We start from the raw sequence: 561,515 nt of genomic DNA, 5'->3' as shown, positions 1-561,515 counted from the left end.
AAGAAGAGTTTTTTTTTTTATCTATCCCATGAGTAGTCAACATACGAGTTTGTATGTCGTTATGGAAGGGCAACAGGAGAAGAAAACAAGCGGAAGCAGGGTTTCATCTTTTGATATATTCAAGTTAAAAATCTCAGCTTTTTACCATATTCATGTTTGTAGTGGACGATTCAGACGAGCCGAATGTACTTTTACCCAACATTGTATGAGCGTTTTACAGCAACCTCACACGTTTCAATTGGGCAAAGTTCCTTGTTCGAAGTTAACAACAGTTGCTTCTCCATGTTGCTGTCCGCAAGACGAACAAGTCGGGGAGAGGGTAGGGCTTTTGGAAGGTCAGTCTTAAAAACTACAAATACTTCTTTGTAAGGTTGGCTTTGTTGTTCATTTTGAAGGTGGGGGGGGGGGGGGGGGGGGGAGGAGGAGGAGGAGGAGGAGGACAGGAGAAGAAATAATGTTTTTTTCTTTTTTGTGTATCTTTTAAGTGATTAATGTTCGGAATACAAGGGTGCGTTTGATGTCTGGCAGTCTGTGATCTTGTTGTAATTGTAGGTCCCGTTATGGAAGTTCACGAGTGGCTGTAGTCGGCCTTAGATTTCTGGGTGTATGAAGATTCGTGGAACCAAAGAAAATAGCTGAGCTTGAAACAACCCTCTTTCTTTGTTTGTCCTTTCCTACGACTAAAAGCCTTGCTTTTTTCACCGCAGCTTCGGGCACTCAAAAAAGAATCAAGGTACACCAGCTCTTCTGCACCGCTTGCCGCATATCCCCTAACACTGTGGTAGGGGATATGCGGCAGACGCCTGTTCTGCTGTCTGGTCGCTCTCCAGCTCGACAGTTCACCGAATTCGCTTCTGCAACCAGGAGGTGAGACGCCGCCACGACAGGGACACTCGTGCATTCGCTCGTACATTTCTCTTTTTCTTTTTCTTTTTTGTCTGAATTTTTAGCACCGACCTCCAGGATCGTGACATCCGACAACCTGACACAGGGAGCCTGTATTGCAAAGAGTTTCCAACTGCTAGATATGGGTCACGTGATTTCTGGGCCGCGTTTACGAAACGGGTTGCGAGGAGGTGACTAGAGCGTTTACGTCTGCAAACCTCTCCGCCTTGACTATAATAATCCCTGGAGAAGGGGAACAATGGACAAACACAAACCTCCATTCACAGCTGTGTTACTGTTGCGCGACTGAAAAAATCCATCTGGTCCTGGTACCAAACCAGGGACCTCTTCAGCTCCAGTGGAGCGCCCTACCAACTGACCTAACTAGGAGTTAGACGTTAGTAGAGCAAACGGGTTTTATCAGCTGCCATCAGTCTAATACCAACAAGGGCGAACGGCCTGCCTTTTAAGGTTACGATGATAATGCAATTAATGCAAAGGTGCAAGCGAGTTGGTCAAGAATGACGATAATAATCCCTAGAGAAGAGAAACAAGGGGGGACAAAGGAAACCGCAAATCTCTAAACACAGCTGGTAACTGGTGCGCGACCGAAAAATCCGCCTGGTCTTGGTAACTAATCAATGACCTCTCCATTTTCAGTGGATCGCCCTACCAACTGAGCTAACCAGTAGTTAGACGTCAGTAGAGCAAACAGGTTTTATCAGCTGACGCTAGTCTAACAAGGGTGAAAGGCCTACACTTTAAAGTTATGATGATAATGCAAGTTAATGCAAAGTTGCAAGCGAGCTCGAAAAAAAAAAAAATGACGATAATAGTCCCTGAACTTGAAAACAAGGGAGACAGAGGATAAAAATATCTTCAAACACAGCTGGTCACTGGTGCGCGACCGAAAAATTGTCCTGGTCACCTAGCCGTGTTAGTATATTTGTGTTTGTCCTTCGTCCCCCCTGTTAGGGATTATTATCATCATTCTTGTCCAGCTCGCTTGCACCTTTGCATCAATCGCATTATCCTCTCCGCCTTCCCGCCTGCTTTCCTCATCGCCACACAAAAACGCAGCACTTGCGCACTTGCCATCAATTTCCGCAGAAGGCGACCGGCCATTACATTTCAAACGCCCCCCATGGTTGGACATGGAGAGCATGACATTCCGGCCGGCTTTTCTGGCTTCCTTGGTTGCCACGCCGGGGCCACTTTTGTTGCGATATGGGACGCTAAACACACCAGTCGGAGACGCGTCCCAGGCAATACTGTGTCACAATTTTCGCTGTAGAACAAAGAATTTACGGACGACTTCACCTCAACAGAAAGATAACGTGACGACCCGCCTGTGACGTCTGCAATGGCATAGCCTGAACCGAACTCATCCTGGCACGAGAGATCGCCCGCAGAGCGTGTTTTTTTTGCGAGTGCTCGCCCGCTGCGCGAGTTTATACGGGGTGACGACGGTAAACTTCACAAGACCGCAAAAAAGAAGCCGGACCAACAACGCGCCGGGCCCGATAATATATTCGGCGAGACAAAGAAGATTAAGGGACCGAGGCAACCTTCCTTTCTCGGGGCATTAATTACCACGTGGCCCGGACCAATTAGTCAACGAGGATCATTAGCGGAAGCACGCTCGTGCGCGATAGAAACCCCAAAACCTAAACCCAAGCTGAACCCTCTACATCAACGACTACAACAACAACAAAAGCTTCAACCGACATTCTCAAGTGCCCGATTTTTGTTTTGTTTTTCTTCTTCTCGCCCGTTGACGCCGGTAGGTGCCGCTCCTGACGCTTTCGGAAAACAACCGCGCACCCTGGCGGTAGAGTCTCGCGTGGCGCGGAGACGAGAATACAAAACAGTCCACAGAGGTCGCACGCAGCTTATGCCGGTAGTAATAAATATCCCCGTAAGAAGTGTCCGCGCTAAGCAGAGACAATAAATTAAGCGTCTACATATGACAGGTCCCGAAACCTAAACGAAATTGGCCGTGACGGCACCCAGCGCTCGAGACCTATTATTTTCATAGGTGTGTGTGTGTATATATATATATATATATATATATATATATATATATATATATATATATATATACGTATAGGTATATGCGAAGTATTGCCTTTTTGATTCCTTCTCTCACTTCCAGTTCAATATGGGTGCGGCGATATTGAAAACGAACGACCGCTACCGTTGAGCCAATATTTGCTTTGGGGGTCATTCCGTGCGGGCAGTCCGGCTATAACTACGTTTACACCGAGGACGTCTAGCTGTGCATTCCGAGTTGCTGCGCTGCCCTTCAATTATCGGCGCGTAAGCTGGTATGCAGTCTCTTTTTTTCTTTCTTTTTTTCCCGAGATAAATCGCGTTTGCGACGGGAGTTCTCAAAATGGGGATCCTGCCGAGTGGGCAGCCATGCCTTAAATTGCGAGTGTGTCGCGTTGGGACGAGACGCGACGACCCTGCGTTTAACGGTCGCTCTTACTTGGCTCTACTGCGCACGCAATCAATGGGGGGAGACTTTGAAAGAGACGGACAAACGACTCTAGTTGTTGGCGCAGGATCGCTCTGTCTGTCGACGCACTCTCGGACGGGGGAACATTTTTTCTTCATTCGCCTACTTATTCCCCAAATCAAAATCTGTCGATGCACTCTAAGAAATACGCTATACGGCTACTTTCCATCAAAGCATCTGCCGCAATCTATGAATAAACTTAAGGGGGCCTGGCGCCGTGTATTCAACTCGGGACCTAAAGACTAACTCCACTCAATGACGTCAGCCCACTGCGGTGGCGCTGCTTTCGGTACTGCGCATGCGCAGACCCTTCACTCCTCCCGAATTTGGTTTTTGCGCAGGCGCAGTGCCCACACCTGGTGTGGACAAAGCGGGCTTGTTTGTAAGCACTGCAGTGTTGGTGTATACTCTTTCATACGGCGAGCAAGCGTTCTAAAATGCGTCTTGGGCGCATCGGAAGCCTAAGAGGGGCACGCCAATCAACGGGCAACGCACGGGGGAAACAAACGCGCGTGGGTGCACCCGGAGGGTAAACAAACGGACGAGACGCGCAAGAAGCAGTCGAACTTGCATGCCGTATAGACCCTTCCAAAAATCGCCTTCAGCGCGCCGCCATCTTTGTCCGCTGGGCTGTGGACCGCGTTCTGAGCATGCGCTGTTACATCAGTGGATTCAGTCGTGGTGTCACGTCACACGAAGTCGCACGACGTGCTGACGGGACGCCACATCTTGACAGCCAATCTTACACTTGTTCTCATAACGTCGTGTGATGACATCACGATTTCGCAGCGTGGCGTCACGAGACCTATAGTGACTTTCCGGCTAAATGCCAGCGGACGACGTTACGGACGACGGCGCGGATAAGGCTCGGGCAACGCGATTCCAATCCCAACTCGGCTTGGATTTAAAATGCGTTCCGCGTGATTGAATGAGCGTAGCGTGACTCCAGAGCAGAGCATCAAAACGGTTCATGAACGCTAAAACCCTCGAAATGGGAGCTCCGATTCGAGAAATGCAAAGTAGCGCAGTCAGCTAAATCTGTTCAAACCTAGGTACGCCGTTGACTTTTTTTTTTTTCCCCTTTTTGAATATGAATGGGAAATTCCTCTTTGTGCTCTCGGGGCAATATGTCTCGGAAGAGTCTGGGAGGCGAGTGTAGAACAAAAGCGGGCCACGGACAAAAGGGGAGCCTACCGGTCGGTCAGTGAGCCGAGACGGGGGCCTTCTTCGAGGAACCGTTCATCTGCCGCATCGATCTCTGGTCACGGTGTCGTCGAACCTGGAGCCGCCATAAGCCACTGCACTCCCTGCGCCCGAAGAAGACACAGTTCCCGGTACCTGGGATTTCGGGAGGACCGACTGACCGGACAACACTGGGCCGATGGACGAGATTACCCGCGCGTGACCTCATCTTTAGTGGATCCCCAACGCAAAACGCGTGCTCCTTGTGAGAGACGCTCTCCCTCTCTTTGGCTCTCCTTTATTCTACGACCGCAGGCTTTGTTGCACTCACTTGTTCACAATGTTCGTCGCTTCGCTTCATTTCTTTTTTTTTTTTACACTTTTTCGCAGGCTGCCCGTCATGGCTGACCGCCACCGAGCGATGTGTCCTTCGGATGGCAGGGATCCACCACCCGTGGAGACTTCGCGGCTGGCGATGCCGCCCGGCGAAATCTCGGCCTTTCTCTCGTTTCAGGGTTATGTTATCGGTGTTCTCACACACAGCCTGTGGTCGGAGTTGCGAATACTTATGCATAAAGCCGGCTAAAAACAAGAAACAAAACGTTGAGGAGCAGGTATTGACACGTGTGGCCGAAACATTCATACCTGACTTGGCCGTGACGTCACCGGATCGCGCTGGTGGTGGTTACAATGGTCGCAGGTGCGACGTCGGTACAAGCCGTGTTATGTCAGACTCGGGATGCGTAGTTTCGTACACGTTACACAAAAAAAGTAGAAAAAAAAATCGATTACAATTACAATGATTCTCGGTTAAAAAGTATTCAGTTAGAGTAATCGACGACTCGACAGGAAAGGTACCGTTACATAAAAAAAGTAACGGTTACTTTTTGTGTTACTACGTATTTTCGAGACAGATTTTTCTGCCGGTATGAAAACGGGCCTTTCATATACTATTCATTTTTGAATTAAGCTGGCTGAATTATAATTGTTGAAACAAAAGACGCCATTAAAAAAGGAAGGGAACAAATAGTAACTGTTCCGAGTCCTTTGAGTACTTCAGAAAGAAAGTAGTCAACTCCCGCGATTACTGCGTAATCAAAGTAATAAAATGATAATAAAATTACAAAACAGTAATCGATTACAAGTGCTTTGATTACTCAGTACGGTACAAGTCTGGGATTCATTAGTACAAAAAGGTTTTGGTTCACAAAGCAGATTGGTTCTGATGAGTCACTATGTTGCTGGCAGGATGCGAACGACAGGGATGCACTTCCAAGTGTCCCGCCTTCAGCGCGAGCTCGCTGCCTTCAATAATGCTTTGGCGTCTCGCGAGCCTCGAGCGTGCACGCTCGATCAGAGCACAGCGGAAGGCAAGAAACACGTGCTAAACACCGGGAATCAAAAAAAAAAAAAAAATTACAGCGACTTTTATTTAAAAGTTTTATAATGCATGAAATGCGGTATTTGAGGAGCGGTCGTTTCAATTTGTTTCGAAGGCATGAAACAGCCGTTTCGGGGGAGTGAACCTATATTGTTGTATGAATTTCCTCGTTAAATTTAATGGAGAAACTGAATTGATGTGTAAGTCTCGTGACGGCAGGTCACGTGACATCAATTTTCCCGCCACATTTAGAGGAACATGCTTGGACGAACGGACAGAGCAAAGTTCTGAATTGGGGTTTGGGCAGGGGGGGGGGGGGGGGGGGGGGGTTGGCATTTTGTTGCTTTGAAAAGCTCCCCGCCGTTTTGATCCTCTCAGTTGCTGTTCAGTGTTAGCTCAACGGACCTCCTGGGTAAGAACCCACTGGTTTTGAGTTCTTACTTTTGAGTCAAGACTAAAAAGACGGAAGCGACGCGCTGTTGACAGACAAACTGAGAACTCGCTTTTCTACGGAGCACGCGAATAGCCAACTATCGCGACCTAGGGAAGGATGCACAAAGAATGACTCACTGTTAACAAAGAGCGGACAGATGCACACATGAATTTGTATAGAGCCAAAGTAAAACAAAGGGAAAGAGGAGGGGGGTGCTTGGCAGGATATGTTTTTTTTTTTATTTCTTTTCATATCAGTTGTTGGCCACATCGACTTCCACTGATAAAGCGATCGTTATGTTCCTTTGTCGTTGTGAAGCATGCAGCTTCGAGTCCCGTTTCGAATAACGATGTTGAGCAACTCACGCCGATCAAGTGTCGCAGGCTGTTCTGATCATACCGCCTACATTACCGACAAACGTCCTTTATACCGAACGTGTACTGCCCCGCAGCAGTAAATATCAACGTAGGTTTTCTCGCCCGCGAGAAATGGTGACAGAAGGCCCGCAGTTCGGCCACCCCCGCTAGCTGTAGACAGAGATAACGTCCTCGCGCGAAAATAGAGACTTTAGATAACCGTTACCTTGTTCCGCGCTACGCCTTTGAAGCATGCGCGCTCGGCGGTCACGAAATCACTCCGGACGAAGCACGTTTCAAAGGCTCCAGGTACGCGGAACACGCTAACGGTTTGCTAAAACTTCCGAATAACATTTGCGCAGATCGTATTTTAGAGGGAAGTCTTTTCCCGACATTGTTTATTCGCGGCGTTCCTTATGCAGAACGAGATCAGCGACCGCGTGCGTGCTCTAGTTGGAAAGAAGCCTAGTTCATAAACGCTGTCACGGTACTTGGCAGACTGCTTCAGAAATGCAAACCCAACACCCTGCGAAACCTTGTTTGCAAACATAATAGGCACACTTTTGCTAAAGAGACATTCGGGGAAAACCAAAGTTGATGTTCGTGTTTTATGTAGCGTAAAGTGGTCTGTCTGCCCTTAAAGGGCAACTCGGCTTCATTTTTTTTGTTCCAAAAAACAAAACAAAAAACAATGCAGGCCTCTTCAGTATCACCTAGGAAGACAGCGCGCCGAATATTACGACCTAGTTCTGTCTAAATGTTTATTGAACGGCCCGGCAAACTTTGCAACGCGCCAAGTTGCCGAAATCGGCTGAGTCCAGCGTGCGAACTGAGGCGCAACCAACAGCGCAGTCAAGGCTACGGCGTGGGCGCAGCCAACATTGAGCGAAACGTCATCACCATTGCCCCTTTCTGTTTGTTTTTGCTTCTCCGGGCAAGCGTAACGGGTGACGTCAGCAGCGTTTCCTCTGGGCGCTCAACAGTGGGGAGCCGCCCGGCCGTCACCGACGTCTCCCGCGTCACAACCATCGTCGTCGTCTCACCGTTTGTGATTACTGTCTCTCCAAGTTTCGTTCACACTGGGCTCCCTATAGTTCACACTACGTGCGCAAACTGATACCGCGGTTGTGCAGACGTCGTCGAATGCATAGCCTCCTCTATACCGACAAAGCCTGGCAGATCGCCACGAGACGCGTCCGCCGAAAGTGAAAAGTTAGATCGGCAAACAAGGGTCATGTAATGGGCGCCCCGCTGCGGCGAGACGCCGAAATACATGTGTCCCGAGCGATGGAATGTCCGCTCGTGCTCCTCGTGTTCCTTGCGCGGCCAGTTCTTTTCTCTTCGGGTTTGAAACGATGTTTCGGGCTCTCGCCGCTGCAAAAGCTGTGCGCTGAATACCAGGTCCCCGAAAAAATGCTCTCTGCTACCAGATCCTCGCCCTTCTAATCTGCGACTGGGTACTCTATGGCTCCGTCGTCGAACTGCCAGGCTTTCTGAGTATAGAGGAGGCTATGTCGAATGTCGTAGACACCGAACCCGTGGTGAAAAGTGCGGTGCAGATGACGGTGGCCCGCTGGGTCGCCCCGATCCCGCCCGTCGTTGCGAGAGGATCACGTGACATCCCGTACGACGTAGTAGCATCACGTAGCACGTGACGGTTTTGGCGGCCCGATTCCAATGTTGCCAGACGGAGCCGAAGTTTCGGTTTCTGCTCATGTTTAAAGTATGATTTACCAATATCTGTACCATTTCTCGCGAAGCAAATGATGTAGTGCCTTTTATTAGCGATTTTTAATCTGAAATCACTCATTGCCCCGAAATTTTAGGAATTGAGCGGAGTTGCTCTTTAAGTAAGACGACACTGGTTAACGCTGTAGATGAAAAATTTAGACAGTGCAATACCACTGGTTAGCCTGAGGGCCTTTAACGTGCCCCACATATAGTGGTACAGGACCGCACGCCGGTGCGATGCTCATCCATATCGAAACGGGCAGTGGGCAATAATTGAACACAAGTGTCTCCGGATTCTGCAGCGCGAGCTTTCGCTCAACGTTGCTCCGGGTTGCGGTGCGCTAAGCTAGTCGGCCACCGGTCCCCCAGACATTCGGGGACAAGTTTAGAAAGAGAGCGGCAGAAGCATGCATAAAAGACGCATATGTAAGAGACGCGCGCAGTCCACTCTCTGGATGGTCATTTTCTCTTTTTGGACTGTCCTTTGTGGCGCCTCCTCATGTGTCCACACACACGGATTCGCTCTCAATCAGCCGCAGTTCCCCAGTCTGTGTACACGGCTTAGACATGACGTCATCGACCCATGCTGGCGGCCATTTTTAATCATACTAACTCGTTGTTCACACACACACACACACACGAAAAAAATCAGTGGCTACAACTTACATGCTGCAAAGGCACGCGCCCAGCGGCAGCAATTGCCACTGACCTCATGTCAGCGCAAGCAGTGTAATGCGTTTGGGACAAGAAGCTATTTGCTACAGTGACTCTCATTCGCCAAGATCGTCGTTCGTTAAAACAGTAAGCAACCCACTGACCCGAAGATTCAGACAGAGCTCCGTTACACTATTACAAAGACCACGTATCACGAAGCACCCCCCCCCCCTTTTCCTCGCAGCCCGGTATTGGTGTATATCTGTACTTTATTTAAACACCAGCATCGCAACCGTTATCTGCCGATCTCCGATACAACGCTCGATTCCAGCGATGCAAGAGGGAAAAGGTCCCCTCCGCCCTTCCCTTCTCCCCTTCTCGCCGCATTAACAAACAAACAAACCAACAACGGACGAAGAAGCAGACCAAGAAACGAGCATAATAATCATAAAATCGAATAGGGCCAAGGAACCGTTACCGCCGTTACGACAAAAAAGCCAGTCTAGAAGCACCTGGTCGCTGTCGGCCATCTTGAAGAGGCAGGTGATGGCACGCATCCGTTTTTTTTTCACGTCGACGAGGACTGCGACACCACCTAGAAGACAAGGCCATGCGCCTTTTCCCCCTCGAACGTCGTCACTCGTGGATCCACGCTTACGTTAGCGTCTCCACCAGGGCGTCTTGCAGCGTCTGCCCCTTTGCGGCGTGTCTGGTCGAGTTTCATCCCGTTGGCCACATGGGGCGGGTCGGAGTTCCAATACCGATGACGTCATGACCAGGCCTTGTATCCTAGATGGCATTGACCAAGGCCCGAGAGAGAGAGAGAGAGAGAGCGGTCGCTTATTGCACGAAGCAATCCGACAAAACGAAGACAAAATAGTCAATTAAAAATAATACAATAATACGAAAGGAAACGTTCGCGAACAAGGACACACCGGAGTCGTCTCTCGGGAGCAGACGGCGGCAAGACTGGTGCCAGTGTCAATCATCGAGGGAACACGATCTGTTTCGATGACGAAAAAAAAAATATATATAATAGAAAGGCGGGTGGAAATAAGCGAGAACAGGGAGTCAACAAACTGGGCTAACAAATGAGCCGCCGCGTTTTCAACCTGAGTCATCTTTTCCCCCAAAGCCTGTAGTCGCTCCAAACTCCAACAATTGGATGATGTCAGCGCCGCGCTCTCCGATTGGTTAGAACTGTTCCGGTCGTAATATGAGAAAGAATCGCGTCTCTGGGCTTCGACACAATAGACCATGTTGAAAATTCAGTGCCATCTGGTGTCTCGGAAAGCGGTTTCACTTTCAAGAAACCCACGGTGGTCGTGAAACTGTTTCGTCGCGCACCGCTACTTTCGCATGTCGATGGCAGACGAGAATTGGTTCTTCGATCACCTCATTGTTCTTTCTAGATTTGCTCTAGTTTTGAGGGTACGAACATAGGAACTGACCAGTACGAAACGGGGATCCATAAACATCTCGATTAAATTTCCGCCATCAAAATGCTTTAGAGTCAAACGTGTGCCAACATGAGAGATTGGACGACACTCCGGTATAAACGGTTACGCAACCGCTGTATATCTAATTCGTGCGTCGTGTTGTACTGACGCCTCGAGCGTACAGGCCTCGTGTATTCTCCGCTTGGTAGTGTCTTCAACCTCTTCCTTCTAAAGTTCCTTCGTCAGGCTAATCAGGTTGAAGACGGCCGTCATTAGTTTGGCACAGATGTCAGTCAGTGATATGATGATAATGATCAAAGTTGCCAGACTGAATTTCAAAAAGGACCTATACATCAACCGGTAAGAACGTGCTTCGGCGCTCTTATCGGCCGATGCGGCAACCTCATTGCCTGCGGAGGAATCATCATAAGATGCTCGGGGGTCAGTACTTGCGCCCAGCGTTCCTTAAGTTTTCAGTGACCACAGACTTTAAAAAATTTCCTTCGTTTACTTTCCAGCAATGAACTTGGGAGACCCATTCGCTAAAGTGTACACGAAGGGGCTCGTTCAACGTTACTAAAACACCGAGTTGGGAAACTCACCCCTGAAACCCGGACCGCTCGCGCCCACTGACACCAAACTGGAAACTGGATACGATAGCAGCGCCACCCTTAAGCGACGAGTCAAAACATAAAAGGTGATTTACATAGCTTACTGCGAAACGGCACTGCGAGATGGCGCTGCCGGCCCTTGCGCGACTGGACCTGAACCAATACGTGCAAGGGTGCAGTTCCCGGAGTGGCCACTGCGGGAGAAATGGCGGCGTTGCGATCGCCTTTAGTTCGGTTCTCGAGTAAGGATCGGGGCCACTTTTTCAAAATAGGCTCTACGGCAGCTTCTTAACTGAGTTGTTCTAGTAAAGCTTAAGCTCGCCTATTAGGTCTGATATTCACGGCGAGAAGTCCGGGTCTTTTTAGCCTTTAGTCTTTATTTATTTGGCGTTGGAGAGCCACCTGGTGGAATCGTTTCACAACCCGGAGTGAGGATACGTCAACCTCCTTGGCGGGTGCAAGCACGTGCAATGCCAAGCTTCTATGCACTAAGCAAATTAAAATATTAAAGCCTGGGTAGCAGATGCACTGCCCAAAGAGAGGAAAACAGCAATGTCCAGAGCAAACTTCTCACCGCGAATAATTAGACCAAGTAGGGGCTTCGCCATTTGCCAACTTTGGATCAATCCAGACTAAACTGCGTCGACGTTGGCAGACCACACACGCGGACGCACGAACGACCAGGAAGCGATCCTAATCCAAATTAGGGGTGGCATTCGATTGATCAAAAATCCACAAGGTTGCGAAACTTCTCTAGGGCATGCAGTCGACAAAAGGAATGCGGGCCGAAAAAAAAAAGAACAACAAAGAAATACAAATCAACCGAGAGAACGCAAACAGCCCCGAAAAACAGAGGCCCCGCGAACGAGAGGTCAAATGCGGCTAATCTGCGGGATCTCTTCCGACATCGCGTCGTCTCCGCTAACTTCGGCGGTGTCGGAGGTCGAAAACGGGAGTCCGTATACCGATCGCCTTCCGATATCGTCTCTTCATTTGCCGTAAACGTCGTCGTCTCAGAGAATCTTCGACGACGCATCCTTCACGAACGCGCGGTCGACACGCACAACCGAACGCAGACAAATGAAGCAAACTATAAAGATGACAAAGAAAATAGACAAGGCTACACTACAGCGCCCACATATCCTCCGGGCAACACTGGGGAGAGATATTTATCGCCCGCTACTGGTACGGTGTGTCGCCTGCTAAACAGACAGTAGTATGGTCGGTATAGGCGACGCTGATCGGTTGACTGAAAGAAGATAAAAATTATAAATCAAGTGGACTCGTTTGAAATTGAGATCGCACAAAGCTGTGGCCGTCGAAAATAGCTGCGCCGAAAAGCGCTGCTTGAATTTTACGACGGTGTAAACTCCCTCCTTCAACTTGTTAAAAAAAGAAAAAAAGAAATGGAGTAGGTGTAGTCGAAAGTATCGCATGTCGTGATGTTTCTTTAAAATTCGAGTAATGCAGCGAATTCTCGTGCGTTACTAGAGAAGGCTAAACGATAATTTATTGACCAACATAAAAAAAAACAAAAAAACGCCGGCGTTTGAGCAATTCGTAGTCTTTTGGATTGCGTCCGACAAGAAAGCAGATGCCGCAGGTGTGCATAATTAGCAGACGACGCGGGATTCCTGGATCGAAAGATTCGTTCTACGATAGAGGGCCTGGATCGGCCGAAATAAATTTCTACCGGAGATCTAGCTACCACCTGGTTTTAAAAAAAGGGGTGAGTTGTATACCGTACATTAGTATCGTATTGCAAAATACGGCGATTGATAAATCCAGTCACAGTCGACCGCAAATCGAAACAAATGTTCCACCCTCCCTGAAGGACTCGGCAGGTGAACGCGTGTTCTCTAAGAGCTTATAGCTTGTATAATCCGCACGAATATCGCCTGCGTAGGAATCTGTGACGTCGCAAAAATGCCAGCTGGGTTGACAAAAAAAAAAAAAAAAAAATAAACGGTGTTGGTTTGTTGATGGCGTTCGGCGCCAACCCAGTTTTGGCTATACGGTCGGACTTGTTGTGAAATGGAGTATACACATATTTTAAATTTAGCCGACATCGGCGATTTTTGATGCGTTTTACTCAGACGGAACATAGACCTTTCCAGAGCTTATCACAGAGCTAGAAAATGCCGAGTCACTGGGTCTGTGGAAGGACGTGCGGCGTCTGATATTCCGCAGAAGGGGGGATATGTACTACGCATGCTCAGAACGCACGTTCCACAGCCTAGTAGACAAAGATGGCGGCGCGCAGAAGGCCGCCATCTTTGTCTATATCACCGAGGTTACTGCTCGTCATCGAGTGTTTCCTGCGCGCTGTCCATGCTGCGCCCTTTGGTCGGTGTGACGCTCCTTAGGTTACGATTATTCCGATGTGCAGAAGGCGCTTTTTGGGACACTTGCTGGCCGCAGGGCCCTACCCAGAAAAAAAATTTCGGGGGGGGGGGGGGGGGGGGGGGGGTTTCGGGGACAACGGCGGCCATTTTGAAAGTGTCTATTGTCTTATTTTCGCCTATGAATCATGTGCATCAGTGGCATATAATGGAGAGTTGCAGCAAACCGGAGAACCGGTCCCGGTTTGGTACCCGGTAGCCGACCGGCGCCACTGCGCGTGCGCAGAGGTGGAGATTAAAATCGGCTGGCTGCAAGTGCACCGACCAGGGCCGTACCCAGAAAAAAATTTCGGGGGGGGGGGGGGGGGGGGGTCAGAACCCCCTATTCCCCCCCCCCCCTGGTTACGGCCCTGGCTGGCCGTATAGTCCCTGACAACTTTAGGAGGGCGGGGCTAATTATTGGCACGCTTCGTGATTGGTATTTTGCCGCTTTTATAACGACGATTAAAGCAATTTTATTGGCTGCGGAGTGATACTGAGATGGTTGAGACCCGCTCTGCGTTTTTGATGCTGTCAGCGACTATACTTAAAAGAAAAATATAAACAAAACTGGCGATCGCTTGCTCGGGCTAACTGCAGTGTCGCGCTTTGTACCTTTGGAGTGTTTCTTGAAATGTATTCGCAATGATCGAGAAAAAAAGGAATGCAAGGTCCATATACACTTGCTGTTTCCGAATCATTAATTTTTTCGTTTAGCATCTCAACTGTCAACGTGCATCGGAGCTGATGTAAGATAAATACACACCCTTCCGATTACAGTTGGAACTCACTCCTCTGAACGGCAGAGTATACGGGGACAGGGAAATCATTTCCGATCGCCCTGGCGGTTCAACGACTGCAATTCGTTCCATGTGCTCGTGCACACACCGGATATATTTGCAGCTGGTGACCACTACCACTTGACCACTCATGACTAAAGTCCCTCGGTAAAATGCACGCTCGGCGTTTCAACCATTGTTGGAAACGCGCGGGACACGTGTTCCGAGCGAGTCTCAGCCGTCATTCGCTTCCAGGAGCCGCTCCTTTCAGTGCATGGCCGCCCTTTGATCTCAAGGGCTGCACGAGACATATACCTGCCTCGTTACAAGCACAAACGCATGAAGGGACGCTACACTTACAAGCACAAACGCATGAAGGGGCCTTAGCACGCAAGTAGCCAGGATTTTGATAGGGGAGGGGGGGGGGGGGGGCGCCCATGAGAGAAGGCTGTATGAGGGAGGGGAGAGAGAAGGCCCAGCAAAATAAAAAAAAATTCGCCGAGGTTCGAGTTCGACGAGGTTCAACTTTTTCGAACTTTTAGTGGAAAGTTCGACGAACCTTGTATTGAGGTTCGACTCGTGTGCGCATGCGCGACAGGACAGGCTGGCCAGTTGGCTTCGGATTGGATGGTGATGTCTAAGAGATGAATTAAGGGCAGAGCTGGTTGGTTATTTCAGTTAATACAGTACAAAAAATTCAGTTACTAACTTCTTCAGTGATTAGAATTGTTTTCTTTTAATTGCAACTGCTCATAAAATAAAATAACCCGTTGGATAAAAAGAAAACAATTCTCCAAACCTAGACATGCTTGTATCAAGGTCTGGCCACACTGCCCACAATGTCGAGCCGGTCGATTCCGGTGAAAAGTACGAAGGTTTCGACCTAGAAATCCGGTTCGACAAAAGTTCGTGACACCGGAAGTCGGTTTTTGCCATCTAGTGGAAGGAGCGCTGAGCCGCTACCCATCGGCGGACAGACATGATGGCGCGGACTTTTGAAAAGGGTCTATTGAACCACGATAGTAAGCGTGCTAAGTCGCCCATTTCGTCGGACACAAGCAATCGTTTGGGGTTGTCGCGACATACGGAATGATCATTATGAATCGGTTGCGTCCGAAGATACCTCAATAAATTTCACGTGTAAAACAGCTTACCTCGCAGATCCGTCCTTTCATGCACCGAAAATTTCTGCGTCCAATGCGATGGACCATGAAGATACTTTTCGCCGTTCCGAGTCATGCGTGCATGCCGCGTAAAATCTGAGATTTTTTTTTCTTACGATGTTGTCGACACATTTATCTGCACCGCAAGCTGGTGATAAATACGAAAGTTTAAAGAACATGGCGTCACCTGGATTAAGAAACAATAACAAGGAGCATATAAAATATATTAAAAAAAAATTGTGAGCCGACGTTTACTTACATTTAATAATCGTTAGACAAAAAAATCTGCATTGTGGACAACTCTGTAGTTTATAATAATAATAATAATAATAATAATAATAATAATAATAATAATAATAATAATAATAATAATAATAATAATAACTTTTATTTCCATCAAATGATGGGGGGGCCCAAAGGAAAAAAGCTGCAGTAGGCAGCTTGACTGGTCCTCGGGACCCTTACATTGGTCAGCAGCAAGCAGGCGGAAAAAATACAAAAAAGGCAAAGTATATAGTGAAACCGTTCCATATCTACGGTTGACACTTCTACAAACCAAGGTTCACCCAAGTACAAAACATAGAATGAAAACAAAAATCACGTACAAAAATATAAACGCAGGACTTTGAAAGCTAAACTATCAAAGTCAATATTATCCGTGCTAACGACTATTTAGTACATGTGAGAGTCGTTGAGTGACAATCCTCCATTTCTCTGCGTTGCGGGTGGAATAATGTGGGCAAATTTCCCTTAAAGGGATGCTGAACCGAAATTTGAATTTCCCAAAACACACGGCAAAAGCGTGCAACGGGATGCTACAAACACCAAAACATCACTCATACAGCGATATCTCGAACGGATGACCGTACTTTTCAAAAAAGGAGGCGCATTTGGCAGGAATGTTGACGTCATGTTTCTCTGAGAAGGAGAGGGAACGGCCTCGCGTCTTCTCCGCCTCGCGGCCTTGAGGGAGCGAAGCAGAGAGAGGAGAAAACACGGTATCTTGACGTCACGCGCCTCGTTGGCCTGGTTCAATCTCGACCACTTTTTCCAAAAATACGACCGTCCATTCGAGATATCGCCTTGCGAGTAGTGTTGTAGGGATTGCAGCGTCCCGCCTACATCTCCTGCATTAGTGAAGAAAGGTAAAAAACACAGGCGAGCTGGTGAATGGTATCCATAATAACCCTGAGACGAAGGAAAAATAAAAAAAATAAAAAAAAAACGGACAGTACAACGAAGAGACTTCGTTGTACTGTCCGTTTTTTTTATTTTTCCTTCGTCTCAGGGTTATTATGGATCTCCTGCATTGTTTTTTTGAAATCCAAATTTCGGTTCACTATCCCTTTAAAGACGCAAGCCTTTCCAGAAAACACAATCCCCTTTTCTTTTCACTTTTAAAACTTGTAGCGAGTCTGTACTGATATAATTGAGAAATGTTAATTATTTTACAAGTCTTAAATAAATCGGCAGAGTGAAAGTCACATGGCACATTACATATTCTTCTCAATATTTTTTTCTGCAGCAAAAACAGTTTTTCTATATTAGTCATTGTGGATGTGCCCCAAACTAGAAGACAATACGTTAAATGAGAATAGAATAGTGATTTATAGAGCAACAATTTAACGTTCGTTGGTAAAGCAGATCGGTAGCGACTCCAACTACCCGAGCAAGCTTTGGAACAATATAGTATATATGATTATCCCAGCTCATTGTCTCACTAAAAAAAACACTTCAAGTGTTTTGAAAAACCTAACGATTTCGATGGGAGACGAGTCACAGCGGAGAACCTCCGCTGTGACTGTTTTTGTTTGCGAAACCCTCGTTTCGCAAACAAACACAGACTTCCACATTTAAAGCATAGGAGAAACTGCGTGTGATTCTAAAGGGCCATACGCACATTCGCGTTTGAACGCGTTTGAGTGCGTTGCGGAGTCCTTGCGGCCAGGCGCGGTCGCTTGCAGAGCGACGCGCGCCTTCCCGCAACGTTCGGTAGCGCGACGCAAGCGAGTAGAGACTCGCTCAACTTTCCGAAGCGTTGCGGTGCGTTCGGGTGCGTTCGACCAATCAGAAGCCGCAAGAGAAGAAGGGGTGACGTGTTCGCTCGCCCCACCCGGCCGACTCGGCGAGACGTATCCGGTTCGCCGTTCGCAGTGCTTGCTTTTTCGTTTTGGGGAGCGGTGGGGACTGTATTTTCCAAGGCTGCGATGGTTCAAGCCTGACAAAACGTCGGGGAAGCCGGCGAGATTGTCCCAAGATCGAACACCGACGCCGTCGCCGTGCGCCGCCATGTTGCCTTGGATTTCGCTTACTATTGGTGAGCCACTAGCGACGATAGCGCGCTCTTGACTGCGGTTGACTGCGTGTCAACGCAACTGTGCGTACAAGCTTGGCGCAAGCGGTCTTCGCAACGCAACGCGTCCGCTTGCCGCTACGGAACGCACCGCGCTCAAACGCGAATGTGCGTATGGGCCTTTAGACGTCGAACGCTGTCGTTCGGGCACATCTGCATTTAAAAAAATTATCATGAGAATCGAGATGTTTTTCTTTTTGTATCTACACGCTGTCTTTTTGAATGGGGAAAATGTTTCGCATCAGATTTAGTACTAATCTTGTTCTTTTTAAATGCAGTAATTTAGACCTCGGCGGCCATTTTGTTCTGTGACTCAACGTTAAAAAAATAAAAGGTTATACCTCAGAGGTTGGTGAAACCATTGCAGTATTCTTATCCGTCGCTGGAAGGAAGAGTGTTCAGTTTCACTGGCAGTCCAGATATCGACTCTAGAGCACTTCCTTGCAGTCAGTACCCATCGAAAACTGTTGAGGGGCGTCTTAAGAGCCGGTTCCTTGGAACGCCTTTTTGTTGGTGGCTATAGAGACGGTTTCCGGAAGATTTAGGGCGCCTTTTCGCTTGTTCCAAACTTATCGTTCTGAAATGAACTCCATATGGAGTTTTGCGAAAAGGTTTAAAACAACATGTGTGAACCATCTGCGTTGCTTGCTTAACGCTTGCTTAACTTCCTGCCCACAATTGTCTGTAGAACGCGCTAAGGGGGCCCCAGTACAAAAGAAAGCTTCATAACCGTCCTTCCATCAAACTCCAATTAAAATAAATTTAACGAGGGGCATGGGATGCCGTGTTAAATTTTGTTGTTCTGGCACGCTGTTGCACACGGATTTCACAAACGCCAGCTGATCTAGAGACGGGAACTTTATGCATCCTTGTTTCCTTGTTGAGGAAAAGAGAACGAAAAGGCCATTGCGCCAGAGGCCCTTCGGAGTGTTTATTCTGCTTTCTGCCTAAACTTTCTTAAAGAATAATACAAAAAAAAAGACTAACATTTTTAAATTTTCAGGGGCCAGCATGGCGCCCCTGACAGCCTGGGGCCCAGGGCTGCAGCCCCCTTAGCCCGTACCTTAATTCGGCCCTGCACGGAGCCATAGAGTGCTCAGTCGCAGATTTGGAGCGCAAGGATCTGGAGCACAGAGCATCAAACAGCCATTTCTGGGGGACCTGGACGTCAGCGCACAGCTTTTGCAGCGGCGAGGACCCGAAACACACTTGTTCGCTCGGGAGAAGTGTGTTTCGGCGCCTCGCCGCAGCGGGGCGCCAGTCACGTGGCTCTCCTCTCATCCGTTCTCTGTCGCTCCACCTTCTCCATTTCGGCGGCCGCTTCTCGTGGCGACCTGTTACGCCTTGTCAGTATATAGGAAACTATGGTGCTTTTATATACTGCACGTGAGCTCGAATTTTGGAGTGAGAACGCACGTGCAGCCGCAAAGTTAGAGAAGGCAAAGCGCACACGCTGCATGTAAGTTATATCGAGAACATGTAGATTATCATCGAGTGCCTTAATTCATAGCTTGATGCACATACACGCTTTTGCTGAAGTGGTGATATCTCAATCATTTCTACGACCAGTCGTCGTCTTGAATGTCTTTCGAAATGCGCGCAATCCGGTGTGAATCGGTTCGAGCGCGTATAGCCTTGGTATAATGCTTAGACGCCATTTTACCGCACAAGTCACGCTTGGAGTGCGCCTGCAGGTCACGCGCTGGTCCACTCCGCCCAACGAAGGATGTCTTCACCCTGACACAGACAGACGCACCCTAGAGAACAGAGATATTAACGAGCGTTAAAACAAATATATAGGCATGCAGGCAGTAAACAGCGGCACATAGCCAATTCTAAACTGTCTTGGGAATGAACTTCTACGAACGACGACCGCAAAACCGGTTGGCTGCCGCACCCGCGCGGGCAACGTGAAAGTGGCGCCATCTCCTCGAGCTTGGTTGTACTAAAACCGTTTCTGTTTGCATTATTTTATGTCGTTTGCCCTCGCGTTAGTTCGGGCAGCAAACTGTAACGTGCGCTACGTGTTCGTCGCTGCATTTCCGGCCAACGAACCTCTGCTGACCTTGGCTTATGGTCAAAAGCGGTACCTGGGTTTAAACTTTAAAAGGTGCTATTGGAAACACCGTTAGTACCGCGTGAAAACAGCGACCAAGCACGCTGTTTGGCGGGCGAAAAACAAAACAACAGAGAAGATGGCTCAATCAGTACGTTCTTGGCTCAGATGGGCGCCCAAAGGCAAATAAATGAAAGGGCGCCAAAGTTGTTCCACCACCTCCGAGTGTCATTTAGTGGGGCTACCCAAAGACGTCCACTCCCCGAGAAGGGAGCGTTAACAGGACAGTCCTTCCTGTGATTTGGGAGGGGCGTCGTGGGCCGCTAATGTCCTCCGGGAACCGCTAAGAGCGGGGATGAAAGCCGTCCAAGTGTCGCCCTAGCCGTGGTCTTTGTGCTTAGACTAGTCCGTTGGCCTAGGGCGCTAGGGACAGCCCGGCAATTTGAGTAACTGGACATGTGAAGACTCAATCGCATTCCAGAAAGGGCCTCTTTTCCTGGGATCCTAAGAAAACAAACAAACATAGAAGAAGAAAGAGGAGCGAATATAGTACGTACACTGGGTTGAGTAGCTAGAGTGTAAATAACTCCTTTGGCGACGTACTTAGTAATTTTGTGCGCAAAGGAAAGGTAAATGTTTGGCGTTTGTATAATAGACACGTCAGCCAACCTGACAAAGGGAGTGAAGAACCCTTTGCATCTTTCTGCAGTAGCCGCTGGCGGACGTTGATTGCCGTTGTAGCCGAGAGGAACGTTCTTTTGCTAATTGTACGCGCAAATAAAGAAGCGCATTTGTTAGTAAATTTTTCTGCTACTTTGGATCGGACTGCTGACTTGTTGCAAGATAACCAGCGACAGAGCACTTTACACGCAAAAAAGTTACACCCTTGCGGGTGCAAAGCGCGGCTTGTCCCAGAGCTAACACCCTAAAGCCGCAGTTAGACTGATCCCTTATACTCTTATATCATACAAAAGACACCGGGTTCGGTGCAGGCGTGATGACAGTGTTAACTGCGGACAAGCATAAAGCATGTTCAAACCATGTTAAATTAGCACATATTTGACAGCTTTTTCTGGAGGCCTCCTGTATCATGTATTCATGGTGGAAAATAAACATTATTATTCTTGTTCTTATTATATGTATTTCGATTCGAACACGTCTTCTGCAGACAGTTTTGACATGACCAATCTGCAGATTCCGCGGACTGTCCTTTTGTGCGATCTTTTAGCGGTGCGATTAAAGGGCAACTCCGGTCTATACTTTCGATTTTGGGATTACGGCTGTTTTTAGTGCAGTTAGCGCCCCCGAATTGCAAGGTGTAATTTTTTTCTCGTTATTGTGCGTAGTTTTAAAGATATCGACGTCTCAAAGTTTTGTTTGGGGCCCGGCCGACAAAACCGAAACTAGCCGCTCGAGGTTCCGGCAACACTGGAAATCAGCCGCTATGTGGACGTGACGCCAAGATCGTTCTCGTTCAGCGAGTACGCAGTCCAAGCGGCACCTACCTCTGTTGCGCTAGCCGTCTAAAGATAGAAGGTAAGCTGATTTTGTTTTAATTCTGTATACGTGGTAATTATCCAGCATATGTAGCAAGAGTTAGTGCGTATACCCAAGAGCTAGCAACTGGAAAACCCGTCAACTCGTTCGGTGGCGTACTCGGCGGCCGCCGTCGCGCGTGCGCTATGCCGTGCCGTATCCGTTACTTGTATACCCAAAAGCTAGTGACTGGAAAACGAGTGAACTCGTTCGGTGCCGTACTGGGCAGCTGTCGGCGTGCGTGCGGTCTTCCGTACTCGTCGCTAGGCCTAAATTGTCATCGGGGCTCCGTGGATGGAGCGGCGTTGCTCTACGCCGCGCTGCCAGTGAAGTACAGTGCTGGCGCTTTCGCGCGGCGGGTCAGTCCCAGACACGAAGCTTTGAGGCTCTCCGGCGCGTTCCGCAACAACCGAACAGACGTGTGTCAAGCTGTAGACGTCTGTTTTTTCGTTATATTTTCCTCAGGCGCGTAAAAGCCGAATTTGTAAGCTACGACACTAATTCACCACATAAGTTCGTCCAGGTAGTGAATCTTTGTACAAATAAAAAAAAAAAAAACTTGCCGCACTAAAAAAAAAAGTTCTTTGGACAGTCATTTTCTTCTCAAAGCTAGCAAAAGTTTTTGTGGGTGATAAAGGAAAACAGAGAACGTTAGCAAGGTGAGAACACTTCCTTTCCCTTCCGCATTCCCACCCCCACGCACAACAATTTTTTTTATTAGAATACATACGATTTTAAGTTTTCCTTCGTAACTTTTAACTAAGGCAAGTGTATTTTTTTTTGTTTTTTTTTTCTGCATTTTTAAATATTATATTTACCTCCAGCCGAACTCGGGCAAATTAAAGAGTTGTAACTTACAAATCCGAACTTTCGCGATTTTTTTAAAGTCGCTTGTGGTATTCACAAACGCAACGTTAATTAATACTAAAAAATAGTCAGAGTGCAGGCGAGCTGGTGTAAGTTGAACATGATTGTAAACCTGAGACTGGGGCAGAAAAGAGAACACAACAGAAGGTAGTAAAAGAGGAGGCAACGTCTCAGGCAGAAGGTAGAAAAAGAGGAGGCAACGTCTCAAAACGTTGCCTCCTCTTTTACTACCTTCTGTTGTGTTCTCTTTTCCGCTCCAGTCTCAGATTTACAATCATATTTAATTAATACTGCTGCGTAACGGGTTCGAACGATTGGGAGGCGAATGTTTATATCGCATGAGCTTCACGCGCCGGCTATTCGCTAGTAGTCGTCACGGACCTGAATACTACGCACGAGATTGCGTAGTAAACAAGCAGTGACGCAAAGCAGAACATTGTTTTCGTTTTCATTACAAACTTCAGTGTTTGGAGCTAATTAGTGGTTGTACTCTACATGCCCACCATTCCCCATTCAACAGACATTCAATGGAGCGTGAATGCTCAATCTTCAACTCTGCACTTGACAATGACTGTTTTCTTTATTGATCAGGATACTTTTATCATATTTACCTTTTCTGTACATGTACGATGGGCAAAGAGCGACGGCACGGCATCCTTTTTAAGCCTCGACCGCTTCGCTGACAAGCCACAAGCAACCAACACCTGTAGGTTTCGTTCGTAACTCTCCGGCGAAAAATGATCGGAGCAGAGCTTCGATCAGGGGGTCGATGTCCAAGGCTATCCAAAGTCCACTGGTCGAACAGCGTTCACCCACACATTCTCCAATTTCCGATCCGTTGGAAACTTGTGAAAAAGCACCTCCGGGTTGCGCAGCAGCTTGTTTGAGCAGCCCACAGCGCTACAAGTTGCTCTCGGCATCTTTCGAGGAACAGCTGGGCAGTCTTGGGCGCACCGAGTTGCTCGCTAAAACGAGTCTAGGAGTCCTCACAAGCAAATTAACAAAAGGCTATACCGAAGCTACACGGGCTACAAGTAAAAGCAACGGCTAAACACGCAATTACAAGCCGAAGTAGCGGTAATAGCGGAACAAAGAAGCGCGCGCGACGGCTGCGCCGTGCGCCCGTCCGGAACGGAGGAAAAAAAGAGGACGATGTTGACATCACGGCCCAATGTTGCTTTAGCGATCGGCAACCCGCTGGCCGCCCGCTAAGGAGCAGCGGCTCGCGGCGGGTCGCGTTTTTATTATCGGCATTAGTTCAGAATGCGGCGTCCCACGGACGTGAAATTTTGGCTGGGGTCGTATTTTGTGTCACTACAGCGATACCAGTAATTTAATTCATTTTGAGTTTTGGCCGGAGTTGCCCTTTAAGGATGTTACAGTAGCACCTTTGGGTTGCTGAGTAACACCCTAAAATAGGATGCCGGCAATCTTAGCGGCATTCCAGAGCTACGCTATTTTACGAGTTGCAACGAGTTTACATATGCATCTGGCACTACATACAGTTGTCACATGCACAGAAAACATACGCACTGAAGCACGAGCGAGGCCGAAATAACGAACCTGCTGATATAAGGCGCCACCCGCCTTATATATGCTCGACAGTCCAAAGGCTCTCATTCGATGGCGACTTCCTCCGCAATTATGAAGGTTACAGGTATGTTGCTTCATCTCGTTAAGATTTCACATACATCACAATATCTCAAAGTTTAACGAATGTATCTCTAAGTAAAAATCATTGGTATAGGGAGCGATAATTGTTTTATGTTGTTAAAACAGACTCAACTAAAGCTGTTTGTGCAGGGGGAGTTTGAAAGTTTTAAACAAGGACACTGCAACGCCCTTTCCACGCCCTTCTTAACTCTTCAGAAATAAAAGGCGTTTCTTGCAACAGCACCGCACTTTACGATTACGAAGGGTATAGACGCTTTACCCACGCGCCAAATTACAGCCGCCATTGCTGACCTTCTCTTGTCTTACCGAGATGCCGAGCAACTGAAACGGTAGTTGACGATCCACTACAAAGGCCGATGCTTTAGAAAAGGACACAGCTGAATCTAATGTGGGAATAACCTGGCCTGCTATGGTAATGATGAAATGAAATAAACGAAATAAGAGGAAACAAAAACTGAAGGTCAGTTATGGCGGCGTCCATGCACAGCTGCTGCAAAGCGTCTATACCGTGTAGTATTCGGTATAAAAAGGCCAAAAAGGTGTAGCATAAAAAAATACAGGAAGATCATTGGTGGATTATTAGGGAATGCGTTAGCATGACCTCTGGAAACACCACACACGTCACCCTTTGGGAAACGCCCTAACGCTGACCCGTTCACTTTTCTTTCTAAACTTTCTCTTTTGCTTACTCTCTTTTTTTTCTACCTTTTTTTGGTTTTGTTACGGGGATAGTATTAGCGTTCCCCAAAGGGCAATGTGTCTGGTGTTTCCCAAGGGACATGGAAACAGATCCCCTAAAAATCGAAGAATGGATCTTCCTGCAATTTCTTTCGCCCATTTTTTGTACTCTGCCTGTCAGAGTACATTGACGACCTTGGATACGGTCATCCATACCACTCGTGCAAGGAACCGCGTCCATATCACTTGTGGAGGGAACCGCATTCATCGTTTTAACTGCACAGACACACACACACACACACACACACACACGCACACACATCACATCACACGCACCGCCACTACGGAAGCCAAGACTAAAGAACAACCGGCGACGGCAGAGCGACAACCGAGCACGCCCGCATTCCACCGCGCCGCGGCGCAACACCTGCGAATGAGATGTCAAAAAGGCTAATGCTGGGTGCAGATTGGACATGACGATTGCATCAACCGTCGGCTCAAACTTGACTCGAAGCCGAGCGCCCAGACGCAGCACTCGTTTCCAATCTGTGTCAAGAGTTGGCGTTCTCTGATGACGCAATCTCGTTCAGCTCTACGACTTTGTTATCTAGGTGTGCGCGGCGCCACCTCATCCCTGGCTCTGCGCTAGGCGTGCGCGTGACTGACGAAAACGAAAAAGCTCGTTTTGATAAAAACCCGGCGGTGTCTGCCAGTTTGTCAGCGCCGCTAATAGAGGGAGAGTTTGACGCGTGCTGACGCCAGCGCTTCAGACCAATGAGAGAATTACACGCCAACCCCTTTCCCCCATTCTCCCTCTCTCCCCGGCGCTGACAAACGGAGGACACCGCCGGGTTTTCGTCACAACAAACGTTCTAATGCTAAGGCAATTAAAAAAAAAAGACCGGTGTATGTTATGACATTGAGAATGGTGAATTATGTCAAACTCAGTCTCACAGTGCAGGATTTATGTTTTAGAGCTAAACATATCAGACTCATTATTCGCTGATCTCCTTCCGTAGATTGCAGCGATATGGTTTTATCAAGTGCTTTGCAGGAGAGTAGACGCTCAAGGTTTCTCAGAGTGCGTGAGTGTAAGTTGCTGGAAAGAACGCCCGTTTTGAAGCCTCAAAGGGATTGTCCGATCGAAACCGGAAGTACATACTTTTTTGCGCTCGTTACGTCGAGGTGCTTTCATATAGACAAACGACATTCTTTATATTGAATTATGATGTCCCAATATTAATTAAACCTTCCATGGGCGTGTGCACGAAACTGCACCCTGAATTTCGCCAGTGTCAACGGCTGACATCCGTAGCTGCTGCGTGACGTCATATAACGCAAATGATCGTCGGATGGTCGGGATAACAAGCGTTGGTCGATGGATGTCTTGTATTTTGTTTCGAATTATAGTCTCCAAGGCTGTACCCCACTGAAATACTTTAATGTAATGGAGTTTCCAAGCGTGCGCAAAAAGGTCGCGCTTTTTGGCAGGATATTACTCGAAAACAGCCGTTAGCTTCGAGCAAACGTATGCCGTTTCGAGCACACACAACTGCGACGGCCACCGATCGGACAAGGACCGCGCTTGCAAAGAAAGGATGCAGATTTTCCCTCAAAAGTGGTATCCGGGTCTACGAAGCGGCATATGGGTCCCCATATATCGGCGGATCCACTGGATCGTTGATGCGGCTGCGGGTCGTTCCCTTGGAGGCGATGCCCGCGGGTCGAAGGCAAACGGCGAATCGTTTAAAATGCATGTAACATTTTTAGACCATCACTTGACCCGGACGAGCTTGTTGAATCGTAGCCACGCTCCATTTCATGCGCAGGTCAAACAGAATCGGGCTGCACGGGTGCTAAATAGGGTGACCACCCGTCCCGCAACTCGCGGGACTGTCCCGCATCGAGGATTCGTGTCCCGCGTTCCGCAAGAAATTCCCAAATCCTCAAAATGTCCCGCATTCCATACTGTCGTAAAATCCACTCCGCCACTCATGGTGCTGTCGAACAGGGCACGGGGAAGCGCGGAGATCATGCGAATAGTAATGGAACGGCATTTTCTGTGCAAGAATTGCGAGAAGCGACCGTCGTTCTTGCAGGAGAGACGACGCGCGTGCTTCTTTGTGCCTCTCCTCCTGGCGGCAAAATATTGTAAGAAAAATTGCTTGCCAAAAGTTGAAATATGAAATCTTGTAATTATTTTCGAATTGCCGTGTCAGCGCTAAAAAATTGCTGTGACTTTTTTTTTTTGCGAAGACTTTTTTTTTTGCGAAGACACGAGGCGAAAAGCCTGCAACGTGCACAACGGTCGAAAAAGAACATGATGTTCAAAATTTGTGTAGGATCGTGTTGATAAAAGTAAACGTTGACAGGAAGCAATAAGCCGGAAAAGATTTATTGTTTCTTAATGCCATTTGATGCATTGAGTTCTGCTGCAGTTGATTAGTACGCTTTCAACTTCGACACATTTAGTAATATATAACATATGTCATAAAAATATATCACCAGGAGAGAAAATAGCCCCCCCCCCCCTTCCCCCCCCCCCCCCCCCCCTTCCGGCGCTCCCGTATTTCGCTAGCAGGAAGGCGGTCACCTATGCTAAATATAACTTTTGCCATCGTTTCAAAATGGCTTAGCTGTTGGTTTCGGTTTAGCTGCATAATCAAATCGATTGATCCGATTTGGGCGAGTAGTGGGTGGACGTAGTTGAATATCGTTGGCACAGCATCACACCTCAGCTTGCGAGCCTTAATTCTGTCCGCTTAGAGCTCAGCTCGTAGCTCTCTTCTGTGGAATGGTTGCTGCATAAGCGGGATCTCGATCTTTACGGGAACCCAGAGCTCGCTACGCACGGCGACGATCCATGTTGCTCGTCGCTGCACGTCTGGCGGATCGCAGGTGCTGCCGGTGGTTGTGGACCCAACCGCGCAACTAAAATCTCACTTATTCACGAAACAAATCGAACACAACAACAAAAATGAAGCACGCTGCGGCACTCACTTGCAGGAATACGGCGAGGCGGCAATGCTCACTTTGCGTTATGTGACGTCAGAGCTTCAATGTTGCCAACGAAAGCACAGTTTACGCTAGGATGCGATCGGAGCGGTCTAAAATTCAATTGCTCATGCAGAAGAAGAAAAAAATAAATGGTGCCATGGAGAATTTTGCTCATGCAGAAAGACATATAAAGTTCAGATCTTTATTTATTTATTTTACCGTGAAGGCACGGGGGCGTTACAGAGGAGAGTAGGAAATAAAAAAAAAAAAATACAGAAACGAAGCACAATAGGAAAAACATGACTACTCAAAAAGAAGGAAACTGGTAGTTAACTATACTAGTACAAAAAAGAGTGTAGCCAACAAATGATGTTATGATGCAGGTAAAATATTCCAATCATTGAACGTCTTAGAAATGAAGGACCAAAAAAAAAAATTAGAGTAGCAAAACGGGACACCGACTTTGTGACGGTGACCAATGCGTGCGGAAACAAACGATACGGTGGAATTATTAGCTGTGTATTGAGTTGAGGAATCTGGTGATAGGACGCTTGCAGTGTGATTATAATTGGCTCGTATAAAACGTGCGCACCTGTTCTGAACTGCCTCAAGTGAATCAGTGAGATAATTAGTATATGGGTCCCAGATGGAGGCTGCATACTGGAGTTGAGATCGCTCAAGCATTTTATAGAGAAAAAGCTTTAATGATGAAGGAGCTAAAATATTTAAGTAAAAGTTACGTTTGAGGCAGAAAAGCATCTGATTAGCATTGCTAGTCACGTAATTAACATGCAGCTACCAGGAAAGATCGGCGCTTATGATCACGCACGGATACTTGTATGAATCTACAAGCTGTAAGGGTGTGTGATAAAGGTTATAGCTAGCAGATAATTTAGCTTTACATGTTATGTGCATCGATTTGGTAATATTAAGCTGCATTGACCAGAGTTCACACCCCTGCATCCCCACCATTCCTGGACTCGGTCTTCTTGCGCCCTCTCTTGGCTATTCTCAGCAAAACGCAGTAAAATAATTTCAGCCAAACTTCCGCAGAAATCTTTAAGTTCCCCGGGATATCTATAGAGGGCACTAATACGCTCTTATTCAATACCTACTTGAACCTCAGGATTGTATATTTTGTTTTTATTCCTGGGCCTGATATAATATTGTTGCATTGGGTCCTAAGAGCCACTTCGACAAAATTTTAAATTTCTTCTCATTGAAATGAAGAATCGTTAAGTTCCCGAGGAATATAATAGCTGCCGACTCATAGCACACACCGCAGTTAAAATTTCGGTATTTTAATAATACTTTTTATTCCTCGAGACTTACAAATTCGGCCCGCTTTTTGCCCCTGTAAAGTTAGCACTCCGCCGTGCACCAAGAAGCTTGCGGCCAAGCTACCTTTACATAGGCTTATCGAAAAAAAGATTTGTACGATGCGTTTGTGACCGCATAAAAAAAAAAAAAAATTGGGTTGTTTGTGTGTTTATACAGCCTAGAACTTGGTCTGCCTCACAGGGGCGACGAGTCTCCCAGCTGTAGATGAGAAATTTAGCCAGTGCGGTACAGCCGCTAGCCTGGGGTCTTTAACGTGCACCACGCAGTAGTGATACACGACCGCACGCCGGTACGATGCTCATCCAGATCGAAACGGGCAGGGGTGGGGCTCGAACCCAGGATCCCTGGGTTCTGCAGCGCGAGCTTTCGCTCCACGTGCTCCGAGCTGGTGTGCGCTAGACCACTCGGCCACCGATCCCCCTTGTGACCGCATATTGATTAAGAATGTGGCGGTTATAGTATGACTATATAATAATTATATGTTTACAATCAAAATTTGTGCCCTGGATTTCAAATATAAGCAAATGTTAAGTAAGGTCAGAAACACTTGTCTTGCATATATTTTGCTTTGAATTAGCCCGTGTACGTAAAGGTTTAGCTCGGTTACAGACACAAACTGAACAAAATTCTTTCAGGAGTGTATTACTAGAAATATAACTAGAACGGCGCGCCGCTGGCCATTCGATTGTGTATCTTTTTATCTTATTTTATTTGTACATATATAGGCGTATAAATAAAGAACACAACGACGACGACGCTGAGAGGATGACACACCGCGCGACGGCGGTGCCTCAATCTGAGCCCTGGTTGCTCGGAAGCGGCAGCTTCTACTTTGACTGGGCTACCTCCTTGGAGTCTGATGCTTCAACCCCAGTGGACCTCAGTGAGCAACAGCGCCTTAATGCTCCTGGGGCTCCTTCATGTACCGATCGAACGGCGTGCCAGATCCCCCAGCTCGCTTCTCACCCACCCAACCCACCTCCACGAAATCTGGACTTCTGCGAATCGGACTGCCATCCTCCCCAATACCAACAATTCATGTCGTCGTCATCATGCATGTATATACTAATCTCATTATCATGTTCACTAGACGCGGCACCGCGGGCCTCCATGATACAAGCTGCTGCCTTTCCGCGGCTCTCCAGAGCCAAGTAAATAGAGACTAAAAACTAAGGACTAAAGACAAAATGCTTTGTTGACCAACAGCCGGTAGCGCCTTAAACAAAAGAACAATAGTGTTTCATCGTTTAGAGGATACAAGTTCCCAAACTACACCATGCATTTCAGTGATGTGCGCCACGCACATCACTGAAATAACATACGCAGTACAGAAAATAACAGATTGCCTCTTGAACACAAAACGGCAAATAATTGGGGAGATTTTTTTTGTTTTTAAAAGCCAAATTCAGAAATCTAAACTAAACTAACGTTTGCTGAAACTCGGGGTATATCGTGTACATCGTTTCGAAAAAAACACTGACTTGCACTGGCGTACCGACCGGCGGCGTAGCATAGCACGTAGTCGTGAAATGTCTGCGACTGATGATGATGATAGCTTATTTGCCAAAAAAAGAAAAAGAAAATAAGACTCGGCGCGGATCTCTCCTCCGTCAGGGCTCGATACGGCGCTGTAGGCGTTCTGTCTAATGCGAATGAGCGGAATCGAATGTATTCCCCCTAGTAAAGTATTTGGCCAGACGCAAACGGTCAGACGGGTGCACGAGGCCGGAGAGATGCGCAGGAGAGGAGATTCAGATAGTGGTCGCGCGCTTCGAATTCTCCGTTCATCTTGCTCTAGGGTGCTTATGAAGGCACTCTATCTTGCTCGAGGTTGATACGCCACGCGTCGTGAGAATCGGAAACTAAAACAGCGTCTCTCAGAAAGATGGCAGTGCAAAATTGAACCTAAATCATGCTGCACTTTTTGTGAGTCGGAGTCGCTGGTTATAACACTTGTTGACAGCCGCCAGGCACTAAATAAGTGTTACATGGACGATGCGTGTCGAGGCAATAACAATGATGTTTTCTCGAACACGAACTTTGACGGGACAGCCATGTAACGCTGAATAACGGCTGATTAAGATTTCCAGAATTGTGTGGTAAGGTGCATCAAATATTTATGAACATCGCCTTTTTACTTACATTACGCGTTAAACTCGTAGTTATTATTATTTTAAAGTTTAAAGTGGAGCTCGTTCGCCCGTTTGTTAGCACGCAGTGGAGACAAAACGAATATCAAAAAGAATTATATATACTTAGACTCACAAAGACAAACGAGCTTTAATAGTTGACGTACACCAATTATTCGTCTATTTTTGCCATTTTATTAGGATGCTATATATCTCCACAATCGCGGTACTCCCACGATAAAAGCCGCGCAATACTATTCTAGCTCAGAATTCTCCACCAGGTGGAGCAGTGCATCCGGAGGGACTTTAATTATTGCTTCCTTTCAGCGCCACCTAGGGGAAAAGCCGACATGCATGCAGCAAAAGCCTGACTCCCTCTTGAGGGTGCAAACAGTGGCGTACCAACTTGTTTTTGAGTAGAAAGCAAACCAGACACCTCGCCCAACCCCTTCCTTCACCCCCCCCCCCCGCCCCGCCCCCCCCCCCCCCCACCCCCCTCGGGGCCGGGGGGCGGTGCCCTTGGTATCTCTTGGGTGCCGCCGGCCAGTGTTTACCCTGCCCAGTAGCGGCTGTTTCATGGGGGGGGGGGGGGGGGGGAACACATGCCCCCCCCCCCCACCTGAAAACGGGGGGGGGGGGGGGGGGGGCACGCGCTCCCTTTGCCCTCCTCCCCCCCCACCCCCCGGGTTCGTACGCCCATGTGTGCAAACGTTTTATTAGTCGATTGACAGTTTAAGAAACGCAAGGCGTGGCCAGTCCTGAGCATCTTGTTCTCGTTCCGCAGCCATTGCTGCATCCGCCGATAAAAGCACCGAAGAAGAATTACCGAAGCAAAACACGTGACGTCATAAGCAACGCCTTACTATTCTCATCCTGACAGTGACTATATAACTTTCAGGGCGCCGAAAATACACAAGGACAAGATACAAGAAAGGAGACGTGAACAAGGCGCACTCGCAACTAGCGTTTATGAAAAAACCACTCTCTTATATACTCATGGAAAACAACACAGTCATACTACACAGTCATACTACACAGTCATACTACACAGTCATACTACACAGTCATACTACACAGTCATACTACACAGTCATACTACACAGTCATACTACACAGTCATACTACGTCCGGTGTAGCCCCCTTCGTAGAAAAGTGTTCGTAGAAAGTTGTCTCGAGGCGTCACTAAGAAGATCGTGTGCACACACCGCTCAAGCGAGCTTCACGAGACAGGCAGCGAGGTTGCAAAAAGCGGGCTACCCGCAGAGAGTTCTGGTGGATGTAGCGGACACCCTAATAAAAAAGTTCAAAGGCACACGGAGGCAGCCCCGTGAAAGAGCAGCAGTGAGGCCGGTGGTAATCCCCTATGTACACTCACTAACCCACAATCTTAAAAAGGTTGCTGATAGGTACGATGTGCCTATTGTGTTCTCCGCACCAAACAAACTATCGAGACTGTGTCGCAGAATCAACAATCCCCGTGAGTCAGCAGATCCTTGCAATACGAAGCACCGCAACAGGTACACGGAATGTGCTACGGGCGTCATATACGAAATCCCCATGTCATGCGGAGCATCGTACATTGGCCAAACGGGCAGATGCTTTAATGATCGCGCCCGCGAACATGCTGCGGCTACACGGGCTACCCCGTCGGGACACCTCGCCACGCACTGCAGCCGTTGCTCCTGCACACCGTCATTTAGTGACACGAGGTTTTTGGCCAGATACGCCGATCGGATATCGAGGGAGCTGCACGAGGCCTTCGAAATAAAAGAAAAGGGCAAGGACTGCATTAGTGACACGTCTGTGTCACTATCGGCAAAAGAGCACACTTTTCTACGAAGGGGGCTACACCGGACGTAGTATGACTGTGTAGTATGACTGTGTAGTATGACTGTGTAGTATGACTGTGTAGTATGACTGTGTAGTATGACTGTGTAGTATGACTGTGTTGCTTTCCATGAGTATATAAGAGAGTGGTTTTTTCATAAACGCTAGTTGCGAGTGCGCCTTGTTCACGTCTCCTTTCTTGTATCTTGTCCTTGTGTATTTTCGGCGCCCTGAAAGTTATCATGAACCAACTAGCCCAGATTGCCATTCTAATGCAGTGACTATACGGAGCGCAAGTTCGTCTGCTTCTTGAGGAGGGGGCAACGTTATTAGAATACCTCAGTCACGGAACTGCTCTTAGACACTGCTTGCACGAGCAGTACCCCCCTTCTCTCACCACGGCTCACCCCCCGTCGTTCGACGCGCCGGACGGTTGCTATGGTAACTGCAGTGTATTCTATGGAATACGTACGCTTCGAAGCAGCGTCTAGATGGCGTTCCGTACCGAACTCTATGGAACACAGTTATGAAACAAAAATCTAGATGGTGCTTCAAACGGCGGGAGGCGGATTGGAGCAAGTGAGGGGGAACCCCCCCTCCGCGGGAGTTCCACAACTGAGGTAACCTAGTAACGGTGGAAAGGAGTTATGATGACGTCAGAACCCCAAGCTCTGATTGACTCGATTGGAAGGATTGTGGGTAGACGTCAAAGCAGCCGACTTTGATCTCTACCCACAATTTTTCCAATCAGAACCAATCAGAACTCGGCGTTCTGACGTCACCGCAACCCCTGCGCAGGAAGCAGACATTTGAAGTGCTCATAGAACACTAACCTAAACAGTAAAAAAAAAAAAAAAAAAAATTACGTAAAATTTGAAGAGGAGGCTGATTTTGTGTTCGGGTTAACACTGTCGCGCAGAGTACAGTTGTTAAATTCATCAAAGCTTCCCGATAAACAGCTTTCTTATTAAAATTTTATCAGCGATTTCTGAAAATTTTCAATCCGAAAATGGCGACCGACGGAGCGTATACGAATACGCTCCGTCGGTTGAATGGCGCAAACAGTACATGGCGTTGGAAATGGCACAAACTTCCAAGAACGGGCAACATTTTCCCACTAAAAGTTAAAAAAAAAAAAAAAATATTTCGAATAAGGTCTGTTTGTTCTGAAACCTTGGGATCCGGTCCGGAGCGTTATGATTTGGGCGGAGATTGTGCGTTCGGAAATGCGTAGTTTATTTTTTTTCGCTGAAAAGAACACTGCGATGACGCGGATGATATCATTATCATTCATGTTTTTTTGCAGCCGTCCTTGCGCCATGTTGTGCGCCTGCTGCACAACGCCGGGCCGCCGCCCCCACGCTTCCAAGGTGCTTCAAGTCGTCCCAAAATTGACCGAGTTAGGGTTCCGATGACGCTCAGTAAGTTTCTAATCGGACCCATACGTTAATTTTCACTAACTTAAAAGTAAATTATTAAATGTTAGGTATTTATTTAGCTAATCATGTTTTCTTTTGCAAATCGCTGACTTGGTGGGGGGAGGGGGGGGGGGGGGGGGTTGCTCTGCCTCTTCCAGGAAATTTCTGGGGCCCCCCCGTAGTCGGCGCCTATGGTTATACCGACATTGACCCTATTCCGATTTTGTTCTTATCCAACGCGCGAGCGTGCACCATCCCGCTCTGAAGGGTTTTTTTTCCCCCCAAGCACGCAGCTGCACTGCAGCGAAGCGAGATGCGCAGGGACGCGGAATCCCTTCCGCGGAAGTTGCTTCACCGCAGCGCACCAGGGCTTGCTAAGAAGCGCACTCAACGGATATTCCTGCCCCTCCCAAACAGATTTCGAATACTGATAATACTGCCGGATTTAAGGAATACTGTTAGTGCGTATTTACCAAGTTCTAGGCAAAGAGTAATGTCTCTTTTAGATCACAGCTCTTAGGCGGCTATTTCCGTGTATAACGGCGTCGGGGTAACCGCGCGCGTCGCATTATGGGGCATCACAGGCCTATACACCAACTCAATTTCGCTCCATATTTAGCGAAGAAACTGAACTGGTGTTTAGGTCTGTGATATCCCATAATGCAACACTGCGCATTCAGTTTCCCCGCTAAATTTAGCGGTAAAACTGACGTCACATGACCTCTACCAATTCAGTTTCCCCGCTAACTTTAGCGGGAAATTGAATTAGTGTTGTGGTCACGTGACGTCCGCTGTCTAGCTAAACCTAGCGGAGAAGCTGAATTTGTTCATAGTGGGATGCGATGCGGCCTGGCGCACCCGCGCCCCGCCCCCCATCTGTCGGCACTCGCAGGTGTTCCCTAGCCAGTTTTCACCACTAGTGGGGCTGTGGCGCCATCCCGTGGTGATGTTGCGAACTGTCGCAAGTGAAAAAGAGCATGACAAACCTCTTCCACAAAACCTTCTGCTCGTCATGATTGGTGATTTCCTTATCTCCAGAGTTCGCTCCACTAAAGTGGAAAAGGTAAAGGGTGTCGTAAAAAACACTTGTCCTTTCTTTTTTTTTTTTCAAGTGTTTTACAGAGATTGCCAAACTTTGGCTGCATGAGGGGTCGTTTTAAAGCGGCTGGAAGCGACTGAGATGCGAAATATTTCATAATGCCGAACCAACTCGCTCAAATTTCAATGAAATACATAATTTCCTTAAAATAACACAAAAAGAAAAAAAACTTTTTAATGCGGAAAAGTGAAGGTACACATTTTTGCGGCAACGCGCAGTCGGCATGGCCCATAAGTAGAGGGTAAAATATTTCACAAAGTTACTTTACAAGGATATGCTACCATCAGGACTAAAAAAAAAAGAGAAAGAATATTCTTGCTTAAGAAATAAACTAGTACAAGTCACAATTACACGAAAGACTACTCTTTAAATCGGGAGTTAATCGATTTGCAGTAAAAAAAGTCAGGCGCTAAAAAACAGCAATCGGATATATTTTTATTTAGGACACGTTAAAATGAAACAACCCACCAGAGTGAAAACAATGCACGAAGGAAGATGTTAACAGGTGAACTTTGAACACCATTTTTACCAAATATAGTTGAGCCAGAAATTGGTACGAAAAAGGACAACCAAAGTTATAACTTACTGACGAAGTTGAATATACCGGGTTATTAACCCACTGGACGGCCTATCGAGCCCCAGCGAATGCGAACAGAATGTTTATAACAATTCTGGAACTGTTTTTAGTGTATACCTTTAAAAATGGTTTATATATCAATTTTGTAATCTTTCATGCTGCCAAAAGGTGGTAGGCATTTTTTTTTTAGTGGCCTCATCGTGGATGCTCCCTTGACACCCTATACTCGGGACTATTAAAGATGTCTTCTCTCTCCCTCTTTCTCTTTTAACAGGGGATGGAAGGCTCGGCAAGTTTAATGAAAAACGAACTTCTATCTTACCGGCTGCCAAGTCAAGCAAAAGTAAGCTTTTGGGCATAGTTCGAACCCTGCACAAGGTATAGTTCTTATAAAACTAATGCAGAGTGGTGCGCGTTCACGCGCACCACTCTGCATTGACGTCACACCAGTCGCCATTGCTCCGGACCACGCTCAGGCGCCCGTACCTTCTGCAGCATATATTTTGTACCATCTAATTTCTTCTTCGTGGCAAGCCTTGCCGAAAAGAACAAATTCGATAGTGAAAAAATGTATGCTGCAGAAAGTACAGGCACAGGAATGGTACGGAGTAATGGCGGCTGCTACGGTGCCATGATAAATATTGCCAAACTTCCGAACACTGTAAATGTTTGATATTAGAAATCAAGTGGAATATGGTGTTATTTGAGGCGATAACCGAGGGTTTTGGAAAGTCGCACAAGTCTACAGTAACCATCTGGCCATGTAGTAGGGTCCTGGTTTATTATATTCCCTGTCTTAACAAAGCGAAAATAAGTTTTCGCGTAATGGTGGTGCAAATTCCTCCCATTTTGGCAAAATGTAGCAGGGTAAGTGCTTTGGCGCAAATCGCACAGCAATAACACCACTGTAATCCTCTTGGTGCCGCCCTCCCCTAATCTGCGAGGGGCACCATGTCGGGAAAAGGTAAAAAGTGGAGACCATATAGAAAAAAAAGGAGGCGGGCAAAATTTGTGAAAACGAGCACAGGTGCGCAGACATGACAAATGCTGATTCAAATACAGTAAATTCGATCATCATGCTAGATTTCACTTGTCAAAACCAAACTCAAGAGAAGCAAGTCATGTACAAACAGAAAACAACCACAACACTCTGCACAACAATGTAAAAAACAAAGTAAATCGGCTGCAAAAAAAAAAAAATAATGTCAAGAACATCTTATGCCATACTACCTATATAAATACACCGGTTTCATTCACACTTCGAGATTACATACGGAATAGACAGTCTTCTGTACATGTGACCTCGTATATCGTTGAGCTGCTCTCTTCCTTATATAGCAGCAGAGCTGTTGCATTACCATGTTTGGCTCAGACAACGCGTCATGCTGACTAGCCCTGCATGCAACTCTTGAATAGAAAGTAGTCACAACTCGTAAATAATAACTACATCTGGCTGGCACATCCGAGCACAAAGACAATGACATTACTTAACCATATAAACAATATATGAGGTAACCAAACCCCGTATGGCCTTATACCGGTGTTGTACATCATCAGAAAAACTCTGTACAGTGCATCATAAAAAACGACGAGACACTGATGTAAAAACAAATTCTAAATCTGGGCTCATTGTAAACTTTGAATGTGGCCGTAAAACATGTCGGAGACCTCGAAAAGGAAGGCAGTGGAAGTAGCAAAGACCTACTCGATTAAAATGGGAATGTCACGAGTATAAAAGATTACAGCAGGGAATTGACCCTATTCTTACCAAAGGAACAAGACTAAGAACCATTGATAAGGCATCAAAGGGTCATGTCTTGCTAATATGGAAACCCCCATTCTTCCAAAATATTGTCCATAATGTGAGCCGTCCATAACAATGACACAAAAATACATGTATTTACCTGGTTTGTCCCTAAAAATTTGGTCTGTACAGTGAGGTATCCACATTAACGACACATGACTGTGTTTCAATAATATTAGAAAGAGGTGAAGGATGGGCAAGTGAATGGAACATGAAATAACGAGCCTCATATAAAACACAGGGACAACTTGAAAACATAAAATCGATGCAAGAGCCATTCTAGCAAACAATGTACTCCAAAAAGACGCATTTTGACACATCCAACTTGACGTAATACATCGATCACTCGGCATTGTTTGTTTTATTTGTACCTGCAAGTACAAATAAAAACACATGTCCTTTCTGGCTGTGCCCTGCAGATGCACGTGCATCTGCAGGGCACAGCCAGAAAAGACAATGTTTTCTCAGGTTTTTTACGACCAGATGACATGACTTGCACTTTTATCAACAGTGTGCAACAACATTGTGCACACTAGAGGATAGTTTACACACACCTGCATTTGACTATGACTGACTGCACCACAACTGGTTTTTAAGCCTCTTGTGAGCCTTTATGATCGGATGCACTACTGCACAGCCGGATGCAAACAGTTACAAGAGGCAAATCGGTTGTGGGGCAGTCGATTGTAGTCAAGCAAAGATGTGCGAACCAGCCTTTAAGGCACGGCACAACATGCCTTTACAAGCAACATACAAGACACATCACAGATTTTGAAGAAAGGAAAAACTATAAAAGGCCTGTGCAGGCATCCCAACTTTGTATGTTTTTCGTTACCGGGCTTAAAAGGTGACTCTGAGGACAAAAATACAGAGGTCCCGAAATACATTGGATGACTCTAAATCAGGTTCAGGCAAACACAGTAAGCCTGTGTCCATTTCGTAAGTATTCAAAGTGTTATGTATGATCTACGAAGAGAAATGTTACATGGCTTGTATGACACACCACTCTTTTCCCAAACAGAAGCCATTTTGCGCCACCCCTGCGTGCGCCACCATTCCAATTCTTGCCAGTGAAATTGCACCCAGGCTACAGGAACAGCCAGAGCAACCAACAGCCAAGGCTCGTCAGGGGCTATTGCCCAAAATGATTGGAGCCGTTGTTCGTATCGGCTGTCCCAAAACAAATTGTGCCAAGTATGCCCGGCCAATATCAAAATTGCAGCTGTAAATGCTAACGTAAGGAGCCAACCAAGGAAGGTCCGTTGCTGTCAAGGCCAGAGAAATGAAATGTGGTACTCTGGGAACATTCAGAGTTTGCCCTCGGCCGCCTTATCGGCTTCAGCTACCTTACCATCTTTCGAGTGCCATGTGTCACACCGACCGTATGGGCACGATAGTCGAAGACTGTCAAACTGTTTTGCACGTCCTGCAGTCGTAAAGCCCTAAGCTTTCCTTCCTCTGGGCTTTTTATTGTCGCATAATCTTCATCCTCCATGCGTGAACACCCACGGCTATCAAAACCTACCTCTGGCAACGAGATTGTAACCATCCTTGACCTTCATGTTTGTACAGACAGCAGGATGCGCCCATGATGGCCTGTCACGCAAAGCCTTTTGAGGGCAGAATGTATAGTGGTTGATAGTGTGGAAGAGAAGTGCTGAAACTGCCTCAACCAGGAGTTTCACTAGATGTGCTTCTTCCTCAAAGGCAGCCAGGCAAAGACACCCCACTGCCCGAGACCACCACCAAGTCACTCTTTCCTTCTTTTTGGGCTCCTATATTTTTTTTTTCTTCTGAAATTTAAACTTCTCCAACTTGGACACCTATGTGTCTGCACTGCCCAACTTCAGGAGGTATAGAAGTTTTAGAGGCATTCATCACGGGACATGCAACAATGTTCGGCGAACCTGCCAGATCTCGGGAGGCATCCAAGTCAAAAAGTCGCTCAGCTTTGGAAGTGTCGGTGTAAGCCTAAATACCTCTGCATGGCCTACTGACCAACTCCTGACCGCCCACTTTCACAGTCTTCAATCGTTACCGACCTGGCCCAAATCGAAGACGGCTAGCAGTCCTTTTCATTACGGCAGACCAAGCTGGACTAAGGCACCTCCCTATAACTTGCTGCGAGAAAGGCTAGCTCCCGGGAAAACTCGAAATGAAAGCCCACATTCTCTGTACTCCGCATCGCCATACAATGAACCGCAGCGAACGCTACTAGCCATCCTAGCCGACCCGGCGCCACGAAGGTGTCGCGTGACTGCGCACCCTGCGGATCTCTGCTCCCCTCCTAAAGGTCACACAACACTCGCACAGCGTGGGATCGGCTTCGACAGCTCGTAGCACCCATCGAATTCCACTGTAAGTTCAAACGGGGTAAAGAAGTGCTCCTAACGAGCTACGTCGCCTGCCATCCTGGAATTCCTGATGAGGCACCTTTTCGCGAGTCCCTCCTACCCGCTTTTCTTTTTTGTGTTCCTCATTTCCGACATAACGCCGCACCACATGCTACGTGTAGGCGAATGCATGAATACGTTGTCCCGCGTGATGAGCACACCGTAAAGCCATGGTAACACAGCTTATGCATCATACAAAAGTTTGCAGACAATGTCTGAGGCGTGCCTCTTACATGTGTGACGGTGCAGTCACATTGACAATACAAAAATCGTCTGCAGTTATGTCTGAAGAATCTAAATGTACGAAGGAAACGCGCTCCAAACATGCTCGACATGTGTTTGCGGATAAATGTGTCATTGTGTCTGCAGTGAACGCCTCGTCTTTTGTACGACGTATTAGCGGTGCGACTCCGGCTCGCGCCTCATGGCACCGACAGCCCGAAAACCGCCCCCGACACCAGTTCCAGTCCATGGCGCGCCACTACACATTCCCGTAGCGTGGCTCTCCGTTGGGCCTTCGTCGCTGGGTGGGCGACCTCTCCTCAAACGTCGGGTTCTGGTACGTGAGGTCGGCGCCATTGTTCACCGATATCACCGTACGGCTCCCCGAACTCACAATGCCGTCCGTCCCGTTACCCTCCAGAGGGGGCGGTGGCGGCGGCGGCGGCAGCATGGCTGTCGACCCGTTTTCGTCGTCATCGTCCCGTTGCGCGCCGTACGTCGGCTGGGGGTTGTACGTTGGCTGCGAGTCGTATGTCGGCTGCGGCTCGTAGGGCGGCTGGCTGCCAGCCGGCTGGCGCTCTTGAGGCACCTGGGCCGGATAAGGTGCTGGCGGCCCGCGGTCGAAGTTTGGGTTGCTGTAGGTCTCGGAGAAGTCGTCGCCTTCGCGGTAGCTCGAGGACGCGGTGGCCGCTTCGCGCATCGTCTGCAGTCGCCAAAACTGGATGTTCTCGAGGGCACAGATCAGCACCAGGAAGATGTCGATCACCAGAATAACCACCTGCGGAGGGTCGGCAGAGGGGGAGATGGCACAAGACACGCTGCTTGCCGTCCGTCGCCAACGTCAGTGAAAGAAGTGCTGCGTGGTTCGATGTCTGTACTGGCGTTCAACCTTAATGCAAGAGCTCGCTCAAAGCTTAGAGTAGCATAGTGATCTTAGTAGTCGGGATATAGACCTTTCCCACGCAGGCGTCTTGAATTGCGGAACTTCTGGGATGGGGGAGAACATCATTTTGCTCTCGCCATGCAACTGGGAAGTGTTTGTGTTATAATTTCGACTGTCACTCATTCTTGTTTTGAATTGTCCTATTCGTTTACCTGTTCCAAATTTTTTTTTTACTCGTTCCAATCCAAATTTGAGTGTGTGAACGTGGCTGGGGACAAATGTAAACGAAAGAGTTCTATAACAGTCATTAAAAAAATCCAAAGAATAAATTCACTCAACTTTCTTGGTTTACGGAACATCAATGAAGCAACAACTCCAATAATATCGAGATATTCTATTGACTGACTCCAGAAAACGGGAAATAGCTTGGAAGAAAATGCCTTCTCCACTGAGACTTTCCTGATAAAAAAACTATAGAAGCTTTTCAATTCAAAGACTAGCAGTGCCTTAGCATTCACTACGTTCCTTCCATCACAGTATAATTAATAGCGATAATTTTCACCATCAAAAAACAACCAGTGGGTTTTCATTTCGGTGTACGAAACCGCATGAAAAATTGCCAAAGAAAAAGTAAACATAAAAAATAAGTACCAAGAGCCAGACACTCACACACAAAAATTGCCCTTGAGCAACGAGACCTTACTGTTTGTGGCTGCATCCAACAAGAGAATATGCAAGGTCAAAAACGCACCTCAAAATACGTACAAGTGCAGACTGTGAGCACGCACCAGTCGTGGGCACGTTACTGCTAAAATGTAAGTGTTAGAGTTACAGTTACCTGGGGGGGAAATGTAATCATGCTACAGTTACAGTTACAAAAATGAAAGTGTAACTTGTTGCAGTTACAGTTACTTTGCTAAAGTAATGCCAATATGTTGTCATTACTTTACAAAACATATTAGAAAACATTCAAGAGTAACCTTCCTTAATATGCCTTTGAAGGGGCAGGGCAACGGTTTTAATGTTGAAAGAATTGCCAGTTTGCATGTTTTATATTGTTCATACAAGCCCAAGTGACCAAAAACGCGTCACCTTCCCCCCAAAAACGGCTATTCTGCTGCGTAATCGCTAGGCAAAAAACGAATTATTTGCCGATCTGCAGCCACCGGTGGCGGCCACAAGAACTAAAATGACGGCGTCTCTGGGGGATACGCGGAAGTCAACAAACCCTGTCCCCCTCCGCTGCTACTCTCGCCGTCAGCCCCGTGGCGAACCGTCCTTTGTGTCCATCGCCCGCCGCGACCTTCGACGAGGCTAATCCTTTGAAAGTCGACAATCGCGGAGGAAGTGGCTGAGGTCTCTGAAGAGAGGGCCCAAGGGGAAACCACGTGAACCCCCAAAGACGTCACTCGAAAGTCAGCGTGGAGAGTTGAGATGCACTTTGTCCTTCGATGGGTTTCATTTTTTTAAATAAGAACTAGCGCTCGCAAGAAAATGCGGCTTTCGGTTTTTCGTTTTATAGGTGACGCAGATTAATTTCCGCAGTTAATTGGCCAAAGCCTGAACATCGTTGCACTGCCCCTTTAAATTAGCATAGATTTTTCACAAGATCTTAATTAAAGAAAGTATTCGGGTAAATTCTCAATAGTGTTATAGTTTAGTATTGGGGTAAATGCCCAAATATAGTTTCTTCTTTACCAAAATTACAAGCAACTTGTTTTTCATAATTTTATGCTAGCAGGTACACCAAACCTGCTGATGATCCATGAAGAACGTCAAAATAAGCGCAACTACCATAAGGAATATACGAATGCAACAGTATGCGTCTAGATCTTGGGTATATCCAATCATGGTGCAATCTTAAAATCAATATATTCTAACTTTGAATTTCTCTGGTGAGGCGAAATGGGACGGAAGCAATTAAAAACATACAAATGTGATATCAATAATAATAATAATAATATAAGTCACACCTTGCAATAAGCTTAGTAGATGTTTCCTTATGCCACTCCAATCCACTCGTCAGTCGAATTGTTCTCTACTGTGTGCGCACAATCTTTCTTGAAACACAAAGCTTCTCTTGAAAACTAGAGGACAAATGTAGCGGCAACATTCCACCGTCGAATCCGCTAAACACGGCAGCAGTGCAAGAGCAGCACTGATCGAGGCACGAACAACCACTGCGTGTAGAATTCCTAACGGCTGTTGCAATCTTTTCTCAGACTACCGTATAAACTCGTGTAAGGGCCGCACTATTTTTTCCCGATTTGAGGGCAAATTTGCAAGATTGGATAAAAAAAAAAATAAAAAATCTGTATCCACATTTTGAAATGAACGTACATGAGCGCGCTCGGCTGCACTGGTCAAAAACGCCTTCACTCCGGAATCCAGGCTGAATCATCAGTTGGATTTAATTAGTTTACATACTGCGCAATACGTGGCAACTTTCGACTTGAATCCTGTATGACTGTTGAAGTGGTACTTGCCCATAGCTCTGATTGCGCGAAAAGGCAGACAAATCACGATACTTTGAAGCGAATCGAAGAACAAAAAAAAACCTCCCCAGAGTGTACAGTGGCGTTCAGAAACCTGAGTGCACGCGCGAGCCGAGCCCGCTGAATCTTCATTCCTCGCGCTTGCCATGGAAGCTGACATATCCTTTATCTTTTCTCATTGTCTTCCGGCCGCAACACAAACGCATCCCGACGGTGCGGCCGACCACGATCGAGGTTGGCAGCCATTGTGCCATACGGTGATACGGATGAGTGGAGAGCAAATATTGGGGATGCGGAGACGTGCCGCTACGTGCTCGGGTGGTGGCTAGCGCCACCTAGTGATATATATTCATAAACTTTCATACATTACAGTCGGCGTGCCTCAAAAACAAGGGGGTGCGGCGCTTACACGAATAATTTCTCTAACTTACTTTTAAAATATTTTGCCCTAATTACGGGGGTGCGGCCCTTACACGCGATTATACGATATTCCTCACCAGATCGGACACGTTTGAGCCCCTCCATCTCACCACCCCAACTAGAAGAGGCCACCCAGAAATCCCACGACGTGAATATCTATAAATCAACTGATGCCAAGCTTTCAGCGAATACTCTTTCTCAAGTGACGGGACTCGAGAAGCAGAGCAATAGGGGACAACAAATGGGTGATGGGAGGCAAGGCCAGTAATTTGGTTGGAAAAAAAAGGGAAGGGAGAGCAAATAGGCCTAAGGTCGCGACCCCGCAAGAATGCGTCTGGGGGTTGGAGGATTCAAATTAGAGGGGAAGGAAACGTATGCTTGGCGGCAAAATGACGAGCTTTGGAAAATCGGCTGTGCTGCAAGCCTGTGGGCGTTTGGGGCGACCATCACCAAAAACTGTCCTCCACAAAAAGTACTCGCTCCCTCCGCCGGACGAAGAAAAGAGAAACGCTATAGAGATGCCGTGCTTTGTTACAGCTGCGTGCGCTGTGGCCGATGTACAGTACACAGCAGGTATGGACAAAAACCTCCCCATCCTCCCAGTTAATAGGAACAGCTTGGCTGAGCAGGGTCACCCAAAATTTATTTCCTTTTAATTTTAATCTTTTTTCTCTCCTGCTTCGGACGGTTTCTGCGGCAGTTTTTGATGTGCCCTTCAGTATCAGGACTTGGGACTCGCTTACGAGTTGCGAGATGATTTGGTTGTTGTTTTCTGCAATATTTTTGCACATACAGTCGCTGACTGATTTTTGGACACCACTGTTTTGGACATGTCCAATTATTCGGACACTTTCGCTGAACTGTCACTTACCCCATAGAGTTAATGTAGAACGTAGACCGAAATTTTGGACACAATAAAGCTTGTTGCTCGATATTTCGGACACAATTTGTGTAATTTTCTCCGTTTACAGCCATGAAACAGCCACCACGATAATGCAGTGAGCTTAATCACCAGCATTTTCGGTTGTTCTGGTTTTGACTTGTAGCCTCGATACCACATATTGTGCAGTAAAGAAGCTGAATTGAGGTTACAGTCGGGCTTTCTGGTTCCGCTATAGCCAACATGGCCGCCGTTTGTTCTTCTTATGTTGCGCTTTTCGAGTGTGACCCCAAGAAGTTCAGCAGTCTGCCATTCTTAAGCTGTTTGAGTGAGTGTTTGAGTTGAGTTTTTTGTCCAATGGTATTGAAGTAAGCTGGGTGGGCTAAACATTGTCTAAAGACAGTGCCAAGTAGCACCAACTTCATATTTGCTGTGTGCACCAATGAAGGTGCCAACAAAGCACGGCACCGTGATCAACCATATCAACAAACACGTGAAAAGTGACCCACATACAGCTGAAGTTGTATGAGAATTTAATATTGACATCAAGCATGTGGCCAGTACGAAGGGAAGGGGTGCAGAAATTCGGGATTGAGGCTGAAGTCGTTTTTTTCGGACTGCTTGATTATTTGAACAATTTGAGGGTACCCTACGAGGAGTTACTGTAACGATGCTACTCTTCACAGTTATTTTCGAAAAATAGTAACCCTGTTACAGCTACACAATATTTTCACTAAGCAGTAACGGGTTACACTTACAAGTTACTAAAACATAGCTAGTTACCGGTAAATGTTACTAGCAACTAGTTTCACCCAAGACTAGTGTGCTTCTACTCTTTCAAAAGTAGGTCGACTGATGTGTCAGCAAACACGGTACTGTCAGGTCTCATTAATATGGACCCCGTTAATATGGCTACCTCTCTATATAGGCAACATTTTGGGGAACGAACGGGGTAAATACTATGTGTATTTTGTCTCGTTAGCAAGGGCAACTCACGCCGTGGACGCTTTTTGGAGGGAACGGGGCTGACCAGATTATTGAGACATCCCTGCAGCACATCGTGTCTAGAACAGCATCTGTAATGTCCCGGAGTAATGGCACAAATGCATCCCGTAAAATACTGGACGAGCGCCCACTCAAAATTGAGATAATCGTGAAAAAATGGGGGATGGGCGCTTGTCCGGTCATCAGTTTTACATATAAATGTACTATGCATATTTTCTCGGATCTTAAAAATTTGGGTATGGGTGCTTAGTGTTGAATGCGCAGATGCATGGCATTCTACGGTAGTCACTAGTTAATACAACTGTTTTGCCATATCTTTATTCTTTTCTAATCAGGCAGCCCTCGAATTCTTTTCTGCAAATTACGTGCACTGTTGAGAAGAGCCCAAAATGAATCCCTTTAGAAAGCGCTTTGAAGCAGATGAACCCTGATGTTGATATAAAAATTAAACTTGTTTCGATCATTCTGATGAAATCGGGCAGCATAGAATCTGTTGCGCACGCCTTACACTTTGTCATGCTTGGTTACGAGGAGCTTCGGGTGGTTTCGAACGCTTTGCTTGGTGCGGAACGTGTCTCAGGCTGCGGGCGGTAATGTCAGCTACGTGGGGCGATGTCTTATTGCGAGGGCAGGTTTATCGTGCCTGCCATGCCATCTACTGTCTGCCCTGAGAAATTGTGACGTCGTACTACATCTGCTGAGCTATCCGTTAGTATGTCAGGATTTACCCTGTGACGTCGTGAGATCACGTGGAAGGCTACGCTCCGTCAATTAGGAGCCGGCTGGGCGTCCCGACGGTCGACTGCTACTGCAGGCTCCTGCCAATCACACTTAGTCCAGCTGCTTGCGCCCCCTTTGCCTCACCCTCATGGCGCCAAACAGAGGCGTGAGGCTGCGGATGTGACGGTCCAGTGTTCGATTCCCGCCGCACCACTCTGTAAATCTCGTCTTTTGCCCTTAATTATGCTTAACAATAAGTATGGTTAATTATGACTAAGTATGCCTTCTATATACTTTGTATGCTTCTGCACCGCCTGCGATTGGCTATGTATCCTTTATGTTGCTCTGACCTGTGTGTAACGGTTTTTCGTTAACACTCGAGTGTTGCACGAGAAGCAGTCCTTAAGCACGTTCTTTGTTAAAGGAAGATAACCTGCACCACACCTGAATCCAGAAAGCCCAGTCTCTCTGCACCTGGTAGAATCTCGGCTGCTCCGTGCCCATGCTGCCGAGGACCACCACCACCACCGCAAGCACCACTGCACGCGTGAGACAGACGTGGAAATGTGGTAAGGTCAGGGAGTCTGAACACGACTCACCATCAAGCAAGGAAAAACAAGGGGAGAGACAGAATGACAGCTCCTTTTTTCACGAGAAAGCAATAAAATAAGTATTGTTAGTGAAAGAAAAAAAAAAGTTACCTTCTTCTACACCTAAATTTTAGCAAAAGTGGAGTCTATTACGTCAATATACTTAGAACTCGAGGTTAAACAAGGGATGGAGGCCTCATCTTTCTTTGTATTCAAGGAGGGGGGTTGCTGAAGCCCAACAAACATGTCCCTCCCTCCCTCCCTTTCCCCCTCTCCCTTCCCCTCCTCTCCTCTCCCCTCCCCTCCTCTCCCCTCCCCTCCCCTCCCCCCTTTGTAGTCACCTACGACAACAGGGATGAATTCAGACTTTCATTTGATGTTCAATGCAAGGGGAAATATATGGAGCAGAAAGAAGGAGCTTATCTTTTAGAGCAGGTTTAGATCGACACATTTTATGAAGAAGACATCAATTATATCAGTTAGATATTTTGAAACACGACAAAAGAGGAAGTGGTAGGTTAGCTTTCATGGACGAGACACTGGCGGTAGAATGACATGGTTGGAAGAAATAGAACATGCAGTGTGACTTTGGACAGCCTCAAGGTTAGACAACAGCGTGGTGTGACCGGGATCCCAGAGTGAAGCATATTTCAATTTAATTTCGACACGCAAGAAACTGCACACGTCTCGCGAGCTGCAGTTTGGCTTTTGGTCAGCGACAGCGTTCTCGGCTGCTGATTTGACGTGATGCCATAGCTTTCGCGTAATCAATACAGAAGACATTTTTGACCCGTCTGCAAGTTCACAATTGGGCAATATCTTGGTGAGAATGTCTCACCAACATACGAATATCGAGAGAGGCCTCGCGGCCTCTGATGTGATTCTCTTCAGTACTCTGTCATCTTCCGGTCAATGTCACCTCATGTACGGCAGCGGAACAACTTTAAATTTGCAAAAGAAAAGCGGGTTGTCAACGGCTTCTGACGTGAAAGAGTAGACGATCAGAATTTCAGTCCGTCCGATCTCATTTCTCCACGGCACTCGGTTCGTAGCAAATTGTCAACTTTTTTTTCGGTCTGTTAGCAGACGACTTATGACGTTTCCTTGTTTCATTTTCGTCTGCGAATAATGCTTCGTAGCATACAAACCGCATTCTTCGCTCCCGTTAGCAGACGAACCATCTATGAATGTCATCTGCACTCACTCCGCGAGAGGCAGAAAACATCTCACTCTTGCGATGACCAAAGTCGGACCCCTGGTCTAAACCCCCACATGAGGAAAATTAAAGTAACAGACGGCCATGACACCATTTTAAAACTCACGCGCGACGACCGCCACGGTGATCTTGGTGAGGCACATGAAGCGCGCGTCGAAGCATCCTTCGTCGAGATTGCGTGCCAACTGCACCACCCGGATCAAGGCCAGGGGCAGGAAGCCCAGAAGCGCCAGCAGGTGGAACACAGCCAGGACGCCGGCCGCTGTGCTCAGGCCTGTGAGGGACAGGCGGCTGGATGGGGAGTCACAATCCTCGAAGAAGAATGGCACCCGCTCCGCACACACCCACCACAGGCCGAAGTGTCCACGCTCTAGCACCGACCCTGGAGTTGTCGGGGGTCGTGGGGGGAGGAGGGGCCCCCGGAGGGGAAAGATATTGGGAAGTCACGAGGCCGTCACCATTGTTTTGGACATGCGTGCAGTTGCACTTAGAGGTTTCACTTTTGCTAAAAGTCTAGTAATTTAGACAATAGACTAGTAACAAAAGATGACAGACAATGGCAATGAGGGAAAGCAGGCCGGCAAATTTACAAAAAGCAATAACAAAGTGCGTTAGACTTTAATGGTAACAAGCTGCCGTCCCACCACTGGAAAAATTAGTTTTTTATATCTCATTTTGGTTGTACTAAGCTTATAAACCAGAAAATATGGTATATGATGTTAGAGTGCTTTACGTTGACATACCTTTGTTTGTGTTGCAATGTAGAACCGGGAAGGCATGTAGCTGTTGGTGGGCATCACAAACAAACAAACAAAGGTTCCGTCCAATCTCTAAAACAAAATCTGGTTGTAAAAGAATTTCTGGGGGTTCTTCGGCTTGTCCATATTTGGCACCCTAAAAAGTTATTATAAGCACCTCCACAAAGGATTCTTTGTAAAAAAAATGATGAGTCATTCCACTCTGTGACCAGTGAAGCTGTTTAGCACGCGACACAGACGTGACATCAATTTTCCCGCTAAATTTAGTGGGGAAACTGCATTGGTGTTGAGGTCACTTGACGCCAATTTCACCGCCAAATTCAGCGAAAAAATTTCCCCGCTAAATTTAGCGGGGAAATCGACGTAAAGAAGCCGTGATGCCGCTTCTGTTGCCGCACACGAAAAATCCACGGGACCCTAGCCATAAACAGCTTCGCTGTAAAACCTATAAGGGTTTCTTTTCAGTTGCTTTTTTGATGCCGAAGAGTTCTTCATCGCTCAGTCTCCTTCCTAGTGCGACAGGAAGCAATAGTGCTTTAGGCGAAACCATTCTTCACGAGCTGAAAGAGTTCTTGGGGCCGTCGAAGAACCTTGCAAGAAAATTTTTCTTAGAGTGTAGCGTCCCAACGATGAGTGAGCTCGGAGGTCTGTGCGAGTGCTCACCAAACTCCGTGAGTCCCTGAAAGGTGCCCCAGTGCGAAGGGGGCAGGGACACCAGCTGGAGGATGATGTTGATGAAGCAAAGGATAGCCTCGCATCCTGGCAGCAAGGCCGCCCCGACGTTCATCTCGCACCCGCACGCACATCGGCCCTGCAAAGCCACGCGCGGAGGCACAAACAAAGGAGGAATGACGAAGCAATGCGGAGAATAACAGCGATGGGCTCAAAGGGAAGTGAGTGCACACACAGATGAACCAAAAGCTCGCTTCCACTTAGCCATGGTGTAAGACAAAAGGTGCGAACATGAGTGTGTTGCAGAGCCAGTTAATATCCTCTCTTCGTGTTGGTTGCAAGTAGAGCCACCATCTTGGATAAACGGCTAGTGGTGGACTGTCACGGGCCCGGTTGTCCGTGTTTGACTATGGGACACATGATTGCTTTTAAAGTCATTCTCTGGAAGTGCCGAGTCATGTAGAACATGGTACTTGCGCTACACGTGTTGCTGAGACACAGCTTCGTCATTGACCCTAGTTTTGTACTCCAACGGCAACAAGAACAGGTTTCATTATTGCGTTGAAGCGGAGAAATCTCTGATGCAATGTTCAAACTAGCGTCCTCCGTTGAGATCAGAGCAAATGCACAGAGCGTAAAGAGTACACGTCCAAACGCCATCGTAATGAGACTTTTCTTTTTTTTGGTTACGCCGATAGGCTAGTGATGATGCCGTCGGCATAGCTAGGCTACTCGGGCATGCGCCAACAGGACTTTCTGGTTGATCGCCTCGCAGCGTTTGCCGTGATGTCTGTCCTGACCTAATGAATATCTTACACCATCCACTAAGCTAAGATACTTAGGTTGTGACTTGTGAATGGGCCATGCTAGAAGTTGCGAGAGCTCCCTTATCTACAGGAAAAGTGTTCCAGCACAAGCCCATGCACAACATGACAACTTAAAGCTAAGTTGGCTTTGAATGTGGAAAGTTTATACTATGTTTTACTTCAAACGTGTTGGTTGGTTGCAGCAAAAGCTGCAAAAGCAAGCTTCGGGGTTTCAACGCACCTGCCAAACAAGCATGCTCGTGTGGCATAAGCATTATTTGGGCCAACATGCCCGTGCCTCTAGCTTTGGTTTCGCTCCCACATAAAGTGAAACAAACTATAGGGGGAATTCACTGGTGGCCATACTCGAGTCCACGGCTGCTAAGAGCGTCCCATCCTCGTCGCCAATGTTGTGTATTTAATCTTTACATAATATATACATTACAGCATACAGCGGGCACAACCGGCCGGGTTGGGGCCAGAGCAGTAGAACGTCTCGTGAATGCGCGCGTGCACCAGTTCACCGGCATCCCTGGATATCCTCGGTTGCCAACACACAACAGTAACTGTGCGCTTCCACGTTACAACACGCCTTCCACACCATAAAGTTTGCCTGTTTTCACAGCCTCTCATTCCCTGGATGTGCTGTGAACAAATACAGTAACTGCAAAAAACGACTTCACGAAAAAAAAAAAAAAATACAAATAAACAAGCTTGACTTTTTGTTGTTATTGTAAATGTTGGTTAGCACAAGCCAATCTATGAGCTGACTAATCATCATCTCGTGGACCGCTCCAAATGCCAACGACATTTCGCTTATGTGTCAGTGCGACAGACGAATCCTTACACGTGTGTCGCTCAAGGCCACTCCGTGCTTCAGTCGACCTGCTTTAGATGCTCTGGTTTACATGGAGTGAATTTGAAAACCTCACGTCTCAGGGGGTCAGAAGATGATCGCGCAACCATAGTGGGTTTTCCTTCGCTTGCTCTTCATAAAATCGCGTTAAATTAGTTCAAGCGTGGCTAGCGACGAGTACTTGTCATGCTTTAACATAAGGTCGAAGACCCAATCCTGCAACCACACAATTACACATTCTGTGATTAGAATCAGTTACCTTTTCTTAGGTATTTCGAGAAAACTGAGGAGTTGTTGCCGTACGTGACAAAAGTTTCTGCAAGGATCGCTTAAGTACAAAGACTGTCAAAGTGCCTCCGACTTGATACCACGGCAGTGAAAGCACTCAACTTTGGCGCTTCTCGAGACCCAGCGAAAGAGACGAACGATCATACTAAAACTGTTTGTTCCGGTTGGTTACTTAGTATCAAACGGTGTCTACAGAGAGTGATATGCTCGGTTGTGACAATTAAATACCCGAACGGTCTGCTGATAGCACACGGATAGAAAAAAAGAACGCAGAAACAACGGCAAAACGCGACAAACCACGTTAATCCTTTGCAGATTAGCGCGAAATGTCAACAAGTGCAGTGCTTACCTTCCGAGACCGCTTATGAGCGAGGAAAATGGGTCCACTTACCTCAGAACTTGGCACATAAACTTTCACGGCCTCCGACAACGCGAACTTTAAAAACTGGCGACCTCCGAAATACGTTTTGCTTTTGGTTTTGCTTTCTTCTAACCCGCACGTTTCCTACCAGGGGGCAGGAGGGCTGCCAAAGAGAATCGAAACCGAAACCAGACCTGGTTACCTCGTGTTACACAAAATAAGCGTAGAATCTGAACTGAATTACAACACCGTTTCGATAGATTTAGACGTAAGCATTTCCTGCCAAGTCGCTTTCACTGAGTTAACGTTTTGCAGTGTGCGCCGAAAGCGTGGGGTTGACATTGAGCTATATATCACCGCACGCCCACTTATCGCTTTAACTGCGTCTTGTATCATAATGACCCCAATGCACAGACCTAGTATCGCGCTGCACAGCAGCCGCCCGGCGGCCCACGTTAAACGGGTGTGCCCACGCGATTCATTTGAGACGGTCGACAAAGTGTCGACGAGCGGTCCGAAGTGCAGACCCAACAATATGTGCGTCTTATATCCGAAGCATTAACGCTTGACCGAAGACAAACGCGCGACGCGCGCTAAAGCCCTAGTCTCACTTGAGCGACACCGACCAAACTCAAGTACGTGCAGCGTTCGGAACAAGTGATGCATGCGTGCGTGCCTGAAAAAAGTGAGAAAAAAAGAACACGAAAAAAAGAACACGTAAAGGTTTTGAAAAAGAAACACCGAGGACGAAGTCATACAACTCCCTTCTAAATAGAGTATATGTATCTTCGACCTCCGTGGTCTTTATTCCTTAAAATTAAATTTATTCCTTCAAATTAATTGCAGCTCGCCCAAAGTGCTTTTGGTTTTGTATTCATTACATTAAAAGTTCGAGCCCCCCCCCCCCCCCCCCCCCCCCCCCCCCCCCCCCCGAAAAAGCAGCAGAGTGCTAGCTCACTTTCTTTTTATTATTATTTTGTTGTTGGAAATACTATGTAAATACCGGTTTCTTAGTCTCCTGCAAGAAAGAGTTCGGTAACTACATGCATCAACTATGGCTCCTACCTGATTGTGACTGTGATCTTTTCTGTCGGTCAATAGAGAGTTTTAGTAGATTGTTCCGATACCTCCGATAACGATACTATGCATGCGCAAGGGAGGCGGTGGCGGAGTATCGGGTATCGTTATCATGGGAACGATCTACTAAAACTCTCTATTAAAGGCTGTTGCGCGCAGTTTGCCTTGCGGTACGTAGTAGTCCTTTTTGTTTTATTTTCGTGTGCACTCGCGCTTTCGATTGAAATTGGTGCGGCTTCGTGAGCCTCAGAAACGGTTTTACAGCCCATAATTACCGTCAACTAAAATAGGGCAGGCGCCGATAGTGCGCTCGCTCACTAAGTGCATTGCTACCGTCCGTGACTGTTTACAACAAAAGAATACATTGGAGGTATCTATCGGTAACCCCAGAACACTTCCATCTGCGTACAACCAGGCTGAAGGTTCTGCAGTATTGATGAGTTCAAATCGACGCGCTATCTATGACAAATGGTCGCTCATAACATCGTCAGAATAATTTCAAGCTTAGGGTAAAAGACCGATGCGTAGGAAGTGAGGAAATATAAGCAGATCGATGGCGTCCCAGTACTACCCGATAGGTGGCGCAGCTCTGTCCTCTCGTCTAGAGTTCCTGTATATGCTACCTACGGTAGCAGAGTTGCGCATTCAGCCTCGGCGCGTGGCCGTAGCGCCGGCTTTCCCGCACGAGCTGGTTGCTTTGCTCCTCACGTGACTAAATTTGGCGAATAGCGGCGACGCGCGCGCCGCCGCGCATGGAAAACAGGAGAGGAGGAAAAGGAGGCGGAAAGCAGGGAAACATACGCCGGGGCGAGAGAAACGTCGGCGGAGCGACCGTAAAGGTGGCTTTCTTGCACGCCAAGGGATGCTTTGCTCCTCACGTGATCGGATCTCGGCGAATAGCGGCGTGGCGGCGCGGGGAAAACAAATGCGCAACTCTGGCTCCCGTAGGGAGCCTATACAGGAACTCTACTCTCGTCTAGAGTTCCTGCATAGGCCTATAGAGGAACCCTACTCCCGTCGTAATGAGTCACAAGCCGTTGTGACGCAGCCAGTCACACTGAAATGCAGATGTCTGAAACGACCTTTACACAACAAAACTACACAACCGGGGCGCAATTTTCTACGCTCACTTAGCATGCTCCCAATGTTGCTTTCTATTTCGGCGCTTGCAGCTTGGTAACATCTCATACGAATCTGACATCTCACCAAAATAACGATTTAAAACGATTTTAGTTGCAAGTTAAAACGCTATACAAGACAATGCAACAAAAAAATGAAAAAAGAAGCAAAAAAAGGCGCATCATGATTGGATATATTTCAAAACGCAAAGTGCTCTCTGCCTTTCTTCACTGTTTCTCTTTCTCTCTCTTTGCCTCTCCCTCTTTCTCTCTCGTGTTGAAATCACTCTCTCTCTGTCGACACTGCTCGAATAAGGCCCCACCCCACCGCTCGGAGTAGAATAATCAAAGATGTGGACAGCCTTTTCTACTTTTGTGAAACGTCATCACACTAAAATGGCGCCAAAGCCGACGCAAAACCTCCTATAAAAAAAAAAAAAAGAAAAAAAAATAGAATAATTTTTTTTTTTTAGTTAGGTTAATTTTATTGAAATCACTGTAGCTAAAAAATAGCGATTATTTACCAATAGATTATTTTTAACGCTGCCGACTGATTGATCATTCCGCTCGATCGCTGAAAACACACGGAAGAATGCGGTAAATCTAACAGTTGAATTCACAAATTCTTATTGATGCGAACCCTGCCACACATACCATATAAAAGGTTTAGTAGGCTACGTTGTTGGGCTAGCTGGTTCATCTTAGTCAAACATATAAAATAGCGCAAAAAAGACAAGGACAAGAAGTATACAGGACAAGCGCTATACAGGATATAGCGCTTGTCCTGTATACTTCTTGTCCTTGTCTTATTTTGCGCTATTTGATATGTTTAACCATATGAAAAGCATCTTCATTTTTTCAGTTAACCAGAAAAGCTGCGTTTACTTCTCCATTCGCGTTCTCATATGCTTGCAATAGGGCATTACGCAACTCGCACACGCAGTGGAAGGTGAAAGGAAACTTCAACGCTCTGATCTGCTCACAAGAGCGTCGCTTATTGCTACTCTTCAGCTTGATATGTCTTCATATTTTTTTTTTCTTTTTAGTTTTACATTAAAAATTCACATAAACACAAAATTAAGGGTGATTGCGCGGGCGAGTTGGTGAGCGATCACACTGAAAAACCCATAGGAAGCATCATATTGCATTTTAAATCACCATAGCGAAACCGGTGTGATTTAAATCACAATTTCAATAGCCTTGATCGTTATTCTGCACCCTGCCTTTTACACCTGGGCTTCTAAACTCATCAAACACAAAGTTGGGGCCGAAGTTGACGGAGCGCACCACCCACTGAGCACAAGACGTCTCGTAGCCGGCTTGAAACGGCTCGACTAATTGCTATAGACGTCTTGGGCTACACAGGATATCTTGACGTAGACGTCTAAAAGACATCCCAAAGAGACGACTCACGTCTTGGACGTCTTGTATATCTTCTCTAAGATGTCTCAAAGGCAAATCCAAAACTGCGTTTTCTTTTTTTTTTTTTTTTTTTTTTTGGGGGGGGGGGGGGGGCGGGAAACTTTGCAAGGATACTATTCTCCCATTCTTTCTTCTGCACCGGGGGTCCACACATGTCAAATTGCCTTCCGAGAAGGGGGAAAGGGGGATTGACTTTGTTTGGGGGGGGGGGGGGGGGGGGCGCCCGCCCCGGTCGCCCCTCCCTTGGATCTGCCCCTGAGATGTCTAGGAGACGCCTTGCAAGACTTCCTATAGTGTGTAGCCCAAAACAGAGGGAGCGTTACGGAGTCCACAGGGCGGCTACATTTCATTTCATTTCATTTACTGAACCCTTAAATGCCCACAGGAGGCTTTACATAAGGGGGGGGGGGGGGGGGGGCATATTTAAACACTCAAAATAACACAAACAGGAAAAAAGGCTAGAATGTTTGTGAACGCGTACAAACAGGACGCTAGGTGGTGACGAGAGAGGAAATTGCACATCTGAAGTTATTGCATTCTGCGATGCTCACAATAGGTTCCGGGAGGTTGTTCCAATCGGTAATGGCAAATTGCAAGGGAGAAAATTTGAATAAGTTAGTCCTAGGCGTAGACAGTTGAATTTTGAATGGATGGTCAGTGCGGGGGGACATGTGGACGGCAGGTGGGCAGTATTCATCTTTTTTTTACAGGAAAATTGTAATATAGTTTGTGCAGGTGGGTAAGACGCGATACTTTTCTCCTGTGTTTTAAAAGAGGGAGGTTTAATTTTGCTTTCATTGCGGTAACACGTGTAGGCTGATAATTGTGGAGATTGAAACGTGGAGCCCGGTTTTGAACAGCTTACAATTTTTCTTCTAGACACAACTGATATGGGGGTTCCAGACAATGAATGCATACTCGAGTTGAGGTCGGATGAGATAATTATATGCGATGAGTTTTGTTTCTTGCGTGGCCTTATAGAGATGGCGCTTTAAAAATCCCAAGCTTCTCTTTGCTTTCGCAGATAGGTAGTTTGAGGCTCCCATGATAAGTTATGGTTAAAGTTGATGCAAAGATACTTGTAGGATGTTACGGCTTCAATTGGTATGGTAGAAAGCGAATAATCAATCTGAGTAATGTTCTTTTTTTGTAGTGAAGTTAAAAAATTTTGTTTTGTCAACATTGATCTCCATTTGCCATTCTGGACACCACGCTTGGATTTGTGACAAGTCATTTTGCAAAAGGGTACAGTCGGTTACATTCATTATTTTTTTATAAATCACGCAGTCGTCCGCATATAATCTGATAGTGGAATTGAGAAGATCCGGCACGTCATTTATGTAAATTAGGAACAACAATGGACAAGACAACTCAAGGCGTCCTAGGCTATCACGTCTCACCAAGACATATACAAGACCTCTTGCTTGACAAGACGTCTTGTCTTGTCAAGACGTCTTGTCTTGACAAGACGTCTTTAGACGTCTAACAGACGACTTCGTGTTCAGTGGGCCAATTGGCCTATCACGACGATGACTTCGCGTTATTTTCGCCGACGTCCAATCAGCGCGCTCCGCGAAATTTCGGCTCCAACTTTGTGTTTGAGGAGTTTGGGGACCCCGGAGTGAACACGAGGCCCAACCGGACACTGATGCAGCACTCGCATTCAATCTATCTGCGCTGGAGAAAGAGGAGGATGTACATAGGCAAGCCTCGGTTATTGAAGGTGGTACTGGTTTGGTACGGTGACCTCCTCTTCTCGATAAGTAATTTGACCCCCGAATCAGTAAGGGGCAACGCTACTTACGTGCCAGCGCAAACGTGCTGCCGCCTTCGGTCACACCCGGATCCCAGAAAGTTTGACGAGGTGCACCAACGAGCGAAGAAAGCCTTTCTTCCCGACGGACCGTCGAAGGGACCTCCGTCGGATGCAAACGAAACGCCGTACGAGGCCGAATGCAGCCAAGCGTCGAACAGCGAGACATTCGACGACGCACGCGGGCGTCGCGATATGCCGGAACTTGCCGACTCACGTCACGGTCCGGCGGGCCGTTGGCCAACAATACTTTCGGACCCGGCGGCTCCGTTGCGCAAACACCGTGTAGCATGCAGCTCAGCGAGCAGCTATCGAGCTCCTGCGCACCGGGATGCTGCTCTACGAGATTTCAAAGCGGCCGGCCTATATGCAGAGTGTAGTGTCACACTGCGGGGCCACAGATGTACGATAAGATTTGAATCAGAAGGCAGTTTATGTTTATGAAATATACCTTCTCTGAATCGTTTGGCATCTGAACATTTGAAAAGTGTAGGCCCAGGATCTCATGTTAGACATCTAGAAGGTGTTTTTTTTTTTTTTTTTTAAGTTTTACAGATTTTAAAAAAGAAAAGAAAAAAATTAAGGAAAAGGTAGATACAGTAATGTGGTGTGTGCGGGTGAGTTCTAAATCCTGGTAATTATATAATGTTTTATTTACCACCAGCCTTGCACCTGTTGCGCGAGTGGCTCGTGTCCAACCAATGCGGCAATGAGAATAGCCGAACTCTAACAATGCCAGGAGCTCACCACGCATTTTCTACCTTGCCCACCCTAGCGCCTGGATATATGATTAACGTTGGCGGCATAGGATAAGCACCAGGTCATGTGGCCGCTCGTTCTGGCTGTGACCTGAAAAAATGAACGATGCCCATATGTCTCGAATTCATTTGCCGACTGCTATTGCTTAGAAAGAAAAACGAAGGCAAGTTTATTCGGTTATTAACGTTAGGGATCGATTCTGAGTTGTATTATAGTGAAAGGAGAAAAATCGTTTCATGACCACTTTAAACAAATCTGAGCTTCAAACAGGGGTCTCCAAACTCCGACCCGCGGGCCAGGTCCGGCCTGCGTCTGTCTGCGGTCCTCCCTCTTAATGACGTCCGGCCCGCTGCTCGTTTCCACCGATGCTAACGGCGCAAAAATAAGCGCGCCTGAAGTAATGGCGCCGCCACGCCAGCAAACTTATCGCATCCGTTCTGATTTTTATATAGCTAACAGCACTGTGCGCAGTGGCGCCACTAAAAGGGGGGGGGGGGGGGCAGGGACTCCACTGGTAGTGTGTCATATTCGCCTCGAGATTCGATCGGCAGGGCTCGTGTGGTGAAAAGCGGGACTGCGCTTTATTTTACACTTATTTGGAAGTTGGACCAAAACGAATGCTGCGTACACGAGGCCGAAGTCATGGGAGGCGTCAATGCAGCGCTCGCTCACTAAAATCAACTGCCAAGAGCTCGTGCTCTGCACCCTTGGCCGTGCTCTGTGCCGTTAGCGTGGATGCTTTGTCTCCACCCGCATTGCGGACAGAGGGAATCACAGAGAATCATGGATAAACAAGACCCCGTTTCCCATAAGTTCAAACTGGGCCTCGAGGCGAATCAACATAGTACATATATTGCACGTTGTCATCACCAGCATTACCATTCTTAGCCGCCTGTTTCATGTCTGTTAAAATTCCTTTGAGTCCTCATGTGTACATCCTTAGTGTCCTGAGTCAGAACTCTTGCATAGTGTCATCACCAGTTCTATTTTCGTTTTGCCCTGTGTGAATATGCTGAACTTCCTCTGCACTTTTATTTATTCTCGGTGAGTTTTCTGGTTTACAATTATTGTATTATGTAATAACAATTTCAAAATAAAATGTATTCAATAAACAACTTATTTATTTTCCGACCCTCGAGACTGTGACAGATACCAAATCGGGCCGCTGAGCCGAAGAGTTCGGAGATCCATGGGCTAAAAGAATACTCTGTATACTATCGCCCTATCAGAAGTTCATGAGTGGTATTGCAAAACTTCCTGGGTGTCAATGTCATAATTTTTTTATTTTTCCGTGTCGCCTGCCGCAGGGCATCTGTTTTTCTCAGACAATGTGAGGTTTTGACAGATATGGGCTTAGTGTGTGTCAGACACTTTGGAATTTAGCCAGACAATTTGGATGTTTTACAGGCAGTTTCGAGATGACTTCTGAACAACTTCAAGTTTTCGTAGAAAAAAATGTATGTTTTCTGGCAGGCAATTTTTAATACTTTACTAGAAATATTTGTTGGTCCATATTGACAGACAAGTTATAATTTATGAGTGATTATTTTCAATTTTTTTTTGCGATAGACATTTGGAAGTTTATGGCAGACACGTTCGAGTTTTTGTCGGAAAAATAAATAGTCTTTTGTCAGACAATTTAGAGTGTTCGCCAGGCAATTTGGAGATGTCTCAGTCATGCTTGGTAGAAGAGCGTGTTGGTTTAGGTCATGGATGAAGAAAGAATAAACAATTAAAGCAGGGACAACACTACCACATCTTTCAGCTAGCAACAGACGAGTAAACTTTCAACAGCGAGCAGCCGACTATACCCAGTAGGAGTAGGGGAGAGAAGTGGAGAGAAGGAAAGATAAAACACGCGAAGTGCAAGTCAGGGTGGTAGGGTTATCTCAGATTTTAAAAATTCAACCTCAGTTTTCGTCAGCAGGAGGGAAGGGTTTTGTCAGGGTGGTAGGGTTATCTGAGATAACCCTACCACCCTGACTTGCACTTCGCGTGTTTTATCTTTCCTTCTCTCCACTTCTCTCCCCTACTCCTACTGGGTATAGTCGGCTGCTCGCTGTTGAAAGTTTACTCGTCTGTTGCTAGTTGAAAGATGTGGTAGTGTTGTCCCTGTTTTAATTGTTTATTCTTTCTTCATCCATGTCTCAGTCAGTTTGAAGTTTTCTCCACTACTTGAATTTTTCGCCATACAATTTAGGGTTCTTCTAATTCAGTTTACAGATTTTGCCAAGCAATGCGAAATATTTTATGTGAAATTTGCATTGACCACCATACATGTCTGTGGTTTTGCCGAACAGATCAGATTTTGCCAGTGAACAGTTTTTTTTACCAGTCTGGAAATTTCATTAGATAATTTGAAGCTTTCAGCAGATAATATAAAGTTTTCGTCACATAATTGGGGGGTTTGCAAACTAATTTGGAATTTCCGCCAAGTTATTTTAAGTTTTAACCAAATGGAGGTTTTGAGAGACAATTTCGAAATTGCGCTAGACAGCTTGAAGGCTTCTCGAAACACTTTGAAGTAAGCACAGAACATTTTGGAAGTTTTGCCCTAACAATTCTTAAATATTGAATAACCAATTTAATGTTTCTCGAGTTATTGCCAGAAAAGATTGTTTTTGCAAGGCCATTTTTCTGTTTCCACACAATGCGCCGTTAGGCAAGGACAGAGTAAGTGAGACATCACGAAGCGCTTCGTGTTGTCTCAGTTACTCTGTCCTTGTCTTGCGGCGCATTGTGTGAAAAGAAGTCATGTACCAACTGGCCCATCTGTCACTATTAATCCATTTTTCTGCTTTGCCAGACAATATGAAGTGATTGTCGATAAGTCGGAGATTGCGCCAGATAATTCGGAGATATCGTTAGTCAATTTAAAGTATTCTCCATATATAATTTTCAGTTTTCAGCAAACCTTCTTTCATATTGGCCAGACAATTTGAGGTAATTTCCAGATAATTCGAAGATATCGCCGCTTAATTTGGAGATATCGCCAGGTAATTCGAAAATATCACCAGAAATTTAAAGTCTGGCCTGACGATTTTCAGTTTTCGCCAGGCCATTTTCTCAATTTGCCAGACAATTTGGAGCAATTGCCAGATAACTGGGAAATATTGCAAGACAATTTAAAGGTTTTGCCAGACAATTTGAAGTTTTCGCTTGGTCAATGTGCAGTTTTAGTCAGATATTGACGTTTGTGTCAGCCAGTTTGCAGATGAAATACTCAGATCAAATACAGCCAGGGCAACAACCGGGACTCACAGTCAGGTGAATTGAAAATTCCAACGCTTCCTGAGTATGATTGGGTTCTAAGACAGTTCGTACCGCATTGTGCTGAAATATTGCGACCCTCCAACAACTGGCTACGTAAAAAAAAAAAAAAAAATAGATAGACTTTTTGTTTTGCTATTTGAGGTGAGGGTGCGGCAATATGAGTGGAACCAGCTGTCAAGCGGCACAGGAATGATCATCCGGTGGTTTTCCCAATGAAAATTAGTGTGAATCGTTCTTTTATTGATTTGTTCACATCCGGTGTGAAAATATTACCTCGCGAGTGAGCTTCCGTTTTTCCTTTAAAAAAGTGCGCATTTCCACGGCAGTGTCCTCAAGTGGCAACTCGGAAGTGGCTTGCTCCGGATCGGCTCATGCTGATGCTGCGGCAGGAGGCTTGATATCGCCCGGCTTCTTTGCAAGAGTCTGCAACTGTGTTTTGAAAAAGAAAAAAAAAACAGATATAGGTTTTAAATGCGTAGCATTTATAGGGTCAGCTCTTAGCTCCTGTGTACGCGCCTGGGATCTAGCCTCGATTACGTCACTTGAGACTGACGCTTCGTGACCGCGACCTGATTTCACGCGATCGCGCACTTTGTTTTCTGATGGTTACATGACGTCACACTACTCTGACGTCACGTGGTACTATGGCGTCACTGACGCTATGACGCCACGTGGTACTATGGCGTCACTGATGCTATGACGTCATGGTATCACGTGACTTCCTGTATACTATATTAAGAAGGTGGCGACAAACCGAGGTTTGGGGTTACATTTGCTGGGCTATTTGAGCGCCGAAACTGGCGCAGCACGTCATTCTCAGGATAGGGGGACAAAGGTACATCTACTTGGGTTTGCGGCTCGCCGTAGAGAAATGTAGACATGAACTGTGTGAGACAGTCGACATGGCACGGACACGACATCGACTTTTTTTTCTGCACATAAGTTATTCATAAGGTATTGGTGACGAGCGTCAAAATTTACTGCCTGAGGTGAAGTTGAAGCTCTATATAATTAATTTTCGCCACACGAGTAGTTTATGCCAAACTCTTCAATTTCAGAAAAGGAAAACGAAAAAACAACAAAAAACAGCCGTTGATTTTTTTTTTTTTTTTCGTGCTAACTGTGTCACAAAACAGATATATATCTTGCCTCGAGTAATTCTGACTCGCGCTGCTGAAGGAGCGACCGCGACGCTCGAAGGTCCAGTCGCAATGCAACATTCTCCCGTATCAGGGTGTCCTGAAAATCCTGCAAGCATCATTACACACTATTCAAGCCCTGAGCAAAATACATTACTCACGCGCGAAGCGCTGTTTCGCATAGTTTTGCACGGTAAACCGGAAGTAGATAGCACCTGTCTGCTTTTTCCCGCTAAATTTAGCGAATAAACTGAAGGGATGTGTAAGTCACGTGGCGTCAATTTTCCCCGCTAAATCTAGCGGGGAAACTGAATTTGAGTATAGGCCACGTGGCATCATGTCATGTCACGTCAAGTTCCCCGCTAAATTTAGCGGGGAAACTGGATTTGTATATAGGTCACGTGACAAAGTCATCTGACGTCATTTTTCCCGCTAAATCTAGCGGGGAAACTGAATTGGTGTTGAGGTCGCATGACGTCAACTTTCCTGCTGAATCTAGCGAGAAAACTGAAGTCATGTGACGTCACAGGCCACGGCTTCACAAAATAAGACTTCACAAAATGCGGAGGAACTAGCCAAAGAACGGTTCACGTTAAAACATACTGATGCTACCTGGTGAAGGAGGGGTGCAAAATGTTCTGAGTGCATTGCTTGCACTTAGCAGATTAACCAAATAATTCGAAATTTCAATGTTTGCTTTTGTATTGTCTACAATTTAAAATTAACCATTAAAGATTTCATTAAAAAGCTCAAATATTTGTACAGAAGTCGAGCAACACTGTTCGTAAATCGAGCTTTGGCGACTTTTGCCAAAAGATCGAGGGTTCGCCAAATCCTGATCGAACCTCGGGCTCGACAGAAGTTCGCGAAATCCATAAATTTTGGTGTGGAACATTTGCGGGCGGATGTTTCGTTTCACAGCCAGCACAACTGCCCCGGCGTGTCGTCACAAACATTAATTGGTGGAAACAAACTCAAGTACCGCACGCCGTTTACCTGACAACGCGGTAATCGTCCTGCTAAAATAAATTTCAAAATATTTTTGACGGTTTTCGTTTGCTTTACCTGGCGCCGTGAGTCCACCTCGCTCGATGTCGATGGGTCGTCCCTGCGTTCGACGAGGAGTCGCGTCTGAAGCAACTCGTCGTGAAGCCGATCAACCGTCACTCGCAGGATGTCCACCTGACTCTTGTACTGAACCCAGTAGAGTGCGCCCAATCAAGATTGGCACTTTCAGCGCAAGTATGTCAATACAGTTGACGCTAACTAAATGATTTAGAATTTATTAGCGTTAAATATCAAGTGTAATCTTCGCAAAAACAAAAATCCAGAAAAGTAGGCTTCTCCGTGCGATTACTAATAGCGCAGTGAAGTATCCTTAAACGGGCTGGCGGACGCACGGTTGCGATTTTTGAGCGTTTGAGTGCGTTTGACTGCGTTGCGTCGAGTACCGAAAGCGAGTCACCGGAAGATCTGTGCTTCGTATGAAGCGTGGAAACCAATTGAAGTAGTAGCTTGGCGAGCGACATAAGCACGGATGTCGTGGTTCCTCGCAGCCGCAACGCAGTCAAACGCATTCAAACGCGCTCAAACGCAACTGTGCGTAGGGGCCTCTACCGTATTTACTTGAGTAACAAATATACTGCTACTTATGAACGATGCCCTTGCATCTAACCTTCAACGCAACACACATACAGCCAATCATCGTGTTCTGCAAAAAAAAAAAAAAAAGAAGAAATTAACGCACCGAATAACAAAGCCGAGAACACGATTCTCCGTATAAATGCGATATGCGCAGATAGCATTTCCGTGTGAAGACGTTACCTGTGCCACGTAAATCGCTTTTATTATTCTGTTAATCGCGGGGATTGGCTACTTACGTGTTCCGAGCTAAAGCAGACCCGCAGGCTGTGTTCATAAACGGTGCGTCTATTACGCGAGTAATGTTGGAAATTAGGAAAACGCATGCATTGTTATTTCCTTCGAGATAAAGTTTGATATGAAGAGATTTAAGATAGAATACGCAAGAGGGGAAGGCTTCACACTTTCCAGCATTACGGAAGTGCATTACGGAATGACTTTATGGAAATGTGATACGGAAATGGTGACTTCGGCGGGCAAGTAATCGCTCGCCAAATTAAGCGTGACTGTGATCACGTGACACTAGCCACGCCAGGTCAGGTCACATGACACTGTCATGTAACACCAGGATGTCACAGTGGCGTCATGGTTTGACGTGACACTCCTTCACGTGACACCACATGATAATACTGTGACGTCACGTGATCCCTAGTGGCACCAAACGCGAGACCGTCGTACGCATTCTGCGTACAGCTATTATGCTAGGTATAATAAAAATGCTGCGCAACGTTTCTTTTTCCTATTTTGAGATATTTGATTAATGGGATTTAAAAATAGCATGCGTGTATTCTAAAACTCTACTGAAATTCATCGCGACACTTTTGAAAAAGAATGGTCGCACATTTAATTATGTTTTAGTTGAGTACATGAGAAAGGCGTTGCTAGTCCCAGCTCTGTTATTAAACATGAAGCATGATAAACAACGCGCGGCAGAATACCGATCATCTAGCCGTCAAGTTCGCAGACTACTACCCGCAGCTATAACGACTTTCTGTCGGTTTTTCTACTTCCTACAAAGGGAATTTTAAAAATTACAGCAAACTTTTTTTTTAAAGTAACCTTTACTTTTCTTAAAAGTGCAGATTTGGTATATTAAATAAATTAACAAATAAATCGTAATAGGTGATTATTTTTATTCTATGCGTCGAAATTTCAAAAAAACATTTTTTTTTTGTAGTGACCGAGATTTGATATGAATCTGAGGGCAAGAGCGTCAGCCTTTGCCATATGCTGTGCTCCGTACGGTATCACGTAAACCTCACCTTTTCAAGCTCTCTGCAAACTTTGTTGTGGTCTTCAGCGTCAAGAGTGACTGCATCCTCTTTGGAAACCTGACAGCAACACATTTTTTTTCAGCACAAAAGGGAACGTTTTTTTTTACATAACGTTACTAATTACATTATCTAGAAAGGAACGGTTTCTTCGTTCAAAATCCTTTGACAGCATGCAGTCCAGTAGTTTCCATGTCCTTTGAGGTAATTCCATCCTAATTTTAACGAAGAAAGGGTGGTTTGCTTGATTACTTCAGCGCCCACCGATTTAAAAAGAAGAAGACTTCAAGATTTTTAGCCTTTCTAAGGCTTTTTCCTAACAGACGTCAGTTGAGGCTTTTAAATTTTTCTTTTTCGAATCATTCGAAACAATTTTCACGTATAAAAATATAAATAAATGTATAATTTTCATTGATAAAATGCACTGTATAAATATATTTTTAAATACCGAGCATCGCTATTTAATATAGTTTTAAATAACGAGCATCGCATTTTTTCAAAAGGAATAATACAAAATTGCCGAACTACACAAATAAAACAAAAAATTTTAAGATATGCGGAATTTGTTGTTGTTGTTATAGAAATATGCTTGCTTTTTAATACAAAATTGTTTGTCCGGCAAAAGTTTTAAAGATATGAGCTCAAGGGCTGAATTTGTAAAAGATTGTGACTCGTTTCGTGTTCATTAAATGATGCACTTATAGTTTATGTATCACATCAGTCTATTATATTTTTAGATACGAAGTTCGCATGCGGCATATCTAGGCTTTTCTTTTTAAGAAATTATCAGTTACGCAAAACACAAACCTCTAAATTGCTTTTCTTCAAGTATACAAATACAAAATATCAACACAGAGTGATATGAATTAGCGCGAAACTCATCCAAAACACCAAGCACGTGCGCTTATAATAACTAAATGCGACGTCTTCTAAGATTTTTCTCCCCTCATACCATTAAATAAAGTTACGCGAAATTCATGGCGCATGAACGAAAACTAAACTAGATCAACTTTAACTTACATGTTCCGTGGCAGTAGGATGTTCTTCAGAAGTAGCGCCCTGTTTTCCAGAGATGTGCACCACCTTTTTTTGATCAAAACAGGCATCCTTATATCAGTCGGTTGACACTTCTAGAAAGACGTTTCAGGCGCAAACACAAACCTTTCGCTTCATTTGTTTGCGAACCAAACCCTTCTCCAGGTCCTGAATTTGTTTCCTCAGCACATTGTTTTGTGCCCTCAGCTCCGCCATCTTGTCTTCTGAATCAGCCTGGGGAGCTTTCACCTAAGCAGATTTCGAGTCCCCCAGTAAATATAGCCTTCTTATGCATACATCCCTCAGCAACTAAATTCAAGGCCGATTTAAACGCACGTTGTTGTTTTTATTATATACTTTTCATAGTCCCTGAAACATTTTAGTGAACAATGTGAAACCAATAGTTCTATTTAATATTTCACTGTCTCTTTTGTCTCAATAATCTCCTCCATTTGGTGACTCAGCTAATAGCAGCAAGAGTGTTTATAATGACTTATAGCAGACTAGATTGTTATGCGAATATAACTTTTAATTTCTGTAAAGTTGTGACTTTAATGAGTTTCACGGTTACAGTTGAGTGACATAACAGTCGTCACACGTACTCTCGTAGTCTTGAAACAATCATACATTTTATAAGTTGGCTCTGGATTTAACCCAGTGACCGCCACCAGCGATACGTTAAGATGTTTTTTTTTCTGTTTGCAGGCCTAAATAAATAAAAAAGCAACAATAGTCAATATGTACTATCAGACCCGCCGGTACCAAGCTGGCATGGACTCTACCTGTTACAACCACTAAAGGAGAAATATATTGTCACAGTCCCTGGCATTTTAGTGTTGACGATCTTATGAAACTTTTCAGTGACATTACACACAGGCGTGGTTATTAGAAACGTACTGTCTCGGACAGACCAGTGATCTTCCCTGTTTGAGAGCACGGCTAATTAGGTCCACATTACACAAAAAAGTGAACTTTTTTTTTTTTTTAATTTTCAACTTTCACATTTTTATTTGAAGCGTTCAACAAGGCTCTGCTCACGTGGGCTTCTAGCTCTGCAATCTTTTTCTGTAGGGCCACGGTTTCGGAGCTTGGGCGCTGCTTTTCCAGGCTGGACACCTTCTCGTAGTGTTGCACCCTTGCTGTCAGTTTGTCTTTTTCCTGTTCCAGCCTGGAGGTCTGGTTTAATTAAACAATTAAATTATACTACCGTCAAAACAATGCAGCAGCCAAACGTGAGCTCTTTGGTAAATCGGGGCTTATGGGGATCTGATGCATGAATGAAGCACAATCAATGTCGATGTATTTTGTTTAAAGGTAATTAATTTATGATTGATACAAAAAAAAAAACACTGACTGGAAGTAATATTTGAAGCAACACGTAATCATCCCAGGATTATCCCAACAGTATGACCTCTGATTTTTTGCTTTGTCAGCGACTTGCATTTGAATTTGAGCCTTATTTCAGCAACACTGTGCTAAAGACGCCAGATGAAAAAGCTATCAAGAGGTAGCTTGACTGGGTATGCTAGCGAACCCTTTTTGAAGATACTGTAGGAAACGGTTTGAAGAACGGAGAACGGAAATAGCTATATCCGCTATTTCGTTATAACCGACTTCGGCTATAACGAAGTGCAAAATGCCATGGGAAATCGTGATTGCTTCGCTGTAACCGCTATTTCGTTACAACCGACTTCGTTGTAACCGATCTCAACAGTATGCTATGCCTAAAGTCATTATATGGCTTGGGACGTCACAAATGTTTTCTATTACAGCGGTACCTGTTGGTGCTGCACTTCCTGGCAAAATCCGGCGATGTTCGAACGCAAAAGCCCAAGTAATCGCGGAGAGAGAGGAATAAGACCGCCGCGGCAATCACTCCCTTCTATCGGCGTCGTCCCTTGCACAACCGCGTCATCTGTGGCAAGGCGCGCTGTTGGTCTCTTGCCCCCCTCTCTCTCTCTCTCACGCCACATACTGATATCATACTGCTATTCTACTAAAAGCAAAGCTCTTGAAGCAATTGTCCGAAATCTCATCTTTCAACAGCACAACAGCTGCCGCTCTCAATAGCAGCGCATTTATTGTGGAAGTGTGCAATTTTGTTTGTTCGTTAGACAACGGTATTAAGTGTTACGTACCTGCGTCCTCAGTAGCCTCATCATTTTCTCCGAAGCTTCCAGTTTCTGCGAGGCCTCCTTGTATTGAACCTTGAGTTTTTCGACGGCACTCTGCCATTTCTTGCTCTCTTCCCAACGGGCCACCTCTACTCGAGACTGAAACGGGACGCGGATTGATATGGATCAACCAAATGCCAATACAAAATTACAGGGGGGCTCTTAAGCTGCGCCTTTAATCGCTCATTCACACTAGAAGCGGTTCCGCGTTCGCAAATCGGTAGCGAACGCGGCTGTTTAAAGATCCAGTATAATTGCACGCGGACTTGATGTCATCGAGTGCGCGAGCAGTTGTACTGGATCTTTATACAACTGCGTTCGCAACCGCTTTACGGACGCGGATCCGCTTCCAGTGTGAATGAGCGGTAAGAGTGGAACGCGAGAGCTAAAGATATAAACTCCCGCTCGTTCCCAAGCTATGCAAACCCCCTCCCCCGGTCCCTACTCCCCTTACCGAAATCCTGACTTTTTTTGATTTTACGTAATCACCCTTACATTTGGGATATCGTCTATATTACTGGGTCGTAGCAAGAGTTACTTTGCTTTGTCTTTCTACTGACCACACGGTTTGTAATGCAACATCTTAAATGCACGTGCCTTTTTTTCTTTGGTCATACTCTCTGTATAACTATGGTCTGACCTTTTGTGAGTGAACGTGTAAATATGATGTAAATAAACTTGTTTTTGTTTTAAGAAAAAAAAAACCGTCTGCGTGACTTATTCAGTAATGTATCTGGTTCGCAACCGAAGGGTCGTGGGGTCGAATCCCGCCTAAAATTCTTAAAAGAAAGGGCGAAGCCGGTGAAGAACTTCTGTAGTAACCGGAGACACGGAAGTATAAAAAAAACGTTGTTGTTTTGTTCGCTTTTATCTTTCCGTGTTGATCACGGTCCTACAGAGGTAAAATTTTTCAATTTTTTTCTTTAAGTCAAATGAATGACTTTATAAAGTAAAATCATTTGAGACATGCGGTGACCTTTCATTCGCATAATATTTTAATCACTTTCATTCCACGCGATACGTCACGCTTCACGGGAGCGTTGCGGGTTGTTTAAAATTTCCGCGCGAGGTCATGTGGCTGTGACTTCATGACCTTATCAACCAATCAGGATTTTCCGTCCCACGGACAAGCAAGTAATACAGGTCATGCTTGCGCTATTTTATAATTAGAAAGCAAATTCGGGGCGTGTCAATTTATGTACGCGTGCCATACGGGCCTTGTATTTTTTTATTTTTTTTTCGTCTTTCCTATCGGCTAATGCCTCTCTCATTGGCTGAAAAGCGCTAATGATATGCTCAGGAAACCCCCCTCACCCCCGGGCGTTTCTTAAGTTGTCGGAGACATTATAAAGGTGGTGAAATGTTCGTTGTTGCTTCTCACGCTGGCCATCTGCTCCAGTTGCTCGTACGGTTTCTCCGGCTTGTCCAGGTTCCTGAGCTGACCTCTCAGCATGGAAATCTCCTTCCTGAGACGATCGACCGTTTCGGCCTCCATGTGTTGGATCGAAGGAATCTGTTTCTGTGAGGGGAAAGCATAGATACTTTTTTTTTTTCGGTGGCAATTGTATTTTAGTGGAGAGCTTTAGTAGATTGCGCTGATGTATCCGATAACGATACCCGATGCTCCATCGCCGCCTTTACGCATGCATACCCCAGTTTCAGGTATACCACCATGTTCATCGTATCGTTATCGGGCATCGTTATCGGTAGTATTGCCATGATCTACTGAAATCTCTGGGAGGTCGTCAGGCTCCGATAACCGTGCCCGATGGGCCGATACCCCGCTAAAGCCTTCACGTACGGATACGTACCGTTACCGGTATCATGGGTATCGGTACGATCCACTAAAACTTTCTATGACGAGCTTTTGCAGCGGATCGGGTGTGGCAAAGGTGACATTGTCACACGACGTCACGAGAGACCGTGACGTCACAGGACATGTAATGTCACATGGCGCGCCACGTGGTTATGTAACTCCATGTGACGTCACAATTGCGTTGCTTATTTTAGTAGAGAAAGTTTCCCACTGTCGAGCGTAGCGTGATACTGTAGGTCACATGACGTAACATGGCCATGAGACCTCAGAACCTCCCGTGACGTCTCACGGCAATGCAATCTTGCGCCTTCGCCAAATTTCGAATGATGGTGGAAAATACTTGTGCAGCGCCTCGGACTTCGCCTCAATTATTTTGCAGAACACGTTAAGAAATCGGCAATTTTGTGGTTTCGTCTGGCAACAGCGTTACACGACAATTGTCTTTGTGCACTTAAAAAGTCTGAGGCCGGTCTGTCTTTGAGATATGGCGACACTGGTTCACACTGTGGATCAAAAATTGAGCTATTGCGTAACATCTGTTAACGTGAAAAAAGCGTGCACTGAACGCAGAAACTTACAGGAGTCACAGGTCTTCTCAGCCTGTCGAGCTTCCGAATGAGTTCCTGCTTCTCTGTGCTCGCCCTGGAACAATTTTCTCTGAGCTTTTCTGTAAGAAAAACATTATTCAGGCTGCTTTTTTTTTTTTTTAAACGCACCATTACGGTTGTCGTCGCAATGATGCGTCTATCCTCATGGATTGCGAGTTATAATTTTGATGACTGAAAAATGGTAGCAAGCTTTTATGAAGCTCTCAGGAAATGAACACGTGGTAATCTAGAGTCTTATTGCGGTGAGATAAATCGGTGGCAATAATTCGTGATGCTTTGTTCAAATGTTTAAAGAGAGAAAGAAATAAAAAAATAGGGTTAATAAAGGTAGACATAAGCGGGAGGAAGAATCCAGACTGGTCAGCTCTATACAGCTCGAAGACTAAAGGAAGGGGAAAAAAATACAATGAGTGAATGTGCTAAAAAAGAACCTGGGCGATACAACTCTCTAATTAAGGCGTAAATATGTACAAAGTGTGACATAAATTCAAGAAACTATCAAGTCGCACAATAACAAATAAAAAGGCAAACCGGCAATTGTTTTTCTATTGTTTTTTTCTTCAAGTATATACGTCATACAGTTTGTCAGTATTGCAAATTTTCCTTGCGATTTTTTTACACGCTTATCAAATTATCTTTTCTGTATACATGAATCTTCCGAATTACCATACCACAAACCACTGTAATGCCATGAGGTTTATCTACTCCAAAGAAATCTCCCAATGACGCTTGATATAAATGACTATTTAGATCGGAATCAGGGATATATTAGCCGCGTATAATCACGATACCGAAAACCACGACAAACCATTGTCTTCTTTGAGCAGCCTCGCTTCGTCGTTCAAGAACTGCTCCCTTTCCAAGGCGGAGCGCAGGTCGCTCTTGAGCTGGGCAACCTTCACCTCCAGATCTGCAATGGCGTCCTAGAGGAGAGAATAAAATCCGACAGTTTAATAACGTGAAACGGTCTTTGGCAAGTGCCCCAGGATTTGCTGAAGCCACATTTCGTAAAGTCTTGGCCCGAGACGTCACATGGCTTCCATTTCCTCGCTAGATTTAGCGGGAAAATTGACATCACGTGACCTCAACACCAATTCAATTTCCTCGCTAAATTTAGCGGAAACAATGACGTCACACAACTTCGTGTCACGTAACCTATACATAAATTCAGTTTACCCGCTAGATTTAGCGGGAACATTGACGTCACCTGACTTTAACGCCAATTCAGTTTCTCCGCTAATTATGTCACGTGTCTTCATGTCACGGGACTTGTACACACATTTTTTTTCCCCGCTAAATTTAGCAATAAAATTGACGTGACGAGACATGATGTCACGTGACCTACACTCAAATTCAGTTTCCCCGCTAGATTTAGCGGAAAAAGAAACGTTTCAGGTAGCAACACAATTACAGAACAATTTGCCCCCAATTTTTTTTTTCTTTTTTGGCCCGGGGGGGGGGGGGGGGGGGGGGGGTTACACATTATAATTAAGTTCAGAATGTCATTGATTTCAAAACTATATCGTCCGTTCCCATGCACTGTCAAAAAATCCCTTCCGATTCCTTGCCATGGCCCGCAAGTGAACTGCGGCGACAGCGGAGGCGTCGCACACTCGGCAACCAATCACGAAGCAAGGAGCGCCGCGCCCTGCGTTCCCTCTCGGTGACTATAATCCCCTGGTCCTTTATTACCAGCGGCATGAGCCGCTCGTGAGCACGTAAAACAAACACGATTAAACGAATGATAAATGTCACTTTACGACACTTGACGTCGCCGTGTCACACATGAAACCACAATGTTGGGCGAGAAAAACATTTCTCTGCTAAGTTTAGCGGAGAAACTTCCCAGCCACGACGACCTTGTGCGGAGCGCAGGTTCGTCTGCTTCTTTTGCGGGGGTTGTGGTGACGTCAGAACGATGCCGAGCTCTGATTGGCTCTGATCGAAGGCTAGCGGGTAGACCTCAGTGCTAGATGCCTCGAGGTCTGTCCACTATATTTTTGATCAGCCAATAAGAACACGGCGTTCTGACATGATCGCAATTCCTGTTCAAGAGGCAGACGATCTTTCTCTCCGCATACAGGAAACACCCCCGGGGGAGATCCGCTGCGAAACCTCGCCAATAACGGCTGCCACCGTAAATCGAATAAACTAGAAATAAGAAAAAGAAAATATGTATTGGTTTGCAGGTGACTCTTTTCATCGAAAGTAAAGCTGTGTGCGGAGCTTGCCTTGAGCACTTCCACGTTCTCTTCGTTCTCAAGTCGGCCTGATTGGCTTGCTGGCTGGACGGCGTTGGTTCCGACAGCAGACATCATTTCCGAGCGCAAGTCAATCATTGCCTTGCTCAGTGCCTGAAGGGTGGATCAGAATTCGTAATATGTTTAAGTTGCCCACGACCCATAGATTGTGCTAGGGCCATTACAGGAAGCCGGTCAGATAATGTTTTCTCTTTGTGGAATTCGTGCACACGTCTTTGTTGCGAAACAAATTCACACTTAACGCGAGAGTACGTTTTATATTTGACGAATTCACGTCTCTTGGCCCTGTTGCGAGAGGACTTTCTTGAAGTGAGCTGTTGACTCAGAGAATAAACGTCCCGAGACGCAGTCAGCCCGAACACGTGGGACATCGTTGCTTTCTCCCAATCTCTGCATTCAGATTAGTGATGAACATCAAAATGTATTAAGCTATAAGTAAACATTCAACGGCCTCACTGGTAGTTTCGATGGCTGCAGTTTGATCGTGGGGGAAAGACCTCGGAGATCACTGTTCGAGTTAATTCTGTCTCGTTCTATACACTCGTATTAGTGGTTGTTGAAATTAGACAACGGGAATGATAAAAAAAAGTTACAACCTAGAATAAGAGGCGTAAACGTTTTTTCCAGAGAGCTAGAGAAGTTACTTTTGAGGGAATAGAAACACACCCATAAAAAAGGGGGTATAAGTGCAGGAGATAAGTACTTTTGTCTCGTTTTTCTCCTGGCAGTATACATTGGGGCGGTAGGTGCTGCCGATAGTCCCTTCACACTCTTTCATCGGGAGGAACATGATGCAGTCTTAATATAGTATACTGGGGCCGTATGTGTTGAAAATACATCATTTTCACTCCCTTGCGGGAGGAGCATTATGCAGCCTTGACAAAGTATATTGAGGCATTCTAGGCACAGCCGATACTCTCTTTTTACATTCCTTTCATCTGAAACGCTGACTGCAAACTTAGCATTGTATATTTGGGTTGCATAATGCTGCCAGTACTCCCTTTTTGCTCCCCTTTCTTGTGGAGGAGCATAATGCTGCCATGGCAGACTCTTAACACTTTTAAAGAGCCTTACATAAAGCAAAATATATTTGATACTGCAATGTGGAGAGAGAGTATACCTGGAGCTGTTTCTCCTTTTCGTCCACCTGACTCTTGAGCCTCTGGACTTGTCTGCTGAGTCCCTTTTTGGCCGTCTGGTCGATTACGGTTTGGAGTGACGCCACTCTTTCTTTGAGTTGCTCGATCTCGGCATCTTTCTGGGCTATGGTTTGGGCTTTCTGTTCGAGCTGTTCTTGCAGAGAGGCGAACAGTCGCCTACCCAAGTTGACGTCGGCACTCGTCTTTTTGGCGAGCGCCGGCCTCTTGGCACTGGAGCTCCTCGATTTGCTGGAAGGCACAAAAAAGGGTTACTGGCATTGAGCACAGCAACAAATATCCCGATACTGTCGTATTAATTATGCTCGGAGCTATTCTAGGGGTGACCGCGATAGCGCTCATGTCAAAATGATTGAGGTAAGAAATTACAAATCTTGAGATCTGTCGTGCTTCGAGGGAAACTGGGATGATTCCTGAATTTGGTCCTCGCAGTTCTGAACCTTCTCTGCCTACCAGGACTGATATCTATTATGAGCTTAAAACCTATTTTCTTGGGTGTCGAACAAAACTGCACGAATGAACAAAATATCAGGATTAACTTTAAAAAAATCGAGCTGCAAACATACTTTTATTTTTCATTATTAGAGGGGACGAGAAAACATGTAGTGTCTTAAGTTGAGTATAAAACAAATAACCAAATAAATACCTGACAGCCTTCAAGTCGGTGTTTTTTTAATTATGTCCATATGAAAATTACACTTTTAACCCCTCCCCTCGTCTTCCTCAAAAAAAAAAAAAAAGGGGGGGGGGGGGGGGAGGGAGAAGAAAATAAACCGCAGCGTCCTTCGACGCGACGTGAGATGTTTTAATGTAAAAACATCTCACGTCGCGACGTGTGAGTAAACTCACGGAACCGACACGCGACGAAAATGTGTAACGGCAGTCCTACGCCATTGGCGATTCAAACGCAGGAAACTGCACCGCGCAGCGTATTAGCGTGTACCTGTACACGTCCCCAGTGGAGTGAGAGTTGTGTATGTCCGTCCTTACACACACCAACTCGACTCTCTGACATCGCGCATCTGCGGTGGTGCTGCTGTCGGCACTGCGCATGCGCAGAAAGTTCGCTTCACCCGAAACGCAAAGGCGTGGCTTATTATGGTCCATGTATTGGCATCGTGATTCATTTACTGCTATTCTTATCAACAGAGGCCGATGACGATGACGACAAGGATGATGATGATGATGAATGTCATCGGCTACGGAGTGACAACAAGATGCCCGAGACTCGACACGCCCAGCGTTTCTTAAACTGCCGGCGACTATAAATGTGTAAGTCTAAGCGTTTCACATTTTCGTCTCACACACAAACATACACACACCGCCGTAGCTTTGTGTTGTTTGTGAACCAATTTAAGAGATTCAAGCACCGAATAGTTTCGTCGAACTGCCTCCGTTAAAAGAAAAGTTTTTAAAATGTTCTGAACTTTTGATTTTTGTCAAACATTTTTTTTTTTTTTAGTTACTGAGGCAGACATAGCGAAGATTCTCCTAGAGCGTTTGGGTATACGTTTAGAAGGAGGGTGGCTTCTACACGTCCTAAGCCAAGCCCCCTCTTCCAAAATAGGGAATAGTTTATGTCGAAGAACCAAGACCCCCTAAAAGAGTCAAGGCCTGCAAACACCCCCCTTTTCCTCGATAAAACGTCATCACAGGTCGGATGGCTCCAACTTAGCAAAGGGACCTGAGCTTGAGTCCGAGCGTCCTTCGAAGCGTTCATTGGACACGAGGACCAGCCGAACGCTGAAGCGACACTCGCGTCCAATCGGGATGTTCGCTCGATTTCGCCGTGATGACGTCAAAATTCCATAGTGCACGCGCTTTGATTATTCCGAATGGTGTTGCCCAAAAAGACCGAAACGGTCAAGACGTTTTCATCTTGTTTCTGCCAAGAGCACACCTGTACTCGCGTTTAGTTTGTTTACGGATATGAAATTTTGCGATGGTTACCTCGTGATCGCCGGCGGAGTGGGGAGTCTGAGTTTGGCCATTTCCTGCTGCAGTCGTCTGAGCTCCTGTTCCCGAAGTTTGAGCTTTTCCGTTGCCTCGACGGCTGCTTCGTGTCTTTCGGCCACGGCGTTCTTTAGCCTCCGTATCTCGTCTAGCTGCTGTGAAACAAAATGGTCTAAACAGTTAGAGCAACTGCACGAATTGCACAGACAAAACAATTAACTGCAAAAAGTCAAAACATCAACTCAAAAGAGAATGCACCAAAGAAACGGACACAAAATTTGTTCTTAGTTCCACTCTTGGTTACTAGCAACGTGTTCGTAGCAATTTTAAACTAAATGGATCGTACAGGTTTGTATTTAGAGACGATCTCATTTGTCCAAGACGCGAAGGGTTCACAGTTTAGAAATTATGCTAATTTAGGTAAAGCACTTCAAAGTCACTTGTAATTCGTTTTCGCAGCGTTGTGAAAGGCCAGAAGACAATCAAACAGATACACACAAAATAAAATAGCAAAGTCATGACGCTCTCTCTCAACTTGGATGGATAAGCCGGCGCACATACAGTCATTGGGCTGCTCAAATTTATCAAACGAAGGCGATTAGTGGAATAGTCTGTAGACATTTCCGCAAATCGTAGGAGGGTGCAAATGGTGCTTCGAATGGAAGAGCGCTGCTCCATTCATAACCTTCACCGTTCGCACACCCCTAAGAAAGCACCTTCTGCCTGCTAACATCTGCTGGGTTTTGGAACGCCTTCTAAGTATGCACAATGGAACTCTTCTATGAAATATCAGACGTCGCGTATATACGTGCACAACCAATCGACCCCTCTCAAAAGAATGCCCTCTGTTAGCAGCCGTGGAGTCACCGCACAATGGCGGACTAAAACCGCAACGTCAAGGCACACTTTACAGGTTTCGTTGGATTAGCAGGGGCAAAAACACACTCACAGAAAAAAAAAAAGTGATGAGCGCAATGACGTTGCATTTGGACGCTGTTTGATTGGCTCGTCGGCTCCTAGCGTTGGCCGCATTCCGACGTCCGTCCGCTATGAAATGACTTGCACCTTGCACGATGTCAGTTGTTCCGCCCTTGCGCAGCGATTCCGACCTTCTAATGGCGCGTCTACACTTGAGGATTCACGGGCGGATCCGCACAGGCGAAAAATGAATCCTGGAGCCGGGTGGCGAAATCGACTCGTCGCCGGCGTAAAATCTGGATGAGTCAGGAACACACATCCAGATTTCCCGCCAGCGACAAGTCGAATTTGCCACCCCGCTCCAAGATCTAACGATGACGTCATCAGCAGGCTTCATCTTTTAGGTGGCATTGGCAGAGCCCAGTAACTGAGCAATTTTAACTGGGTGATAAGCGCTGGAAAAGTATATAGTCCGAAGAGAAACCGGCGTTTAATGAAGTCTCGCGCAGATTAAAAACGACCGCGAGTGAAGACGCCACGTCGTTACCTTCTTGGAGCACTCTTCGGACAGGTCGCCTTTGGCGTGCAGTCCCGATGTTGCTTCCTTGAGGCTGAGGATAGACTGCCTGTGCTCCTTCATGAGTTCCGTCTGGAGACCGGAGATCTCTTTGGCAAAACGCGCGCGATCCTTGGACATTTCTTCCCTCAGGCTACTGACCAGCTCCCTGTAGCGAGTCAGTGTGCACTCTTTCTGGTCGTGGAGGGCCTGCGAGACAAAGGCGTGATTTGATGTGCGTGATCGGTCTAGCCGGGACATAGATAACTCGCAAAGACAACGAGCACCGCGATGGTGCACTTGTGATGCTACTTGATTGGCTCCATCGAATCATATATATATAGCGTCGGCTGCGGTCACCCCAGTGAGTGTATTGATGCATCTTATTTTTTTGTATATTTACATTGCAAGTGTGAATAATGGCTTGGCCATCATTCATTCATTCATTTCTTTTTCTTTTTGTTCTTTCTTTCACACCGATATTCTAACGCTCAAATAGATTTCAAGAACGCACAGAATTGAGATGTAACCCTACATATGAAGAACTTACGCGGTTACCATATTGCTCCCATAATGCGCTTCCACGCAAGTTACGCCCATTTGAGAATATGGTACATCTCGTTATCTGAGGGCGATCACTGTGACTTGCTCAGCCGTATTTTATGAACAACTTATTTCTATCTATTCGACTCTCAGGTGATAACGAGTTAAAGAATTATTTGTACGTTACCTGCAGGGAATTTACAGTCACCATGGCAGTGTGAAGGGATCTCTTCAACTTGTCGTTGCTAAGATCGTTGGCCTTTTCGTCGCTTCGTATCTCCGGTGCTGCAGATTTCAGTTCTTCTATGATCTTGTCCTTCACCTGGATCGATGTCGTAGCGATCTTCAAGTTCGCGCGTTCCTCCGTCAACATCTGTTGTAATAAGAGTTTTGCACATTGTCCATACTTAAGCGGATAAGTGCATGTTTTCGCTTCCTTTGAAGGGCTATTCCCTCACCTTTTGTAACAACTTTGCGTTTTGCTTTAGGCTCAGCAGCTCCTCAGCCTGAGCCTTCAAGGATTCCATGAGGTTGTTTTGATCCTTCGAAGTTTCAGGCTGCAACATACATTTTCACTGACTTCTTCACTGCCTAATCATTTACACTAAAATGCGTGGCTGACGCCGAAAAATAATGTGCGAGCTTTTAATGGTACACAATAAAGTAAACGCGGAGAAGGAATCGCAAGACCATGTCGTTATGTGACACGTACCTGAAGGTTTTCCTGCAGGCACAGCAACTCCTTCCTGATGGAATTAAGTTCCATCTCGTTTTCTTGCAGCAGCAGTTGCATCTTGTGAAGTTCCTGCTCTAGCAAGAGGTTTTCGGACTCCAGCTGAGTGGCGTGCGTTTTCAGAAACGAGAAGGCCTCCTGGAACGCCTCGGAAGACCAACGCTCTGGTAAATTTGCTCCGTCCAGTTCCTGAAGCAAAAAAAATTACGATACGTTGTCCCTTAAATCTGGAGGGGCGTTTCTAGCAAGCCTTCTTTATAGTTGAGGCCACAGTTAATACTTACATATTCCTAGAAAATGTTATTCTGCATAACTCTGCCCAATAGGCCGATCTCACTTAGCGTTCTGTGCATGCATGACGCCACCATAATATTAGTTCACGGGAGGTAGACGGCAGTACACGAGATAGCTCGTGCCATCTCGTGCTCTGCTCAAGCGGTGACCAGTATCGGGCTTATCGCACCTGCGGAAAGACTACAGTTCCCAGGATGCACGCCGCCAGCGGCGGCGTAGCTAAACTAGCTGGTGAGATCGGTCTATTGTCGGCTCAGAGCCGTGCAGTCAAAATCCTGATGACTGCATTTTTTCCCCTGATGGTAACAGTTTCTCATCAGTCGTAACACAGTCAGCCGAATTCCTGTATCCACCTGTTTTAGTGCTTATAATCTGCAGCATTTTACAACCGCACGAAGCACTGGGAAAAGCAGTCACAGTCACCGACAACTTAAGAAATTGTTCTGCGGTGTTTTTACAGACGTTTTCAAGTACGTCCTCTGGGCGCCGCCATCTGGCTGCCTGCTAGTGTGGGTAGATCGTCTGATAGTCAAGGATTTCTGAGGCTTACCCACGACCTCAGCAATGATTGACTATCAGACGATCTACCCGCAGCAGTACAAAGATGGCGGCGCCCAGAGGCCGTATACTTGCAAACATCTATTGGATAATGCTGCAATCTCATTGGCTACGCAGGGATAAAGAGATGCGCGGGATTCGACACGCCCCGCTTTACTTGAACTGTCGCTGACCGCCCGTATCAACCGTATCAATCAAACGCGACTATGCCAGTGGCGTCGGGAACTGCTCACCTTGTCGAGTTCGCTTTCGGTCTCTCGTCTACCAGGAGGAGCCGTGACTCGCGGCTCGGATGGCTTCGCCGATCGCAGGCGCATGTTTTCGGACTTGAGCTGGGCGATCTTGCCGAGCAGCTTCGCCTGCCTGTCCAGCGGCACCATGCCGCAGTACTCGAACCTCAGTTGCTTCAAAACTTTGGAGAGCTGCTGCACCCTGACGTGGGTCTCGAGCTTAGCCTTGAGCAGCTCGCTGCCCTGATCCTCGTGGCTGAAATCCGAGAGGTTTCCCCTTAGCCTTCCGCGAATCCCGTGGAATGCACTCGACGGCTTCGAATAACGAGATGTTTGCCAAACCAATCACTCACAGAAACTAATCATTCACCTAAACCAATCACTCATTCCTAAACCAATCACTCACCACTAAACCAATCACTGATCACCACTAAACCGGTCGCTCACCACTAAACCAATCACTCAACACTAAATCCAATCACTCAACACTAAACCCAATCGCTCAACACTAAACCAATCACTCACGATAAATTCGCCGCGATCCTGCGCCTTTTTTTCTGCGCATAATTGGGTTCAAACCCACAAAGGCACCAACAAGCGCCGCAGACAGAGACAGCCAATCACGGCGAACAATAGAAACATCCTGTAGCCAATAACAAAACTCAGAATACGATTTTAAGAAAAATGAAGTGTTCCGTAGAAACAATCAGCAAATTAAACATTGCATTTCTTTTTCTGAAGCATAAGTGTTTTTTAACGGGATTCCCCAATCCTAGAATTTTGTCCGTCCGTCCGTCTGTGCCTTTTCGGCTAAATTTAGCGGGAAAAGTGGTGTCACGTGACCCTTGGGAAAATTGACGGCACCTGTCCTATACGTAGGGTTCCGTGTTTTCGGAGTTTATCTTTCGTCAAATTCGGAGGGTGTTTTTCGGAGTTTATATTTTGCCGAAGATTCGGAGTTTATCGGAGTTTATATTTGTTTGTTTCCCGATTCTCCGGAATTCGGCGGTTAATTTCGCAGTTTTTCCTATTAAAAACAAATAAATAAATAATAACCAGATGTAAACGTATGCCAGATAAAAAATTAAACGCGCTTTTGTCAATTAAAGTTTCTTCAGTTGAACTTGGCACTGGTGCCATTGCCATTGGCAATACTAATTTGTCCCACGACGAAAGTTGCGCATAAGTGTTGCTTCGATAAACGTCGATACCTTAAAATTCATAAACTCCCGGAGGTAGTCGCTAGGAAGCTCGTAGTCATCCCATCCTATTCCATCAATCTAGCCCGCGACCGCTCGAGGTGGAGTGGTTAAGAATGTAATAGAGAAGTTTAAACTGCCCCTTTTATACAATCTCTGTGGTTCCATAGCTTTCATTGTTACAAAAACATGCCCTCTCCTTTCTTTAAATCACAAAAATCATGGCCCAAACTGGAAACCGAAAGAGTGGCTTTTGTCGTGACCCGAATGGTACAATGACCTGTCTTCCTGAATCAACCTTGACGCCTTGACGAGACAAGCGGTAAGACCCCTTTTGACAAAGGTCTGAGATTTGGAAGATAATTATGGTAGCATTTTCCCAGGACCATTAACCGTGCGCTGATCAAATTGTAAAAAAAAAAAAAAAAAAAAAAGGTATTTTACTTTTTTTTTTTTGGGGGGGGGGGGGAGGGGAGGGGGGAGTGGCATTGGCACATAAAAATTCAGAGTTTATCGGATATATCCGAATTGACAAGAATTTTACCGGCGGGTGTATTGCGGAGTTTTTCGGATTTATCCGAAAACACGGAACCCTACCTTTACGTAAACTCAGTTTCATCACTAAATTTAGCGGGAAAGTTCGAGCCTTGTGTACAAAACATCGATTCAGTTTCCCCACAAATTTTAGCGGGAAACTAACTTCACGTGACCTGTAGACTCCGTGCAACGCGACCGGCGCGACCGTCAGCGAAATTAGGCAGTGAGAACCCCAGCGAAACGAAACCGCACCGCGTACATTGGTATACGCATTGAAGTCGGAGCGGTGCGGTTGCGCTAGCTTGACAGCATGGACTGAGTGCTCAAATATTTATGCGTCGTATCTCGTGGGGACAAAGCTTCACAGTTTTTCACCTCGCCGATGTTTTGTGGGACAGCGACAACGATGGAGCCGTGCCGTACGACGCGAGAAATTTGGTCTCCCGATCATGTCTGCCACTGTGTCGGCACGCCTGACAGGTTCTATAAACTGTCGTTTTGCGCTCTGCGTTTGTTTTCGTACCAGTAACGCCTACAAATGTTAGCGCCGATGGGCCGAACTGAAATACCGTCCCACACTCGCGGGTATGCAGCGCCGATTTCTTTGGAGGCCTCCAAAATAGTTTCGTCCCCATCGCACATGTCGATGATATTTCCGGACCAGTATGGCACGCAGTCTGTACTTCATGAAGAAAGATTAGGACGGTACAAAAAGTGACAAATATGAATCTAAGGAAAACTACAATGAAACTTAGAATCACTGGACAATCGGCTTTTGAGTATGGAAGTTTATGTGGTGTGCTTCCTTCTTTGATCAGCCTCCTTTTGGATGTGGAAACGCTGACTCCCGAGTTGTGCAGACAACATTTTTTTTTCTCAGCTTTGGAGCCACCTATTGCAAAGTTGTTCGAACTGAAAGTACCATCCAGTGGTCCCTTCCTACCAGTAAAGTGTGCACCTCCCACGAAGAGTGGTATTCTCTTGACAGCATTTGACGGTTAAAACCGGTTCCCATTCAGTTGCGCCGCCCAAAAATTTCACCTGGCTTCGCTGCGCCACCTCTTTTTGGTACAATAAGTGTTGTGTCAAGGTTACTACCTGTGCGCCCAAAATCGGCAACTCGCACAACCAGGTTATTACTCAACAGCTGACCGCAAAAGCATTTGACGGCCAAACCGTCTGTTGGCCGACAACTTTGTTTTCTCGGCTTTCGAACCACCTTTCGTAAAGTTGCTTCAATTGGGAGTACAGTCCACTAGTCCCTTCCTACCGGTAAAGTCTCCACCTCCCACGACGAGTGGTATTCTCTTGACAGCCCTTTCACGGTCAAAACCGGTCCCCATTCAGTTACGCCGCCCAAACATAATTTTCACCTGGTTTCCCTAAGCCACCTATTTTTGGTACAATAAGTTTTGCGTCAAGTTACGGTCATGTTCAAGAACCTGTGTGTCCAAATCTGCACTTCGCAAAGCGCACAGTGCACAAACTTAGTGAACATATCACTCGCCTCCAAATATCATCGTCCCAGCAGTCCTACGTTTACAGTGACGAGCGAAAAAAATTTCCTACTGAGAGCAATTATGATGGCGGCTGTCTTGCTTTTCGCAAAATTGCTCAAATCCCTTTTTCGACCGCAACTAGAAAAATTACCTCTATTAACGACTCAAACTCAATATATAAGAAGCCGAGAGCAACTAGATGCCCCTCTTAGGTCTGTCCCAGCCCTCATGCAACGTCATCCCCAACCTTTCGGCTCAAAAAGCAAAAGTTCCGTCCGTGCGCGCTTCCGCCGCTACAGCTTCGCATGCGAAAAGGCGCCGCAGGCTGCTGGACGCGCCTTACTGTCGAACGCCAGCTCCTCTGCGCTACGCGCGTTTTTCAAAGCGCCCCCTATAGTTCCCGCACGGAGCGTTATACGCTCCGGGCGGGAACAATTTAGTTATTCGCTAACTTTAGCGGCGGGAGAATTCATGTCCTGCGACGTAGACCCCGATCCAGTTTCCCCGCTACATTTAGCAGGGGAAACTCGACGTCACGCGACATATATTGATCAATTGATTAAAGCAGGTCAAATTGATAAAAGCAGGTTCTTCACTACCGTAATGACTGTTCATCGTCTTCCAAAAGATTGAAACAATATCACTCCCAAAAACAGCACTACATGGATTATAGCACTTTGAAGGTTAAGGTGGCTGCCATTTTTTTTTTGTTTAATCTTTTATTGAGCTTCGTCATCGGCTAGGGTCCTTCTATTGTTCGCTGCGAGATGGCTGTTTCTGTGCTCTGCAACAAAATGAACTCACCCAAAAAGTTTCTGCTTCGGAAAGTTAAGAACCTGTATTTGAATTTCCTCGTGTAAGCGCCGGGCCTCAGAACATAGGATGTTCTTGAAAGCAGCTTTGTTTAGGGTCCTTCCAAAAGCAGCGATTTCCGCATCCATACAGGTATATCGAACTCCAGAGATATCTTCGCACTGCTTCTAATTGTTTGGAGTGGTTCCATGAGGACTCATTTAAAATCTGCCACAGGTTTACGCACGTGAATCGCTAAGATTAAGTCACTAAAATTAGAAAATACAACGTACCTAACTGGTATGGAATGCATATGTTTATCCATAGAGTAAGTAAAAAGTTGTGCACGCATACGAAACGACGTTTTGATTTGTTTGTAGAGATATATGCTCACCGCTTTTGAAGTGTCTGTAGCTCTGCGTGGACTTTCGCCAAGAGAGTCTTGAGTTTCTCGGTCTCCTGTAGCGCCGAAGATTCGCTCATTTGCGCCGCGACGAGCTTTTGTTTGAGTTGCCCTTTCGGAAGTGTGGGCACAAAAATCACAAGGTCATTGATGTCCTTCATAATATTGAACCTCACATTCCCAAATATGTAAAGAGCAAAATTTTATCTTCTTATCATTAGACACAAATACGCCATACTTACGAGTGTTTAGATTTCAATGAAACATAAAAGGTTACACAATTCGTAATTAAGTTAAATCTTCAAAAAGCGCATTCGAAGTTTACCCATAATCTTCACACATATATGATGCAATTGATTAAAACAAACCCCTCACATGCAAATATCCGATGGAAAATAAAGTGCATCAGGATCCTTCCAAGCAAACGCGCCGCAGATACCTTTAAAAAGCCTACCTTGCGAGAAAGAGGCAAGACTGGTTCGTGAAATTATCTGATCAATTTTAAACTTCTAAATCATGCACCACTTGAACACCACATTCAGCTACGAGTTCGATAAGTTTAGAATTTTCACCTCATCATTTATTTTTAACTTGTGAGAGGCTGTACTATGGTCACTGACAACCGAACAAATGCAGTGCAATGCCTATCAAGATTATGCTTCTTACTTTATGATTCGTTGTTCGGTATTCTCATCAGCTGATGAAGCAATCTCTTTGCTTGCGCAGCGACATTAAGATGCTCGGAAATTGTCACACCTTTAGGTTTCTTAAGCATGTGAGTGACTATATAGGCATTTTGATTTCAGTGGTACCTGCTTACCGTGTTCGTAGTCATGAAGGCTTCTGTTGTAGGTCGTAGTTTCCTTCTGCAATATCTCTACCTTTCTTTCTAGGTCCCTGTTCGTTGACCTTAGACGGTCCGCTTGATCTTTAAGAAACTCAATCTCTTTTTGCGTCGATAAATGCTTGTCTTCCGTCATCCTGGTCCTCGGTCGGGGCTCTGCAGAGTAATCTTTCTGGAGTTAGAACTGATCTCCTCCTTTGGCTGCTTAGTCTGCGCGACTCACCCGGTCTATTCTCCCATTCGTTCGATGGATGAAGCTCATTCGGTGCGATGCTCATCTGAAGTGTTCGAAAGTGGTAAATGCTCGTTGAATTCTTCCTCGTGCAAGGAATAAATTAAGCTTTGCTAGGTTCATAAAAAGGAGTCAATTAGCACTTCAGAAGTCACAAGAAGAAATTCAAAATATTGTCCTTAAAGAAACTAGGTTTACACCGACTGCAAGTTCTATAGTTCCATCCCACCAAAAATACTCTTGGGGATCGTTTAGAATGGGGATTAGAACATACTAGTTAACTTAATACAATTTCATGTCAACTAATATTACACTAATCACCAGTAACAATGATTCAGGTAAATTTACTACTACTAATGCTTACCCCATACGTAAGTTAGGCATCCAAAATCTTTTTTCGGCTAGGTGCAAAATTGTTTTCTTGCGTTAATTATCGAAGAAACAAACAACTCACCGAATATCCAGACTCCGTTAATTCTTCCACTACATTTCTGAATTTTTGGGCCAAAAGGGCGTGCTGTTGATAAAGTGACTGGAAGGTTTCTTTTGGCACCGTCTGCTCCAGACAGTTTTGGAGAGACTTAATGCGTAGGGACGCCATTTCCTGAAATGCAATTTCGGGTTACAAATGCTGCCACTTTAGGTTCAACGCAACCTTTGCCGCTTTTATTTTTTAAATCGTGTTTGGGAATTTTTTTTATCTACCTTGTTGAAATGTGTCTAGGACTTAGCAATTCCAAATTGTTCTTTTAGATAAAACCGTGGTCTGAAACTCGAGAGCTTTGACTTGCACTAGGACACTTGTTAGGACCATTGGGCTCTAATGTATACCTATTGGGGAAGAAATTCAACTGTTGCGCCCCCTAGCGGATAAGTTTAAAATTACACCGATGGGGACAACGACCACAAGAGTTGTGTCTGTGCTTCTGACGTCCTAGGCGGCTGAGGTAGCCGAAGGCTTCGTCAGCGTTCGACTGGTGCTCGTGCACAGAAAGTGAGGCACAATCGTGTCCAATCTGCGGTCGATTACGGAAGATCACGTAAAGAATACAGTCCATAGACTTTGTGTTCAATAAACATCAAGCTATATTATAAAAAAGATATGAACTGGACAATGCGCATTCTATACTTCAATCTCCTCGCTATCATACCAGAACTTAACCACCACCCACAAACATTTCCTCAAAAACCACACATTAAAAACTAGATTCTAGTTCCGAATGGTCTACGTTACGTGGAATATTAGTACGTACAAGCTATCTACTAGCTTCCTATACATATTGAGTCACAGTATCTGAGAGATGGACAAACTGAAAAGTTTTACAAACAAAATTAACACCAAGATGTCTATCAAGCGTTCATTGTACTGACAAACGTAAAATGTACCAAAAAATGCTTCAGAACAACTATGTACTTTGTTCAAAACACCGTCGGGATCGACATTGTTGCTAAACTTGCCTCTCTCACTTCCACTTGTCCGAGCTGTTCCAGAATTATGTCATCTTTGAGAAAACTCAGCGACGTCTGTCTGGAGATCTCGCTCTGCAAGAGGGCGCGCTCGTTCTCTAACACGGCACAACGACGACGCAACGCCACTTCTCTGTCCATGATTTGTTTCGCTTCCGCATCCAGACGAAGCAAACCCTCCTTGAGCTCGGGGTCCGTCGACGATAGTTGGTTCAGCAGTTCCTGGAACAATTCGCCGGGAACGGTCAGAACGTGTGCACCGTAAAGAACACTCAAAGGACCACGCGAGGCCAACAACCGTGTCGCGCTTTTGCTTGAAAGTTTGGAAACATTTTCTATGAAGTTTCCGAACTCTGCAACAGAAAACAACTTCTGTCCCACTACTCTCTGGTTCATAAATTTGCGTTTGAGTGTAATTGATTGCGTTGCAAGTGCTTGGTTAAAACCAGAGAACAAACTGGCCCAATCTATCAGGTAGACCTGATACACTCTCGATCTACATAGATACTTTCATGATCTCTTAAGCATCATTCTTTCACCATGGGCTCAGCATATTTCCGCCATCGTTATAAGCGACTATTTCTGATATTGCGAACGTTTGATCAGGCGATGATACTCAAACGCAGATGTATGAACCAGCCTTAGAAAGGACTTGCTGCGGTACATAAATCATACTTGACAAAATCGTAAAACATAATACGTTTCTGTATAAGTAAAATTTCAGTGTAATTTTTTTATGTACCGAGACTCGATCATACCGCAATTTCTGACGCCTTTGAGAGTTTTATATATGCATGACGATGCTACAACAACTGAAAAAAATTCAGATAACCGATATTGGTATCTCAATATTAGCTTTGCGGCAGATAGCCTCATTTGGATTTCGGGAATCCTGTTTTGGGTGAATCGGGCATATCCATCCTGTGTGAATAATTTATCCGATACTGAAAACGGCTACAACGACGGCATAAAGCCACTTTTCTGTCCATGATTTGTTTCGCTGCTGTATCCAGAAGAAGCAAGCCTCAGCTCAGGGTCCGTCGACGATAGCTGTCGGAGACTTTATTTTCAAGGGAAGACGTTTTGCATACTTAATTATCCGGGGAAGACGTTCTTGTCTCGTCATCTGCTGATCGCAATTAATAAGGAGTTCTAATCAGTCGATTCGATACCTCCGATAACGATACGCGATATTTCGCCGATACCTTCGCGCGTGCATCGTATCGTTATCGAAGGTACCCAATGGTCTACTAAAACCCCCTATTGACTCTCCGAGAAAGGAGAGACAAGGGAATTTTATAAGGGCATGTGTTCAGCATTCAGATGGTTACCATTGCCGAAAGACGAGCTATTACGTCAGAATAAGTTGTTTCACGAGGAGCACATCACTTACATTGTAGCGTTGTTCGTTGCTGGCAGCTCTGCCCGCGACCTCTTCGATTATTTCAATCTTCTCGGCGCTCAGCTTCTCAACCCGTGTTTTCCAATCGCTTCTCTCGTTCATTAGGTCTCGATACAGATGAGCCAGGGAAGTACACTGGCTCAGAAGACTGATATCGTCAACCTCCAAGGGAGAGGGCTGCCGTGGTGCATTGCCATGAGCCTAACGGGAGAACGTTGAAATGAATACATTTGCCATACTGTTATGGTTCCTACCCCATATTTCCTTGTGTACAGAGAATCAAAACAAAAAATGAATATGTTCGTAAATAACTGGAAGATCTGAAGGCGAACCTCGCGGAAGTCTCAAGTGGTAACCAACGTTTCGCTAAGAGACATATCTTCATCAGAGGCTTCAGACTGAAGTGATTGCAAAGACTTAGGAGACTTCAGAGACTTAAAAAACTTCAAGGACTGTGACGTTAGCGGAAGGCAGAAATTACTCCTTGAACTGTACTCTGTAGACTTTGTTCCTAACAGATTACAAGCAGTTTCATAGTGTTAAATAAATCAATCTAAAAGCTCGCTCCAGCACTCGCGCAGCCGCACGCAACAAATGATCGGCGTGGTCCATTTTTAGGCGGCCCGCTCGACCTGCAAGCCTGCCTTTCTTGACGTCACGGCACTGAAAAACGCGGGAATATTTGGATGTTGGATATGACATCATTTTCATTTACCGATTTCACAATAACTATCTTGAATTTGGCGATGTTAAATAGCGTACCGGAAAGGGTAAAGGCCGGCAATTCGGAAAATATAGTTGGTTGAGGCAGCTCAAAAAAAACAAATCGCCGGAGTATTTCTTTAAGAGACATCGAAGACTTACGACACTTCAGAGACTCCGAGGACTTACGGCGCTCAGACTACTTGAAAAATTTAACGAGATTGCAGGGACTCAAGAGACTCGAAGAACTTAAAAAACTTGGATGACTTACGATAACTTAAGGAATTAAAAGCCTCCAGGATATTTAGAACCTTCAAGGACTAAAGCAACTGCACGCATGTAAGAGGTTTCAAGAACTTGCGAGATTTCAAGGACTTAAAAGCCTTCAGGAAATTTAGGAACTTCAAAGACTAAAGCAACTGCAGGCGAATAAGAAATCTTACGAACTTACGAGACTTCAAGGATTAAAGAGAGTTCAAGAACTTACCAGAGTTCAGAGACTTGAGAGAATTCAGACTTAAAGGTGCACTAAAGACATTTCTGAGGTCGTCTGCTCTTGTTGATAACTTATCTTACTGGCTCCAAGCATCCTAGAAATCCAAAAATTATGCTTGTGTGACGTCTATTTCCTTACTAAAAATGTGATCGAAGTTTGTGCCACGTCCTTTTTTGAGCGGAAAAATCTAGAACACAAAATGGAGCGGAGGCGCGGGTGGCGTCTCCGCTGCCGGAGCCTCCGTTCGCGACTGGCTGACGCGCGCCCGCGTCGTCACGCCGCCGGCGCCTCCGCTGAATTCTGTGGTCCAGATTTTTCCCCTCAGTAAGGGGCTTGGCACAAACTTCGATAACAATTTTAGTAGGAAAATAGACGTCGCAACAATATATTTTTTTTTTTATTTCTGGGATGCTAAGATTCCGTAGAATGAGCTATCGCCAAGAACACACGACGTCAGAAACCTCTTTAGTGCACCTTTAGGAGACACGGCTACACTCTGCGGCTGTCACTCTGCGGTTCCAATGGAAGTTGCCTTTCAGACCGCGTTAAATATACATTGAACAGTGGCTAACCTATCAGTTTGGCTACCTATCAACTAGACATCAGCCACGTCACTGATGCACATCTGCCCCAATACATGCACTTCCAATATCTCGGGTGAATATCGACCATAGAGCGGCTACATATTGGTAAAGCATGGGTTGCGCTAAGATTTCTGATGCAGATGACATATTATGCATTTTTGTACCCTAAATCAACGGCTGAGGACCCATCTTCTTACCTGAAACTTGTCTGTGTGGGTTCCTACATCAACAGTCCTCGGACGTTTTTCTGAAGGAGGAGACGTCGACCTTGATATGGTTGCCTTTGAACGTTTCCTTCTCTCCGATACTTTCTTCTGGAGCTGTTTCACCTGAAAGATTTGCGTTGCAAACAGTTTGGGTCTCTTTGTGTTGGCCATTAACGGAATTTACTACAAAAGGGGTAATATTAGTATGGTCAGAATACTGACACTACCCATGGATGCAGTTTGCTTTCTTACCTTGAGTTCCGAATGTTCGAGTTGTTTAGAATATTTCCGCTTGACGGCTTTCAGTTCAGCCTTGAGCATCTTCTTTTCGGCTTGCAGTTGGGACATTGTAAACGACGTATTAGAGCTGGCCGAGACAGAACCACTTTCTTCCCTAGACTGGAGCAACTGAAAATGTTAACGAAGAGAAGTTCACATTTCGGTTTTTGATAATGTCATGCTTCTACTTTTTAAACTAATTACTCGCCTCCACAATTTTCTCCAGATGCGGGCATTCGATAGCGGCATCGGGGTTTTCTGGAGACGGAACGCACACGCTAACTGATCATAAAAAAACTAACAAATTTCTTGCATCTAAAGAAAAAGAAAAAGAGAACATACCGTTTTGCTGCCGAATGATTCGAAGAATTTCTTCCATGCCTCTTTGAAGCTGCTGGTTTTCAAACTTCAAGTCCTCCAGCGTCTCTTCCTTCGTTTTTTCCTCCTCGGAAGACGCGTTATCTCGTTCCGGAGAATATCGCTCCATTAATTCCTAACGTATATAAGCGACGTAATTCGGATTAAAATATGAGTCTTCAATTCGTCCCTAACCCAATCACACTCTAAGAAATGTGGAGTGTCTACTTTCCTGCAAAGCCTTTAGAATTTACGGCAGGAGCTCGGCAAAGGATTAAACAAATAATAGACAAAAAAAAAAAAACTGCGTTGAGGCACCGAGCACATTTCTTAGCCTCGTCCTTTGCCGAGTTAGCAGGTATTGGCCCTTCCAAGTTATTTCCGGGAAAGTAGACGACCCAGATTTCTTAGCGTGATATGGGTAACGCCCCGCCCTCACTTTTACAATTTATTGACATAGTTATCGGACAGCTTGAGAGACGCAGGGTGGGGCTTACCATAGCCTCTTATATACTGACAAAGCCTGGCAGATCGCCACGAGAAGCGGCCGCCGAAATGGTAGACAACGAATGAGAGGAAAGCCTAATGCCCCTGAATAAGAAAGGTAGAAACATATTCTCCCTCCTCCTTTGACGCGCACACCTTTTATCTTTATGTTTTGCTTTTTCGCACCCGTGCGTCGAATGTAGCGCCGCCTGGAACGCTCCAAGATAGCAGACGGCCTTCCTATACTCGAGTCAGAGCCGAGTCAAAGGCTTAGACACGGAAATACATGGACACAGGCTGAAAGCGCACTGTCACGGTCTGCCAGCCTCGAAGAATGTGCTCAAAGAAAGGCAATGAAAGCCATGGCGTTGCACAGTCGGCGTTATTTGATCGGCGGCATGAGCTCATAGCGTGCACCGCACTCCGACAGAATAGGCATTCTTTCTCCCTTCTCGTCCCTCATGCACACTTTTATTGTTATCTTTTGCTCTTTCGCGCTCGCGCGTCGACTGTAGCGCCGCCTGGATCGCTCCAAGATAGCAGGCGGCATTCTTCAAAGGATGTCGCTACTTTTCCGTATACAGGGGCTTTAGGAAAGCCACGTGTCTGGCGCCCCACTGCGACGAGACGCCGAAACACACTTCTCCCGAGAAGTGTGTTTAGGGTTCTCGCCGCGGCAAAAGCTGTGCGCTGACGTCCAGGTTCCCCGAGAAATGGCTCTTTGATGCTCTGTGCTACCATATCCTCGCGCTCCAAATCTGCGATCGGGCACTCTATGGCTCCGCCGTCGAACCGCCAGGCTTTGTGAGTATAGAGGAGGCTGTGAGCTTACGTTTCTTGGTCACGCTTCTATAGCTTTGCTATTTTCGATTCGGCGTTCTTGTTGGCCGATGCAGCCATCTTATTGGCACAGGAGCGATAATAAGACCATGGGGACGCACCACGCTTTGCGCTTCCTTCAAAGCAGTCAGTGACTACGGAAGCTATAAAGCTGATCATGTGATGAAGTGTATGTGATATATCTGATTATTTTACTTTAATGAAATTTTGAAAGTTTCAAGCTGTCTTACCTGTTTGCGGTCGTGAAGAGTCGGAGACACCTGCGTGCTCCTATTGACAAGACTTTTGATTTTGATGCTTTCCGGTGAAGGACTGTAGAAGTGGGTCAGGAATGCACACGTCATAGCACAATGTGATTGCAATTAAGTCGCAGGCATTTTTTTTTAGAGATTTCTTTACCTTTTTCTTTTTTCCTTGAAAGCCTGACGAAGCTTTTGTTGCAACTCTATGTTTGCCTCTTCGAGCTGTTCAATCTGCGAGTGGGTCACAAGAAGGGATATGCTCTTTATGTGTGTATTTGAGCATTGTGCGACGATTTGTTACTGCTTCTACTCCATATGCCTTTCAACGTTGCCAAAGAGGAAGACGCACCTCCACACAACTCTAGAAGTCCTAGTTGATAAACCGCTTAACGTTGGAAATAAGTTCACGCAGAACCCAGAAAGTATACTTCCCATCCTATCATCTCGATTGAGGCACAAAAATAATTTATAGCATTTAAGTGACAACCCTGCATTTTTTCAGATCTTACTTTTATATGTTGTCTCAAAAAGGTGGTAAATGTTCGTGTAAGGTTGTTACGGTCTTCGTATACATAACAAGTGAGATACAGTAAACGGTTTAGAGTTTCATAATTATCATCATTCTTCTTCTGTGCATGGTATACCGGATGAGCATCATGAAAAGAGCAAGTCACTGATTGCTATTATATTCATCCCAAACCGTTAGTGCATGCATCTTACGTTTTGTGTTCAAGTTCAACTGTGCGATTGGTGAATGCTCATTAGCAAACATAATAACAACTTAAGTAAAATAAGTCTGATTACGTGCACATGTATACTGCCCACCAGCACATGTTCGCTAATATACCTTAATTTAAGCACCCCACAATCGAAAATTCACCAGGCAAATAAATGAACAATTGTTTTCCCACTTCAATCAACAGATATGGCAGGGATCCACGCCATTAATGAGTGTATTTTGCTTGCCTTCCCGTTGTCTTTTGTCCTGATAGTCAACACTCATAATACATGCTTCCATTTACTTTCCTTTTTTATCCCTACTTTAACCTTTGAGTAACTTGATTTTTTCCAGACTACCGTATTATGTCTTCTGCGCGCTAGTTCCTCTTGCGTGTACCTTTTCCTGAAGTGTGGCTGCCTTCTCTGGCTTTCTCTTCTTGGGCGGCGTCAGTCGAACATCCGGATCTAGGCTTAGCTTTTCCCGAAGAGTTTCGTTCTCTTCGCTGACTTCTTCCACGTCCATCTCGAGTTCGTTTAGCTGCTGGGTCAGCTTCTCTATTTCCCTGAAATAAACAGAAACAGCGACATGCACGGCTACGGCGCCCAACACAAACTCTAGACAAAGTTTTGAGTGCTTTAAACTTAGTGAAATAAAATTTGAATGACTCCACTTTGAACCACCCAACGGAGTCACACAGAGTACTGAGAGCAGGGCACTCGATTTCCCCCTGGCTGGAAACAAAACTGCGCCCATCGAAGTGTTGCGAAGTACTTTAAGTATACATTGTACTTGTTCAAGTACTTGTTCAAGTAGGTTTAGAAAGCTTGTACTTTACTCGAAGTACATTCTCTGAGTATGTACTTGTACTTAAATTATTTTTTTCTGGTACTTTTCAAAGAAAGTACAACTCCCGACTCCCGACTTGAAAGGTTCCTCAATTTTGGTCTCGTTGAAATTCAAGCTCTTTCAAAAACAACGCGCTCCTGTTCTTTTTCGTTTTTTCAATAAAGTAAAGTGCAATCTGCAATCTTTACGAAAAAAAAAAGAAAGAAAGATTTATTATTACGGGAAAACGCGCAACGTCTTTTGAGACGTCATCCAGTCATTTCCCTAGAGACCAGTGAAGTAATGGTGGCTATAAGATCGATACAAAAAATAGTTCGCCAGCCACCAGCGGGAGTAAAATAACTAATCTGTGGCCACTTGACTTTATCTAATATTCGCCGCCATTTTTAAAAACCACTGTGCAACCCCGATAACCCCTGGGGCAATGCACAGTTAAAGATAAAAGACTGTATGGGGAAATGTGAAATCACTGTATGGGGTCCATCAGTGATTTTTAACACAATCATGAAAGATTGTGTTAAAAAAGTACTTGCACTTTACATTGAAAGTACATTGTATTCCTAGTACTTTACTTCAAATATATTGCGCCCGGTGTGCCAACTACTTTACCTGAAGTACATAACCTCTCATTTACTTTGTACTTTACTGCAAGTACTTTTTGGACGCACATTACCCAACACTGGCTCATCGATTTGCCGTGAATAATCATGTAACCACATGATCAGTCATGAAGACAAAATGTTTGACGCGGGTTGCCACTTGGGGGGGCATTGTAAATGGTATCATGACTGCAGCAGTCGAAACATGGCCCGTTTCAATCTCTTCATTGACGGTTCTGTGCTCAGTGTTTAAGACATGAACATGCTGTTTATACCTGTCTCGGATGCCAACTTGCTTTTTGAGGTCTCGAATCTCGGCAACCGCGTCAGCGAGGCCGTATTCTCCCTAGAATAAAAATTAAAAAATAAAATGCAAACATTGAAGTTTAAGGCAAATCACTCTACACAATATTTGTCTCATTATCCTGCTATAGAGACCAATCAGTACGCCAAGGCGTGCTATTAGATTCTCTTTACCGTCGACGTAAGTACAAGATAATAGTTTTCTCTTTAAATTATATATAATCCGTTTATTATAAGCAATGGTGGGTGCGCCAAAGTATTCTATGGAAAGCAGAGCACCCTTAATTTACCGTTCGACCTTTATGATCGTCGGTCAATGCTGCAAGCACGAGCGTCTCGTAATTAGAAGATGTCGAGTGATCACCTCAAAAATCCTTCAGAAAGGGAGGTGTCTTCAGGCCTGTTCACACATACATCTCAGCGTCAACTCAGCGCAGTGTCAGCACTCCCCCCCCCCCCCCCCCCCCCCTTTATGAGCCCGCCTTTCCTTGCTTGCGCACACAATGCCGTACGCTGAGTCAGCGCTGATACAGCACTGACTATGCGTCACCTCAGCGCCGAGATGCATGTGCGAACCGGCTACGATTTGAAACTCACAACTCCCGTATGTATAAGAAATCTCACCAGTTCGTATCTTCTCATGACCATCACGGCGTCAGCGAGTTCTTTGTCCTTTTGCCTCGCTTCGTCCTCGACCTTGCCGAGCATGTCCTGCGCGCTCTTCAGCTCCAGGCTTTTCTCCCTCAGCTTTTGCTGAAGATCGAACCACTTGCTGGATCTTCTCGGCTGTCCTCCGCCGGCGACACCGCTGCTGTCTTGCTGCTGGCGCAAGGATTCGATGATGACGCTGTTGTCCTCAATGTCCTTGGTGGCTTGTTCCAGATGCTTCGTCAAGTGGTCGATCTGCCGATCCCTGTCTTCTAGGGCCTTACGCGAAAAAAAAAAGAATGCGCTTCAATCGACACTTGTTATTGATCAACCGTTCAAAAAACAATGGATTTCAATAGCACGAACTTACGGGAATATTTTTAATACAATCACGCCGACAACTTTAAAAAAAACGCACTGCGCTTCTTAAGCTGTTCTGAGTATAGAAGTCGAGTGTCACTCTAAGAAATCTGGAGCGTCTGCCTCCACTGGAAGGCTTTTAGGAGAGCCAGTCGCTGCAGGGAGGGAGCTAGGTGAATAGAGGTGCTCAAAATATCTTCAGGTCTAAAAAAAAAGTCTGCGCTGTGGCAGTGAGGGAGGTGAAGCGTTATGCTGAGTGCCACAGTACAGACCATCTTTTTCTAGAAACACATTTTCAGCTTCCACATTTGCTGAGCTCCCTCTGTAGATTGCATAAATTGGCTCATCCAAGTGCCTCGTGGAAAAGCAGACATTTCGCTTATTTTAATGCGAAAGCATTAACTGTCCCATGGAGCGAGCCGACGTCATCAGCTTTGAAGCCCCGCCAAAAGCCACGCAAAATAGCAGCTAAATTCCCCTTTCCCAAAGAAGCGAAGTGAAACCGCGATCTGAAGCATCCCAGCTTTGAAGCCGCGCCAAACGGCAGCTAAATTCCCCTCTCCCACTGAAGCGAAGTAAAACCGCCATCTGAAGCCTCCCAGCTTTGAAGCCACGTCAAAAGGCAGCTAAATTCCCCTCTCCCAATGAAGCGAAGTGAAACCGCGATGTGAAGTCTCCCAGCTTCGAAGCCGCGCCAAACGGCAGCTGAAGTCCCCCCTCCTAATGAAGCGAAGTGAAACCGCGATCTGAAGCCTCCCAGCTTTGAAGCCACGCCAAACGGCAGCTAAATTCCCCTCTCTCAATGGAGCGAACTGAAGCCGCGATCTGAAGCCTCCCAGTTTTGAAGCTGCGCAAGAAGCCACGCAAAATGGCAGCTAAATTCACCTCTTCAAAAGTGAAGCCGAAATCTGATGGAGAGGCTCCCATTAGCTGGCGCGCGTCATAGTTTCAAGGAACGAGGCTCCCATTGGCCGCCGCGCGTCAGTTTCCAGGAGCGCCACCCCATGGCGCTGCGGGCTCGCGCCGCCTAAGGTCGCTTGATATTTCTTTTACAAGTAACGGCAACCAATACAAATGACAGAGCGTATTCCCTCCAATAGAAATGACAGAACACATTCCGATGGAACAAAATGGCGGCATTCGGTTCATTGCTCAGCTGCGCGCCGCCATTCGCTTCCGAAAACCTGCACCGTCACGCAGTCGGCGCCTCAAAGCATGTCGCTACTTGTAGGAAGCTCTTATCTAGGGACTTCAGCGCCGCCAGCGCGCCGGTAATAGGAATCGGCTGGCGGCGGAGCCTCCCAATGCCCGCTCGGGCAAACTCTCAGAGCGGCAGCACGGCCGATGTCGGCGGGGCGCGGACACTTCACGAGTGCGCGCGCAAGAACAACATTCATGCTTTCGCATTCACAACTCATACCAGGTCCTTAACTGTATACCTCTAGCCTTTTTTTTTCTTCAGTGATAGCGTTGCAGCAGAGTAGAGAGTAAAGTCCACAGTCTGGAGCACAGAGAGTATAGTATAGTCCGCAATTCGACCCCCAGAAACGCTGACGATCTGGCGAGCGTGTCTCCAGAGCATCTTATTATCGCTTCGCAGCCATTGATATTGCGGCATCAACCGATAAGAGTGCCGAGAACCAATCGGAAAGCTGGGGAGTGGTGATCATGATAGTCAACACCCTGCCTCTCTTAAGCAGTGATTCCAGGTGATGCGTCGACGGCAGAGCGTGCGCTCTGCCGTCGACGCAAATACGCCGCAGACAAAATAAGGGAGCGGAAGAATGACGTGCATGCTTTTGCATTCACAACTCATAAGAAGTTCTTAGGTGTTCCTCGAACCTTTTTTTTTATGACGCATTAGCAGTGAGTTTCCTGTCCCCACAAAGCCGGTCACGCGACCTCAAAATACGTACTGCGACTATATTAACTGCCGGGAGAGATTCCCGCGTTCACCAGCAAACCGGCCAAGGTGGAATGACCCCAACACGACCAGGATCGTTGTTTGCAGGGCATGGGGGAAATAGAAGATCGCCGCTATTCGGGTCGCTCGGAAGTTTAAATAAACACGCCGCGTATTGATTCATTGCTTTTTTTTTTTTTCTGTCTGTGTTAGGTCGAAAGCACTCGAACGCGAACGTAGCCATTTCCCTAGCTCTCGGAATAAACTTAATCGATAAAACGTTGCGAGGCGGAGACCGGAATTCAGGTGGAACATTCCAGCGACACGCATCTTCGGGTAACTGTTTGGAGTCACGAACGCACTGGATTTTATTTATATAGTATAGGTCAACTCGGCGCAGACATGAACCCAATTACCATTGCCAGCAGCTATTAAACATGCGCCTATGTCTCCAGTTCAAACCTGAATATTTCGCCGGTGTAAAAATATATATATATAATAAAAAGAAATCGAATAACTCGATTTATAATTTAATAGACAACTCGCCGACAATACAACAATGCAACGGGATATTAAAACAGTTAAAGTTCACCAAATGTATTAGGCTTGGGAGACCATTAAGAAAATACAGGACCGTTTTTACCCATATATATTTTCTCATTATATTATATTATTTAATAATAGACGTATCTTCAAACTTTCTACACGATGTGTCATAAGGTTATCTTTCCCTTCTTTTTTTCTCTCTTTTATTAATGTTTTTTTTTTATACTCGTCTATAAGTAGTTGAAAAACTAACCCATAACGTTATACACCGCTTCATCAGATGCACCACAGCACCACAAGCACGAGTTTCTTGTTCAGGAATGCACTTCAGCTGCATTCATCGTGGTCAATGACACTATTAAAAGGAAGCTGAAGCACCTTTCAAGAGCAAGTCGTCTGCTTCTTGTGCAGGAGTTGTGGTGACGTCAGAACGACGCCGTGCTCCGATTGGCTTTGGTTGAAAGGATACTGGGTAGACCTCGATGCTAATTGCCTTAAGGACTACCCAGTATTTTTTTTTTTCAATCAGCCAATAAGAGTTTGGTACTCCGACATCATCGCAAATTCTGCGCAAGAAGCAAACGAACTTTTGTTCCGCATAGCTTTTTGTCCCGTCAATTCAGCTATGGCACTTATCTTGAAGCAGATGTAAACCGCATTTATTTAAAAAAATACTTGCAGCGATTGCCGCCGGGCATGCGGCGGTCCTCTCTGCCGCCTGTTATCTGTCCAGAGCGTCGTGACCTCATCAACGGTATCCCCGAGCCAGGTTAGTGGTGAGCAAGGGTCATCTGGCCCTGCTGATGACGTTACTTTCCTAGTTTCTTTTCCTCTCCGCTCTCGTGCTTTCGTACCATTGACGCGCCGCAACGGGCGGGCCAACGTCGAAATTTTAAATGACTAGTACGGCGCTCCTATTAAAAAAGATGGAATGAAAACTTAAGGCATAATTCTTAAGGTGTCTATGTTATAACTTTTATTGTTTGTTCGTGTTCGAGGACATTTTCAGCTTCAGCTGTTAGTGCGTGCAACTGTAGCTGTCACGCGGCAGGAGGCCGGAAGCAACTGGCAAGGCGACGAGCTCAGACTTTTAGCCTTCGCCGAGTTTTGGAAAGTATATTCTTTGCGCAAGAACGCATGCGAGCCACGCGTTGTGCGAAACCACGTGCTCTCGCAGCTCACCTTTCTCAGTACGTTGACTGTCGACTGTTCCGTGTTAAGGCTGAGTTCCGCCAGTCTTTCCTTGTGGTGGTGCAATTCCTCCCTGTACCTCGCGATCTCTTCGTTCTTCCCGGTGATGATGTCCTGCGGGAAATTGTTGAAAATGGCTTGGTGAAACAAACGCTTCTTCCCCCCCCCCCCCCCCCTTAACCAACTTCCTGAGTTGGTTAAGGGGTAACAATACTTACGTTAAGTGCGCTTGTTTCTTGACCAGAAGATTCGGATAGCCTCTGTAACTCTTCCGCCTTTCTCTCGAGCTCATCTTTGAGGACGCGTATCTGTTTGAATAAAGTACGTCAAAAAAAAAAAAAAAGAAGTGCCAGAAAAAAGAATGAGACAAAGATACGTTTTTTAACGAAATTCGCTTACCTCCTCGATGATTTGAGAGTTCTCCAGTTGAAGGCTTTCGTTCTTCTTTAGCGCAGCCTGCAGTTCTTTCTGTGGACAACGCAAATCAACAAACAATTGAGACACCTAGCAGACGATATTGTAGTAGTTTCAAGCAAACCTATTTCTCACTTCAGAGCTTATTTATTTTTTATATCTTTATAATTTTTACCTTTTCCCTTTCTTCCCATTATCTTTTGTATGATTAGCTTCCATCTGTTTAGTACCCGTCAGATATTTTAGGTTACGCGGATATAGACGCGTGAATGTAAACATATCTTACAGCATGATCCATTCTACAATCGAACATAGTTATTCACTCATGAAAAAACATACAAATGGGAGTAAGCATTCTAAACAGGAGTTGAGAAAATACAATACGCAACGAAGCAGTGATTGAACAAATATTACATGGACTATTCGGAATTCGTGCTCCACGTTAAAGAAAACAACTTAACCTATGATAGAAGCAAGTAATCGCTGTTTTACACTGTTACAAACTCCTTGACGCAGACTATTCGTAAATTAGAGTACTCTGCCTAAGAGAGTGTATACTTCACCTGAACTTTGAGGAATTCGTCGGTGGTCACGTCCATCTGCTGAACTGCGTCCGCCAGATTTGCCTTCAGTTCTTCGAGTTTGTCCTTCAAACGCTGGTTTTCAATTTCGGCGTCCTGAAAACACCACGCGATTCAGAAAAGCAAGGAACGTGATGTTAATTTTTTACTCTTACAGTCAAGTAAGTTTGTTCTTCACAAGTTTGATGCACGAAATTCACCGTCATCGGCCACCTCTGTGCAAATTCTTAGCGCGATGCGTTAGGGAACCGATTTACGCCGTCCCACCAAAAGGGCCAACGATTCGTTTGAGTGCACGAGGTAGTATTAAGGGGTGTCCAAACAGGACACTACAAAACGCACGACTCCGACAAATCGTGAAAATTGAAGCGGACGCGCCCGCTACGCGCCCGTTTCAATTTTCACGATTTGTCGGAGTCGTGCGTTTTGTAGTGTCCTGTTTGGACACCCCTTTAGATCAAGATAAAGCGAACCAACCTGAACGTCGCTGAGGAGCTGGGATATCTGCTTGTTCTTGTCCTTGAGCTTGGCACTCAGCTTGGAGTCGGACTCGAGTCGCGAGCTTTCGACTGCCGACTCGACCCTTTCGAGTTGGTACAACTTGTCCTGGAGCTCAGACTGCAGGTTCTCAACCTGAGGATCGAAGTGAAAGAGACGCGGGCAAGGCGTTCGTGCAGTATATACGTGCCATTGATCGTACGCGATGACGGACGAAATCGAGCTCCCACCAGTAAGACAACAAAGCTGTTATCTCATTGCCACAATCAAAAATTTAAACAAGCACGCACAGAAAAAAAAATGGAGCGCAGGATCGCAGTGCATTCGCTGTACGTGATTGATTTAGTCGACGATGGCGAACGCACAAAGACGAGATGAGCACCGTGACGACACGCTTTTGGCACTGCTCGATCGATTATATCGGATCGGATCGTCGGTGGGCGCAGCCATCTCGCTGCTGGTGTGGATAGACCGTCTGATAGTTGAACATTGCTGAGGCTGTGGGTGAGCCTCCGCAATGCTTGACTGTCAGACGATCTGCCCACACCAGCAGCAAGATGCATGCAAGCGCCCAGAGTTCGCACTTGCAAACGTCTATAGGACAAGGGGGTGTGGACTCAATTCCTCCATTCCCTCTCACTCATTTACTTCACCTTCTCTTGCTCGCTTTACCTTAATTTTTTTTTTTTTTAGAAAATATTAATTTATGTTGTCGACGACTGCAAAGTGAAATAGAGCTTCAAGAACATCCAAAAGACAGGCGAGCTCATTAACGCTGGACATCGCGAAAACCCAATGAAACAAGAAAACTGGGATATTGTCAATTTTCTTTATTCTTCCGGCATAGAATATTTTCAATGTGAAATAAAGATGGTAATCCCTAAAAAGCACGCGGGATAACGCGCAAAAAAGCTTACCTCGTTTTTTAGGCTTTTGTTTTCTTTTTCGGCTTTGCTGAGCATCGACACGTACTGCGCAAAGACCAACAACTCAATCACAAAAACCCATTTTTTTTGCTTGGTATGTCAGAGATATGAGATATACGCAAGACGCACCTTTTCGGATGTTCGTTTTTCTTGCTCCAGTTCCACCTCCTTGTGTTCGAGCTCTGTTCTTAGCGTCTTCAGCTTTGCTTCGAGATGGCCCAAGTCTTGAGATGCATCTTCCGGTGATTTGCGTCGCTAGGATGGTATACAAAGCGTTATGGAGCATAGGTTCAACATGATATTTAATTGTCGACCTTTCGCGTTCTCCGCCGCTTTCGTCTGCTTCTTTTGCGGGGGTTGTGGTGACGTCAGAACGCCGGGCTCTGATTGGCTTTGATTGAAGGATAGCGGGTGGCCTCAAGGCGCCGCCGCAGCGAAGCTTGTCAAGGAAACGAACATCTTGGATAATAAAGCTGTTTTTGTTTCTTTGTCAGAACGTTAATTACGATTGCACCTCAATGCATCTTGGTAGATAAAAGGCTTCTCGTTTCACTTTTTGAGGTTAGCATCTTTAAAAGTTACGGCATTACATTTGCTCGTTACAAAACATTATTCGCATCTTGAGTGTATGTTGACCACTATATCGGTACCGGTGAAACCAGTGAAAACAACAGGATTAATGAAAGTAGCACGTTCGCGGTCTGAACTGTATATATATATATATATATATATATATATATCAGCGCAGACTGACAAAGGTTACTAAAATTCGTGTATTCTAGGTAAAAAATATAATTTTCTCGGGAACGCATTACTCGGGGTGTCGCACGTGAGAAAATGTGCAATACTTACTAAGTAGTTCGCTAATTATTTAGAAATGACTAATTATTTTTAATTAGTGAGACTAGACATATGATTCCAATTAGAAACTTGCTGAGCGTCATCGAAAACCACTAAATCAGTAATTTTCAGAACGATTTTGTGCACACGGGCAGTGTTGAAGTGCGCTAAAGTTACCATTCGTGGAGCAGCTACAAGGCTGGGGCTCTGACAAGAGACGGAAAAATCGCGCGGGCGCCTATGTCGCAACCTTGTATTGCTCGCTTTAATTCAAGGCTATGCTGTCTCCATCATAATTAACACAAAATGTTTGTAATGACAAATATTTTCGGAAGTTTATGGAGCTATCGAAAGTTGTGGCCTGCCTTAACTTTGCCTTAATTCGTTTAAATTCGTTCTTGAAAGAACATGTTGGTTAATTTAAGAGCTGCGCATTAACGTCTGTTTTCAGTCATTGATATCTATCGGTGGTCAGAGGTCTGCATTTTAGGTCGCCCTCACTCACCCTCACTCTCACAGCCACACTCACCTCAACCCCTCACTCACCCTCACCCTCCCAGCTACACTCGCCCTCAACCCCTCACTCACCCTTACAGCCACACTCACCTCAACCCCTCACTCACCCTCACCCTCACATCACACTCACGTTCAGCCCTTCACTCATCCTCACTGAACCTCACGGCCCTCACGCCCTTCACGCGCTCATGGCCCTCACTCACTCATACCCCTCACGCACTCACGGTCCTCACAGCCCTCACAGTTCTCACACCCCTCAGGGCCCTCACGACCTCACGCTACTCACTCACCCTTACACTCATGAATTTTCGGGGATCAGAATCTTACTCTCCCTCACCTGTGAACACGAGGGTGAGTGAGGGCCCTCATGGGTGAGGTTTGCCGAGGTACGTCGGTGGTAGCAGATGCCGCATTCAAAGAGTAAATGTCTTAAGTTTCGCTTTCAGTTTTGACTTGTGTATTTGCGTTATCATAGAATATTCACGCTAGGACGCTTACGTACAGTGGTGTTTGCTGCCGGTGCATGTAGTTTGTTTATGCGGCGAGAAAAGAAGAACCCTGAAACCCGGGCCGTTTGCACTAACCTCACTTCTGCGTGTTCGTTCTTGCAATTCGGCAATTTGACGAAGAAGCTCCTTGTTCTCTTGTTTGAACTGCTCCGTAGTTTCGAGCTCTTCTAGCGCCACCTCTGCCTGGATGGATTTGATCTGGGTAGATTTGATGAATATAAAGTCTAAACAATGTGATTTTAAAAAAAGAAGCCAAGCATAACAATTCGGGACAAACAAATCAATTGAATTTGGGAATCCGGTAGTATCTGCAGATAAACGCAACGCAAACACACGCGTTAGTAATAAAAAAAAAGGTTAAAAAAGGGAAGGAGGAGGGAGGTTACAAGATAACCCCCCCCCCCCCCTTCTTTTTTGAGAACTTTTAGCTTTAAAAAAATCGTAATTCACAAGTGAACTATCCCGATTTTGTCACGAGACCTACAGCTATGGACGGTAAAATCTCAAACCTAAAAAAACAAATAAAAAAAACACGATGCATACACAGCGCAACACAACTCCAGACAACACAATGTCTCACTAATCTACCCCATAGCCTCAACTTTTTTAAACTTTTTTTTTTGCATTTTGCTATGTTGTAACGCATTTCATTCTACCTTCATAATATAGTGAGCGACAGCTTAAAAAATGTAGGGGCAGTCCCGGGCATCTCAATATCACTCACAGCCAACGAGATTACGGCATTGGGCGATAAGAGCTTCAAAGAACCGATCACGAAGCAAGTATCATAAATTAACATAATGAGCCACGCCCTGCGTTCCTTAAGCTGTCGGTGGTTAGAGGTGTCTACAACCTCAGGCTCACACTGTTAAAAGAGGAACGCCTGTATATAAGCGAATGTGAACATTCATTTTCAGAAAATTCCTCCCCCATCGTAAGGCGGAGCGCAAGTTCGTCTGCTTCTTTTGCGGGGCTTGTGGTGGCGTTAGGACGCCGAGGAGCTCTGATTGGCTCTGATCGAAGGATAGTGGGTAGGCTTTAAAGCAAGCTGCCTTGAGAGCTACCCCCTATCCTTCCAATCAGAGCCATTTCTGCAAAAGAAGCAGACGAACTTTCGCTCCGCAAAAACACTTTGCAGAAGTGCGCGCGCCACCTAGTAGCTGGTGGCGCGCGCACTTTTACAAAGGGTTATTGTTCGCCATTGCTCGGGCACGATACTCTGAGCATGTATTGGGCACGAGGGTGGCGTCAGAGTTCGGCGTTAACTCGGCTTGAGTCGTATTGAAAACGAGTGATGTGTCATCGTTCGGCGAGGACTCGGACCTATATCACACGTTTCGTGCTAATGGAGGGATGGATGAATGCCAATGGTTGTAATCTTAATAATGGGCGGTAGCTTGCGCCTTCTAGCCTAGAAATTAAGAACCAAAAGTATGATTTGTTTCCTCTACCAATTTTCTTACCTTCTGCAATTTCGTAACCCGAGAAATGGCGACCACCACTGATGCTTGGTGGACTTTTGAAAAGGGTCTATTGTCATGGGCAGAAAAATACTTTATGGAAAGTTGGTTAAAATCATAATTACTATACTTATCACGCATACGGTGTAATACAGTAATATTTCTAACCATAAATATCTATAACGCGATCATTTTGAATACTAAAAAAGACAAATTTAGGCAAAGTACCTTCATGATGTGCCTGGTAACGTCGAAGAGACGCCGAAGTTGTTTCGTGTCAGCCACATCCGTGCTGTCAAACTGTAATGTTTCTCGATTAGTATAGAGTAACTCGCTTCGTTACAAAGAACAATCGAATGCAGGCAAACATGCAAAGTGCGGAGATTGGTAAATAAGCAAAACTCGTTAAACATTGTTTAAATATTTTCAATTACGTGTTCCAGGACACTGCCAGCACTGCGCAAATACGTATATTATTTTATACATTATCGACCACGGCTGATATCATCCTTCATCATCATTTATTCAACCTTGAGGACCCGTACGGGCGTTACAAGGCTCCAACGACAGAAAATATAGTCAAATAGAAAACATAGCACATAATACCTACATGTCCAAGTATACCATTACTGAGTAAAGCGGACACCTCTATAGGGGAGGTAAGAGAAACTACAAGACATCAGTGAAAAGCAACACGTAAAGTGATCTCCGAAAAGAAGCAGGTTTACCATGATGATTTTAACCCGAGACTGGGGCAGAAGGAGGACATTTTCTAAAAGTTTAAAAGAAAGTAACAGGGACAGACTGTGTCTCTAACTCGGCTGATAATTTTATTCAACCAACCTTCTTATATACAGGACAACAACCGCCACACAACCACTGAACATCCTGTTTTTCAAGATCACGCGCATAACAATCACCCACAACACTAAGTGATGCCACCTACACAAATCCTTTTCGGTTTAGCTATAGTCAGTTATAAGATTTTCGATGGAAAGGGAGTTTCGGGAGGAGAAAGCAGACGGAATGCCGGGAAAAAGAGAAGGAAACCTCCTCCTCCCTTCATCGTTTAGTCTGCTTTCTTCTCCCCCATCCTTCTTTTCCTTCGAAAACTTTTTTTAACCTGTAACTGACTATAAAGAGCTAGAGGTAACAAAAAAAAAAATATATGCAATGCTTTTGAACTACGACACACAGAGGCTTCCACTTTATTCTTAACCTGCTACCGACTATAGCTCAGAGAACCACATTAACAAAAACAAATTACTGTGACACATAGCCTAGGTTTGCATCCTTGACGCTTCCTCTACACAGTGATATTTTCAATAGAGTCTTAACTAAATATAAGGTTTTCTTTCTAGGACAAGAAAATAAAGAAAAAATTGACAAAACTATTATTGATAAGGGAGGCATAAAGCTCCATGTTTGACCCAAACCTCGAAACCCTGACTTCTAGTACACAGGAAAGACCATCAAGAGGACGAACAAAACACTTGCAAATAATGAACTTACCAAAACAATGCGCAACTATTCGCGACTCCAGCGACCTATAGGGGGCGCCTCCACCAAACAAACATGGCGGCTGAGTCCAGGTCGCGTCGGCTCGGCCGGGCCACCTGAATGGGTGGCGCATTCATTTTAACAATTTTTCTTTTGTTGAATGCCCAATTTTATGGGTATTTGAACTGAGACAGTTAAGTGTAGCCGGTGCGCATAAACTTGCCGAGCATAGTTTTGTTTTGCCGGTGTTTTTTTTTTTTTTTTTTTTTCTTTTCATGTCAAACTTTCGTTTCGGAGACTTCGATCAAAACCGAAACTATGGGCTCCAGAGAAACGGTAATAGACTCTAATTAGTTTTGATCATCTAAGAAAAGCGGCGAGGGCTACAAAATTGTTCCACCGAGAGTAATTTTTAGCTAACTCGCATGCCTCGACCATGCGACTTATCTGTCCGCGAAATTGAGCTTTAGTGCCTGTCCGCGTTTCAAGAAACAGCTCCAGTCGTGTGCTCGGTCAAGAACACAGGCTGCAGCAAAATTACGAAAATTATCAAGCGCTTCTTGAGCCAAGGAGCATGTCAACTCGCTGGCGCTTCACTAAGCAGCTGATACTCGTATTTCAATTCAAGTTTTAGTAGCAATTGAGAAGTAATTTTGACGAATATGCGGATTATGTATTATATTACGTACTATGTCCCCTAAAGCGATATTAGTATATTCTTCGGGTTGAAATATGAACCTAGTTAACTAACTATTAGTTGAACTGCTGAATAAAAGTATATTTGACAGACAGAGAGATACTACTTAAACTTAGCCAAATGGTTCTAGCCGGTAGAACGGAGACGAATGCGGACAAACGGAGGAGAGTCTTCATCGGAGATTCACTCAGACCTCTCTGCATTGAGCTTGACTTCGAATCCTGAACGGATAAAATGAGTATTTTTTGTGGCCGGTCAACCTGAGCAATGTAGACGTATATTGCTGCTGGCTTCGACAGGGGTTATAATATAAATATTGGAGGGGCGCGATAGATCCTAATGACGTGACAGCTTCCAACTTTGCGAGACGCGTCCCCCACCTTTTGAAAGCAGATAATTTCCCTCATTAATTATATGCAGCGAGCAAGTTTTCTGAATCAAGTAATTGCGAAATTAGCCCAACTCCTTCAATGTGGTCTTTTTCGGCGAAAAGCCGCCAAGATGAATAGCCAACGCATCGGCCGGCGTTAGTGGCTCAAATTAACTTGAAGCTAATCGAGCACAACCAAACTCAAGGAAAGCAGCTATCGAACCTTCCCATTGACTTGACTGCAGCATTAGTGTTCCCTCCAGTGAAACACTTCGTCTGTCGACCTCAGCCCACTGTTCTAAATCCTTATAAAGAAACCACTTATCAGTTACCAAGCAGTCGTGACTTTGAATGTGATTAGAAACAGACGAGAAATCAAAACGTTTTTCCGTGATTCCTCCTCATCCAAAAAATTGAAAGCACGCGACCGTGTGTTGTGTATAGTAAACGGGCTTTCAAACACTTGATGGAAAAAAACAATCTACTGAGGCTTCACCACACTAATGAACACTCCGGCAAACTTAAGAAATTTTCGGACCTTCGTCAAATTACATTGCTCGCCCCCGCGCCGACAGCACGCGTCCGCGAAAGCCATCAGAGACGCGGCGGGGCGCGGAGCGACCTGGACCGACTGGTTCCCGGATTTCCCGCTTGGCGGCGTCCGTTTTGCTGGAGTCGCGAATAGACCTGCAAACATTTCTTTAGAGTACTACCAATCATCATGGTAAACCTCCATCAGCTCGGCTGCGCACTGGCCGTAATTTCGTTTAGCGGATTCTTTTTTTCTTTTTTTTATCTTCAAGCACAATAATCGTTTTCATAAAAGAACATCCGCCTTTCATACGTTAAGTTGATTCTTTCTTCTAGATGATCCCGATTTACAACCAAATATTATGTTCCTGTAGAAGTCTGGCTTAGTTTAGATGGATTTAAGTTGGGAATCACACGTGTACGATTATGGTGCCATAATTTTCAATGTCACGTACAGGGTGCGGCCATAAGTCCCAACGAATTTGGCACGCCTTGCAAAATTCGAATTCCAAACGCACATACCTAAAACTGGGCACACGAGCGTAGTTTCGCAAGAAGTTTCATGTCTATATTTTGTTTTTTTAGAACTCAAGTCACAGGTGGTAAAATATTAAAAATAGAACGAAAACGGCGTCGGCGCATTTCCTGAATCCCGGAGAAAAGCTCACCGGAGAAAAGCTCACCGGAGAAAAGCTCACCGGAGATAAGCTCACCGGAGAAAAGCTCACCGCTAAACCGGCAGATGCGGAGAAAAGCTCACCGGCCATTGAGCGTATGCAAAGAAAAGCTCCCCGATATTTTTTCTTCTTTTTATATAGAGTCTGTTGGATCATGCGTTACATTTATCACTTTATTATCATTAAAATTTGTCAACTTTGTAAAAAAGGGAATTTGGTTTTTTTTAATATTTGTTAAGATTATCGGGTATATTGCTCCCAAATTTATGATTGCGGGCGAGTGTTTTCTGCGGTTTACTCTCTAGGCAACGAAAGCCTAACTGAAAACTTTATGAACTTGAAGAACAGGAAGAAGTTAGAAAACTTTATAATTCAGCCTAAAACCTACAAATCAAAACTGTAATTGCCGAAAATTTGAAAGTGAATGCGCAACAACGCGGTGCCTGAAATTCTCTTTGAAGCGTTTGTTAACCATTGAAAACAGGATAAAACAGTCATTAGGATATCGAGGTTTCTTTCTTCCACGGACGTGCACGTTTTCTTGCCGTTCGTGCTGGTGTTTCGACACGTTCCCTTTGTGTGATAGTGCCCTTCTACGGTGAGCCACTCATGACCTTCAGAGCTGCACACTGTCATTGTTGTTACCTGCGACCTATATACGAAGTAGTGTTCTGTAAGGTGGCGAAGTGGACGAGTTGGTAAACGTTATGCATGATGAAAACTGCTCAAACGGCGAGGACGGAGTGAAGACAACAAACAAGACGGGATGAAGCTGTTCTCGCAACTTAAGTTTTGTTAGTGAAAGTAACATAAAGAAAACAGCGTAGCCGACGCTGAGTACATCAACGAACACATGCTATCTATCAGGCACTATACAATGTTTGGAGCTGAAGCGGTTTACACACCGCTATTCATATTAGCTCCCAACGAACAAACTTCTTTATCTGACAGCTACCGACGGCGCACTGTCAGCTGTGAATAAATTGTTGTTTTTCTTACCGGTGTCCGATGTTCTGATTTTATAGTTGCGGCATCATTTATATAAAAAATAGGTGATTACTAATTTCTGAGAAATTAGTAAATATGGCCAATGACCTTCAAGAATATTACAAAAAAGAGCAAATATTTTAATGAAGTGACGAATTTGAATTGTGTTAAATTGCCACGGGTGACGCAGAATCCGTTAAGCTAAGAAAAACTAAAAAAAAAAAAAAAAAATCGGTGAGCTTGTTTTTACATCCGCTCAAAGGCCGGTGAGCTTTTCTCCGCATCTGCCGGTTTTGCGGTGAGCTTTTCTCCGGTGAGCTTTACTCCGGTGAGCTTTTCTCCGGTGAGCTTTTCTCCGGTGAGCTTTTCTCCGCCGCCCCATTTCCTATGCCCCATACCGGATGTTGGCCATCTGCACACTGGTTTGTGATCTCGCTCCCAGGTGGTCACTGTTCATATATTTCATGAATAGTATTAAATATCGCAATTATCTTGATGATCGCCAGGCTCTACTATTAGTTCTTTGCGTTTTCGCGTTCAGAAAACCACCCGGCAGCAAGCTCATAAACCAGTGTGCAGACGACAAACGGACTGGTATAGGACATAAAAAATGCATGGCCTCTGATTTTGCTTTAGTTTAAAATGTTCACTACCTCCGAGTTAAACTCTGAAAAAAGAAAAAAAGAGTAGGCATAAGACGTTTTGCGAAACTACGTTCTAGTGCCCGATTTTAGGTATGTACATTTGGAATTGGAATTTTGCACGGTGTGTCAAATGTGTTGGTCTTTACGGACGCACCCTGTACATAAAATGCTTCTGAAATGATATGCGAATAGGATTCTGATATCAGTGTCGCGTGGGCTCAGTGCATTGTGATGTCGGTATTTTTATGGTTATGTGCATCTGAAAACTGTAAACCGTATCCACATGTATGGAGCGTGGCACAGGGAAGTCACCAATGTACCTAGAATTAATTGTTTGTGTGATATCATTGCGGTCGAGCCTGCCACCTACACTGTGCTGCTAGAACCTTAGCCTAAGAGTGTTCCAGTAGCACCCTCCATTGGTGTTAGCCCCAATCCCCCCCCCCCCCCCCCCCCAAAAAAAAAAAGGCCTTTCTAGCGGTGTTTTAACTTTTTAGTGCGCGTGGCTAAATGCAAGATTGCTTTTTTGTATGCCTGCGAAACGGACTGAGGTTGACCAGAAATCTCTTACGACATCACCTTTTCATCATTTGTACTTTTGTAGTTGTGGTAATCTAGCAAAGCAGCGTCTGGCTGAAAGAACCGTTTACTCAGCCTGAACTACAAAAACCTAAATCTAAACTGCGTAAACAATTAGAAGACTTCTTTCTCTTCTACCAAGATACATTTCTATGTTTTGTCTTGCATCAGTGTTCTTGCCATTTTTCGGTGTTTCTCTTGAAGTGGATTTTTTTTTAATACAACAACACACACAAATCGTATTTGTTTTGGTTATATAAATAAATTTGGAAGCTCAGATCCCTTATCAGCCATCACCCATGTTAGCTCACTCCCCCTTCTAAGCAACAATACATACATTTATTTCTTCTTACTTTCTTGAGGTGAGCGCGTTGATAAGTGTAAAAACGGCTACAATTTGAGGCGTGAGGCAACTCAATGAACCTTGACTGAATACGAGTTGTACCTCTCAGCCACGCTGACCCAACCAATGCATTTTTAACTCCGAGAGCGCCTCCCCGTAGTGAGGTCATCGTAAACAGTGTGTAATCACGGGAGCTCGTGCGTCCGAATGATTCAAACGGCGATTTCGGAGCTATCCGTCGGCCAGAATTCGGACAGAGTATCCAATTATTCTAATCTAATGACCATATATTGGTCTCGACTTCGGGTAAACTTATTTAAAACAAAACTTTCACCCATGGTAACCGTTACTTCAAACTTGCCTTGATCAGCTGATCGTAGAGATCGTCGTAGAGCTGGGCCGTTTCGTCGTCTTCATCGTCTCGGAGGGGCACACTCAGCACCAAATCCCAGTCTAGGGGGGCCATCGGAGAGCGGCCTTAATGGCGGCCAAAATCCCCTCACCGCCACAGTCGTTCAGCTTGAAGTTACTGCGAGAAGTTTGCCGCCTGCCATCGAATCATGGAATCCCAGAATTCGCGTCCCGCTGGCGACGCCGTTCCAGCGTGTCCGCCTCCATTTGTAAACAGACCCGCGGTCGCTAGGCAACGAGGTCCCCCTCTCTCTTCTGCTCCTTTCCAAATCCGCTTTCCTTTCTTTTCTGCGTCTGCGAAACGAAACAGCTGCTTTCGACGTCTGCATTTTAGGCGGTCCTTCGCTCGCTCAGTAGCAACAACAAAAATTAATGAGACCTTATTTATTTATTTTTTTAGTTTAGATACTTGACTTTTTTTTTCTTTTTTTTTACGAAGCGAACCAAAAATACGTAAACGAATACGAAAAAAGAAAAAGTGGCATCATTACACTGACCAGCTATTAGCCTTACTTTTATAAACTACTTACTGTAAGGAGGCTGTAAGAAGGTTCGGAGCATTCAGGAATTTTCAAGAGTCAGCCCAACCGCCTCGATGAGTCCGAGGCAAAGAGCCGGACTAGAATCCTCGGTTGGCGGGTTCGAATCCCGGCCGTGGCGCCTGCAACCTGAAGGAGACTATTGCAGAGAAAACGCCGTGTAACCGCGAAATTTCGGTTATTCCGCTGGAGCGTGCCAGATGGCCTTCGTTGGGTTGGCACGTAATCTACCAAGTTTGCCGTTTTGAAGCTCTGGGACGCCGATTTTAATGGTCGACATAAGGAATACCGCCTGCCATGTGTGTCCTAATTTTCAGGTTCATTGGTGTCGACCCCTCCGCCATTATAGAGTATGGGCAACCCCGACAGCGTGCAGATTTAACTCCTTTCCTCTGTTCCCTTTTTGGCCGCCAGGGCGCGTCAGTTTTTGCTGCCCACTAGCATAGAGGCGGTAGCTCCTCGCTTCTCTCGTTCGCGTCTTTTCCGCTAGGTGGCGTCGCCTTCTCTGGATTTGCGACGCCTTCACTGGATTTGCGAATAGACTGACCTCTCGAGGATCAGATCGCAACTTTTAAAAATGGTCTATTGGCTCGTAGTTAGTGAAAAAAACCGTACAATCAAATTTTAAGTTAAAAAAAAGAAAGCTCGATAAAACGGAGGATTAGAGGAAGGAGCACACAAACACAGCGCCGACTGCCAAGTGACTATTTTACTCCTGTACGAAACAGCAAAAGCCGGGGAAGAGTTAAACAAAACAAGATAAAACAGCCCAACTCCACGCCTCAATTGTTGCAGTCAGATTTATTGTATGCATTTTTGTTAGTACAACCGGAAGTCAGGTGTGTATCGAAAAAGGGTGATTTTGTATGTCCTCTGTGAGAGACCATATACCTTTTGCAAAAATCCGAAAAGGCCACGCGCGAACTCCTGTCTTACTCATGCACATATATTAGGCGCGAAACACATGTACGACGAAACCGTCCGATCCGACGTCCGACCGCGCAATACGACGGTCGGAGGAGAGGGTTTTCAACGCTCTCCGATGCTACGAAAACCCTCTCCCCCCAAGGTCATTCCGGCAGTCCGCACGTCAGATCGGACGGTTTCGTCGTACATGTGTTTGCGACATCAAAGGCGAGCGATAAAGAGGGTAACACAATGAGCCCTCTCCGCTCTACGCTAGAGTTGCTATATAGGCTCCCTACGGGAGTAGCATATACAGGAACTCTACTCTACGCAAAAGTTGGGCGCCATCTATCGGCAAGCAGGAGAAACGTTTTTGATGGCCTGCCCTACTTCCGGTTCTGCCTGCTCCAAGCTCGGTAAAGGCGCTCAGCCGTTATTTTCACTCTATCCAACGGGATCGACCAGTACATTTCTTTGCAAGGAATGCGCTGACAAAGGACGACTTCGTCCGTTTGTACATTTTTTTCGAATAGACGACGGACTTCGCCGTGGCGCCCGTTGTCTGACGACACAGCTGAAGTCGTGTTTGACTAATGAGAAAGTACAAACGGTTACATCAAACTAGGATTCATGTCATATGCAGTACCGGCAGTAAATTCAGAAAATGTTCGAGACCAAGTTACAGTTCAGCCAAGCTTTTTTATTTTTTTTTTTTTAACTGCGAGTTATTTGTTTAAGCTGCTCGAAAATTTTAATTGAAAAGGTGCATACCCATAAATGTGAAGGCTCAATCTAAAATCGTCCGAACAAATCGGCGTATGCACGTATACAAATGTCAAATTTTCATCAAAGATGTATTTTAGTGGTGGATTTCACCCTGTGAAATTGCAAACCTTAGCTCTATTCTTGTGAAAAATAAGACCAACAAACATGCCCGGGTTAACGGCGGACGTGTTCGGGACTATACTAAGTCGTTTGCGAGCGCCGCTGACCCTGGTAAGTTTGTTGGTCTCGTTTCTTACAGGAAGAGAGTAACACTTTGAAATTTCGAAAGGTGAAATTCACCACTAGAATACATCTTGAAGAAACATCTAAAAAGTATACGCGCAGCCGCCGATTTCTGAGCGAGCCTCGGCACTGACGTCACCCCACTTCAGGCTACAGCCGTGACTAACTGCAAGTCTTGGGAAAAAAAAAAAAAAAAAAAAAAAAAACAGAAAACACGAAATCGGTTACTTTTGTTTGTTTTGAGTCTCGAGCCTGTAGACAATGTTGCAAAACTAATTACTTTATTCGATACATACATGAAGACAACTTATCAAGTCGATTGTTTCCCCTTTCGTATTTAACCCCAAGACCAGCAGATGCGGTCGAGGTCCCATTTCCCCTTCCGGGTGTGCACATTGCAACAAACTGTACAGTAAAACCACTTTACCTCAATGCTTTATAAATATATGGAAACTGTGGGCTATTCCAATGTTTACAACAACCAAAAAGCAGACAGGCAGTCTGCGTAGCAACGCGAGACCGTCACTTTGACAAGCAAAAACGTGCGCCAGTCAAACGCACCATCACAAAAACGCCAACTCCGAGGCGCTCGCTCTGCGTGGCATATAAGCGACACAACAGCATACCTAATGAATCTGCCGACTTGTATTTCGACACCGATGCCAAATAAAGAAACAAAAACATGAACATCTCTTGAAGTGGGAACAAACACGGGAGCGCTTTAAAGGCAGCGTTTAGAAAGCGTCCACATTGTTTCGCAGGATCGCCCGAATCCACAGCTGCCGTTTCGTCGGGTTCCGGCTAGTAAAAGGAAACCTAAATCGCGACAACGCGCTTGCCCTCGTTGCTGCATGCCGACAACGGAACTGCGTTGGGGCATGTCGGAGAAGTTCGAAACGCGTGACCACCGCTGCCTCCCGCAGCCCCGAGCCGGACGCACCACGCCATCAAAAATGGCGGACTCCTGTCTGTTGCTGCTGCGCATGCGCCGTGGAAACTCCGGGAAAGGCTCATTGCTCGCCTGCGATTCCCCCGTCGTCTGCTACAACCAGTTTTCTACAGACCGTTCCCGGCACACCTTTCGGTGCCGCAGCTGGCGTGCACGTTTTGCAACACGTCTATTGAGTTAGGGCGATACATCTGCTAACTTGGGTTAATTTAACATGCAACTACTAAAACAAAAGTACGCCGGCCTTAAAAAAATTTAAAAAAAGCGGCAGAGAGATTTTTGTTTAGTTTTCTTTCATAGGTCTTTGAAATGTTTACTTCGCCACAGAAACAGAGCCGATTTTATTTTACCTATTCAGCCACGTTCTCCGATTTTTCCCATATGGTTATCTCGTTAAAACGGAAATCTGGTGCGCTGTTCGTTGTACTTTTACACAGGAATGTATTAAACAAAGCGCGCGTGCACTTTTTTTTTTCTTTTCACGCCTCCGTATTTACGTGTACCCATTACGAAAGATGGCAGGTAAAGAACGGTTTTCACGCACAGTTCCCACATGTGCGCATCGACAATATAAAAGTCTCATAGATGGTCGATGGATGCCAATCTTTATCGCCAACGCGATATACCACTGACGATGCTTCGAATTGTATGCGAAGCCAGATGCCTCTGCAGCTGCAAGCGCGGGTTTTGAGCCCACTGAGGTACCATAATGGCAGAGATACGTCACTGGGAATCCTTATACACTCTGTTTAGATCAAGGGCGGACCAAACAAAAGGCTACGAGTCACGCGAATCAATGATACGACGCGAGCCCGCCACGTGACCTCGCGATCGGACGCAGCGATACGCTAAGTCTAAGGTCACGTGGTCGCTCACCTGGTACCGGATTGGACGGAACCGCTCGCGGCCTCTATCTTGATCCACCTCTGGGGAGGAACAGAGTTCACGCCACGAGCTCATTCCTTCCAAACCGCGCATGTGCAAAAACTTTTTTATATTTATATATATATATATATATATATGAGTGACGCATATGCGCTAGCCCACTTGAGCTAGCGGACAGCACCGCGTGATGTCGTAGAGATTAGTTCGTGCATAGAATGTCCGAAGTTTTCGAGGTTTGTAAAAACAAAAGAAGTTCTGGCGCATGGGTACTAAAGGTAAACTACACATCAACACTTTTCGCGCGCAGTTTTCTTGACGGCGCAAAGTGCGTAACATCTTGGTGACGTCACTGGATCAAAGAGTCGGACGATGTGGGCGTCTGCAACAGCTTCCTAAAACAGAGAAAGAAAGCAAAATGAAGTAAAAAAAAAAAACAAGTATTTTACGGCAACAGCCGTCATTGGCGAGGCTTCGCAGCGGTTTCCTCGTCAAACTTAGCGGGAAAATCTTCCCGCCAAGTGCAGCGGTAAACTTTTCCCGCTCAATTCACCGTACATTTTCAATGCTAAATTTGGCGAAAAAACATTTCCCGCCAAACACCACGGTGTCACGTGACACCATAACGCTCATCGTGTCGCGGCACGTAATACCATTTCTTCACGTGACGTCATGACTTCATGAGACAAGATGGCGTCAAGTGTCAGTGCGACACCGCATGACGTCATGGTATAGTGTGCACAGCGCAGTGTGATTGAGTTTAGGACTTGTCTGCAGCAGACTGTGTGCAGCGCCTCCCTCGGCTGTCGCCGCACTCTACGTTCACACACCTGCGGCTGCTTACGACCGCCTGCTCTAAAACCTCTAGTGACTTCTGTTGTTCCAATGTTTTATTGGCATAAAAATGAAATGAGCCGCCGTTCGCTTGACTGTAGTCATCTGAGACGGTGGAGTGGCGAGGAAACGGGACCAAAGAGGACAAAGAGAAAGATATAGAGAGGAAGAAAGAGAGTTATATGTACGAGGCTTGTGACCTCTCAAGACGAGACAAGAGAACATATTGGCGCCATCTATCGGGTAGGAGTGGAACACTTGAAGACTCCGTATATTCCATTTTTCTTTCGCCTTTTTTTTTTTTTTTTTTTTTTTTTTTTTTTACGCGACAAGCGGTGGCTTTTACGCTTACCTGTTCCAGGAGGTAGACTAGCCTGTCGAGGAGCACCAATGCTTCGACGCAGGCGGCAAAGGCTATGCGCATCTGCTGGAAGGCAGTCAACCTCCTTAGCTGTTTCGTGTACTCCTCTTCGTAGGCTCGAATTTCATCCGGTGTGATCTGCGAGGTATCCGAGAGATAAAAATAAACGGAAGTGATCGTTTTTGAACCTGAAGGTAGCCACCCAACAAGCACTGTTACATAAAAAAAAGTGCCTACAGTCGCAACATTCTAAATTGCTTTTGTGCTTGTCTTTTTCATTCCGCTACCGTGTCAGATTTAAAATGTTCTATCTCAATCATCTGGTCCGCGTCCTGCAATGTTCCCTAATTCCTCTTTATTATTGCTTGTTCCAGGAGTTCAATCGGTCTTTCCTTTCCTATACCTCCGACTCCAAACGTACACTGCCCGCGTTTCCATGAATGCGATCATCGCGCATCGAATCGAGAAAGGACCATTCGCACGCAGCCTGTCTTCCTACTCCTTCCTCTTCTACCAATCTGCTACCAATGAAAATAGTCAAATCTCGATCCGATGCGCTACGGCCGCATCCGTGTCAGGGCGTTTTCGCAGTTTTCTACAGGGCGTTTCTTGAAACGCGGGCCAAGGATCGCTCACACAAAAAGTGCGCATCGCACAGGAGAAAGCTTGACGTTCTATACTGGTTCACTGTAGGCCGATTTAGGAAAGGGCGTTTCTAGAAACGCGGGCCAAGGATCGCTCACACAAAAAGTGCGCATCGCACAGGAGAAAGCTTGACGTTCTATACTGGTTCACTGTAGGCCGATTTAGGAAAGGGCGTTTCTAGAAACGCGGGCCAAGGATCGCTCACACAAAAAGTGCGCATCGCACAGGAGAAAGCTTGACGTTCTATACTGGTTCACTGTAGGCCGATTTAGGAAAGGGCGTTTCTAGAAACGCGGGCCAAGGATCGCTCACACAAAAAGTGCGCATCGCACAGGAGAAAGCTTGACGTTCTATACTGGTTCACTGTAGGCCGATTTAGGAAAGGGCGTTTCTAGAAACGCGGGCCAAGGATCGCTCACACAAAAAGTGCGCATCGCACAGGAGAAAGCTTGACGTTCTATACTGGTTCACTGTAGGCCGATTTAGGAAAGGGCGTTTCTAGAAACGCGGGCCAAGGATCGCTCACACAAAAAGTGCGCATCGCACAGGAGAAAGCTTGACGTTCTATACTGGTTCACTGTAGGCCGATTTAGGAAAGGGCGTTTCTAGAAACGCGGGCCAAGGATCGCTCACACAAAAAGTGCGCATCGCACAGGAGAAAGCTTGACGTTCTATACTGGTTCACTGTAGGCCGATTTAGGAAAGGGCGTTTCTAGAAACGCGGGCCAAGGATCGCTCACACAAAAAGTGCGCATCGCACAGGAGAAAGCTTGACGTTCTATACTGGTTCACTGTAGGCCGATTTAGGAAAGGGCGTTTCTAGAAACGCGGGCCAAGGATCGCTCACACAAAAAGTGCGCATCGCACAGGAGAAAGCTTGACGTTCTATACTGGTTCACTGTAGGCCGATTTAGGAAAGGGCGTTTCTAGAAACGCGGGCCAAGGATCGCTCACACAAAAAGTGCGCATCGCACAGGAGAAAGCTTGACGTTCTATACTGGTTCACTGTAGGCCGATTTAGGAAAGGGCGTTTCTAGAAACGCGGGCCAAGGATCGCTCACACAAAAAGTGCGCATCGCACAGGAGAAAGCTTGACGTTCTATACTGGTTCACTGTAGGCCGATTTAGGAAAGGGCGTTTCTAGAAACGCGGGCCAAGGATCGCTCACACAAAAAGTGCGCATCGCACAGGAGAAAGCTTGACGTTCTATACTGGTTCACTGTAGGCCGATTTAGGAAAGGGCGTTTCTAGAAACGCGGGCCAAGGATCGCTCACACAAAAAGTGCGCATCGCACAGGAGAAAGCTTGACGTTCTATACTGGTTCACTGTAGGCCGATTTAGGAAAGGGCGTTTCTAGAAACGCGGGCCAAGGATCGCTCACACAAAAAGTGCGCATCGCACAGGAGAAAGCTTGACGTTCTATACTGGTTCACTGTAGGCCGATTTAGGAAAGGGCGTTTCTAGAAACGCGGGCCAAGGATCGCTCACACAAAAAGTGCGCATCGCACAGGAGAAAGCTTGACGTTCTATACTGGTTCACTGTAGGCCGATTTAGGAAAGGGCGTTTCTAGAAACGCGGGCCAAGGATCGCTCACACAAAAAGTGCGCATCGCACAGGAGAAAGCTTGACGTTCTATACTGGTTCACTGTAGGCCGATTTAGGAAAGGGCGTTTCTAGAAACGCGGGCCAAGGATCGCTCACACAAAAAGTGCGCATCGCACAGGAGAAAGCTTGACGTTCTATACTGGTTCACTGTAGGCCGATTTAGGAAAGGGCGTTTCTAGAAACGCGGGCCAAGGATCGCTCACACAAAAAGTGCGCATCGCACAGGAGAAAGCTTGACGTTCTATACTGGTTCACTGTAGGCCGATTTAGGAAAGGGCGTTTCTAGAAACGCGGGCCAAGGATCGCTCACACAAAAAGTGCGCATCGCACAGGAGAAAGCTTGACGTTCTATACTGGTTCACTGTAGGCCGATTTAGGAAAGGGCGTTTCTAGAAACGCGGGCCAAGGATCGCTCACACAAAAAGTGCGCATCGCACAGGAGAAAGCTTGACGTTCTATACTGGTTCACTGTAGGCCGATTTAGGAAAGGGCGTTTCTAGAAACGCGGGCCAAGGATCGCTCACACAAAAAGTGCGCATCGCACAGGAGAAAGCTTGACGTTCTATACTGGTTCACTGTAGGCCGATTTAGGAAAGGGCGTTTCTAGAAACGCGGGCCAAGGATCGCTCACACAAAAAGTGCGCATCGCACAGGAGAAAGCTTGACGTTCTATACTGGTTCACTGTAGGCCGATTTAGGAAAGGGCGTTTCTAGAAACGCGGGCCAAGGATCGCTCACACAAAAAGTGCGCATCGCACAGGAGAAAGCTTGACGTTCTATACTGGTTCACTGTAGGCCGATTTAGGAAAGGGCGTTTCTAGAAACGCGGGCCAAGGATCGCTCACACAAAAAGTGCGCATCGCACAGGAGAAAGCTTGACGTTCTATACTGGTTCACTGTAGGCCGATTTAGGAAAGGGCGTTTCTAGAAACGCGGGCCAAGGATCGCTCACACAAAAAGTGCGCATCGCACAGGAGAAAGCTTGACGTTCTATACTGGTTCACTGTAGGCCGATTTAGGAAAGGGCGTTTCTAGAAACGCGGGCCAAGGATCGCTCACACAAAAAGTGCGCATCGCACAGGAGAAAGCTTGACGTTCTATACTGGTTCACTGTAGGCCGATTTAGGAAAGGGCGTTTCTAGAAACGCGGGCCAAGGATCGCTCACACAAAAAGTGCGCATCGCACAGGAGAAAGCTTGACGTTCTATACTGGTTCACTGTAGGCCGATTTAGGAAAGGGCGTTTCTAGAAACGCGGGCCAAGGATCGCTCACACAAAAAGTGCGCATCGCACAGGAGAAAGCTTGACGTTCTATACTGGTTCACTGTAGGCCGATTTAGGAAAGGGCGTTTCTAGAAACGCGGGCCAAGGATCGCTCACACAAAAAGTGCGCATCGCACAGGAGAAAGCTTGACGTTCTATACTGGTTCACTGTAGGCCGATTTAGGAAAGGGCGTTTCTAGAAACGCGGGCCAAGGATCGCTCACACAAAAAGTGCGCATCGCACAGGAGAAAGCTTGACGTTCTATACTGGTTCACTGTAGGCCGATTTAGGAAAGGGCGTTTCTAGAAACGCGGGCCAAGGATCGCTCACACAAAAAGTGCGCATCGCACAGGAGAAAGCTTGACGTTCTATACTGGTTCACTGTAGGCCGATTTAGGAAAGGGCGTTTCTAGAAACGCGGGCCAAGGATCGCTCACACAAAAAGTGCGCATCGCACAGGAGAAAGCTTGACGTTCTATACTGGTTCACTGTAGGCCGATTTAGGAAAGGGCGTTTCTAGAAACGCGGGCCAAGGATCGCTCACACAAAAAGTGCGCATCGCACAGGAGAAAGCTTGACGTTCTATACTGGTTCACTGTAGGCCGATTTAGGAAAGGGCGTTTCTAGAAACGCGGGCCAAGGATCGCTCACACAAAAAGTGCGCATCGCACAGGAGAAAGCTTGACGTTCTATACTGGTTCACTGTAGGCCGATTTAGGAAAGGGCGTTTCTAGAAACGCGGGCCAAGGATCGCTCACACAAAAAGTGCGCATCGCACAGGAGAAAGCTTGACGTTCTATACTGGTTCACTGTAGGCCGATTTAGGAAAGGGCGTTTCTAGAAACGCGGGCCAAGGATCGCTCACACAAAAAGTGCGCATCGCACAGGAGAAAGCTTGACGTTCTATACTGGTTCACTGTAGGCCGATTTAGGAAAGGGCGTTTCTAGAAACGCGGGCCAAGGATCGCTCACACAAAAAGTGCGCATCGCACAGGAGAAAGCTTGACGTTCTATACTGGTTCACTGTAGGCCGATTTAGGAAAGGGCGTTTCTAGAAACGCGGGCCAAGGATCGCTCACACAAAAAGTGCGCATCGCACAGGAGAAAGCTTGACGTTCTATACTGGTTCACTGTAGGCCGATTTAGGAAAGGGCGTTTCTAGAAACGCGGGCCAAGGATCGCTCACACAAAAAGTGCGCATCGCACAGGAGAAAGCTTGACGTTCTATACTGGTTCACTGTAGGCCGATTTAGGAAAGGGCGTTTCTAGAAACGCGGGCCAAGGATCGCTCACACAAAAAGTGCGCATCGCACAGGAGAAAGCTTGACGTTCTATACTGGTTCACTGTAGGCCGATTTAGGAAAGGGCGTTTCTAGAAACGCGGGCCAAGGATCGCTCACACAAAAAGTGCGCATCGCACAGGAGAAAGCTTGACGTTCTATACTGGTTCACTGTAGGCCGATTTAGGAAAGGGCGTTTCTAGAAACGCGGGCCAAGGATCGCTCACACAAAAAGTGCGCATCGCACAGGAGAAAGCTTGACGTTCTATACTGGTTCACTGTAGGCCGATTTAGGAAAGGGCGTTTCTAGAAACGCGGGCCAAGGATCGCTCACACAAAAAGTGCGCATCGCACAGGAGAAAGCTTGACGTTCTATACTGGTTCACTGTAGGCCGATTTAGGAAAGGGCGTTTCTAGAAACGCGGGCCAAGGATCGCTCACACAAAAAGTGCGCATCGCACAGGAGAAAGCTTGACGTTCTATACTGGTTCACTGTAGGCCGATTTAGGAAAGGGCGTTTCTAGAAACGCGGGCCAAGGATCGCTCACACAAAAAGTGCGCATCGCACAGGAGAAAGCTTGACGTTCTATACTGGTTCACTGTAGGCCGATTTAGGAAAGGGCGTTTCTAGAAACGCGGGCCAAGGATCGCTCACACAAAAAGTGCGCATCGCACAGGAGAAAGCTTGACGTTCTATACTGGTTCACTGTAGGCCGATTTAGGAAAGGGCGTTTCTAGAAACGCGGGCCAAGGATCGCTCACACAAAAAGTGCGCATCGCACAGGAGAAAGCTTGACGTTCTATACTGGTTCACTGTAGGCCGATTTAGGAAAGGGCGTTTCTAGAAACGCGGGCCAAGGATCGCTCACACAAAAAGTGCGCATCGCACAGGAGAAAGCTTGACGTTCTATACTGGTTCACTGTAGGCCGATTTAGGAAAGGGCGTTTCTAGAAACGCGGGCCAAGGATCGCTCACACAAAAAGTGCGCATCGCACAGGAGAAAGCTTGACGTTCTATACTGGTTCACTGTAGGCCGATTTAGGAAAGGGCGTTTCTAGAAACGCGGGCCAAGGATCGCTCACACAAAAAGTGCGCATCGCACAGGAGAAAGCTTGACGTTCTATACTGGTTCACTGTAGGCCGATTTAGGAAAGGGCGTTTCTAGAAACGCGGGCCAAGGATCGCTCACACAAAAAGTGCGCATCGCACAGGAGAAAGCTTGACGTTCTATACTGGTTCACTGTAGGCCGATTTAGGAAAGGGCGTTTCTAGAAACGCGGGCCAAGGATCGCTCACACAAAAAGTGCGCATCGCACAGGAGAAAGCTTGACGTTCTATACTGGTTCACTGTAGGCCGATTTAGGAAAGGGCGTTTCTAGAAACGCGGGCCAAGGATCGCTCACACAAAAAGTGCGCATCGCACAGGAGAAAGCTTGACGTTCTATACTGGTTCACTGTAGGCCGATTTAGGAAAGGGCGTTTCTAGAAACGCGGGCCAAGGATCGCTCACACAAAAAGTGCGCATCGCACAGGAGAAAGCTTGACGTTCTATACTGGTTCACTGTAGGCCGATTTAGGAAAGGGCGTTTCTAGAAACGCGGGCCAAGGATCGCTCACACAAAAAGTGCGCATCGCACAGGAGAAAGCTTGACGTTCTATACTGGTTCACTGTAGGCCGATTTAGGAAAGGGCGTTTCTAGAAACGCGGGCCAAGGATCGCTCACACAAAAAGTGCGCATCGCACAGGAGAAAGCTTGACGTTCTATACTGGTTCACTGTAGGCCGATTTAGGAAAGGGCGTTTCTAGAAACGCGGGCCAAGGATCGCTCACACAAAAAGTGCGCATCGCACAGGAGAAAGCTTGACGTTCTATACTGGTTCACTGTAGGCCGATTTAGGAAAGGGCGTTTCTAGAAACGCGGGCCAAGGATCGCTCACACAAAAAGTGCGCATCGCACAGGAGAAAGCTTGACGTTCTATACTGGTTCACTGTAGGCCGATTTAGGAAAGGGCGTTTCTAGAAACGCGGGCCAAGGATCGCTCACACAAAAAGTGCGCATCGCACAGGAGAAAGCTTGACGTTCTATACTGGTTCACTGTAGGCCGATTTAGGAAAGGGCGTTTCTAGAAACGCGGGCCAAGGATCGCTCACACAAAAAGTGCGCATCGCACAGGAGAAAGCTTGACGTTCTATACTGGTTCACTGTAGGCCGATTTAGGAAAGGGCGTTTCTAGAAACGCGGGCCAAGGATCGCTCACACAAAAAGTGCGCATCGCACAGGAGAAAGCTTGACGTTCTATACTGGTTCACTGTAGGCCGATTTAGGAAAGGGCGTTTCTAGAAACGCGGGCCAAGGATCGCTCACACAAAAAGTGCGCATCGCACAGGAGAAAGCTTGACGTTCTATACTGGTTCACTGTAGGCCGATTTAGGAAAGGGCGTTTCTAGAAACGCGGGCCAAGGATCGCTCACACAAAAAGTGCGCATCGCACAGGAGAAAGCTTGACGTTCTATACTGGTTCACTGTAGGCCGATTTAGGAAAGGGCGTTTCTAGAAACGCGGGCCAAGGATCGCTCACACAAAAAGTGCGCATCGCACAGGAGAAAGCTTGACGTTCTATACTGGTTCACTGTAGGCCGATTTAGGAAAGGGCGTTTCTAGAAACGCGGGCCAAGGATCGCTCACACAAAAAGTGCGCATCGCACAGGAGAAAGCTTGACGTTCTATACTGGTTCACTGTAGGCCGATTTAGGAAAGGGCGTTTCTAGAAACGCGGGCCAAGGATCGCTCACACAAAAAGTGCGCATCGCACAGGAGAAAGCTTGACGTTCTATACTGGTTCACTGTAGGCCGATTTAGGAAAGGGCGTTTCTAGAAACGCGGGCCAAGGATCGCTCACACAAAAAGTGCGCATCGCACAGGAGAAAGCTTGACGTTCTATACTGGTTCACTGTAGGCCGATTTAGGAAAGGGCGTTTCTTGAAACGCGGGCCAAGGATCGCTCACACAAAAAGTGCGCATCGCACAGGAGAAAGCTTGACGTTCTATACTGGTTCACTGTAGGCCGATTTAGGAAAGGGCGTTTCTAGAAACGCGGGCCAAGGATCGCTCACACAAAAAGTGCGCATCGCACAGGAGAAAGCTTGACGTTCTATACTGGTTCACTGTAGGCCGATTTAGGAAAGGGCGTTTCTAGAAACGCGGGCCAAGGATCGCTCACACAAAAAGTGCGCATCGCACAGGAGAAAGCTTGACGTTCTATACTGGTTCACTGTAGGCCGATTTAGGAAAGGGCGTTTCTTGAAACGCGGGCCAAGGATCGCTCACACAAAAAGTGCGCATCGCACAGGAGAAAGCTTGACGTTCTATACTGGTTCACTGTAGGCCGATTTAGGAAAGGGCGTTTCTAGAAACGCGGGCCAAGGATCGCTCACACAAAAAGTGCGCATCGCACAGGAGAAAGCTTGACGTTCTATACTGGTTCACTGTAGGCCGATTTAGGAAAGGGCGTTTCTAGAAACGCGGGCCAAGGATCGCTCACACAAAAAGTGCGCATCGCACAGGAGAAAGCTTGACGTTCTATACTGGTTCACTGTAGGCCGATTTAGGAAAGGGCGTTTCTTGAAACGCGGGCCAAGGATCGCTCACACAAAAAGTGCGCATCGCACAGGAGAAAGCTTGACGTTCTATACTGGTTCACTGTAGGCCGATTTAGGAAAGGGCGTTTCTAGAAACGCGGGCCAAGGATCGCTCACACAAAAAGTGCGCATCGCACAGGAGAAAGCTTGACGTTCTATACTGGTTCACTGTAGGCCGATTTAGGAAAGGGCGTTTCTTGAAACGCGGGCCAAGGATCGCTCACACAAAAAGTGCGCATCGCACAGGAGAAAGCTTGACGTTCTATACTGGTTCACTGTAGGCCGATTTAGGAAAGGGCGTTTCTTGAAACGCGGGCCAAGGATCGCTCACACAAAAAGTGCGCATCGCACAGGAGAAAGCTTGACGTTCTATACTGGTTCACTGTAGGCCGATTTAGGAAAGGGCGTTTCTAGAAACGCGGGCCAAGGATCGCTCACACAAAAAGCAGACATGTACAAGCTACTCAAAAAACGTAATTAAGTTAAGTTACTGAGTATTGGCGTCAAAAGTAATTTGAGTAGAGTAGAAATTACTCAAATAGAAAGGAACTGAGTGAATTACTAATTACCGCAAAAAAGTAGCGAATTACTTTTGAAGTTACTTTGAAGTTACTTTTATATGATTTTTATGGTAAAAAGAAAGTAGAGAGGTTTTGATCCGTTAGGAAAATTGTGCTTGCCAAATAGGAATGGGCTTGTTTTTTTTGCTAACAGCAATGCTTTAATAACTGGTTCTGCTTCTGCGTGCCTAATTGTTTTTAACTTTCTTGTTTGTTTGGTCAGTGATGTACTGCGAATGTGTCATTTGTACTTTGAGGTTTAGCACTGTCTGAGCTTGATTTTTTAGACAATGTTTGCTTGTTTACAGTGTTGCATAAAGTACATCTGAAAAGGACTTGAAGTAAAGTACAAAGTAAATGAGAGGTTATGAACTTCAAGTAAAGTGGTAGGTACACCGGGTGCAATGTACTTGAAGTAACGTATATAAACACAATATATTTCACGGCAAAGTACAAGCACTTTTAACACAATCTTTCATGATGCCCTTTCATTCCCTGTACTGTTTTTTTTTAAGTGCTATGCATTGCTCCAGTGGTAATCGGAGGCGCATCAGTTTTTACAGAAATGGAAGCAAATATAGTATAAGGTCAAATCGCCGCAGAGTAGTTGTTTTACTCTCGCTGATGAGCTATTTCACACAATCAACTTATAAGGCACTTATTCGTTTCGGTCTTACAGCCGCCATTACTTCACTCATAGAAATGACCAGATAGCGTCTCGAAAGAGCGCGTTTTCACACAACAATACCGCCATTATTTTTTTTTTTTTTTCAAATTTGAGCAATGTACATTGAGGTTGGGAGCTTTACATTCCTCGAAAAATCGAAGTACATGCTTCGAAAAATTACTTCAAGTGAAGTACAATTTTTCTAAACAGTAGTACTTTAAGTACCATGTACATAAAATACTTCCCAAGACTGCTTGTGTATTATTTTTTTTAATAAAAATGGTGGGGGAATTACTACAGGTTTGTCGAACGATCTATGAATCTTTGAGGATCCCCAAAGTCTGAGTTTCGGCAGGAAAGACAACGCAAAAAGGCAATCTTTGCGTTGCCCTTGAGCACGCGATTCTTCGAGTACAGCACAAACTACGGGAGCACAAGATGAGTTTCAGAGCAGGTGCTGCATTTCGTTGCCTCCTTTGAGTGAGGATGCAGTGTGTGCACCTCCTATAGTGGGCGAGAGTTTCTACGTTGGGGAGAAGCGGGGACCAGCCCTTTCTTAAAAAGGGTCGAGTCTCCTTGAGCTTGGGGATACAAAGGAACGCCAGTCTTCGGCGCAAGTCCCGCAGTTACTCGGCCTCTCTTGCGTCGTGTCTGTTCGCTCCCCGCGCCTCGTAGCAGTGTTGTTGCAGGGGGGGGGGGGGGGGGGGGTTCTTGTGAAACTTTTGGGAGAGTTTCCGACTCTACAAACAATTTTCTTCCCCTCCCCCCCTTTTCCTACGCCACATGCTTCCCCCTCTTTCCAAATATCAGCTGATCTTCGAACATCTAATCTCCTTTGTGCAGGAATGTTTGTTGATAAGCAAAACAACCACTAAAATTCGAAAGTAATTTGTAACTTGAGTAGAAGTTACTCAAAAAAGTAATTAAAGTAAACTACTAATTACCGAAATAAAAATGTAATTGAAAGTTACTAAACTACTCAGAAAAGTAATTAAACTACAGTAACTTGAGTAGAGTAGTTGAACTACGTACAAGTCTGACAAAAAGTGAGCATCACACAGGAGAAAGCTTGACGTGGTTCATTGCCGAAAGGCCTATTTAGGAAGATTATCACAACATTTGGTATAGTTGGGTTTTTAATTACTTTCGAGTAATTAACTTCTTAATTGGTACCTTTAAACATCTATGGTTTCTATTAGAAACCTTCTGGGCATTATCGAAAACCGCTAGATCAGCCCACGTGACGAGGATGTATGGCACGCGCAGCATTACTTTCGTGCCAGCGATCCTGCTCCCCCGTGGCCAAGGCGCGCAACCAACGTTGCGCAGGACTCTTTGCACGACGGAAGTGAACCCAAGAATAAAAGCTTATTTACGTGTTGTCGTTGAAACACCATAGCGTTTCATTCCGCAGGCTCGCGACACACTTCCTTATCTCGTCCGACGGAGGTGGAGAGGTATTTGCGCACCCTGGGTGCGCACCCTGGGCCACGGGTACGAGCAGGACCGCTGGCACAAAGACGCACCTCTATCGGGGTGCGTATTCGTGCTTTGAGTGTCCTTTTTTTTTTCCTTTTTTTTGTAACTCCATATAATTTTGCGCGTGACTTGTATTTATGGTTTTTGATGATGTCAAGAAAGTTTCCATTTGAAACCATAATTTAAAAAGTACTCATTCAAGAATTATTTAATCTGAACTAATTAGAAACTCAATTTTACCGAACGTTTTTCTAAATAGGCCATTTGGAAGAAATCAAGATGTGACATCAACCTTTATTCTGTGCGATGCGTATACTTTCTGCACGAGCGATTTGGCCCGCGTTTCGAGAAACAAGGCCGTAGAACATTATACGTTACTGCTGACGAACACGAAACGAATTCTGCTTAGGTGTAAGCATTGGATGACACGACCATCTTAGCGGCGAGATTAAAGCCGCTCGATGTGCTAGCGTTTATCTTGCAAGTATCGCCAAATGCGACAGAGCACAAGACCCATGTCTGGACCAAATGGCGGGGCAGCACTGAAATGAGCGGCCCTGGTAGCCCTGGAAAGCGAATGGCTTCGGAGCACCCGCTCGTGGCACGTGCCTTGCGCGTTTCCACAACAATGTTTGGCGGTACTTGTAAGCGTCAATTTTATCGGGGGACTTTAGACAAGATGTTTTGGTGGCGCCCTCCTATGGTTCCCTTTCGTGACGTCGTTACCTTGCGAAAAACAAGTTCGATGGTGTTTGTAATTAGCATGGTGGAAGCTTGAAATCATAGCGCTCTGAAAGCAACACTGCGAACACCGTTAAAATTCAAGTTCTTATATCCCTCTTATTTCCGTCGATAAAAATCCTTTGCTGACGTCATAGTCAGCATTCGGCCAATCGTGGCTGGCCGACCACAGCGACGCTTTCGACCGCGGACGTCAGGTTAAAGAAGCCAGCCGATGCTCCACCTCCAGCGAGAGCTTTCTATCTTTGATAACACCTCGTTGCACGCGCAGTCAAACTCCGGCGCAGTATACCTACCCCGACGTGTCGCAGCTTCAGCTTGTTCAGCGCCCTACAGACGTAGTCCGTAAAGCTCGAAGAGGCTGAACCCAGCTTTCCAACCTTGACCTGATCCAAGGACGCTGCTTCGTCGCCCAGCTTCTCGCTGAGTACCAGTTGCAAGAGGGCGCGATAGAAGAGCGAGTTTGGGAGAACCTGAAAGGAGAGCAGACGGTCGTTCTTGCTTGCGTCATCATGCCCAGTAAGACGTGAATCAGCTCACGTGAGCCTTCGATCTTACTACGACGTTAAGTTTGCTCTTGTCAGGGGACAAGAAATCGGTGATGGCGCACAATCGGGAAAGACCCTTATTCGTACGCAAAGGCTACAAGAAATATAATAGGGAGTTTTAGTAGATCGCTCCGATAAGGATACCCGATGGTTCGTTTCGTCATCGGGTATAATGAGGGATTTTTTACAAACCGTTACCGTGTTCCGCGCACTGCACTACCGGAACCTTCGTAGCATGCTTTTAAGCACGCGCCCGGGCGATACCGTGACCGCGGAGCGCGAGCTTATAAAAGCATGCTTCAGAGACTCCAGAGGTGTGGTACGCGGAACACGATAATGGTTTGCTAAAAATCCCCAAAAGGCACTTTTCGTAAACCGCGTTGTTCCCTCCTCTAAGCCCTCCGCACCGAAGAAGCCAATACTGCGCATGCGCGCCGGTATCGAAGCCGGTCGCAAAGAGCGTTGCGGGACGGCAAAAATCGTCTACGAAAACTCCCTATTCTGGAGGTATCGGAACGGTCTACTAAAACTCCCTAATAGGCAGGAGTTATTAGGGAGTTTTCGCAGACCGTTTTTCCTGCTCCGCTACGCTCTCCGGTACGAAGACGCCACTACTGCGCATGCGCCGCGCGAGCCTCGCCCGCAGAGTCCCGGATATCACAGCGGATTGTGAAGAACGTTGAGGATCAGCGTCTACGGAAACTCTCTATTGTCGTCGAAATTTTATCGAGGAGGGGACTCGAACAAGTGGTGGTGATTTGGAGCAGCTCTTGTAACAGGGAAAAACGGGTTTTGGAGCAAAGACTCCCACTTTGGGAGCAGACAATTTTGAGCTTTCATGTCAGAAAGTTTTATATACAATCTCCGCGAAAGTTAGCCCGTCGATAAAAAGCTGCATTTGTTGGAGCGTTGGGAAACTAAAGTGTTCTGCCTACAGAAGACCTGGCCTGTACAGATATTTATTATTTATTCAACACTCATACGCCGGCAATTACGTAGATGTCTCAATTAACCTATTAGGAGATACTGATGGCGTCTTCAATCTGTGTTTGACGTAAAAATCTGTTTTTGGCTACATTGTAGAGGGTATCACGGTGACGTCATTGCCGAGAGTTGGACATTAAACGGACACTTTTGTGTTGAATGTGTCTCACACTGCCCTCGCTCGTATTCAAGCTGCTGCTGTTCCTTAGAGCAGCTAAGCGGACCACATAGCTACTCTAACCGTTCACAGTGAATAGCGCTAGCTATTCATTGCGATCGATGTAAGCACCGTTCGTACAAAAGCCGATAACTCTTCGTTAGGCATGCGCAAATAATGCATTTTGGGTTCGAAGCAAATTCAGAGTCAATCGTGCTTTTGGCCGAATATTTTTTTAAATGAACATTGAAGGGTTCTTGCGCCTTTCTCCACGCCTTTTACTACCGTTACACAATGCTTTAACAAAAAATCCAGCTGGACTCACAAAGGCTGTCCCTGACTGCCCACTCATGAGCTCTGTTAAATTTAATCAAGCTATTTTTATAGACTGTAGCCTCAGAATGACCAGTACCTATATTGGGATGGCAAGTAAATGACAGCTTTGACATAAAATTAAACATATAGAGAAGCAGCCCAGCCATATCTAATTGAGAGCATTTATAGTTATTCCTGTATAAAAGATATGTTCTTCGATTCTGAATTAAAACACACACACACAAATGATGAGCACAGATATATTTAGAACATCACTGCCTAACATATATCCCTGCATAATGCCACAGTTAAATTTTGAAGATTTTACTGCAATGTAATGTTAACAATCACTAAATTTCCTTTCTTTCTTTCTTCTTATTTAAATACATTAGTCGCGCATGTGCACCAACTAGTTTGAAGGTGTGTTGAAGTCGCGAGGTCGCTGTGTCCGCTCCGTGGATATTGCTTCTCCGCAGTGTATCTCTGCTCGAGGAGAAACGCACTCAAGGGGGCTCCCAAATGAACTTCGACACCTGCTCCGCGGGCATCGCAGTTCGTTTGGGAGCAAATATCAAATAACGTATTATTTAAAACTACTATTACAAAATTAGAATATTCGCCCAGTCCTACTTTTCGCCACATAGTATTTAAGTATATATAAAAAAAAACTTTTTTTTAAATTTTTAGTGGCATCGCCATTAATGTCACGTGCCAGACACTTTCAGTTTCCCTTTCGGGTACAATTCTCTTCCGGTGCAGGCGTGGCGCAAATTGTGCACAAATACAGCCTTTGGAGCAGCATGTAGCAGGTTATTCGTTCTGGCGCAGTTTGGCGCAGCAGTTCCACTACTGCGAGTGTTCACAGTCGCTGGCAGTTAAAGAAACGGAGGACTTGTGCACTCTAAGAAAAAAAAAAAAGGAGAAAAAAGGTGGCAACGGCGCGTCTTCCTCCCTCCTACTGACGCGCCCCCAAGCGGACACGAGAAGAAAGGAGGAACGAGACATTTTCTCCTTCTCCAAGCAGACGGGAGAAAGGTTCCATCCTCCCGCCTCATCTACTTTCGGTTTCGCTTTTCGAGCACGTCGCGGGCGTTGTTTTATAAATGTTGTTGAGTTGATTGAGCTTCACGGCAGTGAATGCCACCTGTAATTCCTTCTCCCGGACCAAACGTGCAAAACATTTCGGTTGCATTGACGTTTTTACCAATAATTTTATCAAACGAGCAAACGAAGACGCTAGAAACAGCGAACTTCTGGAGCAGCACCAGCAGCGCTAAAGCGCGAAACAGATGTACGACGAAACCGTCCGATCCGACGTCCGACCGCGCAATACGACGGTCGGAGGCGAGGGTTTTCAACGCTCTCCGATGCTACGAAAACCCTCTCCCCCCAAGGTCATTCCGGCAGTCCGCACGTCGGATCGGACGGTTTCGTCGTACATGTGTTTCGCGATTAAGTACACTAAGCTAAGATGGCCGCCTCCGGATTACAGAATGATGTTTCGACGTACTTTCGACGTTGACGACGTTATGGAAACCGCGGAAACTGCGTCCAAGACAGGTAGGTTTTGCTGCCGGGTGCTTTCTGTGCTGAGTTCGATCCTGTTTTCCGATGCCAAGTGCCAACCGGCAATCAACGCGGTTCTGTATTTCTGCGTGTCAGCAACATAGCAGCAACATCGCGATGGCAGTGTTGTGCGTTGTGCACAGAACACTGAAATTATTGCCCATGTGACCCTCTGTTCGCGTACCAGTGATGTAACAAGATGAGATGACGTAAACTGACGGGCATTGATGCCGCTGGTCGGGCCGTGATCGGATGGGGAAGGGGGTTGCAGGTTGAAATACCGCTTTAAAAAAAAAAAAAAAACACCCAAAAAAGTTTTTTTTCTAAACGGTTTAATTGAGACATGCAAGTCAAAAAAATTAATTTTACGCAAAAAAAAAAATAGAGCAATATTGACGGCGCGAAACGGAATTTAGTCGGCAGTCACATCCTTTCCGCTTGTTTTCTCTCTCGGCCTTTGGGGCGCGTGGAAGAGAAGTGGATCGGCTTCGCCTTCGCGTTGAGGTGGAAAGAGCGATTGACCATTCCATGACGTCATACACTTTGCACACAGAATTTCAAATAAATCTTTCGCCGTCAATATTGCTCTAAACATTTTTTTTCGTGTAAAATTTATTTCTTGACGGGCGTGTCAAAACCAGACTGTAAAAAAATATTTTCAGGGGCTTTTTAAAAACTGTCCTTGGTACGACGTAACAACTTGATTCGTGATCGGTTCATCGGTGTTCTTATTGGCTAATACCGCAATCTCCCTGGCTTCACCCAGGCGAAAAAAGCTGAGTCACTGGGCTATGAACGCACGCTCGGCGTATCGTATTTCGTGCAAGAGAGTTACTGTGCAAGAACGCGTTCCAGAGCCCAGTAGACAAAGATGGCAGCCCACAGAAGGCGATCATTGGAACGGTCTATACCTGTGCTCATCTTTGTACCTATTTCAAACTTTGTCTGGGCCTGTTCGGCCGAGGGTTTCGAGAGAATTTAAGATTGGAGTCTAATACCGTGCACGGCCGTGCGAACCCTCAACCGAAATGAAATCCCTGAAACCTTTTTTTGAAGCTGGGGCCGTTTGGAAATCCAGTCACTCTTTCACAAACGTGAAAAAACGTACAGACAAAAGAAAACCTCACCTTTTTTTCCTCCTTGTTTCTCTCGGCACACTGAGCTGCCAACATGCGGGCGTTTCGCCCAAGAACGTACTTTCGCTTCCGCAGCGCTCGGGACATGGGAAATCCAAATTGTTTCCCTCCTGAAAGAAAGAAAAACTTAAAACTTGTATTATTTGGTGCGTTCGTTTGAGAGTATCAACGAAGAAATAATTTAAGGAAGGTTGCGTTCCCTGTTGGTCGCAACGAGTGGTTCTGCATGCAGTGGCGACTGCTGCCATACATCCTCAAATAAATACCTCATCTTGACTCTTTTTTAACACCACGAGCCTTGCAAGATGACCCATGACAATTTCCGTGATGTCGCGAAAAAAATAATAGAAACTCAAATGACTGAGTTGCAAAGGACTGGGAAAAGTGTCTCCGTGGGCTCTTTTACGGCTTTTCAAAGCTGTCAAGCTGTCAGACAACAGTTTTCGAATAGTCCCTTCAATACGTGCCATAACTGTTTCATTTTCGATTATGAAAAAAAAAAAAAAAAAATTTACTGGGTGGATGTATGTATGCTAGTGCTTGTACCATATCTGGCGGTAACTTGCGCCATCTACTATAAAAGTGGGTTAGTTGTCATAAGACGTTCAAGATCGGAGCAAATTGACAGAGAAGCAGCCAACCGTTCTGCGGCGTGACGAACTCTTCTTCGGTGAGATGATAGCAACAGCCGACCAGGCACAGAACCTTTGCACGCGGACATCTGACGAAAAGTTTGAGCGCGCTCGTCGCCAAGTCACCGCACGTATGCAGACCGCACAGAATGACGTCATCGATGCCCTCGTCCTCGAAACTTTTCTTCAGCGCCTCGCCCAGATCGAAGTCTTCGTCCACTCGCGCGGTTAACGTCCGGAAGCGTCCGCCGCCGTTTCCCGACGGCGGTGTCGGGCCTTCGTCGGAGCACGACTCGGCACTTTCGTCGGTGGACCGGTCCTGGGCGCTAAGCCTCGCGACTGTCGCGTTCCGAACGGCGCTGGGGTTTCGTCTAGTTCTCGAGGCCCGCTCGATCTTGGAGAAACGGGTCTCGGCTCGATGATTGTTCCCCGCAGCGCTTTCGATGCCCAGGACCGTCATGGCGTGCGCTGAGATGAGGTTGCCGGACAGGTAGCCCTTGCCGCTGCCCAGATCCACAACCTGGAAGGAGAAGGGTGCAGGTTCGGTCTATCTATAGAGATCGTATACATACTAACTATCTAGGTCTATCCTTGCGAACACTCTCGCGAGTATTAAGCAATGTGAAGTCCCGATGGCCGACGAGAGAAAAATGACCTTCTTTTGTATATAGTACACTGTAAGAAACCTGGAGCCCCTATACTTTCCCGTGAACATCACCTGTGGGTGATGTTCACCCACAGGTGATGTTTTCCTGATTCTTTGCGTACACAGTCATGTCTCGTTGGACATCTTCGGGGACGTTGACTGGATAAATTAATGCACTTTTCGTCTCATCAATACGGAAAAGTCCCCTCGTGGACGATTTTTTTTAACCGCCAGCGATCTGGGTCCAACCGTGATGTCCGCGTCTATGCGCCGCCGTTCCAAAGCGGCCGCAATGCGTGAAACTTTCACCTCTGGATTTTTATATTAACTCTAGCTGTCTATTAGATTATTATATGAACTCTATCTGGATTTGTCGCTTAGAGCCTTTAATAGAAAAAATGTACGTCCGACTCGTCGAAGAGTATTACTAATTTCCCCCTTTATGTCAAGAATTATAGGTGCACTCTAGATTTGATATTAATATTAATAATACGTACGCATTCCAAATGCCAAATGCATCGCCTTTTTCTCCGACATACAAATATTGCAAGAACTTCGCGCAACGTATAAACAGTGCGCAAAACTTTTTTTTTTTTTTTTTTGAGGTGACGAGTTTATTTGTTTTTAAGTTCCAAACAAAAGAATTGGAAGAGATGCTCCGGCTCCAAAGTTGCGGGGGGAAAAATTACGTCACTACATGCCCATAAGAAGGAACGCCACGGGTGCCGGAAGTGTTCGGGAGATGGGGGAGTGGCCAGAGCGGCGGGACGAAGAGGGAGGGAAATTTCCCTCTTCTTTCAAAGGGGTTTATTGGCTAAACTTCCCTACAGTCGAGAGACGGAGGCAGCCAAAAGGCAGAGGAAGCCCGTACATCCAAGTGCTGGCTGCCCGGAGTGAAATATGCATGAAATCTCGGGAAGGGAAGTGACACCCCTCCCCCCTCCTCTTCGACTCCCACCAACCCCACACACCTTTTCTCCCTCATTGCGACACCACACAGACATGCACTTTATTCTTATTATTTTTTTATTTTTTTTTATTATCAAGAATGTATAAAAATGTTTCATACAATTTCATAAAAAGCTTAAAGAAAGAAAAGTCACAAAGGCATACATCGTGTTGCCCCTTTAAAATATGATAGGAAGTGTGTCCACGCTGAATTCACTGCGAAACCCCAAATCAGTGTATAATAATACACCGATTCAATTTTTCCGCGAAGGATCTGCCCCTACTTTTAATTAAAATCAAAATGAAAAACAAAAAAACACTACCATGAATGTTTGCTGAACTTGGAAGGAAAGAAGAAAACAAAAATACTAGCTGCGAACATGCCAGGCAGGGCTAAACTTGCACCTCACGTTCTGTCTCCGCACCACCTCAGTTTTACCATAGGCCACATGTCAAACTTAAGCTTGGCGCCGACAAACATGATGTTCTGCCTATTGTGCCTCGGCGCAATAGGCGTTAAGGAAAGCACCCCCCCCCCCCCCCCCTTTTCCTCTTTCTTCTCCGCTTCTCATGTTCTAAAACTCCTTATAAGTTCGCTTTAAACAATACAATCAAATGAGTGATTTTTGTGCCATATATGCTATTAGTCTATTTATATATATAGTTTTATATGAGACACTACTACAAAGAATCTTGGGATAAAGTATAGTACAACATGGATATTCATGTAATCCTGGTAATCGTAACGGGTGTCTTTCAGAGATTAACTAATTATAATGGTTGAAGCAAGCAACTGAAGAAGTTCCATAGTTCTGGAGAGACAATAATAAAAAAAAAAAAGTCTCAACCGTTTTTTTTTTTTCGTTCCGTGTTTCCGGTTACTATGGAAGTTCTTCATCAGCTAGCCTGTGTTTTTACCCTTTCTTAGCTAAAGGAGAGCTCTTTTTTTTAAACCATCGTTTCTAAATGTTTTTTTTTAAGCATGATCTTTTCTCCTTTTTTTTTGCGTTATTTCCTAATTCCACAAGCTTGTCCGTCAGTCCGTCCATTTCTTGCTCACGTGACCTATGCCCGAATTCAGTTTACCTGCCATATTCAGCGGAAAATTTAATGTCACGTCACCTGACGGCACGGGACCTTCAGACCAATTCAGTTTCCTCGATAAATTTAGCGGAAAAATTGAGGTCACATGAGATTCAGTTTCCCCGCTAAGTTTGGCGGGAAAATTGATATCACGTAACCTGACGTCACGTGAACACTAATGTAGTTTCCCCGCTAAATTTAATAAAAAATTGACGTCACGTGTTTTTTTTTTGAAAATTGACGGCATTAATATATATATATATATATATATATATATATATATATATATATATATATATATATATATATATATATATATATATATATATATATATACCGGGTGTTTTTGCGAAGACTTTCAAAAATCCTAAAAATTAGGGCGATTGAAAAAAGAAGAAACTCTTCGGGAATAAACTAACAGCCACAGCGGACGTCAGGAATTACCAAAAACCTACTAATTAGCCAGATAATTAATTAAAACTTGATAATTAACTTTTTAATTAGGGGAAATAGACATATGGTTCCATTTAGAAAGTTGCTCAGCGTTATCGAAAACCACTAAATTGGTCATTTTCAGAAAGACTTTGAGCGCGTGAGACGAGTAGTAGCGCACTAAAGTTACCACTCGTGGAACAGGTACAAGGCTAGCGGTTGCGGTAAGGCGCCCGCGCGATTTTTCCGTCTCTTATCTAGCCCCAGCCTTGTACCTGGTCCACGAGTGGTAATTTTAGTGCGCTACTACTCTTCTCACGCGCCTAAAGTCTTTCTGAAAATGACTGATTTAGTGGTTTTCGATAACGCTCAGCAACTTTCTAATTGGAATCATATGTCTATTTCCACTAATTAAAAAGTTAATTAACAAGTTTTAATTATCTGGCTAATTAGTAGGTTTTTGGCAATTCCTGACGTCCGCCGTGGCTGGTAGTTTGTTCCCGAAGAGAGTTTCTTCTTTTTTCTATCGCCCTAATTTTTAGGATTTTTGAATGTCTTCGCAAAAACACCTGATATCTATCTATCTATCTATCTATCTATCTATCTATCTATCTATCTATCTATCTATCTATCTATCTATCTATCTATCTATCTATCTATCTATCTATCTATCTATCTATCTATCTATCTATCTATCTATCTATCTATCTATCTATCTATCTATCTATCTATCTATCTATCTATCTATCTATCTATCTATCTATCTATCTATCTATCTATCTATCTATCTATCTATCTATCTATCTATCTATCTATCTATCTATCTATCTATCTATCTATATATATATATATATATATATATATATATATATATATATATATATATATATATATATATATATATATATATATATATATATATATATATATATACATTGATGCCATGACCTATACCATACAAAAACTGGATATAGTCTTCTAAACAATTCTAAACAAGCATTATACAATTATAAAAATGAAGGTTGCTGCATTTTTTTTTTCTTTTTGCGATTGATTCGATTTATTTCTCCTGCTCAAATTACGGCCATACAAAGTAAATACCGATAAGTCCCGATTTCACATTCCGGAAATAGAAACCGAATTGTTCACATCCCGTTAACAAGAAACACAGAGAAGTGGAAACTACAGGAGCGAGTACGCAGGATGTCCGTACAGTGAAAACTTCGTTTAGGGGCAACATGCTCGTGCTTGTAGTTTCGGCTTCCGTCGCACATGCCGTGCACATGCGAAACAAGCAAAAACGAAAAAAAAAAAAAAAAACTCTTTTAAATTTGCGTTGCAAGAGTTACACTTTAGTGCAATACACGCCTGTTAAGCAGTGAAGCTGACTTGGCTTCGCAACGCCATCGCCTTTGCAAGGCTTATGTAGCAAGGCAGCTTCGCCGCAGCACACGCCTGTCACGTTGTGGGGCCCACCGACAGCCACACAATCGGATTCTGGCTTTGCCGCAGTACACCAATGCTACGCGTTAAAACACCTTCAAAAAAAAAATAATAATTATAATAAATAAATAAATAAAACAGAAAGAAAAATCATAGAACGGTAAATGCGTTGATCCTTCTCAACTTCACACACTTAAAAAAAAAAAATACTTTTTTTTTTTATTTATTTAAATACAAGTTCCGTATTTGCGGAAAGACTTACGTATCTGGTGTCATGCTGGTCTCCCAGGGCTTTTATCATGTTGCCCATGATCGCCACTTCGTGGTTTTTCTTTCGCGACATGCACCACTCTTGCAAACGCAACTGAGCCTCGCTCAAGACAGCGTCGCATGTGGATCTTGAAATCGCTGCATCCATTTCCGTACAAGCACCTAACGCCGGCAGCGTATGGCTCTTCACAGCTTCCAAGAGCTCAGCAAGAGCGGGGACTTTCTGCTCTCTGAAAACAAATTCACGCCAAATGAGCACCGATCTACCAATTACAAAGCAGTTTTCTGAAAGTGCGGTCTTACTTGACGAAAGTAGAAGCGAAGAATTCCTCCGTCCCGAAAGATGACAGCACTTGGTCAGAGATGCTCAGCAATTCATCCGCGATCGCTGCGTCTACTAGGTTTTCCCAGTGTCGTTTCGTGAAGAAGTCGACCATATGAGCGTTTACGAACTCCTTGTGGATTTCCAAGAAGTCTGCGAGCGCGTTTAATGAGCGATTTAATTTCGGATAACGCAAATCTGGGCCACAAGACATAGCGCTAAGAAACTTCTCTCCCCACGCCACAACCACGCCTGCCGTCAGCTGCCGTCAAAAACAACGCGCGGCAATGATGATGATAGTGCGCGGCGACCACCGCGCTACCTACCCGCGATCTAAACACTCGTTCGTATTTTCAACTAACATTCGCGCCTTCATGAACCACTAATAACTAATAATGTGTATACGAATAACTTTATAGATAGCTCATACGGTTCCTCATACTGCATAAAGTAACCAATTCTGGTTTTAAAGAGGAACGTTTACTCTCGGCAGCAGAAACTCAACCCAGTTTTTTTCAGCTCCCCCCCTCTACCGAAGGTCGGAGAGCTGCAGCAGTTATGGCGGAGGTGGTGATGGCGAGCATCCTTGTGCCTACTGTGACGTTTGTGTGACAAGCGTAGATCGTCTATGAAGCCAGCGGTCTACCAGCGCCAGAAAGTATGCGAAATGTCGGCGGCAACCACGCCGAGCGGCCGCCGATCCTCCGCGACGGATGCCTGATACCCCGCCGTCTCCCAAAACCTCTCTCATGATAGTAGCCCTAACTTTAATGCTATGTAAATAGTAGGTATCAACCACTGACCCCCCGCCATCCACACTCCTAGCCAGGCCCCCCGTCGGGGGGCTTTCGCTATTTCACGGGGGAGGGGAAAGCTACCGAACCGCCGCATAACCACTCCGAAAATTAAAAGGAGTGGGCTCGGCGCAGGGCGTTAAACCTACTTAGCAAAAGAAGAAGAAGAAAAAAAAAACAAAAAACCGCCGCTACCTTCCCCCAGAAAACACGGCGGTGCCGACCCCGGAGCGTTTCGACAACCCCGCCGAATGCCGAGCGCAGTCCAGCTGTCCATGGCTTCGGCACAGCCCCGAACCCGATCGGAAAATGGCAGGGACGACAGCAGCATCGAGTTCTGGACGGCGATCTACGACTACGACGCGTCGGGGGACGACGAACTCTCCCTCCAGCGCGGCGAGACCGTCCAAGTGCTGTCCAAAGACGCTCGGATCTCGGGCGACGACGGCTGGTGGACGGGCAAGATCGGCGACAAGGTGGGAATCTTCCCGTCCAACTTCATCACGCGGCACGACGGCGTTCGCCCGGTCAACGCCGACCTGTCTGCGCGTCCGTTCGAGATCGACTTCTCTGAGCTCGAGTTGGAGGAGGTTATCGGAGTCGGCGGGTTCGGCAAGGTCTACCGGGGTTCGTGGCGGGGGCAGGAAGTCGCGGTCAAGGCGGCGCGGCAGGACCCCGATGAAGACATCGGCGTGACCACCGAGAGCGTGCGGCAGGAAGCCAAGCTGTTCTGGGTGCTGAACCACCCGAACATCGTGACGCTGAAAGGAGTATGCCTCGAGCCGCCCAATTTGTGCCTCGTCATGGAATACGCGAGAGGAGGACCGCTGAACAGGGTGCTGAGTGGCCGCAAGGTGCCGCCGGAAGTGCTGGTGGACTGGGCGGTGCAAATCGCCCGCGGGATGCACTACCTGCACAACGAGGCTCCCATCTCGCTCATCCACAGAGACCTCAAGTCGAGCAACGGTAAGGATTTTTGTTGTTTTTGATATTGGCTAGGTGGCGCAGGCTACTGCCCAATACGAAAGGTGTAGCCACTGCCCTCTGTCCATCCGTTTCCCTCCTCTTTCTCCGATTCTCGAAACACGGCTGGTTCACCCATTACTGAGCTGTACATGTAGAGAGTTTGGTCATTAATTGGTAAGAATGGCCGAAATTGTTTTAATGACCTTGGGAATGATGATAGACAGCTCTTGTGACCAATTACTAGCCACAAATATTCCCCTAGCAGTGGCAATGAGCTTAACAAATACCGTCCAATCACAATTTCTAGGTAAGGATGTATTCAAGTATTTCATTTCAGAATGCTTTGCCACTCTTCGTAACTGAAAGGGACCACATGTGACGTTGACGTCATAGTGACATTCAGAATGCACGCTATCTCTCTTTTGATCGCAGTCGCAGCCGCGACTGCGACCGAGTGGACGCTTAAAACCATGGCCTAGGTTCCGTGGGAATTTTGACCCTAACCCCGAACGCGCACCCTATGTTCGTAGTTTCACTTCATGTTTCAGAACACTTTTCTGGCTCAGTAAATTCACTCAGCACCTTCATGCTCCCTATTTGCACCAATCTCTTACAATTATCCATTTATGTACTTTCAGCCTCATCCAGAAACAAAAATACCTGCGCCACAATGTGCGGCTCCTTCGAGGTCATCTTGGCTTCGTTTTACTTTGCAGGATTATCACGGGGGGGAATATGCGGCGCTGGCGAAGGCAACGCTTTCGCCGCTCCACCTCTGTTCACGCCGGCTCCTCTTATTGACCAAACTCTCTCAATATACAGCTCTAACCCATTAGGCGCCATCTATCCGGTTATCCTGGAATAGATTCGATATGCGTATATTTCCTTAGCCTTTTACGCATAGTTTTTTCACTGTGGGCTTGAGATAATTCTTCCAAAGTTATAAACGACCATTCCTTGTTGGCAGCACATAGATTTGATGCTGCAGATACTGCAAAGCCTTCGGTCTACTAATGTACAGTGTGCCTGTGTGCTCTTTCGTCATAAGCGATCACAACCCGTCCCAAGCCGTAATGTAGTCAACCAGACTCGAGCTCATATGTGTGAATTGTTTTTAAATCTGGTCATTGCTGCATGCTAACATACTGTTTTGGTCCTGAGCGTCGTGCGTTTCAAGCAGTATTTATCATGCGGAGGATGCCAAGTGGAAACCGTCTTAGCCAATTGGCCATTGGCAGAAATTCCCAAACTGGTCTTGTAGTTTTACGTGCTGCACTCTTCGGCATCTGCAGTGACAAGTTTTTTGAGCAAAGATTTAAAACAGATGGCTCCTTGGCACGTGCACTCGTCATCAATTTTTTTTTTTGTACTTGGAATCTTTCTTATTGACAAGGCAAGTGTGTGCAGCGCATGTAACAATGTTTACAGCATGCTCCTCTAAGGTTTGGAATTTCGCAAATTATCTATTCATTGTGAATAGTCTGCCACCGCCTTTATGGAGCTCTTTGTTCTGCATCTTTCCCGTTGTTTTGCGAGGCTTGAGGTGGTTGCTGATACGTCACTGGTATGGGTACGTTGTGTTTCGTGGTGGGTGGTTGAAGAGGAAAACCGACAGAATCCGATCCAAGGTGTGCAGATTGGCACCTACAGAGTTGTCGTCGACAGCACTTCTCGACTAGAGGCTGCGGCGACTAGGCAAACCCACTACAGAGGCTGCGGACATCTTGGCGGCTCTAGGTCGACTGCCCACATCAAAGAGTTGTGATGTAACACATGCAAAAACTGAGGCCGTAATCGTTGAGGTCTATTTTTATGACAAAGAAGTTCCTAAATATGACTCAAGCTAAAGTTACAAGCTTTTCGTTATTCTCAAAGTAAAATGTCAAAGTCTTGCATGAGCTAAATGCAATCCTACGATAGTGGTCCAATAGACTGTCTTCAAAAGTTTATAGAGCAACATTGGCGGTCGCCATTGATTGGACAAAAAGCGTGTGATTGGAGCAGAGTCCTCGCCGAACGCGGACGCATCACTTGTTTTCAATACGAGCTAAGCCAAGTTCATGCCAAATGCCGATGCAGCCCTCGTGTCCCATATATGCTCCGAGTATGTGATCAAGTGATGGCGGACAGGCGAAGGCGCAAACTTTTGGAAAGGGTCTATTCCCGTTACAAACGTTTCGTGACTATTCTATCAAAAATGCTGCTGACGCACCGCAGTGCCGTTCTGTCGTCGACAGGAAAAGCACATGTGTTGTGTGCGAGCAAACCATCCACGCCGTCATCATAGCAAAGCACCGCTGTCTCAACTCTCGTTAATTGCAGGACACCAAAAGTTTCTTTCTTTCCCTCCCTTGGTCTGTCGGTGGTTTGTTCATTCCTAGAAGCCAGTTCGATCATACAGCACCCTAAGAACTTGTTGAGTTCGTAAGATTACGTCATAAGAGCTACATCTTAAGAACTTCCTGAGCTACAAACTTCTTAGCAAAAATGTGTCAAGGAGAGACATTCTTTGTGAATCCAGCCTTTGTCGTCTTTTTGAATCTTGCATCTACATGTAGCCTAACTGATGCTTGTTTTCTAGAGCTCAAGAAGACGAAAGACAAAACAAGGTACAAGCATTTTATAGATTTCGTAATTCAAAACTGCTTCCACCATTTCTGTTTCGACTATGCTGGCAGTTCTTGCACTCCACACACCTAAATGTTGGGGGAAACCCGCTGCTACCCCTTTCCGGTTTTGATTTTGATGGCTGTCATCCCACACATTTTTGGAGGTCTGAAGGGTAGAGTGTGATGTAAAGCTGCTAGGTGGACAGGGCTCAAACAAGGCCCTGTACCTCGGGGGGACACTGACCTCCCATTCTGCTAGCATCTCTACAATAACAAATTTGCTTTGTCCTCGGACTATTATCAGTGGATGTTACGGCTTTAGACAGCTGTTCGATGTGCTTCTTTTACTGTGAGCATACTTTTCCGTTCCTTTTTTTTTTTTTTTTTTTGCGTCGGTCGCAGGTTTTATGTTTACATCTGGTATGAAGATCAGGTGATTGTCAGGTTCTACATGTACTTTGAAGCCTTCCTTTTTTTTATTTATATTTTAATGAAATTTAAAGAATGTTATTAGAGCGTGTCCAAACAGGAAATTTTGATATTATACGCAACTGCGATTTCACGCTGCACATCCACTCTGCTGCAATTATTCTCCATCGTGATATGGACACTTTGTTTGAAATTTAAACCTGCCGATGGGGGATACGAGGCAGCTTTGCACGTGTAGGCCGGTTTCTATATGTGTAATGCTGTTACCCGTGTTGTGTGCATACTTGCATATGTCTGTACTCGGCATCAACTTTTTTGTGTTACATTGTCAAGGCTGGCAGAGCTTCGTTTTGACAGTGTTAGAGCACTGAGGAAGTTATGCTAGCTCTGATGACATAGCATCAAATAATTGACACCAGTTGTAGGCTCTAACTTTGACATAGAAATTAGATACTGTTGAACACATATTATAAGACTGGACAGGACCAGGTGAAACATGTTACATTAATTAGAGGTCTCAGCCCTCATCTTGCTAGTAACCCGCCGTGGACTCTCGTATCAAGCAGATACCCAGCAAAGATCCTGAAATTCTTGGTTTCCTGAAACATTAGCTGTGTGAGGCGAACAAAGAGCCTTAACTTTTCGCCCTTGTCCAATCTCAGTTGGAGTATGCATTCCTTGTTTTGTACCCACCTGAAGTTCTTTCAATGAATCACATGAAGCCACTTAAGAATAAAGCTGTAAGGTTTATTGTTCACAATTACTTCCAAGCTTTCCTTGTGACTAATATATAAAGCGTAGCCTCAACTTATTGCCACGTCACTGCCGAAGGTACATTGCTCACATGCCATGCTAGCGATATATCTTTTCCAAACTATGTGCCTTTGCCTTTGATAACGCTTTGTTGTACAGCCAGCCAAAGCTCAGCAGAAGCCAGCAAGCGTGGGCTGGAGTTGTAGCATCTATATTTGTGCATGCCAGCTTGCTTGTGCATGTTTACATCATTCTCAGGCGAAGTATGCACGCAGGTTGGTATAGCTGGGCCAGTTCAAGATTTGAGATGAAAGCACGTTTTTGGTTCAACTTGTACGACACTTGCAAGCTCCTTTCTCTCTTTTCTCGTGTGTCACAGAAGAATGCTCTCATTTCATTGTAGAACCTTTGAGAAATAGTATAAGAATCCACCCCACTGACCTTTGCACAAATTTGAGCAGCAAACACAATCTTGCGATTGTCAACATTTGGACAAAATGCGAGGCAGCCCTTCCTTTTGGACATGTGGGTGTTGAGTGGCAATGTCTCATCAGAAGCTAAATTTCCACTGTTTGGGTGTTGTGCACAGGACGTCCATGGTGACGCATGCCTCCAGCAGTCAGCGATAGTTGATTGGTTCTGTAAACTGCGTGTAATCATTACACTCCCGTCAGTGGTAGGTCCGGGTCCGTCAGATACGGAAATCAACGCGTTGCGAGGATTGTTGGAAAAAATTGGTCCAAGACAACTAACTACCTTCCTTGCGTCTGCCAACGGCAGCAATCATTCGTTATCCACAAATTGTTTCCAATACATTGTGCACGGGTTTCACAATGGTGCAAATATCGAAACCTGCGTTTGTCTGCGTACGAAAGAACATTAATCATCCTTCCGTTCATCGCCTGCTGGGATTTGAGCCCTCCAGCTGGTCGTCAAGTTACAGGGTCATGCAGATCACACGAAAAGAAATCTCCAAAGAAATCCAGGTGATGAACACCGAGCTCCGTCCTCTCATGACCGGCTGCTTCGGTGCAAATTACCCCAATAACCCGGCATTCGTCTTCCTGCGGGATTCTTCGGAGCGCCTCCTCGAGTCGTCGTGGCGACGCGTGCTCCACGGCGTCCTGATGAGCGCCTCATCCCGACGGGCTGTGGCCCTGGAGCCTCCGATCAACCTATCGGACTCCAACCTCTCAACCGAGGCCACCACCCTCTTGTCAAAAGGACCCAAATTTGCGCCCCCCACCCCGTCGTCGAGGGTCGACCAACTGGCGTCTGTGTACGAGATTGCGGCAAGGATCACGGAGCCCGACCGACAGGACTTTGTTGCGGCGGGGACGGGAGTCATCTGCCACCACGGTGCCGTGACGACACCGGCTGGCTCGGGGGTGTCACGCGTGGTAAGCGAGCTCCGCCAGTCAGACCTTGTGCTGCTCGAGGCAGACAAGGAGGGTCGATTCGTGGTAATTGATCGGGGCGACTTCTCCAAGAAAGCGGACTTGGCCCTGAAAAAGAACTTTGTCCCCCTCAAGAAGCGTCCGTCGGGGGCCCTCCGCTCTGAGGCAAAGTCTCTCTGCTCCTCTTTAAACCTCCCCTCCCTAAAAAATTTGATCTCTTCTCCCTCCAAACAGTATCTGACTATCTTCTTCTCGGCGAAGACGCACAAGCCAGACATTCCCCTTCGCAGCATCGTCTCCGAGAGGGGATGCTGGCAGAAGCCGCTCGCCCTCTACCTTCAAAGGCATCTCTCCTCTATTGATCTTCCTCACCCCTACCGCGTGAGAGACTCTCTTGAGGTAATTGATTACCTTACAACGAAGCATGCCGATCATGACCTCAACCTGTTCTCTCTGGACATTGAGGACATGTACTACAACCTCGACCTCAAAATTCTTCTAAACTCTGTGTCCGAGGCGATTGAGATGCATGGGGTGACGAGCTTTCAGAACGCGTCCGGAATACCCACCGGAGGCTTTCTCGACCTCCTCCGGCTCTACCTGAGATCCTCCCTCGTCGAGTACGAGGGGGAGATCTTCATCCAGAGGTCTGGAGTGTGCATTGGCTCCTGCCTCGCACCGATCTTAAGTGAGATCTTTCTCTTCTTCGTGGATCGTGCGGTGCAGGAGGATCTTGCTCGCTCCGGTTCTGGATGCAGGATATTCAGGTTCGTGGATGATTACCTCGTCGTTCACCCATCATCCACCTCGGACGTCTCTGTCCTGCATGCCTTCGCTGCCAACGCTGGGGGTCTTTCCTTCACAAAAGAGGATGCTAGCCAGGAGGGGCTCCAATTTCTGGATCTCCGCCTCACCCCTTCCTCCCACGGCCTATGCTGGTCCTTCCAACAGCGCTCTCAAAAACCTGTCCTTCCTTCGCTAGCCATCATTCGAAGACAGTAAAATCCGGCATCCTCAAATCTCTTCTCTCCTCCTCCTGTAAAAAGTCCTGTCCCCACCTTATCAAGGAGAGTCTCTCGCGCCAAACGGCTAGGCTTCAGGGGGCAGGATACCCCGCGGATCTGATTGAAAACAACATCAAAAAGTTGATCGTGCAGTCCAGGAGCCGCTCCCGCGATTCCCCACCCAGATCCTTCTCCTCCCGTCCTGCTTGCATTCCCTACGTGCACAACACATCCCATCGTTTGAGTGCGCTTGCACGCAAATTCGACACCAGGGTCCTTTTCACCTGCAAATTCAAATTGGGTGGAATGTGCAAGCGCGTCAACAATCCCGAACCTCCGCCCTCCTGCACTAAAAAACACGCCCAGTGCTTCCGCCCCTGCGCGCGAGAGAAAGTGTACACGATCCCTCTTTCGTGCGGAGCGGAGTACATCGGTCAAACGGGCCGATGTATCAACGACCGTCTCCGTGAACACGCGAGGGAGATCACGAGCCCGCCCGAAGATTCCGTGCATCCGGTTGTTGTCCACGCAAAAAAATGTTCCTCTTGCACGCCCCATTTCACCCAAACAAAAATCATAGGTGGACACCGATCTCGATTCGGAAGAGAAATAATAGAATCCGTAAGTATCAAGTCAGCGACAACAAACCTTTCCAGCCCTTCCCTTTCCCTCTCGGAGAGAGAGATTAGCTTCCTGCGAGGGAGGGGAGCCCCCCAGCACACGCGACACTAGAACTTAAATGTTTGGGAAAACAGTGGCAGACAAAAACAACCCCGGAAAGCCACCCTCTGTTCTTACTTCTTCTCGCCTTCTGTTTTCGCCTGACCCTCTGGTGCTCCGGTCCGTCTTGCGCCTTCCCCAGGGAATTCCGATGACCCCCCCCCCCCCCCCCCCCCCCCCCCTCCGCCCGCTCTCCGCCGCGCCCCCGACGGCATGAAGCGACGCGAGGTGTCGTCTACGAGAGAGGCGACACGGACCAGACCACGCCGTGGACCAGACTCCCGACCGCCCGCTGTGTTCGCCCCCGCAACGGTCTCCCTGTGTTTCTTACACCTCCCCTCATCCCCCTCCCCCCTTTCCCCATCGCCTCCCCAAGTCGAGCTCTGAGCGGCGAGCCGCCCCAGTAAATCTGTAGTTGCAAGTCGAAAGCTGTGTCGTCTGTTTCGTCCTCTTGTGTGTTTCTTTCGTTTTAATTCAATGTACATTACCAACACGCTCAAGTCTATAATTGCCTCTTAAAGTTCTGCGAGTAAAGAAGCAAAAGCGGTTGAGAGGCAGTGTTTGTGCCACAGGAGAGGGAGGCAGCTGTGTTTTGCTTCGCAGTACCTTGGCAAAGAGAGAACGCTATGTTTCCTTCAAGCCCATCGCGTCAGTGGCAAAGCAGATGACAGCCCTTACCAAAGGTGCAGGGGCAAGGGCGTAACCCAAGCAGTTGGAGGGGAAGGATGAACTCCCCTCTTAGCTGGACCTTCTTTTGTGTCGTCCCGGACGCGGCTTTTGTCTCCCTCGAAATCCATCACTCGAAATTCATACAAAAGCAGCTTTCCTCTCTCTCTTCCACCCTTTGGCTTTGACAGAACTGTGCACAGCTAGTGAGATAGACTGTAGCCGAATGCCTCCCTCTGGCACGCCGATTGGCTCACTGAGGTCGTGGCCCTTGCCGTTTGCCAAGCTACGGCGAAATGGAGTACATACGCCAGCGCAACTCCCTATTGTCACGCCACTGCAATGGGGCCGCTGTCGGCGCGGCTCGGCGCAGACACTTCGCGTCTTTCGGATCTGGTTTGTGTGCACGCCCTGGTGTGGGCGAACTCAGGCTTGTTTGTAAATGGTGTGCTGGTGTATAGTGGGCTCCAGATGATATGTCTATAAATAAGGCAAAAGTGGACTCTCACCTTGGTGCAAGGTAGTGATGTTAATTTGGGTTTTTGAAGGAAAAAAGTGTGATCGTCATGGCTTTATCGATGTGCCCATTTGCCTATAGACCTTTGCAAAAATCACCAACTGAGCCCTGCCGTCTTTGTCCGATGGGCTGTGGAACGTTTTCCGAGCATGTGCTGTTGCTCTGCTGTGTGGTATGTCAGACGCTGCACGTGCGTCCATAGTTTGGTGACTCTGCGTTTTTCGCCTAGGCGATAAGCGTTGGAAAGGTCTGTGGATGCTTTCAGCATCTGCCAGGGTAGGGCCGCCATTGCTGACCTTATCACGTCTTGCTGAGACGATGGACAGCGAAGGATGCTATGGGCGGTGGAAGCAAATTCAGTGCCGTGTGTCACATACTTTCGGGAGAGGCGTGGCGACATGCGGTGCGCATGGTCACGCGATATGTTGGTGGCACTGGATTGGCTGGGATGGCTTGTAGCGTCCTTCCGTGTTCTAATGGTAAGGTGGAACGGAGTAGCCTGCACAAAAGCCTTACGTCAGAGATGAGGACACCGCATCTTCCAGAAGGGCAATAGCCCGTACGTTGTCGTAGCGAAGAAGTGAGGCAAATAAAATGCGAGGGAAGAAATAGTCAAGGTCGGTCATGGCAGCATCTGGGCACAACTGCAACGAATAAAAAACGAAAATGGTCAGATCAATAAATATTCGCCGTTAAAGGAGCTGTGCAACAATTTCAGTGCTTTGCTTAAATAATTTGGGAATTGGTGTCTCAACTTTTCTGAAGTAAAGAACAAAAAAAACGCTTTGGCCTGCATGTCCTAGTTCTTATTTTAAAAATGGACGAAGATTGAGGTTTTCGGCACTTCTCAAATCCTTCACCACCTTCCGAGTCACGTGTACTGTGACGTCGATGGGGGTCGCGAAGGGTTCCGGTGAAGCTCTCTCTCTAGAGATATCGGTGAGCAGCGAGAACTCATCCGCTCGCGACCACGTGACCACGTGTTGGCGCAGCGCAAACAATATGGTGAAAGGAGGAAAGTCTCATCCGGGTCCGGCCATCCCTGTGCAGCTCCGCCCCCGTCCCCCTCCGGCTTCTGGCGGCTGTTCGCGGTAGCAGAGAGAGCTGACGGTTCTGTTAACCTCGTATAGATGGCGCCACTAAAACTCCATATAATACAAGTTTTGTCGATGATACCAGGTTTTCGACACATTCACATTTATGTTGGAACGACAAGATTTATAGGAAAGTTACCTTCTGTTGAGCCCGTATTTGCACAAGTTGCTATCTTTCCACAAGACCCCCATTAACGTCATGCAGCGTGGTTCTCATGGCTGCCGCTCGCGACTGTGGGTCGGAAAATATTCTCATTTTTGCCTCGGAATCGCAACATTTTGAAGGAAGGAGGTGTGTTTTCTGTCCTTTTTGACAACGTAAACAATGTCAAAAGGAGAAGGTGCCAATTCTTTCAACGTTAAAATCGTTGCAGAGCTCCTTTAAGGTTTCTACAATACAGATTTTACTCGAAAACCTCAAACGTTTGCAATTCTGGTTCCAAACATCGTAGAGGTTACCATCAACCCTTGGGGCTTCTTATCATTCCCTCTTTGCTCGCATTATAACAGTCAGTGTGATTAGGTGACGCAACCAGGAACCTGTCTCATTATTGTGCATTGTGTGACTGCGATTACATGACCTCGTTCCGGTGCAACGTCCGTTTTCATCAAACCTTCGTTGGACTCTTCTAGTCGTGTTGCGAGCTCTAAAACCCGTGCCTCTACACTCCTCACCGTAACTTGGCAAACGGCGATGGCTATGGTCCCAGTCAGCCAATCAGCGCGCCGGAAAGAGACATACTTATCGAACTAGTTGTGCACAGTTTCAGTGCTGTTGAAGCCACGAGTGAAAAAGAGACTTCAAAGGAGAGGACGGCCTTTTTTGTAAAAATTTCGAGCGACTGGCTAGTCTCTGAGCGGGACAAAAGGGACGTCTGGGACACTCAAAAGAGGGTAAGAGGGAAGTTCCTCCTTCCCTTCTTCTCGGACTGCTTGGGTTACCCGCATGCCCCAATATCTTTCGTAAGGGCTTTATGGGCTACTTCGTTGCCCTGACTGGCTTGAGGGGGCAGTAGCCTTTGCTCTCTGCAAAGCTGCGGTGAAACGAAGTGTAGATGAAACAATAAAAAGTAAAATCCGATCTGCGAAGTGGCCCACGTTTCTGTGCCACAGTGCTGAATCGCTGCGCGGTGTCGGTCACAGACGCAATGTTCGGTCATTGCGCGAGATTCACGCAATCGTTTGCCGGTGCCCCCACAATCTTGGGATTGTCTGGATAAGATTGTGGGCGCATTTTTTACACACCCACGGCTCCAACGTCAAGGATAAGGCCCGACTATCCGGGTTCGCTCTTGGTTCGGTCGGAGATAAGGGGAAGGAATGCTCTCTGCTGCGTATCTTCTCCCTCTAAGGTCAAAGTGCGCTGCAAAGGAAATGCCAGAAATGCCGGGATTTGACGCCCTCGCCTTGTGCGCAGGTGCAGCAGGGCCCACTCCTGCTGCGGGCAAACGCTAAAAGCCCATTCACGCACTTGCATCTGACTATGACCAACCGAGACAAAACCGGCTTTCAACCTCTTGCGACGGCTTACGGCCGACTTCGTTGCTGCGAATCCGGTCATTTGTGTCACAAGATGCTTAAAAGCCGGTCTCGTCTCAGTTTGTTGTAGGCAAATGCCGGCGCATGAAGGAGCCTTTAAAACCGAGTGCATTAAAACCTGTTAAGATCTCGTGTGACATGAGAGCATGCACCATCTCTGCGGTGACCCTGGAATCGCATTTCACTAGAGCGAAGGTTTTGCGGTATTTGTGAGGTCACTTATATGCACTACCTATGAGAAATTTCGTTTATAGCATCGACAAAAAGTTTTTCGAGCCAAGAAAAGAATGATTGCGCAAAGAAAATATGAAATGTATGGGACCGCTAAGTGTCCCACGGCCACCCGATAGGTGGCACCAGCGTGCTCTCCCGTTGTAAGAGATTTTAAAGGCCTGTCTACACTTGCGACTTCTTAACCCCTTAAGTGTCAAATTTTTTTTCCAAAGTAACCTAAAAGTGCCATATTTTTTTTTTATTTTGAATTGTTATTACCTCTAGTATTACACATAAAATTTGAAAAGTTTATTACGCAAAAATCAGCGGAGGCGAAAAAAATATTTGCCAACTAAAACGAGTGCTGCCATCTATGAGCAGCGCCGCAAAACTACTCGGACGAGCCTAGCTCGTCCGTGGAATTGAGGGCTACCGAAAAAACCACCGGACGAGCTGAGCTCGTCCATGGCATTTTTAGCCAGAAAGTGCCCGACGAGCTCAGCTCGTCCAAGACACTTAAAGGGGCACTGACATCCCAAAGGTTGTATTATATTTTATTGTCTAAAACGATGCAAATTACAGTCATAGACACAAAAAAAAAAAAAAAAAAAAAAAACGCATTGCAAAAAAAATTTTTTTTGCATGCGCTCGCCTTTTTATTTTTGTTGTTTGTATTTCTCGCACCCACCTCCTCGCTTCTTTTGATCGGTGAAGTCAAAAATCAGGAAATTTAGAAGCTTTGTAGGCGACATTTCTTTTAACATTTAATAACGGCAATCGTAAGACATGTCTTTTAACGCAATTGCAAATGCACTACGGCCTCTCTTTTTGAAATACCAAAAATCGCATTTCGGTGTGATGTCGCTTTCTAAATTTGTATGCTCCCTCGGAAAACTTGGCGGCGCTCGAGCAGAGGATTATCGGCGAGTCGGGGAAGAAACCGATTTTTTCCCGTGCCTGCGCCCTTCTATCCCGCCTAGCTGCTCACCTCCTCCTCGCGTGGAGCGGATGTCCGAAAGAAAGTCGAGTCACAGGAGACCGCAAAATTTGACTCGGTGCGTGGAAACTTCAAATTCAACATTTGGAAATTTTTTTTTTTTAAATACTGAATTCCCAAGTTTTGAATTTCCCGGCATCGTTTTCAATCGTTTTGGATAATAAAAAAAAAAATATGATTTTGATGTGTCAGTGCCCTTTTAAGGGGTTAAAGGCTCATTCACACGCTTGAATCCGACAATGACCGACTTCGACGGGGCCAGTTTTCAAGCCTCTTGCGACGGCTTACAACCGGCTGCGCTGCTGGTCATAATCCGTTGCGAAGAACTTAAAAACCAAATTTGTGCCTCTGCGGTCATAAGCAGTCACGACTGTGTTAGTCGGCTTTGATTTGTTTGTAGACAGTGTGTTGGTCTATACGTGGCTTGTGCCAACGTTGCATCAGCAGCCATTGGGCTGGTCTCGTTAATGAATACTTTTGGAGATTACATTTCGCACCGCCGGATTCGTTTCTCTTCGTAAAAAACAAGCGGGAACAACCACTGGCAGGACGTTACGACGTCACCTGCGGGGCACGTGTACCCAACGTGGACTTTTTTGTGCTAGGTCGTCGAGACTATCTTATTTATTTATTAGAAAAGCCCACAACGCCTCAGGAGGCATTATAGTAGGGAGCGCACATACATAAGAAGACATACTATACATAAGAATTGGAACACAAATATAATCATAATTGCATACAACGATTTTAGAGGTAAAAGTATTATAGTAGTGAGAAAAAAGACAACTCATACGCTAACACTCTTTAAAACGAAACAGCTCTGACAATTCAGTGTTCACTATGTCACTGGGCAGCCTATTACCATCTTCGATAGAAGGCAAAAGAAAGGAACACTCTAACACATTGGTTTTGCCTTTGATAGGACTGACATAGTTTCTACGGCGCTGCGACCCCGCACTTCTGCAAGAGCATGTGACCTTGTTTCACGACTCATTTGCACATGCTCTTGTGCGATGGAGATGCCAAGCGAAGCCATGCGCTCGTGCAATTAACCTCGACTGCATTGGAGCACAGCGGGAAAGTATGCTAACCTCGGCGGTGTGGCGTAATAAATGTCGAGGCTGAGTATAGACATTTGCAGGCGGCCACGCTTTCTATAGCTAGTCCGTCCCCCGGGGATGGAAAACGCTTTATTTGGGCGCCAGTCTGGAAACCGTGTACGCCTTAGCAATGCTTAATTATCGGATGATCTGCCCACACCAGCAGCAAGATGGCGGTGCCCAGAAGCAGTACTTGCAAATGTCTATAGGTTGCGAGAGTTCTGTTTCGTCAGCCCCATTTAAGATGAGAGTGCGAAAGCCAAAGTAGATTTCTAGAGAGGTGATATCTGCCCGATATCAGCCAAAATGTCTTCCTTGTGAGCCAGTTCACCGAGCTCAGTAAAATCTGGTATGTCAGACCGATAAGTATGGTTGTACGGATATTGGAAATTTCAAATGTAAATTGAGTATTTTATATTCTGTTGATTTTTGATTTGAGCAAATCCTCTCTGGTGCTTATCAAATATCAGATAAATATTTAACCAAATGATAAAAAGCCACCTAGAAATTACTTTTTTTTTTATGTAATATTTCTCAACAATAATGTTATGGCCAGTTGCTTGTTGCATGCCTTTTTTCTAAATAGCTGTTGGTTTCTTTGATATGACATCATTTCGGGAAGGCTTTAAGATATGCGTAATCCAATAAGAGCAGTTCTGAAGATAGTAAAACCTGTAAATATTGTACAGGAGCAAATGTTAGCCTTTTCCTTTATTACTCATATATGTGAGGTCGGGTGTTTGTGCTGTTAATGTTTGACTCGCATTAAACAATATAATATTTGTACTCCTCGAAAAATGTTGCCGCTGAAAAAAAGCTGCGCAGTTATGTCCTGGTCTTTTGACAAAACCGGCACAGTGTCGTGGGGCCTCTCTGACATTTACAGCAAAGGCTCTGCTTTATTTTTTTTTATTAAATTGAATAAGTTTTTTTGTTTTTTTTTGACATATGGTATTTAAGTTTGAAAGGCAAAAACGTTGCAGTGTCTGACCCCCCTGCCACACAGCAGAAATAGATGTCATTTGGATCGAATGACGTTCGCCCTGAATCTCAGTTGTTTGCTGCCACACGAGAACATTTTATGACGTTACCTGGAAAGGACATTTGTTGCCAACTGAGTTCAGGGGAATTCATTCGCAGTTATTTTCAGACATCTCAGGCTGGCTGAGTGATCTCTACGGCAGAGATGCAGTGAAGAGCAGCATTTGAAATTGTAATCACAAAATAGGATATACATGAAATGTTGGTATTTATGAATTACTACATGTATACTTGATTTTCTGGTATAAAGGTATTACGTCACAGAATTTCATAGAACTATGTCTGTACCTTAAAATGAGAAGACGAAGAAAGAACCATTCTTGTTCCTGTCTGGTTTTCATACAGTGTTCTAATAGCCAGTGCCACAGTCACCATTTTACTTCCTATTTGATGCCAACTAGCATCATAGCCAAAGAAGCAGTGCTAATAAAGGCAATACCATCAACTAAAAACTGCATACTTTTGCACTTGAGAACCATTGAAGACAACGTCAACCTTTAAACCTTGTTTTCCTTTTCAAATACGGTATCAAAAAATACAATATCCAAAGGTGTGGCAGGAGTGTAAGTAACTTTCGAAGCTCTGAATCTCAGATATTTTGGATTCATTAATATGGAGACTTTGAAAGTCATTCAATGCATTCACGCCATATTGCTTTGAGGTGCACTTTCACCTGAAAGTTTTTTTGTTTTTTTTTTACATTGGGGATTGCAGTGGAGTTCAAACCGATTATTTTCAATGATTTAAAGTGTATTTGACACATTCTTGGCACATTGCTGTGACACACACATATATTAACAATGTGCACTTTGTGACCAAAAGGGGTTTTGACACCAAGGATTACAGTGGAGTGCTGTTGGCCATTTTGCTTTTGAGATCTTTTTGAAAGTTGATCTAACAGTTCCTCAAGTGTCGGCTGCCTAGCTCCTGTTCCATGTTTCGTGACTACCGTGGGCCCTTGCTGGTTCTGATAGCCTATCCAGTCTCAATTTAACTTTTTGAGTCAGAGTTGTTTCACTGATGGCTGTACAGCAAACTCTGTGTGCTCTCCCCGTAAACGTAAGCAGATCTTGGTTCTGTTGTAAACGAGATTAGGGGCTTTTAGTTTTTTGTATTTTATGCCTACAGCACAGGATCAGACAATGAGAGGCAAGGACGATTTAGATAGTAGTCTGTCCGGTTATGCGTGTCTGCCTGTTGGCAGATACAAAAACGTGTTGCTTGTCAGGAGACACTGAAACTAGGGTCGAGAGAGCTTTTGCTTTCTGTCAGGCCATCGGCTTTGCCGTTATCCGACCCATAGTTGTTTTCTCATCTGTTCTAGGTCTCGTGCAGTGCAGACAATCTAAATCCGTAAATTCCAAGAAAGAAGCATGCAGTGCCGATATATGGATATTTCGTGTTTGTTTTCATTACGTACCAACTCCGGAAAGAGTGGAAACTTGTTTTACCACATTTCACACTTAGTGTATGCTACCAGCAGACAACAGTGACAGTTTGTTTACGTTCATTCAACATTGCATTCGCATTGAGCAAGTGGCAGTGGAGTGCCGCATCGATCATATTTGATGACTTCATAAATGCCGTGCTCTCATACTTTTAATCATTTCACTTTTACGACGTTTGGAGTTTGACGTCGTTGTAAATTCCATGGGACTTCGGTATCGAAACCAGTAGTGCTCTGTGTGGGGTGAGTACATAAGCTCTGACTAATAGTTGAGTGTGGGGCATGGCCCATGAAAGCTCTTCCCTGCCATTCCCTTCCTGCCAGTGACTACAGTGCCATGTGGGTTTTCATACTCACTGGCATAAAACCAGTCCTTAGGCCTTACACTAACCCCTTCTGCTCACTCACTAACAACACACACACACACCACTAGCATCACCTATACCTTGCAATAAACAGATTTAGCCAAAGGTATTACGTACACCCGTGAGTCAAGATCCCCCAGGGGTCCGATTTTGGTCAGTGCAAGAGTGAGGTTTAATTTTCCTCTCACGGATTGAACAAAGATAGCGTTGGTGGACGGTTCGTCTGCTAACACGAGCGAAAAATGTGGTTTGTCTGCTACTAAGTGCCATTCGATGACGAAAATAAATCAAGAATACAGCGTATGTCGTCTGCTAACAGACTGGGAAAAAGTTGGTCGTCTACTACGAACAGAGCTTTGCGGCGAAGTGAGATCGGACACGGGCTGAAATTGTAATGTCTGCTATTTCACATTAGAAGCCATAGACCACTTGCACTTCGTTTGAAAATCTCAAGTTGTTCTGCTGCTGTCACAAGCTGACATTGACTGGTGGATCAAGGAGTACTATGGACAAGCACATGAAAGGTGGCGCTCGCTATTTGTATGTTGGTGAGACATTCTCACCAAGATATTGTGCGATTGTGAAGTTGCGAATGGGTCAAGATCATCTCGTTGTTTGATTATGTGCAAGGTGTGACACCACATTCAATCAGCAGCCGAGAATGCTCTCGCTCTTACCTTGACCAAAATCGGACCCCAAGTGAGACATTTAACAGCATAAACTCTCACGTTTTTATTTTCTGAATTCCAGTTTCTGTGCCTTCTTTCTCATAACCATTATTTTGTCGAAATAGATGCTATGGCATCCCTAAATGCAACTTTTTTGTTTTCGACATAGATTGTCTCTGTTCATACAAAAAGACTACAAGCTTTATTTCCTGTTCACCGTGACGGCCGCATCCGCACATAAAGTTTTAAAATATGTGTCCACGGCCTAGCTTTTTTGCGGAAAATTACAATGCACTTAGTCAAGTAGTAGCTGACTTGTGCAGTCAAAGAAATATTTGTCACATTAAAATGATTAGTCACTTCGTGCTAGATTCGGAAGCAACCATGTGCTGCACTGGTAACAGCTTTGTAATTGGTCAGATCTCGAAAGGCTTGGTTGCGCCAATTAATATAAAACATCTTCCATCTACTAATGTGGTTCCAGCACGACGGTCAATTTAGAAAAGTTTAAATGCGGACAATGTTGGCGTCCCCAGTCCGGCCGCCGCTCCCCTAGTCCGTGAGAGAGTGTACTAATTGTGATTAAACATTCCATGTCCATGAGAGAACTCGCTAATTGTGATCAGGCACTTTTCCATGAGAGGATAGGATGATTGCAATCAGACACCCCATGTCTATGAGGGGATGTGCTAATTGTGATGCAGATGCTCCATGCTCATGAAGGTATGTGCTAAATATGATCAGATACCTCATGTCCATGAGAGGCTGGGCTGATTGTGATGCAGATGATCCACATCCTTCGAAGTACAGTGATGTCTCGTTAGTATGGACACCTTTGTTCCCCCCAAATATCGTCCATAATGTGAGTGTCCATAATAATGGGACAAAGATGCATGTCTTTTCCCAGTTTGTCCCTGAGAATGGTGTCCATATAGAGGTGTATCCATATTAATGAAGTCCATATTAACGAGACATGACTATATGCAAGTCATGATCAGACATCCAGGTTCTTGAAAGGATGGGCTCGTCGTGATCAGGTGCCCTACATCTATGAGAGATGTGCTAATCGTGGTTCGACACCCATATCCACGAGAGTATGTGCTAGTCATAGTCAGATGCCCATAAAGGATGTGCTACTCGGGATCAGACAACCATGTCCATGATAGTGTATGCTAATCATGACTGGACGTCCCAACAAACACCTCCGTGTTGTCGGCTGTTGTTGCAGTGCTGTTGAGCGAGCAGTACGGAGAGCTGACGCAGAAGACACTCAAGATCACGGACTTCGGACTGGCACGGGAGGTCTACAAGACGACGCGCATGTCGACGGCGGGCACCTACGCCTGGATGGCACCAGAGGTCATCAAGTCTTCCACATTCTCTAAGGCCAGCGACGTCTGGAGGTAAGCATCATTTGCGGCGACGAACATGAAACGGTGGAGGGGAAATGGCAGGGTCGTTTGAATGTCCGATCCCCGGCTCAAAAGGAAGTCAAAGACAGTTGTAAAAGTGCAGAGGATTAAAGAGTCTGCCGTAAAATACCGGGGGGATTGCCCAGTTCACTTTCACTGAAAATTAGGTTAAACTAGATATGGGCGCTTGTCCGATCAAATTGGGTCCTAAACCTATAATTTTTAGAATTCCCGAGTTTCGGAAATGTTAATAGTGGGCGCTTGAATGAAGTGAGCGCTTCCGCGGTATGTTACGGTAATCATTTTCGGTCGTTTCTGCTTTGACACGTCTGTTTGTGGAATAGATTCTGGTGGGTTTTTTGGTCACAGTTGAGAAAATGCTTGTTGTTACAGCTACCTGCTTTGCTTTCTTAACAGTTTCTTTGTGTTTTCCTACTGTTTTGAAGCGTAATTGTCATATCTGCCGAGGTTCCGTGTGACGCAACTGTCAAAGCCCATTCAAACACTTGCATTTGACTATGACCGACTTCGACATGTCCGGTTTTTAAGCCTTTTGTGACGGCTTATAGCCGGCTGCGCTGTTGTGGAGCCAGTCGTATTCCGTCACAAAAGGCTTAAATAACGGTTTTTAGCCTTTCTGGTCCTAAAAAGTCGCAAATGCGTGAACGGGCCTTCACACTCTGGTGTTTAGTGGGTTTTAAAATTGGTCCAGTAGGTGTGTGGCGGATTTTGAAAACAAAAAAAGTACTCAGATTTCGATTAAGAAGGAACTCCACTGAATGTTTCTCCATCTGTTGCATTCTTTCTTGATCCAAGCATAATTCTTATGCTCTCTCACCTCCGTCAATTTTTTTTTTTTAATTGCTCGATTGTGTGTGAGATACACTTCAAAAAAAAAAAGCATTGCACGCAAGAAAAAAAATTGCCTCTTCTTTTATTGAAAAATATGGAACGAAAAGGAACCGAATCTTCTGATCTTCTTTATACGAGCTCCTCATAAGTTCTGAGCATCATTAATTGAGCAACTCAGCTGTGGAACTGCTCACGAATGCTGCTTCCACGTGCGGTAGCCCCTCCCCTCCCCCCTAACTCCCAAGGCCTAAGACTTATCGTTCAAAGCACCATGGTTCTGGAGACAGCTGCTACGCCAGCAATCTTCGACTTCGAGGAACATGCTTATTTCAAAGCACAGCATGTAGACGGTGCTTCAAACAACAGCAGTCATCCCCGGGGCAGTGAGGGGCAATTCGTCTTTCTCCGGGAGTTCCGCAACTGAGTTGACCTTTAGTCACTGACGGTATGAGAACGGCAGGGTGTCTCTTTCTCGTGGCTTTCCACGGTACTCTGGCTGCGCTTCCACGCTTGAAGTTTGGTGGGAAGCTCGCACTGGAGGTGAAACAAGTGAGAGATCTCCCCGTTGTTATCATTCTGTCGGTGAGCTTGGTGACAACGGTTGCGGCAGTGTTCCACCACGGTCCGCGATGATCCCTTCCAGCTATGGCATCCTGCTGTGGGAGCTGCTGACGGGGGAGACCCCTTACAAGGGGATCGACGCCCTTGCGGTGGCCTATGGTGTGGCGGTCAACAAGCTCACTCTTCCGATTCCGTCGACGTGCCCCACGCCCTTCTCGAACCTCATGAAAGGTGGGTTGTCCACGGGAGACTGAAATCACTGGCTGCGTCTCTTCAGCTGCTGACTGCTGACTGTGATCCATATTTGCTCCTTTCGATCACCTACCGTAGTGCGTAGATCGTTCCAGTCGCCGCCTTCTGCGCGCCAACTTCTTTGTCTGCCGGACAGTGGAGCAGGTTTTGAGTGTGTGCGGTAGTTCTGGTCTGCGGAGGTGCCGTGCTTGTGTTCACAGCCCACACATACGATGATGAAACTGCCTTGTCACATGCCTATATGTAATATATATACAACAATGGTAACAAGTGAGCCATCAATACTATAAGTATAACAATGTTAAAGACTGTGTTGTACGGTATTTGCTCTTTGTGCCACTCGCAACACACTGTATTGATTGATTGATTGATTGATTGGTTAAACTTGTCTGAGTGAAAAATTGTGTTTTGAATATGCTTTTTGTGCCACGTGCAACAAGTTGGATTGATTGATCGATATGATTTATAAATGTAATCGTCAATCAAAGGACCTGGTTGTGAATTTGCTCTTTGTGCCATGTGTGGGGTTCTGGATAGATTGATTGATTAATAAGCTTAATCAGTCAATCAAAGGACGTGGTTATGAATTTGCTCTCCATGTAGGGTGCTGGATTGATTGATTTATAAGTCTAATCAATAAATCAAAGGACCGAGTTCTGAATTTGCTCTTCGTGCCATGTGCAGAGTGCTGGATTGAGTGACTGATTTATAAGCCTTGTCAGTCAATCAAAGGACCTGGTTGTGAATTTGCTCTCCATGCAGGGTGCTGGATTGATCTTGATTGATTTATAAGTATAATCAATAAATCGAAGGACCCGGTTGTGAATTTGCTCTCCATGCCACGTGCAGGGTGCTAGATGCATTTATTTATTTATTTATTTATTTATTTATTCATGGTGCCTCAAAGGCCCAATTAAGGGCATTACATGAGGGGGGGGGGTACATTCAGGTAAGTATCAATCAGAACAAAAGAATAAAAACAAAGTCAATAAAAATTTAAAAAAAAATCAAAACACACACGCTCTGAGGAAAAAGAAAATCTTGGATTACAGGGAAAGAAAGCAAATGCAAAGCGAAAGTATGTAGATAAAAGAAAACGGATTTGAAAATGAAATTGTAATGCTAGCATGCGCGACAAGAACCCAAAAAGCAATGATTCAAACTAAATGATTACAAATGATAACAAAGACAATACAAAAAATGCACTTTGACGCAAAAATGACTGAGTAAAAAAGGCAACAGAACAACAAAACAGTGAAATTCAGGATGCAGTGGGGGATCATGGGGGAAAAAAATGATTGGATAGGGCATTGCGAAACATTTTTTTATCAGATATGTTGATGATGGCTTTGGGAAGACCGTTCCTGTTCTTGATTGCGTTAGGAAGTGCCGAGTTATTAAATGCGGTTTTGGAGCCAAAGATGCGTTTGAAGCCTTTGCTATTATTTTGACGATGAGATACTCTATTCGGTGGTTCTACAAGCAATGAGCCTGGTTGACCGGGATTAAAATGCAGCCGATGTAGCAGACAAAGTAGTGAGATTAGGCGGCGAGTTTCGAGGGGGTGAATAGAGTTGTGCTGTTTAATGAGCGAGACGCTAACAAATCGAGAATAAGAAGATGATATAAACCGAGCGGCACGGTTTTGGACAGATTCTAGTTGATTAATTAGATGCTTCTGATGGGGGTTCCAAATAGGCGAGGCATATTCGAGTTTAGGGCGAACGTAAGTATTATAAGCTAGATGACGTAAATGGGTGGGTGTGGCCTTTAAGTTTCGTTTCAAGTAGCCAAGAGTGCGTGAGGAGTCAGCGGAAATTGTGTTAATATGAGTGATCCAGGAGAGATTAGAGGTAAGATGTACACCGAGGTGCTTGTAAGAAAGGACGGAGGGGTGGGGAACATTATTTAAGAAATATATGAAAGACGAGACTGAACGCTTTCTAGTGAAAGAAAGCAGATTACATTTAGAGATGTTAAGTTGCATTTGCCATGTGGTACACCAGTCAAAAATTATATTAATATCATTCTGAAGGACATGGTCATTTGAATTGTTAATGTTTCTGTACAACACACAGTCGTCGGCAAAAACTCGTATGGTAGATGAAACAGTGGTTGGAAGATCGTTAATATAGATAAGGAAAAGAAAGGGCCCGAGAACTGTGCCCTGTGGGACTCCAGAGGTCACATCAGTAGTGCAAGATCGAAAATCACCTGTTACGGTAAATTGTTGTCTATTGGTTAAAAGGTTACGGATCCATGAAAGTGTTAGCGAATCTGAATTAAGAGCGGAGAGTTTGGATATTAGGCGACAGTGGGGAACGCAATCAGATGCCTTTGAGAAATCTAAGAAGATAGTGTCGGTTTGAGAGCCAGAGTCCGTATTGGTGTGAATGTCATGGGTGAATGTCATGGGTGAATGTCATGGGTGAATGTCATGGGTGAATGTCATGGGTGGGTGACACGAGTATCCTTTGCGAAATCCATACTGATATTTATAAAAAAAGTTGTTATTTTCAAGATGGGACACGGAATGGGAGAATACTATGTGCTCTAACAATTTTGACACTACACTGGTTAGGAATATGGGGCAACAGTTAAATACGGACGATTTTGAGCCAGATTTAAAAATAGGAACGATCTTCCCAAGTTTCCAGTCGGTGGGAATGCAACAAGATGACAATGACTGTTGAAACAATATTCACAGTATGTCGGATGAAATGGCACTGGTGTTTTTTAAGGTCTTTGAACATATGTTGTCGGCACCCGATGACGCAAAGATATCAAGGTTATTTATTAGTTTATTGATGCCGAGACCTGTGATTACAATGGGGGACATGTATGAATAATCAAGATCAGTTACAGATGGAATGTTGGATTGGTCTTTCCTAGTAAATATAGATGTGAAGAATTCGTTAAAGACTGTAGGACAGAGGGCATCACGCACTGGCTTCCCCGCTTCATCTGATAAGGTTATTGATGATTGAAATTCCTGTGGTGATATTACTTTCCAAAATTTTTTGGAATTATTTGTTAGAAGAAAGGGCAAGTCGCAACCAAAGTACTTTTGCTTAGCTAGGGCAATGGAAGAATTGTATTCGCTTTCACATTGAGCATACTTTACCCAGGCCATGGGAGCATTGCAATTTTTGGCAAGGCGATAGAGTCTTTTCTTTTTATTGCCTAATGCCTTTATCGTTTTGTTAAACCATGGTTGATTACTGTTAGAGCGAATGTGAACTAGTGGAACAAAATTATCAGCGAGTCGAGATAGTTTAGTTTTAAAAAGGCGCCAATTTTCCTCAACTGTTCTAGTATTAAAGCCATCAACGTAAAATTCATAAAAAAGGGAAAGAGCATCGTTTATTGAAGCAAAGTTGGCTTTATTATAGTCACGGATTATCTTGGTCGTGACCTGTTTTCTTTCGGTATGAACGGTGATGTCAATGTTTTTTAGTTTGTGGTCACTGAACCCACTATGAAAACATACCGATGTAACGAATTCGGGAGTAGATGTAAGGACTAAATCCAAAATGTTATCCCCATGTGTGCGATTATTTATTATTTGTTCGAAGTCGAAGTTTTGGCAGACGTCCAAAAAGTTTCTTTCCTTTCCATCCTGTGAAGTAAGTGTGGACCAATCTATTAATGGGAAGTTAAAGTTGCCAAATAAAAATATGTTTGCATTTGGGAAATCTTTTGCGTATGGAATAAAGTTGGTCATGAAAAATATTAATGAGCTCGGAAGTACTGTGGGGAGGGCGATAGCAAACGCCCAGGATATTCTTTTGGAACGAGGAATAAAAACCAATCCAAGCTGTTTCAATATCGCCATCAATTGGAATGACGTATGATGGAATTTCTTTTTTGACTGCGATCATGACACCACCTCCTCTTTCGTTTATTCTATCGCGACGGTAAAAGTTAAAGCTAGAACTGTTAGTCAGGACTTCTTTATTTTGAATCTCTGGTTTTAGCCATGTCTCCGTAAGGATGACAACATCAGAGTCATTATCGCAAAGGAACAATGATAATATTTTTAAGTCTAATCAGTCAATCAAAGGACATGGTTGTGAATTAGCTCTGTGCCATGTGCAGGGTACTCGGTAGATTGATTGATTGATTTATAAGTCTAATCAGTCAGTCAATGGTCCTGGTTGTGAATTTTCCCTCCGTGCAGGGTGCTGGAGCTCCGACCCTCACGAGCGACCCAGCTTTGTGGATATCCTGCGTGAGCTGGACAAGATCACCAAGTCGCCATTCATGAGCACACCCCAGGAGTCATTCCACACCCTCCAGGAGGACTGGAAGCACGAGATCGAGACCATGTTCCTTGAGCTCAGGTGCAGGGAGAAGGTGAGGATTGGCTCTCGACGGCACCTTATGGAATACGCACTTGCACATCCACACATCATTGGTCTGTTCACTGTCCCATACCACCCATGCATCGAAAGCAGTCCCAAAGTGCTGACAAATTGTGTCACAAAGGCCAATGTGACATGCCATTGGGCGGCGCAATCCTGGCTGTCGGTCGTAGAAATGTCGGCAAAAAAAGCAAGCAGGTGCAAGGGTCGCTTTAGCTGCGGCATCCCAACTCAAGGCTGATGAAGTTTCCATTGACTGCCGAGCAAGAGAGCGGACTGCAGCAGAACAGGCACCTGCCGCGGCCATCTCCGCTACTGTTCTGCCCCAGGGTCGTGGCAAGCAAGAGTGTGACATTTTCATCACGTCATCGGTTGAAAATCGAGGGACCACTTTTGAGGACACGGTCAATTAACATTGTCGGTTGAAGACACATGCTCCAGGCACCATACTTTGTCTAGACCAACGTGCCGTTTACAGACAAGTGCGTGTTTGCCCACACCAGGCATTGGCACCGCATATAAGCAGAAAGTGTATTTTTTTTGCCAAGGGAAGTCTGCGAATGCTCCACATCGACGGCAGTGCCACCGCGGTGGCGTGACATTGGAGTGGCGTTTTGGCGCGTATGCTCGGGATTTGGACAGGACAAAAGGCAGCCATCATTTCCATTGATTGTTTGCTTCTCAATAACTGAGGAACTAAGACTTTGTTCTTTCTTGGTTCCCAATGGGACGTGTCCTGGTGAAATGATGAGAGCTCGGCACTTCTTGGGGCTGAGAATGCGGTGACGTCGGTGCGCTGAGCTCTGATTGGAAGGATGTTGGCTGGACGCAAAGGCTAACTGCCTTTGTCTCTACCCTCCCTGTGTTACTCCAATTCGAGCGAGCAGTGCCGTTCTTCGTTCTAATGCAGAGGGGGCAGTGGTATCAGGGTACGGTGTTTGAACGCCGAATGCCGGTGGCATCTGCTAGTCGAAGCAACGGCCGTCTGACATTTCCCACGACTTTCGGAAACCTTCCTTTTCCTTAGGAACGGAGACTTGCTCGAGACAAAAGGGGAGAGGAAATACGTCAAAACATACATTGTTTTTGTCGACTTGAAGCACTAGACGCGTCGACGAGGAAATTACGGCCAAGGTGTCATCTGCTCCGGATCCAGAAGCAGGTGTGGGGGAGGAGCTTCATTGCACACGTGACAACTCCCTCTCACCGTGCCTCTTCTCCCCCTCCTCCTTCAGTTTTGCTCTGTACAGTCCCTTTCCGAAACGTTCCTGATCCCGCTCTCGCCTCCTTCTCGCCAGGAGATCCGCTGCCGCGAGGAGGAGCTGCGCCGGGCGTTTGTCCAGCAGAAGCTCCAGGAAGAGTTCCTGAGGCAGCGGGAGCAGGAGCTTGCGGAGCGGGAGATCGACCTGCTGGAACGAGAGCTCAACGTCATGATCCTGGCCCAGCAGAAGGAGCAGCCGGCGCCGGCACCCAGGAAGAGGGGTGGACACTTCCGCAAGTCGAGGCTCAAGCTCCTCAAGTCGGGGGCGCAGATCAGCATGCCTTCCGGTGAGCGGACGCCCAGCCGCTATCCGCCGGCTCGCATCCCGCCTGCCGGGAGGCGCGGGTCGGATTTGATTGGATCATGTCGGCTGAGCGCTTTTTGTCGGGCCCACGGTTTCAAAAAATCCGTTGAGCTAAAATTATGCGACGACTCTCGCACATGTTGTTTGGGGCAGTTTGTTGGCAGAGTGTGCGGGGATATTCCTGCCGAATGCTGACATACCAAGTCTCATAAAACGAAAGAGGAAGATAACATTTAAAAGCAGTGGCATACTGTCATTCCTGAGTTGCCTCATAAAATAAAGAATTTTTTTTTTTTTTTTATGTGGTAATGTAATAAATAAAATTAATTAACATTGGAGAAAGCCCACAAGCAAGTCTAGACTTGTAAATGTAAAAATGTTTTTTTTGGGAAGTTAACATTGTTTTGTGTGTTGCCCCCTTTTTCGTCCATTGTCTTCGGTTTTTCAAAAATGTGTAGCATCAACCAGCTCGCCTGCCTACTCACTCTATCCTTAAGCTTTGTCGTTGGTCACTTGATGCTGTCATATGTTTCGTTTCTTACGTTGCTTTACCGGTGTAGACCCTCTTGGGGGCCTCTGAGCTGCTCACAGACCTCCAAGAAAAATAAACAATCGACCGATCAGCGAGATTTTACCACTTAATGTCACAAAAGGCTGTTGTGATGGTGGTCAGGTGATAGGTTTAAAAGTGTTTTCACGCGCATTTTAAAGATCAATAAAAACTCTGAGGCTCAAATGTATTATGGATCACTGCCCCAATGTTCGAGCTCAAAATCAACTGGAAAAATTGCTCGTTGACACATATTAGGGACGACTGCCGCACGCCCGAGCTCTAGTGGGATGCCTAGGGCAGTGGTAAATGGTGCATTGCAATGAACAAACCAGTTGTGTCCGTTGTCCACCATTGACATCGCCACTAGGACGTCGGGGTACGGTTCCTTGCATAACTTACCGGAGTCACTCTGCATGCTTTAGCCGTCCCTTTTCGCAACCGGCTGATTTGCGATGCTCGTGATTGGTTGCAGACTTCCGGCACAACATCACGGTGCAGCACACCCCAACGCACGGCGGGGAACTGAAGGCCCTACGGATGCCCTCGAGCCCCGAGAGCCCTCCTGCTTCGCCCAATCTGCCCCGGCTGAGGGCCTACGCCCGTGAGTTTTAAGACCGCTCGGCAAATCAACCAATCACTGGAATAATCTGTGTCAACCTGTCACTCAATTGACTTACCGATCCACATTTGATTAGCCCTACAGGCAGGTTGTATCTTGCCGTCTAAAAATTTGCAATTAAACCATTTTTTTTTTTTTGCATTTTAGAGGGCAACTTTGGCCAAAACTCAAGATGAAATAAATTACTGGTATCGCTGTAGTGACACAAAATACGACCCCAGTCAAAATATTACGACCGTGGGACGCCAAATTCTCAACTAATGCCGATAAAAAAAATGCGACCCGCTGTGAGCCGCTGCTCCTTAGCGGGCGGCCAGTGGGTTCCCGGTCGCTAAAACAACCTTGGTCCGCGACGTTAGTATCGTTCTCTTTTTTCTCCGGTCCGGGCGTTGCGCGGAGTGCGCTTCTTTGAGCCGCTACCACCGCTACTTCGGCTTGTAATTGGCATGTTTACCCGTTGCTTTTATCTGTAGCCCGTGTAGCTTCGGTATAGCCTTTTGCTTATTTGCTTTTGAGGACTCCAAGACTCTTTTTAGCGAGCAACTTGGTGCGCCCAAGGCTGCCCAGCTGTTCCTGGAAAGGTGCCGACTGCAACTTGTAGCGCTGTGGGCGGCTTAAACAATCCGCCACGCAACACGGAGGTGCTTTTTCACAAGTTTCCAACCCACTGGAAATTAGAGAAGGTGTGGGTGAACGCTGTTCAATGAGTGGACTTTGGTCTTCGGCTTTTACGCGCCCAAGGAAAAAACAATGAAAAAAAAGACGTGTACAGCCCAGCACACGTGTGTTCGGGCGCCGCGGCCCGCGCCGGAGAGCCTTAAAGCTTCGTGTCTGGGACTGACCTGCAGCGCGAAAGCGAGAGGGCCCCCAGTACTCTACGTCACTGGCAGCGCGGCGTAGAGCAACGCCGCTTCATCCACGGAGCCCCGATGACAATTTAGGCCTAGCGACGAGTACGGAAGACTGCACACACGGCGACTGCCGCGGAGTACGGCACCGAACAAGTTCACTCGTTTTCCAGTCGCTAGCTTTTGGGTATACGCACTAACTATTGCTACATATGCTGGATAACTACCACATATTCAGAATTAAAACAAAATCAGCTTACCTCCTATCTTTAGACGGTTAACGCAACAGAGGTAGGCGCCACTCGGCCTGCATACTTGTTGAACGAGAACGATCCTGACGTCACATTCACATTGCGGCTGATTTCCAGTGTTGCCGGGGTCTCGAGCGGCTAATTTCGGTTTTGTTGGCCGCGCCCCAACCAAAACTTTGAGGCGTCGATGTCTTTAAAACTACGCACAATAACGAGAAAAAAATTACACCTTGCAATTCAGGGACGCTGTCTGCCTGCACTAAAAACAGTCCTAATCCCAAAATTGAAGGTATGGACCGGAGTTGCCTTTTAAGTTAGCTTTACATTGATTATTTTTTTTTTTTTCAAATACAGCAATTCTTTGTTATGAGAAAGTCAACAAGACGGCACAAAGATTCAATATAAGGTATAATTCAATAAAAGCGATAGAGCCAAAAAGACAGCACCAGCAGCCTTCCAGGTGAATGGGAACACCAAAGAACACTCTGACCTTATATTACAAACCTTGGTTATGAACTACAAACAACAGCTTCATCGAGTAAAAAAAAAAAAATTAAATGGAGTTTGCCGATAATTTTACCCGGGCATCAGTTCCCCTTGAATCGCTCCAGGCATCGCAAGAACACCCTCACCGCCGCTGCACTCCACTTTGTTTCAAAGCAGCCATAGGATGTGTCGTGTCTCCGCAGTCGTCGGCATTTCCTGAAGTGCCTTTCTGACGTCGCTTCGTGTTTACCCTGGCCGCACGGAAACGTTACGATCGCAGCATCCGTGGCAGGAGCAACAATGGGAACGTCCGCATCGACGAGCGCGAATGAATCAGTTATCCTCGGTGGCTTCGCCGACATGTTTTCACACACTTTTGTAGAGACCGTTGCAGCTTGGGGAATCGTGTGCCGGCTTTTTAAGCATGCTCGTGAGAGAAAATCGGACATGCGCAAAGCAGTCGGCGATCTTTCACCTTTGGGTCGCAGGCGCGCTTTTTCTTGCGCGAGAAACTTCTCGAACCCATCCAGTATGTCTAGCTTGTTCCGTAAAACGGTTGACAGTGTCGAACAGCCGACGTAGGGACGTTGAATTCTTCGGCGATTTCAGATTTGGGCCGGCCACTTTTCTCAACCTCGCAGATCTAAGCGATTTTCGGTAAACACTCCCACTCTCATGCGACGCGCGTGTTCATGTCGCGTGTGGTACGCTGCAAACGCACTCGTGCAGGCGCATGCGTCGGGGGATCTTGAAGGGATAATCTCCTCCGGACTTCACCGCTTACTTGACACGATTCCGACAGGAGCCGGGTAGCGTCGACCGGATGCGCCATGAGTAGCGTCGGAACGTGGACGCTGCTCTTGCTGCTGCTACCTGCCCGTGTTGGCGCATCGACATCGGAAGCGGCGCTCTTCCCTCTGTCACCCATTTGTTCCGTTTACTTGTTTGCCATTTTCCCAGTTTGCCATTAACCTCTGTGAAGAAGGGGGACGGAACGCAAAAAACTCCCTGCGTCTCTGTGTAGGTTTCTATGCTTTCGGCACCTCAGCCTTCATAATAAGCGTGGTTTGCCACCGATACGCTTTGAATAATCCAATTCAAAATGCATACATTTCGGCCGGGACCACGTTAAACTTTGATTAAAGCGATATTTTGAAAAAAGTGTTTTCGTTGTAACGAGGGATTACTGTGCAAAAAAATGCACAAGAGTTGTTCGGACCCAAGCTACAGGGGTTAGTGTCGGGTCCAATTGCAAAATAAGTTTTACAGTGCAACACGTGTGTAAAAAAATTGCAAAACGAAATGCTAGATTTTGGTATGGGATGGTATAGGCCCGGTCACGCACTTGCAAACGAGTAGGACCGACAGAGACAAGACCGGTTTTTAAGCCTCTTGCGAGGGTGTAGGACCGGATGCGCGGCTGCGGAGCAGGTCCTATGTCGTCGCAAGAGGCTTAAAAACTGGTCTTGTCTCTGTCCGTCCTACTCGGTTGCAAGCGTGTGAACGGAGCTTATGTACTATTTAATGCATTTCTGAATAAATCCCTCTTTTTGGAAGTTTTTCTCCTTTTTTTTCCGAATTTTTTTTTTTGGGGGGGGGGGGATATTTTTTGTGAGGATTTGGTGTTTTCTGTGTAAATTGGTTATACTAACTTATCCAGTCTACACAAAAAAATACTGAACCTGTGTGAAAAAATACCCCTCCCCCCCCCCCCCCGCAAAAAAAAACAACCCAATTTGAAGAAAAAATACAAAAGAAAAACACAATTTACAATTTTTTTATGCGATTGCTAAGTATTTTTTACGCTATTAATTACACTTAAAACTGATATTGGTCGATAACTAGACGGTGCAGTGGAGTCCCCATCCTTGAAGATTGGCACCACTTTAGATATCTTAAGTTCGTCTGGATATCTTGTTTCTAGCGAATGCTTGAAAAGATGAAGGTGAATGCTATAATATTTTTTTTTAATAATTTAATCAGAATTTTGTTGAGTCCAGCTGCTTTACTTACTTGTAAGTTTAAAGCTACGTCGCGAACATCTCAAGGCGTATTTCGTCTTTTAACAGTTGCTCTTAATGCATCTGTAAGAGCAGGGCACTTGGAATGAAAAACGTGTTTGTGCTAAGAGTGCCAGTGTCTGCACCAGCTTTAACTGGTGGAGAAAAGCGTAGCACATTGCAGACGAGTCCAGAGCGGTGTACTTCGACTATGTACTTTAAGATAGCCTGCACTTGTATGTCGAACTCATACGCACATGCGTGGGTATGTGTGCACTTTCCGCTCATCATTCATTGCATTTAACTTCTAGACTTGCGGTGTGTACATTTTCATTTTATCCAGTGACCCTTCAAAAAAACACTGACACCCTCCCCCCCCCCCCCCCCCCCCCCCCCCCCCCCCTCAAAGCAATTTTTTGAGACTTATTTTGCCAGGCGATTTATTACGCTGACCAAGCATTTCCCAATCAATATTTTGCTACAGTGTCGCATATACTTTTAATAAAGTAAAGAAATGCAACTGCTAGAAACCTAACCTGGACTGGGGAGGAAGAGGAAAGAGTTGCCAAAAATCACAAGGCCGTGCAACTTTTTTTTTTTTTTTTTTTTTTCGATCAGCATATTTCTAGTTTTTTTTAGAGGCCACAAAAAACTGGTATCATATTTTTTTTTTCTATTTTTAATATTCAGTGTGCACCTTTGATGACCCACAACTTTGATTATTTTTGATGTGTGCGTCTAAACCATGGAGACCGGCACATGACCACGGAGAAGAGAGTGAGCGCAACTCGTACCGGCCAGTTCTCGATCGGCGGTTTTCGGGAGGAAAGAAAACGAATTTCGAGCCGCAAATTGTGTTCCGGGTAGTTGGGCTCTCGTGTGTCACACACAAATAAAAACCCCGGCGAGCATAAATGCCCTGTCGGCGTCCCTTTAAAGTCTTTGATGAATGACTCTAGCACTTTAGTTTCGAGGTGCAGACGTCTGCAGCTGACGTGGGTGCTTTCGTGCAGTGCCGGCGGACGGGGCGAAGGGGAAGACCTGGGGTCCGAGCTCAGTGCATCAGCGAGAGCGCCAGAGTCCCCGCGCCCGCAAACACCTGCTCGTGGATGCCAACAAGCGCTGGTCCCGGTCGGCCCCCAACCTGCCCCGCAACCTGGCCGCCATGTTCCCCCCGGACGGAGATGCAGGCAACTCCCTCGACGCCGGCCTGGCGAGCACCAACGGCTACGGTGAGGCACCACTTTATAAAGCTCAGAGTCCGATTTTTTGGGGGGTTTTCGGCGCCTGCTAAAGCGACGGGGGCATTTCCAGTCTTGGGTAGTAACGCGTTACTAGTAACGCGTTACTGTAACTTCGTTACTTTTTTGGTAACTTGTAACTGTAACGAGTTCCTTTTTAAAAATGTAACTTGTAACTGTAGTTCTATTACTTTTAATGAGGTAACGATGAAAGTAATGACGTTACTTTTGTCGTTACTTTCCAGTTTTTTTTTGTTTTTTTTTAATAATATAGCACTGAACGAGTACAATTTAGCTATTCTTGGCGCTTTCCAAATTGTCTGTTCCGACATTTTGAGTGTCAAGTTATTTTTTGCACAAACATTCTTTCTCGCCAGTCAAGACCCGAATATAGCCACGTGTAGATTTGGTGAAAAAAAAAATGTGGTTAACTTTAGCATGCGCTTATACTTTGTCACTGAACACTTGCATCTTAGTATCTTGAAGAACTATCTCTTTTGCGGTTTTTCTTTTTTCTGCGCAGGCGCTTTTTAATCGGGTGAATCAAACGTGAAACAACAATACACGCGGAGGGCACTGCGTATCTTTTGTATTTTGATTAGCGCCACCACTCCGCATGTTTCGTATTTTGATTGGCCCCACTACTCTGGTGTAGTATCAACAGTCGAGGCAAAATTTACTGCTGTTGGCGCGGGGTTTGTTTCTGGCTTGCGGGGTACGAACTGAATAATGTTCAGGGACTCTATAAACCCAGGGCAACCGCCAACAAGCCAGCAATGTGCTAGTGCTACCAAGGATATGAATGTTGATAAGAACAAAGAAGAACTACTATGGCCGGTGTACAGAGCATTTTGCTGTGGTGGAGGTGGTTACGAACAACTTGACCGCAGAAAATGACACTCTGCAGCATGCCTCAACGCCTACCTGGCAGTCAAACACCTGTTCCGGCGACACAAGACAGCAATCCCATCCAGCGCGTTAGATGACCGCCTGTTCAACAAGGGCAGGGGCGTGTTCGTTATCAAACCAGGGAAACTTTCAGAAACTAATTTCGAGAAGCATGTGCTGCTGAGTTACAATATGAAGTAAAAGGCACACTTTTTAATTTTATGCAAATAAACTTGGTGAAAAGCGTTTCCTAGTTTTTTCTATGTTTTGTGTTATAAAAAGTAACTAAAAAGTAACGTCGTTACTTTTTAAAAGTAACTGTAACTGTAACGAGTTACTTTTTTGTTGCGGTAACTGTAACGGTAACTTTGCTACATTTTTCTGAAAGTAACTGTAACTGTAAAGAATTACTTTTTAAAAGTAACTTACCCAAGACTGGGCATTTCGCACACTCCCGGCAAACAGTCGGGGAGTAATTTCGACCAGCTGGGGATCTTTAGGGCCGGTTCACATGTGGGTTGCGGCGCTTGATTAGCATTAGGAAGAGTGCTCATGCAGCGCCGACTTGACCCTTACAGCACTGTATCACCAAGGTAGTGCATATTCAGCTTGGTGATAGCGCTGAATTTGTGTCAACACAATTTCCAGTGCCAACAGTTCATACTGCAGTGCGGTGCCGAAATGACAGAAAGTCGGTTGCTGCATCAGTGCTACTGTCAGTGCTGGCTTGGCACTGATTTACTGCTGTATTTCGTGTGTAAACACTAAAGGGAGGGTGCAGGGGCTCCGGAAGTATATCTAATGTGTGGGGGCGACGTCTGGGGGTTCATGTCGCATCGTGCAATTCACCCCTCTCTTTTCACACATATATATACGTATATATATCAAAGACCACTGACGAAGCGCAGTGCAGGGAAATGAAGGCTGCAGTCTGATCGAATCTTCGGAGATTTATTAGTGAGAGCGCACATATTGGACAAACAATGATTGACAACTTCAAAGGAACGGGTTAACAAGACTTCCAAAAAAAGAATACATGTCACCAACTACTGATATATGCATACATACAGACAAGCATATTATATACACATCATATAAAGGGGAAGGGGGGGGGGGGGCGGCTTGGAACAGCTTTGAGAGTGGGGGCATGCCTTCACTCTGTTTAGAACGTGTGGGGGCCAATGCCCCCACTGCCCTCCCCCCCTCCCCCCTCCCGCTCCTGGAGCCCCTGGGAGGGTGTTACGTGCAGTAAATTGCCGATACAGCACTAATATAGCACACGGCAGAGCATTGTCTATAGCGCCGAGTTACCGCTAGGGTGTACTTGTGAGCAGGTTTTTATAGTGCCGAGGTAGCACCATGGTGTATGTGTGAACAGGCTTTAAAAAAAATGACTGACTCCATTTCGAACAGGGGTTTAAAGACGGGAGCAGAAAGCATCACATCGTAGGCGCTGACATCGGTGGTCCCCAGAGAAAGAAAGCGACTGAAAAACGGAAAAAAGAAAGCAGACAATAGGTTGGGCGTGTTCGTTTTGCCTCCACGAGTCGAAGTCTCCCGAGTGCTTGTTGCCTTTATTTTATTACAACGGAGCTGTTAAGGGCTAGGTTCCCCAGGATCATGTCCAGTACCAAAGAAATGTCGACACAAACCTACATGAACCTCTGGATAGCTACCGCCATCAATAAGCGACGGCGGCAACCAGTCTGGTTGCCGCCGTCGCTCGTAGATGGTGGCAACCTTTCCAGCTATCATAGAAGAATGGATAGTTGGGCCAGTTGGTGGGAATTCATCGTAGGAAACAGCGCGAAAAACAGACGAGGATGAAGAAGGCACACATGTGACGAGTGCAGCGCATGTCACGTGTGTTTCTTCTTCGTCCTCGTCTGTTTTGCGCACTGTTTCCTATGCTCTTGTCAGTTTCGGTTTGGACTCGCGATGCGTCGGCCGCGTGCCCTTTCTTTGGTGAAAGAAGACCGGGTGCAGAAAGAGCGGCGATGTACGCAGCAGCACGAATGGGTCTGCAACCGCCACGTGCGTTGAGCGCTTCAGGTTCCTTTTCGAAATAAGAGCAGAATGCTCGCCTGGGAACCCACCGCCGATAACAGAAGCTACAGCTCCGCTGCTCTTCCTTCTTCAACAGAGTTGAAAAGGTTGAAAGTTTTTTTGTACAATGCACGACGCTGGTGCTTTTGGGCAAATTAGAGGTGGAAGAAACTAAATACAGACCCCGAAAGTGACATTTTCCTGCTTTTTTGCATATGTCAAAGTGTCACCGGCAATAATAGTGTCCTGTTGGCACCACCGAGGACCAAGACTATCTCCCACAGTTGCGAAGCTGCTGAAGTACACGGAACCTTTCCCTCTATAATTGCTGGCAGAGTGAGAACGGCAAAATGTGTCTTTCGAGCGTACGGCCTCCAGCTCATGCTCCACGCCTTCCACCGTAATTTGGTTGCGCGCTCGGGGTGCATGAGACATTGAAGCGTTGTTCAAGGTAGGAAGTTTGCGCCGGAGGTTGGACGACTGAAGCTTGTCCTCGCCGTTCTCACCTTGTCGGTGACCGTCGGAAGAGCACTGATGCAGCACTGACTTGAGCATAACTTAGCAGTCTTCTACTGCCGCCGTATCACCGAGAGAGCAAGAATTCAACATTGCATCAGCAGGGTCAGCACAATTTCTAGTGGCGGTTAATAGTGCTTGGGTAGTGCCATGGTATATGTATGAACAGGCCTCTCTATTGCTGAGATATCACTGTAGCGGATGTGTGAACAGGTCTTTATAGCACTGGGTGCTGTGTTGTAGTTGTGAACAGGCCTTTGTAGTGCAGAGGTGGTGCTGTAGTGTGGGTGTGAGCAGGCCTTTATAGTGCTGAGGTAGTGCTGTGGCATAGGTGTGAACAGGCCTCTATAGTGCTGAGATAGCACGTGGCAAATGTGTGAACAGGCCTTTATAGCACTGAGTTAGTGCTGTGGTGCAGGTGTGAACAGGCCTTTATTGTGCTTAGAAAGTGCTGGAGTGTAGGTGTGAACAGACCTTTGTAGTGCTGAAGTTGTGCTGTAGTGTAGGTATGAGCAAGCCTTTATAGTGCTGTTATGTAGGTATGAACAGGCCTTTCTCGTGCTGAGGTAGCACTGGCAAATGTGTGAACAGGCCTTTATTTGCGACTCCAGCGACCTATAGGGGACGCCACTATTGGCCAAATATGGCGGTCGAATCCAGCTCGTGCCGTGCCTTGTGCCAGCTCAAGGCACAACGTTGGGGCACCAGCAAGTAAGCATTGGACTCAAAATTCGTTCCCCCGTGTTTTATCTTGCACGTTTCGAACCTGCGGCCATGTGGGGTGAGCGAACTTCCAGAGGCTTGACTTTCTTCGAGGAAACGAGGAAAGGACTGCCCACGGTCCTTCCACGGTGCTGATGAACGTTGATAAAAGCAGAATGTCTGACTCACGCGGTTACATACGTCGCGTGCAGAGCAGGTCACAAGACGATGCTACGGTTACGACATAGTCACCGGTAGAACTGTTCTGTCGCGCAAACCACCGACAACATGGAAACACGAAAGCCAGAAGAGACGAGCAGAAATCGCGAAAAGGACCTGTTCCGGCCAGTTCAGTGTTTTTCCGCTAGGTGCCGTTCGTTTTGCTGGAGTCGTGAATAGCACCGAGTGAGTGCTGTAATATAAGTGTGAACGAGCTTATGTAGTGTTAAGGTAGTGCTGTGAATCAGGTATGAACAGGCTTTTACAGCACTGAGTTATTGCAGCATTTTAGGTGTGAACAGGCCTTTATAGGGCTGAGTCAGTGCCGTGGTATAGGTGTGAACAGGCTTTCATAGTGCTGAGTCAGTGCTGTACGTTAGGTATGAGCAGGCCTTTACTCTAATATAGGCCATTCTATTGTTGAGGTAGCACTGAGTTAGTTCTGTGGTGTAGGTGTGAACAGTCCTTTATAGTTCTGAGGCTGTAGTGAAAGTGTGAATTGGCCTTTATAGTGCTGAGGTAGGGCTGTGATATAGGTGTGAACAGGCTTTTACATTGCTGAGGCAGTACTGTGGTATATATGTGAACAGGCCTTTATAGTGCTGAGGTAGCAGTGCAGTGTAGGCGTGAACAGGCCTTTATAGTGCTGAGGTAGCACTGTGACAAATATGTGAACATGCCTTTCTTGCACTGAGTTAGTGCTCTGGTATAGGCGTGAACAGGCCTTTATGGTGCTGAGGTAGAGCTGCAATGTAGGTGTGAACAAACCTTTGTAGTGCTGTAGTGTAGGCATGAGCGGGTCCTTATAGTGCTGTAATGTAGATGTGAACAGACCTTTTTCGCACTGAGGTGGCACTGGCAAATGTGTGAATGGGCCTTTATAGCACTGAGTTAGTGCTGTAATGTAAGTGTGAACAGTGCTTTATAGTGATGAGGCTGTGGTGTAGGTGTGAACAGGTCTTTATAGTGCTGAGGTAGTGCTTTGATGGAGGTGTGAACAGGCTTTTACACTCCTGAGGTAGTACTGTGGTATATATGTGAACAGGCCTTTATAGTGCTGTGGTGTATGTGCAAAAGGGGCTTTAAAAGAGACGATGGACTCTGTTTCAAAGGAAGGGTCGCTTCCTCATCTCGGTGCCCGTGTGCTCGGCAGGGTATGGCGGCTCGGAGCAGGCGTCGGGGGGCCGCAAGTCGTCGAGCCCCTCTGTGCGCCGGATCACGGAGCTGCTGCTGTTCAATGCCAGCGCACTGCTGGCCGGGGTCGGGGCGGGCTTCGATGTGCGGCTGGCCCAGACCAGGGCCCATCCACGGCTGCAGGAGGGCACGACGGGGGAGGAGTCCCAGGGCCCCCTTGGACCAATCGGCAGTGCCTGGGCCCGGGATTCCGGTGAGGGGGGGCAGGGACCTTGAGCGTGTGACACACTACGACCTGGCATGTATGCCTGACATGTGCACTCATGCCACGTGTTTTTGTAGCGTACGGCTTATTCTATTGTGACTTCCACGGCAATAGCCATTAATGGCGAGGTTTTGCAGCAGATTCCGTGTGTGTTTTGTGTGCGTACGTCGTGGCCCGATATATAATAATGGACTCTCGGTAATTCTGAATCACTTTAACCTTCGGGACTGGTTAATTCCAAGAATTTTTTATGTGCTTGAGAACTCCAGCAACTCTGGTGGCATGCAAAAGGCTCGCGATTATGCATCAAAGCTAAAATTCTTTTAGGCCGGTGGTGTAGCCTCTTTTCAGAAGCTCCCATTGCGATCTACTCTTGAAGATAGCCTCCAATGTGTTAGTAACCGATAGATACAAAGTTGCACGATAGGATAGAGGAAACGGCTACAGCGCGGGTAAGCTCTGCATTGACACAAGGGCTAACTGAGGCAGTATCAGGCAGGCTACCTTCTATTTGCCAAGCTTGTAAGCGAGAAGACGAAAAGAAGCGCATTTTGACGGCGCATACGTGGACAGTTAGCACGATTACGTCGCAAATCCCTTTCTACATCGCCTCTCAACGCTGGGATGTTCTCCCCGCAGGCTTCCCGCCGTACCCAATCTGTGCCGACTACGACTTCCCCGTCGGCTCGTCGGGCGGCTACTCCCACCACACCTACCATGGGCCGAGCCGCCCGCACGGCCGCCCCTGCCTGCCCCTCGAGTCCAGCCCCAGCCGCTGCCCCCTGACCCCCCAGCACCAGCCGTTTTCGCCCCGGCCCCGCAAGGCCTCCACCACCTCCAACGACTCTTCGAGCGACCAGGCGTATGCGAGTTCGGCCAGCTCGGGAATTGGGCCCTCCCCGCTGGGTGCGGGGCCGCTCTCCCCTCCAGACTACCTCTCGCCGTCATCGGGGGTGGCCACTAGCACGACGGGCGGCGAGACCGTGTACCACTCTTCGCCCTCCCACGTCTACCGGGACCCCCCCGCCTACCCTGGCTACTCGCGTGCCACGGGTGCGACGGGCGCCTACGCCTACGACAACCCATCAGCAGGGTACTACTCTCCGCAGCGGAGGGTGCCGCTGACCATTGCACCCGAAGTTCCTTCTCCCGCGAGCGTCAACCCGTCGTTTCAGGACGACGACCGGGCGTACGTGGGGTCGGCACCCGTGGCACCCTCGCCGCGGCGGTCTCGCCGGGACTACGAGAAGAGGCCGGCGACGCTGGAAGTTTCGCCGGCAAGGTGGTCGCCGCGCCCAACCCCAAAAGCGAGGTTCGGCGTAGCGCCGCCGCCGGCAGCGCCGTCGCCGCGGCAACAGCAACACGGCGGGCGGCGGAGATCGACATCGAGCAGCGCGGGCAGCACGCCGACCAACGCGACGCCGCCGAGCAGCGGCGCAAGCGGGGACGCGTGCTTCGTGTCCTCGAGCGGGCGGGTGAGGTTTACCGTCGGGGTGGGTTCAACGGCATCGGAACTGCAGCAGCAGCCCAGGGTGGCCAACAAGGCGGCGGGCACGAGCGACGAGGGAGGACACACGCTCCTGGACCTCCCGGCAGAAGGGCAAAGTCGGGACGAAACCGTGCCGCTGGCGGCGCGTGCCGCGGCGGCTGCAGCCGCTGCTGCCGCCGCGAGGCGTAGGCCGTCTATTCGGGAGCTTGAGGAGGAGTTCCTCTCGTTGTAGGGGTTGCCGCCACTGGTCTGTTTATGGGCGTTTTTTGTTTTGTTGCCGCCGCCGCTCACGTCTCGAAGCAATGGTCATTCGAAGGAGTGTCCAGAGCGAGGTTTCGACTTCGTGGGGGCCATGTTAAAACTGCAATTCAACGGGTTTCTATTTTTTGTTTTGTTAATATGGAGCGCAAGTTTATCTGCTTTTTGCACAAGGGTTGCGATGATGTCGGAACGCCGAACCCTTATTGGCTAATTGAAAAAAATTAGTGGGTAGGCGTCTAGCGTTGAGGTCTACCCACTATCCTTTCAATCAAAGCCAATCGGAGCTCGGCTTCGTTCTGACATCACCGCAACTCCTGCCCAAGAAGCAGACTGCTTGTTCTCCGCACACAGTGTAAAGGCTGGTTCACACTTGCAACTGCTTACAATCTGAGGTGCAAAAAACCGGATCTTAAGCCTCTTGAGGCTGCTTAGGACCATCTGTGCAGCGGTCTAGGCGGTCGTAAGAGGCTTAACACCTGTTTTTAGCCTCTTCGGTCTTACGCGGTCGCAATTGTCTGAACCACCCTCAAGTGCGAGTGAAGCCAATGCTACGAGTGCGAATATGTTGTCGTGAATGACGCTTTCACTTTACGAGTGCATGTGCGTAGCAGGCTTGCCGAAAGCGTTGTGTTCGCTCTTGTAGCCTCTCCTTTGCTCGCACATACGGTAAAACAGTATGGGTACCAGAAGTAACTTTTGTTGCACTGACCCCGTCACCGGGTATAGCGTGAAAAAAAAAAAAAAATTATACCGCAGCTCTATTCACGAACCCAAAACATCCCCTCGAAATCGCATTGTCGTAGGCGCCTTATTTGGTTTTTCGTGGCAAGATATGCCCTAGTGTGCCATCCTTTTTGTCTGTTTTAAACTTTCTTCTACAGAACCGCGTCGTTGAATTGCATTTGCAAGATAGCCACCACAAGATAGCGTTCTTGTGCCCACTCTAGAGTCAATTGACCGAGGCTTCGTCGTCCGATCAGAGGCGGCGGCATTAACTCGTGCGTTGTGGGCGTGCATATCGTGCGCGCACGGTACTTCTGGTGATGTATAGATAGCGTAAAATGTGAGCTTCTTTGTCGACGCATGCAAGACGTTCCGGATGAAGAAGAACGTTTGCCGAGGATGGTTTTGTGACAACTGCACGACGGGTCGAACCATCTCGACAGAGTCTTCGGGGCTGCGAGGTGTCCAAACATGTGTGGCAGAGATTGACAAACGACGCCAATGCACGACGGCGCCGTCTAGGTTTTATCGGGGGTTGTGTCTCGGTGGTACCATTTGGCAGCCTCAAACGATGGGAGTGGCAGCTAGCATTTGCGAGGCTGAAACTTGGGAGCGTAGTGCAATTTGTTTCAATGTGCCATTGCGTCTGCGTGCTCTAGGTCGATTCGTTGCAAGCTGGTCCACGTAGGGGCTAGAATGAAAAGGCACAATTTCTTGTCCTTGCGGCCTTGGGCAGTTTCTCCCTCCCACTTCTGCTGTGTGGGGTTGCTGCGATCTCGCCCCTCCTACAGTGCTTTAACTCGTTTTAAAAAGGTACCCCAATCTCTCCGTGTCGGCCTCTTTGCTCCGTGGTTCGAACCAGATGAGTTTCCAGACTAGTTAGGTCTATGGGCCTTGAGGTTGCCTGCCTGCAGGGACTTACGTAGAACACCTCTTCTTCTTCGTCTTCTCAAAAAACATATTTCCATAAACAGTGTTCATTTATCGTAAGCCAAAAGTATTTCGATCGACGCTTTGCAGTTGTTTCATACAAATACATAGGCACACGGTTTCATTTATGGTAGTTGGAACAGTTCGTGATGGTTCGGGCAGCATTTGGAGGGGTGGCATGGTCGCACTCCCATGTGGTAGAGAAAATTACCATTGCTTTTAAGCGAGAGCAAAGGCCGTAAAGATTGCCGCTGTCTAGCCTGGCCATGGCTGGACAAACGGTTGTGGACAGAAGAAGCTGGAATGTGTCGTGTTTATCTCGCCCGTTTGTGCCACCTGCTGACACTAGGAGGAACTTTGTTTGTCTTAGAGATGTGTACATTTCCTGCTCGCACACATATTCAGTGTACTGCCGCCTAGTTGTACGTCTAGCGACGAAGAGCTTTTATCTGTTCTAGCTTCTTTTGTTCACAACTGTGCATAGACGTAGGGTTCTATGTACAGCACACGTCAAAGCAGGCTTTGCTGCAGACGTGCACAAAGTGGCAGACAACGTGTCATGGCGTCTCTTACTTTGTCTTTCTAGTAGCGATGTGAAGTAACAGACGTAACAGATGAGGTAACAAAGGTGCCATCTGCTAGTCACGTGGATGTCGTCTGTTGCTTTAGCTGAGCAGACGAGACCAAATTGTGTTTTCGGTGACTTCCGGGTTTGCACCTTAGCTTTCAGATACGCTCCCAGGTTTCAGTCGTGGTCCAGGCTTTGACATGCCTAGAATGGGCAGGACACTTTCCTACATTCCAGAAAGGGTGATGGATTACATTGTCTTGGTCTTTCACGAAGATGGCCTTTAAGATAGAACGCCGTGAAGCGCTGCAACTGTCATCTGCTAGTTCGGGGGAGGGCCACGCATGTTGGGGTAAAAATGGAATCGCCCGGACGCTTGGGTAGCCTTGCTTATGCTGTGCTGGTCTCAAGCTTTTCTCTTCTGCCAAAATTTAAATGTGTCTCCATGCTTCACAAAGCCCTCCTTTCAGCATTCTTGTGGTCGTCTGCTTTGTCTGTCTGGGAGTCTGTGGCAGTCCTGCTTGTTGCCTACCTTTATTTACTCTTTTTTCTGACGCTTAGTTCTCCTGACATGCCCGGTTTTGGTTCTTTGAATTTCAAAAACAGAGACAAAGGAGAAGTTGTTTCCTTTAAAAATAAGTTAGTGCCATTCCTGTCAGTACGCTTAGCGGAGTACCGGAGATGGTGTTGGCGATTTGAAACTTGGTTCCCAGAAACCACCAGAAACAAAAATGTCCTTCTGTTAAAAATATTTTTGGTTTTGTTTTAATGCATTTGTGTGTTTTGCACACTGTCAAGATTGTCCAACTTTTCGTTGGCATTTTATCTCGAAATACTTTTTTTTTCTTTTTTGCCACACTGCAGATGCTAAACTGGTTTCGATGAGACTGGAAACTGGTTTCGATCGAACAATTCTACACTCGTGAGTCATTATGAGGGAAAAAAAGGGATGCCACGATTTTTGCTTGTTTTGATCGTGCGAATCTTTACACTAGCTTTGCCACTAAGTCATTTCCCATGTTTCTTCTGCTAATGATACGCTCGTCTGCTTTCTAGAAGCCCCTTAGTTTCCCTTTCCTCCCCTTTTTTGCCAAGTCGTGTTTGTGTTGTCTTGCGATCGTTGCGCAAACTCCGAGAACAGCATGGTCTTTCTTTGTTCGGTTTTTGGCTCGAAGCACATCCCTGCGGGTTTGTTGTCGATTTTGCGTTGTGCAGTCTGATCTCCAGTGCTTGCATACTGTTAAGATCGCGAGCATCGTCGACAAAAAGGCGTGCGTGTGGGGTGGACTTTTCGAATGTTACGTGATAGCCCCTACCCTCTGGTCGTGATCTGTATTTGTTTGTTTGGTGAAACAAAGTGTTTCGAGAAATATTATGCAAGTGAAGTCGCTCCCCCTTGCTGGAGAAGGAAAAAAAAGAAAGAAAAAAAGAAGTGTACGAAACATTTGTATAGTTACACGCAACGAGTCGTTCTTAGGGAGACCTTAGGTAATAATGTAAATAACTGACTGGAACATTCTCAGTGTGTGTGTGTGGTTGTGTGTGACTGTGCATGACTGTGCATGTTTGGAGATGGGGTAGGTTGGAGCGATCGACGACGAACAGTAGCGTCAGTTCTTGTTCCATCTCGGGGAAGGCCGCGTCATTCCTTAGCGTCGGTATTTCTTTGTTTTAAGGGAGCAAAACCATCAAATTTGTGAACCGCGTTTTCTTTTTGTTTTTTTCCCCGAACAGTGCATATGGCATAGCAAATTATTGTGTGCGATGTCAAGTCGCTGCGCGTATAGTATCATGTCCTTTCTGCATTTCGGTTTTGATGACGAGAGCCGGAATATCGGAACGACGGCGCAGACCAGGAATCCCAATATGGCGGCTTCCACCGGGGTACAAAAAACAAGCACGTTGGAGGCTTCATCATCTGCTCTCTTTCTAACACGCGGAGCGCACATGTGTCGCAATTTTTGAGCTTGCGTGAACCTCCCCCCACCATAGTTGCGCGCCCCCTATGGTCAATGTCGGGTTGAGAGAAGTGGAAGCTTCACCCACCTTTTTCCACTTCAGCAGAGCGAACGCGGGAAAGGAAGTCACCTCCTCTCCAGCGTTCGCTCTGCTAATGTGGAAAAAGGTAGGAAAAGCTTCCACTTCACTCCTAACCTGTCCCCAAGGCTGTGTTCTAAACCTTACCCAAATAGATCCGAGATAATCCAGCGGGCCGTGTCACGTGACGCGCAGATAAAGCGATGCTGGACACGGGTAAGTTTTCAATGTCAAATATACAAATCCCTTATCCTGGGGGAAAATCGAGTCAATTTTGAAACACGGCCCAAATATAGTCTGCGACGTTATCCCAATATCCCGGCATCCAACAATCGAAACCGAAACCAGGTTCCGAACTATAAACTAGTTACACCGGTTCGACGTACTCTACAACGTGTTCTATAACGAATGGTGCCATATGCATTGTGGAAAAAGACAAAAAAAAAAAAAAAATGCAACCCAGGATTTTAGGTTTTTGCGCCTTTACAGAATACACTCCTCCACTGGGAGGGTCTGATCTTCTTTTGGGATCGTATTTCCTTTTTCATTGTTGGTGTATTGTAAATGTGGCCATCTTACTTCTTATTACACGAAACTGTCTTTCACAAAGCGTTTATATATAACTTTAAATGACTCTAAGTGGGCCGTCGGCAAATGTGTAATTATGTGATTGAATTTTTTTTTTTTTTTTACAATTTTTTGGGGGGCAACATTTTTTACGCCACATCTGGGTTTGCATTGTCGGGTTGTCTGCGGAATGCCACGAGTGCGTGACTAGAAAACTGCAGAAACAAATGACTGATCATCGCTGAATGGACGACAAAGAGTGATACTAACGAAGTTAGTTTATTTTGGAGCGTGCATTTTGTGCATTCCGTCTGCGAGCTGCCATAACGAAGTTATATTTGCTTGGTTCTTGGGTTTTTGTTCCGGTGGCTACATGCATTCCAAAACAAGACGAAGAAAAAATATATATGTCGATTCCCTTTATATTGGTGTCCGTTCCGTTGCCAGTTTTTTCCGCGTCGACGACCATTATTTTTTTATTCTACAAGGAGTTTCCGAGCACCATTTGGGCATCAAAGAAATTTGCATGAAGTCAATGAACTGGGTGCACAAAGCGTTTCACAAAGGTGTCTTCTTTGCGATGAACACCCCCCAAGCAGATCCGAGCATGGGTGGTGCCATTTCTGAGTGGCAGCATTAAGCGGACCGTTTGAGCCATTTTTTTCCCTATGCATAGAAAAAAAATTAATTTTTGGGCCTATTTTTTTCTTTCTTAAACCTAGACTCATAAAAGTTTAGTACGACAAACGCACCACCTGAAGACGCCTTTGTAAAAAGTTTAAATGCACTCCGTTCATCTATGTATTTATAAAAAAAACAAATTTACGCCCGAATGGCGCGCAAGAACACCCTGTGTGTCTCATTGCCACCTCGTGTACTTCGCGGACATTCCCACGTGAGCTAGTCTTGCCTGCCTCTGTTTTTATTTCTTCTAGAGTTTGTGTTTTTAGATTTTTCGTTTGTTTTTTGTTTGGACGAAAAGGAAATCGACAGGAAGGATAAAGGCAAACTTTTGCTCAGAGATTTGTTTGTTTTGTTCTTTTGTATTACATATAGATTACGGTGATCTTTACTACCGTTTATTTTTAAATCTGAGAGGCATTGTCGGCAGTGTTTGTCGGACTGTGCTTTCGTAACATTTTATGTTTCTGGCTCGCCAGGGCGGCCGTTTGGGAAGATGACGGTGCAATTTTTCGCTCGCTTTTTGCTTCGACAAAGCTCAATATCACTCTCATTTCTTTTTTTTTTATGTTTATTTGGTTTTTTGTGCACAGGCAGTCTCCATTAAAACCAACTGTTGATAGATAAATTGTGATTGTAAAGAAATACTGTTTCACCTCAAACCATGAGAACTCCTGCCTTTCATGAACTTTGACTTGTACTTTAGAATATTGAAAATTGTTTTCTTCCAATAATGCAGTCAATCAGCATCTGGCAACAGTACCTACTACATAGTTACGGCTTCTAAATCCTAGAGTGATAACTTTATTGCATGCAAAGCCCGAATCGTGATTTTGTTTTTTCTGGCACTTCAGCTCAAAGCAGTCAGGAGTTGACTTCGATGGAAGTGTTGTTGTGTTCGAGTTTGGTAAAAAATGCACAGTCATCTTTGCAAAACTCTCCACCCTAGAGTCTTCCCCCCTGTGGTCAACGTGCACAAACGGACACCTTGTTTTTTGTTGTGGAGCTTAATTTATTGCCGTTTGAGCACGTAGCTGCAGCTATCGAAATCCGTTAGTGCGTTGCCAGAAACTTTTTTTTCCTTTTTTTTTCTTTCGAGATTTTACTATTTTAAGTGCAGGTGCGTTATGCCTTTCGTCTGAGAGGACCAAGTCGCCATAGGCGTCCCAGAGAAGGGGCGGGTCCACGTTCCATTCTCAGCACTCCGTGGCAGAAACGTAATTCCGGTATGCTGCACTCGTTTATTTTTTCTAATTAACGAATGCATTTTGTTTGACAGACATCTCCGAGCGGTACCTGCATTTTAACCTCTGCGGTCACGATCAAGTTATGGTTACCCTGTCGGCGCTTGGGGACGGTTTCAGCGTGCGGATGTTCAATGTGCAGAATGTGGACCTCGCACGCTTTTTAGCGTTTGCGAGGCACCAACGGTCCAAGACGTTTGTCAGACAATATTTGGATTCACTGGAACCACGCAGTGAAAGACCCCAGAAACGGGAACAAAACGATTGGTTCAAAAAAGCGTTCGGAGGACACTAACCCCCGACGACCCCTGCGCATTCTGGCTCGGAAAGATTGTTCACCATTTGCATGTCTGCTTGCTAACCGCAGTCGGCTTTTAAGTCTCCCGACGGTTAGACTACCGTGTGAACAAATGCCACGTTCGTTTTGTTTGCGTCTCTCTCGTGAAAAGCCGCGATGACGACTACAACTCCTGCTTGTATAAAAGAGTAATTGCAGTCAATGATGTACTTAGGGACCATAGCCTTGGGTGTTTTTTCGTGGGAAGTACGCTCTTTTGAGAAACAGCAACAGTCGGCCCCGGAAAAATTGGGTTTCGAGGCCGACCCGGTGTACACTGTTGTGAATACATTGTGAATACTTTAGCGGTAAACACAATTTACCGAGCGACGAGCGATTCATTTTATTTTTACTTGCGACTCGGTACGTTTCATAGAGTGTTGGAAAGACTTTTGTCAAGGAGGCTGACTGTGTTTGATGTGTTGCCATTGAAACGAACTTGCTCATTTTACGAACGGCGGGTGTAAGATTGTCTGTTGCCGAGATGCTTGCCAAAATGGAGGGTTGAAAAAAAAAGTTCTTTTTTTTTGTTTGTTTGCTAGTTTTTTGTTTCGAGGAAATGTGCGACTGGGTGAAGAATCAATGTGATGTGTACCATAATAATAATAATAATTGTGCCGGAAGAGCAGTGACTACGATGACAGTGTTCTCTCCCGGTCATCCCTAACTCCCCTCTTCACTATTTAACTCGAAAAAAAAACTGCAAGACTTATAAATTTACATTTGTATAAAATGAGCAAAAAAAGAAAAAAGTGCACTCGAATAAAAACCCTTACATACAGCTGTGTGGATCTGTTGTTCTTTCTCTGGAGTACCGAAGATACTTCTGAATTTTGTCCTGCATCTGGCTGATGCGACTACTGTTGGCCTGCTGGCGAGTCAGCTTCCCTCATGAGAATTGCTATTGCCCAGCTTGGATAGCTATAAACTCCTTCGTAGTTTCAGTTGCCTAGCTATTTGTAGTTATTTTGGTAACATCAACCAAATGAGGTTCAACTTCTTCACTATGCCATCTTGTGGCAAAATTGAACAGTAAAAATAAGCCAGGATTCCAACATACTGAGCACGTCAAAACCTCTTTCCACCACGATCTACACTGTACCTTACGAGATCTGTCATGTGTGACCAAGTCCTGCAGTCGCAAAAGAATGACCACCTTCTAGAATACCCAAGATGTCTGGCAAGATTACTAGTCGAAAACAGTGAGATGTTTACATAATTTGTGTTCTATAATTGACTGCAGTTGAGACGCACTTGCTGCGTTCACATCTTCAGCTCTGTACCTTGTCCCACGAAGCAGCGTAAATACAGCTGAGAGAAACTGTTGATGTAATGAATCTAAAGGCACAGCTAATGATTGTTTATAATGAAATTAATGCACAGGTGCAAGCAAGCTGGACGAGAATAATGGTAATAATCCCTAGAGAAGGAAGGAGGGGGACAAAGGACAAACAGAAATCTCCAAGCACAACTACGGGACTGGTGCGTGAGTGAAAAAACCTGCCTGGTCCTGGTATCGAACCAGGGACCTCTCCATTTCCAGTGGAACGCTCTACCAACTCGCTTGCACCTTTGCATTAATTGCATTGTCATCATAACCCTAAAAGGCAGGTCATTCACCCTTGTTGGTGTCAGACTGGTGGCGGCTGTTAAAACACGTTTGCTCTACCGTCATTTAACTCCTGGTTAGCTCAGTTGGTAGAGCGGGTTTATTATCATTGATGATTGTCCTCTGGTTTCCATTGCCAGAAAGATGTTTATTAATTCCACGTTGCAGAAAGAAGAAAGTTGCAGCAATAAATAACCTTTGGAGCCAGTTTCTACCCGATTAGGGCACCTGTGCAATGCACGTTGTATACATTGTGCCACATCTGATACCTCTTATCGCAACTGCCACATTGAAAAAAGAAACGGGTGGCAAGCTTGGGAGAACAAGGATCTAGGGTCTTGGTAGAAGACGCGTCTACACGTTCGGTCCTTTCTGTTTATAAATGCACCAACAAGACCCTTGCACTGGCAGAACATTTCTAACAATGTATATTCAGAGAATACATGCTACCTGTAAAGACATCACTAAGGCCTTGTAACGGCAGTCACCTTGGATTGCAAAAAGTTGAAGCAATGTGCTAGACTCGCAAGACAAAAGCAGCAACACCTGTTAACCTGCCCAGTACTTTAAAAAGGTCAGTAATGATTGGCATAACAAAACAATCATGTGCGTTTGAAACAATTCCCACACCTCTGCAGAAGTGCACTCGAAATGAACCAATCTGATCACTTTGAGAAATAAACCAACTGATCACTTTGAGGAGGAGACATTGAAAAGGCACTGGCCACACTTGCATGAATGTGACCGAGGGTTTCAAATCGAGAGGGGGCCAATCGCACATACCCAATCCTCCTTTCGCTTTTTCTTCGACCCAATCATTGTTAAATCTCGACCGAAGCACTAGCCACATCCACGTAAATGCAGACATTGTAGTTCATGACATTATGCCTCATGATGATACATTTAGTACCAACTGGTCCACACTTTTTAGCAAACTATCCATGCAAGGATGTTTTAGTAAATAAAGTTTCTTATAATTACTGGTAGTTTAAAAAAATTTTAAGTGAAAGTCATTGTTCTGTTCTTTCTGCATCAGTAACCAAGAGTTAAAAATATGTCATCCTGCTTTGAATTACAGGGTGAATGCAAGGAACTAAAATGCATAATCTTACATGCCTTGTTCAACTGTCTTAAAAAAAAAGTTGTAATTTTTTTTTGGAATGCATTTTTTTTTAAAGAAGTGCAAGTCATCTTTTCAAACAGCCCTCCACACAAGGTTAATGCCTACCTCCAGTTGCTAAAATTATTGTGAGCAGAGCATAATTAAAATGCAGCTAGTCAACCCTTGCGCCACAAATTTGCGTTGCACATATGTAATGGTAAAGCATGAAAGCGTTTCTTCTAAAATGGTGCGCGTATTTCCGGTTTGTTCTGTTCAGCAAACAAGCATGCCTGTTACTGTAACATTGGCAGGACATTAACCCTTTACTGCACAACTTTTTATTTTTTCACAATTTTATTCCAGCAGAAGTAGAATACCACAGTTATCACAATACTATCACTAAAATAAATTTCGAAGTTTCGAAAAAATTTATATCGAAAAAAGATAGGTATGTTGCATATTTGCAACAAGATGGAAATAACGAAATATTTATAGCCGAATGCTAAAAATTTGTGAACCAGAGCCAAACTTGTATTTACAGACATCAGTGAGAGATGTGGCCTCATTTGCTTGTGTGATACAAAAGAAAGCAGTTATTCTTGCTTGTTGAGCACAGGTGAGTGCCACACTTAGAGCAGTAGCTCATACAAATGCCCTTGCATCCAGGAAACTTGCAACGCTGTCGCTTCTGACTCCAAAGCACCCAGTGGCCAACCTGAGCATAGAAGTATGAACAGTGAGGTTTGTAACACAGATTAATTCGCCAGTGATAATACCTGATCAATCCTGACATCTTGAGGTGGACACGGTGCTGAAGGACCTCTTGTCTTCTTCAGCTGGATGCCTTGCTCCACGGACTCATTGCTGGGCCTTCCCCTTTTCTTCAGTTGATTTTTTCCTGCTTTGCAGAGTGACGTGGCGAGGTCAACCTTGAACTCTGCTAATGGCATGAGCTTTCGTGTTGGTTGATCGGAAGTAGTCTCGGCATTCCTCCTGTACAGCAGCCAGGCATTTACAGCCGTCAAGTCGAGAATATGAAGAAAAATACGAAAGTACTATTTCTTCGATCGGAGATGGGCGCGGTAGAGGGAGATCAGAGAGTCTAAGAGATCCACTCCTCCCATGTGCTTGTTATAAGCGCCTATCACCGACGGACACGGTATGTCGCGCCTCTCCTTTTCTTTTTGGCTCCACCTTGGCGCAGTTAGGACAGGCTCTGCCCCAACAAAGGTGGACAGCAAGGTGACGGCTCTGTTGTCTTGCCACCTTGTACACGACAGCTGAATGCCATCCAGGGTCGCTACCTTCTCTTCAAAGCTTCCCCTTCCTTTCTGTTTCATTTCCTTGTCAGATGGCATGCTGATACCCGTTACTCGGTTGATCCGGACTGTACCAATGCAGTGCACGGTTTCTTTTTCCAGGTACACCTGAAGGGTTGGACAGTTGAAGTAGTTATCGAAATACACTTTGTGGTGGACTCCTCTTGGGATTAACCTGCACAATCGAACAACAATGTTCCCGCTTGCTCCACAGTCAGGCTCTCCTGCACGTCTTGGGGCAGAGTTTTCTTGTCCCGTGTACAGTTCTAGCTTGTACGAGAAGCCACTTACTCCTGAGAGAACAAATACTTTGTACCCCCATTTTTTTTGGTTTCTGGGGACAGTACTGTTTCAGTGCACTTGCGCCTTTGAAAGGTATAATCTGTTCATCCACAGACAAGTGCTCTTCAAGCGGTATCAGCGACAACTGTTCATTTACAGCATCGACGAGCGGTCGTATCTTTGCAAGCCGGTCTCTATCAGGATCATCTCTTGGGCCGAGAGAGCTGTTGTCCACAAAGTGAAGGTTGTGCTTCAACTGTTCGAAGCGTGTCACCGTGAGGTGGTCAGCTACTTGGCTTACTCTGGTAGCTTCACTCCAGTACCACCTAGTGTTCTTCAGCTGAATTATAGACATCCACATGCAGGTGCCTAGAAAAACTTCAATCTCCTCGGCACTGGTGCAGAGGGGCTTACTGGCATCCTTCTGGACTGAGTACAAATTGCTCTCATTTGCAATAAGCGAAATAAGAGCGCCTGGAAAGATGAACTTGAAGTATTGGAAAGGTGTTTCCAACTCTGAAACTTCCTGCGGAAGCTCATTTTGTCCAGTGAACTTCACTGTTTCAGGATCCCGCATCAGGCTTGCATTCTTCCAGATAATTCTTCTCTTAGATTGAGTTGATGACTGATCAGCTGGTTGGCTTGCGGGAGCTTCCTCTTCGTCAGAGCTTGTACTCGCCTCGCTTGAACTGGCACTACATTGTGCAGGGGGTTGGACATCTGGGGTACAAAAAATAACAGCGTCTCGTACAACTCATACAATGAGCAGTAAAATAAATAATTTGGAGAGAAATTCTACATTGTATAGGGGACTATCTTCCCTGGCGGTTCTAAGTGTGCTCTTTGAAAGCGTGAAAACAACCCTACAACTTTGCAATTGTGTGTAGTTACACCTGACGAAGGATGGTCTCTTCCGAAAATCTCTGTCAATAAAGCCTACACTGCTTCTAATTTTATTCTCTACGTGAAAAAAAGTTGGATTTCCAGAAAAAAACATTAACTTACAATCAGAGTCATCGTCACTGCCGGAGAGCTCGCTGTCCTCACTGTCGGAAGGAATTCCACGGCTGTAAAACCGTTTGGGGTCCATTGTGTCTGCTCTACGAAGAAAAAACACCGTCGTGCACGTTGTTGCATCTGTGCAACATAGCTATTTTTTGCTTCCAAAGACAAACTTCGTCGATAATCTTAAGGTTTTTAGTATTTACATAATCAGCAGGACATTAAGTTGAGTCGTAAATTTTTTGTTTTGCATTACACTGTATAGAACGTGATATGCAGTAGTCAAGGCTTACCTGTGTCACTTGTTGAGCGTCCACGTGGTGGCTGTCACGCTTTTTAGAGAGCAGTTTCGCCGCCTGAGTACAGATGGCAGCACTGGACGGCTCGCCTCGCGGATGTATGTTGCAGAAATGCAACAACGTGCGGAACTAGCACTGAATGCATTTTGTAGATGTTTTTATCGTCGTTTATCGCTATGTTGCGAATATGCAACAAGGTGCAGTAAAGGGTTAACAATTCCATCTCTTCACAAAAAAAAATAAAAGAAAGCCCAAAACGTGACCGTTATCATCAATTATCCTGTCTCGTCGACACAAGTTCCTTTTTTTAAATTAATAAAACTTTGGATACCAAAGTTCACCTTAGAGGCTGTCAATATTAAAACAGCAACAGTTTTGAAGTTTTCGGTTTTTGAAAAATTACAGTAGTCACCAGCTCAAAAGATGAACCTGAAATGCAACTAAATATTGTCATAGGATGCACACAAATTGATGAAATTTTTGTAGTGCGAATGAAATCGTCCAGGAATCGAAGATTAAACCAATCGCACAACTGTAAATAACTGAACGAGAGTGTTCAGTGGACTTTCAACATGCTGATCCATAAAAACTGAGCATTGTTTGTGGCAGACAAAGGTAATTTATATGCCAATTTACCTCAGAAATATGCCAAATATATGTTACATTGAGACAGGAACACAGCAAGCCATGTACGTTGCAGAAATGACAGGTTTCTGTTTCTCAACTGATCCCAAATATGAGGTTTGTTTTATGTTACTTTTCACCGACACACCGCATTCAATTTGTATGTAGAGATTTTAACATTACAGTCAAATCTCGTTATTTCAAACTCGAGGGGGACCCAAAATTTGTTTGAATAAAGCAAAGTTTGAATTACCGGGAGCTTTCTCCCATAGAGAGGCATAGGGTGGGCCTGCATGTTAGTTTGAATTATGCGCAAGTTTGAACTAAGAGTGTCTGAATTAACGAGATTTGAATGCAATTCATCTCCATTAATAGCTTGCCTTGTTCACTCGATGCCAATCGAATGGCTCGCATATCTTGGCAAGACTTCGTCCAAAAACATACACTGTGACTGAGCGCCGTTTCCACAGATGCCACAGCCACAGCCACATGTCACTGGCCGAGACCAACGGCATCACTTGGACCTTGTGACGCCGTCAGAAAGCTCAAAGATCCAACACGTCAACGCGGTTCGAAAAGAGTCAGTACCGCTGCCACTGCATGGATTGTTGGTCTGGTGTGGCCGGGACGGGGGGAAGAGGAACGTCCGCCGAATGTTGGAGAGGGACGTCGGCCGAACGTTGGGTGCTGTTCGGCAACGGTGCGGCGCCGGGCTGAGTCGTAACTCCAATCTCAGCATCGCCAGCCGATCGCCAGCCAGCCATTTGTTCAGCCTCTCTCCGCTTCTCTTCCTCTTCCTGATGTTTAATTAAAAATAAAAACCATTTTGCAGGTGTTTTTTTGTTTTTTAAATAATTGTATTATTAGCAAGCAAGAACTAAGGGTCCGTTCGCACACTTGAGTTTGCTCAGGACCGAGTTTTTCTGATCTCTGCTGATGAGAGAACACGTTGGCACGGTGGCACCATCTATGAGGGGACTTTGGAACTGCATTCCACCCGAGCCAAAGTTTTTGCAACATTTGCGAGATCAAATGTGCACACTGTTCACGAGAAACGGCCATTCATAACGCTCTCTCCAGTTCTTTAAGCCAAAAGATAATGATAATGAAAAAAAAAAAAAAGGAGAAATAAAACATACGGAAACTGCCAGTGTTCTACAGCCACCCGAGAGATGGCGCAAGTTTGTGTCCTCTAGTCTCGTAAGAGAATTTAAGAGGCTTCGAGGCACACGATCGTAAGCAGTCGCAAGTCCGTGAACCAGCCTCAATTCACAGAGACGTTTTTCAATTGTTACAAAGGAAGGATTTGTAACCACCGCACTGCTTGTTCGCTCACCGTGTCAAACGAGGCAGGAAAACGTTCACTTCTAGGCTCATTCGGAGCCCCTAGGTTAGCCACGCTTGAGAGTAACGACAACTCGGCCACCTTGGCGCTTCAAATCATTGTTGCCAGGTTATCCACAGGAAATGCTTTTTCCGTCCTCCGGAAACGCTGACGTTGACATTGACGTGATTGCCTCGGCTTCCTAACAACACACCTAATGCCAAAAAAAGTTGCATTCTCCAATTGTGACGATCGGCGTTTGCACACGCTCTGCATGAGGCACTGAAATGGCTGCGCCCGCGTCCGGGAATGGAGCGCCATCACTCTAGGTACAACTTCCTCGGTCGCTCTGGGCTCGGTTATGTAGGTTTTCTTTGCCTGCATACTGATATAATGGAGCAAGAAAGTGTGCACTACAAACCACGGGAAACTCGCAGCTGCATGTCTCAACACAACATTCGTTTTGCAGGTGAGCGTGTGACGTCGGACGTGCATGTGTGATAGAGAGCTTGTAAAACAGTTGGAAACAACTTGAAGGGGATAAAGAAGTGCAAAGACTCCCAATGGAGATCCACAAAATGTAAAAGAGGTAAACGGACACAAGCAGTCACAAGACACCGATCACTAGTGCAAGGCAGGGAGGAAAAAGTGAGAGAGCCATACTTGGTTAGAGAGGGAAGCCAGCAGTGCAAGAGTCGTTGAGTCTACGGGAGTCTTATGGGTGACACAGTGCGTCTAAACGAACACTTCCTGAAAGGAGTGAGGGACGGAGGGAGGGGTGAGTAGTGTATAGATGTGGACAGAAAGGGAGAATGAATTGGGGTTATTTCAAGCAACATACACAAGCACAATAGAATGTTTGCTTTGCTTCGTTTGCAGTCAAAGTAGAAAGCAATACTTTTGCTAATAAGAAAGAAACGGAAGAAAAACACACATGCAACTTCACAGTTATTTGACCAAGTGTCAAGACACGAGTCATCACCAACCGTGATTTCCTCTGCATGTGCGCACTTAGTAATCTACTAGTCATCGAAACACAAGTTTAGGAACAGTAGAGTCCGTCCTAATGCCCGAGTCCCATTAGAGCGACAAACAGAAAGAAACGACAGGGACAAGCTTCAAACCAGTCTTTCTCGGTTTGAAAGGCTTCGTAGAATAAAGGAGGCTATGCTCAAATATGAGCATCATGCATGCGAGGGTATCTTTGGCAGGCTCGCAATCACTCATACTTACTTCACGAGCACCGAACGACTAAACGCCTGCCAAAGGTACCATCGCGAGCATGCTGCATGTGTTTGAGGCTTGTCCCTGTCGTTTTTTTCTGTTTGTTGCTCTAGTGGGACTCGAGCATAAGAGTGACAAATGGAAGCCATACCTCCTGAACCATTTTTTGGTACTCTTCGAGCTCATATTGATACTTTGGTGAGGTGATGCCAAAAAAGTAGGCCAAGTGTTCTCCGAGGTAGTCGCACACTGGGGAAAAAAAAAGAAAGGAAAAGAAATGGTCTTGTGTCATTCTGCCAGGCAAAACATGTTATGCTATGTGACAAATACCATACCTGCTAGAGCTTTTGTGCCCATCCGCAGTGCCAAATGAAAGAAGTAAGGGAACCATGACATTGTTTTCTGCAAGGAGGAACGTCTTTCAATTAGCACGCCATTTCCGTTGGAATCCTCTGAACTTTTCTGTTAACAGCATTTCTTGTGTATGGAGATTCCAATGAACGTTAATAGTGCTTGCACAGGGCCACAATGCCACAATGCCACACGCCCAGAACTTGGAAAGAAACCGCATGTAAGCGATTTAGCGAGCGACGAGACGAGCGACAGCGACGAGAGTCAGCGACGAGCGACGGAGATTTCTCACTGTCGCTCGTCTCGTCGCTGGGTTTTTGGATTTCTAGAAAACGTCGCTCATCGCCTTGGTCACTTGCTTCCGTCGCTTTTGTGCGAGTTGCCTTGTCACGCCACTGAGCGAGCGACAGCGAAGCGGGTCGGCGTCGCTTGTCTCGTCGCTCGCCAAAATCGCTTACATGCTGTTCATACCACGGTCTTATATAGTAACCATTATTATTGTTGTAGTTGTGTCATCAAATTTAAAGTTACACCACAAACTTTTAACAAACGGCCCACCAGTCTCGGCACATTTCATTTTTGACGTAGTGGATCGGTGGCGGTCGCTTTCTTACCGGATCGGCAACTGTCAGATTGCTGGTGTCCGGCACTAACGCTTCGCTTTCGTCTTCCGAGCTGTATTCTTCCAAGACGCCATCGCTAAAGTGGAGTATTTTCCGGGGAGACTTGATTTTCGCTGAGACGCAGTCCTTGTTTAACGACACCTCGGAAAACTGTGGCATGTTGGGTTTTGACGCAGAACTCTGCAGGAAAGAAATGGGCGGAGCGTAAAAAATCGGTGACACAGGTAAACATATTACATTCTCGTCGTCGTGTTAGAAGCTGCGCTCCTAGATGCGCGTCTATCTGCATTGGCAAAAAATTTAGGATAAAATATGTGTGTCTACAGTAGGGTGCAACGCACTTCGTTAATTTCTGTAGGCCGCGAAAGATCCACGTCGATTCCGTTGGTCGCCGAAAAATGCACGGGAGTGACCTCCGCCATGTTGTTTTGCGTTGCTAGGAGCGACTGACTACTTCCTAATGGACGTAAATGAGCTTCTAACTCGGTAACTTGAAAAGTCGCCGTGTTGCCATGTTGGAAAACCCATAGAATAAACATGGTATTCGGTCCACTTCCGGCCGCCATGACAGGGAGCCGAGAACACTGCCGGTTCGGGTTTTGTTTGCATGCTTTGAAAGGGCAACATATCACCGCTGTTTCGTGTGTTCCGCAATTAAATCGGTTTTTGTTACGTTTTCCGCTTCCAGTAGCTTCTTCAAGTGCAGTAATGCTTTGTAATAGACTGGGCAACTTTGCTATGGCAGACCTCCGCGAAATAAAAGATGTAGCGAGCCGCGGCCGCCGACCGCAAACAGTCTCCATCACGCGAGCATCGATTTCACGCTCGACACCTAATTTTGAAATCAAAGATGCACACATCCGACTCTTCCGGACAGCGAAGATACTTGATCGAACGAATCACACTTTAGTTCTTAAGGGTATAAAGGCTAATTGAAAGATTAATTAATATTTGCCCAGATATTACTTTTCATTTAAGCCTGAGCGCAGGTTTTCATGACACAGACCAACTTGGTCCCGCATAAAATATTTAATACATAAAATACTTTTTTTTTTTTTTTTTTTTTTTAATTTCGGAGCAGTGACGTTATTTCTAGTGTGCATGCGAGCTTCTGAACAGAGGGTTTTTGTAAGAGTCCCGAACAAACGCCAGAAAAAACCCACGTACAAGTTTGAGGGTTTGTTTTAGCGGAGGATGTCAGAATGGGAGGGATCTTTTCGCATGGAGCCGAACTTGGGGTTCGGTTTTACTTTGATTTCAGAAACGTCAATGCAAGAAGTTTGAAATACAGATTTTTCTTTTCAGCATGTAATACAGCGTCTGTTTGTGACACGATTAAGGCAAGACGTAAAACAACATAAGTACTTTTTTTTTTTTTTTGCGTAGTTAAACACAACAGCGCTTGCTCGTCGTCGTAAACGCACCGCTCACTTTTTCTCGGGCACGATCGAGAACGAGGGGCACAATCCTTCGACTCTGTCCGACAAGCGTAGAGCCACGTAACTTTCGGCACTTTCGGCCCGGTTTCCCGCCGAAAGCTGGTCAACCGGAAGTTATCTCGGCCACATAAAGGCCATTACTTGTTTTTGTTTACCTTGTGATACCTTGCATTTTATTTTCATAGCTCGTTTACAAATTTGGTTTATAAATTATATTTATAGGTTGTTTATTAACCCTCCGTGTTTTTTTACTTCCGAAGCAAAGCCGCATCATTGCCTTTTTCTCTTTTATTACAAGATGGCGACGCCCACAGTAACAGCGCACGCTACATATACCGCCCCTCTAGTACTATTCTTGAATCCCATGTTGCGACACCTGTTATCGCGTGGAAGAAACATTCGCCGAAAAACAAAAAACACGCAACAAACAAGGGAACCCCACGCCGCTGACACCTGTGTTGGGGGAAGTATCGATACAATCGCAGTGCGTCGCCTACGCTCTTCCAGCCCGGAGCCATTCCCAACTCCAATATTTTGAGACCGTCAACGTGTTCCTGCGTGAGCGACCTCAAGGATACATCGTGCCGAACGCGTAGAGCAAACGGAAGGAAGAAAGAAAGAAGAAAAAAAAAGGCCATCTTTGCGTACGGACAGCTTCACGTTTTCTTCCCGTCCAGTTACAAATGTCAGTTCGCGGTCGCCGTGATGTTTGATGTGTTGGCGCCCTGACCACTGCTGGAGCTAACGCGGTCACCCACTGCTCCGCGTGAAGGCGACCCGGACCTACGACCGCGGCATGGATTGAACGAGGAAGCTGTCATATTTGTGGTGCCGTCAGTGAATTCCTGGATGGTGGCATGGTGCCGACGATTTCGTGCTGCGAGTGGCGGCGGCAAAACGGCTGCTCGTAAAATTCATCGGAACGACGACGCAGGCTCGTGAAAGCTCGCCGGACGTTCGATGGTAAGTTGGAATTCCTTCGATTACGACGAAGAAACGCGGATGTTCGTGCGCCGCAATCCGTGCGAAATGTGTGCGCTTGCACGCGTGGACGTCGAAAAGACCGCTGTCAGCTTCGTTGCAGTGCACGACCACTTTGCTTGCTTCGGGCTAACCTTTTCTTTCAGTAAAGACAGACTTATTTAGAACAAGAGAGAGAGAGAGAGAAAAATAGAAGAAAATGATATTAGTGAGTGGTAGCACTTATTGGTTGTAATAGTTAGCTCGGGGTCTTTGCGTGGTTGGGATATTAAAACAGAAAAACTAAAAACTGAAGGGGGAAAAGAAAAGAAAAAAAAGTGAGGGAAGATGATGTGTGTTCCGCCGCTCGACCGTCAAGCTTTTTGTGTTAAAACCGGATCTTGCTGTGCGGTGATAGCTGCCGAGTGGTACTCGGCGTACTTGAAGATGAACTCAAAAGAAAAACCGAGACGCCTAAAAAAAAATGCTGCTTTTATATATATATATTATAACTTTTTGGAAGCTGCGCGTTACGGCGGTGGCGTTACGAACCGGCGATTTCTTGGATGAATACAAACTGCTGGTAGTATATACGTATAATAAATAGCCTTGAGAAAACTGGTTTTGTTTGTGTAATGCGCCGTCGCCAGGGCTTGTATCCGCTACTCTGTTCCTCTCTTGAGCTATTTGTCCGTGCCGGGACGCTCGTGATGCAAGTCCTATATAACGACTGACAAATTGGAAGCGTTTAGTCGGGGTTGGCCCTGCTACATCCCAGCGCACCACCTACCTGTCGATGGTCGTGCCATTGGTCATATACCTTGTGGATCGGACGCCGTCCGTCTGCGTTCGCCCAATCATCTATGCTCGGACCGTTGACATTGTGTGTAGTACTATTTTAATTTCGGATGGACGGATCGTTCTGCACTTGTCACCATTATTAATCAATACGTAATGTAAACTGCTATTCAAAAGCGAGATTCCAGCGAAAAGAGTTTTTTTTTACGCAATGTCCAGATTGAGAAATCTTAGGTTTTCAAAACGCGCACTAAAGTTTGCGAACCGACAGCTTAAGAAACAAGAGGTGTGGCTTATTATCATAACGCCCCTTGGTTCGTTTTTCGGCTTTATTATCGGCGAACTCCGGAATCTGATTGGCTGCGATATGGGAATGAGATGCAGCGGTACTATGAGGCAAGTTGAAACCCGTTTTTTTTTTAATTAAAGAAATTGGATTTATTTAATGGAAATCAGATTAATTTGGTTTAAATCTCTGTAGCTAGAAAATAGTGACTCTTTACCGCTACATTCGTTTTTACACATGGCAGATTGATTGATCGGTCTGTCCCTTCACCGATAACAATGCGGAAGAAAGAGTTACTGTAAATTTAAAGTGCCAATTAGTTAACCACTTTTAAATTATGTAACCCCCGCCATAAAAGAGTAAAAAAATAAAAACAGCTTGTTATTATTTGCGCGCGTACGAAACATATGCATACAGAAAGTATCAAATGTTAGACGTACACTTAATACAAACTATTTTCGGGATTATTTTTGTGTGAAAGTTTCGATTTAAGCCATCATACTAAAACTGGTCCGATTTAAATCATCCTACTTTTTATCCTCCACCCTGCTACCAGCTAATCACTAACCACGAAATTTTGAACAGTAGGACAGTCAACGACATTCATTCTCGTTAATTCTACGCTTCAATTGGGCGATGCGTTGTTGCGCTGAAACAGATCCTCTGTCTATAGCATGAATCGGCAATCAATCTAACATAACGGCCACATTTATTTTGTATGTGTGTGTGTGTGCGTTCGACTAATGCCGGCACGTTTTTGTTATTTTGTTTTCTTTTTTTTTGCTGCCGTCTGTAAATCGAACGGGGTCTCCCTCACAGAGAGCGCAAGAACACAAAGACTAACCGGTCTATCTGGTCGGACTACTTCGCTTCGGATGCCTTCAAACAAAAGGGAATTCGCCCGCGCGTCGTCGTCGTCGTAATTGCCGTGCTTAGTGCCGTGCGCTGACGCCATTTTACTGGACCTAGCTGGCGCTTATCTAGGACTGCCCGTGCGGCGAACGCCGACGGGCAGGCAGACCAGATAAAACAATACCCGTGGGCGCGGTGTGCGGCTGATGTAAGACATACATACAAGAAGACTCGTGTATGCTCCGGGCCAGGACAATGAACTCCTAAAAAAAAAAGTTTAGGTGCCTGATTAGGAAAAATATAACATAAAATAAACTTAAGAAAAAAAGGAATTGCGTTTTTTTTCTGTTTCGTGAGATTTATTTGACTGATTTCGAAGCATGCATACATGGGAATCGCTTCTTACTCAAATTCTGTCGCACAGCGTAAAGATAGCGCTATTTTTTTTATTGTTTTTTTTTTTTTTGGGGGGGGGGGGGGGGGGGGGACTTTATTTTGAAACGCGTTTTGCGAGTTCAGTGTTCAAGACTGATGGGGAATTTCTGCATGCCTGGAATTTTGCGGAAATGCGATTCGTAAGGGTTCTACAATCAAGATCGGCACAAGCGGATCCAACGCTGTAAAACAAGCAAAAAAAAAAAATAATAATAATATAAGAAAAACAAAAACGGCGCCTGTGCAAAAAAAAAAAAAAAAAAGTTCGAACTTTTATTGATTTTTGATTGAGCAGGTTCAAAAAGCGCAGCGAGCAGACAACAGAGCGCGTTGTCTGCTCGCGTGCGCCTATCGATAGATGGCGCCACAAGTTATAGCGTCGCTAACTCGATCGTCTGCGAACGCGTTCGACGTTGACTTGGGCAAGTTTGTTACTCTCATTTTTTTTTTTTTTTTTTATTTACTGGAAGAGAATTACCGCTTGAAATTTCACACGGGAAAACTGACCTGCTCAGTGCACATTCGGTGAAAGAGCTTTCTATGTGCAGGAGTCGTTTTGTCCTGCTAATTTCACAGCGTCGGACCCGCTTGTGCCGCCCTATACATCTATCAAATTACGATTATATTTTCCATCTGCAAAAAAGTCTGATGAATTTGTTGCTGAATGCTTTATGAGCCAGGCGTACCCACAAACTACAACGGAGAAGGCGCCATGCCTTCGATACTGTGTGTCCCGCTCGTTCCAATGTGATCCTTTCAAGGGCTGTTCTCTTGTGCATCCTAAATCATATGAATAGTGAACTTCTGTCTCCGAGGCAAAGCGACTCGCCTACGGATCCCCAGATCGCGGGTTCGAATCCCGAGGTACCCGCACTGTGACAGAGGCTTATTGCGGAGAAGGCTCAACTGAGATTTCAATTGCACGTAAAAAGATCCTCGGATTATTCCCCAATCTACCGCTGGGCATACGAGATGCTTTTCGTTGGTTTGGAAAGTAGAACCCCCAAACGTGACTTAAAGGGGCACTACACCACTTAATGCGATGGTCTATTAAAAAAAAATAAAAAAGAAATTGCATTTATTTGTGGTCGATTTCTCTATTAAAATCGCTATCAAAAGATCGATTACCTCGTAACTATCGCAAAGACCAAATAACGTAGCTTTTCTTTTTTTTGGTAACAGTTTGGTTGCGACACGGGTGTCTAAAAATAATTTTTACGCGAAAAAAAAAAAAAAAAGATACAGCAATATTGGAAATTCTGCGTGCAAAGTCCATGGCGTCACAGAATGGTTATTCGCTCTTTCCACCTGAGCGTGAAGGCGAAGCCGATCCACCTCTCCTCCGCGCGCCCAAAATACCGAGAGAGAAAACGAGTGGAAAGGAGGAGACTATCGCTCCGCTGTAAATGGAGAGGTCCCGGGTTCGATACCCGGACCATATTTTTTCGGTCGCGCACCGGTCACCTAGCTTTGTTTGGAGATTTGTGTTTGTCCTTTGTCCTTCTTCCTTTCCTCCAGGGATTATTTTCGTCATTCTTGTCCGGCTCGCCTGCACCTTTGCATTTACTTGCATTATAAACGCTCCTATTGTCTACTGTAGATGCCAGCTCTGCATGCGCCGCCGCTCCAAACAAGATTGGCGGCGACGCTGCCATATACCTGTGCACCTACCATGTGTTTCAGCCTATGTATGTGACCCTTTTTCTCAGGATCTGCTAGGGTTAGAGGATTCATGTTGGTATCATTGTATTTATTTAGCTTTCTGTGTTCTCTTTACTGAACTAGAATTATTGTTATATATATTTTAGTTCTTTTTTTGCTTTTGGTTTTACTGGACCCTCCCAATTCTAATGCCAAAAGGGACAATAAACAGCTTGTCAAACAAAATTGCTTCGATTATTTTCCATAATTCTAGTTCAGTGGACTCTCCCTTGTGTTGCCTTGGTAGTGGAAAAAAAAAGAATGCTTCTAGTTTTTATGGTTTCAGCGAAAAAAGGTCAAATGTGGCAAAAAAAAATGTTTTGAGATAATTGACTTTGAAGTGAACAAAGGCGCTTTATAACAAACTTGCCCTCTAGAATTGCATGCTGATGTGTCAGTTTGGTAGCCACCAGCCAGATTGTCACCTCCATAGTCAATATCTAGTTTCTTTGTTTGCTGCCTTGCTTTGCGGGCCTCTTTTGTGACGAGCTGTGTAGCCCTGTCTGCGAAGTAAAGTCGTCGCCGGTCAGCGTCCCGCAACCACTGCACCGTGAAGCATCTTAGTGAAACACCAAGTGGAGGCCCGAAGTTGTCCGTTTTGACGTCTCTCTAATCGGTGTGTCGAACAGCACATGTCGCAGTTCAAAAAAGTAGGTGCAGGCGACGCCAGCTCTTTGTGCTGTTTTGTCAACCAGCTGCAAGTCCCCACCGCGCACTTTACACAGCCAGCTTTCGGCGACGGTACAGGACAGAAGGTCGATGTCAATCAGTTCCTAGTCGCAGTCACTAACACTTGCCTTGAGCTCTTCAATCCGTGCTGCCGAGTGCGACAGCTTCGAAGAAGACGCACACGTGGTAGCCGCCCGTTGCGTCCGGCATCAGATTGCGCTGCGGGGACGCGGCGGCCTGAGAAATTGACCTATGCCGACTATACCCTGGAAGCGACGCTTTTGAAATACCTTCTTCGTCTTCGTCATTTCATTAACATTCAAAATCCAGTCTTAAAGTGAACAATGAATAAATTACCTTGCCCGTGGAAGCACGCCGAAGCGGAAGCAAAAGAATGCGCGTCGCGAGTGATACCGAAAGTGTCTGAGGATTTATGGGGCTAAAAAAGTGAAAGCCGTTTACAATCCCCTGTAACGCCGAATTAGAGCGCAGCTCTTGAGGAGGAGGAGGGAAGGGTACTGAGGGCGGAGGGCGTAACCGCGAACCCCCCCCCCCCCCCCCCCCCTTTCCGCGGTTACGCCGACACCGACGACCGCTCATTCACACTGGAAGCGGGTCCGCGTTCGCAAAGCGGTTGCGGAGCGGTTGTATAAAGATAACAGTACAATTGCACGCGCACTCCATGACATCAAATGCGCGTGCAATTGTACTGGATCTTTGTACAACCGCGTTCGCAACCCCTTTGCGAACGCGGTGCCCCTTCCAGTGTGAATGAGCGGTAAGAGATGCGCTCTAAAACGTAAAAGACAGGCAGCTTTTTGCCGTTGCCGGAGAGCAATAAACATTCCGCTAAACCTAGAGAAAACCTGCGTTTTTTTACTGATTTTTTTTTTTTTTTTTTACAACATAGGAGAGGTACAGATCATGCATAGGTGTAAAGGGGGCGTGGTCGGTCAGCACCTAGGTTTCGGAAAAGGTCATTTTTCCTGTAGATAAATCGCGCACATTCAAATGACACAGTCAGCATTGTTCAGGAAAGACTGGGAAATCCAATTATCTAAGAAACGAAAAAATATATTTTTTTTTTGTTTTCAAAATTTTGCTTTACCCTGTTTCCTTATGGCTTAAGTGCGTCCCAGAAGGCACCAGCATGGCGGTACTTGTATGCAAAATCCATGCAGTGCCTTAGCCCTCTCGTCCGATGGCGCTATCTGGTGTCGACCTTTGATACCGATTTTAATACAGAAATCGGCCACGCTTAACTGAATCGGTGAATATTCCTTAAACAGACTATTGCAGAGAATGGTTTAATGCCCCTTTAACTTCGCCTGCAGTAACGAAGGCCCTTCAAATTCATTATGTCAGCACCTATTTTTTTTCCAGCTAAGTTATTATTAGTGAAGTGCCCTCTTTCTTTGCCCGTTCGTTCATTTCATACCAGCTTGTCGGATACTATCTCCGACGGTAATTCAGTGTAATCGTACTCTGCTCAAGATGCTTTCCAAGAAACGATATCTACTTAACATACTTTCTAGGAAGCGTAACTTGAATTTTACCCTAATACCCTATCGGGCGCGTGCGTGCTACCTTATCTCAAGGTGCTCATATGGAGGGCCTTATTGTACACCCGTGCAGCTCACTGTGTTTGGACACAGTACACGTACATTGGCGGCTTCGTTCCATCTCCAGTTCCTGTTGCTTACAGAGCCGCGAAGTGATGCTTAAGATATTGCAAACTTCCGCCCTTCCTGGCTGCGTCACTAGCAGGAGTTGCTGGGAGCTCTGGTTCACTCGTGACCTGCCGCAGTTTTTTTTTATTTTTTTTTATTATTATTATTATTATTTATTTATTTCTGAACGAAAACATACAGATACGTACGGGCCCGCAAAAGCACGAGGGTGCTTGTGGGCGGGTCCCGACAGCCAACAGAAGTCAAAATTATACAATATCAAAATGCAACTGCACATGCAACCGCACACATATTAAAACATAACAAAGTCTGCACTGAGACGCACGCACTGAACTAGTTAGTATGAGTAAGACACCAATATTTTAGGCATCTTTTAACAACACTGAATGACTGTAAACAAAATAGATCGTCAGGTAATTTATTAAAAAAGTATGGGACATAAAATGATCTTACTCTTTTTCCGTAATTCGTAAAAATCCTAGGCTGAACAAACCGCTCTGTTTTCCTTAGTGTTCTTTGCTTTTTTAATGGTACCTTGAATGTGTCGTTATAATAATGTTTTAGACAAACTACATAAATGTACAGTCGTTCAATGGAAAGAATTAGAAGAGATCTCATTCTTAAATCAGGATCTACACCGCTCCACCTTGTTCTGTACGCAATATTTTTGGACACATTGTGTAGAATATTATCTAATTTTGTTTTCTTGTAATTTGAACATGCTCCATATATCGTTATACCATAACGGAGCACCGATTCACCTAACGCTTGGTACACCTTCATCCGTAAACTTACGTCAGATACCATACGCAGATGAAACAAGTATGCGGAAACCACGCGAAGACGCTTCGCAAGGTAGTCTATGTGAGTGCCCCAGTTTAAACATTCGTCGAAAAAAAGACCTAAATACTTTACAGATGACACATATTCTAAAGGTGTGCATTCACAGTCTCTGCAGTCAGACTCATGTAGCATTAAAGGCGTAGACAAATTTAATACTTTGTGAGGATTATGAAAATGCATTAGTTTCGTTTTGTCCGCGTTAACTAAGATTTGGTTAGCTCTGAACCAAGCCATCAACCCATGTATATTGCGTTGAAAATACGATAACGCTGTGGCTTCGTCATTACTTGCAAAAACCAGAACAGTGTCATCCGCGTACTGATATACCGTCGAAGAAAATGGTAGACTGCCAAGGTCATTTACATAAATATTAAAAAGAAGAGTTGTGAGCGGCACCGACGACGGCAACCCACCGCCATGTGTTTCGTCTGGATACGCGGGAATATGCCCCCACGAAGCGTTTGTGCGTTCGAGGAAAGCACCACGGGACGACATGTGTCACTGATTGATAAAATATACATCAGAGTCATTTTTCGCTCCTTTTATTTTCAGATTGCTCTTCGCTCGCTGGCGAATTGAGTAGACATACCGGAATTGAGGTGATCGCTGCTGTTTTCGCTAGCGCTTAGAGGGGATCTGTGTTCCCAATACTCAAATCTTGTGAGAAAAAAAAAGTTAGCGTAGTTTTTAGTGACGCTGTTTTCATGTATAAGCTGACATTGATTAGAAACCAAGGTCGGCTGCTACACACGATGTCTACGCGAAATGCTTTTGTTAGGAGTTGCATCGCGGCGCCAGTGTCCTGTCGCACGCAGGTCGCACGCTTCCCATATATAGCAGACGACAGAGTTGTCTGTCCCAACTCTGGGAGGGTCGCCAGCCCAGCAACATTGATGCACTCTCAGTCCTCGGGCAAGGTGGCGCAAGCCACAGCCCGTTATAAAATGTACAGCCGTTAACATCCATCCATTTATACACGAAAGTCAGCGGCCTTGTTCGCCTTTTATGTATACGTCTCTCTATGTTCTGTTCTCATCCTTTCGCCCTTTATAGTAAATCAACAGCTCACCTTATCCTTTATTTTAACGAGGTATACTTTCATTGCTCGAGGAATTTTTAATTGTAATTCGTTACTTTGAGCAGGCGCAAGGCTGGATTTGCGAAAACGATGAGATTATCATCCTCGTTTCCGCCTGCCTCGCGCCTGTTGAACGGGTGGTAACTTCAGCTCACTTCCGCGCTTTCAGTGCTTCTGGTCTCTAAAATTTACTTGCTTTATGGTCTTTGATGACGCTCAGCAAGTTTTTAATATGTGCCATACGTAGGTCTTCACTATATGAAAGGTCGATAACAAATTTTAATTAATTATTCGACTTATCCTATCGGTTAGCCCCCTGTATCATGTCCACCTGGCCGAATAACTTACGTGCACAGACCGTATTAGTATTTTTTTGTAATGTCTGTTTGAATTAAAATTAATCACCTTGTTATATATGGTGACCCAAGTCACCAGGCTCGATCTAAAATGGACCGTAAAAATCGACGCCTGCACGTAGCAATCTAAAGATTTCGTCAAAGGTGTATTTCACAGGTCGGTTTTTCCTTGTAAAATTACTAAGCGGAGCTCCCTTCCTGTAGAAAATAGAGCCAAGAAACTTGCCAGGGTCTATACGGCGGGCGGCGACGCAGACGACCAAGTCGAATAGCGGGGTGTGTCTGGCTATGGTGCCTGGATCGCGTCTCCGACTGGTGTGTTTAGCGTCCTATACTGCCCATACATCAAAAGTGGTCCCGAAGTGGCAGCAAATGACGTCACAGAAGCCGGAGTGTCATGCTGTAGCCTGTCGCGATCCTGGCGGCTGGTCGTAGAATTGCTGGCGAAAAGCGCGAGCGAACGCGAGTGTCGCTGCAGTCACGGCGTCCCAGGCGTCCCAACTTCCTGCTGCTGTAGCTTCCGTGGACTGTCGAAGTGGGGAGCGACCTGCAGCAGAACAGGCGTCTGCCACACCCACCACAGCTGCTAAGACACCACCAGGATCGCGACCGGCGACAGCACGACACTTCTATGACGTCATCGGGCGGAAATCGAGGGACCACTTTTTTGGAGGCAGTAAACACACCAGTCGGAGACGCGTTCCAGGCACCGTAGTCTGGCGTTGGTATTGATAGATGGCGTTAGAAGCAGCGTCCGAACGTGTAGCCGACGAGCGAAAGAAAGCAGACGACACGCAGACAAAGTCCGTTGGCATTAAAAGCGCCGTCGTTATGCAGACGCGTTTTTTTTTTTTTTTAAGTTTTGTTTTTGTTGTTCGCATTTATTTTTTAACCAAAGGTACCTTTCAAAAAAAGATTATGTTCATTTTCATTAACACGGTGGTCGCGGGCCATCGCGATTAGAGTTCCTGTATAGGCTTCCCAGCCTATACAGGATTTCGTTTCGGCAAGGGAGAGGGGAGGGGGGGGGGGGGGGGGGCGGGCGGGGCGGGGTGCCTATGACGAAATGCTTTATGAGGCGGAAAGGGGAGAAAAGGCCCCAGCGAAATAAAAAAAAAAAAAAAAAAAAATTCTGAGGCGTGTTTTTTTTTTTTTTTTTTTTTTGTTCTCAATCACGTGGGTTCAATATCTGGTGTACTGGACGAAGAAAATAAGACATTTTATCCTGGAATATGCGAGCGAGAAAGTATAGACGGGGTGAAACAAGAATCTGTGACAATCAGGCATTTTTCGTTAACACCTTCCAGCGGCGTGGAGAGATCAAACCGATGTTTTAGCGCATACCAGAAGTGACGACATTCAAGATGGCTGCGCCCTTGTATAAAAGGTGTATAGGATGGAAGTGTGACGTGCGTTCGTTGCGCGGCTCGGGCAGGACTGCTGGCGCAAAGGCACGCTGGGATAGAAGACCTAAACCTTAAAAAAAACGCGTCGAAATTGACAGTTTCTTCGGAGCGCCGCATAAAATGCTGTTCGGGCGTTATATCTTTCTAAATGTTGATTTAGTGATTTTCCGTGATGTTCAACAAGCTTCTAATTATAACAATATGTTTATTTTTGCTAATTAAATTAATGAATAATATTTAGTTTATTATGTTACAACGATATGTTACTATTATTATTATTATTTTTTTATATAGCAGCTGATGCTCACTGTGGTTGGCAGTTTGTTCCCGGAAGGATCTTTTTTCTCCCAACCAGCCTATTTTTAAGGATTTTGTAAAGTCTTCGCTGAAAGATTCGGTGGAGGTAGAAAGCTTATAGATAGAACCAGCGAACGTATATAACTAAATAGAGGCCGGGAGACCGGTGTCTCCTTTCGCTTGACACTCACATCTGTATATTTTCAGCTGGTTCTATCCCACCTAGCTGAGCTTTAATCCTTCGTTAGGTGGAAAATGTCAACCACCCGCGCCAACGCGAACATCGTGTGGCGTAATATTGACATTTCGAAATGCAAAGTGCATTCCCTTGTTTTTGAAAATCGCTTTTAAATTACGAGGGGGAGAATGAGATGTCGCGCTTTCGGCGCAGTTAACTAAAAATAGGGTATATGAAGCACGAATGACACGAAAATACGGCGAAAACTTCGTACTTAACGTCGGCCTGCTTGGCGAACAACGATTTTAGACTCGTCGTGGGCCGAAGGGGTTGAGTCGTCCATAAACGCAATTACTGCTTTTTTTTTTTTTTTTTTTTTCTTCGAGGTGCATTGTTTGGTGAAATTAACGCCGAGATCGCTAGGCGGAAAATAATTATTTTCGTTCTTTATATAGTTTTTGATACGCAGCAAACTTTAGAGATAAGCTGTGTTGAACACACAACTAAGCCCCCTACCCACTCCACAGACCTACCCTCGATGACTCCAGTCACAGTTTGATGTGCTTTCTCTTTAATTGGAGATTCATGTTTTCTTCTCCTGTTTCGTCTTATTCTCTCGGATCATTATATTTACGATGATACGAATGTTTATAGTCGGATGGACTGCTGTCCAGACCGGCTATAGCGAAGTCGGCTATAACGAAATAGCGGCTTCAGCGAAGCGATCACGCTTTCCCATTCCTGTTCGCACTTTTTCAATGCATTTGTGTCTCTTTTTAGCGAAGCAAATTAAGTGGCACCTACGAATATAGCGAAGATTAATTTTGGGATAATTAAAAAAAAAAAAAAAATTTGGAACGTTTACTAAGTCTCGGACCGCCCAACGAAGTAGAGGGTCTTAGAGCGATAAACCGGGGTTCCGGTCTGCACTCGAAAGTGACCTCCATAAGGCCGCTGCCATTGTACGCAAATTTGACCACTCGTCACATGACCAAACCAAAGACGTGACGTCACAGGAAAGATGGCAGCGCCCATGCTGCGGCTGGCCCCAGCTGGCCCGGACTTTTCGGATGCTTTCTGGTTGTCGTTCGTCTCGGCGAGTTGATATCAGACGCGGAAACCGTCATATGAGGCCGGTCGAAAGCGACTTCACAGTTGAGCGTGATGTCTGACGTAGGTATAACGTGAAAATACGGAGGAACGGTGTTCATTTCGCTGGTGACCGACGAGGATATTGTCACGGAAGAGACAATCTGCCCAACGTTGCTCGGACCTCGGATTGATTCGGATACCGCTAGGATAAAATTTAAGGCTACATTTCTGTGCTCTCGTTGACCATCGGAATCTTCGAGCTCTGCAGTGAAGCGTGTGCAATATACTTGGATACACAGTTAGGGACTGAAATTGCGTGAGTAGTGCTTGGCAGTGTGCAATCGTGGTGCAGTTCGTTCAAATGACCGAAGGCTCACTTTGGTTGTGCGGCGCACCGGAGAGCTGCTTTGAAGCTGGTAGTTCCCGTGCCGTTTTAATTGATGCTGTGCTGCTTCCCAAATTGTTCCGGCGTAGACGTGCACTTTCACGGAGCACAGGTGTTGCAGTTGGTATTGATTCCGCTGGTCGGTCGCACGCTTCGCCGACACAAAAGTTTCATCATCACTCGTTACGCGAATAGCAAGCCGTATGGACATTTCATTGCGCGTGTTACCTACCCAGTCCACCCGTTCACGCCGCTTTGCGACGACAGTCTGCAGCGGCTCATGACCAGAAAAGTGGTCCCATATCCATTTCAGTTCAGTTCGCCCACGGCAGTCGCCAAACCCCGAGGGAGAGAATTTATTCGGACAGAATGCCACTAAAGCAATGCAGCTTCTTTAGTGGTCAGGGTAATCTCTCTTCTGTCAGTTTTGTTATATTGTCACGGATGCTTGCTCCAGTCCTATCTTTTATTAATATTTACTATTCTCGAAAGTTCCAGGCCATGCTCAGTTGTCATCGTATGTTCTGGTGAAGGTGCTGGGTACTTTACCCATAGCCCTTCACTCAGTGTGCACCTTGGCGGCTCCTCAGCCGAGTTGCCCGATAACGGGACGAGGGTGGCCGACTACCTCGCGTCTTAAACCCCCGGCGAGCCGTGAACCAAGTCCTATCCCGAGCCCAGCAGAAAGACCGCAAGACGAGCAAGCACCACAAGGATGAACCTCGAAAATACACCGCGAAGAACCTGAAATCCGAGTCGGTCGTTAGTACCAGCAGGAACCACCGGAATTCGGTCTTTTGCCAGAAAAACCTAAGCTGACTAAGCCAACAATGACAAACCTGTAGCAGCGAACCGCGTCCACTCTTACCGTTGTTTGTATGCCCGTCGCACCTCACACTTCGACGCCTTTTCACGCATGGTATATGAAGACATCGAGGGCTGGATTGAACAATATGACCGTGTTGCCCGCCACAGTGGGTGGACAGAGAACCAGCTCCTGCAGAACCTATACTTCTCGTGGAAGAAACTGCCAGGCACCGGTTTGAGAACCACGAATCCTCCTCAACGTCATGGGAAGTTTGCAAGATCGAGCTGAAGTGCACGTCGATCAGCCAACATTGACGAGAGAGAGCCGAGTTCCTGATTCTGTCCAGGACACGGCCCCAACAAGAGCGTCACTGCCTTCGTGGGGGATGTTTTGCGCCTGATCGAGCACCCACGCCAACCCTGGTGCTACAGAAGACAAGAAGCTAAGAGTCCCGTGCCCCTCATGTGAAGGACAGCACCTTCGGCAGCCTTGTCCGCAACCCCACGACAACAGTCGAAGGGTTCCTATCACAGAGGCTTCCAACATTGAATGTACACTGCAGGCCCGAGCCTGTCACTATCAGCAACTCCCCAGCGTCTCGACACTCGAGTCATCCAACTGCAACTTTGACGCCAGACTCCCCGGCATCCGCAGCATCATCCACGTTGTTGTCTGGGAGGAGATCAGGAAGCTACTTTCTGCCATCAGTTGCCCAGCTTTTATTTTGATTGCCGAGATTGTTTCGGAACAAATTCTACAGGCATTTCAACTGAAGACTTCTTCGAGCAAAGCGGCATCTGACGAACCGAGGGCGACTTATGCCACAAAGTTACGACGTCCACCACCGGCTACCGGTTAGTATTCAATGCCAATTCAACGAGACACCCCAACGCCGAAGCATTCCCGACATCAGAAAGAGCCAGTGTAGGTTCTTGCTGAACAAAGTACACCGAGGAAAACGGAGGTACTGCGATTTGTCGACCGAAAACCACGTTGCTACCACTGCGTGAGGCCGACCATGTCTACTGGAGGTGCCCGTACCAATGAATTGGCCTGCAAGAGTTTGTGCCGAACGACCTTCGACCACGTCTCGAGGAGCGTCCGTGGGACATTGAGGATTATCTTCGACGGCCTTTGCCCTTGGTGCTGACATTACTCCGAAGCTCCTGATCCCCATCACCCCGAGGGGAGGTAAGCACGACAAAGCAGGTGAGCAGCAATGCAAGGACAGTTGATTTGGTGTTGGTTGCCGTCCAAGGACAATACCTAATAATTTGCTGACACCAATTATCTGTGTCCACGCAATGAAGCGCACAATTTCCAAATTTGAGGGACAATGCCGCTGAGTGACTTGAAGAAATAGAATGGTTGGTTGTTCTCAAAAGTGGACGCCAAGCATCACCCGACTTCACTTTGCCGCGCGAGACTTACACAAGTCGCAGTGGTCGCGGGATGCAGAAAAAATCGCCATTACGAAATGGACGTGCAATGGCTTGGATAGCAAACAAACACTGTTGCCTGCTACCAGCCATCAAGTCAACACTACAGCAAAAGGCACAGCCACGTAAGCATACATGCCCGAGCTTGCTGCAATGACGCAGAGAACTACCAGGAAAATTTCCGGATTAGAAGCCAGCTCTGCAGCTTCAGTGCATCAAATGTCAGTGGCCGCACGTGACGTATGATTACAAGACGGCATCTGTTGGTCAAAGTTGCCACTCGACCAAACTGAACACCGACGTGCCGGAGCGTCATCCGACAACAAGGAGGACAGTTACTACGACTGAACGCCTGACACGAGATTGTCGCAGAAAGAACTCGTTATGGAACCATTTCCTAAGAATCAATAATTATGTTATTCGGTGGAAATAAACATATTTGATACACTAACCAGATAAACATATTTCCGCTCGCCTTTACACCTTCAGAGTCTCTACACAAAGAATTATGTTCACCGCACGTGCTGGACCTTTTGAGGACACCTGCATCTCTGACCCCTCAATATTAATTAATGGGACATACCAGACTGGCAGACACGTTGCATTGGGCTGCACTCGTTCCATTTCTCCTGAACATGTGGCGCATCTGAAAACCAACTCCAGTGATGTGAAAATGTTGTTTATTAATTTATTCCCTCCAAGGTCCTTTGTAGGCATTGCAGAGAGGATACTTAAAGCTACACACATGTGATAACATCAAAGCACACGGACATCAATGAGCACAAACCGGGCCGAGCTACCGTCCGAAAATAAATATTACACTCGTAAGAAATAATGATTGCTGCAACTTTTTGAGTGCTAAAACAAACACACCTCTCAGCATCTAGTTTAATAGTATGGATGCATTGTTATATAGCAGGACACTTCCTAAACGTATGACACAATAGACCCTTTGCAAAACCCCATAAAGCAACACATCTGTGACGAATTTTTTTCGGCGTAAAGCTCACGAATAGGCCCCAGTTCACGTCGAAGACTAATGCAGCATTCGAGTCCAATAGGCGCTGAGCCAAGTTCACAGTGATGGCTGGCATAACATTCTTGTCGAACAAATGCCCAAAGTATGAAGGCCTTAGGTAATTAAAGTAGTAGTTAGTGTAATCCGTTTCATCACAATTTGGCAAACAGCGAAGGCTACAGTCGGTCAGTCAGTATGTACGTTGGAGAGAGGCACATGACAGCATATCATCACAGTGCTCATCTGCACAGACTTGTCACACACCTTCACTCCGTCTCTCCGATGCGACTGTAAAAACGCGTGTGGAAAATTTTTGCACTTTTGTGTTTGAAATAAAACGTTCAATAGATTTCGTGATGTCGTAGACCTTGCAAGGTGCTCCTAAACCCGATATGCAGACGCGGTGCGTTCGAATTGAGCTCGCACATTCCAGCGCACGATATTTTGGACCCTACAGTATATGGCTACATTTGGGCTACATAAATTTCTTGGCATTTGGCTACTTTTGGGGTACACCGTCTGGCATTTGGCGGTTTGCGCTAAAACTACCTGGCAACCCTGGCTACGTGCCTGCGCGTGGCCAGTGTCGTGAGGAAACTGGGCGGAGAGGCGGACACGTTTGCAGAAGCTGAACGCTTTTGAGTTTTGATTCCTTGCATGCTGCAGCTCGTTTTGCAAACGCGGCCCACAAACCACGTGACCCCGATCAATCAGTCGCCCCATCTCTCACATCTAGGCGCTCTATACCGACGACAGACAAGCTTGAGCGCGAACTCGGTTCCGGATTGTTTGCTTCGCGATCCGTGTCGGCGTCTGGTCGGTGAGGTCGCTCTTGCGCGAAAGTCTAGTTCGCTCAAGCACCGATTCGGCGAATCATCGCCACTGAACGATGGAGAGTCCCGGCACCGCCGGCACCTCGACCGGGAAGACGAAGGCAATCTCCTTGAATCGAAAGCGTGCCATCCTCGACGGAGTGCACAGAAACGTAAAGAATGGCGTCCACCGCCGGCGGCCTCCGCGAGGCCGTCGCAGCTTTGGACACGGTCCGTACGTAGCAGGGTCTTTTTTAGAGCGCAGCCCTTAGTCGCCCGTTTACGGCTTGAGCGGCGTCGCCGTCAACGTAACCAAGGTCACGTGACCCCCAGGTCATGTGACCCCCCAAGGTCACGTCACCCCCCAGGTCACGTAACCCCCAAGGTCACGTGACCCCTCTCAAGGTCACGTGACCCCCCAAGGTCACGTGCCCCTCGAAGTCACTTGACACCCCCCCCCCCAGGTCAGGTGACGCCCCCGGAGCATATTAAAGAATGAGGGGAGGAGGAGAAGGAGGAAGATGGGTCTACCCTCCCCTCAGTACCTTTCCCTCCTCCTCCTCAAGAGCTGCGCTCCAATTCAGCGTTACAGGGAGTTGTAAACGGCTTTCACTTTTTATTTGATCGGAGCTTCTCGCAGTTGATGAGAAGCAGCTCCGATCTAGCAGAGGACGCGTGCAGGGAAAGGTCGACCGCTTTCTACAGGCTCGATAAAATGTGCCCGTGACAACTCCGTGTTGTCAGTACATCGTAACCATATTTTGCCCCTTTAAAAACTTCCGGCGCCACAATCTATTTTTTTTAACTTTTTTTCCAGCGAGAGTTGTTATTACGCAGTTTTAGTAGGTCGTTCCTGTACCTCGGTAACGATAAACTCAGACTGGATCCTGGCAAAGTAGCGCCAAGCCATTTTGGTCCGTGAAGTGAGCAATTTCTTCTTGACCCCTCCGTTCTTGGCGAGCCAGTCTAAATTCGCTGGTGACGGCGGGTAGCTTTATGGAGTGGTTACTTGTGTGCCGAGATTTCGCTATCCACACACCGGCGAAGCAAGCGTACATCTACGTACCACTGCCACATGCTGTGCCGGTGCTTGGTGGCACTGAAAAATAAGTTTACTGCTTTAAAATACGCGAGAAGTACAATATAATTGTAAGAGATACGTGCAGATGGGCCTGATTGATAAGTTGATTGCATACACAGTGCCAAAGGCGCTTATATTGGCGAGGAACGTTTCCAGTACGATGATGCTCCATGGTGATCTTGGCGCGACTGGTTTAGAACGACCCGCTGGAAGCTTCGAAGATTTGAATGGACCGAGATGGCGGTTTCCGTGGCAACGTAGACGGATTAGCCAATCGCCTTGCGAGGTTTCGGTCGTCTGTATACATTAGTATCTGTTTGTGTCCGGCTAGCAGGTAGGGAAGGCAATGGCGCTACTTTCAGAGGATCCAGTGACTTCAGGTAACGACACCCGATAACGATATGATGCACGTGCGAAGGCGTCGGCGCGTTATAGGGTATGGTTATCGGAGTCATAGGAAGAATGTACTAAACCGTCGTTAAGTTCCGATACCCCCGATACCGACACTCGATAACGATATATGGTGCCCGTGCGAAGGCGTCGGCGGAATATGTTATATTCCGCCGACGCCTTCGGACGTGCATCATATGCATTTACCAAGGAAGTTCCTTGGTGAATGTCGCGGTGTGGCGTGACAACACAGTCTGACGTCGCATGACGTCATGGTTAGTGCGCAACGTGACGTGTGTAGTCTGTGTGCATCAAACCAGCGCTCGAGGTGCCACTTCCTCTGCGGCGTACACTGCGAGGAACCGACCGGAGCCGTTCGACATTAGGGAGTTTTCCTACATCGTTTTTGCCGTCCCGCAACGATACCCGGAACTCTACGGTCAAGACTCAAGACTATCGGCGTGAAGACACAGTAGCGGCTTCGTTGCGGAACAGAGGGGAAAACGCGGTCTACGAAAACTCCCTAACTACGAAAACTCCCTAATAGGGAGTTTTCGTAGACCGCGTTTTCCCCTCCTCTAAGCCATCCGCAATGAAGAAGTGTCTACTGCGCCTGCGCGCCGATAGACTTGACTAGAGTTCCGGGTATCGTAGCGAGTTGCGGAGGACGTTTCGGGACGGCGAAAACGTTCTACGAAAACTCCCTAATAGGGAGTTTTAGTAGATCGTGTTTTCCCCTCCGCTAACCCTCCGCTGCGGAGAAACCGCCACTGCGCCTGCGCGCCGATGGCCTTGGCCGTAGGGTTCCGGGTAGCGGAGTGGCTGAGCGGAGCGGGAAACACGGTCTACTAAAACTCGCTAATGTTAGCTTTTCGTAACTTGTAGGAGCGCTTCCGCAGCGGAAGCGCTCTTTTGCGTCTCTATCTGCAACGCGACACCATGAACCAAAGAACCTTACGTGTTTTCGTTACGTTTTTTATATAGTGTTCTATTTTTTTTCTAACATTTTAAGGTAAAAGCTTTATAAGTAGAATTGGGTTATAGTTCCAGCTGACACAGTCTTATAGAGGCGGGTGGTTAAATTGAATCTCGCAGGAAAAAAAGAAGGAAAAAGAAAGGGCGTTTGATATAGAGCGTGTTTTTTCAACCGCAGTCCCACTGCTGCTCCATAGATCATACACAAGACACGGAGTTTTCTCCGTGGAGAATTGTCTGCGGACAGATGTCTGCAGACAGTTTTGGTGTGACTGTCGTACGAGGAAGAAGCACGCCTCGGACGGTGTCTGCCTGCAGGCTGTCTTTTGTTGGATGTATTAGCAATAAGACCGCGGCTTACGAGTTCTTTTCTTTTATATATATATATTTTTTATGTTTTAGATTTATAAGTAGCTAGGGTTCCGTGTTTCCCGGATCACACCGAAAAAAAAAAAAAAAAAAAAAGACATATCCGAAATCCACTCGTCGGTAAATTTTCTGTCAAATAGGATTTTATCGAAGAAACTCCAAATCTCAAAGTAAAAAAGTAAAAACAACAACAACAAAAAAGAAACGAAAAAACGGTGTTTTACAAATAAATATGTGAGAGCAGGTGGTCACTGGTCCCGAGAAGATCTTACTTCGGTGTCCTTTGAAAATATCGAACTACACTGACAAAAAGAGTTTGCCTTTTTTTTTTTTTTTTTTTAGTTTGTCGGGGCAACGGGTCACAATGCCCGGACTTAATTCATTTTTTTTTTTATGAACACGTTAAAGTCAATTCTGAAGTTCAAAGAACTGAGAATCTATGAAAAATAAATTCCCACACACCCAGAATTGTTTGGGGAAAAAAATAAACTAAAACAAAAAAAAACAAAAAAACACCCTCCGAATTTTACGAGAAATAAACCTTGAAACGACGGAATCTCACTCATAAGGGAAATTGGGTTATAATTCCAGCTGATATTAGCCCTAGCGGCCGCCGCTCCAATTGAATCCCGCGGAAGAAAAAAAAAAAGGGGGAGGCGGTCGATATTTACAGAGCGGACCCTTTAGTCGCCTTGCTTGTATACGCCCTTCCTTTGTTCGGTCGAATCGTTAAAAGAACCGAGCGCGTCTTTTCTGCCGGGTCTGCAACCCCTTTATTTTTCTGCTTGCTTTTGTTTTTTGCCCCACGCCAGTTGTTTGTTCTTAGATTACGTACGTCTGTCCAGAGGATTATTTCCCGGGCGTCGGTATGGAGGGAACGAACCGCCCACGCGTCCCTCACAACACCCTTAGCCGGAACGTGTTCACACTCTTGCAACCGAGTAAGACCGAGAGAGACCAGACCGGATTTTAAGCCTCTTGCGATCTCTTACGACCATCTCCGCTGCTGCGCATTCGGTCCTAAGAAGTCGCAAACGGCTTAAAAACCGGTCAGGTCTCTCTCGGTCTTACTCGGTCGCAAGAGTGTGAACGGCGCTTTAGCTTCATGCGGTTACGTTCTGGCAACACCAGCTTTGTACACGTTACTAAATGATAATAATAATTACAATTAGTTTTGATTCAAAAGGATTCAATTAGATTACGTGATTACTCGAGGTGAAAAGTAGCTGACCGTTACTTGAAAGGGTGACCCTTACTTCTCTCGATCAGTTCAGATTTTCAAAACGATAGAGTGTTTTTTGCCGGTTTGAAAACGGGTCTTTTGTACTGCTCAGTTATGACTTAGAATCACCAAACTATGAACTGCTTATCTTCGTAAGGCGCAAATTTGAGTAAACCATCCTTTCGTCGCAGATTTGGTTCCATGGTTCCTCGGTAGGAAACTCGTACGATAAAGGGCGCCATCAGAAATAAGATTGCGAAGAAGAAAAAAAAAATAGTACTTCCGAAAGTAATCGGATTAGTGTTACGATCACTTCCCAATAAAAGTAATCGAGTAGTTACAAAATAACAAAAAAAAAATTGGAAATAGAGGAGACAAATCAAATCCGATTTATTTGATTTAAAACGTTTTTACAGTGGAGCTGTTAAGGGCTAGTTTCCCCAGGATCGCGTGTCCTCCAAGGTATATGTACATATGGTAGCGAAGCTTCCATAGAACCCCACGTGTCAAAAAAATGGCGGCTCATGGGGCTTCGCTAGCGCCATCTATGTGTCGTGATAGCATTTCCGGCGGAACAAAAAATAAACAGGAAGTTACGTCACTTCCGAAAAAAAAACAACCAAAAACGTGACGTCACTTTGATGTATTGTTTGGCGCGAAAATTAAATATAACAAGAAACCTAGACTGCAGGCAAAAAGGACGATCGTCCTTTTTGCCTGCAATCCCGATTTCTAAAAAAAGCCTCAAAGCTTTCTGGTACTAAAAAATCTCAAACAAAGCTGTGCCAAGCTATGTTTGACTTCTTTTAGTGTGTTGTCCTTCTTGCCTGCAGTCTCGGTTTTTTTATGTTGAATTTACCCCACCCCGTTTGGACTCTTAAATCTGCGCGAAAATAAATTTAATTTTTGTATGCGGCCGCCTTTTTTAGGCAGCTCACTACGAGAATTTTTTTTTTTCATCCCACAGAACTACTTTTGCTTTTTTCTTCAGCTTTTCAGAAATGTGGGAGCGGCTTTAAGGTGATTGACCTCACAAACAAAGTGAATAACAATAACGTTTCTCGAGTGTGTTAGCGTTGAAGATACGCAACAGTAACTCAAATGCAGTCCAATGTTGCACTAACATTTTATTCACTTAAAACTGCTTACAATCACTCAACCAGAACGCTCGTCAGAAGCATACAATCATACCTAGTTTTAAGGTGGAAGAAAACTAGTTCAATACACAAGGCACATTATGACAGGATAGCACGTAACACACTGTACAATTGGTTGCCTGTTGTGCGGACATTGTCAAATTTATAGACAGCCATCAATATAAAAAAAATTCAAAGTGTTTGGAGGAAAGCTGTGTTCAACGAAAATAACAGCCGACTTTGCCGTTCTTTGGCAAGGTACCATAATCCAGAAAACTTTCTAACTTGAGTATGATGGTGCTGTGTACTCTGTAACCTCCCTTGTACGCGTAAATAATTTTGGTGCCCCCCAGTACGCTGCAGGTAATAGGCCAGTGTTTCGTCGGACCCTAAAAGTTTAATTCAGTGACAAAACGACATGAGCAGTCAGTAACCCAAAGCACAGTAAGCACCTTGACTTTCGCGATGACCTAAAATTTAATAATTTCACAAGTTGAAAAACCTCGCGAAAAATGACTCAGTCCAAGGATATGAAAGCAATAAATATTGTTCTAGATCGCGAAATTGTGCGCCCGCCAGATTTTTTCGAGACACGTTGCAAAATATCGAGCAAACGAAAATAGTCTTTTATACCATACGAAAGGCTAGGAAAGCACATATACTACTTTTAAAATGTACGCTGTGTAGTCTCAAGAGCTTAGCCTTTGCACGTGCTGCCTAGTTTTACACCTTGCTGATGCATCAACAAGTTCAGTGTTTTTTTTTTCGTGCAAACCAGTGTAGCCTGACTCTTGCAAACAGAGAAAACAAGTCGTCATACACATTGTTGTCACACACAACAAGAGACTTTTGGACCTCCTGATGAAAAAGTACACAAAGAGTGCGCCCTATGCCCTCCTTTGAAATAAGGTTGTTGATCCTCGCCTCGAAAACACGCTCACATGCCTCAACGAATGATGTGAAGGAAGGGGAGGGAACTGACAGGTTTCCAAAGTCCGAGTCAGCAGTGCCTTTCACACTCAAGTACAGTAAAACTTGGTTTCCTTCAGAAAAACATGCATTTTCTTTCTTCAGCTCACATCGCTGAGATGTCCCGACACAAGAATGACCCTTCAAAAATCTTGTCGCAAGCCACCCAGAAAAATAAACCATGTTGTTCGCTACCATGGCCGAAGGGTAGTTTAAGGGCGACTCGTCTGCTGTGCTAAGGAAAACTGAGCTTCCCAAGGGTAGAGAAGCAGAGGGTGCCGATAGGCCTACTACCGGAAGAGTAGCAAGAAGGGACATCATGTCCTCAGCACAGTTTGATTTTTCAGTCAGCTTGAACAAGTTGCTTACCAAAAGATGTCTGAACGCTGCCTGAAACTGACGAGAAGTAGAGTTTGCGTTTGCTCCAGACTTCGAACGTATAATAGCAAAGGTGTTTTCAAGCATATCCTGGTTTAAGTGGCGGGTTAAAATGTAGGTGAAACCAAAATTAACTGTGAGGTGATTGCAGAGCATCATCAGAGACCTCATTGTTAAGCAAAAGCCACGAATGCAGTTTGGCTGCCGTCTACATCCGAGTACTTGCAGGGTTTCAAAAACTTCAATGCACTCTTTGAAAAACTCTTCATGGACAGAGCCATTATGCATCGCAGAGGCGAAGGGCGTTTTTGCCGATTTGTGGGAGCTATTTAGGCTGTCAAAGAGACGGTCGATTCTTTCAAAGATTTCTCGCTGTGTGAATAGCTGCAGCTGGCAATTGCTGGAACGTTACGAAGGCATACATTGCCGCAGCACAATGGTTGCTAAAAACTTGGGCCGCTAGTTTCACCGACATCTTTGAGCAGAACGTCAAATCAAAGTGCTTTGCGTTCAGCTTGGGCATCGAACGGATCTCAAGTTTCCGGTCCTTTTCATAAGCTTCCTTTATGTACGAGCTTTTTACTACTTGATCACAAACCTTGAAGTCATACTTAAATAGCATGTTTCTGAGGCACTTCAGGAGGTGCGGAGCATCAAAAAGGAAAAAAAGAGGTTTGGCGTTGACATCTATGTAAGGCTTCTCGGGGGTTATAAGGCTTGAAAAAAGGGAGATGTTTTGGCTCCCCTGATCACATACCACAGCTACTGGCTCCAGGCCAGCATCCACAAGGAGGCTGTAGCACTGGAAAAGAAGATCTTGTAGGACATTCGTAGGTGTGCCTTTATGAGCGAAAAAGTAGCCAAGTGGCTGCTTCCATGGTGTTCGAATTCCTTTTGCCATAAACACAAGAGCCTTGTTTGATAGGTTCGCACCTTGCACACCATTACTATACTCTTCAAGTCCTTCAAACCTGTCAGATGAGGGGTTGTATGAGAGCTCTTTTTTAATATGCATCTCATCAAACACTATGCTGCAGGCTCGATCGGCTCGTGAAAAAGAAGTCGCTCGCCTCTTTACCAGCTCGAAAATTTCGGGGTAAAATCCAACTCTCAGTGGAACACGCTGAAGCCACAGCTGCAGTGATCGGACTGATGGCAACCGAAGCAGTCGTCTACAATACTTATAGCCTTTTGGGCTATGAAAGTAGAGGCCCAAAGCCAAAGACTTGTTCTGGCTGCACCACCGTCGACCAAACCGGCTCACATCCCTCATCCTAAGCTGGGCCTCAACGAGTGCAGCGACAGCTGGAGAAACATGAATGCGAACACTCTCAACAACTTCAGCAACAGTCCTCATCTGACGCTGTCGTTGCAGCCTTCTTTGCAGCCTCTTGTTTTGTTCTCGGACCTGTCGTACCTTAGCCCTCAGTGCGTCCATCTTTCTCTTGTCAGTGCTGCGGGCCTTGCTTGATGCTGCAAGGTGACAAATCACCCAGATCAGTAAACTGTAAAAATGTTTATATATATGTAAATGGTGGCCAATAAGAACTTGCATTCCTTGTCAAGTTGCACAATTTTTTTTTAAAACCAGGTACAGTGAAAAGTTAGATAACGTACTACATACGTGCAAATCAAATTTAAATAAGGTTAGCATCATGCACGTATGGCCCAGGCAGTTTTTAGCTAGCTATAAAAAATGCTGCCTTACACGAGGCTTTGCGAAAAGATTATTGCATTACCATTCAGTGAAACCCATTCAGGTGTTTTGGTGGTTCGTCTGTGAAACTTTATGAACATTTTGTATACATTACTTTAAATATAATAATGTGAAGCACAAATAAATGGTGGATTTTCAACTGACTCCATTTTGTAGCTGGCTGCCATCCGGCCTTGTGTTCTGTGACATAGTGCTATATGTACCCTTGTATGAACCGCCAACTTTCAGAATAAATTTTAGTATCTTCAAGTCATCTGATACCTATAACTAGCCTTGGTTGTTTATGTTCGGCGACTAATTTGTGCACTTTAACAATACAAAACAAAAAGGTGCAAGAGGTAAAATGAAAGAGCACTTACCTCTGTGAGAAAGTACACCGGCACTGCTAGAGAGAGAGTCCTCAGGTGACGGTCCATAAATTGACGGCGCCATGTCAGCCATGTCTCCGCTGGACTCGTGAGCAAAAACAGCATTTTGATTAAGGGCGTAGCTATGATCAACTTCAAAATAAATAGAAAAATAGAAGGTGCTGTTTCAATAACTGTAGTAAAAGCAAAAAGCACAAAAAAGTCAGAGCAACAAGGCGCGCAGAAACGCCCTGCTCTCCCATCACTTACCATGAGCCTCCAGTGGACTGTTCTCTAGTGGGAGACAGGAATATGTGTGGTCCCATGAAGCTGACGAACATCCCTCTGCGAAGGTAATGTGAAAACAGTGAATTAGTGGTTGAATTTCAGATTCATTCTACTTTTTTAACATCTGAAAATGAAAAAAAAAATTACCTTCTTCCAGGGACAGCCCGATTTCGGAAGACTGGTCGTCAGGAATGCCACAGGAACTCTGCGAGTCTGGGCGGCTGGAGTATGTGCAGGTCGATGAAGTTGGAGAACTCCTCCCTGCAAATTTAACATGAAGTTATTGAAGGCATAGCGGTTAAATTCCTAGTTGATTCTCGTATTAAAAAAAAAATCACCTTCTTCCAGTGACAGCTCGATTTCGGAAGACCGTACGTCAGGAATGTCGCAGGAACTCCGCGAGTCTGGGCGGCTGGAGGATGTGCAGCTCGATGAAGATGGAGAACTTCTCCCTGCATATTTAACACAAAGTTATTGAAGGAGTAGCGGTTGAATTCTTGGTTGATTCTCCTATTAAAAAAAAATCACCTTCTTCCAGTGACAGCTCGATTTCTGAAGACCGTACGTCAGGAATGCCACAGGAACTCCGCGAGTCTGGGCGGCTGGAGGATGTGCAGCTCGATGAAGATAGAGAACTCCTCCCTGCATATTTAACACAAAGTTATTGAAGGAGTAGCGGTTGAATTCTTGGTTGATTCTCCTATTTTAAAATCTGAAAATAAAAATCACCTTCTTCTAAGGACAGTTCCATTTCGGAAGACTGGTCGTCAGGAATGCCACAGGAACTCTGGGAGTCTGGGCGGCTGGAGGATGTGCAGCTCGATGAAGATAGAGAACTCCTCCCTGCATATTTAACACAAAGTTATTGAAGGAGTAGCGGTTGAATTCTTGGTTGATTCTCCTATTTTAAAATCTGAAAATAAAAATCACCTTCTTCTAAGGACAGTTCCATTTCGGAAGACTGGTCGTCAGGAATGCCACAGGAACTCTGGGAGTCTGGGCGGCTGGAGGATGTGCAGCTCGATGAAGATAGAGAACTCCTCCCTGCATATTTAACACAAAGTTATTGAAGGAGTAGCGGTTGAATTCTTGGTTGATTCTCCTATTTTAAAATCTGAAAATAAAAATCACCTTCTTCTAAGGACAGTTCCATTTCGGAAGACTGGTCGTCAGGAATGCCACAGGAACTCTGGGAGTCTGGGCGGCTGGAGGATGTGCAGCTCGATGAAGATAGAGAACTCCTCCCTGCATATTTAACACAAAGTTATTGAAGGAGTAGCGGTTGAATTCTTGGTTGATTCTCCTATTTTAAAATCTGAAAATAAAAATCACCTTCTTCTAAGGACAGTTCCATTTCGGAAGACTGGTCGTCAGGAATGCCACAGGAACTCTGGGAGTCTGGGCGGCTGGAGGATGTGCAGCTCGATGAAGATAGAGAACTCCTCCCTGCATATTTAACACAAAGTTATTGAAGGAGTAGCGGTTGAATTCTTGGTTGATTCTCCTATTTTAAAATCTGAAAATAAAAATCACCTTCTTCTAAGGACAGTTCCATTTCGGAAGACTGGTCGTCAGGAATGCCACAGGAACTCTGGGAGTCCGAGCGACGCGGGTAGCGTATAAGCAAACCATATCCCGTACAGCACCTGGCCACGCCCCCTTGTCACGTGACATGACGTCACTTCCGCCAAGGCAATTTGTTATGTCACGTGACCTGACGTCACTTCCGCTCCAAACCGAAACCAGTTGTTTTATTGGTTAGCGAATTGTCACGTGACATGACGTCACTCGCGCCGCTGTGACAAGGTAAACATGGCGCCCGCCGCCGCCTGAAGCACGAATCGTACGCGGTCGATCATCGGTGCAGTCGCGGCTGAAGCCAGAAACGCTTGAGACGGGAAGCCTACGTGATCGACGCAGTCGCGGCTGAGACGCTGTGAACGCGGTGACGCGAGGGATTCAACACTTGGTGACGCAACTACGCGACGCCCGCAGTATGCGACGTCTCGCATCGTGCTTCTGCACAGGAGTGCGTAAAAGGCGCAAGTACTTCTCTTAGCGTTCTCAACTCGTCGCTTGATAAGAGCGAAGCAAGGTTACTACCAACGCCTACCGCTGGTTTCCGAAGTCGAGCCTTCGGTTTCCAACGTCGGGTCTCGATGTCGCCGCTATTCTTGCCGCGCAGGTTCGTCGCCGACGCGGCGGATGTGAACCATGTCATGCATGAACGCTTGCCTTTTTCGATACGAAAATATGCTCTGTCGTCACGAACGCTTACGCCGACCCACAAGCTGAATTTGAAGTATTGTCAGCATTTTTATTTCGCCTGTACGTTGTCATCGCATCACCGTTACTCGCGGCGACGCAGATCTTCGTGCTTGCCTTCTAGCGGTGCCGCGGCTCTCCCGACCCAAAATAAAAAAAGCTGCTCTACGCTCGAACCGCAAATTGGGGAAGTGGTAAAGAAATTAGCTTAGTACCGTCAGAAACACTCGTATGACGATAGGCATGCCCAGTGGAACTATGAAGAGAAAAAACAAGAGTGCGTACTTTGAACTCGAAAAGTTTTTATTTCACCACATTAAATATATTGTTGCAATGCAGTGCTGGTTTCAAAGAATGCTATTTCCTCAGTCCCTTGCAAAATGGCAAGTTCACACTGAAAAGCAACAGTTTACGTGTACAAAAAGAAGTTCACAAATGGTAATAGTTTCTCTCGAGACCTAGGGTAAAGCAAACGGGCATGTCGCCTCAAACACACATGAAAGCTGTAACTTTGGAAGCTACTACAGCTTATTCATGTAAAAGCAGCTTCACACACTTGCAACAGCTTATGACCAGTGGCTGACCAGTCAGTCACAAGAGGCTTAATTCGGTATGAAGTCATTCCCTTCGTAAGCAGTTTGCAGGTGAGTGAAATAGCCTTAAAGTGTGACACCTTTCGCTGTAAACACCAATTGTAAACAATGAATAAACCTCTTCTGTTCTTACTTAATTTGCACCATGTCGGAATTTTACATCACACTTGTGTGCCTGTGAAATTGTGTGTGCATGTGACAAAATGTGAAATTGAGCCCGAAACTGACACGGCTGCAAAATAATCAGTTTTAAGAACTCGTGTCGGATTCAAAATTGCACCCAAAAATCCTGGACACGGAGCAGACGTTTGTTTGTTTCTGTTCGGATGAGCAGCTGTGTTTTTCCTTTCATTAATCCAGACAGTTCGAATGGATGTAACCTCTGCTTTTGTACATAACATGTGGATATGAGCATAAACAACAGGGGAGGCACCCAGCATTAGCATCAGAAGAATGAAAACAGGTTAGAGAGCAGCTGGACTTAATTCTACTTGTTGGCTGATGAGTTCGTGGACGACATGAAGCGTGGAGTCTTCTGCCGCGCATGTCAACCCTCTGTGTACGCCCCTCTTTCAATCTTTTTTTTTTTTTTTGTCTCCGCTTTTGAGGAGATTTGGGGCAAAGGACGTAGGCAACAGGTCACCGGTTCACACTCGACAAGTGCTTCCGGGGAGTCTGTGCCCAACTACATTGCCGTGCTGCGTCGTGTCGCTCAGCACTGCGAGTAGACATAATTTTCGTACAAGTTTTGTGACCGGTTAGTTTGTAGGGTGTGTGAGGGAGCCATTTAGCGACACCTTCTAGCCACACCAGATCTCGCTTTTGCTAGGGCTCAACAACTTGTGATTGCTGTGGAGTGTGCCACAAACGGAAAACCCCACATTTCCGGACTCCAGAGATGGCAGAGGTTCGCCACATGGACAAACACCATCTACACAAGGCATGAAACGGTTCATCAATGCCAAGCCACAGCACTGGCGCACGGAAGACATCTCCTAGTACAGCTAGAAAATGTTGCGCACGGTGCAAGTAGCTATAATTCTGAACACGCCATTTCTGTGGTGGAAAGGGACACATCATACATGCATGCCGTCAGTAGTTGGCCGAATCCCAGCACCAAGCTCCGGAAGTGGAATCCAGTCATCATCTGGATCATTGAACCAAGGCAGAAATCTTCGAAGTTCAAGTAAATGAAATCTTCATCTGCATAGATGGTGAGGCTTGGTCAACAATTGTTCTAAAGAGATAGTGTCGGCTTGGAACGGCAGCATAGACTTAAACCTAAACAGCTCTCCGGACGTATTCACAATGTAAGTTGGTGGTTCTGGGAAATATCAATTTTTCCATGCGGTTCAAGGGAAAGGAGCGTGAGCCATTGTTGCTGACCGTGAAAAGACGTGTAGCAAGCCTGCTTGAAAGAAACCGGTTTGAAGTATTCGATAAGCTACGTGATGCGTGAGCAACAGACCTTTCCAGAAACATGTGGTACCCCCAGCGTCTACTTTATGCACTGCGACGTCCAGATGTATGGCACGAGGAATTGTCCCAGAAGCGAAGACGGAGTTGATGTTTGTTTAACAGTTTGTGATTTCAGAACACGGAGGGGGCAGAGGGAGAGCAAAACAGAGGGTGTGATAACTTTTTTTTTACCACTCACTCAATTTTTAGCATTTTCTGAGCTCCTAATGATAAGAAAGACTGAATCGTGCTAGTTCTACGATATACAAAGTGTTAGAGCCGGCACGAGCGTACATCCAAAGAGCCCCACAATTCCCCCGGTTGCAAGGTCTCTTGGGATTTTCCGGAAAGGTCTATTGCGCATTCAGAAAGGGAGAGAGGGGAGGGGTCCAAGAAGACAAATTAAAACACTCTTTGTCGAGGCTTGAGAAAGGATGGTCTTGCTCTTGTCTACCGCCTAACACAACACAAAGCACTACTATTTAAGGTGTCCTTCAATTAGCCGAGCCACTCCCACAGACTCGAGGACTGCCAAAAGAATTTCCAAGGGTCTTCGAGTAAGGACTTGGCGGACCCACATACATTCACACTAAATCTAAACTTCAAACCCAAGTACCACAAGCCTCGACTTGTTCCTTTGGCCCATGAGTCAAAGGAGTAGTACACCATCACGCAACTCGTGCAACAAGGAATTTTGCCTTGGTGCGGAAATCTGCATGGGCTACGCCAGTTGTACCTGTGGGGAAGTCAAACGGCGTGATATGGCTATGTGAATGTTATAAACGCATCATTAATCCAGTCTTGAAACAGAAGTCGTACCCACTGCCAACAGCACAGCAAATGTTGACTCAACTAGTAGCATAGTCCTTTATTACGCTTTTGGTCACAAAACTTCTCTGCAACGCTATAGAAGGGCTTGGTATGCGACTACGTGTGACACTGGGGTTGACAAGGAGCCTGAAAGATGCAAATCTAGCCAGCACCACTGGGAACTGGGCTATTGTAGTTCCGAACCCACTCTGAATGAGCCACCTTTAGATGATGGTGATGCATCAATGCACTGAGAGCATTTCTGACAAGTCTAAGTGTCTTTGGCTCTGTACGCTGAGTCAACTGATCAAACTTTAAAACCTTGATTGCAGGTGCTATTTGTAAACAGTGTGATAGCCGCGTCCCACTAGAGCGACAAACAGCAACAAACGACAGCGACACACGACAACGAACGACAGACTACACCGACAGACAGCCTGTTTGTCGGAGTCCGCCGTCCCAACTGGGCGGACACGACGCAGAACACGGGGGCAAGGAAACTTGTTTCCTAGTGGGACTGGAGTTGTCAACAAAACACTTCAAAATACACAGACAAACAAAGTCTGGTGACACGGTTTTCGTGTTTTGCTCTTTGGGCATAAAACCCCAGCCCTGCCGACAAACACGGTGAAAGGCGCGACGATTACTTTATTTCTTGATTAAATCTTCAGCTTCTCTTTTACTGTTGGCGACTTTCCGTAAACAGTGCTGACAATCGACACCAAACTTTTTCCAAACTAGAAATACCTGAATCGTTCCTTTTGTGGGCCGTTCGAGGCATTCTAGGTGAGCGCCACGGAGTTTCACGCTGATTTTGAGGATGTTTATAACTTTATATTCGAATGATCGAGGGAAAGCGCTTCTTTGTGTACAATACGGCATCCCGATTATCACAGAACGTGATGACAAGTCTCTTGTCTGCCGGAGTGGCTTGCCGCGGAACGTCGTGTCCTACTTCGTGGTAAGCGGTCTTACTTTGGTCGGTCCTCGCACATGGGTGTATCCATCCTGATGCAAGGGCGTAGACTTCGGCGTCTTGAAGCACCACCTTGCACACCAAGTTTTCACGAGCAAAACCAGCCAGAGCAAATTCGCTTTTGCAACACGACCGCCCGGCACCAGCCAGCAAGCCTCGCCCGTGACTACTACATGCAACCGAGGGACCAGAACTGCGGGGCCGGGAACGAGGAGTGGCAGTGGCCACCAAGGGCTTCTCGTTCCGGGAGGAAGGGTAGAAGGGTGGGAAGGGAGAAAACAAAAGGCATAAACGGGCGAGGAGGATAGGTTTGTCTCCGAGAGATGTTCCTCAGTGGGACTGCTTGCTGCACTTCAAGTCCAACGACAGACAAGAACTCGTCCGTTGTCAATCGTTTGTCGGCGATTGTCGGCGACACAGAACTTTGTGGTGTCGTCGGACAAAAACCGGTGTTTGTCGCTCTAGTGGGACGAGGCTATGAATGTTATATTCGGCGGCAACACTTATAAGAACACCGTGCAGAGTCCAAGTAACGTCGCTCTCACGGTCCCCCTCGCTCGGATCAAGTATTGTCAGCGCCAGGAAGCCACGAACATAGATCAGACTCTCTCAACAAATGTCGCAGCATCCTGTTCATTGCACCGTCCTTTTAACAAAAATTCATCAATGAAACGCATTTGATCGCAGTATGCGTTCAATTAACGACGGGGAAGTTTCTGGACCCCCGAGGATGGACGACTCGGCTCATCACGGATGAATTATAAAGCTTTCTCCTGGTAAAAACTGAAGTTAGTAGTTGGAATGCCTCGAATCCTACTTCGAGGCTAAGAACATCACAAGCTCCGCAAAGTAGCAAGCCGTCTTCCTGGCGTTCTGCATGAATAAACCTATGACACCGTACAAGCCCTGCTTGCACCGAAAAAGCTTTCAGATCGAGGTTGAGTTTGAGATCATCAAGCGCCTCAATGAACACCACGACCCCAAGCCAGCGAAAGTGCAGAGTTGGTTCAAATTCCATCAACGGAACAAATCAAACTACGACGGGCTCCGTTCTCGAGTACGTGGCCGCACTCCCTCCGCGATTATCAACTTTTCAAGGATTAGCATCATCAAAGGTCGCGGCGAGCTGTCGACACAAAAGACGGTTTGCCACGGTGCTGACGGCGAGTGTAGCAGTGGAGGGGGACAGGTTTTGTTCACTTCCGCATATCACACATCAGTTCCGTTAGCCACCCCGGCAACTGCAGATTGGCAGATATTTTCTTTTCTTTGCGACTACGCACCGGGATAGCGGTTTTTCGAGGCAAAGTGACACGTTTTTGGTCACTTGAGCTTGGGTAAAAAATATAAAAAATACAAACTGCCAATTCTTTCAACACTAAAATCGTTGCACCACCCCTTTGACGTGCATCACGCAGTAGTGATACATGACTGCGTGCCACTATGATGTTCATCCACATTGAAGCAAGGAGGGACGGCGATTGAACCTCGAATTCCTGGATTCTGCAGTCCAAGCTTCCTGCTTCATGTGCTCCGAGCTGTGGTGCACTAACACGCTCGGCCACCGATCCCCTCAGCAGTGCCATCGAAGGGTTATGCGCCTCGGTCCAGCCCCACGAGCTGACCGCTCGACCAATGTCAGCGACCTTAGTGTAGCTGCATCAGTGTTGGCAACCGTTCTTCGTAAAGCAGTCCTTGTTAAGGAGATGAACAGCTTCACTCTGGTTAGTCTAAAACGTTGAAACGTGCCACCTGTGAGAAGAGTGTGGGTTTCCACGGTAAGGTTTTCCTAGTGTGCCACTGTGAAAAGCCCTCTTTGTGTCGCGACTTGGCTCAGGTTGCCTTTCCGGTTGAACCTTTTTGGTGTATGTTACTTGTACCCTAAGATTTCTTAGCTGACGCGGGAGTCTGCTAGCCTCCCATGCATTATGCACTTATTATAAAGTCGCATTCACTTAAGACCTGACTGCTTCTTCCAACACATTTCAAATCAGAGACTTGGGTTGCCAAAGGCATGGTAGCGCTTTTTTGGACGAGGACAAAAGAAAGAAAGACGAGACAGACACGAGCGCTGACTGCAACTATTTAATCAACATGGAAATGAGGCATATATACATGCTTCGATCCTATCGATCAACCAACCCCAGGCCTAGCCGCCACTTGCATGAACTGCACCTCCTTATCGAAAAGGTCGATAGATGCAACGCTGACACACCCCAGCCCTGCCCTTTTTATTTTGTCTGCTTCGATAATCTCCCTAATAGTTCTATTTTTATGTTTAGCGAGTATGGAGCATGAGTCAAACAAAGGTTTGCACCCGCAGTCATGGCAATGCATTGAAAGGTGGCCATCCCGATAGTTTTTGATGTTTAGACTATGTTCTCGGAGCCTATCGTTCAGGCATCTCCCAGTCTGACCTACATATTTCTTACCGCATGTTAAGGGAATCTGGTATACCACACCCTCAACACAAACGACAAACGACAAATCCGTTTGTCGTTTGTGTTGAGGGTGTGGTATATCAGATTTCCTTAACATGCGGTAAGAAATATGTAGGTCAGACTGGGAGATGCCTGAACGATAGGCTCCGAGAAGATAGTCTAAACATCAAAAACTATCGGAATGGCCACCTTTCAATGCATTGCCATGACTGCGAGTGCAAACCTTTGTTTGACTCATGCTCCGTACTCGCTAAACATAAAAATAGAACTGTTAGGGAGATTATCGAAGCAGACGAAATAAAAAGGGCAGGGCTGGGGTGTGTCAGCGTTGCATCTATCGACCTTTTCGATAAGGAGGTGCAGTTCATGCAAGTGGCGGCTAGGCCTGGGGTTGGTTGATCGATAGGATCGAAGCATGTATATATGCCTCATTTCCATGTTGATTAAATAGTTGCAGTCAGCGCTCGGGTCTGTCTTGTCTTTCTTTCTTTTGTCCTCATCCAAAAAAGCGCTACCATGCCTTTGGCAACCCAAGACCAATACCAACTAGCGCAACATACAGCTTTGACAAATCAGAGACATGTGAAAGAGGGTTGTCCACTTACACATACTAAGGTTAAATGAGTTTTATTAATGAGTTTCGCTTGAAAGGACGGTGAAGCGAACTGGAATCTGCGACGTTCGTTGAGAAAGTCTGATCTATTTCCAAAGGTCATCCATCCACCAGGAGCGTGACAATAATCCATGACGGGTCCCCTTCACCGACGCTGCTCATTGCAGAGGTCTCCATGCGTCTCGCCTTTACCGTCAACCGACGGGTACGACTTGACGAGCATTCCTTTGACTTTTCGTTGAACTCTTTGCTTGAAACACGCTCTTCCAAGTGTCCCTTGTGGAAAAATTTGCATGCATCTTTAGCGAGCTTGCATTTATCAGGTGAACGCATACCTGCGCAAAGGATACAGGATTTCTTTGATGATCTCGCCCCCTTACTTGTGGTTGCAGTGGAACTGGGCACATTACCTTGTTTCCGCATCTGGAATTGCTGGCTGGCGGCCGACTCTGTTTTCAATGCGAGAGTGTTGGCGCAGTCTAAAGTGATGTTCCGTTCCACTAGCAAACGTTGAAGGTGGGAATCCTTGATGCCACAAATTAATCGGTCCCTCATCATCACTTCGAGCGGTAGCACAGCGGAGAATTCTCTCGCTGGGGCTTGCGGGACCTGTCGAGTCTTTTGTGGTGAACTGGCATTTGACACAAGCATGGCTGTGGTGGCCGTTGCCAGAGAGGGTGTGGTCGTTGTGGCCGTCACTGTACCGAAGTTGCAGTCGGCAGTGATTTTTTGCAGTGCGACCACATCCTCGGAGACGGAGCCCATCGTAGTTTGATTCGTACCGTTGATGGAATTTGAACCGACTGAGCACTTTCGCTGGCTTGGGGTCGTGGTGCTCATTGAGGCGCTTGATGATCTCAAGCTCGACCTCCAAAGCTTTTTGTGCGCGGGCAGGGCTCGTACGGTGTCGTAGGATTATTCATGCAGAACGCCAGGAAGACGGCTTGCATCTTTGCGGAGCTTGTGATGTTCTTAGCCTTGAAGTAGGATTCGAGGCATTCCAACTACAAACTTCAGTTTTCACCAGGAGAAAGCTTTATAATTCATCCGTGATGAGCGGAGCCGTCCATCCTCAGGGGTCCAGAAACTTCCTCGTCATTAATTGAACGCAAACTGGGGTTAAATGCGTTTCATTGATGAATTTTGGTTAAAAGGACGGTACTATCAGAGCATTGATGCATCACTGTGATCTAAAGGTGGCTCATTCAGAGTGGGTTCGGAACTACAATAGCACGTCCTGGATGCCCAGTTCCCAGTGGTGCTGGCTAGATTGACAGCTTTCAGGCTCCTTGTCAATTCCAGTGCCACACGTAGTCGCACACCAAGCCCTCCTATAGCGTTACGGAGAAGTTTTGTGACCAGAAGCGTAATAAAGGACTATGCTACAAGTTAACATTTGCTGTGCTGTTGGCAGTGGGTACGACTTCTCTTTCAAGACTGGATTAATGATGCGTTTATGACATGCACATAGCCATATCACGCCGTGTGACTTCCCCACGGGTACAACCGGAGTAGTCCATGTAGATTTCCGCACCGGGGGCAAAATTCCTTGTTGCACAAGTTGCGTGATGGTGTACTACACCTTTGGCTCATGGGCCAAAGGAACAAGTCGACGCTTGTGGTACTTGGGTTTAAGTTTAGATTTAGTGTGAAAGTATGTGGGTCCGCCAAGTCCTTACTCGAAGACCCTTGGAAGGTCTTTTGGCAGTCCTTGAGTCTGTGGGAGTGGCTCGGCTAATTGAAGGACACCTTAAATAGTAGTGCTTTGTGTTGTGTTAGGCGGTAGACAAGAGCAAGACCGTCCTTTCTCAAGCCTCGACAAAGAGTGTTTCAATTTGTCATCTTCTTGGACCCCCCTCTCTCTCTCTCTCTCCCCTTCTGAATGCGCAATAGACCTTTCCGCAAAAGACCTTGCAAAGGGGGGAATTGTGGGGCTCTTCGGATGTATGCTCGTGCCGGCTCGAATGCTTTGTATATCGTAGTAGTAGCACGATTCTCTCTTTCTTATCATTAGGAGCTCAGAACATGCTAAAAATTGAGTGAGTGGTAAAAAAAGTGGTCATCACACCCTCTGTTTTGCTCTCCCTCTGCCACGTCTTCGCTTCTTGGACAATTCCTCGTACCATACATCTGGACGTCGCAGTGCATAAAGTAGACGCTGGGGGCATCACATATTTCCAGAAAGGTCTGTTGCCCACGCATCACGTAGCTTATTGAATACTTCAAACCGGTTTCCTTCAAGCAGGCTTGCTCCACGTCTTTTCACGGTCAGCAATGGTGGCTCACGCTCCTTTCCCTTGAACCGCGTGGAAAAATTGACACTTCCCAGAACCACCAACTTACATTGTGGATACGTTCGGAGAGCAGTTTAGGTTTAAGTCTCTGCTGCCGTTCCAAGCCGACACTATCTCTTTAGAACAATTGTTGACCAAGCCTCACCATCTATGCAGATAAAAATTTCATTTACTTGAACTTCGACGATTTCTACCTTGGTTCAAAGATCCCAGATGATGATTGGATTCCACTACCGGAGCGTGGTGCTTGGATTTGGCCAACTACTGACGGCACGCGTGTATGATGAGTCCCTTTCCACCACAGAAATGGCGTGTTTAAAATTATAGCTACTTGCATTGTGCGCAACATTTTCTAGCTGTACTCAAAGATGTCTTCCCTGCGCCAGGGCTGTGGCTTGGCATTGATGAACCGTTTCATGCCTTGTGTAGGTGGTGTTTGTCCATGTGGCGAACCTCTGCCGTCTCTGGAGCCCGGAAATGTGGGGTTTTCCGTTTGTCGCACACTCCGCAGCAATCGCAAGTTGTTGAGCTCAACAACTTGCGATTGCTGCGGAGTGTGCGACAAACGGAAAACCCCACATTTCCCTAGCGAAAGCGAGATCTCGTGTGGCGAGAAGGTGTCGCTAAATCGCTTCTTCACACACCCAACAAACTAACCGGTCACAAAACTTGTACGAAAACTATGTCTACTCGCAGTGCTGAGCGACACGACGCAGCACAGCAATGTAGTTGGGCACAGACTCGCCAGAAGCACTTGTCGAGTGTGAACCGGTGACCTGTTGCCAACGTCCTTAGCCCCAAGTCTCCTCAAAAGCGGAGTCAAAAAAAAAAAAGACGTTGAAAGAGGGGCGTACACAGAGGGTTGACATGCGCGGCAGAAGACTCCACGCTTCATGTCGTCCACGAACTCATCAGCCAACAAGTAGAATTAAGTCCAGCTGCTCTCTAACCTGTTTTCATTCTTCTGATGCTAATGCTGGGTGCCTCCCCTGTTGTTTATGCTCATATCCACATGTTATGTACAAAAGCAGAGGTTACATCCATTCGAACTGTCTGGATTAATGAAAGGAAAAACACAGCTGCTCATCCGAACAGATACAATCAAACGTCTGCTCCGTGTCCAGGATTTTTGGGTGCAATTTTGAATCCGACACGAGTTCTTAAAACTGATTATTTTGCAGCCGTGTCAGTTTCGGGCTCAATTTCACATTTTGTCACATGCACACACAATTTCACAGGCACACAAGTGTGATGTAAAATTCCGACATGGTACAACTTAAGTAAGAACAGAAGAGGTTTATTCATTGTTTACAATTGGTGTTTACAGCGAAAGGTGTCACACTTTAAGGCTGTTTCACTCACCTGCAAACTGCTTACGAAGGGAATGACTTCAAACCGATTTTAGCCTCTTGTGACTGACTGGTCAGCCACAGGTCATAAGCTGTTGCAAGTGTGTGAAGCTGCTTTTACATGAATAAGCTGTAGTAGCTTCCAAAGTTACAGCTTTCATGTGCCTTATACGTTTGAGACGACATGCCCGTTTGCTTTACCTTAGGTCTCGAGAGAAACTATTATTACCATTTGTGAACTTCTTTTTGTACACGTAAACTGTTGCTTTTCAGTGTGAACTTGCCATTCTGCAAGGGACTGAGGAAATAGCATTCTTTGAAACCAGCACTGCATTGCAACAATATATTTAATGTGGTGAAATAAAAACTTTTCGAGTTCAAAGTATGCACTCTTGTTTTTTCTCTTCATAGTTCCACTGGGCATGCCTATCGTCATACGAGTGTTTCTGACGGTACTAAGCTAATTTCTTTACCACTTCCCCAATTTGCGGTTCGAGCGTAGAGCAGCTTTTTTTATTTTGGGTCGGGAGAGCCGCGGCACCGCTAGAAGGCAAGCACGAAGATCTGCGTCGCCGCGAGTAACGGTGATGCGATGACAACGTACAGGCGAAATAAAAATGCTGACAATACTTCAAATTCAGCTTGTGGGTCGGCGTAAGCGTTCGTGACGACAGAGCATATTTTCGTATCGAAAAAGGCAAGCGTTCATGCATGACATGGTTCACATCCGCCGCGTCGGCGACGAACCTGCGCGGCAAGAATAGCGGCGACATCGAGACCCGACGTTGGAAACCGAAGGCTCGACTTCGGAAACCAGCGGTAGGCGTTGGTAGTAACCTTGCTTCGCTCTTATCAAGCGACGAGTTGAGAACGCTAAGAGAAGTACTTGCGCCTTTTACGCACTCCTGTGCAGAAGCACGATGCGAGACGTCGCATACTGCGGGCGTCGCGTAGTTGCGTCACCAAGTGTTGAGTCCCTCGCGTCACCGCGTTCACAGCGTCTCAGCCGCGACTGCGTCGATCACGTAGGCTTCCCGTCTCAAGCGTTTCTGGCTTCAGCCGCGACTGCACCGATGATCGACCGCGTACGATTCGTGCTTCAGGCGGCGGCGGGCGCCATGTTTACCTTGCCACAGCGGCGCGAGTGACGTCATGTCACGTGACAATTCGCTAACCAATAAAACAACTGGTTTCGGTTTGGAGCGGAAGTGACGTCAGGTCACGTGACATGACAAATTGTCTTGGCGGAAGTGGCGTCATGTCACGTGACAAGGGGGCGTGGCCAGGTGCTGTACGGGATATGGTTTGCTTATAGACCTTTTCTGCAAGTGCGCCGCCATCTTGAATTGACGTCACTTCCAGTATGGGCGAAAACATTGTTTTGCCTTTGCCACGCCAATAGAAGGCATTTAGGATATAAGCGTAAACTTCACGCTTTGTCGTTTTGCCTCCCCTTTATTTTTTTTACCATTTGCAGGTTGAAACGTTGGATTATTTTTTCGTCGCCCATACCGGATATGCCTATTACGTGACTGGAGACGAGAGTAGACAGAAAAGGTCTATAGGTTGTTTGCACATGACGTCAATCCGCCATTTTGTTGTTAGTTTGTTTTTTCAAACAAATTTACTACATTGAAGGATTACACCGTAACCGCTTGAAATGATGTCAGTGGTGCTCTACGCATTTGAGAACGCATGTAAATCCTTGAAATGCTCGAGTTTGGCACACGCAAGACAGATCGCAACAACAAAATGGTGGACGAAATTACGTCAGTGAAAACACCCTATACGCGCCCGGGTATCGGTAGGTCGGTGGGGCTGGAGAACTCCTTCCTGCAAATTTAATATGAAATTAGTGAAAGAGTAGCGGTTGAATTTCTCCCCAATTCGCTTATATTTAACATCGGAAAAGGGAAATAACCTTATTTCAAGGACAGCTTCATTTCCGAAAGCTGCTTGTCAACGTGGACAATGCAGGTCTGTGGGCCCATATTGGAGTCGCTTACTCACCTGAGGTTAAAAATGTAGTAAATGGGGCCTGGAATGAGACTCAATCAATGACTCCTATCTGATTCCCCACATTTGTCCAAGCACACTTTATTCTATAGCAAAATGCTCAAGTGATGAAGAACATGAACTAACACAGTGGTGACGGCATTTGCTGCCTCTTTATGGTAGGTACAGCGAAAAAGCTCACCATTTGCCACTGCAGAAACTCTACAGCTCTCGCTTGAAACTTCGCCACGTGTCGTTTCTGTGAAATTGCATAAATGTTAAAGTCCACAAAAGCAATTTTTCGGGCCCATGTGCTAACTATTTCCCTAATCAGTGGGCCTTGACATGGTTATTCTCAAAGCGCGTCGGAAGGTCTAGTGGTCTGGTCACCTTCAGGGGCAAGCACAGTCGGCACTGCATTGTGGCGTAGGTACCCAGGCCGCAGGAAAGCTGACGCCTTGAAATGTAAAGAGCAAACAACCATGTTTCGTAGCTGCCATGGAGTCTTCCCCTGTAGGCCCCGGTTGTTGGAGAACCGAACCCATGCTTCACGCCTGCGGATAAAGCGCGGTGCTATCTAAGTGTCTTGCGTACTTGCAAAGAGCAAATGTAGCCAATATGTGCACACACCAAAGCAAATCGGAGCGAGGACATTCACAGATTAGTGAGCAAAACTCTCTGTATGAACCACAAAAAGATAAACATGAGCCTTTAGTGCAGATGCTTTTAAATGTATCTATGTCGAGTTGCATCCTTGATTAGAGCGTCGATGAGTATGACCCCATACTCCTGAGGGGCAAATCGGTTCAGGTAAATTCAAATATCCTGGGCGCTTTCGTAATGAGCGCCAACAACGCTGCAAAGTCAGCGAAAACTAACAACAGTTAAGAGAACATTTTACAAGGGGGGCATGGCCACAACACAGCAGGCACCTCACTGACAGGAACAAAATCTCACCTTCGAGTGTCGACAGGAAACCGGTGCAGCGAGACGCCAGCCGTGCGGTTGTCACTTCGGCATTCTTCCACGGAGCAACGCCTCGTTGCATAACGTGTTGAGCTCATTGTCACGAAGGACGTTGAGCCCGTCGGACGCAGTAGCGTCCAACCGCACGAAGGTGACTGTTCCTATAACACGCTGATATTACGCTCCTGCGCACGTAACTTGCGTAATCAGGCTGAGCGAACGAAACTTTTCAAACTATTTGAAGTGACGGTAGAACGATTCAAAAAGCACGTGGAGACCTAAAAGAAGCAAGCAGACGGACAACAAGAACCTGCCTCTTCGTGCAGCACGATGCCTCTGCAATTTATCGCTATTAAAAGCCAGCCTTGTTGCTTGTGCAGTACAGAGGGCGCTAAGGGCAAGTTAGAATATCAGTAGTAATAAAAGCTATTTCAGCTTTCTCGAGCGCGATAAACCTTATTTAAGGCCACTAATAACAACATACAAAATTTAAAAATACAATTTAGTATAATTTAAATTAAAGTTATTTTATTTGTATATAGTTTGCCATAACGTCTCCTAGTCGCGCTTCAAACGCACCGTAACCACGTGACCCTCCTGGTTGATGTCGCTGGCAATTTGTTTTGTACCGTGTTTTGGCCCAAGTTTCGCTACCATCTGTACATATACCTTGTGTCCTCCGCAAAGAGATGAAGGCACTAGAGCACTATATAGCTCCTACGGAGCAGAGTAGCGCAATCCTTTGAACCTCGTGTTTTGCCGACAAGATGGCCGACAGAGCGGCTCGGCGCGAGTCACGTGGTACTCAGGGTTCCAAGAGGCGGCCCGCCCTATGGGAGAATACATGGAGATCGATACAACACGGCTGATTAAAAAATGAACGGCGAGTTCAAACTTTTCAAAACTAGTCTGTCGTGAAGTTAGTAAAGCACCAAACACTTTATCAAAGTTTTAATAATATCGGATGCGTGTGCAAATTTTGAGAAGGCAATTTCCAAGGCAATGGCGTTTGAAGCAGACGATTTTTGCTCGCAGCGGAGATGGGCTTTTCGGGTTGGCCGGAGCGGGTCACGTGAATGGTGTGACGTCGCCGTGTTGTCTGCTGCATGATGCCGCTCAGGCAATTTTTAAAAAAAAGTTACGTCCTTGTATGGCACAAAACTTATCGCATATTATTCTAAAATGTTTCATTATTATGTCAAAAATGATTTCCATTCCGCACATCCCCACAAAACTGAAGAAACAACGATTTTTTCACGTTCTCCATGCATTTCTGACCGCAGTTGGAACCTCCGGGCGTTCGCCGCTAGTCGCCGAGAGACGGCGTTCTAGATTGCGCTACTCTGCTCCGAAGGAGCTATATAGTGCTCTAGAAGGCACCAAACTTTGGACACCTACCGCCATCTATGAGCGACGGCGGCAAGCAACGTGTCTGGTTGACGCCGTCGCTCATAGATGGCGGCAGCCTTTCCACTCTGGCTTGCCGACTTCTGGCGGGAAATTACTTTCTATTGTACAGTTCCGCTGGTCTTCCTTCTTCATTAAAGTGGAAACGCTGAAAGTTTTTTTTTTAGTTTAATCAGGTTTATTAAATTTAAATCAGATAAATTTGATTTAAGTCAGATTATTTTGATTTTGAATCACAGTAGCTAGGAAATAGCGAGTCTTTCTAAAAATTACTGATCTTAGTTGTTTCCGATGACGCTGAGCAAGTTTCTAATTGAAACCATGTGTGTATTATTCGACTTAAAAAAATTAAAAAAAAAAAAGCCGTAGACATTTTCGACTGCACTTTACGATGCCTGAAACGCCATTTATACAACACTATTTCAAGCAAAACGCTGCATTTCTTGAAAAGAATATCGCGATCTAGATGAGCCCGCAGCCGGCCTTCGAGATGTGACGTAGACAAGTTCTCTTTTCCCCTCGCCTTAGGCCTTCTCTTTCGCGTGCCGCGCATGAGCCTTCGAAAACTAAAACGTCACAAAATTCGCAATTTTTTTTCCCGTATTTTTTGTTTTTAATTTTTTTTTTTTTCATTATTCTTCGAAATACCGTCGTGTATGGCGTGTACATGAGTTATAGTTGCTATACTACGAGATAATCGCACCTCGAACTTTCGGTTCCGTATCCCTTTAAAAAAAACTTTACCACGGACCTGGTAGTTGAAAGTGTGTATGGCGCGTTTGCGGGATGCTTGCATTCGACTACGAATACCAAGTGTAAAACTATGGGGATATCACCGCTCAATTTATCCCGCGTGGGTGCGGAAGCGTCGCCATCGACCGGACTTGGAGGAAGCAGGAAGCGATTGAAAGCGCTAATTACAACGAAGGTAACGACGCGCGAAGCTTACAGCGCGTCACTGAATCACCAGGACGCTCGCGCCATCTTATACCTGCACGCCTACGGGCGTCGATGCCGACGCTTACCCGTAAGCACGCGTCAGCGCGTCGCTCCTTTTGCTCTCTCGGAACTGACATCAGCTTGTGTCGTCGTTGATATCGTCTGCTACCTGCAGGCGTTGCCACACCGCCGACGTTTTCCCGGCCGCGTCGACGAGTCGCCCTTTTCCTTCATCTCTTGGTATCGTCTGCTATCTGCGAGCATTGCTGTGCCGTCGACGCGTTGATATATCGTCTGCTATCTGCAAGCGTTTGTGTACGCCCGTTGACGCCAACGCGTTTCCTTCGCGTCAACGTGTCGGTCGTTTTCCTTTTTTCGGCAACTGACATGCGCTCGTCGTAGATACCGCGTGTTATCTGCAGGCATTGCTACGCTGTAGACGCCTACGCGTCCCGCGTCGATTCTTTTTTTGCTCTCTAGGAATTGACATAAGCTTGTGTCGTCATCGTTGGTATCGGCTGCTAAATTCACTGATTGGATGTGAACGGCAGGGAGGGGCGACGCCGTCGACGCAAACGCGTTCCCGCGCGCGTCGCCATGTCGATCGTTTTTCTCTTTCGAAACAGGCATAAGCTGCGTAAGTTTTCTTGTTTTTTTTTCGGTGATGTCGTCTGCTATCTCAGGCGTTGTATACGATGCCGTCGACGCGGACACATTTTCGCGCGCGCATCGCCGCGTCTTTCTTTTTTTTTTTTTTTTTTGCTTTCTGGAATCTGACATAATCTCCTGTCGTCGCGAGACTACCACGTGATTACATTTCGCCTGGACGACGCAAGTCCGATGTCGATTAAGTAGCATTAGCAGCCGCTGTTTGCGACAGATACCCGAATTATAGCCGACTTGTCCCTTACCCTGATTGGCGCGATTATTTTTTGTTTTTCGGTACCGCCAAAGAGAGGGAGAAAAAGTGTGGGCGGTCTGGTGTGTTGCGTGAGCCTGACAAAGTGTTTGCTGTCTCACGTACGTAAACAATGAGAGAAAAAAAGAGAGATGTGAAAATGTATCTTAGTGAACGTGTCCAGGGGCAAATTTATGGATCACGCTTTTTTCTTCTTTTTTTTTTTGGGGGGGGGGGGGGGGGGTAAAGGGCGTGCGCCTGCTGAGATGTGTCGTTAGGGCCGAAACGTTTGCCTAGATCTATTTTCATTAACGCAATATTTGCTTTATCACCAAAAACTGAACCTTTGGCTCAAGTACAGGGTGTCACAAAAGAAAATTTACACGGTCTTCTATTACCGCAAAAATGAACTAGGCATCGCCGAACGCTCATTCTCCGCCCAAAGGTAGAGCTAGAGGTCACAACCAGATGCCAAAGTTTCAGCCCGATCCGATAACTTAATCAAAAGTTATAAGTGATTTTCTGAAAATTTCAATGGGAAAATGGAGCCCATTTTTGCCTGTTTTCGGTTTCTGGTGCCATAGAGCCCCATGTGTTTGAAAATTCCGTCGGCCGCCATTTTTCCATTGAATTTTTCAGAAAATTACTTATAACTTTTGATTAAGTTATCGGATCGGGCTGAAACTTTGGCATCTGGTTGTGACCTCTAGCGCTACCTTTGGGCGGAGAATGAGCGTTCGGCGATGGCTAATTTATTTTTGCGGTAAAAAAGACCGTGTAAATTTTCTTTTGTGACACCCTGTATATCAATATTTTCATGAAAAAAAAATGAACTTGCGGAGACTTTCCGGGCGGTCGCCCGGACACCTCTTAATACTGCCCCTGAGCATGTCTTTCATGTGCGCGCGGGGTAAGTGCGGTCCAAACCAAGCCGCAAAAAAGACGGAAGGTTGAGAGGGAAAGGGAAAAGCGCATATGACGGGCGGGAAAGGGAGAAAAAGCACCCTTTGTGGGATTTATGAGTTACTTCCATTTGTTCTTTTGATGGGTTCCCGAATAGCGATTGGCGCACTTCAAAGTAAAAACGCAGAAAAAAAAAAAAAAAAAGGAGAGAAGCGTCGTGAAACTAGGTGTTCTGACTTTCTCACCCAAAGATAGGAGACGCGTACCGTATAGTGGTGGCGGTGGCACGTATCCCTCACTTTCGATAGTTTTACGGCGTTGAATCTAACCGGACCTTAGACGTCAACAAGTTTTTTTCCCCGTTTTACATTACAAAAAAAAAAAAAAAAAAAAAAGCTCCGCGAGGCGCCGTAAGGAGTGCAAGGCCCAATCAAGTGAATGTGTACTAGCCAAAGAGAGGGCGCCACAGTTGCAAGCTTCAGCGCAGGAGGCCTATGTGCTTATGCGAAGAGCAAGTCGTCTGCCTCTTGCACAGGAGTTACGATGACGTCAGAACCACACCGAGCTCTGATTGGCTTTGATTGAAAAGTGGGTGGACCTCAATGCTACATGCATTGAGATCTGCCCTCTATTTTAGAGCGCAGCTCTTAGGGGCCCGTTCCCGGCTTGAGCGGCGTCGTCGTCGCCGTCGGCGTTGGCGTCGGCGTCGGCGTCGGCGTAACCGCAACCCTCGTAACCCTCGTGAGGGTTACGAGGGTTAATCTCATGAGGGTTACCCTCACGAGGGTTACTTACCCTCGTAACCCTTACGAGGGTTACGAGGGTTAGTTACCCTCAAAAGGGTTACCTTCACGAAAGTTACCCTCACGAGGGTTACTTACCCTTGTAACCCTCACGAGGGTTACGTGGGTTAGTAACCCTCGTGAGGGTAACCCTCGTGAAGGTAACCCTTTTGAGGGTTACGAGGGTTAGTAACCCTCGTGAGGGTAACCTTCACGAGGGTTACCCTCACGAGGGTTATGAGAGTTACCCTCACGAGGGTTACTTACCCTCGTAACCCTCACGAGGGTTACGAGAGTTAGTAACCCTCGTGAGGGTAACCTTCACCAGGGTTACCCTCACGAGGGTCACGAGGGTTATAAGAGTTACCCTCACGAGGGTCACGAGAGTTACCCTCACGAGGGTCACGAGAGTTACCCTCACGAGGGTCACGAGAGTTGCCCTCACAAGGGTTACTAGGGTTACCCTCACGAGGGTCACGGTGGTTACCCAGGTCAAGTGAGCCCCCCTGGGGTCATGTGACCTGGGGATACCCGCCGAGGTCACGTGACCCCCCGTTGACGTCATAGCCACTGATGACGTCATCAGTGACGTCACTGATGACGTCACCGGCATCCGCATCGTCATCGTCATCATCACTGATGACGTCATCAGTGACGTCACTGATGACGTCACCGGCATCCGCATCGTCATCATCATCACTGATGGCGTCATCAGTGACGCTACTGATGACGTCATCGGTATCGTCACGTGGCCCCAGGTCACGTGACCCCCCGACGTCACGTGACGCCCCAAGGTCACGTGACCCCCCACCCCCCGAGGTCACTTGACCCACCCCCCAGTACCCTTCCCTCCTCCTCCTCAAGAGCTGCGCTCTAATTCGGCGTTACAGGGAGTTGTAAACGGCTTTCATTTTTTTTCTTTTTTTTTCAATCAGTCAATAAGAGCATGGCGTTCTGGCATTATTGCAACCGCTGTGCATGAAGCAGACCTACTTGCGCTCCGCGCACCCTTGATTTCGCTTTGCAAACAAAGCACACTAAAAAGAAGAAAAAAAAACGATGAAAAAAGGTTAGTGAGTTTACTTTTCTTGCAGAACAGGGGAGACGGTCGATCACTGCGAACAGTTGTCCCAGCAAATGGCGAAGCACAGACTCAAGAACAAACAACTAATAAGAAATAAGAAAAAAAAAAAAAGGTTGAAGGCGTTTACAATTATCTGTAACGCCGAATTGGAGCGCAGCTCTTGAGGGGGAGGGAAGGGTATGCCCCTCCTCCCTCTCTGCAGCCTCTCCTCCCCCTCTCCTGCTCCCCTCCCATTCAGCGGAAAATTTTCGCTAAGCTTTCCGCTAAATTTAGCAAAAAGTTCCCCCGCTAAATTTGGTGGGAATTTTTTTTCCGCGGGAGATATTTAGCGGGATAAATTATGCCGGGAAATATTCCCCGCTAAATTTAGCGGAGAAATTTTTCCGCTAAATTTAGCGGGTAATTTTTTTTTCCACTAAATATAGCGGGGAAATATTCCGCTAAATTTAGCGGGGAAACTTTTCCGCTAAATTTGGCGGGGAAATTTAGCGAAATTTTTCCCGCTATATTTGGCGGGGAAATTTTCCCTTAGTGCAACGCGCCCTTACGCCCGCTCGCATTATTCCCATAATACAACGCGCGCGGTTACGCCGATGCCGACGCGGCGCTCAAGGCTGGAAACGGGCGCTCAAGTGCATGATGTGCGCATAAGATATGAACAAAACGTTTCACATCGCTTTTATTTTTTATTTTTTAGATTGATCCGTATTCGTAATATGAACGTCGTCATTGTCTTGGAGATCCTTCCCTTGTTGGCCGCGATTTGTTGTCTTCTGCGCTCTGCAGAAGAAGAAGAGCGAGCGTAGGAAATGCGGGGTTTTAGCCCTAAAATGGTGCGAAGTTAGCAACGGCTTGTTCGGAAATAACGCATCGAGCGAAGCCAAAAATAGACCGTGGGCTACGGTGTTGAGAATGGATTGATCGTCCCCCTTGACCAAACTCGGGAAGAGTGCACTACGCCGTTATTCATTACATTATTTATGAATTAGCTATCACCTTGTTAATTTTGATATATACACTCGCGGGTACAGTGAACTTCACGCGTTGTGCAAAGACATGTAAACGTAACGTAACTTAAAAAAAAAAAAAAAAGACATTCCATGGTACGGAGATGTGTTAAAATAATTTTGTTAAACTCTGTTTCTTTTTCTTGTGTACAGCTTCTCGATTATTTTAGTTTTAATGTAGGCAAATGTCACTGGTTGCTTTGTTGGTGGTTTATGTTGTTTTTGTGTTGGGAGTACCTGGTAATATTGCATCGATTCTTGTGTTCTATTCTTTTTTCTCGCCACAGCTGTGTGTTTTTAGGGGGCTTAGTACCAGTCAAGGGGTTTAGACAGCTTTTTTCTTGTCTTCCTCATCTCCCACATACACTTAGATATGAATAAATGTATTATTATATGGACAGTTTTAATTGGTATCTGTAGTCCAACAGAAAACAGGAGACGCGATAAAAAAAGTAAGCAATATTATGATACGCACAAAATTATTAAATATTCGTGAGAAGAAACTTCTTACAAAAAAAAAAGAAAGAAATATATAATAAATATACCGGGTGTTTCTGCGAAGACTTTCAAAAATCCTAAAACTTAAAGCGCAAAAAAAAAAAAAAACACTTTCTTCGGGAACAAACTACCAGCCACGGCGGACGTCAGGAATTGCCAAAAACATAGTAATTAGCCAACTAATTAATTAAAATGTGTTAATTAACTTTTTAATTAGTGGAAATAGACATATGGTTCTAATTAGAAAGTTGCTGAGCGTTGTCGAAAACCACTAAATCAGTCATTTTCAAAAAGAATTTCGGCGCGTGAGAAGCGTAGTATTGTACTAAAGTTACCGCTCATGGAGCAGGTTCAAGGCTGGGGCTAGATAAGAGACGGAAAAATCGCGCGGGCGCCTTATCGCAACCGCTAGCTTTGTAGCTGCTCAAAGAGCGGTAACTTTAGTGCGCACTACTACGCTTCTCACGCGCTCAAAGTCTTTTTGAAAATGACTGATTTAGTGGTTTTCGATAACGCTCAGCAAGTTTCTAATTGGAACCATATGTCTATTTCCACTAATTAAAAAGTTAATTAACACATTTTAATTAATTAGTTGGCTAATTAGTATGTTTCTGGCAATTCCTGACGTCCGCCGTGGCTGGTAGTTTGTTCCCGAAGAAAGTTTTTTTTTTTTACGCTTTAAGTTTTAGGATTTTTGAAAGTCTTCGCAGAAACACCCGGTATATATATATATATATATATAAACAAATAATTTGTGTAAACGACGTTAAATACGAAGACAGACCGTTCCAACATGGTTCTACCCTACAACGGATTGCCGAGCAAACCGTCCTACGAATAAGGAGTAGCTCGCAATATTCTATGCGGAAACAAAATACACACCCACGATCGTGGTGCGTATTGGAAGAATAAAATAATTCACGCCTGGGGCCCGGGGGGGGGGGGGGGGGGGGGGGGGGAATAAACAGCGATGCACACGCTCATTCCATACTTGCCTCAACTGGCTTTTACAGCCCCCTACCTTGACCTGGAGAACTATAAATAAAGATATAATAATAATAATAATAATAATAATAATAATAATAATAATAATAATAATAATAATAATAATAATAATAATGATGATGATGATGATGATGTGACGGGCCCGGGCAGAGCGTCCGAATTTTATATCGATAGGTTTGCCATGAGACGGAGCGACACCTCCCTCAAGGTGAAACACGTAACTCGTTTGCTTTGTAGCGCGTTCCCTAGATGGCGCCACCGAAACCGTCCGCACTCTATCCGGAACTGAAGCCGCTCGAGCCGAGTTTACGATAACATTATGATTACGACTAGGAACGTAATCATTTCAGTGAATACGCCGCTTTGGTACAACTATACTGATTTTCTCAACCTAAGTTTTTGAATAAAATGTCTATTCTAGCTTTTATCGGAAGTTAAGTTCTCTTACGACAGTTCTTGATGTGGCGGAAGCGTTATTTTAGCCCCAGCCATGGTAAATAATATATGTTAAAATAGTAGGAATCTTTAAATATTTCTTGTGCCATAATAGCATTCTTTTTTGGGCACCATGCGCCTTTGCGTTGTACACAATTCGTAACAAGTAATTTTTGGCCGTGTTCTTTTTTTCCTTACTTTTTTCGTTTTTTTTTTTTTTTTTTTTTTTTTTTAAAGCCGCCGTTGCATTGTTTATGCGTCATACGAAGGACCCGCGGAGTTCTCTGCGGAGATGTGTGTCGGAGATATCCGCGGACACGCCTCATGCACGTTTGAAGTATGTGTTTGCTTCGTACGTGTATGTGTGTGCTTCGAACGTGTATGCAGACAGTTTTGCGTGACGTCACACAAGGAAGAAACACGCCTCGGACGCTGACCGCAGACTGTCTTTTGTGCGGTGTACACGAACTCATCTCTGTGACGTCACGGCGCGGTGGTGGCGCGTCGGTCGCACTTCCTGTCTGGGGCTGTGGGCAGAAGTCCCCATGCGAGACGTGTATTCCTGCGTTGTTTTGAAAGGAACCTGACAAAAACCTGCCTTCTCGTCAAAACGCCGCGACAGGGGCTGTACTGAAAGAGTCGAGAAAGGTTTCATGTGCTCGGTTCGTCCGAGAAGGTGGTTATGTGCCGTGAAAAGGGAAAACCAGACGCCGTCGACCACGATTGCTTGGGCGGGAAGCACTTTGAATTGAATGCACGGATACTTCTGATCATCAAATGTATTTGTTTTGTTCTTACATGAACGGCGGAAAACCGCGAGGTTGTACGGACCACCTGCGGACTGCGTTCAGTGCGTCTTCAAGTTCAAATGGCCGCTTGACTGTTTAAACTGCCGTCTGCTCTTTCGAACGTTTCTGCTTGTCGTCTGCTCTTTTAGACGACACCGGCCCGTAGACCAAACGTGGGCCCGGTACTTGCGATAAGAAGCAAGTGCAGGCCTCAAAAGACTCAATTTTGAAGGTTGGTAACCAGGCGCGATGTAAACAGTAGATACAAGGATGCATTGATAATTATTACCAGTGGCCATCACCGACTTGTTATGCCTGATTCACTTGGTCCGATTCTGCTTGAGATTTTCAGCGTCGACGTCGACCATCTCAGCTACGGTTCACGCTTTTGCAGTCCGAGCGACGTCCGGACTGAAAATTGCTAGCGAAATCTCATTATGCGACTCAGGCTTCAGCGTACATTCTGCGGCGTCCACGCGGAATGAATCGCCGCATGTCACATTATTCACGCGAAGTTTTGCGGCGTAACGAGCCTCGGTAATTTCGCTGACGCCGCTGAAGTAGTCAGACATTGCCAGGAAGACGTAGAATCAACAATGCGAACGCGAAAGGGGGCAGGGGGACTCACACCGACGCCGACAACATCGCATTTCAATGGTTTGTTTATGGGCGACGGCGAGTTTCTTGCCCACACCCCCATCGCGCATGCGCGGCACCGGTGGCGTCCGCTAGGGGCGCTCCGGTTTGTTTGTAAACATGAGTTGGTGTATACAGGGTGCGGCCGGTATAAACCAGCACGCCTCGCGCAATTCGAAACCCAAACCTATACGTACCTGAAACCTAACACGCAAATATCGTCTCGCAAAGAAAAGAAAAAAAAAGTTTTATGTTTTGGTTGTTTTACGCTTAATTCAAAAATAATAAAATAAAAAAAAAGCAGAAACGCAGGGTCGTTTGCCTACTGATTTGCGAGCTCGCTCCCAGGAGGCGCGGTGAGCGCAAAACCGATATTTTCACATTTAAATATTCTAAGCTTAAATGGTAAAACAAAATGGCTAGGTCGCGTGAGCTACCGCCCGATCCAAAGGGTTCAGCCGGATTCATCAAGCTATCCATCCATTCGATGAGAACGTCATAGGAGAGGCTGCCGTTTTTAACAGTGATAATTGATGATTTTAACGAAATGTATGAGCGATGTTGCGCTTTCAGTTCGGATTTAGAAACCAAGCGAACTTTTCTCTATACCCAAAATTGCAGTAATAATGATCAATCTATCAATCAATGTTTATTAAAGTGTCCAGGAACAACCAATCGGTCTTAGTGCTGGCACACTAAAAAAAAAAGAGCAAAAACACACACATACAAACACGCACACACACGAGTGCAGAAGGAGAACGTAGTTCTCCAGTCTGAGAATAAAAATATTAGCAAGTATGAAAGACACTCAAATCAACAAGGAAATCAAAATCACAAAACAGAGTCATCACCAGGTGTGAGAGCAAAAAGCAAATACTACATCAACGCTTCAACTGATCAGCCCTTTTCCTGCAAGAGGAAGATTCGAACAGCATTTCCGAACTTGCTCCCGCATGAGTTAAAAATATCAATTGTGTCAGAGTAGCGATTATAACACTCAGCCGATCTTTGGATCGGGTTTAAGTGGCTAAAATGTCGAGCTATATAAAAAGATGATTCGAGCCGTGTAGGCACACGTGGAACTCTGAGGCTCATTTCGGACAGAAGGCTGGGAGAGTTAATCGAGCCGTGCAGGGCCTTAAACAAAAACAACAAATCTGCCTTCACCCGACGCTGCTGCAGGCTCAACAAGTTGACAAGTTGCGAGTTACACACACCGTTGAGACAAGGATCGCCTTTCTCAATGTAACGATATTTAAAGATAGAAATAAATTTGTTTTGGACTCGCTTGACAGATAAACTGTTAGTTTCGGAAATGCCGTTCTAAACAACCGAGGCGTACTCTAGCTGGGATCTAAGGAACAATACAGTGTAAAAAATGCGGACGGGCTTTTGAACTCCTTCGTTATGCGAGACACGGCACCTAACGTGCGCAAGGCCGATTGAACCACTTTGATAATGTGAGTGTCAAATCTCAGGGTTGAATCAAAGACAACTCCAAGGTCCCTCAGTTCACTTACACGTGACAGCAGTTCGCCATGATAACTATATGGAAAGAATATATCATGGGTCTTGCGAGAATATGTCATTATTTTTGTTTTAGAATGATTCAAACGGAGGTCATTGTCTAAACACCAACGACCGAAGGAATATGCGTCATTCTGAAGCGCAATGCAATCCTCTAAGGTCGATATTTTTTTGTAAAGTTTTATATCATCAGCGTACTGCAGAAATGAAGAATATAATATAACTCGAGAGACATCATTTACAAAAATATTAAAAAGGACAAGACAGATCCCTGGGGCCCAAGACAGATCCCTGGGGCACTCCAGAGCTTGCCTTGTAGAAGGACGAGGTAGTATTGTTGACGCGGACGTAGGCTTGCCTATCAGACAAATAGCTTTTTAACACATTGTATACCGAACCACACACTCCGTACGAGGAAAGCTTGTATAAAAGGATGTTGTGGTTGACTACGTCGAATGCCTTACTCAGGTCGAAATAAAAAACGTCAAGCTGACCTCTATTACAAACTTCTTCAGAGGCAGCAGACATAAAAGATACGAGATTGGTGGATGTCGATCTGCCGGATATGAAACCATGCTAATTAGGAATGACTAGAGCCACTAAATGAGCTGCGCTTAGAGTATCGGCACTCCGTTCCCCGACATTGTTATGGGCGCCGCCATTTTGGGGCTTGTGCAGAACAGACGCAACTGCCGATCGTCATGATTCAAAAGTGCGACTTCCTCAGCATTAGATTCGGTGTTAGGAAGCTCATGTGATATTGATTCTCTCTGTAGCAAACTGTTTCATCATTTGTTGAGAGCGCAAAAAGCGTTTTCTTGAATTTCAGATAAAGCTTCAGATAACAGGCAACCATGATCTTAAGCCACAATATGGCCAAGTGTCGTTACTCTGAAGCGTAGCTTATTTAGTGGCACTAGGAATGACTATACTACGAAATTTGAAGGAGAGGAATTGATGGATTACCATTTCAAAGAGTTTGGAAAAAGAAGAGAGAAGAGAAATCGGTCTGTAATTAAGAACATCACCACTATTTCCAGATTTCAGGACCGGAACAACCACTGTCAGTTTTCAGTCGTCAGGGAATATCCCTGACGTCAAGGAGTTATTGAAAATTGTGCACAGTATAGGCGTAAGTAATTCATGATAAGCCTTAACAATTGCAGCGGGTATCCCGTCATGACCTGCAGAGAATGTGGGTTTCATTTTCTTAATACATAGCCTAACACATTCCTCATCGACAACCACAGAACCTAATGAGTCACCAAAAACTTTAGGGTGAGGCAAAATAGTTGAGGAGCAGTTATTATTATTGATGTAAACTGACGCAAAGTGATCCGCAAACAACTCAGACATGTCCTTCGCACTGTCGCTATGCTGAATAATAATAATAATAATAATAATTTAATATTGGTTTTGGCATTACTCTCATTTGTTGTTTTTCTCAATAGCTATTTCGATGTTGGCGTCCCGGAAAATGCAAAGTCTGGGTGTTCCGAAAATGTGTTTCATTTAAGTAGCTAAAAAAAAAAAATTTCTTATACGGGTTGTTGCCCTTTGTACTATAGACCTTTTCGAAATTCAGTCTGGCAGCTTTGAGCACTATTATCTTCTCAGTGTGTGGCACCTGTTTCAAATCAATGGCGACCTTCTTTAGTCCGATGGAGGAAGAACTTGGAAGTCACTACCAAGCGGATAATATTGAGGCCTGCACGTACCAGACGTCACTATATTCGCATCTCCAACGTCCTCTAGGTGGCGGACCAGTGGTCCCAAGATGGCGGAAAAGACGGGGATACATCCTCAGTGGATTTTCCGTGCGCCTGCTCGCTGACGCTGGTCACTGCGCTAAAATTAATTTATTTGGCCGCTATAAATACGGAGCGGTCCGGGCAGGAGCATGTCACAGATGACGGAGTTGTTGACGCGAGTCAAGAAAACGAGCATGTTCATTTATAAAATTTGCGGAGAGGAAAAGCAACAACGATTCCTATTTGAACGCACTCGCTTTTTCAATGAAATGTGCACGACGCACAGACACGCCGACCAGAGCCGTGCGGTAACAACAGCACCAAGGCCGACAGTCCCTGCCACCGTCTCCGACGCCGTCCCCGCTCCTCTAATTCTTCGTTCGTCCGCGAGAGGGCGAGCGGCGTGCTGGAGTTACGAACACACAACACGACGCACGAATTGGATACAATGGCTGTGTGAGCGCTTATTTCGGAGTATGGTCTAATGAATGTCTCGGCACAAGTTTGGCTGTGGGAAATTTGATTGGCGGTTTTTTTTGTTCGCACCATCGAAACTGAAACCAATCGAGAAAGAATTACCGAAGAACCAATTCTCATTTGCCACGTTCTTGCGGAAGTGAAATTGATTTTCACGACCGTCGTTATAGTTTGTCGAAAGTGCAACTACTTTTTGGGTTACCAGGTGGCACTGAATTTCGACGAGGGTCTGTGCGGTATAAGGTTCCATGCATAGCCCATGCCGCATTGTGGAGGCATATATCCCGCGCAACATTTGACTGTTTTCGGCTAGCGCTCGCGGCTCTCTCAGCTCATATCGCCGCCGACTGTACCGCACTTTCCGGAGATAAACTTGTTGTTTCGATATATCGTCCGTTGTGACTAGACGTGACAAATTTTGGGACTGACAGAGTATGGTAATGATGATTTCTGTACGATACAAGGTTATCTGTTAGCCGACAAAGCGGGTATTTGCATGGGTGTGCTCATTATAATTACGAGAATGTTTTTACGTGCCGACTATGCACCAGGGAAGGCTATGCGCCAGTGCCGACTACTCGCCAGGTGAGGACTATCTAAAAAAAAAAAACACCTCTTTTATATATATATACTACGTTAAAAATTGCATTTTTATTGAAGCTAACTCTGATTGAGCATTCAAAAAAGTGAGTGATAAGTGTGTCAATATCGAAGAAGGTTGGCCTAAAGTTGGCCGGCTGCCAAACACCTGCGCCGCGAGCTCCGGCGGCTAAACAACGTAACTGTAATAACTATCAAGAAAAAAAAAAAAAAAAAAAAGAGAGAGAGAGAGAGTTTACCCAGTACAAAAGACTCCGAGACGCTTCAAGAAAAGTTCGCCAACTGCCAAAACTTGAAAAAAGAGTGACTAAAGGAGAATGATTACACTCCTGCCGAAGTTTCATTGCTGAATCTCTATCACCTCACGACAATAATACGAACTTCATGAACACCCATCGTAAACACATATGTATGCACATTTTGTTTTCTTCTTCCGAATAATCCATCATTAACGGAGAACCTCGTACGACCTCGCCGTTGCCTCGCCAGTTCTTGTAAGAGAGAGTCTGTGACCTGACCGCCATGAAAAGGGGTGGAAGAAGAGGGGGGGGGGGGGGGGGTTTCCACGGGACTTCCCCGGTGATTGCGGCGAAGAAGTTGAACACCGATCTTTTATTTGCGGGGTCTGTCGGCGAGCAAGCTTTGACCTTTGATCGGCACGTGCGCCCCCTCGGTAGTGGTGCTCCGTTTCTGCTTGGGCTATAGTTTTCTTAGTCACAATGTGCCCATTATGTTTACCATTTTCTCGAACCATGCTGAGTCTGGGTGGAGAAAGAGGAGAGTCCAAAGTGGGGGAGAAAGGAATAGAATGGCAGGTGCAACGTCGCGAACTCGGCTGACTCGTTTATTCAATAGCGTCTGCATATATACAACAGTTCCAAGGTCGCCCACCAACCAGCTTGAGGGTCGTTTTTAGGTTTCAAGTTTCCTTCCCAGTCTCAAGGTTGAAACATCGTGATTTCGCCTTCAAGTTTTTGTTTCCCTGTCTCAGGGTTTATTTTGTTCTAATCCCGTGACAGCATATATCTTTGCTTTTACGTGTGTGTGTGTGTGTGTGTGTGTGTGTGTGTGTGTGTGTGTGTGTGTGTGCGCGCGTGCGTGCGTGCGTGCGTGCGTGCGTGCGTGCGTGCGTGCGTGCGTGCGTGCGTGCGTGCGTGCGTGCGTGCGTGCGTGCGTGCGTGCGTGCGTGCGTGCGTGCGTGCGTGCGTGCGTGCGTGCGTGCGTGCGTGCGTGCGTGCGTGCGTGCGTGCGTGCGTGCGTGCGTGCGTGCGTGCGTGCGTGCGTGCGTGCGTGCGTGCGTGCGTGCGTGCGTGCGTGCGTGCGTGCGTGCGTGCGTGCGTGCGTGCGTGCGTGTGTGTGTGTGTGTGTGTGTGTGTGTGTGTGTTGTCATCCATGGCTGTCGATGTGACGGACAACTTTTTCTGCAAGCCTCCAGCGTCATGCATTTTTGATGCAAATACGTTATGATGATGATGATGAAGGTGATTAGACTATGAGCTCCGTGACGATGCACTTTTTGCGTTGCCTGATGTTTTCCGTCGGATCGTAGCATCGGCTGCTCCTGGAGTGTGCAACGGGGTGTAGTCTCGTTTCATGACGTCATGTCAGGCTACGGTTTTTGATTGGTTCTGAATGGCGCGAGACGTCACTCTGTCAGCCTATCGCTGACAGAGTGATGCGAAATTGAGATGCGAAATTGATCGATGGATTCGCGAGTTCGAGTGGCGCCTAAGACTATCGAGTCCTAGATCGCGAAACACGTTGCCGGAAAGGCACATGAAATAGAAGAGGTAAGTGGCTGTACAGCAAATTCGGTGCGAAATTAAAGCACTGTTAAAACCCGTTTGCTCCACTGACGTCCAACTCCTGGTTAGCTCAGTTGGTAGAGCGCTCCACTGGAAATGGGGAGGTCCCTGGTGTGATATACCAGGACCAGGCGGATTTTTTTCAGTCGCGCAACAGCCACCTAGTAGGTGTGTATATGGAGAAATTGGTGTTTGTCCTTTGTCCCCCTGGTCCCCTTTCTCCGGGGATTATTATCGTTATTCTTGTCCAGCTCGCTTGCACCTTTGCATTAATTTGCAGCGTCATCGGAATATGTCAGTCGCAGGCACTGGCCCTCCGCAAATCGAGTGCGTTGCATATATACGAACAGTCGTATTCATACTTAACTGGAACACAAGCTCTTTGCGTATTTGATTAACTTGTTTCTGCATTCCCAGACAAAATTTAGGGGCTCGTTTTCTGGGTTTTTATTATTATTATTTTAGATTACGGTAGTCTGCATTGATAAATAGACGAAGCTATTTAAATAACTAAGGCGCGTAAGTTCATCGGACGGTTACATCGTTCCGGAAAAAATATCCTGGGCTGAGTTCGACAGCATCTACCGCCAGAGCGGCGACACTAGATTATAAATGATGTCGATGGCGCCTCGGCTGACCAAGGGGACGTTTTAGCAGTTTTCCTTTTTGTTTTATTTTTTTGTTACGAAACAAAATTGAAAAAAGAAAAGAAATAGCAACGCATACGGTCGTTAATAACGCCTTCTAATTAAACAGAGTGTTCGGAGTCCGTTAGTCTCCGATAATATCGGATATATAAATATATAATTTGATAATGGTACGCAGTGACAGGAAGTATCGATTATACACTGCACACGGAAAATCTACAGGCACTTAGGAACGGTAATTATCGTACAAAAATATACGAAGTATTTAGTAGTTTGTAGACTTGGGCGAACACGAGCCCTATGCGGGAAAAAGGCGGGTATTTATTCGGAGCAAAAAGCGCGAGCGTTTCGTAGTTTGCTTTTAGCGTTCGACTTTGCATACGCCGTCCCGTGTGCCATTAGTTGCAGGCAGTGGGCGGATTTCCCAATTATTTCATGATGACGGGACTGGGCTGTTAATGGGAATTGGACGCGGTATGTTGGATTTTGCTTCGAACGTGGTTCTTCCACCAACAGTCGTCGCGGCGATGGAGATGTGCTCGAATATTTGCGCGTCGTTTACGGAGAACGGCTGTAGAACGCTTTCAGAGCCCTTTTGTTTGTTTTTGTTTTTCTCCGAGATATTAGACAACGTGTATGCGTCTACAGCTTAGTGAAGGACTGCCCAAACAGGACACGTTTTCTGCAGTCCACAGCATTTGCGGTACCGGAAGTGGAGACGGCAAGTAGGGCTAGTTGGTCGTACGTTCTCGAAGGGTACGCACGTTTTTTTTGTTTTTGTTTTTTGGTGTTTTGCTTCAAGAACGGAAGTTGAGGTCTTCCTCCGGTTCCGGTCTGCTTAGGAACGTATTTTCTTTTGCCCGGGGGAAAATTGCTCTCCGCTTGTCCCCGGACAGAGCAGCGTGCTCGACACGTGGGTGTAGTCACTCGCTCTGCTGGGCGTCGTCAAGACCTCGGCTGTTTTCCCCAACCTCACGAAAACGAGAAAGGGGAGGTGAAGAGGAAAGTCGCGTTTTTTGCGTGGTTCCTGGCCTCACCAAAAACAAACGTGCGCTCTAAAAAAAGGGAATAATTTTACTTTTTTTTGTCCCATATAATACACCCCAAAACTTCAATTCGACGTACAGCGCACTGACATCGAACCGACGGCACTAGATTTCACGAGGGGCTCGATAACCGAGCGGTTACAGTAATAAAATAGCTAATGCACGTGTTACGAACTACATAATAATAATAATAATAATAAAATGTTTTTCTTTTTTTTCCCGAAAATTTAGTGTTTTTTTTATTTAATATTTTTCTAGTTTTTGATACGTATTTTAGTTCTTTAGCAGGGAGTTTTCGTAAATGGGTTTTGGCCCTCCCGCAACGCTGTCCGCAACCGGAACTCTACAGTCAAGGCCATCGGCGCGCAAGCGCAGTAGCGGTTTCTTCGTTGCGGAGGGTTTAGCGGAGGGGGAAACGCGGTCGGAGAAGCTCCTCCCACAAGTGTGATGCGCCCGTTTCAAATCTCTCCGCAGTCGAAAGAAGAGTTCACTGGAAACGCTCCTTGTTCTGCTTCAATGGATTCCCACTTGTCTCCGATCCCACTTTTTAAGAAAGCGAGCTTTGTATTCATCGTAGAGGGAACCGAGCCCCTGAAAGCGGCCTTTGTATCCATCGGGGGGGAAGCTAATCCCCGAAAGTCGCATTTGTTTCCCTCGGTGGGGCAGAACTCTAATCTCCCTCTCGTGGCTTCCACAATGCTAAGTCAAAGTAAAAAGATAAAGCAAATATGTACAGAAAGGCAAGACCCTCCTCGCGCGTTGGCCGCAACGTCACGGAAACGGTGGGACGCTATTGGATGCGGAGGTGGCGGTGGGATATCTGATTCCCTTTGAAGGGCATTTGCCGCTACCTTCTTGGCCTGTAACTGACTATAGTAAGTTATATCGCACCGTTATCGAGCCCCTCGTAAAATTTGGGGCCGTCTGTTCGACGGTGGTGCGCTGTACTTCGAACAGACGTACACCGCACCACCGTCGAAGTTTTTTTTTTTTTATATTTTCTTTTTTTTATTTGATTTTTATTCCGTGCATTGCATTTTGCTGTGTCCTATTTCGACAGGTTTTTTACTCGGAATTTGCGGCGGGGGTACTAAGCACTGGAGAGAGGGGTGTATAAGAAGGGGATGCACTTCATTTCTGTGTTACCTGGAGAACGGTAAAAGCTACGCCCCTCGTGAGCCAATCGGTGCTAAGGACAGCTGACGTCACGCTAAATTCGGCGGGGTGTAAGTTCGCTCGAGAAATTAGAGCGTGAAAGCAACTTTTTTCGTCGTTCACGTTGCTTTTCCTTTATGCCCGTAAATCTGCTAGATTCAGCGGAGTTTAGCGCGGCTCCCGGGCCTCAGAAAAGCTTCGACGGCGAGCGGAAACGCTTTTTCAACTTTTTTCTGTTTAGCTTTCCTCCTCAAGTCATAAATCGCGCATTGTACCAAACAGTTCAAGAAGTTGGAAAGGGGGGAGTCCCCTCTTGCTCGGAATCTCGCTTGTGTAGCCGGACACAGCCATTGTCCCCCTAGAAGATTAGCCCGTCGCTCAAAATTCCGACTAGTTGCTTTCCCCACCCCGTTCACCCCGAAGCTGACAGTGCTGTGGAAGTTACGTACTCGTTGGGCCAGCCACACATTTTCCACGTGATCACGCCCTCTCGCGCATACCGACTCGCAGAGAATGAGGTCAGGTGATGAAAGGGAGGCGGCTGATTGGTCCGGCAAGCGCGTAGCTTCCACCGCAATGTCAGCTTAGGGGTAAAGGGATTAAGTGAGGTCCGGTGTCGTGTGACGTGCGCTTGGGTCCTGGTGACGCGCTGCGGGGGGCCGTGTCACCAGTCAGGCTTCTGACTTTCTACCTTTGTTCTTTTGGCCCAGTGAACGATGTGCTATTAGTAAAATCCCAATATAAATTGATTTACTCCAGCCCAAAATTCGTTTCATGGGTCCTTTAAGCGCGAAACACATGTACGACGAAATCTTCCGATCCGACGTGCGGACTGCCGGAATGACCTTGGGTGGCGAGGGTTTTCGTAGCACCGGAGAGCGTTGAAAACCCTCGCCTCCGACCGTCGTATTGCGCGGTCGGACGTCGGATCGGACGGTTTCGTCGTACATGTGTTTCGCGCTTTATTGGAACGCAAGCAGGAGCGTGCCGATCAAAAGGCAACCCAGAGGACAAGGCGCGATGACGGGACAGCCAAGCGCGCGCCGTTATTGCTTGAGGTCACCACAACTCCAAAAGAAGCAGACGAACTTCCACACCACCGTCTACGTGTGCCATGATGCGGACATGAAAGCTGGGAATCGACGTCCGTTTTCGCCTTCGTCCGTCTGCTATTCCGCCCCCGTCTAAAAATGTCTGCAACGCTTGCAAGACGCGACCATGAAAGCGCGTTCTAGCGTTTTATCATGCACGAGCCACGGTCCAATGCAAGCGTCTGCCGAGGTGCGGTAAAAAGCGACCGAGAGGACTAAAAAAATCATCAAAATAAATATGCAGTCCTTCCAGCTTTCCTGTTCTTGAATTATTGTTTCGCATGGCATCCGCAAGCAAGGTGAGTGAGCGTCACGACGCACAACGCAAACGCGACCTAAAAGTATTCACATTGGCAGGCCAGGTGCGCTGCAAAACGTCGAGAGAGAGAGAGAGAGAGAGACATGTTTTTATTTGATGAGGGGTTCACCCGCTATGGAGTTGTGCTCCTGAGACGGGAGGGGAAGGGTAGTGAAGGGTGAGGGGGTGAGGGAGGTTTCATGATGATGGTAGTGACGTCTTGCTACTTTCCTTTCGAAGCAAAATGACGGGAACAAACCTGGGCGAACCTGATGCACGAGCCGAACGCCCGATTGCCTCTAGCCAAATCACTCGCAAATTCTTACCTGTGAAAGTCTCTTCTCGGTATTGAAACTATGGTTGTAATCACAGCGGTCGCACAATTCACAGAGCAGCGGGGCCGTGTTTACGGGAATTAATATATTTATTCAGCATCAACACTCGCGAATGAACAAATCAAGCCAGATCAAACCAACATAGGTAAAGTGGGACGCTAGGCCCGCTACCGCCCTCAAGCACCTGCACAGCGCCAACAGCGCTTCCGAATGCGTGTACTTGGGGCAGTTGTTTGTAGCAAACTAGATCGGTTGAGGCAGTGCCTCCTATATAAGTTACACTATAGGCCTGTCAGCTTCTCCCCGAGAGGTGTCCAGGCCCGATGCTTCACCTCACAACACGCACGAACGGCTATCGTAGCGCCGCCGGCCAGGCGGACGTTCGTTTTTCTTTTTTAGTATTTACATGTGGTATTTACATATTTTTATTTATATCTTTATTTACATGTAGTATTTTATGTAGTATTTACATTATTATTGAAGATATATCTTATCTATATTTGTTTTTAACAAAATGTGGAACACTTTTCTGGGAAGATGGGATCGCCCTGATTCAAACGAGATTCGCCGAGACAAAATACCAAAAGTACGAAACGAGCACGGCCAGGCCACGCTTTTGCAGCGCGAACGCGGAGAACGCTTGGCCGTCTGCTTCGGCGGCAGTTTGGTGTTTTGGAGGTTACCATGTATCGCGCGCATAGAAATAGTTAGCGCCGGGTCGTGTGTGGGTGAAGGGTAGTAAAAATGAGAAAGAATGTTCCGGGGGGGGGGGGGGGGGGGGGGGGGGCGGGGACGGCTGAAAACAGCGAGCTAGTCCCGAGCTCTAAACTGCCGGTGAAGGACATTTAGGTTTCTTGCTGTTGGTGCTGCTGGGGCGACATCATTGAATCTCCTACGGAAGAGATGGTTGGCTCACTACACGGCAGGTTTGTACGCCTAGGTGGCTCCACCGCACGGCAGCCACACATACTATTTGCCCTCTCCCTCTCGCTTACCAGAGTTGGGAGCCGACAGGCATTGTGTAACTATATAGGAGTCGCTGGTTGAGGAGATCTTCGTCTTAGCAGCTGGGTGAACGCAGAACGACTCGCACTCAAATAGACGAGCTTGACAAGCCGCTCTCGTTGATCACTCCAGAGTCTCCTACAGCCACCTTGGCTATCGTTTGAAACCGAAGCGGAAAGACAATCTCCGGATATTTTTCAAAATAACAATGACTCAATCCAGGCATGTAGCCAGGATTTTGTTTAGGGGGGGGGGGGGGGGGGGGGGGGGGGAGCGCTTATGACAAAATGCTGTACGAGTGGGAGGGGGGAGAGGAGGCCCCAGCAATCAGTATGTCATCATACTGTGTCATCGTTTCAGTCACTATGTCATCGTAAATAGTATTTTTTTCTGCTCACAAGGTTTGTATGTTCCATGTTTATTTTATGTATAAACCATTTGTAATGCTGAAACCTCTATACGCATTTAAAGAATTATTTAGGCCCCACTATGGAAAATTATTAGAATTTTTTTTTTCAATAAGGCAGGAGCAGGGGGGGGGGGGGGGAATCACCCGACCTCATATAAAACCACGCAATCTGTGAAAAAAAGTTACGGAACTGTTACCAAACATGTTCTTTGACAAAACATGCGAGTACGACCCAGGTGTTTACTCTAAATTACTCTAAAATATTGAAGGCCCAGTAGATTATGCCGGGAAGTTTTATATTTATACGAGTATTTTTGTCACGTTGAGTCATCATCGGAAAAGGCAGTCAGTGCCAGTGCGGCAACATAAATTCATAATTTCACTACACTCTACACAGGGACCGAGTAAAGAATGCATATTTTCCTTCACAAGCCCCCTATAGAAGCCTTCACAAGGCCCTCTATACGTGGGCGCCATCTATCTCCGTGCAAGTGAAGCACACTCGGTGCGCCGAACATAATGTGGTCGCCGCGCGAGACAGAGAGTCATCACCTAAATGTATTTCTTCCACCGTGGCTGCGGCTCAGCGTCTACAAGCACCACCAGAGCTTCGCCCCAATCAACATCATTCACTACGTGGAAATACGTTTTTTTTATTTTTTTATTTATTTTTTTTTTTTTATGCGCGCTGCTGAGCTGAGCATATATCCAAAGCAAACTCGGCTAGAGAAGCAAAAAGGTTTAGCCCGCGAGCATCTCTAAAATTGTCCAAAATAACAAGATTACGGTTGAACACCAGAGTCGCAAAAAAAAAAAGTCGCTAGCCGCTAAATTAAAAAAAAAAATCCGTCGCTAAATGAATAAAAAATCGCTAAATCTAGCGACAAAATCGCTAAGATGGCAACACTGACTGTGGGAACGAGCCAACGCCGGCGTCTGGCGTAATTGGCTCTCGCATTGGACGACTAGTGCAGGGGACACAAAGGCTGCTAGCCTTAGGTCTACCCACTAATCTCTCCAATCAGAGCTCGGGGGTTCTGAGGTTTCCGCGCGCTGTCGTCTCTTCCTCTCCCTCAGTTTCTCGCCGCGTAGGTTTTAGGTACATTCACTAACAGGGAAAAAATAAACACAAAATGGGCACACGCACAACGAAGAAGGTCCTGTACAAGCTCTGTCTTGAACGTGTGCAAAACAAAGTAACTATTTTCGATGACAGGTTAAGTGTGAAGCTCCCACTTGTCCCCACTTTAGTAGAGCGAATGCTGAAGAGGAGGTCGCCTCTTCTCCAGCGTTCGCTCTACTAAAGCGGAAAGAGCGTGCATGGGTGGAGATTCCACTCCGACTATACGGAGAGCAAGTTGCCTGCTTGTTGCGCAGTAGTTGCGATGACGTCAGAGTGACGCCGAGCTTTGATAGGTTTTGACTGAAATGATAGTGGGACCTCATTGGTAGAGATGCCTTAAGATCTAATCATCTTTTTTTTTTTGTTTAGTTTGCCAGTACGAGTTTGGCGTTCCGACTTCTTTCAACCCCTGTGCAGGAAGCAGACGAACTTGTTCCGTATAGGCAAACTTGTAATATATATAATTATATATCACGTGGGTTTGAGACTCGTGTGTCGTGTCGCCCTTCGTTATCCCTCCCTCGGGGTTCCGGCCCATCACGTGGTACGTACGCAGTTCCGGATTGGCCGGGATGGCTCGTGTACGTAGACCGTCCGCCGCGACCCCACCGCAAGGTGACAGCATCATCCACGGCCTCGGCGATGCGACGTCGCCTTATTGTTCCGACGTCTCTCCTTTTGTGGCCCGGGACGCTGCAGCGTCGCGTGTCACGGCCGACCGACCGACCGCGGCTCCGCGTTCATCCGCCGACTGCCGCCGCGATATTAAGTAATAAGGCGCCCGCTGCGACGTGCTTGGCGAGGTCGCCCGTGGCGTGCCCCGCGCCCCGACGGTGGTCCGTGGGCCAACGGTAATTGACACGTGCACAGCCTTCCGATGTTCCTTTTCGTCGGCGTAATGAGCTGTGCGCGGTTGCCGAGCCTGAATGTGCCCGAGTTCGCCACCACACTCGCGGGGGTTCCAGGGGAAGGGGGGGTGCACATCACCGCGATCTATGAGGGATACTTGTTTCAAAGACTGCACCGAGTCGCACTACTAACACATCGTGCAAAGGACAGCCTGCAGGCAGTGTCTGTCATCCTGTCCGCAGCGACACCGCGTGTTTTGTACATTGGCCGAGCGGTGAGTGCGCCTTTAAAAAGCTAACGGCATTCATTTTTTCTTAGCCAATATAAACTACATGTTTCGAATTCTCCGGCATTAATCCTTATGGCGTAAGGAGGAACTCCGATGTTAGCGCTGTCTTCACAGTGCCGGTGCAGGGAGAAGGGGGAAAGGGGGGGGGGGGGGGGGGTGACTTCGTCAATTTCTTCCCTAAATTTATCGGGGAAACTGACGTCACGTCGTCTGACGTCACTCCACACGTGACGTGGAATCACGCAATGTCAAGTCGTGGCGTCACGTATCGTCATATTCCCAGCACTTTTTTTTTTTTTTTTTTAGCGGGGAGTTGAACGGACGAACGAACAGGCAGATTTCCGGGATTAGGGTGTTCTGTTCCCTGTGAAATCGGGATATCTCTCGCAAGTCCACGACCGCCTCGAGATCGAACCGTGTCGCCACCGTGCGGCCGAAATTGGAAACATGCGAAAGCGGGGACACCGTCGTCCGTCGTCTGCTACGGGCGCACGTTCAGAAGCGTGGACCTGGACGACGCGAGCCCGTTTCCGGCTGAGCTCGGCCCTCCTCATTAAATGTTTGATGTTCTTGTGTTCGTTTCTGTGTTGTATCGTTTATATAGTAAGTAAGTCGGATGCTTCCATAATCTTGATGCTGTGGTTTGTAAAACTTTTGGTCATACATATTTTTATCTCGCACAATCCATAGCTTTCATAAAACGTTGAATCTTGATTGGAGCTGGGGGGTTTATTAACAAATGAACCCTACTGATCCCAACCCTTTAATAGACTAATCAATCAATGAATCCGTTGACTGCTTTTTCTTCCGTCATATTACACGAATGGCGTTAAAACTACGCATTGTTTTTACTATTTCTAATAAGTAATGAATGTCATATTGCGTTCTTATTTTAAACCACCTTGTGACACCTAAAGAAATATGAACACGGGAACACCTTTTAAAGGAAATTAATTTTAAGTTATTATTTAAACAATATAATCACCTCGATGACAATCACAAGCATGCTGAAAGGGTTTACCGTGCAAGCCTGTGTCCTAAAACAAAGAAATACGTCAGGAATATTAAAGCAGACTTTTTTTTACTTACTTGGAATGGGAAGCCTGCTGGTAAGGATAACAGAAATCAAGGGAAGAACGTTTGCTGCCTGTTGGGAAACCTCTTGTCCGTCCTTGTCTTTTATGCTCTTCCCTTTATTTAAATTTCTTTACTTTTTCCTGACTTTTTCAAGCACAAGATTCAAATTAAACGGCAAAGAACACAAGATTAAACGGCAAAAAAGAATACCGTAATTAACGCATCAATCGAATAATATGAAAGTTAATTGATGAACCTCCCAGTCCCGATATGCGTTAGGTGAGGGCGGAAGGTGAACCGAAAACCACGCGACAGACGCGAGCTCTCATCAGTAAAAGAGTGTCGCTGCTGCCGATGCTATCTGTGTCGTGATGCGGGTCGTTTGTTGGAGTAGCAGAGTCTATCATGTTTGTATAGAAGCTTATTTAGCCGGAAACTTAAAATATTAGCCTATTGACATCCGCAGCCCTCACCCAGAAAATTGAAGCGGGTGAACCCACACTACCGAGAAAAGCATTTAATAACAGGAACATTGCTGCGTTGCTCGGTTATACCCGTTTGTTACACTGGCAGCAGAGATATGAGAATAGTGTGTTTCACTTGTTTCAGTTGTCCTGCCAACGAACAGTTTGCGGATCGTAAATAGAAGAGGCTCTCTCCTCATCGGAGCGTAGTGGAATGCTTCAAAGCAACACCACCTGTTCAGACTCCGACAAACGCACCCACACCATGGCAGAGTAAAGGGAAACATTTGCTGCCGGGGAACTCAATAGCACGGTAATTGCCAATTCAGAGTTAACTTCTCTTCATGCGAAATATTTATACTACTGCAAAAGTTAGAAGTAAAAAAAAAATGGCATTGAACCTGCGATTTTAGAGCCCACAGTACCAGTATTATGTTATCCGGGCTGGAATTCGTTGTGTTGATGAATTCTCACGCTGGTAAACCGACACATCTATTTTCAAAGAAACAAATGTTTAACGTAAATAGTGCGATTCACCCGGAGACAGGCATTTGTCGTGGTAATCCATGCTTCCCAACTTCTGCCTATAGAACAGACGACGCGTCCCCACGAGCGATGATTTAAATGTAGGCTCTACGCCGGTAATACGATTCGATCCTCACTGAAGCACCGAACGAACGCCACCGCACCATTTTCCGCTAAAATTGTTTTCCCACCGATACTAGGCGACAAAATAAACGCGAGAACCTACACCGTCTCGCGCGCGAACGTGGAGAGTCGATGGGGAGGCCGTGCTAAAGTGAACTCCAGTTCACTTTAGCGGTGCTTCTATCCCTGCTTTGATGATGATGATGATAGCGCGACAGTAGCGCCACCTCTAGGTCGATCTCGAGGCCAATATTTTTCAGCTGTTACATTCCCAGGAACGCCGCAGCTTTTTGACACTCGAAGCACGATGCTGTGGTCCACCTCTGTAACGCCCCCCCCCCCCCCCCCCCTTTTTTTTTTCCATATATTGTTAGGTTAGGAAGCGAGCTGCTTGTGAATTATGGACAGCTGTCAGGTCTTTGGTATGTCTTTCGCTTCCTTGTACTGTGCAACATATTTTCTGCCGTACCCGAACAGGCCGCAATTTTGAGAGGGCATCTGCTAACATAATTTCTTTATCCCTCTTCGTGTAATTTTTTTTTTTTTTTTTTTACAGATTGTTGTTGTATTTTCGAAGTATAAAGTGCTTTTAGCGGAACTTTCTATCCCAAAACTTCTTTCCGTCGGTCCATTTCCCACTAAATATAGCGGGGAAAATTACGTCAAGTTTTCGACGTCACGGGATCTACACACCCATTCGGCTTCGCCGCTAAATTCAGGGGGAAAATTGACATATCGTGACCAATGCACCATATCAGTTTCTCTGCTAAATTTAGCAGGGTAATTGATTAAAATATGTACATATAGGTTCTTCACTCCCCGAAACGACTGCTTAATATCTTCTATACTCCGTTTTATACTTAGCGTGCAACGCTGTCAAAGCTACTGGCGCGAGCGTTAGGCTTGATCTCGTTGATCATTTGCACGCGTTCTCGAGCGAACAAAACCATAGATGAAGCCACGCGCTCGCGCCAGTAACTTTGACAGCGTTGCACGTTAAGTATGAAACAGAGTATAAACACATTAGAACTGCCGCTCCTTGTAAATACTGCATTCCAAGGCTGTGTTTGTGTGTTTACGGAGCTTATGTTTCGTTAAATTCGGAAGGTGTTTTTCGGAGTTTATTTTTCGCTGAACATTCGAGGTCTATCGGCGTTTACATATATATATATTTTTTTTATTATTTCCATTTTTTTTTTTAATTTTGGAGATTAGTTTATCTTTTCTTCTTCAAAATTTGCAGTATTAAAAACAAAACAAACAAATATCCGAACACAAAAGTCCACTAAATTCATAAGAAACTTGCCTGTATCAAAGAATACAGGTGTAGGTCTGGTAGCTGCGTTTGACATTGGCGCTCTTACCATCGGTAATACTGACTATCCCAGGAAGAATCTTGTGAAAAAGGTGTTGGTTCTATTAAGGTCAATCCTCTAAATAACTATAAAAACTCCGACCTAGTCGCTATATCATTGTCCTGTGCTCTCGCGCAATTTATTCTAAAATGCCGTCTTTCTTCTTTTCTATTTTTTTTATTGTGCAATATCAAAATTTTGAGTTTTTTTTTTTCTTCTGATTAATCCGAATTGACGAAAACTTGACCGGCAAATGTTTTTTTTTTTTTTTTTTAGATTTTTTTTTTTTTGCGGAACTTTTAATTCCGTGTTTTCGGAGTTTATATTCTTCAAAGTCGGAGGGTGTTCTTCGGAGTTTATTTTTTGCTGAAAATTTCGGGGTTTATCCGAGTTTATTTTTATTATATTCCCAATTCTTTGAGATTTCAAGTTTATTTTACTGCATTCCCAATTTTTAAGAATTCAAAAAAACAAAATAAATAAAGTCTAGGTACCATAACCCGCTGTCCTGAAGGAACCTTGACAAACTAAAAAACAAACCTTTTTGTTGTCAATAGTTTGAGATTTAAAAAAAAACTGAAGTTGCATCCTCTTGGGGCCACTGACCTTGTGCTCTTATAAAACTTATTTGTAAAACACGTACCGTATTTTTGTTCTTTTTATTTTCTCGTTGTCACCTTAAAATTCTGAGTTTTTCGGATCAGTCCGAATTGACGAAAACTTGACCAAAACTTCTTTTCAGATCTTTTTTTTTTATCCGAAAACACGGAGTTTTCATTATATTTATAGTCTATTTAAATTTAAAGACACAAGTCGCTGCCTTTTTCATTAATATATAGATACAACTGTATCTTTTTTATATTATTTGCATTCCTCTCAAGCATATCAACAATAAAATTGTATACTTAACTACTCGCGCACGAGAAGGAACATAAGAAACCAAAGGTGGGAAGCCCCATTCCCGCAGAGGCTGGTTGTAACATAAGAGACCAAAGGTGGGAAGCCCCATTCCCGCAGAGGCTGGTTGTACACATTTCCGTTTGACGCTGCCAAGTGTAATGTGATCTCTTGCAGCAGCTGGCGCCATCCATTGAGTAGACCTGGAACACCTTGCAACCTGTGTATACCATTCTGGAGGTTCACCGATATCTACTAGACGAAATCTTGCACTCTATTTAGGAGAAATATAGCAGGGTCATTCCACGCCAAATACGATCCAGGCCTGAATTCGACCCTCGCGGATTTGGTCTAAAAACATTTTATGTGTTATTGGTGATGTGGAAGTACCTTTTTCCAAGAGACGTGTGCTTCTTCTTTTTTTTTTTTACAATATTTAATTTTGCAGAAAACAAACGGCAAAAGAAAACGGTTTGCAGGTTTGAAACGAGACGGCGAAATAGGCAGCGTTTTTTTAGTAGGTCAGAATATCCTTCTAAATTATCCAATAGGTTTCGTTACGCATTTCTGAGAGTTTTTGAAGGGTGTTTATGCGTTAAACTTGTCCTATAAAGCTAGTATTCACTTTTTTTTTTATTAAAAAAACAGTATCGTGTGAAGATTTCACAGTTGCGTGTGTAAATAATGAAAGAAAAATATATTAAAAATACTTGGATACGGAAATTGATTTGTGTACTAAAATAAATGGGCAATATTGAACATGCATGAAAATACTCATTATGCAAAAAGAAAAAAAAAAACTCAGGTGGTCTGTCTAAAAATATATACTCAGCGTTTATAGATAGTCACACAACAAACGAGCAAGGTTAAAAAAAATATATATTTGTTTAAAGCAAGAAAAAAATAATTTTTGATTTTGCTATATTGTTTGTATTGAAAATATTGTGAAATACTCAGTTTTTAAAGCGAAAACCAAGAGGTGTTCGATCTAAAACTACATACTTTACACCTATATGTACCTTGTAGCTAGGGCAACAAACAAACAAAACTTAAAAAGGCTATATTAAAAAAGAAAAAACTTTTTCTTTTTTTTTTTAACATTGGCTTTCTATTGCGCCTATAGCCTCTCGTTGAACGTGTCTTTTAGCCCTTGGTCTTCTGGGAGTGTTTAGTGGGGGGCCTCCAGTCCCAAGAGAACGTTTAAGAAGCATTTCATGCTTTAGAAAGAAACATTCGCCTGGTGTGGTTACGTATGATTGCGACAGCGCCATCAATAAATGGCTGCTAGAGCTTCGCAGCCACAGGAGAAAGTTGTGCGGCCCGAGGGAGATGCGATCGCGACTCTCGGAGGAGGCAGCCTTTTCTTGGATCCCTAGTTTCCCTATAGCTTCCCTACCCCTTCTTTCCCGCCGCCTTCCCCTTTTTCCAAACCGGGAAATTGACTCCCCGAGCTAATTTCGTTGTACAAGTTTGTTTGTTTTTAGTTTGTTTCCTTTGGCCCCGATTGTTTTCCCCCTGGGGCGCGTTCCCTAATTAACGGGAGAACGGATTAACCGAAAGCGGCGCTCCCTTGTGCACACACACGGGTGGGGAAAAGGAGCCGGCAGGTAAAGGTGCGAGCGCTCCATGTCCCTAAAATGGTTCGTCTTTTCTCGGGGGGGTGTCTTCGCAGGCGAGCACGCTACAGCAACCGCAGCAGTCAAGCCCGTCTTCGACACCGCAAGCGACTGCCAAGTCTGCTAAGGTACGTTGGGGACAGCCCCTTTTTGTGTGTGTGTGTGTTCCCTTTCGTTGCGGTGGGTCGTCGGCAGCCGCAGTGACATCGCTCGTACATCGTTCAAAAGACCCCGCGGAGATCTCTGCGGACACGCCTTTAGTGACTCGGCATCTTTTGTTCGTACGTAATAAGTGCACGTTTCGAACCAGACAGTTTTCTTTTTGTGTTACCAATGTGAAATAATGGTCGCACTAGGAAGAAACATCGCCTCATAACTCTCTTCGCAGAATATCCTTTGTGTGAAGATGTATAAGCTGCGTGACCGCGACTTTAGTGTGTACTGTATAGACCAACACGCGGCCCTGAAGTCACGCAGCTGCGGTGGCGCTGTAGACGGCAGTGCGCATGCGCAGACTCTTCACGCGAATTTGGTTTCTGCGCACGCGCAGTGCCAACAGCTGGTCTGGGCAAACGCGGGCTTGTTTGTAAACAGCGTGTTGGTCTATACGGTGGTGAACTTCGTATACGTAGCAGCCAAAACAAGCGAGTTGGTCAATTAGATTCGGAACCTTAGCCTCGTGCACTTAATACCCTCTTTTTTTTTTTTTTTTTCTGTTTCACAATTTGGCCGCTAGGCTGCTCCAGTCTTTGCTGCGCACTTGGATAGGTGTGGTAGCTCGGTGCTTTTCTCATTCACTTTTTTTTGTTTTTTCCCCGCCGGGTGGTGTTGCCTCCTCTGGGGTGAGTATATGTAAAGCTAAGGAGGCACACTGATTGAAATTATTTCAAGTTCCGGAGTTATAGTTTCAATGCCAGTAACTACAGCATGCCTTATAAGTTGGTACGAAATTTTTTCAGTAACCGTGAATATGACTTATAGTTTCGGAGTAACGTCTAACCTAGTTTCGGGTCAATATTCTTTTTTCTGAACGTTATTTTGATACGTTTCCGTGTTTGAATTTCTATATGGACGCTTTAAAAAAACCACTGAAAAGGAGAAAAAAATATTTTTCAACACTTTAATTGGGACACGCGTGTCAAAAAATTAATTTTACGCAAAAAAAAAAAAAAAGAAACAGAGCAATATTGACGGCGCCAAACGCGATTTCGTCTGTAGTCATCTCCTTTCAACTTGTTTGCTCTCTCGGCATTTTTGGACGCGTGAAGGAGAGGTGGATCGGCTTGGCCATCACGTTGAAGTGGAGAGAGTGTATGACCATCTCGTTGAGGTGGAAAGAGTGTATGACCATTCCATGACGTCATGGACTTTGCGCGTAGAATTTAAAACAAACCTCGCGCCGTCAATGTTGTTCTATTTTTTTTCGCGTAAAATTTTGTTTTTGACACGCGTGTCCCCGCCAATCTATTTAAAACAAAAAAAAATTTCTTAGTGGTTTTTTAGACACGCGCAAGATTAGAGCCGCCATTGCCGCCGACCTTCTCGTGTCTAACGGAGACGCCGAGCCACTGAAGTGTGTGTGTGTGGGGGGGAGGGGGAGGGGAGGGGGGGGAGGGGAGGAAAGGTGTTGACAAGCCTCTACAAGGGCCCATGCTGGGGAAAAGGAAACATTAGCACCTGAAGTGGCAATAACCTGTCCTGCTGTGGTAATGATGGAAGTGAAGCAACCAAAATAGAAGAAAACACACAAAAAAAGAAATACGAGCCATTCCACTTCGTGAGGGTTGATGACCAGCGAAGCTGTGTAGCACACGACACAGACGTGACAGAGAATTTAGCGTATGCTCCATGAAAGTTGTGCAATTTAGCAGCATGGCACCTGCGTCTTTTCGGTGCGTTCTCCGCCCCGCGACATTTGTCGTCTTGTCTGGTTTGCCACACGCGCTTGTCGTCTTGTCCACGATCTTCATCGGCGGTGTGAGGCGCCCACCGCCGCCGCTGACATTCTCGGAGGCGCGTTGCTCTTGGGGAGTCTGGAGTGTACGCGGCCTCCCCATTATGACGAGAGGACAGAAAGGAAATAGACACATTGCTAAATTTCCTAAGCATCAAGGAGAATGCAGGGAAGGGTGTTCCACGCGCCGCATGTTTCGGCGTTTGCAGCAGTAACCGTTCTAAAGCAAAAGCCTAAAACAAATGACATGTTGCAGGCGCGTTCGTCAACGCTTTATTTTGGTTATTTACTTAGAATCTTTTATCCGGGGAAGGCGTGCGCGTGCGGCGCGTGCGGCGGTGCGAGCGTAGAGTTTTTGGTCACGCACTCGACGTATCCACGGAACCCTAGCCATAAACAGTTTCGCTGTAAAATTGAAAGTCGGTTATGTATGGCAGTGCCCATGTACAGCTGCCTGAAAGGCAGACTAAGTTAAAGCTTTATAAACCCACACAGCAATTTATAGTCGTATTCGCCTGAAGAACCTTAGTGAAGAAAGTCCGGCTTCTTGCGGATCATTACTGATGTACTCCTTTATGTTGTGAATTCGGATATATGTGTGAGTAAAATTTAGATTGATTTTCGGTTTTTTCAAACGCTATAAGCGTCGCTTCTTCCTCCGAAAATCAAATCTTAATTCAAAAGCTACTTCGCGCGGCGTGTGAACAATGCGCAAAACTTCCTTCTTTTTTTCTTGGTGTGACAAGGAGTATTGGGCCTCGAGATCGACCTATAGAAGTGGCGCTACTGACGCGCCATCATCATCATCGAAACTGGGATAGAAGCATGGCTGCCCAACTGATCTCTATTGTAGTAGGCTGGATCGCGGATCGAGGGCCCGCCGGTGTGGCCACCGGCGGCCATTGCTTGAGAACAGGCAATACACGCAAGTCTATGGAAGAAACGCACGAAAGTAAGAATATTGAAGCATGTACGCTCTGCTCGGAGGTTTGTATTTTATGGTGTGCTGCGATCATTATGTCGGGTGTTTGGAGATCGAATCGGTATTCGTCAAACGTTCGAACGCCGATTAAAAAAATCAAACGTACCGGAGCACCTACGGCTGAGCTGGCAAGCTTGCTGTGGTAGTAAACAAAGGAACTTGCCGTCGATGAGACCGTCCTCGGGGAAGCCCAGAAGTTGATGAATGACAAAGAAGTTCCATCTCGACAGCGGCTTTCCGGGGGTGAGCGAATTCCGCGTAGCAAAGCCTTCGAGCTTGTCGTCTGCTAAACCCAACTCAAAGAAAGCGCCACCGACTCCGCGGTAACTCTAGGTAACTCTCGCCTCATTGAGCTGCACTACAGCGGAGTCACTCTCGACCACAAAATATTTATTTGTAAGAACTGCGAGGGCTGCCAGTTTTAATCTTTGTACGCAAGCTATTTGACGGGCTTATCGAAAAGCATCCCAAAAGTTTCAGTGCCGACAACAATTTAGAAACGGGGGAAACTACAATTTTTCTCGTTCTTCCCATAGAGTCCCATGCATTGGCTGATGTCAATCAATGGCCACCGGTGGCGACACTCGCCCTCAGCTGCCGAAGCCGCGGTCCGCGATCCAGCCTACTACAATAGAGACCAGTGGGCTGCCCCGTAGGCTCTCCATTAGGGGTGTCGCGAACTTTTGTCGAACCAGATTTTTTGGTCGAACTTTCGGGGTTCGACTGGGTCGAACCGAATCGACGAACCTTCGAAACTGCTCACCAGATTCGACCGGTTCGACTTGTGGCCAGTGTGGCCAGCCCTTGATACAAGCATGTCTAGGTTTGGAATTTTTTTTTTTTACGCAAATAGTTTTTTTTTGTTTTGTGAACAGCTGCAATTAAAAGAAACTAATTCTAATCACTGAAGAAGTTAATAACTTAATTTTTAGTACTGTATTAACTGAAATAGCCAATCAGCGCTGCACTTAATTCATCTCTTAACCATTACCATCCAATCTGAAGCCAACTGGCCAGCCAGTCGCGCATGCGCACACGAGTCGAACCTCAATACAAGGTTCGTCGAACTTTCCACTAAAAGTTCGAAAAAGTCGAACCTGGTCGAACTCGAACCGCGGCCGGTTCGCGACACCCCTACTCTCCATGTTGCACGTTGGCATCGTAGAGTTATTACAATAAACGCTAGAGGCTCAGCTGGCGCTAGTGTCTACGGGGCTTCCGGTTACAAATTGAAGCAGACAGCAACCAGTCTATTTTTCCAGTCTTCCTGTGTATTCCTATGGGAAAGCGTACGTGATATTTCTCTCTTCGCCAGGGAATAATAGAAATCAGCGTAGTTTCTTTACTCGTAACGGGTACTATGTAGCTTTATTCACATTATAAAAGTGTAATTTATTTAATTAGTATGTTTTTTTTATTAGGCGATTTCGTCAGCAAAAATTGAGGCCCAGGTATATGTTACACGGCATGCTATGTCAATACAAGCTATAAATTCAAGCACAAAGAACAACAATCGTATTTATTTCAGAGCAACAACACTCGGTTACTGCTTTATTTTGATTATTCGTAGACAATTTGTTACTAATCTCCATGCTTCGTTCTTGTCGTCTGTTTTGATAGTTTGATTTGGCAAATATTAGCATCCTTCTGGTGTTTTGTCTAGCTGATTCACTCTGTGTGCTTCATGGCATTGACTATATGCGTAAATACGTGCCCTATAATAGCAGTCTGCAACGTCAACACGTATTATACATTGTGGGGATTCCTGTGGTTTCCCTTCCCCGATGGCTGTGATAACGGCTGCGGGTCGGAACGCTCGGCCTCCTTCGCCGTGAGCTCCGACCCGAAGCGGAGGGTCCGTGTCTTGGAGGGCCCTCCCCTCACTCTCTCTCGGGGGAACCCCTTTCCGTTTCCCCGCTCGGATGCGGATCACGGCTGACAGGCGAGGAGGTTTCGCCTCTTGTTTTCCCGCTTTCGGGAAAGGGACTCGTCCGGGTGACCGCGAAAGAGGTGGGACGTGTATCGGCGACTTCTCCGATGCTTCCCTAATCTTGACTCTCCGGAACCCTGCGTCTGGCCAGGTAAGGATCCTTTCTTACCTTGCCGGCGCGGGGGGCATTTTGGATGGGGACATTGTAGTTCATTAAGAGAGTTTTAAATAAATGCTCTTGGACTCTGTCCTTACTCTGGTACGTGTGTCAATTCTCTTCCGCTGTATTCGAGAGGGTGAGGCAAGGTAGACGATCATTGGCACCGACGGAGGTAATTTATCGAACCTAGCCGAGGTAAGGTAGCCCTAAACATTGTCTACATTCCCGCGGAGATGTGAGAAACGCGCTACTAGGTTTGACGTCTTCTTTGAGATCGCCGCCGCTGTTGAGATAACCCTTTGGTTACTCTATCGGTACCTGTGTTGGTAGCAATATCCCACAACATGTGCATTGGGCTGGATTAGTACAGTGGTCGACGCCATGAATTCTAAAGAAAAACGCTCTAACTGGCACATATTTTTGTACATCCGATTGTAACACGTTCGAGACTTTTTTTGTGTGTCACAACGCTAAGCAATATTTGATCTTATAATCGAGCGCGAAGAGAAAACTGATTTGCGTTTTCCCATAGGAATGCATTACCGGAAGTCAAATTTAGACTGGTTCCTGTCTGGTTCAAAATGCAACAGCACACTTGCGCCACCTGAGCCTCTAGCGTTTATTGTTAAGTCTATGGTTCGGATTAAGATTCTTGCATCTATTTTGTCGCATAGAATCGCAGGGAAAACAATGTTAGCGGGAAAAGGTGCGGTACTGTTCGGTGCTTCAGTGAAGATCGGATCGTGTTACCGGCGTACGGCCTAAATTTAAATCATCGCTCGTGGGGACGCGTCGTCTGCTCTAGGCAAGTGTTGGGAAGCATGGATCACCACGACGAATACCTCTCTCCGTGTGAACTGCTATTAACGTTAACTATTTGTTTCTTTTAAAACAATATGTATCGGTTCATCTGAGTGGAAATTCGACAAAGCAATGAATTCCGACCCGGATACTTACATAATACTGGAACTGTGGGTGATGGAACCACAAGTTCTGTGTATCTTTTTTTTTTTTTTTGCGTAATTTTTATTTTTTGTATTACTATAAATATTTTGCATTGAGAGAAGTTAGTGCTGTATTGTAAATTATCGTGCTATTGCTAGCTTTTATGAGTAAGAAAGTTCCGTTGCAGTAAAGGTTTCCCTTTACTGTGCCATGGTGCGGGTACGTTTTTCGGAGTCAGAACAATTCTACTACTGCGACAAGTGAAACAAACTATTCTAATATATCCGCCGCGAGTGTAACACCGAGCAACGCAGTAGCGTGCGTGTTATTAGATGCTCTTGTCGGTAGTGTGGCTTCACCCGCTTCAGTTTCATCGGTGAGGGCCGCGAATGTCAAGAGGCTATAGTATTGTAAATTTCTGGCGAAATCGTCTTCAACGCAAACGTAGTAGGCTCTGCAGCTCCAACAAACGACCCGCCCCACCAAATATCAGCCGCAGCGACACTGTTTTCCTGATGAGGGCTAGCGTCTCTCTCGAGACCTTCCGATGACCCCTCCGCCCTCACCTAACGCGTATCGAGACAGGGCAGTTTATCGATTAACCTTCAAATTATTCGAGTCATGCATTAATTACGATATTCTTCTTTGCCGTTTGGTTGGAGTTTTGTGCCCACAAAATTAGGAAATAAGAGAAATCTCGAGCCGCAGGATTTGATTGCTCTATACTCGTCGTCACGTCAAGAAAAAAAAAAAATATATATATATATGAAACAAAAATAACCTGATGTTTTGCGCGTTAGTTGTGCGCTGTGCAAAGTAGTTCTTACAATTATTTTTTTTTTTTTGTCGAAGGAAGAAACGATGTTTTTGGCGTTGAAAACGTGTTCGTCTTAAATAAATAACGTAAAGCTAATCTAAAATGCACCTACATACATATCTTAATTTGACACTAAAAAAAAAAAAAAAATTAGAATACCTTGCAAAACAAAAACTAAAAATATCAAGATTTCTTTTTTTTTTTTCGGTTTTTGAGGTGAGTACAGTTGGTAGGTGGAGTTGAAGCCGTGCCCTACGCAAGAAAAAACTAAGAAAAAAAAACTGCGGGGTTTTCTTTTTTTTTTTTTTTTTTTTTTTTTTTTTTTTTTTTTTTTTAACGCGAGATTTGACCGGAACAAAACGAACGGCTGGTGTTTTTGCGGCGGCCCGTTTTCGTGGCCGTGGTAGTTGTGACACCTTCCCTTTGGCGTCGATCGGGGTGACCTGGCTACCCAGATCCTGCTGGGCAGGCATTCAAGCTCGGACCTGTCTGCTCTGGTTCGCCTTTTGTCTTGGCCGAGACCGCGTGGCCCTCGCTCTTGCTTGCCTCGCTTGGTGTTGTTCCATCTGTCTCTTGTTTTCGTTTTCCGGTAACTTCTTGTTATTTTTTTTTTTTTTTTGTCGTTTTCTTCTTGGGGGTGGCATCCGCAGAAATCGAAAGCAAGTGCTCTCGATGAGTAGTTTGTGATCTGGTGATTGTTATCCTTTAGTGAAAGTACGAAGTGCCCGTTTTCAAAACTGGTGGAAATACGTGCAGTTTTGAAACAAAAGAAACCAAGTAATCGGAAAAATAGAGGTTACTTTTTTTTTTTCAAATGAGTGATCATTTTTATCTCAAGTAATCACGTGATCTAATTGACTAGTTTTTAACCAAGAATGATTCTAACTGTAATCGATTACTCTTTTTTTTTTTTTTTTTAAGTGCAAGACTGTTTTTGGCTAATGGATGTTTCCGTTTTGCTTCTGACCGGTTCCGCGAATTTCTTAGCTTGGCGTATAATGTGTCATTGTCAGGTCCATACACTTTCGATTATCTGAGTTCGCTCGTGGATGTATGTTTTGTTGTCAATCGCACACACTCTTATCGATTTGGCCGTTGCTTGCGGATTGATTACTGTAGGTCGTGTACAGTTTCGACAGTTTGTTTTTGTTGCCGTCCAGCGAGTTCTTCAATTGCCTTTACTTGTTTGATAAGATTTGAGTATACGTTTTGCCTATCAGCTCTGCTATAATCTCTGAATGGCGTAATATACCTTGTAAATTAGTGGCATCCTCGTTTTTTTAGATTATAATGAGTGTTTTTTTGTGTTCTCAAATAAATCTTTGAAAAAAAGAAAAAGAAACACGTGGTAAATTTGACGTCGATTCGGATCCGAAAAACTCCGAATTTTGAGGTCACAACGACAATATAATAAGCAAAAAAGACTGTGTTTTTTCAAGTTAACTTTATACAAGTACTGGGAAGTGATCCTGAGGAGATGTCTTTTTGTTTCCTTTATAATCTCGTGAAGGTTCCCTCCGGACAACGGGTCATGGTACACTGACTGTATATATTTGTTTTTTGAATTCGGAAACAAAATGGGGAATACAGTAAAAGAAACTTCGAGTTTCGGAGGATTTGGAATCAAACAAGAATAAAACTCCGAAAAACGCCTTCCGAATTTCCCGAGAAATAAACTCCGCTAAAACACGGAATCCTAATCGTAATTGACACTCGATAGTTGCACGGATAAGTGTTCCACCGCGTGTATGATTCGAGTTCTCGCCGATACAAACTGTGTCGGGAACCCTCACCAGGGGTGGTGATTGATGGCTTGACGACCCCTGTGACACTTTGCGGACGAAAACTGTATAGTGACGACACAGTCCACTCGTGAACAACGAATGAAATTACGCCCGTCGGGGCCATGGTCCTCACGAACGTTCGCGGGACAAACTTTGCGAGGTGGCGCGGCCGTCGGCACGTTACACAGAGCCGTTTATTCTGTGGGAGTTTGGCCAATGGGTTGAGCTTGTTGCCCGCTAGAACTAGCGGATTTCGCGATAACACAAAATGGCGTTACTTCTTTGTTTTTGGTTTTTTTTCCCTAAGAAACCGCATAGAGTTCCTATAAGTCAGAGCCACAAAATGACGGACGGAAGTATAGCCCTCCCCCGGTTGTCAGACTACGCTGCTGTGGTTACCAGGCTGTCGAAATCTCCTTATTAAGAAGGCCAAACTCTCTCAGTATGAACGACTCTGCACGGTACACACGCAATTTTTTTTTTTTTTCACATGAATCTGATTTTTTGCGCACGCTCGGCGCCAACACCTGGTGAATGCGAGAGCCGGCTTGCTTCTGAACGCGGCGTTCCCGTATGTCGGAACGAAAAGGACTGCATTGTGCTCGTTCCTGACGATTAATGTAGCGCAACAACCATTCCACTTTTGCGTCAAAGGCGTAGTACAGTATTTGCGTTCCCATGAAAGATGCCAAGATTTCCTCGTTTTTAACATTCTAACCTTTAAAAAAAAATCTTCCAAAAATGAAAAAAGAAAAAAAAAATCCCGTTTAAACATTAGCGTGGAAATACCCGAGCTTCGGAGCTTTGTGAAAACGTCTGAAAATTAAAAAAGCTCGACGTAAAAAAAAAAAAAAAAAAAAAGGAAATGAAAAATTATTTTCGTGTACTCTTCAAGTTTATGCCTATCTGTGTTTTTCATTAAAATGACTTTCATTTTAATTTCTTTAGCAAGGCGTGGTTTGTTTATCCGTGGCATATCTCACACATGAGTGTATGGTTTGGCTTCTGCGAATTTCTCGATAATCTTTTTTTTTTTTTTTCCTCTCCCGCCTTCTCTGACGGCTTGGGAAATTCCGAGTCCGACTCGGCGTTTTCTCCTTTTTTTAATTATATCTTTATGCGTGCGTCGCGTCTGCTGCGTGTATGTCTGTTTTTGTTTTGCTTTGAGAGGGGAAGCGAGCGAGCGAGCGCCGAAGCACGCGCGTCTCCGCGTCACGCACGGTCGGTAACCTTGGCTGACTTTCTTTTTTTTCCGATTCCGCGCGTGCCAGAGAGAAGAGAGTGAAGAACTTTACGTGAGAGAGGCAGTTAGTGTAAGGGAGATGAGAGAGGGAGAGTGGCGAAGATACCTGTATACAGTCTGCACCATTCCATTGGACGCCATCCCAGACATCTACACGTTACTGAGAACATCTTTTTTATGGTCCATCTGGGCGTTTTCTAGTCGCTCAAACCACATGGCGTGAGCTCGGGGTTGAGAATTGGGTGTTTTACACGTTCCCCTCCCGAAGTAACTGGGTACTTCATCAAAAAGTAAGGAAATTGCACGTTCAAGTCTGGACGGCCATCCTTACCTGTTGCTGCTTGCTGCACTAGTTATGCAAGCGGCAGAAAGAGAGAAAAACAAAAACGTGAACGCCGGTTTTGTATCGTTTTCGCGGAGAAAGTGGAATGGGATGAGAGAGAGTGTCTGTGTGTGCGATTGGGAAAGGAGAGAAAAGGGGGGGGGGGGGGGAATCACGTGCGAGCAGGTTCCGGACGCTGACCTAGTCGGGGGAGATTCTCGGCCGAGTGGACGTCGGCAAGGGACTGCTTTCGCCCCGTCGGTTACGTACTCTGGGAGCGCTGTCGACTGTGTTTGTGTGTGTGTGTGTGCGTGTGCATGCGCGCCGCTGCATAACCGGCGTACGAGTGTCGGGGAACCGGAGGGCAGAGGTAGACAAGCTGCGTTAAGAGCGCGCGTACTCGCTTTCGGCGCCACCATCTGCGCGGGGTTGTGTCACCGGTGCGGGGGAGACATCGTCGTCGATGTACGCGGTGGCGTACGGATGTTGCAGGAACGGATAACGGTGGATACGGGGGCCGGGTGCCGTTCTGGCCGATGCGAATCGTCTAGCTGGATTCCGGAAGGCGTGATGGCTGGGTTTGTGCGTAGCCGCGGTGTAAGCCTTCTGGAGGAGTGAGCGGAGTGTGTAGCCTAGCCGGCGTGCCCCAGCGTCGCCAGGAAATACGGGAGCTACTCATTAGGCTCGAGGCTCATCGTTGGAACAGTATGTCCCCACCGCCAGTGGTGGGCTCATAATTGTTATTGAAGAAGATTCTTCGATTCTCTGGACACCAGGATATACGAGTCGTAACGCTGTTCACGAAATCTTTCCAAAAGTGTCTGCAATCTTGTACCTGAACAACGACCGTTACAAGCCTTCCCCTACCGGTGTCTTCTGGATGATGTACCTGAAGGTTCTGCTCTCCATGAGGGTACCGGAATCTGAACTTGTCTATGGAACTGTCGTCGGTGCTAACCAGTGCGGCTGTTTGCGTTCGATCGCTGCTGCATGTCTTCCTCGGTCAAAAGAGGTTCTGCAAACCGTCCGAAACTCCGGTCTTTGATTAGCCTGCCAGGGAACCAGCGAATCAACGCGTGTGAAGTCTGTCCCAAAAACGCCCGTATTCGAGCAGCTGCGGAAATCTTCGGAACTTTGTGGGCGAGCCGTTTGAAGGGTCCGCCTTCTGAAACGAAAAACTACCTTTGTCGCTTACGTGGCAGCCACTGAGTCCTGCCCTCGAAAGTACTTTGGTACTGATCATCGACGAAGACAGGTCCTCTCGAAGACCTGGTAGAAGAGCCATGTGTTGAACATCGAAGTGTCTTCTACCGTGGAACCAAGCGGGGCCTGACATTGACCGAGGTGGTTGAAGGGTCCACCTCCCGGAACGAAGAACCTGGACTAATCGTCTACGGGCAATCAGTGAGACCTTCTATCAAAAGTCCCACCGTTACTTCTTTACTTATCATCCTCGAAGACATGTCACGAAGGCCTAGCGGAAAAACCATTGATTGACACACCCGTCCAGGACAGCCACAAGTCTGTGGTTGGACATCGAAGAGTTTTCTACCATGGAAGCGAAGCTTTGATTCTATTAGAATCTACTTGGAGCATCGTGGTACCCTACACTTGAGCGTGGTAACATTGGGTCATCATCCTGGAGTTAGAAGACCCGAACTCCCGCAGTGACGATGGTTCAGGGGACCACAGGACAGTGACGGAGTGCGGTGCCCTCCTGAGTGTCGTGGTACCGCCGTGCTTCTGCCGCGGCTTTGTGCCCACCAGAGTGCGTGTGTCCAGAGCCGCCATGGCACCCGGTAGTTCGACCAAGATGACCTGGCCGGAGCCGGCCCCGCCCCTGTCGTCGTCTTGTTGTCTGTGTCACGCGTGCCAGTCCTTTCGGGTGTGCGGTTGCGTGCGTAAGAGGACCGCTCACACGAAAAAACCTTGGAGCGCCCGGAGGCTCATGTTCAAGTTGCTTTCGTGGGTGAGTTTTTTGGGGCTCTGATTTGTGGAAGTGATGTCGTGTTGGAACCTGGTTGTCTCAGGGTCGGTGGAACGCTATATCGACACAGTTTTTTTGGTTGACCGTTCCAGGTCACTTTTGGCGGTGCGATCCCTTAGGCTGCTGTTCTTTTTAGACTGTGAAAGCAATTGCCGGCAATTTTCAAGTTTCTCTTGTTTGTAGAGTCACCGACCTGGGGTTATAAACTAGACATTCGGCGAGAAAGTCGGTATCGCGCTGAGTTTCTCGCCTTGTGTTTAACTTAGGACCCAAGAACGGGTTTTACTCTGTAAACAAGTGAACTTTATTGGCAACGTGGGCTGGCTCTTTCGGCAATCTGTTTCGGCAATCTGCCACTAGTGATTTCTAGTTAAGCACGCCTAACGTATACCAAGACACCGGTCTTGCGAAGGGGAAGCGGTCACATGCTGTAGAACCTCGAAAAGTCTGGATCGAAGGCCATATGCCGGGAGATAAACCATTTGAATTATATTAGAGATATTCAAATGGATGCACTTTGGCCTTAGGCACCAATATGACGCGAAGCCCTCGTGATAAAGACAACCTGATGAAATTGATTGCTTGTGCTTCTTTGCAGCGTTTGCAGCAACTCAACAAAATGCTTCAGAGGAGGGTTGGTTTGCGTCTTTGTATACGGTATCGTATCCGCTTTCGCGAGCCGACACTGTAATAACGCAAGAGCAAGGAGGCAAGGCAGGCGACCTCGTGGTCGTTATTCATCTTCCAAGTTGTGCCAAAAGTGACGGGAAGAAGGAATACAAGCGACGCGAACAGTCTCTCTAATGGCCCCAGTTCCATCAGGCACTCAAATAACCAACATTGCTTGCCGTCACGAGAGTGGATATACGCATGCTATACTATTCGAATTGGGCGGCGGTTTGCGCCACCTAGTGATCTTCGAAACCATAATTTCACTTGTGTTCGCGCTCCGGCAATCTATCGTGAGGCCGTATTACAAACATCTGCCGCAGCCGATTACTAAAATCGTAGCGAAATAAAAGATTAGTAACGAAGTGTGTCTTGAACGTCTTCGAGCCTGTGTTCGCTGAACATTTGTCCAAGTCCGTTTGCCTCGTTGCATTGCCGTGAAGCGGTGCTGATATACCTGTACTGGGATTACGGCCTGCTTCGCTGAGCCGACGTTTTTTTGTTCTTTTCCTTTTCCCCAAAGCGAGACGCACGGTGTTGTTGTTTAGCCTGGGCTGAGTTGCGACAGCGTCATTCAAAGTTGATTAATGTGAGACTCTGTTCTAACCCTTTTGAACTGCGCGGGAGGTTGGCAGGGAAAACCACGATTAATTACGACGTTTGCGCAAGTTGAGGCTTGCCTCTGAAGCGTTTTTTTTTTCTTATTTCTGCTGTATTTTTCACGTGCAACAGTGCCCGCAATTTTTTCCCCAGAAAATTTCAGCAATTTAGGTGACCCCTCAAAACAATCGAGTCGCCGGTCACGTGATGTTAGGGAGTCATAATATATCGTTCCGTTGCCTCCGATAACGATACCCCGATACCGTACGACGCATGCGCAGGGCTGCCAACCTGGGGAATGGTTCCCTAGATCTAGGGATTTCAATTATCGTTTAGGGCCAAAGGGAAATTTCTTAAAATCTAGGGAATTGTTTTTTTAATGGGTTTCAGAGGGCTTCAGAGGCACGTCCCTTCCCTTTTTCCTCCTCGTGCTGGTCGAGTGTTGCGGGGAAAAAGGCTTCTTTATATATTTTCGGTGCCAGAGATAATCTCCAGCTGTAACTACAGCGATTTTAGGGGGCCACAAAAGGCCATAGTAACGAAATTTAATCTTGTAAAAAGGTTTTAACAAAGGAGTCTATTCTTAAGCTTCTCCATAACGATAATCTCAGTATTAACGCAAATTTAGACATTTTCTGGAAATCTAGGGAGTTTTCCGATAAAAATAGGGGAACAAACGACCGCGGAGGTTGGCAAAACTGTGCATGCGCAAAGGCGTCAATATTTAAAGAAGAGACAACGAAATTCAGCTATGATGAAACACAGGGCACTCTGGAACTATGATAGATATGAAGTCGTTAAGGGTGTATGGAAGGGAGTCATGGTGCCAGGACCGTCATTTGGGAATGCGGTATTGTGTATGAGGTCAGAAATTCAGGCAGGTTTAGAGATACAGCAAAGGAGTGTGGGTAGGTTGGCATTGGGGGCACATAGGAATGCACCAAATGAGGGTTTATGGGGGGAATATGTGTTGGGCATCTTTCGAGAGTAGAGAAGCGATCAGTAAAGGGAAATTTGAACAAAGGCTAGCTGATATTTGAGGATACGCGGCGGGCTGCGAAAATGTGCAAGTATCTCTATATGAAAAGTCTAAGCACCAAGTGGACAAACCGAACCCGCAAGCTGAGATCTGAATACATTCAACGAGATGGGGCCGATCAGAGCATATCAGTAGAAAAGGGAGGAAATAAAACAGAGAGGAAATTGTGGGAAGAGGGAATGCAGGGGAAATCAGCTTTAACAATATACAGGGCACAAAAAGAAGAAATAACGAAGGACCAGTTGTATGATAATTTATTGGGGAGCTCATTGCTGTTTGAAGGAAACTAGAACGGGTGTGCCATGAACAAAAACATGTAGGGCTACATTCCAGGAAATTGACGCTCTATGCAACGTATGCAACCACGAAAGGGAAACGAGAGAACATGTAATTTTAAGGTGCACTTGGCTTCGTCCCACCCCCTTAGGGGGGATGACTACGGATATGGAGGGACACTGGGATTTACAGACATGACTGGACGAATGGATAGGGAAAGAATTGCCGTAACTAAGAGGCGATTGGCAGATTGGTTAAAAAGATCTAGGGAAGGGTAAAAAAAAAATTAAAAATGCCGATAAAAATAAGCAATGGAATCATTTAAAGAAAAAAAAGGGGGGGGGGTTGTGTTACAACAAAATGTTTACAAATTAAAAACAAAAGTATGATAAAATGTTAGGCTAGGCGGCGCAAGCTGCCGCCAGTTACAAAGGGTGCATCCATCCGTCCATCCATCCGTCGGAGGAATTTCGCGTATGGTTATCGGAGCCATAAATAGGAACGATCTACTAAAACTTCCTAGTGTTTTCATGTATCGACGAGTTCGCGTTCAACTCGCACAATTTTTCAAAACACCGAGCGCCGTCTCGTAGCTGGCTGTGTCAATTATCTCGAGTTCTCGGAGCGTGCATTGGACACGAGGCCCTGCGTCAAGGTTCGGCGTGAACTCGAGCTCGGCTCGTATTGGAAACGAGTACTACGTCATTGTTCGGCCGTGACTCGGATCCAATCAGACGCCTCGTGCCCCGAGAAGCGGCGACCGTCCGTCAGTGTTGCTTAATGTGCTTTTGAAATGTGTATACTGTTGTTTCACGAGGCGAGCGTAGTTTTTCGTTTTATACGTATGTATTATTTTCTTGCACGCATGGGTGGATGTATGCGCGATGACTGCGTTCCGTACCACGATCCGGTGCGGAACCGCTCGAGGGTGCTTTGTCTTAATCTTCCTTTGTTGTCGTCGTGCAAGGCCAAACGTATTGTCTCGTTTTGTTCGCCGTAATTGTGAGGTCAGTCCGCCGCGCAGAACGAGGTCATTGTTTTCGCGCTCGCGCCGCGCTCTTGTAAAAGCTCGACGGTTTTGTTGCCGATGCTACGCGTAATGCCCGTAAAACGTATCCTTCTAAAAAAGAAAAGATCTTGCTAGGTGGCGTAAGGCACCGCCTAATTCGAGCCCGTATGTATTCATTCCATCCATCCGACTGCTGTGCTTAGCGTCCTAGTATTTGCTCGGCATGCGCCGGTACAGTCCCGCACGGGTACGCGCTGTCCTTTCGAACGCGTTTATAACGTCATGCCAACGGCGATGGCGCTGGCTGTCTGACTGAGCATGCGCAAAAGCCTAGTCTTCAAATAGTGGACTCCTGCGTATGTTGAATGCGCACAACTCCCGTGAAAAAAAAAGTACCAGCGCGCTTTTGTAATACGTGTAATTCATTATCTATAAAAGAAGCGTAAGAAAAAAAAAAAAAAAAAAGAATGTTTTAAGACATCAAACAGTTGTTTTGCGAGTATAGAGGAGAGCCTTTGTTCATTAATTTCCCTCTTCGTTCGACGGAGAAATCGACGCCACGTCGACTGTTGTCACGGTACTTTATGGTATACACCAACTCATGTTTACAAACAAACCGGAGCGCCCCCAGCGGACGCCACCGGCGCCGCGCATGCGCGATGGGGGTGTGGGCAAGAAGCTCGCCGTCGCCCACAAACAAACCATTGAAATGCGATGTTGTCGGCGTTGGTGTGAGTCCTCGCGCTCTTTTTCGCTTTGGAATTGTTGATTCTACGTCCTCCTAACGATGTCTGACTACTTGAGCGGCGTCAGCGAAATTAACGAGGCTCGTTACACCGCAAAACTTCGCGTAAATAATCTTGCATTCGGCGATTCGTTCCGCGTGGACGCCGCAGGATGTACGCTAAAGCCTGATTCACATGATGAGATTTCGCTCGCAATTTTCGGTAGCGACGTCGCTCGGACTGCAAAAGCGTGAACCATAGCTGAGATGGTCGACGTGGATACTGAAAATTGCAAGCAGAATCGAGCCAAGTGAATTAGGGATAACAAGTCGGTGATGGTCACTGGTAACAATGATCAAAATCTTTTTGTATCTACTGTTTACATCGAGCCTGCTTACCAACCTTCAAATTTAAGTCTTTTGAGGCCTGCACTTGCTTCTTATGGCAAGCACCAGGCCAACAATTGGTCTACGGGCCGGCGTCGTCGAGAGCAGAGGACAAGCAGAAACGTTTGAAAGAGCAGACGACAGTTCGAACGATCAGGCGGCTGTTTGAACTTGAAGGCGCACTGAACGTAGTCCGCAGGTGGTCCGCACAACTTGACGGTTTTCTGGCGTTCATATTGAAACAAAACAAGTAAATCTGATGACCACAAGTATCCGTGAACCCCAAATGCTTCCCACCCAAGCAATCGTTGTCCGACGGTGTCTGCTTTTCTCTTTTCACAGCGCATATCCCGATTGTCGGACGAAGCGAGCACGTGAAAACTGACCTTCAGACCTTTCTCGACACTTTTGGTACGGCCCCAGTTGCGGCGTTTTTTTGACGAGAAGGCAGGTTTTTTCTGTTTACTTTCAAAACAACGCAGGAATATACACGTCTGGCATGAGGACTTCTGCCCACAGCCCCAGACCGGAAGTGCGACCGACGCGCCACCGCCGTGACGTGACAGAGATGAGTTCGTGTATACATACGTGACACCGCGCGGCGTCAGGTGTCACGTGACCCGAAGTCTCGTGACATGAGCTTACGTGACATCAGTTTCCCCGCTGAACTTAGCAAGAAAATTGGCGCCGTGGCGTCATCGCGGGTTACCAGGACGTCATATGACCTGTGGGGTCACATGACGCGACGCCACGGTTGTCGCTTGACGTAAAATTTCTCCGCCAAATTTGGCGGGGAAAATAGCCCCCACAGATTCAGGTCCTGGAGTCACGTGATGGGTCCCGATGTCACGTGACATTTATCCCCCCCCCCCCCCCCCCCCTTTAACGAAAAAATGCACGAACGGGACCCGGACAATATTTTAGTGGATTAGGATCTTCCGTCTAGTCTGCGGTGACGCCGCAAATGGTGCGATACACGGTCTGAGGTGTGTTTCTTCATTATCTAATGTTCCTGTAACATTCGTCGTATAAGAACTGTCATGCAGACGTGCATGAAGCTCACAGATGTATAGAGCAAGTGTGCTCCGAACACGCTTTGGGGCTTGTGGATAACTCCGTCGTCGTGTGTGCAGTGAACGCCGTGTCTTTTTATACTGTGTGTGGGCGGCATGACGGCAGCTGAGCATGTAGACATCGTTCCCGGGTGCATTTTGAGACACGCGCTCAATCGTAAACGAAGAGGTGAAACTATTTTTCTTCCGTGCTTTGGATTGACTAAAACTATTTTTCTTCCGTGCTTTGGATTGACCTCTCTCTTGACATTAGTGAGGCATCGACCGAGTAGCGTAAAAAAAAAAAAAAAAAAAAAAGGTAATTATAATTTAAAAGATGCGTATGAAAAATATTGATTTGGCTTCCTATTTTCTTATTTATCCTTCTGTTGTCCTTTGTCAGATAAGAAAAAGAAAAGAAAAAGCGACTACGTGTATTTAGCTTCTCCGATGCACTAGTTTAGAACTGCTTCCGTAATACCATTCGAAAGCAATTTTTTTTTTTTTTTTGTCAAGCATGGCTGATTTGTTTTGGCTTGCGATTCATCTCTTGGTGGAGGTGAACCAGAATGAGCAATATGGCGGAGAACTACGGAGTCCCCCAAAAATAACGAAATGGGAAGAAAAAAAAAAATCGTGCAGTCAATGCACTCTCGTGGTTTCGAGTACATGTTATTTTTTTATTTTTTGAAAGATCCGATTTAGAGGATTTTATCCCACCGCTTCTAAGTGCTTACCAAGGCGTATTTGTTTTTTTTTGTTTTCTTTTCCTCTCTTTCTGGGAATGTGATAATCTGCACTGCGTCTAGCAATTTGCGGAAAAACCCGGAATAGGAGCGCATCCCGCGGCAGTCGGGAAAACTTGCGTTGCGACAAGTACTGTTTGTGTTTATTTTTATTTGAAAGTTCCATAGTAATTTTTATCTCAAGAACCGTAGTGAAAAAAAAAAAAAAAAAAAAGTCCGACTCTTTGCTGAGCATCACTAATTGCGCCCTTTCTGCGGAGAATTATGTAGGTGGAGTTTAGATACGATGAAGAGAACGACAGAAGAGCGGGAAAGTTTGTGATCGTTGTTGAAATTGTTCCGAGTGCTCGACAATGTTTTTTTTTTTTATTATTAATTTTTTCAATACGATTTTGCGATATGTTTTTGCTTTCCTGCAAAGGAAGCTAGGAAAAGAATGAGGTGTGTGCATGTTTATACAGCCTGAACTTAGTCTGCCTCAACCGGCGACTTGTCTCTCAGCTGTAGAGGAGCAATTTAGCCAGTTCAGTAGTGTTACACGACCGCACGCCGGTACGATGCTCATCCAGATCGAAACGGGCCCAGGGATGGAACCAATGTGTTCATTGGTGGATTTGTTTAAACTTTTTTCTCTAAACATTATCTATTAGTCGGTAAAGTTCGGATGAATTGGGCTGGGCTATCTTTGCGTGCTTCCGCAACCTTTCTTTCTATTTTCGTCTCCCGAGGTTGACCCGTGCCCGCACCTTTTAGATAACTTAATCTGGGACGGTGTTGCTTTTGCACGCCACTGTCCATATCAAAGCGTGCGCTTCGTCTCTTCCCGCCCAAATAGCTTCTTTATTTTTTATTTTTTGTTTTGTTTTTAGAGTTTGGTTTTGCGCGGACGAGGCAAACCCGAACCTTCTCTGTGAGAGGAGCTGGTGCCGTGCTGATAGACCACAGGGCGTGGTCTATCATGATCACGCCTTCTCGGGTCCATTCTTCCTCTCGCGCAGCAGGTGGAAGGCTGGGCACGCGAAAACGCGGGACGATTTTCTTATCGAAATTACTAGATTATGGGGGATCATTTTGCTAATTAGTGTGATTATGCGATTCCTGGTGTCCGCCGTGGCCGGCAAATTGTTTGCCAATACAGTTTTTTTTTTTAAATATGTTTTTAGGGTATTTGCGGAAACACCCGGTACACTTTTCACGTAAGAAAAATGGGCAGTCAAAATCGTTAACGAATGATCGGCAAGTGTGCTCTTGCTTTTGTTACCGTAAAAGGTCTATCACAAAGAGGGAACTTCGAAAATAATTAGTCACTTCATTTGGAACGCGTAGTTTGCACAGTCTAAAGATCAGCTTCGTGGGTCGCCGCTTTTCCGCAGAACACGAGGTGACAGATCACGGCGACAAGTACTAACGCCCCTGAATAAGAAAGGTAGCGCCATCTTCTTCCTCCTCCTCTCACGCGCACACCTTTATCTTTACGTTTTGCTTTTTTTACACCCGCGTATTGACTGTAGTGCCGCCTGGTTTGGGCCGAGATAGCAGGCGGCATTATTCAAAGGTTGGCGCTACTTTTCCGCGTAAAGGGGCTTTACCAAGTACTGAAGGGATTCCAGCAAATGGCAAAACTCAAAATACAACTAGACTAAAAAGAAAAAAAAAAAAACGCTTTTTGCGCAGGGACATCGAGCATGTCTTTGCTCAGTGTCTCTGCGGAAAAGCGCACCATCGGGGTGTTCGTTAGGTTTCTGTACGCGTTTTATCATTGCTGAACCAGTCACAAAACATAGAGGGCCCAGCCACTCGCGCTCTTGGCGCTACTTTCGCTGCGCCTGGACCGCAGTGGTCGGGTCTAAAAGCCTACGTACTCTTTGCGCTTTCCACTTTTGACCGCCTTCTCCGTTCCTCTCCAATTTTTACCCTGGCCCCACTTGGCTCCCTTTGCAGCTTGGGAGAGGGGAGTGCTTAGAGGATTATCTTTGCCGTTCGCTGTGACATGCTGTTTCCGTGTTCTACGGGAAAGTGATTTCCTGCAGAACGCATTTACTGTTGGGGCTGTGCAATTAAAGTAATTTGGACGTCGACGCTTACTAACTTAACGCAACTACTTTTTTATTAATTTTTTATTCATTTATTGAAGTGCGTCTAAAGGCCCCGGTGGGGCATTACAAAAGGGAGGACTATTTGAATAATTACGCAAGGTGTATCAATACAAAAAAATATAGATCGCTCTAAGATGAATGTCAAAAGATAAATTTACAATAAATGATCACAGGTATTGACGCACACACATTGGGAAGATGTACAAAAAAAAAAAAAAAGAAATCACGAGTGCTTCTGCTAAGCCAGGGATCAACATTACACGTGTGGAGTCTTTTTGAGCTACGCGGAAGTGACGTGGAATTACCCTGATTTCTCGTTAGGGCACTTGCCAACGCATTCCAGTCAGTAATTTGCTTTCATTAATTTCATTCCAGTCAGTTAGGTTGTTTTTATTCATTTGACTCCAGTCAGTACTAAGTAATTTGTACACGCCTGTAAGGTAACCACCGGTTACATGTGCGCTGCTGCGGCTTAAAGGGTTCATGAAACGATTTTCCTACTACTTCCTCCTTAGCAATTAATCCTCAACTCAAATGCGAATTGTGAAATCACGTCGTCGTGACATTCTTCGGCACCGGTGCGAGGACTTCTAGCATCCACCGTGCTTTTTATGCACACCATAGAACTTGTAATTCCCCAGTGACGATAAGTTCCGTCAGGGCACTCATTGGCCACGAACGCGAATCCCAATATTCGGCGACGGATTGATTGTTGACGAGCGCATACGTCCGAGTGACGCAGTTCTCGTGTCCAATGCGTGAACTGGGCTCTGCTGTCGTCAGGTTGGCACCGCTCACGCGCTTTCGGAACCGCGGATGTATCGTAGTGAAAAGGCGGAGAGCTTTCGAGGGAAAGAAAGTACAAAATAGTCTGCTGTGCTTTCAAATGTTCGTACCGAAAAGCTGGATTTTGACTTTCTACCTTTTTTCTTTTGACCAACTAAACGATATGCGATTAGTAAAGTCCCAATTTAAAATCTTTTTTTTTTTTTTTTGTAATGAAAGGTTTGGATAAACCCGTCGGGTTTTTGCCACAAATCTTTCGATCGTTTTTCTTTCTTTCTTTTCCCCCTTTTTTTTCTTTTGTTTCTTAGACACGTAACGTAAAAGTCATTGAACGGAGCACGCTACAGAGCTCGTGGAATGGTCGAAATGATTACGGTGTAGTGACATAATGGCGAAGACAACTTGTCTGTGTTTGTTTTTTGTGTCTTAAGGGCGATTCACACACTTGCGTTGAGTCCGGCCGAATGCGAGGGTTCCTATAGCAACAACTGTATCGTCTCAGAAAAAAAAAAAAAATTTTTTTAACCCGATATTAAAGTGTAGCAGCGTTCCACCTGTGCGTTCTTTTTGGCTCTTGTTTGCGCGCTCAAAGCTAATCGTACCCATACTGCGGCGGCGTCCGCGTGCAAGCTTCGGCTTAATCATTCTAAAAGAAGCTCTGTCATCCTTTGTTACTCTACTACGGTTGAGCGTAAGTCCAGACGCTGCGAACGCTGATACGAGCTAACGGGAAGAATCAAGCAGCATCAAAAGCGCAAGTCACTGGGCCTTTTTCGTTTAGGATTGATTCAACGATGATAGAACACGTGCAGCAACATGACGGATGCCATGATGGTGCATTTTTTGATGCTGTCTGATTGGTCGTATCAGCTCGTTAGCCTCGGCCGCGTCCAAGCTAGCCAGGCCAAGTCTAAAACCATGTTGAATGCACGCTGCACGTTTATAATTAAGATATCAATTGTAGTATTAAACGATTATATACTGTGTAAACGATGTATGCTGCAGCACCCGACAGGCAGTCTTTTACGTAAGTTACCTTTAAAAGGTAACTTTACCGTTACAGTTCCCATAACGGAAAAGTAACTCGTTACAGCTACGCTTACGCTAGAAAAACTAAGGACATTACTGTTCAGTTACGTTTTCATAAATGCGTAAAAGTATATATATATATATATATTAGTTTGTGTTATTTTGATAAGCACCGGAGTTCAGTTCGGGCTTGCTGGGACAACGAATGCGTTCGGGGCTTATCCGAACATGTATGCTCTCCAAACGCGGACACGTGTTGCAAAAGCGGAACGACTTGAATGATCCACCCGGTACCTGTGTGTGTTTACGTTGCAGTATGCCCGGGACTTAGAGACTTCTGGGCTGTATAGCACTGCCTTTCGCTTAGGGGATCGCCCCCACGCTGTGAGTGTGCTGAAAAGTCCTATAAATGTACGTTTACATTCCATGTTCTTTTTTTTTTCTCTCTCTCTCTCTTCCTCTCTCTTTTGAAGGAATATGATAGTTTAGGCTTATACAGCGAAGTAATAGTCATTAAAGATATCCCGTAGCGGTGTTATTTTGAATTCACCTTAAAAATCTTCGTCTTCTTCAAGCACGTTCGTCTGCTTCCGTGGGTTTCTCTAGTTATATAGCTCTTCGACGATCGAAGTTTACGAGGATCGCGATACAAATCTCGGGCAGTCATCCGAGAGCCAACGTCTATCGCCTAAATCCATCTAGCGAAAATTGCGAAAGGTATACGCAAGAAAAAAGAAACTGCAAATCGGCGCTATCCTTGTGCCTTTCAGGAGTGCGTCCTTTCAATCAGATCACGCTCCATCGCTTTCTCCCTAGACACACATAAAGACGCCGTTAAAAAAGATTGAAAGCGACGCCAGACGGCTCAGAGAAGGAACGGCGCTAGTCAAAGTTTTCTTCCTTTTTTTTTTCTCTCTATTTTTTAAGTCCGTATACGAAACTGTTGAGTTGATGTCTCTGCGAAAGACGGCTCGCTCGTTTCCTTCCGTCACGCACGGCGCTGCGTGACGGCGAGTGAAACATTGCTCCATCGAGCGAGTTATTGCCTTACCACCTAGAACAGGGGTCTCCAAACTTAATGGCTAACGGGCCGGACTAGGTGTGTGTCGATGTCTCGAAGGCCCAGAGGATAAGCGAGGAAATAGAAATGAGAAACAAAAAGCACGGAATACAAAATACATCGATATACGCTTTTTTTTTTTTTTTTCGCTTGTGTTTGTTGTAAGTTCTTCAATTTGTATTTTGTCTTATATGTATAATACTTCACCCATGTTTGTGCACCACACAGTAGACCGCTAGGTTGTTTGTAAGCACTGGAAAATAAACCATTATTATTATTATTAAGTACAGAAAAGTGAAGGTAAATAAAAAAAATCGAAGGTGCAATAATAGAAACCCTACATGCGAATAACAAGAAGGCTTGCGAGTAATGCAGCTCAGTATGTAGTATATAGCATAGTTTATTATTTTAGGTAGTTATGGCATAATGCAATAATTGTAGCCCGGGAAACTTCCCGATCAAAGCGTGTAGGAACGTCGGCACATCCGCAGAGGGTAGGACGCTATACTTCGTTTCAGCTCAACTCCTGACGGAGCCGGTGCTACAGCGCGAGCTCCAGGCCTTCAGCATCCCTGCCAAGCACGTGCGCTCGTGCAGTGCAAGCGCAGTGCGGGGCATCATGCTCGCGCTCCTCGCATCGGCTACGAAACTGCAGTGTACCAAAGTATTCTATACTCCGTTTCACCTTACGTTGTACCGCAGCGAAGGCCAGAAGCGCGAGCTCGTAGCGTTGGCAGCAGCCCTTAGTGCACGAGAACTTGTGCCGCCGAGACGTGCCCTAGAGCAAGGAGCTCGCGCTTGTATACCTTTCCTGCGGTACATCTTAAGGTGAAATAGGATATAGTACACTGTATACGAAACGAAGTATAATGAGAAGGGTTCGACTAATGACGACAATACACGATATACTTATTGCACAAAACACTAGGCGCAAAGTAATTATACAGACACATAAAACGTGGAACCGAGGGTGGATATCACCGTGGATATATGCCGCGGTGATGACGAGCTGCAATAAATATGACACGCGATTACTCTCAGAGGGATAAGAATGAGAGCGGATACGAAGCGTTTGGTGAGCGTCGCTACGCCGCTTCTTTGCGAAGCGCTTATTTTTGCGCCTGCAGGAGGGAAACGGGCCGTGGACCGGATGTCGTTTCAAGGGCGGCGGCCAGCCGCGGGCCAGGGTTTGGAGACCCCTGACCTAGGAGACAATTAAGGCCCGTTTATGACGTCATCGCGCTAGTGAATCCTCGACCCGCCCCCAAGCGGCAAAAACGCTGAATCTCGACGACGGTCTCCAGAAACCGGCAATCGTGCCTTGTCTTCTTGGTGGGATTGGTTATAACTTGTATCGCCGACTGGAGCAGACAGGGGAACAACACGTGTAGAGTTTTCCAGCGCTCATCACCCGGGCGAAAGAATGCTGAGTCATTGGGCCCTGCACGCCTCGTACTTCGTGGAATGAATGCCGTCACTTCTAGTATGCATGCGGTAAAACATTCTGTTGATCTCTGCACGCCGCTGGAAGGTATTTACGAAAAAAAATGCGTGATTGTGTCGCATTCTTGTTTTGCCTCACCTATATTTTCTCGTATATTCCAGGTTGAAATGTCTCGTTATTTTTTCGTCTCGCATATCAGATACGGAACTCATCTGACTGAGAACGACATGTAGGAAACAGAAAACGTATATTTTCCCGAACTTCCCGGCATGCAAAGCCCGCGAACTCGCATTAAAAATATTGTTAGGATTTATAGAAATTTAAAACAATCGGGGATACGAGGCCTTCAATGGCTGTTCATTGTTCACACATGCATTTTTTTTTTTTTTTTAGTTTGTTGTTTTAGGATGATGACGGTACTGCGTATTTCTTTCGTTTCACAGGTGTTTGTATCGTTACAGTATTCTGGCAATGTTATTCTGTTTCGTTAATTGCGTTTTTTTTTTTTTTTTATGTGCCTGTGTTTTAAACGTCATGATCGCTCAGAGCCGCAGTTCTGGCAGCTGTGCGGCTCAGCAAGTTGCGCGCTTGGTTTCGAAAGCTTCAAAGTCGCTTGCAGAAGCTGTACCGACACGTGCCCCGTAACAGTGCTAATACGTCATACAAAAAAGAACAAAAAAAGAAAGAAAAAAATAAAACGGTCAGTAGACATTGTTGGAGGCACGTTTCTTCCTTCTACGACGTGCCTGATCACATTGGCTTAAAGTTCCGAGTCTGTTTGGCGTCCATCTAGAATTTTAGAATAGAGATGATGGCATGAAGCCCCGCTTCAAAAGCTAATCGGTCCACCGGAATGAAAAACAAACAAAAAAAAAACAACAGAAAGAAACGTTTTGTCGAGACGCCGGTCTAGCAGCTGTGGGCATGCACACCATAGCAAAATCATCCTGGCGATATCCCACACCGCCTGGTGATAGTCACAAGAAAATGCAGAGGGAAGAAAATTGGCACGATCTGGTTCCGATTCCGGTCCAGTTTGTTTCCGTTTCGGTTGGGGATTTCTGCTCCGGCCTTTCCGGTACCCTTCTCCTTCTCTTTTTTTCCTTCTCTTTCTCTCCTCGCCTCCCTCCCCTCTCGGCTCTCGGGAGCTACTCGACTCCCAAAGCCGCTTCTTTTTTTTTTTAATGTTGACGCACTTTTATTTGAATTTTTACGATAGAGTAGACCCTTCCCGAAATTCAGTGACATCTGGTGGCTATAATGGCAGTTTACCTTTTGTCGTACTAATGGCGGCAATGAAAATAGAGTCTGCCGTATTTTATCGGGCACCGTCACTTTGGCAAGTCAACGGCAAACGACAGTGTGCACTTCACTGTACATTTCCTTCTCAATTTCTTTCAGTGACGACAGAAACAAAGATGCAGCCAGTCAGAACGAAGCGTCAACCCACGTACATGCTTGATAAAGTTCTACAAATCAAGGGGCTTTGGAGCACCTTGATGCTACCAACGGATTGGCTGGGCCCGAGCTAGAAATGAATGCTTACGCAAATCTTACTTCCAATTCCTGCTTCGCATCGTGCTAACATCACGAATGTATAAGCCTCGAATTATCTGCCAAGAAGCATCTTCAACTTCTTCGTTCATCAGTAAACAGAAGGCCGCCATTTGTACGGCACATATGCCATTTTTCCGATGATGATGGTGATCAAAGTGGCCAGACTGAATTTCGGAAAGGGTCTATTCCTGCAAAATGTATGAAACAATATTTCTGCTTCACAAAACAGAGGTGTATATCTTGTTTGTTTGCTTTTTCTACTGTTAACATTAGTTACACAATCTCCACATTGACTCCTGATTGGTGTAGCATGTTGGGGTAAATAACAGAAAGTGATTCGAAAACATTTTATTGGTCCACATTCGTATATACATGATTTACTTCAGGCGCTCTGTATGTTTTATAAGAAAAAGATACTCACAAAAATTAATGAATATGAAGGAGTTAGGCATATCGTACACTTCGTAACGAATTTTTAGTGGAACCACGTTAACAAAAACTTTCCACAGGAAACATGCTGAGTGATCCCTTCGCTTTCATGACGACTCAGGCACAGGAAGTAAGTGCAGATATAAATAAGACACCGCTATCATCACCTATAAGAGTATAATAACAGAGCAAAGCATACAGCGGAGAGTACAAATTCCCCATTCCCCGCTAATATAAAACACACGAATTGGCATAGCCTGAAACACACTGTAGGAGAGCCATTACCAAACAATGAGAACTCTATTCAGAATCTGACAAGATTCAACGTTCCTAAACATTCCCCGAAATACATTTAATCAGAAAGGAAGTATGGCGTAAAAAAGCGGCTAAAAAACTATAGACAGTGGATACAAAAGTGGATGCATTTTCTTTCAAATCTGTAGCCTCTCTACATTATTTTTTTTTATAGTCATTCTGTAGAAAGTGGATAAATACTTTAGCATTTGGCCGTAATACATATCTGTTGGAAATGACTGAAGTAAACGTTTGGAGTGCAAGGTGCACCGCTCATTTAGTAAGCACTTTCTGTTCTTAATTTGGCAATTACCTCCGTTAATACACTATTAACACTTAAACTTGTCTAGTCTCTCACCAGCCACTGGAGAGTGCAACCACACTTTGCCCAAGTTCCGGTTAAGAAATCTAACATGCCAACGCAAGCGTATTGTGCAAAACATAAAAAAAAAAAAAAAAAAAAAAACATGTGCGGCATTTTGATTAAAGTTAAATTACCCAGTCCTGAAAGTGTGTGATACAATGCAGCACACACTCCTCGAACATGCGCCACACTCTCTATTACAGCAGGAAAGTGATTTTCTGGTTGCTGAATGGAATTAAATGCAACCTGTGATAGTACTATGAGGTTCCCGAAGAGTTTTTCAGGCACATCGTATGCTTTCATCACAAGAAAGTACTGGTGAAACCTGGTCGAGTTGTCAGACTCATCCCTCAGCAGCTGAGAACAGCCACAACTGTGGGTTGTCTGTTCAAGGAAATGCTTAATCAAATAGCTCCAACGTAATAAATGGACGAGACATCAATTATGTTAGACATGGTGTCTGATGTCAGCTGAGAAATATCCTCTAGTGGCGGAAGTTATCAATTGGAAGACATTCCACGTTGTCTAAAATTGAACTTTCATTGTGCAAAAATGTTGACAACTCCTTGAGGAGGTTAGCCTTGTCATCATCTACGTTTCTATTGTTCGACAGTTTTAACACTTTCTTTATCCGTTAGTGTTTTAGTCCTGAGGTTAACTTTAGGTTTGTATTGCAGCCCAGCATTTGTCATATAGCTCGTCGTGTAAATAAGAACTTAAAGTCGTAGCTGTTCGAAATTTTCTCCCAGAGCATGAGGACACTCTTTATAGTAACTTACCACCTTATGATGGTTTGTGGCTACCTCCTACTTTGGAACTTCCATGCTGGAATCCATCCGAGTTGCTGGTGAAATAAATCGAGTACCTCAGATTCTCCTTTTAGAATGGCATGACGCAACCTCTGTCCTGTCTTCTTGAATTGTGAGCTATTTGGAAAATCAAAAAGTCTGTCCATCCCATCGCAGAAATAAGCTGTCCCCATGGGAAGCTCCTTAGCATAAACAAGGGATAGGACTGCCAGACAGAGTGAGGTGCTCAGTACCTGCGACACGCGTTACTTTCGTGTTACTCAAAGGGTTTTGAAAAATGTGTCTCTCAGTATGTTTCGGAGCCAATCGGAACCAGATCTCGTGGGTAGAGCGATAAAGTTCAGCAACCTGGGACTACTCAATGACCTCATTTGCAATGCAAAATGTGTGTGCTTGAAGATTGTTTCTGGTTGTTTTGATTAAGTGCGGAACATTAAAGGTAAAGTAAGCATGTTCGTTGTCAACTTCAAAAATTGCTTATCAACAGACAGACCAAGTTGGTTGGCCAAGCTTACGGTCGAAGCCCCCTGATCACAGACCCACAGCGTTTACTGTGAAGCCAACATTCTTAAGCTTTCGCAATGAGAGGAGACTGCGGATGAAAGAAGACGCTGTTGAAGTGTACACAACAGTGTATGCAAGGGGCTAAACCCACTTCCTGGAAATTCCAGAGAGCAGAACACAACAACCAAGGCTCTATCTGCAACACCGTTCAACACCGTCATCTGTAAATCCATGGACAATGTCGTGCGCGGGTCATAAGTCAAGTTCTTTTACAAAACAATCTCATCAATAGCCGAGGTGCACACACAATTGCAGCCCGACAGCCCGACGGAAACAGCAGAGCGAGAAGCTCAAGCCGCTCGGCTCCACAAACTCACACCGAGCATGCGAGCAGGCGAGCGGTTTTGCGTCACTTTGTTCGATGCAAAGCCGACCGAACACGCTGCAGCAGAAAGCACAGACGGACGGCACGCGCGGCACGGACGAACGACGCTCGGACGAGCAGAGGCCATGCGGAATGATGCTGAGGCGACGGCGTGCAGGCGGGCAGGCGGGCAGGCCCACGTCAGGCCATGGTAGGCGCCATTCATCACGTGGTTCTTGTGACGTATTAGCTTAAACCTATTTAGTCGTTTTAAATACTTTACATCATGCGAAAGCATAACAATTAAAAAAAAAATATATATATATATATATATATATATATATATATATATATATATATATATATATATACAACACGGGCACTTCACGTCATCGTACGTGGTCTCCGAGGAGGATATGAACAAATATGTGCAGATGAATGAACCGTACTTAATCCAATGAATCAAAGAATCAAAGTTTCCAGGAACCCGCCGAAAGCCAAAAATTGGCGGAGCCAGGATTTGAACTCTGGGCCTCCCAATGTCCGGTCGGGTGTGCTAACCACTACACCACTCCACCTTGGCTTTCTGGCGTTTCCTACCTGTCTTATTAATGCACAAGAAACGAAATGTATCCAATCGGAGGTGTTCTGGAAACACACGCCGCCGCGTGGAACGCGGTGCGACGCTTAGTGTCACGTGGTACGTGCTCGTTTGTGCTCCAGAAATCCTCCCACTGTTTGTCTCGCCCCGTGTACATGTAGTATTCTTTGTTTATGAGCTTTTAGAGACACGGTATCATCATCATCTGCGAGAATCAAGAGCCACGTTATTGAGTATACAACACGGGCACTTCACGTCATCGTACGTGGTCTCCGAGGAGGATATGAACAAATATGTGCAGATGAATGAACCGTACTTAATCCAATGAATCAAAGAATCAAAGTTTCCAGGAACCCGCCGAAAGCCAAAAATTGGCGGAGCCAGGATTTGAACTCTGGGCCTCCCAATGTCCGGTCGGGTGTGCTAACCACTACACCACTCCACCTTGGCTTTCTGGCGTTTCCTACCTGTCTTATTAATGCACAAGAAACGAAATGTATCCAATCGGAGGTGTTCTGGAAACACACGCCGCCGCGTGGAACGCGGTGCGACGCTTAGTGTCACGTGGTACGTGCTCGTTTGTGCTCCAGAAATCCTCCCACTGTTTGTCTCGCCCCGTGTACATGTAGTATTCTTTGTTTATGAGCTTTTAGAGACACGGTATCATCATCATCTGCGAGAATCAAGAGCCACGTTATTGAGTATACAACACGGGCACTTCACGTCATCGTACGTGGTCTCCGAGGAGGATATGAACAAATATGTGCAGATGAATGAACCGTACTTAATCCAATGAATCAAAGAATCAAAGTTTCCAGGAACCCGCCGAAAGCCAAAAATTGGCGGAGCCAGGATTTGAACTCTGGGCCTCCCAATGTCCGGTCGGGTGTGCTAACCACTACACCACTCCACCTTGGCTTTCTGGCGTTTCCTACCTGTCTTATTAATGCACAAGAAACGAAATGTATCCAATCGGAGGTGTTCTGGAAACACACGCCGCCGCGTGGAACGCGGTGCGACGCTTAGTGTCACGTGGTACGTGCTCGTTTGTGCTCCAGAAATCCTCCCACTGTTTGTCTCGCCCCGTGTACATGTAGTATTCTTTGTTTATGAGCTTTTAGAGACACGGTATCATCATCATCTGCGAGAATCAAGAGCCACGTTATTGAGTATACAACACGGGCACTTCACGTCATCGTACGTGGTCTCCGAGGAGGATATGAACAAATATGTGCAGATGAATGAACCGTACTTAATCCAATGAATCAAAGAATCAAAGTTTCCAGGAACCCGCCGAAAGCCAAAAATTGGCGGAGCCAGGATTTGAACTCTGGGCCTCCCAATGTCCGGTCGGGTGTGCTAACCACTACACCACTCCACCTTGGCTTTCTGGCGTTTCCTACCTGTCTTATTAATGCACAAGAAACGAAATGTATCCAATCGGAGGTGTTCTGGAAACACACGCCGCCGCGTGGAACGCGGTGCGACGCTTAGTGTCACGTGGTACGTGCTCGTTTGTGCTCCAGAAATCCTCCCACTGTTTGTCTCGCCCCGTGTACATGTAGTATTCTTTGTTTATGAGCTTTTAGAGACACGGTATCATCATCATCTGCGAGAATCAAGAGCCACGTTATTGAGTATACAACACGGGCACTTCACGTCATCGTACGTGGTCTCCGAGGAGGATATGAACAAATATGTGCAGATGAATGAACCGTACTTAATCCAATGAATCAAAGAATCAAAGTTTCCAGGAACCCGCCGAAAGCCAAAAATTGGCGGAGCCAGGATTTGAACTCTGGGCCTCCCAATGTCCGGTCGGGTGTGCTAACCACTACACCACTCCACCTTGGCTTTCTGGCGTTTCCTACCTGTCTTATTAATGCACAAGAAACGAAATGTATCCAATCGGAGGTGTTCTGGAAACACACGCCGCCGCGTGGAACGCGGTGCGACGCTTAGTGTCACGTGGTACGTGCTCGTTTGTGCTCCAGAAATCCTCCCACTGTTTGTCTCGCCCCGTGTACATGTAGTATTCTTTGTTTATGAGCTTTTAGAGACACGGTATCATCATCATCTGCGAGAATCAAGAGCCACGTTATTGAGTATACAACACGGGCACTTCACGTCATCGTACGTGGTCTCCGAGGAGGATATGAACAAATATGTGCAGATGAATGAACCGTACTTAATCCAATGAATCAAAGAATCAAAGTTTCCAGGAACCCGCCGAAAGCCAAAAATTGGCGGAGCCAGGATTTGAACTCTGGGCCTCCCAATGTCCGGTCGGGTGTGCTAACCACTACACCACTCCACCTTGGCTTTCTGGCGTTTCCTACCTGTCTTATTAATGCACAAGAAACGAAATGTATCCAATCGGAGGTGTTCTGGAAACACACGCCGCCGCGTGGAACGCGGTGCGACGCTTAGTGTCACGTGGTACGTGCTCGTTTGTGCTCCAGAAATCCTCCCACTGTTTGTCTCGCCCCGTGTACATGTAGTATTCTTTGTTTATGAGCTTTTAGAGACACGGTATCATCATCATCTGCGAGAATCAAGAGCCACGTTATTGAGTATACAACACGGGCACTTCACGTCATCGTACGTGGTCTCCGAGGAGGATATGAACAAATATGTGCAGATGAATGAACCGTACTTAATCCAATGAATCAAAGAATCAAAGTTTCCAGGAACCCGCCGAAAGCCAAAAATTGGCGGAGCCAGGATTTGAACTCTGGGCCTCCCAATGTCCGGTCGGGTGTGCTAACCACTACACCACTCCACCTTGGCTTTCTGGCGTTTCCTACCTGTCTTATTAATGCACAAGAAACGAAATGTATCCAATCGGAGGTGTTCTGGAAACACACGCCGCCGCGTGGAACGCGGTGCGACGCTTAGTGTCACGTGGTACGTGCTCGTTTGTGCTCCAGAAATCCTCCCACTGTTTGTCTCGCCCCGTGTACATGTAGTATTCTTTGTTTATGAGCTTTTAGAGACACGGTATCATCATCATCTGCGAGAATCAAGAGCCACGTTATTGAGTATACAACACGGGCACTTCACGTCATCGTACGTGGTCTCCGAGGAGGATATGAACAAATATGTGCAGATGAATGAACCGTACTTAATCCAATGAATCAAAGAATCAAAGTTTCCAGGAACCCGCCGAAAGCCAAAAATTGGCGGAGCCAGGATTTGAACTCTGGGCCTCCCAATGTCCGGTCGGGTGTGCTAACCACTACACCACTCCACCTTGGCTTTCTGGCGTTTCCTACCTGTCTTATTAATGCACAAGAAACGAAATGTATCCAATCGGAGGTGTTCTGGAAACACACGCCGCCGCGTGGAACGCGGTGCGACGCTTAGTGTCACGTGGTACGTGCTCGTTTGTGCTCCAGAAATCCTCCCACTGTTTGTCTCGCCCCGTGTACATGTAGTATTCTTTGTTTATGAGCTTTTAGAGACACGGTATCATCATCATCTGCGAGAATCAAGAGCCACGTTATTGAGTATACAACACGGGCACTTCACGTCATCGTACGTGGTCTCCGAGGAGGATATGAACAAATATGTGCAGATGAATGAACCGTACTTAATCCAATGAATCAAAGAATCAAAGTTTCCAGGAACCCGCCGAAAGCCAAAAATTGGCGGAGCCAGGATTTGAACTCTGGGCCTCCCAATGTCCGGTCGGGTGTGCTAACCACTACACCACATCACCTTGGCAGATGATGATGATACCGTGTCTCTAAAAGCTCATAAACAAAGAATACTACATGTACACGGGGCGAGACAAACAGTGGGAGGATTTCTGGAGCACAAACGAGCACGTACCACGTGACACTAAGCGTCGCACCGCGTTCCACGCGGCGGCGTGTGTTTCCAGAACACCTCCGATTGGATACATTTCGTTTCTTGTGCATTAATAAGACAGGTAGGAAACGCCAGAAAGCCAAGGTGGAGTGGTGTAGTGGTTAGCACACCCGACCGGACATTGGGAGGCCCAGAGTTCAAATCCTGGCTCCGCCAATTTTTGGCTTTCGGCGGGTTCCTGGAAACTTTGATTCTTTGATTCATTGGATTAAGTACGGTTCATTCATCTGCACATATTTGTTCATATCCTCCTCGGAGACCACGTACGATGACGTGAAGTGCCCGTGTTGTATACTCAATAACGTGGCTCTTGATTCTCGCAGATGATGATGATACCGTGTCTCTAAAAGCTCATAAACAAAGAATACTACATGTACACGGGGCGAGACAAACAGTGGGAGGATTTCTGGAGCACAAACGAGCACGTACCACGTGACACTAAGCGTCGCACCGCGTTCCACGCGGCGGCGTGTGTTTCCAGAACACCTCCGATTGGATACATTTCGTTTCTTGTGCATTAATAAGACAGGTAGGAAACGCCAGAAAGCCAAGGTGGAGTGGTGTAGTGGTTAGCACACCCGACCGGACATTGGGAGGCCCAGAGTTCAAATCCTGGCTCCGCCAATTTTTGGCTTTCGGCGGGTTCCTGGAAACTTTGATTCTTTGATTCATTGGATTAAGTACGGTTCATTCATCTGCACATATTTGTTCATATCCTCCTCGGAGACCACGTACGATGACGTGAAGTGCCCGTGTTGTATACTCAATAACGTGGCTCTTGATTCTCGCAGATGATGATGATACCGTGTCTCTAAAAGCTCATAAACAAAGAATACTACATGTACACGGGGCGAGACAAACAGTGGGAGGATTTCTGGAGCACAAACGAGCACGTACCACGTGACACTAAGCGTCGCACCGCGTTCCACGCGGCGGCGTGTGTTTCCAGAACACCTCCGATTGGATACATTTCGTTTCTTGTGCATTAATAAGACAGGTAGGAAACGCCAGAAAGCCAAGGTGGAGTGGTGTAGTGGTTAGCACACCCGACCGGACATTGGGAGGCCCAGAGTTCAAATCCTGGCTCCGCCAATTTTTGGCTTTCGGCGGGTTCCTGGAAACTTTGATTCTTTGATTCATTGGATTAAGTACGGTTCATTCATCTGCACATATTTGTTCATATCCTCCTCGGAGACCACGTACGATGACGTGAAGTGCCCGTGTTGTATACTCAATAACGTGGCTCTTGATTCTCGCAGATGATGATGATACCGTGTCTCTAAAAGCTCATAAACAAAGAATACTACATGTACACGGGGCGAGACAAACAGTGGGAGGATTTCTGGAGCACAAACGAGCACGTACCACGTGACACTAAGCGTCGCACCGCGTTCCACGCGGCGGCGTGTGTTTCCAGAACACCTCCGATTGGATACATTTCGTTTCTTGTGCATTAATAAGACAGGTAGGAAACGCCAGAAAGCCAAGGTGGAGTGGTGTAGTGGTTAGCACACCCGACCGGACATTGGGAGGCCCAGAGTTCAAATCCTGGCTCCGCCAATTTTTGGCTTTCGGCGGGTTCCTGGAAACTTTGATTCTTTGATTCATTGGATTAAGTACGGTTCATTCATCTGCACATATTTGTTCATATCCTCCTCGGAGACCACGTACGATGACGTGAAGTGCCCGTGTTGTATACTCAATAACGTGGCTCTTGATTCTCGCAGATGATGATGATACCGTGTCTCTAAAAGCTCATAAACAAAGAATACTACATGTACACGGGGCGAGACAAACAGTGGGAGGATTTCTGGAGCACAAACGAGCACGTACCACGTGACACTAAGCGTCGCACCGCGTTCCACGCGGCGGCGTGTGTTTCCAGAACACCTCCGATTGGATACATTTCGTTTCTTGTGCATTAATAAGACAGGTAGGAAACGCCAGAAAGCCAAGGTGGAGTGGTGTAGTGGTTAGCACACCCGACCGGACATTGGGAGGCCCAGAGTTCAAATCCTGGCTCCGCCAATTTTTGGCTTTCGGCGGGTTCCTGGAAACTTTGATTCTTTGATTCATTGGATTAAGTACGGTTCATTCATCTGCACATATTTGTTCATATCCTCCTCGGAGACCACGTACGATGACGTGAAGTGCCCGTGTTGTATACTCAATAACGTGGCTCTTGATTCTCGCAGATGATGATGATACCGTGTCTCTAAAAGCTCATAAACAAAGAATACTACATGTACACGGGGCGAGACAAACAGTGGGAGGATTTCTGGAGCACAAACGAGCACGTACCACGTGACACTAAGCGTCGCACCGCGTTCCACGCGGCGGCGTGTGTTTCCAGAACACCTCCGATTGGATACATTTCGTTTCTTGTGCATTAATAAGACAGGTAGGAAACGCCAGAAAGCCAAGGTGGAGTGGTGTAGTGGTTAGCACACCCGACCGGACATTGGGAGGCCCAGAGTTCAAATCCTGGCTCCGCCAATTTTTGGCTTTCGGCGGGTTCCTGGAAACTTTGATTCTTTGATTCATTGGATTAAGTACGGTTCATTCATCTGCACATATTTGTTCATATCCTCCTCGGAGACCACGTACGATGACGTGAAGTGCCCGTGTTGTATACTCAATAACGTGGCTCTTGATTCTCGCAGATGATGATGATACCGTGTCTCTAAAAGCTCATAAACAAAGAATACTACATGTACACGGGGCGAGACAAACAGTGGGAGGATTTCTGGAGCACAAACGAGCACGTACCACGTGACACTAAGCGTCGCACCGCGTTCCACGCGGCGGCGTGTGTTTCCAGAACACCTCCGATTGGATACATTTCGTTTCTTGTGCATTAATAAGACAGGTAGGAAACGCCAGAAAGCCAAGGTGGAGTGGTGTAGTGGTTAGCACACCCGACCGGACATTGGGAGGCCCAGAGTTCAAATCCTGGCTCCGCCAATTTTTGGCTTTCGGCGGGTTCCTGGAAACTTTGATTCTTTGATTCATTGGATTAAGTACGGTTCATTCATCTGCACATATTTGTTCATATATATATATATATATATATATATATATATATATACACTTCTTACAGAAAGAATTCTAATTTTAACCAAATCACAGTAAAGCGCCACGTAGCGGAGGGCATTAAACGCACTATCTGGGCCGCGAATCGGCTTCTGTGTCCTCTCTTGACGTTTACTATATTACTCTGTGAATTGGCTTAGAAGGGCGAGGGGAAGGGTCTTATTTTTTTTTAGGCTAGGTGGCGCAAGCTACCGGCCGTTATAAAGAGTACAGCCGTTAGCGTCCATCCATTAAAACTTCAATACTTTTTAGCTTCCTTTTTATTTTGATTATTTTTATTTTATTGTGGTCGCCCGTTACAGAGGGTTCAGCCGCCATAATCCTATCCAAGCCAGTGCTTGATTCTCAGAAGATCCACACACGTCAATGGCAAGATGGCGGCGCCCAGAGGCAGAATGGGTGAGGGAATCGAATTATAGGGGGCGCTCTGTCCGGTTTGTTTTCCACGGCGCTCGGTGTTTACTCAACCAACGGGTCCGCGTGGACTAGATTCTATACTTCGTCTTCCTGGATCGAACGCCAGGCGCTGATCGGATACGAGTACGTTCGCCCGGGACTGGTGTTCAGTCGTTGCTTCGCCGATTGAACAGGAGCCATAGCAACGTTGGCCATAGCCGAGCGCCAGCTTCAGCCGACCAAGCACCGCGTCAGGAACACGAGCAAGTAATCCACGTTGCTGTCCCCGTAGGTTTAGTTACGGGGACAGCAACTCTGGAGACACGTAACCAGACACTAAACCTGCAGGGACAGCAACTCTAGAGACCCTGAAAATACGTAAAAATAAAAAAAAAAAAATAAACGCACGACGGAACTGGAAACGTATATGGTTTACAGCAGATAGCGGAAAAACGCGCACCACGCCTACGAGATTTTGTTCGCTTTAAGTTTTGGTTCGTTCTTACGGGTCGTGGGACATGTTGGACAATGAGCTGTTTCCCGTGTTAGGAATTGTATGCTTGTCGGTTTCAGTTTCCTTGTGTCTAAAATTGTCCTTTTTGTGTTTGTTTTTTTTGTTGTTTTTTTTTTGTTTCGTGTCGGCAGAACCGACAGCGGTGGGTGGGGTCCGCTTACTATTATTCTCCCTGTAATACGAGCCTATACCCCGCGCTCACAAAGGTCCCCACTATACACTCAATTTCACTTAAAACTCCGACCGCTTCCGACGTTACGACGATGTGAAGCCAATCAAGTCACTCCAAAAAGTGCATCGTCACTGCGCTCGTCGCTTTTCTGGGTTTGCCGTCACCGACTGAACCAATCACGCCCAGTAAATGCGCAAGGATCATGGTTTCTTTTTTTTTTTTTTTGACAGAATTTCCTTAGTATCGTGTCCGTCAGCAAACAAATGATGACACTAAACTCTGGACAGCTAGTGCCATCTATGAGCGACGGCGGCGACCTTTCCAGCCTTTCCATTCTTGTTTGCCGACTTGCGGCCGGCCATTATTTCATCCCCACCATAGTACCAGCTTCGCTGGTCTTCCTTCTTCACCGGAGTGGAAACTTTTCTTTTTCCATGAATGGTGTAGCGCGAAATCCAGATTCGCGTGAGGCGAAGCTTCTGCGCATGCGCGGTGCCGACTGCAGCGCCGCCGCGGGGGCGTGACGTCGTCAGAGAGTGGAGTTGCGTCCCTGGCATAACTGCGTCACGTGGTGCGTGATGGCCGCGGCCTGGTCGCTGTAAAATGGTGACGCGGTCAGTGAGTGGTTAAACTGCCTCTGTACTCGAGCCTGGTGAATATCTATATATATATAGGTGACATAGCTGGTGTCGCTGCGTGAAGTCGTAGCGCAAATCTGAATTCTTCAGTACCTCTTCGGTGAACTTCAGTGGTGCTTTACTCTCCCATATATTTTGTCCCCCCGAACTGCATTTTTTTTCTTCTATCATGTAATGGTGAATTCGCGTGGTTCTTTCCGCGCGCTCCCGAGCGCTCTTTCCAGAGCGCGCGAGATCGGGTGGTTGAGAGAGAGTGCTGTGGCCTGATCGGGGTGGTTCGTTCCGAGGGCGCCTCTCCCTCTCAGAGCGCTCCCTGGCACTCCGTCTGTAGCCGTCGGAGTGCGGAGCGGCGCAAGCGTCACGTGGTACTTGGACGGAGATCACGTGGTTTTTCTTGACGAAGGACGGGAGCGGTCTGAGGTGGGTGTGCGGGGTACGGCATGACGGCGGTTGATATGTGGTTCTACAAAGTGCTTGTGAATTCGACGGTGCGAGGATTACGACGGACGGGACGACATTCCTTTGCGACCGTAACAGGAAAAGTCGACGTGTGAAGTATTCCCAGTGCTTTCACGAGATCGTTCATCTCACGACGGTGAATCCGCTAAGCCTAACCGACGAAGAAACAGCTCGCAGAGCTCGCCGCTGTTTTACCGGGTTTTGTAGTCGCTTCAAGAAATTTTCAGGTTTGGTAAAAGTGCGTTCAAAGGTTTGTCTTGTAAAATAAAGGGAGAGCCGAGTATAAGGCACTGTGATTTGTGTCACATGGCGATGCTTGCACGATATTTCACCGTGAGAAAATGCGGTTTATTAACCATTTTATATTTGCCTGTTCTGTCGTACGCATGACGTGAAAGAAGGGGACCGCTGACCGAGCGATAGGGCCACGCTCTGGTGGAGAGTCTTACCAATGTAGAGAGACGGAGGCGTGTGTCGGATATATAAATGACGTTTAATTTGACAGGGGTATAGTAGATAATTAGGCGCTATATAATATGCAAACATCACGTAGACATCAAACGGCAAATAGCACAGGTACGCACAGTGTAACAGTTACAATTTCATGCTTGGGGGTTGCCTAGACAGCACTAGAAAAATACTAAGTTTAAGAGAGTCCAAATGGTAAATTAAAATAGGAGAATAGGTGAGTGCAAACAAAAAGTCTCATCTTGCGTAGAGGTGCTGGCGTCTGTCTCCCCGCGTGGTCCGTCCGAGGTGGAAAAATTCCGGCGGGTGGCTTGGCACACCGTGGGCGCGGCTCACTGGCCCCGCACGCCCACTTTTTGCGGTCGCACACTCACTGGAAGCTTCGTCCGGTTCCTGGCGTGGGGCCGTCGAGAGGGTCTCGCCGCATCCCTCGACGTCGCGATGCGTCCGCCCGCCTTAGAGTTCTCTCTCGCACTGTCAGTCCTGGCGACCCCGCGGTTCCCGCACTCTTGTTGTTCCCACGGTAGGTTGTTGCCCCCTCGGTCTGACCCCTGACCCTAAAGCAGGGTTCTTCTAAACACCAAGACCCGCCAGGCAATGCGAGCGCTGACGAAAAACACATTCCAACAGCGAGCCGCCAGCTCGCCTCGTAAATCTGGGGCTGCAGAGACGTGTGTACCCCCCAAAACCACTCTAGGTTGTGTATACCAAGAAAACACCGAACATGCGGTCGCTTCAACGAAGCGCTCCCTACGTAACCTGACACGCGCCTGGCCGCGAGCTCATCCGCCGAAGGCGGTCGTTTACTTCCCTGGCCATTGTTGTTCCGCAGAAGTCAGCACGACTCCTGTCGGTTTCTGGAACAGCCGGTTTCTGTGACATACATGCCGATGCGTAAAACAATTTACGTCACAACAGTTATTTCATCCCGTTGCGAGCGTAAATTTTGCTCAATCGTCCACTGTACGCTGTAAGATCGTGTTGTTTTTAATGCATTACCAATGTCAAGACATGTTAATTCCGTGACTAGTCTGAGAATCTCGGAGCGCTGTGAAGCCAGCAGTTGTGATCGGCTGAAAAGGATCCCGGGTAGCTCTGGCGGCGACGAGGGGGCGCTCTGCTGAATCGAGGTCAGAGGAGAGAGGCGACCACCCGAATTCACCATAAGTTTCGACAGACTTACCTCGTATAGCCACCGTGACGTCAATTGGCCTTCCCAAAAGTCACGTGCCTGAACGCCTTGACGTATATGGTATCCCGTGATTACACTCAAAAATTTCCACTTCTTTTTTTTTTCCCTCTTTTTGAGCTACTATTGGATCCAAAGTTCGCATAAGGGGCGAGGTCGTGCAATCATGGTGCGGTCTTATTGCCACGCGTACACGTAGAGCAATTTAGCGAAATTTTCACTTAATGTCATCTCGCTTTTAGGCGCTCTGTTTCGTATAGAGAATGGGCTGACAATAAAACGGAGCGCCCACTTCTCGTTTTTCACGTTTTACCGCTTTCTTCTCGCAAAAAATGATCTCCCTTTTTCGCTCTCCCTCCTCTCCCACCGAAAGGGGTGTTCTGCCGTGCAGATAACTGAGACGTATTACTGCATCCATTTCGGCACTTATAGTTTCCGTTTTGCGAACAAAATTTAACGCGTTCTTATGCCCTTTTTTTTTTTTAATGCGCAAGTATTAATTGTTCTATGGAGCGCAGCCGGCGTTGGCTGTGACCGCAAAAAAAAACAGACATCTAAATATACGGCAGTTAAAATAGCTGGGACGCGTTCGTTCCCATCGTCTGCGACGCGCCATCTTAGGTGCTTCGTCACGAAAGTCAGCGGGGCGCTCCCCCCAAGGTCAGAAAAACAAAACACAAAGAAAAGCGCAGCAGCGCAGATGCATCGTCACGGAAGCCGTGGAGCCGGCGGAGTTCGCCGCGCCTGCGCAGTGGGGAAGCGTGACGTCACCACCGGAGCGCCGTGTGCAAAGGGAAGATGTGCCGCGCTGTTGTAGGAATGCGCTGAGTGTAGGAATGCTCTCGCATTCCTTCACGTAAGCACTTCTTGTCATTTTTGTTCAAACACCTTATTAGCGTTTACTACTGAGGCGAAAAAATGCCTAGTCACTCGCTGTGCACGCACGCGGTTCGCCCGATATATATCCGAAAAGAAGGGCTACTCCGAATCTGCAAAAAACGTTCTGGGGGTTGTGTATTTTCCATTCGGTTCCATTGGGCCATTTTTCCAGCAAGCCCGTGCGCACGCCAACGCCCTCTCCCCTTCGCGCTATCGCCATTTTCGGAGGGCACCATCCCGCCGCGACCATTCGATCACACAAATGCATGCAACAAAGACGAAGGCACAAGCGCGTGAGCCTAGCTCAGCAGAATGCTTTTGTTTGTATACGAGAACTCGTGCATAGGATCAAACATATATGACGCACTTATCAAAGCCACGCGCTTGCGCGCATGCCTTTGTCTGCACTGAAGATGTTTGTGAAACGAAGATACAGAACCCTCATGTGAGAAACTCACCCTTGAAACCCGGACGCTCGGGTCCACCGAGACCGAACTAGATTAAAGCCCCTCGATAAAGACTTTTTTTTTCTTTTTCCAAGTACCGCCAACCATTGTTGTGAAAACGCGCGAGACACGTGCCACGAGCGGGGGTGCTCCGCCTCCATTCGCTTCCAAGGGCCGCTCGAGACACGGGCCTTCGTGCACTGGCGCATTTGATGCTACTTGCAAGGCAAACTCTAGCCCGTTGAGGGGCTTTAGTAAAAGCTCCATTGTCGCATACACCCGACTGTCGCGCCCGTTTACAAAGCAAAACTGGGAAAACATTATCTTCGTCTGCGGTGTAATCCGCTGAATCGTACTCACCGGAGTTAGATTTCTCGAAAGTGATAAAACAGCAAAAAAGAAGAATGGTTCGGCATGCGCCGCCCCTTCGAAACAGTGCGCGTCGTCAATCGCACGCAGAAGAGAGAAGAATTGTCTTCTGTTTTCTCTTCTCCGTATTCTGTTTCAAGGTCCCTTTACTTCTCGCGGAGGGGGTCAAACTGTTTTCGGGGTCTGCTTTGAAATGCGTCGATTCCCCGTTCGTGTTTCCCCCGCACGGTTTCCGGGAACCGTCCGAACTACCGAATGCGTCGGTAATTTCGGGCGATGATTGAGGACGAATTTAATCAGACGGCGGAGCAAATGAAGTCATCTCAGCCCCAGGTCGCTCGCGAGCTCCGCGTTCGTCTACGCTTACCGGAAATGATCGACCCCTCGCTGAACTCCACCTACGCAATCCTTCGTTTGGTAACCTTACGGTGGAGCGCAGTTGACGCTGCGAGTCGTCCTGCCAATCCAGCGCCATGAACATGCCACGTGACGCAGAGGGGGAGGGCATCGCTGCGACCTTCCCGGAAGTCACGTGACACTCGGTCGTCATTTGATTGGCTGGAATGGCTCGTAGCGTCCTCCGCGGTGTTTCGTAAGCTAAAAGCAGAGTATAATGACGTTGTTGTTTTTTTTTAACTTTTGTTATTTTAAGTGTTTTTGTCGTTAGTGCAGAACTCGTCATTTCTTTAGGGGCAGTGGTTTTAAACCTAGGTTATTTGATCAAAAAAGGAATGATATATCGTGTGTCTAAGAAGTAACTGCGACACAATTTTTTTATCCTATTCTGTGTTTTTGTCGTTAATGAAAAAGTTGTCGTTTTTTTTTCGTAGTAGTAGTAGTTATAACCAACATTATTTCGTTGGAGAAGCAATTATATCATGTCGTATACGTAATATGTGGCTGCAATATTTTTTTAATCTATTTAGGGAGCTATAAATAGTCCTGTTATTAGCGAAGAACTCGTATTTAAAAGGTTACAAAGCGAAAACAAAAAGTAAGGACAATAAATGCACAAAGACGACAGGACGGGCCCTAACTCACCAACTGATTTCATTAGAAAAAACATCGTCACTTATATACACAAAGTCGTTGGCCACACCTGCAGTATAACCGATCACTACTCTCACAAGCAGCTATCTAGAAAAGTTGCTTCTTTTTGGAGCAGAAAAAGAGAAGGCATGCTAACGCAGTTGTAATCTTTCCTTTTGATGTAAAACGTCTCTATCATCTCGGTTTTATCTTTTTAACTTTGTTGCAGCCAAAAGAGGCGCATTGCCTGCAGAGGTCGGCAAGAGGTCCCCCCGCGATGTTGCGCACAGAAAGATTATGTTCCCGTGCCCTATCGTTAAAACAGCGACCAGTTTGTCCGATGTAAACTTTTCCACAGCTTAACGCTATCTCGTGTAAGAAGCTCGCAGTGCAGTACGCCGAATCTGTCACCAATGTCGCGTACGAGATATCGTTAAGCTGTGGAAAAGTTTACATCGGACAAACTGGCCGTTGTTTTAATGATAGGGCACGGGAACAATAGGGAGTTTTCGTAGATCGTTTTCGCCGTCCCGCAAGGCCCTCCGCAACCCGCTACGATAGCGGGAACTCCACAGTCAAGGCTATCGGCGCGCAGGCGCAGTAGCAACTTCTTCGTTGCGGAAAGCTTAGCGGAGGGGGCAACGCGGTCTACGAAAACTCCCTATTATTTCTGTGCGCAATAACGCGGGGGGCATCTTGCTGACCACTTCAGGGCGATGCGCTGGCTGTAAGCCTCATTTATGTGGCTGCAACAAAGTTAAAAAAAAAAGGATAAAACCGAGAGAGAGAGAGATTATAGAAGCGTTTTACATCAAAAGGAAAGATGACAACTGCGTTAGCATGCCTTCTCTTTTTCTGCTCCAAAAAGAAGTAACTTTTCTAGACAGCTGCTTGTGAGAGTGGTGATCGGTTATAACTCATAGCAGGTGTGGCGAACGATTTTGTGTGTATAAGGAACGATGTTTTTCGAGTATAATCAGTTGTGAGTAATTAGTGCCCGTCCTGTCGTCTTTGTGCTTTTATTGTCCTTTTTTGTTGCGCTTTTAAACCTTTTAAATCAGTGTGAACCAACTCGGCCAAACCCGAGTTTTAATCGAAGAACTTGTATTTCTTTGGTTCTGGTAATTGTAGGTGAAATTATTTGCTCGAAGAAGCAATTATATATTGTTTAGGGATTAGCGATCTAAGTATTATTGTATTAATGAAGAACCTATATTTTTTTTATTCCAGTGGTTGTAACCAAAACTTGTAGAGGAAATGATATTGTACAAACAATAAGTTGATGGAACAACTTTTTTTTTTAATATTCATTTATTGATTGAGGTATTGTCGTCGTTAGTGAAGATATTGTAGTGTTATGATGTTGTAACCACAAGTATTTGTTTTAAGATGCTAATATATTGTTCACATAAATGTTGACGCAATAGCGTTCTTTCTTTTATCTTTTTAGTGATCTAACTATTTTTGTCCGCAGTGAAGGTTGGGTAACTTCTTTGGTCGCAGTAATCCAAACTAAAAGAATTTGCTCGAATATGCAATGCTGTTTATCGCGTCGGTTTTAAGTTGCTGCGATTACATGTTTTTTTTATTAGATCTGTTTATTGATCTAAGTATAATCTCATTAGACGCTGTTCTGCGAGTACAGTCCGTGAAAGCCCGTCAAAATAGAAAATGTAAATAAAAAAACAACATGCGCAGAATATGTGAAACGTGAACACCACCTTCCGCCACCGCATGTTTGCAACACACACGCAAACCACAGGTGTATATACTATATATACATAGCTTTTTGTTCGCTTTTTCACTTTCCGCGTGGGCGTGTTTCAGAAGCTGCTCCATATTGCTTTCTCTCTCGCTCACTGGATCGAAGGTGAGGGGGCGGGAAAAGGAGAAAGAGCCTCCGGTTGTTCTGAAGGCCCGCGCGTGCGCGGCCGCCGTGTCGGCCGCCGTGTCTCCCAAAGTCATCGGCGCGGTGGTATCAACCAAACGCCCCCTCCACAGGCAGCGAGCGCGGGGCAGGCGCCGACCGACGCGGCGTGTGGTTGTTCTCAGGACCGACTGACCTCTCCGTGCGCGTGTTCGATCTCCAAGCCTGCACCGCAACCACGTGACCGCGGCTATTATTGCGGAAGCGAGAGGCGTTAAGGGGAGAGGGGTGTTCTAGCGCAGATAGAGATCCCTCGGGGAAAGATGCATCTGGCGGCTGCTGAGAACTTCTGACACATGGCAATGGAAGTGAGACCGTGCCAGGGTCTGCCGTCAACGCTGATATCGCCGTCGGCGTGTTTTGACGGGGGTCGGTTCGTCAGTCGATTGCGACGAGAGGAGGAGGTCGACGACTGTCTGTGTCTGTGTTGTGCTTCTGCGGCGCTCGCTGGTGTTCTTCCTTGTTTTGATTAGGCAGCCGTCGTGGGTGAGATTGACTTGGGCGGCGGAAAGGTGGGAGTGGTACGGCGGCGTTGTCGGAAGTGCGTTTTGGGACCGCGGTGGCTTCGTCTGCTACTTAGCGTTGTGGCGAGGGCTTCCTTCGTTTGCGCTGCTCGTTCCTTGTTTGGACGGTGACTGTTGTTTGTGGGTGTTGTCTCCCTGGCACCTGTGGGACACCTGGGATCTCGTCGGACTCTCTTGGAATTTGGTTTGAGCCTTGGTCGATTCTTGGTGCGCGGTTCTGCCGATCCGTGGCGTGCCTGTTCTTCGAGTACGGCCGCACCGGCACTCGTCGGCGTTTTGATATCGGCGTTTTCCGGGGTACACCGTGAGTTTGAGCGATGTTTCGCTGAACTCTGGACCTTTTCATTTACTGGACGAAGGTTTGTTACTTTGAAGCGTACGAATTGTTGGCCTCGCTCGTAGTTGTTGAGGCGCGGGTTGCGCTATGTTCGTTGCATTTGACCGCCGATTTGTGGACCTCCACGATCACGAGCGACTTGACTGGATGTCTGGAATCTCTGTGTGCCATCGGAAGCTCCTATTGCTGACAGAAGGTTTCCCGGGTTCGTCCTGTACACTTTCGACGACTTGGATATCCGTGATTTCTGGAGTACGCAGTCTTGTCGCCCGTACTCCCTGAGCCACGAATTATTCTTCGAGACGTTCGCTAAATCGACAGCACGAGTCCACAAGCGTACCAGGACATCGTGATCCCTTCGCTCTTGCAGTCTGTGCATCTTTCTGGGACACAGTTCTTTGGCATCGTCTGGTCTACAACCGAACTACTGTCCTCGCTGTCTGTTTGCCCTGGGCCAAGGATTCTTGAGAACGTTTGAAAAACCCACGACTCAAGTTCATAAGCCTACAGGGACACACTGGTTCACTGGATCCGATGTATCTTTCTAAGACTCAGTTCATCGTCCGCACCCCGGCGTAGAAGACTTTTGTGAGGTCCAACGTTGGAGTGACAATATCCTTAGGATTCGGCGAGGGAGGCTATCGGGAGTCCGCCGTGCGGTATGGAACACATACTGGAGGACGAGGACGTACCCGCCTCCTGCAGCAAGGACTACTCCTGTAGCCCGAGGGAGTTCATGTGCTGCACAAATGCCCAGGTAAACCCCGCTGATGCTCACCCATTCTTCGTCGTATATAGGCCAGTCCTCGATCCTCACAGAAAGGGGAGATATCTGAAATTGGGACACTCCAAAAACCGCACTCCCACCGCTCATACAGCGTACGAAAGACTGTGTCCAGACTTCAGACACTGTCTGAAGCGTGTTTTTTTCCCCTCGTGGGATGGTGCTGTCATGTTTGTCATACAAAAACTGTCTGTAGACATGTCCGCAGATCTTTCTGTGACAAATGCCTGCTGAGAACTTTAGGATGTAGGGAAACAGGAACCTTCTGGAGTCTTCGGAGTCCTGTAGGAGGTGTCTTTTCAAGGTCGTACATAGATCGGTGTAGGTCGATTGACTGCCTCCTTGTTTATTTAGCGCACTCTTTTTTCTTTTTCGCGTGTGCGTGTGTGTGTGTGTCGTATCCGGCGTAGGAATTGTTCGGCGCCCAAGTGGCACCTGGAAGCGCGTACGTTGTAACGAACAACTTCTTAACTTGGGCACGTCCCAAAGCCCGCTTGACGTGGTGCGATTGGTGTCCGTGAACGACGGAGTTCCTGTTGTTCCGCGACTAAAACTTCGAGCGTATATATATATATATTTAACTGTCGCAGGCGGCTCTGTGACAGGGTTCTACCGGGTTGGACCTTTTCCTTTTGTCGGTGGGATCGCTTCCTTGCCAACCAATGGTAAGCCTCGCGGCAGTTTGTCAGATGATCGGAAGTGGCAGGACGAAAACCATTCTCCCTGTGACGTGTTTCAAACTCTCCTTAATTTTTTTTTTTTTTTTTTTTTTTTTTTTTTTGAGGACGAAAATTTAAACATTTTTTTACGAACGACTGAAAAAAAAAATCTGTAGGTTTGAGTTGTACGCGTAGTGAGACCCGAAAGCTGCAGTGGCGCCGCTAATACGTTATACAGAAAGACACGACGTTCGTTGCAGACGTGATGAGAGAATCATCTGCGAACACGCCGTGCGTAACGTGTCTGCGGACAGTGTTTGGTGCAGGGCTGTCGCGAACCTGCCCAGGTTCGAGGTCGATCAAGTTCGGCTTTTTCGAACTTTCAGCGTGATGTTCGACGAAGATTTGACTGCAGTTAAACTTCAGTGCGCATCCTCAAAATTTTGAAAACAAAACAAAAAAACTGTTAGCTTCATCTGGCGGAGAAGTCCGATATTTGTTGGGTGTTTTGGCGTAAGTGGAAGAGGGGGGGGGGGGGGGGGGCGCCGACGAGAATTTGAGGAGGAAGCCCTGAGTTTGGATTGGACATAGGGCACCGCTGGGGGGGCGCTCTGACCCGTTTGTTTTCCCCACGCTTGGTGTTTACTCAACACAAGGCCTGTGCACATGCCGACAGGCCTTATGGGCATGTCCATGTCACCTTCTACAATAGAACGCGGGGCACAGTTTAATGTAAAAAAAAATATTAACAATCGCCGAAGCGACGTTAAGTGCCGGATCTATCCTCAGAGAATGCGAGCTTGACCCACTTGGGCTTTTGTGCTAAGCTGGGACCGTGCATGCTGCATTGTTCGTGCAGGCTGTAGTGGAAACAAAAGAGCCCCTCTTCCCCCTCACCGGAGAACACGAACTCCAGCCGAACGATGACGCCGCGTTCGGTTATGTCGGCCGAGCGCTGAGTCATGGTATTTGTTGTCCCCATCCGTGTAGTTGTAAAGTTAACCGCTTGGGGCGTCACGGTCTGTCCTCCCCAATAGTGCAGAGCGGCGCTCTCTTCATACCGAAAGGTTTTATGAATTTGAACTTTATACTTTGGTCTTTGGAACTTCCCTGGGCCAGGACAGACCTTGTGATCCCGCTGTATTGGGTGTAGAGTGAAACCGGGACAATTTGACTTCGATGACGTTGTAGGCCAATTCGCTTCGGCGAAATCAAAAGTTTTTTTTTTTTTATGCCGTACTCCGATGTAGTCATTTGTATTATATATTTGTTCTATGAATAATCGAATGTTCTCAATAAAATGCCAGAAACCTAAACAGCACTTTTTCGGCTTATACCGCCACTAATAAAGGGTACAGCCGTTAGCATACATCCATCGGTCCAACATTTCTTATCGATAAAAAGAAGCAACCAACAAACAAATAAACAAAACACCGTATGCATCGAAAAGTAATCTTTCCCTCCGCTCTCCTCTAAAGAGCTCGATAAAAAGCTCCGAACTCGAAACAGCAGCAATCAGCAAACCGTAATTGCAAGTTACAACGCGGCCTTCGAGGATGCTGGCGCCGCGGTGCGGCCGTTAAGCGCGCTACACCCCGCTGGGGGTGTAATCTCTATTAGAAGCCATAAAGGTGCCACGTTGACCGAAGAAGTCGGGGAAGCAAACTTATCTAAGTGTATTCGCAATTTATCAAACTGTAAACATACTTCCCCTCTCCCTCTTTCGAACTAACGCAATTTTTAAATTTTTTTTTTTTTTTGCCGCAAAATATGGGCTTTAGGCGAGGAGGATTGGAGGCGGTTTGACAGAAGTTGCATGTTGTCGTTGTAACTTCCTTCCGTATGTGTTCCGTACAATCCAATGGAATGTATGTGACACAGCAAGGACACAGCCAGTCCACTTTTGTGGACACGCGGGATTTTACCCAAAATCATTAGCATCATCAGGGGCGCATACTTTTGGTTTTTAAGTTCGAGTCTAGGTGGTGCAGGCTACCGCCCGTTATAGATGGTGCAGCCGTTAGCATCCGTCCATCCCCGAAAGAACTTCTTGTCATGGTCGCAATCACTTTAAGTATGCGCCGCTGGTTAGTTAACATATTACGCAGGGTACTCGTCTAACGTTTAACGTGGTGCACGTTAACGACCCAGGCAGACTAAGTTCAGGCCGTGTGTACATACGCACACTCGTCTGTTTTCGAAGTTCACATACAGCTGACTGCCGCAATTAAAATTAAAACTTCAATCAAATCTTCATTTTTTTTTTAATCGTCGCAGTTATAATTAGCGTCTGCCTTCCCGAAGACAAACGGCAAGCGAAAAGTCGTTATGACGATTTGCTTTTCAACGTTTCTGTTTTTGCGGTTTTCCTGCGATGGAGTCGTGTTCGTGCGATATTGTAATAGATAAACGTCAGTGACTTTTTTTTTATATATATAAATATAGACCGACACGCTGTTTCCAAACAAGCCCGCGTTTGCCCACACCAGGTGTGGGCACTGCGCGTGCGCTCAAACCGAATTCGGGAGGAGTGAAGCGTCTGCGCATGCGCAGTGCCGCCGACAGCGCCACCGCAGCTGCGTGACGTCAGGGCCGCGTGTTGGTCTATACGTGTAATATCAATTTATTACGCCGAACCTCGCGGATAATATAAACTTAGAAAAACAAAAACAGAAATCGGCATTTGATACATCTATTAACGATCTAACGCCGGTCATCGATCACGCGCGATGTTAAATTATGAAGTCTAGGGGATGTTAAATTAAGAAGGAAACAAAAAAAAAAAAAAAAAAGACCGAGAATCTTTGTTTTGGATTAGCACCTCGTGTTGGAAAGCTTTCCTCGTCGGCAATATACGTGCCGTGTCGTACAGTATACTCGACACCTACCTACACACTCGTACGTGTGCGCGATGCGATGCACTGCGATGCGCGATGCGAATCGCGATGCACTGCCCCAGCCGCTTCGCGTCGTGCGTCACGACGCGCGACGCACGATGCGACGTATGGTTAAAATCACGCGACCGTTCCCCCGTCTTTACGTGATGATGGAGGAATGATGGCTCCTTCTTGCTCGACGCCCGTTTTCCCACTCCGTTTTCGGTTTATGACGGACCGGACCGATGGATGTGACCGAGTATACACGTTTGAAAGCACGGCCTCCGGGGCGCCGCCATCTTGCTCGCTTGGGGCGCCCAGAGACCGTACTTGCAAAACTGTAGAACAGAGAATTGTCTGCGCACGACGTAATTGGTGGATGATGGATGGATGGATGAATCCGGCTGAGCCCTTTGGATCGGGCGGTAGCTTACGCCACCTAGCTATTTTGTTTTACTATTTAAGCTTAGAATATTTAAATGTGAAAACTATATTCACTTAGCACTGCAAGGACAGTGAGGCTATAAAACCCCCGGTACTGAATCTTCGGTCCGCCCCCAAGCGGCAAAACACGCCGACGACAGACGCCGCAAAGCGGCAGGCGCGTCCGACTTGGCGTCGACGCGTGCCAGCATCGCGGGTATAGTGAGAACGCTGCGCGACGCGTTTGCGGCGACGCAGGGTCAAGCTGGCGACGCTTCGTGGAACTATATAGTGATGATGATGTCACACATAGGCCTTGTCTTTTAGATGGCATTGGATACGTTCAGAGAGTTGGGTTGGCTAAGATGGCTAGCGTTCGCAGCGGTCCATCTCAAGGTGAAAAGAAAATCTCATTTGCCTTCGCTTTTTTTTTAAATTATTTATTCATGTATGTATGTTTTGTGGACCGAAGTGCGTATACGGTGTATTCACGCGCCTGATGATTGCATTTGCCTCCCCCGACTCCTTCGGTCAACATGCCGTCTTTATGGCTTCCATTGGAGATTAACCCCCGCGTGTTGTGGTGCGCTTAACGGCCGCGCCGCGACGCCAACGTCGTCGAAGGCCGGCGTTGTAAGCGAGCTTAACGGCTTGCTGATTGCACGCCGAGGAAGCAAATTGCACTGTCGGGCTGTTTCGTGTACGGAGCTTTTTGTCGCGCTCTTTTGAATTGGGGCAGAACGGAGGACTTTTCGATGCATGTACGGAATATTTTGTTTATTATTATTTATTTTTTTTTTTTTAGATGAGAAATGTTGCATGGATGCTAACGGCTCTGCCCCTTATAACGGGCGGTAGCTTGCGCCACCTAGCCGAGGAACCTCAGCAGTGGGGCTGCTGTGAACCCATAGTTTTCACGGGAAGGTAAACTGGGGCAAGAGTGCAGTGAAACTCCTATATTACTCCGTGCAGCTGCGGGACGAAATGTAATAAATCAGAATGGGGAACAAAAAAAAAAAAAAAAAAAGGCGAGTTTTTTTGGCGGTTATGGGTCCGTGAGTTGAGGGATTTTAAAGGATCGACGTTGATTGCAGCAACACTTGTTTGCAGGTTTTATGGCGAGACAGTTAAGGCCCGTTCACACACTTGCAACCGACCACGACCGGCTGAGACAAGACCGGTTTTTAAGCCTCTTGCGACGGCTTAGGACCAGCTCCGCAGCAGCGCATCCGGTCCTAACCCGTCGCACAAAACTTAAAAAACGGTCTTGTCTCTGTCGGTCCTACTCGGTTGCAGGTGCGTGTGAACGGGCCTTTAGTATACTGCCAGTGACAATGGCGCCAACCGAGCAAATTCTTAAATAAATCACTGCAAATCCAAATAATCTTTGTACTTTCTCCTTTTTTTTTTTCTGGAAAAATGTGAACATGTCAAAATTAAACTTCGAATTTTGAAAAAAAAAAAAAGGGGGAATCTAGCAAAACATAAACTAAAAACACGATGCCCTAATTACGGCATAGCCTCGAATACAAGAGGCTGTGTATTTATCGCGTCCTAGAAATTGATCTATCGATCTCCGCTCGATGACGTCATAAAAGTGTCATGTCGTCGCCTTGCGCGATCCTGGCGCTGGCGCTGCAAGTGACGGTACGTGCGTCAGACGCCCGCTCTCCTGCAGGTCACTCTCCAACTTGACTGTCCACGACACTCGCGTTCTTTCTTGCCTTTATGTTTTGGAACTTCTATGACCGAATGCCAGGATCGCCACATCCGACAGCACGGCACTCCAGCTTTTTTGGTGTCGTTTGTTGCCACTCGGGGACCACTCTTGACGCACGGGTGGACAAGGACGGGACGCCAAACACGCCAGCCAGAGGAGACGCGTTCGAGGCGCTGTAATAACAGCTACCCCCCGCGTGCATATAGGGAAGTATCATAGCCTCCTGTATACTGGCAAAGCCTGGCAGATCGCCACGAGAAGCGGCCGCCGAAATGGGGAAAGGTGGAGCGGCAGACGACGGATGAGAGGAGAGCCACGTGACTGGCGCCCCGCTACGGCGAGACGCCGAAACGCACTTCTCCCGAGCGAACGAGTGTGTTTCGGGTCCTCGCCGCCGCAAAAGCTGTGCGCTGACGTCCAGGTTCCCCGAGAAATGGCTCTGTGCTGCCAGATCCTCGCGCTCCAAATCCGCGACCGGGCACTGTATGGCTCCGTCGTCGAACTGCCAGGCTTTGTGAGTATAGAGGAGGCGATGGAAGTATTCACTGGGTGCCATAGCTGTGTGCGCGCGGGTGCTGAGCGCGTGCTCACGGCGAGCTTCCGCAGTTCTTTCGCAAAGCCGCACCATCGAAATCGCCTATCTCTGTATAGTATTAATGTGAGCTCGTTCTTCGCTCGCGGTCTAAACATCGCCCTCGAATGTGGCGTCCAGGGAATAGGTGTATCCACACGACGGTCCAAATTGCTGTTTTGGTCCGCGGGCCGCGCATCACGTGATCTTACGTCACCGCTTTTCGAGGTCCGCCGGCGGTCCGCGGCCCGCGCTTGTGAGAAATGCCAAGCGCTTTTCTCGCCCGGACCTTGGCGGCGGACCGCGGTGTTTTTAGTATAATTGAAGTGCTAAGTCTGGCAACAAGCTGACTTTTGTTTGGATTGGAATCCAAATCCAACGTCGTCTTCTTTTGGCGCCAACTGTTCAAGACGAAGAAGACGAACGTTTTGTTGTGCGACGATGGCGGCATAGTGCGACGATGCTACTTTTTTACTTCATCGCGCTCGTGGAGCAATTCCCCGCTCTGTGGGACAATAGATGCATGCCCTTTTCGGTTCACTTAAGTCCTCCTCGTCCTCAATAGTCAACGCCAGGGCCACCGCGGCCAAACTTCTCTTTCGTTCAACCTCCATCTTGGCTCCTTACAAATAGCCTCAAAGCAGCTCGCTGCATGCATTTGGTGGAGCTGTGAGGTCGAGGGTTAGACCGGCCCGTTCACACTGTCGTCTGCTCTTTTGGTCCGCCGTGTGGATGCTCATTGCAGGCGGGCGCCCCGCGGGCCGCGCATCACGTGATCAATCGGTCCGCGGCCCGGTCCGTCGTGTGGATACACCTTTATCGGCGAGATGTTTCGGTGGCGCCCTCGTTCGGTTACCTTTCGTGACGTCATTACCTTGTGAACAACAAGTTCGATGGTGTTTGTAATGGGCATGGTGGAAGCCTGAAATCATAGCGCTCTCAAAGCAACACTGGCAACACCGTCAAAATTGAAGTTCTTACATTCCTCTTATTTCCGTCGATGAGACATCTTTTGCTGACGTCAGTGTCAGCATTCGGCCGATTGTGTTGGGCCGACCACAGCAACGGATTCGATCGCTCGCGTCGCCAATACTTGCTGCCGCTGCAGCTGCTGCTGCTGCCCGCCGCGATTCCAGCAAAACGAAGATTATCGAAAAGCGTTTGTTTTCTTTCTCGGTCTCGTAAAATCGCGTTTTGTAGTACGTGCACGCCGCAGGGTCGGTGTAACCTGGCGCGGTCGCCCGCCCGCCGTATCCGAAGGTTTTCTTGGTGTTTTCGGCCGTCGGGACGTCGACCGCCGTTTCGCAAGTCTCGTTAGAAGGCGATTGCGTCAGCTTGCTCGCTTGCTCGCCGTGGCGGCAGCGACAGGCCGTGCTGTCTGTTGACACGGTTTTCCTATAAGCCGCGTTTGATTTTTTTTTTTTTTTTTGTATTATTGACCGATGTTTGAAGAGTATGCCGGAGAAGTGTGCGTTAATTGGACCGATTTTATCGACGAAAATTGGCTCTGGTTATCGGTCGAAGAAGTTTCGGCTATCCGCGACTTCTACGAAGTCGACGGCTCCATATATAATATAGTGGCAACTTAAAAAACCGTTGAAACGAAAAAAAAGAAGTTAACAATCTGGGTGAGACACGCGTGTTAAAAAAAAAAAAAATTTATGCAAAAAAAGATAAAAAAATAGAGCAATATTGACGGCGCGAGACGCGATTTAGTCGGTGGTCACCTCCTTTCCACTTCTTTTCTCTCTCGGCATTTCGAGCGCGTGGAGGAGAGGTGGAGCGGCTTGATCGACTTCGCTATCACATTGAGCTAGAAAGGGCGAAAGCAGTCGTACTGCACTGGTTTCTCACCCAGAGTGTGAGCCGGTATGTCCGTACCTGTATGCTACGGCTGACCGACTTCACGCTGTCTAAACATCTAATGTCTAATATTATTTTTCTTGGCGGGGGTCAGGACACGTTACGCGTAAACTTTTAGTGTAGTCCACGATGTGCAGCTCAAAACGTCTGTCAGTAAATGTGTGTCCAAACAGGACACAGTAAATGCCGTGCACGACAAAAAGAATGAACGCCTGCACGCTTTTCATATGACGCGAACGCCTCTGGTGGCGAAAAGGGGCAACTTTGGGCAGTAACTGCTGCAGGACTCTTGGGCTACCTGTCCCAACTAACTTCGTTGCGAAGTCCCTTCAGAAGCTCCTAACATGAGCAATGTGTAATCAAGCTTGTACACGTTACTAAAAAAAAAAGTAAGGAATTACATTTACACTTACCCGATGCTAAATTCTATTTATTTACAATTACCCTTCTATTAAAAAGTGACCGTTACACCAAAAAGTAATCTGGTACTTAATTTTCGTGGCGTTACTTCAAACAGTAAGTGTCCTCGAGTAAGAAACAAAGGAAAGAGGGTTATTCGAATGTTTTATTGTGGCCGCCAGTTCCGATTACTGACATTGAGTATTTTGAGCAGCAGCTGGCTCTCGAGAATTTCGTCAGACATCTTGCGTCATTTCTTCGTGAAGATGTCGACCGCTTCGATGAACAGCCTTTCAGCTGAGGCGCTGGATGGGAGTGCCGTATTGTTCCTCGCAAAAGGCTAGATGTCCTGCATTGTGCTTCTCCAGCGGCGAAGCGATGGGAGCCTGCCCCTTACCCTGAAGAAAGAGCAAAGCTTCGTCATTGCAGCCGGTATACCTGATACTCGGAATCGCGAAACTGTACAAGTCGTAATACAACTGGCTAAACATGGAATAAGATTTGATTTATGTTCATCTAACTATACCGCAAAATATTGCCAGGCGGTAGCAAACGCAGTTTGTAAGATTAAATAGTAATTTACAATTTGTTTTTTCCTTTTATTGGTAAAAATTTGTGTTTGAGATAGATGTGTCCTGCAGAGGTAAAAATGGGAGAGAAAAAAAAAAGGGAAGACCAGTATACCATTTTTGAAGGACTCGCAAAAATCGGATGCACAAAAAGGGTGACTCGGATGCAGATAACCTGGCTGACTTCACATATTAAGTGGGCCAACCCTAGAGGGTGGACCACGAAAGTGCGAATCAAATCTAATCCTAGGCTAGGTGGCGCAAGCTACCGCCCGATACAGAGGTTATCGCCAATACTATCCATCCAACCGTCAATCCAAGCTTCAGATTCAGTGTTGCCGTATGTTTCTGTTACTTTCTCTTCCACTAAAAAACAAATTTTTGTTTTGATCTTGGATGAATATTATCATGGGAAACTTCGTCTATTATTGTTGGTATAATGTATAACCCAACGCTCAGGCAGCACTGTCTCCCCAAGTGTACTGCAGACTCAGGGTTGCGAGAGTGGTGAAAGGATTTTGGTGATTTTGGCATAATTCTTTCGACAGTCTGGCAACGCTGACATCTTTCCTCCTAGGTGGCGGAAGCTACAACTCGTTATAAAGGGTACAGCCGTTTAACAGCCATCCATCCATCCTTCACGCGAAGCGGAGTCATTGAGGAACGCTCAGCTTCAAAAGTACAGAGTCTGGCCGAGAAAGGTAATCCGTAAACCCGACTTTTTAGCCCGCGTAAAGAAGCTACGCATTGCAGAAAGCTGAAACATCGTGAGAATACAGGAAGTTTCCTTTCCGTAAACCGCGTTCCCCGTCCGCTAAGCCCCCCCGCAACGAAGAAGCCGCTACTGCGCCTGCGCGCCGATGGCCTTGACTGTAGAGTTCCGGGTAACGTAGCGGGTCGCGGAGGGCCCTACGGCGAGAACGATCTACGAAAACTCTGTGACGCTAGCGGTTTTGATAAAATGCGGAAGTTTACGCGCATGACTTTACCGGGATCAAAAGATACAAAAGAAAAATTTATTTATGAGCCGACATCTACCTCAGCCCAATATTTATCAAACTGTAATTTGATATTGTGGGCGCCAGTAGCCTTAATTCAGCGAAAAAAAAAAAAAAAAAACTTGTTTGCATGGAAAGAACACAGTGTCGTCTTTCTAAGTGGCCAGTTTTGGCGATAAACCTTGTTTTTCTTTTGTATCTTTTGATTCATGTAACGCCATGTGCTCCAACTTTCTCATTTTATCACCACCGCTAGCGTCACGTTCTCCTCAAAGTTTCAGCTTTCTGTGATGCGTAGTTTCTCTATGCGGGCTAAACAGCCCGGTTTACCTTTCTCGATCGGAAGAAAAACAACGTGTGGGCGGGGAGGGGCGCAGTTTCTCCGTCAGAAATAAGATGAACGATTCGATCGAGGGCTCGATCAAGAAAGCTTAATTTTCGCGCTCGCGCGTGCGGCGAAAGGGTATCAAATTCCGTGGGACCGTGCGTTGTTTCGTCGTCCTTCGCTTAACATCATTTGCGTCCTCATGGGATTAGCCGAGCGGCCTTAGGAAGGGATTAGATCACCTCTTTTGTAGGGCGGCCTTTGTCCCGTTAAAACTCGGGCCCGCCAGCTCAAGCTCGCCTTAGGACGAGTCTTAATATTTGATGAGTCGGGAACGGTCGAGCATCGAGAAGAAAAATAATCGACACAAGTCGACGGGAATTTCGAAGTAAGTTGCACTCAATGGGCAGCGAGCGGACGACGGACGGCCTGGTGCGCGTGCGCATTGAAGGATAATAAATAGGGTTTGATAAAACAGCCGTTTCGGGGGAGTAAAGGAGGACCTATGTTTGTATCAATTTATTCGCTGAATTTAGCGGGGAAACTGACCCGATGCGTAGGCCACAACCTCAGCTCACGTGGCGTCAATATTTTCCCCGCTGAATATAGCGGGGAATCTGATGGTGCATAGGCTACGCGACATCGATTTCCCCGCCAAAGTTAACGGAGAAACTGGATTGGTGCGTGAGTCCCCTTACGGTCAATTTTCCCGCTAAATATAGCCGAGAAGCTGAACGGGCGTTTCGGTCACGTGACGTGATTCGGGAAACAATTCGGGGAAAAAAAATGGTTTGGAAGTGTTCTTTTTTTACTTGTTGAAGTCGCGACTCGCGTCCTAGGGAGATAACTTGCGTCGCCTGCACTCTCTGACTCTCTCGGAGTGCGTGCTCGGAAGAACAATGATGGTCCGTCCCTACACGCGAAGAGCGAGTGCGTCATGCTTCCCGTCGGCAAAAGTCTGCCGAGTTTGTAGACGAGTTCTCTGAAAAGCCGCCGGCGGTGATGGAAATCGTGAGGGGACGCTGAGCGGTGCTTCTGGCTCTTGAATTATAGATGGGGAACGCAACTCCCCTATTTTGGGACCGAGAGCGGTTTCCACCTCGAGCGACTGAAAACTCCAAGAAGACACAAAAACGCTACGTCGCGACACCTAGTGGCGAGCTCTGGCCCCATCTACGAGGGGGCAAGCGTCGTAGGCCTAAAAGGGCCTGAAAGGACGCGGTCTAACAACGTGCGTCTGCTCGTTACTACATTGTCGTCTGCATATAGAACGCCACTAAGTTGCAATCTACTATGGTCGGGTACAAGGTGAGGATGCCTGCCTAATAAGCACCACGTACCAGCCACGGCAGCGAACGCGGTGGGGCATTAGACGTGACGGGTTGTGTGACGTCAGCGCGTCGGCAGCGGACTATTTGCGCATCGCGGAGGAACATAGGCGTCAAAAAACTTGGGTTGCCAATGGCATGGTAGCGCTTTTTTGGACGAGGACAAAAGAAAGAAAGACAAGACAGACACGAGCGCTTTCTTTCTTTCTTTTGTCCTCGTCCAAAAAAGCGCCACCATGCCTTTGGCAACCCAAGACCAATACCAACTAGCCCAACATACAGCTTTGATACGTCAAAAAATGTTCCATGCTTTGAAAAAAAAAAAAAAAAAAAGCGTATACTTGCTTGCTGCTGTGCGTTTATTGGCCCCTGAGTTTCAACGACAGTAATATGAGCTTTCCTTTTTAATTTTATTGCTTTGTCCTCTTTTCTTTTACGAAGTTGTTGTTGTTGTTGTTGTTTTGTGTTTTCTTTTGTGTGTGTTTTTTTTTTATTTTAAGCTGCGCAGCTTTCAAATTCCGCAGCGTGACTCCTTTCACGGACACATTATTATTATTATTATTATTATTATTATTCAGACCGAAATGAGAAGTGAATTATCTTTTTTTTATCCTTTTTTTCTTTGGCACCGGCAGTGATTGGTTGCAATCTCGTGCAACTTATTCGAGCAATCCTGTCTGGAGATTCTATCGCTCCTATGTTTTGTGTTTTATTTTGACCTCAGATACTTTCAGTATTCTTTCACCAATATTCGTCGCTAAAAAGAACAATATATTCTTTCAGAAGGCAGTTGAGCTCACACAGCAGACGCTCCCCCGATCCCTTTTTGATTTTGTTTTCGTCGTCTGCAATGAAATGTGTGTCTGTCTCACCCTCGCGTTTTCTCTTCTCAGTGTCGTCTGCTTTTTTTCCATATAATTTTTGTGTCGTATGTTTTTCTTTTTGTCTTCTTTTGCGTTGTCTGCTTTTTTTCCCCTTACTTTTGCGTCGTCTGCTTTCTTGTTGGAGGAGTTCTCTCTGGAATTGACAGCACGTGCTGGGGGCAAATCCGGCGCTCTCTTGCTCGTATTTGCCATGCGGATGAATTTTGTGTGTATATCATTTGGGTTTAACCCGAAATCTTCGTGGCAACTAAGAAAAAAAAAAAGGGAAAAAAAGAGTTGAAGTTAAGCAAGATATCGTTGATGTTGATTCGATTTGATTTTTATATGTATAAGAAATGTCTGGTTACACACAATAACTATACAAGTGTATATAAGAAGTTTACTGATGATGATGATGAAGGGCTTTATGGCGCAAAATGCAACTTAGGCCAAAGTGCGCGCCAAGCGAGGTTATATATTATTTTAGTATGTCGTCACAGCTGACTAAGAATTGTTATAAGAAACCGATAAGAAGTTTCTTTAACTTCTTAGGTAATCTTATAGTGTTCTTAGGTGTTCTTCTTAGGTTCTTATATGGATCTCATCTGATCATATGCGTTTATTGCTCAATTACTTTTCGTCTCGAGTAATCACGTAATCTAATTGAATATATTTTTTAAGCGAGAGTAATCGTAATCGATTACCCTTTTCGAGTAACATGTATACAAGACTGAATGCAAATGAGCGGAGTAGTATGTATTCTCCTAGTAAAGTATTTGGCTTTATTCATACATCTGGAGGAGATGAGTCGATCTTCTTCTTACGGATTTCTGACGTCTCTTCGCTGCGGCTCCTGACATTCTCTCCGCGCCTCCTTGTAAACGTTTCGTCGCGGTGAACCCGAATTCTGTTGCAAACGCTGCTCTTAACCCCCCCCCCCCCCCCCCCCCCCCCCCACACACACACACCAAAAGAAAAAGTGGACGAGAAACTTTTGTTTTGTTATTTTTTGTTTTGTTATTTCTGAAGATGGGGGGCGCACTCCATCGCCTTCTTTGCGCGTGGGTATCGGATGGAGCCTGATCACGTGGCGAAAGACCAGACGTGCGGCTGGTGCAACGGGTACGGTAGCTTCCACCCCAATGCCGGCCGGTTTCTACGGAGTGCGGACGTACACTGGTTTTCCGATGGAACTGCTTCCAGATGAGGCCACGACAGCGAGTTTCTCCTTGCGATGGACCGCAAGGGACGCTACGAGCCAATCCAGCCGATCAAGCGCTGGGAACGTCTCATGTGACTGCGCGCTCCGCGCTTCTTTCGCAGATCACGTGACGGGCGTTGGATTGGCTTCGATGACTCGTAGCGTTCTCTGCGGTCCATTGGGAAGCGAAGCGGACCAGAGTACGCACCACTCTGCTAAAGCTGTTATGCTTTTCGCTGTGGCTAGCGTTACGTCCGGACGGAGCACTGAAACGCGTATACCTTACCCACTCCCCCCCCCCCCCCCCCCCCCCCCCCCCCCGCCCTCCTCTAACTTGGGTAACTTGGGTAACCGACGTAACTTGGGTTACGTCGGACGTAACGCTAGACACTTCGATGTGTTTTTTTTTTTGTTTTTTTTTCCCCTCTGATGTTTGGTGTCTCAACTCGGAGGAGATGCTCGACTGCTCGGGGCGTGGAGCGAAAGCTCCCGCTGCAGAACCTCCTGAGTTCGATCCGCACTCCCTGCCCGTTTGAATCTGGATGAGTTTCGTACCGGCACTTGTTCGTGCGATCACTACTGCGTGGAGCGGGTTGAAGACCCCAGGTGAGCGGTTCTACTGCACTGGCTAAGTTTCTCGTCTACAGGTGAGAGAACCCGCTGAGGTGTAGCAACTTCCCTAAAGCTGTTTAAACATAAACACAATTTTTCTGCCGGGTTCTTCGTTTCAGACCTAAGAGGAAGCTGAAGAGCTTCTTGTAAGAAATGAGTTAGAGGTGAATTATAGAGTATTTTTATCCCGTGAATCTCGATATCACTTTCGTTTTCCCGAAGATGTAACGCGAGGAAACACGAAAAACCTCCGACCAGTCCTTACGTCATAAAAGGTTCTTTCGGCCGCCAAGCGCGTGTCGCTCGTGTGACACCTCTTGTAGCACCAGGCATGCCCCCCCCCCCCCCCTTTCACCTTCCGAGATCGCCATCAACCAGTAAAACGGGAAGAAGGGGGGGGGGGGGGGGGGGGGGGGCGGATACGAAAGACATAAGGGCCCCGGGTGCCGGATGGCCTAGCTACGCCACTGCAGTCGTGACGTCATTTTCAGACCTCTTTGAAAATGGCGAGAGTGCGCGTGCATAGTTTTGACTTTGATAGGCGCTGACGAGGCGCGAGAGCGGGGATTCCGAAAACTCTTTTTATGACGTAACGCTCCGGAAAGGAGGGGCCTCAGCGGTACTTTGAAAATGATCTTCTGCGTCCTCCTTGCACCCAATTGAAAAATAATCTCGACATTCGTAATTCTGGAGGCCAAATGAGGACGATTTACGAGTTTTTACTCAAATACAGAACCGCTTCAGTTTCCCTTTAACACTGTAAGGCCGTCAAAGGTGGTGGCGCGAGCATGGGGCTTGGATTTCGTTCATCATTAGCACGCGTTCTCGCACAAACGAAGCCATAGATGTAACGTTGCATGGATGAAGCCACGCGCTCGAGCCAGTAGCTTTGTTGTCATCCTGACTCCTGGCAGGTCGACGGCGGAGCCATAGGGTGCCCGGTCGCAGATTTGGAGCACGAGGATCTGGTAGCAGAGAGCATTTCTCGGGGAACCTGGTATTCAGCGCACAGCTTTTGCAGCGGCGAGGACCCGAAACATGGTTTTCAAACCCGACGAGAAAGGAACGCGAGGAGCAAGAGCGGGCATTCATCCGCTCGGGAGGAGCGTGTTTCGGCGTCTCACCACAGCGGGGCGTTCGTTACGGGGTTCTCCTCTCATCCGTTGTCTGCCGCTCCACCTTTTCCATTTCGGCGGCCGCGTCTCGTGGCGATCTGCCAGGCTTTGTCAGTATATAGGAGGCTATGCCTGATTGGTGCCCCATGAGCGCGTGCAGCGTGCGCGTGAGCATAGTTTGGCAAGTTTGTAATAGGCCATATGCAAAATTCTTGCCAACTATCATCATCATGCCATTAGTAGCCGCCATATTTTTTTTTTTTTTTCACGTCTTTCGGTTGAGGACAACCGAGTTAAATGCAGATGCGCCCCACATCTGCATTTAACTCGGTTTTCACGTTGTTATGACAATTTATTTGTGCATCCAACAGGTTGTTTAGTTTCAGTTTATAAAAGAAAAGAAAGACGGCCGCGAAATTCTGGAAAAGGAATCGCCAGCAACGAGATCGCAAGACTCGTCACTCGAGCAGTGAACTGGGCCATCCAAGTTAGTGAGCGGTGTTTATCGAAGACGTTCTTTGAAGGACTCGTACTGGACTTGCATTTCTATACGGCTCCCAATGCCGGGACCGTTGTTCCTCGGACGAAACTATCGGTACGGGAAGCCTCGAGGAAATTTTATAATTGATAATGAGTACACTATAGATAGCGCTTCTTTTTTGCAAATGGTCTATTGCACGGGCTTTCCCGCACGATCAGAGGCATGGCGGCGGCCATGCAGTCGCAGCGTTTTTCCCCGCGCTTGGTTACGCGCTGGCCAAGCAGCACGTGATTTGATTGCCGGAAGTTGCTCGGTGGCCGTGGATTGATTGATCATGTTCGGCCGTGTATCCGGCGTGTGCGATGCTCTAAACGCCATTTCTTTTTTCTAACGAGGGCTGAGGATTTGGTAAGCTTCGTTGCGCTACGAAGATGGGGAAACGAACGGAAAATACCTGTTATACTCCGTTTCACTTTAAAGGCAAGCGAGGCCGAAGCTACAAGCGCGAGCGTGTGGCCCTGAACAGTGCTTGCACTGCACGAGCGCGCGTGGTTTGCAGGAACGCTGAAAACCGGGTCCTCGCTCTTGAAGCTTCTGTCATGCTTACGCTTATTAAAGTGAAACGGTGTGCCCCGTCCTTCGGAACTACGAGCGAAAAAGGGACAGAAAGGAAGCGATGGAGATTCAAAACGATGCAAAGACTGGTTGATGGATCTGCGTGGCGCCTTCCGGTTTCCGAGCCTGTCTTGCTTGTTTATATTTAATCTAGTTTGATCGCCTCAAAAGCATCTTTTGGAAACGCATTACATGAAAAAAAAAAAGGGGGGGGGGAAGGAAGGAACAACGAATGCAAGGAAAATAAAACGCAAATGTTAACGCTGCTATAGTGATAGCGGCACGGTATTAAACACACACACACGCACGCACAGACACGCACGCACGCGCGCGCGCACACACACACACACACACACACACACACACACACACACACACACACACACACACACACACACAAACAAAGGTTTGAACGTTATGCATATTTAAGAATCTTAATTTTCAACTTGGCTTAGAAATATATATATATTTTTTTTAAAGGCTTCAAATTTTTTATTTTGCGTTACGGTGTTGCGTCTCTTTTTGTTCACGCTCGGTTCTACTTACAGTCCAATATCAAAATGCATCTTGCTCTTTTAAAATTCGCTGTTATTCCGCTTTCTTTTTTTCTCGTTTATTTGCAAATGTGATGTATAACGAAAAATTAATGGCCGCTGGCCGCACTGCACCAAACGATCGACTTTTTTTTTTCCTTTTTTTTTCTTCCAATGTACAGGGTGAATAAAGAGGAGAGTCGAGACAGGGGCATAAATGTTTGATTTATGCGTACGACATCGTTTTCGTTGGAGCACTCCCGTGTTTCATACGGGCACCAAGTAAGAAAAAAAAAGCAAGAAAAAATAATTTAGAAATTTAAGCGACAAGGTGATATCCTGATATGTGCGTATGTGTTGCGGCGGTGCACTTTAAAGTTTCGGACAACTTCCTACCCTCCTTTCCCATTTCTCCCCATCACGTTAAGGGAAGTTTGTCGGTCCACTTTTCTCAATTTAGGTCGCTGTGTCTTCCTTGTGTTTTATATCTTTGCCGGTTTTCTCGCTCTCTTCACGTGGATTTACTGGGTACCTGCCGACACTATAGGTCCTTGCTAGTAAATACCGATATAACGAACATATGGATATACCCAAGTAACACAAAGTGGGCTCCATAGGGTGGTAATGTCGCGCGAGCATCTCTTTGACTGACAACATGTCTGAAAAAAAGAAGGGGAAAAAAAGGAAGATGTTTTTTTGGATGGTGGAGCCAGCATTCGTAACTGAAATATTAAAGCCCAAGTTTGGAGACGCGGTCGGAGACATCCTTTCTGTATTTCGTTTGTTTTGTATATTTATTGGTTTGTTTGTTCGTTTGCTGTATGGTCGGAGGACCGATGAATAATGGCATTTTTATTTTCGCTGTCTTTGTGCGCTAATTATGTATTTATAACGAACAAAACACGAAGGTGGCCTAACATACCAGAACCTGAATGGATGGATGGTAATGACTGCGCGCTTTGTATACCGGGCGACAGCTTGCGCCACCTATAACCTCTTCGTCGGTTTGCCGCTCTGGAGACTTTCAGAAGACTTCATTTCAAACTGAACTTACGTATCGTCATTTATGCAGGGTGTTCAAAATTAAGTTTTACACATTTTCCAAGAACACAAACACAGATACATACGCACACACACACACACACACTAATGCGTTTTGTCAGGTGAGTTATATATATCCACGGGGGAATAATATAGGGGGCTAATTGTAAGGATAAGTCGATATGTTCACTAAAATTCGTTGATTTACTTTTAATTAAATAAAATAAACATATGGTTCCAATGCGGAGCGCAAATTCGTCTGCTTTTTTTGCAGGGGCTGTGGTGACGTTTGAACGCCGAGCTCTGAGTGAAGGATACTGGGTATATACTTCAAGGCAGCTTGCTTTGAGATCTACCCACTATCCTTCGATCAGAGCCAATCAGACCTTGGCGTTCAAACGTCACCACAGCCCCTGCAAAAAAAAAAAAGCAGACGAACCTGCGCTCCGCATAAGAAACTTGCTGAGCGCCATCGAAAACCACTACATTTATCACTTTTAGAACGACCCCAAAGCAGGTAAGAAACGCGGGGGTGCTCTGAAGTTACCGCTCGTGAAACGGGCGCAAAACCGCCGGTGCGAGCGCGCGGTTGATGATCTCATCATCTGCGATACCGTCCTGTAAAAGACAGCGTCGTCTGCTACCACTACACCGCTAACACGTCACTTGTCTCCAGACGCTGTCTGAGTGCGTAAAGCAAACTTCTCGTGTCTGCAGCGAAAACCGCGACCTTTGTATGATGTATGGGCCGCCTGACTGCGGCCTGAGCGGATATATCGCAGTCTAGAATTCCATTTCCGATTAAGTTTTCCCTAAGAAGAGGAATTTGGCTCATTTTACCTAAGGAGATTTTTCTGCGAGTTGGTGACTGCGTGAAGGTTCAGGTCTAGTTTCCTCAGGGTCGTGTCCCCCGCAAAGAAATGTAGACACCGAACTCTGGACACCTACCGCCCTCTATGAGCGACGGCAGCAAGCATCTGGTTGCCGCCGTCGCTCATGGATGGCGGCAGCCTTTCCACTCTGGCTTGCCAACTTTCGGCCGTCCATTACTTTCCATTGTACAGCTGCGCTGGCCTTCCTTCTTCACCAGAGTGGAAAGGCTGAAAGTTATTATTATTTATTGTAGACGGTTTGAGGGGAGAGGGAGGGATTGCAAAAAAGCTCAGAAACCTGTTTTATCTTTCTTTTTTTTTATGAATTTGTTGATTTGGTATTTCGTGACTTGGTGTGCAAGCTGCACACTTGAAAGAAATATTCTGCGCACACTTTCGGAATCCTTATTTTTCTCACTGGAAAACAAAACACAAACACTGCGAGGACACGACTCGGTTGACCGGCTAGTGAACCTTCGACACGGTGGAAACACCCTAAGTGTACGAAAAACAACGGGGAAATAAATTAATAAAGAATCAAACTGCGGTGCGTTTTATCCCTTTCTGCGCTTCCTAGATGTCGGTCTTTTGCAGAGTTTCGGGCGCGATCTTGGTTGCGGTCCAGCAACTTCTGTTAGCGACAAGCTTCCGTGCTGTGTTGTTGTTTTGCGACACTCTCGCAAAGCCTAATACTTAATAAGCTTACGTGTGTGTTTTGTTTGTTTACTTCCGTTCTCGTTGTGTCCGTGCGGAGATGGGAATTGTGGGAATGAATGAGATCAAACGAAACTGTGAGATCAGCAGATAAAGATGGCGACGCACCGAAAGAGGATCGCTTGCATGAGCGAGCAATCCTGGTGCCTGGTCATGCATGCCGTCCATGGAGGCGATGGTGATTGCCTGCATGAATCGAATTCCAGGTTCGCTTGTTACGGAACTCATTCTGTTTTCCTCCTCCCTTCTTTTTCCTATTATGTGCATCTGTTCCGCGTGCGTGCATGTGTTTGTGTGTGCGCGCGTGTATCTGTGTGTTCATCTTATGAACGTAGTTTCGAGACTGTGTAGGCGCTCTTGTCTGTCTGCGTGTATGTGTAGCTGCTTGCGGCGTGTATGTGTATGCGTGTGTATCTGTGTACGTGCGTCTTATAAAGGTAGTTTCGAAACTGTTTCGGGCGCTCGTGATCCGCGAGTCTTACACCATTAACTGCTGCTTAGTACGCAGGATTCCGAGGTTGGGGACGGGCTGAGGTTTGCGAGTTTGTTGCGGCGGAAAACTTGCGGTGGAATCACGCGTGAAACACATGTGAGCAAGAATCGCGTCGCCGAGCGGCGCGTTGCCGTGCCTTGACGGTTGCTATGGCTTCGCTGCTTGGCGGCGCGATGCGACGCGATTTTTGCTCACGCGTGCTTCAGGCAGGCGTTTTGTTTATTCATTTGGATGCTTAAAGATACGCTTGTTTCTATGGCCGTACCAATGTTAAACAACCACGACGGGGGAAAAAAGGAAAAAAAATAGCCGTTGATTGCTAGTTGTGCACGCTTGAACGTCGTCGTTTAATCCGATCCTTTTGCAAGGTACACAATCTTGGCTAGTAGGCGGTTGAACGAATGGATAATATCGTATGCTGCAGTTTTTCCGACGGACGGCAGCTTGCGTTACGTATAGCCGACGTGGCGCACGTATAGATTTTTTGTTCTCAGTCTGTTAGTTGGGTTGCTTCGTGTGATGCTGCCATATATAGTCCCGTTTTATTAATAGTCATTGGAAAAATGCGAAAACACAATCACGATCCCCGTCATGGCACGTGGTTAACGAGCACGTCGCTCAGCCTTGACGGGATGGCGTGGCCCCGTTAAAAACACAGATTTCCGCTCTTTCTTTTTTTTTTTTTTTTTTTATCTATCGTTCATTACGGGTTTTTATTATTAAAACAGGCGCAGGAGAAAAAAAAGAAAAAATGATTGACGGTTGACATCTTTTTGTGTGTAATTCTATCACGTTGAAGTTTATCGGAATTTTCCCATAAGTGCAAGCATAAGCGGCACAAGTAGCATCTTCTGGAAGGTAACTTTTGCGAGTCATCAATTCCACGTGCATGCGATTCCACGTGCTCGTAGGAGCAGAGATAGGTCAGCCTCAAGATGCTATGCTCGCATTCGCGTATAAACAAAGCCATCTGTTTGCCGGATTGCGAGGGCAGCGATCTCTTGCACAACGATTGTCTTGGGGTGTTTTGTGATGGCCTGATTTCTGGGGTGAACAAGATTGCCTTTGACACAAATTAAGGTTATGTGGTTCAGTAAAGAAAATCTGTCAAGTTCCATCACCCTTTACAGCCATGCGAAATCTTAAATATTTTCTTGTTGCAGACCTTATTGGTGACTATTTTTAAATGTTGAGGCTTGTGTGTATACACCTTTCCAAAAATTGCTTCTAGGCCGCCGCCATGTTGCTGATGCAGATGCAGCTGGTGCGACTCTCGCGCCCTCTATCAGCTAGAAATTTTCTGCCACTCTCTTGGACCGTGAAGACTCGCTTAGCGCGGTTCTCTACCTACGTTTTTGCAATTTTGCATTCCACGTTTTCTCGCCCCTCTTGAAAGTTTCCACTTAATTTTTTTTTTATGCGTGCTGCATACTCTTTTTGTGTTATCTTCCATTTTGAGAAAAAAGGCTGGTAAGTGCCTGCCATTCAAGTTTTTTCTGCTTTACATTCACGGGAAACGAAGGACGTGAAGGACGTCGAACGACCCTCGACGCGATTTTGCGAACATTGTTCTCTCCCCTCTTACAGATAATCCGCGTAGAATCCTCAGTCCTCTCCCAAAATAGTTGTCCAGGTTGGGGTGGGAAACGGGTCAGTCGCGTTTGTTCCTTTGTATTGGTACGGTTGTGAAAAAAGGAAGCTCTCCCCAAAACGTGCCTCAAAATGAAGTCATCTCGGATTCCGTCCAATCGTCAAGATGTGACTGTCGTCGACTGTGACTCTGTTATTTGAGATCTTTCTCAAATAAATTATTTTCGTGTATGTCCGTTTCCTGTCCATCGGTAAACACGTTATTTGTGAGCATGAAAAATGCATGCCTTTCGGCCCTCTTCTGTTGCAATTTATTTTTGACAGCAAAGCGCTTTGTCGTTTCACATGCGGCAGATCCCGCGGCGCCATCGAAACTTTTCGTAAGAAAAAAACACAAATAATTAGAACTATACATTCCAGTCGCATTCGTTCTGTCGCACGCGTACCCAACAAATATAGATCTTTTTTTTTTTTGCTTTTTTTTTTAATGTGTACAATGCGTTTTCAATGTCCTCGGGAAATGCATGTACCATGAAACACAAAATATAGCGGGAAAAGACGAGAATTTAACCGCCAGCAGCGTTTGAAACTGCGCCTACGCAGGCTGCGCCTATTGAAATCACAGTCCACTCGGTTAGGGTTAGGAGGGACGCCGGTGAGAGTCTAGCCTCAAACTCAGTGACTAGGCTCGAAAACGGTTTGTGTCCCCTGGGGTCGAGTGTTTTTTGGAAAGGTGTATAGATATGTAATGTTTCTACAGTATTTGTAGAAATCTTTTGTATGATACCTGCCTCAGGAACTTCTGAAAGGACGTAACTTAATTTGAAGCTTCAAGACTTAAGCTTGCCTTAGGTTCAGATGTTGAGCTGAGCATTAAAGAAGCTTTGCCTCGAGGCTTACTAGGAAGAAAAATCCCTACACAGTGTCATCAATTATCTGCCCCCTTTTAAATACGCCCTTCCTACCGTGACTAAACCTTTCTGCCTACGTTTCTTTTTTAATTCAAGCTCTGCAGCACGCAAGAAACACACCAATAGCACAGATAGGATTAGTTGAGGGGAAGTTTTATTTACAACTGCGCTTCTGCTTTTGAAGATTTTGTACGACGATTATCAAATCTAAGGATTCCAGCATGGGCATGCAAGAATTCTAAGAATAGGTTTTTCTTTTCTTCTCTTTTTTTAGCGCGGAGCATTTGGAGGTGAAGACGGGTTCCAGTCATGCACGCAAACATTTGCATCCATATTTCATTTCTGATAATCGTATGATGTTTCGGCTTTGCGTAACACTTGGAATTCTTGGCAGCATTAGTAAAAGCAGATACGAGCTGTCCTGTCTGAAGATTGCTGGGTTTGTCCGGATATTTGTTTTCCATACGACGCACACTCCCCTTCTCTGCTTTCCATAAACCTCGAACAGGTATAGCTTGAGCAAGCTCTCAATTACTAGCGAGCAGGGTTTTTTCTTTCTTCTCTTGACGTCAAGGACTCTCATGGGGAGAAACGGATGTTTATATGGCCATTTTGGTGTCTGCCCAGCTAATACTGGTCATTGCAACAATTTTTGCGGCAATAGCAGACTAGGTAAAATAAGGGTCACTGGCTGTGTTGCACAATACTCAGGGGTGGTTTATTTGTGCCATTTTGATCACCAGCATTATTATTCATAGTTCCTTGTTTCATGTCTGTGCAACTATATGATCTGTGTCATAACTTTTGCATATTGTGATTGTCAGATCTATCATTCTCATTAGTGTTCTGTGCTGTGCCTACGGATCCCCGTGTGACGGGTTCGAATCCCGGCCGAGGTGCCCGCAATCTGACGGAGGCTTATTGCAGAGGAGGTGCCATGTAACCGAGCTTTCAATTGCACTTCAAAAGATCCCCAGGTGGTCGAAATTAATCCTCAGTCCTAAGCTGGGGCGTGCCAGATGCCCGTCGTTGGTTTGGCACGTAAAGCCCCCAAATTTGATTTTGATTTGTTCTGTCCTGTGTTAATATGTCAAAGTTCATTAACTTCTACTTATGCCTGGTGAGTTCTCTGGGTCACGATTATTTTGTGATGTCATAATTATCAACGTATTTCATTTAAAATAAAGTATGGTATGTAATCATCTACCTTTCTTTGTTTTAAATTTTTGCTCTAGTTTACAATTTTGTATTTAAGTGCTTATTCAGGCATATATATTTAAAATGAAACTTAAAGGGATACTACAACGAAATAGTGGCGTTCATTTTTTGGTCTATATGTGTTCAAAAAAGCAGCATCACATCAAACATACCGATATCTTGTTAAAAAAGTCACGAAAAGGAATTAAAAAAAAAAATTAAACGATTAGCAAAGAGCACCTGGTGGATGTCACTAACGCCTCGCTTGTAATGCCCGTCTAGGAACCTTGACAGCTAGTGACGGAGGCTGTCTCGCCTCCGGCCACGACGAGAAAAGAGGGGCAGGAGGAACTCCCCTCTTCCCGAGAATGCCTTTTGTGTGTCGCAGAAGTCGCTATTGTCCCCCTACAAGATTACAGAAGATTAACCCGTCACTCAAAATTCGTACAAAGCAGCCGCTTCGGTGGCTGGGACGACTAGGCCATCCTCTCGACGTCAGCCTCGCCGTAGCTTTGCTCGTCTTGAGACGACCTACGTCACGATTGCGTTGGATGTCACGTGGTCTCCGCTGGGCCTTCTCCGAGCGCTTGCCAGAGTGGGCCGTTTATAACGAAAAATGCAGCCACCAGGCTCAAAATACAAACATGCGATGGGCATTTACAGATATTGTGGATCATATTCAACCTATTTTTGAACACGACGGGAATATTTCAAATATTGTTGAAGTATCCCTTTAAGTGGTTCTGTATTTGAGAAAAAAAAAAAACACTTAAATCGTCTTCATTTGGCCTTCAGGATCACGAATATCGAGATTATTTTTAAATTTGGTGCATGGAGGCTACAAGAAACAATTTTTGAAGTACCGTTGAAGTCCCTCCTTCCCGGAGCGTGACTTCAGATAGAGAGTTTTTGGAATCTCTGCTTCAGCGCCTATCAAAGCTATATATGCTTCTCTTGCTATATTAAAAAAAAATTTAAAAAAGATGTCGTGACTGTTATCAGTTTGAGGGAATATACATGGCAAGCTTGCAATTGCACGTGCTGTCCACACGAGCGACACGTGCTTGGGGGCCGAAAGATCTGCGTATGGCATAACGACTGGTCAGAGGGTTTTCGTGTTTTCTTGCGTTAAGTTACATGGTTACATCTTCGGTAAAAACGAACATGATATTCAGATTCACGGGATAAAAATACTCTAGAATTCACCTCTAACTAATTTTATTTTTTTCAAGAACCTCTTTAGCTTCCTTTTAACATTTCCTCATTTATGTTGTCTCATCTTTTTTGTGGCACTCAAGACCACGACAGGTCCCCAATCCAGCTCCATAGCCAAAATGTTTGGAGAACCCTGATCTAAAGAGTTAAATTGGCACTCTGCATCGATTTGTCAATGGTGGTAGTTAGCACGGTCACATCAATCCTGCTAACCTTTGTCCACTATCACTAAAGAAAACAAAACACGATTTTGACTAAGTTTGTACCACGGCTTCAAAGCTGTCAAAAGGCAATTTGGCTACTGCAGTGTAACTGCTAACGTTGGGTTTTAATGGATATCACGCAACTGATCACGCGATTGCATGCTGGCATCACTTATAGGGAACTGCACCAAATTGCTCCAAATGCACTGATCCAAAACGAGATTTTTTTTTTCTGCTTTGAACTGGCTGGACCACCCCTGAATGAATAACGTGAGAATAGTACCACAGATCAGCGGCACATGTAACAATAGATTGCACTATGGATTGAGACAGTGTGAGCTAACGTCTGTCCTGCCGGTTTAGCATAGATGGATGTTGTATCAGTTTGCGTTCATAGAATTGCTACTGCGAGTCGTACTGCAGGGATTAAAATTTCTTACCACAGTGGAGACATTGGGTGCCATTCTAATGCGGACTAACGTCTTTGTGTGTGAACATTCCCTTCTGTGTAAGCAGTCATCGACCGGATTTTACTTTCTAACAAGCTTTGCATTTGATAGGAACATATTTAAGGCCTAATAGAGCTGACTTGCAGATGGTAATGGGCTGTGTGTTCCTGGTCGTTATCTCGTATAGCCTGATAAAAACAAAGCCTTTTATAGTCTGCACCCTTAGACAGTCCACAGCACGTACAATTTCAACTTCTAAACGTGCCAGGTAAGAACACCAGAGAAACGTTTAACTTTGCTCAAGCCTGGCAATCCTAAGGGCCCAACTTGAGCCTAAGGCATTATAGTCCGTGCCAGAGTGCTCTTTTTTTGGCATCTCTATGGCTTTTCTTTGACTCGCCATATAATTGCCAAAATGCCAGACTTGTGCCAAAGAGGCCACGGAACCAGCAGTCAAGCCTAAATCTGGCACTTGTTCAGAAATTTAAGCCCAAGGTTGCCACATGAAAGCCAAACAACCAGAATTGAAGCTTAACTCGGGCACTTGTTTGGCGATTTAGCCCCTAAGATGCCAGATGACATCCAAACTACCAGCAGTGAAGCCTTACTTTGGTACTTGCTTGGCAGTGTGGGGCCAAGATACCCAGACTCTGGCCAATGAAAGTCAAGTTTTGCTTAACCTTGGCTTTTTTGAGCTTTTTAAGGCCGTAAGTTCACAGACAAAAAAAAAAAAAGAACAAGCTTTTCACCCAAAGAACTGTGCTAGCCGGGGAAATGTCCACTGGCTATAGTCCAGGAAATCTGACTGACATTCTTAAAATTAATGGTGTTTGTATTTTTTTTCTTTTTCTGTTCCGCGCAGTCTTTCAGCGTGATGGAGCTGCCGGTGCTGAACGTGCCTGCGGAAGTGACCTTCCTGATGCAGGCGGGCGTGGTCCGGGACACAGTGACGGTCGAGACGAGCGAGATGAACCTCAAGTCGCTCAAGGACATGGCTTGCAACTTTGTCCACAAGAAGGTGGGTTCCCCGGCGTGACTGAGATCAGTGAGAGAGTCTTGAGTTGCCGGCGTCAGAAGCAACCATGGAACAAACTAAGTTTCTGAGAGTGTGTCACCCTCCTCTTTTAGCCTTCCAAGCATAATCAAAAGAGGAAACTCGACTTGGTTTTCTTGGATTTTTAGACAGAAGTTAAGACGTGAAGCTTAGAAAACTGACGCACGTTTCGAAGTAAAAGTTTGCCATCATTAAAAACAGTAATTTTGGGGGACGTCATGTAAGGAAAAATTTCAAATAGTTTCATGGTTCCTGTGAAGTCACGGTGTAGTTAGACAAATATTGTTTTAATTTATTTTTTTATTTGGGTTACCTTAAACATTTAGAAGGTATTATATAACATAGAAAACATGATATAATATGCATCAATATTGCTAGTAGGCACCAGCACATAAAGGCACATATTTAGGGATGTCGCGAACCACCCCACGTTCGATTTCGAAAGGTTTCGATATTTGCGAAGCGCACTAAGGTTTGATTTTGAAAAATTTCAATATTTTCGTACCGACCGAGGTTCAAATTCGAAAAATTCACAACTTTCGATCACAGTGGAGTTTCAAATTCGAAAAGTTCAAAGCTTTCACGGTTTCTAAAATTTCGGATTCGAATATTTCGAATATTTTTGCTTCAGATTCGATAAATTCAAAGATTTCAAAATTCTTTGGAAATAAAATTCGAAAACTTCGAACGCTTCGAATTTTATAGACATGAAGTTTGAACAATTCAAAGATTTCGAATTTCTTTGTGCATAAAGTTAGAAAAGTTTGAAGGTTTCCATTCTCTTTTGACGCTAAACTTGAAAAAAAAAAAAAAAAAAAAACTTCGAAGATTTTGATTTACTTTCTAGCCCAAGTTTTCAAAGTTCGAAGTCCGGTTTTCAAGTTCTTTCACAGTTTGTTTCAAATAATGTTTTCACGACTCACCGGTTTTCACAAAAATCAAGTTTAGAAAAGTTAGGGTGTGATATCTAGATTCTGCGAAGCTGGTCAGGCAATTAAATGAGACGACGAGTGTCCCGGATGTGCTGGAATATTTGCCAGTGCAGAGTGACGTGTGACCATAGATCAGTAATTGGGGGGGGGGGGGGGGGGGGGGGAAGGGGGAAGGGGGAAGGAAGGAAGGAAGGAAGGAAGGAAGGAAGGAAGGAAGGAAGGAAGGGAAGGGGGAAGGGGAAGGGGAAGAGGGGGAGGGCGGCAGCGGCGGCGGCGGGCGGGCGGGCGTCTTTAAAGGGACACTGACACCCCCCAAAATGTTTTTTAAATTTTTTGCCAGGCGCTTTATTATGGTGTCGGAGGACTACTCAAATAATATTTTGCGACAGAGTAGCGTATTTTTTTAATAAAGCCAAAAGACGCAACTGCTCGAAACCGAAACCCGACGGAGGTCGGAGAAGTGGAGAGAAGAGTGTGAGTGGCGGAAGTCACGTGGCTACACGCGACCGTGTTCTTTTTTTTTTTTTTTCCTCCTTCCCGTAGCAGACGACATGCGGCGTACCGGAACTGTTCACCGAGCGATTCTTTTGCAGTTATGTATGTTCCACTCGTTGTTCTGTACTCCAAGATGAGTTGTTTTGTACATTGAGGAGTTGGAGATGAGTAGTGAGTGCCCGTGGTGAATTTTGATCGGCTCCGAAAAGAATACACCCAAGATGTTGCGTGAAGAGCTGGCTCACATGCCCTGCGTCCGAAACAGAAGTGGCATTGTGCGACAGAGTGTCCGAAAGATCAAAGGGATCGGGACCAATGGCTGGCTGCAATTCCTGTAGACCATTTACGGGCACCTCGGAAAGCGGACGCTACCTGATTTATATGCTCCTTGCATTTTGTGGAAAGTGATTACATTGAGTTCGCAGGTGTCAAAAAGGAAATCCCGTACCATTTAATTCAGCGACGTGTCGTCCACAACATTTGTTTCTTATTTTTTGTTTCTTCAGTGATAATTGTTTAAAAAGAAAAAGAAATGTAGACATCAAAAAATATTTAAAAAAAAGAAAAAAAAAAAAAAAGGGTTTCACTGGGGATCGAAGCCGGTCCTACCGCGTGTGAAGGGGACGTCTTTCCCACTGAGCTACTGGGGCTTACCGAAATTGGGGAATCTCTTTCCTTAGTAATAATTCAGCCGATAAACTGTAAGTTGGAAAGTTTGCTGCCGATTTTCCTCTAGCAAAAGCACTCCCGGGTCGAAGTCGGGATGCACCGCGCATTGGCGACATTCTCACGTAGTAAAGAAATCGTACGCGTGCATACTCAACTCGAAGTAGACACGTCGTGCTTGACGTTTGCGCGAGCGATGTCTTCAGCCACGAGAAGGGAGCGACGGCTCGGCGACGTCTTCATGCAAATCGGCTTGGTGATCGGGCGTGTCGTACGGGATGAATACCAGTTCTTTTGATCAGTCCCAAATTTCTCTTTTAAAGGCAGACAAAATTCGCCGGTACCGCGAACGACAGTTCTGAAATAGAGATCCCACGCCCGTCGTCCGCTGCCATCGCCGTCCCTGCGAGTCCCACGATACGCGAAACGCAACGAGGTAGAGGGGCTTAGAGCGATAGACCGGGGTTCCGGTCTGCACTCGAAAGTGACCCCCATAAGGTGGCTGCCATTGTACGCAAATTTGACCACTCGTCACATGACCAAACCAAATCCGTGACGTCACAGGAAAGATGGCAGCGCCCATGCAGCGGCTGGCCCCAGCTGGGCCGGAGCTTGTCGGATGCTTTGTTGATTGTCGTTCGTCTCGGCGAGTTGATTTCAGACGCGGACGCCGTGATATGAGGCCGTTCGACAGCGACTTCAGTGTTCAGCGTGGTGTCTGACGTAGGTACAAGGTGAAAATACGGAGGAACGGTGTGCATTTTGCTGGTGACCGACGGCGATATTGCCACGGAGGAGACAATCTGCCCTACGTTGCTCCCACCTCGGATTGATTCGGATACCGCAAGGATAAAATTTAAGGCGACGTTTCTGTGCTCTCATTGACCATCGGAACCGTCGAGATCTGCAATAAAGCGTGTGCAATATATTTGGATACACAGTTTAGCGACGGAAATTGCGTGAGTCGTGCTTGGCAGTGTGCAATCGTGGTGCCGCTTCGTTCAAATGCCCGAAGGCTCACTTTGGTTGTGCGGTGCCTCGGAGAGCTGCCTTGAAGCTGGTAGTTGCCGTGCCGTGCTAAATGATGCTTTGCTGCTTCCCAAATTGTTCCGGCGTAGACGTGCACTTTCACGGAGCACAGGTGTGCGGCGCGCCGAAGAGCTGCTTTCAAGCTGGTAGTTCCTGTGCCGTGCTTTAGGTGATGCTGTGCTGCCTACTAAATTGTTCTGGCGTAGACGTGCACCTTCACGGAGCACAGGTGTTGCAGTTGGTATTGATTCCGCTGGTCTGTCGCACGTTTCGTCGACACCAAAGTTTCATCAACACTCGTTACGTGAATTGCAAGCTGTATGGACATATCATCGCGCGAGTTACCGACCCAGTCCACCCATTCACGCCGCTTTGCGAAGACAGTCTGCAGCAGCTCATTACCAGAAAAGTGGTCTCGCATCGATTTCAGTTCAGCTCGTCCACGGCAGTCGCCAGAGAGGATTTATTCGGACGGAATGCCACTAAAGCAGTGCAGCTTCTTTAGTGGTCAGGATAGACCCTTTCTGTCTGTTTTGTTATATTGTCACGGATGCTTCCACCAGTCCTATTTTCTATCAATATTTAATACTCTGGAAAGTTCTGGGCCATGCTCAGCTGTCATTGTATGTTCTGGTGGAGGTGCTGCACACTTTACCCATAGCCCTTCACTCTGTGTGTACCCTGGCGGCTCCTCAGCCGAGTTGCCCGATAACAAGACGTGAGTGGCACATTATCCCGAGTCTTAAACCCCCGGCGAGTCGTGAACCAAGTCCTATCCCGAGCCCAGCAGAAAAACCGCAAGACGAGCGAGTACCACAAGGACGAAACTCGGAAATACACCACGAAGAACTTGAAATCCAAGCCAGTCGCTGCTACCAGCAAGAACCATAGCAATTAGGTCTTTTGCCAGAAAAAACCAAAGCTGGCTAAGCCAACAATGACAAACCTGTAGCAGCAAACCACATCCGCTCCCGCCATTGTTTGCATGCCCGTCGCAACTCACACTTTGATGCCCTTTCACGCAAGGTGCATAACACGTCGAGGGCTGGATTGAACAATATGACCGTGTTGCCCGCCACAGTGGGTAGATGGACAACCAGCTCCTGCAGAACCTATACTTCTCGTGGAAGAAACTGCGAGGCACTGGTTTGAGAACCACGAATCCTCCTTAACGCCGTGGGAAGTTTGCAAGATCGAGCTGAAGTGCATGTTCATCAGCCAACATTGGCGAGAGAGAGCCAATTTCCTGATTCTGTCCAGGACACGGCCCCAACAAGAGCGTCACCACCGTCGTGGAGGATGTTTTGCTTCTGATCGAGCACCCACGCCAACCGTGCAGATGCTACAGAAGACAAGAAGCTAAGAATCCCATGTTCCTCATGTGAGGAACAACACCTTCAGTAGCCTTGTCCGCAACCCCACGACAACAGTAGAAGGGTTCATATCAATGAAGCTTCCAACATTGAATGTACACTGCAGGCCCAAGCATGTCACTATCAACAACTCCCCAGCGTCGCGACACTCGAGTCGTCCAGCTGCAACTTCGACGCCAGCGAGATTGTTTCAGAAGTTCGACAGGCATCTCAACTGGAGACCTCTTTGAGCGAAGCGGCATCTGACGAAACGAGGGCGACTTATGCCACAAAGTCACAACGACCACCACCGGCCAATTCAACGAGACACCCCGACGCCGAAGCATTCCCGACGTCGGGAAGAACCAGTGTAGGTCCGCGCTGAACAAAGTACACAGAGGAAAGCGGAGATACTGCGAATGGCCGACCGAAAACCACTCTGCTACCACTGCACGAGGCCAACCGTGTCTGCTGGAGGTGCCCGTACCAATGAATTGGCCTGCAAGGGTTCGTGCCGAACGACCCTCGACCACGTCTCGATGAGCGTCCGGGGAAGATTGAGGATTATCTTCGGCGGTCTTTGTCCCTGGTGCCGACATTACCCCGAAGCTCGTGATCTACTTCATCTGGACGGGAGGTAAGCACGACAAAGCAGGTGAGCGGCGATGCAAGGAGAGTTGATCTGGTGTCGGTGGTCGTCCAAGGATAATACCTAATAATTTGCTGCCACTAATTATTTGTGTACACGCCACGAAGCACACAATTTTCAACTTTGAGGGAGAATGCCGCTCAGTGACCTTAACAAATAGAATGGTTGGTTGCTCTCAAAAGTGGACCGCAAGCATCACGAGACTTCACTTTGCCACACAAGACTTGCACAAGTTGCAGTGGTCATGGGATGCAGAATAAATCTCCATTACGAAATGGAAGTGAAATGGCTTGGATAGCAAACAAACATTGTTGTTAGGTACCAAGTCAACGGTACAGCAAAAGGCACAGCCACATAAGCCATACATGCCCGAGCTTGCTGCATTGATGCAGAAAACTACCAGGAACATTTTGCGGATTAGAAGCCAGCCCTGCAGCTTCAGTGCATCGGATGTCAGTGGGCGTACATTACGTATGATTGCAAGACGGCATCAGTCGTTCAGACTTGCTACTCGACCAAACTAAACACCGACATGCCAGGAGCGTCATCCCACATCAAGGTCCACAGGTATTACGACTGAACGCCTGACAGGAGACTGTCGCAGAAAGAACTCATTCTGGAACCATTAACTAATAGTCAATAATTATGTAATCCAGGGGAAATAAACATATTTCATACACTAACCAGATAAACCTATTTCCGCTCGCCTTTACGCCTCCAGAGTTTATACACCAAGAATTGTGTTCACCACACCCGCAGGTCCTTTTGAGGACACTCGCATCTCTGACCCTTCAATATTAATTAATGGGACATAACAGACTGGCAGACTTGTTGCATTGGGCTGCACTCATTCCACTTCTCCTGAACACACCTCTGAGCATATACTTTAATCGTATGTGTTGATGCAATGTTATATAGCAGGACACTTCCTATACGTATGACACAAGACCCTTTTGCAGAACCCCATCAAGCAACACAACTGTCACCATTTTGTTTCGGCGTAAAGCACACAAATGGGCCCCAGCTCACGTCGAATGCTAATGTAGCATTCAAGTCCAATAGGCGCTGAGCCGAGTTCACAGTGATGGCGGACATAACATTCTTGTCGAACTAGTGTCCAAAGTATGAAAGCCTGGGGTAATTAGAGTAGTAGCTACTGTAATTCATTTCATCACAATTTGGCAAACAGCAAAGGCTACAGTCTCGGTGAGCCAATATGTACGTTGGAGAAAGGCACATGACAACATGTCATTCAGAGTGCTCGTTTGCACAGATTTGTCACACACCTTCGCTTTGTCTCTCTGATTGGCTCGAGGGGGCTGTGGCGGTTGCCCTTTTCCAGGTTACAATGATACGAAGTATAGGCAACCCACACTTTTCAAAGAAGGCTATTGAAGAGACCGAAAGGAATGGTCAACATTTTTCAACAAGACTGCTCTTCAGGCAAGGGGTGAACACAAATATGAATCATCTTATCCAGGTAATTAGACCAAGTAAATAATTGACTGACTAATACAATGCAGTTTTGATGAAAAAAGTATTGCTGCAATAAATCCTACGAAAGAGAAAAAGGTGCAGTTAATCTATGCAGACACAAAAACAGTTGTTGTTATTGCAAGTCGAATAGCTTTGAAGCAGGTGCCTGCAACGATTTATTCATCCCCACACTCAATAAAACGTCATCCTCGTAGCTGAAAATAAGTGTGCACTTCGCACTCACCATAAAAGGAAGAAAAACGATTGAATGTAGAATCGTCGATTAGCACAAAGGGCAGGATCGCAGGAACTTCCTCACTAAAGGTTGCTATGGTTATTCGGTGACGCAGGCCTGAAACAGCTTCTCCTAGTCCCTAACGCGACGTATACCTTTCGCGTCGATTCTTAAACATTCCAACGTTCAAAACAAAGCTAAGAGAATGCGAAAATTTTATGCTAAAAGCACTCAAAGTTCTATCGATCCTCGAACAGATCCCAAACCGAGCACCGGTACGGGGATACGGCTGTCTCACAGGTGTTAATATCCAGATGATCCAGAGCGATCTTGCGCAAAAAGGGTATAAAGTCTCATTCTTTCATATTTTCACATTATACCTGCGTCAGCGAGCACGAAAAAGCCCGAAATCGTCGGAAAACCGCTGCACATCACGGCTGCCGCCGCACCGAACAAACTCGCATCCGCCAGCTCTGGGCGCTGCCATCTTACCTGCGACGTCACGGCTCTTGTCAGGTCACGTGACGAGTGGTCACATTTGCGTAAAACATGGCGGCAACCGGGGGGGTGCCACTTCCGAACTTCCGGTTTATCACTCTAAGCCCCTCTACCTCGTTGGCGAAACGACGCACGCACAGATTGCTTCCGGTTGTCTGTGGAACTTTTTTTTCAATCAACGTATTTGCAGCTTTTTAGAAGCCACAAAAAATGGGTTTCATATTTTTTTTTATTTTTAATATTGAGTGTGTGCCTTCAGTGACCCACGACTTTGATTAAATTTGGTGGTCGCATCGATACCTTAGAAAACGGCCCGTGACCACGGAAAAGAGAGTGAGCGAGACTCGAACCGGCCAGTTCTTGATCGGCGGTTTTCGGGCGGAAAGAAACCGAACTTCGAGCCGTAAATTCTGTTCTGGGTAGTTGAGCTCTCATATGTCACGTACAACTAAAAACCTCGGCGAGCATAAATACCCTGTCAGTGTCCCTTTAACCTGCAGTAGTGATCACACGAACACACTGTTTTACAAGACTCATTCAGTTCGAATTGGCGAGGGGTGAGCAGGATGTTGAGGCTCAGAAAAACCTTGAAGCGACCTGGCAAACTGCCTCGCCACCCCTTGCACGCTGGTAGTAAACCGATCGAACGCCGCCCGAGTGACGCTGGCATATAGTAAGTTAAGTTTGTAATTGTCCTGGGGGTTTATTTTCTGGGACGGAGGAATCGCCTCACAAAAAGCCGACACAACTCGAGGTCGAGGAGTGTTCTGCCATACAAGTGGCGTCGGAAGAGGAAAAACGGGGGGGAAAGAGGGTAGCCGGGGGGGGGGGGGCCGCGGCTTCACTTCTCTTTCCCCCCTTCCAGATATTTCGGACTGTCAATGAAAACAATACGGGGAAAGAGGGCGTGGTCGAGCTTATTTTAATCTGAAATTATTTATGCGTATGTATAGCTACAGTCGCTCTTCACTGCATAAAAGATTGCATAGATGGTCATTGTTAGAAACTCGTTGTCAGGAGGCACTACTCGTCACATGCTTAGTGGTTCGGAAGTTCAAAGCTATGTCTTTTCGACCTAAATACCTGTGCCAATAGTTAAAAAAAAAAAAAAAATGCGGAGATAAAAAGCTGGAGAAAAAAAAAACTATCAAGAATTCACTGTAAGTGTTGTATTCTTGCATATTCAGAGGTTTAGAACTTCGAAACAAGTTTCTTTTACCAAAATGTGTACAGGCTAAAACAAACACGTCCCAGGAACGTGAAGCGAAAAAAAAAATATTTTCTTTTAATGACGTGCTGGACTTGAACAATATTAGAAATCTTCTCCCATGACTTAATTTATTCCTTAACGTGAAAAAACAATAAATACATTATTTTTTATTCTGCAGATGGCAATGATATGTGCTGTTTGTGGTGTTAATTTAAATGCGATACCTCGAACAACTTAGACGAAAATAAATATCAAGTTTAGGACATAATTGCATGTAGATACATGTTTGGACATTTCTTCAAAACTCACGTTGAAAAACAATAATCACATCTTAAGAGAGCACTTACCTAGGCTATACATAGATCCTTCTTAAAAAAGTATAACATCTCTACCATAAATAGCTTCGGCTACAGCGCACTTCAAATCTGGCAGAAACGATAATCATAAAAAAAACCCGTCGTCTTTCCTCGCCCCTTCGGGAATTTATTTCTTTAAAACTAAGCATGCCAGAACATTGAAACAAACGGCATTGTCTTTCGTTAGGAAAGCGGCACCGCGTGTAAAAGTTTACGAAAAAAAATATATTACGAATTTACTCACTACTTGAATTCAAATAAAACCATCCGCCGGTCTTTCGAAGTTTGACGAACGTCGAACTTTTACCCTAAAAGTTCTAAGTTTGTCGAACTTCTGACTTTTCAGGATTCGAAAGTTTGAAACTTTTCGAATTCTCTTGATAAATAAGTTTGAAAGTTCGAAATTCATCGAATTTTTTGGTCACTCAAGTTCGGAAGTTCGACAAGCATCGAACTTTGCAACGCAATAAGTTCGAAAGTTAGAAAAAGATAGAATTTTTTAGCGTAATAAGTTTGACGGTTCGAAAAACGTTGAACTTCTTAGCTCAACAAGTTCGAAAATTCGACTTCCGTCGAATTTTACGATGTAGACAATTAAAAAAAATTTTTCGAACCGCTTGATTCTATCATCGTAACTTTGATTCAAAAAAAGTTTGCGGCATCCCTACACATATTATGTCCTGATCGTATGGAAAACATGAACGCTTTATTCGTCACCGATGATCGGAGACATGTTACCAGGATCCGGTATTTTTGCAGTTCCCGGAGCACGGCCTAAATCGGCTGAGCGAGCGCCTGCTGCTCTTCCGGCACGACTACAACAACGAAAACATCCTCCTGCCCATCAACGCGGCTTCCGACGTGGCGGAGGGCACCCTGGTGGAGGTTGTCGTCTCGGGTAAGGGTCATTAAGATCTCCGATCCGAACTAGCTTGATCAAGCTAGAAGAGATGCAGTACAGCTGGAAATGAGACAGTCCAGCTGGAAATGAGACGACCCAGCTGGATATGCCTCACTAGTTTGGAACGTCCATCCGTACCCATTCGTTATGCCTAGAAGAAAAACTAGAAGCTGTTCAAGACCAGGCCACTCGCTTCATCTTTTGTAATCACGTGCCTACTACCAGTATTACTGCATTGAAAGCTTGACTAATCCTCCCTCTGTTGAAACACTGAAAAAAAATATTACACTCCCCGTACGGTTACACAAATTATATTACCGTAATATCCCGATAGATGGCCCACCCCCCCAAATATAGCCCACCCCTATTTTTGTGATGACTTGCGATTTTTTTTCAAAAACACCGAAAGATAGCTCATTTTTAGTAATTGCAGAGCCCTGGCCAATGGTGACCTTGGCAGAAATGGTGTTACTTAGCAAATTGCAAAATCTAGAGCTGGCTTTTTTGTTTTATCAATCTTTTATTATCGCACATCGAAAGTGAGCGCCTACTCCTTACTTTCACCCGATCTGCTCTTAATATTAAGTGGGCTGTCTCTCAGAATACTACAGTGCAATCCACTTACAACATTAGTAGGAAAACCCAAAAATTTGATTGTTTTAATCGACTTTCATTGTATCTAGACTAGAAACTGAGCATTTCTAATCTAGAAACTCTAGAAACTGATCGTTATATCTGGTATTGTTATTAGTGGATTGTGCTGTACTACTTTGTATATCTCCCCTTGCACGGATCCCACTCAAAACTTAACTGGTTACACCTAGAGCTAATCATTTCAAGATGTCTTAATTACAATTGGCTGTCTCCGACCGAAATTATCTTCCTGAGCACATTGTTTGCATCCCAGTTGTTACTTCCCGAGCCGCCGTTGCCAATCCCCATGTCATTTAATGTCATGTTTGTATATGTTAAAAATGTAACCTAGTCTATATTTTATAGTGTCTCTTTTTTTAAAATTTGTCCCCTTTTCTTATGAATACCCCTGTTAGAAGTTGAGGGTCAAATAAATCAAATGTATGAAATTATCTAGTTCAAAGTGAGGCAATCCAGCTGGGAATGAGACAATATAGTTGGCTCCAACTGGAAATGAGACAATCGAGGTGAAAGTGTGATAATCCATTTGGATACAAATGGGAATGACACAATTCATCTGGACCCAGAAGGAAATGAGATATTTCAGCTGGGAATGAGGCAATCCAGCTTAATCCTGATGGAAATGAGACAATTCAGCTGGATCCAGATGGAACAGACATAACCCAGCTGGATCCAGATGGAAATGGGACATTCTAACTGATCCAGATGGAAATGACACAAACCAGCTGGATCCAGATGGAAATGAGATAATCTAACTGGATCCAGATGTAAATGACACAAATCGAGATGGATCCAGATGGAAATGAGATAATCTAACTGGGTCCAGATGGAAGTGACACAGTCTAGCTTGATCCAGATGGAAATGAGACAATCCAACGGGTTGAGACAGACTGGATAGAAATGAGGCAATCTAACTGGATCCAGATGGAAATGACACAATGAAGCTGGTGTTGAGACAGACTAGAGTCACTGAATGTTCCCAGAGTTTTGAATTCCATTCAGTACTCTTACCAGAAGTCATTCTCGCAGAATCAAGTTCTGATTGGCTGGTTTAGACTGTGGCGGAAGGTATCATTTGGCAATCTTGTGGGTTGACAAAAAGAAGTGTATTTAAAAAGTTTTTGCGTTACCACGGCTATGGGGGTACGCACAGGTGGGAGCTCATGGGCATCAATGAGTCGGGATCGAATGGAAGGTGCAATATTTTTTCTAGTTTTCTTATATCAAGTAGCCGCTAATCTGGTTCGCCAAAGAAGATTTCCACCTCTCTTGCTCGCTCCAGTTGCGCTGGTGTTGCGTTTTTTAAATCTTTTTCAAGGCGAGAGAGGAAGACGAGACAGCGAAGAGCAAGTCGCGCACTGTCGGAATATGCCGTGACTCGGTCCTGAAATGAAGCTTGGGGGGTTTGATACCCTGGGAACATTCAGTGACTCTAAGACAGACCAGATGGAAGTGAGGCAATCCAACTGGATCCAGATGGAAATGCCACAATCCAGCTGGATCCAGTTGGAAATGAGACCATCTAACTGAATCCAGATGGAAATGAGACAATTAGCTGAATCCAGATAAAAATGAGACATCCTGCTGGGAATGAGGCAGTCCAGATGGGCATGGTAAAACAGTGCACATGTTTTACATGTCGATTTACCAACTAGCTCAAATTGCTACTTTAGAACAGTTTGTATGGAAATGAGACACTCCGACAGGATTCAGATAGAAGTGGCACAATCCAGATAAATCCAGATGGAGATGGGACAATCCAGCTAAATCCAGATGGAAATGAGACAATCCAGCTGGGAATGAGACAATCCAGCTGTATCCAGCTAGGACCAGTTCCATAATCCAGCTGCAAGTGAACTGATTTTCACCTGGGAAACCAAACATAGTAGGGAACAGACTAAGGTCATCCACGCTCCTTCATTGTTTCCAGCATCCATGCTGACCCAGCTGTTTCTTTCACCCTTCCTCCCATCCAGCAAACAACCCAAGCGACGACGTGCAAATCCGGCCACACTCGCTCACGGTCCACTCTTACAAGACGCCCACCTTCTGCGACTTCTGCGGGGAGATGCTCTTCGGGCTGGTCCGGCAGGGACTCAAGTGCGAAGGTTGGTGCTGGACTTCTCTCCTCGTTCGGTCCGTTTTTGGACTAGTCATTAAATAGTTGGGTCCCTGTAGTTTGTTGCCAGGTTTCGAATGAGAGGGCAGGCTCCTTCCAGTAAGCTTCCCCCCTTGCACTTCAGCAGAACGAATGATGGATATCGCCAATCATAGAAAGGTCCTATCGAGGAACAAGCTGTGTTTATTCCATGTCAAATGTTGCACTTTCGAGTTTTGGTACGAAATGCCGACAGTGAAAATATGCTTTTGAAACAAATTTTAGCTTGCCCCTTTATGGTTCTAATTTTTTTTCTCCACACCTTCTGAGATGGCTGCTTATTGTGGTACACCCATATGATGATGCAGAAATAATATTTTAGGGTAAGGGTGCTAAACTTGACTTCCTGGAAACCTAGTGGGTTCCTTGAAGTATCTTAGGGGATTCCTTCGGAGTTCCCCAAACTTTCTCTAGGCACCTTGGAGTCTCCAAAGTTTCTTGGTCACCTTTACCCCTAACTAAAGGATCTTTTCATGCTCATGTGCGCTTTAAATCTGAGCCATAACTTGACATCTCACTGTGAGAAAAGTACCTGTTTGTCTTTTCAATGCATGAATGGTTCTCGATAAAATATGTAACCTTACTAACCATTTTTTTTTTCTGCGAATGCCAAGAGCACAAGTTCTTTTTTGGGGCAACTGAAGATTTCTCCACAGCAGTCTGAGAGTTTCATTTTACAAGAGCACATCTATTCTCTTGTCCACCTCATAGGCTGTGTTTACATGGTCACAACAGTGGCTCATCAAATCTTGATGGGACCACTATGATTGGGTGAAACAGGAAGAGAAACAAAGATAAGATCTGTGTGATTGGTCCCATCTTGATTCGATGCATAACAGTCACATTCATGGAAATGCAAACATAGAAGCTTGAAAATGATAGGTCAAACTGATCCTGATCAGTTGTCTTGTCTGTGCAGGGTGTGGGCTCAACTTTCACAAGCGGTGTGCCTACAAGATCCCCAACAACTGCAGCCACGCACGTCGCCGGCGGTCGTCCACTTCGATGTACCCTCGGAGCCCCACGGAAGCCGTGCAGAGGACCGCTTCCAGCGCTGCCACCTTCAGCGACGACCACAATTCGGTGCCTGTCCAATCATGCGCTCCTTCTTGATTGGCTCAGAGCACGGTCTCGGGAAGCTGAAGGCAAAGGGAAAATACTCGGAGGGCAGCAGGTTCATCCCTCCCACTTGGGGACAAACGGGAAGGGAGATCAGTGGGCAGCAGGTCCCATATTTTTCCCCACTTGGGGAGAAATGAGCAGAGAGGTTAGCAACATGTCTTATGTTTTTGTTCTTCAGGAAGAAAGGGAGCAGGCCCTGTTATTTTTCACTTTGAAAGAATGGTGGGCGGGGATTGCAGCAGGCCCAATATTTTTTACTTAAAGAACAACAGGGAGGGGAAATGGGTTAATAGTAAGTCCCATTTTTACCTGCCTGGGGGGAGGGGATTGCAGCAGGCTCAATTTTTTTTTACTTGGAGAACAACAGGGAGGGGAAATAGGTTAATAGTAAGTCCCATTTTTACCCACCTGGGGAAGAACAGAAGTATAAGACAGGAGCAGCATTTTTCCCCCTTTGGAAAAAGGTTGGGAAAGAGGGTACAACATGTCTGATATTTTATGCTTGAGGAAGTAGGGGAGTGGGCCTTATTCCTTCTCACCTGGAAAATGTGGAGAGGAGTTTGGAGTGGGCCCACTTCTTTTCTACTTTGGAAAGAATTGGGGGAAATGAGTTGGTGGCAAGCCCTTTTTTCCCCATTGAGGAAAGAATTGAGATAGAAGTGGTTGACGACAGGTCCCTTTTTTTCCCACTTTTGGGGAAAAACGGGAAGGCAAGTTAGCAAAATTTCTTATTTTTTATGCTTGAGGAAGAAAGGAAGCAGACCCTATTGCCCCTCACTTGGGGAAGGATCTGGAAAGGGGTTTGCATTAGGCCCATCTTTTTTTGTGGGGGAAGAATGGAAAGGGAAATTGGTTGGCGCAGGTATGTTTTTCCTATCTGGGTAAGAATGGATATAGAAATCCGTTGACAGTAGGTCTTATTTTTTCCCATTCGGGGAAAAACAGAGACAGGGTAACATCATGTTTAATTTTTGTACCTGAGGAAGAAAGGAAGCTGGCCCTATTTCTGGTCACTTGGGAACGATGGGGAGAGGCATATGCAGCCAGTCCACTTTTTTCTATTTAGAAAAGATTGGGGATGAAAATAGGTTGGCAGCAGGTCCTTTTTTCACTCTAGGGGAAGAAAGGGCAGAGAAATGTCTTGGCAGCAAGTCCCGTTTTTTCTTGCTTGGAGAGGGATGGAGGCAAGTGTGTTGGCAGCAGATCCAATTTTTTCCACTTAAAAAAAATAGGGAGAGGTTTGCAACATGTTTACATTTTTTGTACTTGAGGAAGGAAGGGAGCAAGCCTCATTTTTTTTTGGAAGAGAATGGGGGACGGGTGTTTTCAGCAAACCTAGTTTTTTATACTTGGTGAAGAATGGGATGAGAAATGTTTTGGCAGCTGTTCCCAGTTTTCCCCACCTGGGGAAGTCGAGCACAGAAGTGGGTTGGCAGCATTTGACATTTTTCCCCACCTGAGGAAGTATATAAATAAAAATAAACTGGCAGCAGGTTTTTTTCTTTTTTTTTTTTACATGGGGAAGGGAAAAGTATGTTACCAAGTCCCTTTTTTTTTCTGCCTAGAACAGGAACGGAAATGGGTTGGTAGCATTTCCTGGTTTTTCACATAAAATAGCATGAAAAAGACTTGGTGCAGGGACCTTTTTCTTTCATTTGGGGAAAATAGGCACAGGGTAGGTCAGCAGCAGGTCCCATTTTTATGCTTGTTCTTCCCTAGTTGGGGAAGAATGAAGAGAGGGTTTGCAGCAAGTCTAATTTTTTCCACTTGTGAAAAAATAGAGGGAAAAAATTAGTTCACTATTCAAACCTATTTCGGCTATCCTTGCAGCATTTATATTGACAAATTTTAAAGTAATACTGTTGCTATCTGTAAACAAAATTTAAGCCTACACATGGTCAGAATCCTTGAAATTCAAGTTATCAAAGTTTTAAGGGGCTTGAATCACAGAACTCGGTTGAAGGCAGTCCTGCGATATGGCACCATAGCATCCGGTAGCCCCTCAGATTCCAGTGATAAAAAAATTTCTCATTCAAAAGGGCCTTTTTTCAATAAAGCAGCTTCTCGAAACCATGTTTGAAGTACATTTGTGTCTTCCTTTCTATTTGGGATTATGGACTCGTGTCAAGTGTTACTGACTTGCTGAAGAAAACCCCTTTTGGTTTTAGCTTGCGTAGTACTACAAGAAATTATTTCAGCAGGGCATGCAGTGCGGGCCTCACAAATTTTTAGACCTGGTCGTAGACCATGTTAGTTGTTTTCTGAGTGTCTCACGCCACAATAAGGCAACTAGTTAGATGCTATTTTTTAATTTTTTAATGTGATAGTGAACCTAACTGGGGGAACTATACTCAGGAAAAAATTTATATGTTGGCAATCCCACTGAAAGAATTTGTGAATAATACTGATCTAAATTCCAGGATGACTTAGGCAAAGCACTGCTAACTAGCCTCTGCAAAAGAAAGCATTTGAATATTGTTAATTCAAATAACATCTGAACAGTTGTGCATTACATAAGGGAAAAAAATTTAGACTGTGAGCCGCCTGCCAGTGCTTTCTGTAAAATTAAAGTAACTCTGATTGTTTGCTGAGGTAAGTTTACTTCTATGTTTTTCTAGCCGCGCAGAATGCATTGTTTAACCCCGCTTCTGCCTTGAACATTTGTGATATGTAGACGGATAGACCTATGAGATCTGCTCTAAAACCAGGCGGTTCTTACGTTTTAACAAAAAACATGCCTGCATGCGTAGTTCCCCGCGGCTTACATGGTGTTCCAGGTGTTGCGGCCGTCGGAAGGATTCTAGCAAATTACGAAACTTGCATAAGCTTTCCATGTAAAGAATCGGTCCTGCATTGGGTGGCAGGGCCCACGAAAGATCATGCCTGCTTTTCAGAGATGGGATTGAATTTTGGAGCGAAAAGCTTACCTGAGATGCGCCGCATCCCAAGCTTGTTCCCGGGATCGTCGCAATTTGTGCCCCCCTCAAAGAGGCACGTTTATGAAGCGTTTTGTTTAGTATCCTTGAGACATGCATTGCAGATGAAGCTAGATGCTGCTTACATAAACGTTGCATGCTTTGCTTTCCAGCTTGTGTCTTCGTTGTCCTTTGCTGTCCGGGGTATAAAATGCGAAATTCCCGCGTGTTGCTTAGACATTCTCCGAGCTGTGAGAACTTCTTCATTCTCACTGTGGGGCACTCTGTCTTGGTGGCTTCGCTTTTTCTTCGTAACATCCTGCTGGGTCGAAATCGCTGTTGCATCCGTGGCTCACTATACCCCGTTGCAGGCTACGAAATGCGGAACAGGCTTCCTCACGCAAGGCCATCCACTCTTTCCACTTGGCGTCTGCTCTGCTAAAGTGCTTCGCCTGAGGAAGCCTGTCTCGCTTTTCGTAACCTGCAAACAGGATGAAGCAGACCACGTCGAGTTTCAGAATATTTCGAGGACACAAACAACTAGCTGTTCGAATAAAGCACCGAGGTAGTTGAAGCCGGTGAGAGGGACTTGAGTATGAAGCTCCCGAATACCTCAGAGTGGCAGCCAGCATTTTGCCGAGACGTGGCTACCTTGGGCCGACGGAGAAGCAAAGTCTCTTGGCGAACCTTTCCTCTTTTTTTTTTTTATCCACACAGCGTTGCGTCATAACGCCGGTAGTTCTTGGGACTTGGATCAGACGTTGCAACGCAGGAGGATGCAATGTTTCTGCCCAAACGTGTTGAATGGCTCGTCGAATGCATGCCGCCTAGAAGAACTGATCCTTAAGTCAACTTTTTTGTTAAATATAAATCATGGTTTCTTAAACTGGGTTGCAGGGGACCCAGGCGCTCCCTGGGGTACCCTCGGTTGTTCCCAGAACTCCCAACATTACTCACCGTTCCTTCCTCCTAAGCGAAACATCTTTCCAGTTTAAGCACTATTGGAGAAGATCAGTGCCTATGGTGCCTATTGATGTGTCAAGCCCTCGCTAGTATGTACACTACTGTTTAGAAGCTCTGTAGGCCTCTGCATTGCTTTATTACCTTAGTGCCAAGACCGGGAAGGGTTGTTCTTTTCCTATCGAGCAGGAGGGAAATGTTTGATAACCTGTGCTCTAAACCAGAGGTTTAAACACTTTTCAATCTGCCTTCGAATGGTAACCAAGGAATTCCTCCCGACCTCGGCCTTGATGCAGTAAAGAACCCCAGAAGCTTGCAGACCTTGTAAACAATAATGCACATACTGGGAGTGTTCTGCTCATAGCTACAGACCAATGGATGGCTCACATCTGCTAAAATAGTGCTTTAACTAAAAAACGCTTTGCTTAGGTGCAGGAATCATCAGGCTTATTTTGGGTGCTCGGAAAGTCCCTCGGGGCACACTAAGAAACCCTTGGGTTACACCTTGTTTCACCTTTAATCGAGACGCAGCTGACACTACGAGCTCATGGGACCAATCAAACAGTGTCAAAAGTGCAAGTCACTGGGCCTTCCTTGTACATGATTGCTTTGGTGATAATGAAACGCGCACAGAGACATGACGAACGCCATATTGGTGCGCTTTTGATACTGTTTGATTGGATTAGCTCGTAGCGCCGGCTGCGTGTAGACTTAAGGTGAGATAAAGTATAGAAACCCTGTCTGAAAATCTGTGCTCTAAACCACAGACTCTCTGCAAGTCCTCACTGGTTTGCCGAGTGTGTTGACGAGCATGGACACACTTGGCTCAAACGGATCTCAATCTGGGGTCAGAAAGCATGTTGACGGCGTGCCATTTTTCCCCAGCACACGTCTCGAACAAGCTTCATTCTGGGGACAAATCATGTTGATGTCCCCATTTTCCCCACCACTCGTCCCAGAAGAATCTCATTCTGTGGGAAAGACGAGACTCTGGAGACATTGTGTCGACAATGTCCCCTTTCTCCCCAGTGCACATCCTTAACGAGTCTCGTTCTGGGGACAAATCGCACTGACAGCTTCCCCACTTTATTCCCCAGTTGCTGGCCACGTCCCCGGCTAGGGAGAAGCGCTCCCCGTCGCTCAACATGGGACGTCCTGCCTGGGTGGACCGGGAACTGGCGGGACGCATCCGCATCCCGCACACGTTTGTGGTCCACTCGTATGCCAAGCCGACCGTGTGCCAGCATTGCAAGCGGCTGCTCAAGGGCATCTTCCGCCAGGGCATGCAGTGCAAAGGTGCCTCTCCTCTCCCCGTCTGCGTTTCGTCTGCAAATGGCCGACTCCGGGGCGGGGGGGGGTCGCATAGGTGGCTAATGGAGGGCAGGCAGCATGTGCGCTCCATTGTCTTTGATCGGGTAAGAACAGCGTGGAAGTTCTTTCATTGTCAAGCCTCCAGCACGAGCTTCTTGCCTTCGATAATGCATGCACAGTTAAAGCACGGCAGAGGGGATAGAGTACATGCCGGAAGCCGAGCATTCGAAAGGCGCACGATGCCGTTCTCTTCCTGTCAGTGACTACAGCGTCTGCTATCGAATTTGATACAAAATTGCAAATTCTTTGCTTATTTCATCTAATAAAATGAATACCATAATACCCCAAGAGGTGCCCCACCCCCAAAAGATAACCTGCCCCCTATTTTTGGCTTGATTTGCTATTTATTTTAAACACCGAAAAGTAGCCACTCCTAGAAGTCATAGTGTTCGGATCAATGATAACTTCGGCGTAAATGTGGCTAGTTAGCTATGGCAAGATATAAGCAAACATTGCCGACTGGGAAGTGCAGTCGTCTTTGCTTCGTTGTCTTACGCCGCGATAATGAGTCTGGCAGGAAAACGTGATCTAAAAGTGGTGTTTTTTTTTATGTTTCTCAATTGTATGCCGAAAGTTAGCCCACTCCTTATATTCGTCTTATTTGCTCTCGATTTTAGGTGGGCCATCTTTCGGGATATTACGGTATATGGTCACGTATTAACGTCGCATCTGGGGCTGTTGCGGTGACTGTGCTGCTAACTAAGTGCACGCCTTGTACAGCGTACATTTCACGCTAACAAGTTCGTTCTCCCGCGAGAAATGGGTGGGAACGACCGCCAGAACGGTGCGAGGGCGTCATGTGCAAGCCGTGTAGTGTTTGTGCCGCGTTATTAGGGTCATTAATACGACTGTGGATCACTTTGCTATGCGTAACGCTCTTGCAATCCCACCAAAGTGCATAGGAAAGATGGCGTCAAATTCACAATTCGGCTAAAAGACATGCGAGATTTACTAGACAGTGGGCTGGTCACAAATAAAAACACTGAATGTAATATCATGAATTGCTTTCTTTTGCCAGTACACTTTTCATAATCACCAATTCATTTATACAATAAGAGTCACAGCCTGTGTATTTCGGATTAGCTTATTACTTTTCATTACCTCTTCCCTCCATCAAGTTCATGCCACTTTAATGCAGTACCGCTGTCCGTCATTGTGTTTTTCTCCTCTTTCCCCCCATCTCTTCTTTTTCTTTTCTATGGGGTGTTCTCGAACACAGTTCAAGCGTAGAAAAAGTCTTATAATTAAACCAATGAACAGAGTGCATTGAAACTTTACACAAAGGTGCTTTGTTTATCATGCTCAAATTTTACGAGCATAGGCTCGAGGGAAAAAAGTTAAGCCTAAGAAAACCTGTTTTTTTTTTTTCTTACCTAGAGGGAGAAAAACGGCAGAATTCTTCTGGCTAACGCCGCTACCACAGACGGCACAACGTAAAGCAAAGAGTTGTGAAAGATTCTTTGAGATGAATACCCGAAAGCGCATCCAGCAGATCCGAACATGCGTGGCACCATCTCTGGGCAGCAGCGTCAACCAGGATGTTTTTGCAGCTTTCTTTCCTGCGCATAGAAAAAAAAAGCAGGTTTTTTTAGGCTTAATTTTTTTTTCTGCCCTAGAACCTACACTCATTAAATTTGAGTATGATAAATGAACCGCCTAAAGACACCTTTGTGAAGAGTTTCCATGCACTTTGCTACTGGTGCGAATACTCTCGTAATTCTTTCATACCCGTCCATCAACAACGCTGTTGCCGGCTGTTGGTTTACATGACGCTTGCATAAAGGACTGTTGTGTCCCCCACAAAGCTGAAGGGCGAAGGGTAGCTCTGTTTGACTTGGATGTGGTCTCTCTTACCCTGACTGGCAGACTGCAAGTTCAATGTCCACAAGCGCTGCATGGACAAGATTCCCATGGACTGCACGGGGGAGGCCCCCAAGGAGTGGGGAGAGTCTTGTGAGTCCTTCTTTTACTTTCTTCCGACGTCGTTGTGACTTCCTTTTGTCGTTGTTTCGACTTCCTTCCGACGTAAGCGAAGTTCAGTCTTCACGTCGAGGTTCAGTTAATCTGTACAGTTTGATCCTCACGTTGAGATTCAATTGTTCTGTAGAGATTGATTTTCACATTGTCATTTGCTGTGTGTGGAAAGTTCAATCCTCACATTGACAATGGCTCTTTCTGCAAAGACAAACTCTCACATTAACGTTGGATTTTTTTCTTTTTTTTTAAACATACCTTAAGTTGTTTGGATAGGGCATTATATGAGGGGGGAATACAAAATTTGATGATACAAAATACAACATGCAATAATACACTAACTACACACAAAAAAAGGAGTTGTATTCATCTAAAAAAATAGACAAACAATAGCAATATTGATAGATACGATACAAATAAATTCACAGGTACGTATGCCTCATTCTTGAATACGATGAAGTAATAATTCAGATGATGTTCTGAGTTTTGCTACATCTGTAATTTTCACAATTTATGGGGCAGAGAGTTCCACTCGGAAATGGTAAGCTGTAGCGGGGAGTTAAAAAGGTGGAATTGGTTATTACGACGTTTTTGTAATTTTATGAGGATGCTAGGGTGTCCAGAAAAAATGCATTAAGCGGGAAGTAATAACTGGTTTTCCGGTTATTACTTAGATTTTCCGGAAAGGTCAGTCCTCACACCAACATTTAATCCTTCCTGAGAGTTTGATCCACACATTGTGCAACTAGTGGCCCCGTAGGTGATTGTACCTTGGACTGGTCCTGTGTCTTTACTTAAATGCGAAAGTAGTTTTCTTTCTTTTTTCTAGACAAAGACTCCATTGTTGGCACTTGTTGAAAAGGTTTCCTGGCATCTGCTTATGTTCAAAACTTAGAAAGTTACTCTGAAAATCTTACTGTGTTACAGTTATTATTGCCTGACCTGAAATGGGATCAAGTTACAGACACAGTTACATTCTTACAGACGTCGCATGACACTGTGGCGCTAGTGTCGCACGACCTGATGTCACATCACGCGGTCATGCGGTTATATGAACCGTGGTGGCAACAACCCCGAAAGCCAAACAGGCGAAACTGGTTAAACATATAGAAACAGCTCAACAGAAATTCGCACACATTCCTCTTCAATCAGCTGTATATGAAGTATTGAGATAAGTGGGGTTTTTTTTGTTGTCTTTTAAGCTTTCAGGAGGTTTCTTTTCGAGTTCTTAAGCGTGTAACACATGTAAGAGAAACTTTTGTCTCACTGCACAGCCAAGCAGTGTAACCATAGCAACCGCTGCCGACGCCATGATGCGGCCGAACGGTGCGTCGCCACGTCAAAGCGTCGGCAACATTCACTATGGTTACGCCATGACGCGGCGCGGCACAACGCAGTTTTTGCTCACGCATTCCACGCTCGTGCGTCATTGTCTGGCGACCGTAATGTTTTAGCCGGCGTCGAGCGAGCCTGCGAATGACGCTGGCACTTCCGTGTCCGAATCCGCAGCTCAAGAGAACTCGGAAAGCTCGGAGCTGGAGAACAACGGGGAACGGGAGAACGTGGAGGACGAGTCGGACAACGAGAGCGACCTGTCGCAGGAGAGGGACAGGGCTGCCGGACCAGACAGTCAGGAAGACGAGCCCAAGGCGCTGCTCAAGTGAGGACTGCACTCCTCGCATTCTCTGCGGCCCCGTTGACGTTTCCTCGGTTTTTCTCAGCCGAAAACGGTTGTTGCGTAAGGGCCGGTCCGCACGTTTGTGCTTGAGTGTGGCTGGGCAGACGTTTAAAGGCCCATTTGCACACTCGGGTTTGCTTAGGACCGAGCTCCTGTGATATCTCGCGACAAAAGAATGTGCCAACACCCTGGTGCATGTGCGATGTCACCCCGCAACCGCATTTCGCAAGGGCGACGGTTTTGCGATATTTGCGAGAATGAATGTACGCACCGTTTACGGGAAACTATCGTTTGCGACATTGTCAAATGTTTTTCGAGCCGAGAAAGAAAGAGCGACATGCAAAAAAAATGGGGAATATGTGGAAACTGAAAACGTTCTATGTAAGGTAGGTATCTTAAAGGGCAACTCCGGCCAAAACTCAAAATGAATTAAATTACTGGTATCGCTTTAGTGACACAAAATACGACCCCAGCCAAAATTTCACGTCCGTGGGACGCCGCATTCTCAACTAATGCCGATAATAAAAACGGGACCCGCCGCGAGCCGCTGCTCCTTAGCGGGTGGCCAGCGAGTTGCCGATCGCTAAAGCAACATTGGGCCGTGATGTCATCATCGTCCTCTTTCTTTCCTCCGTTCCGGACGGGCGCACGGCGCAGCCGTCGCGCGCGCTTCTTGTGCCGCTACTACCGCTACTTCGGCTTGTAATTGCGTGTTTAGCCGTTGCTTTTACCTGTAGCCCGTGTAGCTTCGGTATAGCCTTTTGTTTATTTGCTTGTGAGGACTCCTAGACCCGTTTTAGCGAGCAACTCGGTGCGCCCAAGACTGCCCAGCTGTTCCTCGAAAGATGCAGAGTACAACTTAAAGCGCTGTGAGCTGCTCAAACAAGCCGCTGCGCAACCCGGAGGTGCTTTTTCACAAGTTTCCTTTGGATCGGAAATTGGAGAAGGTGTGGGTGAACGCTGTTCGACGAGTGAACTTTGGAAAGCCTTGGACGTCGACCCCCAGATCGAAGCTCTGCTCCGATCATTTTTCGCCGGAGGGTTACGAACGAAACCTACAGGTCTTGGTTGCTTGTGGCTTGTCAGTGAAGGGGTCGAGGCTTAAAAAGGATGCCGTGCCGTCGCTCTTTGCCCATCGTACATGTACAGAAAAGGTAAACATGATAAAAGTATCCTGATCAATAAATAAAACAGTCATTGTCAAGTGCAGTGTTGAAGATTGAGCATTCAAGCTCCATTGAATGTCCTTTGAATGGGGAATGGTGGTCATGTAGAGTACAGACACTAAGTAGCTCCAAACACTGAAGTTTGTAATGAAAACGAAAACAATGTTCTACTTTGCATCACTGCTTGTTTACTACGCAATCTCGTGCGTAGTATTCAGGTCCGTAACGACTACTAGCGAACAGCCGGCGCGTGAAGCTCATGCGATATAAACATTCGCCTCCCAATTGTTCGAACCCGTTACGCAGCAGTATTAATTAACATTGCGCTTGTGAATACCACAAGGGACTTCAAAAGAAATCGCGAAAGTTCGGATTTGTAAGTTACAACTCTCTAATTTGCCCGAGTTCGGCTGGAGGTAAATATAATACTTAAAAATGCAAAATAAACAAAAAAACATTTGCTTTAGTTAAAAGTTACGAAGCAAAACTTAAAATCCGATGTATTCTAATAAAAAAAAAATGTTGGTGGGGTTTGGGAATGTGGAAGGGAAAGAAAGTTTTCTCACCTTGCTAACGTTCTGTTTTCCTTTATCACGCACAAAAACTTTTGCTAGCTTTGAGAAGAAAATGACTGCCCAAAGAACTTTTTTTTTTAGTGCGGCAAGATTTTTTTTATTTGTACAAAGATTCACTACCTGGACGAACTTATGTGGTGAATTAGTGCCGTAGCTTACAAATTCGGCTTTTACGCGCCTGAGGAAAAAATAACGAAAAAAAAAAGTGAAAGCCGTTTACAACTTCCTGTAACGCCGAATTGGAGCGCAGCTCTTGAGGAGGAGGAGTGGAGGGTATATTCCTCCTCCTCCCTCGTGATCATGCCTGCTAGTCCTCCTCCCCTCCTGCTCCCCCTCCCTCTCCTTTAGCACCTTTACCGGGCGGGGGAGGAGGGGGGAGGAGGAGGAGCGGAGGGGGAGGAGGAGGAGGGGAGGGGCGACGCCGACGCCGACGCCGCACAGGCTGGAAACGGGTCATGTGACCCTCTCCCCCCGAGGTCACGTGACCCGCCCGGACCATACTACACAATGAGGGGAGGAGGAGGAGTAGGAGGGGGAGGAGGAGGAGGAGGGGGAGGGGGAGGAGGAGGAGAGGGAGGGGCGCGGTTACGCCGACGGCGACGCCGACGCCGACGGCGACGCCGCTCAGACTGGAAACGGGCCCCTAAGAGCTGCGCTCTAAAGCAGACTTCTACAGCTTGACACACGTCTGTTCGGTTGTCGCGGAACGCGCCGGAGAGCCTCAAAGCTTCGTGTCTGGGACTGACCCGCCGCGCGAAAGCGCCAGCACTGTACGTCACTGGCAGCGCGGCGTAGAGCAACGCCGCTCCATCCACAGAGCCCCGATGACAATTTAGGCCTAGCGACGAGTGCGGGAGACCGCACGCACGCCGACAGCTGCCGAGTACGGCACCGAACGAGTTCACTCGTTTTCCAGTCGCTAGCTTTTGGGTATACAAGCAACGAGTACGGCACGGCATAGCGTACGCGCGGCGGCGGCCGCCGAGTACGCCACTGAATCAGTTGACGGGTTTTGCAGTCGCTAGCTTTTGGGTATACGCACTAACTCTTGCTACATATCCTGGATAACTACCACGTATACAGAATTAAAACAAAATCAGCTTACCTTCTATCTTTAGATGGCTAGCGCAACAGAGGTAGGTGCCGCTTGGACTGCGTACTCGCTGAACGAGAACGATCTTGGCGTCACGTCCACATAACGGCTGATTTCCAGTGTTGCCGGAACCTCGAGCGGCTAGTTTCGGTTTTGTCGGCCGCGCCCCAAACAAAACTTTGAGACGTCGATATCTTTAAAACTACGCACAATAACGAGAAAAAAATTACACCTTGCAATTCAGGGGCGCTAATTGCACTAAAAACAGCCATAATCCCAAAATCGAAAGTATGGACCGGAGTTGCCCTTTAAGAGGTTTTAAGACACACGGTGTTAGGCAGTCGCAAGTGTGTGATTTGGCCCCGAGTGTGAAAGGTGGTTCGCACACGTGTGTTTGGGCGTGCTCGAATGTTCTGCGCTCGCTCATGGCCATTTAGGACGAGAGAACACGACACGCTTGGGCACTCTGGAACGTTAACTTGCAAATCAGCCTTTAGTGTTACGTGCCACTGAAAAAATAAGTGTGGGGTCGACGAAGACGACGACACAGAAAAGATGCGTCGTCGTATCCGTCGCAATGTTTTTTCTTTCGGCAATCCATAATTCTACCAATGTGCTCACCTTCTAAAACTCGGCCTTTAGTGGTGCACTTGTTTGCGGCAACGTCTGCAGTTGGTGGCAGGTTCAGGGTCCAGTGGAAGCTCCTTCCCCCTTTTTCCACTTCAGCAGGGCAAACGCTGAAGAGGACGCCTCTCAAGTGTTCACTCTGCTAAATTTGAAAGAGGTGGGAGGAGCTTCCTCTTTACTCTTAACCTGTCGGAAAGTCCGACTGAAACGTCATAGAACCTGCGGTACGGTTAACGCGGCCATCTTGACCCTTGGCGCTTCTTTCCCCGCACGTTGCGCAGCGAGACGGCGAGCAACAACATCCCGCTGATGCGGATAGTGCAGAGCGTGAAGCACACCAAGCGGAAGGGGGGCTCCAAGCTCATCAAGGAGGGCTGGCTGGTGCACTTCACCGACAGGGACTCGATGCGCCGGCGCCACTACTGGCGCCTTGACACCAAGGCCATCACTCTCTTCCAGAACGACACCACCTCCAAGTACTACAAGGTGTGACCGCTTTCTCTCTTGCTTTCGGCTTGCCGCACAAAGGACCGTCTCATGTGTCCTGTGGCAATGCATGGCGATAGTATTTATAGCACTTAGTTTACGGTGTCACTCGGAGTGCAGGTGAAAAGGGAAAGGAATTGCGTTTGTACAGTTCAGGGGAAGCTCCTCCCACCTTTTTTTTTCGTTTTAGCAGAGTGGACGTTGGAGAGGAGGTGACCTCCTCTCCAGCATTCAGACACACACAAACCCATGCACATGGTTGCACACAAACTGCTTACACACACACATGCTACACAAATATTTTGTGAAATGTACAGTGCAGGTTCTTTGATCGTCGAAGCTGGGTCTTTGTAGAAATCGGCATCTGTTTCATTCATATTTTTAATTTTTGTTATCGAGCACACTTGATAACCATGGATATGATCCTCAACCTTACTAACATGTCCAATAGATTTTTTTTTTTTTTTTTAATATTTGTGGTGGACAAAAAAGTCTGATGTTGGCATGAGAAATATTTTAGTGATGTTGTATAACACATCCATGGATGTTAAGACTGACCATTGACATCCCATTAGTGAAAATCATAGATTGAAAAGTTTTCTTTCAAGTTGATATTGCTTCCCCCGAGATAAAAGGGGGAAAGAATTTCTGTACATGGTCTGGAATCAACGTTTCTTCAGGTAATTTCAGTCAGAGTAACACGTCACTGCTCACAAAAATTTGCAGTGAGTAGCTATTTATTTTAAACTTGTAAATTTGTGCATAACATTAGTTTTTGGAGAAGTGAGGGCAGTTTGTTAATTCCTAGCAATGCTCTGAAGTCCACCACATTCTATTAAAATTATGGGTGTGTGAATATAGTGAAAGGTTTTCCATTACAAGTCAAATATCCTTCAAGTTCTTGACTTCTAGTTTTCTAGAACTTCGGAAGATGCTTTCTATTTTTACTGGCCTGTGTGAAAAGTGGTTTTATAATCTACTTGGCATGCTAAGTTCCTATGTGACGGGAAGGTCAGGGGAGGCCGATTTATTTTTTAACTCGGTTGTGGAAGCTGCCCGTGTACCGATGGTAACAGAACACTAGGTTAGAAATAACGTTGAAAAGTGAGCTGATGAACTTTTAACGTTTTAAAAAACTGTGACTGTGTTTGCTACGTTTGATCCTTATCCTTTGTTTTTCATTCTTGTGTTTCCGCAATGATGCTAGAGCAATAAGAAAGAAAGTTGAAGGCAGACATGCCCAAGTTTTTTATGTGTTTGCCTTTGTCCCTTTTTTTTTATTACTTATTTATTTTTATTGTTTTAGCAAGTTCACCAACAACCATTCTGATGTTAGCCTGAGACTGAGGCAGGAAAAGAGGAAGTTTCAAAGTAGAAGAAAAAAGGGTTGTAAAGGAAACAATAAGAATGAAATCAATGGGCAACTGCATTAGTCAAGTGTCGTTACAGCTTAGCAGCAGTGCAAAAACCTTCTTGCGGATTTGAGAGTTTTGTTAAGTGGTTGTTGATTGTGAAAGGGTGTAAGTGGTTTCCCCCTTTGTGTCTTTGGTTTGGATCAGGTGGATTGGTATCTTTTGTTTGCCGGGTTGTTTCGGGATTGTGGGCCGGGGAGGAGAGGAGGAGGGTGTGCTATGTACGCGAAGGTCGATCGTCTTCCGGGAGAGAGGAGCTAGGTTGTGTTGGTGAGGGGGGGGGGGGGGGGGGCTTTGTAGGATTGTCAAGGTCGTTTGATTATTGTGGTGGAAAGAGATGAGTTCTTTCTTATCTTTTGGCTTTGGAGGTCGCAAAGGTTCTGTGGTGAAGATTGTGGAGTGTATATAAGAGGGTGACCGAATAAACTTGTCTTTAGCTGTGTTAGAGACGTATCCTCGACTGTTCCTTTTTCTTCTACTTTGAAACTTCCTCTTTTCCTGCCTCAGTCTCAGGCTAACATCAGAATGGTTAATTTCCACCAGCTCGCCTGCGCACTCACTACAATATCATTCACCAACAAGCTTGTCGGACTCTACACTAATAAAATTTTAACACTTTATTCTTTTTTTTTGCAAAATCTAGAAATTTAGTATTAACTCTACTTATCACTGTTTCGTCCCCATTACGAAATGTGCGCAACTTATCCACAAATCGTTTCCTGGCGGCACGTAAACCTTCTGGTGGCCGTTTTTCTTCTGCAGGGTCAACAAACCGGAACTTGCCTTAACATTCCTGAAAGTGCGGAAGAGATTTTGAGGCGTTGCAGCGACGCCGCCAGTGGCTCAAGTTATAACTGTTTGCGCATCCTACAAAGAAACGGAAGACGGCGGAGCCCTCTCAGAATGCTTGTTAAGAGACACCCAGAGAAAGTAATACCACTACACGTAAGATTTCTACAAACACTAGACACTAAGTGCACAGCCCTGGGAGATATGCCGGTGAAGGGGTTTGTTTCAGCACAATCTCGCAATTTGCTGTACTCCGTTTTACCTTGCGATAGACCGCGGTGGATAAGCCATCCCAGTCAAACCAGCGCTGTGAACATATCACGGGACTATGTGCACGTCGGTGTGCCTATTCCGAAGGTCATGTGACACGCCGTTGGATTGGCTTCGCTGACATGTAGCGTCCTCTGCGGTTCATTGTATGTTGAAACAGGGTGCACCGGTTGTTCCACTACACTTGCACAACTTGTTAAAAATAAATATAAATACTAGAGATCTTTTTTTTGCTAGATATTGTATGACATAGTCACTGATGTTCGTAAGATATAAGATATGCATTAGTTTTTAACTTCTCACACTAAAATTGTTATGGAAAACACGAGAAAAACAATTGACTGGTGTTAGCTGCTTATTTTGTCGCCAGAACAAGCTGTTGGGTATTCCTTCGCCAGGCCATGCAACCATCGTTTGTCACAGTCACGAGGCTTTGTTGGGAACGCTTATGACATGTGCCGTGCTCTGGACGTGAGAGCAGTAATTGACTGTGAATGCAAACCCGAATGTTTGCCGATCGTTATCGAGCCCAAAACAAACCGGCGCCCAACTCGTAGCCCACATGTGCGTTGCGATAAAATCTCCAAGTTTTTCCAAAGGGAAGAAAAAAATCCAGGGGAAGCCAGAAAAATCAAAGTTTGTCGGGCGGAAAAAAATGTTCTGATTCTGCCCTACCTTCTTTATGCCCTCTTTTTTTTCTTCTTTTTAATGCAGTTTTTGAAAGATACTTTTTCCAGCAAAATATGAAAGAGAAAACAAACACCACTGAACATGGTTAGCAACTGCTGAATGCATTGACTGCAGTTAAAGAATGCTTTTTTTTTTTATTCTTGTATGGCTCTCTCTTTGACAGTTCATTTTTAGGTTTTTAATTAGGAAAAAAAAGCTGTTTTGGATTGTAATGCTGTCTAGACCGGTATAGCGAAGTCAACAGGAATCGAAAATCACTCCGCTATATCCGCTTCTTCGTTACATCTGAACTCATAAAAGCAACACCCCCACAAAAAGCAAAAATAACACGAGCCGTCACAGGCACATGTTTATCGTGCCTGGAAAAAGCGGTCAAGGCTTACCTGCACGCGCTCTCTGCTAGACCATAGCCGCTTCTCACCAACTGCGAGAAGCTCCGATTGAGAAAAGATCCTGCGAGCTACGTACAGACATACAGACCGTGTCGACTGCTGTGATGGTCGCCGCGGAGAATGCCAGCGGTGGACGGAATTCTTTACATTTATGCACAGGTCGTCAAGGATGGCACGCTTTTGTTTTAAAGAGATTGCCTTCGTGTTCCCGTCGAGGTGCCGACAGTGCCGGGGTTCTCTATCATTGAGTGGCGATGATTTGCCGAATCGGTGCTTGAGCGAAGTTAGACTTTCGCGCAAGAGCTACCACACCGACCAGTAATGTCAACACGGGAACACAAAGCAAACAAAGAAGCGTGCACGGCACCGAGTTTGCGCTCAGGCTTGTCTTTTGTCGGTATAGAGAGCCTAGATTTATGAGAGGGGATAACTGCTCGATCGGGCCACGTGATTTGTGGGTCGTGTTTGCAAAACGAGTTGCAGCATGCAAGGACTTTAAACTCAAACGCGTTAACCTTCTGCAAATGTGTCTGCCTCTCCGCCCAGTTTTCTCGCCACACCGGCTACGCAACAACCGAATGCAGGCATACTTGCGTCAATCTGCCCAGGAGGCGTCCGCCACTAAATTGCAAATGTTCTCAATGGTTGAAGTTGCTCCCTCTCTTAAATCTGGGCTGTCTCCGCCACCTTCGCCGGTTCGTTGTTGCTTGCGCTTTAAACACTCCTATTGCCACACCACGACGGCTTCTCTGCATGCGATACGGAAAAGCCGCTTCCCAGATGAGGGGTGGGGAGCAGATGATGATGCAGAGGGTGCAGCAGGTGGCCTTTGCAGCATCGTCTGCAGCCTGTTTTGGGTGGCTGCTCAGCCGCGGCAGCAAAGTGCAGCAGTCTGAGACGTAGTAATCTTTTCTAGATTATCACAAAATTTCTCTTTATTATATCTGCAAGAGCCACCTAACTTCCTTCGCTAAAAACAGACACAAATGCAATAAAAAAGTGCAAACGAAATTGGGAAATCATGACCGTTTCGTTATAGCCACTATTTCATTACAACCGACTTTATTATAACCGGTCTTGACAGTATTCGGCTTTTGATGTGTATGTTGAGTGTATGTTGAGTTTGCACCATTAAGAGACCATCTCGGGTTACGCTTCAGTGCCCTTTTGAGACACAATAAAATTTGAGTGTTCTCTTGTCCAGCAACAGAAGCTGCTTGGGCAGTTTGTCGTAGTTACAAACGACAGGCCACTAACCAGAGGTACCATTTCAATGCACATTGTGCTGTATTTTCCGGTCTATAAGTCGCATTCCCCTCTAAACAGCTGTTTTCACAGAAAAGTCAGTACAATATAAATCTCCCCCTTGCATAAGTTGCACATCCTCGTACGGTCAGTGGAGTCACCTCATCCATGAGCCTATGCTGCCATGCTTCAGACAACCATTCGAAGAGCTGGAAAAGCAAGTTTTTGACGTGTTCTCTGCCGTTCCTCCTTCGGTGTAAATATTGGTACGGCCTACATCTTGCACAGTTAAAGGGGAACTAAACCACTTTCTGCAACAGTCTATTTATGGTCATAGCTCGACCTATGGGCTGTAAGCATCCTAAAAAACACAGCATTACATTCATGCATGGCCGATTTTAATAGAGGAATCGGTCATGCATGAATGTAATGTTTTGTTTTTAGAATGATTGGAGCCCATAGACTGAGTTAGGGCCATAATAAGACTATTGCAGAAAGTGGTCTATAGTGCTCCTTTAAGGTCCATGCATGTTTCTGCAAATACTTTCAAATGTCCCTGCAAATTGAATGGTCTTAGAAGAAATAAAACCTTTATTGGGTAACAAATCCAGTCACAAAAACGCCAGAGATAGCAACAGACACAGTAAATAGCAAATTAATTGCCTAAAATTTACCAATTACTCTCCTGATTACCTAGTGAAATAAGCATATTGTTCCAATTAGAAACTTTAAGCATCATCAAAAACTCTTAAATCAGTCAATTTTAGGAAGACTCGAAACACAAGGGTGCTTTAAACTTACCCACTCATGCTGCAGGTGCAAGGCCGGCGTTGCGAAAATGGCGGTGATATTGAAGTTAAAGCAAGTAGGCAGGCGAGCTGGTCAAGGAGAGACATGGTAACCCTAGAGTGAGGGGACAAAAAAGAGTGACCATGTCCAATATTTTTATTGTCTGTTTTCGCATTGCCGGCTTTGCACCTGCTGCACAAACGGTCCATTTAGTGCGTCCCCCGTGCTTCGTACACGCTTCGAGTCATCCCGAAGTTCGCCGCTTTGGGAATTTTTCGATGACACTCGACAAATTTTTAATCGGAACTATATCTATTTTCACTGATTCAAAGGTCAATTAGTAAATTTTAGGTGATTAGTTCGCTAATTAGCTTGTTTTTTTAGCAGTTATTGACGTCCGCCGTGGCCGGCAGTTTGTTCCCGAAAGGAGCGCCTTTTTTTTGGTCACCCCAGCTTTAGAAATTTCGAAGGTATTCGCAGAAACGCCAGGTACATAAAAACGCGCGTGCCGGTCACGTTGCCAAATAAGGCGCGCCGACAGAAATTTATTAAGAAGAAATCTGCCGCCTATACACCGGAAAATGTGGTATGTGCGTTTAGAGCTTTCCAAGGTCTGGGTCCCACTCGCAACGCAGCGTCTTGTCGGAGCCGCGTCGTAGTGGCGTCGGCTACTACGGCGCTTGATCGCCGCCCCTTTCCGAACTTGCCCGCAGGAGATCCCCCTGTCGGAGGTGCTGGCCATCGAGTCCGCGAGGCCGCCCAAGCAGGACTCCGGCCTGGCCTTCGTCCGGGGCTCATACTGCTTCGAGCTGCGAACAGCCGGGGTCACGTACATGGTCGGAGAGGACCGGGACCACGCTCGCAACTGGGAGCTGGCCATCCGGCAGGCCCTCATGCCGGTCGCAGCCGCCAGTGAGTCTCTTCCCTCTTCGTTTGTTCGCTCACTGCAAACGACTTCATTTCCGCGAATTTCGCAACTGACATTATCGCGAAAAGTAGATTCTGCTTCCCTATGGCGGTGGTTCTCAACCACCGCCGTTGGAAAATGACGGAGGTGTAAATGAACAAAATTAAATAAATTTCGAACGACGTAAGTGATGGGGGCTTTCAGCCACCAGGAGGGAGGTGGGGGGACGACTGGAATGACAGAAGGGTAAATGTAGGAAACTAAATGCTTGCAAATCAACTTTAAAGCTCTGGAACACAGAATAATCAACCCTCTCATTGAGTGCCCATGGTTCGGTCTATTTAGCTATGTGGGACCAGTGTCAACAAAATAAAAGTTTTAGTGCTCTGTTCGATTGACGGTCTAAGATTTTGGGGACCCCAAGACGGCCTTCGCAGACCCTTCATTTGAGAACCACTGACCTATGGTAACAAATGCATGGCATACCACCCTGATTTGCGGATGTTTGTGCCCGCATGGTATTCCTGAAAACCACGCTTTCCCAAACTAGCGAAATATTGAGCCCGCAGAAATAGAACCATTTATGCTATTTATTAATGCGGAACTTCGCTCTGATGAAAACTGGACCCGATTTCGCGCTTGTTCGTGGCTTGCGTGGCGTGTCGCGCGACCCGACATTGCGCGACTCGCGACGCAGATTTTTGGCATCACGTGACCTCGTGGTGTGAGGAACGTGATTGATTCAGGCAACATTGGATGTCAAGTCGTCATGTGGCACATTGTAACGTCTCCATGACAACACATAGTATGCGAAGCGCAAGTTCATCCGCTTCTTTTGCAAGGGTTGTGATGACGTCAGAACACCAAGCTCTGATAGGCTCAGATTGAAGGATAGTGGGTAGACCTCAAACCATGCTGCCTTGAAGTCTACCCACTATCCTTCTTCAGTCTGAGCCAATCAGAGCTCGGCATTCTGACGTCATCACAACCCCTGCAAAAGAAGCAGACGAACTTGCGCTCCGCATAGGCTTGTTCACTCACTTGCATTTTCCTAGGACCGTGTGCCTTAAAACGCTTGAAAGTCCCTTGGGACGTGAGAATACACTGTCACGCCATCACCACCTTAGAGGGGATCTGAAAATTTTTCAGGCCAAAAAGGGAAGAATGATACGTTAAAAAAAATAGGAAATGTGCGGACACTAAAAGTGTTCCACGGCCACCCCACAAAGGGCGCCGGCGTAGTCTCTCGTCGTAAGAGATTTTAAGAGGTTTTGTGGCACGCTGTCTTAAGGAGTCGCGTGTGTGCGAACGGGCCCCAACGTCATGCCACTTGATGTTCCACAAATATGTCATGCGATATTGGGTCACGTGACACCACACGACCACGTCGCGTGTCGTCTGGTCACGTGATGTCACAGTGTCAGGTGATACTGTGCCACGTGACGTGACATGGCTATGTGCACCGTGATCTCAGATGACATGATGCGTATAATTGGATGAAAATGAGAAATAATGACAGTATCCTGAAAACGTGCAGCTTCTTATGCATTGCAATTCTGTACGACGGTTTGATTGATAGTTCGAGACGTAGCTGCCAATGTTTTTCGTTCATTTATACTGTAGGTGCGGTGATGACGCAAGCAGGTGTAGGACAGTAAAACATGGCGCACGCAACGTAAACAAAAGCACTACGTACCATAGGTGGTTTAAAAAATTGCATCGCATTGCTTCGTAGATCTCTCGCATAGGTTGTGCTTTCCTGCATCTATGATCCTGCTTCTCTCGGCCACGGGGCACAGGTCCACCTGCAAGATGCGACTACATAATGCAGGCTAAAGCGGCGCCATAGTCTTTGCGAGACTAACGCAAGACCCCACCGTGTGGTTCTGGAATAAAGCAGTGCCATGAATATGCATGAGCCATAGTGTATGATCTGTCAGAATTTTGAAATGAACGAGAAATATGCAGCTAGCACCTTTGACGTCCGGCCGAAACACTGAGAATGTTTCCAAATCGGCTTTTGTGTTCTTGTATTCTTTTAAACTAAGTTATATCAACCGGTCCAATAACGGCATATTTTTTTGGGGTGTTTGGGCCCTCCTAGACTGTGTTTTGGTACTAATCTCAACAAGCACAGACAGCTCATCGGCGTCCCTTTAAATAAATCTTAGACATTCCGCCGTTGCACTTATAATTTTAATCTTTTTTTTTAGAACAAGATGCAGTGGGTCAGGACCAAAGTGACAATGGACAGAACATGGTATGTCAGCACGGAGCATTGTCTTATGTCGTCCAATCGATCTTTCACTGACGCGTGATTGACATCTGATTGATGGTTGTCGCCGTCCTCTCCGTTTGCAGGACATCAGTCAGCGGTATCAGATCTTCCCAGACGAGGTGCTTGGATCGGGACAATTCGGAATCGTCTATGGGGGTATGTTCCTGGTTAACCCCACCTCCTTCGACTCGCTTATGATTTTACAACTTTTAATCTAATAGCTTGTTGACAAATGGCCCCTACAAATAGGGAAGAAAGTGTCTTTGTTTTGGTGGTGTCTTACTGGAATAAGTTTTAAACAGTTAATGTTTCAATGTTTTGGCCAACCACGGCACTATGAAACCTATCCCTGCTCTCCGCTTCAGTGAGACAAGCTGGTAGTAGATCATTCCGTACCTTGTGGTGATCTAGTGTTATGTGGAAGGAACTTAAGAAAAGTGTTTGGAAATTCCTTTAACAGTGAGAACAATACATTGTGCCGAGTAATGCTTATATGGCTCCTTATTCGCCAAACCTCAAGTAGTAGTGCGAAGGACTGCCCTGTACTAAGTAGGTTAGCTTTCCTGTTGGGTACTCATGCCCAGGTGTAACTAGCAGCCTAGAGCAACGTTGCATGGTTGCTGCAGTTTTCTCCTTGCTGTATCGTGTTGCTAGCATTCCGCAGCTTGCAGTAACTGCTTTTCTCCCTAGCCTTGTCCTCTCTTTCGCTTTACAACATTTTACAACATGTATGTTCTTAAGCAGCAGCTCTTAGTTGTCACTTTCTTTTAACCATGGGTTAACGTTTCTAGCAGCTTCTGGCGTAGAACTTTGGCATCAACTTTTTGGTGCAACATCGTTAGGGATATTGTAGTTTCGCAGTGCTCGGACAACGTTAGAGCTACTTGCGCGAGCACGTGGCTTTGTCTGACATCTCCTTTGTACGATAGTGTGTGCGAATGAAGCACAAGGCAAAGCCACATACTCTCACGGCGGTGCAGTGCTATGGTACTGTGGAAACTGCACCAACCTTGTCAACATTGCTCTAAACGGTTCAGGCCGTGCATAATGTTTTGCGACAACAGTTAAGCACAATGACCCGCGGCAAAATGTAATGTCATTTCCGTTTAATGACATTAGGCGATTGGCAAATCGGCTCGTGATCCCGTTTAAGAGCTTTGCAGGTGCACCGCGTTGCACCAGGAGTGGCATGCACTGATTGGCAGTCCGGAAAACGTAATTTGATGGAAGTGACGTTAAATTCTACCACATGGCTGGAGTATTAGCTGCCATTGTGTGTATTCTACAGTGATAACTGTTATGGGATCTTTCCATCACTGGAAATGACGTGTGTTGCTGATGTGGGAGTGTCGTTGTTGATGTTGTAGTTGGTGAGGTAAGGCGTACATCGTCGATGTTGCCAAATCCTTGGAAAAAAGGTTGCCCATAGCCCGCAGGAACCGAACCTGGGTCCACTGCGTGCAAAGCTGAGGCATTACCATCAAGCCATGCCACGGCACTAACAACCCGCTTTACACTTAGGGTTTTTGTTGTGCCCAATGCCCACTGCACTTAATCTCTGGAGAAAAAAAATCGTAGTAGCACTGTCGATGCCAAGAGCTCATGCCAGGAGACGTGCTCCGGAACGAAAAAAGAAGCAAAAGCGTTCGGAACAAAACGGATGTCTATTTTGTTCAGAACGCTTTCGTTCACTCATCCCACATTGCTTGAACGCGACGCCGATTCCCAACGACTTCGCTGTGACGTGTCGCAGCTGTCGCTCTGACTGTACTGCGAAGTAACGCAGGACTGCTCATTTTTGTTTTGCTATTTTATTTTTAGGTTCCCTTTCTGAGTTTTGCAAGGAACGTCTCCAGTTTCTTATAGGTTTTTTTTGTCACAAGTTAATGTGTGAAACTATGTCTTTCTCCGGTCCAGGGGTACACAGGACGAGCTCGCGCGCGGTAGCCATCAAGGTTATCGACAAGCTGCGCTTCCCGACGAAGCAGGAGGCCCAGCTGAAGAACGAGGTGGCCATCCTGCAGAACATCCACCACCCAGGGGTCGTCAACCTCGAGAAGATGTTCGAGACTGCCGAGAGGGTTCGGCACACTGGCCTTTTCTATTTTTATTTTTTTTCGGATTTTGCACGTTTGCTTTGTTTCCTCCTTTGAGAGAACACCCTAGTCTCGAAAAGTGTGTCATTTCTCGCCAAGTTTAGATGAAATTCTGACATCTTGTAAGCTTATTCTTTCTGTATATTATTGTAGTTTGCGAGAAAATCTAGACTGAATGGCATAAGTTTTTGCTCTTTTTTTTTTTAATTATTTTTTTATTAAGAATAGTGGAAAAAAGTATGTCTACACATTCTGGAAACAGTAGAGAGTCCAAGAGAACTGTTCTTATAGTTTTTGCATCACGCCTAAAAGTCGCTACAGTATGACCTCGTTGCAACAGATCTGGTTGCAGCAGACGTTTGGTTATAACACCATTTTGTGAAGTTTGGTCGTCCTTCCCATCTCTGCCATCGAGGCACCTTCGCTTATTACCGATTCTGTTATAACATTCATTCGGATATAATGAACTATTTGGGTAGTTCATTTAGGGTTTGTAGGTAGCTCATCATTTCATTATGCTGGACTCTTTCACAGCAGTCATTATTTTGGACGTTACAATGTTTTGACTCGGCAGTGCTGGCCGCAGTGGCATCCATTTTATGTACTGCTGCCATTGCACTTGGCGTTTTTATGAGCCAAAGCATGCAGTGATGACGATCATGAGTAGAGCTTAAAGAGGCACTGACACCCCAAAGGTCGTATTTTTACTAGGGGTGTGCGAATACTGAAATATACGAATTCGAATCGAATAGAAAGTTCCCGAATAATTCGATTCGCGAATCGAATTCCTAGTATTCAGTCACTCGAATATTCAATATATTCGGTCAAAGACGCGCGGTCGGCGCGGAGCTGACAAAAAAGCCGGTTTTTCACCCGATGTGAGTGCCGTAATGTTACCGTAGACAGACCATGCGAGAAACACCTCTCGGTCCTACCATTGCACAAAAATCTAACGGACAGGTTAGAAAAAGAAAAGTAACGAACGCCACAAACTTTTTAGCACGCAGATCTACCCTTGAATCACAACCAAAACATTCCGTTTGCACCGCTTCCAGAGAGGACTTGTTGGGAAGCCGGACTTCCACACCATGCTTAATTCTTTTCACGAGTAATGCCCCTCAATTCAAATTGAAGCGCCGATGTAGAACACACTTGCCGCACACACAGAAATCAGCGACTGCATGATCACAGAAAGAAAACCACGTTAACCGTGCCGATGAAACCAGCCGAGTTGTCGTCGTCGCTCTTCTGGAACCGCAAGCTGCAAATTCTGATTCGGAACGAAACGGGACGGAAAAATAGTGTGCCTAGACTTCAGAGGGTTCCCAACCGTTCAAAAGCCGCGTTTGAATTACGAACTGCGAGAAGGTGACGAAAAGACAAAAGCGTCGACCGGGATAGGGCAGGCAGGGCATGCGTCGTCGCTCTTCTGTTTGCTCGCCTTCTTTCCACGCGACAACACAACTCATGCACACTTACGACCAATCTGTGCTGGAGCCGTCTCCGTGGTTTCGGTTTTGCTTGCTCTTTAAAACAGGATAGATAGGCAGAAAAATGGATGCATAGCGGCAGTTGGACGGTGACTTGCGCCACCTAACCACTTTTTTTTTTTCTAACTTCAGATTATATTGTTTAAGCCAGTTTACTCAGATTTAACACCTATCTGTTTACTTATGTGAAATGAAATCCCAGGTGCCCTTTTTCTTCCTTAAAATGGAGACCAAACACTGTAAAACCCTTTATTTTCGCGGCCCCTATTTTTCGCGAATCGGTCACAGATGACATAATCGCGACTACTAAATTTCGCAAATTCTTCAATTCGTGAAATTCGCGAAAATTGAGGGCTCGCGAACATTAAGAGTTTTACAGTATCGCAAAATGCCCCTTTTCTGAGATATACAAATATTTTTAAAAAATTGCGGTGTTAGGTTGTGCTTTTAACGAGAAAAAAAGGCACGCGTGGCTGTAACTTTGTTTTGTCTTTTTTTGTGATGATTAGGGTAGATAGGTTATGTTTGTGACATAAAATTGAACCTTTAGTACCCAACGTCCAACAGCAACTGTGTTTTTTTTTTTTCACCAGAACTTTTTTACGTTTTAGCTTTTGTTCTGTACAAGATGCATATTATGCACCAGGTGCATACTCTGCACATATAATAATCTCATTTGCAGCACATTTTAAAAAATTCCTATGAATGAAATCGCTATTCGATATGATATTCGGCTTTTTTTCTTGATTCGATTCGGTATTCGATTCGAAAACTACTATTCGATATTCGCACACCCCTAGTTTTTACAGTGAAGCTGTTTTGTTCTAGGATGTGCTAGGAACGCCGTTTAAACGCGTTCCTTCGTTCTGATTGGTCGTTGCAAGTATAAATAAAAAGAGAGGGCAACACGCGTGAGTCAGCCTTCCATGGCGTTATTAGATAGTTAGGTTTTGATCCCTTGTTATCATCTACGGTCACCAACTTATCTCAGCTAAGAGCGCGCTGTGACGAGGCTGAGGGCAGAACGCGCCTATGTAACCTTTTTTTCTTTCATTTCCGCGATGCTGATAAAGAGAATTGGGTTCATTCGGAAAAAACTGTCCTCAAGGTCTGCCTCGAAAAATTGGGTTTAGAACTTACAACGTCGTGTTTTGAAAGAGCTCATCGTAAAGTTGTTGTAAAGATAACAACTTCACTGGTCCTCCATCTTCACGTAAAGTGCATGGGCTTTACAATTTTTTTGCTGTTGTCTAAAATAATGCAAGTTGTAGTCATAGACACACACAAAAATACCCCAACACAAAAAAAAAAATTTCCCATGCGCGTCCGTTCCTTTTTATTTTTGTTGCCCTTCTCTCCCTCTTCTCACCTCCTCACTTCTTTTTATTTGTGACATCAAAAATTATGAAACTTAGAAGCTTTGTAAGCGACATTTCTATAATATTTAATACAGAATTCGTAAAACATGTTTTTTAATGTGATTGCAAACGCACTACGGCCCTTCTATTTGAAATACCGAAAATCGGAGTCCGGAGCGATGTCGTCTCCTGGCTTTTTATCCTCCCTCGGAAATCATGGCGACGCTCTGCGCATGTAGCACTGAGGATAGTCGGTGAGTCGGGAAATCGGACGAAGTTCTCTTTCTTAAATGCCCGACGACCTCTCAGACTTCAAAAAGGAAATTGTCAAACGGTCAGAACAACTGGGTTCGTTGTCTGTGCACCATAGTTTCGGTTGTGACTCCGCCAGGGCAGCTTTCCACACAGAACTGGTGTGACGTGGCCCCTCACGTCCCTCATAAAAGTCCAGTTCACATTCTCTTCGACCTCACATCATTGCAAAGAATTAGATCGCTGAAAGGTCCCTAAAAGAACTTCAAGCTCGAAAGTGAAGCATCGTCTGCTCACAGCGATAGGCGGCAGGCACAGAGAAGAGCGTGATTGCAGGACGCAGGCGAACACGACACTCCAGAGGTCTTGATGGTTTGGAGGCATGAGAGAAATTCAAGTTGCAGTACGACTCAATCTTTGACGTCACTGCACTTGTGCGGATCGTGCAGGAATTTCATATTCAGCTTTGGAAAATAGTTTTTTTTTTTTACCTAACAAGTACCGAGTACCAAGTTTCGAATTTTGTGGGTAATGTCCAGACATTGTTTTACAATCGTTTCGGATAATAAAAAAAAAAATATGATTTTGACTTTTCAGTGTTCCTTCAATGAAAGATCACTATCTTCTTTCAAAGTTCAGAAGTTTCAATAAACCAGTTCTTTTCTGATAGCCATTCATATTTCATCAGTCTCACTTGTTAGAACAGACTTCAGTCATAATCCACCTCGAAGTCTGCCCAGTAAGAGTATCTACATTTTGCATGCATCTTTTGCAACAGACCGAAATCCTCATCAATATTAAGGTCTGTTATAATGAGTTCATACTGTAGTACTTGTTGAAATTCATTTACTGATAAAATTAAAAACAAGTTGTCGATAGTCATTGACAGTTGGAAACTTTCATGGGACATATTCTCTAGAAGTCTTAAAGTTGTTGCTCTCTTTAATTTAGAAGAGACCAAACCTGAAATGAATTCTTCAAATCAAAGTTCTGTACCTCGTTTTACCATATGTGGAGCGAATCCGACGTGACAAGCACGAACGTGTTGTCTTCATTGACGCTTTTGCTTCACTTGAGCATCTGCATAGCAAGCGTGCTCGAAGCATTGAGTCACTCTTGTAGTGTTTGCTTCACTGTGATCATCAGTATGAGCAATAGCACTGTGTTAGCGAGCTCAAGACTTCTCGATAGCTCTTTCGGCATCTTGGACTCGCAAATACTGCAGTCTAGACATTTCATCTGCTCGCATGCATACATAGAAAGCCCGTAAAATAAAGGCACTTTTAATCAATCAATTGTTCCTGGTTGCAGATATTCGTGGTGATGGAGAAGCTCAAGGGAGACATGTTGGAAATGATCCTGTCGAGCGAGAAAGGACGGCTTTCCGAACGAACGACCAAGTTCCTCATCTACCAGGTGCGGCAACATGGCACCACCCGTGCGGTTTCTTTTCCTCTTCACATCTACAGCTTTTAGTGAAGCCGAGGAGGAATTTCTGTCCAGGACATGACCAGCCTGACAATAATAATCCCTGGAGAAGGGAAACAAGGGGGACAAAGGACAAATGCAAAACTCTCGAGACACAGCTAGGTGGCTTTTAGAACAGGGCCTTATATTTATGTATTTACATAGCTTGATATACTGTACTGTTCTCATTTGTGTGTACTGAATATTATTGGGATACATGCCTCCTTTTTTGTTTGATGCATATTTGACTGCTCCAATACTCGTATGAGGCAGCTGTGTAATTCTAAGGGAAGTAACCATATTGGCAATTTCTTGTTCCGCACTGCTTTTAAGTAGACCCTAATAACAAAAATTAAAATATATGCTGATGAATTAAGATCACACAAATCGGTTCACGCATTCATGGAGAGTATATACCTAACTTTAGGCTGCTGTGTCAAGGCCTCATTTTCTGCAAATCAAGCTGGTCTAAGGATTTTTGTCTACCAAACAAGGGATTCTGTGCCTTGTTCTTTATTAAGGACGAGGTTGCTTTGGATGACACAGGTTGTGTTTGTCTTGCAGATTCTGATTGCCCTGAAGCACCTGCACTCCAAGAACATTGTCCACTGCGACCTGAAGCCCGAAAATGTGCTGCTTTCGTCGGATTCTGACTTCCCCCAGGTACGTGGGCCTCAACACGCGTTTTCTTCCGTTGGCGTCTGTCCTGATTTTATTCCTTATTTCAAGATCGCAGCAGGCACAACAGTCTTCCCCCCAGAGATGTCGGTGTACTCCAGAATGCCATTCTTGATGCCCTTAGAATAGAATGTTAGTTGTTCAAGTGTCTATAAGTTCTGGTTTTCAAATTCTATCTTGCTACTAGTGATGTCTGCAACACAGTGTTTCCTCAAAAGGCTGGCCAGCAAGTCCTTCTTCAGCAATGCTGAATAACTTTCTCTTTTGCTCTTTGAGCTCATCAGCTTAATAAAAGGCAAGAAACTTCTTTTGTACAAGCTTTAGGCCACAAGAATGGGGTGTGGGGGTCATGAAAGAGTTTTTGGATTTGGCTTAAGGTCTGCAGCCTTTGGAGAATGCAGAAGTCCCTCCTCGTTTTACACCTACAGGTAATCCTATAATATTAAAATAAAGAAAGAATTGTGTCGTATAATATTGGCTAAACACTCGAGAGTTTCGATAAGTAGATCTATCCAGAAAGCATTTAAGCGATAAAAATATGACCATACTTTTGCAAAGTAGAACTGCTTCATAGCTCTGATTCTCTGCAGGTGAAACTCTGCGACTTTGGTTTCGCGAGGATCATCGGCGAGAAGTCCTTCCGACGTTCCGTAGTCGGGACTCCCGCCTACCTAGGTGAGTCGGCACCCGCCTTTCTCTCCTGTGCTTAGCCCCCAGATTCGTAGGGCACGTTACGACGTTCAATCCATTCCTTTTTCTCGGTGGTGTCGTCCAGCTCCGGAGGTGCTCCGCAACAAGGGCTACAACCGATCCCTGGACATGTGGTCCGTAGGAGTCATCATCTACGTGAGGTGAGCGTCGATCCGGCGATTGAAGCGCCCCGTTCATTGAGGTCCGAGCAGAGTTGGAACAGATTACTCATTTTTGGCAGGTTATTGCATGTTTGAGAGGCCGGGCACCAACATGCCGTTTACAAGCAATCCCGCGTTTGAACATACCGGGCGCGGGCACTGCACGTGTGCAGAAACCAGATTCGCGTGAGGTGAAGCGTCCGCACATGCAATCTGCCAACAGCAGTCGCACATGCAATGTGCCAACAGGAATGTGCCAACACTGCAGTGGCGGGATCTCAGAGACTTGAGTTGGTGTACAAGCAGCTGAAAAATATGATAAGCTGCCTGCTATACTTGGCTGATGCTTTCTTGAGGCTAAGAGTAGTTGAACGGGAAAAAAGAGAATCTGATTTGTTCAGCATAAAACAGTAGTACACAGTGAACTCTCATTAATTCAAACTCCAGGAAGCCATGAATTTTGTTCCAATTATCAGAAGTTTTGAATTATAAAATATTTGCCTAAATATGATGCAAGATAAACTTACGATTTGCTAAGTGGATGGCTACACGTAACAGGCAGATACTATTTGCTGATTTCCTATGCACAGGCCTACAAATCATAAGCAGGTATGCCACACGTGAAACATTGGGGAAATGTCCGAGTTACGTTTATTCATCCCTTAATAAATGTTTTTTTTTCCATCGACTGTTAGGCAGCACATACACCTCAAAACAAAATTAAGTTTTTTCATCCAGCAAAAAAGTTGTCCACTGTGGACTATTTAAGCGGGGGACATAGGAGCGATAAAAACAGGCACTGCATGGCAGTTTTTAGACGTGGACCTATACCATGCTGCCAGGTTACAGCGTCCACGCAAGTTGCTACGGAAACTGCGGCATAGTGCCCAATCGAATGCAAAAGCATTAGCTGTCCCATGGAGTGAAGCCTGTAAACGGCACTTAAATTCCCATTGGCTGCAACGCATAGCAATGTGTCATCTTTGCTAAGGGGCCAGCCGAACTGCCGACGGCACAGCGCAAAGAGGAAAAACACGTCAAAAATTTCTCACGGAGGTTCCTGTAAACAAAGTCAATTAATGGCTTCGAAAAGAAAATATTGTATGTTTCGGTCTGGGTGGGAATCGAACCCGGGTCTCTGGGGTGTGAGATGAGCACACTTCCCCGACTCCACGGCTCTGGCGGACTAAAGCTGTGCCTAGTGCGTGCGTCATGCTTTCGCATTCCCACACGCGAGCAGTCTTAAGTGTCTGCCGAATTTTTTCAACGCTCACGTGTCCCCTGCTTTAGCCCCGTTGAGCGCACTTCGTACCGAGCACCCGTGCACTGCGGAAAAGCAACACCCTCAGAAGCGAGCTTCGCAGGTGTTGCTTCTCCGCAATGCACCGGTGCGCAGAAAGAAGCGCACTCAAGCGGGCCGCGAGAACAAAAAGTATGAACTGGACGAAAACACCGTTCAAATTAAGCGGCTTATAAATACATTGAAAACATTGTGGCACAACCCAAATTATGAAATTTGTTTGAATTAACCGGAAGTACGAAATATCCGAGTTTGAGTTATCGCGAGCCTACAGTAATTGTTGCTAATGCTTTGTCTTATGACCATTTAAATTTTTTTGCCTTAGTATTGTGCAATCCACATATAACGATTTACCACTAATGACGATCAGTTTCTAGAATTACTAGGTTAGAAACGATTAGCTTCTAGTCCGGATGAAATGATAATCAGTTGTAACGATTGAAGTTTTGGATTTTCTCATTATCGTTATAAGTGGATTGCACTGTATAACGAAAATGCGGTGCTACTTGACTTTTTTTTTAATATGAATTTTTGAAACTAGCATTACCAAAATGAAAATTCTGTTGTCATTCAGATTGTGCAAACATTTTGCCTTGAAGGTTGGTCTCCACAAAATAATTTATGTTAAAAAGCAATTTTACGAGCTAATTTCCACAGTTATAATCATACCTATTGTGTACTTTATGCTCACTTAGTGCAAACTTATTAGCATAAAAATGAATACCAAATGAAACGTCAAGAAGGAAGCATGGACTGGGCACTTGTTGGAAACAAGCTTTTTTGCGATGACGTCTGCTTAAGTAGCAACTAGTGTAGAACAAAAAAGTCGTGTGAACGTCTGATCTTGATTTGACACTGTCTCCCTCATGACTCAGAACTTCAACGATTTAAAAATGCTGTTTTTATTTCGCACTGCGATACCCATGACGGCCCTGACTTGTTTTTCATCTTTTTCCGACGCAGCCTGAGCGGAACTTTTCCGTTCAACGAAGAAGAGGACATCAACGACCAGATTCAGAATGCCGACTTCATGTACCCGCCCAATCCGTGGAAGGACGTATCCCCAGAGGGTGAGCCACCCTCTGTCACTTCCAGTGGGGAGAGACGATGCGTGAAATGCAGTCAGAGGCAGGCATTTTAAAGCGATTGTTTTACGCTTTGCTTGCACATGTAGGTGTCGGTCGCACCGTCCCGAGAACATAAGAGAGAGAGTGTCGGCGACAAGACGCAGTGGTTTCGTTTTACGTCACGGAGCGCGCGACCAATGGCGTTGCACCATGTAGAGTGCTGCAATGCTCTCTTTCTTCCCTTCACTTCTTAAGAAAAGGGGTTGCATGGCTGAATAGGAACTGCATATTAATAAAATAATTTAATAGGCACAGGGGCATTTTGAAGTGCTGCTCGTTGAAGACCTCACAGAGTGATGTTGCAGCTTCATTGCCTTTGGTGGAATATATCTAAGCCAGGGGATAGTTGCAGTTTGTTATAAGACTGTGAGAATTCTATGTTTATCTACAAGTTCATAAAACTCCCCAGTGGCTCGCGAAAGCACCTGCGTGATGCAGCAGTCGCGACTGAAAAAACAAAAATTAATGTTTAATGGTTTTTGTTAGCCTGGAAACATTTAGCTGCGAGATAATTTTCTGTCGCTCGTTCGGTTGCATCGACGCCGACGAATCTGAGTCGGATCCCTGGTTGTTCCAGCTGTTGACCTTATCAACAACTTGCTGCAAGTGAAGACAAGGAAGCGCTACACGGTGGACAAGTCCTTGGTCCACACCTGGCTGCAAGTAAGCATCCCCCCCTTCCTCCGTCCTTAGCTCGAGACTTGCACACGTTCTGCAGACGCAATTACGAGCGGTTGCAAAGTATGATTCAACATAAAGTTCCTTTACTTTTCCTTCTCGTGAACCGAGATTTACGCGACACTTGCACAGTAGTAACATAACGTTGATGAAAAGTGCACTGCACTGCTGCCTGCCTGCTGACACTGCTTGTCTGCAGTGTCGGCGGGCTGTTGGTAAGTTACCGGCGCTGCATATTTTTATTGTGGCCTAAGGCATTGCTTGGTACCACCGGTATAATTCTGGGTGCTTGTGAGGTGCGTATTGTAAGTGCCTCAAACTAAACGGGGGGCTATATCTCAAAATTGTTCCCAACTAGGGAAAGATTTCGAAGGGCTCGGGGGCGAGCGATCGTCGCCGCAGCAGTGTCCCCAACATTTCACAAAGGACACGCCAATGTGTCAGTCATTGCATTCCATTGCATTCCTGCAAGTTGTGCCTGCAGCTGTCCTACTTTTAATATATTCTCTCAGTTTCAAGTAATTCTAGGGGGAGTTTGGCTGGCAGATAGGAAGACTGAAGACTGTTATTTTCGTCATCAACGTGGTAACACTTGTTTGCGGTAACATGTGTTCGCGTTAGTGTTCGTTTGCGGTAACATTTGGTTGGGGTAATGTCCATTTGTGATAGCATAAGTTTTGTGGTAATGTATGTTTGTGGTAATGTTTGTTTGTCGTAACGTTTGGAGCTGGCAGAGTTTATTCATAGTAATGTTCATTTTGTGTAAGGCTTGTTCATAGTAACATTCGTCGTGGTAGCACGCGTTCGGGTTAATGTTAGTTTGTGATGACGTTTTTTTGTGATAACATAAGTTTGTGGTTATGTTTGTTTGTCGTAACATTTGTGTGTTGTAACATTCATTCATAGTAATGTTGATTTGATGTAACGCTTCTTTGTGGTAACGCTTGTCTGGGTTAATGTTTGATTGCAATTACATTTGTTTGTGGCAACATTCATTTGTGATAGCATTTGTTTGTGGAAACGTCGGACCGTGGTAATAGTAATCATTTTTGGTAGCACTCATTCGGGGTAACGTTCATTTGCAACAACATTTAGTTGTGTTATTGTTCGTTTTTGGTAGCATTTGTTTGGGGAAAATGTTTTCCACGGTAACGCTCATCCATGGTGACACTCGTTTGTCATCTGCACAGGACTACCAGACGTGGTGTGACGTTCGCGAACTGGAGAGCCAAGTCGGGGTGCGGTATTTGACGCACGAGTCGGACGACGCTCGCTGGGAAGCCCACCGGAAGGAGAAAGGGCTCCGGGCACCACCCCCGGCACCGACATCCTCGGTTGCACCACCCGGCGATGGCGTGGCACCGCAACACGCGCCGGCGAGGCAGAGGCTTTCTGTGCAGCGCGAAGAAGAGTCATGCACCTCCTCCAGTGGCGGATCGACGGCAGTGTCGCCGACGTTCGGCCGCATCCGTCTCTGAAACCATCTTTGTTATTTCATTTCGTAGCTTACCGATTCTCCGAACGCAGACGTCGTCCCTTTAGTTATGTGTGTGGGGTTTCGTCTCTAAAAACCTGTTCGTGCAGTTGCGTTTGCCTGGGACCGAGTTCTCGCAACGAGTGAGCGCGCCGGTATGCTTTTGCCATCTGTAGGGCGATTCCAGAACTGCACTTCCCTAAGGCGAAGGTTTTGCGGTATTCAGAAGATGAAATGTGTACTGTCACATGAAAAACGGTTGTTCATAACGTCAAAAGTTTTGCAAGCCAGACTGAATAAAATAGGAAGTACTATACAGAAATGAAAAGTGTTCCACGACTGCCCAATGGATGGCGCCAGCGTGATTTTAAAATGAGATTTTAAGAAGTTTTAAGGCACTCGGATCGTAAGCAGTCGCAAGTGTATGAACCGGCCTCAAGTGAAATTCCTTGTCGCTTTATCCCCATGGCGCAGACGCTAACCATGCTTGTCTCGGCTCGGATATGAAACGGCATTGTCGCCAACGTCGGCCGAGCTTGCTTCTCGTTCGAGGTGGTCAATTGTTTTTCGTAGCTTTTCGACGGGTCGCGTAAATGCAGTGTTCCTCGTAGCTTCTCGTTTGGTCGAGCGAGTTTCGTCAGGTGGCGTCTTCTCTTGAGATCGTCGGGCCGCGTCTTGTCGGCTGACTTCGCTCTAAACGCAACGAAGTGCCACAGGCTCCCATCTCTTTCCAATCTGGGCCGCGCCTGTTTAAAACGTAATTCTGGATTTAGTTCTGCCTTTTTCCGACTTGTTTTCGTGCTTGTCTTGATTGTTTCTTTAGTGCATTCCCGAAGTCGTGTCGAGCGGCGACGTTGTCCCCTCTAGTGAGGTCCCTTGAGGAGATTGGCTGCAAAGTCGTTTTTAGAGGCTGCGGCCCTACGCAGATGGCAGTGCATTTAGGGAAGGGTCGTCTTTTCGTTGTGATGCACTTCGGCGCCGCAAAATGCACGCCAAATGCGATGGGAAATGCTCGTGTAAGCCGGCAGACGTCTTGCGCGTGTTGCAACTTGTTAGTGGCACCGTTAGGGAACTCTTGTTTCATCGTTACGTGGCAAAGACGATAGCCCGTAACTCCTTCAAAGATGTTTTGTTTTTAAGGGGATGCCACGATGGCACGTTGGTGACATATTAACTGTCCGTCTTCTTTTTGTTGCTCTTTGTGAATACCAGCGATAGTGTTTTGTGTATCAAATATGCTTATGTGTTAGAGCACTAGTATACACAATTTCATGCTTGCATCTTTTTGCTTTCTATTTTTTTTTTCTTTTCGTAGGATTTTTTTTAGGGATGCAAGTTTTCGGAGTTGCAAGTTTCTTTTTGTTTGTTTATTTTCAGTTTCCTGGGACGATTTAGTTATTTAGGCACTTTATTGTGAATTGGGGTACCTCAACAGTTACTTAATGCAAGTTTTATTGTTAGAAAGTGTATCTCTCTTATGTTGGGTGATTGCTCTTGAAACGAACGTTCCTTCACGTTTTTACAAAAGTGGATCCATGTCTAACGTGGGACAATGTGGTATTGTGTCCTCAGCTTGAGCAATACTACAGTACACTTCCGAGAGACAATTTTTGCCTCGACTCCTACGAAGTAAATGCTTAACGGAGAAAGATAGTTCCACAAATAATTGCATGTAAAGTGTAAGGAATGGAACATGCATTTTCGATAAGATGAGGGTGCACCTCTTTTTCTTTAACTTCGCTTGCATTAACTTTTCACTCCTCTTCTTTCTTGTAGATAGCTCATACTGTCAGCACTAGCAACCATCACGTAATACACAAGCATGCCATCACCGTGCGATGTGACAGTTCGTTTGTGACACTATTTGTGGACACTTGGCATAATGAACAATGACCACCACACGCACATGTGACGATTCTGTACATGTCACGTCATCGCTTTCTTTTCTTTCTTTCTCATGTTGTTCGGCAAGGTCGAAGGTGGTTTCTGTCACATGCTGGTCCCTGGTTGTAGTTTTTCTTTCAACACATTCCAGTGTTTCGAGACGAGCCGGTGTGTGCCACAAAACTTGTCTCGAGTGTGTGCCATTTCACAAGCATCGGTACGACACGTGCAAACGCACACTCTCCAAGTGAACGTTTTCTTCGAACTCGCCGTGGAGTTGCGACATTTTCATGCCAGGAAGGCTCGCTTAACAGATCCTTGCGGCGGCGACACCACGCGTCTGACCAGTAGTTCTCGACAGCTGACGACAATCCAACGAACGCTTTCATAGGGCACAAATGAGACGGAACTGGCAGCGTTTCTTGAGCACGCTGTGTACATACCACCGCTCTACCGTTTCTAATGTGGGTGAACTTTTACACGTGGAGGTTGCTAGAAGTTAGTGTCACCGGTTTTGTGACTAGCCGTTTCCACGCCACGTCTTTCTTTACTACTCTCGTGGTGCGACACCCCGTCACGTTTTCCACGTACCGAGTGTATCCCGTGGCCGACACTAAAGGCCGTTCATCCCGTTTTACGTTTCCGACGTCACTTCCAGCACCGTCAAACAGCGACTTTGTAATATAAGACTTTCTCGATGTGACTCGCCGCAAACGCAAGTTTTGACAACTACGAACAACAACGAATGTGATGTCCCGTGGAAAGTTGTGTGACTCATTGCGTAGTCTTTCATTAATTTCCGCGGCTCCGAAGCTTCTACGAGGTTGTAACGAGTCTTCCGTCGCCGTTGCGTTGCGGACTACAGGGCTGCCAAGGGGCTGTGCAGTTGCAAGCGGCGGAAGGACATTTTTAGCTTTTTCAAAACGGTTTCGGAGCACGGACACTTTTGTTTCTGCTTTTGGATGGTCATGTCTGGCAAGGCCTATTTGGTTTTGTGGCCAAGTTTTCGGGGAACTCGCACATGGCAGAAAAGACAATCGTGACGTAAGCCTGGAGGGCCGGCAATGTGCTTCATTCCTGCCGTATAAATCGACGGCTTTCTTTTTAGCTGTGAAGAAATTGATCGAGCTCAATAGGGCTCTCCCGATATTAAAAACGAGCCCAATTTTCCGTGATAGCTACGTGCAGCTTAGCTTGGTTCTCTTTCTTCTACCTTTTATACCCCAATAAGCTCATTTTTTTCTACCGGTTATCCTAAAATCTATAGTTCTGGTGCATTCCATTTGGGACCAGGGTCATTCTGCTTGTGGGCAGGATTACCATCGTTAGCAGTGACGTGCGGCAACTCGTGTTGGGGGGATTTGCACGAGCTAATTGTTTTGGTTGGGTCAGATTAGCTTTTATTACTAAACCTCGTGTCAGCTTTAGACAATACAGCGTCAGTCATTGACAGGAATGGCCTAGCGGTCAAGGTTTTGCCTACGAGCATTTCAACCATAGCTCAAGATCCGACGGGTCTTAAGCTAACCACTATTTTGTTTTCTTCCGTGAGAATGAACAGTGTAAGAACATAACTAAGTTTATCTGGACAAGGAGCACAAATGCCGATTTCTAACTCAAGAGTTTCATAATTCGTCTCAACTTTGCCGAAGTGCTGTCTATAATTGGCTTTTTAAAGGCTGACTCAACGGATAAAAATGGCCGACTTCTTATCCTATGTAGCCGCATGCAGCTTGTGTGGTTTAATTTACCGTTTGTCGTGTTTTAACGTTCTGGGTTACGTTGTTTTGTGCCCGCAGCTAACACGATTCATGCGAAGCTGGCTCGCAACAGCAGCGCCGCGTTCGGCACCTGACTTCACGCGGGATTCGTTAGAGCTCATGCTCAAATGCTAAGTGCTTGCTTTTGTCGTCTCTGCATGTAGTTTCACCTGCACAGCCAGGAAGGCCTTCTAACTGCTTACTCTCTTTGTAGCGTCCCTAGAAAGCTTGGTTGAGGGAGACCCATGTATTTAAATGTTTAGGCATTCATCTCTTCGTACGATCGGCCATGTTTCCGCATCTTGCCAAGGTTTCAAAGCGAGTTGCTGATGATGACAATTATCATTTTATAAATAGTTCCTGAGGGTGTGACACTCGCTGACGCCGTAAGGTATGGTGACTGTTCAATTTCTCGCCCGTACTTAATGCCATATTTTGTGGGTCAGGACTTGGGTGTGTGTTTGCATGCGGTGGCTGCAAGTGTGGTGTGCCAGTTGTGGTTAAGTGTACTTTGGAGTTAGTTACTTCTTTCTGTGGCTCAGACAAACTGGTACCTGGACTCTATTGAAAAAGCGAGCGTTTGTTTGCACATTCCCGTCATGAAAGGGCATTTTTAGAGATGCATTGGTTAGACATACGTCGGCGAAGGACTGTTGTCGTAGAATTGCTTTACCGTAGTTTTATTAATTATGCTTTACTGATTTCAAACAGTTCAAGCTCGTTTTTGTCTCATAGCTGAATTTCTGGAAATCTTCCTAGAATTCCGGGAACAAATAAGCACATTTGGGATGTTGTTTTTTTTGTGTGTGTGAAATTAGGGGTCTGGTTACAATTAGTTAGATTTGAAATTCAAAGACATATATTTGCTGTTCCTATATCGTTCTGGAAACATTCCAACTTTCTGAGCTCTGTTCTTGCCTCTTCAGTCCCATTCCACGATTGATATTTCAATCTTTGAGTCAGCTATTGACTTATCTGCTGGTGGGTTTTTTTTTTTTTTTTTTTTTTTATTTTACAAGGTGACGTGGGCCAAGTTTCGAAGTTCCCAGAGCCAGCAAATTTTGGGGAGTCATATTGTTTTACTAATCGAGGGAACCAAACAAGAAATTGATTGAAGAAACTCGAATCTTGCACTTGCAAACATTTTTATGCCCTTCTGTACCTGACTTTTCTGTCGCAGGCAGGTCTATCCAAAACCTGTTCAACCGCACAAATTTTGCGCCGGGTTTTCATGACTACAACGAGATGTACAGAGCCTTGTGGGTTAAATTGTGAGCAAAAGAAAAGAAGGAAAAATCGTCTCTCATTCAAACTGTGTTGCATCAGCGTTCCGAAATTTGCAGGCCTTTTGCATGCTGAGAAGTTTCACTTTCTTTTAGCATATGCCTTGCTTATATCTTTGTCATCTTTAATAAGCGCATCTCAGAGTTATGAAAAGCCAGAAGGGACAGCTTGCTTCGAAAAAAACAACAAAAACAACGCCCTGCTCAATGTACTTACACTATATAATCGCAAATGTTTCTGTGATTTTTTATTTAGTTGTGGGAAAATGCACTTGGACGTCCCATTTGTAAAACTGGAAGTTTTGATGTAAACCCTTCCATGCCTTCATTTTTTGCTCCCTCCAATGGCTAATTGTGTTACTGGGGTCGTGCAATGATGCCTCGACTAGTATGCTGATATGTTGCAATAAATCTGCCCACTGATTTCGGCACTGTAAACCTGTTCCACTTAACATTCCACAAATCCGAGGCGCCAAGGTCAACCCAGCCTACTACTTAAATCACCAGCAAAAACAGTTTTTTGTGTGTGTTGCCTAGCTTTGCGAATTCACTTGCAAAACAATCCCACTGTACATCTCCACAAGCTCTCAGAATCGTGTTTCCGCATCCGAACCATATCGAATTGTCAGACAAGTTTTTATTGGTGTGAATCAGAAGGGTGAGGTTTATACTAGTTCCCCATTGCATAAACAAGTGCAACTGCCTATGTGAGTTGTGACGACGCGTGCGCAAAATCCCTTTTATTTCATTTTTTTTGTGCCGAATGGATAGACGAATGCGACATAACCTTTTGAACTGGGTGTTGACTAGTGCCACCTGGCCAGTGTTCCATTTGTCAGCCAGCATCACCGCCCTGGCACGATGTCACAGACACGAGTTGGTGCATGTAACACGGCAAACGATCACGGGTGTTTTTATCGCAGTGGCAACGAACGCAGGATTCACCTGATGCGCGTCAAATGTCACATGTGATCGACTTTTTTTTGCTCGTTTTGTGGTGTGGCCACTCTTTCGACGGGTGACGGTACGAATGACGATTGATGTACAGTCTTTTTTCATCTATTATCTCGTATACGGAAACTGGCGAGCTATTAACCCCATGTTTTGTTTTTCTTTTTGCAACTGTTTGATACACCCTTTCTGCCTTCTTCACCTCCGGTGTGTCGTCTCGCACACCCGACTAGAGGCACACGGTATATAGCAATGTCTTATGGTGTCGGTTTGGTCCACTCCTATTTCTTTTTTTTCCTACATTATAAAGGAAAGTTTTATAAATAAAAACGTGCACGACTGACAGCGTTAACCGTTTTCTTGTTTGTCATCCACCGTTCGGCTCGGCGCATCGTACGGGGGCAGTGTTCCCGCTAATACGAGTCCAGAACGGCTTAGTTGGGATCGCAGTTGAATGCTGAGCCACGTTTCTTGCACACTTCACCTTTAGACTGCTCATACGTCACATAAAGAGCATGGCATTCGCTGCAGACATATTATCTGCGCACACCTGGCCTCAAGCGTGTTCGAAGCACGGTTGCTTCGATGAGACACACGGCGCTGCTGTCGTCTGTCTCGTCTTTACTGTGCCCTTGTCTTGTCGCACTGTTGTAAACCAAGATGCTCGTCAACTTACCTACTAGCCCAAACATACCTTTTAGCAATGCTTCATGCATGCACATTTTTCGAACACGTATGCAGACAGGTTCTCTGTGACCAACATGGCAGAGCAGTCGCACGAGGAAGAAACACGCCTCGGACAGCGCCTGCAGAATGTCTTTTGTATGACGTATGGGTAGTGCGCCCACAACTTTATGGTTATATTGTGCGTGTCTGGCGTACTGCATCAGACCACGGGAGACATTTAAATGGCCCTGCTGTAAACTGCCACCGTACTGCAAGTTTCACTGTACCGTCTTCTGCTGTATACGCCTTTTTTTTTCGTTTACACTCGTCCCCAGCCACCTGGTAAACATGTCCGGTACGGGCGACAAAAGAATTGGGGAAACATTTCAAACTGCAAATAGTTAAAAAAATAAAAATTGACGTGAACCAAAACAAGAGCGGGTAACGATTACGCCTATATCCTGAATGTCTTCTATTGGCACGACCCAAAGCCCCTCTCCAGTCAGGGTGAAAAAATTCGTTGTCTGCTTCTCGCACAGGGGGTCTGGTAGCATCTCAGGCTTAGCGTTCGGGAGCTGAACGCTGGCCATGTCTGCTTTTTTACCTTACTTTTTTTGCAGCTTTCGGAAACCCGTCTGTTGTTTACGAACGAGCTCCGAGAACAGGGAGACGAAATACTTTGAAAGGTGTATTGTTTTCGTCAACTAACAATGACCAAATTGGGCGGCAGTTTGCGCCACTTGGCAACTCTTTCTAACTAAATGTTTATACATTTAAAAAAAAAATTAATTGGGGTTAAGCCTTTTAATGTTACAACAAAATAAACTACACATTGCCAAACACTCGTCATCTGCTCAAATGGAGAACTAGAAGTCCTAACCAGAAGCCGAAATTTCAGAGCTTATCGTTATCTTATTTAAAAGCGATTTTCTAAAAGTTTTAATGCCAAAATGGGGCAGGGCCCCTTTTGGCCCGTTTTTGATAACTGGTGCCATTCAGGTCCGTATATTCGACAGCCCCGTCGGCCGCCACCTTCTCACTGCAAATTACGGAAAACCACAACTTTTTAGAAACGTGAGCTCTGAAGCTGGCGTCTGCTTCGGACCACTAGCCCTACATTTGTGTGGAAAATGAGCGCTCAGCGACGCACAATTCATTTTAGTAATAACTTTTACAACGGAGCTGTTAAGGGCTAGTTTCCCCAGGATCGTGTCCGGTACCAAACAAATGTCGACAGCCGTGGCCGACACAGCACTCTGGTTGCCGCCGTCGCTCATAGATGGCGGTAGCTGTCCAGAGTGTTGTGTTTGTCGGTTGTCTGCTTGTCGCCGTCGCTCATAGATGGTGGCAACATTTCCTCGGAGGAAGAAGAGCGGGAACGGAACGAGCGGCGATGTGCGCAGCAGCGCGAATGGTTTCGCAGCCGCCGCGAGGTCACTATTGCCTACACTTCCACTGCGTCGAGCGCTTCAGATTCCCGTGCGAAAGAAGGGCAGGTCGCTCGCCTGGAAAGCCACCGCCGAGAACAGAAGCTACAGCTCCGCTGCTCTTCCTTTTTCACCAGAGTGGAAAGGCTGAAAGTTCTTTTTTAATAATTTGTATAACTTTATATGTCCTAAAACACCAACTGGAGTGCGACGTCGCCGCGAATGCCACCAAAGTTGCAACTTTGCTTGCGAATGTATCGAGAATGAGTCAAAACTGCATTTCACACGACAAAGTGTCGCCTGAAAACTGCAGGGATATGATAGCTGTGCCAAAGGTGTAGGACCGTAGGATTGAGCGAATATTTAAATCATTGGATTATTTCTGGAACCAAAGTACTGTTCGATTTGCTTTTCGTGTTAAACATCATTGACCGTACTTGGGAAGTTCAGCGATATTGCTCACTGTTTCTCTGGCGGCGGCAACCAGATACATGGCTTGCCGCCGTCGGTCATAGATGGCGGTAGGTGTCCAGTGTTCAGTGTCCTCATTTCTTTGCGGGGGACACGATCCTGGCGACACGAGTTCTTAACAGCTCCGCTGTAAAATGAAAAACCATGATTCTAGACTGATATCCTGAAGAGTTGCATGCATCGTTGGTCCTGATTTGCTCTCACATTATGAACTCCCATTAGCTCTTTCTTGTTGAGTGGTTGGATCGGGCAGGGTATGCTGTGGTGGAACCTATGTGCCATTTGCGCCAAGCTGCACCAGGACGAGCAAGTATCTGCATGACTGTCTTTGTGCACAATCTTCGCCATACCCGCGCCAAAAGGCATCTGTTCTCGTAAAGGAAACTGAAAGTGTCTGGCACGTGGCATTGCTGTTTTTTCGGATGCCTAGGTACTATGTGCGAAGAGCAGGGTTGCGCGAATATTCCAATAGTGGTTTCAAATAATACGCTAATGAAGTGCGATATTCGTACTTTTCAAAGTGTTGATCGCGACGGGTTAGCCCCCTTGAGTCCGCTTCTTTTCAAGCACCGGTGCACTGCGGAGAAGCAATACGTGCGGAGCTGACACCGCGATCTCTCGACTCCTTTCGCCGCAGCGGAGCAGCGCGCTTAGGTGAAAAGACACCTTCAGAATGGCCTGGTGCACGCGCGCACAATGTATAAAAAAAACGTGATTGTTTATATTTACATTGCTGTAAGATTTTCAATATTTAACTGTGGCTATTATGCTAAGGTATGTGTTAGGCAGCGATGTTCTAACAACCTGTGTTCATTATTTGTGTGTGTGTGTGTTTTTTTTTTATTTAGAATCGAAGGAAATATTTGCATATAGCAAGAACATTTATAATTCCCCTCGGGTAGGGCTGGGTTCCTCAATAGGTTTAATCGTATGTGAAATCTTTCATTTACTTGCCATCGCAATGTAGGCATTGGACTTCCTGAGGCCACATTCTAGAAATGTAGCTAGATGAAATTTCACAGAGCTCGTAAGTGTGCAATTAGAAGCTTGGAACCCCTTCACGAGCTCGGCTGAATTTTCGTTTAAGCATGGTGTAACGGTAGCGAAAGGCGTGGTGAAAGGTGCTGCAACTATTCAATGCTCGTTTCAGAGATGTTCGGCCAAAAGTACGCACATAGTCGAGACCGGTTATAACGAAGTCGGTTGTAACGAAATACCGGCTACAGCGAAGCTATCACGATTTCCTATTCCCTTTTGCACTTCGTTATAGCGGAAGTCGGTTATAACGAAACAGCGGCTACAGCGAAGCGATCACGATTTTTCATTCCCTTTTGCACATCGTTATAACCGAAGTCGGTTATAACGAAATTGCGATATAGCGAAGTGATTTCCCATTCCTGTTGACTTCGTTATAGCTGGTCTCGACCCAACATCCATCATTTGCACATGTCTAATGAAGAGTAAAGGCCCGACCACACTAGCGTGAACGGCGCCGCCGGGCGGCGCCGCCGGGCGGCACCGCCGTCCGGCGTCCCAACGCGAGGAGTCCACATTGGCCTCCGTTTTGCAGGCGTCACGTGACAGCACTGGAGCCCGCGATCGAGCCTCCCGTCGGATTTCCCGCTCTTTCGTCGTCTGCTCTTCGTTAGATTCTTCCGTTCCGCACTCGCTGTCTAGACAGTAGGAGTTCATAATGACCTGTAGATCAGCGTGAATGTGATTATCCTAGCCTGCTCGTTGATCTTGCGACGTCGCCGCGCTCTGAAGGGAAGGAGGCGCAGGTTTTGGGTCCGGCCGAGTTGGTTCTACCGAAACACCGAAGGACAGGACAGGTCTGGCGCGCCGCCGGGGCTTTGCTGCCCCGGCGGCGCGCCAGAGATAAAGGCTACTCTCGAAAGTGTCACCAAATCAACACGACATCTGTCACAACAGAGACGACATGCAACAAGTGCCACGGAGAAACTCACTTGTAATTCCGAATTCCCAGCGGTTAGTTTCAAGGAACCGCTCCGTTGGGGAAGGCATCGGGGGGAAATAGGGGGAGCAGACGACACGAAACACGTCCTTCGCTTCGAGACGCGCCGAGGACCGGCTTGAGCGTTGCCATGGCATCGCGACGTCACTATCTACGCCACCTCCCATTGGCTCTTCTCTTCTGCGGCGTGCGGCGTTCAGCTCTGAACCGCGCAAGGAGCGGTTGGGTGTGCGGCGCCGCACGTCGTGACGCTGAAGCCGAAAACTGGTTTCCGCCGGCAACCGGCAGCGACGACCGTCGCGCCGCAGGCCTCCGAAACGCCAATGTGGTCGTGCCTTTATCGGTTTTTGTACCAACGGTGCTTACATCGATTCCAATGAATAGCCAGCGCTATTCATTGTGATCGGGTAGATTAGCTGTGTGCTCCGCTCAGCTGTTCAGTGAACAGTAGCAGGTGGAATACGAGCAAGGGCAGCGTGATACAAACCCTGCAAAGTAGCCAAGAACATCTTGGTCTAACACAGACCGAGGACGCCGTAGGTACTCCTAATAGGTAATTGAGACACCTGCAAAATTACCGCCGTATGATTGTTCAATATATAAATAAATAAAATGTAACGGCCAGGCCCTTGTTAGTATGCCACTTTAAATAATCTCCCAACACACCAAAAACTGCAGTTATTTTTTTTTTTTTTTGACTGGTTAACTTTTAAAGCGATTGTATAAACTTTTTTCTGCCATGAACGCTCACAATTGTCGGCTCCAAAATCCGTTTTTCCGTGTAAGAGCAGCTCCAAATCACCACCTATCAGTTCCATCACTGGGTTTCTCATAAAATTATCTTCCCGCGAGGAAAGAAAATGTTTTAGAGCTCAGTATTCGCGTCCCGAGATAGTTTTAAGTTATACAGTAAGTTAACTTGCTTTATACTTCAGTATAAAGGCCCGTTCACATTCTTGCGACCGAGTAAGACCGAGAGAGACCAGACCGGTTTTTAAGCCTCTTGCGATCTCGTAGGACCAGCTCCGCTGCAGCGCATCCGGTCCTAAGAAGTCGCAAAAAGCTTAAAAACCGGTCTGGTCTCTCTCGGTCTTACTCGGTCGCAAGAGTGTGAACGGCGCTTATAATTCGGGTGAGGCAGGTAAAGGAATGAAACATAAAGTCACCCAGTCCGCTCCCGCGTTAGTGTTGCACACTTAATCCTATTGAAAATAAGTTAAGAGCTAGGGTAATAACTAAGAAAATTTTGGCTTAGTAGTTCTTGATAGCACCATCTATTTTCTTCTTGCTTAGAAAAAAAACTTTGAGCCTTTTTATTCTGGTGAAAAAGGAAGAGCAGCGGAGCTGTGGCTTCTGTTTTCGGCGGTGGCTTTCCAGGCAAGCGATCTGCTCTTGTTTCGCAAGGGACTCTGAAGCGCTCGACGCAGTGGAAGTTGAGGCGATACCGACCTCGCGGCTGCTGCGAAACCATTCGCGCTGCTGCGCACATCGCCGCTCGTTCCGTTCCCGCTCTTTTTCCTCCGAGGAAATGTTGCCACATTCTATCAGCGACGGCAGCAAGCAGACAACCGGCAAACACAACACTCTGGACAGCTACCGCCATCTATGAGCGACGGCGATAACCAGAGTGCTGTGTCGGCCATGGGTGTCGACATTCGTTTGGTACCGGACACGATCCTGGGGGAAACTAGCCCTTAACAGCTCCGCTGTAAAAACTTGGTGGTATTTTGTTATGGAAGCGGGCCCGAAAATCAGGGGCTGTTGTTTAAATTAATTTTCGAATGTTTTGGTTATCTTTCTATTCCCGTTTCTCGGCCTTCGTTGTTGCTTCTTCTTCCCTCTCTACATGTGCATATTTTAAAAGACGTGAAATTTCGTGCCCTTTAAAATAATGAAAAGGGTGTTTCGTGCAACAAGCAGCCTGTTTACAATTAAAATTGGTGTATCACTCAAAACGAGGGTGTTGGACGGCGGTAGCCGTGGGTGTCATTCTCTGAAACACACCCGTTACACCTTCAAGGGTGTCGAATGTTTTTCATTGTGTACCCTTGCTCGGGACTCGACGTCCATGGCGGATGGCTTGGACGTAAATACAGTGTTCCACAAGGGGGCGCGCTATTAAAAACAAATAAAAATTCGATTATTTTGACCGGGGAATGTTTCTAAGCCGATGAATTATGTCTAATAAAATCAGCACCGTTAAAATGTTGGTAGCTACAGGTTTCTAGACATGCTCCAAGCCTATACACCAACGCAGTGTTTAGAAAGAAGGTTTAAGAAGCCCTTTTTGCCTGCACCAGGTGTGGGCAGTGCGCGTGCGCAGAAACCAAACTCGGGAGGAGTGAAGCGTCTGCGCATGCGCAGTACCGACAGCAGCGCCACCGCAGTGACGTGACGCCAGTGAGTTCGCTGCAGACATAATACAAAAGCAATCCGAGTGTCTTTTTGAACGATGTATGTGAGCAACAATGCCGCTGAATGTGCGAGCTCCCGTGCATTTGGCTCAAGGCCTCCCTCTCGCCCAGGGGCCGGATTAACGTACGGGCTAAGGGGGCTGTAGCCCAGGGCCCCCATGGGGGCCTCGTGCTGGCCCCCGGAAGTTTCAAAACAAACCAATGGTGATCGGTGTCAGTTGAGATCCCCTCAGACCTAAAGGAGAAATAAAACTCAGATCGGAGCCTCTGGGCCCTGGCTTTCTGACGTAGTTCCATCTCTCTCTCCCCCCCCCCCCCCCCCCATCCCCCCCTTTTTTTTACCTTCGGTGGGAAAACAGGGATGCCACAAAGTTGCCTTCTCTAGTCGAGCTGGTGTTTGTGAGCTCGTTGTAAAAACTGTGCTAGGGCAACAAAATGCAAGCGTTACCTCCCATCCTCCTTGTCAGGGGAAGCAAAGCTGTTGACGCTGGCGGTCCCTTTGATGTCTCTTCTAAATGAAACCAGACGGAAGGACGGCTACGGAATTCTCTATTGTACTGGGACCTCGCCGGCGCGTTGTACGAACAATAGTATGTTGGAGGGCAAGCAAGTGTTGCCGAAGGCTACGCGAGCAACATAATGCTACATATAATTTTTTTGTGCATTTTTAGTCTTTTAGCGTAGTTACATATGGAAAGTTTCCTCCGAAACGGCAAGTTTAAAATAAGCAAAAAGAAATATCGGTGAACCTCTCGAAGCATTCCTTTCCACTAACAGGCGTTTCAGCGAGCCGGCTTTTGAGATGTCCCCCAAAACTTTTTCGAGAGGCAGTGACTGCAAGCAGCTGCTCTGGAGCCAGTGTCTGATCTGCCAGTGCGAAACACCCTTTCTGCCATCGGGTGATATGATCTCTGCAATTTTTTTACGAGCCTCTGAGGTATGACTTATTATTCTTAGCTTAGAGTGATGCGTCTAAATGGCTGGAATGTTATAAATTACTGAACTTAGAACAAACAAGGCCATTTCTAAAACTAATTGAAACATTTTACCCCTAAAACAGACAGCATGTAGGACAGGATTTAAAAATACCTCCTTGGTCTTCATGAGAGATGCCCGTGAATGTGCCCAAAATGACAGTGGCTGCAATATTACAATCTCATTCAGTCTTGATTATTTATTTTATTATTTGTGTACAGAAGTATGTTAGTTTGGGAACCGAGAGTTCAGTTATTAGAAGAGGGAGGACGAGGCGGTTTGAGCCATAAATACTTTAACCACCAAGATTACTTTTGTAATGCAATTAAATGCATTTAATTGCATTACAATCATAACCTTAAAATTGCAAGCTTCACCCTTGTTGGTGTTAGACTGGTGGCGGCTGATAAAACCCGTTTGCTCTACTGATGTCTAACCCCTGATTAGCTCAATTGGTAGAGCGCTCCACCTGTAATGGGGAGGTCCCGGGTTCGATACCCGGACCAGGCGGATTTTTTCGGTTGCGCACTAGTCACCTATAGCTGTGTTTGGAGATTTGTGTTTGTCCTTTGTCCCTCTTGTTCCCCTTCTCCAGGGTTCATTTTCGTCAAGATTACTTCGCTGCGTGTTTTGCTTTATTGTTCAGGTCAGTAATTAATTGGGTCATGAAACGATATCGGGTTGTAATGTTCATGACTTTGAAGAGGCGTGCTGGTCCTAGGCTGGCCCAAGTGTACTCGCACAGGCCGCCACTGAATCAGAAGCTGCTTTGTCGCGGTGAAATTGCGGGGATATAAAGGCACTATTTCTTTCAGTCTTGCCTTCGCAAAGCTTGATGGCGTAACTGTGGGATCGAAACCACCCGCCTGACGACAGTCGAGCGCGGCTCATGAATTGGACACGAGAATTGCGCGAGCACCCGATTTCAGCTCGTAGCAATTAGTGCCTCGGCGAACACTCGTGTGTAGTGGCTCGTGTCCAACCATTGCGGTGATGAGAATAGCCGAACTCTAACAATGCCTGTAGCTCAGCACACGTTTTCTACTCTTCCAATCCCAGCGCGTGGCTATGATTAACGTTGGCGGCATTGGACCACGTGGCCGCTTGTTTGGGCTCCGAGTTGAGGGGATGGACGATGCTCATATTTCTCGAATTTGTTTTTCGACTGCCATCGCTTAGAAAAAAGAAACTAAGGCAAGTTTACTCAGTTATTAACTTTAGGGAGTAATTCTAAGTAGTATTTAACAAAATTAAAAAAAAAAATCGTTTTAAAAAAGCTAGTTAGACAAGCTCCATTCAATCGGAACAATTACTAGAATAAAAACACTATATTCTTGGGGCTGTTTTCGAGTTGCGACTCGCGAGGCAGCTCACGAGTAACAGCTCTTTAGGGGCAGCGAAATTGTTCTTCTTTTTTTTTTTTCTTATAATGAGAAATTTGTGGGCATCCTTTGAGTTACTGTCTATTGCAATTTGTGCCCAAGTAATCATGCCACTTAACATCAAGGAGGCCCATCTGTGTCATCTCTCTAACTCAACATTATGATGAATTTATGCAAGCCGGTAGAGACATGTACCGTATAAATAAGGTTGTAGACCTGGTCAACAAGTTTATAGGAACGCGGAGTCATCATTTTAAACCTTTCAGCGAAAGTTTACGAGGCCCTATGGAGATGCTCAATGTGCGTGACACTTCATCATATTTTCCCCAATCGGCTTTGCGTTTTGTTCCAAAACCGCCTCTAATCAACAATCGCATCTGCTTCATTTTCACCCACTTGAATTTCTTAATCATCGAACCTACCAATACAGAAACCTCCCAAGGTGTATCATAAAACGAACATTTGTATTTCGTAACGTGGTGAAATATACACATTGCCGACAAAGTCGGTTACCACCACCACCATCGTCATCATTATCATCAGCATCAGGGTCCCAAAATTTCTTATGCCGGCCCTGCCCCCCCCCCCCCCCCCCCTTTCCCCCTCCTGTGTTCTTGATGCTGCTCAGCTCCGCCAAGCCAAATACTTGGCTAAGGGCAAGCACGTGGCTCTGTTTTCGTTACAGCTGGTTTGGTTACCCACCAAATCACGGCACCATCTTCGCCCACGAAATTCCAGAAAAAAATACAAAATAAAGCGAAGTGTCAATTAACCGTGGACGACGCGGCAGCTCCAAAAAAATGGAGGGAGAAAAAAAAAAAAAAAAAGAAGCCGGTGCCTGAGGGGTTGCATAGCACAGTATTCCTCTTCCCCTGCTTGGTCGTTTTCCAGGGGCCCTCCCATAACGCACTTGCGGGCTGGTCATGCCGGGGAACGCGCAGCGCACTGATTTTGTCTACCCAGCCAGCCGGCTTCTTCGCTTTGCTTCTATTCTGAGCAGTGCCGTTTCCCAAAAAATACGAAAATTCCTCTAGCTTTTTTTTTCTTTTTTGTTTTTTGTTTAGAGTGTGTTACCCTTTGGAAAGACGACCATAAAAATTGGAAACATGCCGAAATAAAAAAGAGCATGGCCAGTGAAGGTTTACCACCGAAGGACGACCACGTCTACAAGTGGTAAACTTTTTAGAAAATTTCAAGATTGCATTGTATAACTTTTCACAGGAACGAAGCTACAACGAGTGATTTCAGAGGAATGCGTCCACGATTAAAATACACCTTCGTTGAAATTGTGAGCTTTCTACGTGCAGGCGCCTTATTTTCCAATGCATTTTACGTCGACCCCGTAGATTGACTACTACTATTGGATCAAATTGTGTCAAGATCCCATTGTTTCGTGACAGGAATTTTGAATGAATGTTTGGACACGCGTTATAGGTAGTAATAATAAAACTTCTATAAACAGTAAAATATTAACAATAGTTGTTTTTTTTATGTTTTTTTTGTTCCTTCCCCTCCCCCCCCCCCCCCCCCCCTTTCCCCACGTAAAATACACTTCCGGGGTCGCTGCCCGAAATTACACCACGACAAAAAAAGAAGGCTTCTGCTCGCTGGCGTTGAGTTCGAGAATGTATATCACGTTTCTGTCAATAGGCATATAGTATGTAATGTGCATAACATTCAAACCCAATGGCCCCTTTAATCGTACGATATGGAGCGTCGTTTCTGAGCAACGTAGAAGTTGACGCGCCTTATTATTTTGCCGCATCGGTAAGATTGAGCGAATTCTCTTTTGCAGTATTGGGAAGTACTTTAAGTACATTGTACTCAATGTACTATTTAAAAGAGGTTTAGAGAAACTTGAACTTTACTTTAACTACATTTTCTGAATAGGTATTTCAAAGTATTACCATTATTTTTTATTTTTACTTTTTGAGAAAAAAAAAGATAATTGCCGACTTTAAACTGCACCCCGCAAATATGTCTTGTTACCTTTGTATTACAAAATGATGCTTTGTCAACTCTGAAAAAATACTGGGAGGGATCGGACGTTCGTCGGCTTCTTGCGCAGGAGGTGCGATGATGGCAGAACGCCAAGCTCTTATGGGCTAAGTGAAAAAAAGAAAAAAAATAGTGGGTCGACTTTCAGGCATTTAGCATTGAGGTCTACCCACTATCCTTTCAATCAAAGCCAATCAGAGCTCGCCGTAGTTCTGACGTCACTGCACATCTCCTACGAAAGAAGCAGACGAACTGGCGCGCCGCATAGATGGCGCTGCGGGGCTCCACTGGTGATGACGTTTGGGGCGGAGAGGGGGAATGGCGCCGGCCCTGTCTTCTATGTGGCATTGCCTTAGCCCGCCAAGGAGAGAGAGGAGGAGAAGGAACACTCGAAAATCTCCGAATACTCTCGCCAGAAACGCGAGCAGACGACCCATCGCCCCGTTTCTACTGCGGGCGGCTTTCCTGCAGCACTTCGAACTCTCGCTACTTCTCGATCGGTCGGCGCAAGCGAGGAGGTTCAAAATATTAGGAGATGACTCCTCGCCGGAGGACTGCCTGCAGAGGCTACGGGGATAAGCCCCTTTGGGTGCAAGTACAAGCGGCAGATAATTCAGAAGTCGGAGGGACTTCTGAATTTGGCGCCATTTCCGAAAATAACTATACTCTGTTACCAGTTGACCTCATCCAGTAATCGCCGCCATTTTCGAAAATAACTTATCCAGCCCCAAATACCCCTGGGGCAACGCGTACCAGTTTAGAAGAACAAAACTGTATAAGGGAATGAAATGGCATCACGAAATATTGTGTCAAAAAGTACATGTACTCTGTTTCGAAACTACATTGTATTTAGAGTACTTCAAGTACACTGTCCCCAGTGTATTTACTATTTTATTTGGAGTACATAACTTCTTATTTGCTTCGTACTTCACTTCAATTACTTTTTAGATGTACTTTACCCCAACACTTCTCTTTTATCGCAAAAATACATTTAATATTGTTTTTTTCCTCCGTCACTCTAAAAAAAAAAAGAAACATGTTTAAGTATTAAATATCGGGCATTTATGATTCTAATTTCATTGGAAATTACTGATGCCAAAAAGAGATGAAATAACGATCGTGACAACGTTTCAAAAAAAGGCATTATAATTATAGATTACTCATAAACACAAGCTAAATTACGGTATTTCATTACCGTAATTGAGCCGCGATCTAAGTATGGTTCCTTCGACAGACGCTGGAAACTTCTGCCGCGTTCGAGGTCACAGGTACAGCTGTCGTGTCGGGGAAGCTGAGCGACGCTACACTGCATGACGCGGTCGCGCTTTTCAGTGAAACCGAAGTCAGGACTAGGGGGTCTCTTGGAACGCGCTGGTTGTTGTCCTAGTCGCCGTTTCGTCGCGGTCCTGCTTCCGCGTGCGGAGCTGAGAACTGTCACGACGACACGAGTCTACTCTTTCTGGGGTGAAAGTTTACGACTCGGCCTCGAAAACAGTAGCCAGCAAGATGACGCGCGTTCAGAGAGTTCCACTAAATGTGGCGTTTAAAACCTGAAGTCCGTTTGAGTTGAGGGTCCATGGAGGGCTACGTGGGCTCGTGGACCGTGTCAACCGTTGTTCATGCACCATTCGATCGATACTCTCCAGTACCACTACATCATTTCGACGTCATCGAAACTCGTATGGCATACTCAATACAAATAATCAAACGACTCGTAATCGATTACTTTTTGGAGTAATTTTTGTAATCATTTGAATAGTAATCGCGAGAGTAATTTGATGAGTTTTGGAAGTGCTGAAATTGCTTGTCCGTTGCTATTTTTCCCTCCCTTTTCTGATGGCGTCCTTTGCACAAGTTTCCTACAAAGGAATCATCAGACCAAGTTTCTGACAGGAAGATGATTCCCACCCCTGCTTGGATGAGCATCGTACCGGCGTGCGGTCGTGTATCACTACTGCGTGCTGCACGTTGAAGACCCCAGGCTAGCGGTTGTACTGCACTGGCTAAATTGCTCATCTACAGCGAGTGACTCGTCGCAACTTTGAAATGGCTGACCGACTGCACGCTGTATAAATATCCACACAACCCCAATTATTATTGCCAGGAAGATGGCTTATCAAAATTTGAGGATTAAGAACGCAGGCAGGTTTTAGTTCCGTGATTCTAATCTAATAATGGACAGCGCGAAGTACCAGTTTTCAACCCGGCAGGAAAAATGGGCAGCGGAGAAAAGCTCACCGGAAATATAACTCACCGGAGAAAAGCTCACCGGAGAAAGCCTCACCGGCTTTTTGACGGATGCGGAGAAAAGCTCGTCTACAAATCTAAGAATCGAGCGTTCACTCGAGTGAAATACGTTCACTGAACTGAAGCGGGACGGGACGCCTTATGAGCATGCAATCATTCTGGACTTCACTAACAGGATTTATTTTCAAAACATGAAAACGTTCAATAACACGTCAAACGTTGCCCAACGAAAATTGAAAAAAAAATCCAATAAAATGCTAATTACAAATATCGGGGAAATAAAACCAGCGTAGAGGGCTGCAGCTTGAATAATTTCTGGATATTTATTTATGCAATTACCTTTTATGTGGTATACCGACACCGCATTGCCAAATCTTCACATTTCACCATTTGTTTAAGAAGTAGTGGTTTCAATTCTTACCTCATTCGAACGGAGCATAAAAAAAAGGTCGTAGTTCTTCTATCCTAGCTACGTCAGAATTAAATATGGTAACTCTCACGCGAAATAGGTTGAAATAAAAGCGGAACGACACAGTCAGGTTGGCGAATAAAAATCAATATGATTTATGTCGTGATTTGTGATTTAAATCAGACCGCTTTTACGAGGATGATTTCAATCAAACCTTCTTCCTTAAAAATAGTTCCAAAATTAAATATATATATATATATATATATATATATATATATATATATATATATATATATATATATACATACAAAGTTGAAAATCCCAAGTCAGAGGAACAAAAACACGGAAGGTTTATTTCAACGTTTCGGCAAGAGTCTTGCCTTCGTCAGGAATATATATATATATATATATATATATATATATATATATATATATATATTTATTTACTGTTTGTTTATCATTTGACGCTTTCCATACGCATATGATCTGTATTTAAATAAAATCATTAAACACGAGCACGAGCTGAACACGAGCAAAAAAGCAGCGATCTTCGAAGCAAATCGATGCGACGGACGATTACATTTCTTCCAAAGTAATCAAGTAATCTAATTTAGTACTTCTTAGCCGCGAGTAATTGTAACTGTAATCAATTACTTTTTTTTTTTTTTTTTCGAGGAACGTGTATACAGGACTAAATTCACTGACTTTATACAAGACTGATCGCCATCACGGTGAGGTCGAGTGCAGACGCAGATTGGACGCGAGCGTTTCGTCATCTTTCGGCTGGTCCTCGTGTCCAATCAATGCGTCGAAGGATACTCGGTGTCGGGTCCAATCGCTCAGTTGGCACCATCCGAGTGTGATGACGTTGCGTGGAGGCAGACAATGCAGTGTCATGGGGCTGCGGGCCCATACGCGACGTCGTTTACTGCAAATGTTCCCAACGAACTTTCTGGTCGTCTGCCAAAAATCGACAATCCTTTTTCGCTTTCAATATGCTACGAGTCGAGGAGGCAATCAAGCATGCGGCGTCGAAAGCGCAACATCGCTGCGTTTGCAGTCTTTCTGCGCGTTCGTCTGCTTATTTCTTCAAGCTCGAAGAGTGCACCGTTGCTTCGCGATATTTCTGGAGGAAATGGGAATCAGGTGCAAGGATTTCAACTTATGAGTACAGCCTCCTGCAATATGAAAGACATACTGGGAGTGCGGACGATTCAATTCTGCCTTGGGCATCAGGCCAAAGCCCTAAAGAAGCGCATAGTCATGACTACATTTTTGTTTTCTGGTGTAAAATGTCAGAACAGGCGCTGCCAAAATAATTATTAGTTAATTAATTATATTTAATTATTATTAATAATAATTAAATAGTTATATCGAAGTTCTTCAAATGAAGGATAAAATAAGCTGAACGAGAGTATAAATGAAGTTGACTAGGAATACATTCGTTCGTGTGAAGGTTGGCACAGATCTCGTGCTTCAGAGACAGTAATCGTAAGTATTGTTCGCCTTTCAAACATGCCGACTTACCGCTGTCCGGCATGTTTAAAAGGCCGAGGAAAGTATACAAGACGGTCGTCCGGCATAAAATAGGTAGAACGAAATAATTCTGGAAAATGAGGACACATTCGAAGTCGAAAAGTTACTGGCTGGAGCGCGAAGAATGCGCTACCCGGCGATTTATCGGCATTGCCATCTAAGTAGGAGGGAAAAAGAATCCAGAAGAAGCTCGAATGTATAAAATCAGATTTATTTCAGGCGAAGAGCACGGTCATGCACCATAATAAAAGCATGCAAAAAACACGGCTAAGAAAGTGTACACATACTGCATGCGGGAGTGGAATAAAGTCTCTAGGAGATCACACCGTGGTATTCTTCGGTACAGAGTCCAGGACAGGTCGACGAACAGAGGCAGCCGCCTTTGTCGCAACGGTCGCCGAAAGGGAAGGTGGCTGGGAAGTCGTGACAGTCGTAGCTGGAGGAACGGAAACCGCGACTGTAGAGACAGGAACAATGGTGGCGGGTTCTGCGGCACCAGCACCTCCCAAAGAGGAGGGAGGAACAGAAGCTGCGTCTGTGGAGGGGGCGACAGGAACAGTGGTGACGTTTCCAGGAGCCACACCTGCCGAAGTTGTGGGAGGGGCGACCGACGAAACGTCTTCAGCGCCGAGCGTCGTGGCTGGAGCAGCGGAACCGATAATAGGGGCCGCAGCAGAAGCCAGGAAACTTCCCAAAGCAGCAACCGGGGCGGGAACACCGAAGGGAAACAACTGACTTCCCAAGGCCGGAGTCTGGTCAGCAGTGACAAACTGACCGTCAGCAGGAGACAAGTTGGCCGGGACGACGGAACCGACGGTAGCAGTAGGAAGTTCTTGGTTCCCGTGGATGATGAAGATAGGGATGCTGCCGACCGGAGATATTTGGCCGTTGTGGACAGTTTCGACCTCGTGGCTGACGTGGCCGTGGGATGCAGCGTGACCGTGGACGCCAATGGTACCGTGGTTGTGGGTCCAGTCGTGGCCATGAACAGTAGTATCAACGTGGTTGTGGGAGCCGTCGTGGCCATGAACAGTAGTATCAACGTGGTTGTGGGAGCCGTCGTGGCCATGAACAGCAGTATCAACGTGGTTGTGCACAGCAGCATGGCCGTGATGCTGGAAGGGAACGTTGTTCTGCGCTGTCCGGTTGAGCCATACGGAAGCGTTGTGCAGAAGGGCCACCACAGGATTCACGACGCTGGTGACGACGCTTCCGAAGCCGGCTGTGATATTCCCCACGACCTGCTGTTGCGTATGGACCAGAGACGAGACGACGCCGGAAGTGTCACCGGTGGAGCCGACGGCAGTCGGCTGAGGAACAGTCTGCACCACAGGAAAGTTCACGATTTGCCCGATTAGGATTGGTACGGTTTCGACCTTGACGGTTTCGGCGGGAGCGACCACCGCTGGTGAAGGCACTTCGTGACTGGGCAGGTTGTGCTCGTGGCCGTGCTGGTGAACATGGCTGTGCTCGTTCGTCATGTCATGAACGACGTGCGCCTGATGGTCATGGTGGTGGTGGTGGTGAGCGTCATGACCAGCGACATTGGTCTGGACATCCAGGGAAGTGCCGAAGGTTCGCGGCCCGTCCTGGCACCCTCCGACGGCGAAGACTGCTGAGAGGATGAACACGAAAACTGGCTGCATCGTGTTGTCGTCTTGTTGTCCGTCCTGGGAATGCTTGCTGGGGCACGGGAGATCCCTCCTTTTGTAGCATGTCCCTGGACAATCATCGGTCCTGATTGGATGTGGGTATGGCCAATGAACGGTGGGCACATGGCTTCGTGACGTCGGGTTTGACTGCAAGCTACCTAGAGGCTGCCAGTCATGCCACTTTCTTGATTTTTGACAGACAATCAGTCACCGCCGTAACTTTTTTGCTTCGTTGTCAATCTGGTGAAAGCACCTTAACACCGAACCGCGCTTTTTTTTTTTCAGTGAGTCACTCATTTAGTAGCCGCTGACGTTTATAATAATTGCTTCTTTGGGTATAATCGTGCTCTTATTTTATTGTTTTACCTGAAGAGCGCCGTAAAACTGTATTATCGATTTGCATGCGAAATTAGTCGACAGTTACGGTAGCAAAGAGAGCGGCCAATAGAAACCTTCCAAAAGTCACATGCCGATTATATGACTGTCGTGACTCGTAACTACTACACAATGGCGAAAAAACTGACATCGTGGAACGTGCAAGTCATTCCTTAAGATAGCGAATGTCGGAGCGCGCCCAACACTGGAAGCCCATGAGTCAATAAAACAGCGTCAAAAGTGCAACGTGATTGCGCTCATTACTTTTATTTTTTCTGTGGTTGTTTTCGCCTTTTAATCTAACCAAATGCATAAAGTGTATCGTGATGTTGCGGTTTCAGTGCGCCATTGTGCAAGGATCGGGAAGCCGTTTGAAAGGGGTCTATTCAAGAAACATAATAATAATAATAATAAAATAATAATAATAATAATAATAATAATAATAGTTTATTCAATTACACGTAATGTTAAAGACCGAGAAAAAATTTCCGAGGACACCTGAGTTGTGAATGCGGAAGCATTCTCGGCGCTGCGAGGAGCAGAATTCGCTGGTGACTGTTGCGCCGCTGTGTGAGGCAGCGGCGGAAGTGCGAAGCTCGGCACGGCGCCGGGTGTGCGAAACTCGGCGTGGAGCGGGCTGAAATCACGTGTCCTCTCATCTTCATCATCGCCTTAGCTGCGGGCAACGTTACTAAAACACTCAGTTGGGAAACTCCCATAGAGAGACCTTTGAAAAAATGTCCCCAATCCGTCTCCGAGCACCGAGCTAATGACGAACACAACGCCACCATTTCTCCCGCAGCGGCCACTCGAGGAACTGCACGTGACTTCTATTTTGGCTTTAAAGGGATACTTCAACGAAATTTGAAATATTCCCGTCGTGTTCAAAAATAGGTTGAATATGATCCACAATATCCGTAAATGACAATCGCACGTTTGTATTTTGATCCTGGTGGCTGTATTTTTCGTTATAAACGACCACTCTGGCAAGCGCTCGGAGAAGGCCCAGCTTAGAGCACGTGACATCCAACGCAATCGTGACGTAGGTCGTCTCAAGACGAGCAAAGCTACGGCGAGGCTGACGTCGAGAGGATGGCCTAGTCGTTCCAGCCACCGAAGCGGCTGCTTTTGTACGAATTTTGAGTGGCGGGTCAATCTTCTATAATCTTCTAGGGGGACAATAGCGACTTCTGCGACACAGAAAAGGGGTTCTCGGGAAGAGGGGAGTTCCTCCTTCCCCCCTTCTCTCGTCGTGGCCGGAGACGAGACAACCTCCGTCACTAGCTGTCAAGGTTCCTAGACGAGCATTACAAACGAGGCGTTAGCGACATCCACCAGGTGCTCTTTGCTAATCGTTAAATTCGTTTTAAAATTCCTTTTCGAGACTTTTTTAACAAGATATTGGTATATTCCATGTGATACTGCTCTTTTGAACACATAGAGACCAACAAATGAGCGCCGAAATTTCGTTGCAGTATCCCTTTAAAGGGGTTATGACACGCCAAAAATAAAATATTACATAACCATACTGCTAGGACCCATTGTAGGTTCCTGTAATCCTGCTAAATTTGTTTTGGAAAAGGCGCGATAATTACGTGGATAAATCGATTTATATGCGGGCCCCTCGGAGGGGCAGATCCGGGCGGACCTGGAGGCTGATGACGTAGCCAGCCTCCAGCGTGGTGTCTACTTGCACGCACTCACAGACTTGGCTCTCTTGGCGTATCGAGCCTCAGCTTCCTCGTTTCCCTTCCACGTTTCCAGCATCCGGTCTGTGACGATTACGTCTACGGCATCGATCGCCTTGTCGAAGTGTTCGACATTGATCGCAGCAGCGATGAGAGTGATTGCTATCAAGAGATGTTGGAAGCTGTTCATTTTGACTGCGACCCGCTGCCGACCAGCTCCAGCGACGACGAGTTCGCCGTGGTCACCGTCGTCCGGGAATGTCTCGCAGGCGCATGCAGGGTGGAAGGTCAACCGGCCGGGGGGCGAGAGCGAGAATAGCTTTCAGTTTACCGAGCTGTTTGAGCGGTTTTGTTCGTACCGCGACGAGAAGAACTTGGGCGATCATGGGGGCGCCTAAAATGAGAGTGTGTTCATGGTCACGTGGTTTATGGACACCATGGTGTGACTAACTTGAGCAGTGTTGCCTGGTCGCCAGATGAAAATTATCAAAATTCGTAAATTGAATATTGCAATTATCAGAGCTCTAAAAATTGCGTAACTTGGTGTACATACTAAGTAGCCTATGAGCATTCCATTTCAAGAATAATCTATCCGTTTAATTTGTCATAACCCCTTTAAGAACAGATACAGCGGTAGAGGTTACAGCGGTAGAGGTTACAGCGGTAGAGGTTACAGCGGTAGAGGTTACAGCGGTAGAGGTTACAGCGGTAGAGGTTACAGCGGTAGAGGTTACAGCGGTAGAGGTTACAGCGGTAGAGGTTACAGCGGTAGAGGTTACAGCGGTAGAGGTTACAGGGGTGCCACCCCCATCTCCCCAGCGGACGCGCCGCGTTGAGTTACCGAAGTTAAAATGCACCTAGGTCGGGACGCGCTACCTGAAAGGCCCGCTGAGGCATGGTTGTATAAAAACAATATTAATTGTTCCGCAAAAACTTGCGAACTAAAGATGATAAAAACCTCACGCGCCCATCATTTGGTACTAAACTCCAATAAATTTCATACAAAAAGAGTCTTTTCCGTTTGTTTTTACGCAAAAACAGGCTTTCAAAAAGCTCGAGGTGACTATAGTACAGACAAACGAAAAAGAGTGGCGCTGTTGTCGCATTTAGCTCGGTCTCGGTGGACGCCAGCGGCCCAGGTTTCGACGGCGAGTTTCCCAACTGAGTGTTTTAGTAACGTTGGCTGCGGGTAACGGATGACGACGTTAGAACTCAAAGCGTAACGTTAGGCCTAACGTCAAGCCGGGGGGGCCAGGGCGGTTGACGAAGTTAAACCTCAAAGAGTAACGGTAGGCCTAACGTTAGGCGTAACGTCAAGCCAGCGAATACCCGGTTCCCCCCCCCCCCCCCCCCCCTTTTCCCCCCAATCTCCCGCTGCGCCGCCAGCAGTTCGTTTGGCCCCTTAGCAACGATGACGCCGTTGCTATGGAACCACATGACGCTTCGCAGTCAATGAAAATTTAGGTGCAGTTTTTCTACTACAGGCGATTACCGACAACTCCGGCTTCGCTCCATAAGACAGTTAAATCTTTCGCACTAAAAAGTCACGCTCGACGATTTAACGGGCTCGCTGCTCCAATGCATTTCGCACCAGTAGGGTAAAAACACACACACATCACACATAATTAAGCAGTACTATCAGTTGACACTATCAAAGTACGAATCTGCGCTACACCAATTGCCCAATAACAATAAAGGTAAAGAGACAAAAAATTAGACGGACACGCAAAACTATATGTATTTGTGAATGGTTCGTGATTACCTCAGCAACTGTAGCTTTATGCACGGTCTGAATACATTAAATATATAATTCTTGGGATTCGGTAGGTTAACTTTTTTTTTCGAGTGTCCAATTGTCAGGTTGGTGTCTGCCGTACATCCGTACGTCGCTGCACACTTCATCAAAAAGAAATTTTTACTTTTCTATATCAATCCTTGTGGATAGCCTAAAGCTGTGGAGGCTATGAATACAGATATTATAATTTATAAAGCTTGCACAGGTGTCCTGTGCGCGCAAGATGAGGTGTATTTACGTGTATTTGTTTTTAAACCGTTTGTTAGGCTTTCTTTCTTTTCGATATTTATCGCAGTGGTCATAACTTATACTTAGGGTTCTGTGCCTTCGGTAAATACCGATAAACCCCGAAAATCAACCCCCGTGCTGGTTTTTTCAAAACCGGTAAAAACCGAAAAAAAAAACCGAATTTAAGCTGGGCTTGAACAAGAAAAAAAAAAAGTTTCACAGAAAGATTTTTTTTTTTTTTTTTACCCGATGCACAATCTGCACTGAACCGTCGGCAAGGATGGGTTTTTTTTCATCCATGTCTTGTTTTTTTCATCATAAGCCCCGTTCCGATACCAAAAATTGACACCGAAAAGCAATCTGTGTGGGAAAGAAAACCCGGACTTGAAGAAAAAGGAATTCCGGAAGTACAAAACCCTACTAATCTTAGCGACCTTCAGCAAACCGTTGCCGGGTTCGGCGTACCGCACTACCAGAGCCTTTGAAGCTTGCTTTTAAGCGCGCGCCCCGTGGTCACGGTACCATCCGGGCGCGCACTTAAAAGCATGCTTCAAAGGCTCCGGTAGTGCGGCACGCCGAACGCGGCAACGGTTTGCTAAAGGTCGCTAATAGAGAGTTTCAGTAGATCGTGTTTTCAGGCCACGCTACTCGTAGCGGGGGCTCGCGCTGCCACTTCGATGCTTGCTCTGAAGCGCGCGCTCGTAGCGGTAGCGGGCTCTTGAAAACGATCTACTAAAACTCCCTGTTAACTAGAGTTTCGTGTTTTCAGTAAGTACTGGCTGGATTCATCAAAACGGCGGAAAACCTAAAAACACCGAATCAGGGCCCTCCCTGAATATATAAATACAAGAAATAAAGTTTGGCGGTGAGAAGAAAAGACTTCGGCTTCATCTTGTGTTGACCGGGCAGCGTGTTGGGACCAGTGTTGTAAGCGTTAACGAAAAAAAGTAACGAAATACGCTACTCGTTACTTACAAATAAAAGTAACGCGCTACCGACCTACGTTACCTCAAAACATAAGGAACGCGTTACCGTCACCGATAAAAAGTAACGTATTTCACTTTTGCGTTACTTGTTTTAATTATGAATTAACACGTTTTACTAATTTGACGGTACAGGGTTGCATAGACGCCGTATTTCAAGAAATATTATGTTCACGGAGAAACTGAACGTAATTATTATATACATTTTTACTGTTTCGCCTAAATACTCACGAGAAAAAAGTGAAAGCCGTTTACAACTCCCTGTAACGCCGAATTTGAGCGCAGCTCTTGAGGAGGAGAAGGGAAGGGTACTGGGGGGGTGGGTCACGTGACCTTGGGGGTCACGTGACGATGCCGATGACGTCATCAGTGACGCCACTGGTGCGTCATCAGTGACGATAACGATGCGGATACCGATGACATCATCAGTGATGATGACGATGCGGATGCCGGTGACGTCACTGATGACGTCATCAGCGATGATGACGATGCGGATGCCGGTGACGTCATCAGTGACATCACTGATGACGTCGTCAGTGACGATGACGTCATCGCATCGTCATCAGTGATGATGACGATGACAATGCGGATGCCGGTGACGTCATCAGTGATGATGACGATGACGATGCGGATGCCGGTGACGTCATCAGTGACGATGACGATGACGATGTGGATGCCGGTGACGACATCAGTGACGTCACTGATGACGTCATCAGTGATGATGACGATGACGATGCGGATGCCGGTGACGTCATCAGTGATGATGACGATGTGGATGCCGGTGACGTCATCAGTGATGATGACGATGATGATGTGGATGCCGGTGACGTCATCAGTGATGATGACGTCATCAGTGATGATGACGATGACGATGTGGATGCCGGTGACGTCATCAGTGACGATGACGTCATTGGGGGTCACGCGACATCGGCGGGGGTCACGTGACTTCGGGGGGTCACGTGCCCCCCACGAGGTCACGTGACCCCGGTGGGGGGCTCGCGCGGTGCATTATGGGACATTTCCCATGATGCACCGGGGTCACGTGACCTCGGGGGGTCACGTGCCCCCCACGAGGTCACGTGACCCCGGTGGGGGGCTCGCGCGGTACATTATGGGACATTTCCCATGATGCACCGCGCGGTTACGCCGACGGCGACGGCGACGGCGACGGCGACGCCGACGCCGCTCAAGCTGGAAACGGGCCCCTAAGAGCTGCGCTCTAAAAACGCAAATAAAAACACACAAACAAACAAAAAATGTATACATGACTTGGCGCCTAAAAACACAAAAACATTGAACTGTTTGAACTGTTTGAACGTCCCGCTCTTTCGCAAGCAGGTGACGACAGTCGCTCGTTGTTTGAGATCTCCGCCTCTGCGGCATGTTCCCGGCGGGCATTCATCTGTGACGCCAGAAAAAAGGCCAATCAGAGGCCTCGGATTCGCCCCATTCTTTTTGACTAGAGAACCTCAAGTAAGAGTGTGCTCAACTGCTCACCCGGGGTAAGTACGTGTTTATGGGCGCCATTAAATTGCAAACTTTGCTGTGGGTCTATGGGACTACGGGTGGCTTTTCAACGTAACTCCGATTATAAACAGCCCTGTAGATGCTTGAATATTTTACGAGAGGAATAAAATAACACTTTTTTTTCGACACCATTTTTGTTCCGATAGGATAAGTATTTTCTTAATGCGAAAAAGGGTGTAATCCGCCATCTCTAACGCCGCCATTAAATGGCAAACGCTCTCTATGGTTTGAGTTGAACCCCCCTCTATACTGACAAAGCCTGGCAGATCGCCACGACAGCGTGTAGTTGGTCAGCCACTTAAAGTTGCGACGAGTCACCCGCTGTAGATGAGCAATTAATTTAGCCAGTGTAGTACAACTGCTAGCCTGGGGTCTTTAACGAGCACCACCCAGTAGTGATACACGACCGCACGCCGGTACGATGCTCATCGATATCGAAACGGGCAGGGGTGGAGATTGAGCCCAGAATCCCTGGGTTCTGCAGCGCGTGCTTTCGCTCCACGTACTCCGAGCTGGCGTGCGCTAGCCCACTCGGCCACCGATCCCCCAGACGCGGGTGCCGAAATTGAAAAGGTAGAGCGGCAGACAACAGATAAGAGGAGAGCCACGTGACGGGCGCCCCGCTGCGGCGAGACGCCGAAACACACTTCTCCCGAGCGATGAAATGTACGCTCGTGCTCCTCGCGTTCCTCGCGCTACCGCTTCTTTTCTCCTCGGGTTTGAAAACCGCGATTCAGGTCCTCGCCGCTGCAAAAGCTTGTCCATGCTCCCCGAGGAGTGCTCTGTGCAACGAGATCATCGCACTCCAAATCTGCGACCGGGCACTCTATGGCTCCGTCGTCGAACTGCATGCCAGGTTTTGAGATTCTAGAGGAGCCTATGGTCGAACAAACTAGCTCTTACTTGAGGCTCTCTATTTTGGACACGTGCGCCACGGAGAACACAAATAAATACCTATCACGGCGAACATTTTTGTTTATTTTAATATGTGTATTGTCTAACTTAATTGTCGAAATTGGGAACTTTTTTGCGCTCTCCCAGTTCGTGGAATACAGCTAGATTTAGTGTTCACGCGCCGGTTACTTCAAGTTTAGTCGGAAACAGTGAGGCATTCGCAAACAGATGCTCCAGGTGCCCATAAAAAGCAATCAGATGAAAGGTACGCAAAACGCAGCTGCACACTAAGAAAACGTCAACGCGAACACAGGGAACACGTACTTCCTACACAAGCAAACGGACGAGCTCCACGAAATGTAAATCAAATTCCAAAAAAAGCCTATCCTTTATAGTTCCATCAGAGGGACACACTACTTGCAGGCCGCCATTTTGGGACTCTTCGAGAGGTTGTTGTGACGACTCTAGAGGACTCATACTCGAAGAAATCTCGACCTATACCGCAGATTTTCACTAGCTATGAAAATACTAACAAAGTTCACGGTTGATGAAAAACTGAAACCACATGCGTTGCACCGTTTCGTACATTTTTTTTTTTTTTGCAAATGAGGAGAAAGAAAAAGACATTAAATTGGCTATTCCTATTTCATGCGCGCTGCCCGCGTTGTCTATATCTTGCTTATCTGCCGGATTTAGGAGGCCATAACCTGGAAAATGCGCGCGTGCAAGGTCTTGGCTGACTTGTTAGCAATTAGCGGCGAGATGTTTTAGTGGCGCCCTCCTACGGTTCCCCCTTGGGACGTCTTTACCTTGCAAACAACAAGTTCGATGGTGGTTGTAAATAGCATGGTGTAAGCTTGAAATCATTGCGCTCTCAAAGGAACACTGCCAACACCGTCAAAATTAAAGTTCTTTCATTCCTCTTATTTCCGTCGATGATAAATCCTTTTCTGACGTCATAGACAGCGTTCGGCCAATCGTGCGGTCGACCGCACGATTTATACGATACTGGCGACGTGCGGTCGTATAAATTCGTATCGTATAAATTTTCATGACGATGCTGATGAGAATTCGTTTTTTGGTTCCCGTGTCTATAGGTTATTCGGAATAATTATTTAATGTCATCTACATCGATGGAACGCCTATGAATGTGTTCACGTAGCATGCTGTATGCCCAATCTTCGACAAAGACAGCATTTTCCCTCTACTTTGGGAACGGAGTAGCCAAATCGCTATATAAACACGTTTTTCGGCGGAACATGCCTGGAAAGTACAGTCGCTAACAGTATGGGGGACCCACTCGAACCGTATACATCAAGGCAAGCGAGTGTCAAAGACTGCATACGCAGTCGGTGAGACTTACGGGCCAAGAGCGGGTTGAAATCTTGCTACAGCGAAGCCACAAAAGCGGAGGAAACCACACGGAATGTAACGAAACAAGAAGGAAATAGAGTAAAAACTGTGCCTTTTTTTTATTGTTGAGCAAGGAGAGTCGCAGAATGTAAGAACGCGTACAAAACAGCTGTACAAAAAGCGTACAGAACGCGGTACGTAAAAACGCGATGCAATGCGAGGACACAAGCGGCAGCGTTCCATGAACCCATGGACAGGTCTCGGGGCAGTGGCGGGAACGGCCGGCAAAGGTGACGATGTCGCCGCAGCAGTGAGACCATCAGAATTCAAGGGACCACCGGATGTCTGCCATCATGATTAGCGGCGGCCGTAGACAGGACCTCGGAAGAGCGGGATGCGGTCAAAGGGACAAAGTCACCCAGAATTGGGGCCACTGCACCAGCTGCGCCAGCCAGTCAGAAAGTCTCCAAGAAGAAAGGATCCAGGTACAGGAAAGCTGAAGAACTGGCTGTCCGAGACCGTAGCAGCGTTGCGCAAGAAGAATTGTCCACCAATAGGCGTCAGGCTGAAGGAATTTGGGAGGGTAGCAGCGATGGAAGGCTCTGGAAACGAAGCTTGGTTCTTGATGATCAGCACCGGGATACCACTGACCGAGGACGCTTGCCCAACGCCGTGACGGGTGCCGATGCCTCCGTGGCTGCCGCGGACGCCCGCGCGACTGCCGTTGCCGCGACCGTGGATGTGACCGGCGTGCTTGCAAACCTTCGTGTGCTGGTGGGTAGAGACGTTGCTCAGCGAAGTTCGGTGGAGCCAGAGTGAAGCGTCGCGAAGCAAGGCCGCTACTGGCTTCACAACGCTGCTGAAGAGTGTGCTCAAATCGGAGGTTAGGTTGCCCATAACTTGCTGCTGCGCGTACGAAACTCTTTTCGCAACGTCGGCGGTGGAAGCAACGACTGGCTGCGGAGCTGTCTGGATGACAGGAAAGTTGATGATCTGGCCGACGAGAACTGTCTGCACCATGACAGCACGAGAAGGCCCGGTCACAGCGGCCCCAGATTTAACTTGCTGACCGCGCGAGTCTCGATGCTGCCGCCGTCCCATACCACCTGGAACGACGGGAGTTCGGTGGTCGCTGCGGTGGGCATCGTGGTTGCCGGAGGTTCCAGCACCGAAATGATCTTTCCCACTGACGATGATGGCGACCACGACAAGGAGGAGGGTGGCCTTCATCTTCCCTCGGCGTCTGGCCTGGCTGTGCGGCCGTGCGGTCGAAACTCGTCTGTTTTATAGCGTGGTCTCGAAAACTACTACTCTTAGTTTCGCCTTTAAAATGCCGTTTGCAGCCGACGCTACAGATCCGATGGAACCAATCAAGTAGAGCTCCGAACCTGCATCGTCATGGCGTTCATCGTCTTTGTACGTTAGATATCACCGATTCAACCAATCACGCACTATGAAGGCTCCCTGATCCTGCGTTTTCTTTTTCCCCGCGTGTGATTGGTTTAGCTTGTGACAACAAATGCGCAAAGAAAACGAGCGCCATGATGATGCACTTTTGATGGTGCTTGCTTGGCAACCATCGGTTTGTAGCGTAAAGCTGCGGTCGAACTTAGAGTAAAACGGAGTTACCCGTTTAAGACGGCGTGCCTTTTTTAGCCAGTGAGGGGAGCGCTCATTACGTCGTCGCGTCGAATCGTTGCGTGCCATCGTAGGTCGCAACAAGAAGGCAAAGCTGCTTCATATCGTAGTTCCACGGTAAAGCGCCGGCCCACGGTATACGCGGCATCAAACAAGCTTGCACTCGAACGACGCGGTGAAGATATCTGAATGTGTCGGTCATCGTGTATTGAGATTTCAACCACGTGTATTTTGAAGTGGGCTGTAAACTTCGATTGAAAGCACCTTAATTATTTCCGAGACACTGACCAAAATGTTTACACAAATTCTCAGCGTACTGTGCGGGCTCGTTCCACTATGGCACACCTAAGCACACGGTAACCATTCAATTCGATTAGGCCTGTTTTCACTCGGCCAGGGTGCGTGAGCGTTCCGTAAGACGCACCCAACGTTACTGGAATAACGCAGTTGGGAAACTGCAGTACAAAAAAAAAAAAAAAAATGCTTTCTGAAAGCTCAAGGTGACCACAGTAAAGAAAAAGGGATTGAGCCGCCATCTTGGCACCTCGAGACTGGGGCTGTGTTCCAAAATTTACTCGATCCGACTCCGGAGTAAAAGTTTCAAAACTTACTCACGCTTACTCGATGACGTCATAACTCGCGTTTCAGAACGGGGTTGTTTACTCCGGAGTAATTAGTCACGCTACCCTCCTCGATCGGGGGGTAACGCCGAATCAAATCGAGTAAATACGTCATGTGATTTGTTCGTCGTCTGTTTTCTGCGCCGACAGTCGTCAAAGCTCGTTTGCTCCGTTGGCTTTGGCGGCAGACGTTCGAAATAACAAAAAATGAGGTCCAGTCATTTATGTGTGGTTATTGCACTTTGCTGTTTTCAACTCAGGAATTGATTGCACCACATCCAGACCGTGTACCTCTCCTCAGGAAGGTATACTTGTCATTATCAGAGTGCGAGCGTAAACAGGAGCTTCCCCGCATCCTCGTCCTGGGCGTTAGAGGGAGCTCCGTATTCTTACGTTAAAAGATGAAAATATTCGAATGCAGTAGATAATGTGGAAGTCTTTTGTTTTTTTGTTTGTTTTTTTTTCTCCCCAGAGTGCGTGTAATGAGAGGATAACGGTTGTAAAGCAGGGAAGGAATGGAAGATTTTATGTATACGATCAGTCCACAACCCCACCACATCTCCCTCCCTAAGAAATTGTCTATAGTGGTTTCGAAGTGCTCTTTGTGATTTTATAATCAGATTCGCGTGAAAGCGAACGTAAGTTACATATCACTGTTGAGAAGGCCCCATCCGCTCTACCGTTACACCGTGTGGAAGCAATATCCGCAAAACGTAATCGGTGCTAGTTACGATGAGTTGAGGCTGTTTATGGCACCTGGACTAGACTTACAGCGATCGCGCAGATTAATGAAAACAAAAATGTTGATGTCATACTGAAAGGAATAAGCATTTTTTATCTCAATATACAGCCTAAAAAGAAGGTGAGCAAAAGAGCCGGAGCCATCTCAGAAAAAATCGCGTCGTCACTGTCAAAGAAAAACTTCGAAGCGGTTAACATTATCGGCTGTATGTGGTTTCTCCATGATCAAAAGAGATCGTCTGCTATTTTCCGCCATCGCTGCTAACCATCGTCATTTTCACTTCCCTTCGCCCTTTCCCCCCGCCTACTCTGAGGCCTTCGGGCCAGAAGGCGGCATCACAATGAACGTTCTTACAATACAATATGTTTTCTTTTTGCCGTAGCCCAAGACGAAGCCAATCCGCGTTGTATCCCGGTGATTATCCCGGCCGTTCCAAAATCGAGTCGCGGATTGTTTACTCGCGATGTCACGTGGTATTGACCGCTGACTTAGGAGACAGGTTACTCGGGTAAGATTTGGAACATAGCCTGGGAGTTTCGGTCAAGGAGGTTATAAGCAGAGCCTTTTATACTGGGAGAGTTCGGCGGGTGGGAGGGGCTTACGGCCCGCTAGGTCTAGCGGACTCAGCGGGCGCCGCTTCCGCCATGATGTGCCTCCCGGCGAGTGGGTCCCCATTGACATGCGATGTATACGCGTGTAGGTTTTGCCGTTTGCGCTTTTGGTGGCGTAAGGAGAAAGTCGAAAAATCAAGCATTTTGTTACGTTAATCATACGTTAATCATAAACTTACCTCGCACAATCGAGAACTCGGCTTCCAGTCAGCCCTTCTTGGTTTCCCAGATCTTGTGCCTTGCGCGCTTTTCTTTTCCTTGCGGGAACCGGTACATCCTGAACCCCTTTTTCGCGTTGTTCGAGCACCCAACGGCACTGCAGCCCTCCATTTCTTTTTCATCTAACGTCTGGCAGAGTGCAGCGCAGAACGATCATTTTCATCGTCGTCTCTCGCTCCATGGACTCTAGCGAGCCGACTGCCGGCTCGAGTCAGTAGGGCAAACGGGTTTTATCAGCCGCCACCAGCCTTACACCAACAAGGGTGAAGCTTGCAATTTAAGGTTATAATTATAATGCAATTAAATGCAAAGGTGCAATCAAGCTAGACGGCAAGGCACATCATGGCGGATGCGCACAGTTGCCAGACTGTTTGATCAGTGCTGCCAGACTGGCGGCTGGATCAAAGAACCGCCGAACTCTCCCAGTATAAAAGGCTCTGGTTATAAGTACTAGGAGGGGGCACGTTGCAATATGTGTGTAGCCTAGTCATAAAAAGTTTAAACGATGTTGTGCCCAACGTTACCCCCAGATCTCTCTGGCAATTGGTGCGCGTGACACGTCACGTGCGAGATGGATGGTTGATTGTAGTAGGATTCCTTGCAGGCTTGCGCGAGCTCCGTCCGGCAGGCTTTATCTAGTGCCACTAAATAAGCTACGCTTCAGAGTAACGACACTTGCCCATATTGTGGCTTAAAATCATGGTGGCCAGTTATCCGAAGCTTTATCGGAAATCACAAGAAACACTATTCCGCCCTCCACAAATGTTTAAACAGATCATGACAGAGCAAAAACTATCCCATTCCATCTTCCTAACACCGAATCTAATGCTGAGGAAGTCGCACTTTTGAATCATGACGATCGGCAGTCCCGTCTGCTTTGCACAATCCCCAAAATGGCGGCGCCCACAACAATGTCGGGGAACAGAGTTCCGATACTCTAACCGCAGCTCATTTAGTGGCTCTAGCTTTATCAGATCGAAGGCTAGACATGAAGCAAGCAGCTCCGTCCTGTAGGTCACGTGCTGGGCCGATGAGTGAAGAGGTTAAGGAGGAAAATGAGAAAGAGGCGAGGCGTCAAAAGAGCTTGGCTTGTGAAGGCTACTCGGCCGGCGTCATGCCCCCTCCTGCCCTTCTAATCTCCTTGGTTTCGGTATAGTCTGGTAACATTCAGAGCCGTATATGTAGAGAGTTTGGCCATTCGTTGTGAAGTATATGAGACGAATGAGGAGGTGCCGTTGGCCGAAAGCGAGCTGGGCATGTTCCAGGGCGTCTTCACCAATTCGAATGTGGCCAACCAAAAGCCGGAAATAATACCCTGGCGGTGGTCGCGAGAAACAAACCTGATAAGTGCGTCGGAGTAACTCTCGGTGACTGAAAATATGGTGCACGTGATGTTTCAATCATGGTCATCCAAAATCATGATGGAAGAGTGTGACTAGCGAAACGATCGACATAATCCGTACGCCAAACGCCGAGGGCCGGGAATCTGCCGTCCAGGCGGTCCCACTCCATCCAAACAAAACAGAGCTGAGCGGCGCGTTCGTTTCTTACATCTTTCTGCACGATCATGATCGAAACATCACGTGCATCCTATTTTCAACCAAGGTTTCTACACTTCACTCTTACGTGCTTATTAAAACCATATACCAACATATACCTTGGACCAAAAGAGTTTCTCGCTACCACCGCTAGGGGATTCTTTTAGGCTTCTGGTTGGCCAAGAGAGCACGCCATTGACCAAACTCTCTGTATACACGGATCTGGGAACATTCAGTGACTCTAGCAGTTTGCTAAAGGCTGGCGCCGTTATCGTGTTTAGCTCGGTCTCGGCGGACGCCAGTGGCCCAGGTTTCAAGGCTGAGTGCCCTAACTGAGTGTTCTAGTAACGTTGGACCCGCCCATGTAATGGCTGCATCGAGCATAAAGCACCACTGCAGCGTTCGATCATGCACGAGCGACGATCGTTTACAAGCGTGCGCCAGCGTCTGTTCAAGCGCGGTAAGAGAGCGTCTGAAAAAAAAAAGAGACTAAAAAAGTTTAAATAAACAAAAAATATGCAGCTCGCGCTGTCCCATCAAGGTGATAAGAGTGATTTATTTAACTTTCTTGTACCTGTTCCTTCTTCTTTTCCACAAGTTTCATTTGTTTAAAAAAAGTTTTACCACCAATACATTTTTGCCAGGTTAGCGTCTGCGAGAACGCGAAGAAGCGAAATGATGCGCAACCGAGACGCGCCGGAGAAATATTCGATGCTGTTCGCCAGGGCATGCCAGAGGCGCTTCCCAAACTTGAGAGCTACAGCTCTGCCAAAATCTTGAACTATCCCAGAAATATAGCTCCTTTTCTTTTTTTGCCAGTTTTTGGGAAATATTTTAACTCTTCTGAAGAGCCAACAAAGTTCTAAATGCATACGCGTGAAGTACGGATTAAGAACTAAACATTTTTGGAGTGTTTCGTGCACGTTTTCTGAATCCTGTCTGCTGCGCGTGGAAGTTCTCTCTCTAGCTGTAAAGTTAAGCCTTAGGAAGCATACGAAAATAAGCACAAACAAAATAAAATCGCGATCAAACGCTGTTTCATGGCAGGGGATCGCAAGTGTTTGGGAGAGGGAGGGGGCGAGGAGGAAGATCTATGCCGGAACGCCGGTCATGGGGTACAGATAAAACGGGGCACACCACAAACGTTTTACTGCGGATTTCTTCTCCTTTTCTTTTAAACGTGCACTGCGCAAGAAATGCAAACAAAACACCCTTCCCCCTCCCCTCATCCCCGACAATCTCTACACCACGATTGCGCCCTTATCAACGGGCGCCACAGAATCTAGGTGCTCGCCAAACCACCGATAGTAGCACAACGTCACCCAAACCGACCAAACAAACCGAAAATCTAGGCAAGGGCGCCGTTCCCACAGGCACGCAAATAAATAAATGACAAAATAAATTAATAAATAGTTTTAAAAAAAGGAGCCAAAAGGTAGGGGGCCCCAGCACCCCTCTGGGCCATGCCCGAGAAGACGAAGGCCACTTGCAAGTTCCAATCTCATACCCGGCGGCCGGGACAACTGGAATGCAGCCGACGTTTTTCCTCTTGCCCGTGAGCTACGCGTAGCAGAAGAAAGAAAAAGAAAAAAAGAAACACCTTGCCCCCAACTTTGGGGTTCTTTTATTTTCATGTTATCCGCCTCACCTGTATCTTTCGCTTCTTTATGTTCTGTTTCTCTCTCTCTCTTTTTTTTTTTTTTCAGCGCTCGCGCGAGCAAGCATTAGAGAGCCTGTAATAAAGAGAGTTTCCGACCCTTCGATCATGATCACGTGATTTATGGGCCGCATTTGCAATACGAGCTGCAAGGAGGTGCCGAAAGCGTTGATCGTCTGCTCCAAAGGTCTCCGCCTGCTTTCCTCCTTGCCACACAATACTGCAACGCATGCGCACTCACGACCAATCTCCGCAGGAAGGCAACGTTGGCAGGAGGCTAGATTGGAGAGATGGACCCTCTCTCCAATCTAGGCTCTCTCAACCAAGCGCACACACACACACACACACACACACACACGCACGCACGCACACACACACACACACACACACACACGCACGCACGCACGCACACACACACACACACACACACACACAACTCCCCTGGCGGGCAGACGGCGTAATAAAAAAAAAGAAGCGCAAGAAGCGATCGCAGCGCCGCCGCAACGATTGGTGGCAAGCGAAGACAGCAAATCTCCCATACGCAGCCACAACAAAAAAGCGGGAGCGATTATAGCGCCGCCATCGCGTACAGCGGGAGACGCGCGTAACCAAGCGAGCGGCGTGCGAGTTGTGTCGTCGCAAAAGCCTTCACAACAAGCGCCGCGCCGTATCCAAAACAGAAGCTTTCGCGGACGCGGCGCGTCGGGCGCGTTGGAAACATCGACGCAGAAACGCGCGACATGGACTTTTGTAACCGAAGCGCTCGAGTAAGAGAAACTTAGCAAAATACCGAACAAGACTCATCCGCAACAACGCAACTTGGTGGCTTCTTCGCTTCGTCTCGAAAACTTTGCGTGTACCGGCAACGGATTACTACTCCTCTGTCGGTGCGCGGAGTGCTGCTTGCATCTTCCACTGGATACGCCGAACTAGCTCTGTTTGTGCTGCCCTGTGCTAGGAAAAAGAAATCGGATCAGGTTCGATTGTCAGCGGTTCTTCTTCTTCGTGGGGATTGCTTCCGAGTCTAACGGCTGACACCTGTGCTTGTGGGGCGGTCAGCTAATCGGGGCCTTCTCGTGTTCCTGGGCCGCGCGCTTCGAGCCTTGGACATCAGCCAGTGTGACTCGGGATATGCGCTAAGTCAAGATGTGCCGTCTTGTGCGTAGAGGTGCCGTGCTTTGGGTGCTTCTGGTGGTACTCCTGGTAGTGGTACCGTCGTGCCACGCTGCGGAGGCGGACCACTGCTACTCTGCCGGAGGTGTAGCCGGTATCGTGGTCGCTACCGCGGTGGTAACTGCGGTTCTCATCGGCCTTGGACTTGCGGCGGCCTGGTACTTGCTGCGTCGTCAGGGCAAAGGTAGGTTGACCTGTGGTTTTAATACATCGTTTATTTTTGTTTGTTTTTTAGCTTATATTATGCGTGGATGCGCATAAATAGATGCGGCCGGCCAAAAGACCCGCTTCTTTTTGTTTGTACTGTTATTTACGTTGTCGGACTTGTTTTCGCCTCCACGTCGTTACTGTAAGACACTATAACTACGGTAGTTGGAATGCTCTAAAGAGTGAAATAGATTAAACCATAAGAAACATACAGGATCATATACCGATTCAGTGAAATCAGGTCTTCATTTCTCTGGTTAGACGTAAATGTCGAGCTCTATAAGAAAATAGCCCTATAATCGCCGAAAATTGTAATATACCTCAATTAATAATAATAATGATAATCATAATCAGTTGCCAATAATTTATTTTATTCGATGCCGATAAACGGCCTTGTGGTCTTTATACTGGGACCACTCAATGGCACTATGAGGTTACACTGGATAAAAATATAAGACAAATGAAAAAAGCGTACATGTATATGTTGTGATAATAACAATAACAAAGAGTAAACTATTAATTGAAATACAATTAATCTACAGACCACATAGAGCGAGAGATAAGGTACGTCTGTCACAGACAACAAGGGCATACAATACACTGAAATTCACGTCAATGAATTTCTAGAGGACATTCGAAACATCTGTCGCCGGTCAAGGCTTAAATATTTTTGCCTTTTCTTTTTCTTCTTTTTTTTTAATTTCGGTTGACTTTGTGTAATCGACCGTCGGCTCGCCATTGTCCAGATCGATACGTAAATGTTTGATGACTTCACCGTACGAGTCTTATGTCGCAAGAAGATATTGAGCAACTTCGATTTAGCCTTTTCTTTTAGGTATTTTGCCAGTTAGGAGTTCGTATTAATGCCGGCTAACAATTAAAAAAAAATATCTTTTTTTTTTTTTTTATTTTGATGCTACTCTGCCTTGATGCTACTCTGCCTCGAAACCTAAGCTCTTCGATTGAGTGCACGCGCAGTCTTGCATACGTGACTAAAAAAAGCTAATCGGTTACAATTACAATTCATCTTGGTTAAAAAAAAAAAAAAAATATTCAATGAGGTTACTCAATTATTCGAGAAGAAAAATAATTAACTGGCCGTTACTCGAACACGAAACCGTTACTTTTCCGATTATTTCAGATTTTCAAATCGACCGATTTTCCCCCTCTGGTTTCAAAACGGGCCTTTAATTCGTACCATCCATTAAAACCATCTTCCCGTTGGAGATTTGGTTCCAGGATTCCTTGCTAGCCTTGGTTGTGACGGTCACAAGTATATAGTAACGATTGCGAGCAATTTTAATACTTTCGAAGGTAATCAGATTACCTTTGTGATTACTTCCTGATCAAAAGTAATCGAACGAGAACAAAATTACTCCGTAAGGTGATCGATTACGAGTAAATTGCTTGCTTGGGATGGGAGTATCGTGCAAATCTGACTGCACGGTAACATCCTAGGATTTCAGTCCCTTTGGGTTGTAGGGGAATGCCAAACAAAAACTTACCGGATGAAGAAAAAAAAAAAGTGGTGAGCTTTTGTCCGGATTCGCCGAAGAATGGACTAGCTTTTGTCCAGTCACCGGGTAGGGGAGTTAATAATTCCTAAATACCTGGGTCAGCTTTTTTTTTTTTTTTTTTTTTTTTTTTGCTTTTTTTATATATATCTTCAAATGTTAAACACAAATTTATCCGTTCAAAAAAAAGAAATAGAGACAAATGGTTATTCGTGTTGAAAATACGCAATCTGTTGAAAGCGATAACCGCCCGATGGTGGCAAAAATACGATATCGATTCAAATTGAAAACCATGCGATATGGTGAAATTTTAACTCCAGCTAGGTATATGTCTTTGTCGAAACCATACCCTGTTAAGATTTAAACTCTTCGTTTTATTTTAGTTTTCGTTTTTAGCGGCCGTCCGAAGCAGATCACCGTAGTAGATATATCAAAAAGAAAATTACGGTTTGCTTGTACGGCAGGATGGGTGTGGAACCTGAGGGGCAAATGAATGATCGAGGTCCTCCCCTTCAAGATGTAGTCTCAGCTTGCCATAAAACGTCTGTTATTATTTTTGTTTAATTAGAATTAAGGCTAAAACACATGATGCGAAAAAGTGAACCGTGATTCGGACGGAAATCGGACTTGATAACCATTGTACTCAATTTTCAAAACAAACAAACAAACAAAAAAACACATGTTTTTTTTGTTTTTTTTTTGCGGGAAATTGCGATGTTTTACTTTTCTCGCGCCGAGCCGTCCAAAAACCAAAAACTCCGTCCGAAAAAAAAAAGAAGAAAAATAGATACAGATAAATATTTAACGCTCTAGATTCCTCGAATATTTTCCGATTTTTCGCACCTAATTTCTTTTGCAGTTTCCGCAGTGTATATTCGGTGGTTTTTCGGATCATGTGCTCCTCCAGCCTTTACGGCCAACGCGCTAACATCACGCGTGTCCGGCATCGAAGCTCGAACCGAAATAAGTTTACCTAACTTCACGAACTGATGATTTCCTGGAATGTGTTGTCGCTCTTCAAACTTTGGAGCTTCCATTCCTCGGTATTCGCACATCAAAATTCTATTTACGTGCATTCTTGCTTAGGTGTTTTTATTCCAAGGACCTTCGTTGCAATTTTGTCTTCCTGCAGATCGCCAGTATGTTTTTCTATTCTGTGGTCGTATTTCGCTTTTCCATGTTGATTGGATTTACGACTCTCTGCACACTTAAAACTATCGCCAAGTATAATTTCTGTCATTTTTATCGCTCTTTCCACCTCACTTTAATACTGTACATTTTTTTACTCATTTTTTTTTTTTTCATGCAAATTTTGCTTCTAGTTTTTGAAGGTTGATACAACTGTACAAATTCCAAACAAATTATGCTTTGTAAAAAAAAGGCTGTTTTTTTTTTGGGGGGGGGGGGGGGGCAGTTTTTAAAGGCGTTCTAAGTGCGACCTTTTGCGGGCGCAGTATGGAAGCGATCGAGGGTCACATTGCGAGGGTTTTGTAAACACACAAAAGCCGTCACAGCGTCAGGTGACACTGATGTCGCGTGACGTCACGGCGGCACGTGAACTGAACACAAAATCCCCAGCCGGCCCGATAAATGGTACGCATTAAACGAAATACAATTACGTGCTTAGCACATGCTGACACTGTTTCCTGCCTTGTCGTCGAGACCTTTGTCTCCATGCGTTTCAAGATCTCTCATTTTTTCGAAAATTGTATCATAAAAAAAAAAGAAAAAAACTGGAGATGGGAATTGGGGGGGGGGGGGGGGGGGGGGGGGGATAAGTTTCTTAACTTACCTCTCATTAATTTACCCTTTTCAAAACTCCATCGAGCAACATTGGTGGTCGCCATTTCTTGGCCATCCTGGTGATATCCCACACCTCCTTGTGGTAGTTGCGAAATTGCAGAGGGGAAGCAAATATGCTTAGAAGGTTGAAGGGTGGAAACATACTTTTGGTTTTTAGTTCCTAGGCTAGGTGGAGCAAGCTACCGCCCGTTATAAAGGATACAGCCGTTAGCGTCCATCCACCTATTGGGCACGAAGCGTCTGATTGAACCCCGGTTCTCGCCGAACGCTAACGCAGCTCTCGTGTCCGATACATGCTCAGAGGACGTGCCCAAACGATGGAGGACTCTTATAAGTGGCGCAGCAGATAGATGGCGCGCACATCTGAAAAGAAGTCTGTTGGCTGACCACGAGGAAACTTGCTCCGTGACTTTTTGGTCTCTTTTAAAGAACAGCCTGCAGAGTTTATTTTTTGGTCCCGAGTATTTTATCCCCCTTTGCGTCTCCAAGCCGCCAAAACACTCGAGGGGGTTAAGTCTGGAGATGTGAATGCATTAGGGAGGCGGGACGCAACGCACGGGCGTTGCCCCATTATTTGGGCGACCGAAGATGAATGGACCTGATAGTTGCTCGTAAATAAATGCTCGACTGATAGTTAAGTAGTTTCGAGTGTTCCTCCTCCTCCTCTCTCTCCTTGACGGGCTAAGGCAATGCCACCTAGAAGACGAGGCCGGCGCCATTTCTCCCCGCCCCAAACGTCATCACTGGATGGATGGATGGATGGATGAATACGGCTGAGCCCTTTGGATCGGGCGGTAGCTTACGCCACCTAGCCATTTTGTTTTACCATTTAAGCTTAGAATATTTAAATGTGAAATCTATATTCACTCCGCAGTGCACTCCGCAGTGCAAAGTGCACTAGTGGAGCTACGCAGCGCCACCTATGCGGCTCGCCAGTTTGTCTGCTCCTTTCGCAGGAGATGTGCCGTGACGTCAGAACTACGGCGAGCTCTGATTGGCTTTGACTGAAAGGATAGTGAGTAGTAGACCTCAATGCCAGATGCCTTGAGGTCTACCGGCCACTCTTTTTTTCTTTCAATCAGCCAATCAGTGAGCTCGGCGTAGTTCTGACGTCATGGCACACCTCCAGCGAAAGAAGCAGACGAACTTGCGTTTCGCATAGCTCGCGTCCGCGTCGCAGCCGACGCGTCTCGCAGCGTCACACAGCGAGTGCGACGCTAGAACGCTGCGTCGCAGAGACGGAGAGTCTGTTGCTTGGGACCACTAACGATGACGTAATGCGCAGGCCTTGTCTTCCATGTGGTATTGGCTGAGGCCGCCGCCTTCGAGATTCGACACCGGAGTGTATGGACTGCATGATTATTATAGAAGAGCGATACTGTGCAGGTATCTTTTTTCTCTTTCGCAACGGTGTCTTTTGAGTGTGCAATCATCTCGAGTGTATTTTAAGTATAGGGTGTATAAACCCCGCTCCGCGAAAGTGAGTTGCCGATGCGCGCTCTTCAGTGCTCGTTGTCACACCAAGCTAAAAGACAGTTTTGCGCATTGTTCGTGCGCTACGCGAAATAGTTCTTAACAAGATTTGGTTGTTGATGGAAGAGACGATGTCTTTGGGGCTTGAAACGTGTATACGTCTAGATAAAATGACATGGATATAATCTAAAATGCATCTATACGTTTATCTTAATTCAACACGTGAAAGGGGAAACCGCCAACGTCCAGTGAGGAGCCGCAGTCTCTTTACTGTCGACTGACACACTGTTTTGGTTTTGGACATAGGGTCCGTGTTTTCGGGGTTTATTTTTCTTCGAAATCGGGGGTGTTTTTGTTTGGGGAGGGGGGAGGGGGGGATTATTTTTTTTTCCGCAGATTCGATGATTTTCGGCGTAAAGTTCGGGGATAAAAAAAGTCTGCGTTTATCGGGGCTTATGTTTCAGGAAATGAGACGCGAGAATGGGTTACCCAACCGTCAGAGCACATCGGCTATGATTGATATACATAAATACATAATTTGTGCCGTAAAAAAAAAAATGGAAATGGGATAGGCGGTGTGTTTGCGAATAATGGAACAGCCTCACGGACAGTTCAGTGGTGGTTCCATTTAGGGTTAAAATAAAATGAAACTGTAAACACAATTATTTTTTTTCCCCGCGCATTTTTTTAAATTATTTTTAGTCAGGGACAGCTCGAATTCGGGGTTTTTCGGTTTTCACCGATCTGCATAAAACCGTCTCGGGGGTTCGAATCCCGGCCGAGTTGCCCGCAATCTGACGGAGGCTTATTGTGGAGAAGGCGCCGTGGTAACCGAGCTTTCGGTTGCTCGTCAAAAGAACCCCAGGTGGTCGAAATTAATCATCAGTCTTCCGCTGGGGCGTGCCAGATGCCCGTCGTTGGTTTGGCACGTAAAAAAACCCCAGATTTTACTTTTGTCTCGGGGCTTAATTTTCGGGGTTTATCGGTATTTATACCGAGACGCAGAACCCTATTTATAAACAAGCCCGCGTTTGTCCACACCGGGTGTGGCCGGCTCTGCGCGTGCGCAAAAAATTCAGATTCGAAGCATCTTCTGCGCATGCGCAGTGCCGACAGCAGCGCCACCACAGCGGCGTGACGTCAAAGATATGAGTTAGTCCATAAGTATTCTCGAAGTGAATACGAGTATAGGGCCACTGTACATAACCTACGCTCAGAGTTTCTGCAATTCCCCGATTTTCTCGTAGGCGCCCCCTTTTCGGTACTTTTTTTTTTTTTTTTTTCTTTATTTGTGTCTGCGGATACATGTTCCGCAGAGGGGGTTTAAGGCTAAAGGCACAAAGTGCCTGACGAGGCCTTAACCCCCTCTTGGCATGCGGCGAGCAACAACATCCATATGCAATACACCATACAGATATAATACACCATACACATATAATACATAGTACATATATAATACATCATACATATTAAGTACAGATTCATTAAATTCATATCAGTTCAATAGCCAAATCTTCATACTGTCAAATATACAGTTTTTTTTAGTTTAGACATACTAAAACAGATAAGTATTAGATATATATACGTGGTAGATCCAAAAGTCTAGATCACGACAGTTTTACACGAGTCTAAACGAGATATACATTGACAAACTGAAGTAGAAAAAAAACAAAAAAAAAAAAAAACATGAAGCTACAAAAGAAAGAATTTCAAAATACAAATAACATTCTTATACAATAACTTGTATAGACTTGTGATAAGACCTATCAAAAAACGAAGTAACGAGAAAGGTAAGGTCATTGCTAACAAAATATGATTGCAGTTTTAAGAAAGACAAGCAGTACCTAACAAAATGTGAGAGCACTGCACAGTAAATTTGTTTTACAATCTCTTTTAAATTTTAATATTGATACATCAAAGTTTAGTTCGAGTAAATCACGATTCAAAATTGAAGCAGTCTGGAAGGCTAAAGTTTGTCGTCCATAATTTGTGCGTATTATAGGTACTTTACGTTTCGGTCGTCGAATATCGTACACTGGTGTTAGTTCACTTTCTAGCGCTAAGTAGGTTCTATTCCTGTGGATTAATTGAAGCAATTTAAAGTAATATATTTGATTTGCCCTAAGCATGTGATGTTTTAAAAACAAAGGTTCCGTACGTAGATTCCTGTAATCCCCCTTGTAGTCCTCGAGCATACGTAAAATTCTTTTTTGGAGGACCATTAATTTATTATAGTTTGAGGCTGTTGTTGTCCCCCAGACCAAAATTGCGTAGCTTAATTTTGAAAGAACCAATGAGTGATACATATTTTTAAGCAGCCAACATGGGATAAAATTTCTGATTTTATACAAATTGCCTATAATTCTGGACAGGTCAGCTTTTAACTTGTTTATATGAGTACTCCATGACAATTCCTCACTAAACCAAACACCAAGAAATTTTTGCTCGCGTACTTGCTCCAGTTCTAAACCTTCAAATTTGATACTTATACTATCGGCGTCCCGTTTATTTACTGGTTTAAAAATTACGTATTTTGTTTTGTTTGAGTTTAATTGCAGTCTATTTCCTTGAAGCCATTCTGAGAGTTTTAAGAGGTATGAGTTTGCGGCTAGCTCAATACTTTGTTTTGTTTTTCCACTAAAGAATATATTAGAATCATCAGCATACATGATTACTTCCTGCGGTCCAGATATTTTTGTCAGATCATTTATATATATTAAAAATAATAAGGGGCCTAAGATTGATCCCTGGGGAACACCATGTTGTATATTTAAGTGGGAGGAGGATATCTTATTAATTGTAACATATTGATATCGATCGGTTAAATAACTTTTTACTAGTTTTTGTGCGATTCCACGTATACCGTACCTACCTAGTTTACGCAATAATATTTCGTGCTGCACAGTGTCAAATGCTTTTCTTAGGTTCGGGAAAAGCCCGAGAGTATATAATTTACTTTCAATATTCGCAATTATTTTGTCTTTGATATCTAGAAGAGCTTGCTCCGTAGATTTATGCTTTTGGAATCCATATTGTGAAGACGTTATAACTTTGTGCTTATTAAAAAAACATTCCAACCTATTCTTTATAGTAGTTTCGAAAATTTTTGAAAATATAGATAAAATAGAAATTGGTCTATAGTTGTTTATGTTGTTTACTCCCCCTCCTTTGTAGACAGGACGAATTCTGGCAATTTTAAGTTTGTTTGGAAAAATTCCGCTTTGTAACATTTTATTTGCTAAGTTAGACAGGACCGGAGTTATTATCGAGGCTACATATTTTATAGGTCGGGGCTTAATGTCATCTTCACCGGCCGCCGAATCATTTTTTAGATTTTTTATGATTTCATCAATTTCTGAAGTTGATACCGGGACCCACATTATAGAATCCATAAGGCTATCTATATTCACATTTTCGACAACACTGTTTATCTGTACTAGTGGGTACGCCCCTACATTTATAAAATGCTGATTCATCTTATCTGCGGCTTCTTTGCCGGTTACAATCTTATCTTGCAACAAAAATTCTTCTATAAGGCTGTCTTTTTGCTTTCTGTTTGACATGTCGTTTATTGTTTCCCATATCTTACGTTGGTCGTCATATATACACTCGAATTTGCTCTGATAGTACATACGTTTGGCTTTTTTTAACTCGGAGTTCAGCTTGTTTGTTTTCTTTTTGAATTCATGTAGCAGTTTTATATCACGAGTCTGAATGAATGCATGATACGTTTTGTTCTTATCACTTATTCGTTTATACATATCAGAAGTGACCCATGGCTTCCTCTGTTTTTTTTTCCTGGGGTTTGCTGTTTTAAGGGGAAACGCTTCATCATAACACTTTTTGAACTTATTAAAGAAAATAGAGTAGGCTAAATCAGCACTGCCCTCTGAACATGCGGCATTCCAGTCTGCTCTTTCTATGAGACTATAGAACTTCTCTAAAGATTCCGAGTTTATTTCCCTAAAAAGGTATGGCTCGTTTGTGTTGTTTTGTTTCCTTTTAGAAACGGAGCTTAAACAATAAATAGGCAGATGGTCACTAATATTCTCAGTGAAGACACCTGACGTAGTATCCTTTTCTTCTAAATTAGTTAGACAGATATCAAGCGTAGTCGCAGTTTCAGCAGTCACTCTAGTAGGTATCGTGATCAGATTTACACAAGCATATTGGGTTAAAAGGTCACTAAAGTCTCTCGCGTCTGAATCTTGAGAAGTTATGTTTATGTTAACGTCTCCAAGTATCATAAGTGAGGCACCGGTTGAACCCACATAACGTAGTAGTTCTTCTATGAATTCAAAAAAAGCTAACATGCTGCCCGAAGGTGGGCGGTACACTACGGCAATAACTGTGTTCTTGATTATAATTGTCATGCATTCTATGTTTACATCAAGTTTGCAGAAATCGTCAACAACTTCGTACGATATACTTTGTTTCGTGTAAATGGCCACACCTCCGCCTTTCCGTTTATCCCTGACAAGTCCGTCATACTTGTAATCTTGAATATTTGGGGCTGCGTCATTTGCTGATAGCCATGTTTCTGTTTTGATTGGTACTTGGCGGAGGATTAAGGATTAAACTGAGGATTAGCACAGTAAATATGTTTTGCTTCTTCACTTGGGACCGTTATAACATTTCTGGAGGACGGAAAAGCTTTTTTTTTATATTAGGTATATTGCTTCGGATAACATGGCAAGTACCAATCTTTTAAGCACCAAAGTTCATGCGATCATCGAAAGAATCCAATCCAATAGCTGAAGTATCGTTAGCCCGAAGCGAAACGTGTGGGTAGAATGAGCCCGGTTCTTGAGTCACAGTGCTCGAGATTTTGTCTAGTACATGCGTCTCTTCGAGGTTTTTCATTCGGACGATGATCGTGTAGAAATGTTTCTTGTTGCAACAGCACCGATGGTTCTGCGGCGCAGGAGTTTTCATCCTGGAAGCTATTTCTTGCTTTCAACTATCGTCATATATCGAATTTGTTGGTTTGTATTTTATCCGATATATTTTAAGCGGCGCTCAGACTGCTAAATCTACGGTTACGCTATACACGCGCAAAAGACCCGCGGAGTTCTTCTCCGCGGACATTTATGACAGAGTTATCCGCGTACTTGTCTGGAGCACGTTTGAAGCATATGTTTGCCTCATGTACAGTCGGCACGGAATGAAACGCGAACAGTGGGTGCATGGTTTTCGCTAGATGCCGCACCACCTGAACCAGATGGGAGCATGCAAGAAGACGGCTCCTCCTTCGATGTGTTAGACTCTTGCTCAGTGCATCCAAACCTTCGGTGTTGCGTCTCTAGGTGACTCAGCGTGGGTCCAAAACCATGCGTTCCTTGTTCGCGTTTCATCTCGTGCCGACTGTACGTACGTATGCCTCGAATATGTCTGCAAACAGTTTTTGTATGACCAATGTAACCTATAGGGCCGTCGTACAGGGAATGTAAAGACGCCGCAGACAGTGTTTTGCATACACATGCTTCAAACGTCAGTGAGGCATGTCCGCGGGTAATTCGACCATCCTGTCTGCGGACATGTCTGTCATCATGTCGGCGATGCTTTTTTTTTTCCTTTAGTCGCAGTTCAGTGGTTCAGTAGGGGATGATGTCGACGATTATATGGTGCTCGCTTTTACGATGTTGTTGCCGATGATGATGATAATGGTGATGATGATATCGATCTTCTTTTCTTTTTTTTTCGCACGAGCTACTTAGATTCCTGCAGCTCCATGCGTAGTTTAAACGAGCGGGGAATTCCGTCGTCGTAATCTGCTTCATCACAAGGGCTCGCGGCGGACAAAAAGATCGAGTGGACCAAAATATCTCCGCCGTATTATAACACTGGTTGGCTTTATCGTCGGGGGCTGTTTGAGAGCCCTTCGTTTTGGGGGACAGCTTATCGGCGATGTCGAGTGTCCCAAGTGGAATGCCGGCAGTCCGTTATAAAGAGTGGCGATAGAGAGCTGCCCCCTTGTCAGGGAACGACCGAGATTTCGTTGCGCTCACGAGGACGAAATACCCCGTGGGCACACACGCTGATGCTAGCACGCGTACACGCACGTGCACACATAAACAGCCGTACGAAGCACACACACTCAGCACACAGAGGTCGGCTGTGTAGCGTGTGAAGACGGGAATCTTGGACAGGTTCCTGTCTGAGGTACGTGCCAGAATTGTTGTTTGTAAACGGGCGCGATTGCCCACAGCAGCTGGTGACACGGCGCATGCGCAGAAATCCGTTTTTTTTTTTTATTGTAAGAGAAAAAGCATGTGCGCATGCTGCGTTGACTGTGATATGATGGATGGATCGGTGCATACGGCTGGACAGTTTTAATTGGACGGCGGCTTGCGCCACCTCGCGCCAGTCTCTTTAGTTTTCGGAAGTTAGGCTAAGCATTATTGCTAAACCTATTGATAGTATAATACTCCGTTCCACAAGCGTCACCACCTTCTTGGTATGTGGTCAGAAGAAACATAAGTTGATTCGTATTGACGCGAGGGCCGTTTCCACTGGGAGCCCGTTAATGCAGAACCGAAAATGAACTATAGCTAAAAGTATTCAAGTTACGGTAATTATACCCTGTAACCTGCGATAGGGTATTAGTACAAATTTGTTACTAAGTAATTTTTTTTAAGGTTACAATGAAGTTTTAGTAACATAACTTAGTTACAAATTTTGAGTAGCTCGTAACTTAATGGTGTGCATTTCCGTACCACTCTTACGTTGGCAAACTCGCGTCTTGAACCCAGCGTGCCACCGACTACTGCGTTAGTCGGTGACAAGCGGAGTTTCTCATCCAAACAAAACTACGTGGATATCTTTTCCGCGTTTCAAACCGAACCATATCTCGGCCATCTCACCACGCCCGGAAAGCGGCCAGAGCGTACCTTAGAGTTTAGCGAGTAACGTGGAACCGCGTAACAATGCACACTAAAATGTCATTTGTAACTTCATTACATTTTAGTCCAAGTAAGTGTAAGTAACTTAATTATATCTTTTTTAACTTTTCGAGTTCTGAAGCGGTGTGAGCAATCCGAACGATGAAGTGATTTAAAAAGACACTTTATAACTACGCTTCAAGAAACAAGGAGTAAGGGAGAGGGGACAAAAATAATTTGACAGTGTGTGATGCCGCAAAAGGCCCACGGGCCATTTCAGCATCCCTGTATACCTCAAAGCAATGGAGCGAGGGGAGAGGAGTGAGAGAACGAGAGAGAGAGAGAGAGAAAGAGGGTCAAAATTGAGTTCAGGCAACACCTCCTATACGTATCAAGGCGCCAGTTATGGATTCATATACGTCATCTATCGGAGGCCAACAGATATTGGACACGCGAGCGCCGCGTTAGCGTACTGCTGAAAACGCATGTCTTTCACTGAACACGAATCCCGCGGTCCTCCCCCCCCCCCCTCCCCCCCCCCCCCCCCCCCCACACACACACACAAACACACACCGCCCTTCGCTAGTGACGTAGAAATTCTGGCACTTCGGCCTTGTTGGGTGAGGACTGTCTGTCACTCTTTCCCTCGCGCGAAACAATAATAGGGTCGAGAGTGTTTTCTTTTGTCTCTTCTCTTTGTCGGTCCCCGTCGGGGTGCCAGTCAACTGAAAGTTCGCGGCTCCGCGTTATTTCGTTAGCTCGTTAAAAAAAGGCGTCCGTATGCGCGTTGAGCGGGAGGCATGCAAAATAATCATGCCGTCACGGTCGGTTCGGCGGTTGAATAGACTCTGCGCCGCAGTGACTGTGAAAAAAGAAAAAAAAAAAAAAAAGAAGCGCGTTAGGCCTAACGACATAACGCGCTGGCCGTTGATTATCTCAGTGCCCCGCCGAAAAGTAATAGAAAAAAAAAAAAAAAAGGAGCGGCGGATGGTAGGTAAGCACATACCGGACACCGAGTAAATCTATTGTGTGAAGACCTTGTTGTTTTTTTTCTGAAGCGATAATTTTACGATGCAAAAGTGGACATGGGGACGATTAATTGTGTACCATATTATCCGAATTATTGCCCGCGGACGATAGATATATTTCTAGCACTGGCTCGTACATAAAATACAAGAAGGCATCGTGTTTGCTCCAGAGACAATGACAAAATGATCTCTGGACGAGCCTCAAGCTTGTTCGAATCACGCTTCCTTCACATACACATGTATGTACAACTCTCGTTTGAGATGTTCGCGCATCTTCGTGTCCACGTCCTTCCCAGTCCTTCGCGCTATTTATGTTCATTGTGTCCAGTACCATTCTGGCAGACGTCATCGTATCCTGAGCCTCGACATATTCGCTCGGATCCTTCGATAGATCCATCTCACCAGCAAGTGTATATAGTCACGCCATCGCTGCTGCCAGGCATATCGAGGGAACTTTATAGTATTTCTGCACGTGCCACAACAACCTCACTGCAAGACGTCTCGCGGGCACCGGCCGCCTGCCTCCTGTGAACTTAATGGTATGAAGGCTTCACGCATGACTCTATTGTTCGCCGTGAATGTCTATCTTTATGTTCTCCAGAAGAACGGGAACTCGTAGAACTTTTTTTTTTGTATGTGTGTGTATGTATAGGGCGTCGCTTCCCGCCACCCAACATGACAAGCTGGGAGAGTTACCTCATCTCTTCGGCGGCCTTCAAAAGCCAGAGGCGCGCTTCCTTCCCCAACACATTCCCCTGAGAACGCGTAACCATGCAGGCACACGAGCCAAGAAGAGATCGAGGCAGGCATAACAACGGCACGCCACGTTCGTTTCCAGCGAACGCAACTGACTTCCACGAACACGTCCGTCCGATCGCGAGACACCTTTGGAAGCCGCCCGTGAAGACTCTCCAGGGAACAACCAAAACAGGCATCAAAAAGAAAGAAACAGAAACGTTGGCGTTCCTTGTCGCGCTTCGCGGGAGAAAGCATCGATCCGCTCGAAGGCTTACGGAAGAAAATAATTACGTCCTTGAAGAACGGCGGGGGTACAAGGGCAGGAGATGGGGAACGTGCCATGCCCCTGCATCGAGACAACGAGGCATCTTCTGCAGAACGGACGGCGGGACCCGTTCCACGTATATGTAGCTGACACGCTCGACGGAATTCGTCGTTGCCTCGCTGTGGCGTTGTAAGGTGTTGTCGCTCGTAGATTGACTATACGCCGGTAGCTTCAAAGTAACTGTCTGCGTGGATTTTCCTTTTGAAGTCGGTGCGCGTTTGCCGTCCAAGATGTGCCGCCGACGTGACGGTTCTCTTTGCTTAGGTTAAAACTCGTAACTATCGACAACATCGACAAAGGCTTTGCCGAATTTTTTTTTTTCTTTTTTGCAGCTCCTTTAGTGCTTTGTTCATCCGGTGCTGTAAATACGTTTTATGCCGGTGGCGAATAAAACGTCGGCGTATTACATCTTTTCTCAGGTCCTTATCGGGGCTCCAAGAAATGTCCGTAACCCTCCCTCCGAATCGAAATCGGGAAACAGTCATTGCAGGCAGTCGGAGGACTAAGCTCGGCAAATGACGTGGCGTCGACAAACAATCGTCGCATAGGCGAAAAATGCTGAGTCATTGGGCTGTCGACGAATGCGCGACGTCTGATATGCCATAAAAGAGAGCTTACTGCGCAGGCGCAGAAAGCGTCCCACAGCCCAGTGGGCAAAGATGGCAGCGGACAGAAGGCGATTATTGGAATGGTTTTTACTTTCTTTGTTTCACCATATTGGACGAGCGGAGTCCACGGCATAGGAGGTTAAAAAAACAAACAGACGAGCTAAAAAATAAAAAAAAAAACTGCAAGGTTACGGTGAATTCAGTGCGCCTGACTGGTTTAGACGATTGCGGCAGATGCAGAACAAGATGACGAGTGTGCGTGACTTTGCATTTTTTGGGTCTCTTAGGTTGGCCCCATCTGCTCGTGGTCTTTTCTGCGTCGTTCTCACTTGAAGTGAAATGAGGTACAAAAATAGAAATTTGCTGATTGGCACTGAGCATGATATTTCACGCGCTCAAGGTGCTCATGAAGAGCCGCATCACCGACTTCATTTTTGGTTAAAATGTTTTGTGGCGTGAGCTACACTGGCCGAGGTTGAGCAGTTTCGCTTGGTTGTCAAAGAGCCTTGCTGCGCAAGCGCGAGGAGCAGGGACGTCACACGGCACACAGCTGGCGCACCGGAGCCGCCGCCGCCGCGCGCACCTCGCCGGTCTGCGCATTTGAGGGGAGTGAAGTCATAGCCGCGGCAGACGCACTGGCGCCGCCGCGTGCCCAGCTATGCGCCTCCGTTGCGCAGTAGCCAAGTCTGACGCTGCACCGGAGCCGCTTGATAGCGCCTCTCATTTTGTGCACATAAGCTCACGCTACGTATATCCTGGCATAGCCGAGATAAGCCACCGCAATTTTTTTTCTTCTTTTATAAGAGCCAATCAAAGAGCCAATTACTGTGCTACGCAGGAAAGCAGAAATAATTTACGACGTAACGCTACACCGTTTAATTGCACTCAATTCATATTGGGTATGCATTTCGCGTGCTTACCAATTTTATCTCCCGCCTCAAATGATACGCTGCAAAAAAAACAAAAAAAAACAAACAAACACGGAAACAAGTTTTTCTTCTAAAAGCAGTAAAGCGAGTCACGTGCCTCGGCAAATGCACTAGGCATTAAATTGTCATCTCGACCCAAGTATATACAAAAAACATATTCTCGGAGTAATTGCCGTTCGTCGAGCCATCGGTCCTTATCAAGGAAGGAAGACCAAAGCGTCTCAGGTCTCCCAGCACCCGATCGTCAAAATTAGACAAAAAGGAAATAAGAAAAAGAAAGAAAAGAATGACTGGGGAGCACAAAACGTAAACAGAGTTTTAAACACAAAGAAAAACACGAGAGCAAAAAGGACGACATTTCGGACGCCTTGAATAGATATACGCGGACGACGACCAAACCATTACGTCTCCAGAAAGGCGGACAGCAGAGCTTAGTTGTCCTATACCGAACAGAATGCCCGGTAAAACAGGAACCCACACAAAACATTAAAAAAACACACACACAAAAAGTTTGAAGAAGAAAGATAAAAACGTAAAATATAGGGGACACCAAGAACTCGCAAAAACAAGTCCACGAAACGCTCGCGGAAAGACCCCTCCTCCAAAAGGACCTCTCTGGAAGAAAAACAGCGAACAAAGAAGGACGCCGCGGCCAGGACGACCTCCCTGTTCGTCTGCTGCTCGCGATGGCCCCGAACCAGAATTATACAACCACCCCGATAACATTTACGCACGAACGCACGAAATACGGTTAAGGATAGGGTTAGGGCTGGCCGGCCACACTGCTTACGCGACCAGGTACACCTAGCCCACGGGCGCACGCCGCGGCAAATGATGAACGCGAGCGCCGCGGCGTTAGCATGGCCGCTCCGTCGACGATGTTCCTCCTGGTGGGACCATAGTCGATGCACGTTAGCGGTGCGCGGTCCGTGGGTAGCCAACTCCGCCTTGGTTAATGAGGCTGTTTACAGGAGGGTGAACGAACCTCCTTCTTCCTTCCGAACCTCAGGAAAGAATCCATCAGGTTGATTGACGGTCGTATACCTGCGGATCACGCTGATGAATCTGTCCACCCCGCCTGAGCGGGGCAGCAGGACGATTGTGAAACTCGTGGCAAAACAAAGATGCACTCGACGTCGTGTATAGGTTATATGCAAAGGTATCGGCGAAGATACTCTGTGAAACGATTCAGTTTGTTGAATAGAGTCTGTATACCCGCTAGCTCGGGGTGTCCAGTGTGATGAACCCTTGAGAACAGGAATCTTTTTGTGGATGTAGTCACTGGCACGTTAAGATGCGCGGGGCGGGGCCAGCCGTGAGCATCTCATTGTTGCTCTTCGGCCAATAACATTGCGGTTGCCGATGATGACCCCAAATCATGACGCAAGGAGCGCGAACGTAATAAAGCCACTCACTGCCACCCTACCCCGCCTAGGGTGGTTATCATTTGAGTCCGATCTCGTTTCGCCCTTCTCACTTGTTCTTTCTCAAAACAACTATTCTCAAAAAGATCGTCTCCTTTTGACCTGTCGCGTTTGGCCCTTTCCCGTTTCGTCCTTCGTATTTCAACCCCCCTCATTTGAGCCCGTTCTTTTCTCGCCCTTCTCACTTGGCCTTTCTCAAAACAACCATTCTCAAAAAGATCTTTTCGTATTGACCTGTCGCATTTGGCCCTTTCCTAATTCGTCCTTCGTATTTCAACCCTCTTCATTTGAGCCCGTTCTCTTTTCGCCCTTTTCACTAGGCCCTTCTCAAAACAACCAGTCTCAAAAATATCTCGCTTTAACCCAGCAAATTTGACTCTTTCTACTCCAAATTTGGGCTTTTTCGGGCAGTATATTTTCATAAATTCACTAATATTTTCTTTTGTGTGTGTGCCACGCTACCGGCTTACTCTCTCTGCCGATGATTTTAGCGGTGCGTCGTGGTCGTCGAGAAAGGCTACTGCTTGACAAAACAACAGACCAACTATACTTATCGCAGACAGATCACATTCCGAAATGTCATCTTCTTTGAAGTGGCTCGACTTGTGACAATGCAACCACTTCTATAATTTACATACGTATGCTATTTCTGTTCAAACAGATTTTCCAAGTTAAGTGTTCATCGTTTCCTTTCTTTTCTTTGCGTTCGTTTCGAGAAAGGGAAGCAGACGTCGTTGTACAAACGTATTACGTTATCTTGTAGTATTTATATTTCTTGGGGGTGAGAAGTGTGTATGTGTGTGTGTGTGTGTGGGGGTTACGTCCCAATCCGGCTGATGCCTCAATTCGGCTATTGCCTCAATTCGGCTAGACGTTTCAATTCGGCTGGACGTTCCAGTTCGGCTACATCCTCAATTCGGCTACAAGTTTCAATTCGGCTGGACGCTTCAGTTTGGCTAAATCTTCAGTTCGGCTACAAGTTTCAATTCGGCTGCATGCTTCAGTTCGGCTAGATCCTTGTTTCAATTCGGCTGGACGTTCCAAGTTGATCAAGCTAGACATCCAAGCATAAGGTGCCCCCAATTTTTTTAGAGAGACGTTAACTATATCTGCATCTTGCCTTAACATTGCAACGTGCAAGCTCAGATCAATAAGTTCAAGCAGCTACGAAGGCTTTGGGCAAAGAAACATTTGTGTTTGTGTTGTTTGTTCTGTGGAGCTGCTGTGCAAACACCAGGTCTCTGCTTCAAAGAAATTTATTCACTTGCCCAAAGAATGGATTACAGCAGTCCAAAGATTGCTTCTTCCAGTGCTGGCCACTGTTCACGTGAAAGGCACAGGACGCCTTGGCAGCTCCTACGTCGAACTGAGTTGAAGAAAAAAAGAAGATACCTGCATCAGTTATGAGACAAAACAATAAGGTAGGGGTTCAATCCAGTGATTTACATCTTCAGAAGGCTAAGGAGAATGTAACAGTATACCTGTAATTTTTTTCAAGGTCACAAATCTGCCTCAAAATTGGCTAAACACACCAGTAGCTTTGACTGACCTCGTAACCAAAACCTTACGTCCGCAAAAAATTGTTTGGCGACATTTAATTTTCAAATTCGGTCCTCATCATATTTTCAAAGTGAAAGTTTCTACTGGCAGTATTAAAAATATGGAGGCTCGGGCAAGCTGGTGTTGCATACTCCTCTACAGCGCGAAAAATTAAAAACCAAGCACAGGCACACACAAAAGGAAAAGACATTCATGAAGCTCCGACTTGCAACTCAGACTTGTATTATTTCTTCTCTGCCTGCGCCTGTCTTTTTAAACAATAAGATTTTTTTTTGTTATTTTTGGTTTTATCTGGATGCAAGATTATCTAATTCTTTTTTGTAATAAATCTGGACAAGGTTTAGTGACAGTTTTCTTCTAACCTCGAAATCTTTTCAGCTTCAATAACTTCCCTAATTAGTTGGTTATTATTTTTACTCATTACGGGGCAATGTTTTTAGTTCTGCTTGACATCTGCAATCTTGGCAATGTATGCCTTAGTGTCCAGAAGTGATTCTGTTTATGTTGTAGTCGTGTTCCCCTTGTCTATGTGACATCAGTATTTGTGACGTCGGGGTGGGGAGGGGTTGGGTTTTGGCAGTAGAACTTGTTTCCAACTGATTAGAAGAATTTCGATGGCAACAAATAAAGCCTGCGGAACCCCAACAATAGCTCAGCAGCACGAAAGAAATATGTTCCATTCTGCTCTCTGATGTGGTTGTGCTAGCCATGCTCCAAACAAACAAGAGTTTCGAACAAACCATTTGGGCTTCGTAACGTGAAGAGGGGTACAGTTTCTATCATGAAGGAAGCCATTAGCCCGCAGATTTTGTGGGACGAGCGAAGGCGGCGAAACTTTCTAGATTTCACACTTCACCCCGCACAGCCATGCAGCATGGCACGTTCCCGTGGCACCTACGGCTGTGAGTAGCAAGTATGTCGGGAGCCTTTAAAAAGGTGGGTAAAACAAAGTTTTTCAGTGACCGAATCGAGAAGACTGATAGCTTAATGTACCGACACCTGTATAAGTAACCCTGTTGTTGTTTACGGGTTTTATGGCGCAAGAGCTCCGACGGCCATACTGCGCCAAACTAGGTAGGATAAGTAACCCTGGTTTGCAAGTTTTGTCGTGGGAGAGTTGGTATTAACTGGGGTGTACTGCGAGTTGTAGAAGATCTAGAGTCACACCGCCATATTCAGCTCAAGAAACCTCGTCTAGGCACAGGCAACTCCTTCCGCAATCATTGAGACTATAAATTAATTAATACACTTGTGTCTGGTTATTTTTTCTGTTTCTTTTGACTTTCTGAGAATCGAGAAACTCAGCAAGCAAATTTAATATCTAAATTCTGAAAAACTGAGAATTTAATCAAAACAAGCTCTGAGAAACATCAAATTTTCCACAAAGGTAAACTCCAGAAAGCACCCTCCAATGCCGCAAAGGATTACATTCTTTTCCCGTCTTTCTTCTCCGACATTGTTTCCCTGCTTTTATCAGTCTCGGGTTCTCTAGATTATGATCGACAAAGGATTAATTCTGGAAACACGGAATGCCGCTTATAGTGATGCTGCTATATGTCACGCTAGGGGTAGCCAGGCAGGCTCTGGTGCAGCTTGGTTATGACCTTCCTCGCAAAGGGAAGTTTTGGCATTGCATACGAGGCGATACTCGCCCAAGTCTAGAGGTTACCTTGGCAAGGTTATGGAAGCACCCATGCTCACAAGTACGGTAACTGCCCAGGTCACCTTGGAAGGTCTCAGCACACGGCAGGCACCACCGTCTGTCGTAGGTATGATGTGCTGCAATGTCTGATGACACAAACTGCAGCAAAACAAAACATATTTTCCTGTGAAACAGTATCCATAGCTGCAATCTCCGTACCAGCACACTGCATGAGTAGCTAATTTCATTGTGCACTTCTTTCTACATTAGAAGCACAGTTTAGCCTGAAGGCGTCGGCATATATCGGTTCCACGTATAAAGTCACTCATACAGATTTACGTCAAACAAACATATTTCGCCACGTCTGTGGCTGTGGCAGAAAATACTAAGAAAGGCGAGATAAATCTATGATTGCAGGCTTGAAATGGTCAGAAATGGGAGGAAAAAGCCCCGAGACACTTTCCTCCCATTTCTCCTCCTGTGAACAGCAAGGTCGAGGGAGCACACCAGTGGTGCAATCGGTGGTTTGTACGCGGTGCTCGAACGCGATTAATTTACGATGTTTGGATACCATCATTTCAGCCATGTTGCGATTACATCGATACCTTAAGAACTGTCAAACGCTGATTGAAAAAAAATTGTACCGGCTCATTCACGACTTTCTTAGCTTTGGTTGCTCCCATTACGGAATAAAGGGTTTGTTCACCAAATAAACAACGCACTCCCGAGCTTCACCCAGTTTGTCACTGAAGGCTTTGTTTGTGTTTGAAGCTAGATCTTCGCTCAAAAAGCACTTCGAAATTACAAACAAATCTACAACGACTCTCAGCAACCCTCGTCTCATTGAACCGCAGCGCAGTTTTCGCCCAAAGGAGCCGCAAGTAACGACTCTTGAGAACAAAATAATTATCTATAAAAGCAATGCATGGTTCCGGCATTTGAGCACAAGGTATTTGACGTCTTTCGGAGAACGCTACAAAAGCTTAGTATTCCAACAAGAGCTTAAACGTAAAAAAATTTCAGTTTTCTTCGTATCTGCCTGAACTGGGCGGAGCCACCCGAACGACCCGACGTATGCAAGATCCAAAGCATGTGTCGCAAACTGCTGTGTGCAGCACGCCGGAGCAGCCATCTTTCCGACTGTTTGCACGCTGGCTCACATTGTTTCGATGCACATGTGTCTTGCGTTTAACGTTTCGATGGCAGCCTTTCAATTTTAAGAACAAAGCGTCAAGTGCTTGCCTGGCTGTCACTAACACAGTTCACACACACAGTTGCTCAATGCAAAGTGTAAACAAGTACGCCCATGACATCCTGGAAAGGACAGCCTGGCGCCTAGGCAGTACGGCCACGCAGGCCCAATCAAAGCTCGCAGGATGCTGTACATAGACTGCGCGACACTGTTAAGCACTAGACACAACAAAGAAATAAATGCACCTTGATCCTATGAGAAAACTCTGATGACACAGAGTATAGTAAGACTTGCGAAGCTTGTAACTGGGTTCATGAGCTTTTAATCACTCCCGCGACACACACCTGCACACAATGTGTCATCCGAATTTACCCATTGGATCAAGGTACATTAAATTTCTTTCCGCTGCCAAATGGAAGGGAAGGTGCGACAACATTATCCTTTTGTCTTACCCTAGCACGAACTAGCTGGTAATGGTACAATTACAAGCGAGTTGCTTTCACTGCTGTCCCTCCTGCTCGAGCTCTCGTACAACCAAACCGCAATTAAACGCAAGGCGCTTGCCCGCACTTGTAGCCACTCTGGCTAGTCCATGCTAAGACGCGACAAAGCATGGCAGGAAGCCTGCCACTACAGCACGTCGGCCGCCGGGCATGACTGGTGAGTGCAAGCGCCACGCGAGTCACATGAATGTTCTGCAATAGCTGCGTGACTTAAAAGAACCCAGATGAAACGCCGTTCGTTGTGCCATTCAGTGGTGCAGGGGTAGAACATCGGGCTCCTAATCAAAAGGCTGTGGGCTCGATCCCCCTATAGGGGAGACATATCATTGATCTTCTTTCATTAAGTGAACCCTATCTTTGCTTTTATTCTCTGTTCTTCTCATTCGACGTGCTTCCGCGACCGAATGGGTAATCCATGTTGATCTACAACAACTGGATCGGTCGTTGCATGCTCTCAACCCTAGATATATAACACAGAGCTGCAAACAAAATCACAAAATTTTCAAGAGCCGCAGAGGGAGGGAGGAGGAGGGGGGGGGGGGGGGGCCGCGGCAGGTTTTTTGTTTAGAGCAATAAACGAAACTCAAACTAATTTCGGTCTATCTTTTATGAGTGAAAAGCAGTCCAATTGTGCGTAAGGCAGCAGTAGCACATTTAAAACGCGTTTCATTTCTCTTTTTGGGGAAGTGCTCCGGGAGAGAGGGGGGGTGGGGGAGAGAGAGGAGGGATAAGGGAGGGAGCGGCGAGCCGCACTTTAACACGCGGAGAGCCGCAGCTTGGCCACCCCTCTACTAGGGCATCGCCATGCAGGTTCTCAAGGAGCTTGGGAACGGCCTTTCCCTCTAAATTAATTCCTGGCATTGTATACTAGGCGATACCTGCTGTAGTCTATGGGTTACCTTTGCAGGGAGATGGAGGCATCGATGATCACACGTACGGCAATTGCCCATGTCGCACATCATCAAGGAAGGTCTTCATGAAGCAGGCAACTTGTCCTGTCGATGGAGACCCAAACATATCCTGCATGTGTGGGTAAAGTGCCTAAAATTTAATTTAATTACAACTACAACTACTTCTCTCCAAAAGCATCATGACATCAAAGCTTGCCGCTTTCCATAGATGGACTTGCTAGCACAGCCTGGCCTTTTTCGGTCGGCCAGGGTGTCGAGAGTGTTTTGTAGCGACCCGCCACACGCCCTCAAAGTTGAACTTGTGTGTTACTCAAATTTCGGAAGAGAAGCCTACTACCAAGTATGATAGAATTGTAGCAGGGGATCATGATGTTAGCTCCGTAGCCCCCGCAACCCAACCTCCATTATCGCCAGCCCCTTTGCCGTCTACTTCATCGCCCATCATGACTACCCGTCATCCCCTGTGGTTGACGCTTGTTCGTAGGGAAGGACTGGCTGGCACTGCTGGGCTCTGCGCCGCTACTCATCCCAATTCCCAAATGGAGACTGCGGCTGACCGATGACATCTGTCGTCTGCTTCCTTTCTTCGGTACTTTGCTTCGGTTTAGGAACTGTTTTTTGCAGATAGTATAACGTGTTGAAATCGCTTACCTACTAATTTCAACGGCAATTCATCTTGGAAGTGCCCGCGCAAAGCTGGTGTCACGATGTGTGGTGATATCAAACGCAGAGAGTGCCTGAAGAATTTTGAGGTTGCTCAAACGATTTGTGGATTTGTTTGGACGCACTTTATGACAAACAAATCAGCGGCAAGCGGCTCATAGTCACATCTTCTAAATTGCTGATTGCGACACTTCCCTGATAACTTGCTAAGTGCTTGGATATGGTCAAAAAACTTCGAGTGAAACCTATTCCTTCAGACTACGGATACGGAAGGCTCCGCTTCTCAGGGCGCGATGACCCAGGTCCCCTCTACAGCCCATCGAGACTTTGGACGGCGCTCGAATGCGTGCTCAGAGTGCAGTCCAGTGTTACTTTACTGCCATCGGACGGCACTCAGATACAACCTGGATTAAAACAGTTCGCTTTTATTGTTATTGCGGTCACTGTGTAGGTCACTCACTGAGGTGAAGAGGAGGTGAGACGGGGTCCAGTCACCGCCGCGATCAACGACCGAAATCCAACGGTTCTGCAACTTGCTGACCCTTGTAAAACCAGGAGAACTGCCCACAAATTCACTTTACTGCGAATTGTATTATGCTGTGGGACTGAACGGTGAAATGTAATGCCTGCGGAAGAATAATCTCAACGGTCCTTGTAGTCGCGCACACTGCAAAGCCCCATCCTGGCCCCTCCGACGCGCGATGCCACATACTTTCGATTCCTAGAGTTTGCCTGTTCATCGCAGTTCGCCCAGTCTGCCGCTCACGGCAGCGCTCGCTATATCCCTTCCGTTCTGATAAAACCCACTAGACAGAACGAGTGAACGGCTGTGGTTTCGGAAAACGTAGTGTCTAGAAAACTGTCCGACGGCACTCTTGCAGAGCGTTCAAATGCCATCCGACGGTACTCCACTCGCGCGTTCAAGTGGCGTCCGAAAGTCTCGTATAAAACGAGTTCTCAAAACGACTTTTACAAAGGGGAGTGTGGCGTATTGGTAAGATGTGTCACATAAGCACGTGATCCCGGGTTCGATCCCCACTGCGGGCTTATTTTATTGTTTTTGTTTTCTCGAACATTTTATTTTGCCGACGCATTTGGCGATATGTACATTTATTTTTTTACCATTAACACAGGAAAAAAACGAATGTTGTCGCCGAAATTTCGCCGAACGAAATAGCATGGTACTTGGTTTCCGGAGGTGCATTGGGGAAAGCGGGGCTTGGTTTGGACGCCGCGAAGCGGCGTGTACGACAGGGCCAAATGGGTCAATAGCTTTGTAATTAGCAGCCGCATACTGTCGCCGCGAAGCGGCGTGAACGCAGGCGGGGGTGTGTGTTAACGAGCTCCCCAGTGATACACGCGCCGTCCGACTCCCGGACGGCACTTGTAGGCGCGATTGGAGTGCCGTCGGGCGGCACTGTAGACACAGCCTTCGGAAAGTGCTTTGTGGCCCCTTCCCGAACTTGCGCTACCATGCTTTCGTGGACACTCACCCTTGATGAACGAACTGTGAAGTGGGACCGGTCAGTGATTCGGTATTACTTTCGCTGCAATCGGAGGCGTTGATTTGAACCGCTCGTGCCGTCGGGCGGCACTGTAGACACAGCCTTCGGAAAGTGCTTTGTGGCCCCTTCCCGAACTTGCGCTACCATGCTTTCGTGGATAGTCACCCTTGATGAACGAACTGTGAAGTGGGACCGGTCAGTGATGCGGTATTACTTTCGTTGCAATCGGAGGCGTTGATTTGAACCGCTCGTTCTCGAAATAGGAGCCTTGTCTTGAACAAAACCATCCAATAACTCAAAGGCCGCAACCACGTCGCACACAACTCCCTACCTGCCCCACATGCGTTGCGCCATCTTGGGTCCCAGTGTTGCCAGGTGAGGAAAACAAAAATAAGTGGATACTGGATAGAACTCAATCGAACTCCCTAAAATCCGTTAATAAAATTATACACTTTTTTTACTCCGAGACTAATCTTTTAGCAAATATCATAAGCTATAAAACAGCAGTTTAGATAAAACTGTATTCCCAAATTGAGCTATAATTAGTATTATTTTTATTGCGTCACTCTGCTGCAATGTCCGACAGAAATGTTTTAACGTCCAAAAGTCGGTTTGATTGTATCAACTATTCCGATGACTTGACTCAACGCTGCAATACAAAAACCCAAACTCCTCTGCGTGAAAACGGAACTACGTGGATGCGAGTTGCAAAACCTCTTCGTGGTCTGGAAACACTGTACGGGCGGCCGTCTTGAGTTTCGGTTTCTCCGCATTTCCTTCCAGGGCATGGACGCTCCGCCACTGAGTGCGATTCGGAAATTTTATTGTTTTCTGACTTCCGACCGATCACCCAACGTGGCCGAAGAGCTAGGCCGTCATGCGCTTCATCTCTGAGGACACTCTTTTTTCGATGCGAACACCGATGAAATCGTACTGTTTAGCGGTAGACTGTCTACCGTGTTACAAGCGACTCAATTTTTTTTTTTTTTTTTTTGTTATTGACAAAAGTGTTTTATTATTATTTTTTTTTTTTAGAAAGCTCTGTGTTTCAATGGAAACTGTGCCCTGGGAAATATTTTTCAGACGTTGCAAGAGCTAAATTGGTTTCAGATAGGAAAAATTGGGTTGTGTGTGTGTGTTTATACAGCCTAGAACTTGGTCTGCCTCACAGGGACGACGAGTCTCCCAGCTGTAGATGAGCAATTTAGCCAGTGCAGTACAATCGCTAGCCTGGGGTCTTGAACGTGCACCACGCAGTAGTGATACACGACCGCACGCCGGTACGATGCTCATCCAAAAGATAGCACTTACCTCAAGCACAGTTGACGGATGTTTCGCTATCTTTGAAGATTTGTTCAACCCTGGCAGGATAACTGCATTGACTTTCTCAAGACTAAACAACTTTTTTTTCACCTCGGCTGCGAAAAAAAAAAAAAAAAAAAAACGATGTAAAAAAATGAGTGTGAAATGAGGTTGGCACCACCCGTGTTGCTCCACTCGACGTCCGCCACGTAAGTTTTCGCCGCCGCGGCCGTCGAATTTTTAGCCACTGCGATAGCAAAATCCCTTCTCCATGAATGGTGAGCAAACAGACACGTAGTCTGTGTCTGTTATGTTTTCTATTCAAGAATATTTCAACAACAAACTTCTGTTTTGTTTTAGATGTGTTTTACAAACCTCGTTTACCGACGCCAGACAAAGTGTATGGAAATCGCTGCAAAGCAACGAGGTTGTTTTTTGGCTTTCCAAAACATTAAAGCAAGACCTCTGTGGTGTAGAATATTTAAACTCTCGGTATTTTCCGCACACATTGAGCTACTTGCGCATCAAGAAAAACGACTCTACAACGCGCATAAAAAAAAATTCATAGAGAGGTTCGGTACAACTTCGTGAAAAGATTAGAGCCCAGTTATCCCAGTTCTAGTACACCATAGCCCAGTTTAACAGTTGTAAATGGCTTCACGCCGCGCGATAACGTGCGCATGTTTCTTCGCGTTGTCATTGATTGTTTTCCTAAATTTTTCTCAAGATTTGTGAAACAAAATATCAATATTAAAAAAAGCTGGAAAAAACGCCCGTTCCTGCTTACATAAAATTAAAAGAATTAAACACTTAGGACAAGCACAGGACAACCACTTTCTTTCGTGAAAGAAAGTGGTTGTCCTGTGCTTGTCCTCTGTGTTTCATTCTTTCAATTTTATGTATTCATGTTCAACCCGCTCGCCTTCACCAGTCCTGCTTACGTCGAGAAGTTTGGGTTGGGAGTCGCTATCAGGTGGATCCTTTTCGCATCCCAAAACAAGATTGAATCGATGTTCTTTTTTTTCCCCTTTTTAAATGTATTTTTTCACAGATAACGCAGGGCTATCTGGCTACGTTAGCACTGAATCAACATTAGAAACAGGGACATAGGTACTTTGTAGTATTTCAATTTTTTCATTTAAGTAGTTCTCGCCACACTAACCAGATGGCGCCACCGTTACACCATTGTCCGTGTTATCAGGGTTGCGTCCCGTGGCGCTCAACCCCCACGTTGTTGACCGTTAAATAAAAGAGTTGCGACCCAGCCACCGTCGACGAGCATTACTACATACTTCGCATGAAGCGCAGCAACAGGAGCAACCTAAATGCGGTATACGAGACACGGCCGGACATGCCGGGGTGACTCGCGGTTCTAACATGAAAGCTACATCGGTGCTGTATGTGGGAACAAAAACATCAGCGCTTGATTAGCGCGTGTAGCCGCCGCAGTGAGGTAAAGTCCCTCATCTTGGGAAAAGTGGCGTCATTAATTGTTTTGGAAATGCTCAAGACACGTGCCGTGCGTTACTTCTGGGAAGAGCATAACGTCTGAAATATTGATCATTGCTGCGCTGTGCAGCCATGATCTTCCCAAGTACGGCACGTGCCTCGTGGATCCACGCACGTTGCGCTACTTTTGAAACGTGAAGGGGCTTTAGAGTGAGGATCGCTGAAACGCCCCTTACGTGCTTCTCGCCGGGAATACATTCGTGTTATAGACCCATCAGAGAAAAAAGCGCCACCTGTCGTACGCAACAGCAACTAGTGGCAGCCGCCATGCTGCAGGATAGTGCGCGCCGCTGCATACGCTGCGTTGGCCGTAGACGCTAGTCAATTCCTGCCCACGATGCCAACGTACTGCTGCGTACCCCCCTGTAAGCAGACTGGGTATCTGGACAAGTCTGGCAATAAGGTACGTATTCGGAAATGTACTCGTTATCGGTTGACGGCGGCGTAGCCGCGCAAACGTTTCCCTGCTGAAGTGCAAAACCGGAACACGAACCGTTTTTACGCTACGCTTCCTTGGGTGCTTGAGTCAGGTGTTTTTAATCTCACTTTGTTGCGTTTGGAGGTAGAGTTTTCAAGTTTCAGCTAGCTTGAAGAAATCAAGGCGTCAAATACAAATATAATGTTGCTCGTGGTATCGCTTGTGGACGTGACAGCTTCGCGAGCGCCTAGCTTCAGGTATGCACGAGCTCGCGGTGCTTCAAACGTGCGCGTGTAAATTATATGTTAGGTACGCATGAAGCCATACGACCTGACGCTTTAAGCTGCCTGTAGCGCAGACATCTGTGCAGCGCGTGCTTTATGCAAAGCAACATGCACGCGCTTGCAACTTCTGCTTCACTGCAAATTTGCTGCTCTACATTTCCCAACTCTAAAATCCTCCTCAAGAAAAAGGGACTCGACGTATCAAGTAGGAACTTGTGTCGAATACGTCCTCTACTGGTTAACTTGCGCATTGAAATTTTAGGTCTTAATTCCAAGCAAAAAAACGCGATATGACGAGCGACGAGTCAAGCGACGGCACAAGCGACGAAAGTCGGCTACGAGCAACGAAAATGTTTCACTGTCGCTTGTCGCGTCGCTTGGTGTGGGATCTCTAGAAAACGACGCTCATCGCCTTGGTCGCTCGCTCGTCGCTTTTATGCGGTGCGCTTCATCGCGCGACTGTCCGAGCGACAGCGAAGCGGGACCCCTGCGCCTGTTTTGTAGCACATCCGGAGAGTACTGGCGACTTCTAACTACAGCCCGTAAATTATAACCGGTTCCTATCATTTTTTGATGACATGTTTGATGTTGTAACTACAAAGATCTTAGTAAATACCTTTTTCTTGCGTAGTTGGCCTTTATAGATGCGGCGACCACGAACCCCTCAACGAGAAAGTTGTAACTTCTGTCGAATTGTCGTTCCGAGTCCGATCGGCTCTTGAAGAAGCGATATACCTCATCATCTTTAACGGTTGGGAGCTGGGAAAGGTCGTTCACCCAACCCGTGATCGGGAAAACGCTACCTGCAGCCATACAGAGGCGAAGGGATCAACGAAACAAGAACGCTACAGTCAAAACAACCATGCCGGCCGCAACAGGGTCCTTCCCAATGGCGCCGGCCGCCCAATGTTGTTGGACTTGTTCAGCGGATTTTCGCTGTTGCCAGATTTTTTGAAAGGGGTCTATCTTAGTGCTGACAAAGCCCCAAGGCTACGAGCGCGAGCTCCTAGTGTGACAGCGGCACGGCTAAACGAGCGCTCTAGCTGCAGGACCAACTGTAAAAATTATTGACACCAAGTATAGAATTTCGAACGGGGGCTGATGGCGCGTGCTCCATTTTTGTTTGCTTGGTTTAAATATTTTTATTCATTAGCGCCCGTGGATAGACGCTGTAGCGCCGCTTTATATTGGCACGCTCACGCCCTCGCCAGACAACACGGCCGCCGCTCCGCCATCACTCCCTCTGACCAGACAAAGGAGCCCCGCAAAAGATGGGACGTTTGCAGTATTGATCTCTATGAAAATATACCTAATACTAAATTACCCAAGCGTCAAGAAGAATGCAGGGATTGGTGTTCCAGGCGCCGCACGCCTATGCCTTCCCCGTGTAAAAGATTCGAAGTAAATAAGCAAAATAAAGCGTTGACGAACGCGCGTGTAAGATGCAATTTGTTTTAGACATCTGCTTTGGAAAGTTACTAATGTGAGGCCAGCACGTGCGGCGCGTGGAACACCAATCCCTGCATTCTCCTTGATGCTTGGGTAATTTGGCGATAGGTCTATTGTTGATCGCGCATACCCGCTTGGTCGCTGAAGTGCTAGTGAAGTCACCGGGCGGCCATCTTGTAAATAAACAAATTGCGGTTTTGCTAGCGTTACAAAGGCAGCCGTCAGCGTGCTGGAGAAACGTTTTCTACTCGTTCGTCGTCATTCGCAAAAGAGGTTTTCCAAGACCCTGCGTAAGCGTTGAGACTTACTGTTGAGAACACGTGGAAAATTTTACGAAGGTGCAGGGCCGCACGAAAAAGGCACAATTCGTCGAGAGCAAGTTTCACCGGTCTCGCGACGTAATCAAAATTTCCTTGTCACGCCGAAGTGCTACGTCTCTGTGCCTTCGTACGCTTGCATACCGATCAAGATTCGACGTCATGTGGATGTGTTTTACTAGTACAATGTGCGTGAAGGTGTGTGTGCCTCTACAGCAGCGTTTTACTTGACTCTGCCGACTGTATTTGTAACTTGCGGCACTCGCAGTCCAGAAACGAGCTACATCCAGCATTAAGTGGCGGCGGAAGGAGGGCGGAGGGGGGGGGGGGGGGGGGAGTACGTTTTTTTTACGGGTTACAGAATACCAAGGAACATTAGCTCATCACTGATCAGTGGTCTGACCCGTGGGTCTGACTCATGATCAACAACTGCACGTGACATCAAATTTGAGCGCGGCTCGATTAATTATGATTGGTGAACGGATCCGCTTCAAAGATTTTCAATCTCGCTGTCTTGTACTTTTGCCTTTTGCCTGCTCAGCAGCGTTGCTCTATTAGTTCTGCTATGTCATCGATTAGAAATCAGTGCTGCAATCTTTTGCGGGGCGCCTTTGTCCGGCTAGAGGGAGCTCGAACCACCCCTCTATTAGGGTGCCTCAATGTGCGTTTGTCATAGGGCGAAGACACTCATTGTTGTATTGAAAACTGCCTGCGCATGCCGAATGACCTTAAAGGGGCGATGCAACGATTTTTGTATTTGCGCAAATACCGCTTAAAACGGATCCCTAACGCTAATGACCCGTGAAATACCCGTTCGTCTTTCACCACACGCAATCGAAGTCGTAGAAAAAAAAAAAATAAAGAAAAACGAGCTCCGTTCACCCCCTCAACTCGCAACCAGGGTGTTGGAACGAAATGTTTTTCGTTCCGTTTTCATTTTCGTTCCATACAAAAAAGTTCCGTTCCGTTTCCTCTCCGGAACGAAAAAATAATGCTCCGTAACGGTTCGTAACGATTTCTTTCTATAAAAAAAAAAAAAAAAAATCGCAGCAAAAATTAAAAGGAACGTAACGTTTATTTTTACACAAAAATAGATAATTCAGGTGCTCTAGAGGAATCCGCGGAAACGACATTGCTTCTGAGATCATGTTCATTGCCTTGAGAATGAGATCATGATCAAGGCACCGAGCATGATCTCAGAAGCAGCACGTCATCAAGTGTACTCGGTGAAGGGCAAGACCTCTGGTCCGATAAAATAAATTTCAGCGCCGAGAAGGCCCTGAAGGCCCATAGGGATGAAGAAGTACATTTTGCAACAGAGTCTCAGACTGCCGTATCCGTAGAAAAACAAAAGATGGACTTCTACATCGCCGGGTCACAAACTTCCCGCGCTTGCCATGATCTGTTGTCTGTCTGTGTCGTCCGAAGAAAGCATGGAGGGAGAGGGCGCAAGAGCCAAGGAGAGCATTGCGAGCGTGTGAAGGCGTCGCGCCACCGCGCTCTCATTGGTGGGAAGCAATGGTGCCTTGCGTCATGTTTTTTGTTTCTCGTAGTAGTTTTTGTCTTTGTTTTTGCTATGCTTGTTCGCCCGGAGTTTAGACGCGGGGGCGATGCTTGTTTTCTCTTTAATTATGGTACAAACCAACGGCAGTCTCTTCGCTGCGTGAAACGAATTACTGAAATACCTGATATTTTCCCTTGAACCGAAAACCGATAAGAAAATGTTTCGGTTTCACTCCGGAACAAAATAATAAATAACGTTTCGATTACGTTTCCGTTCCGCCAAAAAATATCGTTTTTTTCGTTTTTCGTTTTTGGTTTTCGTTTTGTTCCGATACCCTGCTCGCAACCATAACACGCGGCCACGTGATCTGGAGCCTATTATATGCCGCCAATGTTGATCATAGCCGTGCGCTGGGGTTGGCAAGGCACAGGACACGCGCTGAGTTCCAGACATTGTTATGGTTAGGCTGTTGTCGTCATTGCAGCGATTGGACGCAGGATATTACCCAAATTCTTCTCGAGCTAATGCTTTTCGAGCTCGAGCTTCTCGAGCCCAAATCAAGTGCCCACGCAATGCTCGGGTCCAATCTATGAGCCGCATTCAAATATCGTCACTGGGCGGGACTGCCACCGCCCAGCTACGTCATCAGGTTTTGCGAAGGAGAGAATGAATGAAAACGCTCGGTTTTTTCGTCGAAATTACAGCGCTACAAAGGTGTTTTTGGTCAGTGGCGTTGCGTGCGAGTATCCTTGAGTCCCACTTGTGCCAGTGAGCTCGTGTAAAGTGAAAAACATTCCAATTGAATATCGTTGCATCGCCCCTTTAAAATTGCGCCAAAGCGCAGGGCAGGGATAAGCGCTCGCTGCGAACGAGATCGAAGCGCACGCATTCTGGGCATAGAAATGGCCGAGATGCCGCCACCCTAAGACAGACGTGGCGAAACTGTATGAAGGCACCCTACCCTCTATCCTGGGAAAAGTGGTGCCATTCAATGTTGTGGAAATGCTCGAGACACGTGCCACGCGCCCCTTCTGTGAAGAACATGTCGTCTAAAATCTAGCTCAGTGCTGCGCTGTGCCGCCATGATCTTCCCAAGGGCTGCACGTTGCACGTGCCGCGTGTATCGACGCATCTTGCGCTACTTTTTTTTAACATGAAGGGTCTTTAGTAATGATAAAAGCCCCTTCATATTTTAGAAGTAGCGCATAGCGCGTCGATGCACGAGGCAAGTGCAACGTGCAGGTCTTGGGAAGATCATGGCGGCACAGCGCAGCACTGTGGCTGCATTTCCATGGATGCGACCGTAGCGCATCGAGTCGAGATTTCACGATTTTGATTGGTAGCAGTTGGGCAGAAGAGGAAGATGTAAGAAGACAGGCTGCGTGTGATTGGTCCCTGCTCGATTCGATGCGCTACGATCGCATTCATGGCTGCATTTACATGGATGCGACCGTAGCGCATCGAGTCGAGATTTCACGATTTTGATTGGTAGCAGTTGGGTAGAAGAGGAAGAAGTAGGAATACAGGCTGCGTGTGATTGGTCCCTGCTCGATTCGATGCGCTACGATCGCATTCCTGTAAACGTAGCCCATGTAAACGTAGCCTGAGAGAGATTTCAGACGCCATGTTCTTCCCAGAAGGGGCGCGTGTCACGTGTCTCGAGCATTTCAACAGCAATGAATGCCACCACTTTTCCCAGGATAGAGGGACTTTAGTAATGATGGCGGAGCGGCGATGGAACTTAAAGCGGCGCCATGTCGTCTGGCGAGGACGCGAGCGTGCCTACATAAAGCGACACAACAGCCTCTATACACGCGCGCTACTGGATAAAAATATTTCAACTAAGAAAACCAAAATAGAGCACGCGCCATCAGCCTCCGTCACCTTAGCCTGGGCCATTAAAACAACCTCGTTGCTTTGCAGCGATTTCCATACACTTTGTCTGGCGTCGGTAAACGAGGTTTGTAAAACACATCTAAAACAAAACAGAAGTTTGTTGTTGAAATATTCTTGAATAGAAAACATAACAGACACAGACTACGTGTCTGTTTGCTCACCATTCATGGAGAAGGGATTTTGCTATCGCAGTGGCTAAAAATTCGACGGCCGCGGCGGCGAAAACTTACGTGGCGGACGTCGAGTGGAGCAACACGGGTGGTGCCAACCTCATTTCACACTCATTTTTTTACATCGTTTTTTTTTTTTTTTTTTTCGCAGCCGAGGTGAAAAAAAAGTTGTTTAGTCTTGAGAAAGTCAATGCAGTTATCCTGCCAGGGTTGAACAAATTTTCAATAATAGCGAAACATCCGTCAACTGTGCTTGAGGTAAGTGCTATCTTTTGGATGAGCATCGTACCGGCGTGCGGTCGTGTATCACTACTGCGTGGTGCACGTTCAAGACCCAAGGCTAGCGATTGTACTGCACTGGCTAAATTGCTCATCTACAGCTGGGAGACTCGTCGTCCCTGTGAGGCAGACCAAGTTCTAGGCTGTATAAACACACACACAACCCAATTTTTCCTATCTGAAACCAATTTAGCTCTTGCAATGTCTGAAAACTATTTCCCAGGGCACAGTTTCCATTGAAACACAGAGCTTTCTAAAAAAAAAAAAAAAAAATAATAAAACACTTTTGTCAATATTAAAAAAAAAAAAAAAAAAAAATTAAGTCGCATGTAACACGGTAGACAGTCTACCGCTAAACAGTACGATTTCATCGGTGTTCGCATCGAAAAAAGAGTGTCCTCAGAGATGAAGCGCATGACGGCCTAGCTCTTCGGCCACGTTGGGTGATCGGTCGTAAATCAGAAAACAATAAAATTTCCGAATCGCACTCAGTGGCGGAGCGTCCATGCCCTAGAAGGAAATGCGGAGAAACCGAAACTCGAGACGGCCGCCCGTACAGTGTTTCCAGACCACGAAGAGGTTTTGCAACTCGCATCCACGTAGTTCCGTTTTCACGTAGAGGAGTTTGGGTTTTTGTATTGCAGCGTTGAGTCAAGTCATCGGAATAGTTGATACAATCAAACCGACTTTTGGACGTTAAAACATTTCTGTCGGACATTGCAGCAGAGTGACGCAATAAAAATAATACTAATTATAGCTCAATTTGGGAATACAGTTTTATCTAAACCGCTGTTTTATAGCTTATGATATTTACTAAAAGATTAGTCTCGGAGTAAAAAAAGTGTATAATTTTATTAACTGATTTTAGGGAGTTCGATTGAGTTCTATCTAGTATCCACTTATTTTTGTTTTCCTCACCTGGCAACACTGGGACCCAAGATGGCGCAACGCATGTGGGGCAGGTAGAGAGTTGTGTGCGACGTGGTTGCGGCCTTTGAGTTATTGGATGGTTTTGTTCAAGACAAGGCTCCTATTTCGAGAACGAGCGGTTCAAATCAACGCCTCCGATTGCAGCGAAAGTAATACCGCATCACTGACCGGTCCCACTTCACAGTTCGTTCATCAAGGGTGAGTATCCACGAAAGCATGGTAGCACAAGTTCGGGAAGGGGCCACAAAGCACTTTCCGAAGGCTGTGTCTACAGTGCCGCCCGACGGCACGAGCGGTTCAAATCGACGCCTCCGATTGCAGCGAAAGTAATACCGAATCACTGACCGGTCCCACTTCACAGTTCGTTCATCAAGGGTGAGTATCCACGAAAGCATGGTAGTGCAAGTTCGGGAAGGGGCCACAAAGCACTTTCCGAATGCTGTGTCTACAGTGCCGCCCAACGGCACTCCGATCGCGCCTGCAAGTGCCGTCCGGGAGTCGGACGGCGCGTGTATCACTGGGGAGCTCGTTAACACACACCCCCGCCTGCGTTCACGCCGCTTCGCGGCGACAGTATGCGGCTGCTAATTACAAAGCTATTGACCCATTTGGCCCTGTCGTACACGCCACTTCGCGGCGTCCAAACCAAGCCCCGCTTTCCCCGATGCACCTTCGGAAACGAAGTACCATGCTATTTCGTTCAGCGAAATTTCGGCGACAACATTCGTTTTTTTCCTGTGTTAATGGTAAAAAAATAAATGTACATATCGCCAAATGCGTCGGCAAAATAAAATGTTCGAGAAAACACAAACAATAAAGTAAGCCCGCAGTGGGGATCGAACCCGGGATCACTTGCTTATGTGACACATCTTACCAATACGCCACACTCCCCTTTGTAAAAGTCGTTTTGAGAACTCGTTTTATACGAGACTTTCGGACGCCACTTGAACGCGCGAGTGGAGTACCGTCAAATGGCATTTGAACGCTCTGCAAGAGTGCCGTCGGACAGTTTTCTAGACACTACGTTTTCCGAAACCACACCCGTTCACTCGTTCTGTCTAGTGGGTTTTATCAGAACGGAAGGGATATAGCGAGCGCTGCCGTGAGCGGCAGACTGGGCGAACTGCGATGAACAGGCGAACTCTAGGAATCGAAAGTATGTGGCATCGCGCGTCGGAGGGGCCAGGATGGGGCTTTGCAGTGTGCGCGACTACAAGGACCGTTGAGATTATTTTTCCGCAGGCATTACATTTCACCGTCCAGTCCCACAGCATAATACAATTCGCAGTAAAGTGAATTTGTGGGCAGTTCTCCTGGTTTTACAAGGGTCAGCAAGTTACGGAACCGTTGGATTTCGGTCGTTGATCGCGGCGGTGACTGGACCCCGTCTCACCTCCTCTTCACCTCAGTGAGTGACCTACACAGTGACCGCAATAACAATAAAAGCGAACTGTTTTAATCCAGGTTGTATCTGAGTGCCGTCCGATGGCAGTAAAGTAACACTGGACTGCACTCTGAGCACGCATTCGAGCGCCGTCCAAAGTCTCGATGGGCTGTAGAGGGGACCTGGGTCATCGCGCCCTGAGAAGCGGAGCCTTCCGTATCCGTAGTCTGAAGGAATAGGTTTCACTCGAAGTTTTTTGACCATATCCAAGCACTTAGCAAGTCATCAGGGAAGTGTCGCAATCAGCAATTTAGAAGATGTGACTATGAGCCGCTTGCCGCTGATTTGTTTGTCATAAAGTGCGTCCAAACAAATCCACAAATCGTTTGAGCAACCTCAAAATTCTTCAGGCACTCTCTGCGTTTGATATCACCACACATCGCGACACCAGCTTTGCGCGGGCACTTCCAAGATGAATTGCCGTTGAAATTAGTAGGTAAGCGATTTCAACACGTTATACTATCTGCAAAAAACAGTTCCTTAACCGAAGCAAAGTACCGAAGAAAGGAAGCAGACGACAGATGTCATCGGTCAGCCGCAGTCTCCATTTGGGAATTGGGATGAGTAGCGGCGCAGAGCCCAGCAGTGCCAGCCAGTCCTTCCCTACGAACAAGCGTTAACCACAAGGGATGACGGGTAGTCATGATGGGCGATGAAGTAGACGGCAAAGGGGCTGGCGATAATGGAGGTTGGGTTGCGGGGGCTACGGAGCTAACATCATGATCCCCTGCTACAATTCTATCATACTTGGTAGTAGGCTTCTCTTCCGAAATTTGAGTAACACACAAGTTCAACTTTGAGGGCGTGTGGCGGGTCGCTACAAAACACTCTCGACACCCTGGCCGACCGAAAAAGGCCAGGCTGTGCTAGCGAGTCCATCTATGGAAAGCGGCAAGCTTTGATGTCATGATGCTTTTGGAGAGAAGTAGTTGTAGTTGTAATTAAATTAAATTTTAGGCACTTTACCCACATATGCAGGATATGTTTGGGTCTCCATCGACTGGACAAGTTGCCTGCTTCATGAAGACCTTCCTTGATGATGTGCGACATGGGCAATTGCCGTACATGCGATCATCGATGCCTCCATCTCCCTGCAAAGGTAACCCATAGACTACAGCAGGTATCGCCTAGTATACAATGCCAGGAATTAATTTAGAGGGAAAGGCCGTTCCCAAGCTCCTTGAGAACGTGCATGGCGATGCCCTAGTAGAGGGGTGGCCAAGCTGCGGCTCTCCGCGTGTTAAAGTGTGGCTCGCCGCTCCCTCCCTTATCCCTGCTCTCTCTCCCCCACCCCCCTCTCTCCCGGAGCACTTCCCCAAAAAGAGAAATGAAACGCGTTTTAAATGTGCTACTGCTGCCTTACGCACAATTGGACTGCTTTTCACTCATATAAGATAGACCGAAATTAGTTTGAGTTTCGTTTATTGCTCTAAACAAAAAACCTGCTCGGCCCCCCCCCCCCCCCCCCCCCCCCCCTCCTCCCTCCCTCTGCGGCTCTTGAAAATTTTGTGATTTTGTTTGCAGCTCTGTGTTATATATCTAGGGTTGAGAGCATGCAACGACCGATCCAGTTGTTGTAGATCAACATGGATTACCCAGTCGGTCACGGAAGCATGTCGAATGAGAAGAACAGAGAATAAAAGCAAAGATAGGGTTCACTTAATGAAAGAAGATCAATGATGTCTCCCCTATAGGGGGATCGAGCCCACAGCCTTTTGATTAGGAGCCCGACGTTCTACCCCTGCACCACTGAATGGCACAACGAACGGCGTTTCATCTGGGTTCTTTTAAGTCACGCAGCTATTGCAGAACATTCATGTGACTCGCGTGGCGCTTGCACTCGCCAGTCATGCCCGGCGGCCGACGTGCTGTAGTGGCAGGCTTCCTGCCATGCTTTGTCGCGTCTTAGCATGGACTAGCCAAAGTGGCTACAAGTGCGGGCAAGCGCCTTGCGTTTAATTGTGGTTTGGTTGTACGAGAGCTTGAGCAGGAGGGACAGCAGTGAAAGCAACTCGCTTGTAATTGTACCATTACCAGCTAGTTCATGCTAGGGTAAGACAAAAGGATAATGTTGTCGCACCTTCCCTTCCATTTGGCAGCGGAAAAAAATTTAATGTACCTTGATCCAATGGGTAAATTCGGATGACACATTGTGTGCAGGTGTGTGTCGCGGGAGTGATTAAAAGCTCATGAACCCAGTTACAAGCTTCGCAAGTCTTACTATACTCTGTGTCATCAGAGTTTTCTCGTAGGATCAAGGTGCATTTATTTCTTTGTTGTGTCTAGTGCTTAACAGTGTCGCGCAGTCTATGTACAGCATCCTGCGAGCTTTGATTGGGCCTGCGTGGCCGTACTGCCTAGGCGCCAGGCTGTCCTTTCCAGCATGTCATGGGCGTACTTGTTTGCACTTCGCATTGAGCAACTGTGTGCTCAATGCGAACACTGTCGCATTGAGCAACAGTGTTACTGACAGCCAGGCTAGCACTTGACGCTTTGTTCTTAAAATTGAAAGGCTGCCATCGAAACGTTAAACGCAAGACACAGGTCATCGAAACGATGTGAGCCAGCTTGCAAACAGTCGGAAAGATGGCTGCTCCAGCGTGCTGCACACAGCAGTTTGCGACACATGTTTTGGATGTTGCATACGTCGAATCGTTCGGGTGGCTCTGCCCAGTTCAGGCAGATACGAGGAAAACTGAAATTTTTTTACGTTTAAGCTCTTGTTGGAATACTAAGCTTTTGTAGCGTTCTCCGAAAGACATCAAATACCTTGTGCTCAAATGCCGGAACCATGCATTGCTTTTATAGATAATTATTTTGTTCTCAAGAGTCGTTACTTGCGGCTCCTTTGGGCGAAAACTGCGCTGCGGTTCAATGAGACGAGGGTTGCTGAGAGTCGTAGATTTGTTTGTAATTTCGAAGTGCTTTTTGAGCAAAGATCTAGCTTCAAACACGAACAAAGCCTTCAGTGACAAACTGGGTGAAGCTCGGGAGTGCGTTGTTTATTTGGTGAACAAACCCTTTATTCCGTAATGGGAGCAACCAAAGCTAAGAAAGTCGTGAATGAGCCGGTACAATTTTTTTTCAATCAGCGTTTGACAGTTCTTAAGGTATCGATGTAATCGCAACATGGCTGAAATGATGGTATCCAAACATCGTAAATTAATCGCGTTCGAGCACCGCGTACAAACCACCGATTGCACCACTGGTGTGCTCCCTCGACCTTGCTGTTCACAGGAGGAGAAATGGGAGGAAAGTGTCTCGGGGCTTTTTCCTCCCATTTCTGACCATTTCAAGCATGCAATCATAGATTTATCTCGCCTTTCTTAGTATTTTCTGCCACAGCCACAGACGTGGCGAAATATGTTTGTTTGACGTAAATCTGTATGAGTGACTTTATACGTGGAACCGAAATATGCCGACGCCTTCAGGCTAAACTGTGCTTCTAATGTAGAAAGAAGTGCACAATGAGATTAGCTAGTCATGCAGTGTGCTGGTACGGAGATTGCAGCTATGGATACTGTTTCACAGGAAAATATGTTTTGTTTTGCTGCAGTTTGTGTCATCAGACATTGCAGCACATCATACCTACGACAGACGGTGGTGCCTGCCGTGTGCTGAGACCTTCCAAGGTGACCTGGGCAGTTACCGTACTTGTGAGCATGGGTGCTTCCATAACCTTGCCAAGGTAACCTCTAGACTTGGGCAAGTATCGCCTCGTATGCAATGCCAAAACTTCCCTTTGCGAGGAAGGTCATAACCAAGCTGCACCAGAGCCTGCCTGGCTACCCCTAGCGTGACATATAGCAGCATCACTATAAGCGGCATTTCGTGTTTCCAGAATTAATCCTTTGTCGATCATAATCTAGAGAACCCGAGACTGATAAAAGCAGGGAAACAATGTCGGAGAAGAAAGACAGGGGAAAAGAATGTAATCCTTTGCGGCATTGGAGGGTGTTTTCTGGAGTTTACCTTTGTGGAAAATTTGATGTTTCTCAGAGCTTGTTTTGATTAAATTCTCAGTTTTTCAGAATAATTTAGATATTAAATTTGCTTGCTGAGTTTCTCGATTCTCAGAAAGTCAAAAGAAACAGAAAAAATAACCAGACACAAGTGTATTAATTAACTTATAGTCTCAATGATTGCGGAAGGAGTTGCCTGTGCCTAGACGAGGTTTCTTGAGCTGAATATGGCGGTGTGACTCTAGATCCTCTACAACTCGCAGTACACCCCAGTTAATACCAACTCTCCCACGACAAAACTTGCAAACCAGGGTTACTTATCCTACCAAGTTTGGCGCAGTATGGCCGTCGGAGCTCTTGCGCCATAAAACCCGTAAACAACAACAACAACAGGGTTACTTATCCAAGTGTCGGTACATTAAGCTATCAGTCTCCTCGATTCGGTCACTGAAAAACTTTGTTTTACCCACCTTTTTAAAGGCTCCCCGACATACTTGCTACTCGCAGCCGTAGGTGCCACGGGAACGTGCCGCGCTGCATGGCTGTGCGGGGTGAAGTTTGAAATCTAGAAAGTTCTGCCGCCTTCGCTCGTCCCACAAAATCTGCGGGCTAATGGCTTCCTTCATGATAGAAACTGTACCCCTCTTCACGTTACGAAGCCCAAATGGTTTGTTCGAAACTCTTGTTTGGAGCATGGCTAGCACAACGACATCAGAGAACAGAATGGAACATATTTCTTTCGTGCTGCTGAGCTATTGTTGGGGTTCCGCAGGCTTTTGTTTGTTGCCATCGAAATTCTTCTAATCAGTTGGAAACAAGTTCTACTGCCAAAACCCAACCCCTCCCCACCCCGACGTCACAAATACTGATGTCACATAGACAAGGGGAACACGACTACAACATAAACAGAATCACTTCTGGACACTAAGGCATACATTGCCAAGATTGCAGATGTCAAGCAGAACTAAAAACATTGCCCCGTAATAAGTAAAAATAATAATCAACTAATTAGGGAAGTTATTGAAGCTGAAAAGATTTCGAGGTTAGAAGAAAACTGTGTCACTAAACCTTGTCCAGATTTATTACAAAATATAATTAAATTATCTTGCATCCAGATAAAACCAAAAATGAAAAAAAAAAAAAAAAAATTCTTATTGTTTGAAAAGACAGGCGCAGGCAGAGAAGAAATAATACAAGTCTGAGTTGCAAGTCAGAGCTTCATGAATGTCTTTTCCTTTTGTGTGTGCCTGTGCTTGGTTGCGAATTTTTCGCGCTGTGGAGGAGCATGCAACACCAGCTTGCCCGAGCCTCCATATTTTTAATACTGCCAGTAGAAACTCTCACTTTGAAAATATGATGAGGACCGAATTTGAAAATTCAATGTCGCCAAACAATTTTTTGCGGACATAAGGTTTTGGTTACGAGGTCAGTCATAGCTACTGGTGTGTTTAGCCAATTTTGAGGCAAATTTGTGACCTTGAAAAAAATTACAGGTATACTGTTACATTCTCCTTAGCCTCCTGAAGATGTAAATCACTGGATTGAGCCCCTACCATATTGTTTTGTCTCATAACTGATGCAGGTATCTTCTTTTTTTCTTCAACTCAGTTCGACGTAGGAGCTGCCAAGGCGTCCTGTGGCTTTCACGTGAGCAGTGGCCAGCACTGGAAGAAGCAATCTTTGGACTGCTGTAATCCATTCTTTGGGCAAGTGAATAAATTTCTTTGAAGCAGAGACCTGGTGTTTGCACAGCAGCTCCACAGAACAAACAACACAAACACAAATGTTCCTGTGCCCAAAGCCTTCGTAGCTGCTTGAACTTATTGATCTGAGCTTGCACGTTGCAATGTTAAGGCAAGATGCAGATATAGTTAACGTCTCTCTAAACAAATTGGGGGCACCTTATGCTTGGATGTCTAGCTTGATCAACTTGGAACGTCCAGCCGAATTGAAACAAGGATCTAGCCGAACTGAAGCATGCAGCCGAATTGAAACTTGTAGCCGAACTGAAGATTTAGCCAAACTGAAGCGTCCAGCCGAATTGAAACTTCTAGCCGATTGAGGATGCAGCCGAACTGGAACGTCCAGCCGAATTGAAACTTCCAGCCGAATTGAGGCAATAGCCGAATTGAGGCGTCAGCCGGATTGGGACGACACCGTGTGTGGGGGGGGGGGGGGGGGGGTGGCGAGAGATGTTTGTCGGTAAAATATGGTATCCCTTTCTTCGAATGCAGAAAAATGGATTCGACCGAGCTCAGGGGTGGGGTTAGCTATACTACGACTCTATATCTGATGGTATGCTGGGTGCCCAAGCGAGGTAAGACTCACGTACAAAGCCACGAAGGCATAATGACGGCAGAAGCCTGCCAAGCTAGTCCCATTCGGTCGTTGCGCGAACGGGCAATATGAGAATGGACCCGTTAAGAAAAACCTTATTCGGATCACATGAGAAGGTTCAAACGAGGCGGACCAGGTGAGAATAGGACAAAATGCGCAATGTCCAAATACGAATGGGACATTTTCAGATAACGGGCAAAATGAGAATGGGCCAAGTTGAGAAAAACCTGATTCGGATTTTATGAGAAGGTTCAAACGAGAGAGACCAAATGAGAATGGGACGAAATGCACAAGGTTCAAATGCGAATGGGACATTCTCAGATAACGGGCAAAGTGAGAATGGGCCCAGTTGGGAAAAACCTGATTCGGATTTTATGAGAAGGCAAAAACGACAAGGACCAAATGAAAATGGCACGAAATGCGCAAGGTTCAAACGCAAATGGGATGTTTTTGAGATACACTCCCTCGCCTCAGTCCAGAAAAGCATCTACTGTCTACTAGATTGAGACGACATGCGGAAACGTCATTGAATGCTTTAAACGAACTAAAACATCCCTTCAGGGACCATTCTTGCGGGGCTAAGTTGCACTGCTTTGAACGACTTGTGTCCGCTTTAAATGGGCGGTTTCGTCACAGCGCAATATTCCCAACCTGTTTCTATCCGGCAGTTGTGATTGCGCGAGTGCTCGCCGGGCCAACGCCCAGAGACGACCGTAGGGCTAGTTGGTGCGCTACCCCACGCCAACTCTCGCTCGCGTCCAAATGTCCCAAATTACCCAGATCACAAGGAGGTAACCGCTAAACTATACCCCGCTCTTCGGAGCGGAGAAGCCGCAAACAACACCTATAAAGAAACGTGGCGAAAGAACTTGAAAACTGAGACGCCACAGCTATCCTGGCCGTGCCCGCGAGATTGCGGTTCGGACAAAAGAGGGCCTCCACTTAGTTCCACAAGATCGGGACGAAGACACTAATAATCCATCCCAGTTCCACTCGTTAGTCAAAGTGAGGATGGCGTGACGCCCGTGGCCACCGGATCTGGACCGTTGCAAAGAGCGACTGCGGTGCGCCTGCCTGCCTGCCGCCCGCCTGCCCCACGGATCCGGAACAATTGGGATTCAGTCGACGGGGCGTTGGCCCTAACACGGATGTTCACGTGAGCGTGCGTGTGACGCCGTCATCTCGATTCAAGCGCCAGACACTGCAGGATATGTGCAAGAACGGAGTTGGCCTTGTTGTCGTTCTCTTTTTTTTTTTATTTTTTGCTTTGTTTTACATGTAGGTTTTGAGAGTACTGCGAGAGACAAACCCGTAGCCTTAGGTCAGACATCGGCTGACCTTTCGCGGTAGGCGATCCCGCGCTGTGAACGAAACAGGCTCCGCGAATCGCTGCTTCCCTGCCGAAGGTCATGTGGCCCTCACACGGCAGGGAATTGGCTTCGTCGGAGTCCTCTTCGGTCCATCGTCAGTGAAACTAAGTATAGTGGAGACGGACGGTCGGCACTGATTTCCGATTCGAGGAAAAACAGCTCGAAAGAGACGTGGTCACATTTTGGTTGGAATAACGACAGGGACAGGTTTTGGCAAGCCGCGATATCATACCTGATTACATCGAATGTTACGCATGCTTTGGTCATGTGCCTCATACCAGATCTGGAGGCATCATTACGTCAGGAGGCTGCAAAACAACAAGAAAGTAATCTACAAACTTACTATATACAAATGTTCAGGGGTACGAAAACAACGCATGGAGACGAGCGTCCTTCGAACGTATGAAACAAAGCAGCAGCAACCTGCGTGACTCGCAAGTCCACCGCGTGGAACGCAACTGAAGTAAAGCGAGCCGCCAAACAAAGGAACCATCGCGACACTACAGCAACGTCAAATTTGAATATTCTACATAAAAAAAAAAACGCCAAATGAGCAAGCTCCCGAAGAACAACTACGATCGTGTCATCTGGTGACCACATATTATGACCACTCTTCCAACCGTAGAAGCCACGTCACCCCGCGCCAGCAACCCACGGGCAAGAAGTCAACCGTCGAACAGTGGCGGAGGGCGGCGATGAGGCCCAAGACGGAAGCCAAGACAGCCATGAAGACTGCCATCAAGACAGCCAGGCATCAAGCTCTTCACTCAGCCGGGACGCCAATGGAATGAGACGAGAGGGAACGCATTAGCGGTAATGAGCGATCCCAATTATGCGGTACCACGGAGCTGCCAGACTCCAACGTGGCGCCAGCTAAGTGGCATCCATTACCGCCATCCAAATTGTTGCCGCTCCGGCTGCTGACACGCTACGGAGGACACCGCGGTATGCAGCACTAGAGCTCTGCGTCAGCCTACGGAGATGGAGCGAAGTAGAGGCTGGGGCCATCGGGCAGGGCCAATCATTTGTCGTGAACGGGCTGCGTCATCTTTCGTCGTCACAGCGAGCCAATCGATCCCAAAAAAGCCAACAACATAACCGAAGGTCCCTGTGGAACGAACCAATTGGACGTTGAGGAGGAACCGTGACAAGCTTTTTTCCAGCGTTCGCTTCAGTCCGCTCGGAGATGCGACGACATTCAGTCGGCAACTCTAATGTGTAATATATATATATATATATATATATATATATATATATATATATATATATATATATATATATATATATATATATATATATATATATATATATATATATATATATATATATCCGATCTTGGTTTCATCTTACTCCAGCGGCGAGTCCCGCATGAAATAAGGTCGCACACGATTTTCTGCTCTCGCTTTTTTTTTTTTTTTGCCGTGTGCTTGTTGCTTATGCAACTCTGTTGGGGTTTTGTTCGAATCGTTTTCTGTTTACTTTTTTGCTTATGGGCAAAGTGGACTGAAAAATGCTTCGAGACGGGTGTTCAGTAGACGCCTAGGGTGTACCGCGATAAGCCTCGATTCGATATACAGATGGGAGCGTGAGCGGAGAGAAAGCACGACCGTCAAGGTCATGTGGAAAAGCACGCACGCGCATGCGGCGCGCAAACACGCAACCGACGTCGACAAGAGGACCAGAGATACCAGCATCAACTTCACAGTTTTCTCGCCTGTCCACAGACAAACGCGACAACGGTATACCCACAGATTCATCCCTCGTTTGATAGACAAGTGAAGACAAACTAATACTTTTCAGGCAGCCCAGTTGAAGTATAATGATCGCGCACAGAGGGGGATACACGCAATCGCGTTGACAAGAAGACCACAGACACGAACGTCAACTTCCCTGTTCTTTCATCTGTCTACAGACAAATGTGACCACACAATCCAGAGATTCATCTCTCTATTCACCAAACGACCAAATGCATACCAACGGTTCCCAGGTAGTACAGAACTAGAGTTGTTTTGTATTCCCTATAGCATCCGCCGGGACCGGAAATGTACCTTGTCGTTAACTATTTTCAAAACGGTTCGAGCTCGAGCGTCCGTTGCCGGACCCGGCAACCGTTCGACCGTGACCCCATTGCGGTGGGTGTCGACGCTAAAATCAGGGTCATGGTCGACTACTGTCGAGTGTATACCAAACAAGTGCCACTGCCTATGCACATGCGAAAGCTGTCGATGAAGTAAAAATATGACAAAAGTACAACTGGTATGCGCGTCTGTCTGTCTATCATGATCGTTTGACACGTGACAGGCTAGCAAGAGTTCCCGCGCAACTATAAAAGATGGAGAAAACCCTAACGGCGCCTACATATGAAAAAGAGCACCACGAACTTTTTTTAAACATCCCTACGTCCCAATTAATGCGCGATATAAACAAAATAACTTCGTCGGGACTTCGCAAAAGAAGGAACCAAGGGTCTGAAACAGACTTTTAAGGTAATCCAAATGCAAGCTTTCAGAGACGCAGAGAGCATTTCAAGTTCAACAAAATGGGCCGTATACGAGGTCTTTCGGTTAAATGTTGAAGAACTTCAACCACCAACAAGCCACAAAAATTGCAAAAAAAGCTGGCATGCATTTAGGGCCCAAACTCCTCACCAGGTGGTGCGGTTGAGTTCATTTAGTAATAATAATAATAAGCTTTATTTTTCATTTCCCATTACAGGTAATGATGGGGCCGAGAATAAAAGCCGCGATAGACGGCTTGACAAGCTCTCGGCCCCAGTTAAATTCAGCAGCAGTCAGATGGAACAAAATAAAATACAAATGCATTCAATCAAAGAATAAGCACATTTAACGGACATCAGTTACCTTGTTAATCTTCAAAGCATATTAATGTACAAAATCTACGTTTACATAATAAACACAAATACATGGACATGAGAAGGAATTATTAACAACTTACCGAGAACATAGAGATACAACATCGAAGATATACAAAACCAAATATCAGTAGACTACATCAGAGTTCAAGGGTATACATGACAGTACGTAATTCATTTAAACTCAATTTATCTATATCAATATTGTGTAAAGTTAGTGAATTGAGAAGTCTTGGGATTCGGTAGGCTAACATTTCTTTGCCAACATTCAATCGACACGTTGGCATTTGCCAATAATCGGGGTTACGAGTTTGATATGTTAAAACATGTTTTTGTAAATTTGACAATGTTACCAAGGAAGAGGTGTTATGTTGCAATTCTTTTTTAAGCCTTGTGGATAGTCTATAGCTATACATATTTTTGATACTAAGTATATTATAAATTTTGAATAAGTTTTCTGTGTGCGACAAATATGGTGCGTTTGCAATAGTTCTTAGCATTCTTTTTTGAATTAAGTGCACTTTCTCCAAGTTTGTTATTGTAGTTGTGCTCCAGACTAAAGAACAGTAATTCAAATTAGAATAAAATAACGATTTATATAACAAGAGTTTAATTGATGTTGGAAGTATATACCGGTGCCGGCATATCAGCCCTACAACCTTAGATAGCTTTTTATTTAGATACGCAATATGATGGTCCCAGGTCAAATTATGAGAAAATACTACACCAAGTGTTTTAAAATCCTCTACCAATTCGATATCAACTGAGTTTAAGGTTATCCTACATATTGATGGAATAACTTTATGTTTTGTCCGAAATACAACAGCTTTAGTTTTGCTAGTATTTATTTTTAGAGCGTTCCTGTCGGTCCATGATGATATTTTATCTAATACTAAATTAATTTTTGACACGAGCTCTTCTGCATTATCAGCAGCATAAAGAAGTGTTGTATCGTCTGCATACATTACAATCTTAATAGACTGGTCAATATTTACTATATCATTTACATAGACATTAAAAAGAAATGGACCTAAAATACTTCCCTGTGGTACCCCTGAGGAAATTTGTTTTATATTAGAACAAAAGTTACCGCAACACACATATTGTTTCCGATTTTCGAGATAGGACCGTAGTAGATGCAAGGCTTGCCCCCGAACACCATAAAATTCGAGTTTTTGTAATAACAATTCGTGGTTTAAATAATCGAAAGCTTTAGTAAAACCAATATAAACCCCCAAAACAAGTTTCTTGTCCTCTAAGTTGGGTAAGATAAATTTTTGTTTTTTCAAGTAAGGCAAGTTCCGTAGAACAATGTTTTTGGAATCCAAACTGCGACCTTGCAATGAGTTGATACTTGTCGAAAAAATTTGACAATCTTACATGAATAAGTTTTTCAAGCCCTTTTGAAAACACGGGAAGTATTGAAACAGGTCTATAGTTATTATTGTCATTCTTATCACCTTTCTTATGCAGTACAGAAACTTTGGCAATCTGCATACGTTTTGGAAATATACCTGCAGATAAACACAAGTTAAATATATGAGTTAAACAATGCACGACTAAGTCTGATACATATTTTACGAATCTAAGTTGGATATCATCCGCATCTCTACTTCATGTATTATTTAAGTCCATAAATACATTAAAGACCTCGGAATCGCTAACGGAATCTAAGAATATTGAATTTAAGTTTCTATATTTAATATCCTCGCAAGCCTTATTATCGTGAGCTAGAGAAACTAGATTTACAAAGTAATCATTAAATACATTAGCTAAAGCAGTATATTTAACTTCTTCTCCGTTAATATGCAATCTATCTATGTTGTCATGGTTGTGATTATTTTTTCTAATTGAATTTACTTTTTTCCAAATAACATCAATACGTCCAGCTGAAGATCTAAAACTATAGCGCTTTAGAGACAGCGAAGGAAAAGTGGATTTCAAGACAGTAGATATTAGCTAGCAAAGATTAAGTGAATGGTGGCAGAAAGTGAGAGAAAACTAGGTATTTTCTTATTAACCAATGGCAAGGGGGTTTTACAGCCTCACTTCTTTTTTCATTGCGGAGTGAATATAGTTTTCACAATTAAATATGCTAAGCTTAAATGATAAACAAAATGGCTAGGTGGCGTAAGCTATCGCCCGATCCAAGAAGCTCAGCCGGATTCATCCATCCATCCATCCAGCGCATGCCTTGATGGTTGAAAGTTCGTTGTCTATAATCTAGCAAGACGCTCCCAACAGAGCTCTCTCCTCGCCACTATTGGTGGCTTCCTTCATTCCACTCACTTCCTCTTCGGCGTAAATAGTGAAGGGCCTTGTGGGAGGATCTTGTCCCGCCGTTCTTAACCTGCCACAGACAATAGCAGACGGCAGCCGGCTTTTGTGGTAGGGAGAGAACGAGTGAGAGTCTATTTCCTAGTATTCCCCAGTTCGGACAAGAACGCGGAGATCGGGTATGCAGCGTCTTCGCGATACCGAACCTCCCACCCTATCTGGTCGACTTTCATCGGGGGGGATGCGGGGCAAAAAATACGCTGCCAACAAAATCCTCCCGCTCCGGCTGAGTAAACATGAAGGCGTTGGAGCGTAAAGTCTGGATAAGCAGTTCTACCTCGGAGCACCCATTTCCTGTAGACTCGACTCGCTCCAGGGGAATCCGCCCCATGTCGCTGACTGCGTTCAAACTCTTGCCCCCTACACCCATGCGAGGGATACACGCCAAGTCAAAACACTCACCCCCCCCCCCCCCCATTTCTCCAATAAAAAAAAAGCCAAATGATAGTAGTAGTAACAATAATAACGTAAGCAAGAAAATAAGGTACGGCAAGGGGGTGGGGCGCATGGGACGCAGTATGTTTTCCTAGCACCCCCTGCTCTTTACGTTCGCTCCCACACATCTTCCGAAGATACGGGAACCCCGATATTTCAGCCACCACAGACAGTGCTTCGTTAATCGGCCGTTTGATCATCCTGAACAAGAATCGTCATGTGACCATTCCCTTGTCCGTGGTTCTGTGTGCGCGGAACCTGTACTTGAAAGAAAATAAGATGAAAAAAGACGAGCTTGAGAGTTGCATCTTGAGACTAGAAATCTCTTTAATCTTCAGCAGGTCATCACCGTATTTTGGAGGCCTGAGTAGGGGCCTCGTTGAAATAGGAGGTGCGCGGGCCCCACCACCGGCGCGTGCTTGAGCAGGCATCGAAACAAAATTTGGGTGGTGAAACAACATTATATGGTGTGCTTTTTACAATATAAATACGTGCAAAAAAACAAAAAGAACATGAGGCGGTAAAATGGTCAAATTCTCGTCGCCCTCCCAAAGGGTGCGAGTGTATACGAGCCTCAGAGCATCGCTCAGACGACACGCTAATTTATTACTAAAGTTACCGATTTCTCTCTCCCCCTCCCTCTATCAAACTCTCTTTCTCTTTCTCTGTTCGTAAATCTTCACCGAAACCTTCGACCGCAGGGGCCATGGCAACGTCTTTGGAATCCTAGTAGATTGTCTCGACTCGATCGGCCGGGCATTGGTGGCACGCACAAGCAGACCCCGTTTCAATGTTTAGTAGAGCGGAAGTACGCGATTTTCATTTCATAAAGAAGGTTCTATGTGTAGAGTTTTTGGACGCTGGCATACCATGCTCCTGGTATGTCGCCTGCCTTTAGGTGGTCACTTCTTCCTGATCATTCCTTTCGGATAACTTCGTCCTCCTCTTTCGCACTGGGAAGGAAGTTTCAACGATGCTTGTCTTGACTTTAGACAGCCCAACACTGAACAATTTGCCAAACACAGGTTGATTTGGTTTTATAACTTACTCATTATTTGTACCGCGAGCAACAAAAAGTGTCTCTTAAGCTCAAATTAATGCCGTGCAGCGTCGCGTAAACCCGGCAGCGCGCGTAGCCCCCTTCTTCAGAAAGTTTTACACGAAAGCCACTGACGTTCGCTACAACCAGTAGGTGACTCAAGCTACCACCCCGTAATAAAATACGGAGCTATCACGCATCCAGTCCTCGTTGAAGTTGGCAAGGTACTTGTACGTACCTAGTATAGGGAAGGGCGGTTAACTTTCTGCCGCGGTTAAAGGTAACCAGCTTCGTGCAAACGGGCCCAGGGGTTCGACTGCAATAGCAGCACCGGTAAACGCGGAGCCCGTTGGGTATCAACCAGAAACACCCCACCGTTCGTACCCGACGCCTGCTGCAGAAGCCTACCGTCAGACTGCCCGTTACACAGGCGCACGGCCGTAACCATGACCTTGGTCTCAAGACAGTTCATTCAGGTGGGTCCAGGAACGCCCTTTTCTAATCACAGATGTTCAGCTGCTCATAGAACAGCGTCACAACGCCCACCAAGAAGAAGGCAGACAAACTACTTCTCGAAGAATACGTGAACAAAGAATGGAAGACACGCTAGCCAGGAACAATTCGGACTAATCGATTTTCCGTTCGTGAGCTCTGACGGCGTTCTGCGGGAGGCGTATTCGTAACTATATACGTGTACACAAATGACGCTCTTTGATTTCTTTGTGCCTTTTTGACGTACGCGGTGCGCTTGTACAACCAGGAAGGAAGCATAAAGTACGGAAACGCCGAACTTGGATCAATAGCCCTCGTGTCCAGAGTGACCTTTATCATCATTCCCCTTCAAGAACACGCACACAAGCGCAAATACGCACGTCTTCTCAAAAAAGGGGGAAAACGAAAACCATTGTTGTCAGATGCACGACTGTTGCCGCGAGTGTGTTTCCGTGCGGTTCCGTCGAGTTTTGGTCGGAAGGCGGAAAGGCGTTCTCTGGATGGGGGTACGTTTGTAATCTCTTGACGTGACCTAACGGTGCTCGAGAAATGGCGGCGTAACGACTTAGTTTCTCTATTATTGCATTCGCGAAGCCGCCATGGGTGGCCGGTACGGACTGACAGAGTGGTCAATCTCTGAAAAGACACTTAGCGAATTCCCGGTGGTCGGAATATATCTTACTTGGGATTGCGAGGTGTGCACAACAGCAGTTACTGAGATCAAGAACAAAAAAAAAAAAAAAAAAAAAAAAAAAATTATCTATCATAACGATATAATGCTTTAAAAAATATTAATAAAACAGATTGCGATGTGAGGTGGAACGCAGGTTCAGACACTTTATTTCGCTGCGGGGTTTCGTGCGTAAACCATTCGCCTGAGCGTAAAAACAAAAATGCGGCGGGGGTGATTCAGTAAAGTCGTCATATTCACTGCACAAGAAATAGAAACATCAACCAAATATGTCTACAAAAAAAAAAAAAAAACACACACTTTGTCCTTTTCTAGGTAATGAATTCCGGACGCCCTTTTGCATGTTAGATTAAGGTACTTGTTTGTGCATTTAAGATCAGTTATTTCCTATTTCATAAAAAAAAAAAAGAAAAGAACATACATGTGCAAAATTAAAATGCATCGTTTTTTGTGTTCTTGTTTTGATTGGACTAGGTGTCCAAAAGCATTTTTTGTTTTTGTAAGGAACAATTTCCGCTGTATCACTTTCTTCGCTATGCCGCACTTTGTGATCGCTGCTGCTCCTTTTGCGCCAATCTACATCCTGCTACATTTAGCGCAAATGTGAGCAACTTGCGCCAAGATTGCGACAAAACTTTATTTCTCTTTATTAATACTGAAAATATAATGGCTCAGGCCCCGCTACACGTCCGGATCGTTGTGGTAGGCTTGTGCGAGTTTTCAGAACCTTCAATTTTAGCCGCAAATAACGTTCTATCCTATTTGGTGTCTCTGTCAGTGACAAACAACGGTAGCACTCGGAATTTTCGCAAAATTTCTTTTGTTCCTAGTCTGCTCTTTCGTGTAAGCTTTCTTGAGTACTCTTCTCACCGCGCCCTTGTGTACTGTAATGAAGCGGCTAGCGCGAAGTAAGCATCGCAGTATTGCTCATCTTGCTTCGCCGCAGTACACCCGAGTGCTAAAGGGAAAGCATTCTCCCAGAGCGGGACGTTAAACACTCAAACGCCAAATATATATATATATATATGGGTGGTTTCATCTCAAATCGTGCAGGCAAAAAGGGTCGAATTTTTAATTTTGATGAAAAAAATATATGTTATGGCGCCGTTTCTAAAACCGCAGTCGACACAAACCGCAAGTTCGTCGGATTTTTTGTTCTCGACTTACGAATTTTTAAAGAGGCCGCGGCGAAAAGCAGTGTTTTTCACACCCGTCGTGGGTCGGATGTTTCGCTTGATCTCCCGCCATGGATTTTAAGTCCACATTATATTATCTTTTTTGAAGCACTCTGTGGACACATTTAAAAGGCTCCAATGCCATGAAATAATTTTAGGCCTTTTGCTTTTTTTCTGTAAAAATGCCAAAAACGCCTCCTCGGTCAATTGTTGACGAGCTTTGACAATTAATTACTGGCGATCTACTTGGGTTACATCGATATTTTTTATGTCCACGGAGAGCCCAAAACACGCTCTTTATATTCATTATAAAATGCCTTGGCTGTATAAAGTATCCTTTGCGGTACGTTTACGTTAATATTACGAGAAAATCAAAAAGTACCATTTTTGAAGTTGATTTTCTCAAAAAACCCATTTTTTATTTTTTTTATTTTTTGTTAAAATGTAGATATGATAGTTGTCTACACGAAAATCAAGCCTAGAAAGTGTATATTTTGTTTGTATGTTCTACATTTAAGCATCAATATCGCACAAAAACGTGTTTTTACGGCTCGAAATGGACTTGCGAATTGCGCGTCTTCACAAGCTTGGAAATAGTTTTTTTCTTTTTTTAAACGTTCCCACATAAAAATTAAATACAGTATTTCCACCCTGATATAATTATTGATTATTTAAATTTTATTATAGGCGGCAAGCTACATCGGAGGAGTTCCAAAAAGAGAAAGCAACACTTCTTAACAGACCAGCAGGTGTCGTAAATTTTTAACGTGTAGGAGTCGGCAGACATCTTATTGATTCGGGGCCCTCAATGGCCTGCATGAACGTCCCGCCCTTTCGGAGCCAGCAGATGACCACGACCTTTCGCGCTAGTTGTGTTAGATGGGACGGCCCGTGACAGTAAAGCGAGCAGCGCACCCTGTGTCACGAGGAGTGAAATGGTACGATTGTGTCGTTGACGCGGCGAACAGTGACAGCCACCCAGGAGGAGTCTGTCAGAGTATTGCACAAGGGAAAGCAAAGGAATCGTTGCCTGAAAGGATGAGGACACCACGGCCTTACAATGTCGACGGTCAACAACTGTTCTGCCAGCCAAAACAATGCCGCGTGCGCGCTAAAACCGGCGGTGCAGGACAGAAATCCCGCAGACGCACTCACGAAGATGGGCCTGTTTCGTTAGGGATGTGGGGAAATTTGAAACCAGCCATCCGTGCATGCGTAAAACGATACCGCCTGTTTGCCCTAGCTTCGAGCGCCCTATCCTTACCTTGAAACGGCCGTGCTCTCTCTCTCTCTCTCCGGGGAGATCCGATAGCACCGAAGGGTTATCTATTAAACTTGAGGAAGAAAACGAGAAGGGAGTGTTTAAGTTTAATTACCTCCACCAACCCGCTCGTTTTGTCCTTATAAAGGGTTATCTCTTTTGGAAACAGCAAAGCCCGGAGACTGACATTAAAACGAGCGAGTAGGTAAATATACTTGTGTTTGTATTCTGCCCGGAGACTAGTTGGGTCGAAGTCAGCCTCCTTGTCAACTATAACCGTTTGTGAAGAGTGGGTTTCTCCCGAGATGAAACGTTAGCGCCGGCTGACGTGTTCTTTTGGAAAAGGGAAGGGGAAAGAGAAAGTTTGAGTAACTGCAGAAACTACCTCGAAAGCTCCTCTCCCGATATGAAGCTTGAAGCATAGTCTCGGTTACCTTCTCGCGCATCGCGTGCTCGAATCTATTCTTCACTTTCTTTCGTAAAGCCACTGTTCCGCACAGCCGTCGTGGATGTGCGTAATAGAGGGAGGAACAGATTCGAGCATCATCTAGACGCCGTCATCCAGCCAGACTTCAATGTCGTGGGACCGACTCGTGTGTGTTTCTTCGCCCCGCTGAACTTTGTTTCTCGGGTGCGGTTTTTTCTGAACTTTTTTTTGTTTTTTTTTTTGTTTCAGTGTTTTCTTACTAACTGTTTGTTAGCACTGTTCAGTTGTTGGGTTTATTTCGTCATGGCGTAGCGGTCTGGCGGTGATGTAGAGAGCGTGTTCACACGCATTTCGTTGCGTCCCGTTTAGGGAATGCCCGGGGGACTCTGGTTTTTGTCCTTGCCATGTGCCGCTAAGTTTTCCCGTCTTTATTAAATTATTGATTTTTTTTTTTTTTTTTTTTTACCTTTACGTGCCATCGACTTCTTTGTCTGACTCTCCACCAGGCGTGGAATTATCGCCTTGCCACCGCTCGAACCTAAATGCTTTATTTTTTTTTTAACGCAATTTTCGTTAAGATCGGAGTTGGGCAATTTAATTCCTATTTATTTATTTTTATTTCCTACCCCTCTCCATGACACACTCTCTGTGTGTTTCGGACCGTTTCTGTGTCACCAATTTTGTGTATTACGGAACTGAAAGGACATTCCCTGGTGACCTGTGCGACGTGCGGTGAACAAACCCCAGTGTTTGGTTTCGGAAAGAGTTGTGTATAATATATCGACGGATGTGGTGACTTTCTTTGTCTTAGTAATATGACAGCTAATAGCTAGTCGTGCTAGTTTACTTTGAAAGGTTTATAAATCGAAACAATACAACGTCTGTGCCTTTTGGTTATTGAAAGTCTACTAGGCCTGCTGATTTGGTTAGATATGTATCTCATGGTTCCCGCTCTTATCAAAACATACATAAATATTCAATACCACAAAATCCGTTTATAATTGATTACAAAATGCAGAAAAAAATTCAAGAAAACTTTTTTCACAATTCATAGAGACGCATGGGTCGCTATGTCTGACTTAGGTCTTGCAAAACAAAGACGTGTTTTTCCGATATTGAGGCCTAAATGTAAAACATGCAAACAAAATATACACTTTCCAGGCTTGATTTTCGTGTAGACAACTATCATATCTACATTTGAACAAAAAATAAAAAAAATAAAAAATGGGTTTTTTGAGAAAATCAATTTCAAAAATGGTACTTTTTGGTTTTTGCATAATATTAACGTAAACGTACCGCAAAGGATACTTTATACAGCCAAGGCATTTTATAATGAATATAAAGAGCGTGTTTTGGGCTCTCCGTGGACATAAAAAATATCGGTGTAACTCAAGTAGATCGCCAGTAATTAATTGTCAAAGTTCGTCAACAATTGACTGAGGAGGCGTTTTTGACATTTGTACAGAAAGAAAGCAAAAGGCCTAAAATTATTTCATGGTATTGGAGCATTTTAAATGTGTCCACAGAGGGCTTCAAAAAAGATAATATAATGTGGACTGAAAATCCATGGCGGGAGATCAAGCGAAACATCCGACCCACGACGGGTGTGAAAAACACTGCTTTTCGCCACGACCTCTTAAAAAATTCATAAGTCGAGAGCAAAAATTCCGACGAACTTACGGTTTGTGTCGACTGCGGTTTTAGAAACGGCGCCATAACATATATTTTTTTCATCGAAATTAAAAATTCGACCCTTTTTGCCTGCACGATTTGAGATGAAACCACCCATATATAAAAAGATTTTGGTGAGTATTAATGTTACTGCTCTTACTTGCAGTAAATGTTTTTGAATTAAACTGCGGCTATTATTTATGATGGTCTGCGGTATTCTGGCGATACCTTTTTTTTTTTTTTTTTATTCGGGATCTAGCGAGTATAGTCTCAAGAAAATTGATATGAACTGCTCTATAGATTTATTACTATTTCAACTCCGTTATTTAGTTGTCACAGGTATATATGTTTTGTCCGTTCGAGATACAGTCAATAGAATAAATTAAAACTAAATTAGGTGACGTTGGCTGGATTGTTATAAGAAGGCATGCATGTCGTTCACATGCCAGTCTTTGTTATTATGAGGTTCTACATACAAGATGCCATCATTTTCATAATTTAATGACGAGATTTTTTAAAAAATCTGAATTAAGCATTTTTGTTTTATTACGACCTTTAGAACTTGATTGAAACATCAGTTTGTGTGCTCAATGTTATTCTAACATTATTTTAGTGGAATATACTATTTGGTTTACATTTTATTTCGTACCTAAAATGTCGATTCACAGCAGTCCATGCTTTCCTTCATCGATCAGCATCTAGTTGCCATGCCTAATGCTTCTATGTACAACTAAAAAGCTAGTTCTGCGTTTGAGGAAATCAAACCTGCCGTTGCATAGGAGTGTGATCCAAAGTATGCACGTTTTCTTTAATTGAAAGGGTGGGCCAACACACAAATCTTAAACATATAATATTCACAGTAATATGAATAAAAATTAAGCGTGTGATTGTGCTCCTGAAGTACTTTTTGCTTCTCCATAATGCACTTTGTTGCTGTCCTAAAAGGCGCTACAAAGTAACTCGGGTCAATCGCATCAATGTGCACTCTAAAAAAAAAAAAAAAAAAAAAAAAAAAAAAAACGTGTTGGCTTTTCCGCACAGCACTCGGAGAGCCAATCACCGCAACTTACGGAGGCAACTCAGCGAATGACAATGCCGAAAAAAATGTTTGAACCAAAAAACGCAGTGTGAGTTGTGACATTAAGCAATGCAAGCGTGACGCTTTGCATTGCTTAATGTCACAATTAAGATTGCGTTTTTTGGTCTAAACATATGTTTCGGCATCGTCATTCGCTGAGCTGCCTTTGTAAGTTGTGGTGATTGGCTCTCCGAGTGTTCTGCGGGAAAGCAGACGCACGGGCTTTCTTTAGAGTGTATGCCGGTGTCTTCGCTCTATCAGGATCTTCGCTATAACAGCATATTCGCTGCGTCACTATCTCGCTACAGCAGTATTTACGCTATATCACTGCATTCGATATATCAGTAATCAGTATCTTCGCTATATCAAGATGATTACTATATCAAGAAATTTGCTTTATTAATACTTCGCTGTATCAGTATCTTCGCTGTATCAGTTCCTCAAATGTTTGCACCGGTATTACGAGCGTGGTTCAGTTGTACTTGACTAACCCATATAGTTATATCAATACTTAGTACGAATGGTTCTCTTGCATAGTGACGCGTTGTATGTAACGTATTACGTACTGTACATGTCCCGAAGATTGGACATTCAGAATGTTCAGGAGGAGGCTTGAGTGGAACGTCACATGACGTCACATGACCTGGCCCCGTGTTATCCGATATCCCGGCGAAAATTAGCGGGGGAAATTGACGTCACGTGACTTCTACTTTCCCGCTAAGGTTAGCGGAGAAGTCGACTTCACGTGACATTAATGGACGCTCCTTCGTGACAATCCTTGGTGACGGTTCTTGATGACGGTTTTCTCATTGGATTCGACTCACATCCGTGTTATAACATAAACGCGAAAGAAAACGTGTAACAGCGGCAAACAAATTGAGGTAAAGAGGAGGAGGAGGAAAAGGCGGAGGAGGAGGAGAAGGAGGGGGAGGCAGGGAGGGAAGCAATGAAAGAACGCATTTTGATGGCGCGTTTCTGCGTCGAGGAAATCCGCACTCCCGAGTTCCTTCCCTTCTCGGCGTCGCTCGCGCGCTCCGATTTCTGGAACACGTGCTGTCGTATCAGGCACCGCGATCATGTGTAGGGCCTCAGGTGTGTATATACGAGGAAGCAATTTAACCCTGGAGAGATTATTCCGGTGGAATCGTTGTTTGAAAGCACCGCGAACGACAACGCCAAAAAGAAACACGTCGACGAAATACAGCACAAAAGTCACTATACGACGTACGATCAGCAAATCAGTTCAACGGAAGAAAGAAAATATTCCACCTTTTTATTAGTTTTTTTTTGTGTTGTTTGGCCTCAAAGTGACACCATATCATTAGCCCGAATCGGGAACTTTTCTAATGGTGCTCTCAGTGCAACGTCCGTACTTCGCCCCTGGGTACCGTGACGTCACGATGGTTCTGGCGCTGATTGGTCAATGTAAAACGTCGGTATTGGGGGATGTAAAATAAAGAAATGAAAAAAAAAAGGGGGCGTGGTCAGTGTGTAATTCGAATAGTCCGGGTAACGGGAAAGATAGAAGAGTTTGGCAACGCTAAAACTACGTGTGTCCACCCCCCCCCCCCCCTTCGCCTCCCCCCATGGAAGCATTAGCGCCGTTTTTTTTTATTTAATCTACGCTTCTGATCTCTATGCCTTCCTTGCTCGCCCCAAGGCACTAATTATTCCTTGACAGTCGGAGCGTTTTGCTGTTGCTGTTATTGTTTGTTATATTTTGTATTTCGTGCATGCACGCTCGGCTTATGTTTTTTTGCTCTAGGCCGTTTTTTTATAGTTTTTGATTTATGTTTTACACACACACACGCACGCACACACACACACATGTATATACATATACATATATTCATTCTGTAACCAGTGCAGTGAGTTCGGACGTTGCAAGCAGGCATACTTGACCGCTGATTAGGAAAGAAACAGAAAACATACTTAAAGCAAAAGCCGTATACTTTGAAGGGGGGAAAAAAAGGGGCGGGGCTAACGCCGGTGTGTGCGGCTATGCTAATTTCGTCCTCAAGGCGTATCGTGCGGGCTTGTCACCTCATTTATAGCTATAACGGCAATGGGCGCTTCGGACGAAATTGCTCGCATTCTGGAACAATGGCGCTCAACTGGTCCGCGGAGGTCCCCGGTAGGGGGCGGGCCGGCACACACGCTTGCGTACGTCTAGGTGCCATGTTCGCTGGAACGTCCCTGACTCCGGAATTAGTCCCAGTGCTAAGTGGACGCTTAAATTGGGGTTGACCTCGTATTCTACGATGTATTGAGCAAGGGAAACCAGCTGCGAAATATGTATATTATTTCGCAGTTGCAGTTCGGGCAGACGAAAGTGCGTCGTCTGCTCGCGGCGCCCATCGGGAGATGGCGCCACAACTTACTCGGTCGTCTGCGAACGCTTTCACCCCGTTTTGACCCTGGCAAGTTTAGTAAGTCTCCTTTCGCACAAAAAAGGGAGCTACGCCTTGAAATTTTACCAGGAGAAATTCACCACCAAAATGCAGCATCAATACAAGTTTGAACCTTCTAAGCGCAGATTCCGATTTTGGCCGGCTCGTTCTACCGTAGCCCCCTCTATATACTCAGTTACTCACAAAGCCTGGCAGTTCAACGACGGAGCCATAGAGTACCCGGTTGCAGATTTGGAGCGTGAAGATCTGGTAGCACAGAACATTTCTCTGGGAACGTGGTCGTCAGCGCACAGCTTTTGCAGCGGCGAGGACTCGAAACATGGTTTTCAAACCCGACGAGAAAAGAAGCGGTAGCGCGAGGAACGCGAGGAGCACGAGCAGACATTCCATCGCTCGGGAGAAGTGTGTTTCGGCGTCTCGCCGCAGCGGGGCGCCTGTCACGTGGCTCTCCGCTCGTCCGTTGTCTGTCACTGTACTTTTTTCAATTTCGGCAGCCACTTCTTGTTGCGATCTTGCAGGCTTTGTCAGTATAGTGGAGGCTATGGTTCTACAGAGCTCTATGATCAATTCTGGACACCCTATATATATATATATATATACCTATATCTATACAATTTGCTGAAGCACTTTTCAAGAAATCTGAGTTAGGAGTGGACTCCTATAGCTCTTTGTCCCGTGAATTTAGTTGTCCTGCACTTAATTTAGTAAAAAATAAAGATAAACCGCATTTATTTCGAAAAAAAAAAAAGCGCAGCGATTTGGAATGTGTATACAGAAGAAGCTCGACGAATAACGAAGCTAAGAGTATGTTTAGACCCGAGAAAAAATATGCGCTATGGCACTGAACCTGGTAAGAAGACCTTGGCAAGTTTGTTCAACGTGGTACAGCAAAGACTTTTTTTTTCTTTTTTTTTTTTCCCCCCACGGTTTGAACATATTGTGGCCTCATCGTTCACCGAGTTCTCTCCACACTGGTTGCAGCGACTGGCTCTCCCAATCCCTTTCGGGAAAGTATACGAGGTTACGGATTTCTTCGAGTATAGACAAGATGTCGTGTCGCGAGAGGCAATTGGCGGCGATATGTTTTAGTGGCGCCCTCCTACGGTTACCTCTCCTGACGTCATTACCTTGCGAACAACAAGTTCCATGGTGTTTCTAGCAAGCATGGCGGAAGCTTGAAATCACTGCGATCTGACACCAACACTGCTAACACCGTGAAAAGTTATGTTCTTACATTACTGTTTTTTCCGTCGATGAGAAATCCTTTGCTGACGTCATAGTCAGCGTTAGGCCAATCGTGGAAGGTCGATCACAGCGACGCTTTCAATCGCTCACGTCGCCAATAGCTCACACCAACCTTGTACACGTTACTCAAAAAGAAAAAAAAAAAAAGAATCGATTATAATTACTCCTGCTTAAAAAAAAGTAATCATTGAGATTATACTCCAAAAATGTGATATTAAACAATTTCTCCAAAAAGTAATTGATTAAAGGTAATTTGATTGCCTGTAAAGTCTCAAGTCCGGCTCACACGGTCAGAACACAAAAATATAAAAAGAACAAAACAAAACAAAAAAAGGGGAAAAAAAGGCACGTCGTGCGTTTTCTTTTTTCTCTCAGAAAACGCGTGCGAATCGGCACGTTTCCCTGGAGAGCGGAACTCCGCGTCCTCGAGCTGTTATGCGAGGACACTCCCAGGATGCGATTCTCGGGTAGCCACCATATCTCGAAACCTGTCTCTCCTTTTTCTTTTTTTCTTTTTTTTTTTTTGTGCCCGCATTGTTTGCTGCCGAGCGACGAGACGTGCTGCGCGTGCCTGCGCTTATAGACCTTTTCATTTTAGTAGTTACCTCACCGGCGGATAGAGGGCGCTGACGCACCCGGCGCCATTAGGTTGCTTCAATTTGGTTGGTTTCGGTTTCAACGTGAGAGCGGCTATGGTGCTGTTTTACGTTGTTTTTGCTTAATTTTGTGATACGAATATTTTTCTTGTAGCGCACGTCCAACAAAACAGTTGTATTGAGCCACTTTGAGGACTACGAGGTGTATTTTAGCCTAAATTACGGGCTTTTTTTTTTCAACTCCTTTGATGTATCTGACTACGGTCGGCTGCGAAACGCCTGACTGATGTACAGGGAAGACTACCATGGTCTACGGCCGTACCCGGTACCAGTTTCCAGAAGAAAAAAAAAAAACAAAACTAATGAAAAGACTAACACGTGAATGTAAAGAAGCATATCAACAGCTTGATTAGCAATGTTCTGCATGGGCCAGAAGAGATGAACTCGCGAGTTTACTCCTCACTGTTCGGTTTCCGTGGACACCCAACCTTTAGTGAACTTCGCAGACTAATAAAGTATCGTGTAATGACGCACATAATTGATAGAAACAAGTAGTATCGTCTCGGCCTCTTTTTCTTTGAATTGAGTACTCGAGCATGTCCTGACAGGCCGAGTAGGAAATTTCTTAAATTATCAATCCTGTTAAAGTACTCATAAACAGCATTTCGCGATATTGGCTCTAGGAAATAAATGATTTTATATTAATATTTGCTTACTCAAAATATAATTTAAGTGACAGGCCCACCAAAGTAAATCTGGCATGCATTTGTGTTCCGTAAAATTGGCCAAATAAAGTTAAAGGGCGCAGGAGGAGAAATACTTCGGAACGTTTGGCTGAATTCTAGCGCTAGGCACCATTTCACGCACCTGTGTGAACAAATATTTATTTGGTTGAACAAATTCTCTGTAAATTTCGGCGTCGCCAGCCACCAAAAGTACATCTCTATTCGCCATCGACAATCCTGGACTCAAGGAATTGTTGTGCAGACGTTTTTTTCTTTTTTTGCGTTAAATATTGCGTACCTTAGATACTGGCAAATAAAACAGCGTATGCAAAAAAGAAAAAATTGTTCTTATTGCGCATGCGGCGAACCGAAACCGCGTTTTGTATTTGCAAATAGAAACGACGTTATTTCTTTGTGCACGCTATTCTAAAACTCGCTAGTGTTAAGTGTCTGTAACAGTTACTTACGCGGGAAGCCTCAACCTTTGTGCTAAAATAAATTAAGTGGATAACACTAGTTATCTAAATATAATCCATAAATCACTTAAACGACTGTCGAAATGGGAGCGATCACAATATACAATTTCTTAAACTTCATAGGCAAACCGACCGACCGAACGTTTACAACGCAAAAAAAAAGAGCGAGGACCTCATAAATATGTAGGTGTGATATTATGAACAAACAAATCGCCTGATATTGGCGTACCGTTACTTTAGCCTCAGATAAAATACAAGTTAAACGTTCGTTGTCTATCTCCTCCTCGAGTTTCCTGACGTAATCAAAAGAATGTGTTTTTGAAATATAATGAATGCAAGAAACGATATACTTGCAGGAAATACACATAGTCTCCTTGCGCTGACTATTCTTGACGCCTTCCGATCCTAAATGCGCGATATAAATACACGCGCTTCTGACTGAGAATGTTCCGCCACTATTAGTAAACAAACCTCAGTTGTCATAAGGACCTTTGAACCTTCGTGATGTCTTAGTCATCCAGGAAACGCATCGGACTACAGTTTCCGAAGTAAGGCAAGAAGCGCGGTGAAACGCGACGAAAAACACGAATACAACGCATCCGGCAAGGCGCGGAGGGGAGAGCGGAGCAGCAAGTTGAAGCAACCTAATGGCTGCCGCGTCACGTGATTCCAAGATGGCAGCGCCCATGCGGAGGAGGATGAAAAGGTCTATATATCGTCGGACAGTCTGTTTCGGCGAAGACATCACGCCCTGCAGGGTATGATTAACCATTCCCGCTAACGGGCACTCGAACAAAAAAAAAGAAAAAAAGTAGTGGTTTGTGAGTTGATCTTTTTGCCAAAGACGGAGATAGCCAATCACTGCGGCCGGTAGAGGGATCCCAGCCAATAACGAAGCTCATGATTAGTCCAAAAGTATGCAATGTGCGCAGAGACGATGAGCTTGACGTTTCACTTGTCCGTCGTCCTTGCCGTGGACAGATCACTTCTTTTTTTTTTTTTTACCTAATCGCATTCTGAACTTCGTAATTAGCTGGTATCTTTATTTTGCTATGCTTGCTTGTCTCCGTGCTATGCAAGAAAGTAAATTGACATTTATTCTTTATTCGATTACAATGTACTACAAGCCACTATCGTGGCCCAAGCAGGGGTGCATTTAACGTCTATACCGAATGAAAATACCAGAGATTTTATGCAATGCACAAAAAAAAAACCTTTTTGTTTTTACTAGATAAACGGTTGTTGCTGCTGTGATTTGCTCTACACTGTCAGAGGTCCCTGAGCACTGCTCTGCTCCTCGACGCACTTGGAGCACCAATCACTGTTCTTCATTTGATCATGTCAAGCAATGAGGAGGAGGATGGGTTTCACGTTCGGTTGGCTGTAGGGTCTTGGTGGCGAGAATGGTGAACGTCTCGTTCGAACAACAGAAGGTAACAAATTTAGGCGAGATGCCGCCCCGTCGTTAGTGCTTTGATTGCGTCGCGGAGCAGTGTGCTTGAAGCGAGAAATTCGCCGAAATAATCACTAGCAACTCTTAATCACGTACGTCCCATGAGAGCAATGTATCTGTATTCTCGTGAGCACTTAGCATGATATCGGCATTGTTGGAAAGTGTTTCTTAGCTAGGAGGCATCCGTTTATAACAGACGTGAAAGGCTGCAGTATTTCGCTTTGCCTATAGTCTTTGTTCTTTTTTCTTTTTTTTGCGCATATTTCGTTTTAGAACTGAAAGTTTTGAGTTGCAATGCGTGTTGGAGATGGCACCTTTCTTCCCTTAGGCTTTTTTTTTTTTTTTTTTTTTTTTTTTTTTGCGGGCGATTTGAAGCTGCCAGGATGTGTTTCGCTTAAATGGCGCTTGTCCAAGACCATGTTAAAGTTTCATTCGGTTTGGGACGAATCGAGGAATCTCTAAAAATGCCAACAGTTAGGCGGTGATCTTCTCGTCCGGTTGCTCGACTCAGATCCTGTTTGTGGGTGATGCCACTTTCTGAGGATCTACCCTCTTGAAGGGAACAGTGCTTGAAGCCATCGCTGCCTCAAGGTTCTGCAAGCGTACTTGTGCATACATTGGACAGACTACCGAAGAAGATTCGCTGTGACCTTCTCTGCTCTTTTGGCAGTAATAGCGTCAATGGACTTTGAATGGCAGCGCCCAGTGCCTCTTTCTTTCTTATTTAACGATGTTCTTTGAAGAAAGAATTGTCGGAGGTCTAACCAGGGCGGCCGGACGGAAGTGCTTTGGACACGCATACAGGAGAATTTGAGTGAATTAAGCTCCCAGACGTTAACGAAAAATGTTCGGTATACGAGCGAATGACTCTGACGTATATCAGTTCGAAGAGCTTCTTGGTGCTGTGTGACCAAGACAGTCACTCCGCTAGATCTTACCTCTTTTAAATCGTGATATGTCTCTGACAACTGAACAAAAACATTTCCAACGACCTCAACGTGCTTGCCTTCGTTATAGCTTCTATGCGCTAAATCATGTTTCTGACGTCATCAGCACATAGCCATGATCTTAAAGAAAGCTGTTAAAGTAGCTAGCTTGGTCGTCCGAGACCTTCGCACCCTCCTCAGATCTTAAAAGAGGCGGCCTATCATTCACTGGTAAGGTCAGATTTAGAATACGCAAGCGCCGTGTGAGCCTCTCACCAAATATACCTCATTGATAAGATTGAAAGAATATAAAGTCGTGCAATAAGATTTATTTCAATCAAATCCTCTCTAGAAGCAAGTGTCACTGAAATTTAATCTAGCTCTGGCATATAAAATCGTGGTAAAAGACTTAAACATGTAAACAAACTTATTTACTCAATATATTACAATTTAACGGAAATGAATAAAGATGTATATCTTAAATCCCGTCATTACATCTCATTAGAACGAACCTTAGTAAGAAAAGTCATAAAATAAAATGTTGGACTTACTTAAAAAAGAAAAAAAGGTTTCGTTTTGAAATAAGGGTCAAGACGCCGGCGAGCTGGGGAAACATCATAATTAAGAAATAAAACCTTGAGACAAGGAGACAAATGAAGTAAATGACAGCTGTGCTGGTTTTGGGACGGTGGTTTGTATGTTCCTTTTTGTTTCCTTGTCTCAAGGTTTTATTTCTTAATTAGGAAGTTTTCGTTCTTTACACGAACCCTATCTCAGTGGAGTGGCCTGCCAGCAAACGTCGTATCATTCGATAGTGATTATTTTTTAAAAAATGATCAATGCGTGTCGAGGTTGTGCGTGATTTTTTTATACATCTTATATTTTGTTGTGTTCTGGTCATGTGCACAATTTGGTTTGCTTCATTGATTATCATTTGTTGTCTTCTGTTGTGCTAATAATGCGTGCTATTTGTGATTTTGTTTTAGTATACCCCCTTTTCTGTTGTAATGCTTCGGCGCTCCAGGGTTTTCTGAAAAACAAATATATATATAGTGCTATCCTGTGACGTCACGGGTTCGTGCGCATGTGCAGTGGCCAAAGCTCCCGCAGGCTAACGCGCTTGTTTATAAACCGATTTGTGTATATGTGGTTCTTTACGGCAACTATATGCTGATGTCTTGTCCTCTGCGGTATCTTTGTGACGTTGAAAGTGATCAGTTCAGTTATATAGACGCTTTAAACAGGCACCAGATTGAGCCGCCATTACCGACCTTCTATTGTCTTATACCGAAATACCGAGCCACTGAAGCGGGCCTTGACGAGCGTCCACAAAGGCCTATGCTGACGAGAAGGGCACAGTAGCACCTAAAGTGGTAATAACCTGTCCTGCTGTGCTAATGATGAAGTGAAGCGAACGGAGTAGGAGGAAACAAAAACTGAAGGTCGGTAATGGCGGCGACCATGCACAGCTGCCTGAAAGCGTCTATAGACCTCCTGGGGGCTGCCATCTTTGTTTACAGGGCTGCGATACCTATTCTGGGCATGCGCAGTAGCTCTCTTCCGCGAAACATCAGACGTTGCACATGCGTCCACTGCAAACACACCGAGAATAATCAAAGCCTGCGAACATCCTCCCCTTCATTCATGGAACGTCAATGGACAATGTGCAAAACCGAGGCGCCCCTAGCGCCTCCTCGGGTGCATTCTGGGAAACATTTGTCAACGAATATTTTAGTTCGGGTTTCCTCCATCGGACCGCGGCCAACCGCAAGCGGACATCTCGGATTTGCACCACGGCCCTGAACGCAGCGTACACCTCGCCGAGTCTTCGTATAGGTTGACATACGCGTGCACGTGCTGAAGTAAGCATACTTTTCTTCTCGTGACTTGTTTCTTAGAATGTTCGGGAGGGAGGAAGACGAAGCGGCAGCTAGTGGCCAAAGGAATCGGGGTGATGGCAGTGAAAGAAGTGGATGGCTTAAGAACGATGAATAAAAGGCGACATAAAGACATTGTGAAAGCCCGCTGCTAATCTTCGTGCTGACCCTCCTCGCAATTTGCCGAAATTTAAAAAAAAAAAAAAAGAAAGCACCCACAAAGAGTCGGTGCGTAGAGCAGTGTACGCCGATCAACATTAGGTTTAGTTTCGCCGAAGCGACGCGGCTTGTCTTCGCTTTGAATCATTTACCGTCTGATAAAGTCACGTGTAGAGAAGCGTACTTACTGCATCACATGCACGCGATTACGTCAACCTAAGATGACTCTGCGAGGTACACTGCGTTGAGGAGCGAGGTGCAAGTCCGCAGTGTCCGCGGACAAATGGACAAATGTTTCCCAGAATGCACCTGAGCCACTAGGGGTGCCTCGGTTTTGCACATTGTCCATTGGACCCGAGCCCGCTGGCGAGCGTACTTCGATGCGTCGGTTGGAGATGAGACCCGACCGAACGCTGAACCAGCGCTTGTGTGCAGATTGCGTCTTCGCCCGACCTCACTGTGATGACGTCAAAATGCTAGTGCATAAGCTTCGATGATTCTATGTGGTTTTGCCACAGCCCAGCTTAAGCACAGGGACTCGGCGTCTACTATTTTGTACTACGCTCTCAACACTAGCGTAGCTTTCGCAGTGCATCAACGCTGCCAAATCTAGTTGTGCGAGCGAGCGCATGCGAAGAAGACGACGAAGCCACTTGCTGTGGCAGCATTGAGGGGCTGCATCACTGTGGAGTCCATGTAGCACAAAATAGTTGACGCGGAGTATATATACTTTTTTTTTTCGCCCCGGCGACAAGCCGGGGGCGGAAGTGTAACCCGCACATTGCGACGTACTCGAATCATAGGCGGCGTCGCGCTTTTTACGCAGCTACGGCTGCTACGCACCTAACAAATATCGATTTCCATTGTTTGTCCCACGTGTGTGTGTGTAGTCCGTTCACGGAGGCGGCGCGTTTTCAAGGTTCTGAGAAACCGATTTCTAGCCGCCGATGCCTTCTCGAGTCGTTGCTTGCCGTCTACGAACCATGGCGCAAGAAACTACATGAACGCGTACCGCGGTGCGGTAGTTTCGTAGACGTCGCCCTTATCCGATTACGAAAGTGCTGCTCGGAATAAATTACATCAAAATACAAGAAAATAATTAAAACAACAAGAGCGCCACGCCAAGAGACCGAAGGAAGCTGACTAAAAATTAAAAAAAAGGAAGAAAAGAAATAGGAAGGAAGAGCTAAAAAGAAGAGAGACACGAACAGCAAAACAAACATGGCGCCGGCTGCCCCGAAGCGTCGTATAATACCCACCTCGTAAGAAGCGACCCTGGCTTTGGCCATATTTTCTACCTGGCGCCCGTAATAGACATTCCCCGTCTCGTCCATAGTTGGACCGAAGGGAAGGACTGCGGTGCCACCCGACATTCAATCAGACGTCGCGAATCCGACGCGTCCGCGCTTCCGTTTACCGGAACTGACCAATCAGTTGCTGCGAGAAAACCGCCACGTCACCCCACCTGTCCAAACCAGCCAATGAGCCGTGAGAGTGCACTTTTTCGGACGTGTACGTGGTCGCGCTTGTAGGCGTCGTACTCGGTCCATCTTGTCTGTAGAGAGGCGGCGGCGAGCGCCGCGAGGGATCGGAGAAGACCCCGTGTAAAAAAAGTGACGTAAGGGATTAAGAGGGAGAGGGGAGGTGGAACGGGGGAAGAGGAGGGAGAAGGGCTGCCCGCAGATAACAGCAGGAGCGTAACAGGTTATTTGGCCGCCGGGCCTTCTTGCTGGCTTCCCCCTGCCTTGGCGACGCTGCCACTACATAAATAAACATTCACAGAAAATAAAATAAAACAAAGGAACATAGAGAAAAAGATGGCGTACGTGGTGGTCGTGCGTTCGGTTAGTCTTTCAAGGTCGTCCTTTCTTGGTGGATGGTTCACTCCGCAGCAAAGGGCCACACTTCGTGTCACCCTGACTTGGCAAAGACCGAACGCTACGCCCCCCTCTTAACCAATCAGAGCGACGGAGGCGAAGCACGTGACCAGGGCGTATCTCAGGTTTTTGGTGAAGAGCGCAAAGAGGAACTCCCCTCTTTTCTGTGTCTCCATACGTTGTTTTTTTCTCCCCCTCGGAAATAAGCCTACCACTCAACATTTTTGCAAAAGCGGCGTCTCGACCCTCTCTCTCGTCTCTGATTCGACAGCACTGTCTGCGTGCAACTGTAGTGAGACAGAGTGTAGTCACGTGTCTTCCTCCGATGCTCTGATTGGCCCATTGGAACCGTAAGCCTTTGCCGTTCGCCAGGTTACGGGGAGGCGGAGTGTAGCTGCAGTGCGCGTGATTTGTTTTGGGGGATTCCAGCGAGCGCGGCCGCTGTTTGTCATTATGGGGCGGTGCACGGCTCCTATTTGCACTTTGCCATTAAACATGTTTCAGCTTTTGTCTTCTCTAGCTGGTTTCCTTGTTTTTTTTTTTGTTTTTTTTCTCTCTCTCTCTTTTTTTGAGAAGGAAGGCTTTGGTACAAGCCCAAAGATGAGTTCAGTTTTTTAGTGAGAAGTTTGAAGACTGCTTTATGTTTCCGCTTCGCGTAGCAGACGACGTTCTCGAGCCTGACATTATGGTCTCCTCCTTTTCCCGGTACCGTAGCGTTGCTATAAACGATGTGGTATTCAGTCCCCCCCTTAGTTACTGAAGCTCCGAGGTCTCACCGAACTCAAGTGAGCAGTTTTGTAAGCTCCAACATCGCCTAAATCTAGAAGTCAGAAGGCGGAGAGATACATAGGGCCGAGCTGTTTGAGACGACGAAGGCCTATACTATAGATCCTGGTGAAGTTTACGTCATTCGAGGCAACGTCCTTGTCGTCATCATGAACCATTAGTGGTGGACACGACGCGGCCATCGGGGCAAGTTACAGGAAGCCATCAAAGCACAGGAGAGGGTGAGGTCGTGGGGGAGGCCCTGTGCACGAGTAACTGAAAGCTGTACGAAAGTGTGACTTCGAACAGCTCGGCCATCTTCCCCATATCTCTTCTGAACCAAACCGCGCCTTATTTGCGTACTTTGTTAGTGGCGTCCATCGTCTGTTTTAGCGCTGCCAGACCTTCTTATAACCGAATCGGTTCATACTGATTATCCGCGGTGTTTTAGAGAACGCCGTATCTCTTTCTCTCTTTTGAAGCGGTCGTTCATATTCAGGTAGGCAACCTCTGGAAGGAACAATATATGGCTAAGACACGTACGGAGATAATCCAGTAGTTTCCGCCCGTTAAAAAGGGAATAGCCAACAGATTCAAATCCAAAATCCAAATCCTTCGTTGGACTCGTTGGACTTTATTATAGTACAGGCAGGCAAAAATATGATTAAAAAAAGGAAGTAGGCACGAAGGATTGCAACACACGATATGCACCACCCGTTTCGTACCGGAAAAAAAGGAAAAATGGACAACAATTAAAACAAGAAAAGCAAAAGGGGTAACCGCAAGTATCTCTTGAAGGCACGGTATACTACACCGGCGCGCCTTTGGAAGTGTCTCGGGGAGCTGTGTATAGCCGACGCGCAATTAAGTGTGTCTGTCGATGCGAACACGCTCCTCGGCGTCGAGATTACATTGTATGTTGGCGAGCAACTGGAGCAAGGGCGTATGTATACACTCACGTGGCGGCTGCCACCGTGAGTTTAGAGGAACGTCGAGCAGGCGATCAAGCAGGCAGGCGACCAACGGCGCCCCGTCGGTGAAATCCTGCTGGCTGATACTATACCTCTTAAAGCGACACTAAAAGAATCTGTATCGGCGAAATGGGGATACTTCGACCGCATTCGTTTGCTCACGTTTTTTTTATGTTTATTTCATAGTTTGTTGGCAGGCACCGGCAACTTTCTTTTCTTTTCGTATTGGCCCGTGCAGAGGGGCAGTTCTCTTTCAGTGTCGTATAGCTTGTTTACGTGTCGATTGGCCATTCCCGCGTGTGACTTTGGATATATGGCCTTCGGGTGCTTGCATCCTCCGTGGAATTCAGCGTACATATGTAGTACAAAAGACCCGCGGAATTCTGTGCATACACTATGACAGAGTTATCTGCGAACGCGTGCCTCACGGATGTTCTAAGCGTGTTTGCTTCACGCATATGTGTGTGTATGCTTCGCTTCGAACGTGTCTGCGGACAGATTTTGTGAGACCAGTGTCACGGGTACGTCGTACCAGAAGGAAACACGCCCCAGACGGTGTCGACAGAAAGGTACTTTTGTACGATATCTATAAGCAGTGCGACTGTTGCTTATGAAGCTCTGCATCCGCACCCGTGTCGGTCGCAACTATGTATAAATCGAACATAAAGATTCATGTTAAAGTTTTTTTTGTTTTTTTTTTGTCGCTGCTCTAAAATCTTTATATAGGTTTCCCTGCGATGTCGGATTTGCTGACGAGTTGTTCCCATATAGTATAGACGCCCGTGCAACTCGTAGGCGTTCGAGCACGCTGCAACCAATCAGGAATGTGGTATTTTCCCGTGATTCATTGACTGCAGGCAGAGCTTGACTTAGTTCTAATTACTATGATCGCTCCTTTGCGTCTAGGTGCTGTTAAAGGACATAATCTTAGTTATATAAATAACAGCATGTAGTACACGTTGTTCCAGCTGTTGCCGCGCGTCAACGCACGAGCGAAGTTGCAAATGTTGTGATGTCAAGACGTCCCTTTGAAGCCGGAATAAATCAACTTCTTCAACCATTCTTCTTTTTTTTTTTTTTTTGACGCTGGAAGTTCTATTTTCTGCTTTTTATTTATTTTACTTATTTATTTACTAATACCTCGAAGGCCCCACGATAGGGCATTACACAAGGAATGGGCTGCTCAGAATTTCAATAGCAAAAAAAGAAAAGTTGACAAGTACATTTAAGGATGACAAATGGTATATATACAGTCAAAAACGATAGACATATACATAAAACAAACAAAAGTAGCGCTCCAGTAGCGCCTTTGACACGCAAAAAAAAAAAAAAAAAAAAAAAAAAAAAACGTATTATTTTATTAGTATTAGAACCGCAGAGGTTCCAAATATTCGCTTAACAGTCCTCGAAGTCTAAAACAATCAATATTAGGAACTTTTAGGAGGCCGTATACGCGAGAGCTTCGCTTTGCCAGCGGGAGCTCGTACCGCCAGTTCGAAGCGCGGATTGAGCACGCGTCCGCTGGGCCCGACTTCCGCAGTGTACAATCCACTCAAGATCTCTATTGTTAGCAGTCATGCCGTGCAAAATGCTGTGCACGAGCTCAAATGAGCGCACGAAATCGGATCTCCGCGCGAGCAGTTGGCACGGTTTATACCTGACCTTTTCGCTTTTCATAAATGATCGGCCATACCATCACGTGACCTTTGAGCGGATGTTCGTACACGGAATTGCCATCTAAATGCCGATCGTGTCTGGCGTTTGTTTTCTCGGCAGCTGGTGCGCCGCGTGAGCTTGACCACGATTGCGCTCAAGGCCACTTCAATGCTGGTGTTGCACTCGAGCGGTCCCATATTGATTAAGAGCATGCCCCTTGTTGACCCTTTGGCTGACAGTGGTCAGGGTCGCTCATTTGTGGCGCCCTATAGACTCCGTTTCACTTTAAGTGCGAGCGAAGCCGAAGTATACAAGCACGAACATATTGCCCTGTACGTGGCTCGCACCGCACGAGTGCGCGTGCATGAATGTGACGCCGAGAGCTCGGAGCTCGCTCTTGTAGCTTCTGAACGCTCGTAGTAAAAGTGAAACGCTGGTGGGGAAAACGTCTTCATTAGTGTCGAGACCCTCTGGCCCTTTGGTTGTCCTGTCGGGCCAGGGTGAAGTGAAATGGGGTACGCTCCCCTATACCCTCAGGGGCCGTAGTTAAGTCGCTTTTAAGTGCGGTTATGCTTCACCGCAGTCTACCAGAGTACACCTAGAGCGGCGTTGCGAAGAAACAAAGAAAAGCAAATGCTGTTTCGAAGGGCATGCGTACCAGTGTCAAACACGAGCCTTCAGTGACGACACTGGTGCACGTGCACGTGACCCCTTCTGATCCTTTCAACCGTGTGACACTTACTCAAATCTTTGCTTGGAAGACCCGTAAATCGGTGGAGCGTTCACATCTTCATAACTGAATTCCAACAATTTGGAAGATCGCGCATGGTTTTTGCACGGTTGTTTCGGTTCTCTATTGGTTGAGACCAAAGACGTCATCAACAATAGAAGATGTACTCGAAATACCGAACTTATTGCACCTATTATGTTCAGAATGCATCAGATTTCTTCTTTATTATATTTTAATGTGTTGCTAGAGTGTTCCGCGCGCTAGTTCGTCCGAACGCCATGAGAATTTATAGAAGGCCAGAAACGGCTTGCACGGCCCCTTTTATTGCAGTCACGCTAGTCACAGTTAGTGCACTATGCGGACAGCAAGTCGTCTGCTTCTTACTCAGGGAAGGCGGTGACGCCAGAACGATGCCGAGCTCTTATTGGCTGATTGAAAGAAAGTAGTGGGTAGACCTCAATGCTGGATGCCTTGAAATCTACCCACTATTTTTTTTCAATCAGCCAATCAGAGTTCGGTGTCGTTCTGACGTCACCGCCACTCCTGCGCAAGAAGCTGACAACTTGCTGTCCGCATACTCCTTGACAACGTTCTTTGGACGCGCACTCTTCAGTTCCGAAATAGCTGTCCGAAGGTATAGTGTGGTAACTGTGGCTGAGCGTAACAATTGCCGTTGAGGGTGACTTAACTGCGGTCAAGGGCCCTCGTATAGCAAGGGTATTGATAAACTGGCTGCAAATGCGCTTATAGACAGAATGAGTACCTGAAGTTATCATGACTGTGAGCGGCCTCTTAACCGGCCCTAGATCGATTGGGAGTATGCCCTTTGTTCGCTCCTTCTCTCATTGTGGTCAAGGTCGCTCAACACTGTATACTATACTCTAAAAAGGAGACTGAATGAAACGTCTCTTGTAGCCTAAGTAAAGGGTATCCCAGGTTATCATGCCTACTAGCGGCATGTGTAACCGGACTCAAATTGTTTCAGAGCCCTTTTTTACCCCTTCCCTGACAGTGGCTGGATTGTGCACCTCCTGAAACAGTGAACTGTCGACCTGTAGACCGTTTGACTACGGTCTCCGCTTCATAACGACAATAAAGGAGGAACTCTATGGATTCGTAACTGTCGTCTCATAGTATAGCCGCTATACTCGAGTCGGTCACATGCTTCCAATGGGCAAAACGGTTTAAACCCAGTCTCTGCCCCCTCCTCTCTAACATTATTTTGTTTAAGCTCCTCTATGGATACCAATCACGAAGAAATGCTCGCGGATACTATATATGCCACCGCGGCACCGCGGGCCTCCATGGTACGGGCTGCTGCCTTTCCGCGGTGCCGCGTCTCTCCAGAACCAAATAAAGATATTAATATTAATATAAATATTAATATTAATATGCGACACGATATAGACGCCATAGCTGAGCTCGCTGGACACATCGTGTACGTTTAAGCTCAGGGCGGTGTCTCTTAAGAACGGCAACCCTGGCCGTCTTAAATGTCTCGAACACACGTTACGGAAGCTTAGCAGAAGCTGAAGTTGAGCACGTGCTCAACTCCGCGGCCAGTAAATACCGGTAAACGGGGGGTCTTCCTGTCAAGAACGTTATCTTCGTTATTTGTACCGTGTGATACACCTTCGAACTGGTATACTTAGAAGCAGGTAGTAACGAGGAGTAACCGAAATAACCACCAGCTATTAACAACGTCTGCGACCAAAAGCGTCGCTGTGGTCGGTCTGCCACAATTGGCCAACCGCCTAGCATGACGTCTCAAATATAATTAATTCGACTTTCATTAATGAAAATAAGAATGTCAGACTGTCGGCATTGACGGTGTTGGTTTAAGGGCGCGATGGCTTCAAGCTTCCATCGTGCTCTCTACACGTATACCTTGGAAATTGGCGCCGGCAATCGATAATCATGGTCGTTACGTCACAGAAGGGAACCATAATGTCCGAGTCCCACCAGGAGGACAAACAGAAGCAGCCGACACCGACAAGCCCCAAACACGAGCATTATGCACGCGGCGGTATCTTTGGCAGGCTTGCAAAATCACTCGTGCTTCCTTCACGAGCACCGCCTGCATGCTGCACATGTTCGAGGCTCGACGTTATCGGCTGTTTCTGTTTTTTTCGTTCTAGTGGGACTCGGGCGTAAGAGGGAGCCACCGAAACATCTCGTCGACAATAGGGTAACCATGAGCCGAGCTTCTGAGCGTGAGCTGACGACCAGCTTCCACGGTGCTTTTGTAACGTGCATTCCACGTGACCAAGACTGCAAGTCATTCATACGTGCGCAGTCAGTGAACAGCGCTCACAGATGTGGCGTCCAGTCTTTCCGCGGTGTTGTTTAACGACGCTTGCAGCTTCAGAGGCGTCGTTGGTCATAAGGTCGTGCTCCGTGGAGCCACGCGTCGTGTGTGTGAGCGGCTCTTTTTCGAACGACTCCGGGCCCCTCGCGGTGCCGTCGTTCCACAACAAGGAAAAAGGAAGGGCTGACATTCTTCGGGCGTCCTCGATTGAGACGGGGGGATTGAAGTGCGGAGGGGGGGAAGGGGCGTGTCCTATTTGGCAGATTAAAAAGGAATGGGGCTACGTGGCGGAAGGAATGCCACGTTTGTAGCGGGTGCCTCCTCTCCCCCTCCTTCCCCTCCTGGCGGGAGAGAGGGGGGCTTCGAGGGTACGCCGACCTGGCGAGCTGCCGCCATTCCTGTCGCTCATTGGCGGCTGCGACGTGCGGCAACGTGGCGATGCCGTAAAACGTTTATGGAACGTTCCCAGCTGTTTACGAAAAAAAAAAAAAAAAAGAGGCGGCTCATTGTCGCCAGCTCGTCACTTGGGCAAGCGACTAGAGACGCGCACAAAGTCGCACCAGCACACTAAAAGAAGGCTGGGAGTTCACTTTTTCCAGCAGAACATCGCGGCGAACAATATAGGGTATAGTCTAATCCCAGCAAATAACAAAACCCCGATCGCAACTTAAAAAAAAAAAAGTGAAGCTAAAGCGATGTACGAAAGGACAACTGGCATGACCTTTCACTTCCTCATTGGTGGCTAGAACCTCCTCGGGTGATTTTACTCACCTTTTGTCCCACCCGCCTTGACACCGGTGTGAAAATAAAATATGTCAATCAATCCATCAATTGTCCGTGCGCACATCGCAGATTTCAAACCCAATCGTATTCCGAGCTTCCTTATTCTCGAAGACCCTTCTATTGTTCGCCTTGATTGGCTGTCTTTCTTTTTTTAGCTTTTATTGTGTACGGAACGCAGCGGAAGCTTCAGCCCGAGCGAGTCAATCGGAACGTCGGAGTGGCACACGTGATAACGTGTCGTCGGTGTGCACTCCTCCTGCAGAGAGTTTCCCCGTGACTTGCTCCATCAGTCTGATTGGCTCAAAACTGGTCATTTCATTCGTTCTTTGCCAAGTTATGCCGAAATGGAGTATGCTCTGTTTACGTAACACATCCTGGATAACGAGGCCAGTTTTCTACGTCACCTGTCGAAAGGCCAGCGTGGGACGCCGACTGGAAACGAGTGCTGCGTCAGCTTTCGCCTGTCATTCGTGCTCTTACTGATTAAGCACGAGTTTGCGAACACAAACACGAGTCTGCAGCGGCAGATCCGCTTGTTTACGAAACGATAAGGACACGTCTTTGGGATAGAGAATCGCGGTCCGGGCGCATGGCTCATGTCGTCCGGCCGTCACTTTTGCCAGTTCCAGACAGCGGAACCTTGGACACTGCTCCCAATGCGAACCTTGCCCGGTTTCTGCGCGGCGTTGACCTTTGCGATCTCGCAGCGCGTAATAACGGGAGCAGTTGGTAGTGGTCGGGCGACTGCGTCGAGGCTCCATCTGCAGAAATGCTCCCTCGAGGAACCGCTATCCAGGAACGCCATAAGAGATATCGGCGTCCTCGTCAAGCGCTAGTGTATAGTTTGAGTAGAGTTTTTTTTTTTTTTTTTGTTTTGTTTTGTTACCGGAAAAAACCACAAAAAAAAAAAAAAAAAAAAAAAAAAAGCTAGCCTGCACGCCCCGATGTGGCCGTCTGAACTCGCGAGGAACGAATTTCTCGCTGACATGAGGGACGGCGCATCCAATCGCTGTCCACCAAGCGCAGCCTCGCATCAAACGCCAGACGTGACGTCTGCTTGACCGTCGTAATGGGTTGTCAGTTACCCAGGGTTTCGTTGAACTACGGTGCTATAGAAGGCGCCTCCGACTGGTGTGTTTACCGTGTCCTATAAAAAGGGGTCCCTCTATTTCCGCTCGCGATCCTGGCGGTGTAACAGTAGCGGTGGTCAATGTGGCAAACGCATGTCATGTTGCAGGTCGCTCTCCAGCTTAAGAGTCGACGAAAGCTTCACGTGCCAAAACTTGGAGCTCCGCGACGCTGGTTCGCTCGTAAAGATTTTGCCAAGACTAACCGAGCGCAAGTTCGTCTGCTTCTTTTGCTGAGGATTGTGGTGACGTCAGAAAGCCGAGCTCTGATTGGCTCTGATTGAAGGATAGTGGGTAGACCTCAAAGAAAGCTGCCTCGAGGTCCACCCACTGTCCTTCAATCAGAGCCAATCAGAGCTCGGCGTTCTGACGTCACCACGACCCCCGCAAAAGAAGCAGACGAACTTGCGCTCCCTATTGCCAGGATCGCGACATCCAACAGCAGGACACTCCGGCTTCCGGGACATCATTTGTTACCACTTCGAAACTACTTTTTATCTATGGTTGGGATATATGATGCTAAACAGACCAGTCGAAAAACCCGTTCCAGGCACCATAGTTGAACCGGCGGGCACCTCTTCAAGCTCCCGGTCGGTCTTGTTTTGCATACGCAGACGACAGACGCGTCCGCGCCCGTTGACGTCTGCTGCATCGGACGCGTGAGGGCTCGGCACGAAGCTTGTCTTCTGCCATCGCCATACAAGGTCGCTCGGTGTGCGTGTATAGTAGACCTCACTAAACACAAGTTCACGGACCGGTCAGCTTGCGGCCGATCGCTGGCGGCCTTCGCAGCCCGCTGCTCTCCGAACTCTCGTTGAAGTTCATCCGTCGCTGCTTCGTCGTGGCCGTTCTCAAGACCACCTGGAAGCCAGTCGGCCCCTCAATCACGCCGTGCGCTTGATTGACTGGTGCGTATGTAGCCGCAGACGCCAAAGTATAGAGCGGCGTGGCTGTTCTTTGCTGCGGAGTACGATAGGGTTAAAAGTCCGCTCTTCGTGAACGGAGTTAGTATGTGTTACAAACTCCATTGGTTGAGAAGGAACGCCTCGACGCTATACCGTTAGAAAAATGCAAAGTAGTGACTGAGGAGAACGTCGTTGCTTGAACGCCGTTCTGTGCAGGACCGAAATCACTCCGGATTTGGCGAGAGTCGCTAACAAGTGTGTTTCAAAACTTGGAGGGTTTTACGTGCCAAACTAATTCGAAGGGCATTTGGCACGCACCAGCAGACGACTGAGGATCAATTTCGACGAACCTACGGATCTTTTGGCGTGCAACCGAGATCTCGGTCACACGGCGCCCTCTCCGGAATAAGTGCACCTCAGCCGGGATTCCAACTCGCTTCGCTTGGAGGGTAACCGAAGAGGCACTGGGTGAGCTGGGCAACCGACAGTCCAGGAACCATGCCGCAGCAGTGTGGCAACGACCAGACACGCGTATATGTATCTATCCACTTTTATGTCATTACGAAATTGACCCAGGTCCGGCAGGACGCAAAAGAAGCGCTGCTTTGCCCACGGGCCGTTTATATAAAGCCGTTTTGAGACTGCAGATACGCGCCATACAAAAGACAGTGTGCAGACCCTGTCTGAGGCGTGTTCCTTCTCTGTACAGACGATTGTGTCATATTGGTCCGGATGGATGGATGAACGGATGGTAATTGCTATACCCTTTGTAACGGGCGGTACCTTGCGCCACCTAGCATAAGTCTAAGAAGACACAAACTGTCCGCACTCATGTTCGAAGCACGTACACACGGATGAAAAAAGACGTGCCACAAAGACATGACCGAGCCGCGTCCGCAGATGGTTTTGTCATCATGTCTGCAGACGGTGTCTTTTGCATGGCGTATGAGAAGTGTGACTCCGGCCTAATGCTCGGTCTGGATTTAACGCGGGCGTTCGTGATTAGCTCATCTAATCCTGAAATGGTCGTGGACACCTCATTCGCAGACGGTGCCGAGACGCGCCATGACCCAGTGCGATACGGGAAACAGCTTCAACAATGCGTGATAGCCGTTTCACGCCGGTCCCTTTCTTTTTTTCTTTTTTCTTCCTGTAGATATTTTTTTATATATCTTTCTTTCGTTGTCTGGCTGCGCGGACGTAACATCATTTGCATCCGCGACGTAACACTCCCGGTAAAGGTCGTTTCCTCCTAGATTTCCATTGTTCCATGCCGCGAGGGGATTGAGGTGTTCGGCGTGTTAGCTGCATGTTGATGTATGCGACGCGCCATGGTATACCCGGCCGTCTAGGCGACGACCAGGAAGTGATATCAGAGGTGAGGAGGAGGGGGTGAAGGGAAGCCTTCCTCGTTCATTGTTTTTCTCAATACGAAGCGTCACTTGGAATCATTTCGCCTTCTGCCGATCGTCTTTGAGAGTGTTGCGAATGAGCCGCATAGAAAAGACCGGGGTTTCTTGCGTCACAAGAATGACGTGCGCGGATGGTCTTTGATGGATCACTCCTTCAATAAAGTATGAGGTCAGAGAAAGAGAGAGCAACCCTTTATTTATTTCAGTCTTTGTTTTTCTCCATGTCTAGGGAAACTTGCTGCTGCTGAACTATAGGGGGCTGGGTGTGTGGCAATCGCTTACTTGTTGCAGCGACGTCCGGGAACGGTTCCACGCGGTTTATGTGTCACCATCGCCGTGGTACTACCTGTAAGCTAGCTATCGCTCACCATACCTGAACATTCTTGCTGGTACATGGTGTATGCATACTTTTACTACTAGAAGGCATCTGCAACCCCGTGACATGGAAGTGCTGCGCCATTTGCTCCAAATTGCTCCGTGAAGAGAGTTATGCTACATGTTGCGCCCAGGTGCCATTTTTGCTAAGAACTGCGCCGCACCTGCGCCAGAACAAACTAAGAAAAAGCAAAAAAATAAAAACATTGAATACAGACAAGTAGAAGGAAGGGAACGTGGAACAAATAGGGGTATTTTACAGCTCCTCTGGTCACCGTATACTTTGTTTCATTTTAGGTCGGAGCACAGTCGGAAGGCTCGAACACGTGTAACCACGAAATCGCGTACTAAAAGCGTAAGTGGCAGCGCTGGATTGGTTTAGCCGACAAAAGAACACGCACAGAAAGATGACGAACGCCACGGTGTCGCGCTTTTTGGCGCTGTTTGGTTGGTACCATCGTCTTTCACTGGGTGTTATGCCTTGAAAACGCAGCGTAGCGCAGAACGCGGACCTTTCGTTGGCAGCCAGCAGGAACTCGATATCTGCTACAATTCAGTATCTTCGTGCGCTGCGCTATGTAACGTTTGCTACGCTCAGCGTCGGAGTGTAACAGAGCCTTTAAGATGAAACGATGCAAAAAGATTGCTCGGAAACCTCACTGGCCACGTCATTGTCTGAACTTCCAAACAAAGTGAGAAATGTCGGAGGGGAAAAAAAAAAAGTTCGCAAAATAGTGGGATGGCGGCTATACTGCGATAGGCCAGAACCAGGTGTCTTTTACACCCGATGAAATCACTAGATTATCGTGCCTGTCACACGCCTCTGTGCTGAAGCTATTGTGCACGGCGTGCGTCGAGCTTCACCGCTTTGCACCGGTGTGGTAGGGAGCAGCGACTCACCATGGGGCAGCTCCTGGGTTAGAATAAACGAAGCCTGTGGAATGGACTTCTGACGTCATCAGGGTGAGATCGAGCGAAGGCAGGGATTGGACACGAGTTCTGCGTCAGCGTTCGGTTGGGCCTCGCCTCCAATCAGCGTGTCGGAGGAGCTTCGGGTCCAGTTGCTGAGTCGGAGGGAGAGGAGGTCGTTAGCGGACCTCGATTTTTGTGGGTGGTGTTGGGTTAGGGCGAGTGACTGCGAAATCATGCGCAGTATTATTACGTGTCCAGTCTCTGTAGGTTGACCGATTCTGCCAAAAAATTAAAATAAAACGTGTCTATATTTGATTAATTTCGGTAGTCGAGGTAGTTCCCGTGCAGCAGTTGGTCTAAAGGGCAGCAAACAGACTCAACTTTGACTTCAACGTCGCTGAAGTACGATGTGTATGATATCAGAATCTTTAGCTTGCTAAATTCGTGAAACTTGATGTGACGTATCTTCATTCGCGGAAATGCGGATATACCGGTTTATGCCCGCAGTTTACAAACAATAAATAAATAAATAAATTACTGGCTAAATACATAAACTACCGGTGTACATGGGAGAGGGGAGAGAGAGGTTTTATCTCAACCGAAATGTTGCGCTGATTCATTTTTCAGCCACATATTTGTTCTTATTACCCACTGTAAATGGAACCTACTTTGACCTGAGCCTTATTTCTGTAAATAAAGTTGTGCGTTCCTTTTGTACCCGAAAAGGAACCCTCAATCATTATGAAAGAGGGGATCATTTAGCGGCGCAACCGTTATTTCATCTTCAATCGATAAGGGAATCTGCGCCAAATTTACCCGTAGCTGCTCCAAACCTATATATTTTTCCTGCTAGAGTACCTGCTTACAAAAGGTCAAATGCGGGCTCCGTCGCTGCAGCGCACTACCTGGTCCCTTTTTTAGCGATTGATTTGCCCACTCGTGGTCTGGGATTCCAGACAACTTTTCCATTCCGATGGAATAGAAGTAGTACGCGCCTGTAGTAAATGCCTGCAAAGCTACACAAAATAAGGAACAACGTGGCCAGAATGCGTTGCATAATAACCATCTATGTTTCCGTGCGCCATTGACGACTCCGTTCTTTTCACCTCTGATCCCCACTTTCTCTTCTCTTCTACTAATCCACCACAAAGCGGTCGAGGCCGCACCTTAGTGGTACCAGATGAACGTTTTAAATACATTTCTATAAAGTGTACTCGGGTTTGTAATTAACATTTTTGTCGAAGTATTATGTATTTCTGTTTCGATACATTTTTGGAAATATTTTGCCAAGCCTTGGTTCACTTCGTGGTTTAAAAAGAATAAAAAAAAAAAAAGAAAATACAGGGCCCAGACGAAGTAAGACAACTCAAAGCGCACTCGCAACTGTTGCTTATTCGAAAGGAGCCCAAAAAATGAAAGAAGCATGCAGAGATGTTTATTAAGGCATACTGCATTGCATTCAAGACGAAGGGAAGGTGTCTATAGCCCCCCCCCCCCCCCCCCGCCCCACGCACACACACAAAATGGTTATGTTGGATACGTTTTGCATCGACAGGATGGTGCCTAGACCAGCCGATGGGGCCTGTATATACTATACGTGCTCTTTCTGAATAAACGAGAGTTGCGAGTGCGCGCCTTGTGCTGTAAATCACTTCGTCCTGCTCCTCATTGTTTTCTGCGGTTTTATCATTTTCTTAGCCCATCTCGCGTCACTAGACCGTGTCTGGTCTATCTCTGCTGTCCAGCTGGCCGCGCCAATCAGGTGTCAGAGAACGGGCCATGTCATTTGGGTGGTCTTGTACCCTCCGCGTGCTTTGTACGACCGCCATTTCTAAAGCTCGCGTCGCGTTCCATCTGGGGGCCACCGGCGTTTGTACACTCTCTGGTTGTTTAGCCAGCGGTCTCTCGCTGCTGGCCAGGGCAGCCTTCCCCTAGCGCACGTACACCCACCGAGGAAAGAGGACATTACTGTTTGCGAACCTCCGCGGTTGTCAGTCTGTCGTCCTTGCGAGTCGACGAGCGTGTGCGAGTTAACATCGAGTGGGCTCTCTTGTATGCATTTCGATGTTTTTTTTTAGTGTGTCTTCCTTTTTGACATAGAGAGCACATCTTGCCAAAACTCGCACACGCGGGGGAACGGAGGAGCGCTGAGGCGCATTCTAAAGTCCGCCCCAACCGAAGGGGCATGGAGCAACGTATGCGTTGGCTAACTTTTTTTTTTTTTTTTTTTTTTTTGAATGGGACGCGGTGAATGCTAATGCCCAAGGTTGATTCGTGACGGTGACGATGTCGTCCGCCCCGCCCGTGAAAGGGAATGTGCGCAGAGCGCTGGGTGTCGCGGACTAGAGAGCCTAGATTTCAGAGTGTGCAAGCAGCTCGAACCATTGTGAACGCCGTGTTATATTTAATGGCGGACGCCACCTGGACAGATTGGTTGCTCACGCGTTTGCGTGCACGGCCGCGTGGCGCGGGGAAACTACCGGGCAGACGGGCGTAATACTTGAATACTTAATAATACTTTTCGCTTCAGGCCATAGATGGCGCGAGCTACCGCCCGTTATTAAGGGTACAGCCATTAGCATCCGTTTATCCATCCATCCAGGCGGAGACTCTCGTAGACGATCGACGCTTTCGTGACCTGATCACCGCTCCCGTTGCAAGCGCGCTTTATAAACCACGTGACTTCGATTGAGCGGTTGCACGCACTCTGCAATCTAGGCGCAATATATCGCGAACGTGTCGTGAATGTTGCTGCGATTGTTGTTGCTGCTGCATGTATCGAGCCAGACCGGCAGGTATGAAAAAAAGAAAGAAAAGAAAAGGTATACTTTCTTGCCAGCGATACGATGTCGTCAAGCCAGGTTAGGGCTGTTTTTTATTATTCTTTTTTTTCGAAATCCCTGCCAAGTTTGTACCAGGAAAGTGTACGCGAAGTTATCTGGCATTGAGAGAGCCACGGGATTTATGTTTGTAAACAAATTCACGGGCACCGCCCCAAGTTCAGGCCTTGTGCGACTTTCGCGCTTTCTTTGCTCGCCTCTTTTTGTACACCTGTGGCACGCGCGCGGCGTTTCAGAGCGCAATTAGAATTAGAGTCGGCTCCGAGAACGACGTGGTTAATTATTCGCTGCCGCGTTCTTGTCGTGTGACAGTTACACACCGTATACGATTTCGTTGGCTGACACCGGTTATAATCAGATTAGACGGTCTGACCTCGCCCCGTAGGTGGCTGGGAGTGTATGTAGTGTTTCCTAGTAGTATACTGGTTACCGAATGCCCCATTGTGCTGCGGATAAAAGAGGATACACTGCATGGAGGGTATTCAAGTACACTTTTTAACGCGACAGCGTTAAGGACCTTGTGTCGCAGAAAATCTGGCGTCGGTGCCGTGACGAGAAAAGCCGGCGTCGGCGGCGTGCCGCGAAAATCCCTGATTGGTCGATAGGGTCATGACGTCAAAGCTACATGACGTCACGCGGGAATTTCAAAGAACGCTCAAGTGAAATGTGACGTCACGCTAATGAAAGTGATTTATAAACATGACATGCAATGCGAATTAAAGGTGGCCGCACACAGTGGGCGGGAAAACGCTCGTGTACGCTCCGGTCTGGCAACAGTGGGTATGCCTTGGCATAACAATGGCGGCGTTCAGAGGCCGTATCTACTTGAGTTGGAAGCCTGATGGCTTTGACTAGGAACCTTTTGGGAGCATGAAGTCAGCAAACGTTAAGAAACAGCTCCTTCAGGCACCTAAACATTCAACGTCTCTGAGTGCATCGGTTCTCAATCTGGGTTCCTGTGTACCAGGGGTTCCCCAGAGTACCCTCATGAATTCCCCAAATACTTACATTTTCTTGACGATCTCTGCCCCCAAGTAGTGTGTTTTCTCAGTTTGGCATCATTTAAGCTGATCTGAGCTATCCATTATTGCATATCTATTTGCCAAACATTCTCTATAGCATGCCCATTTTCGTTTACAAGGTCTTATAGGTTTCTGTACTGCTTTATTATATCAACGATGAGGCAGGGAAGGGTTCATTGGAAAGATAAGTGTTAGTCCAGATAGAAAATTTCTTAATAGAACAGCGACTGTTATCCTGAAACTTTTACAAGGTTTCCTTTCAAGTTCTTCGACTGCATTTGTGATGTGTTCGGACTAAGCTCGGTGCCGCACACATTCAAATAACAAAAATGGCGACTGGAAGAAAAGATTCCTCCAGATGGATACTGCAGCTTGCCTTTTGCCCTTGGGCATGCCATTCACATGGAAATCCAAATCGTATGTCTACACGGAAGCGGAAATACACGCAAGTCTTGATGACTGCAACTTTGAAGAAAGAATTCTTTCCCGGTGTCTTCGACAGATGCTCGGAGGCCGGGTGTGATGGACTTTTTTTTTTTCTTTCTCGGGGCGTATTGCACACAGCTGAGGATGACAAAGGTTATTTCAGTGTTGTTGGTGTGTATGGTACACCGAAACCACTTAGCGCAGAAAACGCTTCTTGCGTGATGATGAGAAAAGTTCTGTGATGGGCGAGCAAAGCGACCGAGAGTCCTTGCAGATGATGAATCTTCTGGGATAATCGCCCTCAGCGAGGACGCGGGTCCTCGTCCAGGACATAATGTATCCTTCTTTTTTTTTTTTTTCCTTGTCGAGTGATAAAGTGTTGGGTCTCACACGATTGACACACCGCACGTTATCTTGTGTGGCAATCATCAGGGTTCATGGGCAAACCAACAAACGGACACCGGAATCAAAGACGCGTATTTCTGTCTTGAGCTGCCCGGCCAGCTGACGCTTCATCTGAGAAAGCATGAACACACAGAGATGCTAAGCGTCGGACGCTGAATTACGCTGCCGGATGTGACGTAAAAAGGCTAACATATTTTTAACTTTATTTTTTACTGTTACCAGAGTCTCCGCGCACGAACTCAAGCGTAAACGCGTAAAACGCTGGATTACTTTAAACTCGGTGCTGTCATCACGACGCTGTTGTCTTTATGTATTCAGCAAACACCATGGACATGTTCACAGCACGCTGCGTCGGGCAACTTGCTTCCCACGGTTTCCGGGGGAAAAACAAAAGTGTTGCAATTTGGGTGTACTTAGTGTGAAGCGCACGCTTTTCCTGGCACATTTTTTTTTTTTAAATAGGCGTGTGGGCGATTATCACGTGCGCATCGTGCTCTGGCTGGCCGTGAAAGCGTGAGTAATGCGTGTATAACGCCGTACCTTCCTCGCTCACGTGGGGGGGCACTCGTTTTATCGTGAGGGTGTACGAAGGGAGACCTTGCCGGGTGTGCAGACGAGTCCGACGATGATTTTATTGTTTCGAGCTCGCACGGCCTTGTTGAGCACGCTTTTTAGGCCCTCGGACAAAACGCGCCGACATTTCTTTTTCTCTCTTCGTTTTCTTTTTTTCCTCTCCTTTTTTGGCTGGGAGGTGGGATTCTCAAAAAAAGGTGCAGCAACGGGGGTTAAACGTCACGAACATATATAAGGTTCTGGGCAGATGTAACGTCGTGGACGAAAGTAGCGTTACAGACAAGTGTGACGTCACGGGCAGGTGTAACGTCACGTGCAGATGTAACGTCACGGGCGAAATGTGCATCTTTTGAAACTTGATTTAATTCCGAAACTCAAGGGAGACGGATTCTCTGTTTACAAAAGTTGGATGGGTGCTTAAACATTTTTTTTCTCCCGTATATAATAACTCGCTTCTAATAGATAATAGAGGATGCTGACTGTACGAGGAGAGTATACGTATGGTATGTTCTGCTGTCGTTTCTTCTTTTACCTGGCGGTTGTGTCTTTGCTGCTGGCTGGAGCGTGCTCGCGATCGGAAACGAGCGGGTTGAACTGGGTCGCCGTACCTGCCTCGTTGCCGTGCTGCGGGGCATCCGCCTCGACGCCGTGTTTTCTTAATGGAGTTCGTAATTATCAGCGTGCAGCGAGTACGAAGGTGAGAGAGAGAGAGAGAGAGAGGGGAACGGGCATCGATAGGAATGTGATCAGGGTCGCAGGACCTCTCAGAAAAAAAAAAGCTGTAAGGTGTTATCGTCATTGTTTAGACGTTACTATTCCTTTGAGATAGTTTCCCCAGCATTCCATCTTGAGTGATAGCCCATCCGTGTTTATAGGACAAATATGTTTAAAAGAACACGAAGAATGTATTTATGTGGTGGACTGCGAGAATAAGGTATGTCGGCTAGGCCATTCCCATTGCGCTTGTTTACAAGCAAAAAAAAAAAAAAAGTGCGACGTGTGGTTTGAAGGTTAAAGCGACGGTACTTGAAGTGCTTGGCGACTCTTTTTTCCTTCAGGAGAGCGAAGAAGGTGTGAAATTCTATCTTATGCGAAGATACGCGGGTGGTCTATCATGGCTGGCGCGATGCGCGTGGTTCTCATGCTTTGTCTAACCTTAAAGGACCGTTCACACACTTGCGACCTCTTAGGACCCTGTGCCTTGGAACCTCTTGAAACCTCTTACGACGAGAGAACAAACTGGCGCCACCTATCGGTTAGCCCTGAAACACTTGACGGTCTCGCGTATATCCCCCCACCTTTTTTTTTTTTTGACACCAAAGTTGTATATGACTTAAAGTTCTGGATTTTTTTTTTTTTTTTGTATTGTCGTCCTCACTGAAAAGAAAACCTTCAGTGATTGAAACGAAAAGTGCATATCACGCATAAAACATACAGCACAGCATTCGTTTCCGTAAAGGACAAGCATCTGAACCAGATAATTTGTGACAAGGTGCTCGTCCTGATAACAATGCGAAGCAAAGAGCGCTCCCCCAATACGTTTCGCGGTAAAGATTAGTGTTGCGCAAGCAGCCGCGGCGACGGCAGCATGTGGTGTGGGTAGTGACGTCACTAGCCTTTCATATCACAGAAGTTCGTCACCCATTTTGTATAGACCCTTTTACTGTTTACAAACATGAACGGCCGCTTGCGTCCCGAGCGACTTCCGGTCGTACCGTCTTTGCCAGCCTGTCGAGCTTGCTTATGTCACCAGTGCTAAAAAGCATAAATGCTGCACGGACAACAACGCCGGAGATCTAATGAGGGCCTTCGGCTGTTTAATTTCTTGGAGGATTCAAGTTGGTTTACAAGAATATTCAACATAATGAGATAAAACAAAGCAAAAAGGTGGAAAAGGAAGCGGCAAACCGGAGAGGACAGAGCGCTGACTCGCAGCTATGTATTTTTATTTTTACGTATAGACGAGGGGAGAAAGACAGCGCTCATTGTTCCACACGTTCACACGCGCATCTTCTACCGATGATATCTACGCATTACTGCACGCGTTGAACCTTCATTGTCAGTTTCAGGAATTTTAGCTCCTTACTGGACAAAGTCACTGACGCTGAGCTAAGCTCAGTGCCAGTTCGGGCCTTATAGCCCGAACTGAATTGGGTGCTAAGGTGGCTCTCGCCTTTACTGCGGTTGGTGCTGCTTGCGCCGTGACGTGGCACTTTTGGCGCTGTTTGATTGACTCCGTCGGACTGTAGCTTTGGCTTGATTTGAAACATTTCAAGCACGGTCGATCACGTCGCTGAATGTTCTCTGCCGAGACTCTGGCTGCGCCGAATGTACCACGCCGTGATCTCTAAGTTGGCGTTCCCTGTTCTCTGCAGCCCTTCGACTCGACAGTCCTGGGTCGGCGGTGGTCGGGACCAGACCGCAGAGTGCCACCGGAAGTGGAGGCGGCGACGGCGGGAAGTACGCCTACGACAACCCTTACTTCCGGGACGAGGAGAGTTCGATCGATGTCGTGGACAAAGGTAAGAAGATGAAAAAGAAAAAAAAGAGCAAGTTATTGTCGTGTGCTATGCTCTGCGTCACTATAAAGTGCAGGCGTAGGAAACGCCAGGCGAAGAGAGAAAGGGCAAGCAGTAGGAAGGCGGGATGTGAGAGAAGGGCAATGGAGGGCGAGGGAGAGCACTAGGAACGCTAGAGAGGAGATGGGGTTTATCTCGTCTTCCCCAACCTTCCTTGTGCTGGCCTTCCTCCCCTCGTCCGCTGTTGCCTTCGTCTGTACTGCATGCGATCAGTGGCACGGAGTGTAGGAGGAATGCGGTATGGCAAAGCGAAGTCTTCGTCGATGTGAGTCATGATTTGCCAGAACCGCGTGGTCTGGCAGGGTGTCGGCCAGGGGTATACGGTATTCACAACTTCTACCCCGTGCATTCAATTTCCGTTTTTCTATTTCTCATTTGGGCCGCCAGGCCGCGGCAGTTCAGGTTGTACGTTTTGGGCAGGCGGTATAGCTCCCCGTTCGCTCCTTCGCGTCTTTTCCGCTGGGCGGCGTCGCTACCCGTGAATCGCGGCTAGGTGGCGTAAGCTACCGCCCGATCCAAAGGGCTCAGCCGGATTCATCCATCCATCCATCGCGGTCACACTACTATAATACATTGTGTACGAGAGAATGTCTGCACACACTGAGGCGTGTTTATTCCTTGTATAACGGTCACATTGGTGCATACAGAAAACTCTCTTTAGACACGTTCGAAGTGTGTATGAAGTAGAGACATGCTTGGGGGCGTGTCCACAGATAGTGTGTGCAGAGAACTCCGCGGGTCTTTTGTACGATGTATGAGGAGCACTGCGGCTGCAGTTTTGGAGTTAGGAAAGATTACAAAGTCCCACACTTCTACGCGCCTATTTAAAATTTTGATGTTCGCTGACGGCTGAGCTGGCAACCAAATTTATAAGTTATTGGGGTTTTTTGCATTTTGTCCTTATCGTTCTTTTTAAACTAAAAGGCTCCACTGTCAACACTGAGAACATGACGACAATTTTTCCAAAATTATGGGGGAAATAACTCATACTTTTGGTTATTAATCTAGGTGGCGCAAGATACCGCCCCATTAGCATCCATCCTTTTCCTCGAAAACTTTTCTTTACCTGTAACAGTCTATAGGATGTATTGGTAAAATACGCACGCGTATGTGTTCATCATGAAACATTATTAGGACTTGTACGAATACTTATCACTGGGTATACGCCCGCATGCTTCAAAACCACATGCACAAATCAAATAAAAAGCGGAAAAGGTATATGGGTTTGGGAGAGCCCAGCAGCATCTACCGCAGTAACGAGGCAGCTGAGCAACGAGAAGGTTTTTTGTACTCAAAGAACTTCCTGGATGCTCTTTGTGCAAGCGAGATCTGTGGCTGTTGTCCGACCGTCCGTCCGGGCACAGCGAACGCAGAAATGCCTTTTTTTTCGTGCTGCGTCCTTCGATGGTTCGGCTGATAGCTGCGGCGCATGTGCAAAGACCTGCTTCCTGTCGCTTTGGATATGTAGCGCGCACTTTCTCCCCCTTACAAAATGGTTCGCGGAATTTCGGATTCGTTTCCGTGACCGCACGTGACAGGGCGCGTGCACGGTGACGTAGATCGGATGGCGGAAACGCGATCGCAGCGACGTCATGTGGCAACAAAAGTAATCAGAGGAAAACCATACAAATTAGGTCATTTCATATTTTTCTTTTTTCTGCGTAAAAAGCAAAAAGACGTGCGTCGCTAAAAGAAGACAAAAAAAAGTGTCTTGAAATAAATTTGAGCCTTCCCTCTTTAGTGAAGAAGGAAGACCGGCGAAGCTGTACTATGGTGGGAATGAAGTAACGGCCGGCCGTAAGCCGGCAAGCCTGAGTGGAAAGGCTTAGAGTTCCTGTATAGCTCCCCCGAAGGGGGAGCAGAGTTACGCATTTGTTTTCCCCGCGCCGCCACGCCGCTATTCGCCGAGATCCATCACGTGAGGAGCAAAGCATCCGGCGCCGTGTAAGAAAGCCACCTTTACGGTCGCTCCGCTGACGTTTCTCGCGCCCCGGCGTATGTTCCCCTGCTTTCGCCCTCCTTTTTCTCCTCTCCTGTTTTCCATGCGCGGCGGCGCGCGCGGCGCCGCTATTCGCCAAATTTAGTCACGTGAGGAGCAAAGCATCCAGGGCGTGCGGGAAAGCCGGCGCTACGGCCACCCGCCGAGGCTGAATGCGCAACTCTGCTACCGTAGGTAGCATATACAGGAACTCTAGAAAGGCTCGAAAGGTTGCGCCATCTACGAGCGACGGCGGCAAGCAGACAACCGGCAAACAACACTCTGGACAGCTGACGCCATCTATGAGTGACGGCGGCAACCAGAGTTTTGTGTCGACATTTCTTTGCGGGGGACACGATCCTCGGTAAACTAGCCCTTAACAGCTCCGCTGTAAAATTGTGCACCAGAAGCTTAGACCTATCATGCTAAAACAAACTACACCGGCCAAACCAATCGCGGACAGTAAATGCGGCGTGATTCTGCGAACGACGTATGCGGAAGCAAGTCGTCTGCTTCTTGCGGAGGAGTTGCAGTGACGTCAGAACGACGCCGAGCTCTGATTGGTTTCGATAAGGAGGATAGTGGATAGACCTCAAGGTAGCTAGCATTGAGGTCTACCCACTATCCCTCTATCAGAGTCAATCAGAGCTCGACATCGTTCTGACGTCACCGCAACCCCTGCAAAAGAAGCAGACGAACTTGCGCCCTGCAAAGTCTTCGATGCCTCAATCTTGACACACGCGGAAACGTTCCCTCGATGTGACAAAGAAAAAATATGAGTTAAAGGAGCTGTGCAACAATTTCAGGGCTTTGCTTAAATAATTGTGGAAGTTGATGCCTGACACTTCTGCAGTGAACTACAGAAAACAGATTTTGCCTGGATACCCTAGTTTTTACTTAAAAAAATGAAAAAGATCCAGGTTTTTGCCGCCTCTCAACTCGTGCATCGTCTTCCGGGTCACGTGCACAGTGACGTCACTAGAGTAGGCGCGGAGTTCCGGAAAAGTTCTCTCTTTAGAGCCATCAGCGAGCAGCGAGAACTCATCCGCTCGCGACCGCGTGACCACCCGTCCTTGCCCGTCCGGCGCTGTCCCCCTCCTCCTCCGGCTTCTGGCGGCTGTTCGCGGTTTTGTAAACCTAGGATAGATGGCGCCACTAAAACTCCGTATAATAAAAGTTTTGTCGATGATACCAGGGTTTTGACGCATTTATATATATGTTGGAACGACAAGATTTATAAAAAAAGTTACCTTTTATCGAGCAGGTATTCGCACAACTTGCTATCTTTCTTACAACGACCCAAGTGACGTCACGCCGCTTGTTTCTCATGGCCGCCGCTCGTGGCTGCAGGTCGGGAAATATTCCAAGTTTTGCCTCGCTATTACGCGGTGGAATCGCAACATTGCGATGAAAGGAGGTGTGTTTTCTGCCATTTGTAACACAGTGAACAATATCAAAAGCAGAAAATGCCAATTCTTTCAACGTTAAAATCGTTGCACAGCTCCTTTAAGATATTCACTTTGAAAAGCCGTGTCCGCGGCCAAACGCCACCTGCTTATCCAGCGCGAACCAGGATTTCGTCGCGGAACAGCACACGGATGACTGTTTTCACGCTGTGCAACGGACACACTATAATCGACTGAACAACGTCGGAGCGATCGTACGGCCCTTGGAACGCGTCCCGGACCGACATGGAACGCAAAATCAAAGCCCTGAGCAAGACGAATGACGGGATTTGGTTCCAGCGAGCTCTTTGGTCTTCCTTGCTCGTTTCGCGTTTGGTTTCTTTCGTTCGTCTGCTCGTTTTATGTTTGGTAGCAGACGACGCCGCCATTTCCCTTTCGCTGGCGTCGTGCTCGATCTTCTGCTTTTGATTCTTATTAGTATCATACTTATGATTTCGTCGTGCTTGTACATTTCCAGGGTGTCTTCGTAATGATATTCCCCCCTTATTTTTGTTTCTTCTTCCGCTTGTTCCCTCTGATTTTGTGCGCGGTATTTTATTTGTTTGTTTGGTTGGTTGGTTCGTACACGACTGGCGGAGCGTCACTTTCAAGTTCAATGATATCGGGCACCCTCTCCCAGCGCTCTTGGAAGAACGTTGAGAGCAAGGCTCCATCTGAGAGCTTGTTCCTTCCTTTTATTTGTTTGTTGTTGTTGACGTTGATATAGATTTTTTTTTCTTCTATCTTCTATCGTCCTGCTTCGGAGGCAGGAGGGTGAGGGTTGCAGACTAGCAACTATGTAGTTTTCGTTTCTTTTCTTGGTGTCTTTACGCTACCAGGAATCGCATCACCTTTTTCATCCTTTCCTGTCGTTTTTTTTTCCGTTTATTCTTGTGCATGTAATTTTTCTATTTTTTTTTTCTTGCTTGAGAGGGAGGGGGAGGAGGAGGAGGTACGACCTGTTCGCGTGTGGAAGCCTCTTTCAATCTTATTACTCTTTTTTTTTTCTGTGCAGGCTGAGATATTATATGCTTTCGTTTCGACGTATATACTTAGTAGGTAGCCGAAAACCAGTTCTGCCCCTTGCAACCCCCTCCTGTCCCCCTTGTCCTCTATTTCTTGTCGTTAGGCTTAATTCGTTAATCCGCACTAAAACACAAAACAAGAGACATGGCTGGTTGTCGCGACCCCAGCGTCTTTCTTTTTTTATAATTATTATTTTTGGTTTCGCGTATATATAATGCGACGTTTGAGTTTTAAGAGATGCCGCGACAATGTAAACTGTTTATAACTTTTTTCTTTTTTTTTTTTTTTACGTGTAATGATGTCGTTGTTTACTATGCTAGCATAAACAGTCCTTTTATGGGAACGAAGTTGTCAACCTGCCGAGGATTTGATGTCTGGTTCGGGGAAGGCAGTGTGAGAGGAATGGGGGATCACTGAACTCCAACAAGCATTATGCAGAGTCGCTCTACAAAGCTACGCCCAGAGCGTCGTCAAACCCTGTCCGACACTGTCACGACGGTCATTCGTCTGATGGTATCACGTGACATTTGTTTTACGTGCCAGAGGTTCGTGTGCGCCGCCATTTTGGAACTTATAGCCACACGGGCGCCGTTTGCGTCATTTATGGTTTCGAAATCCGATATGCTATAGATGCGGTATTACAAGTTTATTGCGGTATCGATTTGCTATGTTGTAAACTGCTTTAAGAAGCAGGACAACAGAAAGCGTTTCTTTCATCTTCTGTCACACACGTCGGAAAAAAATCTGTTGGCATGTAACATTGTTACTAGTCATCAAGGGTAATCCTGGTGATATAACACACTGCCTGGTGATAATTACAAAAATGGTGAGAGAAAGGCGAGCTGACTTACAAGGGCGACGGAAGGATCTTGGTTATTTTTGGTTTTGAGGCTAGGTGGCGCAAGCTACCGCCCGTTATAAAGGGTATAGCCGTTAGTACCGATCTATCCATCCATGGCTGAAGTGGCGTTAGCTTAGTGCCTCTTGGATTATCCGTGGCGAAGAGGCTGAAAGTACGATACAACCAACTTGCGTAATGTGCTGCCTATTCAGTTCCTGGAAAAGACCCTTTCGTTTATGTTGCAGAGTGGGTACTCCTCAGTATGTAACACACATGGAACAAATATAGGCGTCAACTTGGTTTGGTGGTTGTGGCAGGAGACTGCAATGGAGCCGCGTTATTCGGATGTACGGGTGGATGTATGAATGGACGCGGCTGAACCTTTTTAATTGGGCGGCGGCTGGCGTTGGGCCTAACTAAAGCTTTTTTTTTGTAATATGTTGTGATGTTATTTCAGACATGTACAAGTTACCCACCTCTAAGAATAACTGAATACCCTCCCTCAAAAAGTAACTTAATACGTTACTCGTTACCGATTTTTAACGAGGGAACAAGCAACTTTACCTTAAATGTAACGAGTTACTTTTGTCACTACTTTGACAACCAAGTACACGACTGCTTTTGTTTTATGGTTTATTGTTTTCTTTTCAGTAGTCGTGGCAGTATAGCTGCCTCTCGAAGGTTTCATCAGTTATGTTTCCGGCGACGCTGAAGCGTCGGTCTACATGCCCGCTCGAAGGGTTGGCAGTGTTGTACTTTAGGAGGAGCTGGTGAATCTTCGAGAACTGAACGTTCATCGTGGACAGCGGGTTCCCGACCGGCACAACGATAAACCGAGAACCTAAATATAACAAACAGTCGTCTTGTTCTGGTGGTTCGCCCCCTCGACATCCCCTGGAGTATGCCCTAGTTTGGAATTCTCTCTTTTGCTTTCTCTGCTTCGAGAGTTCAAAGTTGACAATGGGTTCTGTACTTTCCCGTGTTGGCCACCTCCGCGTTTACATTCGGTCTGTGCACGATTTTAAAAGGTTCAACCAACGAACTTCATTGTGTTCCCTGGATGAGGACATTCCGAGCTGAAGAGTTCGACTGACCTGTTCAGAGATAAACGTGGATATATGCTGTCATACTGTTTAGTTGTTTTTCGGGTCGCGCGTCCGCCTTTGTTGCAATACACGCTTAGGCTGTCTAAACTAGGGATGCCGCGAACCACCTTAGGTTCGAATTCGAAAGGTTTCGATATTTTCGAACCGAACTGATGTTCGAATTCGAAAGGTTTGGATATATTCGACCGTACGGAGGTTCGAATTCGAAAAATTGGCAACGTTCCAAAATCGTGGGGTTTCAAATTCGAAAAGTTCGATTCTTTCACGGTTTCTAAAAGTTCGGGTTTGATTATTTCGAATATTTGTTTACTTGAGGTTCGGTAAATTTGAAGATTTTGAACTTCCCTAATTTGAAATTCAAATATTTCGAATTTCTTTGGATCTAAAATTCGAAAAATTCGAACGTTTCGAATTCTTAAATACATAAATACAATAATACTTTCTACATAAAGTTCGAAAAGTTCGATTCTCCTTTAAAGCTAAATTCGAAAAAAAAAAAAAAGCTTCGGAGGTTTCCAATTTCTTTGAATTCCAAGTGCGTAGAGTTTGGAGTCCGGTTTTCATGTTCCGCCACAATTTCAGTTTCAAATAACGTTTTCCCGTTATTTGTTTTGTTTGAGACGTTGTCGTCCCACGACAACGTCTCAAACTCAACTCAGCTGAGTTTGAAACGTTGTCCTCCCCCCTTTTTTCTTTCTTCTTACACTATTTCTTGCGAATTTCATTCCCAGTCTCGGGATTTTGCATCATGACCAACATACACCAGCTCGCCTGCACCTTGACAATTTTTTTGTTTATAATTGCTTTGGAGGTTTATTTTCTGGGGTGAAAAAAACACCGAGCAAAGAGCACAGAAGCTGACGCAACTTGAGGTCGAGGAGCGTTCTACCCTATTAGTGGCGTCAGAAGTGGAAAAACGGGGGGGGGGGGGGGAACTCCAGTCTCCCCCCCCCCCCCCCCCTTCCCAGATATTTCGAACTGCTAAAGAAAATAATACAGCGAAAGAGGGCATGGTCGAGCTTATTTTAATCTGAAATTATTTATGCATATGTATAGCTACTGTCGCTCTTCACTGCATAAAAGATCGCGTAGATGGTCATTGTTAGAAACTCGTTGTCAGAAGGCACTACTCGTCACAGGCTCGGTGGCTCGGAAGTTCAAAGCTGTGTCTTTTCGACCTAAATAACTGTGCCATTGGTGAAAGATAATCAATAAATAAACATAACAATAAATGCAAAAATAAAAAGCTGGAGAGAAAAAAAAAAAACTATCAAGAATCCGCCGGAAGTGTCGTATTCTTGCATATTCAGAGGGCCAGAACTAAGAAACAAGTTTCTCCTACCAAAATGTGTACAGGCCGAAAGAAACACGTCCCAAAAACGTAAAATGAGAAAAAACAAACAAAAAAACTTCAACGTGAAAAAAAAAAAAAACAATAAATACATTATTTTTTATTTTGCAGATGGTAATGAGATGTAATGTTTCTGGTGTTAATTTAAACGCGATACCTCAAACAATGCAGGCGAAAAAATGGCCAAGTTTAGGGCATAGTTGCCCGTAGGTACATGTTTGGATATTTCTTCGACACTCGTCTTGAACAACAGACACGTATCTAGGCTATACATAGATCATTCTTAAAAAGTTTAACATCTATACCATAAATAGCTTCGGCAATAGCGCGCTTCAAATATGGCACAAACGACAATTGTCAAAAACCCGTTGTCCTTCCTCGCTCCTTCGGGAATCTATTTCTTTAAAACCAAGCATGCCAGATGATTGAAATAAACGGCATTGTCTTTCGCAAGGAATGCGGCACCGCATGTAAAATTGCGAAAAAAGAAATTACCAATGTACCTCACTGCTTGAATCGAAATGAAACCGCCCGCCGGCCTTTTGAAGTTCGACGAACTTCGATCTTTTGCCCTAAAAGTTCGAAGTTCGTCGGACTTTTGACTTTTCAGGAATCGAAAGTTCGTCAATTTTCGAATTCTTAAACTTAATAAGTTCGAAAGTTCTAAATTTTTTTTTTATTTCTTAGCGTAGGAAGTTCGAAAGTTCGAAACGCTTCAAACTTTTTAGTGCCAATAATTCGAAAGTTCGAAAATCATCAAATTTTTAGTCTATCAAGTTTAAAAGTTCGACAAGCATCGAATTTTGCAACGTAATAGGGTCGAAATTTCGAAAAGCGCCGAACTTCTTAATTTATTAAGTTCGAAAATTCGTCTTCCGTCGAATTTCTCGATATGGAAGGTCGAAAAGTCGAAATCTTTCGAACCTTTCGGACCGCTTGATACGATCATCGAACTTCGGTTCGAAAAAAGTTCGCGGCATCCCTAGTCTAAACGGTGTTGTAAACGTTGCTTCTCAAAAGTAAGTAAATTCCGTTACTTGTTACTTTGCCTTAAAGTAACTAAGTACGTTACTCGTTTCTTTTCTCAAAAAGAGATGTAACTAAATAAGTTAATCGTTACCGAAAAAGTGACTAGATAGGAGTAACTCTTTACTAGTCACGCGTTAGCGGGTGAAGTTTTCGGTCCGTGAATCTCCGAATCTATAAATTGGACATCTTACCAAATAATGTGTTCGGTACACCAGGGACGTGACGTGTGCCCTAGAGCAATCTATCTGGCTATTTCGAAACCCTCTAACAATGGGGCCCAAAAGCCGTATTCCACCGTTGATCTTTTTATTAAGCCGGTGTTGCTTGCATGCACCCAGCACATGCCAAAGCTTTCACGATATTGTAAGGGCGCTGAATACTTAGTCCCCCTGTCGAAGATTAGTGCCCTCTTCTGGGGCAGTCTGGTTTCACCGCAAGACGCGCACTACACGCTTCGGTGAGCCCGCAAGTGACGTTTGTTTCTCGGTGCTCTGTGGGGCAGTGAACCAGTCGAGGCAGCAGAACGGTTGCGCCGTCTCATCGCCAACGATGCCTATCGCGATCAGAGCACGTAGTGGTAGCGCCACCCTACAATTAACCTTGGCGTTTGCTAAACCCGAGCTTCCGTGGCGTATGCCCTTCCTTAATGGGCACGGAACAAAGAAAACAAGAAGAAATAATGATGATGTAAGATGAGCGCATGCGCCGGGGGCGCCTGTTTACGTCGCCGCCTATTGTTCGGGGAAGAATAAGAGTCCCTTGTACCAGGCCCCTCGTTAGGGTCTGGAATGCAGATGAGTCGACGCCATTGTTAGTCCTCGCGCCAAACGGCGACTGAATGTCTTGCTGTGACCTTCCAGGCAGTGTCAAGGTTGATTGTGGTTTCTCTTTCTGTTCCACTTTGCTCTTCACTTTCGTTGTTGTTGTTGCAACATGTGTGCGTTTTTGGAAATGATAGGTGCGTGTTCAGAATACGCATCTCGTATGTGTCACGCTATCTCGTCCTGTGAAAAGCTGGATGGACGCGGTCTCCGTTTCCGCACCTGTCTAAGCGCAGAAACTTTTTTTTTTTTCTTTTTTGGTTTAGGGGAGACTTTTACGCTGGTTCGCTTAGCGGGCATGACTGAAGGAAGCCGCCAGTTGCGGGCCGAGAGAGAAGCAGTACCTCCGAGTTTTGCTTTTAATTTATTTATGTAAACGTGGAATCTTGCTCAAAACTAGTCGTTAGTTGTTTCGGTGGCAGGTTTGCAAGAGTACGGCGACATTGTTGTCCACTGTAGATGAAAAATTTAGCCTTGCAGTACGACTACTAGCCTTGGCTCTTTAACGTGCATCACGCAGTAGTGATGCACGACCGCACGCCGCTACGATGCTCATCCAGATCGAAACGGCGGGAAAATTTGGTGGCCGCTGGCAACATTGATACTACTCACAAAGGATCATCCTGGCGATATACCACAGTGCCTGGTGATAGTTACAAAATGGCTGAGGGGAAGAAAAATGGACTTTGAAGGGCGAGGGAAGAAATCAGACTTTTGGTTCTTTTAGAGCGCAGCTCTCAGGCGCCCGTTTGCGGCTTGAGCGGCGCCGGCGTCGGCGTCGCCGTCGTCGTCGGCGTAACCGCGTGGTGCATTGTGAGAAACGTCCCATAATGACGTCACACGCGACGTCACGAGGGTCCCTCGTGTTGCATTATGGGAAACGTCCCATGATGCAGCGCGCAGGTAGAAGGGAGGAGGAGGAGAAAGGAGGAGAAGGAAGGGAGAGGAGGAGGGGAGAAGGAAGATGAGATGATGAGGGAGGAGGAGGAGGGGAAGATGCCAGCTACCCGTTGTGCAGGCAAGTGATATCACCATTCATGAATCACAGAGAGGCACGTATGAAAACGTGGTGTACTCGTTATCCAAGTGGCCATCTACATGGGTACGGGTGTGTGCTGTTGTATCCATCGATCCCTGTGGCACATTAGACGAAGTCGGTAAATTTTTGCCTCCAAGGTCGACAACGGCTTGCTCGGGGCAGCTACAGCACTCACCCAATATTTCGTGCAAGACAATGAACTTCATACAAGTCATGCAGGAAAACATCCTATTGGCCCCGAAGGACGTGCATTCGTTCGCTGTTCTGCTGTGCCATCTCAGGGGAGCACGCTCAAGACTAATGCTGAGAAAATCAGAAACGCCGAGTAGCTTTCGACAGAGCCGACAGCAAGTAGGATGACATCGAGAGTATCCCGTGCTTCGTCAAAGTGTTGACTCTAACGCAATCTGGTTCTCCCGCCTTGCTCCTGCTGTCCTGTTTCCTGGCGCCGACAGAACTTAGAGTGGAGCTTCCAGATGTGAGAACTATATTTCCTTTCTCCGTAGAAGCGGTGAGCGAGAATACCACTATATATATTTTTTTTTCTCAGTTTGTTTAGCATGGTATATCGCAAAATCGAAATACCTCAAGAGAGGAGGAGGAGGAAGAGGAAAGGAGGGGAGGAGCACGGAAGGAGGAGAGGAAGAGGAGGGAAGGAGGAGAGGGTACGGATGAGAAGGAGGGGCATACCCTCCCCTCCGTAACCTCCCCTCCTCCACCTCAAGAGCTGCGCTCTAATTCGGCGCTACAGGCTGTTGTTAACGTTTCATTTTTTTGTTTTTTTGTTTCTGGGCTAGGTGGCGCAAGCCGCGGCCTGTTATGAAGTGTACAACCGTCAGCATTCATCCATCCATTCATCCATGGCTGATGTGGCGTTACTTTAGTGGCTTTCGGATAACTGACATTAGTGATTCTAAGCATCATGATGGCTGATGTGTATCGTTGCCCTGAAGCGTATAGCTTTGGCTGTAGCTTCTACGAGAGGAACTACATGAGTATCACAAAGAATTCCACTAGTGGGATTTTCATGAGCTCCGCGCCAATCGTGCGGAGATGACCATAGGGCGCATTTAAACCACAATGTCATCTGGCAGTTTTTTTTTGTTTTTTTGTTGTCTTGAAGCATTTTGCAATGAAAAACAAGAAAATATATTTGCAGAAACAGATAAATAGACTTAGCAAAGAGCGAGGTGGCAAGCAAACCTTCCTGCCGAATCGAGAGGCTTCAGCCAAACTGAAGCAGTCGGCCAAATTAGATATTCAGCCAAACTGGGCATTTAACCAAATTGGAGCATTCTGGCCGAATTGAAGATTTTAGTCAAATTTGGTATGTAGCCGAATTGGAGCGTCCAGCCGAATCGGTCCTTTCAGCCAAATTGAGTCGTCAGCCAAATGGACACCTCGGCCGGATCGGTATGACACCGTTCCCACATACCGAAACGGAAGCAAAAGGGTCAGTCAGCACCGTTGTTCTGCAAGAGTGGGTTCTTGTGTACGCATACAGGGGCAACCACTTCCTCTTCGCCGAAATTCGGCGCGCCTGTCGCGCTTCGTGCGTTCGCGGTTTTAATCCGCCATGTTTGTGCGGCTACGTCTCTCTATTTCGGTGTCTATTCTGGTAGCTAGATGACGCGATTAGATAACGGGGCCACCAGGAACCACGGTTTACGTTAGCAAAACAGCGGACGTTTTTGTTTCCGGCCACACGCGGGCGTTCTCAAGCATGGAGTGTAACCGAAACGTTTGCTTTGTTATTGTTTGTTTTTCTCCCGGTGTCTTGTTTTGTTGAGGTCTTTTTGTTGTTTCGTCATGGTCGAGAAAAATGGCGATGGTACAGGTCCGAACGTCTTTTCTGTATGAAATGACATAAGTCAGTGGAGTTCTCTGCTTGGATAACTTACAGACATGAACTAATGTCACATTCGTGGCATTTGTAAAACTAAATAATTAAATATTTGTAGAAAATTTGCCATAAATCGCTTTTTTGTGGTAGAGAAAAAAACATTGTTTTACTCTGGGAAGTCCACTATACACCAACTCAACTCTCCTACGTCACGCCGCGGTGGTGGCGCGCCGGACGCACTTCCGGTCTGTGGCGGTGGGCAGAAGTCGCCGTGCCAGACATGCATTCCTGTGTTCCCTTGGAAGAAACGAGACAAAAAACCTGCTTTCTCGTCAAAATGCTGCGACGGGGGTTGTACCAAGAGAGTCTGGAAAGGTTTGAAGATCAGTTTTCATGTGTTTTTGCCCCCTCCGTTCGTCCGAGAACGTGGATAGTAGCAGGGAAAAGGGCAAACCAGACGCTGTCGAACTACGATTACGTGCGCGGGCAACACTTTGTGGTCGCCAGATGTATTTGCTTTGTTCCAACATAAACGAGAGAAAACCGCCAAGTTGTCCGAACCACCCACGGGTTTAGTGCGTCTTCAAATTCACACGGCCGCCTGATTGTTCGAACTTTCGTCTGCTCTTTCAAACGTCTGCTTTTTGTCGTCTGCTCGTTCAAACAAAAGCGGCCCGTAGACCAAACTTTGACCCGGTGATTGCAATAAGAAGTAATTGCAGACCTCAAAAGACTTAAGCAGGCTCGGTGTAAAAAGTAGATACAAGGTGTTGATCATTGGTACCGGTGGTCATCACCGACTTGTTACGCTTGGTCTGTTCCCGCTTCCGATTTTCAGTATCGACGTCGATCATCGCCGCTACCTTCTACACTTTTGTAACACGAGCGACGTCGCTACCGAAAATAGCTGGAAGAATCTCATCATGGTTTTGGCGTCCATTCTGCGGCGTTCATGCGAATGAATCGCCGCACGTCAAATTATTTAGGGAAAGTTTAGCGGCGTAACGAGCCTTGATAGTTTCGCTTAAGCGATTAAAGTGGTAAGACATTGCGATGAGGACGTAGAATCGACAATTCCAACGCAAAAAAGAGTAGGCAGACTCACACAGACGCCGACAACGTGACATTCGAGTGGTTTGTTGACGCGGGACGGCAGTGCTTCTTGCCCGTACCCCATTACGCATGTTTTCGAACTGTCGTCTGCTCTTTCAAACTTGGCTGCTTTTTGTCGTCAGCTCGTTCAAACGACAGCGGCCCGGAAACCAAATGTTGACCCGGTAATTGCGATAAGAACTAAGTGCAGGCTTCAAAACACTTTTGAAGGTTGGTTGGGGTAAGTAGGCTAAGTGTAAACAGATGCAAGAAGATGTTTATCATTGTTGTAACCAGTGGCATCACCGACTTGTAATGCCCGATTCTACTTGCGGTTTTCAGTATCGACGTCCACCATCTCAGCTACGGTCCACGCTTTTGCAGTCCGAGCAACGTCGCGTCTGAGAACAGCGAGCAGAATCTCATCGTGGGAGTCAGGTTTTAGCGCCCATTCTGCGGCGTCCACGTGAAATGAATCGGCGCACGTCGCATTATTCACGCAAAGTTTTGCCTGGTTAGTTTTGCTGAAGCCGCTCAAGTAGTCAGACATTGTTAGGAGGACGTAGCATCAACAATTCCAACGCGAAAAAGAACACGGGGACTCCCACCGACGCCGACAACAACGCAATTCAATGGTTTGTTTATGGGCGACGGCGGGCTTCTTGCCCACCATCCACCGCGCATGCGCGGCGCCGTTGGCGTCCGCTAGGGGCGCTCCGGTTTGTTTGTAAACATGAGTTGGTGTATAGGAAATTTTCATGGTTTAATCGAGACTGTCACTTGGTCTTTTGCCTAGCTCTTCTGTATTTTTGTATGTATTTATAAAAGATTGTAATATCTTTTATTTTTTTTTTTTTTTTTTTTTTTGCTGTTGTTGATTCTTATTCTTTACTGGATACGTAACCACGGCGCTGGGAGCGAGGGTAACGGAAAGGGTCTAATCAGTAGACTGAAAACCAGTGTTGCCAGATTGGGCTATATATAGCCAAATTGGGCTACATTTTTTTCTAGTTGGCGTCAAAATTTCGTGGTTGGCTATGTGGCTATTTTGGGCTATATCTAAGAATGCGGCGAACTTTTGTGGAACCTTAGGTTCGGCGCCGAACTTTGAAGTTTGGCTAGTTAATTTTCGAACTTATAATCAATTACGAAGAAAAAAAATGTTTCGCTTTTGGCTAGTCGAGAGGAAGGAGAAAGGCTTCAAACTTCTACAAACTTTGGCGTTTTTACAATGTACAGTGAAGCAGTGCTTGCAGAGTTCAAGCGGTCTCCCTACAGCGCAGTGGAGCAAACCAAACAGACTGCACAATTACCACGGGCCCAGTAGCGCGCCTTTAACCCGGACGCATATGGCTCTGCCCGGACGTAGACTGAACTCTCCAAATGCTGCTTTGGTGTCCAGTTTGTAGAAATGAGAAGTCCGCAGTTTCACCGCCAAACAATTGACTACCTTCCAGTCGTTGCCCACCCCAAGAAAGGGCAACACAATCAGAAATGGCATGAGCATGAATGGGTGACACTGATATTTTTCACAAAGAAAAGGAGACGGGTGGGATATTAGTAAGAAACAGCCAGTGTTCTGACTGTTCTGCTTCTGTATATTTGTTCTTTTACTGTATGATCACATCTCCCGGGCTCACAATAAAGCTGCCTTTGCGTATTTCGTACTTCTGACAACATACGAAGGAAGTGCCAGTTTTGTGCGAATTTTCATCCTTCCGAAGCTTTTTTTTTTTTTTAAATTCACACGTAACATAATGTACACAAAAGGTGGTGCATCAGAGGGATGGAACAGAGATTTTAACGTGTATTGTATAAGTGTGAGAAATTGTCAATATAAGGCATAAAAATCATTGTTTTTAGTCTTGGCTATTTTGGGCTATATTTGTTTTACGGCTCTGGCTATATTTGGGCTATACCTTCCAGTCGTTTGGCGGTTTTTGGTGGGACCATTTGGCAACACTGCTGAAAACTGGAAATCATGGTCAATTTATATAGCGTGCGTATTTGTTCGAGCGATCTCCTTCTCCCCTATATTCACCTTTCGCTATCCACTTTTTCACTCTCCCTCTAATGGCTCAGCTTTGCTTTCCCTGCGTTTTGCTAGATCTGAGTTCTGATGGCGTCAAGTATTGCAAACTGGAAGGCCGTGCACGTCCGTCGTCGTTCACGTCATATCCGCAGACAAGGACATTCTTAAGTCTCAAGACACACATCTTCTTCACAGCTAAAGTTAGTGCATTGAAGCCTCTACGAACTGGGTGGATTCCAGAGGCGACTACGTTGAAAAGAACACCAGGGGCCCTAATCTACATTGCCGTCTGCTGCTCTCGGTCAGCGGTGCGGAGCTCAGCCGATCGCAGCAGGTGCACGATGTTCCCGGCGGTCCCCCCGTTCCGCCCAGTCCCGCCATGTAGATTAGGGCCCCAGCTAATACTACCGCCAAGAACCTTCCGACCGGCCTGGAATTTATTTTGAGAATGGAATTGTTCGAAAACATCACCTCGGACACTCTAGGCCTTGCCAAAGGGACTCGCACAAAAGGACCCCGCCTAGGAGCAACCCATTGCAGTAGCTCGCGAGTCATGTGCGCACTTCTCGGTTCGACGCTCAGGAAACCAAGCACGACGCGATCGTTGTATTTTTTTCCTTGGTATAAAGACTTGAGCCAGCGCGGCCATGCATCAAGGATAAGCATGGTATGGCAATGGTCTGACGCGTCTGCCTTTGGCTAATGCGATTACACACAGCCTTGACCGCCGGAATTCGCTTTTTTATTTTTTATTTTCCTGCTCCTTCCTGCTATGGGCATGCGATAGAGCCAACCCCTAGGCGGAAGACGGGTTCTTCGGAGTCTTCAGGAGGAAACACGCAGCGGTTGTCGGGCGCACGGGTGTCTTTGTAGTTCATGACCGCCGGCGGCGTTGGATCCTTTTCCGCCGTCTTCTCTGGGTATTGCACAGGTTCGTTAAAGCGCTTCGGCCTTGGCTCCTCGTCCGCGATGACGTAAAAAAGACGTTCTTACGGTATCGGCTTTCTTTCCGCGATGCCAGGGGGATGAAGGACTTCTTTTTGCATACGAGGTAGCTGTTGCTGCCGTATTTACTCGAGTTCATTTGCAGCAGTTTGTCCTTCTTTGTTTTTCGTCTCACTTCGTCGTGGGTCCAAGTTTTACCATGTTTCAGAGGCGAACCCGTGCGGTGCCTGAACGCGTCTCCGAGTGGTGTGTTTGCCGTTATATATCCCGCCGCCCATGCGTCGAAAGTAATCCCGAAATGGCGATTCATTGCGTCACATAAAGTCGGCGTGCCACGCTGTTGCGGATGCCGCGATCCTGGCGGTTGGTTGTAGAAATGCCGGCGAAAACGACGAGTGGACGCCAGGGTCGCTGTCGTCGCGGCGTCCCAACTCTCGTCTGCTTTGGCTTCCGTCGTCTGTCTGGCTGCAGAGTAGCCTGCAGCAGAACAGGCTTCTGCCGCATCCACATCCGCTACCGTGACACCGCCTGGATCGTGGCCGGCGACAGCGCGACACTTCTCTGACGTCATCACTCACACGAAAGACAGTCTGCAGACATGTTCTCCGCGGATAATTCTGTCATAAATTTCGCGGAGAACTCCGTGTCCTTTGCATGATGTATGAGCATTGGGACAGCGGTTTTACTCTCCTCGTTTTTTTTTGTTTTTTTTTTTTTTCTTTTTGGTTTTTTGAGAATGGAGTAGAGTTAGTGTTGTTCTTCTAGTATGCGTCCGGCTTCGTTCCGGAATTCAGTCACGTCGCGCCGCTCGTGCACTGGATAATATTTACTATTGATCCGCTGCGAGGCGGTAGCTAGGAGTTCGTATAGGAGCGTGCGCGTGGAGTTATGCATATATGCATGACCCCCTTTTTGTCTAACGAACTTGACCTGACCACTTCCTTAGTTTGCCTTTCGGCGGGTGCGGGCGTGAAAGTTGTCAACGGGACGTGTTTGCGTATGGCGGTTTCAGTCCGTGATGTGTATTGTCCACAGGAGCTGATTGCACTGCGGAGGCTCTGGAACTCGCGGCGTCACAACCAGCGCCGCCGCTAATGTGTGACCTCAGGACCATGAGTTGGTCTATACAGCATGCACGACCAGTGGATAATGTTAATTGTCGGGCACCAATCAAATCCCAAACTTGCGCATTTTTTTTTTCATTCACTTTTTTTTCAAATTTTAACGGTAGTTTTTGGTTTTTCACTATGTACAATAACAGTGCAACCAATCAGCTACCGAGAAAAGTCCACGTCACTGCGATGACTTGGAAACTCCGGTCTGCCTCCGGAGTTTGTACGCATGTGGGTATGCGCCGCTTTCGCTCCCTTCCCACCCTAGGGGCTCAAGACCTGAACCTTTGAACTCATGACGTCAGCAGCGCGTCACTTCCGGTAGGCCGTGGGTGGCGGCTTCCGTGGACTCCATAGTCCATGGATGTTTTAGAAGCCAGGAGTTAGGACGCTGAAGGCGTGGCGACAAGAGCGACATGCGCGTTCGCCCGTACTTTTTACTGGGGCTTCTGCTATCAACCGCCAGAATCCAGACATCATATCAGCATGCCGGTCGTGATGTCATTTGTTGTCGCTTCGGGTCCATCTTCGATGCGTGGACGGTATGGAACGCTGAATTCGGCAGTCGAATACGTGATGTAGGCTCCATAGTTCGGCCACCTTGCGGATGGTTCTTCTTTTCTTACCGCGGAAAGGTCGCACAGCGTATGGCATAGGCGGAAGGTAGTCTAAGCACAGCGCGGATTTGGGTCAGCACGCATCGTCTCGCAGCTTCTCGGGTGTAAGACGCGTGTTCGGCGGCTCGGTGGTTGTTTGGTCGGATTTGCACGGTATTTTCTCAATTCCACGCTTGGCTGCTTGCTGGCAGATCCTTCCTGCGAACTTTGCGGTTTAGCCGCGAGCGTCCTCATGACCCGCCGATGTGTTGTGTGCCATAAAAAAGGAAGAAAGAAACGACGACAACAACAACAACAACAACATACAACAACAACAACAACAGGCCGTTCAGTTAAAACAAAACAGTAAACACGGAACGCCAAAGATGTCTCAAGACCCTCAGCACACGTTTATTTATTAATGCATTATCGCTAGTACTGACATGACAGGGAAAAGCTGATGGCATCCGTTTGTCGACAAAACGGTGGAAAGGAAAGCGCGCCGCGTAGAGAGGAGGAGAGTGGTGAAGGACCGTTGAAAGTTGGGCGAGTTGGTTACGCATAATTATGAAGAGGGAATCAGCGCCAAAAGTACGGAGGACAAAGAACAAGGAACACGCAGACCCAGCGCTGACTGACAACTGGTTTTATTTCTGGAAAACCCCCTACCGGCGTAGAAACACGAGACGAACATACACGTTCTTGGAGAGCTGTGACACGTGCCCATAGGTGATGGTCTTGTGTTTTTACGCCGGTAGGTGGTTTTCCAGAAATAAACCAGTTGTCAGTCAGCGCTCGGTCTGTGTGTTCCTCGTTTCTTGTCCTCCGTACTTTTGCCGCTCTTTCACTCTTAATAAGTATTGTGAAGGACGAAAGCGAAAGGGACGTGACGTCAAGGGGCGGAAGCCAGCGGAAGCCAAGGGGTCATGCTAAAGCATTCCTTAAGGATCCACAAATGAATCTTTCTCCAATTATTTTTTTTTTGTTTCAATATATTTTAAGGATATTGTGGTGTTGGCACAGAGTTAATTAAAATAGGAAATGTTGCCACAGGAAATAAGTATTTAGGATACGTTTCGATACTTTCCTGTCCGTCTGTCTTTATGATATATTCCTTTTAACTCAGTCTCGGTATTTTGTTTCCACATAAGCGCCTGCCACTGCGGAATTGTACTGTACACGCTACATTCTTTGTCAAACGTTTTGCGAAATACCGCGAATATTCGCAAACAGGCAAATGCACTGACAATCCTGGACAGTCTTTTTTCTTGTTTCTTATATGAGTTAAGGAATTAAGGGAGAAAATGAGACGAAAGAGCGCGGGGACTTCAAAACGCCGAGATCTGATTGGATGGATTAGTGGGTAGACCTAATGCTAGCCGCCTTTGTCTCCACTACACTCGTCGAATGCGTTAGAACGCGGAACGCCGGCGTCCGGCGTTTGGCTATCATTCGAACGCTTTCGACTAGTGCAGAGATACAAAAAGCAGCTAACTTTAGGTCTACCCACTATTCACACCAACCAGAGCTCGGCGTCTTGACGTCACCGCGCTCTCTCTGTCTCCCTCTCTCTCCCTCGGAGTCTCGATGCACTTGGAGCGGTCTATGCTAATTTGAGGATATGTGGCTAGCTAACTTCAATTTCTATTTTGCGTTGATGAGAATGAAGTGAAGTACAATGATTGCGTCCTATTCGCAGCTTCGTCCTAATTCACTTCTTCTGGCCCTCGCCTGTTTTTTTTTTATCTCTGCAGGTCGTCCTCCCAGTGCCCTAGCATCGACGGATCAGTCGTCGTCTACGCTGCCCAAGGTGACATATTTACACTTTAATACCCTGCTGCCTTCCTTTTTTTATTGCGGGCTATTTTCACCTATGTTGCACTTTGTTTTAACTAATAATATTTTGGAAAGAAGTTGAGCCACTGATCTCGTTCTTGTTCTAATTTCTCGTAGTGCAGGTATACACACGTCTACAAATTACGTGTTTTTGTTGTTTTAAAGAACCTGCATGCGCATTTAGTGTTTACAGAGTGTGAAAGCAGGTAAAAAAAGAAAGCACACGCATTTTTTTAAAATTAATTTTGTTCGCTTTTTGTATTTTTTTATTTGGCACTTCAGAGCAATGGCGCCACCAAGGTTTCTCGGACATCTTGGGCCGGAAAGGCGGTACCTTTCTCAGGAGTCTTCGCCAACGGCAAGAAGCACAGGACCATGGACGACTCCTGCCTCCCCATGGTAAGTATGACTGCGCATAGTTTGCCGCCTACCTGTGCTCAATAAAGACTCGCTATACTGGTCCCTCGCTCACATTCATGCATGGTTCTTATAACACGGGATTAAAGGACCCGTCGCAGTAATCGTCGTCTGCTGGCAAGCAAGTTGAGACGCGGCTCAAGTCCTCCAAGGGACAGGAAAGTTCTGTAGCCCTGTTGAAGAGCTTTTTTCACGTGATTGCATTATTAAGCTACTACTCAAGGTTTTAGCTATATGGGTATTTCCTGGCCTCATAGTTCGCAGTAGGTATGCGAAGTAGATCATTTCAGCTCACTGTGCTTGCACCCCAATGCGCCGCGCGTATACGGAGCGGCAGTACGCACTTCTTCACATTCGCACCCTCTTTGAAGAACCTGACGACCTTGACGTCGTCCTAGAGGTTTTCTTGAACGTCGTCTTCAACTTCGTCCCTAAGAACGTCGTCCTCGGCGTCGTCATAGAGGCCGTCCTTGAGATCACCCTTGAGGTCGTCCTAGAGGTTGCCCTAGACGTCGTCCTGAATTTTTCCTATAGGCCGTGCTAGAGGTCGTCCTTGAGTTAGTCTAAGAGGTCGTTCTAGACGTCGTCTTTGACTCCGTCCTCCAGGACGACGTTAAGAACGACGTCTAGGACGGCCTCAAGGACCACCACTAGGGCGATCTCAAGGACGTCTAAGATTTAGCGTCGTCCTAGAGGACGACGCCAAATTTAGCGGAAAGTTTCCCACTAAATTTAGCGCAAAAATTGACGTGATGATCAATGCACCAATTCAGTTTCTCCGCTAAATGTGGCGATGTGCAACGTGTGCAATGTGGCGATGTGCAACGATAAATGCTATCGCATTCATAGACAATCACCCCTGTGGTTTCTATCAATTTGCCTCGACCATCAATCGCCGAGAGGATATATCTTCATGAAACGCATGACGAAGTAGTTAAGGCATTCACTGAACAAGGTCTAGGCCTTCGGTTCATCCATGAGACCCCAAAGGAGAACCATATTCAGTTTAAGACCAGGAAGTTAAGAAGGTTCTTCCATATATTATTCCTTAGGTCCTATCGAAAAACTCAGCAATATCAAGGACCCATGGAACGATCCATGGAGAAACCTACGGAAGAAACTATGGAAGGAACTACAGAAGGTCCTTCCGGGCCGACTACGCCGAAAGATACTGACGACTTCGCCGAAAGATACTGACGACTATACAGATACGATACGATACGATACGAACTTTATTTTTCACCACAAATACAAGTGGTGAATGGGAGGCCGAAGAAAAAGCTGCATAAATGCAGCTTGACGAGGCTCCGGGCCCCCCATTCAGCAGCTACGACGGAGTACATACAGTACACTGGTCAAAAAAGAAAAACAAATCAAATGAAAAAATTTAATATTTGGCTGTTGGACAATTGCACAATATCTATGTTTTTAACAAAATATTCGTTCAGAATAGACGGCAAAGCATAACTTATTTTTTGTTTACCATAGTTTGTTCTACATTTCGGAATTTGCCAGGGCTGGTGATTTCTCGATGAATAATAATCACTTTTTTCTTTTAAATCAGACAGTTGAAGAATTACATTTGAACGTCCTAATGCCGCATATTTATACGCCATCGTTAAACGATAGTTATAGATTTGGTGAATATTAATAATCTTGTATGACTTGAACAGTGAATCCGTATGATGTATGTAGGGAACGTTACCTATTATTCTTAGCACTTTTTTTTGCAATAAGTGTATTATATGCAAGTTTGAGTAAGACGTGTTACCCCAGATAAGGGTGCAGTAACATAAATGAGAAAGATCTGCAAGTATGGCCGCTGGGCGCCACCATTTTGTTGGTGGCGTGCGTCTGATAGTCAAGCCTGGACGGATGGATGGCTGGCTTTGGCTATTCCCTTCGTTACGGGCGGTAGCTTAATCGCGCCACCTAACCTTTCCACAACGCGCTCACAGTTGCCAGGATGGTGCTCCAACAAAGCATTTTGCAGCTACGGTGGCCAGACAAGCTTTTGAAGAGCGGCTCCCTGCGAACGTGTATACTTTCTTGAGATGAACGACTGAAGAGGTGTCAACGTCCTTACGAGCTCGTGAGGGCACCTTAGACTTTTTAGGTGATCCGTAACCTGTAGCAGGGACGTTTAGGGTGAGCGTCTCTAGGGAAGTTTTTATCAGAGTGTTGAAAAGTGTGGTCGCTGATTAATGATTGCTTGCGTGTTTGGCGTCGCAGTCGCGACTAACTGACTGCAAATACAGAAGAGATCAAACTAAAATTCAAATTGTTTTGGCCACGTATGTAACAACCTTCCATCTGTTGTAGAAAGTGCGAGCGTGATGGATGGTGGTTACGGTACCTCTTTCATTGGTTGGGTTAATTGACTGTGGTACAGATCCAATGTTTTTGTTTATTTCACTTATCTGAACACTGATGTTCAGAAAGATATTTTTACAATTTGCCAATTCAAAAAACTACAAATGCCAAAAAAGAAAGAAAAAAAAACTTCTGGAATTTTTTTACTAGTTTCTTTGTGCATTTGTGATCCTTCGAACTGGTAAATAGCAAAAGGATATTTTTTTGACATTACGTATGTGTGGCGTGTATTACGATTGCGATTTATTATTACTATCTTTACCGAGCGAGATTGCTGTCGCTTTTTGAAACTCACTTCAAGCTTCGTGGGCATGTAGTGGCATCTTGTTTCTTGTTCTTAAATTCACAATATTTAGGATGAAAGCATTACCGGTATAATTGAAGTTTGGAGGCATACATATACCTGAACAGAAGCACGAATATGCGATTTTTTGTTGCGTTTCAGGAGCCCGAGAGGATCCTTGTGCCGCTTCGAGGCCACGACTTCACCGGGTTGGGATTCAACATTTGCGGCAACATGCGCGACGGCATCTTCGTCAAGGATGTCCTCAACAGAGGACCCGCCAACGAGTCCGGACTCATCAAGCCCGGTATGCGTTCCACGTACACCCTTCTAGACTTAAATAGAATTGGCAGCGATCTTTACCTTGATCATAATGCAATTACATGCAAAGGTTCAAGCGAGCTGGACAAGAACGACGAAAACAATCTCTGGAGAAGGGGAAGAAGAGGGACAGAGGACAAACACAACATTGGAAATGGAGAGGTCCCGGGTTCGATACCCGGACCAGGCGAATTTTTTCGGTCGCGCACTCGTATCCTAGCTGTGTTTGGAGATTTGTGTTTGTCCTTTGTCCCTCTTGTTCCCCTTGTCCAAGGATTATTTTCACCCTTACCTTCAAAGTCCTTCAATGCATGGAATGCATTAAGGCCCGTTCACACTCTTGCGACCGAGTACGACTGAGAGAGACGAGATCTCTTAAAACTTCTTAAATGTTTTTAGAATGAGGGAACACACTGGCATTGTGGCGCCATCTATGCGGTGACCCTGGAACTGCATTTCACAAGAGCGAAGGTTTTGCGGGATTTCCGAGGTCAAATGTGCGTAATACCCATAGAAAGGCTCGTTTATAACATTGACAAAAGTTTTTCGAGCCAAGAAAGAAAGGATAATGCGCGAGAAATAAAAAAAAAATATATGCCGGACCGCCGAGTTTACACTGCTTCCCAATAGATGGCGCCAGTGTCTTCTCTGGTTTAAGAAGTTTTAGGGAACCCAGGTTTAAGAGGTCGGAAGAGTGTGAACGGACCTTGAGAGAGACGAGATCGCCTAAAACTTCTTAAATGTTTTTAGAATGAGGGAACACACTGGCATTGTGGCGCCATCTATGCGGTGACCCTGGAACTGCATTTCACAAGAGCGAAGGTTTTGCGGGATTTCCGAGGTCAAATGTGCGTAATACCCATAGAAAGGCTCGTTTATAACATTGACAAAAGTTTTTCGAGCCAAGAAAGAAAGGATAATGCGCGAGAAATAAAAAAAAAAAATATGCCGGACCGCCGAGTTTACACTGCTTCCCAATAGATGGCGCCAGTGTCTTCTCTGGTTTAAGAAGTTTTAGGGAACCCAGGTTTAAGAGGTCGCAAGAGTGTGAACCTTTATGGGGAATCGGTGTGTTACGTGCCGTCAATTTCCCCAAGGCGTGTAGGTCAGGGGACGTCACGTGACGCCACTTTCCCCGCTAAATTTAGCGGAAAATGCACGGACGAACGGATGGACAAAATTTTTGGATTGAGGTAACGTTAAGAAGCACTTCATGCTTTAAAATTTTAGGTGATACGAGAAAGAACTAAACTGTATACACACTGTCATCCCAACCGGGATCGCGTTCTGAACCAATATCTTTTAGCACATTTTTATTTCGTGTACTAGGGTTGCTTTAAAATTTGGCAACTGCTTTAAATAACCCTGTTTTTTTTTTTCGTTGTTGTTTGTGCCTAACGTTGTGCAAGTACATAAACAAAGGTTTAAAGGCATATAGTTTTTCTGTTAATAAAAAGATTATTTTCTGTTAATAAAATATTTATTAATAAAAATAAAAAGTATGTGATATCATTCCTTAGGGAATGATATCACATACTTCGTAGTGAAACGCTGCACGATTACACAGGCAGACCACAAGGCTCGAAACTGTACTTCGTTTACTTTTAAGCCAAGCGCAGTCAAAAATGTGAAATCATGTGAAAAATACCTAGAGGCTAAAACCTTAACGTCACGGCGCAATTTCTGCGTTTTGCTGGACTAGATTCACCCTGTCAAGAATACACCCACAGAAAAATGACGAACGCCGTGACGCTGCGCTCTCAGCACTGTTTGATTGGCCCAATCGGCTTCTGTACAGCTTTTCCACAAGGGCGCAGCCATCTTGAATGTCGTCACTACTGGTATGCGTTAAAAGATCGTTACGATCTCTCCACGCCGCTGGTAGGTGTTTTACGAAATGCGTGATCGTCACACATTCTTGTTTGGCCTCACCTATATTTTCTCGCATATTCCAGGTTGAAATGTTTTATTATTATTTCTTCCCGCATACCAGATAGGGAACCCACGTGACTGAGAACGTAAGGAAACGAAAAACGTCTACTCCGTCGGCTGTGCTCTGACTTGCGGCGGTACGAAGCTTAGATTAATCACTCTTAGAAAAAAAGGTGTATTATTACACCCTTTGTCTCATGTAATACACCCAAAAACTTCAGTTCGACGTACAGCGCACTGACGTCAATTTAACGGTACTAACTTTCACGAGAGGCTGGATAGCCGCGTGGTGCAACTTATTAAAATAGTTAATGTACGTGATACTGACTACAAAAAAAAAATAATAATAATCGGGGTTTTCTTGTCCCTACTGCAAAAACCTCAGTGTTTTCTTTCTGTGGAATTTGATACGTATTTTAGCTATTTAAAAAGTTATAGCGCACCGTTATCAAGCCCCTCGTAAAATTTGGGGCCGTCTGTTCGACTATAGTGCGCTGCACATCGAATTGAATTTTTGGGGTGTGTTATATGGAACAAAAGGGTATAAAGTGATACCCTTTTTTTAGAGTGATATTACACGTCTACTTTTTTCTCCGATTATGAATTTCATTATATTCACCTATTACCACCTCGCCTGTGTATACCGATCTTTGTTTTTTTTTCCCACGCAGGCGATCGCATTGCAAGTGTGACAGTCTCCTTCGCGAATATGGTGTACGAAGATGCCCTCACCATTCTGAGTTACGCCTCGCCTTATGACGTCAAACTTGAACTTGTCAAGCCCAACGAGAAGAGCAACCACGGCTTCCCGTCCATCACCGGCTCTGGCAAGCTATCGCTGGCTTCGCGCACCAGCGGCAAAAGCCAGCGTTTGTTTCACCCTCTGTACCGAAGCCAGTCTATCGACGACCTCACGCAGATCGGTAAAGAAAACGGTGCTGCCGTCGGTCCCAGCTCCCAGCCCAAACGGTCCCAGAGCATCGGGGTAACCACTCAGCTGCTGAAGACGAAAAATCTAGATTCGATAGCCAGCGACGGCTACGACACGAGCCCAAAGAACCAAAGGGCTGCCTCATCTACAACAGGCTCGCTGAATGAAAAGGTGTTCACCAGCGCTACTTGCCAAGACAACTTGCAGACGAAAGCAGCAGTGGATCCAGCTGTCAACCTTTTAGATCAGGTGCCGCCAGTCGGCAGTGTTGAAACCTTGACATCTATCGTCGTAACAACTAAAAGAGCCGAAGATGTTAAAGGTGAAGAGGTGACGCCCACAGCATCGGGATCGAAGACACCGGACGTTGCGACGAGGTCGCCAAAGAAAGTCACGACTCCAGCGAAAAGAAAAGCTCCAGCTCCCCCAGTTCCAAATGGCAACTCGATCAAGACCACGGCCCAAGTTCATCATTCCCACGACATAGAACCGGGCAGTAAGGATCGGGGTAGCACCTCTTCGTCAAGCTCGAGCAGTAGCGATGATGACAAGCCGCCGCCGTTACCTGAACAGATGCCCGGTACCCTGGTGGAACTGACGGAGAAAGTTGTTCCTCAAGACACAGAAGACACAAGTCTCGCTTCGGATGCTCCGGTATTCCTAGCGGCCATTTTGGACTTGAAAGAGGACCCTGCTAACACGCAGTTCGAAACGACTTCGATTGATTCCCTGGAAACTGGGAAGGATGACGAGTCGCCTACGAGGAGAAAGGCTTCATCTCTTGGCGACCTTACCGCCATCGACGAAGCCAACAAAAGTTCGCCAACCTTGCTGGAACGAGCAGTTTCGCTAGATTTTCCGGGAAGCGTGCTTCCCGAAGAGAACCTGAGTCATCAAAAGATTCTTATGAAGAAGGCCAAAGACTACGGTGGCTTTAAGGACACTAACGGAACTGGCCATGAGAAGGGACCTTTGCTAGAAGAGGGGTCATCTTGTTCAGATTCCGACGAAGATAAGGCGAAGGCACGTGTTGAAGTTTCGTCTGAGGACACGTCCCAGGGAATGACGCCGCACCACTTGAAGGACTTGAGTTCTACTCCTTCTACTGTGAAGTCCGAATCTTACATTGAGTTGGTGCCCTCAACCGAACGTCAGGTGGACCAGAATGAGCCAAGTCGCACGCTTTTCGTTCGAGAAACGGTCGTTCTGGAAATGAAGCCGAAGCACACAGTCACTTCAGGAGAAGGGACCATCACAACCATCACTCCAAGTTTCGAATTTTCCAAGCGAGTCCTTTCTCCAGATTTCACGGTCGACATCGACAGCAACAACGGCGAGTCACTAACCCCAGTCCTCAAGTCACATTCAAGAAACTCTTCGAGCTCTTCCTTGTCATCGGACGAAGGGAAACACACTTCCAGGGTAACGAGGGTTGTGACCTCCACCCCAGCTCATCGCGTGGTTACAGTGGAGAGCTTTGTCATCCCTGCCCAGACTTCTCCGTCGGAGGCAAACAGGAACGGCAAGGAAGTCATTGAAATCAGCAAGAATGAACTGGATAAAGTCATGCTGTCCCATAAAGACTTTCTGCTGAAGAAAGCACACGAGACCGGGATGTATGCCGGGTTAAGCAAAGAGGACTTCGACGACGACTCGAGGGAAATTGAGTTTGAATCGTGGCACTACACCGACGCAGACGACAAGGAGCCCGTGAACGGGACCAACGGTTCAGGCAAGACAGAGGGACTCTCGACGACAGCTTCGTTCAGCCAGTACAAGACGGCGATCGAAGGCGATAGCACGCTTCCAGCAGAGGAAGTTCTTGTGCCACAAAAAGTGGTAGACAAGTCCGGCTTCCATATGAAGACCGTGGAGGGCCCGCTGACGACGACTGTCATCATATCGACTACCGATGGTTCTGGGGAACCGACAGTTCACGTCCAGCCTTCTGAAACGACTGACTCCCCACCTCCCGAACTCTTTTCGCCGTTGTAGAGGACGGACTTTATGTGGGAGCCTGGACGCAACTAATCCTCAGTGGCCCTAATCCTCGCTGTCCAGCTGCCTCCTTTGGCAAGTGTAAATAGAAGGGACTCTGTGTGATTTATATCGCTGTAAATAGAATTAAGCGTATCGTCCTTTGCTGTTTTAGCTTGAAAGTGGTTGCTCATGAGCACACGTTTATGGTGACACAGAATTTAACTGCGATGTTCTGGGGAACAACTAAGTGCCTAGATGTGACATGTCTTGAGAGGGGAGCCCCTGTCGATAGGAAGACCAGGACGTGTCTTGTTGTTTGTTCGTTAGTTTTCCTGTGAAGGAACCGATTGTGTGGCCTTTGGCGACGTCATTGCGCAGTTGCCGACCGTCGTTTGTGTTGCGTTTTACTTGGGGCCGCGTCCGGACGACACAGACTTTCAACTGCATTTTCATTCTTTCGCGTGGTAGAAAAGAACGCGGGTTGTTATTTCAAATAAATTGCCGCACTCGTATTTAACGCAGGTTTTAAACATTTTCAGATAACAGAGACCTCTATGGAGAGCTAAACGCTGTCCAAAAAATGGTGCCGGTTTGACTGGTGGATTTTGATTTTCAGCCGACCAGCAGACGATTAAGGTCAACCGGAACGTGGTCTAATATACACAAAGAATCGCTACGCGTTGTTTTGACTATGAAGCATCTAGATTTCCGCAGGAGGAATGGCGCTACCCTTTTTAAGTCCAGGAGTTTCGGGGTACAAGTAAGGCTTAATTTATGGGCGGACGATAGCGCCTCCTGGTGTGCGGTGCCTTACAAAGGCCTGCCAATTGAAAGATCATATATTTTACTTGAAGAAAACAGACGACATATATATATATACAACGTATATGACCTCTATTGCTTTTAGTCTTTATCTTTATTTCTTTGGAGTTAACCATGAAACTCTTTAGTTTTCTGGTGAACGACTCCACTTGTTTTTCTTTCTTTTTTTTTCTGGGAACTCCGTATGAGCTCGAAAAAAGAATCGCGCCACTTCTATAAGTCTTGTACGATGGCAACTTTGAGAAGGGCATTTTTAGGTGTGAAACGTTTGGAATTTCTACATGGGTGTTAACATTTTTAATTCCTTTTTGCGTTAACGGTCACATCGAAGTGTACAATTGACCTCTGCTGCAAGACTTTTTTTTTGTGCGTGGTGCATGTTAATGACTAACCTACGTGTTTAATCTGAAATCTCGTTCTAATTTCGTCCGTTTAACCGCATGTAGGAATTAATACATTTGTTGTTGAATGTTTTTCTTTTTAAATGTATATAGGTATATTTAATGTTGAAATAATGACTATACCTACTCGTCCAGTTACCCTTTTAGGACGACTGAGGACTCACCCTTTGACGAGAGCAATAACTGATGTTAGGAACATCCCTCGTGCCTTCAGCTGGCTACGGCAATTACCCGACATTTTTTTTTTTTTTTGCATTTAGAGGCACAAGGGAACCCTTAAAAACCGACGACCAGTTCGTGCTTTCCACTTTTCCCCTCACTTCCGCCCCCCCCCCCCCCCCCCCTTCCTTCTACCCTGTCCACCGTTGCCTGTTTCCTCCTCCCCGATGGTGAGGAGGATGTTCTGCCTTGCAGGAATCTCGAGTCTGGTCGTCGGCCGTTAAGCCGGGCTCACACTGCTCATACAGTATGCAAAATACACATTGTTCGCTGCGCACATGGTGACGCAATTATCCGGGGTCACGGCTCAAGGATGTTCGATGTATGTTTGCTTCCTACATATACACCAACACAGTGTTTCCAAACAAGCCCGCTTTGTCCACACCAGGTGTTGGGCACTGCGCGTGCGCAGAAACCAAATGCGGGAGGAGAAGCGTATGCGCATGCGCAGTATACCGACAACAGCGCCACCGCAGTGGCGTACGTGACGTCAGTGAGTTGAGTTGGTCTATCTGCGTACTTCGAACATGTCTGCAGAACAGGTCTTGTGCGACCAATATGACAGGGGCCGTCCTACTAGGAAGACAGTGTCTGTGCAGACTGTATTTTGTATCGTGTATGGGCAGTGCGTTATAGAATAGCGCGGCTTAAAAGGACCTGTTCGCGAAGGTCACAGTTTATCAACGACGAGCAATATTTAACTTTTTCGGTAATTTTATTTGCGCCGATGGGTTGAAGATGCGCCGCTTTCGGCGGTAAATAAACCCTCATTTTTTTCAAAAGTCTATTGAGCAACATTGGCGGTCGCCATTGCTTGGACACGAAGCACGTGATTGGATCCGAGTCCTCGCCGAACGCCGACGTCACACTCGTGGCCAATAGGTGCTCAGAGCAGGTGATCAAGCAATGGTGGTCTTTCGAGAAAGGCCTATTGTGGACGATTTTCGGCCTACTGCTAAAAAAAGTGAGGTACCCTATAATGTTTATGTTTGTGACAACTACGAATGTTTTTTTTTGTTTGTTTTTTTTGTAATGGCGCAGTGTGTTTTATGTCTGCTAGATGTTCCGTCTGAAAAAAGAAAAACAAGTGTCAAATGCCATTGTTTTGTTTGCAATGTTTTTTGGGCTGTGAAGCACCACCCCCGCGGGAACTTTCAGGCCTGTAAATAAATATTTTTGCCTAAGTGTTTTCTTCTTTTTTTTTTTCTTAAATACACATCCAGGTTTGCGATAAGCATTCGCTTCACAGATGGCGGGGAGCCAGGATGTGCGCGATTGCTGCTCCGCTCGTTACTTCGGCAGACAACCATTTTTACACCGTGCGTCGTGTATAAGCCAGCCGGCAGCAGCCAGGCGGCGCCAGCAGACTGAGAGCTAACGGTTATACCCTGTCTCGTTGTAACTTGGCAAAGGGTGTACGATAAGCCCCATATTGCGTGCCGACAGCTTCGATATGCGCTACGTATACGAGCGCAACGCACACATATTGGAGCATGACACAGCGAAAAGCTTGACACTTCTTCGCAGTAAAAGCGCACTCCGATAATACGTAGTCACGTTCCGATTTGCCCGCCAAGGCCGCAGCTTCCGCCGTAGTGCCATGTTATGCGATCACGGCTTCTTGGCCTACCCAGTATTTCTTGCTTCACACACTAGGCTAAACGACTCCACCTGAGTAATAGCTCACGTTCGAACAATGCTGCCGCCACTTCCAGGCATACCCAATGTTTATTATTGCTTCAGTCGCTATATAGCGCCAAACCAAACAGCATTGCAGGTTGCCTCTATAGCTCATGTTTGAACAATGCAGCCGCCACTCCCGGGCATACTCGATGTTTATTACTGCTTCAGTCGCTAGAAAGCGTGAAACCCAACAGCATTGCAGAGTACTCGTCGGCTTCACTGCAAGTGCCTATGCTTCATTTCACCTTCGGTCCGAGCGCGGCCGATGTTATGAGCCGAAGGGCCAATCAAACAGCGAAACAGGCACAACGTTATGGCGCGCTCTCTGCAGTTGATAGGACGAGCCGGTATTCGCCGTCTCTCTGTGCGTGCTCCTCCGCCGGCTAGTCCTATCAAGCGCAGAGAGCACGCCATGACGTTGCGCTTTTTGCGCCGTTTGATTGGTCCTTCGGCTCATATAATCGGCCGCGCTCGCACCTAAGGTGAAACGAAGTATAGATATTCAGACAGCAAAATACGACATCTTCATGAAGTCTGGAAAAAGCAGCTACAGCATCGCTTATCACCCAGGCGAAAAATGCTGAGTCACTGAGCTGTGGACGCATGCGCAGCGTCTGATCCACCCAACGAGGTAGAGGGGCTTAGAGCGATAAACCGGGGTTCCGGTCTGCACTCGAAAGTGACCCCCCTAAGGCGGCTGCCATTGTACGCAAATTTGACCACTCGTCACATGACCAAACCAAAGATGTGACGTCACAGGAAAGATGGCAGCGCCCATGCAGCGGCTGGCCCCAGCTGGGCCGGAACATTGGCCGGAGCTTGTCGGATGCTTTCTTCGTTGTCGTTCGTCTCGGCGAGTTGATTTCAAACGCAGAAACCGTCATAGGAGGCCGGTAAAAAGCGACTTCAGGGTTCAGCGTGGCGTCTGACGTAGGTATAACGTGAAAATACGGAGGAACGGTGTGCATTTTGCTAGTGACCGACGGGGATATTGCCACGAAGGAGACAATCGGCCCTACGTTGCTCGGACCTCGAATTGATTCGGACACCGCTAGGATAAATTTTAAGCCGACGTTCTGTGCTCTCGTTGACCATCGGAACCTTCGAGATCTGCAGTAAAGCGTGTGCAATATATTTGGATACACAGTTTAGCGACGGAAATTGCGTGAGTCGTGCTTGGCAGTGTGCAATCGTGATGCCGCTTCGTTGAAATGACCGAAGGCTCACCTTGGTTGTGCGGTGCACCGGAGAACTAGCTGCCTTGCCGCTTGTAGTTCCGGTGCCGTGCTAAATGATACTGTGCTGCTTCCCAAATTGTTCCGGCGTAGACGTGCACTTCCACGGAGCACAGGTGTGCGGCGCGCCGAAGAGCTGCCTTCAAGCTGGTAGTTCCTGTGCCGTGCTTTAGGTGATGCTGTGCTGCCTACTAAATTGTTCTGGCGTAGACGTGCACTTTCACGGAGCACAGGTGTTGCAGTTGGTATTGATTCCGCTGGTCTGTCGTGCGTTTCGTCGACACCAAAGTTTCATCAACACTCGTTGCGCGAACTGTAAGCTGTAGGGACATTTCATCGCGCGTGTTACCTACCCAGTCCACCCGTTCACGCCGCTTTGCGACGGCAGTCTGCAGCGGCTTATTACCAGAAAAGTGGTCCCACATCGATTTCAGTTCAGTTCGTCCACGGCAGTCGCCAAACCCCGAGGGAGAAAATTTATTCGGACAGAATGCCACTAAAGCAATGCAGCTTCTTTAGTGGTCAGGATAGACTGTTTTCTGTCTGTTTTGTTATATTGTCACGGATGCTTGCTCCAGTCCTATTTTCCTATCAATATTTACTATTCTGGAAAGTTCCAGGCCATGCTCAGCTGTCATTGTATATTCTGGTGGAGGTGCTGCACACTTTACCCATAGCCCTTCACTCTGTGTGGACCCTGGCGGCTCCTCAGCCGAGTTGCCCGATAACAAGACACGGGTGGCACATTATCCCGAGTCTTCAACCCCCGGCAAGCCGTGAACCAAATCATATCCCGAGCCCGGCAGAAAAACTGCAAGACGAGCGAGTACCACAAGGACGAAACTCAGAAATACACCACGAAGAACTTGAAATCCAAGCCAGTCGTTGCTGCCAGCAAGGACCACCGGAATTAGGTATTTTGCCAGAAAAACCGAAGCTGACTAAGCCAACAAGGACAAACCTGTAGCAGCAAACCACGTCCGCTCCCACCATCGTTTGCATGCCCGTCGCACCTCGCAGTCTGATGCCCTTTCACGCAAGGTGCATAAGACGTCGAGGGCTGGATTGAACAATATGACCGTGTTGCCCGCCACAGTGGGTAGATGGACAACCAGCTCCTGCAGAACCTATACTTCGCGTGGAAGAAATTGCGAGGCACTGGTTTGAGAACCGCGAATCCTCCTTAACGTCGTGGGAAGTTTGCAAGATCGAGCTGAAGTGTACGTTCATCAGCCAACACTGACGAGAGAAAGCCGAATTCCTGATTCTGTTGAGGACACGGCCCCAACGAGAGCGTCACCACCTTCGTGGAGAATGTTTTGCTTCTGATCGAGCTCCCACGCCAACCCTGATGCTACAGAAGACAAGAAGCTAAGAATCCCATGTCCCTATGTGAGGGACAACACCTTCGGCAGCCTTGTCCGCAACCCCACGACAAGAGTCGAAGGGTTCATATCAATGAGGCTTCCAACATTGAATGTACACTGCGGGCCCGAGCCTGTCACTATCAACAACTCCCCAGCGTCTCGACACTCGAGTCATCCAACTGCAACTTCGACGCCAGCCCCCCAGGCATCCGTGACATCATCCATAACGGTGTCCGGGGAGAGATAAGGAAGCTAGTTCCTGCCATCAGTTGCCCGGCTTTTATTTTGGTCGCCGAGATTGTTTCAGAAGAAGTTCGACAGGCATTTCAACTGGAGACTTCTTCGAACGAAGCGGCATCTGACGAAACGAGAGCGACTTATGCCACAAAGTCACAACGACCACCACCGGCTACCTGTTACTATTCAATGCCAATTCAACGAAACACTCCAACGCCGAAGCATTCCCGACATCGAGAAGAACCAGTGTAGGTCCGCGCTGAACAAAGTACACCGAGGAAAACGGAGGTACTGCGAATGGCCGACCGAAAACCACTCTGCTGCCACTGCATGACGCCGACCATGTCTACTGGAGGTGCCCGTACCAATGAATTGGCCTGCAAGGGTTCGTGCCGAACGACCCTCGACCACGTCTCGACGAGCGTCCGGGGAAGATTGAGGATTATCTTCGGCGGTCTTTGTCCCTGGTGCTGACATTACCCCGAAGCTCGTGATCTACTTCATCTGGACGGGAGGTAAGCACGACAAAGCAGGTGAGCGGCAATGCAAGGAGAGTTGATCAGGTGTCGGTTGTCGTCCAAGGACAATACCTAATAATTTGCTGACACTAATTATCTGTGTCCACGCCACGAAGTACACAATTTCCCACTTTGAGGAAGAATGCCGCTCAGTGACGTTAAGAAATAGAATGGTTGGTTGCTCTCAAAAGAGGACTGCAAGCATCACGAGACTTCACTTTGCCACACAAGACTTGCACAAGTTGCAGTGGTCGTGGGATGCACAATAAATCTCCATTACGAAATGGAAGTGAAATTGCTTGGATAGCAAACAAACATTGTTGCCAGCTATCAAGTCAACTGTACAGCAAAAGGCACAGCCACATAACCAATACATGCCCGAGCTTGCTGCATTGATGCAGAAAACTACCAGGAAACTTTTGCGGATTAGAAGCCAGCCCTGCAGCTTCAGTGCATCAGATGTCAGTGGGTGCACATGACGTGCGATTACAAGACGGCATCAGTTGGTTAAAGTTGCTACTCAACCAAACTGAACACCAACGTGCCAGGAGCGTCCTCCCACGACAAGGGCCACAAGTACTACGACTGAACGCCTGACAGAAGACTGTCGCAGAAAGAACTCGTTGTGGAACGATTTACTAAGAATCACTAATTGTGTAATCCAGTGGAAATAAACATATTTGATATACTAACCAGATAAACATATTTCCGCTTGCCTTTACGCCTTGAGAGTTTATACACCAAGAATTGTGTTCACCGCATGCGCAGGTCCTTTTGAGGACACTCGCATCTCTGACCCTTCTATATTAATTAATGGGACATACCAGACTGCCAGACTTGTTGCATTGGGCTGCACTCATTCCACTTCTCCTGAACATGTGGCACATCCGAAAACCAACTCCAGTGATGTGAAAATGTTATTAATTTATTCCCTTCAGGGGCCTTCGTAGGCACTGCAGAGAGGATACTTAAAACTACACACATGATAATAACATTAAAGCACACTGCTGTAACTTGTTAATTGCAAAAACAAACACAACTCTGAGCATATACTTTAATAGTATGTGTTGATGCATTGTTATATAGCAGGACACTTCCTATACGTATGACACAATAGGCCCTTTGCAGAACCCCATCAAGCAACAACGGTGTAAAGCACACGAATGGGCCCCAGTTCACGTGGAATGCTAATGCGGCATTTGAGTCCGATAGGCGCTGAGCTGAACTCACAGGGATGGCGGACATAACATTTTTGTTGAACAAATGCCCAAAGTATGAAAGCCTGGGGTAGTTAGAGTAGTAGCTACTGTAATTCGTTTCATCACAATTTGGCAAACGGCAAAGGCTACAGTCTCGGTGAGCCAATATGCACGTTGGAGGGGGGCACACGACACCATGTCATTCAGAGTGCTCGTCTGCACAGATTTGTCACACAGCTTCGCTCTGTCTCTCCGATTGGCTCGAGGGGGCTGTGGCGGTTGCCCCTTTTTAGGTTACAATGATACGAAGTATAGGCAACCCCACTTTTCATGAAAGTCTATTGAAGAGACTGAAAGGAATGGTCAATGTTTTTCAACAAGACTGCTCTTTGCGCAAGGGATGAACACAAATATGAATCATCTTATCCAGGTAATTAGCACAAGTAAATAATTGACCGACTAATACAATGCACTCTTGATGAAAAAAAAAAAGTATTGCTGCAATAAATCCTACGAAAGAGAAAAACGTGCAGTTAATCTATGCATACACCAAAACAGTAAAATATTTTTAAAAAATCGCAAGGGTGCAGGCGAGCTGGTGAATACTAACCATGTTGAATTAACCTGAGACTGGGGTAGAAAGGAACATCAAAACTTAGAAGAGACAGAAAATAGACAGGACGACGTCTCAGGCTCAGACGTCGTCCTGTCTATTTTCTGTCCCTTCTACGTTTTGATGTTTCTTTTCTACCCAGTCTCAGGTTAATTCAACATGACCAAAACAGTTGTTCTTATTGCAAGTCGAATAGTTTTGAAGCAGGTGCCTGCAACGATTTATTCATCCCCACACTCAATAAAACGTCATCCTTGTAACTGAAATAAGTGTGCACTTCGCACTCACCAAAAAAGGAAGAAAAGCGATCGAATGTAGAATCGTCGATTAGCACAAAGGGTTAAAGATCGCAGGAGCTTCCTCGCTAAAAGTTGCTGTGATTATGCAGTTACCTAGGGCTGAAACAAATTCCCCTAGGCCCTAAATCCGACGCATACATTTCGCTTCGATTCTCAGACATTCCAACATTCAAACAAAGCTAAGAGAATGCGAAAATTTTATGCTAAAAGCACTCAAAGTTCTATCGATTCTCGAACACGTTCGGGAATCCGAGCACCGGTACGGCGAAACGGCTGATGCTGTCTCACAGGTGTTAATACCCAGATGATCCAGAGCGATCTTGCGCAAAAAGGGTATAAAGTCTCGTTCCTTCATATTTTCACATTATACCTGCGTCAACGAGCACGAAAAAGCCCGAAGTCGTCGGAAAGCAGCTGCACATCACGGCTGCCGCGCACCGAACAAACTCGCATCCGCCAGCTCTGGGCGCTGCCATCTTACCTGTGACGTCACGGCTCTTGGGAGGTCACGTGACGAGTGGTCACATTTGCGTAAAACATGGCGGCAACCGGGGGGGGTGCCACTTCCGAACTTCCGGTTTATCACTCTAAGCCCCTCTACCTCGTTGGATCCACCGCACAGCAGAGGAACAGCACATGCTCTGAAGGCCTTCCACAGCCCAGCAGACAAAGATGGCACCGGGCAGAAGGCGATTTTTGCAAGGGTCGATACGTTGCTGTCGCTCCGGGTACCGCTCCAAGTCCTCGCGTTTGGGACAGGGTCGTAGTGTCTCCCATAAATGCAACTGCTAGTGAAATTACGTCAACGTCCCCCACGTCCAGGCAACGGTGAGTCTGCCGACACTAATGGCAAC

At 46.2% G+C, this 561,515-nt stretch overlaps 7 protein-coding genes and 2 pseudogenes across 8 annotated transcripts; 3 read left to right on the top strand and 6 right to left on the bottom strand.

The window, feature by feature from the left end:
* Positions 1–35,640: 35,640 nt before the first annotated feature.
* Positions 35,641–52,787, bottom strand: LOC8030481. Its single transcript, XM_029992396.4, has 5 exons — positions 52,468–52,787; positions 50,118–50,265; positions 48,803–49,078; positions 47,335–47,429; positions 35,641–41,265 (listed from the first exon to the last, which is right to left on the bottom strand). Exons 2-5 carry the CDS (start codon positions 50,239–50,241, stop codon positions 40,747–40,749), a joined length of 1,014 nt encoding a protein of 337 aa, XP_029848256.2. The 5' UTR covers positions 50,242–50,265; positions 52,468–52,787; the 3' UTR covers positions 35,641–40,746.
* Positions 52,788–79,417: 26,630 nt separating this feature from the next.
* LOC121837844 (golgin subfamily B member 1-like) lies at positions 79,418–113,008 on the bottom strand. Its single transcript, XM_042293673.1, has 19 exons — positions 112,904–113,008; positions 104,830–104,937; positions 103,019–103,144; positions 102,881–102,934; positions 101,943–102,098; positions 101,448–101,561; positions 100,870–100,938; positions 100,689–100,778; positions 100,474–100,584; positions 96,447–96,749; positions 91,402–91,557; positions 91,141–91,272; positions 89,153–89,362; positions 87,760–87,981; positions 86,747–86,896; positions 85,208–85,371; positions 80,790–81,042; positions 79,684–79,893; positions 79,418–79,528 (listed from the first exon to the last, which is right to left on the bottom strand). The coding sequence occupies exons 1-19, from the start codon at positions 113,006–113,008 to the stop codon at positions 79,418–79,420; spliced, it is 2,844 nt and encodes a 947-aa protein (XP_042149607.1).
* Positions 113,009–116,831: 3,823 nt separating this feature from the next.
* LOC115330539 (methyltransferase-like protein 25) lies at positions 116,832–141,060 on the bottom strand. Its single transcript, XM_029992397.4, has 7 exons — positions 140,780–141,060; positions 140,469–140,706; positions 135,664–136,174; positions 135,014–135,132; positions 130,613–130,789; positions 118,424–118,570; positions 116,832–117,632 (listed from the first exon to the last, which is right to left on the bottom strand). The coding sequence occupies exons 1-7, from the start codon at positions 141,010–141,012 to the stop codon at positions 117,528–117,530; spliced, it is 1,530 nt and encodes a 509-aa protein (XP_029848257.2). The 5' UTR covers positions 141,013–141,060; the 3' UTR covers positions 116,832–117,527.
* A 247-nt stretch (positions 141,061–141,307) lies between these two features.
* LOC8050812 (mitogen-activated protein kinase kinase kinase 11) lies at positions 141,308–189,509 on the top strand. The gene is made up of 9 exons (XM_029992398.3): positions 141,308–142,558; positions 160,346–160,520; positions 162,025–162,173; positions 166,375–166,550; positions 167,857–168,106; positions 169,149–169,277; positions 173,894–174,112; positions 179,646–179,879; positions 180,531–189,509. The coding sequence occupies exons 1-9, from the start codon at positions 141,844–141,846 to the stop codon at positions 181,610–181,612; spliced, it is 3,129 nt and encodes a 1,042-aa protein (XP_029848258.2). The 5' UTR covers positions 141,308–141,843; the 3' UTR covers positions 181,613–189,509.
* A 2,360-nt stretch (positions 189,510–191,869) lies between these two features.
* On the bottom strand, positions 191,870–193,729 carry LOC121047959 (annotated as a pseudogene).
* Positions 193,730–194,557: 828 nt separating this feature from the next.
* Positions 194,558–199,001, bottom strand: LOC8050813 (protein FAM177B). The gene is made up of 5 exons (XM_029992399.3): positions 198,829–199,001; positions 198,479–198,667; positions 197,849–197,915; positions 197,665–197,762; positions 194,558–195,762 (listed from the first exon to the last, which is right to left on the bottom strand). The coding sequence occupies exons 1-5, from the start codon at positions 198,907–198,909 to the stop codon at positions 195,547–195,549; spliced, it is 651 nt and encodes a 216-aa protein (XP_029848259.2). The 5' UTR covers positions 198,910–199,001; the 3' UTR covers positions 194,558–195,546.
* A 1,361-nt stretch (positions 199,002–200,362) lies between these two features.
* Positions 200,363–400,809, top strand: LOC115309242 (serine/threonine-protein kinase D3). Of its 2 annotated transcripts, XM_040218016.3 has the most exons (21): positions 200,363–200,889; positions 272,565–272,636; positions 346,267–346,422; positions 356,116–356,254; positions 358,888–359,019; positions 359,989–360,152; positions 365,164–365,362; positions 367,304–367,390; positions 368,921–369,071; positions 372,832–373,036; positions 379,337–379,535; positions 381,744–381,790; positions 381,892–381,964; positions 383,726–383,889; positions 388,316–388,420; positions 389,036–389,134; positions 389,740–389,824; positions 389,925–390,000; positions 392,264–392,370; positions 393,005–393,090; positions 394,296–400,809. In XM_040218016.3, the coding sequence occupies exons 1-21, from the start codon at positions 200,887–200,889 to the stop codon at positions 394,581–394,583; spliced, it is 2,637 nt and encodes an 878-aa protein (XP_040073950.1). In that variant the 5' UTR covers positions 200,363–200,886; the 3' UTR covers positions 394,584–400,809. The 2 variants fall into 2 exon arrangements, with proteins under 2 accessions (XP_040073950.1, XP_029823292.2); XM_029967432.2 differs by lacking the exons at positions 200,363–200,889; positions 272,565–272,636 and adding an exon at positions 319,368–319,541.
* A 15,380-nt stretch (positions 400,810–416,189) lies between these two features.
* Positions 416,190–427,682, bottom strand: LOC8032989 (annotated as a pseudogene).
* Positions 427,683–434,107: 6,425 nt separating this feature from the next.
* On the top strand, positions 434,108–554,694 carry LOC8032991. The gene is made up of 6 exons (XM_029967433.4): positions 434,108–434,834; positions 523,536–523,682; positions 543,750–543,805; positions 544,114–544,230; positions 547,067–547,211; positions 549,829–554,694. The coding sequence occupies exons 1-6, from the start codon at positions 434,624–434,626 to the stop codon at positions 552,081–552,083; spliced, it is 2,931 nt and encodes a 976-aa protein (XP_029823293.2). The 5' UTR covers positions 434,108–434,623; the 3' UTR covers positions 552,084–554,694.
* Positions 554,695–561,515: the final 6,821 nt, after the last annotated feature.

This window comes from Ixodes scapularis, unplaced genomic scaffold (genome assembly GCF_016920785.2).
Source record: "Ixodes scapularis isolate PalLabHiFi unplaced genomic scaffold, ASM1692078v2 PGA_scaffold4__175_contigs__length_147842914, whole genome shotgun sequence".
Lineage (NCBI taxonomy): Eukaryota > Metazoa > Arthropoda > Arachnida > Ixodida > Ixodidae > Ixodes > Ixodes scapularis.
Note: the sequence above shows the minus strand (reverse complement) of the source record. Positions and strands in the feature narration are given on the sequence as shown.

Bases quoted from the DNA above. Each gene is read 5' to 3' on its own strand.
- LOC8030481 (XM_029992396.4), bottom strand. From the start codon at position 50,241: ATGAACGTCGGGGCGGCCTTGCTGCCAGGATGCGAGGCTATCCTTTGC. The intron at 49,079-50,117 runs GTGAGCACTCGC...CGACAACTCCAG, and splicing joins TCAGGGACTCACGGAGTTTG to GGTCGGTGCTAGAGCGTGGA. The intron at 41,266-47,334 runs GTGTGGTGCAGG...GACCCTCCGCAG, and splicing joins ACTGGGCTTTCTGGATTCAG to GTGGTTATTCTGGTGATCGA.
- LOC121837844 (XM_042293673.1), bottom strand. From the start codon at position 113,008: ATGGCCCCCCTAGACTGGGATTTGGTGCTGAGTGTGCCCCTCCGAGAC. The intron at 103,145-104,829 runs GTTAGTGCAAAC...ATACCATCCTAG, and splicing joins AACGAACACGCAGAAGTGAG to CGACGCAAATCACCGGAAGA. The intron at 100,939-101,447 runs GTGAAGTATACA...CGTTGTCCACAG, and splicing joins ACGAATTCCTCAAAGTTCAG to AAAGAACTGCAGGCTGCGCT.
- LOC115330539 (XM_029992397.4), bottom strand. From the start codon at position 141,012: ATGTCTTGTGGCCCAGATTTGCGTTATCCGAAATTAAATCGCTCATTA. The intron at 140,707-140,779 runs GTAAGACCGCAC...ATTTGTTTTCAG, and splicing joins TTCGCTTCTACTTTCGTCAA to AGAGCAGAAAGTCCCCGCTC. The intron at 130,790-135,013 runs GTGAGGTTTTCT...CTCTCCTTTCAG, and splicing joins GAAACAAGGAGGAAAAAAAG to GTTCTCCCAAACTCGCTCTT.
- LOC8050812 (XM_029992398.3), top strand. From the start codon at position 141,844: ATGCCGAGCGCAGTCCAGCTGTCCATGGCTTCGGCACAGCCCCGAACC. The intron at 162,174-166,374 runs GTGGGTTGTCCA...CCCTCCGTGCAG, and splicing joins CTTCTCGAACCTCATGAAAG to GGTGCTGGAGCTCCGACCCT. The intron at 179,880-180,530 runs GTGAGGGGGGGC...TTCTCCCCGCAG, and splicing joins TGCCTGGGCCCGGGATTCCG to GCTTCCCGCCGTACCCAATC.
- LOC8050813 (XM_029992399.3), bottom strand. From the start codon at position 198,909: ATGGCGGAGGTCACTCCCGTGCATTTTTCGGCGACCAACGGAATCGAC. The intron at 198,668-198,828 runs GTGCGTTGCACC...TCTTTCCTGCAG, and splicing joins GGCCTACAGAAATTAACGAA to AGTTCTGCGTCAAAACCCAA. The intron at 195,763-197,664 runs GTATGGCTTCCA...ATTAAACATCAG, and splicing joins ACCAAAAAATGGTTCAGGAG to GAAGAGGAAGAGAAGCGGAG.
- LOC115309242 (XM_029967432.2), top strand. From the start codon at position 319,446: ATGGAACACATACTGGAGGACGAGGACGTACCCGCCTCCTGCAGCAAG. The intron at 319,542-346,266 runs GTAAACCCCGCT...TGTTCCGCGCAG, and splicing joins TGTGCTGCACAAATGCCCAG to TCTTTCAGCGTGATGGAGCT. The intron at 390,001-392,263 runs GTGAGCGTCGAT...TTTCCGACGCAG, and splicing joins GGAGTCATCATCTACGTGAG to CCTGAGCGGAACTTTTCCGT.
- LOC8032991 (XM_029967433.4), top strand. From the start codon at position 434,624: ATGTGCCGTCTTGTGCGTAGAGGTGCCGTGCTTTGGGTGCTTCTGGTG. The intron at 523,683-543,749 runs GTAAGAAGATGA...TTATCTCTGCAG, and splicing joins GATCGATGTCGTGGACAAAG to GTCGTCCTCCCAGTGCCCTA. The intron at 543,806-544,113 runs GTGACATATTTA...TTGGCACTTCAG, and splicing joins CGTCGTCTACGCTGCCCAAG to AGCAATGGCGCCACCAAGGT.